The 532,946-nt window shown below is 35.4% G+C and overlaps 2 protein-coding genes and 1 pseudogene across 6 annotated transcripts; 2 read left to right on the forward strand and 1 right to left on the reverse strand.

Annotated features, from left to right (window-relative positions):
* Nucleotides 1-109,419: 109,419 nt before the first annotated feature.
* Nucleotides 109,420-337,991, reverse strand: LOC118200810 (alpha-tocopherol transfer protein-like). Of its 3 annotated transcripts, none has more exons than XM_085827278.1 (5): nt 337,813-337,991; nt 125,080-125,322; nt 120,843-121,036; nt 118,678-118,788; nt 109,420-110,478 (listed from the first exon to the last, which is right to left on the reverse strand). In XM_085827278.1, the coding sequence occupies exons 1-5, from the start codon at nt 337,943-337,945 to the stop codon at nt 110,299-110,301; spliced, it is 861 nt and encodes a 286-aa protein (XP_085683404.1). In that variant the 5' UTR covers nt 337,946-337,991; the 3' UTR covers nt 109,420-110,298. The 3 variants fall into 3 exon arrangements, with proteins under 3 accessions (XP_085683404.1, XP_085683406.1, XP_085683405.1); XM_085827280.1 differs by lacking the exon at nt 337,813-337,991 and adding an exon at nt 181,223-181,936; XM_085827279.1 differs by lacking the exon at nt 337,813-337,991 and adding an exon at nt 162,790-163,504.
* LOC146994414 (U6 spliceosomal RNA) lies at nt 110,063-110,162 on the forward strand (annotated as a pseudogene).
* Nucleotides 337,992-377,485: 39,494 nt separating the features above from the next.
* Nucleotides 377,486-466,927, forward strand: LOC118180528 (alpha-tocopherol transfer protein-like). Of its 3 annotated transcripts, none has more exons than XM_085827276.1 (5): nt 377,486-377,926; nt 430,246-430,488; nt 452,302-452,393; nt 459,036-459,146; nt 466,033-466,927. In XM_085827276.1, the coding sequence occupies exons 1-5, from the start codon at nt 377,620-377,622 to the stop codon at nt 466,222-466,224; spliced, it is 945 nt and encodes a 314-aa protein (XP_085683402.1). In that variant the 5' UTR covers nt 377,486-377,619; the 3' UTR covers nt 466,225-466,927. The 3 variants fall into 3 exon arrangements, with proteins under 3 accessions (XP_085683402.1, XP_085683401.1, XP_085683403.1); XM_085827275.1 differs by having other exon boundaries at nt 377,547-377,926; nt 452,302-452,495; XM_085827277.1 differs by lacking the exon at nt 377,486-377,926 and adding an exon at nt 388,287-388,701 and having other exon boundaries at nt 452,302-452,495.
* Nucleotides 466,928-532,946: the final 66,019 nt, after the last annotated feature.

Below are 532,946 nucleotides of genomic sequence, written 5' to 3' on the forward strand. Positions count from 1 at the left end.
ATAATGTTATATTATTGCAATATAATGTTTTACTGTAATACGAAACGTTTATGCATCCAGCTTTTCGATGGGATTCCAACCCACTACTTATGTACTATAATATAATACAATATTTTTTAAAATACACAAATACTGGGTTAATATAACATAATGTTATATTATTGCAATATAATGTTTTACTGTAATACGAAACGTTTATGCATCCAGCTTTTCGATGGGATTCCAACCCACTACTTATGTACTATAATATAATACAATATTTTTTATAATACACAAATACTGGGTTAATGTAACATAATGTTATATTATTGCAATATAATGTTTTACTGTAATACGAAACGTTTATGCATCCAGCTTTTCGATGAGATTCCAACCCACTACTTATGTACTATAATATAATACAATATTTTTTAAAATACACAGATACTGGGTTAATATAACATAATGTTATATTATTGCAATATAGTATTTTATTATAATATAAATTGTTATTATGATATAATATTTACAATTAAAATTAACTAATTTAAAAACAATACACAACAGGAATATTTCAAGTAAATTTAAATAAGATTTAGCACATCAGTGTCTCTCTCTAACGAAATTTAAATTTTTATTGCTTAATAAACCGTATGCAATTATTTCTTTACAGGTTGATTAAAAATTACGTCCCTTCAGTTCTGTCGATCTTTTAAACCTCAGAAGGGGCAGTTTAATTAATGTTTAAAATGTAAAGAGCATTTGTTTTATATGTTTAATCTGATAGCATTTTTTTCTACACTGTAAGTCTACATCGTGATTCCCTGAATGTCCAAGGGCTTTTCTTAAAATTTCCAGTGATAATATTCCCATTTTTTTCCCATTAGTTTCCAGTGTCCCTTAATCGTCGTGTGTTTGCGCTTAGAAAGGACTCTTTCCAAGTGATCAAATACGTAAAAGTCTATAGGTGAAACGTCAGGGAATTTCTTAGGAATAGGCTGGAAAAGAAATGCAATACCTGTATTGGTCTTCCTTTTGTCAAAGAATGCAGTGGTACCTTTTGAAGTATGACTTATTACTTTGTCTTGACGAAGTTATCTCTTTGAAAGTCATTGGGATAAAGAAATATAAATATCGCCCGCAAAACTTTCTCTTGATAGTACGTTAAGTTGATTTTAACCTATTTTCCACTATTCTTATTTTTAATTTTCCTTTGTAAGAGAATCTTACGCCAATCGTAATTTAATGAATCATTTAAATAAAAAGTGTAATCAGCAGAAATTTGTTGCAGATATCAAACTTCAGATTTCAGACAGGAAATAAATACAAATTGGAATTTTTTTTCCTTTTCATCATTAGCCTTATGTATGTTTTGATAAATATTTAGCAAGTAAAATTTTGAATTTTGGTACTTTTTTAGAGTATCCAGTTTAATACTCTAAAAAATTCTGTCAATTGCTTTCAGATCGTGTATCCAGGTCGCTTGAAAATTGAGTTTGAAACCACTGATAATGGTCATTTTTTCTTTAGTTTAGACGAAAACAACGGCAAATTTCTCCCTATGGAGAAAGGATGTAGATACTCCAAAACTTATGATACCGAAAAAACAACTAAAAGTATTACAGCAGTTATCATAAGCAAACTATTATGCTTATAAATGATGAAGAAACACTTCTGTGAGATTTACAAAATAATTAAATAAATGACGAGGAAAGTTTTAACGAGTCGTTATGAAGGAACGGGAAACGATTTTTTATTTGAGCTTTTGTTTCGACAGCAGGAAATTTGAAGCAGACTTGAAAATTATGTAGGAAAAAATAAGGACATTTCTTAGCGATATTTTTCTAAACGTTTAAACCAGCTAAAAAGCTAATATAATATAATTTACCAAACCTTTAAAAAGAATTAAGACAAAGTATTATAGTACAGATTTTGAAAGAAAACGGAAAAAAGTAAATCGGTCATTATATCATTGAAATCCAGGAAAGTGCAATTTCGGTAAGAACGCGGGATACTTTGAATATTGCTTGCTATACGTCTTTTCGCATACCTACCGTTTAATAATAAGTTTATCCTGATTAGTATGACACTGATAATACAAGAGCGAAAATATTATGGAATAGCTAAGTGATAAGTGACGGAGGACGTGGGCACTGTCCCTTTACCTTAATGGTTAATCAGTACAGCAACACGTCCGCCATTACCCAGAGCCGACGACGGGGTTAGCTGCCGTCCACTGTTAACCAGAGAACAGGGGCTCCATTACCTAGCTGACATGATGTCTGCCTTACACGGATTAAAGCCCCTGCCTCCAGAAGCTATTTATTATGACTAAGCAGAATAAGTTTACAGTGGCATACAAGGCCTTCAAGAACACAAGAACATAAGTAACATAGTCATAAAAGACCCTAAAGAAAGCATGTTACAAGTAGTACCTATAGCATTCAAACAATAAACCGAGTATACTTTCATAATTTGTACTGAAAATACGAAATACTTTCAAAACTGAGTCCAACTAATTTAAATAAAAACTATAGTACAAACAAAATATAATACATCCATTACTGCATTATACACAATTAATATCAATTAGATTCACAAATTCAAGAAGAACCATTCAATTTAGGGAAAAAAATGCATAAAGATAAACTAAGACAATAATAAACTGCCAAATAAAATTTTTTCATATGAATTCAGAATTAAGAACCAGTAACTTTGATACCTGAACAATATTATCATAAAACACACTGAACCTGAGATATTATTACAATGCAAAACATAAATTTGGTTTAAAAACAAAACCACTCCAAGTAATATAAAAACTCTACATCAGGTTTGCTGGCGACGCGATAGAAATACAGTACAAGAATAATGCCAACATAAATATATGAAAAATTCCGATTCCAAAAACCACATACATTCAGAAATAAGTCAAAGAAAATTATTATAAAATACTGCAAGCAGTGGTAGAATAGTCGAATGACTATGTTTATGTGGCTGAAAAATATTGGCCTTAATAAACTAATGCGTCATATATGCCGCCCACCAGCATATGAGCGGTAAAATCGATGGATACTGGTAGTTCCGATCTGGAGTAGATTTCAGGCGAATGGGCTGGCTGCATGGTGTTTCTGTTGCTTTCCCTAAGCGTATCGTGTATACGAGCCAGTTTTCCTTAGAAAGTCCTCCACTAAGTAATCCCTCCCCTTAGGCAGATAGCACTCGTGTGCTTTGCCATAATCAAATAACTAGTTTTTGTGGCATATGCGTTCCGCCAATCCGCATTACGCGCGGCCAATCCAACCGCAGAACCAGGTCCAGGGATTCAATGACTGTCCTCGCACATAGAAGAGGATTGATATCAGCTGCCATACGGTGACGCCGGCTGTCAATTTGCTACCTGCCATTAGCTACCTAGTCGCACGGGTTGCCCGTCTCTCAAGGACATTAGCGGGACGCTACCCCGGGCTACTAGAGCCTTAAGTTATAGGATTTGTCAGACCCACGCGGCTTCCAAGACCGGGATTGTCCTTCTTATTCTTTTTTATTTGGCTTAATTATTTCTAAATTATATAGGCCTAAATTCCTTAAAATGTATAAGGGTATTTTATATTATATAATTTGGTTATTCTTCAAAATTATATATAAAAATCTGTAAACATAAATTTTCAACTTATGTAACAATTCTCCAAATACTATGTTATGAGCTATATTGTAAACTTTGTCATCTATGTAAACACCACAGGACCTGAATAATCGGTTTCTGTTTGTTATATGTATATTTGTGCAACCATTGTAACTTTGTAAAATTTTATTTCAAATAAATGCCGCTGATAGTGGATCGTAGATAGCTCCCATCAATAAAGCACAAAAGCTGAAAGTCGAAATGATGGTGTAGCTGCTCTGATGATGGTCTCCTGCCTTCGTGGAAGACTTTCTAAGGGAAACTTACTTGGTTATATTTTACGTATGGGAAAAACCATGAAAACACCTATGCAGCCAACCTGTTAATCAGGTACCAACCCGTTTTTATCAAATTTACCGCTAGGCCGCTAGTGTGCATTGAAAAAAAGGGGTTAAGCATAGTTTATATTAAGAAAATATGCATAATTTATACAAAGTTAAATATTATTTTACTTAAAAGAGAAAAAATCTATACTATTAAAATCTGTGTGCCTCTGTTTGTTTGTTTGTTTGTTTGTAACATCATCTTCTCCAGAACGGCTGGGTGCAGAGCTTAGCGGAAGGTACCGTTGGATTCGGAATGTCCGTGGGAAGCCATTTTGACCATTGGCATCTTCGTGCGATTATAATTGGCCGAGATATTAATTAAAAACTAATTTTCTCCCTACTTTCCCTACGTTTTTCACTTTCTTACTCGAGTTTTCCCTGTTTTAGGGATTTGGCTACGTGCCAAATTCGTTTTTCTCGAATATCTCCGGAACGGCGCCGAGTTGGAATTCGAAACGCATATCTCCGGATGTCAAAAAAATCAACGAGTCCATCGATACCGGTCCCATCTTCGTACGACAATAATCGGCGGAGTTATTAATTAAAAACTGCGAAAACGTTATTTCATTTTTCGGAGTGGCAACTGTCTCGGAATTAGCTGAGATAAAATTGCTTTTTCGAAAGCGCCGGGGGGGGGGGCAATTTCTTCCGTTTCAGATTTGTGCTGGCGAAAGGTCACGTGTCAATTTCTTTTTTTCCAAATATCTATGGAACGGCACTGATTTGGAATTCGAGACAGGTATCGCCGGATTCGAAAAAATTCTCGGAACGCATTGATACCATTCTCATCTTCGTACGACTTTAATCAGCTGAGATATTAATTAAAAACTGTGAAAACGCCAATTTTCGCGCTCATTTTTCCGATTGCAACAGTTTCTTGAATCGGAGATAAAAATCAAGGTTAATATTCTGAAGTTAAATAAAGCATGCGATAGCATGTTAACTCACTATATTTTGAAAATATTTCGTTAATGTAGGTATTTTAAATAAACTGCTGCTTTTTGCAATTTTTTTATGTCTGGTTGGGATAATTGCCGCGATAGGTTATTTCCACGTTATTTCTTTTATTGATATTGTGTAAAAGTCGTGATATTACATTAAATTTAAATGATGACGTTCTTGAAATTGTGCAACTTTAATTAGCTGAGATATTAATTAAATAAACCTGAAAGCGATGTTTTTTTAAATATGTTATTATTTTTTGAATAATAAATTATTTTTATCGAATAATATATTTTTCACGGTTTTAGATACGTAGACTTAATTTACATATCCTTTTTGAATTTAAATGATATTGTAAATTAGTTGGCAGCAATAATAATTATTTTTATTTTTTTAGAATTAAAATTTCTTAATTAAAATTTAATTGAATATTAGCTTTATACGAATAGAGAATATTTGTTAAACTCAAATGTCACTCCTTGCAGCAATGGTGCAAGAGAATTATTTAAATTGAATTTACGTATATTCTTGTGAAACGATTTTGTTGTAAATTTGTGCGGATTCTCTCACAGTTTAAAAAAAAAATGAATTTTCATAACGAATCTACTCTTGGAATAATAAACCGGAAAATATTCGTGATTATATTTCGTACAACGGCCCATTAGCGGCTGAGTCGCTGAGCAAGAAAGCTAAAATTATTTAATGTTTTGCTTCCTATTTTTTAAAGATCTATTCATATTTAAAAATTAATAACTTTTCTTCTAATTAACTTACGGACTTGAAATCCCGGAAAACGGTCTGGCTCCATGGGTGTTTTCGATGAAAAACCGATGAAACCGATGAACACTGGTAGTTCGGTCCAACTTTTGAATCCCGGCGAGCAGGCAGGCTACACGGGTGTTTTTGTGATTTTACGCATGTGTAATGTTTATGCAATGTCTTCTGCATGCATAAGTGAATAAAGCGGGCGTCAAAGTCACTGAATACTGGTAGTTCGGTGCAATTTTCGAACCCCGGCGAACGGGCTGGCTGCATGCGTGATTTCGTGATTTTCCGCATGTATATAGTATATTCAGTATCTTCTGGATGCATACATGAGTAAAGAGGGCGCAGCCCTCTCAAAACCGCTGAACACTGGTAGTAGATCCAACTTTCGAGTCACGGCGAGCAGGTAGGTTACACGGGTGTTTTTGTGATTTTACACATGTGTATCGTATATGCAATGTCTTCTGCATCCATAAGTGAATAAAGTGGGCGCAGCCCGCGCAAGAAAGCTGAACACTGGTAGTTCGGTCCAACTTACGAGTCCCGGCGAGCAGGCTAGACGCATGTGTGGTTTCGTGATTTTCCGCATGTATATAGTATATTTAGTATCTTCTGGATGCATACATGAACAAAGAGGGAGCAGCCAGCTAAAAACCGCTGAACACTGGTAGTTCGGTTCGATTCCGACGAACGGGCTGTCCACCTTTCGAATAAAGGCAAATAACAGCGGGCTTCAGCCCGCTCAGCTGGCGGGCTTGCCCGCTAGTCTATACTATTAAAATCTGTGTGCCTCTGTCTGTTTGTGTGTTTGTAACATCATCTTCTCAAGAACGGCTGGGTGCAGAGCTTAGCGGAAGGTACCGTTGGATGCGGAATGCCCGTGGCTCGCCATATTGACCATCGGCATCTTCGTGCGACTTTAATTAGCCGAGATATTAATTAAAAACTGATTTTCTCCCTACATTTCCCTACGTTTTGCACTTTCTTTCACGGGTTTCCCCTATTTTAGGGATTTGGCCGAGTGCCAAATTCGTTTTTCTCGAATATCTGCGGAACGGCTCCGAGTTGCGATTCGAAACGCATATCCCCGTATTCGAAAAAAATCAACGAATCCGTCGCAACCGGTCCGATCTCCGTACGACAATAATCGGCGGAGTTATTAATTAAAAACTGCGAAAACAATAATTTCGGCATTCAGTCTTCCGAGTGGCAACAGTCTCGGCAGTCGTTGGAGATAAAAATGCATTGGGAACGCCAAGGCCGTTCGCCACTAAAAAACTAAGAATAAAAAATTAAAATAACTTAAAGGAATAAACTGAAAAGCTAAAATAAAACTAAAAATAGAAACATTCTCTTCATTTAGTTGTCGTTAGTTGAATGTAGATTGGTTTATGCCCTTGATAAGTCGAGTAAATGACGTCATAGATAAAATAAAAAGTTTTGTTTCCCGGTCTGGCAACAGATCAAATAGAATCAAAAGTTTAGTTTCCTGGTTTGGCAACAAAAAATTTATTTACGAATTTTGGATTTGGAAGGAGACCGTCGCAATTTTTTCCAGCATTTCAAATTTCGTAAATATTCTTATTATTACTCATTGCACTTAATCTTTATTTCTTTTTACAGGTTATTTGATTGTTTTTTGCATTTGTATTTGTAGTTTTAGTAATTTAAAGTAGTATTTTAGACTTTTATATGCTCCTGTTAGTTAAGGACTTGAGAATTCTTTGGAACATTTAACTTTTGTGATATATTTGATATTTTCTTCGTATTTTTTTAAAGATCTATTCATTCCTATTATATATTTGTGTTTTTGTTGCTTGAAAAATTTCATTTGCGTTTTTTGTTTTTGACATTTTACTGTGTGTGGTAACAACTATCGTTTTAAGGCGATCGAATGTTCTTTTTGTAGATGTATTAGTTAATTTTTGCTTTTAAATTTCAGAATTGATTTCATAACTTTTTAATTTATCTTTGCATTTATACTTTTATTTATTTTGCGTTTATAATTTTCATTTTCTTTTTTATGTGAGTTGTGCGATAAAAACTATCGTTTGAAGGCGATCGAATGTTCTTTTTTTAGATGTATTAGTTCATTTTTGCTTTTAAAATTCAGAATTGATTTCATAACTTTTTAATTTATATTTGCATTTTTACTTTTATTTATTTTGTGTTTGTAATTTTCATTTTCTTTTTATGTGCATTGTTTTCAGATTAGCTGAAATATTAGAAATATTTTCAAAATTGTTAAGTGTGCTTAGAATTTTCATAGTATTTTACCTATATTATTTGTTATTTACCAGCAATTTTGTAATCGGCAAGTTTTGGTCTTACATTTTTGATTTTTTAAAATTAATTAGCTCTTGAGCGTATAATTTTTCATTTAGTGTGGGATTATTATAAAATTTGTGTTGTGTACATTTAGATTGCATTAATTTATTTTCAGGAGTATTGTTTTAACTAGCAAGTTTATTCTTTCATCTTTTACCTTCGGTTATTACTTTTTTAGTTCAGTTATTGCTTTAGTAGAGTAGTATTTTTTTTTTTTAACGTACTGAAATGCCGAAACGGAAAAGAGGCATTACGGGAGAAGCATTGAGACGGCGAAGAGCTGAAGCACAAAGGTTACGGCGAGCTGCAGAAAATGAAGAAGAAACTGCTACAAGACTGAGCACGCAAGCAGAGCGTCAAGCAAACCTACGTGCTCAAGAAACGAAAGAAGAAAATGTTACGAGACTCAGCAGGAAAGCGCAACGACAAGACAACTTGCGTGCTGAAGAAAGTGAAGGAGAAACCAGTAGGAGATTAAGCATGCAATCAGAACGTCAAGCAAACCTACGCGCTCAAGAAACCGAAGAAGAAACGAGTAGGACACTAAGCAGGGAAGCGGAAAGACAAGAAAACTTACATGCTCGGGGAAGCGAAGAAGAAACCAACAGGAGGCGCAGACTGGACTCTCATCGTCATCGTCAAGTTCGCGCGGAAGAATCGGAAGAGGATGCTGCTACTCGAAGAACACGAGATGCTGCACGTCACAGACAAGTCCTATCCGAAGAAACCATGTCAGTACGAGAAGACAGACTACGTACAAATGCAGCACAACGTTCGCGTAGCACTCTGCACAGTGCAGGAAGATGTGGACTCGAAGTTTCCGTTGAGCAGCACAGCGCCGGTTCAATGGAAGCTTCCTGCAATCTCTGCAACGGATTGTTCTTTACGGGAGAAAGGAATGCAAGAGGAAGATACATGCACTGCTGTAACAACGGGAAAATTGTCGAAGCTGAAAGAAGATATCCAGAAGATTGGCGCAATTTAATGAATGGGAACCACCCATTTTCTGAAGAGTTTTTTGCCAACATACGCACTTACAACTGCCTGCTCAGTTTTGCTTCATTGGGTGCCAATATAGAAATGCCTTCGGGTTCGGGTCCCTACTGCTTCAGGATTCACGGTGCCATATATCATCGAACGAGCCACCTTCATCCGCCTCATCCCGGTCAAGAACAGTATGCTCAGCTGTACATTTTAGATTCGGATCAAGCCCTCAGGCAGAGAATGAACATATTTGGAAATGTTGCCCTGAACGCCGAACTGCTGAGAAAGTTGGACACAGTTTTAAGGAACCTTAATCCATATGCGGAAGCCTATAAGATGCTGAAGGAATTCGAAGAAGAAACTGTACGAGAGCAAGGTGCCGAAACTGCTGCGGATATCCGCATGTACATCAAGGGTGAAAGTGTTGCTGCGGGTGAGCACAGGGGACGTTACAATGCTCCGAAAGAAAATGAAGTTGCAGTCGTCTTCAAGAGTACGGACGGCGCTCCTCCATCGAACCGAGACATCGTGATCCATCCGAGAGGTGGCGGTCTCATCAACATCAGTACCTTAAATCCCAACTTGGAACCCATGACGTACGTACTTTTCTTTCCTCACGGCGAGCAAGGATTCAGAGTCGGACAGCAATACACAGAGTTACAGTCACAGGGTGTCCGTACGACGAGATTGCTACAACCCGATTTTGTATGGCCGGAAATTGTTTCAGCAGTATCTCGTGGATGCATACGTAAAAGTTGAAGGCAACAGGATTGCATACCTCCGGAGCCATCAGACGAATCTGAGAGTGGAAACTTACATGGGTCTTGCCGATCACATTTACAGAGTTGGTCAAGAGACGGGCGTCCGCCCTGGAATACCGGTTATACTTCCGTCAACGTTTATAGGAAGCCCTCGCTGCATGCAGCAAAACTATCAGGACTCGATGGCCATTGTGCGCGACTTTGGTAAACCGGATCTGTTTTTGACTTTCACGTGCAACCCTAAATGGCCGGAAATAACAGAAAGCTTATTCCCAGGACAGAAGGCTCACGATCGCCCGGACATCGTTTCGAGGGTATTTGACCTGAAGAAAACGGCTTTGATGCAAGATTTGACAAAGAATCACATCTTAGGTGCGACCATTGCAGATATACACGTCATCGAATTTCAGAAGAGAGGATTGCCTCATATGCACCTTTTGTTGTTTTTAGCGGAAGAAGACAAAATAAGAGATGCAGAGTGCATCGACTCGCTGGTGTGTGCTGAACTTCCAGATGCTACTCGACATCCGGAGCTACACAACATTGTGAAGTCATCGATGATTCACGGACCCTGCGGTGAACTGAATAGAAACTCTCCCTGCATGAGTGATGGTGTATGTTCGAAAGGATTTCCGAAACCGTTTCAGGCAGAAACTAAAGAGAACGTGAATGGCTACCCACTCTACAGAAGAAGGGACGACGGAAACTTTATCGTGATCAAGGGTCATGCCATCGATAACAGATGGGTCGTTCCTTACAATCCGTATTTATCGAAAACGTACAACGCCCACATAAACGTTGAAGTATGCAGCTCCATAAAATCGGTGAAGTATTTGTTCAAATACGTGTACAAGGGTCATGATGCAGCTAAAGTTGTTCTGGAAGAATCTGGAGATAGAACTTTAATGTGGGACGAGATCAAATGCTTCTTAAATGCAAGATACGTGTCTGCCCCTGAAGCAGCGTGGAGGCTGTTTGAAAAAAGAATGCATTCTAAGTCGCACTCCATCATACGACTACCGGTTCATTTGGAAAACCTGCAGCCCGTCTATTTTGTCGAATCCGAAGAAAGGAATGCTTTCCAGAGAGCTGCCGAGAAAAATACCATGCTCACCGGATGGTTTGAACTGAACAGGACAGTTCCCGAAGCGAATGGTTACCTGTATGCCGAAATTCCTAAACATTTCACCTGGAGGAATCATGCCTGGCAGACACGAGTTAGACTTGGAGATTACATCATTTCAAGAATGTATTCTGTTAGCCCGAAAGATGTTGAGCGTTTCCATCTGAAGTTGCTGCTGTGTCACGTTAAAGGAGCGAAGAGTTTTGCCGACTTAAGAACTTACGAAAGTGTGGAGTATTCAACGTTCAAGGAAGCCTGCCGTGCAAGGCATCTGCTGCAAGACGACGAAGAATGGAAAAATACTCTGGCAGAAGCATCAGCTTTTCAAATGCCACCGCAGCTAAGACAGCTTTTTTGCTTCATCTGTGTTTTCTGCAACCCTGCGGAACCCGTCGCTTTGTGGAATGAATTCAAAGAGTCCCTTTCTGAAGATTTTGCGAGATCTTTCTCCTTAGAAGACAGTTTCAGCCTTGCACTGAGAAGTATAGAAGACCAGTTAGAAGTGCACAATGTTTCGCTATGTTCTCTTGGTCTCCCGCAACCAACATTGACTGATGCTGTTTCTCTCGAAGTCCCGCAGTTCGATGTCCAGTATGAAAACGAACAAGCCGAAGTGTTCAACGGGATGTTGAATCCTGAACAGAAATTAGTTTACGACTTGGTTTTGGAAGCTGTACGAGATGAGAATCCTAACACACCGAAGACATTTTGTGTTAATGCGTTTGCCGGAGCTGGAAAAACTTTCCTTTTTAGGACGATCCTTCATGCTGTTCGAGGAATGGGCCACGTTGCCATTCCCGTTGCGTGGACAGGCATTGCTGCTGTGCTGTTGACCGGTGGAAGAACTGTACACTCTACTTTCAAGTTGCCCGTTCCACTTCTGGAAAATTCTTCGTGCCGTGTGAGACAAGATAGCGCTGAAGGAAGGTACTTGAAGACTGCGAAACTTTTCATATGGGATGAATGCACCATGACGCCTCATTACGCTTTGGAAGCTGTCGACAGATTGCTGAGAGACTTGACCGGACTGGATGTTCCTTTTGGCGGTAAAACCTTAGTTTTAGGAGGTGACTGGAGACAAACATTACCTGTTGTCGCACATGGAAACCGAACTTCTGCGATCGAGAGCTGCCTCAGGAACTCCTTTTTGTGGCCACATTTCAAACAATGCACGCTTTCCACCAATATGCGATTGAATCCGGAAGAACAAGAATTTTCAGAATGGCTTCTGCAGTTGGGAGACGGTCGTCTTAAAAATGACAGTGGCTTGGACGAAGACATTATCGAAATTCCATCTTTGTGTGTGGTCAACAGATCGATAGTAGAAGAAATGTTTGGCTGCAGTAATGAATTCAACTTAGAAGACTTGGCCAGCAAAGCGATTTTATGTCCAAAAAACGAGGAAGCTCTGAAGCTTAATGAAGAAATTCTTTCCACGTTTCCAGGTCAAGTTTTCACGCACTACAGTGCAGACTCGGTTATTTGCGATAACGAAGAAGAACAAGAAACATATCAGCTGGATTTCATCCACAGCCTGACGCCTTCTGGAATGCCACCTCATCGTCTGAATTTGAAAGTTGGAGTTATAGTTATGCTTCTACGAAATCTACATCCATCGGTTGGACTCTGCAACGGAACAAGGCTCATTGTGAAGAGAATTATGCCAAACGTTTTAGATTGTGAAGTCATCTCTGGACAGAATGCTGGATCGAGAGTTTTCATTCCACGTGTTGAACTTTCACCATCAGATTCAAACCTCCCCTTTCAGCTCAAGCGCAGACAGTTTCCTATCAGGCTTGCATTTTGTATGACTATTAATAAGTCACAGGGACAGACGCTTAAGAAAGTTGGAATTTATTTACCGCAACCAGTTTTCAGTCATGGAAGGCTTTATGTAGCTTTTTCAAGATGTTCGTCTATGAGGAATGTTCGTGTTTTAGTGAAAGACACCAAGAAGCAAGGCCGTTTGATACCCGCATGTTCTAAAGTATTCACGAGAAATATTGTTTACAGGGAGGTTCTACAGTAAAAAAGTTACTCGAGACATTGAGACAGTGAGATTTTTGCAACACAAAATGAAGTTAATGAAGCCAAAGAAAAAATGAAAAAGATTTGAGATTTTTGGATGACTGGAATAAATTGAAGCAAGTCAAGATGAAGCTGAAACAGTTTGAGAATTATGAATTAGTCGGCTTTTATGTCTGTCGTTACAAAGTGGAATTTGGCGTAGTTAGGCAATCGGAAGGTGTATTATTTTTTCAATGTTATAAATATTTTTTATAAATTTTCCTTTTCAGGTCTACATGCAATTGCGGTCATTAATTTTATGTATTTTCTTTTTTAGGTATTTATGGAACTGATTTCAATCACATAATTTTTTTTTTCAGGTGTATATAGAAATGATTTTATTCAAATTAAAATGTTTTTATACATTTCTTTTCAGATGTACATAGAACTTGTAAATACTTTTTTTCAGGTGTATATAGAAATGATTTCATTCGAATTAAAATGTTTTTCTTTTCAGGTGTACATAGAACATGTAAATTTTTCTTTTCAGATGTAAATAATTTTTCTTATTCATTGCATGCATTTTTGTAAACACACACAAATATATATATATCTTAATTGTGTGTGTATGTATATATATATACAATTGCATCAATATATATATATATATATATATAGTGATGCAATTTTGTCTATGATTCTGTAACAGCAGACCAGGGAAGGGGCTGATACCTGGGAGAAAAAATAACCCCCTGGTCGATGAGGTTGCAGAGGAGACCCCAGGTGTCAGGCAGTTCATGCCGTCAAAAGCCCACCAATTTTTTCTGTTTACAATTTTTTTTCCGTGCAAGTTTTTGAGTTTAGGATAAACTTATAACTAAGCAATTATTATTATTATTATTATTTCAGATAAATACATATTGTAGCTCGCCCATCTGGCATACTTACTCGGTGGATTTTAAAAATTATTTTCTGTTTTTCTTTGAACTATTGATGCAATAATTGATTTCATTCATATAAAATATTTTGTTTTGCATGACATTTAATATACTCAAGGGATAGGCCTGTAACGTCTTTCCCAAAGTTGTGTCTTTTATAGACATAGGTACAGTAAAATATTTGACGGGTTCACACCACCGACATTTTATGAAACGTTTGGAAAAGTTTCTGTGTACTGCCCTACTGTGTTATCCAAAGAACAACAGTTGCAGTAGTTGATGATAATGTGTGTACAGCCCCAATAATGGGAGACAAGGACATTTTGGAGTTTGTTCAAAGCTAAAAAAAAAATATCATTGATGCAGATTCCGACAAAGAAAACGAAATGAATAATGCAGTTCTCGTGGATGATTTTGTTTCATTGATTTTTTTATTAAATACGTGCCTATATGCATATCTGTGCAAATAAAATGTACTCTAATAAACTTAATTTTGTTGAAAATGTCCCCCACCCAATATCCTTTAACACGAAAAAATTCTTCAGTCCCTTCGGTTTCGTGTTTATAATAATGAGAATTTTAATCATAGATTTAAAATTATTTTTCTGTTTTTCATTTAAATATAAAATATTTCCACAAATTGAGTGGTTGCAGCCCACCCATCTGCAATGCTTACTCGGTACATGTAAAAAATTATTTTCTGTTATTTCTTTATTTTGAATGCGATAAAAACAGGCGACTAATATACAGGCGGTATATACAGGGGATATTGGACACATAAAACACTATTGACACAATATGAGTTACATCCACACAATGATGGAACAAGGTGTGCAGCAGATGTAAGACATGGGCATGATTCACATGATATTTGATTTACTCGAGGGATAGGACTGTAATGAGCAAATGAGTATGTTCCACAAAGTTGCGTAACATTCGAATCCCAGTGAACGGGGTGGCTGCATGGGTGTTTTTGTTATTTTCCCCACGCGTATACGAGCCACTTTCTCTTAAAAAGCCGACAAGAAGGCATCCCTCCCCTTAGGCAGATTGCACTCGAGTGCTTTGCCGTAGTTGAATACTTTACACACGGAGGTAAAAATGACACTTCCTGTGGTCGTTGCCTAATTATTCAAAATATTTTGATAATTGTTATCTGTTCTTAGAATTTTCATAGCATTGCACATATTATTTAACATTATGTTATTTACTAGCAATTTTATAATCTGCAAGTTTTGGTTTTACAATTTTTGATTTTTTAAAATTAACACCTTCTTACACAATTTGCAAATGAGTTCAATAGCCAAACATTCGCTTTCATATTACATCTGAAGAACTGTTGTAGCTTTATGCAACAAACATTTCGCTGTTCATTAAAATATAGGAACACTTTTCACTCACATTTTGATTAGAATTTGATGTAGATTGAAAAGTTGTTTTCAACTCAGCTGCCTTTACACTCGCAGTTGTATTCACAATTGATTTTCACCCTGGACTTTCATCATTTGTCATATCCGCTAAAGGCGATTTATTTTAAGTTTCAGGAATTTTTTCTGCTGTAACGGCATCTACAAATGACCATCTGCCATGAATATTCTTCACACATGCCACGAGATTCATTTTAGACCCGCTGATGCTTTGGGTTTATGATACTACTTGCTAATAAATAGTATGCATTATGATAGCATATGTAAAAAAAAAAAAGAAATTTACCAGTATAATCAAAATAGAACAAATTCACGACTAAAATATTATCAAGAGTCTTAGAAGACCCTTCGCAGAACATTTTTAAAAGGTACACAAAGATAAATGACGAACACTCATCAGCTCAAAAACCCACGCATGAAAAATGTAAACAAACGCCGCGGAAAGCAGTTACAGTTACGACTAAGATCAAAGGTTTGCTCGCAGTAAAAAGTATTACTTCCGAGAATGAAAAAATTGTAAAATAATGCTTTTAAATGCTTTCGACTATTTTACAGGCATTTAAATGCCAGTATATATTTACTGTTATGAAACATAATTACAAAAGAGATGTTAAGTATAAAATTTATAGACAGGAGTTGGAGTTTACCAAAAATAATTTAAACAACGAGTATACTGTTGGAATATCACACCCAAAAATTTTCGCGATTACACTTCGTAGAAGTGCCCATTAGCTAATGAGCAGTAAAATCGCTGAACACTGGTAGTTCGGTCCAACTTTCGTATCCCGGAGAACGGCATGGCTGCGTGGGTGTTTTCGTGATTTTCCGCACTGAATACTGGTAGTTTGGTCCAACTTTCGAATCCCGGCGAGCGGGCTGGCTGCATGTGTGTTTTCGTGATTGTCCCCATGCAGAAGATACTACATGCATATGTTAATAAAGCGGGCGCAGCAAATGTAAAATCGCTATACAGTGGTAGTTCGGTCCAACTTTCGAATACCACGAAGGCATCCATCCCCTGAAGTAATGGGCTTCAGCCCGCTCAGCTGGCGGGCTTGCCCGCTAGTCTATACTATTAAAATCTGTGTGCCTCTGTCTGTTTGTGTGTTTGTAACATCATCTTCTCAAGAACGGCTGGGTGTAGAGCTTAGCGGAAGGTACCGTTGGATTCAGAATTCCCGTGGCTCGCCATATTGACCATCGGCATCTTCGTGCGACTTTAATTAGCCGAGATATTAATTAAAAACTGCTTTTTCCCCTACGTTTCCCTACGTTTTGCACTTCCTTTCACCCGTTTTCCCTGTTTTAGGGATTTGGCCGAGTGCCAAATTCGTTTTTCTCGAATATCTGCGGAACGGCTCCGAGTTGCGATTCGAAACGCATATCTCCGGATTCGAAAAAAATCAACGAATCCATCGATACCGGTCCCATCTTCGTACGACAATAATCGGCGGAGTTATTAATTAAAAACTGCGAAAACGTTATTTCATTTTTCGGAGTGGCAACCGTCTCGGAATTAGCTGAGATAAAATTGCTTTTTCGAAAGCGCCGGGGGGATGACAATTGCTTCCGCTCGAGATTTGTGCTGGCGAAAGTTCACGTGTCAATTTCTTTTTTCTTAAATATCTATGGAACGGCGCTGAGTTGGAATTCGAGGCAGGTGTCTGCGGATTCCAAAAAATTCTACGAATCCAATGATACCATTCTCATCTTCGTAGGACGTTAATCAGCTGAGCTATTAATTAAAAACTGTGAAAACGCTAATTTTCGCGCTCATTTTTCCGAGTGGCTACAGTTCCTTGAATCGCCGAAGATAAAAATCAAGGTTATATTCTGAAGTTCAATAAAGAACGCGATTGTATGTCATTGTATGTTGAAAATATTTCGTTTATGTCAGCGTTTTAAATTAACATTTTTAAATTTCAGGTTAGGATAATGGCCACGATATGTTATTGCCACGTTAATTCTTTTATTACCATTGAGTAAAAGTTGTTATATTACATTAAATTTAAATGCTGACGTTCTTGAAGTTCTACAATTTGAATTAGCTGAGATATTAATTAAATAAACCTGAATGCGGTGTTTTTTTAAATATGTTATTATTTAATAATAAATTAATTTTTTCGAATAATATATTTTTTCATGGTTATATAGATACGTCCACGTGATTGCATGTTATCTCACTGTATTTTGAAAATATTTCGTTAATATAGGTATTGTAAATAAACAGCTGCTTTATGCAATTTTTTTTTATTTCAGGTTAGGTTAATTGCCACGATATGTTATTGCCACGTTATTTCAATTTATTTTTGATTTTTATTTTAGATTAAACATTTTCTATGCAGATATTTAAACATAAAGTTAAAATTACTATATTTTTTTTAGATTAAAAATTTTCTATGCAGATATTTAAAGAAGAAGTTGAAATTACTATGTAAACTACTAATTTAAATTTTCACTAAAAAAAAAATATTTTCATTCAGGGATTTAAATTGAATATGTTTTTCTTGGAGATGGTATATGAAAACCTTTCTTATTATAATTAATTATGAATTATTAATTGCATTAATGTATATATTGATACAGTTTTGCGTGTGATCATATTGAAGTTTATAAAATAAAAAGAATTTTAATAACGAATCTACTGTTTGAATAATAAATGCGAAAATTTACGCGATTACACTTTCTACAACGGCCCATTTAGCGGCTGAGCGGTAAAGTCACTGAACACTGGTAGTTAGGTCAAGTTTCGAATCCCGGCGAACGGCCTGGCTGCATGGGTGTTTTCGTGATTTTCCGGTTGTGTATAGTGTATGCTGTATCTTCTGGATGCATACGTGAATAAAGCGGGCGCAGCCCGATCAAAACAGGTGAACACTGGTAGTTTGGTCTAACTTTCGTATACCGGCGAACACGGGCTGGCTCCATGAGTATTTTCGTGATTTTCTGCATGTGTAACGTGTATGCAGTATCTTATGCATGCATATGTTAATAAAGCGGGCGCAGCTCAGGTAAAATCGATGTACACTGGTAGTTTGGTCCAACTTTGGAATCCCGCTGAACGTGATGCTTCCATAGATTTTTTCGTGATTTTACTCATGTGTATTGTGTATGCGGTTATCTCCTGTATGCATAAGCGGATAAAGCGGGCGCAGCCCGCCCAAAACCTCTGAACACTGGCAGTTCCATCCAATTTTCGAATCCAGACGAACAGGCCGGCACCATGTGTGTTCACGTGATTTTACGCATGTGTAATGTGTATGCAGTACCTTATGGAATCATTTATGAATAAGGCAGACGCAGCACGCACAAAACCGTTGTACACTGGTGGTTTGGTCAAACTTTCGAATACCAGCGAAAGGGCTGCCTGTATGAATGTTTTCGTGATTTTCCGGATGTGTAACGTTTATGAAGTATCTTGTGGATGCATACGTGAATAAAGCGGGTGGAGAACACTGGTAGTTCGGACGAAATTTCGAATCCAATCCTACGGGCTGGGTCCATGAGTTTTTTCGTGATTTTCCGCATGTTTATCGAGTAAGCAGTATCTTCTGAATACATACGTGACCAAAGCGGGCGCAGCCCACGAAAAACCGCTGAACACTGGTAGTTCGGTCCAACTTTCGAATTCCGGCGAGCGGGCTGGCTGCATGAGTGTTTTCGTGATTTCCGCATGTGTATCGTGTATACAGTGTCTTCAGGATGCATATGTGAATAAAGCGGGCGCAGCAAGCGGAAAACCGATCAACACTGGTATTTCGGTCCAACTTTCGATCCCGGGGAACGGGCTGGCTGAATGCGTGTTTACGTGATTTTCCGCATGTGTAAGGTGTATGCAGTACCGTATGGATGCATACGGGAATAAACCGATTAAAATCGCCAGAAACTGGTAGTTCGGTCCAACTTTCGAATGTAGGCGAATTTGAACATGGGAATTCTTTTAAAAACGAACAATGATAAGCGGGCTTCAGCCCGCTCAGCTGGCGGGCTTGCCCGCTAGTCTATACTATTAAAATCTGTGTGCCTCTGTCTGTTTGTGTGTTTGTAACATCATCTTCTCAAGAACGGCTGGGTGTAGAGCTTAGCGGAAGGTACCGTTGGATTCAGAATTCCCGTGGCTCGCCATATTGACCATCGGCATCTTCGTGCGACTTTAATTAGCCGAGATATTAATTAAAAACTGCTTTTCTCCATACATTTCCCTACGTTTTGCACTTTCTTTCACCCGTTTTCCCTGTTTTAGGGATTTGGCCGAGTGCCAAATTCGTTTTTCTCGAATATCTGCGGAACGGCTCCGAGTTGCGATTCGAAACGCATATCCCCATATTCGAAAAAAATCAACGAATCCATCGATACCGGTCCCATCTTCGTACGACAATAATCGGCGGAGTTATTAATTAAAAACTGCGAAATCGTTATTTCATTTTTCGGAGTGGCAACCGTCTCGGAATTAGCTGAGATAAAATTGCTTTTTCGAAAGCGCCGGGGGGATGACAATTGCTTCCGCTCGAGATTTGTGCTGGCGAAAGTTCACGTGTCAATTTCTTTTTTCTTAAATATCTATGGAACGGCGCTGAGTTGGAATTCGAGGCAGGTGTCTGCGGATTCCAAAAAATTCTACGAATCCAATGATACCATTCTCATCTTCGTAGGACGTTAATCAGCTGAGATATTAATTAAAAACTGTGAAAACGCTAATTTTCGGGCTCATTTTTCCGATTGCAACAGTTTCTTGAATCGCCGCAGATACAAATCAAGGTTATATTCTAAAGTTGAATAAAGCACGCGATTGCATGTTACCTAACTGTATTTTAAAAATATTTCGTTAATGTAGGCATTTTAAATAAACAGCTGCTTTTCACAATTTTTTTTTAATTTCAGGTCAGGATGATTGTCACGTTAATTCTTTTATTGATATTGAATAAAAGTTATTATATTACATTAAATTTAAATGATGACGTTCTTGAAGTTGTACAACTTTAATCAGCTGGGATATTAATTAAAAAATCTGAAAAAGCTATTTTTTAAAAATATGTTGTTATTTTTTTAATAATAAATTTGATTTTTTGGAATAATATATTTTTTTATGTTATTAGATACGTGCACTTAATTTAGATATTATCTTTTAATGCAAATGATATTTTAAATAAGTTCGCACCAATAAAAATTAAATTCACACTTTTTTTTTTTTTTAGATTAAAGATTTTTTTTTGCTCCTTTGAGATGGTATACGGTAACTTTCGAATCCCGGTGAGCAGGCAGGCTACACTCATGTTTTTTGTGATTTTACGCATATCTGTTGTGTATGCAGTGTCTTCTGGATGCATAAATGAATAAAGCTGAACTCTGGTAGTTCGGTCCTAATTTCGAATCCCGGCGAACGGGCTGGGTCCATGGGTGTTTGCGTGATTTTACGCATGTGCCTCGTGTACGCAGCATCTTCTGGATGCATAAGTGAATAAAGCGGCCGAAATTCGCTCAAAACCTCTGATTACTGGTAGTTCGGTCCAACTTTCGAATCCAAGCGACCGTGTTGGCTCAATGTGTGTTTTCGGGATTTTTCGCATGTGTAACGTGTATGCGGTATCTTCTGCATGCATACTTGAATAAAGCGGGAGCAGCCCGCGCAAAACTACAGAACACTGGTAGTTCGGTCCAACTTTCGAATTCCGGGGTACTGTACATAAAATTTGGTCGCATACGTGAATACAGCGCGCGGATACCGGGTAAAACCGCTGAACACTGGTAGTTCGGTCAAACATTCGAATCTCTGCGAGCGGGCTGGCTGCATGGGTGTTTTCCTGATTTTCCGCATGTGTATAGTGTATAAAGTGATTTCTGGATGCATATGTGATAAAAGTGGGTGCAACCTGCTCAAAACCTCTTAACGCTGGTAGTTCGATCCAACTTTCGGTGTCGGCGAACGAGCTGGCTCCCCGGTGTTTTCTTGCTTTAACTCATGTGTATCGTTTATACAGTATCCTCTCCATGCTTATGTGTATAAAGCGGGCGCAGCCCGCTCCACAAAATCGCTGAACACTGGTATTTCGGTCCTACTTTCGAATTCCGGGGTACTGTATATAAAATTTGGATGCATACGTGAATACAGCGCGCGGATACCGGGTAAAACCGCTGAACACTGGTAGTTCGCTCAAACTTTCGAATCTCGGCGAGCGGGCTGGCTGCATGGGTGTTTTCGTGATTGTTCGCATGTGTATCGTTTATAAAGTATCTCATGGATGCATACGTGAATAAAGCGGGCACAGAATACTGGTAATGCGGTTCTGGTAATGCGGTAATTTCGAATCCCGACGAACTGGCTGGCTCCATGGGTGTTTTCGTGATTTTACGCATGTGTATAGTGTATGGAGTATCTTCTGGGTGTATATGTGAATAAAGCGGGCAGAGCCCGCGCAAAGCCACATAACACTGGTAATTCGGTCCAACTTTCGAATACCGGCGAACAGGCAGGCTCCATGTTTGTTTTCGTGATTTTACGCATGTGTGTCGTTTATGCACCATCTTCAGCATGCATACGTGAATAAAGCGGGGACAGCACGCGCAAAATCGCTGAAAAATTGCATTTCGGTCCAACTTTCGAATCGGCAGCGGGCTGGCTGGAGGGGTGTTTTCGTGATTTTACGCATGTGTACGGTGTACGCAGTATCTTTTGCATGCACACGTGAACACTGTTTTGGGCGGGCTCCCGCCCAAAAGCGCTGAACACTGGTATTTCGGTCCAAATTTCGAATAAACGCGAAAGGGCTGGAAGCATGGGTGTTTTCGTGATTTTCCGCATATGTATAGTGTATGCGGTAACTTCTGGATGCATAGGTGAAAAAAGCGGGGGAAGCCCGCGGAATGCCGCTAAAAAATGGTAGTTCGGTTCAACTTTTCAATACCGGCCAAATTTAACATAGGATATCTTTTAAAAACGAACAATGATAAGCGGGCTTCAGCCCGCTCAGCTGGCGGGCTTGCCCGCTAGTCTATACTATTAAAATCTGTGTGCCTCTGTCTGTTTGTGTGTTTGTAACATCATCTCCTTGGGAACGGCTGGGTGCAGAGCTTAGCGGAAGGTACCGTTGGATTCAGAATTCCCGTGGCTCGCCATATTGACCATCGGCATCTTCGTGCGACTTTAATTAGCCGAGATATTAATTAAAAACTGATTTTCTCCCTACATTTCCCTACGTTTTGCACTTTCTTTCACGGGTTTCCCCTATTTTAGGGATTTGGCCGAGTGCCAAATTCGTTTTTCTCGAATATCTGCGGAACGGCTCCGAGTTGCGATTCGAAACGCATATCCCCGTATTCGAAAAAAATCAACGAATCCGTCGCAACCGGTCCGATCTCCGTACGACAATAATCGGCGGAGTTATTAATTAAAAACTGCGAAAACAATAATTTCGGCACTCAGTCTTCCGAGTGGCAACAGTCTCGGCAGTCGTCGGAGATAAAAATGCTATGGGAACGCCAAGACCGTTCGCCACTAACAAACTAAGAATAAAAAATTAAAATAACTTAAAGGAATAAACTGAAAAGCTAAAATAAAACTAAAAATAGAAACATTCTCTTCATTTAGTTGTCGTTAGTTGAATGTAGATTGGTTTATGCCCTTGATAAGTCGAGTAAATGACGTCATAGATAAAATAAAAAGTTTTGTTTCCCGGTCTGGCAACAGATCAAATAGAATCAAAAGTTTAGTTTCCTGGTTTGGCAACAAAAAATTTATTTACGAATTTTGGATTTGGAAGGATACCGTCGCAATTTTTTCCAGCTTTTCAAATTTCGTAAATATTCTTATTATTACTCATTGCACTTAATCTTTATTTCTTTTTACAGGATATTTGATTGTTTTTTGCATTTATATTTGTAGTTTTAGTAATTTAAAGTAGTATTTTAGACTTTTATATGCTCCTGTTAGTTTAGAACTTGAGAATTCTTCGGAACATTAACTTGGTGACTCTTTTTATATATTTAATGTATTATTTTGTATTTTTTTAAAGATCTATTCATTCGTGTTTTATATTTCTGTTATTGTTGCTCGATAAATTGCATTTACATTTTATATTTTTGACATTTTCCTGTGTGCGATAACAATTATCGTTTTAAGGCGATCGAATGTTCTATATTTTATTAGATTTCTTATTTTGTTAGGTTTGTTATTTGAATTTCAGAATTGATTTCAGAAGTTCCTAATTTATATTTGTATTTATACCTTTTATTTATTTTGTGTTTAGGTTTTCATTTTCTGTTTATGTGCATTGTTCTCAGATTGACCTAATTATTAGAAATATTTTCATAATTTTTATCTGTGCTTGGAATTTTTCATAATATTACCCATATTATTTCTTATTTGCCAGCAATTTTTTAACAGGGAAGTTTTTGTTTTACATTTTTGATTTTTTAAAATTAATTTGCTCTTAAGTGGAAAATTTTTCATTTAGTCTAGGATTATTTTAAAATTTGTGTTGTATACATATAGAATGCATTAATTTTTTTTCCAGCAGTATTGGTTTAATGAGCAATTTTTTTCTTTCATCTGCGTAGTCAATTTTTTGAGTCGAGTTAATATTTTAGTAGTGCTTTTTTTAACGTACTGAAATGCCGAAACGGAAAAGAGGCATTACAGGAGATGCATCAAGAAGACGAAGAGCTGAAGCACAGAGTTTACGGCGAGCTGCAGAAAATGAAGAAGAAACTGCTGCGAGACTGAGCACGCAAGCGCGTCGGCAAGCAAACCTACGCGCTCAAGAAACGGAAGAAGAAACCGCTACGAGACTCGGCAGGAAAGCCCAACATCAAGAAAATTTACGTGCTGCAGAAACGGAACAAGAAACCATTAGGAGACTCAGCAGGCAATCCCAATGTCAAGAAAATTTGCGTGCTCAAGAAAGTGAAGAAGAAACCAGTAGGAGGCACAGACTGGACTCTCATCGTCATCGTCAAGTTCGAGCGGAAGAGTCGGAAGAGGACGCTGCTACACGAAGAACGCGAGACGCTGCACGCCACAGACAAGTCCTATCCGAAGAAACAATGTCCGTACGAGAAGACAGGCTACGCATGAATGCAGCACAACGTTCACGCAGCACTCTTCACAATGCAGGAAGATGTGGACTCGAAGTTTATGTTGAGCAACACAGCGCCGGTTCAATGGAAGCTTCCTGCGATCTCTGCAACGGATTGTTCTTTACGGGAGAAAGGAATGCAAGAGGAAGATACATGCACTGCTGTAACAATGGGAAAATTGTCGAAGCTGAAAGAAGATATCCAGAAGAATGGCACAATTTAATGAATGGGAACCACCCGTTTTCTGAAGAGTTTTTTGCCAACATACGTACTTACAACTGCCTGCTCAGTTTTGCTTCATTGGGTGCCAATATAGAAATGCCTTCGGGTTCGGGTCCCTACTGCTTCAGGATTCACGGTGCCATATATCATCGAACGAGCCACCTTCATCCGCCTCATCCCGGTCAAGAACAGTATGCTCAGCTGTACATTTTAGATTCGGATCAAGCCCTCAGGCAGAGAATGAACATATTTGGAAATGTTGCCCTGAACGCCGAACTCCTGAGACAGTTGGACACAGTTTTAAGGAACGTTAATCCATATGCGGAAGCCTACAAGATGCTGAAGGAATTCGAAGAAGAAACTGTACGAGAGCAAGGTGCCGAAACTGCTGCGGATATCCGCATGTACATCAAGGGTGAAAGTGTTGCTGCAGGCGAGCACAGGGGACGTTACAATGCTCCGAAAGAAAATGAAGTTGCAGTCGTCTTCAAGAGTACGGACGGCGCTCCTCCATCGAACCGAGACATCGTGATCCATCCGAGAGGTGGCGGTCTCATCAACATCAGTACCTTAAATCCCAACTTGGAACCCATGACGTACGTACTTTTCTTTCCTCACGGCGAGCAAGGATTCAGAGTCGGACAGCAATACACAGAGTTACAGTTTTACAGTCACAGGGTGTCCGTACGACGAGATTGCTACAACCCGATTTTGTATGGCCGGAAATTGTTTCAGCAGTATCTCGTTGATGCATACGTAAAAGTTGAAGGCAACAGGATTGCGTACCTCCGGAGCCATCAGACGAATCTGAGAGTGGAAACTTACATGGGTCTTGCCGATCACATTTACAGAGTTGGTCAAGAGACGGGCGTCCGCCCTGGAATACCGGTTATACTTCCGTCAACGTTTATAGGAAGCCCTCGCTGCATGCAGCAAAACTATCAGGACTCGATGGCCATTGTGCGCGACTTTGGTAAACCGGATCTGTTTTTGACTTTCACGTGCAACCCTAAATGGCCGGAAATAACAGAAAACTTATTCCCAGGACAGAAGGCTCACGATCGCCCGGACATCGTTTCGAGGGTATTTGACCTGAAGAAAACGGCTTTGATGCAAGATTTGACAAAGAATCACATCTTAGGTGCGACCATTGCAGATATACACGTCATCGAATTTCAGAAGAGAGGATTGCCTCATATGCACCTTTTGTTGTTTTTAGCGGAAGAAGACAAAATAAGAGATGCAGAGTGCATCGACTCGCTGATGTGTGCTGAACTTCCAGATGCTACTCGACATCCGGAGCTACACAACATTGTGAAGTCATCGATGATTCACGGACCCTGCGGTGAACTGAATAGAAACTCTCCCTGCATGAGTGATGGTGTATGTTCGAAAGGATTTCCGAAACCGTTTCAGGCAGAAACTAAAGAGAACGTGAATGGCTACCCACTCTACAGAACAAGGGACGATGGAAACTTTATCGTGATCAAGGGTCATGCCATCGATAACAGATGGGTCGTTCCTTACAATCCGTATTTATCGAAAAAGTACAACGCCCACATAAACGCTGAAGTATGCAGCTCCATAAAATCGGTGAAGTATTTGTTCAAATACGTGTACAAGGGTCATGATGCAGCTAAAGTTGTTCTGGAAGAATCTGGAGATAGAACTTTAATGTGGGACGAGATCAAATGCTTCTTAAATGCAAGATACGTGTCTGCCCCTGAAGCAGCGTGGAGGCTGTTTGAAAAGAGAATGCATTCCAAGTCGCACTCCATCATACGACTACCGGTTCATTTGGAAAACCTGCAACCCGTCTATTTTGCTGAGCCTGAAGAAAGGAATGCTTTCCAGAGAGCTGCCGAGAAAAATACCATGCTCACCGGATGGTTTGAACTGAACAGGACAGTTCCCGAAGCGAATGGTTACCTGTATGCCGAAATTCCTAAACATTTCACCTGGAGGAATCATGCCTGGCAGACACGAGTTAGACTTGGAGATTACATCATTTCAAGAATGTATTCTGTTAGCCCGAAAGATGTTGAGCGTTTCCATCTGAGGTTGCTGCTTTGTCACGTTAAAGGAGCGAAGAGTTTTGCCGACTTAAGAACTTACGAAGGTGTGGAGTATTCAACGTTCAAGGAAGCCTGCCGTGCAAGGCATCTGCTGCAAGACGACGAAGAATGGAAAAATACTCTGGCAGAAGCATCAGATTTTCAAATGCCACCGCAGCTAAGACAGCTTTTTTGCTTCATCTGTGTTTTCTGCAACCCTGCGGAACCCGTCGCTTTGTGGAATGAATTCAAAGAGTCCATTCTGAAGATTTTGCGAGATCTTACTCCTTAGAAGACAGTTTCAGCCTTGCACTGAGAAGTATAGAAGACCAGTTAGAAGTGCACAATGTTTCGCTATGTTCTCTTGGTCTCCCGCAACCAACATTGACTGATGCTGTTTCTCTCGAAGTCCCGCAGTTCGATGTCCAGTATGAAAACGAACAAGCCGAAGTGTTGAACGGGATGTTGAATCCTGAACAGAAATTAGTTTACGACTTGGTTTTGGAAGCTGTACGAGATGAGAATCCTAACACACCGAAGACATTTTGTGTTAATGCGTTTGCCGGAGCTGGAAAAACTTTCCTTTTTAGGACGATCCTTCATGCTGTTCGAGGAATGGGCCACGTTGCCATTCCCGTTGCGTGGACAGTCATTGCTGCTGTGCTGTTGACCGGTGGAAGAACTGTACACTCTACTTTCAAGTTGCCCGTTCCACTTCTGGAAAATTCTTCGTGCCGTGTGAGACAAGATAGAGCTGAAGGAAGGTACTTGAAGACTGCGAAACTTTTCACATGGGATGAATGCACCATGACGCCTCATTACGCTTTGGAAGCTGTCGACAGATTGCTGAGAGACTTGACCGGACTGGATGTTCCTTTTGGCGGTAAAACCTTAGTTTTAGGAGGTGACTGGAGACAAACATTACCTGTTGTCGCACATGGAAACCGAACTTCTGCGATCGAGAGCTGCCTCAGGAACTCCTTTTTGTGGCCACATTTCAAACAATGCACGCTTTCCACCAATATGCGATTGAATCCGGAAGAACAAGAATTTTCAGAATGGCTTCTGCAGTTGGGAGACGGTCGTCTTAAAAATGACAGTGGCTTGGACGAAGACATTATCGAAATTCCATCTTTGTGTGTGGTCAACAGATCGATAGTAGAAGAAATGTTTGGCTGCGGTAATGAATTCCACTTACAAGACTTGGCCAGTAAAGCGATTTTATGTCCAAAGAACGAGGAAGCTCTGAAGCTTAATGAAGAAATTCTTTCCACGTTTCCAGGTCAAGTTTTCACGCACTACAGTGCAGACTCGGTTATTTGCGATGACGAAGAAGAACAAGAAACGTATCAGCTGGATTTCATCCACAGCCTGACGCCTTCTGGAATGCGACCTCATCGTCTGAATTTGAAAGTTGGAGTTATAGTTATGCTTCTACGAAATCTACATCCATCGGTTGGACTCTGCAACGGAACAAGGCTCATTGTGAAGAGAATTATGCCAAACGTTTTAGATTGGGAAGTCATCTCTGAACAGAATGCTGGGTCGAGAGTTTTCATTCCACGTGTTGAACTTTCACCATCAGATTCAAACCTCCCCTTTCAGCTCAAGCGAAGACAGTTTCCCATCAGGCTTGCATTTTGTATGACTATTAATAAGTCACAGGGACAGACATTTAAGAAAGTTGGGATTTATTTACCGCAACCAGTTTTCAGTCATGGAATGCTTTACGTAGCTTTTTCAAGATGTTCGTCTATGAGGAATGTTCGTGTTTTAGTGAAAGACACCAAGAAGCAAGGCCGTTTGATGCCCGCATGTTCTAAAGTATTCACAAGAAATATTGTTTACAGGGAGGTTCTGCAGTAAAAAAGTTACTCGAGACATTGAAACAGTGAGATTTTTGCAACACAAAATGAAGTTAATCAAGCCAAAGCAAAAATGAAAAAGATATGAGGTTTTTGGATGACTGGGATAAATTGAAGCAAGTCAAGATGAAGCTGAAACAGTTTGAGAATTATGCATTAGTCGGCTTTAATGTCTGTTGTTACAAAGTGGAATTTGTAGTAGTTAGGCAATCGGAAGCTGTATTATTTTTTCAATGTTGTAAATATTTTTTATAAATTTTCCTTTTCAGGTCTACATACAATTGCGTTCATTAATTTTAAAACATTTTATGTATTTTTCTTTTTTAGGTATTTATGGAACTGATTTCAATCACATAAAAATATTTCTTTTTCAGGTGTATACAGAAATGATTTGATTCAAATTAAAATGTTTTTATACATTTCTTTTCAGATGTACATAGAACTTGTAAATACTTTTTTTCAGGTGTATATAGAAATGATTTCATTCAAATTAAAATGTTTTTCTTTTCAGGTGTACATAGAACATGTAAATTTTTGTAAATAATTTTTCTTATTCATTGCTTGCATTTTTGTAAACACATACAAATATATATATATCTTAATTGTGCGTGTGTGTATATGTATATACAATTGCATCAATGTATATATATATATATATATACATATTTATATATAGTGATGCAATTTTGTCTATGATTCTGTAACAGCAGACCAGGGAAGGGGCTGATACCTGGGAGAAAAAATAACCCCCTGGTCGATGAGGTTGCAGAGGAGACCCCAGGTGTCAGGCAGTTTATGCCGTCAAAAGCCCACCAATTTTTTCTGTTTACATTTTTTTTTTCTGTTCAAGTTTTTGTGTTTAATATAAACTTATAACTAAGAAATTATTATTATTATTATTATTTCTTTTCAGATAAATACGGATTGTAGCTCGCGCATCTGGCGTACTTACTCGGTAGATTTTAAAAATTATTTTCTGTTTTTCTTTGAACTATTGACGCAATAACTGATTTCATTCATATAAAATATTTTGTTTTGCATGATATTTAATATACTCAAGGGATAGGCCTGTAATATCTTTCCCAAAGTTGTGTCTTTTATAGACATAGGTACAGTAAAATATTTTACGGGTTCACACGACTGACATTTTATGAAACGTTTGGAAAAGTTTCTGTGTGCTGCCCTACGGTGTTATCCAAAGAACAACAGTTGCAGTAGTTGATGATAATGTGTGTACAGCCCCAAATAATTGGAGACAAGGATATTTTGGAGTTTGTTCAAAGCTAAAAAAATATCATTGATGCAGATTCCGACAAAGAAAACGAAATGAATAATGCAGTTCTTGTGGATGATTTTGTTTCATTGATTTTTTATTAAATACATGCCTATATGGATATCTGTGCAAATAAAATGTACTCTAATAAACTTAATTTTGTTGAAAATATGTTTTTTTTTTTTTTTTTTTTTTTTCAATATCCTTTAACACGAAAAAATTCTTCAGTCCCTTCGGTTTCGTGTTAATAATAATGAAAGTGAGAAAAACAATTTTAATCATAGATTTAAAATTATTTTTCTGTTTTTGATTTAAATACAAAATATTTCCACAAATTTCACACAGAAACTATTTTAGACACCAGCAAAGAATTGAGTGGGTGCAGCCCACCCATCTGCAATACTTACTCGGTAGATTTTAAAAATTATTTTCTGTTATTTATTTATTTTGAATGCGATAAAAACAGGCGACTAACTAATTTGGTTTATATGTATGTACATATATATTTTCAAATGTATATACAGGGGATATTGGACACGTACAACACTATTGACACAATATGAGCTATATCCACACAATGATGGAACAAGGTGTGCAGCAGATGCAAGACATGGGATGATTCACATGATATTTGATATACTCGAGGGATAGGACTGTAATGAGCAAATGAGTTTGTTCCACAAAGTTGCGTCTTTTACAAACACCCAACATTCGAATCCCAGTGAATGGGGTGGCTGCATGGGTGTTTTTGTTATTTTCCCCATGCCACTTTCCTTTAAAAAGCCGACAAGAAGGCATCCCTCCCCTTAGGCAGATTGCACTCGAGTGCTTTGCCGTAGCTGAATACGCTACACCACTACATTACACACGGAAGTAAAAATGACACTTCCTGTGGTCGTTGCCTAATTATTCAAAATATTTTGATAATTGTTATCTGTTCTTAGAATTTCCATAGCATTGCACATATTATTATTTAACATTCTGTTATTTACCAGCAATTTTATAATCTGCAAGTTTTGGTTTTACAATTTTTGATTTTTTAAAATTAACACCTTCTTACACAATTTGCAAACGAGTTCAATAGCCAAACATTCCCTTTCATATTACATCTGAAGAACTGTTGTAGCATTATGCAACAAACATTTCGCTGTTCATTAAAATATAGGAACACTTTTTAATAAAATTTTGATTAGAATTTGATGTAGATTGAAAAGTTGTTTTCAACTCAGCTGCCTTTACACTCGCAGTTGTATTCACAATTGATTTTCACGCTGGACTTTTATCATTTGTCATATCCGCTAAATTTTAAGTGTCAGCAATTTTTTCTGCGGTAACAGCATCTACAAATGACCATCTGCCATGAATATTCTTCACACATGCACGAGTTTTATTTTAGAACCGCTGATGCTTTGGGTTTATGATACTACTTGCTAATAGTATGCATTATGATAGCATAAGTAAAAAAAAAAAATTTACCAGTATAATCAAAATAGAAAAAATTCACGACTAAAATATTATCAAGAGTCTTAGAAGACCCTTCGAAGAACATTTTTAGAAGGTAAACAAAGATAACTGACGAAAACTGATCAGCTCGAAAACCCACGCTTGAAAAATGTAAACAAACGCCGCCGAAAGCAGTTACAGTTACGACTAAGATCAAAGGTTTGCTCGCAGTTAAAAGTATTACTTCCGAGCATGAAAAAATTGTAACATAATGCTTTTAAATGTTTTCTACTATTTTAAAGGCATTTAAATGCCAGTATATATTTACTGTTATGAAACATAATTACAAAAGAGATGTTAAGTATAAAATATATAGACAGCAGTTGGAGTTTACCAAAAAGAATTTAAATAAAGGAATTTTAACAACGAGTATACTGTTGGAATATCACACCCGAAAATTTTCGCGATTACACTTCGTACAAGCAGCTGAGCGGTAAAATCGCTGAACACTGGTAGTTCGGTCCAACTTTCTAATCCCGGCGAGCGGGCTGGCTGCATGTGTGTTTTCGTGGTTTTCCGCATGCAGTATCTTCTGCATGCATACGTTAACAAAGCGGGCGCAGCAAATGTAAAATCGCTGTACACTGGTAGTTAGGTCCAACTTTCGAATACCACGAAGGCATCCATCCCCTGAAGTAATGGGCTTCAGCCCGCTCAGCTGGCGGGCTTGCCCGCTAGTCTATACTATTAAAATCTGTGCGCGTCTGTCTGTGTGTTTGTGTGTTTGTAACATCATCTTCTCAAGAACGGCTGGGTGTAGAGCTTAGCGGAAGGTACCGTTGGATTCAGAATTCCCGTGGCTCGCCATATTGACCATCGGCATCTTCGTGCGACTTTAATTAGCCGAGATATTAATTAAAAACTGATTTTCTCCCTACATTTCCCTACGTTTTGCACTTTCTTTCACGGGTTTCCCCTATTTTAGGGATTTGGCCGAGTGCCAAATTCGTTTTTCTCGAATATCTGCGGAACGGCTCCGAGTTGCGATTCGAAACGCATATCCCCGTATTCGAAAAAAATCAACGAATCCATCGATACTGGTCCCATCTTCGTACGACAATAATCGGCGGAGTTATTAATTAAAAACTGCGAAAACGTTATTTCATTTTTCGGAGTGGCAACCGTCTCGGAATTAGCTGAGATAAAATTGCTTTTTCGAAAGCGCCGGGGGGATGACAATTGCTTCCTCTCGAGATTTGTGCTGGCGAAAGGTCACGTGTCAATTTCTTTTTTCTTAAATATCTATGGAACGGCGCTGAGTTGGAATTCGAGGCAGGTGTCTGCGGATTCCAAAAAATTCTACGAATCCAATGATACCATTCTCATCTTCGTAGGACGTTAATCAGCTGAGATATTAATTAAAAACTGTGAAAACGCTAATTTTCGGGCTCATTTTTCCGATTGCAACAGTTTCTTGAATCGCCGCAGATACAAATCAAGGTTATATTCTAAAGTTGAATAAAGCACGCGATTGCATGTTACCTAACTGTATTTTAAAAATATTTCGTTAATGTAGGCATTTTAAATAAACAGCTGCTTTTCACAATTTTTTTTTAATTTCAGGTTAGGATGATTGTCACGTTAATTCTTTTATTGATATTGAATAAAAGTTATTATATTACATTAAATTTAAATGATGACGTTCTTGAAGTTGTACAACTTTAATCAGCTGGGATATTAATTAAAAAATCTGAAAAAGCTATTTTTTAAAAATATGTTGTTATTTTTTTAATAATAAATTTGATTTTTTGGAATAATATATTTTTTTATGTTATTAGATACGTGCACTTAATTTAGATATTATCTTTTAATGCAAATGATATTTTAAATAAGTTCGCACCAATAAAAATTAAATTCACACTTTTTTTTTTTTTTTAGATTAAAGATTTTTCTTTGCTCCTTTGAGATGGTATACGGTAACTTTCGAATCCCGGTGAGCAGGCAGGCTACACTCATGTTTTTTGTGATTTTACGCATATCTGTTGTGTATGCAGTGTCTTCTGGATGCATAAATGAATAAAGCTGAACTCTGGTAGTTCGGTCCTAATTTCGAATCCCGGCGAACGGGCTGGGTCCATGGGTGTTTGCGTGATTTTACGCATGTGCCTCGTGTACGCAGCATCTTCTGGATGCATAAGTGAATAAAGCGGCCGAAATTCGCTCAAAACCTCTGATTACTGGTAGTTCGGTCCAACTTTCGAATCCAAGCGACCGTGTTGGCTCAATGTGTGTTTTCGGGATTTTTCGCATGTGTAACGTGTATGCGGTATCTTCTGCATGCATACTTGAATAAAGCGGGAGCAGCCCGCGCAAAACTACAGAACACTGGTAGTTCGGTCCAACTTTCGAATTCCGGGGTACTGTACATAAAATTTGGTCGCATACGTGAATACAGCGCGCGGATACCGGGTAAAACCGCTGAACACTGGTAGTTCGGTCAAACATTCGAATCTCTGCGAGCGGGCTGGCTGCATGGGTGTTTTCCTGATTTTCCGCATGTGTATAGTGTATAAAGTGATTTCTGGATGCATATGTGATAAAAGTGGGCGCAGCCTGCTCAAAACCTCTTAACGCTGGTAGTTCGATCCAACTTTCGGTGTCGGCGAACGAGCTGGCTCCCCGGGTGTTTTCTTGCTTTAACTCATGTGTATCGTTTATGCAGTATCCTCTCCATGCTTATGTGTATAAAGCGGGCGCAGCCCGCTCCACAAAATCGCTGAACACTGATATTTCGGTCCTACTTTCGAATTCCGGAGTACTGTATATAAAATTTGGATGCATACGTGAATACAGCGCGCGGATACCGGGTAAAACCGCTGAACACTGGTAGTTCGCTCAAACTTTCGAATCTCGGCGAGCGGGCTGGCTGCATGGGTGTTTTCGTGATTGTCCCCATGCAGAAGATACTACATGCATATGTTAATAAAGCGGGCGCAGCAAATGTAAAATCGCTATACAGTGGTAGTTCGGTCCAACTTTCGAATACCACGAAGGCATCCATCCCCTGAAGTAATGGGCTTCAGCCCGCTCAGCTGGCGGGCTTGCCCGCTAGTCTATACTATTAAAATCTGTGTGCCTCTGTCTGTTTGTGTGTTTGTAACATCATCTCCTCGGGGACGGCTGGGTGTAGAGCTTAGCGGAAGGTACCGTTGGATTCAGAATGCCCGTGGCTCGCCATATTGACCATCGGCATCTTCGTGCGACTTTAATTAGCCGAGATATTAATTAAAAACTGCTTTTTCCCCTACGTTTCCCTACGTTTTGCACTTTCTTTCACCCGTTTTCCCTGTTTTAGGGATTTGGCCGAGTGCCAAATTCGTTTTTCTCGAATAACTTGGGAACGGCGCCGAGTTGGAATTCGAAACGCATATCTCCGGATTCGAAAAAAATCAACAAATCCATCGATACCGGTCCCATCTTCGTACGACAATAATCCGCGGAGTTATTAATTAAAAACTGCGAAAACAATAATTTCGGCACTCAGTCTTCCGAGTGGCAACAGTCTCGGCAGTCGTCGGAGATAAAAATGCTATGGGAACGCCAAGGCCGTTCGCCACTAACAAACTAAGAATAAAAAATTAAAATAACTTAAAGGAATAAACTGAAAAGCTAAAATAAAACTAAAAATAGAAACATTCTCTTCATTTAGTTGTCGTTAGTTGAATGTAGATTGGTTTATGCCCTTGATAAGTCGACTAAATGACGTCATAGATAAAATAAAAAGTTTTGTTTCCCGGTCTGGCAACAGATCAAATAGAATCAAAAGTTTAGTTTCCTGGTTTGGCAACAAAAAATTTATTTACGAATTTTGGATTTGGAAGGAGACCGTCGCAATTTTTTCCAGCATTTCAAATTTCGTAAATATTCTTATTATTACTCATTGCACTTAATCTTTATTTCTTTTTACAGGATATTTGATTGTTTTTTGCATTTATATTTGTAGTTTTAGTAATTTAAAGTAGTATTTTAGACTTTTATATGCTCCTGTTAGTTTAGAACTTGAGAATTCTTCGGAACATTAACTTGGTGACTCTTTTTATATATTTAATGTATTATTTTGTATTTTTTTAAAGATCTATTCATTCGTGTTTTATATTTCTGTTATTGTTGGTCGATAAATTGCATTTACATTTTATATTTTTGACATTTTCCTGTGTGCGATAACAATTATCGTTTTAAGGCGATCGAATGTTCTATATTTTATTAGATTTCTTATTTTGTTAGGTTTGTTATTTGAATTTCAGAATTGATTTCAGAAGTTCCTAATTTATATTTGTATTTATACCTTTTATTTATTTTGTGTTTAGGTTTTCATTTTCTGTTTATGTGCATTGTTCTCAGATTGACCTAATTATTAGAAATATTTTCATAATTTTTATCTGTGCTTGGAATTTTTCATAATATTACCCATATTATTTCTTATTTGCCAGCAATTTTTTAACAGGGAAGTTTTTGTTTTACATTTTTGATTTTTTAAAATTAATTTGCTCTTAAGTGGAAAATTTTTCATTTAGTCTAGGATTATTTTAAAATTTGTGTTGTATACATATAGAATGCATTAATTTTTTTTCCAGCAGTATTGGTTTAATGAGCAATTTTTTTCTTTCATCTGCGTAGTCAATTTTTTGAGTCGAGTTAATATTTTAGTAGTGCTTTTTTTAACGTACTGAAATGCCGAAACGGAAAAGAGGCATTACAGGAGATGCATCAAGAAGACGAAGAGCTGAAGCACAGAGTTTACGGCGAGCTGCAGAAAATGAAGAAGAAACTGCTGCGAGACTGAGCACGCAAGCGCGTCGGCAAGCAAACCTACGCGCTCAAGAAACGGAAGAAGAAACCGCTACGAGACTCGGCAGGAAAGCTCAACATCAAGAAAATTTACGTGCTGCAGAAACGGAACAAGAAACCATTAGGAGACTCAGCAGGCAATCCCAATGTCAAGAAAATTTGCGTGCTCAAGAAAGTGAAGAAGAAACCAGTAGGAGGCACAGACTGGACTCTCATCGTCATCGTCAAGTTCGAGCGGAAGAGTCAGAAGAGGACGCTGCTACACGAAGAACGCGAGACGCTGCACGCCACAGACAAGTCCTATCCGAAGAAACAATGTCCGTACGAGAAGACAGGCTACGCATGAATGCAGCACAACGTTCACGCAGCACTCTTCACAATGCAGGAAGATGTGGACTCGAAGTTTATGTTGAGCAACACAGCGCCGGTTCAATGGAAGCTTCCTGCGATCTCTGCAACGGATTGTTCTTTACGGGAGAAAGGAATGCAAGAGGAAGATACATGCACTGCTGTAACAATGGGAAAATTGTCGAAGCTGAAAGAAGATATCCAGAAGAATGGCACAATTTAATGAATGGGAACCACCCGTTTTCTGAAGAGTTTTTTGCCAACATACGTACTTACAACTGCCTGCTCAGTTTTGCTTCATTGGGTGCCAATATAGAAATGCCTTTGGGTTCGGGTCCCTACTGCTTCAGGATTCACGGTGCCATATATCATCGAACGAGCCACCTTCATCCGCCTCATCCCGGTCAAGAACAGTATGCTCAGCTGTACATTTTAGATTCGGATCAAGCCCTCAGGCAGAGAATGAACATATTTGGAAATGTTGCCCTGAACGCCGAACTCCTGAGACAGTTGGACACAGTTTTAAGGAACGTTAATCCATATGCGGAAGCCTACAAGATGCTGAAGGAATTCGAAGAAGAAACTGTACGAGAGCAAGGTGCCAAAACTGCTGCGGATATCCGCATGTACATCGAGGGTGAAAGTGTTGCTGCAGGCGAGCACAGGGGACGTTACAATGCTCCGAAAGAAAATGAAGTTGCAGTCGTCTTCAAGAGTACGGACGGCGCTCCTCCATCGAACCGAGACATCGTGATCCATCCGAGAGGTGGCGGTCTCATCAACATCAGTACCTTAAATCCCAACTTGGAACCCATGACGTACGTACTTTTCTTTCCTCACGGCGAGCAAGGATTCAGAGTCGGACAGCAATACACAGAGTTACAGTTTTACAGTCACAGGGTGTCCGTACGACGAGATTGCTACAACCCGATTTTGTATGGCCGGAAATTGTTTCAGCAGTATCTCGTGGATGCATACGTAAAAGTTGAAGGCAACAGGATTGCGTACCTCCGGAGCCATCAGACGAATCTGAGAGTGGAAACTTACATGGGTCTTGCCGATCACATTTACAGAGTTGGTCAAGAGACGGGCGTCCGCCCTGGAATACCGGTTATACTTCCGTCAACGTTTATAGGAAGCCCTCGCTGCATGCAGCAAAACTATCAGGACTCGATGGCCATTGTGCGCGACTTTGGTAAACCGGGTCTGTTTTTGACTTTCACGTGCAACCCTAAATGGCCGGAAATAACAGAAAACTTATTCCCAGGACAGAAGGCTCACGATCGCCCGGACATCGTTTCGAGGGTATTTGACCTGAAGAAAACGGCTTTGATGCAAGATTTGACAAAGAATCACATCTTAGGTGCGACCATTGCAGATATACACGTCATCGAATTTCAGAAGAGAGGATTGCCTCATATGCACCTTTTGTTGTTTTTAGCGGAAGAAGACAAAATAAGAGATGCAGAGTGCATCGACTCGCTGGTGTGTGCTGAACTTCCAGATGCTACTCGACATCCGGAGCTACACAACATTGTGAAGTCATCGATGATTCACGGACCCTGCGGTGAACTGAATAGAAACTCTCCCTGCATGAGTGATGGTGTATGTTCGAAAGGATTTCCGAAACCGTTTCAGGCAGAAACTAAAGAGAACGTGAATGGCTACCCACTCTACAGAAGAAGGGACGATGGAAACTTTATCGTGATCAAGGGTCATGCCATCGATAACAGATGGGTCGTTCCTTACAATCCGTATTTATCGAAAAAGTACAACGCCCACATAAACGTTGAAGTATGCAGCTCCATAAAATCGGTGAAGTATTTGTTCAAATACGTGTACAAGGGTCATGATGCAGCTAAAGTTGTTCTGGAAGAATCTGGAGATAGAACTTTAATGTGGGACGAGATCAAATGCTTCTTAAATGCAAGATACGTGTCTGCCCCTGAAGCAGCGTGGAGGCTGTTTGAAAAAAGAATGCATTCTAAGTCGCACTCCATCATACGACTACCGGTTCATTTGGAAAACCTGCAGCCCGTCTATTTTGCCGAATCCGAAGAAAGGAATGCTTTCCAGAGAGCTGCCGAGAAAAATACCATGCTCACCGGATGGTTTGAACTGAACAGGACAGTTCCCGAAGCGAATGGTTACCTGTATGCCGAAATTCCTAAACATTTCACCTGGAGGAATCATGCCTGGCAGACACGAGTTAGACTTGGAGATTACATCATTTCAAGAATGTATTCTGTTGGCCCGAAAGATGTTGAGCGTTTCCATCTGAGGTTGCTGCTGTGTCACGTTAAAGGAGCGAAGAGTTTTGCCGACTTAAGAACTTACGAAGGTGTGGAGTATTCAACGTTCAAGGAAGCCTGCCGTGCAAGGCATCTGCTGCAAGACGATGAAGAATGGAAAAATACTCTGGCAGAAGCATCAGCTTTTCAAATGCCACCGCAGCTAAGACAGCTTTTTTGCTTCATCTGTGTTTTCTGCAACCCTGCGGAACCCGTCGCTTTGTGGAATGAATTCAAAGAGTCCCTTTCTGAAGATTTTGCGAGATCTTACTCCTTAGAAGACAGTTTCAGCCTTGCACTGAGAAGTATAGAAGACCAGTTAGAAGTGCACAATGTTTCGCTATGTTCTCTTGGTCTCCCGCAACCAACATTGACTGATGCTGTTTCTCTCGAAGTCCCGCAGTTCGATGTCCAGTATGAAAACGAACAAGCCGAAGTGTTGAACGGGATGTTGAATCCTGAACAGAAATTAGTTTACGACTTGGTTTTCGAAGCTGTACGAGATGAGAATCCTAACACACCGAAGACATTTTGTGTTAATGCGTTTGCCGGAGCTGGAAAAACTTTCCTTTTTAGGACGATCCTTCATGCTGTTCGAGGAATGGGCCACGTTGCCATTCCCGTTGCGTGGACAGGCATTCCTGCTGTGCTGTTGACCGGTGGAAGAACTGTACACTCTACTTTCAAGTTGCCCGTTCCATTTCTGGAAAATTCTTCGTGCCGTGTGAGACAAGATAGCGCTGAAGGAAGGTACTTGAAGACTGCGAAACTTTTCATATGGGATGAATGCACCATGACGCCTCATTACGCTTTGGAAGCTGTCGACAGATTGCTGAGAGACTTGACCGGACTGGATGTTCCTTTTGGCGGTAAAACCTTAGTTTTAGGAGGTGACTGGAGACAAACATTACCTGTTGTCGCACATGGAAACCGAACTTCTGCGATCGAGAGCTGCCTCAGGAACTCCTTTTTGTGGCCACATTTCAAACAATGCACGCTTTCCACCAATATGCGATTGAATCCGGAAGAACAAGAATTTTCAGAATGGCTTCTGCAGTTGGGAGACGGTCGTCTTAAAAATGACAGTGGCTTGGACGAAGACATTATCGAAATTCCATCTTTGTGTGTGGTCAACAGATCGATAGTAGAAGAAATGTTTGGCTGCGGTAATGAATTCGACTTACAAGACTTGGCCAGTAAAGCGATTTTATGTCCAAAGAACGAGGAAGCTCTGAAGCTTAATGAAGAAATTCTTTCCACGTTTCCAGGTCAAGTTTTCACGCACTACAGTGCAGACGCGGTTATTTGCGATGACGAAGAAGAACAAGAAACGTATCAGCTGGATTTCATCCACAGCCTGACGCCTTCTGGAATGCCACCTCATCGTCTGAATTTGAAAGTTGGAGTTATAGTTATGCTTCTACGAAATCTACATCCATCGGTTGGACTCTGCAACGGAACAAGGCTCATTGTGAAGAGAATTATGCCAAACGTTTTAGATTGTGAAGTCATCTCTGGACAGAATGCTGGATCGAGAGTTTTCATTCCACGTGTTGAACTTTCACCATCAGATTCAAACCTCCCCTTTCAGCTCAAGCGAAGACAGTTTCCCATCAGGCTTGCATTTTGTATGACTATTAATAAGTCACAGGGACAGACACTTAAGAAAGTTGGGATTTATTTACCGCAACCAGTTTTCAGTCATGGAATGCTTTACGTAGCTTTTTCAAGATGTTTGTCTATGAGGAATGTTCGTGTTTTAGTGAAAGACACCAAGAAGCAAGGCCGTTTGATGCCCGCATGTTCTAAAGTATTCACAAGAAATATTGTTTACAGGGAGGTTCTGCAGTAAAAAAGTTACTCGAGACATTGAAACAGTGAGATTTTTGCAACACAAAATGAACTTAATCAAGCCAAAGCAAAAATGAAAAAGATTTGAGGTTTTTGGATGACTGGGATAAATTGAAGCAAGTCAAGATGAAGCTGAAACAGTTTGAGAATTATGCATTAGTCGGCTTTTATGTCTGTTGTTACAAAGTGGAATTTGTAGTAGTTAGGCAATCGGAAGCTGTATTATTTTTTCAATGTTGTAAATATTTTTTATAAATTTTCCTTTTCAGGTCTACATACAATTGCGTTCATTAATTTTAAAACATTTTATGTATTTTTCTTTTTTAGGTATTTATGGAACTGATTTCAATCACATAAAAATATTTCTTTTTCAGGTGTATATAGAAATGATTTGATTCAAATTAAAATGTTTTTATACATTTCTTTTCAGATGTACATAGAACTTGTAAATACTTTTTTTCAGGTGTATATAGAAATGATTTCATTCAAATTAAAATGTTTTTCTTTTCAGGTGTACATAGAACATGTAAATTTTTGTAAATAATTTTTCTTATTCATTGCTTGCATTTTTGTAAACACATACAAATATATATATATCTTAATTGTGCGTGTGTGTATATATGTATATACAATTGCATCAATATATATATATATATATATACATATTTATATATAGTGATGCAATTTTGTCTATGATTCTGTAACAGCAGACCAGGGAAGGGGCTGATACCTGGGAGAAAAAATAACCCCCTGGTCGATGAGGTTGCAGAGGAGACCCCAGGTATCAGGCAGTTTGTGCCGTCAAAAGCCCACCAATTTTTTCTGTTTACATTTTTTTTTTTTCTGTTCAAGTTTTTGTGTTTAATATAAACTTATAACTAAGAAATTATTATTATTATTATTATTTCTTTTCAGATAAATACGGATTGTAGCTCGCCCATCTGGCGTACTTACTCGGTAGATTTTAAAAATTATTTTCTGTTTTTCTTTGAACTATTGACGCAATAACTGATTTCATTCATATAAAATATTTTGTTTTGCATGATATTTAATATACTCAAGGGATAGGCCTGTAATGTCTTTCCCAAAGTTGTGTCTTTTATAGACATAGGTACAGTAAAATATTTTACGGGTTCACACGACTGACATTTTATGAAACGTTTGGAAAAGTTTCTGTGTGCTGCCCTACTGTGTTATCCAAAGAACAACAGTTGCAGTAGTTGATGATAATGTGTGTACAGCCCCAAATAATTGAAGACAAGGATATTTTGGAGTTTGTTCAAAGCTAAAAAAATATCATTGATGCAGATTCCGACAAAGAAAACGAAATGAATAATGCAGTTCTTGTGGATGATTTTGTTTCATTGATTTTTTATTAAATACATGCCTATATGCATATCTGTGCAAATAAAATGTACTCTAATAAACTTAATTTTGTTGAAAATATGTTTTTTTTTTTTTTTTTTTTTTTCAATATCCTTTAACACGAAAAAATTCTTCAGTCCCTTCGGTTTCGTGTTAATAATAATGAAAGTGAGAAAAACAATTTTAATCATAGATTTAAAATTATTTTTCTGTTTTTGATTTAAATACAAAATATTTCCACAAATTTCACACAGAAACTATTTTAGACACCAGCAAAGAATTGAGTGGGTGCAGCCCACCCATCTGCAATACTTACTCGGTAGATTTTAAAAATTATTTTCTGTTATTTATTTATTTTGAATGCGATAAAAACAGGCGACTAACTAATTTGGTTTATATGTATGTACATATATATTTTCAAATGTATATACAGGGGATATTGGACACATACAACACTATTGACACAATATGAGCTATATCCACACAATGATGGAACAAGGTGTGCAGCAGATGCAAGACATGGGATGATTCACATGATATTTGATATACTCGAGGGATAGGACTGTAATGAGCAAATGAGTTTGTTCCACAAAGTTGCGTCTTTTACAAACACCCAACATTCGAATCCCAGTGAATGGGGTGGCTGCATGGGTGTTTTTGTTATTTTCCCCATGCCACTTTCCTTTAAAAAGCCGACAAGAAGGCATCCCTCCCCTTAGGCAGATTGCACTCGAGTGCTTTGCCGTAGCTGAATACGCTACACCACTACATTACACACGGAAGTAAAAATGACACTTCCTGTGGTCGTTGCCTAATTATTCAAAATATTTTGATAATTGTTATCTGTTCTTAGAATTTCCATAGCATTGCACATATTATTATTTAACATTCTGTTATTTACCAGCAATTTTATAATCTGCAAGTTTTGGTTTTACAATTTTTGATTTTTTAAAATTAACACCTTCTTACACAATTTGCAAACGAGTTCAATAGCCAAACATTCCCTTTCATATTACATCTGAAGAACTGTTGTAGCATTATGCAACAAACATTTCGCTGTTCATTAAAATATAGGAACACTTTTCAATCAAATTTTGATTAGAATTTGATGTAGATTGAAAAGTTGTTTTCAACTCAACTGCCTTTACACTCGCAGTTGTATTCACAATTGATTTTCACGCTGGACTTTTATCATTTGTCATATCCGCTAAATTTTAAGTGTCAGCAATTTTTTCTGCGGTAACAGCATCTACAAATGACCATCTGCCATGAATATTCTTCACACATGCACGAGTTTTATTTTAGAACCGCTGATGCTTTGGGTTTATGATACTACTTGCTAATAGTATGCATTATGATAGCATAAGTAAAAAAAAAAATTTACCAGTATAATCAAAATAGAACAAATTCACGACTAAAATATTATCAAGAGTCTTAGAAGACCCTTCGAAGAACATTTTTAGAAGGTAAACAAAGATAACTGACGAAAACTGATCAGCTCGAAAACCCACGCTTGAAAAATGTAAACAAACGCCGCCGAAAGCAGTTACAGTTACGACTAAGATCAAAGGTTTGCTCGCAGTTAAAAGTATTACTTCCGAGCATGAAAAAATTGTTACATAATGCTTTTAAATGTTTTCTACTATTTTAAAGGCATTTAAATGCCAGTATATATTTACTGTTATGAAACATAATTACAAAAGAGATGTTAAGTATAAAATATATAGACAGCAGTTGGAGTTTACCAAAAAGAATTTAAATAAAGGAATTTTAACAACGAGTATACTGTTGGAATATCACACCCGAAAATTTTCGCGATTACACTTCGTACAAGCAGCTGAGCGGTAAAATCGCTGAACACTGGTAGTTCGGTCCAACTTTCTAATCCCGGCGAGCGGGCTGGCTGCATGTGTGTTTTCGTGGTTTTCCGCATGCAGTATCTTCTGCATGCATACGTTAACAAAGCGGGCGCAGCAAATGTAAAATCGCTGTACACTGGTAGTTAGGTCCAACTTTCGAATACCACGAAGGCATCCATCCCCTGAAGTAATGGGCTTCAGCCCGCTCAGCTGGCGGGCTTGCCCGCTAGTCTATACTATTAAAATCTGTGTGCCTCTGTCTGTTTGTGTGTTTGTAACATCATCTCCTCGGGAACGGCTGGGTGTAGAGCTTAGCGGAAGGTACCGTTGGATTCAGAATGCCCGTGGCTCGCCGGATTGACCATCGGCATCTTCGTGCGACTTTAATTAGCCGAGATATTAATTAAAAACTGATTTTCTCCCTACATTTCCCTACGTTTTGCACTTTCTTTCACGGGTTTCCCCTATTTTAGGGATTTGGCCGAGTGCCAAATTCGTTTTTCTCGAATATCTGCGGAACGGCTCCGAGTTGCGATTCGAAACGCATATCCCCGTATTCGAAAAAAATCAACGAATCCATCGATACCGGTCCCATCTTCGTACGACAATAATCGGCGGAGTTATTAATTAAAAACTGCGAAAACGTTATTTCATTTTTCGGAGTGGCAACCGTCTCGGAATTAGCTGAGATAAAATTGCTTTTTCGAAAGCGCCGGGGGGATGACAATTGCTTCCGCTCGAGATTTGTGCTGGCGAAAGGTCACGTGTCAATTTCTTTTTTCTTAAATATCTATGGAACGGCGCTGAGTTGGAATTCGAGGCAGGTGTCTGCAGATTCCAAAAAATTCTACGAATCCAATGATACCATTCTCATCTTCGTAGGACGTTAATCAGCTGAGATATTAATTAAAAACTGTGAAAACGCTAATTTTCGGGCTCATTTTTCCGATTGCAACAGTTTCTTGAATCGCCGCAGATACAAATCAAGGTTATATTCTAAAGTTGAATAAAGCACGCGATTGCATGTTACCTAACTGTATTTTAAAAATATTTCGTTAATGTAGGCATTTTAAATAAACAGCTGCTTTTCACAATTTTTTTTTTAATTTCAGGTTAGGATGATTGTCACGTTAATTCTTTTATTGATATTGAATAAAAGTTATTATATTACATTAAATTTAAATGATGACGTTCTTGAAGTTGTACAACTTTAATCAGCTGGGATATTAATTAAAAAATCTGAAAAAGCTATTTTTTAAAAATATGTTGTTATTTTTTTAATAATAAATTTGATTTTTTGGAATAATATATTTTTTTATGTTATTAGATACGTGCACGTAATTTAGATATTATCTTTTAATGCAAATGATATTTTAAATAAGTTCGCACCAATAAAAATTAAATTCACACTTTTTTTTTTTTTTTTAGATTAAAGATTTTTCTTTGCTCCTTTGAGATGGTATACAGTAACTTTCGAATCCCGGTGAGCAGGCAGGCTACACTCGTGTTTTTTGTGATTTTACGCATATCTGTTGTGTATGCAGTGTCTTCTGGATGCATAAATGAATAAAGCTGAACTCTGGTAGTTCGGTCCTAATTTCGAATCCCGGCGAACGGGCTGGGTCCATGGGTGTTTGCGTGATTTTACGCATGTGCCTCGTGTACGCAGCATCTTCTGGATGCATAAGTGAATAAAGCGGCCGAAATTCGCTCAAAACCTCTGATTACTGGTAGTTCGGTCCAACTTTCGAATCCAAGCGACCGTGTTGGCTCAATGTGCGTTTTCGGGATTTTTCGCATGTGTAATGTGTATGCGGTATCTTCTGCATGCATACTTGAATAAAGCGGGAGCAGCCCGCGCAAAACTACAGAACACTGGTAGTTCGGTCCAACTTTCGAATTCCGGGGTACTGTACATAAAATTTGGTCGCATACGTGAATACAGCGCGCGGATATCGGGTAAAACCGCTGAACACTGGTAGTTCGGTCAAACATTCGAATCTCTGCGAGCGGGCTGGCTGCATGGGTGTTTTCCTGATTTTCCGCATGTGTATAGTGTATAAAGTGATTTCTGGATGCATATGTGATAAAAGTGGGCGCAGCCTGCTCAAAACCTCTTAACGCTGGTAGTTCGATCCAACTTTCGGTGTCGGCGAACGAGCTGGTTCCCCGGGTGTTTTCTTGCTTTAACTCATGTGTATCGTTTATGCAGTATCCTCTCCATGCTTATGTGTATAAAGCGGGCGCAGCCCGGTCCACAAAATCGCTGAACACTGGTATTTCGGTCCTACTTTCGAATTCCGGGTTACTGTATATAAAATTTGGATGCATACGTGAATACAGCGCGCGGATACCGGGTAAAACCGCTGAACACTGGTAGTTCGCTCAAACTTTCGAATCTCGGCGAGCGGGCTGGCTGCATGGGTGTTTTCGTGATTGTTCGCATGTGTATCGTTTATAAAGTATCTCATGGATGCATACGTGAATAAAGCGGGCACAGAATACTGGTAATGCGGTTCTGGTAATGCGGTAATTTCGAATCCCGACGAACTGGCTGGCTCCATGGGTGTTTTCGTGATTTTACGCATGTGTATAGTGTATGGAGTATCTTCTGGGTGTATATGTGAATAAAGCGGGCAGAGCCCGCGCAAAGCCACATAACACTGGTAATTCGGTCCAACTTTCGAATACCGGCGAACAGGCAGGCTCCATGTTTGTTTTCGTGATTTTACGCATGTGTGTCGTTTATGCACCATCTTCAGCATGCATACGTGAATAAAGCGGGGACAGCACGCGCAAAATCGCTGAAAAATTGCATTTCGGTCCAACTTTCGAATCGGCAGCGGGCTGGCTGGAGGGGTGTTTTCGTGATTTTACGCATGTGTACGGTGTACGCAGTATCTTTTGCATGCACACGTGAACACTGTTTTGGGCGGGCTCCCGCCCAAAAGCGCTGAACACTGGTATTTCGGTCCAAATTTCGAATAAACGCGAAAGGGCTGGAAGCATGGGTGTTTTCGTGATTTTCCGCATATGTATAGTGTATGCGGTAACTTCTGGATGCATAGGTGAAAAAAGCGGGGGAAGCCCGCGGAATGCCGCTAAAAAATGGTAGTTCGGTTCAACTTTTCAATACCGGCCAAATTTAACATAGGATATCTTTTAAAAACGAACAATGATAAGCGGGCTTCAGCCCGCTCAGCTGGCGGGCTTGCCCGCTAGTCTATACTATTAAAATCTGTGCGCGTCTGTCTGTGTGTTTGTGTGTTTGTAACATCATCTCCTCCGGAATGGCTGGGTGCAGAGCTTAGCGGAAGGTACCGTTGGATTCGGAATGTCCGTGGCTCGCCATATTGACCATCGGCATCTTCGTGCGACTTTAATTTGCCGAGATATTAATTAAAAACTCATTTTCTCCCTACATTTCCCTACGTTTTGCACTTTTTGGTCGGGTTTACCCTATTTTAGGGATTTGGCCAAGTGCCAAATTCATTTTTCTCGAATAACTACGGAACGGCGCCGAGTTGGAATTCGAAACGCATATCACCGGATGCCAAAAAAATCAACGAATCCATCGATACCGGTCCCATCTTCGTACGACAATAATCGGCGGAGTTATTAATTAAAAACTGCGAAAACGTTATTTCATTTTTCGGAGTGGCAACTGTCTCGGAATTAGCTGAGATAAAATTGCTTTTTCGAAAGCGCCGGGGGGGGGCAATTGCTTCCGTTTCAGATTTGTGCTGGCGAAAGGTCACGTGTCAATTTCTTTTTTTTTTCTTCAAATATCTATGGAACCGGGTCGAGTTGGAATTCGAGAGAGGTATCGCCGGATTGCAAAAAATTCTCGGAATCCATTGACACCAGTCTCATCTTCGTACGACTTTAATCAGCTGAGATATTAATTAAAAACTGTGAAAATGCTAATTTTCCCCCTCATCTTTCCGAGTGGCTACAGTTTCTTGAACCCCTAGAGATAAAAATCAAGGTTATATTCTGAAGTTTTAATAAAACACGCGATTTCATGTTACCTCACGGTGCATTGAAAATATTTCGTTAATATCAGCATTTTAAACTAACATTCTTTTAATTTCAGGTTTTTATAATTGCCACGATATGTTATTGCCAAATTCTTTTATTACTATTGAGTAAAAGTTGTTATATTACATTAAATTTAAATGATGGCGTTCTTGAAGTTGTACAATTTTAATCAGCTGAGATATTAATTAAAAAATCTGAAAGCGCTATTTTTTTAAAATATGTAATTTTTTTTGGAATAATAAATTTAATCTTTTTGAATAATATATTTTTTCATGGTTTTCGATACGTCTACTTAATTTACATATGCTTTTTGAATTTAAATGATATCGTAAATTAGTTCGCAACAATAATAATTATTAAATTTTTTTTACGATTCAAATTTCTTAATTAAATTTTAATTGAATATGAGCTTTTCCTTGCAGCAACGACGCAAAAGAATTATTTAAATTTAATTTAACTTAACTATATTCTTGTGAAACAACTTTGTTGAAACTTTGTGCGGATTCTGTAAATTTAAACATTTTTTTTTCGTTTTGGGTTTTAAATTGAACATGTGATCCTTGGAGACGGTATATGAGAACTTTTTTTATCTATAATAATAAAAGCAAGTGTAATGTGTCTGTCTGTCTGTCTGTCTGTCTGACCGAGCTCTCCAGCCAAATCTATCGCACGCAGGGACCTGGAATTTTTTATACGGAAGCACAAAGGGGCTGGCCACCAGACCTCGAAGCCCGATTTTCGATTTTTGAATTAGAAAAATTTTAAAAAAATTATTTATAATTAATTAATCACGGTTTTTTTGACTCACTGATATTATTATTTGTTTTCAAATAACGTTCGATTGTAACAATTGATTTCTTTATTCTAGCGTTAGTTTGCTGTTTTGACGATACATTAAATCGATTAATTACAATTCATTTCTTTTTTGTAGCTTATTATTTATAATTAATTAATCACGGTTTTTTTGACTCACTGATATTATTATTTGTTTTCAAATAACGTTCGATTGTAACAATTGATTTCTTTATTCTAGCGTTAGTTTGCTGTTTTGACGATACATTAAATCGATTAATTACAATTCATTTCTTTTTTGTAGCTTGTGGGGGGGGAAGAGAGAGAGACAGTCTACATGTCCTACACTACTATTCCTGCGCTATTCACTTATCTGCATTTTCTAAATGCACGGGCAACGCCGGGCGGGTACAGCTAGTTATAAATAATTATGAATTATTAATCGTATTAATATATATATATATTGATACAATTTTGTGTGTGATTATGTTGAAGTTTATAAAAAATAAAGGAATTTTAATAACGAATCTATTGTTTGAATAACAAACCCGAAAATTTTCGCGATTTCTCTTTCTACAACGGCCCATTAGCGGCACCGTAAAGTCAATGAACATTGGTAGTTCGGTCCCTTTTTCGAATCCCGGCGAACGGGCTGGCTGCATGTGTGCTTTCGTGATTTTCCACATGTATATAGTATGTTCAGTATCTTCTGGATGCATACATGAATAAAGAGGGCGCAGCCTGCTAAAAACCGCTGAACACTGGTAGTTCGCTCCAACTTTCGAATCCCGGCGAGCAGGCAGGTTACACGGGTGTTTTTGTGATTTTACACATCTCTATCGTGTATGCAATGTCTTCTAGATACATAAAGGTATAAAGGGGGGCGCAGCTCGCGCAAGAAAGCAGAACACTGGTAGTTCGCTCCAACTTATGAATCCCGGCGAGCAGGCTGGTTGCGTGGGTGTTTTCATGATTTTCCATATGTGTATCGTGGAAGCAGTGTCTTCTTAATACATATGTGCATAAAGCGGGCCCAGCCCGCGCAAAACCGATGAACACTGGTAGTTCGGTCCAACTTTTGAATCCCAGCGAGCAGGCAGGCTACGCATGTGTAATGTGTATGCAACGTCTTCTGTATGCATAAGGGAATAAAGCGGGCGTCAAAGTCCTGAACACTGGTAGTTCGGTCCAACTTTCGAATCCCGGCGAACGGGCTGCTGCATGGGTGCTTTCGTGATTTTCCGCATGTATATAGTATATTCAGTATCTTCTGGATGCATACATGAATAAAGAGGGCGCAGCCCGCTAAAAACCGCTGAACACTGGTAGTTCGGTCCAACTTTTGAATCCCAGCGAGCAGGCAGGTTACAGTGTCTTCTAGATACATAAATGAATAAAACGGGCGCAGCCCGCGCAAGAAAGCTGAACACTGGTAGTTCGCTCCAGCTTACGAGTCCCGGCGAGCAGTCTGTTGCGTGGGTGTTTTCATGATTTTCCATATGTGTATCGTGGAAGCAGTGTCTTCTTAATACATATGTGCATTAAGTGGGCCCAGCCCGCGCAAAACCGATGAACACTGGTAGTTCGGTCGAACTTTTGAATCCCAGCGAGCAGGCAGGCTACGCATGTGTAATATGTATGCAATGTCTTCTGTATGCATAAGTGAATAAAGCGGGCGTCAAAGTCACTGAACACTGGTAGTTCGGTCCAACTTACGAGTTCCGGCGAGCAGGCTGCTGCATGAGTGGTAACCGCTGACTGGTAGTTCGGTCCAACTTTCGAATCCCGGCGAGCAGGCGGGTTACACGGCTGTTTTTGTGATTTTACGCATGTGTATCATGTATGCAGTGTCTTCTGTATGCATAAGTGAATAAAGCGGGCGCAGCCCGCGCAAGAAAGCTTAACACTGGTAGTTCGGTCCAACTTACGAGTTCCGGCGAGCAGGCTGGCTGCATCAGTGGTAACCGCTGGACACTGTTAGTTCGTTCCAACTTTCGAATCCCGAAAATTTGCGGGCTGGCTGCATGGGTGTTTTCGTGATTTTACGCAAGTGTATCGCGTATGCAGTATATTCTGGATGCAAAATTTAATAAAGCGGGGGCAGACAGCGCGAAACCGCTGGACACTGGTAGTTCGTTTCAAATTTCCAATACCCGCGAAATTACATTAGGAATTCTTTTAAAAACGAACAATGATAAGCGGGCTTCAGCCCGCTCAGCTGGCGGGCTTGCCCGCTAGTTAAGCAAATAAAATTGTATAAATTGTATAAATAAATTGTAAAATTAAGCAAATAAAGTATTCCTCTTACTATAAGATATTCCGATACTCTTACTATAAGATATTCCGATACTCTTACTATAAGATATTCCGACTATACGATAAGATACTATAAGATAGATTGTCTCCTCTTACTATTACTATTCCTCTTACTATAAGACTAAATGCATCATGTACCTCTTACTGTAAGACGGTACATGATGCATTTATTTTTATCAACAACTGGAAATTTTTGCGTAGAACTATGTCTGATGCAAATTAATAAACGTTAAGAATTGCAATAACTTCACAAACTTCAAGTGCTTAAAAGGTCGCTGCATTTTCACAATTTTATTTAAACAAGATTCTATTTTCGCTTTAATGCAGTAAAACACTTCTAAAAAGCTATTTGAAGAGGCGTTCTTTAGTTAGAAAATTAAGTATATAACAATTTATTTGTGATAATGTATTTATACACAGCATAATTTTAATATTTTAATATGCGGGGCATTTACACTTAATATCCCAAATAAAGTTATTTAATTTTTATAAGCTATCAAAAACATTTTAATTTCGTTTACATTTTCTGACTAGTATTCCATCAAAATTTCTTGCTGCTATAGTTGAAATATTTACCTATGTAATGCAGAACTACGTCTCAGTGTTCCTATTTCAATGCCTCCAAAATTGTTCTGTCATTACCATTCTTCGGCCAGTTCTAAGTATGAAAAATTCTACACGACTTTGTTAAGCTATGTTCACAGTGAATCATGGAAAAAGTCTTGTTTCACCGGAAATTTCAAATCATTCATGTCGTGTTCTCCAACCACAGTTTCATTACATATATACTACATTTTGCCGTACATACTTAAAAGGCGGATATGTAAAAGTTTGATATAAAAATGACATTTTCACTTTTAATCATAACATGCAGAAAATTTTTGCATAGATTTATATAAAAAATATGAGATTAAAATATGTATATTTTACGGAAAATGCAGTAAGAAGGTAATTGAAAATTTATGCAAATTTTTTATCAAAATGTGCATTGATACACAGTAAAGAGGAGAAAACATCGAATTAAATTTTTACCAAAGAAACAAACTACCCAAAGAAAACATAGGGAAAATTTAGGTAAATTACTATCAAATATATACATTTTTGTACCGTAAAATACGAGGAATATCTACGTAAATTTCTATTAAATATGTACTTTTATATACAGTAAAAAATCGGGAAGATTGACGTAAATTCTTACTAAACATACGCGCATATGTGAAGCAAAAAATAGGAGAAATTTACGTATATGCGATAACTATACGTAAATTTATACATAAAAGTTACGAATGAACCGCAGTCTTTCGCATAAATATACCTAAATTTTACGTAAAACTTGCTTATATTATAACGTAAAAATATACGTAAATATTTACTATTTTTTCCTGGACACTTTTTATGATATTTTTAAGTTCAACTTGAACGTTTTTTATACGAAGGGACATTTGTAAATAGCACGTATTTTTCTGGTGCAATTTACGAATGCAGGCTGCCTGGGGAAGCGTGAGCGACGTCAAGTCATTGACCCTCGCAAGTATTTCCTGTCTCCGCGTTGCTTGTTTATCTTTAATATAAAGAATCCATGCTTTATTTTAACTACCTTTTCAAAATTTTTATGAATGATGATTACCCCTTCCAAACTGATTCTTGTCCTTATGTTTCCTCGCGAAATTTAATTGAAAATACTTTCTTGAACTTTTACTTATTTTCTCGGATCATCTCTTTAAAGCTTTTAGTTTGGCTTTTAAAATTTTCACCTTATTAGATGAACCCCTCTCTTGATGATGATATAATTTTAATGTTTTTATGATATGAAGGTAAAGCCTTCGTTTCTAGGTGCTTCGTAAATTAAACTTCCTTGATCCTTGAACTTCTCGTTGGTTCGTCTCAGTGGTAGAAAGATCCTCATTACAGTCCGTAGCATTCTCAGAAACATGGTCTGCTTCCAAAGCTTCAAAACTATTTTTAATTTAGAATTTAAAAATTGCATTCGGAGAAGTAACAGTCTTGACAGGAATTTCAGCCGGCATAGACGCAACATTCTCAACCGGCGATTTCTTGGCGACTATAATCCATCCAGCTGCATCAGATTTAGCGGTAGCGATACCGGCATCTGTATCACTCTAAGCCTCTGAATTCTTAACTCTTCTATTTCTCCTATTTTCGAAAAAACAGACCTCATCAGATGAAAAATGGTTCAGGATTCCTAAAAGGTCGGATGTCAGCCTTCATATTTTTAAGAGAAAAAAATGTTTTTTATCTTCTTCGCCGTGAAAACGAATATCTAATGGGCGACCCGCTAGAACTTTACGTAACAATTGAAAACATATGCATGACTACTCATATGTTTGCAATTTTTGAAAACATATTTGAGTAGTCATAGTTACTACCTCACCTGCAAAAGCGCCAAACGTTGCGCTTTTGCAGCTGAGGATGATGGTTCGGTAAAACCATCGAAACTACTCCTGTGAAAATTTGAAAATATAACGCTAACTTTTGTTGTTTGACTTCTAAATTAGTACTTGTTCGGCGTGTAATGGTATCATAATTTAAAATATAGGAGAATTATATGCGATAAATATACGTAAATGTTTACCAAAAATATACGTAAATCCCTGAAATTTACGTATATTTTACGTAAAAGTTACGAATGAACCGCAGTCTTTCGCATAAATATACCTAAATTTCCAGATGTGCCCTAACTATCTAAGCAAGTTCCTCGCATGAGGTGCATCAGTTGAAAAATGAATCATATATGTGAAACACGATAGGGACGTAGCAAATGGCAAAGTGGTTCAAAACCATTGCAAACGTCGGAAAGTACAACCTTCACTGCTGAAAGCATGGAGGTAAGAATAAAAGGAGGGCAATGGTAGAGTGGTAACTTCCTGTTCTAGTCCTGTTGGTTTGTGAAAACTATTAATGAGAGGTTGTTAAGGATGGTTTGATTAAACCTCTCTACCATGCCGTCCGAATGGTGATGTAAATGCGTGGTTTGGGTTTTGTCAATGTCCAGTAGCTTCTGGAATTCTTCGATTACGGCAGAGGTAAATTTCCTTCCCTGACCGAATGTAACTGAAGAGGCACTCCGAACCTGGAAATCCAGTGGCTTTTCATCATATCTGCTACTGTGACAGCCTATTGATCAGGAATAGGATACGCTTCAGGCCACTTGGTGAAGTAATCAATGACAACGAGGATGTGTTTGTTTCCATCAGCAGTTCGTGGCAGAGATCCCAAGATGTTAAAGGCAATACGTTCAAAACGCGCTCCCGCGTTGTTACGTTGCACCTTCCCTCCGCTGCGTTTCTTCAGTCCTTTCCGACCCGCACAGGCATCGCAAGATCGGCACCGCTTTTGCACATCTTCCTTTGCGCTACTCCAGTAGAAAGCGTTGACGAACTCTCTGCATCTTCATTATTCATTATTCCGAGTTTATTATTCATTATTAGGTCTTAATTATTCCGAAGTGACCTCCTGTAGGGCTGCTGTGTAGTTCTTTAAGGACATCCAGAATCCGGGATCAACTTCCATCGCAAAGTCTTTCCATCATCCGGCTCAAATTTCCGGTACAAGGCGCCGTTTCCGTACATGGAAAGTGAGCTCAATATTATTTTGTCGTGGGACTATAGCTCGAAGTGTCCTGCCAAGTAGTTTTTTCTTTCCGAAGATTCCATTTAATCGATTAAGGTTTTAATGTCGCCATATTCCAGCTGGATTTTCCTGACTTCTTTGTCCTTCCATGGGTGATTCCATCAGCTGATGTGGATGCTGTAATTTGTCGTACGACCGGACTCAGCAGCTTGTATTGCGCTTGGACGCTTGAACAATATCGACAGCTTTCTGAGCTAGGTCTTCTAGAAAGGGCGTCGGCGTTTCCGTGTGATGATCCTTTCCGATGACGGATAGTGTTGTCACATTCCTGGAGCCTCTGTATCCACCTGGCTATTTGACCCTCAGGATTCTTGAAACTTAAAAGCAGGCCAATGATGCATGATCCGTGCGCAGAAATTTTCTACCGTGTAGATAATCATGCAAACTTCTACGGCTTTGACTAGGCGAGCAACTCTTTTTGATGACACAGTAATTCCTCTCCGGTTTAGACAGGCAGTTGCTCCAGTAAGCCACTACACGTTCTTGGCCGTCTATTTCATGGGACAAAACAGCACCGACGCCTTCATTGCTCGCGTCCGTGTCAAGAATAAATATCGAGCTGAGGATACGTCAGGATTGGAGCAGATGTTAAAGCTTCAGTTAAGTTGTTAAACGCATCCTCACATTCTTTTGTCCCCAACATTTTCTTGCTCTCTGTCAGCTAGTGAAGAGGTCTTGCGATGGAAGAAAAGTCCTTCACGAATCTCCTATAGTAGGTTCAAAGTCCTAGGAAGCTTCTCAGCTGATGGACATTTTCGGGACGTTTGCAGGCTTTAACGGCTAGCACCTTTTCAGGATCCGTGCACACATCTTCAGCAGGGAAAAAATATCCGAGGTAACTCGCTTTCTGTCTTAATAATTCTCATTTTGCGGGACGCTACTTCCTTTAGTTTCTGAAGCTGGCTTCCTTTAGTTTCTGAAGTACCTTTCTCAGATTTTCTAGATGTTCTTCAAAACTCTTTCTGACGATGATGATGTCATCCAGGTATATCAGACAAGTCTCGTAGGAAAGACCTTTCAAAACCGTCTCCATGAGGCGTCCGAATGTTGCCGGCGCATTACACAGTCCAAACGGCATCACCTTGAACTACCAAAGACCTTATTCCGTAGTGAATGCCTTATTTTCTCGGTCATCAGGATGTCTTTCTACCTACTAATACCCACTCTTTAAATCAAGTGTTGAGAACCACTTGTTTCCAGAAAGAGTGTCTAGAATGTCGTCAGTTCTATGAAGAGAGTAACTGTCATTCTTCGTAACCTCATTTAAATGGCGATAGTCAACGCAAAATCTTGTTGAGCCGTCTTTATTTCTGACTAGGACGATGGGAGATGCCCATGGACTTGCTGAAGGCTCGATGACATCGCCTTCTTCTGTATCGTTTAACAGTGTCCGAATCTTTTCCTGTTTACCCCACGGTAGACTTCTTCGATGTTGCTTGATTGGTAAATGATCGCCTGGGTCGATTCTATGTTGTGTCAAACTGGTTCGACCCACGTCAAAAGACGACCGGGAGAAAAATCCTGAAGATCTTTAATAACGCGATCGGCAGCATTCCTCTCTTCATCGTTTAATTGCGCATTCAGCAGTAACTCTGATGTAATGTTTTCTGAAGACACGGATTCTGGGGTGTTATTCTTTCGTTTAATAATGGTCACTGGAGTACACGTTACAACCACTTCGTGTTTCTTAATAAATCTCGCCTTGTCAGTTACATTGACAATTCTCACCGGGATAACTTTCTTCGACAGGTCGACGAATGCTGAAGCTAGTAGTACTCCTTTCGGGCTGTTACAATTCTTGGGATATTCCATGACGCCTTTGTGGAAATTTTTGGCTATGGACCCAGGAAGTAAAGTTTGTGTTTTTGCCGGTATTGTGATAGCTTCTTGAGCTATGATTTTGTGAATAGATTTAACTCCTTCATTATTTATTCCAAATTGGGCTATGTCCGCAAATGCAGAATGAAATTCGTTATTTTTAATGTCCAAGGAAAAATTGTATATCCTGAGAAAATCCAGGCCAAGTATGCAAGAATCTGTAATATCTGCCATATATGGTGTGTGATGATAAAAGCGGCATCTCCAAATGTGATGTTAACGTTCAACTTTCCGTCGATATCGATCTTCTCATCACAGTCTGCAGAATAACGCAGGGCGTCGTCCAGATAAGTTTGCTTCCTAGTTGTTGAAACAAATCTTTTCAGATGATGGTAACGTTCGCTCCTGTATCTTTCGTCATATTGCAAGGAACTCCATTAATATAACCTGTTATGAAAAGGCCATTACTGCCGCCTCTTACTGCAGAAATCTGAAGCACTTTAAAGATTCTGTATAAAATTTTTATGTTTTACCACAGGATTTTTCATTTTGAACAAAATGAAAGCATTCAAAATAGACAGGTCTCATAAGTGAAAAAATAATTTTTTTGTCCACTTCAGAATTTTCTGCCCAAATGTGTAGCTATTAGCCATTCAGTCACCGAGATCTACATAACCCATATTGGCGTTGTAACATGCTATTACATCTGGCTTTTCGGATCCAGTTTCTATTTCTCTGGATGGATTATGCATGTTGATCAGCATAAAAACCTCTCGCTTATCCTTCCAGCATGTAGCTACCATACCCTGTGAAAAAATTCTCTTCATTCACCTTTTTCCATTCGTGGAGAAGCCAATTCTTCGGATAATATTTTCGATTTGACCTTAGCTGTTTAGCGATTTGACCACAGCTGTTTAATTCATACCTACGATGAAGTTCAAGAAACAGTTGTGGGGATGAAAAAAAATTATCCATAAAAAGTTTATGTTTTTTTAACGCATTCAACAAGTCCAGTGACAGTTCGATGTGCAGAACATTTTTCTCCGCCTAAAACCTTATCCTTTCCCAAATACACACGCATGTTGAACGCATTTTTATCTGCAAGTTTGTAGACTTTAATACCGAAACATTTTTGCTTTTTCGGGATATACTGGCGAAAGATTACTCGGTCTTTAAAAGCAACAATAACTTCATGAAATTATGAAACTTTTCATTATGGGGCATCCCTTTTCATCTCTTCTTGTCCTGCTTCAATTTTTTCTTGTCCTGTTCCAACCTTTTCTTAACCAGCTTTAATCTCTACTTTGAAGGATGCTTGGCCAGTTTCCATCTTTTCTTGGAATGCAGAAAATGCAATTATCATCTGCCTCAATTGTTATTCCATCGCTCTGGTTATTGACATTCAAATCCCACTTCTGACACCAAAAATTGTTGCGTGCGTACGTATTCGTAATGAATTCAATGCACAAGTCCGATGAAAAATGGTTAAAATGTATTATTATCACAAAAATAAAACAAAATGCTTAAATTCCCACAGATATGAGTATAACATTGCAATATCTCGCAGCAGTTGCCTTTTAAACTATTCAAATGTTCAAGAGAACTTAATTGAAAACATAGAAAGCTAATCCGATTTTATCGCGAATTCACTACAGTAAGCAACAACAGTTTTCTAAACAAACTGAATTGAGAGGTTTTGATCCCGCTTTTATAAGCTTTTTAAATGTGTACAAGGATATTCTGGTATTTTCTCGATTTTTCCCGAAAAGCGAAAGCGTACAATTACAAAATGTCTATTTATTAAATTCGCGTGCTCCTATATTTTTAATTCTTCCGGCGTAGCTTTCTCTTCAAATAAGTCTCGTGCTGCATTGCACGGTAATATAAAACAATTTTAATTAATTCTATTTACAAATAGCTAATTCAATACAAAACCCGTAACAATACATTAAAAATAAAAGCTATTAAGAAATAACAAAAGAAATGAATATTCGATAGATTTATTCAAAAGCATTGTAATAAAAGGATGCTTATTTATTGTCCTCATTTATTACGCTCATTTGTTATTTATTTCACCTTCGAATGTACGGTGCAATTACACCTAAATCTTTAAATTAACGCGAATCAGGGCAAAAATAGAAATGTCTGGTTAAAACTTATGTAGTTGATTGGCAATGAAAAAATTAAGATCCACGATTCGTTCTGTGACGAAACGTTTCACAATAATTTAATAAGTCGGATTTTCGTAGATTATTTTTTACTAAAATTAATAATCCATTAATCAATCTACTTGCGAGGATCACTGATTTAGTTTAGGTCGATACAACAGGAAAAAAATGGTGTCACAGCACTTTGAACACTTGGGAAACGTGACTTCCGACCTTATACATCGGCTCCACTAAGGTGTGTTTATTCTTCTGTAGACTTTGGACTTGACAGCGCTATTTCCCTCAAAAACGTATCATTGCTGAGTCATAACCAATGTAAACTTCGTGCATATTTTTCATTTTCGGCTTGGCGGAACCACTCCTACGTTGACAAAGCTTCCGTTCTTAATTCTTCTCAGGATATGATGAATAGAAACACCATGTAGAATAAAAAAATGGTACTTTTCCATTACGTTCCTGCAACACAATTTTTTTTTTTTTTTTTTTTTTTTTTTTTTTTTTTTTTTTTAATGCAAACAATTTTTAGTTGTAAGAATTAGTTTATACCTAGACACAACGATAGCCGAGATGACACTATCGTTGGTGCTCAACGAGTGTCTGTCTTCTGGTACACATCATAATACTACCAAAAAAATACTTAACGAAACAAATTCATATGCGCTTAACTTAGTTATTAAAACGGATACATAGTATGCGTCCGATTTACGAGATAATGCTCTTTTAGAAAATCTGAAGTAAAAAACACATAATTTTATATATTAATCATTTTAGTTTGCACCCGAAACGGTGGTTAACAATTGTCCTCGCTTTTGAATTTATTTTTCCTGTAATTTACCGACCAAGTGTTTTATTCTTAAAATTTATTATTCTGGCTCTCGCCTATCCTATGTTTAAAATTCAGTTACTTCTCTTTATCATCAACAGGAATCCTACAACGCGAAAATAGTATTACATTACTATATTTTTTTTCAAAGCACATAGTATTTCAATTCATGCTTCAAAAATGTCCAGAATTGCCTTCATGGCTCTCGCATTCAATTTGGCATTCTTCAGCTTCTCATTATGTACTTTAAAGCATTAAATAAATGAATAAATAAATAAGCGGAACGATACAGATCTTTGCTAAAGATATTACAGCCGTTAGAATGGCTTTGCCTAACGAAGCTCTAAATCCCATCCTTGTTCTTTCTTTCATAATTGTTATCTGTTATATTTATTTCGGTCTTACATCAGTATTGAACCAAAACCAATATTGAATTATAACTGAATTATCACGCTAGCGCGATGTTATCAGTTCTGTTGAAATATAGCCCTAATCGGCACCTAGCCGGCCGTATGAACAAAAAATGGGACTGGCCGTGAATATATGGCACATCGGTGAAAGCTTAATCCCGAAAGACGGAAGTAATGCAGAGGTGCCAAGAGAGATGGTAACAGTTGATTACCATTATGGAGTTTTCCGCTGAGATGTTAGAAAGTGAAAAATGAAAATGAAATAAGGTAGTGACGAGTCTTCGACCCGAAGCTATCGTTGCGTGCTATACTGCAAAGTTTTCTTCCTTTTAATTTAATTTTATTTATTTATTTTTTTTTTTTTGCATTTAAATTATTATTCGCAACATATAACCGTTGGACGAATAGCATTTCCGTTAATTTCATGGAACACAGATGTAATACAAATACATAATGCAAAAATTCTTAAACAAAAGTGACGTAAAATTTTAAAGCTTTAAAACTACTATTTTGATATGTTTCCTTCCCTCGGCTTCCCAAGCCTCTAATATGTGCGTATACGTGTGTTCAGTTTCATATCATTTTTTTGTCTTCATGAAATTAAAATATCATAATTTTTTTATCATACTGGAGATAATCTCTATTTTCTGCATAAATGATATTTTAACCTATCATATATATATATGAATTTAATGCAATTAAAGTTAAGAATGCATCCACGTATATATTTGATAGGAAATGCTACTTGCGTTAGCTTTTTTACGAAATTTATTACTTTTTACCTCTCGTATTTGTTATCTTTGATTCAGAAGCATTTGAATGCTGTCTGTACTATCTTCAAATTTTTAAAGATGTATGAATATGCTGTACATGAATTTGTGTGTACCTGGTTGAGTGTTTTGTGGTTGCACTTGAAGTAATAGAGATTCTTATCAAATCCATATATGTAATTAATAGACGTAATACTTTTTGTTTTAGGGAAAATGGCTTTAATTTTTAAAATATACTGTCAATGATATTGAAATTAGCAGTCTCAAAATTTTACATTCCCTTCGTCCCAAACTAGTTGCTACACTTCGGTCGAAAGTTTTGTCTCAAATTAAGTGCTACATTTCAAGTAGGTAGAGTCATAAATAACGTTTGATGCAGTTTAGTAGATGGACATCAGTAAAATTTTAGGGTGTACTACAAGGAATGTAACGTTGCATACTAAATTTTTGTTCTCAGTTTTTACTTTCCTCAAATGTAGCACTTATTTTGGGACAATTTTATCGACGCAAATTTAGAGGGTTCGCACGCTCTTAAGCCACGCCCCACTCTGTAAAGATTATACCGTCCGTATTTCAGAAAGATCGTGTTTATGTGATTAAGGCAAAGCCTCGAGGGCTGTCTGCCTAAGGTGAGGGATGCCTCCGTGGAAGAATTTCAAAGGCAAACTGGTTCGTATAGACAAGACAGATAATTGAATTTACATTTAAGTAGCCTGAAGATTTTAAGCGATTACTGATGAAAAAGTCCTTACAAAATGAGGCGTGGCTTAAGGCTGTGCAAAAGATGGATTTTTATTTTTCAGTACCTAAAACCAAATCTCTTTTAGATATACTTTTTCTCTTATGTATTAACAAATTTTAGATCATTATTTATTAATTTCTTAATTACATATTTAATAGTGGCTCCAAATTATTTTGTTGCATGATGAAAATTTTGCGCTGAAATAGTTTATGGACTGAAGCTACCTGCTAACTTCATACTATATAAATAATGTAAAAGTAAAACATGTGCTCTAAATTACTCTTAAATTAGAATAGGTAACTCTAATAAGTACAATTAAAAATATATATCTAGATGAGTATATCTATATGCAAGCAGGAATTAAAATCAGAATCAAGTAGCTGACGGTTATATAGTATGAAAAAAAAAGGGGTACAACTTGAAATTTCATGCTTTCTTTCTAAATAAAAATATTTTTATTAAAATGAAATATATAATTTCTGACTACTACAGATAAATCGTTTTTAAATTTTACTTATAACAAGACAATTATTTGTCTCGGGTACCATTCTGCTTATTGGTAACGTCGCAAAGCATAGCGGAATAGTAGCGCCATCTTGCGGTCAGTAGAAATTTCACGGAGGCCACCGAAAACACAAAAGAATATTTTCACACTGGCAGCCCTTGAGTATAAGTTGGCCTTGGCCTGCCCAAAAGATAAATAAGTAATACGCCTAAAGGGGCGTTTTTTCTTGGAGGAATCAGAACGGGATTTGAAAACTGATACAGTCTTTGAAAGTCATTCGACGCAAATTCCCGTTTGGCATCGTAACGTCTTTGCTTTTCTAAATTCTGACATCACACCAGTAAGAAATGAGGCACGCGATGTTAAAGGACCTCTTTGAAATCATTGAGTGTTTCAATCTAAATTTCGGTAAAAGTTTTGCAAATATCAAATGCATAATAAAACTAATTCAAAATTCAGAATTTGGGCTTCCAGATGTCCATATTTGAGAGGAGCACTACGTTATCCAAAATTTGATGTTTTTTCATAACGCGAGAAACATACACACATTCAAGCAGATTCTTCATTACCTTTTTTTTTAATATAATGAAGGGCTCTAATATTTGAAAAGTGAAACGCTGTTTATAGTGAACTAACACGAAATGCGAAAACGAAATTAATATCTGATCCGCCCCTAGGTTTAAGAAGGTTTGAAAAGTTTCTATAGTTAGCAGTCCCTAAGTAAAAGGAATGTTTAATTTAAATTCCAACCGATCTGTAGTATACTGCTTAAGTTTAAAATCTGTCACTGTTTTTTAAGTGTTCTGTTATTTTACTGTGCGTTCATTCTCACGTTATTATTTGACTGTGCTTGTTTGCAGGTACTGTTTCTATTTTCTCTGCAGTGTGAACTTTTCAAGAAGCATTGGACGAGGTCAGTTTACGGGAAGTTGACTCCTCACGTGACTGCCTCCGACCTACGACGTTTCAAGCCACCCACTGAGTTGAACTCATTGCAATTCAGATTCGCGAGTGCCATTTGATTTAAATCATGAATTCATAGTATTAGTGATTAATTTATGATTGCTCATTAATAGTTTAGGTTTAATCCTAGTATCCGGTGCACAAGAGATTTGGCTACTTTTTGGCGACTTTATGATGAGCAGTAAAAACGGAACATGTAGGATGAGTAGTAAACTAGTTATTCAAAGAATATATATATAGTTATACATAGTTATATACTATGTATATAGTGATAGTATAAAGTGTATAGTATGTACATAGACGTTCTTTGGGTCATTTTTGGTGTTGCGATAATTTTCAAAATCGCGCCAAGGCTGCACTGTATACTATGATTTTACCCTAGTTTATTATTTAACTAATCATATTTTCTTATGTTGTTGCCATCTCTAACAGCTTTCCCAGATGCACTTCTAAATTCAAAATTACTCGTACTTAGCGTACTCATGTACTAGTCTAGCTCCGCCTATTAAGGCGCGGCGGTTACCGCCTTATTTCTCACTTACCAAGCTCCAGGGCAATACCATGACAGACAGTTAAAGCAATGGGCTACTAAAGGCTGCGATAACTGATCTGTCCTGACCTGACCTGACCTCTGATTTGAATTCGCCGTAAGCTTAGCCGTTTTTCTAAATAAAAATAGTTTCCTATTTTGCAGTGGAGACTATTTTTAATCAGCAGAAAGGAGAATATAAAGGGTAGTAAAGCAGGCGAACCTAACGAACTTTCTCTTAACCTTTTCCGGGGGCTGGGACATACGTGTCCCGAAGTAAGTATAAAACAACTGTGGGCTCGGGACAGTTTGTCGTTGGTGGCAGGGGTAGAAATTCTAGCGCTTGAGGCAAGGAGGTTAGAATACATGGAGATGCCCTGCGCGCAGTCCAAGTGAAGCCAAAAAGGGGGGGAAAGCATGCCCTTAGTAGTCGTGGCTTTAGAAAGATTGACGAGCTCTTCAGCCAATGAGGCAGAACCTAGCCACACCCAGTTTCGTAAATTAAAGACCGTGGATTCTTCGCGCGCTTTTTCCTTCACTTTTTCCCGCCATTTCATTTTATTTCTACATTTTCTATCATCTTGTAGACGGCTGCAATATTGTTCCGAGAAGCAATTTTTATTCCTGCCAGAATGTTAAATTCCTGCGTTGCTTTCGGCTGTACAAATAGAAGAATAGCAGGATCCGGTATTACATTTCACAGGTAAATATTCTTTTAACATATATACTATCATTTATTTAATTATACTTTGCTCAAAGTTAGATAAAAATTTGCTGTGCATGTTTAAAACATATCCAAGGAAACGGCTGCAAGTGCTGATAATTGTATCAATTCTAATGATTATCAGGATATGAGCAATGCTCTTTAATTACCTTTATACTGTAAAATGAATGTTATGTTTTTCTCTGCACCTATATGCAAACAGTCATATATGGAAGCATTATAACTTCCCGCTAGTAATGATTAAGCATTTATATATGCATTTTTCTGACAAAATTCAAAGCATGTTATTTGGTAATAAATTTATGCTTCTAACTTTTACCTTTTTTTATATATTAGTACTTTTACAGAATCCAGTAATTTAATGCGGGGAAGATATGTGGCTATAGTTGCCTTACATGACCGAAATATAAATATGAGTTATAGTTAATTTGCTCATAATTTCTAAATTATTTATTTTAAAAAATCCAATTTTTGAAATAAATAACAAAAAAGAATGTAACCTTGTTCATACATTTCATAATAAATCGGTTTTCCTAGAACTTTAAAATATAATTTGTATGATTTTATAATATTAAATTATTATTTGAAACCTATAAATAAATCATAGTTAAGTGGAAACAGTACTTTGTCTGCATATGACCAAAATAACTGAGGGTATAGTACAATAATTATAACTGGTTCTTGCACTTGTGTACCATAAATATTTTTATGTACCATATAAAAGAACCACTCTCTTCGGGTTCCCTTTAGTAATATCCATCCTGACAGAAATGTTAATTAAAAATTGTTGAATAATTAATGCACATACACTGCTATTTGCTTAGGAGACAGATGCGTTTGTAGTTTGTAGGCCTTCTTAGAGTAACTGATTCATATTCATATACTATGTGAGATGTTAAGTTTAAATTATGTTGAATTATGTGAGAAGTTAGCATTAAACATTTTGTTAAATTATCCATATTTCAAAAGAATCAATCTTTAAGAATTTGACTATCTTAATTTTCAGAATGTTGAAAATTTTTTCCCGCTTACAGGTTTTAGATCATGATTAAATTTATGATACTCACCAACATAGTTTGCTTTACTGTATTTAGAATGTTTCACCAAAGATTGCTGTTCGAATGATTTTTTGTCGTGGGGCTATATTTCACCCCTCCTAAAGCTACTATTGCTCACCATTGGCTCATTGATAATTGTTGTACTTACGCCAAGATTTAAAACTCAACATCTCACATACTGCATGAATATGAATTACATACCATAAAAAGGGCCTTCCACAAAGGCATCTGTCTCATAAGCAAATAGCTGTGTATGCTTTGCATTAATTAATCAAAAATTTTAATTTATTTATGCACTAAAATTATTTGGTAATTTTATATGCCATTTTTGTATTGCATCATGTACTATATTAATCTATCATGTACTATACTAAAAATTGGATTTTAGATTGTTTTAAAACATTTATTTTTATACTTCTTCAACATATGGATTTTTCTTTTTCAGAATTCCTAAAGATCCAACGTTAAGAGAAGCATGGATTCAGGCAATACGGCGTAAAGATTGGAATCCTTCTGCAAATGCATTTCTCTGTTCTGAACATTTTAAAGAAGAGGATTTCAATAAAAGATACGCTAGCCACCTTGTAACGCTTAAAAAGGGTGTTGTTCCGAGCATCTTTAAAGAATTTCCATCTTATTTGCAGAAAGTTCAAAAGGTATATAAGGATGTGTTTTATTTTTTAATAATATTAAAGCATAATTGTTTTATTTTTTAATAATATTAAAGCATAATTAACTTAAACACACCAATCAAGTATTAATTTAGAATTCAAACAAAATCACTGATTTTTGTTATTTAAATTCTAAATTAATATTAAAGAATGTTTGTATATGATTTAGTGATATATTATGAACAGTCCTCTTCTAATTAAATAACTGTCTACCACTGGTAAGGCTAGTGCTTCGGTTTCTCACATCTGCTTGCAAATTCAGAAATAAAACCTTTGAGGAATTTTTAATTTTTACTTTCTTTGTGCATTGCGAGATTTGGAGGGCAGGGAGGAATTAATAATCTGTTACAAGTTTGTAAAATTTCTTTTAAATATTAAAGTCGACATATAATATTCATTTGATAGCTATTCAAGATTACAAGCTTATTTATTCTTACATCTGTTGCCCACCCAGGGGCGTAGCTAGAGGGGGGCAAGGAGGGACATGTATCCCCGGTCACAGAATCCAAGGGGCGCCAAACTGATGTTACGAAATTTTAGAATTAAATGTTTTCCATTCTTGGCAAGCAGTAGGGGGCGCGAAATCTTCAGTTGTCCTCGGGCGCTGAAAACCCTAGCTACGACTCTGTGCCCACCAGCGGCCGAGCGGTAAAGTCGCTGAATAGTGGTAGTTCAGTCCGAGGTTTGAATCCCACAAACGGGCTGGCTGCATGGGCGTTTTCGTGGTTTTCCCCATGTGTAATGTGTGTACGAGCCAGTTTCCCTTAGAAAGTCCTCCACGAAGACATCCCTCTCCTTAGGCAGATAGCCCTCAAGGCTTTGCCATAATCACACACACACAGTTCTTACATCTATAGGTTGCTGTGATTTATTATTTTGTTTGCATTGAAATTGTCATGCCATATCCCAGTTTCTGTACATAAATTTTGATTCTTCATCTGTCATCACCATTACTGTCCCACCCCCCTCAGTTTCAAACACTTTCAATAGTATATGTTTGTTCTCTATTCCAGTAAACTGCTTTTACCTTTCAATTTTTTATAAAATAAGTTTACTCTTCTTTCTTTATCTTAGAAGTGTGCTCTTCAGAGACTTTTTTCGAAAGAATACGAGATTAAATTAGTGGATAAAATAAGCATTTAAAATATATTTTATAGCAAAAGGTTTTTCCCTTATGTTTCATTTCAAAATAAAATTATCATAATTCATTAATTTTACAAAAGAAGACTCTTTGATTCATTCCCCGGGGTGTTCTCCTTCAAAATTGAGATGTGTCTTCTCCATTCTCTTGGATGTAAAATCAGTTCCCCGCTCTAACATTGAAAAGCATTTCTGGTGACGAGTCCCTCAATGGCTGATATATATTGGTAATCCAAAACTTCGTATTTAGCAAAATGTTTTAATTTATTGTAGCAACTAATTTTCATTAATATATTTCTCTCTGAATGCATGGATTCAGATTTTTTTTTAAATCAGTGTGAAACTCTATGTTATTAAAAGATTTTAAAAAATAATTTAATTTTTGAGAGGCCAAAAATTTTTTAAAACTGCATTCAAATAATCAATGTCCTACTGTGTAACTGATAAATGAACATATATATTTTTTAATACTTAATATTTGTAGATTTCCCTCTTTATACTGCAAAAGGAATAATGTATGTTACAAATAAAAAAATATTAAAATTACAGAAATTGTTAAGGCATTAGCTTTAAGCGCTTTGTCATAGCGATTAGCGCAATCATTACTTCTGCGAATATAAGAACATAAATGTAGAACATCACCTCCACTGTGATTATTAATTATCTCAAGAGACGATTCACTGTATATATTTAGATCAATAAGATGTTAAATAAGCTGTTCTAATGTACGTAAGTATTTCAGCGCTAATTTTTTTTTTTTTTTTTTTTTTTTTTTTCCCCACAGACTAAGAAAGTTCCATTTAAGAGACCTGCTCCTGCCAACTCAGAAACTAGAGAATTCATAGCTGATGAAACATGCAGTAATACAGAAGATTCTCCTGTAAAAAAAACGTTGAAAGTAAAACTGACGAAAACTTCTTTGCAACTCAAGAAGGCAAAAATTCAAGTTAAAGGGCTGCAACAAACAAAACGACGCTTACAAAAGCGATTGCTTTCGTATAAAAATATTCTACTCGAATTGAAAAATAAAAATTTAATTATAGATGAGTACTATGAACTTTTGAATAACATTCCAGAAATTTCCAAAGAAATTAATTTACGTCTTAAGAAAAAACATAACAAATACTCCCCCCAACTTCGTTCTTTTGCATTAACTTTAAATTTCTTGTCACCCAAAGCATACTGTTACGTCAGAAAGCAATTTGACACTGGGTTACCACATCCACGTACCATTTCTAAATGGTATGAAAGTTTAGATGCATCACCAGGATTCTGCAAAGAAGCTTTAGCAGCTTTGAAAGCAAAAAGTTCAACAAGTCAATATCCAGTATTTTGTTCATTAATTGTTGACGAAATGGCAATTCGACAACATGTAGAATGGAATGGTGAACAGTATGTTGGATATATTGATATTGGAACACATTTAGATGGTGACGAAAGGTCTGTTGCAAAAGAAGTTTTTGTACTATTGGTAAATTGTATTAATAGTAACTGGAAGCTTCCAGTAGGCTACTTTTTTACAGCTGGATTAAGTGGAGAGCAGCGTGCATCAGTTATTCTTAATTGCTTAAGATGGTTAAGTGAAGCAAATGTTAATATTGTTAGTCTGACATGTGATGGTGCCGTTTCAAATTTCTCAATGATGAAAAATCTAGGCTGCAGTTTTGAATTGGATGATTTTAAAACTTTCTTCCTCCATCCCACAACACAGCAACCCATATATTTCTTCCTGGATCCTTGCCATGCTTTAAAATTGGTAAGAAATACTTTTGGGGACAAAGGTGTTCTAATTGACTATGTACATAAAATAATTCAGTGGGAACACATAGTTAATTTAAATAAATTACAAGAAGAAGAGGGCCTTCATTTGGCAAATAAATTGAAACGGCACCATGTATTTTGGAAAAAACAACCAATGAAAGTAAATTTAGCTGCACAACTTTTTAGTGATTCAGTAGGTGATGCTCTGCAGTTTTGTTTAGAAAAAGAAATTCATGGCTTTCAAGATGCATCAGGCACAATACGATTCATCAAATTATTTAATAGGCTATTCGATATTTTAAATTCCAGAAGTATTCACCAGGCTTCCTATAAAAAAGCAATGTGCACTGAAAATTATTCCACTATTTTACAATTCTTCAGCGAAGCAAAGTTTTACATTGAAAACCTTTCTGGAAGAGAGAAAACACCTCTAGTACTTAGCAACAGAAAAACAGGTTTTTTAGGATTTTTAATCTGTATTGAAAGTAGCAAGGGAGTGTTCGAAAAATTAGTAAAGAAAGAAGAACTGAAGTATATACCATTGTACAAATTTAATCAAGATAACATAGAGCTTCTGTTTGGGTATATAAGATCAAAATTTGGCTGCAATAATAATCCAACTTGCAGGCAATTCATTTCTGCTTTAAAAAAAATTCTTGTTCATCAAGACCTAGAAATTAATAAAAATGGAAATTGCTCAGCAATAGAAAACTATAAAATCCTTGTATGTTCTTCACACAAAAATCCAACAGAAGGCATAAATAAAAGTAGCCGAAGAAATTTCATATTAGAAAATGAAGAAACAACTCATAATGATAATATATTGGCTGAACATGATTACTGTCTTTCTTTATATTTCCGGCCTAGTGAATATTTAGAAGAAACTATTGCATATATTGCGGGTTTTATTGTTCGGAAAACAGAACAAACAATTTTCTGCTCTAAATGCATTGAAGCACTTTATTCATCAGAAAAAAATTGGAAATTGATAGATATAAAATCTAGCGGAGGACTTATATTTCCTTCTTGGGATACCATTAAAATATGTAAAGAGACTGAGATACTTTTCAGAAGATATTTGAATATGTATCCTCTGTCAGAAATTAATACTTCTAAAGTCGAAACTATAATTACAGATGTTTTAATTAAATGTCTTGATGTAAACATCTTTGAAAGTTTAAAAAATCATGCTCTGGATACTGAACCCGAGCATAATCATCTATTCTATTTAGTCAAATGCATTGCTATGCATTACATAAATATACGGCTTCATTATGAAGCAAAACAGAACACCCTTTTTCTACACAAACAGAAAATATGACAGAAATTCACAAAACTGGTATTGTTTAAAGGGCAGTAAGCAAATTACCAACTGCATTGAGATTTTCTTTGAGTAATTTACAGTTTTTATATTCAGATGGAATTTGTCTGCATTCTGTTTCACAAACAGAGCTTGTTATGTCTTGAACGAACTGCTCATTAATTGAAGTTATGATGTAATATACCATACTTTTATTTGTTTTATTTATATATGTAATTTATGTAATTTTATTTATGTATGTAATTTATTTTATTTTGTAAAATTTTATTTATATATATCTATGCAATTCACTTTATCATTTCTATAAATTATTGTAGCTTCATTAACGACACAGATATTTCTTCCTTGAAAACTTATGTAGTTATATCCTGTTATTTTTTATAAAATAATATTATGTTATCAGCTAACTAGTAGTTACATATATCTATCATTTGTGCAATGCTTATAGTAAATTAGAATTTTACTATTGAATAAATTACTTTTCATGCACACAAAATTTTCATGAACTGAGATAACCTGATTATTTAATGATAGAAATATTGCATAACTTGTATATTCTATAACTTGCATGTCTTGTATATTTTATAATACAAAATAATGTTTGTATTTGCATATTTTATAGTTTTTATACATGATTTTTTCTTATGGAACTCTACATGTTAAATAAACTTTTTTTTTTTGAATAAAATAAAAATGCTTATGATTAATTTTTTATTTTTGAACAAATCAGCACCAGTCAATCTTTAACAGTGAAATCTTAATGTAAAAGTAGGCAAAGTGCTATTAAAATTCCTAATACATATGTGAAATAAATATCATTTGACTTATATATGTATGAAATAAATGTAAAAACTAGACTGAACTTCCTAGCAAAAATTGAAAGATAAAATGAACTAATCATAGTTTACAAATTGAATTACTCTGAAATGCAGAGGAAAAATATATGTACAAAGGGACTGATTCCCTTAAAATGAGTTAAATGAGAAATGCATTATGTAATTACATGCTGTCATTAATGAATGCTAGCAATAAAGGTATTGTGAAAATAAATAAATAAATACTCAAATCATTAATTGATTATATTTTAGTTATTCTAAATATATACAAGTATAATTCTCAATTTTCCATGTTAGAAATACTACTTACGTTTTGAAAAATATTAAATTACATGAACAATGATAAAAAATAATATTTAAATTCTGCATTGTTATTTTTAAAACTCCCACAAATTTCACCCCAAATTAAATCCTGTTATTAAATATTTACTTGCACAGAAAATAAAATTAAATACATAAAATATGACTTGTAATATAATATGATCACACCTTTAAAATAACGCGTTTTCTTTTCCACGATGAGCTGACCACTCCTTCTTCCCTTGTTTACTTACCGTTTTGCTTTTACAACTCAGTTAATTACGAGTATAATACTCAAACCATTAATTGAAGAAAAGTCTGAGAATTATAGATGTTTCTTCGCGCACGTCACACCGAGAAAATACTCAAACTCTTTGCTGATGGCTTTTCAAACGCACATTTCAATTATTCTACTTATTTATGCATGTTAAAAAAACATTCTTTTATATTGAAATGAAATCCGAAATGTAGACATTATTTCAATGTAACCATTCAGTACCTTATAACCCTCTCACGTCTTCACATAAGAAATCAGAAAACACACTCAAAACTTCAAACAAGCTGACGTTTAACCTCACTTCACATAGTAAGGGAAGCGTTTTCTTGCCCTCACGAGGCGTGGCTTATTTGCTTCCCCCGGCTTCACTCTCCTCGTATTGCGACAGCAGAGACGCCATCTCCATGTATTCTAACCTCCTTGGCTTGAGGACTATTTTATGACACCCCGTAGAGTGCGTTCTTTAGTGGGATTCCGCTAATTGATTGGGGCAGTGACGTAGCTAGGGTTTTTAGCGCTTGGGGCCAACTGAAGAATTTGCGCCCCTTTCTTTGTGCCAAGAATGGAAAACATACTATTAAAAAATTTCGTAGCATCAATGTCCCCTAGATACTGCGCCCGGGGAGCATAATGGCAGACCGCACATCGAGTTGAACAGTGTTAAACGAATTTCGCTTACTGCGCATGCTTGATGGTGTACCTTTGGCGCGGGGAGAAATATTGGCGACTAAGCAACCCTACGCTAGCTTATTCGTGATCTGCATGGCTGTCGAGTGTGTTCGAGTGATGTTTACAATTGCAATGTTTGTCAATAACAGTGCATTTAATATTTGTTAACATATGTTCGTAATAATTCGTTACTTAGATGTAATTTGTTCACATGTTATAATTCAGTAATTGTAAACTGGAGATTCTAGCTTAGTTTGTTAGCGTATATCCGTGCTTTTATTTTCTCATTTTAAAGAATTTTATAACCAGCATTAAGGAATTGTAAAATTCAGTGTTATTTGCAAGCACTTGTTATATTCCTGTATTTATTTATGTATGTACGGATGGAACGTATGGTAAATCCTGAATTGTTTTTATTGCTTAAAAGTATAATGAATAAATTTTCAACTAATATATCCTAAATTTCAGTCTTTTTCTGAAAGAAAATTTGTACAGTTCCAAAGGAAGGTGCAGTATTTCATAAGTATTATATCGTACATTTTGAATGCAAAAACTGCTTCACATAACTTCGCAATAATTTCAGCTTTCTAGTTGTTTGAGCAGTACAGCAAAAAATAGTATTTGAACACAGTAATTAATTTACATTTACATTATACTCTACGAAGTTTTAAACGCCAGATTTGTTTACAATCAGATGGCGGTACATATACCGTATTTATCTTCTTTTCAAATCGCGCCAACATAGTTATCACGCCAAATTCTTTTCTGAGCATGCGCAGTATGCGACATTCGTTTAACACTGTTTAACTCAATGTGCGGTTTCCCATTACGCGCCCGGGGACGGATGTCCCCTCTTGCCCGACCCTAGCTACGCCACTGGCATTGGGGAAAATTGTCCGTGTTTTGAATTCACATGTGTTGTTGGCAAATTTGGTATCTTCTAGGAAATATTTTGTTGAGAGGAGAAAATAATAAGAATAACTTGTTACTTCGATTCACACGCGTTTGCGTTTTCATGTTTTTTTCCTGTGCAAATACGGCTTGGAGTTCAAATATCAAAGAAATTTTATTTTCGGAAAGTTCGTCTGCTTAAATTCTTCGGAAATTATTTTAAAAGCTTGAGTGAAGTTAAAAATGAATAATTCTTTCAGTTATTTCTGATTAAATTATTTTTAATTTGGTTTCAATTCGAATTTGAAATTGTCTTTGTTTCATTCTTTTCATAAGTGTTTTTACCACTTTATTCCATTTTTTAATGTGCATGTTAAGGCAGTGTAAATAAATATAAATATTTCAGATGATGAAAATTAATTTTAATGTTATTTCTAAATGACATTCTCATCAAATCAAATACATGTGAAATTTTTGTTTGTTATGTTCTGAATGAAAACTAGTGGCAGAGCGGATAATTTTTCTTTAACTCTGATAATTTAATCTGGATTCAAATTCCGATGATTGGATTGACTGCATGAACTTTTCTTGTTCTCTCACATATAACTAGGGTATATCAGCCAATTTCATTTATAGGCGCTCCATGATAGTCCCTTTCGCTTAGGTAGATAACACTTTTTTTAATACGACAAATAAAAATAAAATTATATTCGAAATAAGAAACCTAAACTTATGAGTGTTTCCTTTTATGAATAATTTTGATTACAAAATGAATTTTAATTGTGCAACAAATGAAATACAAATATTTTACTAAAGCAATTATTATGGAACATTTTCGAATTCAAAAAAGTTTCAAAACTTATTAATTTATCCGTTGTTACATGTTTGCCTCTATAATGTCATACCTGTATCAGTTCGTTCAGAAATTAGACAGCGTTTAGGTTAATTGAATATGGAAAAGCATACGAAGGCTGCCTACCTAAAAAAAAAAGATGCCCTTGTGGAGATCTTTTAGAGAATATTGGCTCGTATTCATGTTTCACATGGAGGGAGACAACGAAAACCGACCATGCGGCCAGCTCGTCGTGAATGCTGACGTCGAACTAACAGCATTCAGCGGCCTTAACCACTCAGTTGCTACTAGTGTTCAGAAAGTAATTAATTTTATATGAAAATTAAGTTTTGGAGGAAATCAAATTTAGATATTGGAATACTAAGCATGTATACAGGAATTCAGATGTGTACCACTTTTTAGTTCCCTGAATTTAATCATCAGTGCGAATCTTTATTAATATTCATCATCAACTCAGTCCGAATCTTCATTCCCAGCTTCATTACACCCAAAGGAAGCAAGTGTAAATAGCTTGAGATTTGAAAATTTCACATAACAGTTTGATACCGCAAAGGTGATTTTAGCATTCTGAAAATGTAGATCATAAAAATCTGAACAAATATTTCGCCATTCGACAAAGATGTTTACTTTCTGAAATATCAATGTGTTCCTGTATATGCAATTTTGCATTCAAAGAAAAAATGGTGTAGGAATATGAATTATCAAACAACTATCATACAATACTTATATCGCTAAGTGATAAAACTAAATTTTTGTTACTGAATACATTAAAACTCAACAAAGATTTTATTTTCTAAAACTCCAGGGTTTGCATCTACATTTTTTCTTGAACCAAAATCTATGAAGCGGTTAAAAAAAAAAAAAAAAAAAAAATTAAACATCTTATACGCCTGATGTAAAGGCAGATCAACTCTGGGATCGCTATTTGCAACGCAACATGGAAGAAAAATAAATAAAAAAATTCTTGGCTCATGCATTGTAAATTTTTAGTGCAGAACAAACACAGTGACCAATTTCTATTTCTCCAGAAATGAATATTACCAGAGGTGTAAAAGTAATAACACTCATTTTGGAATCCGAAAATGCTTTTTAGTAAAGTTTTTAGTTTCTTTGTAGTAAATAAACTCTATTTAATTTGCTCTTCAACATCAGAATAATAGTACTATTAAAAATGAAAATGTATATATTATTTGCAGGAAATATTTGAATATTTTAACTCACAGAATTTTATATTGTTTGTAGTAAATGTTTGAATATTTTAACTCACTGAATTTTCGATAGGATGACAAGCGAATATATTTAACTCCGAGTGCTTCACTTATGTTTTAGTACATAATCTACGTGCAAGTTTAAAAAACTATTTTAATCATAAAATGGAAAACTTTTTACACCAAAATTTTATAGTTGTAGCATGCATTTCATCTGAAGAAGATAAAATAATATATTTTTGCCCTTGGGAAAACTGCATTCATCTACATGTAATGTGAAAGCGATTAGCACATCCCGCATTCTAAAGCCTAGGGCATTGGATCTAGATTGAAAGGAAATCATGACAGATTCCTTGCCTGCTCGACAAAAGGGCACTATTCACCTAGTCATTCATTCGATAATTTCCCCCCCCCTTGCATAACCACTGAGCCAAGAGCCCCCAGTGGAGGTACACAACTATTTTTCGAGCCCACGCGAAAAGTATAACCCTTTAACGATCGGATAATTTTCAAGAAAACTTTCATAAAAGTGACTATTTTTTTTTTTTTTTATTTAAGAAAATTGTATAGAAATGAATGCATGTACAATATATGCATTCATTTTCAATTTCTGGACTTTTTCAACTTGAAATTTTTAAAATATAATATTTTAGGAAAAGCCAACATTCAGGTTTATTTTGATTGAACGTTGGTTTTCCAGTAAGCCAGGAAAACTTCAGAAATATGCATTTTAAACATTAAAAGAGAATATTATTAAACTTACATATAACAATATATAATATAAACAAAGCTTAGTAATTTTTTTCTTGTGTTATAAATTTCAAAGCATGAGATGCAAAGGCCAACATCACAATCTGGACAGTAGTACCGAGTTTCCTTCCTACACCTTCTATTGTTTTCATCTCTTCTGGAATAACAAACTTTGCATTCTCTTGACGGTTGCCGTTTCTTATCAGTTGGGGGTATGTGTCTAATAAAATGTCTTTCAATCAAACGGTTTGGATTATCCTCCAAGCTTGCCCCGGCCTCTTTTTGAAATGGTGTCTGATGACCGATATATTTCAATAAGTTTATCTACTAAAGACAAACGAAACATCAAATGGGATTTTTCCAGCCCTCTATTTTGTAAATAAGATACGAGTTCAAAATAGTGTGGTCTAATAAATGAAAAAATATTTTCTTATAATATTTCTTTCCTCTTTTTCGAGTTTTTTTTTAGAGTAATCTCCAAGATACTGGTCTACAGTATCTACCGCTCTTATATTTGTATCGTAATCTGTGACAATTGTAGGTTTTTTGACAACTTTGTTATGACACTGTACATCTACAATGTCATTTGTTTTAACTGTAGATAGCATGGTAACATCTTTCTTACCCTTCCACTTCATGGCAAAATCTTTACCTCAACAATAGGCAGCATTTTCACCTTTTGCGATTTTCTTTTTTACTAATTCTCGAGGCATTTCTTTTCGGTTTAGTTTTACAGTTCCATAAGCGTCTGTTTGAAATTTTAAAAGCATGTCTGCCAATTCTGGTAAGGTATAAAAATTGTCTGTTATCAGACAATATCCTTGTAACTTGTGCAGAGGCTTGATAAGTGACATCACAACTTGAATTGATTGAAGCAGTTCTTTATATTTTGCATTAAAATCCGTATCTTTTCCAATAATATATAATTTGTGGCCATATATACACTGAACTTGATTCACATAACAAATACGATTTTACTACAAAACGGCATCTCGTTTTAGGCATATATTGTCGCCATCCTAAACCCCCTTGGAAAAGCCTGAGGGTTTCATCAATTACAATATCACGTCCAGGATTTACAGCTCTTTGAAACAATTCATTCAGGTGCTGTAACATTGGCCAGATTTTATGCAGCTTGGGATTTGGATGTGTGTTAAAATCAAAAGCTTCATTATCTACAAAATGCAGAAAGTTGTGTAATTCGAAAAATCTATTACAATTATGCTTCTGAAAAAAGGTGTTAAAATTGAATGTTTTCGTATCCAATATATTTTCGTATCTGGTTTTTTTTTTTACAATACGTAGTAAAATAACTATACTGAGAAAATAAAGAATTTCTTCCTTTGTGACGGGTATCCAAAGTTTTCTATTTTTGGATCGGCGGAATTCTGGAGAATTTCGGTATTGTTCGGCATATCTATTTGTTTCCGAAACGATGAGATCCACTAAATTGTCATTCACAAAATACTTAAAATATTGTAAGACACCAGAACTTGGATCAAAATTTATATTTACCTTTAGTCTTCCCCAATATTTAAAACGTAGGGGTGCCTGATGTGCTGAAGTAGATACAATTTTAGTACATACTCGTCCAGGCAACAATACAGATCCATCATTACTGCACTCAGATTCACTTTCAGATCCATTTATACTACAATCAGAATCCAATTCACAATCTGACTCTAGAACAAAACAAAAGTATAAGTACAGAACAAAAATACAAGTACATATTATCACAGAACAGAAACCACGTACATTCACAATGAGACTAAGTGACTGAACTAACGATAAAATTACAAAACATATACAGTCAAAAGTCGTTAATCCGGACTCGTCGGGACTTCGATTCCGGATTATCGATTTTTCCGGATTATAGATCATCAGTTTAAATCTCGTAAGATGGCATGCAGAAATTCTAAAATTAAAAATATGAAACCGTAATTTCTGAAATAAAGAACAATTATGATCTAAAGGGTATCAAAATTTGCAAAAAGAAAAAAACCTTAAAATTTATTTGTTTACTTTATTAAACATTTCTTTCAATGTAAGTTGTTTAAGTTTTGCTTCGTTTCATGTGATAATACTTTCTCTTTAATTCTATTAAACAGACATAATTTCTTGTTCAGTTACAAAGTTCCGCTGTTCAAGTCCTATAATTGCTGTGTCGAGAACACCGACTAATTTGTCAATCGAAATTTTTTCGTTTTCAATAACCTCTGTCACTTTCTTCGCTATCGGAAGCGAATTATAATGACGAGGAACTTGTTTTAAATCATATCGAGATGAAATACTACATTTGGTAAGGAATTATAAGCCAAATAAAATAAAAACATCTGTGATGAAAATAAGGATAGAGCTGATAGATCAACTTCCAATTTATTACGCGCCCGCCGCGGCGTTCCCCCCGCCGAGCAGCGTGAAATTGATAAACAGATTTCGGATTTCGAAACATAATTTCGCTTTAGATCCTTTACATATTAACAAATATATATCGGAAATTCTATTTGATATAATCGAAAGTTTAAGCTTACTTTTATAAAATTGTTCTTACAGTCTGCAAAAAATAATAAGCCGGATCCAATTCGAAAATTAAGAAACAACGCAATCATCAACATTAACTGAAATAGATAATTAGATAATTTTAGCTTATACGTCCATTATACATAAAACTCGCATGCGAAAACGTATTCTGCACTTGCGCACACTCATATGCGCAGTCGTAAAAGGTCTTACGCGCACGCATAAACGGCTATGCGCATGTGTGAACGCGGCGCATGGGCAAAAAGTTTTTAGTTTTGAGGTCCGGATTATAGATTATTCCGAATTATGGGTGTCCGAATTAACGACTTTTGACTGTAGTACACATCATGGACCTTATAAGAGACAGTCTAACCCAGTGGGCAGGGCGCGCATCACCGACATGTCCGCAAGAAAGAATAGGGACGATTTGTTTTACTTTAACACTGAAACCTATGGCGTTTGTATCACATAACTGTTTTTAATTGTTAAATGTGATACGTTATATAGTAATGAGATTATGAAAGTCACAGTTTTTTTTAAATAGGATTTAATACATCTCATTAAAGCCCTTTTCACTGCATTTCGCGCATTTTTTCACGCCTAATTCTTGAACAAAATCTTTACTTTGGTAAAACGGTAAAAACTCTAAGCACAAAATTTATGAACTTAATTTTGGGTAAAAATAAAGTAAAATTAAAAAAGATCGATAGTATGTGATGCTTTCGAATAAATAAGGTAAAATTAAACAATATCTGATAATTTTTTTTTTTTTTTTAAATTTAATGAACATTTTCAGGCAGTGATTTCTAAAACTATAATAACATTACAAAACGATTATTTATTTGATTATATCATCATTAAATTATTAACATTAAAGTGGATTATTTATTTTAGTAATTTATAAAATTCGGAGCATAAAATTTTCTGAGTGTATGAAGGGGGAAAAAAAAGATAAAATAAATTCTAGAAGCATTCAGATTTTATATTACGCCCAAAAGGAACCTGTTTTTAACGTTTTGTGAGTTACCTATATTTATTGAATATCATGTTTTTCGCCCGTAAACCACATTTGAAACATCGCCCGTAACATTTGAAAACAGCATATCTTTAGAAATTCCGCACTGGAAATAAAAATGTTATTTTCCGTACAGTGTTGTTGCATTTGTTAATCAAAAATCCGTTAAAATTTTACAAAATATGAAATAGATAATAAAACAAAATCGAAATTCGACCGTCCAGATGCCCATGTTCGGGTGGAGGATTGAATTATTCAAAATTTGATGGCTCTAGATATCGTAGTTTTTGTCACAGTGCGAGAAATATACATGTATTCGTGAGATTGTTCATTATTTAATTTCTTTAAATATAATACAGGGCGATAATATTTGGTAACAATAATTTGCAAGGAGACACGGACATTTATAGTGAAATAGTGCAAAATGGCGCTTCGAACTAATAAATTAAATTAACAGTAAATATGAAAAAATCTTATGCAGAACTAAAAATAAATTTAAAAAAAATACTCACTATAAAATACAAGCAAAATTAATTATTACAGTTAAATACAATTTTAATATTAGAATTAAAAGTATATAAATTAAGGAGTCGAGTATAATGAAATATAACTGAAATAAAATTCCTTTATAGAAATTATGCTATAATACTCATCTATAATTTTAAAAAAGCAGCACAAGTTAGAATTTTAAACAAAACTTTCAAAAATTCGTTTTTAAATATTTTAGTATTTTTTACTTATTTACAGCAATAAAAAGCATAAAAATTGCAAGAGAAAATTGCTTGCTTGAAATTTTTTATTAGTTCAGATTTAAAATATTTTCTAAAAGAAGTACTAGTTACAAATTTTCTTACAGCATAGGAAAAACAAAAAAAAAATATGCAGCCCTCAAAGCATGCATTAGCCTTATAATTATTTGGAACGTTAATTATGCTTGATAAATATGCTAATTTTTAAAAATCAAGCTCCATTTCAAAAATGAAAATATGGAGAAATTCAAAAATGAAAATATGTGAAATGAGGCTCTACAACCAGTTTTTTCTTGACAATTATACACGCTGCAATAGGCTGTTAAATTTTTGCAAGTCGTCCCTACACCTCCGGTGTGATCAAGGTGACAGCCGGGAACGCCTCAGAAGGGAGAAAACACATTTGGGTTAGTCTATTTCGTATAAGTGTAAAATGAGAAATAAAACTTTTTCCGGTCAAAGAAATGAATAGGTTTTTAATCCTTTTAGCACATTGCTTTTGAACACTCCAGCCCGGAAAAATCACGGGCATAAGAAATAGAGGGCGAAGCATCACAGTGTCATTTTGACGGGAGCGAGAAGAAAGGATTAATATCCATTCTGGGCTACCGCTCGTTTTCGGTACTTACCAGTCCCGAAGTAAAAGGAATGTTTAATTGTATTTAACTTGCATGTTCAGTTACTTTAAGGTTATTATTGCAAGTGAAATATGTTAAATGAGAATAGTCTCACACTCTGCAGTGGAGACTATTTTTAATCAGCTGAAGTTATTAATACGAAGTAGAGGAACTTTCTCTTAATTACGTTTTCGTGAGTGTTCACTAATTATCAAATTTCGCTATTCAAGTTATAAAATATTCCGAAAAGATAATGTAAAAGAAGCGGTTTTCTAATTTTATTTTTTATTAAAAGAATCATTACTGTCAATGGATTAAATCTGGATTATGTTCGATTATACTAGGTTTTTTTCTGCCTGTTTTTTTTTTTTTTTTTTTTTTCAAATACCCTTATATCTAACACAGTTGGATATAAATTTTGACAAAATTTTAATTTATATTCGCTTATCATGTCATCTACCGAAAGTATGCTCTCTGATCGATTGGCAGCAAGTGGATGTACTAAAAATAGCTGGTCTAAGCCAACTTATCCCAAAAAATTATTGTAAGCCTCTTTTATTAAGAACGCAGAATTTTTTCAGAAAACAAAATGTGCAAGCTCAAAGAGGCAGGGTCCTCAAAGCCTAGCTACAAGTACTTTTATTTATAAACTCCGCCCACTTTTACTAAATGTCAAATAACATTTTGTTTAATTATTAATACCTCTTTTGTTTGTTTACAGCTACGTTACCATTCCTTTTTAGTACTTTAAATTGAAGGTGACTAAAAATGATTTGGATATAAACGAAATGTGTAGCGTGGCCATGATAGTATGAAATAAATTTTAGATTAGGCTTTTGATGTTCAAGCTCTTGGCAAATAAGATGGCTTTGTATAATTTTAAACCAGAAATTTCTTACTTCTGTAATTTGTCTTTTCTACCTTCAGTTCCAGATCTTATAAATTATCTGAAATTGCAATTATTATATTATAGAGGAATTGCCTTGCTTTTATTCCAATTTGCTAATTAATTTATATCCTTCAAGTGTGGAATAAAAGTAAGGCAATTCCTCTATAATATAATAATTACAACCGTGTATAAGAGATTTAACACAATCTCAAATTAAAGAAAGAATTCATAGTAGTAGAATCTCGAAAAATAAAAATGCGAAAGGGAAAATACACAAAATTATGAAAATAAAAATCAAATAAAGTATGCAAATAAATCTGCTTTTTTTGAAACTCCAATTCTGAAATCATCAGGGGAAAATGAATTAAGGCTTCATAAAAGTCGATTAATATGTTTGGAAAATATGTTTCATTCTACTGGCCCAGATTGACCATAAAATTATTTCATCAAGTTTGTATTAAAGACTTTAAAATTCATATAAAACCGAAAACTCGAATCTGAAATGTACCAGAAATTTCTCTACGCATTTTCGAAACACTTGGAAAAAAGAATAAAACACTACATAATGCCAAGATGACAAATAAAAAACAATAGAACCTTACATTATGTACATTGAAATTTTAAAAAAATAAATAAATAAATAAATAAAAGATTCTTCTAAAGCCAATACAGTGTAAAGTCCGTAATCCGGACCAGTCGGGACTTCGGCGATTCCGTCCGGATTAGGGTTTTTTCCGAATTATAGATCATCAATTTAAATCTGGTATGATGGCATGCAGAAACTGTACAATTAAAAATATGAAACCGTAATTTATGAAATAAAGATCAATTTTGATCTAAAGGGCATCAAATTTTACAAAAAAAAAAAAAAAAAAAAAAAAAAAAAGCTTAATATTTATTTGTTTTTTTTATTAAGTAATTCTTTCAACGCGCGCATGCGTAAAGCATACATTATGCACAGTCAATATTAGAAAATTACAACCAGAAAACTATTTGATGTGTATTCGTGATATTTATAATGACAAGGAAATTGATTTAAATCCAGTACGAAGTACATCCAGATGAAATACTACATTTAGTAAGGAATTATAAGCCGAATAAAATAAAAACATCTGCTCTGAAGATGAGGATAGTGCTGACAGATCAACTTCCAGTTCATTGCGCGCCTTATGGAGGTAAGAAAGGAAGGAGCGGCCAATTCAGCATTAGATAACGAGGAGGTTAGAACTCATGGAGATGCCCTCCACGCTCTCAAAATGAAGCCAAAAAAGGAGGGAAGCATGCCCTTAGTAGTCGTGGCTTAGAAAGATTGACGTGCTCTAACCACACCCAATTTTGTTCGTGGTAGTCATAAAGGAACGCAGATTCTTCACGCACCTCTTTCCTTTACTTTTCTCGCCATTTCATTTTATTTCTACATTATGTATCTACATTATGTAATTGCATCCTGTAATTAATGAATAATAGCATTAAAAGTATTGTGTAAACTATTGTGCAAAACAGTAGTACTCAAACTATAATTTTATTATACTTTACTTATTCTAAGTATACATAATTCTCAAATTTGTCATGTTATAAATATTACTTATGTTTCGAAAAAACTTAATTTGAATAAACAGTGATAGAAATATGCAAATTTTACCTTATTTTAAAACTCACACAACAAATGTGACTAAAAATCAAATCCAGTTATTATATACTCGTATTTACTAGAGCACAAAATAAAATGTACTTAAACACATAAAAGGTAAGAGTGAGTGAGTGAGTGATTATGGCGCAAAAACCAGAGATGATTATGACGCGCCAAACAAAAGATGAGATGATTACAATTGATGACATTAAAATTCAATAAATAAAAACAAGTAGATAAATGTACCAAATCCAGAGGATGAAGTCATATAAAAACAAGTTAAAAGCACATATTAACATTCAAGACACAGTCTTCAAAACAAATTACATTTGGTAATAAAAGCCAATCTCTTTTAAATAATAAAATAAATTAGAATTGACCTCTCTTCCGATTAAACGGTCGAGAGGTAAGTCACAGCTATTAAAATATTTCTGGCGAAGACTATTAAAACATCGACACTCAATTAAAATATGACGAACAGATAAACAAACATTACAATTAAAACAAACAGGCTCATTTTCAGCTTTAAGAAGATAGCTATGTGTGACTCTGGTATGACCAATTCTGAGTCGAGTCAAAAGAAGGTCCTCTTTACGATTTCCAGCAAAATCCCAATGCTCAATTCTAGGTTTGATGTTTCTCAACTTGTTGTGATGCTGAACATCCCAAATTTGCTGCCATTTTTTTCGTATCTTTCCCTTGATGACACAGCAGATGTCTCTAAAAGGGATAAGGCGACTGGACAGTTCGACAGCAGATTTTGCCGCGATGTCTGCAAGCTCGTTTCCCTTTATTCCCGTATGCCCGGGAACCCAGCAGTACAGGATTTCATATCCTCGTATCATTAAATTTCTATGAATTTTGAGAACATCCACTACCACAGGATTCTGAGCGTTGGGAAAAGCTTCCAAGGATTTAAGAGCACTATACGAGTCTGTGTAAACTATGAACTTTTTGTGGCAGAGCTTTGGGATGTACAAAAGAGCATAATATATTGCAGTTAGTTCAGATGTTAGGACAGAGAAAGCATGGTGCAGGCATCTGCCCTCTATGTAATTTTCAAATACAAAAGCCATCCTGACATGATCATTTGACATGATCATCCATCTGTGTATATCGGATAATAACTGCTATATTTGTGCCTGTGCTCAGCGAAAATTTGTCTGTAAACGATCTCGTTAGTGCTCGCCTTTACGTGATGTTTAAAAACATCAAGAAGCTGGATCCGTGAATTTTCCCAAGGTGGAATTTCAAAATTCTGTACTGCTTGGGGGTGCATATCAGAGAGGGAGAGTTCCTCAATGACAGGGCGAACTCTTAAAGGGAAAGTAGGAACACAGGATGGACGTGTTTCAAATAATGTGTTACACTCATTATCAAGTAAGCACAGCTTATTGGGATGTTCAGGTTGAGATAGAGTATTAAAATATTGCAAAAGGGACAATTGCTCACGCCTCAGATAAAGTGATGGTTCGTTACAGTCAACATATAGGCTCTGCACAGGAGAAGTCCTGAAAGCTCCTGAACAAATCCGCAGACCTTGATGGTGAACAGGATCCAGTTTTAACAAAACAGATGAGCGAGCGGATCCATAAACAACTGAGCCATAGTCCAGTTTAGAGCGGATAAGCGCTCTGTAAATGCGAAGCATGGAGCAACGCTCTGCACCCCAGGAGGTGTTCGCCAACACTTTTAAAATATTTAGTGTTTTTAGACACTTCTTTCTCAGGTTTAAAACATGAGAAAGGAAAGTCAATTTTCGGTCGAACGTCACTCCTAAAAATTTTACTTCAGGCGCAACTGGAATAATTGTACCATTCAAGTATAACTCAGGTTCAGGATGGAGACCTCGCTTCCTACAAAAGTGCACGCAGACAGTTTTCTGTTTCGAAAATGTAAATCCCTGTTTGTCTGACCATTCTTGGATCTTAATCAGAGCCATCTGCAGTTGCCTCTCTACATATCTCATGTCTGCTCCTCGACAGCTAATCTGCAGATCATCAACATATAGAGATCCCAAGATGGTGGGAGGAAGTTCTTTTAGTACAGAATTTATTTTTAAACTAAACAGGGTTACACTGAGCACACAGCCTTGAGACACACCCTCTTCCTGTTCAAAAACATCCGAAAAAACAGAGCCAATTCTTACTTGAAAAGTTCTAGTGTTCAAGAAATTTTGAATGAAAATTGGTAGGTTGCCGCGCAAGCCACTCTCGTGAAGATCCCGGAGTATACCGTATCTCCATGCCTTATCATAAGCTTTTTCAATGTCGAAGAATATCGAGACAAGGTGGCTTCTTCTTACAAATGCTTTTCGAATAGATGTCTCTAAGAGGAGCATGTTATCTACAGTTGTTCTTCCCTTTCGAAAACCACTCTGATAAGGCGATATAATATCATTCTTTTCCAAGAAGTAGACTAGGCGGCTGTTTACCATCTTTTCAAACAGTTTGCAGAGGCAACTCGTAAGGGCAATTGGCCGATAGTTGGAGGGATTCCTTGGATCTTTCCCTGGCTTAGGAATAGGAATGACAACAGCTCTCCTCCATGCACTGGGAAAGGCATGCTCCTTCCACACCCTATTGTAAAGAGTGAGAAGGGCATTCAGCGACTTACAGGACAGATGCTTTAGCATTTCATAATTCACTCCATCAAGACCCGGAGAAGACCTATGTGTCTGCAATAAAGCACTCCTTAATTCAAGCATAGTAAAGTCTCTATTGTAAGGCTCAGATTTGGAAGAGTTGAATGCGATGGGATTTATTTCAGAGTGCTGCTTCATAGAAAGAAATGCAGGTGTATAGTTTCTGCTGGAAGAAACGGAAGCAAATGTCTCACCAATAGTATTCGCAATTTCTTCTATGGAGCTAATCACTCGGCCATCTTTTTCCAAAAAGGAAAGTGAGTGGTCTTTATATATGCCGCATGCTTTTTGAACTCTTTCCCAAACCCGCTTGCTAGGCGTGGAGGATGTTATTGACGACACATATGAAATCCAGGAATCCCTCTGGCTCTGCCTTCTTACTTTTCGTGCATTTGCTTTGGCTCTTTTAAAGGCTATGAGGTTTCGCAGAGTAGGATATCTACGAAAAATACCCCATGCTTTTTTCTGTTTTTTCAGTGCTTCATGACAGTCGCGATTCCACCATGGTTTTGAATATTTTAGTAGTTTTCCTGATGTTCTAGGAATCGAAAGCATAGCTGCCTGAATAATAGTATTAGTAACAGCTTCAACAGCGTCATCGATATGCGCATCTTCTACCATTTCATCTGTGAGCTCTGCAATGGAAGAGAAGAGTTCCCAGTCTGCCCTGTCCAGTATGAATCGAGGGGATCTCGACATGGGGTTTGCTCCTCTTCGTGCAAGAGACACAAGAATGGGATAATGATCACTGTTGTAAAGATCTTTACCCACATTAAAAGTGCAAAAAGGCAACAGAGATGGTGAACAGATGGCAAGGTCGAGAGCATGGAATGTTTTTGAAGGCTCATGGAAGTAAGTATCTTGCCCATTATTGAGGAGGCAAAGGCTATGATCTTCGATCATCTGCTCAATTTGTCTTCCTCGGCAATTAGTATCCTTACTACCCCAGAGCGGACTATGGCCGTTAAAATCTCCTATTATGATGAAAGGCTCAGGCAGCTGCTCTAAAAGACCATTTAAATCTTGCTGATCAATATGCTCATTTGGAGGCAAATACAGAGAAACGACTGTAAGAACAAAATCAAAATTTGTTTGAGTAGCGACAACTTGGAGGGATGTCGTCAAAGAAAGCACATTTGAGGGATAATCCAGTGAGGTGAGGAGACCTACACCTCCACTGGCACGCTCACCTGCAAGGTTATCTTTCCTGACGAAGGAAAACCTCCGAAGTTTTGCCTGTTGTTCTGGTTTTAGATTTGTTTCCTGTACTGCGAAGCATACAGGATGATAAGCATTAATTATGGCTTTGATGTCGAGCAAATTTCGGTGGAAACCGCGACAGTTCCATGAGACGAGGGTGGCCATTATGTCTGGTTTTTGTTCTTTCTGTGCTCTTGTTTGGTTTTTCGTGTAAGTAGATGCCTGGGAAATTCTAGACCCTCCTCTACTTCCATAGTGTCTGAATCCGCAGATTCAGAAATCATTTCGTCAAAAGAGCTATTGCTGGGACTTCTATTTTTATTAATTATTTTGTGACTTTCAATTTTAGGTTTACTTTGAATGACTGTTTCTTTTTTTTGTATTAAATGAGTTGCATTTTCCGTTTTCTTGGTGGATGTGGTTGGTTGGGTTTTATTTGGTTTAGTCTGCGTGCCTATTGATGTTTGGGTGGCAATGCTACGTGTTGTTTTAACTGCACTGGCATAAGATTTGTTTGATTGGAGCTGTGTGCTTTGAACTAGTTTTCTGGCTTCAGCATACGAGATGTTCCTGGTAACTTTAAGAGTCTGTACTTCTTTTTCGGATTTCCATTTTGGGCAGAGGCGTGAAAATGCTGGGTGCTGACCCTTGCAATTTATACACGAAGGCGCAGCGGTACAATTTTCCGAATCGTGGCCAATCTGTGAGCATCGGGCGCATGTGAGGCTGCCACGACAAGACGTCTTAGAATGGCCGAAATGCTGGCATTGGAAGCATCGCATAGGGTTGGGAATATAAGGTCTTACAGGACAATTTAAATATCCGGCCTTAATATTCTTAGGCAGATCAGGCGTGTTGAAGGTAAGGATCACGTGTTTCGTATCGATCAACTTACCTTCCTTACGCATCTTGATCCGCCTAGCACCGCAGACATTTTGGTCGGATAGCTCGGAAGCGATCTCTTCTTCAGGAACGTACAGAAGGTCGAATTCCGATATTACGCCACGACAATAATTCAGTGTCTTATGTGCTGTTACAGTGACATTCGCTTGCCCAAGTTTAGTAATCTGAAGTAAAGAAGCAGACTGGGTGGCTGAGTTTGTATCAATAAGCAAGTCTCCGGAGCGGAGACGCTTTATGTTTCTCGGCTCACCAATACAAGACTGGATGTATTTATTTATTACGAAAGGAGACATCTTATGCATTTCGCCAGAAGGACTAGAGATGACTAGGAAACGGGGACTATTGTGATGATTTTTTTTATTTGCATCTGTCCGTAATTTTTTTGCAGAATTTTCAGAACTAGGTTGAGTGACAGGTTGAGTGACTGGTTTAGTAGTAGACGTTTCAGAGCTAGGTTGAATGATTGGTTTATTAGTAGATGGTTCAGAGCTAGGTCTAGTGACTGGTTTAGCAGTATACGTTTCAGAACTAGGTTGAGTGACTGGTTTAGCTGTAGACGTTTCAGAACTAGTTTGAATGACTGGAGTTACCTCGAAATCTTTAATTAAGTAGATATGAGAAGAAGCCATAGTGAAAGAATAAAGATTCGGGTCCGACGGCCCCGCCCACCACGGAGCCCAACAAGGGAACACAGATTCCTGTGTTAGGGCTAGCCGGACCTATACGCAAACTGAAGCCCCACAGTCGGCTTTCCCGAAAGCAGGTACTCCCGAGAGCTTGACCCCAAGTAGTGTGTTGGGGACAGTACCTCGCCCCTCAACTACCAGGACCCTCCTTTCCAGCGACACGGGTCTCCACGCACGGCAAACACGTGGGCAGTTTTCTCGCCACTCGAAGACTAGAGACAAGGGCTGTTCCAGTCTCTCGTGACGAGCCCCAAACTCCGTAGAGAGAAACCACGAGGGAGAAGAGAAGGGAAAAAGTTCCAGCAAAGAGGAGAGGAGACGGAAAAGAGGATAGATCACTGGGGCTCCAGGATCGTGATACCCGTCTCATCAAGAAGATGATCCCCTGAAGGGCTAGGGTACCTCGGGATTGCCACACCCGTACTCACAGAAGTGAGCCCCCTGAGGGGGCACATAAAAGGTAACACACCTGTAATGTAATTATGATCAGACATTAACGTAAACTGTTTTCTTTTCCATGGAGAGCTAGCCACTCCCCCTCCCCTTGTTTACTTATCGTTTTGCATCACATATAAGTTAATTACGAATATCACTTTTATTACTTTAATGAAAAGGTAAATCTGAGAACAATATATGTTTCTTCGTGTACTTTACACATACACACACACAAAAAAAAAACTCTTTCTTGAAGGCCATTCAAACACACATTTCGAGTATTCTACTTTTTTATGCACGTTCTAAAACATTCTTTTACATGGACATGAAGTCGGAAATGTAGACATTATTTCTCTGTAACAATTCAGTGCCTTTTAGGCCTTTCAGATCTACGCATAGAAAATCAGGAAACACACGGAGAACTTGAAACCAACTGGCGTTTTACCTCACTTCGTTTAGTAAGGTAATCGTTTTCTTGCCCTCACGTGGCGTGGCTTATTTCCTTCCCCTGGCTTCACTTTGTTCGTACTGTAATAGCAGAGACGCCATCTCCATGTATTCTAACCTCCTTGTTCTAACTTAGGTGCAAGTCACGTTTGTTCAGGCTCCTCGGCATAAGGCTCATCCTGAATTTAACTCCGTTTTGTTATAGACATGACGTATTTGAGAAACCGAGCTGAGGGTAAAAGATCTCATTTCAGCCGATGAATAAGTCTGCGCATATAAGCGTAGGAGCTACTCTGTAAACAAAGTCCGTCTTGATTACGACGGACTCATCACTAAATCAACCACCAGAGCACAGCTTTCTTTCTTAAAACTTCGTGTTGTCTCTGACAGGATGAAAAGGATTTCAGCGCGGAAGTCGCAGTCTATGAATTTGTCTCCGTTGACTGAAAAACCATTACAGAAAGAAAATAGCATGCCATCAGACTCCCACTCAGATGCTAGTACTCCAGCTAAAGTGGATTTCGCGATGGATAAAATTCATTTTACAACAAATTCGTTGAATTTGTTGTAAAATGTAAGAAAATTGATATGCCGCAGGACAAAGTATTACTTGCCCTGGGAATGGTTGAACAGATGATAAAAATGGACTTATAATTTTTCTCCTATTCTTTTGCATGATGAATTTGATGTTAACTTTGCTTAATTTCTAGTGTGCTCGGGCTTCAGGGGATAGCACCGCCTCCGGACTCTGCGTTCCTGCTTTGGTTAGTAGACACGCCTACTTCTCATGCCTGCCATGCTTTGGGCTTTCTTTTTTCATCACCTCAATACCTCAGCTTCAACTTCAGAATTTTTTAAAGTCATGCGTTTATATGCAACTCTTTATGAGCTGGAGACAGCGCTATCCCAGCAATAATTTGTCTGATTGATTGATTGAGTTTTCCTTTGAATGTCTAGGTGGCATGTAGCAGCCTACGCTACTTCAACCACAGCATAATAAATAACTGCGATGGGCGTAAACGCTACACCTACTAGGTGAAGCTGGAATAGATACATTAAGTATGTGAAATGAGAAAGCATCTGGGAGCAATTCGAGCTGTGACAAATAGTGTAGAACTGACTGAATAAAGATGTTGCTTATAAAGCGTCTTGAAAAACTAAACATAACATAGTAACTTAAAATTAATTTGAAACAGGTTCAGATGAAAAGGATCATTAATTATACTGGTGGGAGTGGCTCAAATGAGGAATTGTCAGTCGAGCAACTATTTCAATAAATTTCTGATGAATTCCAAGAGTTCTCAACAGAGAAATGCTGAGATAATTCACACTTTTTGAAATACATAGTTTTTCATAGACAGTTCGCACAAAATAGTGGCACAAAAGTACATGAGCATAACGCATGATTTGAAGAACACTTGCAAGATAATTTAAAATCATAACATCGTGGTGAAAACATATACACGTAAAAAATTATACATTCGTGTGACCAAATAGAGCTTTTAAGGTCTTAAAAGTCCAACCAATATCACAAAGCCTCTTGTATGGTACACTAAATAAACACTTATGAAAAAAGATTACTTGATAAATACTAATAAGATCAAAATGATGAAATCACTGAGCTTATGACGGCATATAAGACGCACCCTTATTTAGACGGCCACACACAAGGAAAAAAAGTTTCAATAGCGTGGTTTCTTTTAGTTCTCACGTTTCGTAAAAGCCAAATAAACAATTATTGAATGCAATTACCTTCACGTATAAGACTGTGTCCTTCACGTATAAGATACAGGTAACTTTTTTTGAGACGAAATTTAGGAAAAAAAAGTGCGTCTTATATGCCGCCAAATACGGTAATAGCCCTAAATATGTTAAAAACTCACGTTAATAACTCAAAGTCTCTAGTGAAAACTATTTACACTATATACAATGTTCTCACCAACGATCATAGTTGATCATTTCTTTAATATGGTCATACTGTGAATGTTGCAAATGTTGTGTTTTGCTGCAAAAATTATGACTTGTTGTGATAATCTGATCGTCAATCGGTCTGATTTTTATCTCTTTATGAATTTGTAAATTTCTGACGAACCAGGGTGAGTTAACAATTTCTCTCAGTATTTTATTTTGGAAAACTTGTAGTTCATGCCTATATGTTTTGAACACTGTAGCCCAAATGGGGATAGCATAAAGCAGGGTAGGTCTGATCAGCATCGTGTAGACTCTTTTTTTAAGTTTAATATTTAGATTGGAATCTCGCTCTTTTAATTACAGGATATAAAGCCATTTTAGCAGCTGTAGCTTTACGTAGGGCATAAGCAGTATGCTCTTTAAAGAGGAGTTGCTAGTCGAATATGACACCCAGGTACTTTGTGCTATTTACGACTGGGAGTGGCTGATTATTAATCTTGATGTTTACATTAACTGGTGTGAATTTTCTATATCCTCTGAAGAGCAAAACTTGGCATTTGGCCGGATTGACTTTAAGCTTCCACGATTTATAATAATGAGCAATGATGTTTACTGCCTCTTCTAACTTGTCAATGGCAAGCTGCGGTTTTAATGATCTTGTCAAAATAGCGGTGTCATCTGCATATTTCACAATTTTTGAATTTAGCGGGATTGGCATATCATTAGTAAAAATATTAAAGAGAACTGGTCCCAAAACACTTCCCTGGGCGACACCGCTTTTGATTCTTTTTCTAGAGGATAAAGTATTATTAATTTTGACATGGAAGTTGTGATTTTTTAACTAACTTTCCATGAGCTTGATAAAATTTATAGGTAGATGAGCAAGGTGTAGCTTATAGAGGAGTCCCTCATGCCACACCTTGTCAAATGTCTTTTCTAAGTATAGGAAACAGCTTGCAATTGTATTTCTTTTTTGGAAAAGGAATCTGCAATAAATTCAGTAACATTTAGAAGTTGATGCACTGTGCTATGCTGCAGTCGAAAGCCAAACTGTTCTTTTTGAATTATCCCTTTATCTTCCAAATGTCTGGTCAGCCTGTTCTGTAGAACTCGCTCGAAAACTTTACTAAGGCTAGGAAGCAGGCTAATTGGGCGGTATGAGTTAACATTTTTTGGGTCTTACCAGGGTTAACAAAGGTATAAATATGTGCCATTTTCCATTGCTGCGGGAAATAGTTTAACCTTATGCTGGCATTAATTATGTTGGTAATTAGGACAATATAGCCTTTGGGGAGGATTTTGAGCACTCTGTTTGTTATCCCATCACAACCAGGAGCCTTTCTATTTTTCAGATTTTTTATAATATTTTGAATTTCTATGGGCGAGGTGTAACCAATCTGCTGTCCATCTGTTCTGTCAGGAAGGTGAATAATGAAATTAAATACTTCTTCATCTGTATCTTCATCTTGTGAATTATTTGTTGTGAAGGGTTTTTCAAGATGTGTAGCGAGAACTTCCGCCATATCTTTTTCAGAATAAGCGATTCCTGTATCAGTGTGCAATGGTCCAATGTTGTCGCTATGGGTTTTTCTGAGCACTTTATCAATACGCCACATGGTATCTGGGTTGAAGTCCATTGAGTCTAATAATTTATTCCAACTGTCTGATCTGTATTCTCGAAGTAGATTTTTGATATTCCTATTTTTCTGTTTAGAATTCTTTTAATATTAGGATCAGCAGTACAGCGCCAAATTTTAATGGTGCGATTCTTGTCCTTAATTTTGTCAATAAGGTTATCCGGGAGTTTTTCTCTTTTTTATTCTTCATGTTTAGTAGCTTTGTCAAGGGCACATTTTATACAACTGTTGATTTTTGTAATCTGATAGTCGATGTCAGTAATATTGGCTAAAGTAGGATGCACAGGTAGTTTTTCCAGAGATTGACTGAATTTATCCCAGTTAGTGATTTATCTGAGTGGAAGATTTTTCTCAAAGTCGTAGTAAGTATATTTGACAGGCAGGTGATCTGAAGTTAGCTGGTGAGAAACTTGTAGGAAGGGAATTTGTGCAATATTTTTTGTGATAACAATATCAAGAACTTCAGCATTGCCAGTGTATCTGGTGGGATCCGTTGGACCATAGATACTTAAATCATTTGTGAGAGCATAATTACGTAGGAAGTTTCCATTTGCATTTGCACGACGGGAGTTCCAGGAGTGATGCTTCGCATTTAAGACTCCGGCTAAAATTGTGAGAAGTGAAATGCCGCTAAGGATGCTCATGTCACTGCTGCTGATACTATGTCCCGGGGGATTGTAAGCAGAAATAATCACAATTGGTTCATTAGTGCGAGAGTGAGCTATGATGGCTGTAGTTTCAATATTACTAGTACCTGGGAGATTAAAATAGGTGGCCTGTAAGCTCCTTCTGGTGAGAATCTGGGTGCCGCTGCCCCTGTTATTGCCTCAGTCTTTTCTAAAGGTTCTATACCCTTGGATGTTAAATTTATCGCTGGCGCAAAGATGTGTCTCGTTGATTAAGAAAATATCGATGTCATGGCAATTAAGAAATTTTATGATCTCAGTGTTCTTGCCGCGAACTCGATTGGCATTAAAGAAGGCAAAATTTAAACTGCTGGAGGCAGTAAGTTGGATGCTTGCATTATTATTTACAATATTAACATTCATAATTTAAATCTGGGCCCACCAGCGGCCGAGCGGTAAAGTCGCTGAACACTGGTAGTTCGGTCCGAGGTTTGAATCCCGCGAACGGGCTGGCTGCATGGGCGTTTTCGTGGTTTTCCCCATGTGTAACGTGTTTACGAGCCAGTTTCCCTTAGAAAGTCCTCCACGAAGGCATCCCTCCCCTTAGGCAGATAGCCCTCAAGGTTTTGCCATAATCACACACACACATAATTTAAATCTGCTAAAAGTTCAAAGGCTTCCCACCCTATTTGAAGTTTTTCCATTATTGATTTGGCTTTAAAAAAGCGTTCAAATAGCGCTTTACCTTGGGTAAATAAATTTTTGATCAATTTAAAAAAATCCGGGGCAGAGCCTGATTCTTCTCTTTCGTAAGCTTCATTCTGGATGGCTGATGAGGGACTGGCTTCATTAACATTTTCCGTTAGTGTTTCTCCTACTCGGTAATGGTGTTTACGAGCCAGTTTCCCTTAGAAAGTCCTCCACGAAGGCATCCCTCCCCTTAGGCAAATAGCCCTAGTGTGCTTTGCCATAATTAAATACACCACCACCTACTCGGTAATAGAGGGAAGTTCTCCAAGTTATTTTCAAGAGGGGTAGCTCATGTCTTTTTCCAGGAATCTTTTTGATTTTCTTTTTCAGTAATCTTGCGTTTATATTGTCAGCAATCTTGTGTTTAATATTGCGTTTAATAATATCAATTGCGTTTAATATTTCGCTACCCCTGTAACCTGTTTTTCGGTTTACCATGTGCACGATTTTGACTTTCATTGCTTCTTTCCACGTGGCTATTGGTTTTCAGTATTGGATGTTTCTCTCCTTTTGTAATGTTTTTGTCATTTGTTGATGAAAATTGTCTTCATTATTTATTGGTGTTTTTTTCATGTTATAAGTAATTACTTGTTTGGACTTTCGGAATTACATTTCTTTTGTTCACTTGTTTCTTGCTTGTGCCCTTTTCACAATATGTCCACTGACAGGAACCGATTTTGTAAGTTACGCCTTAAGCGTATGAAATTCTTGAATCATCTACAGTTTCTACTTAAATGCAAACATCAAAATTTCATTCCCAAATTTATACATGTGAAATGTAGCCTTAAAGCTTCCGTTCACGTTTCAAAAATTTTGCATAAATTCAAATTGGCACTTCTTCGTCACATTATAAGGGACACACGCAAACGTTTATCTAAAATTGAATTTGAATTATATTTTTTTACGCTAAATATAAGGTTGTTTTTTACGATTTTGATTGTCACATTAGCGTGTTTCTCTTCTAGTCTATCTTGGTTTATGTTTGCAGTGGGAGCGACTATGTCCATACCGCTGACAATTGTGGCACTGTTTGTGCCCTGGGGTAGGTTTACAAGAGATAATTTTGACCACAAGGTCCAAGATGTGTGTTACCTGAAATATTTTTTTTCCTTCAACAGTCCGTGGGACTTCTTCAAGGAAAGTTGGCAATTTGACAATTTCATTGTCAATCTTTTTGGTTATCTGTCTAACCGTTTTTACTGGAATTTGCATTTGTTGGAGTTCTAATATTTCTTGAGGTTTAGTATGTACTGAAAGTTTCTTTATTACTACTCTAATGGGCTTATCCCTTGGTAGGGGAAAAGTGTGGTAAGGTATTTCCTTATTATCCAAAAATTTGGTAACTGAGCGATAGTCATCATCGGATTTGACTTTTATGTGGTTGTCTCCATCTTTTTGAAAGCATTCCATAGCTGTAGTAAATTTTTTTATTTCGTCCGTAACAGAGCACTGCCTGGCCTCAGAAGTCTAAATGCTGGCAATGAAGTCCCGGGGGTGGAGCTATCTGGTTCAGAAAGTGCATCGTCCAATGCGCGACCTGGAAAGTAAGCACAAATTCCTAGCAAAACAGGCATTGGTGAGGGGGGGGGCTAGTAAGATTGCATAACTTAGCTGATATTACTGAACAGAATAAGATAAAATTATGTTAAAAATTTGGTTTTTCACTTAAAATAGATCACGGACTAAGATAAATTATGTCCCAAAGTAACTACTGAAAAATTAAGAAAGCTAGAAAAGCTCTTTTCTTTTTTTTTTCCCATGAGAGAAATATCTACAAGTTATCTGTTTAAATGGAGAAACATTACACCTGGTCTTTTCTGTTTGAGCTATCCTCGTAATTGTAATTCATGACCGGGATTGATACATTATTTACTTTCTCAATGTTTCTGAAAAACGTTTTTGCAATTTTTGCAAGACATAAACTTATTTTATTAACACTTAATTCCCTATGTGTTGCCTCATTTCTAATAAACCATTGGCAGTTTGCCATTTGCCGAAGTGTGACATTTTGTGCTTGCTGTATTTTTAACATTCGAGTATCACAAATATAGCCCCAGACAGGACAGGCGTATGTTATGATGGGACGCAAAATGGATTTATACACCAAAACTTTATTGTTATTTACTTTAAACCAGAATTTCGGGGAATTAAGGGGTTGAGTAAAGCTTTAGTACCCCGAAATTTATTCAAAATGTATGTAACGTGTGGGGCCGAAGTGAGTTTTTTGTCTAAAATAACACCAAGGTATCTGACATGCTTAGTCCAGGGGATATTTTGATATTCAGATCTATGTTGACTTTATTGGTGAAGTACACCGCTTCTGATTTTTCGACGTTAGTTTTGATTTTCCACTTAACTATCCAGGACTGTAATGCATGGATGTGTTCTTGTAATGCTTGTACAACTGCGGCCATAGACGCGTTTTGGTGCAGGATTGCAGTGTCGTCTGCGTATAATGCTAGTGTAGTGAGGGTGTTGTGTAGAATGTCGTTCGTATAAATTGAAAATAGGGTAGGAGAGTAAACTCCCTTGAGGCTTTCTCTGCATGTGGAGTGAGCTTGTTTATAACGAACGACAAAGTATCTATCGTACAGATAGGAATTAATGATGTTTATGATGTAATCTGGGAAACCCAGAGTTATTAACTTGTATGTGAAACCCTGTAGAGTTATTAACTTGTATGTGAGACCCTGTAGAGTTATTAACTTGTATGTGAGACCCTGTAGAGTTATTAACTTGTATGAGACCACAATCGAAATCTTTCGATTTATCAAGAAAGAGGGCACCAGTTATACGTTTCTTTTTAAGCCCGTCAGCAGTTAATTCTGTAGCACGATACAGTTGATGTGTTGTTGAATGCCTCTGCCTAAATCCATGTTGTTGAGGAATCAAAATATTGATTGTTATCGCCGATGAAGTCTTGGATTCGTTTTAGTATTACAGCTTCAGCGATCTTGCTAAGTGTGGAAAAGCAGGCTGATCGGTCTATATGAGGTGGCATTGGAAGGATCTTTTCCTGGCTTTAAAATCAGAGCAATGACTGCAGTTTTTCAACTGGTTGGGAAATGTTGAATTTTGAGCATGGCATTTACTAATTTCGGGAATTTGCATAACATCTTCGGACCCATTTCTTTGATCATCTTATTGCTGATCTTGTCTATACCAGAGCTTTTTCTATTTTTCCTCTGCTCAGTATAACTACTAACTTCCAATGGCATGATTAAGGGTGTGTTGTTAGTGTTCGTTCTTGAATTGAATTGGGTAATGAGGGAAGACACAACGTGTTCTGTTTGTGCGTGATGGATGTTGTGTATGCGAAATTGAGAAGCATTCCGTCTTCTCAAAATCAGTGTAAGCAATCCCAGAAGGGCCGTTAATGGGCAGAATCTTCGTGTTGCGTCTTTTAAACTTAGCTACCGCATTCCAGACAGAGCTATCATCTGCTGAAAGCGATTCCAAATATCTGGCCCAGTCGAGTTGTGCGTGTTTTTTTATAAGAGTCCTGACATCTTGGTTAAGTCTGTTCGTTAGAGCTTTGTCGGCCGGGCACCTGGACCTTTGCCATTGTTTCCTTGCATGTTTTTTTTTTTTTTTTTTTTTTTTCTAATTAGCTCTCTTATGGCACTATTTTTAAATCTTTTTTCTCTCTTATCTCCTTACTATTTTTCATTAATGCATTGTGCAGTTCCTCTGTAAAACTATTTGTAAAAGCGTCTAACTCATATCTCGTCTGTATTGCTTTGAGCGTGTACCGGGTGTTGTTTAGAGCTTTGGCATAACCTGCCCAGTACGTAATAAGGGCTCTTCTGTGTGGTGTACTGTATGTATTGGTTTTGATTTCCATCATAACTAGGTTATGATCTGACGATAACTCTGACAAACTTTCAATATAGTCAGGGTTATTAATATTTTTTAAGATAAAGAAATCAATTACAGATGGTCTACCAATACTACAGTGGGTAGTATTGGTGGGTAGTATTGGTATTGGTCTACCAATACTACAGTGGGTAGTATTTAACTGGGAATGCTAGGTTAATGTTAGCTGCCTCGGCAAATTTATGAATAATGCGTCCGTGTTGATTAATATCTCAGCAATTCCACTCGCGGTGGTGTGCATTGAAATCTCCATCTATGATGACTCGATTGAAAGTGTTTAATAGAGTTTGCAAATCTGTCTTTACAGAGTTTGCAGGTGTGTGTATTGGGAAATAGGTGGAGATAATAGTGATTGGTCATGATGTGCTTGGAGTGAGTGTAATAAGCTAAGGTCTCTAATGTAATGACGTGATATGATGAGAAATGGAGCGCTTTATTAAAATAAGCAAACCTCCACGTGCATTTCCTCGGGGAGCATATCTCCCTGCCGTCGGTCGATCCCGTCTATGGGTAACATAATTGCAAGCTCTGAAAGTATTCGTTGGGCCAAGCATGTGTTCCTGTATGTGTACAATGTCGGGACAGAATTCGTGTATGAATTCCTTGAGCTCGTAAGCTTTAGCGAGCAATCCATTTGCATTCCATGTAACAATTGTTAAAGTTTGGTTATTATTACTCTGATACATTATCGGAAATTTCACGCATGATTTAAAAAATAAGAACATTCTGTTCATGGTATCCCTGACAGCATTACGCTTAGGCATATATTTTTTAAAAACATTATTCATAACAGATATATTTTGCATAACAAAAATATTACTCAAATTAGATACATGCTTGATAAAGTTAACGAATTCAGATACCTGGCTATTATCAGTAGAATTTTGCATAATACTTTTTCTGTTTAAATTTCTATTAGAAATACTATTATTATTGGTCTGAGAATTAGACATTATATTATTCTAAGTACTGATATCAAACATATTTTCAGTTTCGTTTACATTCAGTGTAGCAGAGGACGACATAGGGGTTCTTTCGAATGGTCTAAATTTCGGGTGTTCATTCTGTCTTTTAGCCATTGGGGCGTAAGAAATTTCAATTTTGACCATATTATCTTTTCTGCTCATAGGTGGTTTGTTTTTTGGGAATTTACTGCAACCTCGATATGAGGCTGTGTCATTTCCATTGCAGTTACTGCACTTTGGCTCCTCAATTCGTCCTTTTATGGGACAATCCATGGTTTTGTGCGGTTCCGAACACTTCACACATCGAGGCGTGAAAAAACAGTTTTTCGATGAATAGTGCCAGCGTTGACAATTGTAACACTGGGGCACCTGGTTTTTGGCTACATATTTTTCTACCTCCACAGAGAAAAGCAATAAGTCCTTAATATTGAATATATTATCCGCATTTTCATTTTTAACCACTTCAATCATAAACAGCGGCATAGGTGCTCTGGTCTTTCGTCTCATGAGCTGCGTGATTTTGGCAGTTGAGAAACCTTTTTCGGTCAAAGCATTAACAACATTTTGTTTGTTAGTCGTAATACTAAGACCTCTTATTACCACCTTAATAGGTTGTTCGTATTTTGCATTGATTACATAATGTTCTATTTTTTTACTTTGAAATAATGTATTCAACGTGCGGTGGTCTTCTGGACTGTGGGGCAAGATTTTTAACAATTCCTCGCTAATTTAGCCAAGGAATTTAGCTTTTGTACTTTTCGATAATTTTTGCAAAAATTCTTCGTGGGTATCCTGGCCGGGGTTAACCATAATCAGCCGGTAACAGTCGTCTGTTGCTGCACAGCCTGATTGTCTGGGGTGTCACCATTTACGTTGTTTTCCAAAGCCTTAAATTTATTGATAGTAGCAATCTTAACATTAAATTTCTCATTTTTCTGCTGCTTAGCAGTTTTAGTGGCAAGTTTAAAACCTTCATTATCCACATTAGTAACATTAGAGTTTAACTTACGTTTATTTCTAGCTTTAGAATTATTAGCCTGGCTATTACTATTTACTGGTGGTTAATGCTTGAAATGCTAGAAAAATCGTACTTAGCCCTAATTTCCTTTGCTTGAGATTTCATCTGCTTAATTATCTTCATCATAGGAACAGTAACCACATCGTTATCTGTAACGGCACGTCTCGCCTGGTAAGTCTATACTGAAGCCTCCCCCCCCCGAGGGTCGACGTAGAGTACTCTGCAAAGAACTGGCTAGAATTTGTACCTAGGCAGTGTCGGCCACGGGGGTATAAAATTTATGGCGGTTCCCGATGGTCCATGGGGTAAGTCCATACTTGCTCTTAATGGGTCGGGAGGTGTCAGTCCCCTCCACCAGGGTATTGGTAGCCAAATAGCAAACTGGACCATTGAGTGTCTGGTCACTGCTGTCCTTGGTATTCCATGTAAAGCCTGAAGAGAGGGGCATACCGTGTAGTGCTGGCAGGTAGCCTCAATCAACGGCCAGTCATCGCTCCAAGTTGTCATCGCCCACCCCACCGTGGTGTCGGTACAGCCCAGACGGTGGTCTTGACTGGTCCGCGTTTAGCGGTGGGTTGGCTGAACGCTGAGCGTTTAGCAGAGAAGCTTGTAAAATTATTGGTGTCTCGAGGATGTGGGATCTCGGGCGCAGCAGGTGTGTAATATTCATCGTTAGGGTGACGCTCATCCCCGAGTGTTCTTGATTGAACGGACGGCGGTATAAAGTTTAGTTAGTTAGCTATATAATACTGAAGCTTTCATCTGATCAATTTCGATGTCTAAATACCGGAGTCTTTCACGCATTATTTCCAATTCTGAATTCACATTGTCATCGTCCGTATTTAATCCATTATCCATATTAATATTTGGTAGCGGCAGTCCGACACAGCTTTCACGCGGGATAGCAGTATTAAATCTACTTTTATCCATAGCAACGCCGTTTCCATCATCCTCGTTGTCAGGCTTATCCATCGCCGATGCCTCGTTCAACACGAGCAACCTACACGTACGGGGATCAGGGGCGGAATGCCTCGTTGACTGATGTCTAGTCTAGTCGGTACCAATATCGCCGGGATATCGCGCAAAGCGCGATGCATTCGGCTCTGTGAGTAGTTGCCATTAGAGGCCGATGACATAAGACATGCAAGCACAAGTCAAAATGTTGGAATTTCGATAACAAAAATACTTCACAAGCTATTTACAAAATTAATCTACATTCAAAATCAAGCTATTTACAACTATATACAAACATTAATAAATTTGAAAACATGCTGAAAATACCTAAGTGTATCAGTATAGAATCAAGAGAACCTAGGAGACAGATTAGGTCGGGAAGTTTAAATCCCTAGTGAGATGCCCGGCGAAGGGTCTAATATTATAATCTTCTTCTAGTACGTAGTAATCAAAGACTTTAAAATATTGCATGTGTGTACAATTTTGAGCCTTGGTGAAGAAATTAGTGTTCATTCTATGTAAGTAGTGGTTCACGTATTCAATCTTGAAGTCTTTATGCAGTGTCTCGTGCGAGACATAATAATGGGCATTGGTAATGCCCCTCAAAATCTTATTTTGCAGAACTTGTGATTTTGACACATGCTTCCTAGTATAGGCAGCCCAAGCTGGCGAGGCGTAGGTAAATGCAGGCCTAATTATTGCAATATAAATATGTCTTTTCTTGTGCAGATCTAAGCACGAGTACTTCCCAATTAACGGCGTAAGCTGTGTCATAACACCAACAGCTTTTCTTTTCACGTTCGTAACGTAATCTATCCAGGTGAGTCTATTATTTAAGGTAATGCCCAAATATTTGGCCTTTTTGACAACTGAAACTTCTGTTTTAAAAAGTTCTAATTTAGCATTTATAGGACTTCTGAATATTTTTCTGCGGACGATTAACAGTTGAGATTTCTGAGCATTTATAACAATGCGCCACTTTGTGTACAATGTTTCTGTCTGAGGCATGAGATCCTGCAGTTTACGGATGGCAAGCTCCGCTCTCATAGATTTGATTGCTAGCACGGTATCAGTGGCGTAGCAAGTATAACTGGCGGCCGGGGCAAAATACTTTTTGGCGCCCCCCCCCCGAAAAAAAAACTTTCAGTAATATAATATATAGAATATATTCTCAATAAGAAAATAATGCAAATAATAATAAAATGCTGAATCTGCCATAAAATACTCAAAAATATATTAAGGATAATCACTACCTAACAACTAGCCTTGGATTAGGAAATGCATCTATGTCGGCACAAAAATCAGACGTACGATGATCTAGAATTAGTTAAAAAGGTGTTATTTATTTTACATATTTATATAAGTGTTTTTTAAAAGTACAGTTTTTAAACAATTAAAAGTTTAATATACATTACAGATAAATAGATATGTGGCAACTTGCCTACTACAACTCAATTCTGCCAGTCTGGTAACCCATAGCAACCAAAAACAAAATAATATTTATTCTATTCAATTGTTATAATTATTTAACGATCTGTCTCAAAAAATTGTACTACCATAATTGGTGACACGTATTTATTACGAATAGCAACCTTCAATGTTGCACGAATATGGAGTTTATATGTCAAGATTCTGAGCAGCAGTAAGTTATCCAGTGTGATGAGATGCAAGTAAGACATTTCACCTGTCATTTCAAGCGTTGTGCCGCATTCCGGCGAGTCAACATATTTCTGTCATAATTTCAGCGGATATATGTATCGTCGGCTGCATTTGAGACGCCAATTTCTCTGATTTCAAGTACCAAGAAACTGTGTCACTATATACATAGTGATTATTTTTCTATACATATTATTACTGTGCATATTTGATTGATATAAAGTGGATGACAACGATGCTGCTTTACAATTTTCGCGAGTCGCAAGCCACCGCCTTTTTGTCGCCGAGACCCATCGTTATGGTTCATTCAATTTTATGCGCAGTTGAGTCACATTACTGCCAACGAAACTCAATTTTATACAGCGATCGCCGCGTTATAATCAGAGGTACTGCAATCAGCTCGTGAAATAATTCTGAATTCACCGGCGACGGACAAATACAAATCTTTAAAAAAAAAAAAAAACTAATTTCTGTTTATGAAGAATCCGAGACAGAATCAAGCAGTTATTGCACGATTTACGGTTGGGTGATATGAGGCCTTCTCAATCGCTGTCTAAAATGTAAAATGTCTAGCCGCCGGTAACCTAACGGATAACATTCTCAAAACAATATGGATGAATAGATTCCCATCTAACATGCAAACCATTTTAGCGGTCAGTACGAAGCCACTTAAAAATCTTCCCGAAACCGCTGATAAAATTCACGAGCTGACCATTCCAGCGCAAATAAACTCAGTGCAGGCTCCTGCTATTGTGGCGTTACAGACTCAAATTGATGATTTGTCCAAACAGGTTGCTCAGTTAGTAGCCATCAAGCTGAAACTTTTCAGCGCAACCGCTCATCACGTGGTCGAAATACACGTCGTAACCCACTGAGGAAACGTTATGAAAGTCGGGTATTCATAATCCGGGTATTTGTTTTTACCACCACAAATTTGGAAACAAGGCAAACAAATGCCGCCCACCGTGTCGTTATAACGACCAGGGAAACGAGAAGGGCCGTTGCTCGAAGTTGTGAACGACAGCGGCCGGAATTTTGCACGCCTTTTCGTCATCGAAAAGAATTCGGGCTTGAGGTTTCTTGTAAACACCGGGGCTGATGTTTCTGTCATTCCACCACATTTTCACGAACAAAAGCGCCTTACCAACTTACAACTTTATGTAGCAAATGGAACTCCTATTCAAACTTTTGATGAACGCCTGATATCTGTTGATTTAGAATTGCGCCGCAACATCCAATGGCCATTCATTATTGCTACTGTTTCAAGTCCTATTAGTGGCGCTGACTTTTTTCAAAAATTTTCTGCTTATCGATCTTAAGAATCCACCGTTAGATATATTTCGAGAGTAATTCGCATTAGTCAAGATTTGAGCATTAAACTGATTTCGGGTAACTCCCCATGGCATCAACTCCTCAAAGAATTCCCTACAAACACGCGCCCAGTTATAGGTATTTTCGAACCCAAGCACGATGTACTACATTATATTGAAACTACCGAACCTCCAATTGCAGCTAAACCAAGACGCTTACCTCCGGACAAGCTTAAAGCTGCCAAAGAGGAATTTCAATACATGATGGAACAGGGAATTTGCCGTCCTTCAAAAAGTTCATGGGCTCTATCTATTTCGGAAACGAAATGGTAACTGACGCCCGTGTGGCCATTATCGTCGGTTAAATGCAGCTACAATTCCTGATCGTTACCCAGTCCCTCACATTCAAGACTGTATGCAAGTTTCAGAGGGAAGAGCTATTTTTACAACCCTTGATCTTGAGCGGGCGTATCACCAATTGCCCGTTAACCCAGCTGATATTCCAAAAACTGCGGTTATTACGACTTTTGGACCATTTGAATTTCGGGTCATGACTTTCGGCTTATGCAATGTTGCTCAAACGTTCCAACGCTTCATGAATCAGATGTTAATCGGCCTCGACTTTTGTGTACCTTATTTTGATGACGTCTTAATCGCCTCCTCTTCAGAGCAAGAACACCTATCACATTTGAGAACAGTTTTTGAACGTTTTCAAAGGTACGATGTCAGTCTTAATCCTTCCAAATGCGTTTTTGGCCAACCAAGAGTATCCTTTCTTGGTCATGAAATTTCCGCTGATGGCGTTCGACCCCTTCCAGACAGAGTCACCGCTATCCCCGATATACCCGTACCATCTTCAGTGAAGGACTTAAGAATCTTGCTAAGCTCAATTTTTATCAACGTTTCTTACCTTATGCAGCGACCATACCAGCTCCTCTAAATTCTTTTTTGGTTTGAAGCAAGAAAAACGATAAACGTGTTACATAACCTGGACCACAGAATCCCGCGAAGTGTTTCAAAAATGCAAAAATGATTTAATTTCGGCAACAAATTTTGCAGTATCCTTCCGCATCTAAACTATTATCACTCTACGTTTATAAGGTGTTTTTCCCTCTTTCCTAGCCTGCCTTCGTGGTGTAGTGGTTCTGCACGCTGGGCCGGTACTCCACAGGTCCGCGGTTCGATTCCCGGCGAAGGCGTTGCATATTTTTCATATCCTCTGCTTCCCAGAAATAACCTAATGTCTCTCCACGTTGACGTTGCTCAGCGTGGATCAACAACAGCTATAGGAGCAGTTTTAGAAAGATCAAGAATTATGGAGACTCACATTTTTCTAAAAAAACTCTCACCAGCACAAACCAGATACAGCAATCACGATCGCGAATTGTTAGGAGTTTATGAAGCTGTCAAATATTTTCGACATATGCTAGAGGAACGCGTTTTCATGATCGTAACAGATCACAAACCCTTAACCTATGCTTTTCAACAGCGTTAGGATAAAGCTTCTCCTCGTCAAATGAGACACCTAGACTTCATAGGGCAATTTTCAAAAGATATCCGTTATATTGAGGGTTCGCAGAATATTGTTGCAGACACCTTGTCTCGTATTGAACAACTAGCCGTTCCTTCGCGAATAAACTTTGCTGCCCTTGCGGATGAACAACACCTGGATTCAGAACTACAAACCCTCTTGAAAAGCATATCTTCCACCAATTTGTCATTTACTTCATCAAAGTCTTGAAAAGCAAATTTATCATTACTTCATCAAAGTCGATCCTTTCAAATTTTTTTCCTTCCACACTTAAAAATGCTAGATGGCTTAGGGGATCTTGTCCCATTGTTGATTATAAATATGTGAAAATGTATTTTAATTAGCTGAACGAACGTTCGTAGCTAGCATTTGATAATGAAATAGTAAGTAGTATTTGAAGTGCGACTCTTAGGTTTGGAAAAACATTTTCTCTATAGATCTGTAGTGGAGTTTTAGGTTCCGTTTCTTTTCTACTGCGGAGTAACGTCATGCAGTCACATTCACTGCTGAAAACAATTAGGGGATATTGTGGGTTCGGTATGAAATAACCATATAATCGACAATCTTTTTGAACAAAAAGAAATAGAATAGATTATAAAGGAAAATTATAATGTTTACAAAGTTGGGAATAGGCAAATTTAGTCTGTGACGTCGAAAACTATGTGTTTAAGATAAGGAGTGACAAGCGACCTGCAGCATTCCTTTCGTAGTAGGAGATTAAAAACAATTGAAAAGTGATGTGGTGGTGTATTTAATTATGGCAAAGCACACTAGGGCTATCTGCCTAAGAGGAGGGATGCCTTCGTGGAGGACTTTCTAAGGGAAACTGGCTCGTATACACGTTACACATGTGGAAAACCACGAAAACACCCATGCAGCCAGCACGTTCGCGGGATTCGAACCTCGGACCGAACTACCAGTGTTCAGCCAAAGAATCTCTAAGGAGAAGAAGTAAAGGTTCCCCGGAGCAAATGTGGCTCCGTCAGACCGAAGAGACACATTATGTATATCCATGAAGCTTACTTTAAAGGGGAAAACCATTCCAAAGCTATCCACTCTCCGTACCTCACTGCGCATGTGCGAAATAACATCAGGAGGCAACAAAGCAGCATCAAAGAATGCAGCATGCCGTCGGCCATGTTAGCAATCTTTTACCACGTTGTTCGAAAACGTTCTTTGTTGTTGTAGTCAGAGGTACTTGGTTTTAGCTATGTGAAATTCTTTTAAAGGCCTTTTTAAATGTAATGCTGTAAGTGAAATGGTTTTGGCTATTGGGTGAAAACTTTGCTCTTGGTTTTCACAATGGTCATTCCAAATAATTGTCTAAACGTTTTCATGGTAATTTGTTTTTAAAGTTGTTGTCGGATAATTATAATGTATTTCAGTGTTTTCAATTTATTTAGGGGTGCCTTTAATTGTCTTTAAATATTTTTTTCTGTTTCAGTTAGTTATTGCAAATTTTGCTTTTAAAATTTCACTGTAAAATTTTAACTATGGATCCATAAAAATTTATTACGTTTCGTATGGCATGTGTTTCCCTCCCTTTTTAAGTTTACAGAAGAAAAGAATTAAGAAATTTATTTCATTTAAATTTTGTCTTCGTACGGCTCAAAAACTGAAATTTTCCGGAAAGTATTGTTTGGAAACCATTTGGCGCCCCTCTAGGAGCAGCGCCCGGGCCATCATGCACCCCTTTGCCCCCCCCCGTCGCTACGCCACTGCACGGTATCATCAGCGTAGTAGCCGAGAAAGTGATTATCAGGGATATGGACCTTACGAAAGTCCGCCACGTAAAATAAATAGATAAGCGGGCCTAAATTTGATCCTTGCGGGACGCCGGTAGTAACTGATTGAAATGACGTTGACTGAAATGAGCAGAGATACGTAAGAGTAGCTGAAGTAGGTCATATGACTAAACGGTCACGTTCTTATTGGAGATGCCAAAGTAAGCATTAAGTCATAGTTTCTCAAATAATTGAGAGTCAAAGCATGAGTTGCAGTAAGATGAAAACACAGTCTTTTCTTAACATATAATCATGAAAAACTTGCAAATATTCGCAGTAATTCTTGAGAATTAAATTAAAATTTAAAGTCCTAGCAAAGTAGGCGTGGCGGTCACGTGAACCAGTAGTGAGGCACTTAGTACTGTAGAAGATGGCGAAAGCGACACCCGATCATTAAAATATGAACAATTGAAAATAATTATAAATAAATATGGCAGAGTCCTTGTGGCTAAGTGAAAAACAAAGTCCTTTCTTTGCAGAAATCACTAAAATAGTCCTTTCTTTGCAGAAATCACTAAAATAGTCTATAGCTTTGCAGATGCAAAAAAACACTAAATCACAATAAGCACATAATCTTGAATTATGGTTAAATACGAAATAAATGAAGAAAATATTTACATTATGCACAGTTACCATTTTGAATTATGGTGAATTGAGCGGGGACGTTTCACCAGTGTCTCTTCAGCTGGATCATAATTAGAAAGATTCCGGATATTTTCATATTGAGAATTTGTGATGTTTTTAAAGAAATTGTGTGCTGACATTAATATAGCATCTTGAAATTCAGGTATTTTAAGATCTTGATAAATCTGGGTGTTCCGTACGAACCAGGGTGCATTTGTTCCAAGTTCCAAGTTACACGTATGCCGAGATTGTCAAGCATTCTGCTTGATGTGTTCCGGCTATCATCAGATGTTTGCTCTTTGGCCCAAGGCCCAAGGCGATATTTTCCGGAGTACCTTTGCAACTTAATGCAATTACCTCCACAAATTCGTTAAGAAAACTGAAGTAATTAAGAATGAGCATTGGCTAAAGGGGGGTGAACGAAACCATTAAGGGTTTACTGTGAAAGAATTGGATAAGAAGTCCACGCTGGGGACGAGAAATTCTTTCTGCTTTCAACTTGTTATTCAAGATTGAAAGAGAGAGAGGTGATGATTAAAGGTGAATTCCTGAATGCATTGCATTAATGGAATCGGAAAGGTTGGAAGACAATCAGCCGGGAAACATAATTTTCCAGGGCTTGGGAAAGGTATATTAGGTATTACGGAAAACCGCAGTAGTTGCTAATGCCTTGGGGATGGGCGTCTGCGGGTGTATCGTGAATGATAGTAAGATGTTTAAGTCGCTCTTCCATTTGAATGAACCTAGGATCTGCTTTAGGCACGTTTGAGTTTTGTAAACTCACTAATTCGACTTGTAAGCGATTAATTTGCAAAGCTAAATTTTCATAGTGAATTTGACAGCCATGACTCTCACGTATCTGCTCGTACAGGTTACGTAGATTATTTATCTCCTCTGGCTTGCTCATATCTAGCTGCTTGACCTAACCATTGGCTCGGTAATGCATGCCATCAATAAACAAGAGAAAAAAGAACTTAGCAATCTTAACACATATGCGTTATACATATTCACTAATTGATACAGAAAACTCGTGGAGAAAGTTAATGGATATTTTTTATCAGAAATATTCAGATCAGATGTATGTTATGAAGAAACACGCTTTGGAGATTTTCACATAGTTTCATTTAATAATATAAATTATAATTCAATAATATAACTAATAATTTAATAATATACATTTATATTACTTTTTTAAATAATATAAATTTTGAGATAAAAATTTAAATCGCAGGGGAAATAAATGATATTTTTGATCAAAATTATTTACATCAGCTATCTTTTATGAGGAACGCACTCCAGAAACTTTCATGTAGTTTTTATTTCATTTAATAATATAAATTTATCTAATTCTATAAGGATTATAAAAACAAACACTTAAGTGTTGTGAAATGGATTCAGTTTCTGTCAAAAATTCAATTGCATTCCGTAGTCCAATAAAATTGATGTCATACGAAAAAAACAATAAATCTTGCCTACAAGAAGATAGTTCGAATATTTTCAAAGAAAATTTCTTCTTTCTTTCTCTTTTCTTATTATAAAAGTTCTCCAAATTGTTTGTAGAAATATTGGCACTTTTCTCTTAATCGGGAACAACATTGCGCCAAAAGTTGTCGCGTAGTCTAACTAGATGGCGGCAGCCCTAACGATACGTAACGCTTCATGCAAAAAAAATGCATTTTTAACATCTAATGTGTGCAATGCGAAAGCTGTGCGCGATGCCGAATTCGTGCATTTTTGTGACATTTTCAGGCGTCAACAGATTGCTATACTTAACAGTTCTCCCCATATATATAGGAATCTTGTTTTGTTTAAAAATATCAAAGAATTGTACAAATTCAGCATCGCACACAGTCTTGGCATTGCACACATTGAACATTGCACTGTTATTTCATGATTCGATAAAAATAGGCCACCGGGTTTGAAACCTGCTCCACATTTTTCGACACTCGCTTCGGCAGTACATATACTAAAATTGAAAAGATACAGAGAGGATTAGTATGGCACCCCATTAACAGAAAAGTACAGAAATATTTCACAAGTTTAAGGAAAAGAAATATAAGTATTCAAAACTTCAGCATGTACAGAAGAGGAAAGTCGTTATCTTCGGTAATCTCCTTGTGTTCTTCATCTGTTTCTCCTTGTAAGCATGACGTCATGAAATTAATATAGAATTTTAACTCAGGTTTTTACCTTGATTCCACCATTGTTTATCTGTTCAACATAATTCTGCTTGCTAAGAAAAAATTTTATGTATTCTTCATTATTAATTGGGCCTAAAGTTCCTCCTAATTCTTCTGGGAGAACTTCGGGTGGCACATGCTTGCGGAGTTCTGTCCAGTCACTTGTATGTAAATGCAACTGAAAAGAATATAAAAGTTGAAAAGTATAATAATTTTGATACATACAATATATATATATATTTAAATACTCAGTTCTGATATTGGACATTTTGAACTTTATCGCATTCTTTTTTCAAGAACTACATTTTTTTTTTTTTTTTTTTTTTTTTTTTGTATCTACAGAGCAGCTTTGAATTCTTCAAGGAACACAATTTGGTCATCTGAAGAATTAAATATATTTTCGTTTAGATGGTCGTCCTAAGATTTCACCAAGTTTGCGTTTTCTTTCAATTTTTGTTTCCAATTGGTTTCCAGTTTTAGCTGATAAAGCTCAAATTTGATTTTATTATTTAAAAATTCTTTGCAAAAACATTTTCGTTTCCTAGGCATTAAAAGTTTAGTTTAGCATAATTAGGCACCGCCCAATTTTTTGAGTGTTGTTTAAAAGAGAATTTGGCTTAAAATATATTAGTTTTACTCTTTAACAAATATTTCTATTCGTATAGTGCTAATATAAAATAAAATTTAATTAAGAAAATTTTAATTGCAAAAATTAAAATAAAATGTATTATTGCTGTGAACTAATTTACAATATCATTTATATTCTAAGAGCATATGTAAATTAAGTGCACGTATCTAAAACCATGAAAATAATATATTATTCCGAAAAAATAAATTGCATAAGTGAATAATTGTTGAGCAGGCAGGAGACAGACATATCAAGGGGAAGTTGCCTCCAAACCTAACTCTTCAATTACTCAATTTGTGTTTTGTCATCCATATGGGCAAAGGTAAAAGTAAAATTCAAAACCAAAAGTAAAACCAAATGTTGTAAATTACTAAAACGAAATTTAAACTAGTGGAATTTTGAGAAATTAGTAAGTAAATGATCAAATTAGTTAAATGTGAATGAAGAGTAGAAAACCAAATTTTTTAGAAAAACAAAGTAATTTAGAAACTCTTGCCTATAGAAAACTTCCTCCTATACGAATTATTTTTATTTAAATAATGCAGTTTAGTACAGAAAAATTTCTTAAAATAATTCTCTATTTCAATTTGTAATTTTCTAATTCAAATTCAAACTAATTAAAATTTTTCATTAAAATGTTTATTCGAACGTTTAATTTAATTTCAATTTAATTTTGCTAAATTTTTTTCAAAAACATTTTTTCAAAATTTTTTTCAAAAACATTTTTTCAAAATTTTTACATCTTTAGTAGTTTGCAACATCTTTTTTCACAAAAGTACCAATTCACAATTTGTACTTTTTAACACATTTTAGCAATGCCTCAGAGATAGCAACATTTTTGCACACAAAAGAAGCATTTTACATTTTACATTAAAGTTTACAGCATATGTCTTTACAATAGCTCTTACATGTAGCAGCTTTACATCCAACTTTATACTGTATTAGCGCCCTCTATTTATACAGTTAGTAGTAGCAAACTACTAAACTTCACCTAGTTTTAGCAAATGTTAGTCTAACACTGAAATTCAAATATGTAGTTCTGGTATGTTTAATTAAAGCTTGCTATTTACTTGCCTTTTTATTATTATTATTATTACTTTTATATTTTGATAGTTTATATTAGGTTGTATATAGTTTATATTAGGTTTATATGCATAATTTGTGTAGGGGAAGTTTTCTATAGGCAAGAGTTTCTAAATTACTTTGGTTTTCTAAAAAATTTGGTTTTCTACTCTTAATTGACATTTAATTAATTTGTCATTTACTTACTAATTTTTCAAAATTATTAAATTATAAATTAGTTCACAGCAATAATAAATTTTATTTTTATTTTTGCAATTTAAATTTTCTTAATTAAATTATATTTTATATTAGCTTTATACGAATTGAGAATATTTGTTAAATTCAAATTTCATTACTTGCAGCAATGGCGCAAGAGAATTACTTAAATTTAATTGAACTTTACTATATTCTTGTGAAACAATTTAGTTTTACTCTTTATATTTATTTGCTTCTGATTTCGGATTTGCATATAATTATTTTAGACCAACTAGATTTTTTTGAATGTCTTTTTACATAATATAAAGTTTTGTGGTTTTTTGAGTTGTCAGTTTAGCGCAATGTTATATTTTATGCATTTTACCAAGTGCTTCCAAGGCGCGTAGGGAAAGTCCTGGTACATTTGAAATTCAAATTTTCTGTTTTAAATGAATTTTAGTGTCTTAATTCATTTTCCCCTGATGAGTTCGGAATTAGATTTTCAGTAAAAGGAGTTTAATTATTATTTTTATTTTGTATTTTTTCCCTTTTTCATTTTCATTTTTATTTTTTGAATTTGTAACTACTATGAATTCTTATTTTATTTATGATATGTTTGGGTTTGGTGTTAAACTTCTTGTAGACGATTGCTAATATTAATAATCTTGCTTTGATTCCAATTTACTTTTAACTTTAGAATCTTTAAGTTTATCTTACTTCAATCCTGCAGCTATAGCACAGGTTGAGTAAAAAAATTGGCTTGTAATTTTGCCTCTTATTATGTTCTCTTTTTTTTTTTTTTTTTTTTTTTTTTTTTTTTTTTTTTAAATCTATATATAAACAGAAAGAGTAGTACATAATGCACATATATATGTATGTAATGTTTTTAGCTTCCAAGAAAAAGTTATTCAAAAAATTGGATAAAGCTACCCGAAGAAGTGTGAGATCCATATGTGAACATATATTATACGTACAAGTAATACAATGAGATATGACAACATAAATCTGAGATATAATGCAATAAAACAAAAGAATATGAGAATACAAAAAATTTTATAATAATTTTTTTTTCATTATTGTTTGTTGAATTCAATAAAATATTTAAAATTTCTTTTGAAGCCTAGTAAAGACTTATATAATTGATTACAAATGTTTGCCTTTTCTCTTAATTTCTTAATATTTTGCAGAAGGTATCAATTTGGGACTGAAGCATCCTTGAAAATACATATATCTTGTTCTAAACCGGAGTCACTATGAGACTTTCTAATAACGCCTCAGTATGATAACTTTTGCACCATTAACACATACTCTCAATTATTTGAGTTAATGCCGGGGAAGAGGATCACGGATAAGTGAAAAACACGGATAATCCAAGTTATCAATTTGCATGCATATTTTATACATTTACTTCTTAAAAAGTCAGTAATTAATTTCGTTTTGAAAACATTTAAATATCTGTCTGATTTCGCTGCATATTTTTCGAAATACTATTATTTTTTTCGCATTCTGTGTCGTCGATGAAGTTCAATAGTGTTTCAATATAAATCATTGCTGTCTTGGAACTGATGTAATGTATTATCAGGATCTTTGTATTTTCAGTATCACTTTCGGCCTCTTCGGTTCAGGCAAGGCTGGGGCTTGCAATTCGGGTTCCTACGCAGGTGCGTTACCCCGTGAATAACACAATGTCCGATTTTCTAACATTTAGAAGAGGAAAGTAAACAATGTTGCATAACAGTCCTTGGATAAAAGTGGTAGAATTAGTAGACAGGCATGATGGCATAGGAGTTGATGGACGTCTGTAGAACCGAGGAGAAACCTTGCTACCCCTGGGGGCAGCAGTGGCGTAGCAAGGGGGGCAAGGGGGTGTATGATGCCCGGGGCGCCGCTCGCAGAGGGGCGCCAAATGGTCTTCAAACAAGCTTTTCATCATATCACTGTGTTCTTTTCGGGAAAGGGGGGCGCCAAAAAGGTATTTTGCCCCGGGCGTCAGTTATGCTCGCTAATCCACTGGGGGGCAGTACGCATGAGGTGAGAGAGAAGTACAAGCAAGTGCGCAGAATGATATCGAGTTAAGAAATGCCAGATAAAGCTACCCGAAGAAGTGTGAGATCCATATGTGAACATATATTATACGTACAAGTAATACAATGAGATATGACAACATAAATCTGAGATATAATGCAATAAAACAAAAGAATATGAGAATACAAAAAATTTTATAATATTTTTTCTTTTTTTTTCTTTTTTGAAACTACGCAATATAAAACGGCCTAGAGGAGGTGCCGAAGCACCGCTCGAGGTCGCTTTTTGTTTACGTTACTTGTAGGATCGTAATATAAGATTGGAATTGTGGGGTTATTGACTTTGTTGATATTGTCAAAAAATCTTTTCGCTATTTCGGCAAAATAAGTTTGAATTTCTAATATGTCTGTTTCTTCATGAATTGCTTTATTTCGTATGAACCAGCGGGTCTTAGTTAACTCTCTTAGGACAACATTTTGCGTAGTTTGAATCCTTTTTATTGCTGACATTTGAAACAATATCCGAATCCCTTAAGCATTGGAAATATGTTACAGTAATAACTTCAGTTATTACTTCAACTTCTTCACAATTAGATAAATCTCTGGTTTCAAATTGTGAAGAAGTTACTAAAAAAAGTCTTTCTCCGAACTCAAATTTGCGTGTGTATGTTTTCATACACTCTTGCGCATAGCCGGGTGCGGATTATCCGCATCCAGATAATGGGGAGTCCACTGTACTCCGTTTGAGTTCTCGTTAGGTAAGGGTACATTTGTGACTGGACAGGGCGGTCCCTCTCTGGTCTCTTCATACTGGTTAGACTTGATAGCCGCTACAGTAGGTATGGGCGTAACCTCCCTAATTCTATTCTAAGAAATCACCATTTCAGGTTTTGTATGCGAGAGTACTCCACCCGGGGTTTTCTGAGATACCAGAAATAACGTGATAAATTTCGCGTTGACGCTGGCCTATATATAAGTATCCAAGAAAGTATCCCCCTCTGGCCAGCCGTCGGTGAAGCGTCAAAGTGACCTCGCTCATGTCACGTGATATTGACTTAACCATATGTAGAATGGAGTAACGTATTGGCGAACATTCCAACTAGCACACTTTTTACCACTATGCAATTCCGCCTATGGTTCTTTCTTGATTCTGTTGAATGACCTGCATGTGATGTTTATTTTCGTTATTTGTGCATATGTGCTAAGGTTATGCATTTCTTAGTCTAGTTAATATATGCAAAATCGGGCATATCAGCATGTTGCATTTTCACGCTTTTATGGAATGGCCACTCTAATCTCGACTGAGGTAAGACGCGACAGACTGGGCAATACAACTATAACAATTTTGAGTTAATGTGATCACAGAATACTTCTGTGGTCGAGGATCAAAATGTCTTCTTTTCTGGCAGTCCTATTTACGTAAAAGTTTTCAAAATTTACTGTTAGAAATACCGTTTAGTTACTTAACAGATAAAATCCATTATACTTATTCTTTGAGTGATATACTGGGGTTCAGCAGAGATTACTTTTCCTGCTCTTACCAGTTCACTGAGGGTGAACTTTCAAGTGCCTGACTTTTGAGGAAAACCTGAAGAAAATTCTCCATGTGAGAAGAAGCTTAGTCGGAGAAAGAAGACGAAAAGAAAGCATTTTGCTTGCGGAGACAAAATCTATTTATTTGTAACCCAGATATTGCAACGATTCCTTTTTCAGGGAACGTGGTGAAGTTAAGAGAACTCTCTTGCCTAAGATCGCCATACATGGAATTTTCTTTCTAACCGTTGGCCGTAAGTTTTTGTTTTAAGGACAACTTTGTATTAACTTCAGAAAATGTCAGAGACATTTCCCTGTCCTCTGCCTAAAGTGGCGGATTTTTCGGCGTCACGGGTGTCGGCCAGCTGAGAGAGAAACTGGAATTCAAAGAAACGAGATGGACGCTTAGTTTTCTTTTTTTCTGTCGCTCCTTTATAGAAGATGTATTTTAAATTTTCTATAATTAAACTTATGGTAAATATTTTTTTGTGTATAATAAAAAGCTGCAATATCCTAGAAATGTTATCTAAGTCATTTAGCTGGAAACGTCACAGAACCGAGAAGTCCAATTAACAGACCTATTTTTTCTATTTACTTAAACTACGTAAAATTTAGTGTCATTTCAATTTATTCATGCCAGTAGCTATTCAGAAGCTCTTCAGTGTTACCAAATGAAAATTAGGAAATTTCATTTCCAGGTGATATCTACATTTGTGAAATAAATTCATGATCACAGCCTCGTAGGCATATCTGAGTTTTATACCATTCATTATGAACTTTACTGCATTGCAGTAATCTTAGTTGAACGAAAGGTGTTAAATAACACAACTTTTGTCCTTAACTGTAAGGTAATAGTTCATTTTAGTATCTATAAAACAAATTGCGTTGTAAGGGGAAAAAAAAAAAAAAAAAAAAAAAAAAAAAAAAAAAAAAAAAAAAAAAGATTTTTTTAGCTGCAAAAGAGTGATAAATGAGCCAGGATTGTACTACTGCCCAAACACCATTTCTCGCTTTTCAAGTTTGGCTTCAACATGATTCAAAAGCTTCTTCTCTCATCGAAGTTGTGAAAATAATTTAAATCATTTGGTACAGTCTGATTACATAGTTAAGATAAGGTGATAGAATTTTAAATTTTCGTTTTCTCATTTACAGTTTGAATCGTGTGCTTTTTTACCATAAATAAGTCTCTTTTCTGTTTCTCAACTGACCTAAAGTTGAGATTCATCGTTTGAAATTGCGTAAATATTAATATTCATATTACAAGTCAAAATCAAAACAGTACATCATTTTTCAAGTTTTTGATTGCTTTTAATATGTAGTTAATGTGAATTAATTAATATGAATCAAGAATTAGTGATGAAATATTTATTCTAAAGTTGACATTCAGCTATTTTCTAAACTTGTCTCTGTATGGTTGATTACAATTTCAATATATGATTAAAAATAATATTAATAATAATTTGAATTCTGCAATTTTGATAGATTAGAAAACTTAAAAAAAAAAAAAAAAAAAAAAAAAAAAAAAAACAGAGACAAACCTTTTGATTTGAATTATTGTTGTATAAATTTAATACCCATATACAATTTTCCACAAATTTAATAACTATTCGTAATATTCTTGTGATTATCTACCCAATAAATTGCGAATAACTATTTAAAGTTAATTGTAAAAAATGAGTATGGCCCTTACCAATTTCAACATTTCTTAAATGGTCCCTCACAGATTTGAGTTGTGCACCCCTGACCTAACCTGCCCCTCTGAGTTATGGTTAACCCTTTCCGGCACGCTACTCTTTGGAATTTTATCAAAAAATTTGTAGGCAGTCTAGTTAGGCCTAGGAGAGTATGCAGGTATAATTTGAAAAGATTGCACAAACCGTTTCTATTTTGTGGGTGTGTCCGAAGCGGACACACTGAGCTGCACGAGCTGCGATAGGTGAGCATTGCTGTGAAGCACGTATTACAGTAAAGTACCTTGTCTATGATTTAAAAGGAGTAGAAGCTGATCTCTGTAGCAGATTTAGCATAATCCAGGGTGCACCACGGGAAGGCCTGCTACTCTACACCCCCCCCAAAAAAACGAGAAAAAAAAAGAAACTCTCATTGCTTCGGCAATCCTGAGCCATTTACACAATTTTAAAATTTATAAGAAAAATAATTAAAATACTATATATTTATAATTAATTATTGACTAAAAAAATAATTATTAAATATATATACAAATAAAAATCTACAGAAATCAAAACTAAGCAAACGAAAAGGGTCTGCTCTCGCTGAAAATCAAATAGCTAAGTGAAAACAAAGCACCGGGGTTTTCAAAACCAAAAACAGAAAAAAATAAAAATAAATATAAATAAATCCGCGCTCTCAACCTCCCCCGTGTTTGTAGCACGAGACCAGATTCTGTGACTCACTCTCCCACGTGACATGCGCTACCAGTACAGTGTGTTCAGTCCGAACACACCATACACTAAAGGCTTTACTATACGCAATATTTCAAAGATAAAAATTAAGTGTCTTTAAAAACAGAATATATCTCAACGTTAATGATTTGCTTGTGCGGTGCTGCCATCTATTATTCATAAAAGAGATTTAAAGTAACCATTGGTGTAGTTTTCGAGATATTTATACATTATTTTTAGAGTCTAAAGAGGGAATACTTTTGGTGTGTTTACACCGAACACACTGCGCCGGAAAGGGTTAATGCAACTTGTATTCTTTTGTTGTTAATATCTCATTCATCTTTTAAATAAAGTAAAAAATAATAGATACTTCCTACATATTTCCGTTATTCTTTCATTCTTCATTTCTCTTTTAGCATCAGCATGAACATATTCCGAAAATGTCATAATAAAGCAATTTTCAAATATACTACCAAAGCTCTTTAAAATCTTAAACATTAAGAGAGAATTCTACCGCCAATAAAATCACTTACCCTTTTTAAGATCTTTTGTGGAACCAGAATTTTTAGGAGGTTGTAAAAAATGCCAAAATAGTGTGGAAGGTTCACCATGTGGATACTTTTGATTCGGCAAGGAAGACAACGCTGAAATAAAATAAATTATTCCACTTCAGAATTTAAATTTGTTCCGCATAAGAATCGTCTAAAAGTAATATTTCTAAGCTTGCTACAACGGCCCTAAAATCTGTGTCGTTTTACAAAATGTTATAATTCTTTGTACATGCAGTTTTCAGTAACTATAGAAACATGCGATTTCTATCGGATCAGCACTGAAACAAAATGTTGATTATAACTTAGTATCCTCAGGAAGTTAAATATTTGTATCAAAACTAACTTATCATAACATATATAACAACACTTATCATGTTCTGGAAGTCGAAGTTTGAAACAAATACGCTACTCTAAGGATATAACTTAGTTCCATAATACAAATTAAATTTCATTAGAGTTTTAACGTTTCTCCGACCTAATGTTCACTCTCTTTGAGCTACTACTCATGTAAACTTCATCACCAGGCCCATATTATATTATTGGGGGGCATCGTGGGATTATCCAAAGAAGCCAGAAAATACTGCTAAGGCAGTTTAGTAGGATAATTACGCAAGCTTCAAAGCCTCAAAGATCTTTAACTGGAGAATAATTTTATTTACTTCCCTTTCGTTTACAGTTACCAAGTATGACAGAAATAAGGATATTTAATGAGTACTTTTTGTGTCTGGAGCAATAATATAGAAAATTAAAATGGTCTAATTTGTGGAAGGGGAAATTTACAATACGGAATTTTTTTCCTTGTAGTTATTTAGTTAGCCTTAAATTTAAATTAAGAACTGAATTCATTGGAAGCTACTGAGGAACAGTTTTTCAAAGCTGTGTGCTTATACATGTGATGATCCGCTAAAAATCTTTCCTCAGACATTCACTATAGACAGAATTTCACTTTATATTTGAAAATCATCTCAAGGAAGTGTTACGAATTCTGTATAGCTATAAATAATTTTAGTGAAATTACAGATAAAATTGTAGTACCCCTTGTATAATGTCACATGAAAGGCCTCAAGAGAGAAAAGCTTCGTTGGAAAAATAAGATTACCGGGTGTACTTAAGTCTATTTTTAACATTGAGATAACTGTTTATCTCACTTGATATGCGAGACAGCGTCAAGTTCACAATGGTTTTGGCGACTAATTAATTTGGCGAGAAATCACCAAAAGTCACAAAACTTGGCAACACTTACATCCGATCTCTGTATAACTATAATTGTTCTGATCCCTGTAGCAGTAGTTGTATCCGGTCCTTTATATAACTGTAACTCTATATGCAAGTTGGTAACGTGTGGCAACCATGCACCGACCGTTTCGAACATATCTGTCAAATAAAGATGATAAAAGATGGTTCTGGGTAGCGGAGTAACCAAAATATGCATTGATGAAAACAGGCAAAATGAAAACATGCCACATATTGAGCTCACTCTGTTTTGTTAGGGCGCAGCCCGGTCCACCTTGCAGAACAAAGTTTGCCCTATGACTCTATACGGGCTACGCCATGAGCTCACTCTATAGTGGATTAACATGGATCCTCATGGCTGATACTTCAAACACGGATTTCTGTCTTTGAAACATGAAAATCCATTCCTGGGCAGGCCCCCTTCCTTGGAACAGTTCCCTTTCCCAAATTACATATATCTTAAGCAGTTTTAAAAACTTTACTCAAATCAAAGAGAATCAAATATCGAAAACATTCGTTTTTGTCTACCTGGACATTCCATTCCGGAAAATTATATTGAAAATTAAAATTCAGAAATGGAGAACAAAATTTATAAAAAAACAAACACTAGAATAAAGTATTCCTTTTCAATAAATACAGAAAAAGTACCGAAAAAATTTATCAGTTATTTGCTTAGTTAATTTGATTACGGTAAAGCACTCGAGGGTTATGTGTCTATGGGGAGGTTTGCCTTCGTTGAGGACTTTCTAAGGCAAGCTGGCTCATATTCAAGTTACACATGGGAAAACCACGAAAAAGCCAGCACGTTCTCGAGATTCGAAACTCGGACCGAACTACCAGTGTTTAGCGACTTTACCGTTCGGCCGGTGGTGGGGCCAAATTGATTAGAATATAATGTATGAAAACAAACTTACCAGTGCTGCAACTGCAAATAAGATTCGATAAGGTTTGAACATTGTTTGGGCTATGTCATAAGACACGTTTTTACAATCCAGGATTAAAACGACGCCGCTCACTTGGTAAGCCTCTATATCATTTGTCACTAAACCCATGCACAAAATTGTAGCTAATAGTTCCTCAACGGTGGCAACTTTGAAATCATGAAAACCTAAAAATAAAATATTCATCAGTAAATTATCAACAGACAATTAGAAATCATTTATCTAAATCATTCTGTTTATATGTTGAAGCAAAAACATTTGGGAAATTGTAAATTGGAAATAAAGAAAAAACAAAATTCTACTCGAAACGTTAAGGCAAATTAGGTAGATACTGTAAATTCCTTCTGTGAGGGATGATTTATCTGGTTGTAATGAAAGTTTTCCGCCAAAAAGACATTGTTAATAAAGTTTAAAAAAATAACACGAAAGCAGTACCTTTAGTGTAGGCAGTAATTACCACACCAAATCTATGATTTTCTGTCAAATTTTGGAAAGTTTTTCAAACCCTTCGGCCCAGAAACTTGTTGGCCGCGAGCCCAAAAAACAGATCACCCTTATTTCGGACGTCCTGTGCAGAATGGAAGATAGCACCAGCCAGATGTAGCTGCAGGTGTAAAAAAAGGTAGAAGTCCGAAGGAGCGATACCGGGGCTATATGGTGGGTGTGGGAAAAGATCCCATTCGAGACCGTACAGAGTCCAGCCGGTGAATGCAGACACATATGTTCTTGCATTATCTTCATGGACCAATTTGCGCCTGAACTCAGTTCGACGTTTTCCTTTGACAGCAGCTTTAACGCGAACTAGCACCTCGCTATACACTTTACCGTCGAGTGTTTTACTTTTTCCAGACATTCTTTGTGGACAATATCACGACAATCCTACCAGATACGCCCACCAGTGGCCGAGCGGTAAAGTCGCTGAACACTGGTAGTTCGGTCCGAGGTTCGAATCCCGCGAACGAGCTGGCTGCATGGGTGTTTTCGTGGTTTTTCCCATGTGTAACGTATATACGAGCCAGTTTCCCTTAGAAAGTCCTCCACGAAAGGCATCCCTCCCCTTAGGCAGATAGTCCTAGTGTGCTTTGCCATAATTAAATACACCACACCACCTACCAGATACTCTACCGGATACAATGCTTTATCAAATAATTTTAGTGAAATTATGTATGAAAGTGTAGTATTTTTTGTATAATGTAACATAAAATGCCTGTAATAGAAGATGCTTTCCCGAAAAATAAGAAAACAGGGGCAGATCTTTTTAACATTGAATACATGGCTATCTCTATAAATTGGCGATTTATCGCCAAGCTGTCGATTGATTTGGCGCTTAATGTCTGTTACAATTTGGCGAGAAATTGCCAAAAGTAGCCGAATTTGGCGACTATTTAGTGATATTTTGATGTGGTCTCTGTGTAACTGTAATGGGTGTCGTAATTGAATAACTGTAATTGAACCTATATGTAACTGTAACCACAGAAACAGAAAACAGAAACGGGCGCAAATTCTTCAGTTGTCCCCGGGCGCTGGAAACTCTAGCTACGCCCCTGTTTATTTCGTATTTTGTACAAATTTAGCGAATTTTTGTTCAACAAAATCGGGATTTCAATGAGAGAAATGGCAGCTTTGTTCGAAAAAACACAATTTATCTCCAGTACGTTAGAGTGTTGACATTGGACAAAATGTCAGATATTAATTTTTCACTTTCAATCAACAAACTCGTGTAATTGAAAATGATGGGTTGCCACAACCAGAAAAAAGTACTTTTATTTTCCAACTTGATGCCTTTCGCTAAAGCCTAACATATTTAACTATCATATATAAGCTTCGACAAATGCCGTTGTAGGGAAGCCGCCGTTAGTGGGAGCCAAATAGTGAAACGCTTGAGACACAGAAGTTGCGCAAACGAATGTATTAGCGAAGTTTTGATTCCCAGGATACGGCTGGATGTAAATATATATAAAAATTAGTTCCTTAATAAATCTAGTCTAATAATGATGTATGTCTTTCTAACGAGTAAAGCTAGATCACCAGCTAACACATATTTAATCTAGACGGATACCGATTAAAACACTAAATGCTTTAAACACAGCTCCTATTAATATTAATTCTACTTTTCAATACTATTGTTTTAAACAAAAATGTTTTTAAATCATGGATTGACCAATCAGTAATAGTAAATATTTTTTTGCAATCCCGCTAGGTGGCCTCATTAAAATTATTATATACAGTCAAAAGTCGTTAATCCGGACTCGTCGGGACTTCGGCGATTCCGGATTATCGATTTTTCCGGATTATAGATCATCAGTTTAAATCTCGTAAGATGGCATGCACAAATTCTAAAATTAAAAATATGAAACCGTAATTTATGAAATAAAGAACAATTATGATCTAAAGGGTATCAAAATATACAAAAAAAGAAGCTTAATATTTATTTGTTTACTTTATTAAACATTTCTTTCAATGTAAGTTGTTTCGTTTTATGTGAAAATACTTTCTCTTTAATTCTATAAACAGACATAATTTCTTGTTCAGTTACAAGTCCCGTAATTTTTATGCCGAGAATACCGACTAACTTGTCAATCGAAATTTTTTCGTTTTCACTAACCTCTCTGTCACCTTCTTCATGTCTTTATCCATTTTTTGCAGCAATTCCACTTTTTGTTTGACGGACATCGAGACATACTTTCGTTTTGTATATCCTTTGGGAGCTCCAGAATCGGAAATTGACATAATCGAAAGTTCAAGTTTACTTTTATAAAATTGCTCTTACAGTCTGCAAAAAATAATAAGCCGCATCCAATTCGAAGATTAAGGAACAACGCAATCATCAACATTAACTTAAACAGATAATTATATAATTTTAGCTTGCACTGTCCGTTATACATTAAACGCGCACGCGAAAACGTATTCTGCACTTGCGCACACGCATATGCGCATATGCGCATATGCGCGTGCGCATAAAGGTCTTACGCACACGCGTAAACGCCTATGCGCATGTGTCAACGCGGTGCATGCGCAGAAAGTTTTTAGCTTTGAGGTCCGGATTATAGATCATTCCGGATTATGGGTGTCCGAATTAACGACTTTTGACTGTACTTGTTTTATGATAACTCCCTTAGGCAGTTGGCCACAGGAGTTCCTAGTTTTTAAAGCAATAATATAACCAGCGTAAAATAATTTATAGTGACACACGTTATCTGAAAACACGTTATCTGGAATTTAAATACTCAGACGATCCAAAACATTATAAACATTCTCCCCACATTTTTCAACGAACTCATCTGGATGACCTGAAGGGTACGTGATTTAAGTAGGCATGGTAATTAACTGCTGCTGTAAGGGCAGCTTCACCATGTTAATTGAATTTGGTATATATTTATCAATATCACCTTTTTTATTTAATTTATTTGATTCATCCTTTCACATTTCGAAATTTAGGTTCATTCCAAATAAAATTTGCCCCTTTTTTATGATTTATTTTTTAAATTTATATTTTTAAATGATTTTTATAAATTTTTCGACAAAAAGTTTGAATTATAAGCTATAACATTTTTACTGTTGTCTTAAAGTAGATGTATTTCTAAGCACACTTTAAAAAAATCAGTTTTTTATTCAAAAGTTCCTAAGATAAACGTGAATTTACTATTGACGCGTTTTAAATTTGGCATATTTCTTATAAGCGATAATAACGCCAAATAGGTCTTACGCACTTTGTTAAAATTACTTGAAAGTATGAACGATGACCATTTCTCCGCTCGTTTACAATGAAAAAAAGGAAAGGAAAATAGGTTGCTATAAATTAAGAATTAAGCCAATTGAATTATTCTTAGCGCAAACTGAAAAAAGTTCACCAAGACAAATTTTGGAATTTCTCCGTAAATTTGGCACCAAATTTTACAAAATTTAAAATTTAGACATAATTTGAGTTGTAGCATCGAAATATGGAAAAAAAATTGGCATGCCATTTCAGAAAAAGTCCGATTTTGTATCAAAATAATATTATAACAATGCCATATAAAAATCTAATATATATCCTAAGTCGCGCTTTCGAGACATGAAAAACGCAACTTGAATTTCGTCAATCAGCGCAGTAGAGAGAATAGAACTGCTCCCCCCCCCGCAGTGTAGATGAAAGAGAAATTCTTATTTATTTCTTCTTCTAAATGTAAGCGTGAATCCTAGTTTAACATTTATTAATAAAATATTTTACCTATTCTTAAAATGCCCGCATTACAACCATCAGGATCTCGCAGTGGCATTACAGACAAGTGATTCATTTCCAGTACGTGTGTCAGCTCTGAAGGCTTGCGATCAAGAAACACTCTAGAGTGTTTTTCCTTAAGACTATAGAAGTTATATAAGGCTTGGAATGCTTTCTGAACATTGTACTTTTTCCATCTCAGGAACGATAACAGAAAGATATCTTCCATGTAAGGCTCAAAATTAGACTTTTCTGTAAAAGAAAAATAAAAAAGTAAACGATATGTTGTTCCCATGAAACTTTTAAAGCATAAAACATAACTTTTGGAATAATTTAGGATGAGATTTAACACTAGAAAAAGAAAATTTTAGACTAGAAAAAATCGAAAACATGTGAAAATGCGAGAAAGCAAAAAGTGTTCAAGAACTACAATAAACGATTCAATCTAAATCAAAATAGTAATAATGTAATGGGAAATTTTGAATTTAGAACAGAAGACTGACTCGTGTCCGCCGATAACATCGCGGCAAAAACATCGCGGACGAAAACGTCGCGGAGAAAACAACGCAAGGAGAAAACGTCGTGCTACAAAATATCGTGGGAGAAAAGATCGCAAAGAGAAAACATCGCAGTTCTAAAACATCGTGGTACAAAACATCGTCGTCGATAATAAAGTGGTTCAAAAACTTCGCAGTTTAAAAACATCGTCGTCGAAAATATCGTGGTAAAAAATAAAGTATCTACAAATGATTGCATGACGATAACATCGCAGACATTCTTTTTTCGGGTTTTAATAACTGGAAATGGATATTCCCATAATGATTTGTGAGCGCAAGATGTAAAGAAGGATAATTTTTACTTTCACATTTTTTAATTAACTAATAAATTTTTACTGAAAAAGTAAGAAGGAAATTTAAGCATAAATAATTAAATGCAACTTATACTTTTCATGAAAAATTACCAGTAAAAGCATTACAAAAATTATTTATTAATAGCCTTTGTTAGTTAACTATGTCGGTTTAAAATTCCATTAAGTGCTATAAGTTGCATTAATTTTCTATGCTTAAGTTTCCTTCTTATTTTCTCAGCAAAAATTTATTAGTTAATAAAAAATATGAAAGTAAAAATTATCCTTCTTTCCATCTTGCGCTCACAAATCATTATGTGAATATCCATTTACAGAATGTCTCCGAAAAGCATGTCTGAAAAAAGCATATCTGCGATGTTATCGTCATGCGATGATTTGTAGATACTTTATTTTTTACCACGATATTTTCGACGACGATGTTTTTAAACTGCAAGTTTTTGAACCGCTTTATTTTCGACGACGATGTTTTGTACCACGATATTTTAGGACTGCGATGTTTTCTCGTTGCGATGTTTTCTCCCACGATGTTTTGCAGCACGACGTTTTCGCCTTGCGTTGTTTTCTCCGCGACGTTTTCGTCCGCGATGTTTTCGGCTGTAACCTGTAAGCAAGGGAGGGGGAAACGAAACTTATCTACAAATGTCAAAATAACACGGTCAGATGTAAATGGAATGAGGAGCAAGGTAAATAAGTAAAGTAACAAAACAATATTACATAATGAAATTAATTAAATGCATAAAGTACATATTCCAAAAAAAAAAAAAAAAAAACTGCGAATTATTTCAGGAATTACTTCCTCAGGCAGGCAGATATTACCTAATCGGAAATGAAACACGCCAATTAAAATTCAGAATCCAGCAGAAAAGCAGCTATGGATTGGTATAGAATACAAAAAAAATTCTGGGAATTTTGTTGGCAATCACATATATTTCTCTCTTCTTCAAGAGCAAACAAAATTACCCGAAATTTAAACGGTGAATACGTACATAAACTCGTACCTTTATTCTGACATCTGGTGCTCTGCTTAAACTTCTTTGTATGGAAATTTAATGCTTGTTTGTTTCAAAGGGTGAATCAAAAATAAGTCGTTGGCACATTTTGTTCTCAAACCCCATTTGCATGGAAAAAGCAATGTACCTCTACAGTGCTTTAGGCATTGTGGGCTCATTTAACCCATTTTCGAGTTCGTTCGCAAACTTTGGGAAACACTACAGTGTTCGAGAATTGTCTTCGATTTTAATTTAAAGTTAGGATAGATTAAATGTGACGAATAAAACTTTGCTTAGGAGAAAGAATCCTTTTGCAAAGGGGGGCCCCACCAGCGGCCGAGCGGTAACGTCGCTGAACACTGGTAGTTCGAATCCCGCGAACGGGTTAGCTGCATGGGTATTTTCGTGTTTTACCTCATGTGTAACGTGTATACGAGCCAGTTTTCCTTAAAAAGTCCTCCACGAAGGCATCCTTCCCTTAAGGCAGATAGCCCTCGAGTGCTTTGCCGTAATCTAATAAACCAAACCAAACCTTTTGCAAAGGATTTCCTAATGGCAACTGGTAGATATTAATGTTATACATGGAGTAAACCACGAAAAGTAGCCCAACTAGCCCATTCGCTTGGGATCGAACTCTTAGAATTTAGCCGGATTGACCATTAGTGCACCGTTGGGATGGAAAAAATTACGAACGAATTATCGAGTTGCAGAACCTTATAAAACATTTGGTGAGTAAATAAATAAAAAAAATCTGATGTGTACACCACATGACTTCCTTGTACCGAATATTTAATTATACGCATTTTTTCTTGCATTTCATTTAAACTTATTGGATTGAATTAAATTTACTTCGTCGATAGCGCATAAACCACAATAAAATAAATGCACTCTTTAAAATTTACTATATTTGTTTATCATAGCGATACTCTAGAACTAAATTCACTTAACAGAGTTATACATATTTCATTCATTTTATAACTGAGAATGCGCAAAATTTACATAATTTGAAGAATCATCCAATCGTTGCCATATTTTCCATTCAAATACTATAATAAATCTAAAACGATGTATAAAAGAAATTAAGCAAACAAAAAAAAAAAAAAAAAAGAAAGAAAGAAAGAAAGAAACAGCTTTCACGGACGACTCAGTATTTCTCATTCAGTTAATTTAGTTCTCAGTTTGCGACAAGGCAAAAATGCATAAAAACTCAAAATATCTACATTGAAAATTAAAAGTAAATCTTAAACACTTATTTCCTAGAGTAAATTCTAGAATGAATTAAGCATGATTTGTTTCGCAATACTGAAAGAAGGCATTATCTTTGTTGTAGCGAAGCTTAATTTCTCTGGATTGGCCACAAATCCACTATTCTGCTAAGTTTTAAATGCAAACAAACATGGCGGTCATGGCAAAAATAATTAAGCTTAGCTGCACATAAACAACTTTTAAATTGTTGATAATTCTACAAATGTTGCATGCATATTTACTAAAGGCGTAAAAACCTTAACTGGAAGATAAGAACAACATAATTCAATCATTTTTAAAGAAAAAAAATGCACAATTTACAAATATATAAAAATAAAGAAACTGAGCTCAATGAGCCGAGTAAGAGAGTGGTTATATATATATGTGTTACGGTGAAACACCGAAATCTGGAGAATGTCGACTTTCACCGGTGAATGTCAACATTCACATAGTCGCTTGGTGTATGTCAAATACTCTTATTTCTGACTTACACCGGTGAATGTCGACATTCACCATGTACTAATGGTGAATGTTGAACATATAAGAATATTATATTTCCTTCTCCGTAATTCATTCGCGAAAAACATTCACTTGACACTCAGAACAAGAACTTAAGAACATAAGAACTTAAAACACACACTACATTCAAAATGAGAAAGGAAAATAATAGAAGTTATAAACTTACCAAATTATGTGATTCAAATCTTATTTATGGCAACAACTTGAACTATTATGACACTTTGAATTGCACAAGAGGCATTTATTTTTTACAACTGCATTTATTTGTGGAACGCTTCCTTTTGGAATGGCAGCGTGTACATATACTCCTCTCTTTTCGACCTACACCAGAGCATATCTGTGATTGTCGACATACACCGGTGAGGGCCCGAATGTACAAGAATGTAAAGAAATATTCGATCTTTCACCGGCGTATTTGGTGAATGTTGACATTCTCCGGTGAAAGTCGACATTCTCCAATTTCGGTTTTTCACGGTAACATATATATGTGGTAATACCTTTTAGAAAAGACATTTAAAAAACTACTTGACAGAACAGCCCGTTTAAAATACATTTAAAGTACGAGTATTTACATTTTTAACAAATAAGTTTGTATACACTGAATTAACTTCTTCAATACATTTTTATTTACGCCTTTATCATCGTCGTTCCTTTACTGCATCTTGAGTCCAACTCATCTGATTGCCAACTTACAAAACGGAAACTATAACATTAAAAGAATTATACGATGAGCAATCTGTACGCCATCTGGCATTCAACATTGGCACTTCATCATTCGGCCGTCCTGCACTCGTCTGGGTTCTCCAGGCGATACTGCAAATACAAAGAAAAGACAAAAGCAAAACAAGAAAGATAATAAAAATTAAAGTTAAATAAAAGTGACTTCCTTCTTTGACTAAGTCGTAAGTATTCCCTCCTTTAACGTTAGTTATTCTGTACGGTCCAAGATATTTTGGTTTTAATTTCAAATGTGGACCAAACTGTTTTCTTTTTATAGCTACCAAATCTTCGACTTTGTAAGGTCTTGGTTTTCTTCTTAAATTGTATGCCTTCCTAGTTTCTTCCTAAATTTTAAATAGCTGTTGCTTTGCATGTTTTCTAAGTTCGTCTCTTTTAGCTCCAAAATTCGCTTGAAATTCAGCTTCGATCATTTCAATCAACTGATCAATAACTTTAACATTCATTTTTGTCCCAAAGAGCAATCCAAAGGGTGTGGTATGTATATTTCGCTGGTACATCAAGTTAATAGCCTGCTGAAGTTCATTTGTGTGTTTGTACCACTGAGAGAGAGAGAGCACCACTGAATGAACATCCGGACCAGATTATTACCAAGCGGAATATGTGTTCAATCAGTGGAATAAGACGGGCAATTATTGTTCAAAATTCAAGGTTGCAAAGCTTGATTACAATAGATATACTATAGTACATGATCATATTTGCTATTAGCTACAAATAAGTTCAACAGAATACATTTAAAACCTTATTAATGTTTTAGTCACTAACTACTATTACTAAAATTACTTAATGTAAGCTACTACTTAAAATACAGTTTATGCTATTGACATAGATGATTTATATAATATTTCTATTTTTGGTTTTTCAATCTGGTCAGTATATAATATACTAATATGCGGTAACAAAAGTAATAATAACACAAATTGTACATTGGTATCAACTTTGCATTCATCTCAGTTACTATTCATAGATAAGTTAACTATTTTATAAAGTCTACAGTTAAGAGTCATACCTATTATTGCAAAGTTTTTGTCTTTAGTTATTAACATTATCATTGACTTCCAGAAGGTTCCATTTTGAACGATATTTCCCACTATATTTGACCTACAAACTCAATACTAGTACAATCAATACAATGCTTTGCAGAAAATACTTAATTCCTTCCTATTTGCAAATATATACATCTCAAGAATGTTTTCTAAAAAAAAATCATAAATGCATACGATTATATTAACGATTACATGACATATGAATTCCATAACATACATTTTAAGTTACTGTTTAGACAGTATAACACGTATATTACATTATGTACATTCAGATCATTGTTCAGGTGGCCAGAATATCATATAGACATACTCTTATATCAGAACTGTTGCATGACATATAAAGTAATTGTCCTAAAACCATTCCAGTAAGTTCCATTTTGAATAATTTTCACACTATATTTGACCTAAAAGCTCAGGTTCAGGTATAATCAATACTATGCTGTACAAAAATACTATGTTTTCTTCAAATTTGTATACATATACATACATTCAGATCTGAATTATACAGTCAAAAGTCGTTAATCCGGACTCGTCGGGACTTCGGCGATTCCGGATTATCGATTTTTCCGGATTGTAAATCATCAGTTTAAATCTGGTAAGATGGCATGCAGAAATTACAAAATGAAAAATATGAAACCGTAATCTATGAAATAAAGAACAATTATGATCTAAAGGGTATCAAAATTTACAAAAAGAAAAAGCTTAATATTTATTTGTTTACTTTATTAAACATTTCTTTCAATGTAAGTTGCTTCGTTTCATGTGATAATACTTTCTCTTTAATTCTATTAAACAGACATAATTTCTTGTTTAGTTACAAAGTTCCGCTGTTCAAGTCCTATAATTGCTGTGTTGAGAATACCGACTAATTTGTCAATCGAAATGTTTTCGTTCTCAATAACCTGTGGGTCACTTTCTTCACTATCGGAAGTGAATTATAATGACGAGGAACTTGATTTAAATCATATCAAAGACGGAGTACATCGAGATGAAATACTACACTTAGTAAGGAATTATAAGCCAAATAAAATAAAAACATCTGCCCTGAAGATAAGGATAGTGCTGACAGATCAACTTCCAATCCGCGGCGTGAAATTGATAAACAGATTTCGGATTTCAAATCATACTTTCGCTTTATAGATACAAATTACATATTAGTAAATATATATCGGAAATTCTATTTGACATAATCGAAAGTTCAAGCTTACTTTTATGAAATTTCTCTAACAGTCCGCAAAAAATAATAAGCCGGATCCAATTCGAAGATTAAGGAACAACGCAATCTGCAACATTAACTGAATTAAATAATTTATAATTGCTTAGATTATACCGTCCGTTACACATTAAACGCGCATGCGCAAAAACATATTCGCAGCCGTAAAGGTCTTACGCGCACTCGTAAACGCCTGTGCGCATGCGTGAACGCGACGCATGCGCAGAAAGTTTGCAGCTTTGAGGTCCGAATTATAGATCATTCCGGATTATGGGTGTCCGAATTAACGACTTTTGACTGTATTTAAAATCAATTACAATTATAGTATTAAGGACAGATTATATATAGTATATGACAGTGTAACAAAGTTATTATTCACTTATTGTTTCACATTCATATTGTGTAGACAAACCTTTTATCACGATTAATATAGGACATTTTCATGTATAGACAAGACAGAAAAACTCATAGATTCTTAAACAGATTATGCAATTTCAGAGTAGTGATATCATTCTAGTTATTAAACGATTCAAGCTGACAAATTGTTATCATAGAACACTCATATGTAGTAGAAGACTGTTAATCATCATATTAATTCTTCATTAAATAATTACATATACTGAAGTATGTAGCTGTCCTATAATTGTTGTAGTAAATCGTAAATTCTTGAGTCACTCATACTTCTCAGTAATGTTTCTTATGAAAAATTATCATATAGATGTACACTTGTAGTAAAGCGATAGTATGACATATATATTCCATAACTTACATTTCTAGTTTTTGTTCAGACAGTATAACAAACTATATATTCCATTATATACATTTCAGGTTTTGTTCAAGTAGTGTTTTATACCATGCAATATAAAAAGAGATATAATCATAATCCTGTAAATAAATTCTACTTATCCTGCATGATCAAGTCAGCACATTCAGCGTATTCAGAATAAATGCACTTTTAATACATGTCAGTGAAACGATTTCACAACTGATATATGCTCTATTGTTTATACAATTACAAAACTACTCATATTGTAAAATCTGTCATGTACACTCATATCCTGACCATGCTGAAACGCATTATACATTATCTATCTTTATGATACTGTATGATACAATACACTGTATGACATTTATATTTTTGAAACAAGTAATAAAAATTTTATATAAAAATAAACCATTAGAATATTAAGCAAATTTATAATACAATTTTAAACTTATGATAGCACTGAAAGTTACAGAGCGCTAGTGTGAATTTAGGTCTTTTATACTAGGAGTGTATTACAGTCAGATTGTATTATTTTATAAAGTCAAATAATTGGGTGAATATGTAAATAATAAATTATTGAATATTACCCTCATTTCAAAATGCGTAATGTTCAGAGCAATACTTAATTATTCCAGCTAATCTTTGCTGTATTTTTGGCCGGCGCATCAAATTTTGTGTCCATGCCTGCCAGTAGTTGCTAGCTGGTTCTTTTAGATGTAACAAAGCTGTGAAAGTGGAAGTAAACCCATAATGATTTAGGATCTCCAATTCCATCACAATCGCATGTATTGTCGTGTCTGAGACGTTCCAAATAGGCTTAAACGGACTGTGTCCTGCGAGGAAAGTTGTCGTAGCTGAAGTAGATGAAATGAAGTCCACGGAGACCTTAGACAGGAAGGTATGCGTTCTCCTGCCAGTGTTTACTGTGTCCCATCTTTATTGCCACTGTGGCAGGAGACTCTTGAGGTTGGCTGCTTTTATGAATGAACCTGGAATTAGTTGAGGAATTTCAGGGAGCATTCGACCTGTTGCTGCTTGTTTGGCTATTTCATCAGCGTACTCAATTCCCCCCGAATCCCCTAAGCGCAGGTATCCGGCATAATATAGGTCTCATTTGTAATGGAATTTTCAATAGCAGACGTTGAATATTTTTGACTAAGGGACTTCTATTAAATGGACTCGCTAATGCCATTAAGCTAGAAAGTGAGCCTGATTTTCTAAAGATAACTTTGAAATAACTAATATGATAGTCTGATTGATAGGTTCGACTTGATAGTCGGTTCTAGGCAAGCCGGTAGTAATCAAATGATGCTTAATGTTCTCTTTAGAACACTAATCGGCAAATTCATTGGAGGTGAATGCTGTATCGCTATCCGAAATTATTTGGGAAGGACTGCCAAATACAGCCTTTTGTATCTCCAACTTTGCTATGGTTTCAGGAGATGTTGTGGACTTCGTCGGATAAATCCATACAAATTTATTAAATGCATCAATAACCACTAAAATACCCTTACAATTTTTAAGTATACTCTTCAGAGGTCGTAGGTGATCTAAATGATACGTTTTTAACGGCACATCTTCTTTCTGCAATGGATGTAGGAAACTTTCTTTCCTCTCTTATAATTCACAAGAATACAATAAACACAATTTGATATGATATTTTCTACTTTCTGTCTTAGTTTAGGGATAAAAGAATACCGTTCGATGTTTTTCTCAGTATATTTGACTCCTGAATGTGCTTTCTCATGAGCATTTTTTATTATTTCTATTTGCATACTTTCAGGCACAACCACTAATTCTTTACCATCAACAAGTTTAAATAATATTCCATTTTTGTAGGAAGAATCTTCATAACTAGAAATTTACGACACAACGCTTGCTGTCAAGTCTGCATCACCAAATTTTGCAACTTGTAAACTTCGCAGTTTCATGCCGCAGCTTGAGGTTTGGTGCTCGAAGTGGAGGATCGCTATAAATGCTGACAATTCAAACCTCATTATCAAGAAAAAGCGAATGAATACCGCTCTGGCTAAGCAACTGAAGTTATTCAGGACTGTTGTGCCCATTGTAAATAAGACCACGTACCTCGGCATCAAGTATAGTTCCAACTTTCAGTGGAAAAGCCATATAAACTATGTCAGAGGCAAAATGGTGGGGGGTAATTCAATGCCTCACTCCCCTACTTTCTCCAGACTCAAAATTGGACTTGAGACGCAAGAGACATATTTATATTTCGGTCATCTGCCTCATATTCGCCTACGTGTCACCGGCCTGCGCTTCGGTCCATAAAAGGGAATTAAATAAATTACAGGTAATGCAGAATAAGCTACTCAGAATGATGACCAGGGCCCATTACTTTGTTTCAAACCAGACGCTCCACAGTGACCTAAAACTTGAGACGGTGGAAGAGTATCCACATAAAGTGAATACAAAATTCTTCAAAAATGCGCAGGACTGTAGGCACATGGGAGACCTTACTGTTTTCAATTACGTATATTGGTCTTGAAGAGGACTTCACTTTTAGACCGCTAACGGCGCACCTCACTCGGGACTTGAATTTTCCCACTTAATTAATCTCACCGTTTTGTATATATATTAGTATATTTGTATACGCATCTCATATTGTAACCTTGTATTCTAATTTGTAACTTGTATTCATTTCATTGTGTATACCGGGTCATTATTGTATATAGCCTTGTATTTTTATATGTTACTTCCCTATGTATTCATTAAATTATGTTTTGTATTACGTGTTTGAATTGTCTTTGATATTCAAAGCAACAACACAAACATGCACCACAGTATTCTTCACAGCTTCTGGATCTGGCCTTTCTTGTATTCTGGCTCTTCTATGGCTAAGTGAAGCATGGTCACCCCCTTTTACCACCTTAATGACTTTACCGACTTGTCGGGAAACTTTATCGTCACATGCCCGCTGGGCTTTGCATCATGAGCCGGACATGTCGCGCGTTGCGCGATATTCCGGCAATACTAGCGCGGATAACAAGGAGGTTAGAACTCATGGAGATGCCTTCCACGCAGTCCAAGTGAAGCCAAAAAAAGGGGGAAAGCATGCCCTTAGTAGTCGTGGCTTAGAAAGATTGACGTGCTCTAACCACATCCAATTTTGTTCCCGGTAGTCGTAAAGGAACGCAGATTCTTCACGCCCTCTTTCCCTTACTTTTCTCGCCATTTCATTTTATTTCGACATTATGTAATTGCAATAATTTTTACATTATGTAATTGCTATAATTTCTACATTATGCAATTGCATCCTGCAATTAATGAATGCTAGCATTAAAAGTATTGTGAACACGAAATAGTAACTATGTACTCAAACTATAATTTGATTATACTTTACATATTTTAAGTATATATAATTCTCCAATTTGTCATGTTATAAATATTACTTGTGTTTCGAAAAAACTTAATTTGAATAAACAATGGTAGAAATATGTAAATTTTACGTTATTTTAAAACTCACACAACAAATGTGATTAAAAATCAAGTCCAGTTATTATATATTTACTTGAGCACAAAATAAAATGTAAACTCACAAAAGGTAAGACCTGTAATGTAATTATCAAGGAGGTTAAAATACATGGAGATGGCGTCTCTGCTATTGCAGTACGAATAAAGTGAAGCCAGGGAAAGGAAGTAAGCCACGCCAAGTGAGGGCAAGAAAACTGTTACCTTACTAAGCGAAGTGAGGTAAAACGCCAGCTGGTTTCAAGTTCTCAGTGTGTTTTCTGATTTTGTATGCGTAGATGTGAAAGGCCTAAAAGGCACTGAATTGTTACAGCGACATAATGTCTACATTTCCGACTTCATGTCTATGTAAAAAAATGTTTTAGAACGTGCATATACAAATAGAATAATCGAAATGTGTGTTTGAATGGCCTTCAAGAAAGGGTTTGAGTATCTTCTTTGTGTAAAGTACAAGAAGAAACATATATAGTTCTCAGATTTACCTTATCATAATAATAATAAAAGTAATATTCGTAATTAACTTATATGTGATGGCAAAACGATAAGTAAACAAGGGGAGGGGGCGCGGCTAGCTCTCCATGGAAAAGAAAACAGTTTACTTTAACGTCTGATCATAATTACCAAGGAGGTTAGAACTCATGGAGACGCCCTCCACGCAGTCCAAGTGAAGCCAAAAAAGGGGGAAAGCATGCCCTTAGTTATTTACAATGGGCACAATAGTCCTGAATAACTTCAGTTGCTTAGCCAGAGCGGTGTTCATTCGCTTTTTCTTGATAATGAGGTTTGAATTGTCAGCATTTATAGCGATCCTCCACTTCGAGCACCAAACCTCAAGCTGCGGTATGAAACTGCGAAGTTTACAAGTTGCAAAATTTGGTGATGCAGACTTGACAGCAAGCGTTGTGTCGTCCGTATAACAACCCATAAAAATATTTATAAAAGCATTAAAGAAATTACGTGTATACCTATTGGGAATTCCTTTTAAAACTGTTACTGAGTGCTTGTTCTGCATTTGAAAAGACTATGTTGAAACGTGGCTTATCAACTCGTATTGCTCGTTGGGCTTTATTACTACAAGAATTTAATTATGTGATTGAGCATCGCTCTGCTGCTACGATGGCTCATGTCGACGCCCTAAGTTTAGATCCTGTTTTCAGTAGATAACATCTTATCAAAGTTAAAATCTGTCCACGATAAGGATAACGGAATATCAAAGTTAAAATCGGTCCACGATAAGGATAACGGAATAAAAGCGATTAAAGAATTACTTAAAATTTCTAGTTATGAAGATTCCTACGAAAAAATGGAATTTTATTTAAACTTGTTGGTGGTAAAGAATTAGTGGTATACAAAATTTTGTTCCTGGTAGTCGTAAAGGATTGCACATTCCTCACGTCCTCTTTACTTTACTTTTCTCGCCATTTCATTTTATTTCTTTATTACGTAATTGCAATAATTTCTACATTATTTAATTGCATCCTGTAATTAATGAATGCTGGCATTAAAAGTATTGTGAACAGAGAACAATAACTATGCAATCAAACTATAATTTGATTATAATTTACTTATTCTTAAGTATATATAATTCTCAAATTTTTCATGTTATAAATATTACTTATGTTTCGAAAAAACTTAATTTGAATAAACAATGATAGAAATACGTAAATTTTACTTTGTTATTTTAAAAGTCACGCAACAAATTTGACTAAAAATCAAATCCAGTTATTATATATTTACTTGAGCACAAAATAAAATGTAGTTAAACACATAAAAGGTAAGACCTGTAATGTAATTATGATCAGACATTAAAGTAAACTGTTTTCTTTTCCAAGGAGAGCTAGCCCTTCCCCTTATTTACTTATCGTTTTGCCATCACATATAAGTTAATTACGAATATCACTTTTATTATTATTATGAAAAGGTAAATCTGAGAACTATATATGCTTCTTCGTGTACTTTACACAAAGAAAATACTCAAACTCTTTCTTGAAAAACATTCAAACACACATTTCGAATATTCTACTTTTTTACGCATGTTTTAAAACATTCTTTTACATGGACGTGAAGTCGGAAATGTAGACATTATTAGCTGAAACAATTTAGTGCCTTTTAGACCTTTCACATCTACGCATACAAAATCAGAAAACACACTGAGAACTTGAAACCAGCTGGCGTTTTACCTCATGTCCCTTAGTAAGGTAATTGTTTTCTTGCCCTCACGTGGCGTGGCTTATTTCCTTCCCCCTGGCTTCACTTTCTTCGTACTGCAATAGCAGAGACGCCATCTTCATGTATTCTAACCTCCTTGACTGTAAATTATCAATTCGGAAACACTAAGGGTGATTCTACTTCCTTCTTATGCGTGCTTATGTATTATTAATAGTAATTTTTCAAACCGTAAGTAGCTGCAATATATTTGTTGATTTCTAATATTTCAAATGTAAATACCCGTCAAATAAAATATTCTAAATGAAAGAGATACATTACAATGCATTATTAAAATTAAACAAAAAAAAATCTGTTCAAAATATTTTTTTAGTCCAAAGGGGCCATTTGCCCTGAAGCAAATGGCTCCTATTTCTATTAATTTCGTTTTGCATTTTACGTTGGTTCATTATTAATGTCCGATTCACTTTTCAAATTTTTCCCACCAAATATTATCGCTCTGCATTATATTTAAAGAAATTAAATAGTGAAGAATCTGCATAAATGTATGTTTAATTCTCGCATTGTGATAAAACAGTGCTATCCAGAGTCATCCAATGTAGAATAATGTACGTTTTCACTGGAATATGGGCATCTGGAAGCCCAAATTTGGAATTTTGTTTTAGTATCTATTTCATATTTTGTAAAACTTTGACGAATTTTTGATTAACAAACCCAACTATTTAAAAACGAGCAATGGCAACACTGTACGGAGTGCGGGGAACCATTTTATCTCCAGCGCGCGGAGCTGTGTATCGGAAAATCTAAACATATGCTCATTCTAAAATTATTTTGAGATACTGCTGTTGAATTGAATTTTATGGTTTAAGTGCGAAGAACATAATATATAATAAATTAAGGTAACACGTAAAATGTTAAGGCTGAAGGCGGAAATCTTATATCGAATCGTCTTGTCACACATTTTTCACTTCAACTTTCGACCTTACTCAGTTGCCTTCAACTTTCTCAAAAGTTAATGCCTACCACCTCTGCTAACTCTTTACTGCCAATCTCTGCTAGCAACTTCAAAACTACTTTTATGCCATTCACATGCTATACTCAATGTACGAAAAGTAGATTAAACTGCTATATTGGGATAGTGGTCTGACCCAGGAGCCCGATTTCAAGCTCAAACCGATAGATACTTCAGTAACGAACTTATAATTTGTGCGTTTTTACTACACTCTGGAGATTTAAAATTCTGCTTTACAGTCAGGACTCAATTTGAATTTCAGAAACATTTTGAAAAATTGATCAAAATTAAGAATAACTAAATCTATAAATAATGAGTGTAATTCCCCCCTCCCAAATTCCCAGAGGTTTGCTTTTCAGGTTGTGTGCAAGTATTTCAGTTAAAATATAAAAATAACCGCTGCATAATAATAAATTAATTTTAATTCATGATACCTATGTATATAATTCAAATAATATAATTGCCAAATATGTCACAAATATTAATTAAACAAATGAACAGTTAGTAGGAAAATTACTGTTATTCTACAAGAAACTAGGATGAAAGAAAAACTAAATAACTTGAAAACCATTTCATTTCTCTTATGACGTATATTTTTCATTCATATATTTCGTGGAAAAGCGATGGAAGAATAACATCAAACGAAAATATAAAATGGAACACTAACATTTTAAATTCAATAAATGCAAAAAGTCCAAACAATAAATATATTCCAAAATCTATTACAAACCAGATTGTCCCTACTCTCTCTTGCCGACATGTCGGTGACTCTCGCCCCGCCCACTGGGTTAGTCTATCTCTTATAAGGTCCATGGGTAAAGGCCGTTAATGGTCGATTTCCTCTTACTAAGTGATAAGACATAGACATAAACTGATAAATGTGAATATTCTGACGGCATTTTCCTCTATTTTTCTTCGAGAATTTACTTAAAGAAAATAAAGGGGGGTGGTTATGAGTCAAATAAGCAATTCAGTAAGTCTGCCTCTTCTTACACTCAAAAATGTTGCGAATGCTCGAAAATAACTTTTAAATTTAAAACATGTTTGTTTCATTATCTTCGTATAGCGATAATGTAAATGTTACTACGGAAAAGATAGGTAAAAGTAAAAATATGCATATTATTAATAAACCATTAAAAAAAGTATACCATTTGCCACCAGTATCTCACAAAATGAAATTGCTTAAGTATGAGCGATAAAGCCACTTCAAGTTCGATGCGGTGACGCCTGATCTGTCAGAAAAAGAATTCATAGCGGGATGCCGCAAGAATCCGTTCTTTCCCGCCGTCTGTATAATGATTTCCCGCACCCATTCAACACGAAAATACTCAAATATGCTGACGACACTGTAGTACTGACTGAATCCAGAAGTCCCCAGCTCGCTCTAAGTAATTTACAAATGCATCTCAATATGATCAATCACTGGTGCAAGACTTGGAAAATTAAGCTCAACGCCTCTAAATGTTGTATTGTGCTCTATCGGAGATACAAAACAAGATTAAGAGTTAATACTGATATCTACTTAGATAGAACTCTAATCCCCGTAGCTAATTCCTATAAATATTTAGGTGTTTACATAGATAAATCTCTCAACTTCAAAGATCATATTTCTTATATCTTAAACAAAGCAAATGCAGCCTACGTGGCAATTTATCCTATTATCGGCAAAAAATCGAAGCTCAGTCTAAAAATAAAGAAAATGCTTTACATATCTCTAATTCGACCGATCATGCTATATGCAGTGCCGGCATGGGCAATCGCCAATAAAACTGAGCGCAAAAAATTGGATATACTTCAAAATAAAATTGTACGTAGCATTGTGAATGCACCTTGGTACGTGAGAAACTCTATAATTCATAACGACCTGGATATTCCATCTGTGCATAACTTTATACTCATGACAGCTCACAACTTCTTCGAGAAGATGAAGCATAGTCAGTATAACGCAATTAAACAAATGTTGGATTATGATCCAACCATTGAATATACTGTCAAACGCCCAAGGACAATTCATCACAATTCGTTATCGTGGTAACTTGTAAAATTTAATTTTAAAATTTACTTGAACTCTAATTGGACTCTATCCTATTATTTGTGTTGCATCTTATACTTATGTTAATCAAGAAAATTTTTTATTCAAGATTATGTTACTATTTCATTTTTTAAAATTATTTTGTATGAATTTTTACTTTATCGTATGATTCTACGAACTTTTGAACTTTTTACGGCCTATCTAACTACTGCATACTTCTGAAGGACTTTGAACTCTTATGCCATTCACAGCTTCAAACTGTCTTCGCGCTATTTTCATGATGTCTCACTATTGCTTATCCTGCACTCTTAATAGCTATATTGAGCTCACCACCTGCATTTGCCATACAACTCACTGAACCTGCCTACATGCTTCAATTTAATGCCATTGCTTACCACTGCACAATTTTTATGATGAACGCCTACTTTCGTAAGTATTAAGATATGCCTGCTCACGCAGCTGAATTTTCTTCGCCCACGGGTGTTGGTACTTCCCTAGTACCATTTATTTGAAAATATCTTTGCCTAGTGCACTTTAATGCGATCTACTGGCAAAAACTCTTTAGTAGTTAATGACCGGAAAAAAGTAAGTCATAAGTCATAAAAGCTGACGTCAGAGTTCGACGGTCACGTTTATCAAGAGTTTAAAGCTGTGTGACTCCCTTTCTTTCTCTCCATATTGACGGACATAAAATCTGTCATCTATGGAACCTTTCCTTCTTTACCAGGGATGGCCCAAGAGCGATGCGTAGTCAAAGAAAGTCTATGTAAAGAAGGAAAGGCTCCATAGACGTAATGTAAACCAGTTTGTCTTCTACGCCGCTAGAAAGAAGAGGGGCAATTCACCAAGGGATTTGGCGACGGAACCTGTTGGCGAGAATTTTCCCTTTTGTGATGGATAGCCTTAGCGAGCTTTGCCATAATTAAATACACACACCCTTTGTGATGTACCTGGCTGAGATTTCCCACCTCGGCCACGTGTACAGGAAATTGAGGAACACGGGTTAAGATGGATCGTTCTTTGCCTTTTCGCGATAATTTAAACTCGAATTTTCGTGCTTTTTTGCTTTACTAGTTGAATTTGTATTATCCATATCGCAGTTTGATGTCTGATTTTATATTTGTCAATATGTAGGGAAAAAATGGAGTCAAACAGCTTTTAAACTCTTGATAAACGTGACCGTCGAACCTGTTCGAACTTCGACATCAGCTTCGAGCTTTGGCGCTTTTTGGCGACAGATATTTCACGCATGCGCAGTTGTGTCCCTTTTCGTTCGGAGGGAGCTACTCCTGCTGCTGCGAAGCTTTCCTTCTTAACAATACATATTCTTTGGCGTAGTCCCGGGAGAAAATTATGCCGCGTGCGCATGAAGTCATGTGAGTGACAGCATGAACCAGTGACAGTCGTTAGTTCTTGGCGTTTGTTTACATTCCTTGCATCAACAGCTTCATTTGATTTGTGTTGTTGATTTGCTATTATACCTGGTTAGAAATTGCAAATTGTGCTGTATCGTTATGTCAGAATTTAGAAGGGAAAACTAGAAGTCAGGATATCACATACCATCGTTTTCCAAGTGATCCAGAACTTAGTTATGGATTGTTCGCTGCAAAAAAGCAGATAATTCCAACATCGAAAATGCAAGAATATGTGCTCTTCATTTTACACCTGATAACTACGTACGAGATCTAAATGCAAAATTGCTTGGTTCAACTTCTAAAAGGGTGCTGAAAAGCCAATGCTGTTCCCACTTTACATCTTACATCATCATCGTGTGAAAATAACACATTAAGAAATATTTCTAGCACGAATGTTTCATCCAAATTTATGCTAAAAAGAGATAGTGCAAGCAGGTGTCAGGCTCGCGAAACAAGCAAACGAGCATTGGAAAATTTAGCTTTCCTTTCCTCAAAAAAGAAAAGGCTATAAGCTAATAAGATAGACTGTGCAACTCAGTTTACACCCAGTAACACATCTGATTTAGTTGAAGTGAACAGCATCCAGTGACACATTTGAGTTAGTCATTACAACCAGATAAAATATCTGCTTATTTTTATAATGAATTTCTGTTTTCATACATAACTGTGATCGAATGGATACATTAGTATATGTAATTGTACATTTATAGGTCATTTTACTAATATTTTACATTTAAATTAAAATTTTTTTTCATCTTAAATCACTTTTCAGCATAATCTTCATTTTGTGAATGAGACTTATATCACAATGAGATATTTAAACTCAGTGTCATGTTTACAAATATTGACTACCTAAATGATTAGTTAATTATTAAATTTGCTTATACAACTTCAATCACATGCCTATGTGTTTCGGTTACTTTCTTTAAATCCCAAAAGTAATTCTATATATTAAAGCAGTGTTTGGGTTAAGCATTGCGTACAAAGTAAACTGATATATGCTTCACCCTGAGGAAAGAACAGTTTCTCGGCCACACTACCATGCAAATATCGAATTAGTGAGTGACATATTCCCATCAGTGTTATTTAACTGAATCATATGTCTGATGTAATTTAATTAACATAACTAAGTAAATTTCCCCATGTTTGACCCTGAAGGAAAAGAAATACGTGTATTGTGTTGGAATACAAATAGCAAAAGAGTAAGATATTCTCTTCAGTGTTATTTAACTGCTGCATATGTTTTTAATTTTAATTCCATATAATTTGTTTTTAATTATAACAGAAAGAAAATTATTTAACTACTGAACAGTATTTCGAGTATAACAAAAGCATTTTAAGAAACAAGGTGATATAAATACAGTAGTTATTAAAAATATTTAATTTGTACACAGGCTTAATTGAAATTAAGAATTAGGGAATGAGTACTTTTAGATAGCACTGAAAATATATGTACTTCTGCTGACATCTGAAGTGAATCACTTTTCACCTTAAAAAGAATATAAGTCTATTTAAAAAGTATACTGACATCGTTTATTAATATAAATATATGTACTTCTGCTGACATCTGAAGTGAATCACTTTTCACCTTAAAAAGAATATAAGTCTATTTAAAAAGTATACTGACATGGTAAAGAAATTTGTAGAATTTTATATTAATTAAGTATGAATTTGGTGATTCAAATCATTTTATATATTTTTTTACTTGAAATATGTAGTTTAAACTGAAAATCACAATCATATATTACTCACAGAGTATCAAAATTCATTTGTATTAAAAAAATGCATGAGCAATGGAAACATATGGGAAAATACCTTTTGATTATGTTATTACCATGATTTTGGCAGTTCTGCCTTCATGTATTCTATTCAACAAGATCTATTAAGTGCAGGCAATACAACGTAAATATCGCGTTTTACAATATTTAGTTTCATTAACTGAAATATCATTTTTCATATTCTAATGCTTTCCTTTAAGAAAAGGATGTTTACAATTATATTAGCATTCATACGAATTCTGAATATAAAATAAACATTTGCTTTGACAAAATATTTAATAGGAAAGTATATACCCGGTATTTCCAATACATACTACATATAAAATGATCATTTTGCTTAAGTTTACATTTTTTCCATTACTGAAATCATGCAGCAGATGCGTCGACCGATGTATCTTGTCACTCGAGTGACGTCACTACCAGTAACCAATGGCATGCTTTTACCGTTCCTGGCCTAACCTTTAGTATATTAAAGAACCTTGCTTCATTACATAGATGATCTTTGCTTAAGATCGGTCTCGTGCGCAGCCGTCGAGGTACTTCACCACCAGGGATAAATAGAAGGGCTAGGTCATTCCTTTGTTCAATCAAGACCGCTGCTGTAAATGCGGACTACCTCATCGAAGTAATGTGTGTCAGATGAGCAAAGATGAAAAACCCACGTGCATTTTCTGTAAAGAAAATCACGTATGTAGTTACCGAGGATGTGCTATGTACAAGAAAAAAATTCGAGCAGAAAACCGCCCCTAAGAAACCTGCAGTCTTTCAAAATAAGCCTGAAGATTTTCCTAAACTTAAAAATGCAGAAACTGATGAAGTAAAGAAAACTCCCCTACCAAAATACAGCGAGAAAGTGAAAAGAAAACCATCAACAATACCGAGAGAAACAGAAGAAGCTATGTCTTGGTTACAAGACAAGAAGATAAGAAATTTCCTGGGAAACATTATTGAATTCCTCGAAAAAATACATAAAGCAAAATCCCCTGCAGAAAAACTCCGTAGGATTTTAAGCTACCCTATTCCTGATGAATTTTCCTGAAGAGGAGAATTAATTTTCTTTTCTCCACTAAATCTGATGAAATTTACGAACTTTTTCTATCTTCATGTTTGAAAACTCAAGCAGCATCGACTCGGGTTAATTTCCAGGAGGGTGACCTCCCATGTGACCAGCCTGAACAAATCAGTGAAACTTGTTCTCCTCTACCAACGCAGCCTCCTGATTCCAGCTTTCCACCTCCGGACTTCGAATTTCTTCTAACCTCCATCACCGCCACCAGAGGGCGGCAAATCAGCTAACTCTTTGCTTTTTCTTTTCTTTTCAGCTTCCTTATGATGTTCTCCTGCTAAAGGATTCAATTGAGTTCTTCGCAACGCCAGGTCCCTAGGGAATTCTCTCATTGCTACTGGGAAGTACTGTCACAGTGCAGTAGAAACCCAGTATAACACAAATAAGTATCTAAGTATCCTTTGTTCGACTCTTCGCCGACGTGAAGCAAGGAGGTTAGAACCTTTCTACCTCCTTGGCCCAAGGCCCAAGGCGATAGTTTCCGGAGTACCTTTGCAAATTAATGCAATTACCTCCACAACTTCGTTAAGAGAACTGAAGTAATTAAGAAAAAGCAATGGCTGAAGAGAAACGAACAAAACCGTTAAGGGTTTAACGAAAGAGAAGTAAATAAGAAGTCCACACTAGGGACGAAAAATTTCTTTCCGCTTTCAACTTGTTTTGCAAGATTGAAAGGGATAGAAGAGATAATTAAGGCGAATTCGTGAACGCGTAGCGTTAATGGAATCGAAAAGGATGGAAGACAATCGGCCGGGAAACGCATTGTTCCAAGGCCTGGGAAAGGTAAATTAGGTAATACGGAAAACCGCAGAGTTTGCTAATGTCTTGGAGATGGGCGAGGGGGGAAGTAGTCTTGCGACCAAAAACTTGAATCCAAGAGAGGAAGAGCGCTCGGTGGAAGTGGGGGGGAGATCACAGCGTAGTGCCGATAACTCACAAACGATAACACTACCGATAACTCACAGATAATATCACTTTCAATTTTTTTGGCGACATCACATTTGAACCCCAATTTTTTTATTCGTGGGTCAAGGAAAGCGGCTTGAGCAATGTCTTCTCTTGAATCGATAGTTGTAAATCTATTACCCAATTCACGTTGTAGTACTAGTACCACATTTTGTACTTGTTCATTAACGCTTTTACTAAGCAGATTTTCACAGATTTTTTGAATCCGCCGATAAACACAGACGCCATAGATGCTGACAAGTATTTTTCCGAACTCAACTCGCAAGTCACCTTTTTAAAAGGTTTCAAAACGTCACAAAGATGTTGGACACGTTCCCATTCTGGCACATCAAGAGCCTCTGGGGGGTCGTTCATCAAACCCATTGTAGAACGAATAGCGTCTTTCAGTTCAAGGAAACATTTTATTATATAAAACGTGCTGTTCCAACGAGTCTTCACATCTAAGATGACTTTTAAGTCTTTTCGCTCCTCGCTAGAGCACATATTTTCGCAGATTTTTTGCAGCGATATTACTTCTCCTGTAAATTATCACAATATCCCTAATTTTTGTTAGAAGGTCGTTAACCTCGTTTAGAGAATTTGTGATAGCCAAACTGAGAGAGTGTGCAATGCATCCTAAATGTTTTAACTTTAGTTCGCTGTCGACAGCGTTAATCATACTTTTGGCATTGTCAGTCACTATTAAAGACACTTTTTCCATCGGAAAGTAGGGTTGGCAAATGTGTATGATATTTTCTGCAATATTTTTGGCTGAATGACGTTCATCAAAAATTGAGCAGTCAATCAGTACCGTTTTCCTTTGCATGTGTTCGTCAATAAAATGGCCTGTCACGGCCATGTAACTTTCAACCTTTTGGTTGCTCCAACAGTTTACAGTCAAACAGATATTTTGTACAGCACTAAGAACGTTTTTTAAACTATTCTTTTTTTCTTCATAAGCAGCAGGAAGCAAGGATTTAGAAACCGTTTTCCGTGAAAGTAAAGAATAGGTTGGATTCAAAGCCTTTGAGTATTCTCGGAATCCCTCAACTTCTAAGATACTTATTGGTTGTAAACCCTTATATACCATTTTGATCAGTGCGAGATCGATTACTTTTTTTATGTATATCCATCGTATTTCTCTGGACAAACTGCATTATGCTGGACTGGGATTTTTGTGAAAATACACCAACAATATCACAAGCACTGTTGTCTACCTTAAGTTGGGTAGTCTGCTGGGATGTGCATGATTGCCCACTATCTGCAGGGCTAGTGACGACAGAACGGGCTGGAGCGGCATCAATATCATCAACATCTTGATTCGGCAAAGCGCGTTTCTCGTGCAGATTTACACAAGGATGCTTCCTTTGCAAATGTTTAAATTTCCTGTTGAACCACCTTTGATGGATAAAAGGTCTTTACAAATGTCACATATAACTTTTTCGTCTTCATTAGTATAGGAAAAGTGCTGCCAAACGCTGAATTTCCTTTTCTTACTAGACATTTTTTATTCGATTTTTTTTTCTGAGGCGTAAGAAACTGATAGAGAGTAAGCAATTCTATAACGTACCGATACTCACCAGTACGAGACAAGAATGAATCTTATGGGAAAAGTGACGAAGTTGGGAGATGGTCATCGAGAGCTCGTCATGGACGAAGAAAGCGATGGACGCAAGAGCTGTGAGCTCCTGCACGTTGATAACACGAATACGGCGCCGCCAGCTAATATTTCTACTCCTGCCTCTACTCAACTTCGAATAACTACGGAAATGGACACTACTGCTCCTCCACCTGCTTCACCTTCTGCGATGGAATTATCCAAAAGTGCCATTCAAATTTATGCACTGAAAAACCGGCACACGGACTTACTCTTTGATATACAAAGACTTCAACGCTCCGACAACCCAGCTAAAGATATGATGATCAAGCAGATGACAGATGAGGGTGAGAAAATTTTATTTTCACTACACACTCTCTGTACAAACCTAGGAGTTAACCTATTTACCCTTCCTGCCACCGAAGACGAATTCTTTAAGGAATGTCAATCCAAATCCTCCAAACCTAATGTTTCGGAAACCATCAGTCAAAATTCTAATAATAACACCACTACTGAACACCCTAAAATTACCCCTGAAACTTCAAAACCTGACAATAAAAAACGCACTCGCCCTACTGATGCTGAAGGGTTTGTTATTCCACCCAAACACCTAATCGCTAAAAAGTCACAAACTAAAATATCTCTTCTGAAATTAATCCAAACATTAATACCACAAACTCTTTTAATGCTATACAGAAAAACACTGATAATACTGAACATAATACTCAGCAGCCGGCAGACACCCAAAAACCAAAAGTACAGGCACCTCCACCAATTTTTATCAAGCCTCCTGCTGATTGGTACTTTCTCTTAAATCAACTAAAACGATACGCACCGACAGTCCAATCAAAACAGGACATTGACTTTCTTAAACTAAACACATTAAATGAAACAGACTACAGGACTGTCGTTAGATTTTTAACGGACAATAATATTGAATTTAAATCCCACTCTCAAATCTGACAGACCACTAAAAATAGTTATTAGGGGATTACCCTCAAACACACCACTCAGTGTTGTGCAGACTGCGGTGGAAGTTCTCGGTTTTAAAATCCACAAAATATCTCAGCTAAAAAGATGGAAAACCAAGATGCCAATGCCCCTGTTTTACCTACAAATTTATAATAGTTTAAAAGCAGCTGAAATCTACAGCATCACTGAGCTACTGGGGACCGAAGTTGCTATGGAGCACTTCAAAGGCCAGAAAGGCCCTTCACAGTGCTGGCGCTGTCAAGGGTTCTTTCACTCGTCCGAGGTATGCACACTCCCAAGACGCTGTGTTAAATGTGCTGGACCACATCAAGCCAAGGACTGCCCAAAACCATTTGAAGAACCAAACAAGTGCGCCAACTGCTCCGGGAACCACGCCGCTAACTGGCGCTCCTGCCCAAGATTTCCTGGATCCAAAAATAGACAAAACCCAAAACCGAGCACCAAACCCAGCCTGACCACTGAAAAAACCAACACAAACAATATTAATCTCAAAAACAACATACAATTTCCAACACTGTCGGCTGCACCCACACCCAGTGCAAATAATATTCGACCTGGAGTTTCATTCTCCGCAGCCCTTACGGGTATGCAACAAGCTGCACCTCAAATTCTTCCAAATTTATCGGTCCCCTTAGGAGGTAATTCGACACTAAATTGTACCGAAATCCTTTTGGCAATCATTCAAATTTCTAATCAACCTGGCATTGACCAGAGCAAATTACTTCTGGCATTCAAAAACGCCTTACCGCAGCTCAGAGTGGCTCCATCTGGTGCTGACGCGGCATACTACATCTTTGAGAGCTATATTACTCTCCAATTCTCTGACATCCCCAGTCAGTAAAATTCAATACTTTGAAAGGATTGAAAAACTTAAAACTATGCACCTGGAATGCAAATGGCATCCTATCCAAATTCCATGAGTTTAGAGACTATGTAGAAGAGAAAGATTTTGATATTATTTTTGTCCAAGAGACCAAACTCCAACCAGGGAGAGCTCCCAAGCTTGTAAATTATGCACTTTATAAAAATGACAGACAAGCTTCAAATACACGTGATGTTTATCATGGTGGCACTTGTATTTACATAAAAAATTCAATCCCGCATCGCAGAATTGACACTCCAAATATGAGCTAACTTGAAGCAACGATTATCGAAATTTTTATTCAAAATTCGCCATCCCTAGTTATGATCTCTGCCTATCTTCCACCAGGTGGAAATTTTCCTGTGGTTGATTTTAATAAACTGCTCAATTTTTCAAATAATCTTATCATAGCTGGTGATTTAAATTGTCACCATCAGCATTGGCGCTGTCATAGATCAAACCCTGCTGGTCGTGGCCTTCTAAAATGGGCTCAGTGCGCCCAAATTAAAATTGTTGCGCCGGATTCCCCTACTAGATATGGTTCACGGGGTGCCCCTTCATTCATTGATTTGGCACTCTTTCGAAACATCCCTTTTGGATATCACGTGACTGTTGAAAACTGTTTATCTTCAGATCACAACCCCGTGATCATAGACCTTAACTGTATTATTTTTAATCAAAATTCTCCGGCACTCGTCTCTACAAACTGGGACAATTTTTGTTTCAAACTTAAAAGTAAAAATTTGCCCTCCCTTGAAATTAAATCCAGCCATGATATAGATTCGGCAGTTGATCACTTAACGACCATTTTAACAGATACTTATAAGGAAGTATCAAAACCCACCCTTAGACCCAATTTTCGTAAATTACCTCAAGAAATTAAACTCAAAATTAAAGAAAAGAATAAAGTACGGAGACTTTGGCAAAGAAATAGAAATCCTGGATTAAAAATTCAACTCCGTACTCTCCAAGATGAGATCAAGGCATCATGTGACCAGTTCTTCCAATCACAATACACGAATTACATTCAGCCCCTAACGACCAATGATAACAGTCTTTGGCGCGCATCAGCCCGCCTACGCAAACACAAATCTAACTTTCCGTCCTTAGCTACGGACGCAGCGGTGGCTCACACAGACGCTGAGAAATCCGAGTTAATTGCGGATTCTCTTCAAACTCAATTTACACCACATAATGAAGGAATTTTTGCGAACAGCGCAAGTTCTTTCCCACAAGATGTTGAACGTTTCCTCTCCTCGCCTTTCGCGAGAGAAATACACTATACATCCATGAGCGTGGTAAGTGAATACATTACCAAGCTCAAACCCAAAAAAGCCCCTGGTATGGACTCTATTTCTAATCGTATGATTAAAAATGTACCCACCAATTATCTATTTTTCTTAGTAATGCTTATAAATTTTATGATACAGCATTGCTATTTTCCTCAAAGCTGGAAAGAAGCACTTATTGTGCCTATTCCAAAACCAGGCCAAAGCCTTTCTAACCCTCAAAATTATAGACCTATCAGCCTCCTATCATCGTTATCTAAGATATACGAGTTTGTGTTACTTAAACGCCTGAATGATTTTCTCCGAAATCACAACGTTCTTATTGATGAACAATTTGGATTTCGAGCAAAACACTGCACTACGCACCAGCTGCTGAGGACAGTGGAGTTTATTCACGAAGGGTTTCGTAACAAAATGCTTACTGGCGCTTTATTTCTTGACATAGCCAAAGCATTTGATAGGACTTGGCATATAGGAATTATTATCAAGCTCATACGACTTGACGTTTCGGCCCATTTAATTCATATAATTAATTCGTACCTCACTAATAGATCTTTTTCTGTACGAATTAATTCTTTCATTTCGGCACCCCGTCCCATACTAAGCGGCGTCCCCCAAGGATCACTTTTAGGCCCAATTTTGTTCAACATTTTCATAAATGACATACCAAAATCACCTAGTATCACTCTTGCACTTTATGCAGATGATACGGCCATCCTAGCTCAACACAAACGCCTTGAAAACTTGGTCCAAATCATTCAGAGATATCTCTCTAGCCTTGAGCACTGGCTCATCACTTGGAAAATAAAAATTAATGTTGCTAAATGTGCTGCTATGATCTTCAAACGTAGCCCCCTCCCGTACCCTTCCATTAATATTAAATTCTTTGATGACTATGTTCCCTGGTCAAATTCTTACAAGTACCTAGGAGTTGTACTTGATTCAAAATTACTCTGGCGCCTTCACATTGAAAATGTTCTCAACAAAGCGAAAGGTGCTAGAGCCCAACTTTACCCATTTTTAGCTCGAAAGAGCAATCTGTCAATTAAAAACAAAATCTTTCTCTATACATCAATTATAAGACCTGTCTTTATGTATGCATGTACAATCTGGGGTACTGCTGCAAAAACTCATGTGAAAAAACTTCAATCTTTTCAAAGTAAAACTTTATGTATGGCCCTAAACGCAGCCTGGTACGTCCGTACAGATGTGATTCATTCGGACCTTAACATTAAACCTGTTGATTACCTTATCAAAAACATAGTCAAAATTTATTCCTTAAAATTGAACAGATTGATAATCGAGTCAGACATCGCGGCGGCGGTGTAATTATCTATGTCAAACGTTCTTTGAACTCTGGACTGATCTCCTCAGATAATTCAAAAGGACATGAACTTGTCTGCGTCAATGTACACATTCCCAAATTCGGGAACACCAAATTCTGTGTTATGTACAACCCCCCAGACAACAATATCGATACTGCGGATATCCAGACCTATCTTGACGACCAAACTCCCACCATACTAGGAGGTGATTTCAACTCAAAACACACGGACTGGGGGTGCAATCACTCCAACCCAAATGGACTAATAATCAGAAACTTTGTTGAAAACAACCCAATTTTCATGTACACCCCAGATGAGCCTACTTACAGACCAAATATTATTAACAGACGACCAGACATCCTGGACTTCTTTTTAACAAATTACAACTTCCCCATGACATTAGAAGTACTCACTGAGCTCTCTTCTGACCACGTCCCGGTAATCGCCCGATTAGGTTACAACAAACCAAAGGAAACTCTCATCAAGAAAATTATTGACTGGGACCTACTTCATAACATCGCAATATCCACTCCCATACAATATGGAAGACTAGATACTCCAGATAACATCGAAACTGCAGCCATAGCCTTCACTGAAACTATTCATAACTTCCTAAATCAGGCTACGACAGAGAAGATTACTTCCTGTAAATACGGCACCCTCCCTCAGAGCATTCGTAACATAATCACTCAACGCAATAGACTCCGCAAACTTTTCAACAGAACATGGGACCCTTCAATAAAAACTGAAATTCGAAAGTTCGAAAATGAAATAAACTTTAAGTAACTGATCAAGTAGCATTAAATATTTTACACTTATAATAGTTGGGCATATTTGAAAGAAGTGACATTTACATTTTACTAACTTTATGTAACTTTTTTTTTATGTCTCATAATGTCACATACTTGGTCAGGCTAGCGGTTTAGTAAGTAGCAGGTTGAATTATGTCAAATGGCATAGGTTAAAATGAGAAGTATCATAATCAGCATAATTCATAACAAAAGTTAATAATTTAATAATTAATTTCTGTTTAAATTTAATACCAATTTATTCCCGTATATCACGTTTAACCTGTTAGTTTTACATCTACATGCTTATTATCTGTGAATTTTTACTACCATATGCTTAATATATTGTTTAGTCTGCTAACTAGAATTTACATGCACTAAAAATCACGTTTACAAAGTATCACGTTTACGGCTCGCCTCAGCGTCGATGAAACGCGAGCTTGGCGAGTAAAAATGGAACGGCGCCAACGGGTTCGCTCCCGAAGCGCCAACGGGTTCTCTGCGGATGAAAACCCGTATTGTGTATAAAAATTTATAAAAACCAAAAAAAGTATAAAATATAAAATACAAAAAAATTATAAAACCTAAAAACTTATAAAAAATATTATGATACTTAAGTTTTTTATTTCTCATCTCTATCCTTAAACTTTCTCGAGCCAGTGGCTCCCTCTATTGTGCATCAAGTAAATCACTTATGCCAAATTTTTCCTATTTCTGCTCGCTTTTAGTAATTCTGATGTGGAGGTAAATGGTTTTGAACCATAGGCACTCCGAAATTTTCAAATCATTGGCATTGGCAGATGGTCATCAGCATCGTCAGATAAGCATAGAAAAAATTCTATTAACGACTTCCGCTGTTCACTCCAGCTGCAAATCCTAAAATGAGCACTACGCTGTGAAAAGGGTAATATCCAGTAATGATTCTATTAATCAAGCATGAAAGAGCAAAAAATGCAAAGGAAAAAAGGGAGGGACATGTATGTTTACATAAACATGTCCGGATAATTTCCGGTGTTCCATTCGATACTTCCCCCCCCTTAAATAAGCTCCAGAGGGAGTAAAAAAAAAGAAGATTCGGTCTGCCAGGTCAAAGTTCACCTCTCTTCCTATCGGAGGGGTGTCGTCACGTCCTGGGGGGTAAAGCAGGCGTTGACAATCCTGCGTTAGACACGTGACCTGGGTTTAGTTTTTGGCGAGATGAAAATCTGTTTTTAGAAGGGGGAAGAATTATCATAAGTGGATCAGTTATCTTTGTTCTTTCATTAGAAAAGTTTAAAATTGTGTCTGTATTTTATGTTGATTGGCTTAGTGATCCAGTAGATCAGTGTTTCTTAACCTTTCTAGCGAGTCGCACTCCATTGAATCTGAAAATATATCTCCGCACCCCACTGAAAATGTGTTTTAATTATTTTAGTCTAGAAAAATACATTTTTTGCGAAACTTATTGTTTATTGAAAAACATTTTACATTTTATATAAATGCAAACAATATTATTTTTATTAATGACTAGTCTGATGTTGTTTGTTTATTATTATACTGGCGAAGCGAGGTTCCTTTTTTGAAAGATATACGCGTAAGTCATCACTTGCATTTAAGCGATTTCTCGCTTTAGTTTTTATATGCAAAAGCGATGAAAATCCCATTTCGCACAAGTAGGTGGTAGCAAAGGGTAAGAGTAATTGCAGTGCTCCGTTCGCCAACTCTGGATAACGTTGTAACTGTGAACACCAGAATTGTTGCAATTCTAATTGTTCGAATTCCATTTGAACATGTCCACTTGCTCGCATTTCAATAAGTTGATGTTTTTTCAGATCATTATCATTCATCAAATTCAAGTCAAATAGAAATGGTCCAGTATCCATCTCTTAATTTTTATTAATATTTCTGGTAGAACAATATCCATTAAATGATTCGCTCAATCGTCTCAAATGTATTACAATGTCGGGTATAATTGTATTCTTTTCATTTTTCGCAATAACAGAATCAAGCAAGGGAAAGTTTGCAAAATTCCCCTTTTCTACTCGATGTATCTAAATTTCTAATTTTGCGGTAAATGAAGATAATTTTTCACAAGATATTATTATATTTATACCAAATCCTTGCATTGATAGATTCAATTCATTTAAATGGCTAGATATGTCTGCTAAGTAGGCCAGCCTCAGCATTGCATCATTACCCTCAATCTTTTACTAAATAACAGCTTTGACTTAATTGAATAATTTCCTCACGCAATTCAAAAACTCTGTTAAGCATACGACCCTTAGATAAACATCGTATTTAGGTGTGATCTAGGAGCACGGTATAACCAGCACCGATTTCTTCGCAAAATGCACGAAAAATGCGATGATTAAGCGCTCGCCCTCGGATGTATTTTAATACATTTACTGCTGTAGGTAGATGTAGTTTTAAACTTTCTGGCAATGCTTTCGACGCAAGTGCATAACGATGCAACATGCAATGCGTTATTATAACTTCCGGTAATTCTCTTTTCATGTGTGAAAAATATCCTGAATTTTTGCCTAACATTGCTGGGGCTCCATCAGTGCATATTGAGCCAATCACATTCATTGGTAATTGATATTTAGTAAAAAAATCTTTGATGCGATAGAGAACATCAATTCCTCTCGTATTCACCTCCAGTGACTCACAAAATAGAAATTCTTCTATCACCTCTTTTTCCTTCACATACCTGACAAATACCAAAAGTTGGCTACAATTATCAACATCAGTTGACTCATCCAGTTGCATGCTTATTTTTAGTAGACTGATTTTTATGTCTTCAGTTACTTGCATTAAAATATCTTCACTAAGATCTTATATTCGCTATCGTATAATATCATTCGATAATGGAATCTGTTGGAATTTTTTTATGCGCTTCCGAATCTAAAACTGTTTTAGCAATAATTAAAGCAGAAGGTTTAATCAACTCTTCAGCGATAGTGTGAGGTTTTTTTTTTTTTTTTTTGCATATAAATATGCCACTTGATATGACGCTTCTAATAAAGGTTTTTAAATTGCTGGTCAGCACAATTTTAGGATAGTTCCACTGGTATCAAACCGAGCCTTTGACTTCAAGCTGTTCATGCTATGCGCTTTTTCGCCACCATGCAGATTGTTGAAATGCTCTAATAACTTTAATGGTTTGAGATTGCTGTTTGAAAATATCTTGGAATACAAGATGCATTGCGGTCATTGCGTGCAATCTTTTCCGATTGTGCAGATAAATCCATAACCGACATACTTATCGTTCCATTGCGGTGTTTTCTTTCTTTCTTTCTTTCTTTCTTTTTTTTTTTTTTTTTTTTTTTTTTTTTTTGACATAGTGGGGTTCACTATAATCGATTTAATCATTTAGAAATAATGTAATATTATATATATAATGTTCTTACGTTTGTAATATCACTGAATCTTATTCGGGTTGAACGGGCAATTAAGAATGTATTAGTCTCAATATGTTTCTGGACAAGTCAGAATACACAATACACATGTCGCAGACACAAAAGTTGACTCAACTTGACTCAACCTAATACAGGCACAGTAGATGCAGATACAAATCTGTGAATCCGTAGATTCCATTGGAGTAGCACATATTGAACTCAGCGCATGCGCAAGCTGGGATAACGTTCTCTACTTGTATTCCCACAAAGTTTTTTCTTTTCTCCGTCCCCTAGCTGCCTGTTCGCGTTCGTTTGTAGCGTTTCATGCCTTTTCGTAGCGTAGTGTATACGCCCATCGGCACCGGCTCTTTCTTGTGTCTTTTGCCAATAAGTGAGCTAGATGCTACCAATTTTTATGAGCTTCAATATTGGGGACACTATTGCAGATTTCAAATATTTTATTATAAGAAATTTAATAAATGATATATAAGGGGCTTCTCCCGCACCCCCGGTTAAGAACCACTGCACTAGATGCTGCCACATTTTCTGAAGTAGGTACAGCGGGATAAAAAATAATATTTAATTAAAAAGGATCATATGATTTACGTTGCCCTATTAAGCAAGCAAACGAAAAGTATTTTTCATGATTTATGCTAAAAATATGTTGAGGAAAAGGAAGTAATCTAGTTGGTAGTTGATTCCATTCACCAATCCAACGACAGCAACTTAACAAATCAATCATTTCAGATCCACGCAGTTTTTCTCCTACAAACGATGAAAAATTAAAACATGCACAATTCGGATTGCAAATCATCTAGCGCTCCCATCCCTTTCCCTCCTGACTATACCGACTCCAATCACAAGCGAGCAATGCCGGCGACAGTGACTCCAACTGCTACTATCCCCCCCCCACACACACACAACGAACGGCCTTTCGAAAAATTTCCACTATTTCACACTCGTCCTCCCGCGCACACAAAGACAATTAATTATACTACCTCAAACTCTAGTCTACGTGACGAACGGAACGGAAGTTTCTCCCTTTCACGTTTCCCATTCCATGCCCTATTTCAAGGTCATTCATGGACACAAGGAGCGCATATCACCATTTCGCAAATACAACCAGATACTACTGTCCTCGTACCAAAACCGAAGTGAGCTTCACCCTCATCGATCCTCCAGTAACGAATACCGAAATACTGAGAAGAGACGCATATTTTCGTTACAAAGTAGCGAATACCGAAAAGCACTCGTTTCGGTACAGAAGTAACGAATACCGAAAAGTACCCGTTTCGGTACAGAAGTAACGAATACCGAAAAGTACCTATTTCGGTACTGAAGTAATGGGTACTTTGATGTACCGATTTTCAGTACCCGTTACAACTAAGTACCCGTTACAAAATACCCGGTTCCGTAGTACCAACTCATCACTACACCTGATCGGCAGTGTACACACTGCGGAACTGTGGAAGAAGGCTTGGTAGCGCTAACACTGGCTCGGCCCCTTCTTCCCGATGTGCTTTTCTCAAGGAGGTTAGAATACATGGAGATGGCCTCCCTGCTATTGGAGTACAAAGAAAGTGAAGCAGGGGGAAGGAAATAAGCCACGCCACGTGAGGGCAAGAAAACGATTATCTCATTAAGGGAAGTGAGGCAAAACGCCAGCTGGTTTCAAGTTCTCAGTGTGTTTGCTGATTTTGTATGCGTAGATGTGAAAGGCCTAAAAGGCACAGAATTGTTGCAGCGAAATAATGTCTACATTTCTGACTTCATGTCCATGTAAAAGAATGTTTTAAAACGTGCATAAACAAGTAGAATAATCGAAATGTGTGTTTCAATGGCCTTCAAGAAAGAGTTTGAGTATTTTCTTTGTGTAAAGTACACGAAGAAACATATATAGTTCTCATATTTACCTTTTCATAGTAATAATAAAACTGATATTCGTAATTAACTTATATGAGATGGCAAAACGATAAGTAAACAAGTGGAGGGGGCGTGGCTAGCTCTCCATGGAAAAGAAAACAGTTTACTTTAATGTCTGATCATAATTACATTACAGGTTGTACCTTTTATGTGTTTAACTACATTTTAATTTGTGCTCAAGTAAATATATAATAACCGGATGTGATTTTTAGTCAAATTTGTTGTGTGAATTTTAAAATAACAACGTAAAATTTACATATTTCTATCATTGTTTATTCAAATTAAGTTTTTTCGAAACATAAGTAATATTTATAACATGAAAAATTTGAGAATTATATATACTTAGAAAAAGTAAATTATAATCTAGTACATAGTTGAGTACATAGATACTGTCTTGTGTTCACAATACTTTTAATGCTAGCATTCATTAATTACAGCATGCAATTACATAATGTAGAAACTATTGCGATTACATAAATTAGAAATTATATTAATTCCATAATGTAGGCGAGAAAGGTAAATGAAAGAGGACCTGAAGAATCTGCGATCCTTTACGACTACCAGAAACAAAATTGGGTGTGGTTAGAGCACGTCAATCTTTCTAAGCCACGACTACTAAGGGCATGCTTTCCCCCTTTTTTGGCTTCACTTGGACTGCGTGCAGGGCATCTCCATGTATTCTAACCTCCTTGGTTTTGAACCATATTCACTCCGTATTTTATAATCATTGACATTGGCATTTTTTCCTTTGGAATTTAAAATTGCTTTGAGGCGATGGTATTAAATGAGTTTAACGCAAGCGATAAACGCCTCGCCAATACGGCATAATCCAAGGAGATGGAGTTGGCTGGTGGAGAGGCTTAGGTTGTAGGAGAGTTGGCTGTTCCAACATGGCGAAGAGGCTCAGCTTGTAGGATGATAGGCTTGATAGAAATAAGCTCAGCAATTAATTGCTGTTGGAAAAGAAGCTTGAAAGATGGTAAAGGCAACCGAGTATATTAGAATTGTTCCGTGATGAAGGTAAACAGGCACTGGTTTAGAGTATAAATAGTTTAAAGTTTGAGCACTAAATGTAAGATAAATGTGGTTAGAAACTAGTCACGTGAGGTTGCATAATCTAGAGTAGACACTCCTATATGATAATTATTTTTTTACAGTTTTAGATTTGTTGCAGATCTTGATATTAGGGAAAATTTGAGGTATTTTCTTTCCTTTTAGGATAACTTTGGTTGTGGGAACACATTTGAAGGTAAAATACGTCAATTGGGTAAAGAAATAAACTATATACAAGTAGAGCCTTGGCAGTATTAGAAAACAAAGTACATCTTCGTAAGCATAAACAAAGTCTCTGGTAAGTAAAATATATACACATAAGTAAAATACATACACATATTTTTGCATATCTTTGTCAGTATGAAGAAACAAAGTCTATATATCTTCTCGAAATGATCGATGGGAAAACCCATAAGTATCAAACATTTTTTAATAATAAACCAAAGGTGAAAGCTAAACAGTATAAATTAATAAAAATGTATTCCCAGGAATCTTCTCTTTTTCACTGACATTTATGGAAATCCAAAATCGCATAAGCAAACTATTGTTCTTTCTGTTTCTAATTCCGTTTTTTCTTTGACCGTTGATTTAATTTACAAAGCTAAATGTGTTTGTTTCTAGTAAAAATTATTTGACTAGACAACTAAATTGTAAAAAGCGGTTTTAAGTCAATTATAATACGGATTATTCCAATTTTACTGTACCTTTTTTAAGTACTCATAAATAATCATGATTTTAAGTTAAACGGGGATGTGGTCCACGTTTTAAGTTCCAGTCCCGCTGTCTGAAGGTACGGTCCGAGATGCTATAGTTTTCGATGTAACGCAATGGTCGTAGCTTGACCTCTTCACCTAAAAGAGCGACAGATAGCTGAATCACCTATGCGGTTTGTGAGGCTGTGCACCTTGAACTGACACAAGGGTTAACTGATACTTGAACTTCCACCGATGATTTTATTGGGACTCAGAATGTTCATACGTTTTTGCCCTGAAACGTTAAGGAAGACCGTCTAAAAACACTGAATTGCAATCTTTCAAAATATATATATATATAATAAGCAAAGAATTTGTTCTTTAATAATAAGTATATTAGATAATTCTTCACCGGTTTCCGCTTAAGGAAAATTATATAAAATAAAAGTTTCAGCTTGACAGGAAATCTTTTATTCTATTTTTGTCAAACACTTTTTCAAAAGAAAAAATATGCTGTAGAAGTTGCAGCACGTTGAATAACAAGGAGGTTAGAATACATGGACATGCCGTCTCTGCTTATTGCAGTACGAAGAAAGTGAAGCCAGGGGGAAGGAAATAAACCACGCTACGTGAGGGCAGGAAAGCGATTACCTTACTAAGCGAAGTGAGGTAAAACGCCAGCTGGTTTCAAGTTCTCAGTGTGTTTTCTGTTTTTGTATGCGTAGATCTGAAATGCCTAAAAGGCACTGAATTGTTACAGCGAAGTAATGTCTACATTTCCGACTTCATGTCCATGCAAAAGAATGTTTTAGAACGTGCATATACAAATAGAATAATCGAAACTTGTGTTTCAATGGCCTTCAAGAAAGAGTTTGAGTATTTTCTTTGTGTAAAGTACACGAAGAAACATATATAGTTCTCAGATTTACCTTTTCATAATAATAATAAAAGCGGTACTCGTAATTAACTTATATGTGATGGCAAAACGATAAGTAAACAAGGGGAGGGGGAGTGGCTAGCTCTCCATGAAAAAGAAAACAGTTTGCTTTAATGTCTGATCATAATTACATTACAGATCTTACCTTTTATGTGTTTAACTACATTTTATTTTGTGCTCAAGTAGATATATGATAACTGGATTTGATTTTTAGTCAAATTTGTTGTGTGAATTTTAAAATAACAACGTAAAATTTACATATTTCTATCATTGTTTATTCAAATTAAGTTTTTTCGAAACATAAGTAATATTTATAACATGAAAAAGTTGAGAATTATATATACACAGAATAAGTAAATTATAATCAAATAATAGTTTGAGTACATAGTTACTGTTCTGTGTTCACAATACTTTTAATGCTAGCATTCATTAATTACAGGATGCAATTACATAATGCAGAAATAAAATGAAATGGCGAGAAAAGTAAGGGAAAGAGGACATGAAGAATCTGCGATCCTTTACGACTACTAGGAACAAAATTGGGTGTGGTTAGAGCACGTCAATCTTTCTAAGCCACGACTACTAAGGGCATGCTTCTCCCCTTTTTTGGCTTCACTTGGACTGCGTGGAGGGCATCTCCATGAGTTCTAACCTCCTTGCTTCAAAAATATCGTAAACATTGAGTGAGGAGTTGAGTTGGATCAAAAATAATGGCATGGGATAGCGGGATTTGTGCCTACGGAACTGAGTGACATTAATCACAGAATATCCCATCATCTGTAATTGAGATTTGATTTTTTCCGCTTTAGCGGTGTTGGGTAGGCCGCGTAGAATGGCTTTTACGGGCCTATCTTGCTTGAGGTTGAATGACTTATACTCGGCTCCCTGATTAGTAAGTATTTGGGCGACCGAGCTGTAATCAGCTTCATTTTGCATTTCAGTTCTCAAAAATTTATCTTTCATGCGGCAAATAGCCGTAGGCACAGTTGCTTGCACTAAGGAAGTTAAAAATTCAAAGTCCTTAGGCTCAACGAAGAAAAAGGAATTTTTCTTTTGTTGTTGTTAGTGCTTTCAGTAGGGGGAGGTACCGTCAACGGATTGCTCCTCTGGATTTTCTCCCTCTGAGGGGGGGTTAGCTGTTAATTGGGTGGGAGGTAATTCCTCCTCAGTTCTCTCGCTGCAAAATGGAGGTATGGCTTTGTCTGAAACCTGTTTTTCAGGTGAACTCGGCGCACCTCGTGTTACAAGATGGCGAGGAGGCCGCTGGAAACCTTCATCGTCGATTTTCCTGATTTTTTTATTTTTAGGTGAGTCATTATTATCTCTTCCGTGAATGGATTTTCTTAGTACTGCTAATTAATTTTTCTGCTTGAAGCTTTGCTGGTTTTAGAATTGAATTTGAATTTGATTTTTAGTCGAAACATTAGAATTTTGACTTTTGGCCGAAACATTAGGTTTTTGAGAATTTTCATTAGCACCGCTAATTTCCCAAGCAGATTTTAGTAATTTTTTTATGCATTCGTCTTCAGTAGGCGGAATTGCAAAAAGGGGTAAGTTTAGGCGCTTGGCAAGCGTAGTAAGTGACAAAAGCGTTACCTGCGACTCTTGCTTGACGCACTTCATATCAAAGCTGGCGAGTGGCGTGGCTCGTCTTGCTCGGCTCAGGTTCTGTTCTAAGTCAGTGAAGCGTGCTTTTAACAAATAAAGCTGCTTGATCTGAAGGAGTAAGTCATCGGGTTGTTGGCTGGTATCCGTATTCGAGACAGGGACCGCCGCGTCCGAAGACGTCGATGTATCCATGGCGGTGTTAGCATCGGGTAGGTTGCCGGCCATTATTTCCGGCGTCGCGTCGCTGTTGGTGCGGAGCTCATCGGAACACGTCCTATCCCCACGAGAGTCACCCTGCGAATTCTACCTCCTTGGACGCGAGCCTCATTAAGGGGATTAACTAGAAGTAATCTGACGTGTCTGTGTTGCATCTGCTCTGATTTCCCTCGTTTAAAACTGTAGTTTCATTCAGTAGCGAGACGATTTTCTGAAGGTCGCATATCCCAAATTAGTTTTAATCATACATATTTGTTTTCTAATAACGCTGATATTTAAAATGATTTGTGTGTATATATATATATATATATATAGTTTTAGACAGTTTTCCTTTTAAATTCCATATTTAAAGTATCCTTTATGTAATATGGCTTCATGTGCTGTAGCAACATGCCGTAACACTTATAGAAATACGAAAGGAAGAGAGATTGTATTTCATGCTTTCCCAAAGGACAGTTTGCTTTTGCCGAAAGAATGGATACATAAATGTCGAAGACTGGATTCTATTAATGTGAAAAGCGCAAGAATTTGCGCGAACATTTTCTGTGCGGTGATTATGAAGATGACATGAGAAATCGCTTGCTTGGATTGCCGCAAAAGAAACTGTTGAAATACTGTGCCGAAAGTAAATTTATCATGTGCAGTAAACGAAATAACACCAAGAAATCGGAGACATTTGAAAAGAAAACTAATGGAGAGTGCTTTTGAAAGACTACTTGAATTAAGCCCAAAGAAAATTTATTTTGAGGCCGAAAAGTAAATTGAAGCTGACAATAATAAATCAAATGTGAATGATTTTGAAATAAAACTCTATTATTGCTCACTGCACAAGTGCACATAAAGCAATAATTCACTTCAGTGTCCTTAAGGAATGACTGCATGCCCATAAATGTCTCTTACATGACCATAAATTTTACTATTTATTAGTAGCCTTAATTACTTTGCTGTATGTTTTTACATGCTTACTAAATGTTTATAACTCTGCTTTGTATGATTGTAAATGTCTGGTTCACACTTACCCTTAAAATCACTAGTTCAAACCGTTTAATGGTGCCTCGGAGCATTTTCAAGTCTGTCAAATTGTGTAGGTTTACTTTTGTTCTAATTGATTAATCTCGCTCTTTGCAAATTACTTAAAATTTATATTTAAAAAAAATATTATTTAAATTACGTTTTATAACTTCTGTCTATAACTATTATTTGCTTTACAAATTCGAAGTGGGGTACATATTCTATAAGGGGTAGGGTCCTCGATCCCCAGATACCCTGGTGACAATCACCACTCAACCACCTAGCTTAATGACTACACTCATTACCTCTTGACAACACAGCTTATTTCTGTTTTTTTTTTTTTTTTTTTTTTTTTTCCCTTTTTATTTAATATGTTTTTTCCTAATATCTCTGTTTACTTTTAAGTAAAAATAAATAAATTGTTGTGCATGGTTAAATATACCCAGTTATGAGGCTCTTGATTGTATAGCGTTTTTTATTTGTTAAAACAGCACTTTTTATTTTATTTCAGTCAAATCCAGACACACACTGATAGCGATTTTGAGTATACATCAGCCCTACATAGAAATGAGTAAATGGGAAATATTTTCGCTCTAGGCTCACGTAGAAAGGCTGTTATAATGATGATTCAAAGAAAATTAATTAAACTATTAAACTAAGAATCATACACAGTTTAAGATACTAAAAGAAAGATAGTAAAAATAAATAGTGAGAAAGTAATGAAAAGAAAAATCGCAGAAGCATATTTTCAAAGCACAGATAAATTACTTAAGAATTACACTACCATTTTTTTTTAATTTAGATAAAAAGAATAGTGTAAAAAAATCTACACTGAAAAATTCTTGATAAAAACCTCTTGCATAACTTATTTGAAACATTGAAAACAACTTATTTGGAATATTTTTGAAAAATAAATTGCTAATTACTAGAAAATTTATAGTTGGATAAAAATAAATGTAAGCATTTATAATAAATTTATTGCTAATTATTTATTTACAGAAGAAATAATTCCATAATTTAATTAATTTCTATTTTTAATCAAAAACATGGAAAAGAATCTGGCTTTTATACGTATTATTAATCAAGACATTTAGTTATTAAAATAAAAACTGAACCTGTAATCAGAGTGCTAAAACAATTTTTTTAATTAGATTTTATTTATTAAATATCTGATTTTTTTTCAATGAAATCAAATCATGAAAATAATGAGTTATGAAATAATGAAGTGATATAAATTAAAATAAAAGCAATTTTACAAGAAATGAAAGTATTTCAAAATATTCAATCTCATTTTAGACTTTTTAAAAATACACTAAAAATATTTTTAATTGAAATTACCGTAATTTCCGGAAGAAAGGCCGCATCAGCGTAAACGCCGCACTCGAGAAAAATGGCGGGAAAAAAATTAAAATTACACAGAAACGCCGCAATAGATTAAATTGCGCGTGACATCGTCGTGGGCCGTATAGATGCAAAAACTCAACCTAAGTCCTGATATATGACATACCAGTTAAGAAATATGCATGAAATGAAACCATAACTCAAAAATAAATTAAAGGTAAGAAATGTATAGCTTCTGTGCCGTTTAGAGACATTTTCAAAAATTTTCCGCTCCCTAATTAAAAACTATCCAACAAGTACTTGTACCCTAACTGATGGGATCTGTATTTGGCAGAATGCCAAGAAAAATCCATTCATGCTGAAGGGGAAATACGTCAGAGTTCGTTATTGCGAGGCAGGTGGATCGTGTCCGCCTTTGAAAAAAATTGCAGAAAAGGCAGGGGTGGAAAGAGGATGGGTCCTGGAAGATTCATCGAATGGCAGAGGAGAGAGACTATTCAAACTGATGAGAATGTTGATTTGAAAGGGGGAAGAATGTTATTGTTCTGAAATCTCGTTTAGGGTGAATAAGGCATGTAGGTCCGTTCAAGGGAAAGAACGTAAACAAAATAACGTTCGCAAAAAGCAACTGAGTGGTCTTTTGTGTGGGAACAGCACCGATCTATGCACAATGACAAGGCCATCCAAACTATGTAAAATGACCATCATAGGAAATATTTTATTTTTAGTGCACCTAAACGCCACATGGGTAGAAACGCCGCACCCGCTGAAAATTTAAGTTTTAAACACGTAAACGCCGCGACGTTTCTTCCGGAAATTACGGTAATATATTTATATTCAAAATTCTTGGAAAGAGATTTGGGTTGTCATCTCAATCGTTTTTCTATTTATTATTCTTAATATCCGAATTTGATGAAATGTTCAATAAATATAATAATAATACTTTAAAAGGCTCTGAAAATAGCGAAATTTTTAATATAATAGCTTTTCAATAAGTGATCACAAAATTTCTTAAAAGGTATAAAAATAGGATATTAAATTACACTCCCTCCGTCCCAAATTATTTGCTACATTTAGGTCGAAAATTTTGTCCCAAATTAGTTGCTACGTTTCAAGTAGGTGAAGACATAAATAACTTTCAATGCAGTTTAGTAGACTGATGCCAGTAAAATTATATATCAATTAAAATTGTTATGTCCGAGATAGAATTTTTGCGATAACTTTATTATTTTACTTGCATTCCCATTTTATGCCACATGACAATGAGCCTATTAATTGTAAAAACTTTCCTCTCTACTTTATGCTTTTATGTTGTATCGTGTATATATATAAAAAAATGTAAAATAAAATAAAATTATATATCAATTAAAATTGTTATGTCTGAGATAGAATTTTCGCGATAACTTTATTATTTTACTTGCATTCCCATTTTATGCCACATGACAATGAGCCTATTAATTGTAAAATCTTTCCTCTCTACTTTATGCTTTTATGTTGTATCGTGTATATATATAAAAAAATGTAAAATAAAAATTTAAAAATTAAAAATTAAAAAAAATGATTAAAAATCTAAAAACTTACAACAAAATTATGTATTCTTAAGTTTTATATAATCTTGCTATCCTAAACTTTCTCGAGCCATGTGGCTCTTTCTAGAGAGCATCAAGTTTACTACTTGAGCAATTTTCCTATATCTGCTCGCTTTTATGTAAATCTGATGAGGAGGTACTTGGTTTGGAACCATAGGCACTCCATAATTTTTAATCATTGGCATTGTTGGTATTTGCATTCTCAATTTTTACTTTCCACAAATATACTACTTATTTTAGGGCAATTTTTTCGAACCAAATTTACAGGGCTCGCAAAGCCCCATTCTGTAAGCTCTCTACCACCAATTTGGTGATTAAAGCAAAACCTCGACGGCTGTCTGCCTAATGGTTGAGATGCCTTCGTGGAGCACTTACTAAGGGAACTGTTTCATTTACAAGAGAAAGATCATTGCTGGTGGAAGAACAATCTTTACAAAATGGAGCTTAAGAGTGTGCGAACCCTGATTTTTTTAAACTAATTTGTTACTGATTTAAGGAGGGAATGCTTCCTAAGTAAAAGTTGTTGATTGATAACATAGCACTTCTGAAATTTATGAAGAATGTTCAAACGAAATCATAAAATCATCAGCATCAATAAGCAGTACAAAAGTATTCAAATGTAGGAAATTATTTGGGAGAGGGAATATAATTTTTTGTTTCGTAAAATGCTATTTATTAATAATGCAGTAATTTTTTTTAATAGCGTAATTAAAAATCATGATTTAAATGCCTGAATTTTATTCAAAAGATTAAAATCAGATACACGATGTGGTTTACTTCAACACTGAAACCATGACATTTGTATCACATAACTCTTTTTAATTATTAAAATGTGATACGTTGTATAGTGATGAGATTATGAAAGCCACAGTTTTTTCAAATAGGATTTAATATATCTCAATAAAGCACTTTTTACTGCATTTCGTGCATTTTTTTCACGCATAATTCTTGTACAAACAGATTTACTTTGGTAAAACGGTAAAAACTATAAGCACAAAGTTTATTAACTTAATTTTGAGTACAAATAACGTAAATTTAAATAAGATTTATAGTAGGTGATGCTTTGAAATAAATAAGGTAAAATTAAACAAGATCTGATGATTTTTTTAAAAAATTTAATGAACATTTTCAGGCTGTGATTTTCCAAACTATAATAACATCACAAAACAATCATATTTATTTGATTATATAATCATTAAATTATTAACATTAAAGTGGATTAGTTATTTTAATAATTCATAAAATTCGGAGCATAATGAAGCAACAAAATAAATAAATAAATAAAATAAAATCTAGAAGCACTCAGATTTTATATTACGCCCAAGAGGAACCTTTTTTTAATGTTTTGTGTGTTACCTATATTTATTGAATATCATTTTCTTCGCCCGTAAACCACATAGATTTGAAAACAGCATATCTTTAGAATTTCCGCACTAGAGATAAAATTGTTATTTTCCGTACAGTGCTCGCTCTGAACTCGTTGAGTTTGTTAATCAAAAATTCGTTAAAGTTTTCCAAAATATTAAATAGATGAAAACAAATTCGAAATTCTGCTGTGCAGATGCCCATGTTCGGGTGGAGGATTACATTATTCAAAAATTGACGGCTCTAGATACTGTCATTTTTGTCACAGTGCGAGACACATACATGTATTCATGAAGATTCTTCATTATTTAATTTATTTAAATATAATACAGGGCGATAATATTTGGTAACAACAATTTGCAAGGAGACAGGGACACTTATAGTAAAACAGCGCAAAATGCCGCTTCGAAACTAACAGCCTTTCTAGGCTATTGCCGCTTTGAGCTAATAAATTAAATTAACAGTAAATTAAAAAAATCTTATGCAGAACTAAAAATAAATTAAAAAAATAATCACTGCAAAATTAATTATTAAGGTTAAATACAATTTTAATATTAGAATTAAATGTATAAACATTTTTAAGGAGTGAAAAGTGTTTATCACGATGTATTATGAAATATAATTGAAATAAAATTCCTTTATAGAAATTGTGCTATAATACTCATCTATAATTTTAAAAAAGCAGCACAATTTATAATTTTAAACAAAACTTTGAAAAATTCGTTTTTAAATATTTTAGTACTTTTTATTTATTTACACACCAATGAAAAGCATAAAAATTGCTTGTTTGAAATTTTCTTAGTTCAGATTTAAAGTATTATTTCCTAAAAGAGGTAGTTACAAATTTTCTTACAGCATAGGGAAAGCTAAAAAAAAAAATCCAGCCCTGAAAGCATGCAATAACTTTATAATTATTTGGTACGTTAATTATGCTTGATAAATATGCTAAATTTTTAAAAATCAATCCCAATTTCAAAAATAAAAATATGTAGAAATTCTAATTTGTGAAATGAGGCACTATAACCAGCTTTTTCTTGACAATTATACACGCTGCACTAGGAAACCAATGTTAAATTTCTGCAAGTCATGCCTACTCCTCCGAATGTGATCAAGGTGACAGCTGGCAACGCCTCAGACGAGGGAGAAAACCCGTTTGGGTTAGTCTATTTCTTATAAGTTCCATGAATGAACATCATGTGCCCATCGTCGAGGTTAAATATCATGGAGCGGGACCAAGGCCAACTTTGGCCGGACACATTGCATCTTAATGCAGTAATTCGGCATAAAATATAATGAATGCTCAAAATTTGATGATCATATTTCAAAGTCAATTAGTATACAATGGTTTGCAAATTAAAATTCGTTAAAGAGTGCATTTAATTAAAATCAAGAACATTCACTACAAATCATGAAATTATGTACCCACCTCCATTGGGTGGAAATGAAATTAATGATAATCGCTTTGCCATCACATGCTTCTTTCATTTTTTAGAATCTTCATGGAATGAAAAAGATTTTTGTAGTCTTTTTATAATATTGATTATTCGATTAATATGATTAAAATAACCATAGATAAGTTATTAGTATGGTTCTTTAAAGCTGAATGTCAGTAATCTGGGAGTGTAAAACAAAGCACAATATATTTCTCCCTGCTTCAAAGACACTATGATCGAATTTAAATGGATTGATGACAGAAGAGTAAGTAACTTGGATAAATTTCAATTTTAATCTTTACAGTGCAAATTGCAGAACAGTTTGCAAATAAATGAGATATATGCTGCTGAACAGCGGTTTAGTGAAATGTCAGACTTCGATCCATAACAGCAGACGGTATGTGTTACGAAGAACACAGAAAATATATAAATCAAATATATTTAAAACAGTTTGTTCAGTTGCGGGCCTGCCTCTACCCGAGGCTGGGTGCATTATGAATAAAGACAAAAAATTCTTAATAAGTCATTCTTTATTTCCATCAAAACAGTATCACTCTTCCGAGATCAGCTTTCGTTCATCCACAAGCAAAAAATTCGAAACACTCAGCACGCAGGCTCGCGCTGGTTATTACTTCAGTTCATTTCACAACATCCTCCCCCCCTTGAGACTCAAACTCATAACAAACATTATTTAAAAGATCAAGTCTTTTTGGAGCTTTTACAAGTCGTCCAGAGGAGGAATATTGTTGCATCACCATTTTATCACGTGCAATTTCCTTTTTTAACGTACACCCAGCACTAGAATTAGATTCCTCTGCACCCAGTTTGTTATCAGGAATTATGTTTCTATCATTGGACTGTATCTCCAGAGGAAAGATGCGTTGTATTGGTCGTATAACTATTCCATGCCAGGTCTTAAGTTTAACCGTACGAATCTTTCCATCACGTCCAGGGATCAATTCTGTAATTCGGGCTAAAGGCCAAAATAAACTATTTCTCCTACTACAGGTTCCCGAGATCGTTTTTCATTATGCTTTTGAACCAGTTGACTAAGGTATTCTTTTCTAAATCGTTGTCTCAGATCATTTAACAATTTAGTTCTATTCTTTAATCTCTTATTAAGACTTGACGAATTTAATTCATCAAGATCTTCAACATTGGAATTTCTGTTCTCGATAAGAAACATGGCAGGTGTCAGAGGTACTAATTCTTGCGGATCTTCAGAAACATAAGTTAAGGGTCTAGAATTAATTATAGTTTCACAATCACAAATAATAGTATAAAGTTCTTCATATGATAACACTGATTTACCTAAAGTACGTTTCAGCAATTCTTTTACTGTACGAACCAACCTCTCCCACCAGCCACCCCACCAAGCTGCAGTAGGTGGAATAAATTTCCAGATTATCCTTTCAGTGCCTGTTTCCTTTAATACTTTAGCCCAATTTAGTTTTGATAAATCATTAGATGCACCCCGAAAATTTGTCCTATTATCACTATAGATTATTCTAGGGCGTCCGCGCCTAGCAACAAATCATCGAAGCGCCAGGAGAAACGCATCAGTAGAAAGAGAATTTACGAGTTCAAGGTGAATGGCACGGTACACAGCGCAGGTGAACAGCGCGATCCACACCTTTCCTCCATTTTTTAAAAACAGCGGTCCGGCCAAATCAATCCCTATGATTTCAAATGGCACACAATCCGTAACTCGGTCTGGTGGAAGAGGTGTCGGTTCGCTTGACGTAGCCTTAGTTTTAAATCTTTTACAAATGATACAGTTAAAGAGGACATTTTTAATGGCATTTCTAGCTCTGTCTGTCCAAAATCTTTCTCGTAATATACATTGCATCATCTGAAGACCAGCATGACAGTTCTTATTATGCACATTTCTGATTAATAACTTAGTGAAATCACATTTTTCTGGTAACAGTATTGGATACAGAAAGGATTCATGGTCATCTCTATTTAGTATTCTCGTTTTAACTCTTAGAATACCATCATCATCAATAAGCGTTTCAATAAAATTATAATATTTCTTATCAGTCAGATAATAATTTTGAACCAAACGAATTAAATTTTTCTCAGAATTTTCAATTTCATACTGTGAAAGTTCAATGTTTCCATTCTTTTCAGAACCACCTTTACAATTATTTACAAATCTAAATATCCATGCAAATACTCTAATCATTTTATCATAATTGGATACACTGATTTGATGCCAAGGGGGTGCGTCTTTTGATAGATCAATATTCACTCTTTTTATCTTTTTTCTCTCCAATTCTACTTCTTCATGCAAATAAATAATCTCACCAGTGGGCCAGTTTTCAGGGCCTTCTCGCAACCACAAGGGGCCTTCCCACCATCTAGACCGAAGCACTTGCTTCGCAAAACATCAGCGCGACAACAAGTCGGCAATATTTAGTTTTCCTGGGATATGTCTCCATGAATGACCTCGCGTCAACTCTCGAATCTCTTTAACCCTATTTTCGACGAAAACGGACTAATTTCCTTGCTCTGTTATCCACCAAAGGTCAGTGGTTGAATCAGACCAGAAGGTAACTTTTAAATCGGGCAAACTGAGAGCTTTGATAATAGAATTTGTAAGTCTAGAACCTATACAACAGGCCATTAATTCTAAGCGAGGAATGCTTAAAGATTTCAAAGGCGATACTCTAGACTTCGCCCGTACGAGATTTATTTTTACTTCAGAATTAAATACTGATCGAACAAAGACGCACGCTGCATACGCCCCCTTGCAAGCATCCACAAATACATGTAGTTCAGACGTGTTATTGATAAACAAGTATCGAGGCAATGTAACATCTTTCAAAACATTAAGTTCTTTAAACCAGTTCAAAAATATATTTACATCATTCGGAGACAATTCATCATCCCATGCAATTTTCACTTTCCACAATTTTTGCAACAACAGTTTCGGAAGCAATGTAGTTGGCGTTAATAAACCAATAGGATCAAAAATTGTCAGCACAATTGCCAAAATTGTCCTCTTTGTGATTTTCGTATCACAGGTCAATGTATCTGTGTCTGTGCAGCACCTCAGCGTATCGTTATCCAAATTCCAAATTACCCCCAAAACGGAAGTATCCCCTGAATGTTTGTCAACATTTGTACCAGCCACATTGCTTTCAAAACCGCGCAAGTTAAAACATCCATTTGACATGATTAATTTGGAATGTTCAATAAACATAAACTGTTCATCAATACTAAAAACACTAGATAAACAATTATCCACATAAAATGACGATTTCAATTTTTGAGCAACTTCACTATATTGACGTGGACAGTTTTCTAATAGATGCATTATAGATGCGTTCAACAAGTAGGGGCTCAAAGAAACTCCAAACACAATTCTGCAATGCCTATAAATTAATTGCTCTTCATTGCATGGGAAAAAAATTCTGAGAAAATCTCTATCTTTAGATGCGACGGCTAACATTAAAAAAGCCTTTTCAATATTGGCACTAATACCAATCGGATACATTCTAAAACGATCTATAATATCAGGTATTAATTCAATAAGATTTATTCCTTTACACAAACATTCATTCAAAGAGTTTCCCTTTCTCAGAAGCGTCAAAAACAGGATGAATTTTCGTGGTTTCACTTCCTAATTTGATTACAGGCCTATGCGGCAAATAATGACATTCATTATTCAATTCGTTTTCTGGTACGCGTTCAATAATATTCAACCTTTCCCATTCCTTGAACACATTTTGATAATCATCGAAAAATTTACTACATCTGAGTTTATAGATCATCTTTTGATACCTTTTCCAGGATAATTCTTTATTATCGGTTAAATGTGTTGTATCACATTTCCACGGAAGTTCTACTTCATATCTTCCATCTGGAAGAATTTTCATTTTGTTCTCAAATTTAGATAAATTAAAACTTTCATTCATTTTAACAGTTTCGTTTGGAGCGCATATTCCTATTTTTTCAAGTTCCCATAACTCATTCAGAGGAATTCTCCTGACATGCATTGAAAATGTTTTCAAAATATTATCCTTTTCACCCGAATTTCGTTTTCCAAATACCGTCCACCCAAGTTTTGTTTCGACAGCCGTTACCCTGGATTGTAATTCAATAGAATTTTCTGTCAATAATTTTCCTATAACATCTGCTTCGATTAAAAGGTTAATTTCAATTTCCTTTCGCAATGGATCAGAAAATTCAATTTCTTTTTCTTTTAATTCATTCAAAATCTCTTTATCTTTAACCTTAAGAATAAAACTGCAAATCTTTTTTTCCGATAATGCCTCAAAACTACATGCGAATGTTCCTTTTAAATTGCTGACCTCGACCGAAAACACTTCATGTTGTTTAGGTTTTGTTTCGTCCCCCCCAAACAGTGCATGTATAACTGTCTCCTCCCGAAGCTGACTCATCATATTTTCACTAACGTAGCTACTTTGGCTTCCGCTATCAATTATGCAGCGAATAATTTTCTCGCGACCTTGACACCGAATTCGAACGCAAAGCGTTTGCAAAAATACAGTTTCGCTCCTGCCACAGTTAGAAAGAGAACTCTCTTTTGAAACATTTATCTGATCATTATTTTTTAGCTTTTGATTACACATTACATCAAAATGATTACAACTTTTGCAAATAGAACAACTTAACTTACCTTTGAAAGGACAAAATTTACTAATGTGACTCGCTCTTTTCAGACAAGAAAAACAAGCACCTTTTTTCAACAACAATTGTTGTTTTTCAGCTAAAGTCATTTTTTTTTGCAGAGTAACATTTTTCACTAAAATGTTTCTTTTCACAAAAATTACAGTTTGGAACACTCTTACCTGAATTCTCAAGACTTACTAGAGCTGATGCTGTTACGGGATCATTTTGCGTTACCTGTTCGTGGTTAAAATCTTTCTTCCGATGGTTCTGTTGGGAAGCGAAACCAGTTCTTGCGAGGAGAACTATCTCTTCCCCCTTAAATTCCTGTTTTAAGAAATTCATTAAATATTTCAAAGATCGATTCCCTTTAGTTTCAATGGAGTCGTGATTTCTGCTTCTTTCCCATGCCATCAGTACTTCTTCTGGTAAGCAACTTTCCACTAAGGGGGTCAAAAAATCCCCATATTTTTCTTGGGTTCTTCCCAAACTTTCCAACGCTCGCAATTTTCCTTCTAGTTCATCCTACAGGGAGGGTAGATTTGTTTTTGCTCTTCCGGTTACAGCGTTCTTCATCACTAGGCTTAACAAGTCTCTCACATAGATTTGCACAAGTAAATCTTCGTGTCCAAAGCGCTCTCTTAACTGGATATATAATTCGAAAGATTCTTTGTTATACACATGTTATGTTTTAGAACTCCTTTTGTTATACCAAATGATGAAACAAACAATCAAAAAGGAGTTCTCAAAATTCAAAATATTGTGCTATTTGGATAAAGTATGAAATTTTACAAAGGGCACAAAAGTAATAGAAATCATTTGTATTTCATTCATATTGATTACAGCAAAGCATTTGTTATACACATGTTAAGTAATCACCAAATGATGAAACAAACAATAAAAATGGAGTTCTCAAAATTCCAAAATATTCTGCTATTTGGATAAAGTATGAAATTTTACAAAGGGCACAAAAGTAATAGAAATCATTTGTATATAATTCATATTGATTACAGCAAAGCATTTGTTATACACATGTTAAGTAATCACCAAATGATGAAACAAACAATCAAAATGGAGTTCTCAAAATTCCAAAATATTCTGCTATTTGGATGAAGTATGAAATTTTACAAAGGGCACAAAAGTAATAGAAATCATTTGTATATAATTCATATTGATTACAGCAAAGCATTTGTTATACACATGTTAAGTAATGATGTAACAAACAATCAAAAAGGAGTTCTCAAAAGTCAAAATATTAATATTCTGCTATTTGGATAAAGTATGAAATTTAACAAAGACAGGAAAGAAATAGAAATCATTTGTATTGGGAATTTAAAGAAAAAAATTTAGCAAGTAGCCTTTATGAAATATTGCAAAGAATCGGAGTAAAAAAATATATAATTTAAAAGTAATAATTAATGCAATAAACACATTTCATTTTGCCAAGGTACAGAGCCAACAGTATTAAAATACTCACAAAATATGTTTTGGATGTACTTGGCTTGTTGAGTTCCTCGGTGACTCACTGTTGGAAGTGAAGCAAGTGCATTTTGTGCATTATGCCAATCACCAAGGTTCAAACATTTCTTTGCCACATCCTCTTCATCTATACTGTACTTGGGAGTATAAACAGCTGAGGATGTGGATCTTAAAAAATTGTGCAGACAACAAGTAGCCATCACAAAATGTTTGGCATTTTGAGGGGAAGACAGTATGTTTGACTTGTACAACTGAAATCTTGCAGCCAGAATACCAAAGGCATTTTCAGAGACTCTTCTGGCTCTCGACAAACGGTAATTAAAAATTCTTTTATGGTGATTTAATTTTTGCCCAGGGTAAGGTTTCATTATATTTGGGCAAAGAGGAAATGCATCATCAGCAACAATTACATATGGAACTTTCACTTCACTGTAAGGTAATTGATCTGCCTCAGGAATATTTAAGGTATTATCATCAATAGCCTTTTTTAGCATACTCTTTGCCCAAACACCACCATCACTAACCCTCCCATTTGTACCGATGTCAACATACAAGAATTTCAGATCTGCATCTACAAGTGCTAGTAAAACAATACTGAAATCCCCTTTGTAATTATAATATAATGATCCAGATTTGGGTGGGGGACGAATTTTGACGTGCTTTCCGTCCATTGCTCCGACGCACATAGGGAAATTCCACAATCTGTAGAAGTTTTTCTGTATTTCCAACCACTCTTTTGTAGTGTCTGGAACCTTTAGAAAAAGTGGCTGGAGAAATGCTGCAATAGCTTTGCAGACTTCTACAATTATGCCAGAGATGGTATTTTGTGCTATTCTGAACTGGAATGATAAGGAGCTTTGTGTTTCTCCTAAGGGGAAAAAGTATTGTCATCAATGATAAATATCAAATATGGATACAAACTGTTGTATTATAAGCATAATATTTTTTCAATGACTAGTAGTTTTTTTTTTATATACAACTTATGCTTCTGTTATAAGAAACATGAATTATTTGCATGTGTCTTAAATTAATACCTGATAATTCTTTATAACAATACATGTATCGATTATTATAAAGCTAGGTATATATTTATATACATAATCAAATGAATGAAAATCAGATACGCCTATTAAAATCCAATAAAGTAAAAATTAAAAATGCCAATGAAGAAAACTATGAATTACAATTTGAAAATTACATAAATTTCAATCTACAAAGTCATAATAGAATCTTAAATAGTCCTTCTCTCCTTTTATTTATATTATCATTATTATACATATATATATATATATATATATACACAGTGAAATACGTTTAATGCGGAAACGCTTAACACAAAATAATACAATGGTCCTGACAAACTAATATGTATTTTTATGCATTTTTTTTTTTTTTTTCTTTTTAACACGAAATGAAAATCACTTAACAGGAATAGATTTCTTTTCTGGGAATGAACAAAATACGGAAAACACCTGCCATGCAGGTGAGATTTAAGAGGGGTGCGAAATGAAAGAGAGGTGGTTTCACATGTTTCGTAGAAAGAAGGCTAACTTGGCTTTGAAATACTCTCAGAATAGCCTATGAAATGATACAATTTTGCTCATCTAAACTACTTTCACCCTCCACCCCAACAAACGCCACACAAAATCATATCCTGTGTCATCAGTTGGCTTTGGATTTTGGTAACAAGTACATCGTACTGTGTGTAAAAAATTAGTGAGTTTCGTTCAAGCCAAAAGAAACGGAGAAGAACAATATTGGAACTGAACCAACACCTAAAGAAATGTCTCAGAAAGTTTCTGTATTACAGCCCTGTCCTACTGTATCATCGGAAGATTTCATTGCAGTACATGATAATGTGCGTACAGACCAAATTATGGCTGAAAAAGACATTTCGGAAATGAGAAACATCATGAAAAGTAATGAACAGTTATTTAGATGCACAATCCAATGGTTAAATTAATAACTAAATGGACAACATCGAACAATTTGTTGACAGTTTGATGCTAATAAATACAATGCAAAGAAAAATATCAGATTATTTTCTAAAAAACTCAAGAAATGTTTTGTTTTTCAAAAAAATTGAAATTTTTGTATTAAATTAAATTCTTGCATATTTTTTTGTTTCATTCATATAAGTAACATGTTCTTAATTTTGTTGATTGTATGTTTTTTTCCCTCCCCAATATCCTTTAAAACGAAAAAATACTTCAGTGCCCTCAGTTTCGTGTTAAACGATTTACACTGTATATATATTAGCTGCTAGGTAACCAAATTACATGCAGATACAAAAATTAATTACCTGTTGCCAAAAATCGAAGAGTAACAGCTAATCTTTCTCCAGGAGGAATTGCTTCTCTGAATCGAGTATTACTTTTGGCAATTAGCGCTGAGATGCCATTGAGTAAAAACTCAAATGCATTTGTATCCATCCGAATCCATCGTCGATATCCCTCGGAATCCTAAACATAAATGAAAGCATCCTTAAACAACAAAATAAGATTTCATGAAATGCTTATAATAAATAACTGCATTATTTAATTTTGCTAGTTGCTAATATTACCATGCACATGGAGTGGAAGCTTTACTTAAATTTTTAAAACATTAATATCCGGGATATTGATTAAAAGCTATTAAACATCTGTAACATTAAGTATTTGTATAACCTTGGAATAATTAACTATATACATAATTTTAATTTTAAACTATAAACAAATTTGTACAATATCATGCCTTATAGGCGAAACTTATGTTAATACCCACACACATATACATATATTTAAATGCACATCAATAACTGAAAATTAATAAGTTCCCATCGAACACAGAACTAAATAAAAAGCAAAACATACATTCCTAATTTCAAACAGGCTCTTAATTTTAGCCTAATTCCTCTATTTTCTTACCATGTATATGTATATGAGCTTTATTTAATTCTAGATGTTATTTTCAACTTGTTTCGTACATTTATTACCTTCGTAATTTAAGTACTCTAAATTTGAACTTTTTTATTACATTTTATATTTTCTAGTTTCCAACATACTCTAAAGTTTAACTCTGTTTTATAATTTTGGATTGTAATTACTCTTTTGATTTTACTATTTCAGCTAAATTAACATGCTTAAATTTCTTAAACATAGAGATGGATTTCAATTAAGCATTTTATTTTACAACCTTTAACTGTTATTCATATCCCATTCGTTAAATAGCCCCTACTTAGTCCACATTTTATAGTACTATTTTAATTTACCAATTATACAATTTATCATTCTGTAATACGTTTACCATGACTTAATATAAACAGGATTACATGTTTCTCACCCTTGAAATTCGATATTTAATTCCGCTTAATAATAATATTTTAATTATGTAAACAGTACATGATTAGAATTCATTATAATCTTGATGCATATTAATACAAACGTTTTAAATTAGAATGCATAACATAAAGTTCACAATATTGAAATCTATTAAAACGTTTAACAAATTGTAAACTGAAATATAAGTTTGGAAAAGAAAATTTATTGAAAAATATAAATAAAATATTCCTACCTCCAATGCTAATTCTCTCATCAAATTTTCGTAGCATCCTAGCTGTTTCCTTCTTAAGAGCCATTTCCTTGACCAGGTACTTCTCTTTGCAGGTTTTTTTTTCTTCGCTTTTATAATCGCCAGAGTGGAGATTAAAGTGATTAATTTAACAGCAATCACCTTTCTGTTATCTTCCATAACTTATTGGAAACGATGAAAGCGATACAAAAGAACGCGAAGAAGGTGAGCGATACAAAACAACACGAAGCAAACGTCACGTGAAAGGAAACGTCACTTTCGCCAATCTGAGCGATAAATGATTCTTGTTTGCCTTGCAGCCTGTTTACCAAGTGAAGATGGTAACCCTATTTCGCCAAAGGCCGTTTCTCAGAACTGTTGCTGCAAACGTTTTGTCCCGGCAGCAAACAGCAGATGTGATAACAGCATTAGGATAATTAGCTGCCGTTGCCGGGAAGCTAAGGAAGAGGCGTTCTGCTTTCGATTTGGGTTCCATGGCCTGCAATAGATACTGCATTTTATCTTCATCGGCGATACTTTTGTCATCGTGGATATTCTGGAACTGACTCCAAAAAGTCAGGTAATCTTTAGCTTCACCACTGAATTTTTTAAGCTCAATTTTAGGCAATTTAAATTTCCTAGATTCGGAATTATTTGAAGGAGAGGAGGCTTGTATTTCCGCATCTATTTGAGCACACTGTTCTAGAAACTTAACTCGATAATTCTCCGCTTCTTGAAAATCATCACTAAATAATTTTTCTCCATCTTCAGTCTGCAAAATTTGCTGCGATATAGCACTCTGGCATACGTCAAGTCTCTGGAATTTATCACAAAGTTGACACTTCAAAATCGAAAGTATTTTTCGTTGAACTTTACATTATGGTAACTTGGCGATTTTTTGGCGACCAACTCTCCTACAGCAACCCTCTATTTTTTTTTTCCTCGCCGCCATTTTGTCTTCACGAAGTAAACACATGTTTCTTTTCTTTTTATCTACTGAACACTTCTTCCAACAATCTACTAGCCGAATTACACTTATGCTAGAAATTTTATCTAACAAAACTGCTTAATCATGACAAATATTCACTGCAAAATTGGGGAAAAGTGCACAATACCATACTCCTTACGCGTTTTTCAAAATAACACATACACATAAGCCATGTACACGCCAACTTATTTTTGCTTAAAAAAACATCCCAGAATTGCACAAAAATGGCATTGCGCACACTCTTCACTATATCCATGTACACTGCTTTTTTCTCATAAATTAGAAAAAATTCACGAAAATACATGACAATTTTCTCAATCTTTAAACCCGGTAAGAAGAACATATATGAAATTACCTCATCGCGAAAAAGTATTTACCCTTTCCAAATATGAACATTTCCACATATAAAATAAATAAAATATCCAAAAACTTTTACCTCTAAATCATCTATTATATTATAAACGTCACCAACGAATTCATACCGCAACCATTAAAAATACTTAGTGTCAGATATTTAAATTATTTCCATGCACGTTTACTTCAACTGAAACGTATACCAAATTCCTACAAACATAAAATTCACAAAATAACTATCATTTAATTAAAAAATAATTAAATTCAAAAACACTACTTAAAATATAAATGAGCACATACATTAAATTAATAAAAATTACCTTACAATCCTAATTACTTTAAACTAAATCATTGCTAATAACAATTTTCCCAATAATACCAAATTCCTTTACTTCCACCTTACATTTAGAACAATGCATAAAAATAATATCCTCAAATAATTAAAAATACTAACTTACCTTATCTTCTTCAGAATCTTGATTACGTGTCCGATAAACTTTTCTTTAGTTACGGCCATGGGATCCAAAAATTCATGAACACTGTTTCACACAACGCAGAATAAAGCCAATTACAAAATTTCCAGATTTTTTCCCGATTTTCCCCCTTTTCCGATTAAAGAACCGTAATTGGTCCATTAATATCACATGACATATCCCACGATTTCTCATTTCCCTCACACAAAATAATGCGTAATCGGAACTGAGTACTGCTCACATTATTACCAAAGTCCCAGGTAGTAACCTTTATTGCCTCCAAAATGTCGCCAAACTACCAGTTACCATATTGTAAAGATCAACCGTATTTTTAAATCTCTTACTTCTTTAGTTAATTCACTTTCGGTTTTCCTTGAGGTTTGCAAAAACGCAATTCTAAGTCCTTTTCTTTGAGCCTTTAAAGCGATCAAATCCATCTCCAAAGTATATTCAAAATCGAAATTCAATATCAAAAGATCAATCGGAAAATTCTAATTCAAAGCACCCGGTCCCGCCGAGGGTACCACTATGTTACGAAGAACACAGAAAATATATAAATAAAATATATTTAAAACAGTTCGTTCAGTTGTGGGCCTGCCTCTACCCGAGGCTGGGTGCATTATGAATAAAGACAAAAAATTCTTAATAAGTCATTCTTTATTTCCATCAAAACAGTATCACTCTTCCGAGATCAGCTTTCGTTCGTCCACAAGCAAAAAATTCGAAACACTCAGCACGCAGGCTGACGTCACAAAACAGCAGCGCCTCGCGCCGGTTATTACTTCAGTTCATTTCACAACATCATGTGTTTAGATAATATAACGAAAAATACGTAAAAACTAAATAATTATACCAACCGGCAAAAACATAAATCAATGTTTACAAATAAAATTTTACCAACTGCTACGCATCTGTTTTCTCAAAAAGGTAGAATAAATAAATCAAGGTAGCTACAGCTGGTAACAGTTGGAGCCATAATTCAGCAATCGGATTTGTTGCGATATTTGAGGAAGAGCGCTCTTTCAGCAAGGCAAACTTTCTCATATTAGCGGTGCAAGGAGGTTAAATTCATGCAGATGTTTTCCAAACAGTACAAGTGAAGCAAAAAAAGGGGGTAAGCATGTCGTGGCTTAGAAAGACTGACGTACTCTAACCGCACCCAATTTTGTTCCCTGTAATCGCAGATTCTTCACGCCCTCTTCACTCTTCTCGCTCTTTCATTTTATTTCTACATTATGTAATTGCTATAATTTATACATTATGTAATTGGAATAATTTCTACATTATGTAATTGCATCCTGTATTTAATGAATGCTAGCATTAAAAGTATTGTGAACACGAAACATTAACTATGTACTCAAACTATAATTTGATTATACTTATTCTATATATAATTCTCAAATTTTGTCAAGTTATAAATATTACTCATGTTTCGGGAAAACTTAGTTTAATAAACAATCATAGAAATATGTAAATTTTACGTTGTTATTTTAAAACTCACACAACAAATATGACTAAAAATCAAGTTCAGTTATTATATATTTACTTGAGCACAAAATAAAATGTAGTTAAACACATAAAAGGTAACACACATGTAATGTAATTATGATCAGACATTAAAGTAAACTGTTTTCTTTTCCATGGAGAGCTAGCCACTCCCCCTCCCCTTGTTTACTTATCCTTTTGCCATCACATATAAGTTAATTACGAATATCACTTTTATTATTATTATGAAAAGGTAAATCTGAGAACTATATATGTTTCTTCGTGTAATTTACACAAAGAAAATACCCAAACTCTTTCTTGAAGGCCATTCAAACACACATTTCGATTATTCTACTTTTTTATGCAAGTTCTAAAACATTCTTTTACATGGACATGAAGTCGGAAATGTAGACATTATTTCGCTGTAACAATTCAGTGTCTTTTAGGCCTTTCACATCTATGCGTACAAAATCAGAAAACACACTGAGAACTTGAAAGCACCTGGCGTTTTACATCACTTCGCTTAGTACATGGACCTTGTAAGAAATAGACTAGCGCGGTGGGCGGGGCGAGCGTCACACACATGTCCGGAAGAGAGAGTAGGGACGTTTTAGTTTATAATCATTTACATTGAAACATATGGCGTTTGTATCACATAACTCTTTTTAATTATTAAATGTGATACGTTGTATAAATGATGAGATAATAAAAATCACTATTTTTGCTAATAAGATTTTATGTATCTCATGAAACCACTTTTTAGTGCATTTTGAGTATATTTTTTACTGCATTTTGAGCATAAGCGTAATTCTTGTCTAAACATCATTAATCTGATAAAACGGTAAAAACTCTAAACGCAAAATTTTTTAATTTACTTTTACCTACAAAGTAGTACATGATGCTATGAAACAACTAAGGTAAAATTAAACCAGATTTGTTAATTTATTTTAATTTTATGAACATTTTCAGGCAGTAGTAGCAAATGTTTTTCATTTCAAATGTTTATAGAAACCAAGGATTGTTTTATTTATTTTTTCTGTTTTCAAAATTATTACGGTATTAAAAGATGATCATTTATGACAATATTAATAACTCATAAAATTCGGAGCATAAACTTTTCTGAGTGTAATGAAAAATTTTTTTAAAAAATTCGCAGTAAATAAAAAAATCTTATGCGGAACTAGAAATAAATTGAAGTAAATAATTACTATAAAAGACAAGATATTATATGTCCATTCTTAAATTTTTATTAATGCGCCTAAAGTGACCTTGTAATGTTTATATACATGTTTATATACGTATAATTTTATATACTTTAAGCAGAATGACTATACATCCATAAATACATATGTATATCCATAAATACATAAGTAAACAATTTAGGATATTTGTTGCATTGAAAAATTTGCTTACTTCATTTTTAATTTCAAATATTTGCGAAACAAGATTATATCTATTTATCTATTAATGTAAATACACACATCTATATATATATATTTAGAGAGAGAGAGGAAGGGAAGCAGATAATATGGTTTATTGATGCTTAAATAAAATTAATTTAGTAAATCTGCTTCGAATATTTTCTCTCTGTTTAGATTCATTGTAACATGCAACTGCATGATGCATTCTGATTTTTAAATCTTGAAATATCACTTCTTTAATTAATTTAATCAGGTGGTTTTTATCTGGCGCATCATCATAAATATCGTCTTGAAGAGAAGGAAATAGATGTGTTCCTATGCTTTTAAGACTTTTAGAGTCATGAAATTTATAATATTTTTTTATTCAATTTAAACTCCTTTTCAGTCTGCCTAAAAATTATTTCTGCATTTTTGCAGATCATTCGGACGTCGTTGGAAGGAGAAGTCAAAATTTTATATCCAGACCAATGTGGCTTGGAAAATCAAAAATTGATGGAACAGCACTTTTGTTTTAAATTCTATATCTTGGTATCCTTTTTCAAATGCATCTTCTGAAAAATGTTTTGAACATAGCTTCGAATACTTTGTAGGCGTAAAATTTTTTCTTAAAATAAAAATATTTAAAAATTCTTACTTGTGAAATGAGGCACTACCACCAGCTTTTTCGTGACAATTGTACGCGCTGCAATAGCCAACCATTGCTAATTTCTGGAAGTCGTCCCTACTCCTCCGGATGTGATCAAGGTGACAGCCAGGAACGCGCCAGACAAGGAAGAAAACGCAACTGGGTTAGTCTATTTCTTATAAGGTTCATGTGCATACTACGTTTTTCATTCTTAGTTTTCACTTTCTACAAATCTAGCACTTATTTTGGGGCAATTTTATCGATGCAAATTTAGAGGGTTCGCGCCCTCTTAAGCCACGCCCCCTTTTTTGTAAGTCCGTATTTCATTAAGATTGTGTTGATGTGATTCAGGCGAAGCCTTGAGGGCTGTCTGCCTAAGATGAGCAATGCCTTCTGATACGTGAACGAAGTTCAGGTTTCTGTGGTCGCCTGGGTAAGAAAGAAACCCTCATCCCAGTCGAATACGTGGATCTGTTTCCGAACATTGTTGATCGTGAAGTGAAAAATAGAAGTGATAAGCATTGAAGTAAGGCATAAGTTTCCTTTTCATGTATTTTGTAGAAAAGTCTTGAGATACAATTCGAGTTTGGGAAGTAAAATAAGCAATATGGCAACGGGAACGGCAAATTAGGATGAATACTATCGGAGAGTGTGGATCGGAGGAACGCCCAGGCAGCAGGGATGGCGGATGAAGGCTGAATGAGTTGAAGCAACACCAACTTCTACTCAAGGCCTGCGAGACTGAACGAAATTCCGGTTCCCAGTTTTCAGTGGCTTTCGCGAAATTCATCACTAGGCGGCGCTCGAATTCTGCTACACTTTTGCTATACGTTCTCTATTTGTAATGTGGCTCGTTATTGACAAAAAGTGTATTTTATTAAAACGTACCGCTGTAACTAATAGTAACATAGAATGGTATATTCTTGCATGCTTTACAGCAAAGTTTTCTTCCTTTTAAAAACATTTTAGGATTGTATTTAAATAATCATTCGCAACATATAATTGTTGGAAGCATTTCCATCTGCTTCATGCTATACAGATTTAATACAAATACATAATACAAAATTTCTTAAACAAAAGCAATCATCACGTAAAATTTTAAAGCTTTAAAATTCTTTTCACATGTTTCTTTCACTCAGCTTTTGAATATAAACAAGCTTCTTAATATGTGTGTGTATGTGTGTTCAGCTTCATGTTACGTTTTCGTCTTCCTGAAATAAAAATATCATAATTTTTTTTATCATTCCGGAGATAATCTCTGTTTTCTGCACAAAGGATATTTTAACCTTTCACATATCTATATATATATTAATTTAATGCAATTAAAATTTTAGGATGCATCCACGTATATATTTTATAAGAAATACTAATTGCGTCAGCTTTTTTATGAAATTTATTACATTTTAGCTCCCATATTCGTTACCTTTGATCCAGAAACATTTGAATGCTGTGTGTACTAACTTCAAAATTTTAAAGCGCATGTCTCATTTTAATTAGTGTGATGCTGTACATGAATTTCTGTCTACCTGGTTGAGTGTTTTGTGATTGCACTTGAAGTAATAGAGATTCATGTCGAATCCATAGATATATGTAATTAATAGAGGTAATACTTTTTTGTTTTAGGGAATATGGTTTTATTTTTTTAAATATACTGTCAATGATATTGAAATTAGCAGTCTCAAAATTGTTTTTTCCCTTCGTCCGAAACTAGTTGCTACACTTCGGTTAAAAATTTTGTCTTAAATGGTGCTACATTTCAAGTAGGTGGAGTCATAAGTAACTTTCGATGCGGTTTAGTACATGGACATCAGTAAAATTATAAGGTGTACTACAAGGAATGTAATGCCTGCATACTAGGTTTTCATTCTCAGTTTTTACTTTCCACAAATGTAGCATTTACTTTGGGACAATTTTATCCACGCAAATTTAGAGGGTTTCCAGGCCCTTAAACCACGCGCCATTTTGTAAGTACTATACCGACAGTATTTTAGAAAGATCGTGTTTATGTGATTACGGCTTCGAGGGCTGTCTGCTTAAGGTAAGGGACACCATTGTGGAAGAGATTCTAAGGCGAACTGGCTCGTATAGACAAGCCAGATAATTGAATTTACATTTAATTAGCCTGAAGATTTTAAGCGATTACTGATGGCAGAGTCCTTACAAAATGGGGTGTGGCTTAAGGGTGTGCAAAGCTGGATTTTTGAGATTAATTTGGTACTGATTTAAGGAGGGAATGCTTGGTAAGTAACGTTGTTGTTGATTGATAACGTAGCACCTTGAAATATCTGGTAAATGTGCAAACAAAATCATAAAATCTTCAGTATCAAAAATCAGTACTCAAATGTAGCAATTAATTTGGGACAGAGGGAGTATATCAAGGAGGTTAGAACTCATGGAGATGCCCTCCACTCAGTCAAAGTGAAGCCAAAAAAGGGGGGAAAGCATGCCCTTAGTAGTCGTGGCTTAAAAAGATTGACGTGCTCTAACCGCACCCAATTTTGTTCCTGGTAGTCGAAAAGGATCGCAAATTCTTCACGTCCTCTTTTGCCATTTCATTTTATTTCTACAGTATGTAATTGCAATAATTTCTACATTATGTAATTGCATTTTGTAATTAATGAATAATAGCATTAAAAGTATTGTGAACACAAAACAGTAACTATGTACTCAAACTATAATTTGATTATATTTTACTTATTCTAAGTATATATAATTCCCTAATTTTTTATGTTATAAATATTACTTATGTTTCGAAAAAACTTAATTTGAAAAAACAATGATAGAAAATGTAAATTTTATGTTGTTAGTTTAAAACTCAGACAACAAATGTGACTAAAAATCAAATTCAGTTATTATATATTTACTTGAACACAAAATAAAATGTAGTTAAACACATAAAAGGTAAGATCTGTAATGTAATTATGATCAGACATTAAAGTAAACTGTTTTCTTTTCCATGGAGAGCTAGCCACTCCCCCTCCCCTTGTTTACTTATCGTTTTGCCATCACATATATGTTAATTACGAATATCACATTTGTTATTATTATGAAAAGGTAAATCTGGGAACTATATATGTTTTTTCACAAAGAAAATACTCAAACTCTTTCTTGAAGGCCATTTAAACACACATTTCGATTATTCTACTTTTTTATGCACGTTCTAAAACATTCTTTTACATGGCCATGAAGTCGGAAATGTGGACATTATTTCGCTGTAACAATTCAGTGCCTTTCAGATCTAGACACACAAAATCAGAAAGCACACTGAGAACTTTACACCAGCTGGTTTTTTACGTCACTTCGCTTAGTAAGTAAGGTAATCGTGGCTTATTTCCTTCCCCTGGCTTCAGTTTCTTCGTACTGTGGTAGCAGAGACGCCATCTCCATGTATTCTAATCTCCTTGGTCCTACCAAGGGTATCGAACGATACGATGGTAAACCAGAGAATATGTATTATTACATAGGCCGTACATTTTCCCGCTACTTTTACAGAACTATGGCCGATGGGGTTTATGTGGTACAAGACCGTTAAAAACGTAAGTTATTACCCATACTATCGAAGGCAAACGTGGATAACATGAGCCTTCACCCAACGTGACAAAGGATTGGACAAAGGATTATGGAAAGCTGCTGGGCGCTTAAAAATAACTAATAACCTAAACTTTTCTTTTCTTGGAAAGTAGTGATTAATTTAAAATTTAATCAAACTAATGTCCTCTTCATGATTTAATAACTAATGCCCTTATAAGGTCCATGCTAATGCCCATGGCCTCTTTAGAATCATATAGTATAAATAAACGTTTATACTCTAAAACTCCCTTAAATTAGAATAGGTAACTCTAATAAGTACAATTAAAAATAGCGTATATCTAGTATAAGTTGGCCTTGCTTCTTTACCCGCCACGACCATGACTCTCTCGCCTGCGGGCGGGGTGCTAAGCGCACCTTTGATTTATTTAACCAAATTAATCAAAGGTGCGCACCTTTGATTTTTTTAACCAAATAAATCTAGTTAAGGCCGCGACCTTAACTAGAGTTCTAGGTAAAAACTCATTACGTAGTTGGGACCTAGTTGTGATAGTACAATTTTCATTATCGCGACAGCCGGGAACGCCTAGACGAGGGAGGAAACTAGTTTGGGTTAATCTATTTCTTATAAGTGTGTTTGTACATTTTAGGCTGTTCGTTATCTTTTAAAGTGCGTGTATTACTGCCAAGATTTTGTGTGTATTTGCAACATCTAACTGGTTTGACTAGCAATTTTACTCAGAATGACCAAATTCAATTGAAACACTGAACTGGGCGTTTCCTGGGTGTGTACCTTTCTATTACTACATTAAAAACAAAAATATCATTTAAACTAGGATTCTTCAACCCGTGGTCCACTGGAGGTATTTTAGTGCCCCCACATTTGAATTTGAAGAAATTTTGATTTCAAGAAACATTACCTTGTAAGTTTCTTGTCGTGGAAAAAAAAAAAAAAAAAAAAATTATTTCCTCTTATTTTTGAAATTTAAAGCAATTTATTGACATAACTGATATTATTTGAGATAAAATTTTCCAAAATTTTCTGTTTATTTTATGTAATTTAAAAAATAAAAAATTTGACTGGGCATACAATTCCATATATATAACAGATTTGCAACAGATACCAATCTTTCGTCAATACTTCGCCAAAGGCCCCTACTATAGAGGGGAGGGCGAATAAATTAAATAGAATTCTATTTCTCCTAATGTTGCAATTAGTTGTCAAAGGTAACTATGATCGTAAACATCTTGTGTGATTTGGCGATAAGCAGATTTTCTACAGCTGAGTTTAAGCTAGATTACTCACACTCATTCTACATTCTAAAAATTCAGAAGCGTTTATGATCTTTGAATGAGTACACAATGGCAAGACGTGATAACAAAAAGAGAAAAGTTGAAGGAAAAGTGAGATTTGTTCTAGTAAAGTTGTCAGATGTTTATTTTTTTGTTGTACATAACGGTAAAGCAGTTTGCCTTATTTGCAATGACAGTGTATCTGTGATGAAGGAATGTACCATTAAGAGACATTATGATACTAAGCACAATGAGAAATATTCTGCATTAGAAAATAATTTTCAAAGTGATTAGGTCAGTGAATTAAATTCAAAACTAAATTTTCAGCAGTGTTTCTTCACGACAGGGAATAGAAATTGCCAATCTGAAAATAGGGTTAGTGTTAGTTATATGATAGCAGAAAAAATTGCTAAGCGTGGACCATTTACTGATGAAGAATTTTTAAAAGAATGTCTTCAGAGTGCAGAAGATGTTAAAGCTTACTAGAAAAAAAAACGACTTTTTCTGCTTTCAGTACTTAAAATAATAAATCACACTTCAGCACGAAGTAGCCTTTAATTAAAGACTCGCATCATAGATTTAAAGATAGTCTCTATCAATCAAACACTATAACTGCGGTGATTATTTAACCAATAGAATCAGTTTCAACGAAAGCAAACTTTATTATCACAAAAGAAACAATGACGCTCCTCGCGTCGTTACATCGTTCTCAAACTTGAATGTCTCCTACTGTTGCCATACACAAGTAGCTAAATTATACTAACAAAATAAGTAAGGCTTTGTTAACATCCTCCAACCTCTCGATTATAAACCATAATCAAAACATAAAATTACCATTAAATATACTAAATAAATAAAACACAGAAATATACTCAAGTATAAGGAATAATAATAACAGCCAATAAAAATATATTTCACTAAAGCACTTATTTAAAATAGAAGTCCAGTTTTCTCGAATCTTAATCTTTATACCAGTCCTAATAAATTTTGGCTTGTTGTCAAACGCTTCATTATCCTGTTTAACAGGCTGCTTTGAGAACTTGGTCAAATTATTGGATTCCACAGGCTTAGGACAGTCAGTAGGAGATGCTATCTCAAGAGGATATATTCTCTGAATAGGACGAAGAAGTTCTTGGTGTAAAGTCTGCACTTTCACAAGCCGCACATTACCGTCTTTACTTGGAACAAGCTCACTAATACGACCTAAAGGCCAGTTAATTCTCTTTTTGTTATCAGCTTTCACTAGAACAATATCACCCATAGCCACTGGGCGTCATAGAATTTTATTGTTCCCTCGTTGAATGAGAGCACCTAAGTATTCCGACCGAAATCGGTTCTTCAATTCTTTAAGTATGATTTGTCTGTATTTGAGTCTCTTGGACAAAGAATTTTGTTCTACAGCATCAATATCTGGAACACTGCATTCATGAATGTCTTGCATCGATGGAGAAATGGGTTTTATCACATCTGCTTCAGAGATATAAGTCAGAGGTCTTGAGTTGATTACGCTCTCACAGTCTGCCAGAGCAGTTGCCATTTCTTCATAATTGAGATGTGCCTTACCTAACACTCTTTTTAAGAGATTTTTCAATATTCTTATTAGTCGCTCCCACCAACCGCCCCACCATGCGGCAGTCGGTGGGTTAAACTTCCAATCAATCGAATTGACGACTCCATGTTTCTGTATACGGTTCCGATCCACTTGTTTTAATGAATTGGCTGTTCCAACAAAATCAGATCCATTGCCACAATATACATCTTCCTCTGCGAGCTATAAATCTAAATGCCATTAAAAAGGCATCTGTCGAATACTTATTTGTAAAAAGGCTTTTCTAATGTCCGCTATGACACCGTATCTTTGTTCTGTGAATCACAGTAGGACGTCTGGAATAAGTTCGATCAAATTAGGACCGCACTGCAAGCATTGGTTTAGAGAAGGATGGTTTGTCAACCTCGTTGAAGCATCAAACACTGGACGAATAGGTGTGCTACTGCTGCTTGCCTTCAGGACAAGGCGATGAGTTAAGTAATTACCATAAGAGTTCACTTCAGAACTGGGCACAATTTCTATGATGCCTTCATCAATCCAACTTAAAATTACAGTTTCATATTGTTGATACAAATTCATAGCTAAAAGTTTCGAAGTAGAGTACTCGAGCCTCTTTTTAGCTAAACTAAAATTATCAGGTAAAGGTGACTTATCATCAGCCCAAGGTAAGCAAATTTCATACTGACCATCATTATTCACTGTAACGGTTCCTAAAAAATGTTCTTTGGTCTGAAGATCAATCTCATGTTTAGATTTCTTTTCTACAGGATCATTAATCCCTATTAAATCCAATCTCCATAGACTTGAAACTTCAGCTTCATTTATAAACACTGATGTCACCGCCATTGCTAAGTTTTCATTAGGAGCTTCTTCTACTGTTACCTTACCCCTTAATGTCCATCCTAAACTAGTTTCTACAGCAACGAGACCCGAAGACAAAAGTTTCCTATTTCCGGTTAACAACCTTCCCATTATGTCGGCTCCGACGAGAATATGAATGGTTTCGCAATTAACCGTGACATCTGTTAAAATTATGCCATTTTCTTCTAGCTCTTTAATCCAAGGGCCTTTACACACAGGCCGAACATTGTCACAAATTGTAGCTTGATCTAGGACTTCGAAATTGCACGTAAACTTTTCATTCAAACTTCTCAATTTTATTTTATAGCAATTATGCTTCAACTCATTTGTCAAAACACCCCCGAAAAGAGAATGTACCATACTTTCCTGACGAACCGGCAAATATTTCATTTCTTCGGCTACAGTCTTTAAAATGTATGCTTTATGCGAAGCTGAATCTAAAAGAAATCTTACAGTCTTCTGTGTACCGGCAGAAATAAGGTTCGCTTTCAAAGTTTGAAGAAAAACTCTAGGGCTATATCTTTTGAAATTGGACAAGTTAATTTCGCCCTCTATCGGTTTTTCTTCGTTTTTCGGTTGTACAGCTTTGATTTGTATATCAAGCACATCACACATAAGAGGCACATGTTTTTTAGAGCAAATCAAGCACTTTAAGAAAACTCGGCATTTCTTAACTGTGTGACCAGGTGATAAACAAGCGTAGCAGCAAAGCCTATCTTTTAAATTTTTTTGTTTCTCCAATAAACTCATTTTTTTGCGCGGGAAAACAGTCAGAACTCAAATGTTTACCATCACAAAAAGTGCACGATTTCGTATCCTTGGAAACAGAAGCAGCTGTTAATAGCGCTGCAGCTGTCGGTGTCTTGTTACGTAAAAATTCTGCACTACAATGTTTCTTTTTTGCTCGCTTATTATTATTATCTTGATGCTTCCCCAAACCGAAACCAGCTACAGCTAAGCATATTCTTTCCTTTCCCTCTACCTCAGATCGCTTCCGTTTTAGAATCTGAAAAATTACTACGATTCCACGCTTTTAAAAAATCTGCTGGAAAGCATGACTCAACCATTGGATATAATATAGAAGCACATTTATCAGTTGTCACATTTAATGTTTCCAAAGCACTTAAATAAGATTCAAGTTTGGAACTTTGCGGTTATACTGGCTTTCAGCAGGAAATTAAAGTCCTGCTCTTGCCAGTTCCTGATGTGATCCCATATGGGGCCTGACAGAGTAGAAACCTGAAAGAAATTTTCTCTCGTGGAGGTAGAAGTGTGCTGGAGAGAGAAAAAGAAGCACTTTGCTCCTGTACTGCTACATCTTGGATGGAATCCGCCAAGCAGGGGCCGGAGAAAGAAACTTCGGATGACCTGTGTAGGATAGCCCGAATACTAACTGTTCATTCGTCGGAGCCAGTCACGTGGGAGGTCACCCTCCCGGAAACTGACCCCGATCGATGCTGCTTGAAAACCAGAAAACTGGAACTTAGAATTCTGAACTCAAGAGGTGGGCGGCAAATGGGCGGAGGTTTTTGTCTTCAGCTAGGATTTCGTAGATAAGAATGTCCGTGGTTGGTTTGGTTTGGTTTGGTTTACTAGATTACGGCAAAGCACTCGAGGACTATCTGCCTTAAGGGAGGGATGCCTTCGTGGAGGTCTTTTTAAGGGAAACTGGCTCGTATACACGTTACACATGGGGAAAACCACGAAAACACCCATGCAGCCAGCCCGTTCGCAGGATTCGAACCTCGGACCTAACTACCAGTGTTCAGCGACGTTACCGCTCGGCCGCTGGTGGGCCAAGAATGTCTGTGAAATTAGCGGGATTCACATTGATAATATTATTAAAAAAGTTGTTGTTTATTCTGTTGAGGTAGTCCTGAATAGTATCTATTTTCAAGTCGGAGTGGAGAGTCCTATTCCGAACATAGTAAGGAGCTTTTGTGATGATTCTTAGCACCTTATTTTGAAGCACTTGGAGTTTTCTAATTTCGTTTGCATTGTAGCTTGCCCAGGCTGGGGAAGCATACGTGAGAATGGGTCGGATTACAGTTTCATAAATCCTCTTTTTCAGTATGAGGGTGAGGTTTCATTCTTTAGGAGAGGGAAAAGCCTGAAAATGATCCCGTGTGCTTTTCCGCTTACTCTAAGCATATGATCCTTCCAATTGTAGTTCTTGTTAAGGGTAACTCCCAGGTAATTAGCTTTATCAACTGTAGGGATGATTTTACCAAAAAGTTTAACCTCAGTTCTGACCCGTTTCCTCTGTCTGCGATTTCGAATGAGTAGAATCTTGGACATTTCTGGCTGAATGCACGTTTTCCAGCGACTGCACCACCCCTCAATAGCAGGGGTTTTGGCCTGAATTCTTGACAATGCATACTCTGGGTTTAGAGACTTGGTGGCTATCGCTGTATCATCAGCGTAGCTGGCTGCGAGAACATTTGTATCCTCGGAAAAGCAAGGGAAATCGTTCGTATAGATGATGTAAAAAAGCGGGCCTAAAATTGACCCTTGAGGAATACCTGCGTAAATATTTTTGACACATGAAGCTGCATTTCCAACTCCAACGGTGCAAGTTCTATTTTCAAGGAAGGACTTGATAATGAGTATCAGATTTCTGGGGAAACCGAGATGAATTAGCTTATAGATTAGCCCTGGATGCCAGACGCGGTCAAAAGCCTTTGCCACGTCTAGCATCAGGATAGCAACACTCATTCTGTTGTGCATAGCCGCGCCGATGAACTCCGTGAGCCTGACTAACTGCGTTGTGGTCGAAAGTCCTTTCTGGAAACCGTGCTGGTGATCAACGAGAAAGTCCAAGTTTTCTTGCATTCTGAGATAAATAATACGTTTCAGGATCTTGCTTATGGAGGACAGCAGGCTGATGGGTCTAAAGTTTGCCGGGTAATCCTGTGTTTTCCCTGGCTTAGGAATCATCAGGATGCTTGCTTGCTTCCAGAAAAGCGGGAAATAATTTTGATACAAACATGCATTGAGAATGCCTGTTAATTTGCATACGGTCTTAAAAGGCATGTTTTTTCAGCATCTGGTTCGTGATCTTGTCCTTTCCTGGAGCTTTCTTTAATTTAAGTCCCTTAATAATGTTTTTTCTTTAATTTAAGTCCCTTAATAATGTGTGCGGCGTGGTTAGTTTGATAGAAGGTTCCGTAGAAGGGGAGTGCAGCCATTGATCGTTAAGGTAATGAACTTAAATGTCCGAACTATGATCTGAGGGAAAGGAATTTGGAATGAACTGTTTAGAAAGGTGTTCCGCAAAAAGTTCCGCTTTATCTTGATCGGAGTAAGCAAATCCGTTATGCTCATTTAAGCGGTTTTCTGGCAGAGCAGGGGCGTTTTAGTGTCCTTGTGTGACGCCAAATGGCGCCAGGTTCGTCGTTGATCTTTTCCATCTTATCCTGCCATAAGCTAGAACGATGGTCCTGAATCTTTTGCTTGATTTTCCTATTAAGCCTGTTAATTTGAGTTTTGATAGCAGGATCCCAGGTGAGATTAAATTCCTTTCGGAGATGATTTCGAAAGCAGATTATTTCGCGAATATTGGCAGGAAGCGTGTGCTCATGTCTGACACGGTCAACCTCAGTCGTAGCTAGGGACTTAGCAGAATGCAAGTACGAAGTAAAGTCTGTTATAGCACGTTCAATATCCGAAGTGCTTTGTAACGAGACACAATTAAAATCAGTGGTCATCAAAGTATTATGATAAAGATTCCAATCAGTATGCTTAATTGGTGGTAGGTTCTTAGCATTTTCCACTCCAAGGTAAGCAAGCACAGGTACATGATCAGAAGACATGTCACATGTTACCGTAATAGCCATTGGAATATTGAACGTCGTAATAAAAATATCCAGAATGTCAGGCCGATGGTTGAGTATATTTGGCCTATAGGTAGGCTCATCCGGCACATGCAGAAAGACAGGGTAATTACACACAAAATCATGCACTATGCGTCCATTATAATTCGAGTTGCGGCATCCCCAGTCGAGATGCTTGGCGTTTAAATCGCCACCTAGAAAGGTGGGGGAGTCTGAGTTAATAAGTCTATCCAGAATTTCAGCACTGAGCTTGTTCCCAGGGCGGTTATACACCGCACAGAAAGTGACATCCCCAATGTTGGGTAGATTCCCCATCACTTTAACACTTTCCATTCCATCACAATTTGCTGCACTTTTCAGATATGAATCAAATGTCCTTTTAACATAAATGAGCACTCCGCCACCACGGTGGTGGAGTCTGTCACTACGGTAACTGAAATAATTGGCTATCCTTAAGGAGTGCGAAGGGTTAGCATGGGTTTCTGTAATTAAGCAGATGTCTACGTCATTTTGCTGGATAAATTCATGAAGTTCCGGTATCTTGGAGGTAACGTTCTGCGCGTTTATCCATGGTTGGGGGAAGCTGGCCGATTCAAGTTTATCGTACAAAGAAGTTAATGAAAACTTTTCCTTAGTTTGGACAGTTGTGATTAATTTCAATAATTCTGTTACGTATACTTCGACTAAAATATCTTCCCTACCAAAACGGAATTTTAAACTTGTAGGGTTTATATTTATTTTAACTAACATTTATTTTAAGCTATCTTTCCTGTCAAGCCTTTACTTTCCCCTAGAATTGCCAATGCTAGAGTATGTAAATTGTAGTAGAGCGCGCAGTATATTCAAATTTAGCAGAAGTAAGTTGAGTTTAAATAGAAGGAAAACGAGATTGTAGGTGTGCTTCTTGAATCGCGAACGTGAAGGTTGGTAGGTAGAAATTTAAGAACCGCGCGTTTCGGCCTGTGTGCCTATCTCGGTAGTTTTTGGTGAATCTCTCAACTGCTTAATTAGTAAGCTCGCTGAATCTCAGCGGTATTTTAGAACGCGGTTAGATTAGTTTAAGATCTCAGAGCCTCGTGGATAGTGATCTCGATATTTTATTCATCCAGTCATTATTGTTCAGTTTTACGTTCTGTTTCAGTTAAACCGCCGAGTCGGCGTAGTTTGTAAGCGTCAGGTGGACGCAGCTGTTATTTTTAAAGTTGAATAAAAAGGGCTTTAAACCCTTCTTACGAGTCTGTGTAAATTTACACTTAGTAGCAATCACTATCACAGATGCTGACAAGTTGGGGCCACACGATACTACAAACTTTCCACCGCCTTTTCATAATTAGCACCGATAGGCGGAAAACTCTCGACAACTTCTCTAGCGCGGGAACCCGACACAGTAGCTTGAATTAAATACTGGAATTTATCCTCAGGGGCAATATCATTATCTTTATGAATTTGTTCAAATTGACTCCAGAAGGGAAGCCACTCTTTAATATCATCCCCAAATTGTCTAAATTCTAATCTAGGCAAAGTAAACTTTCGTTTCGAACTATTTACATCAGAAACAGAAATAGATGGAAATGACTCACTTTGATTCTGTGCTTGGATTCTTGCCAACTCCAGGTCATAATCCATTTTTGTTTTTCGAAGTTCTTGCTCTATTCTCAATTTTTGAAGTTCATAATCCAGCTTATCCTTTTCAATTTGTCTTTGCTCTAACAATTAAAGGGTATCAAAATTTACAAAAAAAGAAGTTTAATATTTATTTGTTTACTTTATTAAACATTTCTTTCAATGTAAGTTGTTTCGTTTTATGTGATAATACTTTCTCTTTAATTCCATAAACAGACATAATTTCTTGTTCAGTTACAAGTCCCGTAATTGCTGTGCCGAGAATACCGACTAACTTGTCAATCGAAATTTTTTCGTTTTCACTAACCTCTCTGTCACCTTCTTCATGTCTTTATCCATTTTTTGCAGCAATTCCACTTTTTGTTTGACGGGCATCGAGACATACTTTCGTTTTGTATATCCTTTGGGAGCTCCAGAATCGGAAATTGACATAATCGAAAGTTCAAGTTTACTTTTATAAAATTGCTCTTACAGTCTGCAAAAAATAATAAGCCGCATCCAATTCGAAGATTAAGGAACAACGCAATCATCAACATTAACTTAAATAGATAATTATATAATTTTAGCTTGCACTGTCCGTTATACATTAAACGCGCACGCGAAAACGTATTCTGCACTTGCGCACACGCATATGCGCGTAAAGGTCTTACGCACACGCGTAAACGCCTATGCGCATGTGTCAACGCAGTGCATGCGCAGAAAGTTTTTAGCTTTGAGGTCCGGATTATAGATCATTCCGTCCGAATTAACGACTTTTGACTGTATTTTTTTATATTTTTACTTGTTAATTTGAGCAGTTAATTATGTTGCGGTCTGAATGCCCTTATGTGGTGGTTCTTTTTTCAATCGAGTATTTTCCCCCCTGGGGGTTTTTGCCTTTTTTCTGCATATATTACGGAAACGGAGTATAAAACGTCAGTAAATTTATTTAAAGATGAGGGAGGGGGATCCAAAAGGGTTTCTCCCTGAGATAAATTCAATATACATATATAAAACCCCTCAAAAAGATTTTACATTTTTCTTGAAAAGGGTAAGTGAAAAAAATTTTCTTGTGTGGTTCGTTTTAAAGTTGCTTATTTTTAATATTTTGTATTTCTTTTTGGCTCGATCCTAGAAGATTGGAAAAGCTAAGGTTGTGCAATTCTCCGATGTTTTTAAAGTGAAAATAGATCGATAGGTACATGCGCAAAACCAATGCAGTGCGCAATACCGAGTTTGTGCAATTCTCTGATGTATTTTTAAGTGAAAATAGATCAATGTGTACATGGACAAAGCCAGTGCAGTGCGCAAAGCCGAGGTTATCCGCGATGCCGAGTTTGTGCAATTCTCTGATGTTTTTATAAGTGAAAATAGATCGATGTGTACATGGGTAAAGCCAATGCACTGCGCAAGGCCGAGGTTGTGTGCGATGCCGAATTTGTGCAATTCTCTGATTTTTTTAAATGAAAATAGATCGATGTGTACATGGGTAAAGCGAATGCAGTACGCAATGCCGATGTTGTGCGCGATGCCGAGTTTGTGCAATTCTGGGACTTTCATGAAGTGAAAATAGATGGATGTGCACATGGGCAAATCGAATGTGGTGCGCAACGCCGAATTTGTTCAATTCTGGGATGTTCTTTTAAGTGAAATTAGATCGATGTGCACATGGGCAAAGCCAATGTTGTGCGCAATGTCGAGATTGTGCGCAATGCCGAGTTTGTGCAACTCTGGGATTTTTTTAAGTGAAAAATAGATCGATGTGTACATGGGCAAAGCCAATGCAGTGCGCAATGCCGAGTTTGTGCAATTCTCTGATTTTTTTTAAGTGAAAATAGATCGATGTGTACATGGGCAAAGCCAATGCAGTTCGCAAAGCCGAGGTTGTGCGCGATGCTGAGTTTGTGCAAATCTCTGATTTTTTTAAGTGAAAATTGATCGATGTGTACATGGGCAAAGCCTATGTAGCACGCAATGCCAAGTTTGTGCAATTCTCTAATGTATTCTAAGTAAAAATAAATCGACTTGCACATGGACAAAGCCGAGGCAATGTGCAATGCCAAGTTTGTGCAATTCTCTGATTTTCTTTTAGTGAAAATAGATGGATGTGTACATCGACACCAAGTTTTTGAAATTCTTTGAAGTTTTTCGAGCAAATACAGATCGTTGTGCACCTGAACAAAGCGAGGCTGTATGTTATACTGAGCTGTAATGTAACGTATTTTATATGCAATGTTTAATGTGTCGTTTGTGTATTTTAAATTTTCATTGTTGTTTTAATTGCAAGTTATACTTTAGACATCATTTTTATTGTATTTTTAGTAGCAAAATTTGACCCTATAAATAACTTATACTTTTTACTTCCTTGTACGAAGTAAAAAGGAAGTATTTAACCGCTATCGAATGCAATTTAACGACGTTTTTGCGTGATATCTGTACGTAAGGACAGAATAAAATACTCTTTTCCTTCAATAATTCTGAAGAGAATTTTTCTTGGCGTCTGTACGTTCGTGCGTACGTACGTATCTCGCATAACTCAAAAATGAGTAGCCTCAGAACGTTGAAATTTTGCATAGAGGACTGCTATAACATGTAGATGTGCACCTCGTATTTTGGTTGCAATCGGCCGCACCAAACGTATATAAATATATTTATATATATATCCACTCTATTACCCGCTCAGTGATCTTAGTTTCTTTACTCTTATATGTTTGTAATTTGTACATTTTTTGCTTTAAAAATGATTGAATTATGTTGTTTTTATCTTCCGGTTAAGTATTTTATGCCTTTGGTAAATCTGTGTGCAATATTTTTAGAATTATCAGCAATTTTAAAGTTGTTTAATTGCCGCTAAGCCTGTTTTAATGGCGGCCATTAATGTTTACATTTGAAACAGGAGACTAGTGGATTTGTTGCCAATCTAGAGAAACTTAGCTTCGCAACAACAAAGATAACGCAATCATTTATTATTACCAATTAAATCATGCTTAATTCTTTCTGGAATTTTTTCGAGGAAATAAGCGTTTGAGATTTACTTCGTAATTTTTAATACAGATATTTTGAGTTTTTATGTATTTTTGCCTTCTCGCGAAGTGAGAACTGAATTAATTAAATGAGAAATACTCAATCGTCTGTGAAAAACTTTCTTTTTTGTTTTGTTTACTTAATTTCTTTTATACATAGTTCGAGTTTTATTTTAGTATTTGAATAGAACATGTGGCAACGATTAGATAATTCTTTAAATGATATACATTTTGTGCATTCTGAGTTATAATATGAATAAAATGTAATACTGTTAAGTAAACCTAGCGCCAGAGTGTCGCTATGGTAAACAAAGTGAATTTTAAAGAATGCATTTATTCTGTTGTGGTTTATGCGCTGTCGGCGAAGTAGGTTTAATTCAATCTAATAAGTTTAAATAAAATGCAAGAAAACATGCGTACAATTTAATTTTCCGTATAAGGAAGTCATGTGGTGTACACATCAGATTTTTTTTTATTTTAATACGTAGTATTTGCTATCGCAGTTGCACTTGATAATATGAGTTCATTGATAATATGTGTGTGTGTGTGTGAAGCATTGCTTAGTGTTCCAAATTTGTAGTGTTTATTTTCTTTCATTGTGAGAAATTAGATTTTTTTTAATTGTAGAATATATAGAATTCTAGTAAGACTATAGAATAGGACGTGATTTAAGAAAATAAGAAACAGTGATATGAAAGCTGTGTGTGATGTTGATCTGCAATAAAAATATTTATTTTTTTTTATTAATGTAAAGTTTAAAATTTTTAGAAAATAATGAAGATTGTCTACTTACAAGTACCTAAGGGATTGTGTCGTTACGTAGCAACAAGGCAATTTGTAAAAATGATAAATTAAAATGTTCGATAATATGAATTTAAATTTGTTGGCAACTACTCCGGTAAAAGAAAGGAAAAAAAAAAAAAAAAAGAGGGAAATAGTTTTTTGATTCGAGCATATTGGCAACAGATATAAACCAGACGAAAACCGTAGAACTAGCACTTTTTTTTTAGAACTTGAACTCGATTTTTGGTAGTTTTTGAATCGGCTGTATTCTGATATTGTTCTTTAAATGATTACCCTTTTAAACTAAAAATGTAAATAATATTATGTCAATATAACCCCCCCCAAAAAAATTAAATCATGTATACGATTTATTTTACCTTGAATCATTCACAAAAGAAGAAGTTAGTATTTTTCTAGGAGCTATCCGGAATATAATCCAGCATCAAAAAAAATCATCAAAAGGGTAAGTCTTGAAATTTATTAAGCCCTTTTATTAATACATTAAACGTAAATTGAAGTATATACTATTTTATTTAAAAGACACGCAATAATTTGCAACTTTCTGTTACAGTTGCCGCAATAAATTTAATAATAAAAATCTTTTTTTTTTTTTATTTGTATAAATTCTAAAATCTTTGAAAATACTGAAGCTGTATGAAATACAAATATGAGAGACTGCGACTTTGTTTACCGCTTTAATAACTGGTACAATTCACTTACTGCATTATTATAACTTAAAATATAAAGAATTTATTATACTTATTTCTATATCTATAGAGAATACCATAGACCTTATAACAAATAGACTAACCAAAATGGGTTTTCTCCCTCATCTGAGGCGCTGCCGGCTGTCACCTTGATCACATCCGGAGGAGTAGGGACGACTTGCAGAAATTTAACATTGGTTGCCTATTGCAGCGTGTATAATTGTCAAGAAAAAGCTGGTTGTAGCGCCTCATTTCACAAATTAGAATTTCTACATATTTTTATTTTTGAAATTGAGATTGATTTTTAAAAATTTAGCATATTTATCAAGCATAATTAACGTTCCAAATAATTATAAAGCTATTGCATGTTTTCAGGACTGGATATTTTTTTAGCTTTTCCTATGCTGTAAGGAAATTTGTACCTACTTCTTTTAGAAAATAATATTTTAAATCTGAACTAATAGAAAATTTCAAACAAGGAATTTTCTTTTGCAATTTTATGCTTTTTATTGGTGTAAATAAGAAAAAATACTAAAATATTTAAAAACGAATTTTTCAAAGTTTTGTTTAAAATTCTAAATTGTGCTGTTTTTTTTAAAATTATAGATGAGTATTATAGCAAAATTTCTATAAAGCAATTTTATTTCAATTATATTTCATAATACATCATAGTGATAAACACTTTTGACTCCTTAAAAATTTTTATACATTTAACTCTAATATTAAAATTGTATTTAACCATAATAATTAATTTTGCTTGTATTTTCTAGTGATTATTTTTTTTAAATTTATCTTTAGTTCTGCATAAGATTTTTTTTATTTACTTATTACCAAATATTATTACCCTGTATTATATGTAAAGAAATTAAATAATGAAGACTCTGCATGAATACATGTATGTTTCTCGCACTGTGACAAATACGACAGCAAATTTTGAATAATGTAATCCTCCACCCGAACATGGGCATTGGGACGGCCGAATGTAACACTTTAACGAATTTTTGATTAACAAACTCAACGAGTTCAGAGCGAGCACTGTGCGGAAAATAACAGTTTTATCTCCAGTGCGGAAATTCTAAAGATAGGCTGTTTTCAAGTGTATCTGGTTTACGGGCGAAGAACATGATATTGAATAAATATAGGTAGCATACAAAACTTTAAAGAAAGTTTCTTTTGGGTGTAATTATTGCAAATGATGAGTGCTTCTAGATTTTATTTTATGTTTTTTTTTTTCTTTCATTACGCTCAGAAAATTTTATGCTCCAAATTTTATAAATTACTAAAATAAATATTCCACTTTAATGTTAATAAGTTAATGATGATATAAATCAAATAAATGATTGTTTTGTAATGTTATTATAGTTTTGAAAATCACTGCCTAAAAATGGTCATTAATTTTTTTAGTTATTAGATCTTGTTTAATTTTACCTTATTTATTTTTATAAGCATCACGTACTATCAATCTTATTTAATTTTACGTTATTTGTACGCAAAATTAAGTTCATAAATTTTCTGCCTAGAGTTTTTACCGTTTTACCAAAGTAAAGATGTTTGTACAAGAATTACGCGTGAAAAAAATGCGCGAAATGCAGTAATTGGTATGAATTTGGTATGAATTGAGGTATCTATTAGTAATAGTCCTGGGGACTTTTACTCAGAAATTATTTACCCTGCGGGGTAAGTCTTAGTGAGAAGTCAAAGGAGGTTAGAATACATGGAGATGCCCTGCACGCAGTCAAAGTGAAGCCAAAAAAGGGGGAAAGCATGCCCTTAGTAGTCGTGGCTCAGAAAGATTGACGTGCTCTAACAACACCCAATTTTGTTTCTGGTAGTCGTAAAGGATCGCAGATTCTTCAGGTCCTCTTTCCTTTACTTTTCTCGCCATTTCATTTTATTTCTACATTATGTAATTAATATAATTTCTAATTTATGTAATCGCAATAATTTCTACATTATGTAATTGCATGCTGTAATTAATGAATGCTAGCATTAAAAGTATTGTGAACACAGAACAGTAACTATGTACTCAACTATGTACTTGATTATAATTTACTTTTTCTAAGTATATATAATTCTCAAATTTTTCATGTTATAAATATTACTTATGTTTCGAAAAAAACTTAATTTGAATAAACAATGATAGAAATATGTAAATTTTACGTTGTTATTTTAAAATTCACACAACAAATTTGACTAAAAATCAAATCCAGTTATCATATATTTACTTGAGCAAAAATTAAAATGTAGTTAAACACATAAAAAGTACAACCTGTAATGTAATTATGATCAGACATTAAAGTAAACTGTTTTCTTTTCCATGGAGAGCTAGCCACGCCCCCTCCACTTGTTTACTTATCGTTTTGCCATCTCATATAAGTTAATTACGAATATCAGTTTTATTATTACTATGAAAAGGTAAATATGAGAACTATATATGTTTCTTCGTGTACTTTACACAAAGAAAATACTCAAACTCTTTCTTGAAGGCCATTGAAACACACATATTGATTATTCTACTTGTTTATGCACGTTTTAAAACATTCTTTTACATGGACATGAAGTCAGAAATGTAGACATTATTTCGCTGCAACAATTCTGTGTCTTTTAGGCGTTTCACATCTACGCATACAAAATCAGAAAACACACTGAGAACTTGAAACCAGCTGGCGTTTTACCTCACTTCCCTTAGTAAGGTAATCGTTTTCTTGCCCTCACGTGGCGTGGCTTATTTCCTTCCCCCTGCTTCACTTTCTTTGTAATCCAATAGCAGGGACGCCATCTCCTTGTATTCTAACCTCCTTGTGAGAAGTAAATCCACTTTATTTAAAGTGGAAAGTTTCTGGTGAAAACATCGTCGCATGCGTGTCGCCATCTATTGGAACATCAGGAAGTAACAAGAAGTAAAATTTTGAACTAAGCTGGAGGGTTTTAGAAAATCTTTAAATTTTAATTTTCCGCTATTCTTAGATTAGTTGGAATAATCTGAGTCGTGATCCATGTCGCTGTCACTTTCATGCCTATTCCAAAAACGATCTGGTGGTTTTTTGGCCGCCATGAGGAGAGAAAGCAAAAATACTTACAAAGCAAATCAGGATGCGTGCGTCGCGCAGCGACACTAACCTCTGAATGTCGAAATGCAGTAAAAAGAGCTTTAATGAGACATATTAAATCCTATTTGGAAAAAACTGTGTTTTTCATAATCTCATCACTATACAACGTATCACATTTAATAATTAAAAAGAGTTATGTGATACAAACGCCATATGTTTCAGTGTTAAAATAAACCAGATCGTCCGTACTCTTTCTTGCCGACATGCATGGACCTTATAAGACCATGCCGACATGTCGGTGACGCTCGCCCCGCCCACTAGGTTAGTCTATCTCTTATAAGGTCCATGGTGCAAAGTCTGCACAGTCACCGATCATCCCAAACGTTGCTCATCATTGTTTGACACACGTCCTTGCTGAAACTTTTCTACCCACCATGCTACTGTACGATATAGTAGGCATTATTCCCAAGGGCTTCTACAAATTCACTGTGGCATTCTATCGCATTTCTCTCCCGGAGAACGGTTATTTTGATGTAAGCGTGCTGCTCAACATGGGTTACTTACATCTCGCACGACACTCACCGACTGATTTCAGAGCCCTCGCTAACACAGAGAGAGCTATCACAGAGCCATCTGTTGTTCTGCATACACACTATGCCTGCAGAACTTCCTCACGACACATATACGTTTTGTGATACGTTCACATTAAAATACGAGGGCGCCAAACCTCGTATTTCCCAAAAAAGTATTTTATATTAATTAAAAAAGAGAAAAAAAATCTTCAATACCTAAAACCAAAACTCTTTAAGAAATACTTTTTTCTCTTAGGTATTAACAAATTTTAAATCATCGTTTATTAATTTCTTAATTACATATTTAATAGTGGCTCCACATTGTTTTGTTGCACAGGACAACTGATATTAATACAATGAAAATTTTGCGCTCAAATAGTTTATGTTTTGAAGCTATCTGCTAACTTCTTACTATATAAATAATTTAAAACTAAAACATGTGCCCTAAATTATCCTTAAATTAGAATAGGTAACTCTAATAAGTACAATTAAAATTAGCGTATATCTAGATGAAAGCAGGAATTAAAATCAGAATCAAGTAGCTGACGGTTATATATGAAAAAAAGAAAAATGGGAAAACTTGAAATTTCATGGTCTCTTTCTAAATAAAAATACTTTTATTAAAAACAAATGTAGAATTTCTGACTACTACAAATTAATTGTTTTTAAATTCACCGTGGCGTATAAGTTGGCTTTGTGCAAAGTTTTAAAATTTCTCTCACTAGTGGAGCCCTTAGCACCATCTAGTGAGGGAACGGCACACTTTAAAATAAACATCTAATAAGTAGGTTTGTTTTCATGTTCCATTTCTTCTCAATAACATTTTATTTCATAATTTTTTCTGGGCTTCAAAATCAGCTATGTTATCGAAAGTTTTAAATAATCGTACAAGAAAAAACGCATTTTAATCTGTTCTCTGCAGTAGTTTCTCTAAGCGAAGAGAAGCACAAGCTCCGATCATTTGCTTCTCCCGAAAAGTTCCAGCAATCTTAAAGATTTTTTGTAGACATTCTGCAATTTAATTTTGCATGATATCTGATAATTTTTAACATTTCCAAGCGAATTTACATTGGGAAAACAATATTATACTCATAAAAAACGGCAACGGTATATAGATAACTGAAAGTGCTTGTATCTACCAGTACTGTAGTAAAATAAGTATTGAATAAAATATATACTAAAAGTACTGTTAAGGCAACGGTTTTAAATAATTCGTTACGTCTTGAAAATGAGGTAGACTCCTGCTATGCAGTGGATCCTCATGAGGATTGCAAGGAAGGGCTACAAGATAGAGCGAGACGTACGACAAACCCGCTGCTTTTTTCTCAATAGGGAAAGTGCCAGTAACCTTCCGCGTTGTGCAGTATATGAGGAGAGGAGGCAGAAGGCTCAGCAACCAGGCCCAACACAATGTTTTAAATGCCAGCGTTACGGACAACATTCCTAGATGTGTCAAATGCTTAGAAACTCATCACTCATTTGAATGTCCTATCAAGAACAAAAAAGAAGTAACAGCACAATGTGTATTGTACCTAGGATCGCATCCCGCTAGCAGCTCCGAATGCCCAAAGAGACCGGGCAATAAAGATAATCATCAGAAGCTTTTCAAAAAACCACAAAGACCAGAAAAAACCGTAAAGTTAGAAGATGATTTCCCTGATCTCCCTAAGAAAAATCCTAAAAACGAAGAAACTCCTAATAACGAACATAAATCCCAACCTACAATAAGAAATTATTCAGCAGCTCTCAGAAATTTACCTGAAAAACAACCTACAGCAACGAAAAATAATTCTACTGAAACTTTCGAAGATTTTAAAAATTTAATTTTCAAGCTAAAAGATCTCTACAATCAGTTTAAAGGTATCAACGACGAAAATAGCAAGATTGACTTCGCCTTGAAAGCATTAGAAGTCTTCATTTAATTTTTGGAACGCATGTGCATAGAGAAGAGCATCCGAGCGGGCTAAGTCCTGTCTCCGATACCACTTATGAAGATTGCGAGTTCGGGCCTTGGCCGTACTCGTTTTTTTAAAAAAATAAAATCAAGTTCTTTTAAATATTATTTCTCAATTCCACATATTTAATCAGGATTTTTAGTATTTTATTTTTCATGTTTATTTCATTTTTTATATTTTTACTCATGTATATGGAAGTCACCCCTGTACTTCAACTTGCAGCTGCCAAAAGAAAGATTGCCATACACATAATTGCCTTATCCTTGCTACAGATGTCATTACGTCTGTATTTTCACGACTCAAACCTAGCAGTCTTCTTCGGAAGTGATTGCAAGAAACTTGAAATGTATAGGTAAAAACCCACTGGGGGTTGAATACCTAATCATAGGCTTCTGGCTCTGGCTCAGCGACCAAAGAATGTTCAAGGTTTGCGTTTGGTTTATTTAATTTGGAAAAGCACAATAGGGCCATCTGCCTAAGGGGAAGGACGACTTCGTAGAGTACTTTCTAAGGGAAACTGGCTCGTGCACACGTTACATATGGGGAAAACGCACATACAGCCAGCCCGTTCAAGGGATTCTAATCTCGGACCGAAACACCAGTGTTCAGCGACTTTATCGCTCGGCTACTGGTAGGCCAAAGAATCTCTAAGGAGAAGAAGTAAAGGTTCACCAAGACAAATGTGGATCCGTCAGACCGAAGAGACACATTATATACGCCTCAAATCTGTTGGGAAACAAGTTCGTTGATCGAAGCAAAGCCCACTTATACTCAAAGCCTGCCACTGTGAAAATATTCTTTTGTGTTTTTGGTGGCATCTGTGAAATTTCTACTGACCGCTAGATGTCGCTACTATTTTGCAACGCTTTGCGACGTTAACAATGAGCAGAAAGGTACCCGAAACAAATAATTGTCTTGTTATATCAAAAATTTAAAAACGATTAATCTGTAGCAGTAAGAAATTATACATATCTTTCTTTCTTAAAAATACTTTTATTTAGAAAGAAAGCATGAAATTTCAAGTTATCCCATTTTTCTTTTTTTCATATATAACCGTCAGCTACCTGATTCTGATTTTAATTCCTGCTTACATCTAGATATACGCTAATTTTAATTGTACTTATTAGAGTTACCTATTCTAATTTAAGGATAATTTAGGGCGCAAGTTTTAGTTTTAAATTATTTATATAGTAAGAAGTTAGCAGGTAGCTTCAGAACATAAACTATTTCAGCGCAAAATTTTCATCGAGGAACAAAATAATTTGGAGCGACTATTAAATATATAATTAGGAAATTAATAAATGATGATCTATAATTTGTTAATACATAAGAGAAAAAAGTATTTCTATAAGAGATTTGATTTTAGGTACTGAAGATTTATTTAACAGATAGCAAAGAACAGTATGAGAAAAAATCGGTGAGGTATAATATTATTTAAAGGCGAAACTATATTCAAGCGATCTAGAAGGAAAAGTGAATCCAGAAGATCCGAGAGGGAAATAGCGCGATGCCCAAATTATCCCTCTCATCCCCAAATTTTCCCTCTCTCGAGATTCCTTTGTAAGTGTTGACAGACGTGAACTGATAACGCTGGCGTCTGTTTCGAGTTGATACACAAAGGAAGCCACAAGCAATGGCAATTTCAAGTATTTTTTAATGCTTTAAACTGATGAAAAATTAAGATTTATTGATTTAAAGGCACTTATTTATAGAAATTTGATTTAGTTTAGATGAAAGAAAAGTACTTATCTTAAAATTCCAGGCTTTTGGAGTATATCCTTACATTGTCGGCTGTTTTATTCTCGTCAACATCGGAGCCGAAATTCATTGAAATGAAATAGGTTTTGTAGGGGAAAAATAAACATTTTTCAAAGAAATTTAATTGATAATCACCAAGAGGAAAGGAAAAATTTTCACTTTTTTACGGAGCGCAGCGATCGTGCTGCCGCTTGCCTCGGTGATCACACAGCCCTCTTGATGATTGACGGTAAACAAGCCACATCTCACTTCGAAATACAGGAAGAAAACAAACACAAATGAAATCCTCTCATGGTTATCAGCGCCTTCGAAAAAGTTTCTCCAGTTAATGCTACAGTGAACAACCCTCGCGGTTCGCCACGGGTGTTTGGAGAACTTTTCGCATCTAAAGAATGGACTAACTCTCGCCCCCCCCTTTCACCGAGCGCTCTTCCTCCCATGGATCCAAGTTTTTAGTCGCAAGACTACTTCCCCCCCCCGCTCATCCCCAAGGCATTAGCTCTGCACTTTCTGTATTACCTAACTTATCTTTCCTAGGCCTTGGAACAATATGTTTCTCGGCCGATTGTCTTCCAACCTTTTCGATTCCATTAACGCTGTGCGTTCAGGAATTCGCCTTAATTATCACCTCTCTCTCTTTCAATCTTGTAAAACAAGTTGAAAGCGGAAAGAATTTTTCGTCCATTGTGTGGACTTATTCACTCCTCTCTCTGTAAACCCTTAACCCTTTGACGGTTATGGAAACCAGCAGTTTCCGTTTACTTAATTCGCGCAGCATTAGGAGTAAACAGTAGTCGAAAGTGGCAGCTGTTTTCCCTCGCCGTTCTTCCGAAAATGCCACCTTTCTCTGGCGATGCCGTAGATAGCTCGCCTCGCGCGTTTTACGTACCTTAAAATAATTATTAAACAGTAAATTATAAATGATTATAACCAATTATATAAATAATAATAGTTAATTATTATTTATATAGACAAATATTAAATTGAAAGGACTAAATAAATACAACTAATGTAAAACTTTATGAAGCACAGTATAAATACAGTAATTACCTAAAAATCTTTTTGTGTGTGATATACTTTAAAACATGGAATTGCACATAATGGGGCATTATGCAAAAATGTTGGTTTCCGTAACAATATGATTTATAATCTCATCAGTAAAAAACAGCTCAAAATACTCTAGTGGATCAGAAATATTTGTCACGCAAGCTTTCATCCTACATCACCAGTAAAACTAAATCGGCTAGGAGCGTGAGAACTTGAATCAATTATACACCACTGTCGAACACTCGAAAAATCTTCCTCATCGCTTGAATCGTCTTCTGAGCTTGAAATACTGTGAACAAAGTCTTCATCAGATTCCAAACTTGATAAGCTTTCTGTATCACAATCATAATCATCATCATAACTATCTAACTTTCGCTTTTGAGCCATTTTACTGTACAAACACCCTAAAAACCGCTCCAAAATACGTATAAAATGAACAAGGTCAAAAAAAAAAAAAAATCCACCTTCATTATGCAAAGAAATTCATGGAACTCGTACTGCTATCTGTAGACAGTAAAACTAACTAAATTTCGCGAGTAGCGTTCGTTTGAAACACAACGTTTGAAACAATCAGTGCAGAATAATAATAGCGAACGAAGTCAGCTTGTCAGCGCGCATTGGGGAAAAATTTCACTACGCGAGTAGTGCTCGTTACTAACCATTTCGGTCATAATCTTGCTCCCGAGAGGAACTCGTTTGCACGCATTATGAAGCACGATTCGATTGCGAGCTGAACTCGTTCATAACCATCAAAGGTTTAACGTCTCGTTCATTTCTCTTCAGCCATTGCCTTTTCTTAATTGTTTCAGTTTTCTTAACGAAATTGTGGAGGTAATTGCATTAATTTGCAAAGGTACGCCTTGGGCCAAAGCCAACTTATACTCAAGGCCTGCCATTGTGAAAATATTCTTTTGTGTTTTCGGTGGCCTCTGTGAAATTTCTACTGACCGCAAGATTGCACTACTATTCTGCTACGCTTTGCGAAGTTAACAATGAGCAGAATGTTACCCAAGACAAATAATTGTCTTGTTATATCAAAAATTTAAAAACGATAAATCTGTAGTAGTTGGAAATTATACATTTCCTTTTATTAAAAATATTTTTATTTAGAAAGAAAGCATGAAATTTCAAGTTATCCCATTTTTCTTTTTTCATATATAACCGTCGGTCCAGGCAAGGCTGGGGTCTTGCAGTTCGGGTTCCTACGCAGGAGCGTTACCCTGTGAGTAACACAATGTCCAATTTTCTAATACGTAAAAAGAAATTGTAAACAGAGTTCCATAAGTCCTTGGAAGTGTATGACGTATTGAGGTGACCGGCATAATTGTATGGAAATTTTCGAACACCTAACGAACCGAGGATATCAATGCCACTCCTGATGACAGTACGCTTGAAGAGAGAAAAGTGCAAGTAATGTGCACAGTATGATATCAAGTAGCAGGTAAAGAAATGCCTTAAGTTGCTTCCCAAAGAAGTTTGCCACAGTGTGTTATAGGTTTACAATAGGTTTACATACATGTACAGAACATTATTTGAATACACATTTTACAGAGATAGGTAATACAAATTAAATACATGAAATACGATGCAGTAAAAGGAATATGAAAATATATATACATATTATTTTTTCTTTTTTTTTTCCTCCCCAAAATTAGTTACACTGTAACACGTGGCCTAGAGGAGGTGCCGAAGCACCGCTTGAGGTCTTTTTTTATTAACATTGATGGCTAGGTCATAATGCAGTATGGGTATGGTTGGGTTGTTGACTTTATTAATATTGTCAAAGAATCTTTTTGCCAGTTTGTCAATGTAGGTTTGTATTTCTAAGATTTCAAACTCTTGGTGTATGGCTTTGTTTTGTATGAACCAGCGGCTTTTTTTTAGTTCTCGAAGCAGAACATTTTGTAGTGTTTGTATTCTTTTGATGGCTGTGGGACTGGCGTATCCCCATACAGGAGAGGCATAAGTGAGCACAGAACGCAAAATAGCCTTATAGATCAGTAACTTACATTCAAGAGACAACGCTGAGCTCCGAGCAATTAAGGGGGTAAGTGTACTTTTATGTGCTCGGAACTTAGAAAGAATATGTGTAATGTGTGGGGCCCAAGTGAGTTGGTCGTCGAAAATGACGCCTAGGTAAAGGGTCTGCTTAGTCCAAGGGATTTGTTCTCCATACATATGGAGCTTGATATCCTTTCTTTGTCTGGTGAAGAGGATGGCATCAGATTTCTGGACGTTAGACTAACCTAGTGGGTGGGGCGTGCATCACCGACATGTCGGCAAAGAAAGAGTAGGGACGATCTGGTTTACTTTAACACTGAAACCTATGGCGTTTGAATGGAGGTAGGAAGTAAGATGGAGTCGCCCTAAACAAGTTTCTCCCGTATCCTGCTCTGAAGCACCGGTGATCCCTACGTGGTGACCAAAACATTGGGTCATTTAACACTGAGTTCTATGGGATATGACGCGTTCGGATGTAAATATTTTGTAATTACGTCGTAAATATACATATAAATGTATATATTTTCTTTTTCTACAACATTTCAGAGTCCTAAGTATGTGAAAACATATTTTTAAACAACATTTCCTTCTGAACGGAATTAAATGCTGTATTTTTCACAGGACGTTTTTCTCAGAATGGTTTAATTTGAATGAAATATTTTCACAAGTTTTCGTTAATTACAATAGAAAAAAAAATTAAGGTAATTCGATTTTATTCAGTTAAGGTACAAAAATTAAGATCAAAGTTTATTGTATTATTATTTCTTTTCTATTTATAGAGCTTCTGCCTAAAATACTTTCTTAAATATGACATGATTTTTTGGCTTCTGAGGCATCTTTTAAATCGAAAAATGTAGGTCAATTTATAATTAATGCTCTATTCGGTTCATTTAAATTAGAGAATTATTAGGAATTAGCGAAATACTTTAAATACGTATTTCGCTAATTCCTCTTTCTTTAGGCAGATAGCCCTTGCATGCGTTACTCTATTTAATAAAAACTTAATCTGACCTATGTGCCTAATTACAAATATTTTAACATACATAATTTTATATTTATAAAACATGTAAGCCCAAAGTGATTATTTTTCAGATATATAAAATTAAAACGATGGGTTTAAAATGAGCAGCAGTAAAGCCTCTCCTCTAAAAAATTTTAAAAGGTACATGTTACAATAATATATGGATCTAGTCTAGTCTGCACGGTTATTGCCGAAGTGTCGCGCAGCTGCGCAACTTATCTGGCTCTTGAAAATTAAGCCCGAAGGGCGCAAGACTTTGAATTTTTCATGACAAGTTTCAAGGAGGTCAAAGGTGGCAACAGGGGGCGACCATGAGTCGCAAGGCCAAAGATTGGCGCTCGCATCAAGAAATTTGCAAAGCAGGAGCCGTGAGGATCTGTATGATATGTTTGCGTTGTATCATAAAAGAAGTCACAGACTTAATCCAATAGATTCAATCATGATATCTGAATTAATATATATCATAACAATTAAACATAAGCATACATTATTATATAAAAACAAGTGAAAAGAACATACAAACAAAGCATACAATATAATAAATGAGAAATAAAATAAAATACACTATACACTATATACAATATATACAGGCACTGTGCATTCCCATCATGATAATTTTAAGTGAGAAAATTTAAGTTCCTGGCGAGGTGGGCCGCGAGCGGTCTTAGTGCAACATCTTCTTCAAGAATTACATAATCTAACACATTTAAATTGGTCATATGGTTGCATTCCTGTGCTTTATTGAAGAATTTATTATTTGCTTTGTGTAGATATGTTTCTACAGATTCCATTTTCAGATCATTGTGCAGGGTTTGATTCGAGACATAATAGTGAGCATTTGTTATCAATCTAAGTACTTTATTTTGAATAATTTGTAGCGTGTTCAACTCCTTTTTCTGAACAGTTGCCCAGGCCGGAGAAGCGTACACAAAAATAGGACGTATAATGGAGTTATAAATATGTCTCTTCCTCTTGATGTCTAATTTGGAGGTCGCAGACAGGAGCGGCTTAAGACTTTGAATTACTCCAATAGTCTTACCTCTGACACATTTTACATGCTCTTTCCAAAGGAAATTAGCACTATATTTTAAACCTAAGTAAGTAGCAGTTTTTACAACTGGTACAACAGTATCCAATAACAACAGTTGTACAGTTAATGGGTGATTCATTTTATTCTTTTTAAAAATCATAAGCTTAGATTTATCTGCATTAATTGCAATTTTCCAATTGGCACACCAGGTTTCAAGTTTCGGCATAAATTTTTGAAGTTTCTTAATAGCAAAATTTGGCGACCCAGACTTGACAGCAAAAGCTGTGTCGTCTGCATAGCAGCCCATGAAAAAATTTGGATCTAGATGTTCTGCAGGTAGATCTGCCACGTAGAATAAATAGAGCACGGGCCCTAAAATAGATCCTTGAGGGACCCCGGCCTGTACTTGCTTCTTATCTGAAGTGCTATCATCAATGTGAATACTGAATGTTCTGTTTTAGAGAAACGAGTGAATAATTTTGATTAACTCAGTGCTGAACTGCAAACTGATTAATTTATAAATTAACCCCTCATGCCAGACGCGGTCGAACGCCTTCGCCACGTCTAGCATGAGTAAGGCAACATATCTTTTGTTGTGCAGTGCACTACCTATGAACTCATTAAGTCTAACCAGTTGCTTTGTCATCATGGATAGGGCTTTCCTGAATCCAAACTGTTCAAGTGGTAATTTATCCAGGTGCGGTTGAATTCTGCTGAGGACAATTCTTTCAAGTATTTTCCCCATACTGGGCAGCAGGCTAATGGGCCTGTACCCATCCGTTTTCATCAGATTCTTTCCCGGTTTTGGGATCACAATCATTTTAGCAGACTTCCATATATTCGGAAAATAACTATTGTACAGGCAAGCATTCAGAATACATGTAAGTCGATTAATCATATTTATTGGCAGCCATTTCAGTGCTACATTATTAACATTATCCTGCCCGGGGGCCTTTCTATTCCTGAGCTTTTTAATTATATTCATGATTTCTTGTGGTGAGGTAAGTTCTAAGTGATTTTGCAGGTTATTTTTGCAAAGCCATTCTGACACTGTGGAGTTCACATGAGTAGTAAAATCCTGATTGCATGGATAAGTGTTTGTGATGAATTGTTTTTCAAAGTGCTCAGCGAGCGTATTGCATTTTTCAAAATTTGTGAGTGCAATGCCATGCTCATGGTAAATCGGCCTATTAACTGTGGGTTTATTTTTAAGACGTTTTACAAACGACCAGAATGAGCTACTAGGCTCGTTAAAACTCTCAATTTTCTCATCCGAGAGCTCTTTACGGTGGGAGTTTATCTGTATTTTAATTTCCTTACCAAGTCTATTCATCTCTTTTTTGGTATCAGGATTGCAAGTGAGATGATACCTTTTCCTGAGCTTATTTCGATCTCTGATGAGACTTTTAATCCTTTGTGGTAACTTATTAGTAACCTGTCTTCTAGGAATTTTTCTCATGGCCGCATGGTAGGCACATTGTATGTCATTTGTAAGATGCTGGGTCGCAATCTCAATATCCTCCGGAGTGCGTAATATACTGTTATTTTTACATTCTGAGAGAATTTCATTGAAAACTTTCCAGTTAGTTGAATTAATTTGTTCATCCATAATATCTTTGTTAGTACCTAGGGTCGCAATGACCGGGCAGTGGTCTGAATCTAAATCTTGAATCACCTCTAGATTGAAAGAGAGGGAGATGGTCGAAATGAAAATATCCAAACTGTCACCTGTATTGGGATTATTCGGCAAATACGTGTACTCGCTTGGTACATGAAAATAAATAGGGTGATTATTAATGAATTCGGAAAGCTTGATTCCATTTTTATTTGTTCTCCTGCAGTTCCATTCCTGACTTTTGGCATTTAAATCCCCTGCAAGAATGACTTGTTTATTGATGTCAAGTATTTTTGCGAGATAATTTATATCAAGCATATTCTGTGGAGGATTGTACATAGAAGTGAAGTATACGTTACCATAATGCGGCAGAAATACAGACACAGTCACAATTTCATGCCCATTATATCGCTCTTCGCAGATCAGACAAGATTGGAGAGAGTTGCGTACAAAAATCGCGACCCCCCCACCTCGGTGACTTAGACGGTCGCATGGATAACATAAATAATTAGGAATCTTCATCGGGGTGCTTGACGTAGTGAAGGTTTCAGTAATGAGCGCCACGTCAATATTATGACACGTGATGAAGTTTGACAGTTCAGTGAGCTTATAATGAATGCTACGGGCATTCCAAGTCATGATAGAGATGGGAACTTTTGTTGGTCTAGTTTGACCCATTGACTATAGTAGTAGAAGTATTTTTCTCTTGGTTATTTCCTTTTATTTCTTTGACTTGTTGCAAGATTTGAAATCCCGCATTTTTTATTACGGAAACAAGTTCCCCAAGGTCCGTGAAAACTTGTAAGCTTCACTCAATATATCAGAGTATAGGCCTGTGGAGAGCGCCTGTGAATAGGATTTATTTTCAATCACCCTACTGGGGAAATTGATTGGTTTCTCAGATTTTCTTTTGGGGAATTTCTCACACCCCCTGAAACTGGAAGTGTGGGAACCCCCGCAATTTGCACAGACTGGAGGCTTGTCATTGTTATTTTTATCAGGGCATTCATTAACAAAATGTCCTTTGCCACATCTGACACATTTGGGTGCATAATTGCAGCCCGCTTGTGTATGATTAAACCCCTGGCAACGAAAATATTGCAGGGGTCCTTGTCGACCTAAATACTCTTTGATCTTAATTTTCATGTGACACAGAAATCTCTCATTGTATATTTCCTTGGACTTGTCACTTTTTGGTAGCGAAATTAAAAACAGAGGAAGTTTGGTAACCTCTCCGTTACGCCGTCTTGTCATATGTTTAACATCTTTGATTTGATAATCAAGTTGTTCAAGTTCAGATTTGTTATCATCAAACAGAGTATGTTCAGTAAGTCCTCGAAGGACAACTTTTAAATATCGGTCTTCCGGGAGGATGTACGAATGGTGTTCTACTTGTTTTTCCTTAAGAATTTGGACTACAGTCCGATAATCGTCAGGTGTTTCAGTAATGACTTTGATACTTCCCGAAGGAATATGCTCCCCGTGAAATTTGATTTTTCGCTGTAGGAAGATAGATCGAATTTCACTCCATTTCAATTTATTTTCTTTAAGAGTAATTGGCGGAATTTTTGAATTCCTATTATTTTGTTTTTGCTTATTTGTATTCATGTCAGTGAGGTTTTCGTTATCTGGTGAGGTGGTATCCATTGTCTCATTAATTTGTGTATGAGTATTTTGATTAACTGCTACCTCAGTAGTTGGTGTGTCTGGGATACTGTCCTGACTTTGTTGTTTTTGTGTAGTACTTTTAGGGGAACTACTAAGCTTAATTTTCTTAAAATTTTGTCTTTGAGATCTAATTCTGACTGTTTGATCACCTTTAGTCTTTGGTAAATCATCATCTGAACTCGTGGGCTGATCCAATGGTATTTCATTCAGAGTATTAAAGTTGTTGTGTAATTTAATAGAACTTCTGTCCCTATCATTATCTGGATTTTTACTTTGTGAGGATTTATCCTGAGTTTTATCCTGTTGTGTGTGTTAACAGCAACTAGCATTTCAATCATACTTTGTAAGAAATTGTACATCTTATTTTCAGTATCAGTGAGTGTACCATTCTGCTGGCGGATGGTATCAAGTTCACTAATCTGTACCCTCACGGCATCCAAAATCGTATCCATAATCGCAATACAGAATTAAGAAATCCTGCGCCCAATCAGCAGTCCAGAGTCCCGCGCCCCGGAACCAGACCCAGTTCCGGCAGGCGGATGAGCGGGCGAAAGTCTACTAGGCCCCTATCTCACACCTGACAGCGTGAGCCTGGGGGTAACTAAGCAGACACAACGACCAAAATCCGAAAAATTTAATTACGCGCACGCAATTAATTTAAAATCTGATAAATAATTTAAATTGCAAAATTAATACGCAAAAATAGCGCAGAAAAATCAGTAACAATAGCGTAGCGCGGTATCACTCGTACCAGCAATTGGGCATAATTCGCAAGAAAAGGCAAAATATCATGAAAATTCCTAAAATAATACAAAATAATAAAATTATAAAAGCATCCAGGCTTTTAAAAATAAATACAAACCGAAGATTAGCATTTAAAAATGCTGATGCATGCGGATAAGAGTTTGCACGTGGTCGCACTCCGCAACACACGTAGATCGGACATGGCGTACACGTGATACAGGATCAGAGGCAGGCACAATATCAACGACGAACCTTCTCCTATGGTGTCCACCCCTCGAATGATGAATGGGATAATATGTCACTAAACTATACAAATTGCTATTATCCATCACACTATGAATGTTTCTTTCATGAGAAAGTGTCCCTTTTTCAATTTCTATGGAACTGTCGTGTGTCGAAATACTATCAGAATCTTGTCAAGCGAGCTTCTGAATGTAAACAAAGAACACCCCATCTGGTGAGCCAAGCTTCAAAGCAGTGCTTCACTTTTAGCGCGGGTTAGCCCCTCCTCCCTTTCCTACCTCCATGGGCGTTTGTATCATATAACTGTTTTTAATTATTAAATTTGATACGTTGTATAGTGATGAGATTATGAAAGCCACAGTTTTTTTAAAATAGGATTTAATATATTTCATTAAAGCACTTTTTACTGCATTTCGCGCATTTTTTTTCACGCCTAATGCTTGTACAAACATATTTACTTTGGTAAAACAGTAAAATCTCTAAGCACACAATTTATGAACTTTATTTTGCGTAAAAATAAAGTAAAATTAAATAAGATTGATAATACACGTTGCTTTGAAAAAAATAAGGTAAAATTAAACAACATCTGAACATTTTCAGGCAGTGATTACAACTATAATAACATTACAAAAAGATCATATTTATTTGATTATATGATCATTAAATTATTAACATTAAAGTGGATTAGTTATTTTAATAATTCATAAAATTCAGAGCATAAAATTTTCTGAGCGTAATGAAGGAGAAAAAAAAAAAAAAAAAAAAGATAAAATAAAATCTAGAAGCGCTCTTTTTTTAACGTTTTGTGTGTTACCTATATTTATTGAATGTCATGTTCTTCGACCGTAAACCACATACATTTGAAAACAGCATATCTTTAGATTTTCCGCACTGGAGTTACTGTTATTTTCCGTACAGTGCTCGCTCTGAACTCATTGAGTTTGTGAATCAAAAATTCGTTAAAGTTTTACAAAATATGAAATAGATTAAAACAAATTCGACTGTCCAGATGCCTATGTTCGAGTGGAGGATTACATTATTCAAAATTTGATGGCTCTAGATACTGTCGTTTTTGTCACAGTGCGAGAAACATACATGTATTCATACTGAACCTTCATTATTTAATTTCTTTACATATAATACAGGGCGATAATATTTGGTAACAACAATTTGCAAGGAGACACGGAGATTTATAGTAAAACAGCGCAAAATACCGCTTCAAAACTCACAGCCTTTCTAGGCTACCGCCCCTTTGGACTAATAAATTAAATTAACAGTAAATAAAAAAATAAGAAAAAAAACTTATGCCGAACTAAAAATAAATTAAAAAAAGTAATCACTATAAAATAAAAGCAAAATTAATTATTACTGTTAAATACAATTTTAATATTAGAATAAAATGTATAAAAATTTTTAAGGAGTCAAAAGTCTTTACCACTATGATGTATCATGAAATATAATTGAAATAAAATTCCTTTATAGAAATTGTGCTATAGTACTCATATATAATTTTAAAAAAGCAGCACAATTTAGAATTTTAAACAAAACTTTCAAAAATTCGTTTTTAAATATTTTAGTATTTTTTACTTATTTACACCAATAAGAAGCATAAAAATTGCAAGAGAAAATTGCTTGTTAAAACTTTTCTATTAGTTCAGACTTAAAATATTATTTTCTAAAAGAAGTAGTTACAAATTTCCTTACAGGATAGGAAAAGCTAAAAAAATATCCATTCCTGAAAGCATGCAATAGCTTTATAATTATTTGGAACGCTAATTAGGCTTGATAAATATGCTAAATTTTTAAAAATCAATCTCAATTTCAAAAATAAAACTATGTAGAAATTCTGATTTGTGAAATGAGGCGTTAGAACCAGCTTTTTCTTGACAATTATTATACACGCTGCAATAGGCAATGAATGTTAAATTTCTGCAAGTCGTCCCTACTCCTCCGGATGTGATCAAGGTGACAGCCGGTAACGCCTCAGTCGAGGGAGAAAACCCGATTGGGTTAGTCATTTTTTATAAGGTCCATGACAACGTATCACATTTAATAATTAAAATCAGATATGTGGTACAAACGCCATAGGTTTCACTGTTAAGGTAAAACAGATCGTCCCTACTTTATCCTGCGGACATGTCTGTGACGTGCGCCCCGTCGACTGGGTTAGTCTATCTCTTATAAGGTCGATGCTCGTGCCCGCTAGTCGTACAACATGCCTCGCTGCGTATGTAGAACGACACTAATTCAACATTTCTGTGTTATATAAATGTACCTTTTTTTTAAAATTATTTTAGAAATATAATTTTTTTAAATATTATAGCGGTGAGGGAAGCACTTCCGCAGAGAACCCGGTAAATGTAAACATCGCCAATTTTGGCGATAATAGTTCAAACCTGGTAACCCATCGAATTTATCCTATTCTCTTGTTCGAAGTTTGCAACCATTCCTCATGCGTTCATGTTGTTGAATTATCACTGTCGTTGTTCGCATTTGCAGAATTATATTCTTCTTCTCTTATTTATTATTATTTTTTCTGAATTTTTTAACAACGAATAGATAGAAATATTTTCGTAGATATATGCCGGTTCTCGATTCGCGATGAAAGGAAGAAAATACGGCGGGAGGGGTGAAAGCTAATTTGTAACACGACTGTTCACGTTGTGTTCCTTAATTATTAACAGCTCTAAGAACGATGAGGTTTCCAACCGCTAAAATTTGTTTTCGTAGGCCGCCTAAATGTGCATTTTAAATAATTAAGAAATGCTTTTATTTTTATTATTGGTTATTGTCATCTAAAATTATGTGAATAAATAAATTTTTATGGCGTAAAATTTTAACAAGAAAATATATTGTAATGCTTTTCTAACAATAACCTTTCAGAGGATGGCAGGTGTGACATAAATAGATGATTAAATTGAAATAAAAAATATTGATTATCTAAAATGACAGAATAGTTCGATGCATCACCATGGTCATCAAAATTAGCAAACCACTGCTGGTGTAAGGAATGTATTGCTTTCTGTGTTAAATGGAATTTAAGACAAATTTTTTTCGTATATCACGCTTAACCGCTTACTTTCAGTATATTAATACTAATTTATATTTTTAAATGAACTTTTATTTTCGTTATAAATCCTTATATATTGTCTTATGCTTAATATATTCTTTTCTGTGCTAACTTGAATTTAATACAAATTTATTTTCGCATATCACGTTTAACCGGTTAGTTTTACATCTACATGCTTATTTATTATCTGTGAATTTTTACTACCATATGCTTGTATATTGTTTTGTCTGCTAATTTGAATTTACATGCACTAAAAGTCACGTTTACAAAATATCACGTTTACGGCTCGGCTCATCGTCGATGAACGGCGAGCTTGGCGAGTAAAAATGCAACGGCGCCAATGGGTTCTTTCCCGAAGCGCCAACGGGTTCTCTGCGGATGAAAACCCGCGGTGAGTTTATAAATCTTTTCATAAAGCGTTTAATTTTGTTTTACCAAAGCAAGGATACGTATAGAAACATCTCACTTGCAGTTACACTGAACCCCAAAAGAGGAGAAAGTATGCTCTTAGCAGGCGATAAATATGCTAAATATATAGGACGTAGGGAGAGTATGGCAATTGTACTTAACTCTTTATTTCCTTAAACTGTTAAATGTGTGTAGGTAGTATTGTTAAGCATTTCGTTTTTTGCATATAAAGCATAACAAAAAAATCCTTATAAATGTTTGAGTATGTACTATGAATAAAGGTCTCTAAAGGAGAGATGGTGCGTGTTTGCAAATTTAATGTATATATACATACAGTGTCTCACAAAAGTGATGGGACACTTGTGCTTTACGAAGGGAAACTGTAGTAAAATAAATTTTTAAAAAATGTAAAAATTTTTTGTGGGTGTGTTTCATACTTAAATTTAGTAACAATTATTACATAACATACATTTTCTCAAAATATTAAAATAGTAATTTAATAAAAATACAATTGTTTAGAATGGAGCAAAAAATGGCTCACATAAGTGATGGGACACTTACTTTTCCATCAAATATTTATCCAAAAATTTTACTTCTTAAAATGTTTTAATATTTTGTTGGATTTCCTTTTACTTTTAAAACGTGATTTAATCTTCTCAGGATGGATTCGACTAATTTTTTTGTGATTTCTGGAGTGATTTTACCCCATTCTTCTTGAAGCAATGATTTTAATTGTTGTTTTGAAGAAATGGTGCGTTTGCGAATTCTTGATTCCAATTCTTGCCAAATATTCTCTATGGGATTTAAGTCTGGAGATTGTGGTGGTGTTTTTATTTTTTCAGGACAGTTATACAGCAGCCAGAGTCTAACGTTCAAAGCAGTGTGCTTGTGGTCATTTGTCCTGGTAGAATTTAAAATCGTTATGAAGGATCAATTTTCATGCTGAAGATTTCAAATTTTGATTTAAAATGTCAGTCTACTTGTACTGATCCATTATACTGTCAATAAAAACAAGATTACCAACTCCAGCGGATGACATATACCCCCATACCATAACTCCTTCTCCACCATGTTTTACTGTTAGCACCAAGTTCTGGTTGCGAAATTCTTCCCTGTGTTTTCTCCACACCAAGATTCTACCATCAGAACCAAATATATTAAATTTACTCTCATCATTCCAGTAATCAGAATTCTTATTTATGTTGGATTTTGCGAAAGCCAGTCTGAGTTTTCTATTCTTTTCACTTACGAAAAATTTTTTCCTGGCTGCTCTACCGTGATATCCAGCAGATCGAATTACTCTTCTAATAGTCTCAGGATTAACAATTACTCCATATAATGCTTATAAATCAGCAGCAACTTTAGGAGCACTCATTCTTGGATTTTTTTTAATATTTTGAACAATAATTCGCTTTTTTCCATTGCATAGCTTTGATGGTCAGCCACGTCTTCTTTTATCCTGAATCATATGATTCTTTTTATTGTTTAATGACATTTAAAACTGTTGAATGACTCATGTTCACTGTTTCAGCAGTTTCTCTAATAGATTTTCCACGTTCAATGTGCAAATTAATAACTAATTTTCAAATTTCAGGCAAAGTTTCTTTTCGTTTAGCATTCATGGCTGCACAGGGCTAAAAAACACAAAAATTCCAAAACAAACTGGACAGAAATACTACAGACGATTTTATAAATTATTGTCAAATGCTTTTGAGTAAAAATAAAAACCCCAAAAAATATTTCTATTGTAGTAGGTAGTAGTATCTAATCACTTATGTGAGCCATTTTTTGCTCCGTTCTAAACAATTGTATTTTTATTAAATTAATATTTTAATATTTTGAGAAAATGTATGTTATGTAATAATTGTTACTAAATTTAAGTATGAAACACACCCCCAAAAAGTGCTTACATGTTTTTTAATTTATTTTATTACAGTTTGCTTTTGTAAAGCACAAGTGTCCCATCACTTTCGTGAGACACTGTACATAGGTAAACTTAGCAAAGTGGCATATTATCAAAAATTTGAAATTAAATAGGGAAATTTAATGCTATTTCCTAGAGAAATTTTTTAAATTTATTTCTAGCAAACAAGCCATTCAAATGGACTACATTATTAAATTAAAAAAGACTCCATGGTGGAGATACTCCTTCTCATATCTTTGGGATGGAATTAAAAGTGTTGCAAAGCAGCCTTCCTGTACCTTATTTCACTGACTCCGCTTCTGCGCTTAGACATAATTTTAATGGTTAACGTTGGAAGAACTAAACTCTTATACGCTATTAATTAAAGATTTTTTTTCCCATGTTTTTTAGAGTACTGGGTTTAAAGCTTTGCAAACTCTAAACCAGGGATGGGCAAACTTTTTCGGTCGCGGACCAAAAATCGAAAGAAAAGAGTTTCGCAGGCCAAGATAAGTTTTTCTAAAATTTTAAAAATAATATACAAGTATTACAAGTTAAATATGTTAATGAGATGAATGAAATTGCGATTTCATTTTTAAAAGTTCCTTATATTGATGTTCCAAGTGAGATGTACTGATTATAAGGGACGAAGCTAAATGCTCAGTTATCAGTCTACTTCTGAAATTATTCTTTCTAAGGTTTATAGTTGAAAACACTTGTTCACATATAGTATAAGATGAAGCAAACATAGCACTGATTTTCTGTGTGTGAGATATTAAATGTGGGAAACTTACTTTCGGTAATTATTTGTAAAACTCATACTTTGGCATATTTTAGAATTGCTTGAGATAATTGTTAGATTGCAAATCATTTAATTCAAGCTGTAAATATGACCTCACTGCTTCACAGTTTATGTTGAAAGCCATGGTAAAAATATCCAGTTCTGTTTGAATGACACTGAAATCTGCTTTCAAACTCAAAATGCAGTTTTTCAAGCTATCTTCATAATTCTTAAGCTTCTCTTCATTTACTGAGGGTACTGAATTGAACCTCGGGAAATGAGACAAGTCGTTCTTAGCTAGATGCCCAGCAAACATATTAAGTTAAGATAAAGTTTTTTCTAAGAGGTCTAATTCACCTATATTCGATTCCGATATGTCTGGTCGAGAAAGAGATAACGCTTGTTGGCGCCAATCTACAGCTATAACTAACAAAAAACCGATTGAACACTTTACCGACTGAAAGCTGTCTGTGCTTGCAATTTCCGTCGATTATGTTTTGTAGAACAAAAATAAAGAATGTAAAAATATCATCAGTCCTTTGAAAAGAAGGAAGAAAAAATATATTTAAACAAAACAGAAAAGGAGATGATGTATAATATATAATTATATACTTCTTTTAATTAGGCTCCGACCGGCAAATTAAAATTCAATCCGCGGGCCAAATAGAAACTTCTGGCGGGCCGTAGTTTGCCCATCCCTGCTCTAAATCTTCAAGTTCTGTATTTCGCAAAAAGGAACTTTAACATCAAACTTTAGCGACACCTCATTTTAAAGCCACGCCTACTACGAGACGCAGTGCGTTGCGTACCCAATGTTTTGACTTTTGTTAACTTGGACTTTCGCACTTTCATCTCACATTTAATAAACTTCGGCTGTTATTACCAACCTGCAAACTTCCTCACTTCAAATTTGTTATCATTCATATCTGAAAAGCTTTCATAACGTTCTTTATGACATTTAATTTTATTCTGGGACAGGGCTTCCTTCAACTAGGAGCCAGTGTCTCCTGACTTGTGGCCACCAAACAGTACAATGTTTTGAATTTTTTTGGAAATTTGATTATGAGTACTTTGTAAAATAAAAAATAATAAGCAGATTACTTCCTATTCCTAATTGTTTTTTTACGTATCATTATGTATTCCGTTTTGAAAAGAGAGATGCATTTATTTTAATAAAATCAGTTATGAATAGTTTTTTAACATGCAGCATTTCTCAACATATGCTAAAGATTAATAGAGATACATGCAGAATGACAATTTATTTTAAAAGTTCCAAAGAGAACTTACAAGGAAATTACTGTGAAACTTCCAAATAATAAAATAATAATAAAAAAGTTAAAAATTTCTTAAGCGATTGCTTCAAAAAACAAGCCTAATTCTATATAGCAATGCGATGGTTGTCGAATCCCAACTACTGCCATTTTTCGCTAGAGTAACGGCCTGTTCACCCAAAACAAGATTTTGCTCTATAAATCAATGATAAGGCCTATTTTAACATATGCAAGTGCCGTTTGGAGCGCAACAGCCCTGACTAACAGGAAACTTATCGAGATTTTCCAAAATGAAATGCTACGGCAAATATTTAAAGCTCCTTGGCTTGTCACAAATGAGGATATTCATAATGGTGCCAAAATTCTTCCCTTGAATTTCTGTAAATAATACTCAAAATGCGCACGGAACTAAATTGTTTACTGGGCGGGTTTGGGATATGAAAGTAAGTATAGACAAAGTTGGGTATCCGGACGTTTTAGGAAATGCAAAGAGAAAAAAAATTAGTTTTTTCAAAAATGTATTCAGTTTTGAATAAAACAAAACTTTTGAAAATATTTTACTTTTAATTTCGTGTTATGCAACAGTTTAATTCGGTAAAGTATGTACACTAGGATTATCTAGTAATAGACTTTTTTGTATGCAGTAAAACCTAATGAGCAGACTCATTCCTCTATTTCTACGCTAAAACAAAGCAAATCCTCGTCACCTTTGTGAAATTAAGTCTTGGATCTGTAACATCCTTTTTTATTGACCACGCCTTTCGCTTTAGAAAGTTACTTTAATTTTTATAGAAATAAACAGCTCAATCCTAGAATGCACCGCACCAGTCGATAAGTTGTTGAATTGTCTTGCGCTTGGACACGCCTTCTGCTGACGTAATATTCGCTACTGCTCTTAAAATCAAGTTAGTTATCCTATACAAGTAGGTTAGAATACATGCAATCAGCCCGTTCGCGGGATTCCAACCTTGGACCGAACTTCTAGTGTTCAGCGATTTTACCGCCGCTGGTGAGATCAATTTAAAAAGGGTATAAATATATATGTACTGCAATTTCTTTCACTGCATCTGATAATACGTATATTTATACAGTTATACAAGCACACACCCACATATATTTAAAACAGATATATATTTAAAACAGATTTTCTGTGCCCTAAACTTCTATGCTTCTGGAAGTTACCAATGATATATCTGTAATGACGCCCATGCGTCCAGCCCGTTCGCGGGGTTCTAACCTCGGACCGCACTACCAGTGTTCGGAGATTTTACCGCTCGGCCACTAGTGGGATCGACTTAAAAAGGGCATAAATAGGAATATGTACTGCAATTTCCTTTCACTGCATATATTAATATATTAATAATACATTTATATATACATATAATTATTTATTTAAAACAGGTTTTGTTTGCCTTATTTTTTTATCCTTTTGGAAATTACGAGAAATATGTTGGTAATGACAGATATATTGGTTATCAGAGATATGTTGGTAATGCAACAAACCCGTTCCCAGTATTTGGACCGAACTACCAGTGTTCAGCGATTTTACCACACGGTCACTGGTGAGATCGATTTAAAAAGGGTATAAATAGGAATATGTATTGCAGTTTCCTTTCACTGCATATGTTAAAATATATATATATATGTGTGTGTGTGCAAGATAATATGTTTTATGATTTGACGTATAGTTATTTAATTTTTTTATATTTTTCTTCCTATTACTTTTGTTAAAAGTTTGTTATATTTTTACTCACTGCTTATTGGTAGCTACGATACAGAGCACATTTGTAGCTACGTTCAGTTCAGTTCAGTTATCTGATTTAGACAGCATTTAGCAGCCCACTGCTTTAACTGCCTGTCATGGTATTGCCCTAAGGCTTGGAAAAATGAGAATAAGGCGGTAACCGCCGCGCCTCTATAGGCGGAGCTAGAATAGTACATGAGTACACAATGAAATTTAGAATTTAGAAGTGCATCTGGGAAACTGTTAGAGCTGGCAACAAAATATGAAAATATATTAAGTTATGTAGTAAACTAGTGATGGATAGGTATAATTCCTGAATAAATAAAATTATTGATATAATCATGGGTTGCTAAAAATTAAATTTTTTTTTTATTCAAATTCATTAGGAATATTGTTACTATTCGGTTTGGAGGGCCGTAAAAAATCGCCAAACTATTGTTGATGCCAGTGCTGCCAAAAGTAATTGCGGCAACCCTAACGCAAGAAAGGAAGTATAATAGTAAACAACTATCTAAATATTGATGAATTTAGATGAACGTTTAATTTCATATAATATTTCGCTGCCGAGTTATCGCTAAAGCATAATGTCATCTCGTTGGTTGTTCAAATATAATTTTCTATAATGAATGACGCCTTTTCTTTGAAAACATTTTCGGTAAAGTGCGGAATCGCCCGCTTATTTCTTTGCCGCTTTTTACAAGGGTAAAAACAATTGGAATTTTGTCAATTTTCTTTTACTTTTTAAGTGACAATAGGTCGATGTGTACATAGATAAAGTCAAGGGTGGGCGCAGTGCCACTTTTGTGCAATTCTGGGATTATTTTTAAGTGAAAATAAGTCGATGTGTACATGGATACCGAGTATGTGCAATTCTTAAAAACGCGTCAAGCAGTGGGTGATTCTGCACTTTACCCAAAATTCTATCGCAGACTTTTCATCATAGGCAAGTCCCAAATTGTTAAATCCATAGGATATCAAAAAAGGAATTAAAAATTAAACTAGTATTTCAATGGCGTCTTAAGAAATATAGAACTATATAAACTTGCGCAATCTGAAATCAGCGCGTACGCGAGATTTGGCATGCTGTTAAATGGGCGTGTTTGCTAGATTTGGCGCTTTCGCGCATACTTTTTCGCTACAATTTTTTTACGGCCCTCGAAACCGAATAGTACCGGAATATTAAACACGCGTACGCGGTGCTATATTTCAATGATTTGACTTATGACTTTGTTGCATAACCTTTTCAGACAAAATAATGTATTTATATCATAAAATTCCTGTTAACAAATAGTTTACAAACATGTAACCTTTTAGAAAATTTCCATTTTGCAAAAGATCATACGTAAAATTATGTTTACGTTTCTTCACATACCTGAAGTTTTGAAAAGGCCATCTCTTTCTGCATTAAAAATATCCATTTACGTTCCCCATTTCTTTTTTCCATACTCTTTACTAAATCCAGCAGCGTATTTTTTTGAAAAATTTCACCATTTACTCGAACTCAATTTTTTTTTTCTACCGCCATCCTCAGTAATAAGCACGTGCGAAACAGCCCCTTTGACAACAAACTACCCCCTTCCCTTGAGCCTGGAGCAATGTAGAGGTGGGATAGATTGGTTGCTATGCAATAAACGTCACTTCCGTACGGAATGTCCACTTCACTTTCCGGAATTTGAAGGGGCCAGACTTGCATTTCCTTTCTGCTGTCGAGTGGAAAGAGAATCCCGACTGGTTTACCCGACTGGTATCGATCTCGACCGGTGTCCAGAATAGACCCCTAAGTCTACGTGTCGGCTAAATGTTCTGTCGACTAAATGTCCACGTGGACTAAATGTCCTGCCGGCTACCTGCTGTCGGTTTAGTGTCTCCTCGGTTAAGTGGTCGTCGGCTAAATGTCCGCGACCGATTTTAATGGATCTGCGTAAATGACACTAAATTCAGACCGTAATAAGCTCAGATAAATAATTTCATTGAGGGCGCATAATCAAAAAGACTGCATAACACATGGAAAAACATGTATTAAACAAGCAATTCGCCCAGCGGGAAAGAAGATAGATTTTTCGGTGCACAATACTGAAATTTTAATTTTGGTCTCCCTCGACAAAAAGACACTGAAAGCGTAGAAACTTATTTCATTTGTTGTGGGCGCTATACGAGATAATTTAATAACTTAAATGATAAAGGCAGATAGCCCTCGTGTGCTTTGCCATAATTAAATACACACACACACTAAATGATAATTGCAGAATCGATTAAACATAATTTAATTCGCAATAATAAAAGAAGACGTTACTTTGTTGTTACTTAGTTTTTCTAGATTGCCAATAAATCCACTATTCTGCTAAGTTTCAAGTGATGCTGCTATGGTAAAAATTTAAGCCTAGCCGCACTTAAACAACTTTTTATTTGTTGATAATTCTACAGCTATAACATGCAGGTTAACTAATGGCATAAATATCTTAACCGGAAGATAAGAACAACATAATTCAATCACTTTTAAACCAAAAAATGCACAATTTACAAACATATAAGGATAAAAAAACTGAATTGACTGAACCGAGCAACAGAGTGGATATATGTCTACATATATTTATATACTTTTAGTGCGACCGATTGCTACCAAATCTACATGTTACAGCAGTGCAACGTACAAAATTTAAATATTCTGAGGCTTTTCGTTTTTGTGTTATGAGAGACACATACATACGTACACATGTACGTACTGACGCCACGAAAAAACCTCTTCCGAACCCATTTTAAATTAGTTTTATAATTTGTTTGAGGAAAAGAGTCCTTTATTCTGTCCTTACGTACAGATGTCACGCAAAAACATTGGTAAATTGCATTCGATAGTGATCAAAATGGATTGATTCAATTTTTGTTGAAATATGGTAGCCGGAATTTTTCGTGATTACAATACTTCCTTTACTTCGCGCAAGGAAGTAAAATTTCAAATTGTTAAATATTACTTTAAGTAGCATGCGCCCTACCAATGGCCAAGCGAACAAGAGTAGAAGTTCGGCAGACCTGCTAGGTAAGGGTCTTGATGTATTACAACCAAGGAGGTTAGAATACTAACCTCCTTGATCCTATAGTTTCACATTTATAGATAATTTAAATTATATTTTTACTGAGTTGAAATGTTAGGTTTATAATGTTCTACGCGAGATTTTTTTTTTTGTTATAAATCTACTTTTGTGTGTTTTTTTCTACTGTTAGCAACGAGTTATCACTCAATAAATTATTATTAAGAAACCAAAAGATTGAAAACGATATTTACCAAACGATTAATGTTATTGAATGCATGATTTAAAAATTATAACCGTAATTGCTCAAAATAATGTTTTGATTAATGATAAGTGTTGTTTTCTGCAGACTGGATCACCTGCAATGGGTGTTTATCTTTTGACAAGAATACAACAGGGTTAATCAAATCTGTATCTACAAATCTTTGAACAAGATTTATATCACAGTGTAAAATAATGAACTCCATTTACCAATTTTCTGGGGCATTACTCAAGCTTGTTTACAATAGTAATGAAAATAATGTTAAATTGCACTCAAAATCATTTAAATCTTTTCTTCAAATTTTTTCAGAATAATTAATGTAATAATAATGTTAAGTAATTTATGGAAAATGCATTCTATGCATATATCTGACTGTGTATATGAACACTGTACCTATAAAATTCAAATTAAAATTGTTTGCTACATCAGAATGTTATAGCAGAGTTTTCACCAAAATTTAACTTTTGGCCCCTCCCCATATCCAAATAGTACAATTTCTCTTACGAAACACAACAAACTAGTTATTAAATAAAGTATGAATAAATGAGCACATTTATGTGTTTGCTATGATATATTACAGTAGAAAAAGAACAGTATACATAAACACTAAAAAAAATCTATTCATCTTTTTTATTGGTGTGAAACAGATGAAAGAATATAAAAAATATGAATGTAAATTATTCAAAAATTAGATGCAGTTCTAAAAAGATTATCAAACTCTGGGAGGGGGGCAGTGAACAGTTCATTCAACAAAAGGAATTTATAACAGCATTCTCACTCACAACAAATATTATAATGTTGACAATAATTATATATATTGTTACGAAATGTACAGGCCAGGTAAGATGGCTTCCCTGCAAAGCCGTTTTAGGGTTGCCATAAAATAGCAAGGGAAGGTAGGGCTGCCATATTTGGCAAGAAATTGCCTATTTTGCGACAAAATTGACGATATACCATGGACGGATGGAGAACCTTCTGGAACGAATTATTACCGGTTTAGCCCAGAATGTTCTCGAACACAAGCCGTAAGCTATATAAACCCTGCTGGTCCGTAGCCAGGGAGTGAGTGTGTCTCGAGTTGGTGTCTCTTCTAGCGACTCAATCCCTGCGGAGTCGATCGAGTTGACAGCCGGGCAACGAGTTCTTAGTATATCGCGGTTAGTGCATCCTGCAATGTGTATCTGAATATGGATATTTTGTTTGCAGTTGGAGCGAAAAGGTAAAAAACGCGTGATTGAATGGTGTATGGAGAAAAGTTCGATTGCTGAGAAAGGAGAGGACTGAAGGTAAGTTTCATTTATTACTATTGACTTAAACCAAATATCAGCTGCTTGTCAAATATGGCAATTTGGATTTTCGGTAATTTCTTTATTCTGGTGCTTTAGTTTCGTTTTGCGTCATTTTTCTAGAACCATTTTTTTTTTCAACTTTTATCAACGGAGTTGGTAATGCGCAAGTTTTTGCAATTCTCCGATTTTTTTAAAGAGAATACAGGTTTCTGAGTATATGAGTAATGCAGAGTGTATTCTATGTCTAATTTTTTTAACTGAAAAGAAATAGCTGTGTACATGGGCAAAGACAAGGTAGTGCGCAATGCCGAGCTTGTGCAATTCTCTGAAGTTTTTAAAGTGGAGTACACTTCACAATAACGAGGTTGTGCTCGATGTCGAATTTGTGCAATTCCCTGATATTTTAAGTGAAAATAGATCGATGTGTACATGGACAAAGCCAAGGTACAATGCCGAGTTTGTGCAATTCTCTGATTTTTTTTAAGTGAAAATAGGTCAATGTGTACATTGACACCGAGTTTGTGAAATTCTTTGATTTTTTCGAGCGATGGGAGTTATGCACATGGGAAAAGCGAGATTGTGTGTGATGCCGAGTACTAAAGTAACTTATTTTATGTGCAATGTTTAATATATCGTTTGTGTATTTAAAATTTTTATTTTTGTTTTAATTGTAAATTATATTTTATACATCTTTTTTTAATTTAAATTGTATTTTTAATTGTTTGGATTTGATATTTTGATAATGCTTTCCTATTTACAATAAATATCGATAGTCCGACGATCTACTAAACAGTAGCAAAACTGTAAACTTTGAGCCTATAAGTAACTTTTACCTCATTAAGTGTTTGCTCGTAATTGCAATTGATAATATGAGTTCATTGATAATATGTGTGTATGTGAAGCATTGCTTAGTGTTTCAAATGTGTAGTATTTATTTTCGGTTAATCTTTAGATTATGGTAACTTGGCGATTTTTTGGCGAAAATTTGGCGACCGACTCTGCTACAGCAACCCTCTATTCTTTTTTCGCCGCCATTTTGTCTTCACGAAGTAAATACATGTTTCTTTTCTTTTTATTTACTGAACACTTTTTCCAACAATCTGCTATCCGAATTACACTTATGCTAGAAATTTTATGGAACTGCTTAATCATGACAAATATTAACTGCAAAATTGGGAAAAAGTGCAGAATCTCAAACTCTATGCCGCGTTTTTCAAAATCGCACATACACATAAACCATGTACGCGTCGACTTATTTTTACTTAAAAAAATCTCAGAATTGCACAAAAATGGCATTGCACACACTCTTAACTTTATCCATCTACACTGCTATTTTCTCATAAATTACAAAAATTTGCACGAAAATGCTGGAAAATTTTGTGAATCTTTAAACTCGGTAAAAAGCACATATATGAAATTACCTGATCGCGAAAAAGTATATACCCTTTCCAAGGATGAACATTTCCACGTATAAAATAAATAAAATATCCAAAAAATTTTACCTCTAAATTATCTATTATATTATAAACGTCACCACCGAATTCTTACCGCAAACATTAAAAATGGTTACAAATACTTAGTGTCAAATATTTAAATTATTTCCATGCACATTTACTTCCACTGAAACGTATACCAAATTCCTACAAATATATAATTCACAAAAGAACTATCATTTAATTAAAATATAATTAAATTAAAAAACACTACTTAAAATATAAATAAGCACATACATTAAATTAATAAAAATTAGCTTACAATCCTAATTACTTTAAATTAAATCATTGCTAATAACAATTTTCCAATAATACCATATTACTTTATTTACTCCTTACATTTAGAACAATGCATAAAAATAATATCCTCAAATAATTAAAAATACTAACTTACCTAATCTTCTTCAGAATCTTGATTACGTGGCGGATAAACTTTTCTTATTTCCTCCGCTAAATAAAAAGCAATCGTATGTGCGCCTGTTTCAGGATCTTTAAAATCATACTTATAGTTCACAGCAAGATGTTGAAAACCTTCATCCTCCAAATAGACTTAATAAAACTTAATAAGCAATCTTTACTTCTATCTCGCACAACCTTAAAAAAACACTTATTACTACCCCTTTCAATCTCACTAAATACCCATTTCGAATTCACTTTAGATAGGGCCATGGGATCCAAAAATTAACCAACACTGTCTCACACAACTAAAGCTAAATACAAAATTTCCAGATTTTTTCCAGATTCCCCCCCCTTTTCCGATTAAAGAACTGTAATTCGTCCATTAATGTCACATGACATATCTCATGATCTCTCATTTCCCTCACACAAAATAATGCGTAATCGGAACTGAGTACTTCTCACATTATTCCCAAAGTCCTAGGTAGTAACCTTTATCGCCTTTAAAATGTTGCCAAACTACCTGTTACCATATTCCAAAGATTAGCCTTATTTTCTTATCTTATTTTCTTTCATTGTGAGAAATTATACTTTTTTATTTATTAATGTGTAGAATTCTAATATGCCTACAGAGAATATGATGTGATTTAGGAATTTAAGAAACTGATATGAAAGGTGTGTATAATGTTTATATGCATTAAAAAAATGTTCTTTTTTATTAATGTAAAGTTTAAAATATTTAGAAAATAATAAAGACTGTCTACTTACTGGTATGTAAGGATCTGCATAATATCGATACGTAGCAATAAGATAGTTTGTAAAAACAATAAAATTAAAATGTTTCACAAGATGAATTTAAATTTAAAAAAAAAAATCTTTTTTTTTTATTGGTATAAATGCTAAATCTTAAAAATCTTTGAAAATACTGAAGCTGTATGAAATACAAGTATGAGAGACTGCGACGTTGTTTGTCGTTTTAATAATTTGTAGAAAATATCAACAGATTAAAAGAAGTGTAATGCTGGTATCAGAGTCGAGGCAACTGGTGCAGCTGAAGAGAGGCAGCAATACGGGGTACAAAAGTTTAAATATGTTGGGCAGCAAAATAGCTCTAAACTAATTCAGAAGTCAAACAACAAAAATCAGCGTTATATTCACAAAATTTTCACAGGACTAGTTTCGATGGTTTTACCGAACCATCATCTTCAGCTGCAAAACCGCAAATGAACAAGATAGGAAATAATGATTAGATAAGATAAGAAAGCCTGGACAAGAATAAGCAAGTGGCGCCATCTGTTGGCGAAACCAGAACTAAAACATAATTTCTCTAAAAGCCGAAGGCAAATTTGGATTGGAATTAGGATCGTTAACTAGAACAGAAAGATTTTTATGAATGTGAAATGCCTCTAGAAAATCCAGTTCTCCAATGGAAGATGTTTTTTGAATAATTTTGGCAGCAGAAAAATTGAAAGTGTGATTTTCGGACCAACAATGTTGAGCAACAGAAGACTTCTGTGTTTCCTTTTTTCTAACATATGCCTCATGTTCTTTGACGCGAAATTTTAAGGCTCTCTTAGTTTGACCAATGTAAATTAAACCACACTGGCAAGGAATCCTATAACTACCCCAGGAATTCATATCCGGAATGGGGTCCTTGAGTATAGAAGTTGGAATTTTATTGATGGGAGAATAAACAACCCGAAAGTTAAATTTCTGCAAAATATGTGCAACTTTATAGCTAATTGATGGAAAGAAGGGAATGACAACAGAATTTTTATAATCTCCTAAAATAAGAGTGTGGCTTTTAGTGTGTTGAGATGACAATTTTTTAACTGCTTGATTAATAATGTTGGGTGAAAAGCCCCTGTCAATAGCTATTGCTTTTAAATAATTTAGTTCTTCATCAAGGGCTAGTTTGGAGGAGCAATCTTGAAGAGCACGGAAAACATAGGAATAAAATGAAGCTAACTTTTGTTTAGTCGGATGACATGATTTAAAGTGTGGTGGAAGGCAAACCGATGAAGGTTTACGGTAAACTGTAGTACTGAAGTTGGACGTGTTACGTGTGACCAGAATATCGAGAAACGGAAGAGAATTGCAAGTCTCAAGTTCAAAAGTGAACTGAATAGCAGGATCAATAGAATTCATTCTTGAAAGAACTTTATTTAAATCATCTTTATTACCTTCAAACAGGGTAAAAGTATCGTCTACGTAGCGGAACCATGCCGGGAAGTTTAAAGTTTCAAACAATTTTGATTCATAATAATGCATGTAGATATCAGCCAGGATGGGACTGAGGGGGCTTCCCATGGCTAATCCCTCAGTTTGCTTGTAATATTTATTTTGGAAAACAAAATGTGTTTGTTTCAAACAGAGTTGAGTGAGAGAAATTAGCTCATCAATTTCGATGCAAGAGAAATGAAATTCGGGAAGTCTGGTTTCTAGACATCTTAATGCACCCTCCACTGGGACATTGGTGAATAATGATTTTACATCAAAAGAAACCATGAGTAAATTACTAGGAGAAATGTTTTTAACCTTTTTTACAAACTCTATTGAATTTTTTATGGTGTAAATGTTATTGTCTAATAGAGTGGAAAATCTAGAAACTAAATATTTAGCTAATGGATACGAGGAAGTACCTAAATTTGATACAATAGGGCGGAAAGGAATACCACTTTTATGAATTTTGGGAAGAGCATATAATCTGGCACAATTCGCAACAGATGGGATAAGCGAATGTTTTATGTTGCTTGAAATGATTTGCGAAGATTTGATCGCAGTTTTTATTTTGGATAAGTCCGAAGGTGAAGGATCTTTAGGGATCGGATTATATGGTCCTTCGTTTAAGAGTTTAGTGACACCATCGATGTAAGTGTTCTTATCCATGACGACTATCTGGCCACCTTTGTCGGCCTTTGAAATGATAATATCCGGGTTAGAATGAATTTCGCGCATTGTAGCTCTTTCTCTCGCAGTTAGATTTGGTTTCAAAGGTTTATTATTGAATTTCACATTATGAGCGATAATCATTTCTTTCTGTGAATCTGAAACTTAACTGAACTTGAAAGCTTTTTCGATAGGAGCAAAAATCTTTGGAATCGAGGGTTTACAGGTTTGTGAGAAGTTAAAATTATATTTTAGAATTCTCTCTTGTTCTTCTGAAAGACTAACATTAGAAATATTAACTACTGGCTTGATGTTTGACCAATGTAAATTAAACCACACTGGCAAGGAATCCTATAAATACCCCAGGAATTCATATCCGGAATGGGGTCCTTGAGTATAGAAGTTGGAATTTTATTGATGGGAGAATAAACAACCCGAAATACTCAAGGACTCAAGGAAATCCTATACTCAAGGACCCCATTCCGGATATGAATTCCGGATATGATTCCTTGCCAGTGTGGTTTAATTTACATTGGTCAAACTAAGAGAGCCTTAAAATTTCGCGTCAAAGAACATGAGGCATATGTTAGAAAAAAGGAAACACAGAAGTCTTCTGTTGCTCAACATTGTTGGTCCGAAAATCACACTTTCAATTTTTCTGCTGCCAAAATTATTCAAAAAACATCTTCCATTGGAGAACTGGATTTTCTAGAGGCATTTCACATTCATAAAAATCTTTCTGTTCTAGTTAACGATCCTAATTCCAATCCAAATTTGCCTTCGGCTTTTAGAGAAATTATGTTTTAGTTCTGGTTTCGCCAACAGATGGCGCCACTTGCTTATTCTTGTCCAGGCTTTCTTATCTTATCTAATCATTATTTCCTATCTTGTTCATTTGCGGTTTTGCAGCTGAAGATGATGGTTCGGTAAAACCATCGAAACTAGTCCTGTGAAAATTTTGTGAATATAACGCTGATTTTTGTTGTTTGACTTCTGAATTAGTATTTATTCGGCGTGTTATTGTGTCTTAATTATAGAAGCCCCAAACAGGCTTACATTTTGCTTTCTTTTTTGCACGTGGTGTGGCCGCCATTTTGTGATTGTAGGAGTTTCGGTGAGTACATTTTTGCAACTTTCAAGTTATGTTTATGTTTTGTACATTTGGATATTGTGCTTTGCTTGTCTGACTTCATGCATTTTTCTTACAAACGTTTTGTTTTCTATTCATTTCAGTGAGGGATTTTTCTGCTGTATTGTGTGTACTTTATTATTTAAGTTAATTTAATTATGTTTATGCTCAGTTAATTTAGTTTGATTTTCTGCATTGTTTATCATGCCTTCATCCGTTAATCGTTTCACTAAATTACGCCTGAAACGGCAAAAATTCCTGAATCATCTTGACTTTTTACTTAAATGTAAATGTAAAAAATTGATCCCCAATTTTATTCAAATCAAATCTAATCAAAAACCTTCGAGTCGCGTTTCAAGAATTCTGTTAAATTGCAAGCTTGCCTTACTTCGGTCCGTGATAAGGGATACACGTCAACAATTGTCCAAAATTGAACATGAACTCTATAAGCTTCATCTGGAACTCGCTAAATCCTATCCAAAATTCACTGCCCTTGAACAAAAGTCTTGGTCTAGAACGGAGAATGCAGTTATCCGTCATAAAAACACCCTTGCAGTTAAATTCGAAAAACTTCTTTTACAGTCTTCCAGTTCAAGTAGCTCAAAAAATCTTCCCATTGTAAACATCAAGCCGGTAGTTAATATTTCTAATGTTAGTCTTTCAGAAGAACAAGAGAGAATTCTAAAATATAATTTTAACTTCTCACAAACCTGTAAACCCTCGATTCCAAAGATTTTGGCTCCTATCGAAAAAGCTTTCAAGTTCAGTTAAGTTTCAGATTCACAGAAAGAAATGATTATCGCTCATAATGTGAAATTCAATAATAAACCTTTGAAACCAAATCTAACTGCGAGAGAAAGAGCTACAATGCGCGAAATTCATTCTAACCCGGATATTATCATTTCAAAGGCCGACAAAGGTGGCCAGATAGTCGTCATGGATAAGAACACTTACATCGATGGTGTCACTAAACTCTTAAACGAAGGACCATATAATCCGATCCCTAAAGATCCTTCACCTTCGGACTTATCCAAAATAAAAACTGCGATCAAATCTTCGCAAATCATTTCAAGCAACTTAAAACATTCGCTTATCCCATCTGTTGCGAATTGTGCCAGATTATATGCTCTTCCCAAAATTCATAAAAGTGGTATTCCTTTCCGCCCTATTGTATCAAATTTAGGTACTGCCTCGTATCCATTAGCTAAATATTTAGTTTCTAGATTTTCCACTCTATTAGACAATAACATTTACACCATAAAAAGTTCAATAGAGTTTGTAAAAAATGTTAAAAACATTTCTCCTAGTAATTTACTCATGGTTTCTTTTGATGTAAAATCATTATTCACCAATGTCCCAGTGGAGGGTGCATTAAGATGTCTAGAAACCAGACTTCGCGAATTTCATTTCTCTTGCATCGAAATTGATGAGCTAATTTCTCTCACTCAACTCTGTTTGAAACAAACACATTTTGTTTTCCAAAATAAATATTACAAGCAAACTGAGGGATTAGCCATGGGAAGCCCCCTCAGTCCCATCCTGGCTGATATCTACATGCATTATTATGAATCAAAATTGTTTGAAACTTTAAACTTCCCGGCATGGTTCCGCTACGTAGACGATACTTTTACCCTGTTTGAAGGTAATAAAGATGATTTAAATAAAGTTCTTTCAAGAATGAATTCTATTGATCCTGCTATTCAGTTCACTTTTGAACTTGAGACTTGCAATTCTCTTCCGTTTCTCGATATTCTGGTCACACGTAACACGTCCAACTTCAGTACTACAGTTTACCGTAAACCTTCATCGGTTTGCCTTCCACCACACTTTAAATCATGTCATCCGACTAAACAAAAGTTAGCTTCATTTTATTCCTATGTTTTCCGTGCTCTTCAAGTTTGCTCCTCCAAACTAGCCCTTGATGAAGAACTAAATTATTTAAAAGCAATAGCTATTGACAGGGGCTTTTCACCCAACATTATTAATCAAGCAGTTAAAAAATTGTCATCTCAACACACTAAAAGCCACACTCTTATTTTAGGAGATTATAAAAATTCTGTTGTCATTCCCTTCTTTCCATCAATTAGCTATAAAGTTGCACATATTTTGCAGAAATTTAACTTTCGGGTTGTTTATTCTCCCATCAATAAAATTCCAACTTCTATACTCAAGGACCCCATTCCGGATATGAATTCCTGGGGTATTTATAGGATTCCTTGCCAGTGTGGTTTAATTTACATTGGTCAAACTAAGAGAGCCTTAAAATTTCGCGTCAAAGAACATGAGGCATATGTTAGAAAAAAGGAAACACAGAAGTCTTCTGTTGCTCAACATTGTTGGTCCGAAAATCACACTTTCAATTTTTCTGCTGCCAAAATTATTCAAAAAACATCTTCCATTGGAGAACTGGATTTTCTAGAGGCATTTCACATTCATAAAAATCTTTCTGTTCTAGTTAACGATCCTAATTCCAATCCAAATTTGCCTTCGGCTTTTAGAGAAATTATGTTTTAGTTCTGGTTTCGCCAACAGATGGCGCCACTTGCTTATTCTTGTCCAGGCTTTCTTATCTTATCTAATCATTATTTCCTATCTTGTTCATTTGCGGTTTTGCAGCTGAAGATGATGGTTCGGTAAAACCATCGAAACTAGTCCTGTGAAAATTTTGTGAATATAACGCTGATTTTTGTTGTTTGACTTCTGAATTAGTATTTATTCGGCGTGTTATTGTGTCTTAATTATAGAAGCCCCAAACAGGCTTACATTTTGCTTTCTTTTTTGCACGTGGTGTGGCCGCCATTTTGTGATTGTAGGAGTTTCGGTGAGTACATTTTTGCAACTTTCAAGTTATGTTTATGTTTTGTACATTTGGATATTGTGCTTTGCTTGTCTGACTTCATGCATTTTTCTTACAAACGTTTTGTTTTCTATTCATTTCAGTGAGGGATTTTTCTGCTGTATTGTGTGTACTTTATTATTTAAGTTAATTTAATTATGTTTATGCTCAGTTAATTTAGTTTGATTTTCTGCATTGTTTATCATGCCTTCATCCGTTAATCGTTTCACTAAATTACGCCTGAAACGGCAAAAATTCCTGAATCATCTTGACTTTTTACTTAAATGTAAATGTAAAAAATTGATCCCCAATTTTATTCAAATCAAATCTAATCAAAAACCTTCGAGTCGCGTTTCAAGAATTCTGTTAAATTGCAAGCTTGCCTTACTTCGGTCCGTGATAAGGGATACACGTCAACAATTGTCCAAAATTGAACATGAACTCTATAAGCTTCATCTGGAACTCGCTAAATCCTATCCAAAATTCACTGCCCTTGAACAAAAGTCTTGGTCTAGAACGGAGAATGCAGTTATCCGTCATAAAAACACCCTTGCAGTTAAATTCGAAAAACTTCTTTTACAGTCTTCCAGTTCAAGTAGCTCAAAAAATCTTCCCATTGTAAACATCAAGCCGGTAGTTAATATTTCTAATGTTAGTCTTTCAGAAGAACAAGAGAGAATTCTAAAATATAATTTTAACTTCTCACAAACCTGTAAACCCTCGATTCCAAAGATTTTGGCTCCTATCGAAAAAGCTTTCAAGTTCAGTTAAGTTTCAGATTCACAGAAAGAAATGATTATCGCTCATAATGTGAAATTCAATAATAAACCTTTGAAACCAAATCTAACTGCGAGAGAAAGAGCTACAATGCGCGAAATTCATTCTAACCCGGATATTATCATTTCAAAGGCCGACAAAGGTGGCCAGATAGTCGTCATGGATAAGAACACTTACATCGATGGTGTCACTAAACTCTTAAACGAAGGACCATATAATCCGATCCCTAAAGATCCTTCACCTTCGGACTTATCCAAAATAAAAACTGCGATCAAATCTTCGCAAATCATTTCAAGCAACTTAAAACATTCGCTTATCCCATCTGTTGCGAATTGTGCCAGATTATATGCTCTTCCCAAAATTCATAAAAGTGGTATTCCTTTCCGCCCTATTGTATCAAATTTAGGTACTTCCTCGTATCCATTAGCTAAATATTTAGTTTCTAGATTTTCCACTCTGTTAGACAATAACATTTAAATAATACTAATACTAATTTAAATAATAACATTTAATAAAAAATTCAATAGAGTTTGTAAAAAAGGTTAAAAACATTTCTCCTAGTAATTTACTCATGGTTTCTTTTGATGTAAAATCATTATTCACCAATGTCCCAGTGGAGGGTGCATTAAGATGTCTAGAAACCAGACTTCGCGAATTTCATTTCTCTTGCATCGAAATTGATGAGCTAATTTCTCTCACTCAACTCTGTTTGAAACAAACACATTTTGTTTTCCAAAATAAATATTACAATCAAACTGAGGGATTAGCCATGGGAAGCCCCCTCAGTCCCATCCTGGCTGATATCTACATGCATTATTATGAATCAAAATTGTTTGAAACTTTAAACTTCCCGGCATGGTTCCGCTACGTAGACGATACTTTTACCCTGTTTGAAGGTAATAAAGATGATTTAAATAAAGTTCTTTCAAGAATGAATTCTATTGATCCTGCTATTCAGTTCACTTTTGAACTTGAGACTTGCAATTCTCTTCCGTTTCTCGATATTCTGGTCACACGTAACACGTCCAACTTCAGTACTACAGTTTACCGTAAACCTTCATCGGTTTGCCTTCCACCACACTTTAAATCATGTCATCCGACTAAACAAAAGTTAGCTTCATTTTATTCCTATGTTTTCCGTGCTCTTCAAGTTTGCTCCTCCAAACTAGCCCTTGATGAAGAACTAAATTATTTAAAAGCAATAGCTATTGACAGGGGCTTTTCACCCAACATTATTAATCAAGCAGTTAAAAAATTGTCATCTCAACACACTAAAAGCCACACTCTTATTTTAGGAGATTATAAAAATTCTGTTGTCATTCCCTTCTTTCCATCAATTAGCTATAAAGTTGCACATATTTTGCAGAAATTTAACTTTCGGGTTGTTTATTCTCCCATCAATAAAATTCCAACTTCTATACTCAAGGACCCCATTCCGGATATGAATTCCTGGGGTATTTATAGGATTCCTTGCCAGTGTGGTTTAATTTACATTGGTCAAACTAAGAGAGCCTTAAAATTTCGCGTCAAAGAACATGAGGCATATGTTAGAAAAAAGGAAACACAGAAGTCTTCTGTTGCTCAACATTGTTGGTCCGAAAATCACACTTTCAATTTTTCTGCTGCCAAAATTATTCAAAAAACATCTTCCATTGGAGAACTGGATTTTCTAGAGGCATTTCACATTCATAAAAATCTTTCTGTTCTAGTTAACGATCCTAATTCCAATCCAAATTTGCCTTCGGCTTTTAGAGAAATTATGTTTTAGTTCTGGTTTCGCCAACAGATGGCGCCACTTGCTTATTCTTGTCCAGGCTTTCTTATCTTATCTAATCATTATTTCCTATCTTGTTCATTTGCGGTTTTGCAGCTGAAGATGATGGTTCGGTAAAACCATCGAAACTAGTCCTGTGAAAATTTTGTGAATATAACGCTGATTTTTGTTGTTTGACTTCTGAATTAGTATTTATTCGGCGTGTTATTGTGTCTTAATTATAGAAGCCCCAAACAGGCTTACATTTTGCTTTCTTTTTTGCACGTGGTGTGGCCGCCATTTTGTGATTGTAGGAGTTTCGGTGAGTACATTTTTGCAACTTTCAAGTTATGTTTATGTTTTGTACATTTGGATATTGTGCTTTGCTTGTCTGACTTCATGCATTTTTCTTACAAACGTTTTGTTTTCTATTCATTTCAGTGAGGGATTTTTCTGCTGTATTGTGTGTACTTTATTATTTAAGTTAATTTAATTATGTTTATGCTCAGTTAATTTAGTTTGATTTTCTGCATTGTTTATCATGCCTTCATCCGTTAATCGTTTCACTAAATTACGCCTGAAACGGCAAAAATTCCTGAATCATCTTGACTTTTTACTTAAATGTAAATGTAAAAAATTGATCCCCAATTTTATTCAAATCAAATCTAATCAAAAACCTTCGAGTCGCGTTTCAAGAATTCTGTTAAATTGCAAGCTTGCCTTACTTCGGTCCGTGATAAGGGATACACGTCAACAATTGTCCAAAATTGAACATGAACTCTATAAGCTTCATCTGGAACTCGCTAAATCCTATCCAAAATTCACTGCCCTTGAACAAAAGTCTTGGTCTAGAACGGAGAATGCAGTTATCCGTCATAAAAACACCCTTGCAGTTAAATTCGAAAAACTTCTTTTACAGTCTTCCAGTTCAAGTAGCTCAAAAAATCTTCCCATTGTAAACATCAAGCCGGTAGTTAATATTTCTAATGTTAGTCTTTCAGAAGAACAAGAGAGAATTCTAAAATATAATTTTAACTTCTCACAAACCTGTAAACCCTCGATTCCAAAGATTTTGGCTCCTATCGAAAAAGCTTTCAAGTTCAGTTAAGTTTCAGATTCACAGAAAGAAATGATTATCGCTCATAATGTGAAATTCAATAATAAACCTTTGAAACCAAATCTAACTGCGAGAGAAAGAGCTACAATGCGCGAAATTCATTCTAACCCGGATATTATCATTTCAAAGGCCGACAAAGGTGGCCAGATAGTCGTCATGGATAAGAACACTTACATCGATGGTGTCACTAAACTCTTAAACGAAGGACCATATAATCCGATCCCTAAAGATCCTTCACCTTCGGACTTATCCAAAATAAAAACTGCGATCAAATCTTCGCAAATCATTTCAAGCAACTTAAAACATTCGCTTATCCCATCTGTTGCGAATTGTGCCAGATTATATGCTCTTCCCAAAATTCATAAAAGTGGTATTCCTTTCCGCCCTATTGTATCAAATTTAGGTACTGCCTCGTATCCATTAGCTAAATATTTAGTTTCTAGATTTTCCACTCTATTAGACAATAACATTTACACCATAAAAAGTTCAATAGAGTTTGTAAAAAATGTTAAAAACATTTCTCCTAGTAATTTACTCATGGTTTCTTTTGATGTAAAATCATTATTCACCAATGTCCCAGTGGAGGGTGCATTAAGATGTCTAGAAACCAGACTTCGCGAATTTCATTTCTCTTGCATCGAAATTGATGAGCTAATTTCTCTCACTCAACTCTGTTTGAAACAAACACATTTTGTTTTCCAAAATAAATATTACAAGCAAACTGAGGGATTAGCCATGGGAAGCCCCCTCAGTCCCATCCTGGCTGATATCTACATGCATTATTATGAATCAAAATTGTTTGAAACTTTAAACTTCCCGGCATGGTTCCGCTACGTAGACGATACTTTTACCCTGTTTGAAGGTAATAAAGATGATTTAAATAAAGTTCTTTCAAGAATGAATTCTATTGATCCTGCTATTCAGTTCACTTTTGAACTTGAGACTTGCAATTCTCTTCCGTTTCTCGATGATCTGGTCACACGTAACACGTCCAACTTCAGTACTACAGTTTACCGTAAACCTTCATCGGTTTGCCTTCCACCACACTTTAAATCATGTCATCCGACTAAACAAAAGTTAGCTTCATTTTATTCCTATGTTTTCCGTGCTCTTCAAGTTTGCTTCTCCAAACTAGCCCTTGATGAAGAACTAAATTATTTAAAAGCAATAACTATTGACAGGGGCTTTTCACCCAACATTATTAATCAAGCAGTTAAAAAATTGTCATCTCAACACACTAAAAGCCACACTCTTATTTTAGGAGATTATAAAAATTCTGTTGTCATTCCCTTCTTTCCATCAATTAGCTATAAAGTTGCACATATTTTGCAGAAATTTAACTTTCGGGTTGTTTATTCTCCCATCAATAAAATTCCAACTTCTATACTCAAGGACCCCATTCCGGATATGAATTCCTGGGGTATTTATAGGATTCCTTGCCAGTGTGGTTTAATTTACATTGGTCAAACTAAGAGAGCCTTAAAATTTCGCGTCAAAGAACATGAGGCATATGTTAGAAAAAAGGAAACACAGAAGTCTTCTGTTGCTCAACATTGTTGGTCCGAAAATCACACTTTCAATTTTTCTGCTGCCAAAATTATTCAAAAAACATCTTCCATTGGAGAACTGGATTTTCTAGAGGCATTTCACATTCATAAAAATCTTTCTGTTCTAGTTAACGATCCTAATTCCAATCCAAATTTGCCTTCGGCTTTTAGAGAAATTATGTTTTAGTTCTGGTTTCGCCAACAGATGGCGCCACTTGCTTATTCTTGTCCAGGCTTTCTTATCTTATCTAATCATTATTTCCTATCTTGTTCATTTGCGGTTTTGCAGCTGAAGATGATGGTTCGGTAAAACCATCGAAACTAGTCCTGTGAAAATTTTGTGAATATAACGCTGATTTTTGTTGTTTGACTTCTGAATTAGTATTTATTCGGCGTGTTATTGTGTCTTAATTATAGAAGCCCCAAACAGGCTTACATTTTGCTTTCTTTTTTGCACGTGGTGTGGCCGCCATTTTGTGATTGTAGGAGTTTCGGTGAGTACATTTTTGCAACTTTCAAGTTATGTTTATGTTTTGTACATTTGGATATTGTGCTTTGCTTGTCTGACTTCATGCATTTTTCTTACAAACGTTTTGTTTTCTATTCATTTCAGTGAGGGATTTTTCTGCTGTATTGTGTGTACTTTATTATTTAAGTTAATTTAATTATGTTTATGCTCAGTTAATTTAGTTTGATTTTCTGCATTGTTTATCATGCCTTCATCCGTTAATCGTTTCACTAAATTACGCCTGAAACGGCAAAAATTCCTGAATCATCTTGACTTTTTACTTAAATGTAAATGTAAAAAATTGATCCCCAATTTTATTCAAATCAAATCTAATCAAAAACCTTCGAGTCGCGTTTCAAGAATTCTGTTAAATTGCAAGCTTGCCTTACTTCGGTCCGTGATAAGGGATACACGTCAACAATTGTCCAAAATTGAACATGAACTCTATAAGCTTCATCTGGAACTCGCTAAATCCTATCCAAAATTCACTGCCCTTGAACAAAAGTCTTGGTCTAGAACGGAGAATGCAGTTATCCGTCATAAAAACACCCTTGCAGTTAAATTCGAAAAACTTCTTTTACAGTCTTCCAGTTCAAGTAGCTCAAAAAATCTTCCCATTGTAAACATCAAGCCGGTAGTTAATATTTCTAATGTTAGTCTTTCAGAAGAACAAGAGAGAATTCTAAAATATAATTTTAACTTCTCACAAAGCTGTAAACCCTCGATTCCAAAGATTTTGGCTCCTATCGAAAAAGCTTTCAAGTTCAGTTAAGTTTCAGATTCACAGAAAGAAATGATTATCGCTCATAATGTGAAATTCAATAATAAACCTTTGAAACCAAATCTAACTGCGAGAGAAAGAGCTACAATGCGCGAAATTCATTCTAACCCGGATATTATCATTTCAAAGGCCGACAAAGGTGGCCAGATAGTCGTCATGGATAAGAACACTTACATCGATGGTGTCACTAAACTCTTAAACGAAGGACCATATAATCCGATCCCTAAAGATCCTTCACCTTCGGACTTATCCAAAATAAAAACTGCGATCAAATCTTCGCAAATCATTTCAAGCAACTTAAAACATTCGCTTATCCCATCTGTTGCGAATTGTGCCAGATTATATGCTCTTCCCAAAATTCATAAAAGTGGTATTCCTTTCCGCCCTATTGTATCAAATTTAGGTACTGCCTCGTATCCATTAGCTAAATATTTAGTTTCTAGATTTTCCACTCTATTAGACAATAACATTTACACCATAAAAAGTTCAATAGAGTTTGTAAAAAATGTTAAAAACATTTCTCCTAGTAATTTACTCATGGTTTCTTTTGATGTAAAATCATTATTCACCAATGTCCCAGTGGAGGGTGCATTAAGATGTCTAGAAACCAGACTTCGCGAATTTCATTTCTCTTGCATCGAAATTGATGAGCTAATTTCTCTCACTCAACTCTGTTTGAAACAAACACATTTTGTTTTCCAAAATAAATATTACAAGCAAACTGAGGGATTAGCCATGGGAAGCCCCCTCAGTCCCATCCTGGCTGATATCTACATGCATTATTATGAATCAAAATTGTTTGAAACTTTAAACTTCCCGGCATGGTTCCGCTACGTAGACGATACTTTTACCCTGTTTGAAGGTAATAAAGATGATTTAAATAAAGTTCTTTCAAGAATGAATTCTATTGATCCTGCTATTCAGTTCACTTTTGAACTTGAGACTTGCAATTCTCTTCCGTTTCTCGATGATCTGGTCACACGTAACACGTCCAACTTCAGTACTACAGTTTACCGTAAACCTTCATCGGTTTGCTTTCCACCACACTTTAAATCATGTCATCCGACTAAACAAAAGTTAGCTTCATTTTATTCCTGTTTTCCGTGCTCTTCAAGTTTGCTTCTCCAAACTAGCCCTTGATGAAGAACTAAATTATTTAAAAGCAATAACTATTGACAGGGGCTTTTCACCCAACATTATTAATCAAGCAGTTAAAAAATTGTCATCTCAACACACTAAAAGCCACACTCTTATTTTAGGAGATTATAAAAATTCTGTTGTCATTCCCTTCTTTCCATCAATTAGCTATAAAGTTGCACATATTTTGCAGAAATTTAACTTTCGGGTTGTTTATTCTCCCATCAATAAAATTCCAACTTCTATACTCAAGGACCCCATTCCGGATATGAATTCCTGGGGTATTTATAGGATTCCTTGCCAGTGTGGTTTAATTTACATTGGTCAAACTAAGAGAGCCTTAAAATTTCGCGTCAAAGAACATGAGGCATATGTTAGAAAAAAGGAAACACAGAAGTCTTCTGTTGCTCAACATTGTTGGTCCGAAAATCACACTTTCAATTTTTCTGCTGCCAAAATTATTCAAAAAACATCTTCCATTGGAGAACTGGATTTTCTAGAGGCATTTCACATTCATAAAAATCTTTCTGTTCTAGTTAACGATCCTAATTCCAATCCAAATTTGCCTTCGGCTTTTAGAGAAATTATGTTTTAGTTCTGGTTTCGCCAACAGATGGCGCCACTTGCTTATTCTTGTCCAGGCTTTCTTATCTTATCTAATCATTATTTCCTATCTTGTTCATTTGCGGTTTTGCAGCTGAAGATGATGGTTCGGTAAAACCATCGAAACTAGTCCTGTGAAAATTTTGTGAATATAACGCTGATTTTTGTTGTTTGACTTCTGAATTAGTATTTATTCGGCGTGTTATTGTGTCTTAATTATAGAAGCCCCAAACAGGCTTACATTTTGCTTTCTTTTTTGCACGTGGTGTGGCCGCCATTTTGTGATTGTAGGAGTTTCGGTGAGTACATTTTTGCAACTTTCAAGTTATGTTTATGTTTTGTACATTTGGATATTGTGCTTTGCTTGTCTGACTTCATGCATTTTTCTTACAAACGTTTTGTTTTCTATTCATTTCAGTGAGGGATTTTTCTGCTGTATTGTGTGTACTTTATTATTTAAGTTAATTTAATTATGTTTATGCTCAGTTAATTTAGTTTGATTTTCTGCATTGTTTATCATGCCTTCATCCGTTAATCGTTTCACTAAATTACGCCTGAAACGGCAAAAATTCCTGAATCATCTTGACTTTTTACTTAAATGTAAATGTAAAAAATTGATCCCCAATTTTATTCAAATCAAATCTAATCAAAAACCTTCGAGTCGCGTTTCAAGAATTCTGTTAAATTGCAAGCTTGCCTTACTTCGGTCCGTGATAAGGGATACACGTCAACAATTGTCCAAAATTGAACATGAACTCTATAAGCTTCATCTGGAACTCGCTAAATCCTATCCAAAATTCACTGCCCTTGAACAAAAGTCTTGGTCTAGAACGGAGAATGCAGTTATCCGTCATAAAAACACCCTTGCAGTTAAATTCGAAAAACTTCTTTTACAGTCTTCCAGTTCAAGTAGCTCAAAAAATCTTCCCATTGTAAACATCAAGCCGGTAGTTAATATTTCTAATGTTAGTCTTTCAGAAGAACAAGAGAGAATTCTAAAATATAATTTTAACTTCTCACAAACCTGTAAACCCTCGATTCCAAAGATTTTGGCTCCTATCGAAAAAGCTTTCAAGTTCAGTTAAGTTTCAGATTCACAGAAAGAAATGATTATCGCTCATAATGTGAAATTCAATAATAAACCTTTGAAACCAAATCTAACTGCGAGAGAAAGAGCTACAATGCGCGAAATTCATTCTAACCCGGATATTATCATTTCAAAGGCCGACAAAGGTGGCCAGATAGTCGTCATGGATAAGAACACTTACATCGATGGTGTCACTAAACTCTTAAACGAAGGACCATATAATCCGATCCCTAAAGATCCTTCACCTTCGGACTTATCCAAAATAAAAACTGCGATCAAATCTTCGCAAATCATTTCAAGCAACTTAAAACATTCGCTTATCCCATCTGTTGCGAATTGTGCCAGATTATATGCTCTTCCCAAAATTCATAAAAGTGGTATTCCTTTCCGCCCTATTGTATCAAATTTAGGTACTGCCTCGTATCCATTAGCTAAATATTTAGTTTCTAGATTTTCCACTCTATTAGACAATAACATTTACACCATAAAAAGTTCAATAGAGTTTGTAAAAAATGTTAAAAACATTTCTCCTAGTAATTTACTCATGGTTTCTTTTGATGTAAAATCATTATTCACCAATGTCCCAGTGGAGGGTGCATTAAGATGTCTAGAAACCAGACTTCGCGAATTTCATTTCTCTTGCATCGAAATTGATGAGCTAATTTCTCTCACTCAACTCTGTTTGAAACAAACACATTTTGTTTTCCAAAATAAATATTACAAGCAAACTGAGGGATTAGCCATGGGAAGCCCCCTCAGTCCCATCCTGGCTGATATCTACATGCATTATTATGAATCAAAATTGTTTGAAACTTTAAACTTCCCGGCATGGTTCCGCTACGTAGACGATACTTTTACCCTGTTTGAAGGTAATAAAGATGATTTAAATAAAGTTCTTTCAAGAATGAATTCTATTGATCCTGCTATTCAGTTCACTTTTGAACTTGAGACTTGCAATTCTCTTCCGTTTCTCGATGATCTGGTCACACGTAACACGTCCAACTTCAGTACTACAGTTTACCGTAAACCTTCATCGGTTTGCTTTCCACCACACTTTAAATCATGTCATCCGACTAAACAAAAGTTAGCTTCATTTTATTCCTATGTTTTCCGTGCTCTTCAAGTTTGCTTCTCCAAACTAGCCCTTGATGAAGAACTAAATTATTTAAAAGCAATAACTATTGACAGGGGCTTTTCACCCAACATTATTAATCAAGCAGTTAAAAAATTGTCATCTCAACACACTAAAAGCCACACTCTTATTTTAGGAGATTATAAAAATTCTGTTGTCATTCCCTTCTTTCCATCAATTAGCTATAAAGTTGCACATATTTTGCAGAAATTTAACTTTCGGGTTGTTTATTCTCCCATCAATAAAATTCCAACTTCTATACTCAAGGACCCCATTCCGGATATGAATTCCTGGGGTATTTATAGGATTCCTTGCCAGTGTGGTTTAATTTACATTGGTCAAACTAAGAGAGCCTTAAAATTTCGCGTCAAAGAACATGAGGCATATGTTAGAAAAAAGGAAACACAGAAGTCTTCTGTTGCTCAACATTGTTGGTCCGAAAATCACACTTTCAATTTTTCTGCTGCCAAAATTATTCAAAAAACATCTTCCATTGGAGAACTGGATTTTCTAGAGGCATTTCACATTCATAAAAATCTTTCTGTTCTAGTTAACGATCCTAATTCCAATCCAAATTTGCCTTCGGCTTTTAGAGAAATTATGTTTTAGTTCTGGTTTCGCCAACAGATGGCGCCACTTGCTTATTCTTGTCCAGGCTTTCTTATCTTATCTAATCATTATTTCCTATCTTGTTCATTTGCGGTTTTGCAGCTGAAGATGATGGTTCGGTAAAACCATCGAAACTAGTCCTGTGAAAATTTTGTGAATATAACGCTGATTTTTGTTGTTTGACTTCTGAATTAGTATTTATTCGGCGTGTTATTGTGTCTTAATTATAGAAGCCCCAAACAGGCTTACATTTTGCTTTCTTTTTTGCACGTGGTGTGGCCGCCATTTTGTGATTGTAGGAGTTTCGGTGAGTACATTTTTGCAACTTTCAAGTTATGTTTATGTTTTGTACATTTGGATATTGTGCTTTGCTTGTCTGACTTCATGCATTTTTCTTACAAACGTTTTGTTTTCTATTCATTTCAGTGAGGGATTTTTCTGCTGTATTGTGTGTACTTTATTATTTAAGTTAATTTAATTATGTTTATGCTCAGTTAATTTAGTTTGATTTTCTGCATTGTTTATCATGCCTTCATCCGTTAATCGTTTCACTAAATTACGCCTGAAACGGCAAAAATTCCTGAATCATCTTGACTTTTTACTTAAATGTAAATGTAAAAAATTGATCCCCAATTTTATTCAAATCAAATCTAATCAAAAACCTTCGAGTCGCGTTTCAAGAATTCTGTTAAATTGCAAGCTTGCCTTACTTCGGTCCGTGATAAGGGATACACGTCAACAATTGTCCAAAATTGAACATGAACTCTATAAGCTTCATCTGGAACTCGCTAAATCCTATCCAAAATTCACTGCCCTTGAACAAAAGTCTTGGTCTAGAACGGAGAATGCAGTTATCCGTCATAAAAACACCCTTGCAGTTAAATTCGAAAAACTTCTTTTACAGTCTTCCAGTTCAAGTAGCTCAAAAAATCTTCCCATTGTAAACATCAAGCCGGTAGTTAATATTTCTAATGTTAGTCTTTCAGAAGAACAAGAGAGAATTCTAAAATATAATTTTAACTTCTCACAAACCTGTAAACCCTCGATTCCAAAGATTTTGGCTCCTATCGAAAAAGCTTTCAAGTTCAGTTAAGTTTCAGATTCACAGAAAGAAATGATTATCGCTCATAATGTGAAATTCAATAATAAACCTTTGAAACCAAATCTAACTGCGAGAGAAAGAGCTACAATGCGCGAAATTCATTCTAACCCGGATATTATCATTTCAAAGGCCGACAAAGGTGGCCAGATAGTCGTCATGGATAAGAACACTTACATCGATGGTGTCACTAAACTCTTAAACGAAGGACCATATAATCCGATCCCTAAAGATCCTTCACCTTCGGACTTATCCAAAATAAAAACTGCGATCAAATCTTCGCAAATCATTTCAAGCAACTTAAAACATTCGCTTATCCCATCTGTTGCGAATTGTGCCAGATTATATGCTCTTCCCAAAATTCATAAAAGTGGTATTCCTTTCCGCCCTATTGTATCAAATTTAGGTACTGCCTCGTATCCATTAGCTAAATATTTAGTTTCTAGATTTTCCACTCTATTAGACAATAACATTTACACCATAAAAAGTTCAATAGAGTTTGTAAAAAATGTTAAAAACATTTCTCCTAGTAATTTACTCATGGTTTCTTTTGATGTAAAATCATTATTCACCAATGTCCCAGTGGAGGGTGCATTAAGATGTCTAGAAACCAGACTTCGCGAATTTCATTTCTCTTGCATCGAAATTGATGAGCTAATTTCTCTCACTCAACTCTGTTTGAAACAAACACATTTTGTTTTCCAAAATAAATATTACAAGCAAACTGAGGGATTAGCCATGGGAAGCCCCCTCAGTCCCATCCTGGCTGATATCTACATGCATTATTATGAATCAAAATTGTTTGAAACTTTAAACTTCCCGGCATGGTTCCGCTACGTAGACGATACTTTTACCCTGTTTGAATGTAATAAAGATGATTTAAATAAAGTTCTTTCAAGAATGAATTCTATTGATCCTGCTATTCAGTTCACTTTTGAACTTGAGACTTGCAATTCTCTTCCGTTTCTCGATGATCTGGTCACACGTAACACGTCCAACTTCAGTACTACAGTTTACCGTAAACCTTCATCGGTTTGCCTTCCACCACACTTTAAATCATGTCATCCGACTAAACAAAAGTTAGCTTCATTTTATTCCTATGTTTTCCGTGCTCTTCAAGTTTGCTCCTCCAAACTAGCCCTTGATGAAGAACTAAATTATTTAAAAGCAATAACTATTGACAGGGGCTTTTCACCCAATATTATTAATCAAGCAGTTAAAAAATTGTCATCTCAACACACTAAAAGCCACACTCTTATTTTAGGAGATTATAAAAATTCTGTTGTCATTCCCTTCTTTCCATCAATTAGCTATAAAGTTGCACATATTTTGCAGAAATTTAACTTTCGGGTTGTTTATTCTCCCATCAATAAAATTCCAACTTCTATACTCAAGGACCCCATTCCGGATATGAATTCCTGGGGTATTTATAGGATTCCTTGCCAGTGTGGTTTAATTTACATTGGTCAAACTAAGAGAGCCTTAAAATTTCGCGTCAAAGAACATGAGGCATATGTTAGAAAAAAGGAAACACAGAAGTCTTCTGTTGCTCAACATTGTTGGTCCGAAAATCACACTTTCAATTTTTCTGCTGCCAAAATTATTCAAAAAACATCTTCCATTGGAGAACTGGATTTTCTAGAGGCATTTCACATTCATAAAAATCTTTCTGTTCTAGTTAACGATCCTAATTCCAATCCAAATTTGCCTTCGGCTTTTAGAGAAATTATGTTTTAGTTCTGGTTTCGCCAACAGATGGCGCCACTTGCTTATTCTTGTCCAGGCTTTCTTATCTTATCTAATCATTATTTCCTATCTTGTTCATTTGCGGTTTTGCAGCTGAAGATGATGGTTCGGTAAAACCATCGAAACTAGTCCTGTGAAAATTTTGTGAATATAACGCTGATTTTTGTTGTTTGACTTCTGAATTAGTATTTATTCGGCGTGTTATTGTGTCTTAATTATAGAAGCCCCAAACAGGCTTACATTTTGCTTTCTTTTTTGCACGTGGTGTGGCCGCCATTTTGTGATTGTAGGAGTTTCGGTGAGTACATTTTTGCAACTTTCAAGTTATGTTTATGTTTTGTACATTTGGATATTGTGCTTTGCTTGTCTGACTTCATGCATTTTTCTTACAAACGTTTTGTTTTCTATTCATTTCAGTGAGGGATTTTTCTGCTGTATTGTGTGTACTTTATTATTTAAGTTAATTTAATTATGTTTATGCTCAGTTAATTTAGTTTGATTTTCTGCATTGTTTATCATGCCTTCATCCGTTAATCGTTTCACTAAATTACGCCTGAAACGGCAAAAATTCCTGAATCATCTTGACTTTTTACTTAAATGTAAATGTAAAAAATTGATCCCCAATTTTATTCAAATCAAATCTAATCAAAAACCTTCGAGTCGCGTTTCAAGAATTCTGTTAAATTGCAAGCTTGCCTTACTTCGGTCCGTGATAAGGGATACACGTCAACAATTGTCCAAAATTGAACATGAACTCTATAAGCTTCATCTGGAACTCGCTAAATCCTATCCAAAATTCACTGCCCTTGAACAAAAGTCTTGGTCTAGAACGGAGAATGCAGTTATCCGTCATAAAAACACCCTTGCAGTTAAATTCGAAAAACTTCTTTTACAGTCTTCCAGTTCAAGTAGCTCAAAAAATCTTCCCATTGTAAACATCAAGCCGGTAGTTAATATTTCTAATGTTAGTCTTTCAGAAGAACAAGAGAGAATTCTAAAATATAATTTTAACTTCTCACAAACCTGTAAACCCTCGATTCCAAAGATTTTGGCTCCTATCGAAAAAGCTTTCAAGTTCAGTTAAGTTTCAGATTCACAGAAAGAAATGATTATCGCTCATAATGTGAAATTCAATAATAAACCTTTGAAACCAAATCTAACTGCGAGAGAAAGAGCTACAATGCGCGAAATTCATTCTAACCCGGATATTATCATTTCAAAGGCCGACAAAGGTGGCCAGATAGTCGTCATGGATAAGAACACTTACATCGATGGTGTCACTAAACTCTTAAACGAAGGACCATATAATCCGATCCCTAAAGATCCTTCACCTTCGGACTTATCCAAAATAAAAACTGCGATCAAATCTTCGCAAATCATTTCAAGCAACTTAAAACATTCGCTTATCCCATCTGTTGCGAATTGTGCCAGATTATATGCTCTTCCCAAAATTCATAAAAGTGGTATTCCTTTCCGCCCTATTGTATCAAATTTAGGTACTTCCTCGTATCCATTAGATAAATATTTAGTTTCTAGATTTTCCACTCTATTAGACAATAACATTTACACCATAAAAAATTCAATCGAGTTTGTAAAAAAGGTTAAAAACATTTCTCCTAGTAATTTACTCATGGTTTCTTTTGATGTAAAATCATTATTCACCAATGTCCCAGTGGAGGGTGCATTAAGATGTCTAGAAACCAGACTTCGCGAATTTCATTTCTCTTGCATCGAAATTGATGAGCTAATTTCTCTCACTCAACTCTGTTTGAAACAAACACATTTTGTTTTCCAAAATAAATATTACAAGCAAACTGAGGGATTAGCCATGGGAAGCCCCCTCAGTCCCATCCTGGCTGATATCTACATGCATTATTATGAATCAAAATTGTTTGAAACTTTAAACTTCCCGGCATGGTTCCGCTACGTAGACGATACTTTTACCCTGTTTGAAGGTAATAAAGATGATTTAAATAAAGTTCTTTCAAGAATGAATTCTATTGATCCTGCTATTCAGTTCACTTTTGAACTTGAGACTTGCAATTCTCTTCCGTTTCTCGATGATCTGGTCACACGTAACACGTCCAACTTCAGTACTACAGTTTACCGTAAACCTTCATCGGTTTGCCTTCCACCACACTTTAAATCATGTCATCCGACTAAACAAAAGTTAGCTTCATTTTATTCCTATGTTTTCCGTGCTCTTCAAGTTTGCTCCTCCAAACTAGCCCTTGATGAAGAACTAAATTATTTAAAAGCAATAACTATTGACAGGGGCTTTTCACCCAACATTATTAATCAAGCAGTTAAAAAATTGTCATCTCAACACACTAAAAGCCACACTCTTATTTTAGGAGATTATAAAAATTCTGTTGTCATTCCCTTCTTTCCATCAATTAGCTATAAAGTTGCACATATTTTGCAGAAATTTAACTTTCGGGTTGTTTATTCTCCCATCAATAAAATTCCAACTTCTATACTCAAGGACCCCATTCCGGATATGAATTCCTGGGGTATTTATAGGATTCCTTGCCAGTGTGGTTTAATTTACATTGGTCAAACTAAGAGAGCCTTAAAATTTCGCGTCAAAGAACATGAGGCATATGTTAGAAAAAAGGAAACACAGAAGTCTTCTGTTGCTCAACATTGTTGGTCCGAAAATCACACTTTCAATTTTTCTGCTGCCAAAATTATTCAAAAAACATCTTCCATTGGAGAACTGGATTTTCTAGAGGCATTTCACATTCATAAAAATCTTTCTGTTCTAGTTAACGATCCTAATTCCAATCCAAATTTGCCTTCGGCTTTTAGAGAAATTATGTTTTAGTTCTGGTTTCGCCAACAGATGGCGCCACTTGCTTATTCTTGTCCAGGCTTTCTTATCTTATCTAATCATTATTTCCTATCTTGTTCATTTGCGGTTTTGCAGCTGAAGATGATGGTTCGGTAAAACCATCGAAACTAGTCCTGTGAAAATTTTGTGAATATAACGCTGATTTTTGTTGTTTGACTTCTGAATTAGTATTTATTCGGCGTGTTATTGTGTCTTAATTATAGAAGCCCCAAACAGGCTTACATTTTGCTTTCTTTTTTGCACGTGGTGTGGCCGCCATTTTGTGATTGTAGGAGTTTCGGTGAGTACATTTTTGCAACTTTCAAGTTATGTTTATGTTTTGTACATTTGGATATTGTGCTTTGCTTGTCTGACTTCATGCATTTTTCTTACAAACGTTTTGTTTTCTATTCATTTCAGTGAGGGATTTTTCTGCTGTATTGTGTGTACTTTATTATTTAAGTTAATTTAATTATGTTTATGCTCAGTTAATTTAGTTTGATTTTCTGCATTGTTTATCATGCCTTCATCCGTTAATCGTTTCACTAAATTACGCCTGAAACGGCAAAAATTCCTGAATCATCTTGACTTTTTACTTAAATGTAAATGTAAAAAATTGATCCCCAATTTTATTCAAATCAAATCTAATCAAAAACCTTCGAGTCGCGTTTCAAGAATTCTGTTAAATTGCAAGCTTGCCTTACTTCGGTCCGTGATAAGGGATACACGTCAACAATTGTCCAAAATTGAACATGAACTCTATAAGCTTCATCTGGAACTCGCTAAATCCTATCCAAAATTCACTGCCCTTGAACAAAAGTCTTGGTCTAGAACGGAGAATGCAGTTATCCGTCATAAAAACACCCTTGCAGTTAAATTCGAAAAACTTCTTTTACAGTCTTCCAGTTCAAGTAGCTCAAAAAATCTTCCCATTGTAAACATCAAGCCGGTAGTTAATATTTCTAATGTTAGTCTTTCAGAAGAACAAGAGAGAATTCTAAAATATAATTTTAACTTCTCACAAAGCTGTAAACCCTCGATTCCAAAGATTTTGGCTCCTATCGAAAAAGCTTTCAAGTTCAGTTAAGTTTCAGATTCACAGAAAGAAATGATTATCGCTCATAATGTGAAATTCAATAATAAACCTTTGAAACCAAATCTAACTGCGAGAGAAAGAGCTACAATGCGCGAAATTCATTCTAACCCGGATATTATCATTTCAAAGGCCGACAAAGGTGGCCAGATAGTCGTCATGGATAAGAACACTTACATCGATGGTGTCACTAAACTCTTAAACGAAGGACCATATAATCCGATCCCTAAAGATCCTTCACCTTCGGACTTATCCAAAATAAAAACTGCGATCAAATCTTCGCAAATCATTTCAAGCAACTTAAAACATTCGCTTATCCCATCTGTTGCGAATTGTGCCAGATTATATGCTCTTCCCAAAATTCATAAAAGTGGTATTCCTTTCCGCCCTATTGTATCAAATTTAGGTACTGCCTCGTATCCATTAGCTAAATATTTAGTTTCTAGATTTTCCACTCTATTAGACAATAACATTTACACCATAAAAAGTTCAATAGAGTTTGTAAAAAATGTTAAAAACATTTCTCCTAGTAATTTACTCATGGTTTCTTTTGATGTAAAATCATTATTCACCAATGTCCCAGTGGAGGGTGCATTAAGATGTCTAGAAACCAGACTTCGCGAATTTCATTTCTCTTGCATCGAAATTGATGAGCTAATTTCTCTCACTCAACTCTGTTTGAAACAAACACATTTTGTTTTCCAAAATAAATATTACAAGCAAACTGAGGGATTAGCCATGGGAAGCCCCCTCAGTCCCATCCTGGCTGATATCTACATGCATTATTATGAATCAAAATTGTTTGAAACTTTAAACTTCCCGGCATGGTTCCGCTACGTAGACGATACTTTTACCCTGTTTGAAGGTAATAAAGATGATTTAAATAAAGTTCTTTCAAGAATGAATTCTATTGATCCTGCTATTCAGTTCACTTTTGAACTTGAGACTTGCAATTCTCTTCCGTTTCTCGATGATCTGGTCACACGTAACACGTCCAACTTCAGTACTACAGTTTACCGTAAACCTTCATCGGTTTGCCTTCCACCACACTTTAAATCATGTCATCCGACTAAACAAAAGTTAGCTTCATTTTATTCCTATGTTTTCCGTGCTCTTCAAGTTTGCTCCTCCAAACTAGCCCTTGATGAAGAACTAAATTATTTAAAAGCAATAACTATTGACAGGGGCTTTTCACCCAATATTATTAATCAAGCAGTTAAAAAATTGTCATCTCAACACACTAAAAGCCACACTCTTATTTTAGGAGATTATAAAAATTCTGTTGTCATTCCCTTCTTTCCATCAATTAGCTATAAAGTTGCACATATTTTGCAGAAATTTAACTTTCGGGTTGTTTATTCTCCCATCAATAAAATTCCAACTTCTATACTCAAGGACCCCATTCCGGATATGAATTCCTGGGGTATTTATAGGATTCCTTGCCAGTGTGGTTTAATTTACATTGGTCAAACTAAGAGAGCCTTAAAATTTCGCGTCAAAGAACATGAGGCATATGTTAGAAAAAAGGAAACACAGAAGTCTTCTGTTGCTCAACATTGTTGGTCCGAAAATCACACTTTCAATTTTTCTGCTGCCAAAATTATTCAAAAAACATCTTCCATTGGAGAACTGGATTTTCTAGAGGCATTTCACATTCATAAAAATCTTTCTGTTCTAGTTAACGATCCTAATTCCAATCCAAATTTGCCTTCGGCTTTTAGAGAAATTATGTTTTAGTTCTGGTTTCGCCAACAGATGGCGCCACTTGCTTATTCTTGTCCAGGCTTTCTTATCTTATCTAATCATTATTTCCTATCTTGTTCATTTGCGGTTTTGCAGCTGAAGATGATGGTTCGGTAAAACCATCGAAACTAGTCCTGTGAAAATTTTGTGAATATAACGCTGATTTTTGTTGTTTGACTTCTGAATTAGTATTTATTCGGCGTGTTATTGTGTCTTAATTATAGAAGCCCCAAACAGGCTTACATTTTGCTTTCTTTTTTGCACGTGGTGTGGCCGCCATTTTGTGATTGTAGGAGTTTCGGTGAGTACATTTTTGCAACTTTCAAGTTATGTTTATGTTTTGTACATTTGGATATTGTGCTTTGCTTGTCTGACTTCATGCATTTTTCTTACAAACGTTTTGTTTTCTATTCATTTCAGTGAGGGATTTTTCTGCTGTATTGTGTGTACTTTATTATTTAAGTTAATTTAATTATGTTTATGCTCAGTTAATTTAGTTTGATTTTCTGCATTGTTTATCATGCCTTCATCCGTTAATCGTTTCACTAAATTACGCCTGAAACGGCAAAAATTCCTGAATCATCTTGACTTTTTACTTAAATGTAAATGTAAAAAATTGATCCCCAATTTTATTCAAATCAAATCTAATCAAAAACCTTCGAGTCGCGTTTCAAGAATTCTGTTAAATTGCAAGCTTGCCTTACTTCGGTCCGTGATAAGGGATACACGTCAACAATTGTCCAAAATTGAACATGAACTCTATAAGCTTCATCTGGAACTCGCTAAATCCTATCCAAAATTCACTGCCCTTGAACAAAAGTCTTGGTCTAGAACGGAGAATGCAGTTATCCGTCATAAAAACACCCTTGCAGTTAAATTCGAAAAACTTCTTTTACAGTCTTCCAGTTCAAGTAGCTCAAAAAATCTTCCCATTGTAAACATCAAGCCGGTAGTTAATATTTCTAATGTTAGTCTTTCAGAAGAACAAGAGAGAATTCTAAAATATAATTTTAACTTCTCACAAACCTGTAAACCCTCGATTCCAAAGATTTTGGCTCCTATCGAAAAAGCTTTCAAGTTCAGTTAAGTTTCAGATTCACAGAAAGAAATGATTATCGCTCATAATGTGAAATTCAATAATAAACCTTTGAAACCAAATCTAACTGCGAGAGAAAGAGCTACAATGCGCGAAATTCATTCTAACCCGGATATTATCATTTCAAAGGCCGACAAAGGTGGCCAGATAGTCGTCATGGATAAGAACACTTACATCGATGGTGTCACTAAACTCTTAAACGAAGGACCATATAATCCGATCCCTAAAGATCCTTCACCTTCGGACTTATCCAAAATAAAAACTGCGATCAAATCTTCGCAAATCATTTCAAGCAACTTAAAACATTCGCTTATCCCATCTGTTGCGAATTGTGCCAGATTATATGCTCTTCCCAAAATTCATAAAAGTGGTATTCCTTTCCGCCCTATTGTATCAAATTTAGGTACTGCCTCGTATCCATTAGCTAAATATTTAGTTTCTAGATTTTCCACTCTATTAGACAATAACATTTACACCATAAAAAGTTCAATAGAGTTTGTAAAAAATGTTAAAAACATTTCTCCTAGTAATTTACTCATGGTTTCTTTTGATGTAAAATCATTATTCACCAATGTCCCAGTGGAGGGTGCATTAAGATGTCTAGAAACCAGACTTCGCGAATTTCATTTCTCTTGCATCGAAATTGATGAGCTAATTTCTCTCACTCAACTCTGTTTGAAACAAACACATTTTGTTTTCCAAAATAAATATTACAAGCAAACTGAGGGATTAGCCATGGGAAGCCCCCTCAGTCCCATCCTGGCTGATATCTACATGCATTATTATGAATCAAAATTGTTTGAAACTTTAAACTTCCCGGCATGGTTCCGCTACGTAGACGATACTTTTACCCTGTTTGAAGGTAATAAAGATGATTTAAATAAAGTTCTTTCAAGAATGAATTCTATTGATCCTGCTATTCAGTTCACTTTTGAACTTGAGACTTGCAATTCTCTTCCGTTTCTCGATGATCTGGTCACACGTAACACGTCCAACTTCAGTACTACAGTTTACCGTAAACCTTCATCGGTTTGCCTTCCACCACACTTTAAATCATGTCATCCGACTAAACAAAAGTTAGCTTCATTTTATTCCTATGTTTTCCGTGCTCTTCAAGTTTGCTCCTCCAAACTAGCCCTTGATGAAGAACTAAATTATTTAAAAGCAATAACTATTGACAGGGGCTTTTCACCCAATATTATTAATCAAGCAGTTAAAAAATTGTCATCTCAACACACTAAAAGCCACACTCTTATTTTAGGAGATTATAAAAATTCTGTTGTCATTCCCTTCTTTCCATCAATTAGCTATAAAGTTGCACATATTTTGCAGAAATTTAACTTTCGGGTTGTTTATTCTCCCATCAATAAAATTCCAACTTCTATACTCAAGGACCCCATTCCGGATATGAATTCCTGGGGTATTTATAGGATTCCTTGCCAGTGTGGTTTAATTTACATTGGTCAAACTAAGAGAGCCTTAAAATTTCGCGTCAAAGAACATGAGGCATATGTTAGAAAAAAGGAAACACAGAAGTCTTCTGTTGCTCAACATTGTTGGTCCGAAAATCACACTTTCAATTTTTCTGCTGCCAAAATTATTCAAAAAACATCTTCCATTGGAGAACTGGATTTTCTAGAGGCATTTCACATTCATAAAAATCTTTCTGTTCTAGTTAACGATCCTAATTCCAATCCAAATTTGCCTTCGGCTTTTAGAGAAATTATGTTTTAGTTCTGGTTTCGCCAACAGATGGCGCCACTTGCTTATTCTTGTCCAGGCTTTCTTATCTTATCTAATCATTATTTCCTATCTTGTTCATTTGCGGTTTTGCAGCTGAAGATGATGGTTCGGTAAAACCATCGAAACTAGTCCTGTGAAAATTTTGTGAATATAACGCTGATTTTTGTTGTTTGACTTCTGAATTAGTATTTATTCGGCGTGTTATTGTGTCTTAATTATAGAAGCCCCAAACAGGCTTACATTTTGCTTTCTTTTTGCACGTGGTGTGGCCGCCATTTTGTGATTGTAGGAGTTTCGGTGAGTACATTTTTGCAACTTTCAAGTTATGTTTATGTTTTGTACATTTGGATATTGTGCTTTGCTTGTCTGACTTCATGCATTTTTCTTACAAACGTTTTGTTTTCTATTCATTTCAGTGAGGGATTTTTCTGCTGTATTGTGTGTACTTTATTATTTAAGTTAATTTAATTATGTTTATGCTCAGTTAATTTAGTTTGATTTTCTGCATTGTTTATCATGCCTTCATCCGTTAATCGTTTCACTAAATTACGCCTGAAACGGCAAAAATTCCTGAATCATCTTGACTTTTTACTTAAATGTAAATGTAAAAAATTGATCCCCAATTTTATTCAAATCAAATCTAATCAAAAACCTTCGAGTCGCGTTTCAAGAATTCTGTTAAATTGCAAGCTTGCCTTACTTCGGTCCGTGATAAGGGATACACGTCAACAATTGTCCAAAATTGAACATGAACTCTATAAGCTTCATCTGGAACTCGCTAAATCCTATCCAAAATTCACTGCCCTTGAACAAAAGTCTTGGTCTAGAACGGAGAATGCAGTTATCCGTCATAAAAACACCCTTGCAGTTAAATTCGAAAAACTTCTTTTACAGTCTTCCAGTTCAAGTAGCTCAAAAAATCTTCCCATTGTAAACATCAAGCCGGTAGTTAATATTTCTAATGTTAGTCTTTCAGAAGAACAAGAGAGAATTCTAAAATATAATTTTAACTTCTCACAAAGCTGTAAACCCTCGATTCCAAAGATTTTGGCTCCTATCGAAAAAGCTTTCAAGTTCAGTTAAGTTTCAGATTCACAGAAAGAAATGATTATCGCTCATAATGTGAAATTCAATAATAAACCTTTGAAACCAAATCTAACTGCGAGAGAAAGAGCTACAATGCGCGAAATTCATTCTAACCCGGATATTATCATTTCAAAGGCCGACAAAGGTGGCCAGATAGTCGTCATGGATAAGAACACTTACATCGATGGTGTCACTAAACTCTTAAACGAAGGACCATATAATCCGATCCCTAAAGATCCTTCACCTTCGGACTTATCCAAAATAAAAACTGCGATCAAATCTTCGCAAATCATTTCAAGCAACTTAAAACATTCGCTTATCCCATCTGTTGCGAATTGTGCCAGATTATATGCTCTTCCCAAAATTCATAAAAGTGGTATTCCTTTCCGCCCTATTGTATCAAATTTAGGTACTGCCTCGTATCCATTAGCTAAATATTTAGTTTCTAGATTTTCCACTCTATTAGACAATAACATTTACACCATAAAAAGTTCAATAGAGTTTGTAAAAAATGTTAAAAACATTTCTCCTAGTAATTTACTCATGGTTTCTTTTGATGTAAAATCATTATTCACCAATGTCCCAGTGGAGGGTGCATTAAGATGTCTAGAAACCAGACTTCGCGAATTTCATTTCTCTTGCATCGAAATTGATGAGCTAATTTCTCTCACTCAACTCTGTTTGAAACAAACACATTTTGTTTTCCAAAATAAATATTACAAGCAAACTGAGGGATTAGCCATGGGAAGCCCCCTCAGTCCCATCCTGGCTGATATCTACATGCATTATTATGAATCAAAATTGTTTGAAACTTTAAACTTCCCGGCATGGTTCCGCTACGTAGACGATACTTTTACCCTGTTTGAAGGTAATAAAGATGATTTAAATAAAGTTCTTTCAAGAATGAATTCTATTGATCCTGCTATTCAGTTCACTTTTGAACTTGAGACTTGCAATTCTCTTCCGTTTCTCGATGATCTGGTCACACGTAACACGTCCAACTTCAGTACTACAGTTTACCGTAAACCTTCATCGGTTTGCCTTCCACCACACTTTAAATCATGTCATCCGACTAAACAAAAGTTAGCTTCATTTTATTCCTATGTTTTCCGTGCTCTTCAAGTTTGCTTCTCCAAACTAGCCCTTGATGAAGAACTAAATTATTTAAAAGCAATAACTATTGACAGGGGCTTTTCACCCAACATTATTAATCAAGCAGTTAAAAAATTGTCATCTCAACACACTAAAAGCCACACTCTTATTTTAGGAGATTATAAAAATTCTGTTGTCATTCCCTTCTTTCCATCAATTAGCTATAAAGTTGCACATATTTTGCAGAAATTTAACTTTCGGGTTGTTTATTCTCCCATCAATAAAATTCCAACTTCTATACTCAAGGACCCCATTCCGGATATGAATTCCTGGGGTATTTATAGGATTCCTTGCCAGTGTGGTTTAATTTACATTGGTCAAACTAAGAGAGCCTTAAAATTTCGCGTCAAAGAACATGAGGCATATGTTAGAAAAAAGGAAACACAGAAGTCTTCTGTTGCTCAACATTGTTGGTCCGAAAATCACACTTTCAATTTTTCTGCTGCCAAAATTATTCAAAAAACATCTTCCATTGGAGAACTGGATTTTCTAGAGGCATTTCACATTCATAAAAATCTTTCTGTTCTAGTTAACGATCCTAATTCCAATCCAAATTTGCCTTCGGCTTTTAGAGAAATTATGTTTTAGTTCTGGTTTCGCCAACAGATGGCGCCACTTGCTTATTCTTGTCCAGGCTTTCTTATCTTATCTAATCATTATTTCCTATCTTGTTCATTTGCGGTTTTGCAGCTGAAGATGATGGTTCGGTAAAACCATCGAAACTAGTCCTGTGAAAATTTTGTGAATATAACGCTGATTTTTGTTGTTTGACTTCTGAATTAGTATTTATTCGGCGTGTTATTGTGTCTTAATTATAGAAGCCCCAAACAGGCTTACATTTTGCTTTCTTTTTTGCACGTGGTGTGGCCGCCATTTTGTGATTGTAGGAGTTTCGGTGAGTACATTTTTGCAACTTTCAAGTTATGTTTATGTTTTGTACATTTGGATATTGTGCTTTGCTTGTCTGACTTCATGCATTTTTCTTACAAACGTTTTGTTTTCTATTCATTTCAGTGAGGGATTTTTCTGCTGTATTGTGTGTACTTTATTATTTAAGTTAATTTAATTATGTTTATGCTCAGTTAATTTAGTTTGATTTTCTGCATTGTTTATCATGCCTTCATCCGTTAATCGTTTCACTAAATTACGCCTGAAACGGCAAAAATTCCTGAATCATCTTGACTTTTTACTTAAATGTAAATGTAAAAAATTGATCCCCAATTTTATTCAAATCAAATCTAATCAAAAACCTTCGAGTCGCGTTTCAAGAATTCTGTTAAATTGCAAGCTTGCCTTACTTCGGTCCGTGATAAGGGATACACGTCAACAATTGTCCAAAATTGAACATGAACTCTATAAGCTTCATCTGGAACTCGCTAAATCCTATCCAAAATTCACTGCCCTTGAACAAAAGTCTTGGTCTAGAACGGAGAATGCAGTTATCCGTCATAAAAACACCCTTGCAGTTAAATTCGAAAAACTTCTTTTACAGTCTTCCAGTTCAAGTAGCTCAAAAAATCTTCCCATTGTAAACATCAAGCCGGTAGTTAATATTTCTAATGTTAGTCTTTCAGAAGAACAAGAGAGAATTCTAAAATATAATTTTAACTTCTCACAAACCTGTAAACCCTCGATTCCAAAGATTTTGGCTCCTATCGAAAAAGCTTTCAAGTTCAGTTAAGTTTCAGATTCACAGAAAGAAATGATTATCGCTCATAATGTGAAATTCAATAATAAACCTTTGAAACCAAATCTAACTGCGAGAGAAAGAGCTACAATGCGCGAAATTCATTCTAACCCGGATATTATCATTTCAAAGGCCGACAAAGGTGGCCAGATAGTCGTCATGGATAAGAACACTTACATCGATGGTGTCACTAAACTCTTAAACGAAGGACCATATAATCCGATCCCTAAAGATCCTTCACCTTCGGACTTATCCAAAATAAAAACTGCGATCAAATCTTCGCAAATCATTTCAAGCAACTTAAAACATTCGCTTATCCCATCTGTTGCGAATTGTGCCAGATTATATGCTCTTCCCAAAATTCATAAAAGTGGTATTCCTTTCCGCCCTTTTGTATCAAATTTAGGTACTTCCTCGTATCCATTAGCTAAATATTTAGTTTCTAGATTTTCCACTCTATTAGACAATAACATTTACACCATAAAAAATTCAATCGAGTTTGTAAAAAAGGTTAAAAACATTTCTCCTAGTAATTTACTCATGGTTTCTTTTGATGTAAAATCATTATTCACCAATGTCCCAGTGGAGGGTGCATTAAGATGTCTAGAAACCAGACTTCGCGAATTTCATTTCTCTTGCATCGAAATTGATGAGCTAATTTCTCTCACTCAACTCTGTTTGAAACAAACACATTTTGTTTTCCAAAATAAATATTACAAGCAAACTGAGGGATTAGCCATGGGAAGCCCCCTCAGTCCCATCCTGGCTGATATCTACATGCATTATTATGAATCAAAATTGTTTGAAACTTTAAACTTCCCGGCATGGTTCCGCTACGTAGACGATACTTTTACCCTGTTTGAAGGTAATAAAGATGATTTAAATAAAGTTCTTTCAAGAATGAATTCTATTGATCCTGCTATTCAGTTCACTTTTGAACTTGAGACTTGCAATTCTCTTCCGTTTCTCGATGATCTGGTCACACGTAACACGTCCAACTTCAGTACTACAGTTTACCGTAAACCTTCATCGGTTTGCCTTCCACCACACTTTAAATCATGTCATCCGACTAAACAAAAGTTAGCTTCATTTTATTCCTATGTTTTCCGTGCTCTTCAAGTTTGCTCCTCCAAACTAGCCCTTGATGAAGAACTAAATTATTTAAAAGCAATAACTATTGACAGGGGCTTTTCACCCAACATTATTAATCAAGCAGTTAAAAAATTGTCATCTCAACACACTAAAAGCCACACTCTTATTTTAGGAGATTATAAAAATTCTGTTGTCATTCCCTTCTTTCCATCAATTAGCTATAAAGTTGCACATATTTTGCAGAAATTTAACTTTCGGGTTGTTTATTCTCCCATCAATAAAATTCCAACTTCTATACTCAAGGACCCCATTCCGGATATGAATTCCTGGGGTATTTATAGGATTCCTTGCCAGTGTGGTTTAATTTACATTGGTCAAACTAAGAGAGCCTTAAAATTTCGCGTCAAAGAACATGAGGCATATGTTAGAAAAAAGGAAACACAGAAGTCTTCTGTTGCTCAACATTGTTGGTCCGAAAATCACACTTTCAATTTTTCTGCTGCCAAAATTATTCAAAAAACATCTTCCATTGGAGAACTGGATTTTCTAGAGGCATTTCACATTCATAAAAATCTTTCTGTTCTAGTTAACGATCCTAATTCCAATCCAAATTTGCCTTCGGCTTTTAGAGAAATTATGTTTTAGTTCTGGTTTCGCCAACAGATGGCGCCACTTGCTTATTCTTGTCCAGGCTTTCTTATCTTATCTAATCATTATTTCCTATCTTGTTCATTTGCGGTTTTGCAGCTGAAGATGATGGTTCGGTAAAACCATCGAAACTAGTCCTGTGAAAATTTTGTGAATATAACGCTGATTTTTGTTGTTTGACTTCTGAATTAGTATTTATTCGGCGTGTTATTGTGTCTTAATTATAGAAGCCCCAAACAGGCTTACATTTTGCTTTCTTTTTTGCACGTGGTGTGGCCGCCATTTTGTGATTGTAGGAGTTTCGGTGAGTACATTTTTGCAACTTTCAAGTTATGTTTATGTTTTGTACATTTGGATATTGTGCTTTGCTTGTCTGACTTCATGCATTTTTCTTACAAACGTTTTGTTTTCTATTCATTTCAGTGAGGGATTTTTCTGCTGTATTGTGTGTACTTTATTATTTAAGTTAATTTAATTATGTTTATGCTCAGTTAATTTAGTTTGATTTTCTGCATTGTTTATCATGCCTTCATCCGTTAATCGTTTCACTAAATTACGCCTGAAACGGCAAAAATTCCTGAATCATCTTGACTTTTTACTTAAATGTAAATGTAAAAAATTGATCCCCAATTTTATTCAAATCAAATCTAATCAAAAACCTTCGAGTCGCGTTTCAAGAATTCTGTTAAATTGCAAGCTTGCCTTACTTCGGTCCGTGATAAGGGATACACGTCAACAATTGTCCAAAATTGAACATGAACTCTATAAGCTTCATCTGGAACTCGCTAAATCCTATCCAAAATTCACTGCCCTTGAACAAAAGTCTTGGTCTAGAACGGAGAATGCAGTTATCCGTCATAAAAACACCCTTGCAGTTAAATTCGAAAAACTTCTTTTACAGTCTTCCAGTTCAAGTAGCTCAAAAAATCTTCCCATTGTAAACATCAAGCCGGTAGTTAATATTTCTAATGTTAGTCTTTCAGAAGAACAAGAGAGAATTCTAAAATATAATTTTAACTTCTCACAAACCTGTAAACCCTCGATTCCAAAGATTTTGGCTCCTATCGAAAAAGCTTTCAAGTTCAGTTAAGTTTCAGATTCACAGAAAGAAATGATTATCGCTCATAATGTGAAATTCAATAATAAACCTTTGAAACCAAATCTAACTGCGAGAGAAAGAGCTACAATGCGCGAAATTCATTCTAACCCGGATATTATCATTTCAAAGGCCGACAAAGGTGGCCAGATAGTCGTCATGGATAAGAACACTTACATCGATGGTGTCACTAAACTCTTAAACGAAGGACCATATAATCCGATCCCTAAAGATCCTTCACCTTCGGACTTATCCAAAATAAAAACTGCGATCAAATCTTCGCAAATCATTTCAAGCAACTTAAAACATTCGCTTATCCCATCTGTTGCGAATTGTGCCAGATTATATGCTCTTCCCAAAATTCATAAAAGTGGTATTCCTTTCCGCCCTATTGTATCAAATTTAGGTACTGCCTCGTATCCATTAGCTAAATATTTAGTTTCTAGATTTTCCACTCTATTAGACAATAACATTTACACCATAAAAAGTTCAATAGAGTTTGTAAAAAATGTTAAAAACATTTCTCCTAGTAATTTACTCATGGTTTCTTTTGATGTAAAATCATTATTCACCAATGTCCCAGTGGAGGGTGCATTAAGATGTCTAGAAACCAGACTTCGCGAATTTCATTTCTCTTGCATCGAAATTGATGAGCTAATTTCTCTCACTCAACTCTGTTTGAAACAAACACATTTTGTTTTCCAAAATAAATATTACAAGCAAACTGAGGGATTAGCCATGGGAAGCCCCCTCAGTCCCATCCTGGCTGATATCTACATGCATTATTATGAATCAAAATTGTTTGAAACTTTAAACTTCCCGGCATGGTTCCGCTACGTAGACGATACTTTTACCCTGTTTGAAGGTAATAAAGATGATTTAAATAAAGTTCTTTCAAGAATGAATTCTATTGATCCTGCTATTCAGTTCACTTTTGAACTTGAGACTTGCAATTCTCTTCCGTTTCTCGATGATCTGGTCACACGTAACACGTCCAACTTCAGTACTACAGTTTACCGTAAACCTTCATCGGTTTGCCTTCCACCACACTTTAAATCATGTCATCCGACTAAACAAAAGTTAGCTTCATTTTATTCCTATGTTTTCCGTGCTCTTCAAGTTTGCTTCTCCAAACTAGCCCTTGATGAAGAACTAAATTATTTAAAAGCAATAACTATTGACAGGGGCTTTTCACCCAACATTATTAATCAAGCAGTTAAAAAATTGTCATCTCAACACACTAAAAGCCACACTCTTATTTTAGGAGATTATAAAAATTCTGTTGTCATTCCCTTCTTTCCATCAATTAGCTATAAAGTTGCACATATTTTGCAGAAATTTAACTTTCGGGTTGTTTATTCTCCCATCAATAAAATTCCAACTTCTATACTCAAGGACCCCATTCCGGATATGAATTCCTGGGGTATTTATAGGATTCCTTGCCAGTGTGGTTTAATTTACATTGGTCAAACTAAGAGAGCCTTAAAATTTCGCGTCAAAGAACATGAGGCATATGTTAGAAAAAAGGAAACACAGAAGTCTTCTGTTGCTCAACATTGTTGGTCCGAAAATCACACTTTCAATTTTTCTGCTGCCAAAATTATTCAAAAAACATCTTCCATTGGAGAACTGGATTTTCTAGAGGCATTTCACATTCATAAAAATCTTTCTGTTCTAGTTAACGATCCTAATTCCAATCCAAATTTGCCTTCGGCTTTTAGAGAAATTATGTTTTAGTTCTGGTTTCGCCAACAGATGGCGCCACTTGCTTATTCTTGTCCAGGCTTTCTTATCTTATCTAATCATTATTTCCTATCTTGTTCATTTGCGGTTTTGCAGCTGAAGATGATGGTTCGGTAAAACCATCGAAACTAGTCCTGTGAAAATTTTGTGAATATAACGCTGATTTTTGTTGTTTGACTTCTGAATTAGTATTTATTCGGCGTGTTATTGTGTCTTAATTATAGAAGCCCCAAACAGGCTTACATTTTGCTTTCTTTTTTGCACGTGGTGTGGCCGCCATTTTGTGATTGTAGGAGTTTCGGTGAGTACATTTTTGCAACTTTCAAGTTATGTTTATGTTTTGTACATTTGGATATTGTGCTTTGCTTGTCTGACTTCATGCATTTTTCTTACAAACGTTTTGTTTTCTATTCATTTCAGTGAGGGATTTTTCTGCTGTATTGTGTGTACTTTATTATTTAAGTTAATTTAATTATGTTTATGCTCAGTTAATTTAGTTTGATTTTCTGCATTGTTTATCATGCCTTCATCCGTTAATCGTTTCACTAAATTACGCCTGAAACGGCAAAAATTCCTGAATCATCTTGACTTTTTACTTAAATGTAAATGTAAAAAATTGATCCCCAATTTTATTCAAATCAAATCTAATCAAAAACCTTCGAGTCGCGTTTCAAGAATTCTGTTAAATTGCAAGCTTGCCTTACTTCGGTCCGTGATAAGGGATACACGTCAACAATTGTCCAAAATTGAACATGAACTCTATAAGCTTCATCTGGAACTCGCTAAATCCTATCCAAAATTCACTGCCCTTGAACAAAAGTCTTGGTCTAGAACGGAGAATGCAGTTATCCGTCATAAAAACACCCTTGCAGTTAAATTCGAAAAACTTCTTTTACAGTCTTCCAGTTCAAGTAGCTCAAAAAATCTTCCCATTGTAAACATCAAGCCGGTAGTTAATATTTCTAATGTTAGTCTTTCAGAAGAACAAGAGAGAATTCTAAAATATAATTTTAACTTCTCACAAACCTGTAAACCCTCGATTCCAAAGATTTTGGCTCCTATCGAAAAAGCTTTCAAGTTCAGTTAAGTTTCAGATTCACAGAAAGAAATGATTATCGCTCATAATGTGAAATTCAATAATAAACCTTTGAAACCAAATCTAACTGCGAGAGAAAGAGCTACAATGCGCGAAATTCATTCTAACCCGGATATTATCATTTCAAAGGCCGACAAAGGTGGCCAGATAGTCGTCATGGATAAGAACACTTACATCGATGGTGTCACTAAACTCTTAAACGAAGGACCATATAATCCGATCCCTAAAGATCCTTCACCTTCGGACTTATCCAAAATAAAAACTGCGATCAAATCTTCGCAAATCATTTCAAGCAACTTAAAACATTCGCTTATCCCATCTGTTGCGAATTGTGCCAGATTATATGCTCTTCCCAAAATTCATAAAAGTGGTATTCCTTTCCGCCCTATTGTATCAAATTTAGGTACTTCCTCGTATCCATTAGCTAAATATTTAGTTTCTAGATTTTCCACTCTATTAGACAATAACATTTACACCATAAAAAATTCAATCGAGTTTGTAAAAAAGGTTAAAAACATTTCTCCTAGTAATTTACTCATGGTTTCTTTTGATGTAAAATCATTATTCACCAATGTCCCAGTGGAGGGTGCATTAAGATGTCTAGAAACCAGACTTCGCGAGTTTCATTTCTCTTGCATCGAAATTGATGAGCTAATTTCTCTCACTCAACTCTGTTTGAAACAAACACATTTTGTTTTCCAAAATAAATATTACAAGCAAACTGAGGGATTAGCCATGGGAAGCCCCCTCAGTCCCATCCTGGCTGATATCTACATGCATTATTATGAATCAAAATTGTTTGAAACTTTAAACTTCCCGGCATGGTTCCGCTACGTAGACGATACTTTTACCCTGTTTGAAGGTAATAAAGATGATTTAAATAAAGTTCTTTCAAGAATGAATTCTATTGATCCTGCTATTCAGTTCACTTTTGAACTTGAGACTTGCAATTCTCTTCCGTTTCTCGATGATCTGGTCACACGTAACACGTCCAACTTCAGTACTACAGTTTACCGTAAACCTTCATCGGTTTGCCTTCCACCACACTTTAAATCATGTCATCCGACTAAACAAAAGTTAGCTTCATTTTATTCCTATGTTTTCCGTGCTCTTCAAGTTTGCTCCTCCAAACTAGCCCTTGATGAAGAACTAAATTATTTAAAAGCAATAACTATTGACAGGGGCTTTTCACCCAACATTATTAATCAAGCAGTTAAAAAATTGTCATCTCAACACACTAAAAGCCACACTCTTATTTTAGGAGATTATAAAAATTCTGTTGTCATTCCCTTCTTTCCATCAATTAGCTATAAAGTTGCACATATTTTGCAGAAATTTAACTTTCGGGTTGTTTATTCTCCCATCAATAAAATTCCAACTTCTATACTCAAGGACCCCATTCCGGATATGAATTCCTGGGGTATTTATAGGATTCCTTGCCAGTGTGGTTTAATTTACATTGGTCAAACTAAGAGAGCCTTAAAATTTCGCGTCAAAGAACATGAGGCATATGTTAGAAAAAAGGAAACACAGAAGTCTTCTGTTGCTCAACATTGTTGGTCCGAAAATCACACTTTCAATTTTTCTGCTGCCAAAATTATTCAAAAAACATCTTCCATTGGAGAACTGGATTTTCTAGAGGCATTTCACATTCATAAAAATCTTTCTGTTCTAGTTAACGATCCTAATTCCAATCCAAATTTGCCTTCGGCTTTTAGAGAAATTATGTTTTAGTTCTGGTTTCGCCAACAGATGGCGCCACTTGCTTATTCTTGTCCAGGCTTTCTTATCTTATCTAATCATTATTTCCTATCTTGTTCATTTGCGGTTTTGCAGCTGAAGATGATGGTTCGGTAAAACCATCGAAACTAGTCCTGTGAAAATTTTGTGAATATAACGCTGATTTTTGTTGTTTGACTTCTGAATTAGTATTTATTCGGCGTGTTATTGTGTCTTAATTATAGAAGCCCCAAACAGGCTTACATTTTGCTTTCTTTTTGCACGTGGTGTGGCCGCCATTTTGTGATTGTAGGAGTTTCGGTGAGTACATTTTTGCAACTTTCAAGTTATGTTTATGTTTTGTACATTTGGATATTGTGCTTTGCTTGTCTGACTTCATGCATTTTTCTTACAAACGTTTTGTTTTCTATTCATTTCAGTGAGGGATTTTTCTGCTGTATTGTGTGTACTTTATTATTTAAGTTAATTTAATTATGTTTATGCTCAGTTAATTTAGTTTGATTTTCTGCATTGTTTATCATGCCTTCATCCGTTAATCGTTTCACTAAATTACGCCTGAAACGGCAAAAATTCCTGAATCATCTTGACTTTTTACTTAAATGTAAATGTAAAAAATTGATCCCCAATTTTATTCAAATCAAATCTAATCAAAAACCTTCGAGTCGCGTTTCAAGAATTCTGTTAAATTGCAAGCTTGCCTTACTTCGGTCCGTGATAAGGGATACACGTCAACAATTGTCCAAAATTGAACATGAACTCTATAAGCTTCATCTGGAACTCGCTAAATCCTATCCAAAATTCACTGCCCTTGAACAAAAGTCTTGGTCTAGAACGGAGAATGCAGTTATCCGTCATAAAAACACCCTTGCAGTTAAATTCGAAAAACTTCTTTTACAGTCTTCCAGTTCAAGTAGCTCAAAAAATCTTCCCATTGTAAACATCAAGCCGGTAGTTAATATTTCTAATGTTAGTCTTTCAGAAGAACAAGAGAGAATTCTAAAATATAATTTTAACTTCTCACAAACCTGTAAACCCTCGATTCCAAAGATTTTGGCTCCTATCGAAAAAGCTTTCAAGTTCAGTTAAGTTTCAGATTCACAGAAAGAAATGATTATCGCTCATAATGTGAAATTCAATAATAAACCTTTGAAACCAAATCTAACTGCGAGAGAAAGAGCTACAATGCGCGAAATTCATTCTAACCCGGATATTATCATTTCAAAGGCCGACAAAGGTGGCCAGATAGTCGTCATGGATAAGAACACTTACATCGATGGTGTCACTAAACTCTTAAACGAAGGACCATATAATCCGATCCCTAAAGATCCTTCACCTTCGGACTTATCCAAAATAAAAACTGCGATCAAATCTTCGCAAATCATTTCAAGCAACTTAAAACATTCGCTTATCCCATCTGTTGCGAATTGTGCCAGATTATATGCTCTTCCCAAAATTCATAAAAGTAGTATTCCTTTCCGCCCTATTGTATCAAATTTAGGTACTTCCTCGTATCCATTAGCTAAATATTTAGTTTCTAGATTTTCCACTCTATTAGACAATAACATTTACACCATAAAAAATTCAATCGAGTTTGTAAAAAAGGTTAAAAACATTTCTCCTAGTAATTTACTCATGGTTTCTTTTGATGTAAAATCATTATTCACCAATGTCCCAGTGGAGGGTGCATTAAGATGTCTAGAAACCAGACTTCGCGAGTTTCATTTCTCTTGCATCGAAATTGATGAGCTAATTTCTCTCACTCAACTCTGTTTGAAACAAACACATTTTGTTTTCCAAAATAAATATTACAAGCAAACTGAGGGATTAGCCATGGGAAGCCCCCTCAGTCCCATCCTGGCTGATATCTACATGCATTATTATGAATCAAAATTGTTTGAAACTTTAAACTTCCCGGCATGGTTCCGCTACGTAGACGATACTTTTACCCTGTTTGAAGGTAATAAAGATGATTTAAATAAAGTTCTTTCAAGAATGAATTCTATTGATCCTGCTATTCAGTTCACTTTTGAACTTGAGACTTGCAATTCTCTTCCGTTTCTCGATGATCTGGTCACACGTAACACGTCCAACTTCAGTACTACAGTTTACCGTAAACCTTCATCGGTTTGCCTTCCACCACACTTTAAATCATGTCATCCGACTAAACAAAAGTTAGCTTCATTTTATTCCTATGTTTTCCGTGCTCTTCAAGTTTGCTCCTCCAAACTAGCCCTTGATGAAGAACTAAATTATTTAAAAGCAATAACTATTGACAGGGGCTTTTCACCCAACATTATTAATCAAGCAGTTAAAAAATTGTCATCTCAACACACTAAAAGCCACACTCTTATTTTAGGAGATTATAAAAATTCTGTTGTCATTCCCTTCTTTCCATCAATTAGCTATAAAGTTGCACATATTTTGCAGAAATTTAACTTTCGGGTTGTTTATTCTCCCATCAATAAAATTCCAACTTCTATACTCAAGGACCCCATTCCGGATATGAATTCCTGGGGTATTTATAGGATTCCTTGCCAGTGTGGTTTAATTTACATTGGTCAAACTAAGAGAGCCTTAAAATTTCGCGTCAAAGAACATGAGGCATATGTTAGAAAAAAGGAAACACAGAAGTCTTCTGTTGCTCAACATTGTTGGTCCGAAAATCACACTTTCAATTTTTCTGCTGCCAAAATTATTCAAAAAACATCTTCCATTGGAGAACTGGATTTTCTAGAGGCATTTCACATTCATAAAAATCTTTCTGTTCTAGTTAACGATCCTAATTCCAATCCAAATTTGCCTTCGGCTTTTAGAGAAATTATGTTTTAGTTCTGGTTTCGCCAACAGATGGCGCCACTTGCTTATTCTTGTCCAGGCTTTCTTATCTTATCTAATCATTATTTCCTATCTTGTTCATTTGCGGTTTTGCAGCTGAAGATGATGGTTCGGTAAAACCATCGAAACTAGTCCTGTGAAAATTTTGTGAATATAACGCTGATTTTTGTTGTTTGACTTCTGAATTAGTATTTATTCGGCGTGTTATTGTGTCTTAATTATAGAAGCCCCAAACAGGCTTACATTTTGCTTTCTTTTTGCACGTGGTGTGGCCGCCATTTTGTGATTGTAGGAGTTTCGGTGAGTACATTTTTGCAACTTTCAAGTTATGTTTATGTTTTGTACATTTGGATATTGTGCTTTGCTTGTCTGACTTCATGCATTTTTCTTACAAACGTTTTGTTTTCTATTCATTTCAGTGAGGGATTTTTCTGCTGTATTGTGTGTACTTTATTATTTAAGTTAATTTAATTATGTTTATGCTCAGTTAATTTAGTTTGATTTTCTGCATTGTTTATCATGCCTTCATCCGTTAATCGTTTCACTAAATTACGCCTGAAACGGCAAAAATTCCTGAATCATCTTGACTTTTTACTTAAATGTAAATGTAAAAAATTGATCCCCAATTTTATTCAAATCAAATCTAATCAAAAACCTTCGAGTCGCGTTTCAAGAATTCTGTTAAATTGCAAGCTTGCCTTACTTCGGTCCGTGATAAGGGATACACGTCAACAATTGTCCAAAATTGAACATGAACTCTATAAGCTTCATCTGGAACTCGCTAAATCCTATCCAAAATTCACTGCCCTTGAACAAAAGTCTTGGTCTAGAACGGAGAATGCAGTTATCCGTCATAAAAACACCCTTGCAGTTAAATTCGAAAAACTTCTTTTACAGTCTTCCAGTTCAAGTAGCTCAAAAAATCTTCCCATTGTAAACATCAAGCCGGTAGTTAATATTTCTAATGTTAGTCTTTCAGAAGAACAAGAGAGAATTCTAAAATATAATTTTAACTTCTCACAAACCTGTAAACCCTCGATTCCAAAGATTTTGGCTCCTATCGAAAAAGCTTTCAAGTTCAGTTAAGTTTCAGATTCACAGAAAGAAATGATTATCGCTCATAATGTGAAATTCAATAATAAACCTTTGAAACCAAATCTAACTGCGAGAGAAAGAGCTACAATGCGCGAAATTCATTCTAACCCGGATATTATCATTTCAAAGGCCGACAAAGGTGGCCAGATAGTCGTCATGAATAAGAACACTTACATCGATGGTGTCACTAAACTCTTAAACGAAGGACCATATAATCCGATCCCTAAAGATCCTTCACCTTCGGACTTATCCAAAATAAAAACTGCGATCAAATCTTCGCAAATCATTTCAAGCAACTTAAAACATTCGCTTATCCCATCTGTTGCGAATTGTGCCAGATTATATGCTCTTCCCAAAATTCATAAAAGTGGTATTCCTTTCCGCCCTATTGTATCAAATTTAGGTACTGCCTCGTATCCATTAGCTAAATATTTAGTTTCTAGATTTTCCACTCTATTAGACAATAACATTTACACCATAAAAAGTTCAATAGAGTTTGTAAAAAATGTTAAAAACATTTCTCCTAGTAATTTACTCATGGTTTCTTTTGATGTAAAATCATTATTCACCAATGTCCCAGTGGAGGGTGCATTAAGATGTCTAGAAACCAGACTTCGCGAATTTCATTTCTCTTGCATCGAAATTGATGAGCTAATTTCTCTCACTCAACTCTGTTTGAAACAAACACATTTTGTTTTCCAAAATAAATATTACAAGTAAACTGAGGGATTAGCCATGGGAAGCCCCCTCAGTCCCATCCTGGCTGATATCTACATGCATTATTATGAATCAAAATTGTTTGAAACTTTAAACTTCCCGGCATGGTTCCGCTACGTAGACGATACTTTTACCCTGTTTGAAGGTAATAAAGATGATTTAAATAAAGTTCTTTCAAGAATGAATTCTATTGATCCTGCTATTCAGTTCACTTTTGAACTTGAGACTTGCAATTCTCTTCCGTTTCTCGATGATCTGGTCACACGTAACACGTCCAACTTCAGTACTACAGTTTACCGTAAACCTTCATCGGTTTGCCTTCCACCACACTTTAAATCATGTCATCCGACTAAACAAAAGTTAGCTTCATTTTATTCCTATGTTTTCCGTGCTCTTCAAGTTTGCTCCTCCAAACTAGCCCTTGATGAAGAACTAAATTATTTAAAAGCAATAACTATTGACAGGGGCTTTTCACCCAACATTATTAATCAAGCAGTTAAAAAATTGTCATCTCAACACACTAAAAGCCACACTCTTATTTTAGGAGATTATAAAAATTCTGTTGTCATTCCCTTCTTTCCATCAATTAGCTATAAAGTTGCACATATTTTGCAGAAATTTAACTTTCGGGTTGTTTATTCTCCCATCAATAAAATTCCAACTTCTATACTCAAGGACCCCATTCCGGATATGAATTCCTGGGGTATTTATAGGATTCCTTGCCAGTGTGGTTTAATTTACATTGGTCAAACTAAGAGAGCCTTAAAATTTCGCGTCAAAGAACATGAGGCATATGTTAGGAAAAAGGAAACACAGAAGTCTTCTGTTGCTCAACATTGTTGGTCCGAAAATCACACTTTCAATTTTTCTGCTGCCAAAATTATTCAAAAAACATCTTCCATTGGAGAACTGGATTTTCTAGAGGCATTTCACATTCATAAAAATCTTTCTGTTCTAGTTAACGATCCTAATTCCAATCCAAATTTGCCTTCGGCTTTTAGAGAAATTATGTTTTAGTTCTGGTTTCGCCAACAGATGGCGCCACTTGCTTATTCTTGTCCAGGCTTTCTTATCTTATCTAATCATTATTTCCTATCTTGTTCATTTGCGGTTTTGCAGCTGAAGATGATGGTTCGGTAAAACCATCGAAACTAGTCCTGTGAAAATTTTGTGAATATAACGCTGATTTTTGTTGTTTGACTTCTGAATTAGTATTTATTCGGCGTGTTATTGTGTCTTAATTATAGAAGCCCCAAACAGGCTTACATTTTGCTTTCTTTTTTTGCACGTGGTGTGGCCGCCATTTTGTGATTGTAGGAGTTTCGGTGAGTACATTTTTGCAACTTTCAAGTTATGTTTATGTTTTGTACATTTGGATATTGTGCTTTGCTTGTCTGACTTCATGCATTTTTCTTACAAACGTTTTGTTTTCTATTCATTTCAGTGAGGGATTTTTCTGCTGTATTGTGTGTACTTTATTATTTAAGTTAATTTAATTATGTTTATGCTCAGTTAATTTAGTTTGATTTTCTGCATTGTTTATCATGCCTTCATCCGTTAATCTGTTTCACTAAATTACGCCTGAAACGGCAAAAATTCCTGAATCATCTTGACTTTTTACTTAAATGTAAATGTAAAAAATTGATCCCCAATTTTATTCAAATCAAATCTAATCAAAAACCTTCGAGTCGCGTTTCAAGAATTCTGTTAAATTGCAAGCTTGCCTTACTTCGGTCCGTGATAAGGGATACACGTCAACAATTGTCCAAAATTGAACATGAACTCTATAAGCTTCATCTGGAACTCGCTAAATCCTATCCAAAATTCACTGCCCTTGAACAAAAGTCTTGGTCTAGAACGGAGAATGCAGTTATCCGTCATAAAAACACCCTTGCAGTTAAATTCGAAAAACTTCTTTTACAGTCTTCCAGTTCAAGTAGCTCAAAAAATCTTCCCATTGTAAACATCAAGCCGGTAGTTAATATTTCTAATGTTAGTCTTTCAGAAGAACAAGAGAGAATTCTAAAATATAATTTTAACTTCTCACAAACCTGTAAACCCTCGATTCCAAAGATTTTGGCTCCTATCGAAAAAGCTTTCAAGTTCAGTTAAGTTTCAGATTCACAGAAAGAAATGATTATCGCTCATAATGTGAAATTCAATAATAAACCTTTGAAACCAAATCTAACTGCGAGAGAAAGAGCTACAATGCGCGAAATTCATTCTAACCCGGATATTATCATTTCAAAGGCCGACAAAGGTGGCCAGATAGTCGTCATGGATAAGAACACTTACATCGATGGTGTCACTAAACTCTTAAACGAAGGACCATATAATCCGATCCCTAAAGATCCTTCACCTTCGGACTTATCCAAAATAAAAACTGCGATCAAATCTTCGCAAATCATTTCAAGCAACTTAAAACATTCGCTTATCCCATCTGTTGCGAATTGTGCCAGATTATATGCTCTTCCCAAAATTCATAAAAGTGGTATTCCTTTCCGCCCTATTGTATCAAATTTAGGTACTGCCTCGTATCCATTAGCTAAATATTTAGTTTCTAGATTTTCCACTCTATTAGACAATAACATTTACACCATAAAAAGTTCAATAGAGTTTGTAAAAAATGTTAAAAACATTTCTCCTAGTAATTTACTCATGGTTTCTTTTGATGTAAAATCATTATTCACCAATGTCCCAGTGGAGGGTGCATTAAGATGTCTAGAAACCAGACATCGCGAATTTCATTTCTCTTGCATCGAAATTGATGAGCTAATTTCTCTCACTCAACTCTGTTTGAAACAAACACATTTTGTTTTCCAAAATAAATATTACAAGCAAACTGAGGGATTAGCCATGGGAAGCCCCCTCAGTCCCATCCTGGCTGATATCTACATGCATTATTATGAATCAAAATTGTTTGAAACTTTAAACTTCCCGGCATGGTTCCGCTACGTAGACGATACTTTTACCCTGTTTGAAGGTAATAAAGATGATTTAAATAAAGTTCTTTCAAGAATGAATTCTATTGATCCTGCTATTCAGTTCACTTTTGAACTTGAGACTTGCAATTCTCTTCCGTTTCTCGATGATCTGGTCACACGTAACACGTCCAACTTCAGTACTACAGTTTACCGTAAACCTTCATCGGTTTGCCTTCCACCACACTTTAAATCATGTCATCCGACTAAACAAAAGTTAGCTTCATTTTATTCCTATGTTTTCCGTGCTCTTCAAGTTTGCTCCTCCAAACTAGCCCTTGATGAAGAACTAAATTATTTAAAAGCAATAACTATTGACAGGGGCTTTTCACCCAACATTATTAATCAAGCAGTTAAAAAATTGTCATCTCAACACACTAAAAGCCACACTCTTATTTTAGGAGATTATAAAAATTCTGTTGTCATTCCCTTCTTTCCATCAATTAGCTATAAAGTTGCACATATTTTGCAGAAATTTAACTTTCGGGTTGTTTATTCTCCCATCAATAAAATTCCAACTTCTATACTCAAGGACCCCATTCCGGATATGAATTCCTGGGGTATTTATAGGATTCCTTGCCAGTGTGGTTTAATTTACATTGGTCAAACTAAGAGAGCCTTAAAATTTCGCGTCAAAGAACATGAGGCATATGTTAGGAAAAAGGAAACACAGAAGTCTTCTGTTGCTCAACATTGTTGGTCCGAAAATCACACTTTCAATTTTTCTGCTGCCAAAATTATTCAAAAAACATCTTCCATTGGAGAACTGGATTTTCTAGAGGCATTTCACATTCATAAAAATCTTTCTGTTCTAGTTAACGATCCTAATTCCAATCCAAATTTGCCTTCGGCTTTTAGAGAAATTATGTTTTAGTTCTGGTTTCGCCAACAGATGGCGCCACTTGCTTATTCTTGTCCAGGCTTTCTTATCTTATCTAATCATTATTTCCTATCTTGTTCATTTGCGGTTTTGCAGCTGAAGATGATGGTTCGGTAAAACCATCGAAACTAGTCCTGTGAAAATTTTGTGAATATAACGCTGATTTTTGTTGTTTGACTTCTGAATTAGTATTTATTCGGCGTGTTATTGTGTCTTAATTATAGAAGCCCCAAACAGGCTTACATTTTGCTTTCTTTTTTGCACGTGGTGTGGCCGCCATTTTGTGATTGTAGGAGTTTCGGTGAGTACATTTTTGCAACTTTCAAGTTATGTTTATGTTTTGTACATTTGGATATTGTGCTTTGCTTGTCTGACTTCATGCATTTTTCTTACAAACGTTTTGTTTTCTATTCATTTCAGTGAGGGATTTTTCTGCTGTATTGTGTGTACTTTATTATTTAAGTTAATTTAATTATGTTTATGCTCAGTTAATTTAGTTTGATTTTCTGCATTGTTTATCATGCCTTCATCCGTTAATCTGTTTCACTAAATTACGCCTGAAACGGCAAAAATTCCTGAATCATCTTGACTTTTTACTTAAATGTAAATGTAAAAAATTGATCCCCAATTTTATTCAAATCAAATCTAATCAAAAACCTTCGAGTCGCGTTTCAAGAATTCTGTTAAATTGCAAGCTTGCCTTACTTCGGTCCGTGATAAGGGATACACGTCAACAATTGTCCAAAATTGAACATGAACTCTATAAGCTTCATCTGGAACTCGCTAAATCCTATCCAAAATTCACTGCCCTTGAACAAAAGTCTTGGTCTAGAACGGAGAATGCAGTTATCCGTCATAAAAACACCCTTGCAGTTAAATTCGAAAAACTTCTTTTACAGTCTTCCAGTTCAAGTAGCTCAAAAAATCTTCCCATTGTAAACATCAAGCCGGTAGTTAATATTTCTAATGTTAGTCTTTCAGAAGAACAAGAGAGAATTCTAAAATATAATTTTAACTTCTCACAAACCTGTAAACCCTCGATTCCAAAGATTTTGGCTCCTATCGAAAAAGCTTTCAAGTTCAGTTAAGTTTCAGATTCACAGAAAGAAATGATTATCGCTCATAATGTGAAATTCAATAATAAACCTTTGAAACCAAATCTAACTGCGAGAGAAAGAGCTACAATGCGCGAAATTCATTCTAACCCGGATATTATCATTTCAAAGGCCGACAAAGGTGGCCAGATAGTCGTCATGGATAAGAACACTTACATCGATGGTGTCACTAAACTCTTAAACGAAGGACCATATAATCCGATCCCTAAAGATCCTTCACCTTCGGACTTATCCAAAATAAAAACTGCGATCAAATCTTCGCAAATCATTTCAAGCAACTTAAAACATTCGCTTATCCCATCTGTTGCGAATTGTGCCAGATTATATGCTCTTCCCAAAATTCATAAAAGTGGTATTCCTTTCCGCCCTATTGTATCAAATTTAGGTACTGCCTCGTATCCATTAGCTAAATATTTAGTTTCTAGATTTTCCACTCTATTAGACAATAACATTTACACCATAAAAAGTTCAATAGAGTTTGTAAAAAATGTTAAAAACATTTCTCCTAGTAATTTACTCATGGTTTCTTTTGATGTAAAATCATTATTCACCAATGTCCCAGTGGAGGGTGCATTAAGATGTCTAGAAACCAGACATCGCGAATTTCATTTCTCTTGCATCGAAATTGATGAGCTAATTTCTCTCACTCAACTCTGTTTGAAACAAACACATTTTGTTTTCCAAAATAAATATTACAAGCAAACTGAGGGATTAGCCATGGGAAGCCCCCTCAGTCCCATCCTGGCTGATATCTACATGCATTATTATGAATCAAAATTGTTTGAAACTTTAAACTTCCCGGCATGGTTCCGCTACGTAGACGATACTTTTACCCTGTTTGAAGGTAATAAAGATGATTTAAATAAAGTTCTTTCAAGAATGAATTCTATTGATCCTGCTATTCAGTTCACTTTTGAACTTGAGACTTGCAATTCTCTTCCGTTTCTCGATATTCTGGTCACACGTAACACGTCCAACTTCAGTACTACAGTTTACCGTAAACCTTCATCGGTTTGCTTCCACCACACTTTAAATCATGTCATCCGACTAAACAAAAGTTAGCTTCATTTTATTCCTATGTTTTCCGTGCTCTTCAAGTTTGCTCCTCCAAACTAGCCCTTGATGAAGAACTAAATTATTTAAAAGCAATAGCTATTGACAGGGGCTTTTCACCCAACATTATTAATCAAGCAGTTAAAAAATTGTCATCTCAACACACTAAAAGCCACACTCTTATTTTAGGAGATTATAAAAATTCTGTTGTCATTCCCTTCTTTCCATCAATTAGCTATAAAGTTGCACATATTTTGCAGAAATTTAACTTTCGGGTTGTTTATTCTCCCATCAATAAAATTCCAACTTCTATACTCAAGGACCCCATTCCGGATATGAATTCCTGGGGTATTTATAGGATTCCTTGCCAGTGTGGTTTAATTTACATTGGTCAAACTAAGAGAGCCTTAAAATTTCGCGTCAAAGAACATGAGGCATATGTTAGAAAAAAGGAAACACAGAAGTCTTCTGTTGCTCAACATTGTTGGTCCGAAAATCACACTTTCAATTTTTCTGCTGCCAAAATTATTCAAAAAACATCTTCCATTGGAGAACTGGATTTTCTAGAGGCATTTCACATTCATAAAAATCTTTCTGTTCTAGTTAACGATCCTAATTCCAATCCAAATTTGCCTTCGGCTTTTAGAGAAATTATGTTTTAGTTCTGGTTTCGCCAACAGATGGCGCCACTTGCTTATTCTTGTCCAGGCTTTCTTATCTTATCTAATCATTATTTCCTATCTTGTTCATTTGCGGTTTTGCAGCTGAAGATGATGGTTCGGTAAAACCATCGAAACTAGTCCTGTGAAAATTTTGTGAATATAACGCTGATTTTTGTTGTTTGACTTCTGAATTAGTATTTATTCGGCGTGTTATTGTGTCTTAATTATAGAAGCCCCAAACAGGCTTACATTTTGCTTTCTTTTTTGCACGTGGTGTGGCCGCCATTTTGTGATTGTAGGAGTTTCGGTGAGTACATTTTTGCAACTTTCAAGTTATGTTTATGTTTTGTACATTTGGATATTGTGCTTTGCTTGTCTGACTTCATGCATTTTTCTTACAAACGTTTTGTTTTCTATTCATTTCAGTGAGGGATTTTTCTGCTGTATTGTGTGTACTTTATTATTTAAGTTAATTTAATTATGTTTATGCTCAGTTAATTTAGTTTGATTTTCTGCATTGTTTATCATGCCTTCATCCGTTAATCGTTTCACTAAATTACGCCTGAAACGGCAAAAATTCCTGAATCATCTTGACTTTTTACTTAAATGTAAATGTAAAAAATTGATCCCCAATTTTATTCAAATCAAATCTAATCAAAAACCTTCGAGTCGCGTTTCAAGAATTCTGTTAAATTGCAAGCTTGCCTTACTTCGGTCCGTGATAAGGGATACACGTCAACAATTGTCCAAAATTGAACATGAACTCTATAAGCTTCATCTGGAACTCGCTAAATCCTATCCAAAATTCACTGCCCTTGAACAAAAGTCTTGGTCTAGAACGGAGAATGCAGTTATCCGTCATAAAAACACCCTTGCAGTTAAATTCGAAAAACTTCTTTTACAGTCTTCCAGTTCAAGTAGCTCAAAAAATCTTCCCATTGTAAACATCAAGCCGGTAGTTAATATTTCTAATGTTAGTCTTTCAGAAGAACAAGAGAGAATTCTAAAATATAATTTTAACTTCTCACAAACCTGTAAACCCTCGATTCCAAAGATTTTGGCTCCTATCGAAAAAGCTTTCAAGTTCAGTTAAGTTTCAGATTCACAGAAAGAAATGATTATCGCTCATAATGTGAAATTCAATAATAAACCTTTGAAACCAAATCTAACTGCGAGAGAAAGAGCTACAATGCGCGAAATTCATTCTAACCCGGATATTATCATTTCAAAGGCCGACAAAGGTGGCCAGATAGTCGTCATGGATAAGAACACTTACATCGATGGTGTCACTAAACTCTTAAACGAAGGACCATATAATCCGATCCCTAAAGATCCTTCACCTTCGGACTTATCCAAAATAAAAACTGCGATCAAATCTTCGCAAATCATTTCAAGCAACTTAAAACATTCGCTTATCCCATCTGTTGCGAATTGTGCCAGATTATATGCTCTTCCCAAAATTCATAAAAGTGGTATTCCTTTCCGCCCTATTGTATCAAATTTAGGTACTGCCTCCTATCCATTAGCTAAATATTTAGTTTCTATATTTTCTACTCTATTAGACAATAACATTTACACCATAAAAAGTTCAATAGAGTTTGTAAAAAATGTTAAAAACATTTCTCCTAGTAATTTACTCATGGTTTCTTTTGATGTAAAATCATTATTCACCAATGTCCCAGTGGAGGGTGCATTAAGATGTCTAGAAACCAGACTTCGCGAATTTCATTTCTCTTGCATCGAAATTGATGAGCTAATTTCTCTCACTCAACTCTGTTTGAAACAAACACATTTTGTTTTCCAAAATAAATATTACAAGCAAACTGAGGGATTAGCCATGGGAAGCCCCCTCAGTCCCATCCTGGCTGATATCTACATGCATTATTATGAATCAAAATTGTTTGAAACTTTAAACTTCCCGGCATGGTTCCGCTACGTAGACGATACTTTTACCCTGTTTGAAGGTAATAAAGATGATTTAAATAAAGTTCTTTCAAGAATGAATTCTATTGATCCTGCTATTCAGTTCACTTTTGAACTTGAGACTTGCAATTCTCTTCCGTTTCTCGATGATCTGGTCACACGTAACACGTCCAACTTCAGTACTACAGTTTACCGTAAACCTTCATCGGTTTGCCTTCCACCACACTTTAAATCATGTCATCCGACTAAACAAAAATTAGCTTCATTTTATTCCTATGTTTTCCGTGCTCTTCAAGTTTGCTCCTCCAAACTAGCCCTTGATGAAGAACTAAATTATTTAAAAGCAATAGCTATTGACAGGGGCTTTTCACCCAACATTATTAATCAAGCAGTTAAAAAATTGTCATCTCAACACACTAAAAGCCACACTCTTATTTTAGGAGATTATAAAATTTCTGTTGTCATTCCCTTCTTTCCATCAATTAGCTATAAAGTTGCACATATTTTGCAGAAATTTAACTTTCGGGTTGTTTATTCTCCCATCAATAAAATTCCAACTTCTATACTCAAGGACCCCATTCCGGATATGAATTCCTGGGGCATTTATAGGATTCCTTGCCAGTGTGGTTTAATTTACATTGGTCAAACTAAGAGAGCCTTAAAATTTCGCGTCAAAGAACATGAGGCATATGTTAGAAAAAAGGAAACACAGAAGTCTTCTGTTGCTCAACATTGTTGGTCCGAAAATCACACTTTCAATTTTTCTGCTGCCAAAATTATTCAAAAAACATCTTCCATTGGAGAACTGGATTTTCTAGAGGCATTTCACATTCATAAAAATCTTTCTGTTCTAGTTAACGATCCTAATTCCAATCCAAATTTGCCTTCGGCTTTTAGAGAAATTATGTTTTAGTTCTGGTTTCGCCAACAGATGGCGCCACTTGCTTATTCTTGTCCAGGCTTTCTTATCTTATCTAATCATTATTTCCTATCTTGTTCATTTGCGGTTTTGCAGCTGAAGATGATGGTTCGGTAAAACCATCGAAACTAGTCCTGTGAAAATTTTGTGAATATAACGCTGATTTTTGTTGTTTGACTTCTGAATTAGTATTTATTCGGCGTGTTATTGTGTCTTAATTATAGAAGCCCCAAACAGGCTTACATTTTGCTTTCTTTTTTGCACGTGGTGTGGCCGCCATTTTGTGATTGTAGGAGTTTCGGTGAGTACATTTTTGCAACTTTCAAGTTATGTTTATGTTTTGTACATTTGGATATTGTGCTTTGCTTGTCTGACTTCATGCATTTTTCTTACAAACGTTTTGTTTTCTATTCATTTCAGTGAGGGATTTTTCTGCTGTATTGTGTGTACTTTATTATTTAAGTTAATTTAATTATGTTTATGCTCAGTTAATTTAGTTTGATTTTCTGCATTGTTTATCATGCCTTCATCCGTTAATCGTTTCACTAAATTACGCCTGAAACGGCAAAAATTCCTGAATCATCTTGACTTTTTACTTAAATGTAAATGTAAAAAATTGATCCCCAATTTTATTCAAATCAAATCTAATCAAAAACCTTCGAGTCGCGTTTCAAGAATTCTGTTAAATTGCAAGCTTGCCTTACTTCGGTCCGTGATAAGGGATACACGTCAACAATTGTCCAAAATTGAACATGAACTCTATAAGCTTCATCTGGAACTCGCTAAATCCTATCCAAAATTCACTGCCCTTGAACAAAAGTCTTGGTCTAGAACGGAGAATGCAGTTATCCGTCATAAAAACACCCTTGCAGTTAAATTCGAAAAACTTCTTTTACAGTCTTCCAGTTCAAGTAGCTCAAAAAATCTTCCCATTGTAAACATCAAGCCGGTAGTTAATATTTCTAATGTTAGTCTTTCAGAAGAACAAGAGAGAATTCTAAAATATAATTTTAACTACTCACAAACCTGTAAACCCTCGATTCCAAAGATTTTGGCTCCTATCGAAAAAGCTTTCAAGTTCAGTTAAGTTTCAGATTCACAGAAAGAAATGATTATCGCTCATAATGTGAAATTCAATAATAAACCTTTGAAACCAAATCTAACTGCGAGAGAAAGAGCTACAATGCGCGAAATTCATTCTAACCCGGATATTATCATTTCAAAGGCCGACAAAGGTGGCCAGATAGTCGTCATGGATAAGAACACTTACATCGATGGTGTCACTAAACTCTTAAACGAAGGACCATATAATCCGATCCCTAAAGATCCTTCACCTTCGGACTTATCCAAAATAAAAACTGCGATCAAATCTTCGCAAATCATTTCAAGCAACTTAAAACATTCGCTTATCCCATCTGTTGCGAATTGTGCCAGATTATATGCTCTTCCCAAAATTCATAAAAGTGGTATTCCTTTCCGCCCTATTGTATCAAATTTAGGTACTTCCTCGTATCCATTAGCTAAATATTTAGTTTCTAGATTTTCCACTCTATTAGACAATAACATTTACACCATAAAAAGTTCAATAGAGTTTGTAAAAAATGTTAAAAACATTTCTCCTAGTAATTTACTCATGGTTTCTTTTGATGTAAAATCATTATTCACCAATGTCCCAGTGGAGGGTGCATTAAGATGTCTAGAAACCAGACTTCGCGAATTTCATTTCTCTTGCATCGAAATTGATGAGCTAATTTCTCTCACTCAACTCTGTTTGAAACAAACACATTTTGTTTTCCAAAATAAATATTACAAGCAAACTGAGGGATTAGCCATGGGAAGCCCCCTCAGTCCCATCCTGGCTGATATCTACATGCATTATTATGAATCAAAATTGTTTGAAACTTTAAACTTCCCGGCATGGTTCCGCTACGTAGACGATACTTTTACCCTGTTTGAAGGTAATAAAGATGATTTAAATAAAGTTCTTTCAAGAATGAATTCTATTGATCCTGCTATTCAGTTCACTTTTGAACTTGAGACTTGCAATTCTCTTCCGTTTCTCGATGATCTGGTCACACGTAACACGTCCAACTTCAGTACTACAGTTTACCGTAAACCTTCATCGGTTTGCCTTCCACCACACTTTAAATCATGTCATCCGACTAAACAAAAGTTAGCTTCATTTTATTCCTATGTTTTCCGTGCTCTTCAAGTTTGCTCCTCCAAACTAGCCCTTGATGAAGAACTAAATTATTTAAAAGCAATAGCTATTGACAGGGGCTTTTCACCCAACATTATTAATCAAGCAGTTAAAAAATTGTCATCTCAACACACTAAAAGCCACACTCTTATTTTAGGAGATTATAAAATTTCTGTTGTCATTCCCTTCTTTCCATCAATTAGCTATAAAGTTGCACATATTTTGCAGAAATTTAACTTTCGGGTTGTTTATTCTCCCATCAATAAAATTCCAACTTCTATACTCAAGGACCCCATTCCGGATATGAATTCCTGGGGCATTTATAGGATTCCTTGCCAGTGTGGTTTAATTTACATTGGTCAAACTAAGAGAGCCTTAAAATTTCGCGTCAAAGAACATGAGGCATATGTTAGAAAAAAGGAAACACAGAAGTCTTCTGTTGCTCAACATTGTTGGTCCGAAAATCACACTTTCAATTTTTCTGCTGCCAAAATTATTCAAAAAACATCTTCCATTGGAGAACTGGATTTTCTAGAGGCATTTCACATTCATAAAAATCTTTCTGTTCTAGTTAACGATCCTAATTCCAATCCAAATTTGCCTTCGGCTTTTAGAGAAATTATGTTTTAGTTCTGGTTTCGCCAACAGATGGCGCCACTTGCTTATTCTTGTCCAGGCTTTCTTATCTTATCTAATCATTATTTCCTATCTTGTTCATTTGCGGTTTTGCAGCTGAAGATGATGGTTCGGTAAAACCATCGAAACTAGTCCTGTGAAAATTTTGTGAATATAACGCTGATTTTTGTTGTTTGACTTCTGAATTAGTATTTATTCGGCGTGTTATTGTGTCTTAATTATAGAAGCCCCAAACAGGCTTACATTTTGCTTTCTTTTTTGCACGTGGTGTGGCCGCCATTTTGTGATTGTAGGAGTTTCGGTGAGTACATTTTTGCAACTTTCAAGTTATGTTTATGTTTTGTACATTTGGATATTGTGCTTTGCTTGTCTGACTTCATGCATTTTTCTTACAAACGTTTTGTTTTCTATTCATTTCAGTGAGGGATTTTTCTGCTGTATTGTGTGTACTTTATTATTTAAGTTAATTTAATTATGTTTATGCTCAGTTAATTTAGTTTGATTTTCTGCATTGTTTATCATGCCTTCATCCGTTAATCGTTTCACTAAATTACGCCTGAAACGGCAAAAATTCCTGAATCATCTTGACTTTTTACTTAAATGTAAATGTAAAAAATTGATCCCCAATTTTATTCAAATCAAATCTAATCAAAAACCTTCGAGTCGCGTTTCAAGAATTCTGTTAAATTGCAAGCTTGCCTTACTTCGGTCCGTGATAAGGGATACACGTCAACAATTGTCCAAAATTGAACATGAACTCTATAAGCTTCATCTGGAACTCGCTAAATCCTATCCAAAATTCACTGCCCTTGAACAAAAGTCTTGGTCTAGAACGGAGAATGCAGTTATCCGTCATAAAAACACCCTTGCAGTTAAATTCGAAAAACTTCTTTTACAGTCTTCCAGTTCAAGTAGCTCAAAAAATCTTCCCATTGTAAACATCAAGCCGGTAGTTAATATTTCTAATGTTAGTCTTTCAGAAGAACAAGAGAGAATTCTAAAATATAATTTTAACTACTCACAAACCTGTAAACCCTCGATTCCAAAGATTTTGGCTCCTATCGAAAAAGCTTTCAAGTTCAGTTAAGTTTCAGATTCACAGAAAGAAATGATTATCGCTCATAATGTGAAATTCAATAATAAACCTTTGAAACCAAATCTAACTGCGAGAGAAAGAGCTACAATGCGCGAAATTCATTCTAACCCGGATATTATCATTTCAAAGGCCGACAAAGGTGGCCAGATAGTCGTCATGGATAAGAACACTTACATCGATGGTGTCACTAAACTCTTAAACGAAGGACCATATAATCCGATCCCTAAAGATCCTTCACCTTCGGACTTATCCAAAATAAAAACTGCGATCAAATCTTCGCAAATCATTTCAAGCAACTTAAAACATTCGCTTATCCCATCTGTTGCGAATTGTGCCAGATTATATGCTCTTCCCAAAATTCATAAAAGTGGTATTCCTTTCCGCCCTATTGTATCAAATTTAGGTACTTCCTCGTATCCATTAGCTAAATATTTAGTTTCTAGATTTTCCACTCTATTAGACAATAACATTTACACCATAAAAAGTTCAATAGAGTTTGTAAAAAATGTTAAAAACATTTCTCCTAGTAATTTACTCATGGTTTCTTTTGATGTAAAATCATTATTCACCAATGTCCCAGTGGAGGGTGCATTAAGATGTCTAGAAACCAGACTTCGCGAATTTCATTTCTCTTGCATCGAAATTGATGAGCTAATTTCTCTCACTCAACTCTGTTTGAAACAAACACATTTTGTTTTCCAAAATAAATATTACAAGCAAACTGAGGGATTAGCCATGGGAAGCCCCCTCAGTCCCATCCTGGCTGATATCTACATGCATTATTATGAATCAAAATTGTTTGAAACTTTAAACTTCCCGGCATGGTTCCGCTACGTAGACGATACTTTTACCCTGTTTGAAGGTAATAAAGATGATTTAAATAAAGTTCTTTCAAGAATGAATTCTATTGATCCTGCTATTCAGTTCACTTTTGAACTTGAGACTTGCAATTCTCTTCCGTTTCTCGATGATCTGGTCACACGTAACACGTCCAACTTCAGTACTACAGTTTACCGTAAACCTTCATCGGTTTGCCTTCCACCACACTTTAAATCATGTCATCCGACTAAACAAAAGTTAGCTTCATTTTATTCCTATGTTTTCCGTGCTCTTCAAGTTTGCTCCTCCAAACTAGCCCTTGATGAAGAACTAAATTATTTAAAAGCAATAGCTATTGACAGGGGCTTTTCACCCAACATTATTAATCAAGCAGTTAAAAAATTGTCATCTCAACACACTAAAAGCCACACTCTTATTTTAGGAGATTATAAAAATTCTGTTGTCATTCCCTTCTTTCCATCAATTAGCTATAAAGTTGCACATATTTTGCAGAAATTTAACTTTCGGGTTGTTTATTCTCCCATCAATAAAATTCCAACTTCTATACTCAAGGACCCCATTCCGGATATGAATTCCTGGGGTATTTATAGGATTCCTTGCCAGTGTGGTTTAATTTACATTGGTCAAACTAAGAGAGCCTTAAAATTTCGCGTCAAAGAACATGAGGCATATGTTAGAAAAAAGGAAACACAGAAGTCTTCTGTTGCTCAACATTGTTGGTCCGAAAATCACACTTTCAATTTTTCTGCTGCCAAAATTATTCAAAAAACATCTTCCATTGGAGAACTGGATTTTGTAGAGGCATTTCACATTCATAAAAATCTTTCTGTTCTAGTTAACGATCCTAATTCCAATCCAAATTTGCCTTCGGCTTTTAGAGAAATTATGTTTTAGTTCTGGTTTCGCCAACAGATGGCGCCACTTGCTTATTCTTGTCCAGGCTTTCTTATCTTATCTAATCATTATTTCCTATCTTGTTCATTTGCGGTTTTGCAGCTGAAGATGATGGTTCGGTAAAACCATCGAAACTAGTCCTGTGAAAATTTTGTGAATATAACGCTGATTTTTGTTGTTTGACTTCTGAATTAGTATTTATTCGGCGTGTTATTGTGTCTTAATTATAGAAGCCCCAAACAGGCTTACATTTTGCTTTCTTTTTTGCACGTGGTGTGGCCGCCATTTTGTGATTGTAGGAGTTTCGGTGAGTACATTTTTGCAACTTTCAAGTTATGTTTATGTTTTGTACATTTGGATATTGTGCTTTGCTTGTCTGACTTCATGCATTTTTCTTACAAACGTTTTGTTTTCTATTCATTTCAGTGAGAGATTTTTCTGCTGTATTGTGTGTACTTTATTATTTAAGTTAATTTAATTATGTTTATGCTCAGTTAATTTAGTTTGATTTTCTGCATTGTTTATCATGCCTTCATCCGTTAATCGTTTCACTAAATTACGCCTGAAACGGCAAAAATTCCTGAATCATCTTGACTTTTTACTTAAATGTAAATGTAAAAAATTGATCCCCAATTTTATTCAAATCAAATCTAATCAAAAACCTTCGAGTCGCGTTTCAAGAATTCTGTTAAATTGCAAGCTTGCCTTACTTCGGTCCGTGATAAGGGATACACGTCAACAATTGTCCAAAATTGAACATGAACTCTATAAGCTTCATCTGGAACTCGCTAAATCCTATCCAAAATTCACTGCCCTTGAACAAAAGTCTTGGTCTAGAACGGAGAATGCAGTTATCCGTCATAAAAACACCCTTGCAGTTAAATTCGAAAAACTTCTTTTACAGTCTTCCAGTTCAAGTAGCTCAAAAAATCTTCCCATTGTAAACATCAAGCCGGTAGTTAATATTTCTAATGTTAGTCTTTCAGAAGAACAAGAGAGAATTCTAAAATATAATTTTAACTACTCACAAACCTGTAAACCCTCGATTCCAAAGATTTTGGCTCCTATCGAAAAAGCTTTCAAGTTCAGTTAAGTTTCAGATTCACAGAAAGAAATGATTATCGCTCATAATGTGAAATTCAATAATAAACCTTTGAAACCAAATCTAACTGCGAGAGAAAGAGCTACAATGCGCGAAATTCATTCTAACCCGGATATTATCATTTCAAAGGCCGACAAAGGTGGCCAGATAGTCGTCATGGATAAGAACACTTACATCGATGGTGTCACTAAACTCTTAAACGAAGGACCATATAATCCGATCCCTAAAGATCCTTCACCTTCGGACTTATCCAAAATAAAAACTGCGATCAAATCTTCGCAAATCATTTCAAGCAACTTAAAACATTCGCTTATCCCATCTGTTGCGAATTGTGCCAGATTATATGCTCTTCCCAAAATTCATAAAAGTGGTATTCCTTTCCGCCCTATTGTATCAAATTTAGGTACTTCCTCGTATCCATTAGCTAAATATTTAGTTTCTAGATTTTCCACTCTATTAGACAATAACATTTACACCATAAAAAATTCAATAGAGTTTGTAAAAAAGGTTAAAAACATTTCTCCTAGTAATTTACTCATGGTTTCTTTTGATGTAAAATCATTATTCACCAATGTCCCAGTGGAGGGTGCATTAAGATGTCTAGAAACCAGACTTCGCGAATTTCATTTCTCTTGCATCGAAATTGATGAGCTAATTTCTCTCACTCAACTCTGTTTGAAACAAACACATTTTGTTTTCCAAAATAAATATTACAAGCAAACTGAGGGATTAGCCATGGGAAGCCCCCTCAGTCCCATCCTGGCTGATATCTACATGCATTATTATGAATCAAAATTGTTTGAAACTTTAAACTTCCCGGCATGGTTCCGCTACGTAGACGATACTTTTACCCTGTTTGAAGGTAATAAAGATGATTTAAATAAAGTTCTTTCAAGAATGAATTCTATTGATCCTGCTATTCAGTTCACTTTTGAACTTGAGACTTGCAATTCTCTTCCGTTTCTCGATATTCTGGTCACACGTAACACGTCCAACTTCAGTACTACAGTTTACCGTAAACCTTCATCGGTTTGCCTTCCACCACACTTTAAATCATGTCATCCGACTAAACAAAAGTTAGCTTCATTTTATTCCTATGTTTTCCGTGCTCTTCAAGTTTGCTCCTCCAAACTAGCCCTTGATGAAGAACTAAATTATTTAAAAGCAATAGCTATTGACAGGGGCTTTTCACCCAACATTATTAATCAAGCAGTTAAAAAATTGTCATCTCAACACACTAAAAGCCACACTCTTATTTTAGGAGATTATAAAAATTCTGTTGTCATTCCCTTCTTTCCATCAATTAGCTATAAAGTTGCACATATTTTGCAGAAATTTAACTTTCGGGTTGTTTATTCTCCCATCAATAAAATTCCAACTTCTATACTCAAGGACCCCATTCCGGATATGAATTCCTGGGGTATTTATAGGATTCCTTGCCAGTGTGGTTTAATTTACATTGGTCAAACTAAGAGAGCCTTAAAATTTCGCGTCAAAGAACATGAGGCATATGTTAGAAAAAAGGAAACACAGAAGTCTTCTGTTGCTCAACATTGTTGGTCCGAAAATCACACTTTCAATTTTTCTGCTGCCAAAATTATTCAAAAAACATCTTCCATTGGAGAACTGGATTTTCTAGAGGCATTTCACATTCATAAAAATCTTTCTGTTCTAGTTAACGATCCTAATTCCAATCCAAATTTGCCTTCGGCTTTTAGAGAAATTATGTTTTAGTTCTGGTTTCGCCAACAGATGGCGCCACTTGCTTATTCTTGTCCAGGCTTTCTTATCTTATCTAATCATTATTTCCTATCTTGTTCATTTGCGGTTTTGCAGCTGAAGATGATGGTTCGGTAAAACCATCGAAACTAGTCCTGTGAAAATTTTGTGAATATAACGCTGATTTTTGTTGTTTGACTTCTGAATTAGTATTTATTCGGCGTGTTATTGTGTCTTAATTATAGAAGCCCCAAACAGGCTTACATTTTGCTTTCTTTTTTGCACGTGGTGTGGCCGCCATTTTGTGATTGTAGGAGTTTCGGTGAGTACATTTTTGCAACTTTCAAGTTATGTTTATGTTTTGTACATTTGGATATTGTGCTTTGCTTGTCTGACTTCATGCATTTTTCTTACAAACGTTTTGTTTTCTATTCATTTCAGTGAGGGATTTTTCTGCTGTATTGTGTGTACTTTATTATTTAAGTTAATTTAATTATGTTTATGCTCAGTTAATTTAGTTTGATTTTCTGCATTGTTTATCATGCCTTCATCCGTTAATCGTTTCACTAAATTACGCCTGAAACGGCAAAAATTCCTGAATCATCTTGACTTTTTACTTAAATGTAAATGTAAAAAATTGATCCCCAATTTTATTCAAATCAAATCTAATCAAAAACCTTCGAGTCGCGTTTCAAGAATTCTGTTAAATTGCAAGCTTGCCTTACTTCGGTCCGTGATAAGGGATACACGTCAACAATTGTCCAAAATTGAACATGAACACTATAAGCTTCATCTGGAACTCGCTAAATCCTATCCAAAATTCACTGCCCTTGAACAAAAGTCTTGGTCTAGAACGGAGAATGCAGTTATCCGTCATAAAAACACCCTTGCAGTTAAATTCGAAAAACTTCTTTTACAGTCTTCCAGTTCAAGTAGCTCAAAAAATCTTCCCATTGTAAACATCAAGCCGGTAGTTAATATTTCTAATGTTAGTCTTTCAGAAGAACAAGAGAGAATTCTAAAATATAATTTTAACTTCTCACAAACCTGTAAACCCTCGATTCCAAAGATTTTGGCTCCTATCGAAAAAGCTTTCAAGTTCAGTAAAGTTTCAGATTCACAGAAAGAAATGATTAGGCATCTTATCGCTCATAATGTGAAATTCAATAATAAACCTTTGAAACCAAATCTAACTGCGAGAGAAAGAGCTACAATGCGCGAAATTCATTCTAACCCGGATATTATCATTTCAAAGGCCGACAAAGGTGGCCAGATAGTCGTCATGGATAAGAACACTTACATCGATGGTGTCACTAAACTCTTAAACGAAGGACCATATAATCCGATCCCTAAAGATCCTTCACCTTCGGACTTATCCAAAATAAAAACTGCGATCAAATCTTCGCAAATCATTTCAAGCAACTTAAAACATTCGCTTATCCCATCTGTTGCGAATTGTGCCAGATTATATGCTCTTCCCAAAATTCATAAAAGTGGTATTCCTTTCCGCCCTATTGTATCAAATTTAGGTACTTCCTCGTATCCATTAGCTAAATATTTAGTTTCTAGATTTTCCACTCTATTAGACAATAACATTTACACCATAAAAAATTCAATAGAGTTTGTAAAAAAGGTTAAAAACATTTCTCCTAGTAATTTACTCATGGTTTCTTTTGATGTAAAATCATTATTCACCAATGTCCCAGTGGAGGGTGCATTAAGATGTCTAGAAACCAGACTTCGCGAATTTCATTTCTCTTGCATCGAAATTGATGAGCTAATTTCTCTCACTCAACTCTGTTTGAAACAAACACATTTTGTTTTCCAAAATAAATATTACAAGCAAACTGAGGGATTAGCCATGGGAAGCCCCCTCAGTCCCATCCTGGCTGATATCTACATGCATTATTATGAATCAAAATTGTTTGAAACTTTAAACTTCCCGGCATGGTTCCGCTACGTAGACGATACTTTTACCCTGTTTGAAGGTAATAAAGATGATTTAAATAAAGTTCTTTCAAGAATGAATTCTATTGATCCTGCTATTCAGTTCACTTTTGAACTTGAGACTTGCAATTCTCTTCCGTTTCTCGATATTCTGGTCACACGTAACACGTCCAACTTCAGTACTACAGTTTACCGTAAACCTTCATCGGTTTGCCTTCCACCACACTTTAAATCATGTCATCCGACTAAACAAAAGTTAGCTTCATTTTATTCCTATGTTTTCCGTGCTCTTCAAGTTTGCTCCTCCAAACTAGCCCTTGATGAAGAACTAAATTATTTAAAAGCAATAGCTATTGACAGGGGCTTTTCACCCAACATTATTAATCAAGCAGTTAAAAAATTGTCATCTCAACACACTAAAAGCCACACTCTTATTTTAGGAGATTATAAAAATTCTGTTGTCATTCCCTTCTTTCCATCAATTAGCTATAAAGTTGCACATATTTTGCAGAAATTTAACTTTCGGGTTGTTTATTCTCCCATCAATAAAATTCCAACTTCTATACTCAAGGACCCCATTCCGGATATGAATTCCTGGGGTATTTATAGGATTCCTTGCCAGTGTGGTTTAATTTACATTGGTCAAACTAAGAGAGCCTTAAAATTTCGCGTCAAAGAACATGAGGCATATGTTAGAAAAAAGGAAACACAGAAGTCTTCTGTTGCTCAACATTGTTGGTCCGAAAATCACACTTTCAATTTTTCTGCTGCCAAAATTATTCAAAAAACATCTTCCATTGGAGAACTGGATTTTCTAGAGGCATTTCACATTCATAAAAATCTTTCTGTTCTAGTTAACGATCCTAATTCCAATCCAAATTTGCCTTCGGCTTTTAGAGAAATTATGTTTTAGTTCTGGTTTCGCCAACAGATGGCGCCACTTGCTTATTCTTGTCCAGGCTTTCTTATCTTATCTAATCATTATTTCCTATCTTGTTCATTTGCGGTTTTGCAGCTGAAGATGATGGTTCAGTAAAACCATCGAAACTAGTCCTGTGAAAATTTTGTGAATATAACGCTGATTTTTGTTGTTTGACTTCTGAATTAGTATTTATTCGGCGTGTTATTGTGTCTTAATTATAGAAGCCCCAAACAGGCTTACATTTTGCTTTCTTTTTTGCATGTGGTGTGGCCGCCATTTTGTGATTGTAGGAGTTTCGGTGAGTACATTTTTGCAACTTTCAAGTTATGTTTATGTTTTGTACATTTGGATATTGTGCTTTGCTTGTCTGACTTCATGCATTTTTCTTACAAACGTTTTGTTTTCTATTCATTTCAGTGAGGGATTTTTCTGCTGTATTGTGTGTACTTTATTATTTAAGTTAATTTAATTATGTTTATGCTCAGTTAATTTAGTTTGATTTTCTGCATTGTTTATCATGCCTTCATCCGTTAATCGTTTCACTAAATTACGCCTGAAACGGCAAAAATTCCTGAATCATCTTGACTTTTTACTTAAATGTAAATGTAAAAAATTGATCCCCAATTTTATTCAAATCAAATCTAATCAAAAACCTTCGAGTCGCGTTTCAAGAATTCTGTTAAATTGCAAGCTTGCCTTACTTCGGTCCGTGATAAGGGATACACGTCAACAATTGTCCAAAATTGAACATGAACTCTATAAGCTTCATCTGGAACTCGCTAAATCCTATCCAAAATTCACTGCCCTTGAACAAAAGTCTTGGTCTAGAACGGAGAATGCAGTTATCCGTCATAAAAACACCCTTGCAGTTAAATTCGAAAAACTTCTTTTACAGTCTTCCAGTTCAAGTAGCTCAAAAAATCTTCCCATTGTAAACATCAAGCCGGTAGTTAATATTTCTAATGTTAGTCTTTCAGAAGAACAAGAGAGAATTCTAAAATATAATTTTAACTTCTCACAAACCTGTAAACCCTCGATTCCAAAGATTTTGGCTCCTATCGAAAAAGCTTTCAAGTTCAGTTAAGTTTCAGATTCACAGAAAGAAATGATTATCGCTCATAATGTGAAATTCAATAATAAACCTTTGAAACCAAATCTAACTGCGAGAGAAAGAGCTACAATGCGCGAAATTCATTCTAACCCGGATATTATCATTTCAAAGGCCGACAAAGGTGGCCAGATAGTCGTCATGGATAAGAACACTTACATCGATGGTGTCACTAAACTCTTAAACGAAGGACCATATAATCCGATCCCTAAAGATCCTTCACCTTCGGACTTATCCAAAATAAAAACTGCGATCAAATCTTCGCAAATCATTTCAAGCAACTTAAAACATTCGCTTATCCCATCTGTTGCGAATTGTGCCAGATTATATGCTCTTCCCAAAATTCATAAAAGTGGTATTCCTTTCCGCCCTATTGTATCAAATTTAGGTACTTCCTCGTATCCATTAGCTAAATATTTAGTTTCTAGATTTTCCACTCTATTAGACAATAACATTTACACCATAAAAAATTCAATAGAGTTTGTAAAAAAGGTTAAAAACATTTCTCCTAGTAATTTACTCATGGTTTCTTTTGATGTAAAATCATTATTCACCAATGTCCCAGTGGAGGGTGCATTAAGATGTCTAGAAACCAGACTTCGCGAATTTCATTTCTCTTGCATCGAAATTGATGAGCTAATTTCTCTCACTCAACTCTGTTTGAAACAAACACATTTTGTTTTCCAAAATAAATATTACAAGCAAACTGAGGGATTAGCCATGGGAAGCCCCCTCAGTCCCATCCTGGCTGATATCTACATGCATTATTATGAATCAAAATTGTTTGAAACTTTAAACTTCCCGGCATGGTTCCGCTACGTAGACGATACTTTTACCCTGTTTGAAGGTAATAAAGATGATTTAAATAAAGTTCTTTCAAGAATGAATTCTATTGATCCTGCTATTCAGTTCACTTTTGAACTTGAGACTTGCAATTCTCTTCCGTTTCTCGATATTCTGGTCACACGTAACACGTCCAACTTCAGTACTACAGTTTACCGTAAACCTTCATCGGTTTGCCTTCCACCACACTTTAAATCATGTCATCCGACTAAACAAAAGTTAGCTTCATTTTATTCCTATGTTTTCCGTGCTCTTCAAGTTTGCTCCTCCAAACTAGCCCTTGATGAAGAACTAAATTATTTAAAAGCAATAGCTATTGACAGGGGCTTTTCACCCAACATTATTAATCAAGCAGTTAAAAAATTGTCATCTCAACACACTAAAAGCCACACTCTTATTTTAGGAGATTATAAAAATTCTGTTGTCATTCCCTTCTTTCCATCAATTAGCTATAAAGTTGCACATATTTTGCAGAAATTTAACTTTCGGGTTGTTTATTCTCCCATCAATAAAATTCCAACTTCTATACTCAAGGACCCCATTCCGGATATGAATTCCTGGGGTATTTATAGGATTCCTTGCCAGTGTGGTTTAATTTACATTGGTCAAACTAAGAGAGCCTTAAAATTTCGCGTCAAAGAACATGAGGCATATGTTAGAAAAAAGGAAACACAGAAGTCTTCTGTTGCTCAACATTGTTGGTCCGAAAATCACACTTTCAATTTTTCTGCTGCCAAAATTATTCAAAAAACATCTTCCATTGGAGAACTGGATTTTCTAGAGGCATTTCACATTCATAAAAATCTTTCTGTTCTAGTTAACGATCCTAATTCCAATCCAAATTTGCCTTCGGCTTTTAGAGAAATTATGTTTTAGTTCTGGTTTCGCCAACAGATGGCGCCACTTGCTTATTCTTGTCCAGGCTTTCTTATCTTATCTAATCATTATTTCCTATCTTGTTCATTTGCGGTTTTGCAGCTGAAGATGATGGTTCGGTAAAACCATCGAAACTAGTCCTGTGAAAATTTTGTGAATATAACGCTGATTTTTGTTGTTTGACTTCTGAATTAGTATTTATTCGGCGTGTTATTGTGTCTTAATTATAGAAGCCCCAAACAGGCTTACATTTTGCTTTCTTTTTTGCACGTGGTGTGGCCGCCATTTTGTGATTGTAGGAGTTTCGGTGAGTACATTTTTGCAACTTTCAAGTTATGTTTATGTTTTGTACATTTGGATATTGTGCTTTGCTTGTCTGACTTCATGCATTTTTCTTACAAACGTTTTGTTTTCTATTCATTTCAGTGAGGGATTTTTCTGCTGTATTGTGTGTACTTTATTATTTAAGTTAATTTAATTATGTTTATGCTCAGTTAATTTAGTTTGATTTTCTGCATTGTTTATCATGCCTTCATCCGTTAATCGTTTCACTAAATTACGCCTGAAACGGCAAAAATTCCTGAATCATCTTGACTTTTTACTTAAATGTAAATGTAAAAAATTGATCCCCAATTTTATTCAAATCAAATCTAATCAAAAACCTTCGAGTCGCGTTTCAAGAATTCTGTTAAATTGCAAGCTTGCCTTACTTCGGTCCGTGATAAGGGATACACGTCAACAATTGTCCAAAATTGAACATGAACGCTATAAGCTTCATCTGGAACTCGCTAAATCCTATCCAAAATTCACTGCCCTTGAACAAAAGTCTTGGTCTAGAACGGAGAATGCAGTTATCCGTCATAAAAACACCCTTGCAGTTAAATTCGAAAAACTTCTTTTACAGTCTTCCAGTTCAAGTAGCTCAAAAAATCTTCCCATTGTAAACATCAAGCCGGTAGTTAATATTTCTAATGTTAGTCTTTCAGAAGAACAAGAGAGAATTCTAAAATATAATTTTAACTTCTCACAAACCTGTAAACCCTCGATTCCAAAGATTTTGGCTCCTATCGAAAAAGCTTTCAAGTTCAGTTAAGTTTCAGATTCACAGAAAGAAATGATTATCGCTCATAATGTGAAATTCAATAATAAACCTTTGAAACCAAATCTAACTGCGAGAGAAAGAGCTACAATGCGCGAAATTCATTCTAACCCGGATATTATCATTTCAAAGGCCGACAAAGGTGGCCAGATAGTCGTCATGGATAAGAACACTTACATCGATGGTGTCACTAAACTCTTAAACGAAGGACCATATAATCCGATCCCTAAAGATCCTTCACCTTCGGACTTATCCAAAATAAAAACTGCGATCAAATCTTCGCAAATCATTTCAAGCAACTTAAAACATTCGCTTATCCCATCTGTTGCGAATTGTGCCAGATTATATGCTCTTCCCAAAATTCATAAAAGTGGTATTCCTTTCCGCCCTATTGTATCAAATTTAGGTACTTCCTCGTATCCATTAGCTAAATATTTAGTTTCTAGATTTTCCACTCTATTAGACAATAACATTTACACCATAAAAAATTCAATAGAGTTTGTAAAAAAGGTTAAAAACATTTCTCCTAGTAATTTACTCATGGTTTCTTTTGATGTAAAATCATTATTCACCAATGTCCCAGTGGAGGGTGCATTAAGATGTCTAGAAACCAGACTTCGCGAATTTCATTTCTCTTGCATCGAAATTGATGAGCTAATTTCTCTCACTCAACTCTGTTTGAAACAAACACATTTTGTTTTCCAAAATAAATATTACAAGCAAACTGAGGGATTAGCCATGGGAAGCCCCCTCAGTCCCATCCTGGCTGATATCTACATGCATTATTATGAATCAAAATTGTTTGAAACTTTAAACTTCCCGGCATGGTTCCGCTACGTAGACGATACTTTTACCCTGTTTGAAGGTAATAAAGATGATTTAAATAAAGTTCTTTCAAGAATGAATTCTATTGATCCTGCTATTCAGTTCACTTTTGAACTTGAGACTTGCAATTCTCTTCCGTTTCTCGATATTCTGGTCACACGTAACACGTCCAACTTCAGTACTACAGTTTACCGTAAACCTTCATCGGTTTGCCTTCCACCACACTTTAAATCATGTCATCCGACTAAACAAAAGTTAGCTTCATTTTATTCCTATGTTTTCCGTGCTCTTCAAGTTTGCTCCTCCAAACTAGCCCTTGATGAAGAACTAAATTATTTAAAAGCAATAGCTATTGACAGGGGCTTTTCACCCAACATTATTAATCAAGCAGTTAAAAAATTGTCATCTCAACACACTAAAAGCCACACTCTTATTTTAGGAGATTATAAAAATTCTGTTGTCATTCCCTTCTTTCCATCAATTAGCTATAAAGTTGCACATATTTTGCAGAAATTTAACTTTCGGGTTGTTTATTCTCCCATCAATAAAATTCCAACTTCTATACTCAAGGACCCCATTCCGGATATGAATTCCTGGGGTATTTATAGGATTCCTTGCCAGTGTGGTTTAATTTACATTGGTCAAACTAAGAGAGCCTTAAAATTTCGCGTCAAAGAACATGAGGCATATGTTAGAAAAAAGGAAACACAGAAGTCTTCTGTTGCTCAACATTGTTGGTCCGAAAATCACACTTTCAATTTTTCTGCTGCCAAAATTATTCAAAAAACATCTTCCATTGGAGAACTGGATTTTCTAGAGGCATTTCACATTCATAAAAATCTTTCTGTTCTAGTTAACGATCCTAATTCCAATCCAAATTTGCCTTCGGCTTTTAGAGAAATTATGTTTTAGTTCTGGTTTCGCCAACAGATGGCGCCACTTGCTTATTCTTGTCCAGGCTTTCTTATCTTATCTAATCATTATTTCCTATCTTGTTCATTTGCGGTTTTGCAGCTGAAGATGATGGTTCGGTAAAACCATCGAAACTAGTCCTGTGAAAATTTTGTGAATATAACGCTGATTTTTGTTGTTTGACTTCTGAATTAGTATTTATTCGGCGTGTTATTGTGTCTTAATTATAGAAGCCCCAAACAGGCTTACATTTTGCTTTCTTTTTTGCACGTGGTGTGGCCGCCATTTTGTGATTGTAGGAGTTTCGGTGAGTACATTTTTGCAACTTTCAAGTTATGTTTATGTTTTGTACATTTGGATATTGTGCTTTGCTTGTCTGACTTCATGCATTTTTCTTACAAACGTTTTGTTTTCTATTCATTTCAGTGAGGGATTTTTCTGCTGTATTGTGTGTACTTTATTATTTAAGTTAATTTAATTATGTTTATGCTCAGTTAATTTAGTTTGATTTTCTGCATTGTTTATCATGCCTTCATCCGTTAATCGTTTCACTAAATTACGCCTGAAACGGCAAAAATTCCTGAATCATCTTGACTTTTTACTTAAATGTAAATGTAAAAAATTGATCCCCAATTTTATTCAAATCAAATCTAATCAAAAACCTTCGAGTCGCGTTTCAAGAATTCTGTTAAATTGCAAGCTTGCCTTACTTCGGTCCGTGATAAGGGATACACGTCAACAATTGTCCAAAATTGAACATGAACGCTATAAGCTTCATCTGGAACTCGCTAAATCCTATCCAAAATTCACTGCCCTTGAACAAAAGTCTTGGTCTAGAACGGAGAATGCAGTTATCCGTCATAAAAACACCCTTGCAGTTAAATTCGAAAAACTTCTTTTACAGTCTTCCAGTTCAAGTAGCTCAAAAAATCTTCCCATTGTAAACATCAAGCCGGTAGTTAATATTTCTAATGTTAGTCTTTCAGAAGAACAAGAGAGAATTCTAAAATATAATTTTAACTTCTCACAAACCTGTAAACCCTCGATTCCAAAGATTTTGGCTCCTATCGAAAAAGCTTTCAAGTTCAGTAAAGTTTCAGATTCACGGAAAGAAATGATTAGGCATCTTATCGTTCATAATGTGAAATTCAATAATAAACCTTTGAAACCAAATCTAACTGCGAGAGAAAGAGCTACAATGCGCGAAATTCATTCTAACCCGGATATTATCATTTCAAAGGCCGACAAAGGTGGCCAGATAGTCGTCATGGATAAGAACACTTACATCGATGGTGTCACTAAACTCTTAAACGAAGGACCATATAATCCGATCCCTAAAGATCCTTCACCTTCGGACTTATCCAAAATAAAAACTGCGATCAAATCTTCGCAAATCATTTCAAGCAACTTAAAACATTCGCTTATCCCATCTGTTGCGAATTGTGCCAGATTATATGCTCTTCCCAAAATTCATAAAAGTGGTATTCCTTTCCGCCCTATTGTATCAAATTTAGGTACTTCCTCGTATCCATTAGCTAAATATTTAGTTTCTAGATTTTCCACTCTATTAGACAATAACATTTACACCATAAAAAATTCAATAGAGTTTGTAAAAAAGGTTAAAAACATTTCTCCTAGTAATTTACTCATGGTTTCTTTTGATGTAAAATCATTATTCACCAATGTCCCAGTGGAGGGTGCATTAAGATGTCTAGAAACCAGACTTCGCGAATTTCATTTCTCTTGCATCGAAATTGATGAGCTAATTTCTCTCACTCAACTCTGTTTGAAACAAACACATTTTGTTTTCCAAAATAAATATTACAAGCAAACTGAGGGATTAGCCATGGGAAGCCCCCTCAGTCCCATCCTGGCTGATATCTACATGCATTATTATGAATCAAAATTGTTTGAAACTTTAAACTTCCCGGCATGGTTCCGCTACGTAGACGATACTTTTACCCTGTTTGAAGGTAATAAAGATGATTTAAATAAAGTTCTTTCAAGAATGAATTCTATTGATCCTGCTATTCAGTTCACTTTTGAACTTGAGACTTGCAATTCTCTTCCGTTTCTCGATATTCTGGTCACACGTAACACGTCCAACTTCAGTACTACAGTTTACCGTAAACCTTCATCGGTTTGCCTTCCACCACACTTTAAATCATGTCATCCGACTAAACAAAAGTTAGCTTCATTTTATTCCTATGTTTTCCGTGCTCTTCAAGTTTGCTCCTCCAAACTAGCCCTTGATGAAGAACTAAATTATTTAAAAGCAATAGCTATTGACAGGGGCTTTTCACCCAACATTATTAATCAAGCAGTTAAAAAATTGTCATCTCAACACACTAAAAGCCACACTCTTATTTTAGGAGATTATAAAAATTCTGTTGTCATTCCCTTCTTTCCATCAATTAGCTATAAAGTTGCACATATTTTGCAGAAATTTAACTTTCGGGTTGTTTATTCTCCCATCAATAAAATTCCAACTTCTATACTCAAGGACCCCATTCCGGATATGAATTCCTGGGGTATTTATAGGATTCCTTGCCAGTGTGGTTTAATTTACATTGGTCAAACTAAGAGAGCCTTAAAATTTCGCGTCAAAGAACATGAGGCATATGTTAGAAAAAAGGAAACACAGAAGTCTTCTGTTGCTCAACATTGTTGGTCCGAAAATCACACTTTCAATTTTTCTGCTGCCAAAATTATTCAAAAAACATCTTCCATTGGAGAACTGGATTTTCTAGAGGCATTTCACATTCATAAAAATCTTTCTGTTCTAGTTAACGATCCTAATTCCAATCCAAATTTGCCTTCGGCTTTTAGAGAAATTATGTTTTAGTTCTGGTTTCGCCAACAGATGGCGCCACTTGCTTATTCTTGTCCAGGCTTTCTTATCTTATCTAATCATTATTTCCTATCTTGTTCATTTGCGGTTTTGCAGCTGAAGATGATGGTTCGGTAAAACCATCGAAACTAGTCCTGTGAAAATTTTGTGAATATAACGCTGATTTTTGTTGTTTGACTTCTGAATTAGTATTTATTCGGCGTGTTATTGTGTCTTAATTATAGAAGCCCCAAACAGGCTTACATTTTGCTTTCTTTTTTGCACGTGGTGTGGCCGCCATTTTGTGATTGTAGGAGTTTCGGTGAGTACATTTTTGCAACTTTCAAGTTATGTTTATGTTTTGTACATTTGGATATTGTGCTTTGCTTGTCTGACTTCATGCATTTTTCTTACAAACGTTTTGTTTTCTATTCATTTCAGTGAGGGATTTTTCTGCTGTATTGTGTGTACTTTATTATTTAAGTTAATTTAATTATGTTTATGCTCAGTTAATTTAGTTTGATTTTCTGCATTGTTTATCATGCCTTCATCCGTTAATCGTTTCACTAAATTACGCCTGAAACGGCAAAAATTCCTGAATCATCTTGACTTTTTACTTAAATGTAAATGTAAAAAATTGATCCCCAATTTTATTCAAATCAAATCTAATCAAAAACCTTCGAGTCGCGTTTCAAGAATTCTGTTAAATTGCAAGCTTGCCTTACTTCGGTCCGTGATAAGGGATACACGTCAACAATTATCCAAAATTGAACATGAACTCTATAAGCTTCATCTGGAACTCGCTAAATCCTATCCAAAATTCACTGCCCTTGAACAAAAGTCTTGGTCTAGAACGGAGAATGCAGTTATCCGTCATAAAAACACCCTTGCAGTTAAATTCGAAAAACTTCTTTTACAGTCTTCCAGTTCAAGTAGCTCAAAAAATCTTCCCATTGTAAACATCAAGCCGGTAGTTAATATTTCTAATGTTAGTCTTTCAGAAGAACAAGAGAGAATTCTAAAATATAATTTTAACTTCTCACAAACCTGTAAACCCTCGATTCCAAAGATTTTGGCTCCTATCGAAAAAGCTTTCAAGTTCAGTTAAGTTTCAGATTCACAGAAAGAAATGATTATCGCTCATAATGTGAAATTCAATAATAAACCTTTGAAACCAAATCTAACTGCGAGAGAAAGAGCTACAATGCGCGAAATTCATTCTAACCCGGATATTATCATTTCAAAGGCCGACAAAGGTGGCCAGATAGTCGTCATGGATAAGAACACTTACATCGATGGTGTCACTAAACTCTTAAACGAAGGACCATATAATCCGATCCCTAAAGATCCTTCACCTTCGGACTTATCCAAAATAAAAACTGCGATCAAATCTTCGCAAATCATTTCAAGCAACTTAAAACATTCGCTTATCCCATCTGTTGCGAATTGTGCCAGATTATATGCTCTTCCCAAAATTCATAAAAGTGGTATTCCTTTCCGCCCTATTGTATCAAATTTAGGTACTTCCTCGTATCCATTAGCTAAATATTTAGTTTCTAGATTTTCCACTCTATTAGACAATAACATTTACACCATAAAAAATTCAATAGAGTTTGTAAAAAAGGTTAAAAACATTTCTCCTAGTAATTTACTCATGGTTTCTTTTGATGTAAAATCATTATTCACCAATGTCCCAGTGGAGGGTGCATTAAGATGTCTAGAAACCAGACTTCGCGAATTTCATTTCTCTTGCATCGAAATTGATGAGCTAATTTCTCTCACTCAACTCTGTTTGAAACAAACACATTTTGTTTTCCAAAATAAATATTACAAGCAAACTGAGGGATTAGCCATGGGAAGCCCCCTCAGTCCCATCCTGGCTGATATCTACATGCATTATTATGAATCAAAATTGTTTGAAACTTTAAACTTCCCGGCATGGTTCCGCTACGTAGACGATACTTTTACCCTGTTTGAAGGTAATAAAGATGATTTAAATAAAGTTCTTTCAAGAATGAATTCTATTGATCCTGCTATTCAGTTCACTTTTGAACTTGAGACTTGCAATTCTCTTCCGTTTCTCGATATTCTGGTCACACGTAACACGTCCAACTTCAGTACTACAGTTTACCGTAAACCTTCATCGGTTTGCCTTCCACCACACTTTAAATCATGTCATCCGACTAAACAAAAGTTAGCTTCATTTTATTCCTATGTTTTCCGTGCTCTTCAAGTTTGCTCCTCCAAACTAGCCCTTGATGAAGAACTAAATTATTTAAAAGCAATAGCTATTGACAGGGGCTTTTCACCCAACATTATTAATCAAGCAGTTAAAAAATTGTCATCTCAACACACTAAAAGCCACACTCTTATTTTAGGAGATTATAAAAATTCTGTTGTCATTCCCTTCTTTCCATCAATTAGCTATAAAGTTGCACATATTTTGCAGAAATTTAACTTTCGGGTTGTTTATTCTCCCATCAATAAAATTCCAACTTCTATACTCAAGGACCCCATTCCGGATATGAATTCCTGGGGTATTTATAGGATTCCTTGCCAGTGTGGTTTAATTTACATTGGTCAAACTAAGAGAGCCTTAAAATTTCGCGTCAAAGAACATGAGGCATATGTTAGAAAAAAGGAAACACAGAAGTCTTCTGTTGCTCAACATTGTTGGTCCGAAAATCACACTTTCAATTTTTCTGCTGCCAAAATTATTCAAAAAACATCTTCCATTGGAGAACTGGATTTTCTAGAGGCATTTCACATTCATAAAAATCTTTCTGTTCTAGTTAACGATCCTAATTCCAATCCAAATTTGCCTTCGGCTTTTAGAGAAATTATGTTTTAGTTCTGGTTTCGCCAACAGATGGCGCCACTTGCTTATTCTTGTCCAGGCTTTCTTATCTTATCTAATCATTATTTCCTATCTTGTTCATTTGCGGTTTTGCAGCTGAAGATGATGGTTCGGTAAAACCATCGAAACTAGTCCTGTGAAAATTTTGTGAATATAACGCTGATTTTTGTTGTTTGACTTCTGAATTAGTATTTATTCGGCGTGTTATTGTGTCTTAATTATAGAAGCCCCAAACAGGCTTACATTTTGCTTTCTTTTTTGCACGTGGTGTGGCCGCCATTTTGTGATTGTAGGAGTTTCGGTGAGTACATTTTTGCAACTTTCAAGTTATGTTTATGTTTTGTACATTTGGATATTGTGCTTTGCTTGTCTGACTTCATGCATTTTTCTTACAAACGTTTTGTTTTCTATTCATTTCAGTGAGGGATTTTTCTGCTGTATTGTGTGTACTTTATTATTTAAGTTAATTTAATTATGTTTATGCTCAGTTAATTTAGTTTGATTTTCTGCATTGTTTATCATGCCTTCATCCGTTAATCGTTTCACTAAATTACGCCTGAAACGGCAAAAATTCCTGAATCATCTTGACTTTTTACTTAAATGTAAATGTAAAAAATTGATCCCCAATTTTATTCAAATCAAATCTAATCAAAAACCTTCGAGTCGCGTTTCAAGAATTCTGTTAAATTGCAAGCTTGCCTTACTTCGGTCCGTGATAAGGGATACACGTCAACAATTATCCAAAATTGAACATGAACTCTATAAGCTTCATCTGGAACTCGCTAAATCCTATCCAAAATTCACTGCCCTTGAACAAAAGTCTTGGTCTAGAACGGAGAATGCAGTTATCCGTCATAAAAACACCCTTGCAGTTAAATTCGAAAAACTTCTTTTACAGTCTTCCAGTTCAAGTAGCTCAAAAAATCTTCCCATTGTAAACATCAAGCCGGTAGTTAATATTTCTAATGTTAGTCTTTCAGAAGAACAAGAGAGAATTCTAAAATATAATTTTAACTTCTCACAAACCTGTAAACCCTCGATTCCAAAGATTTTGGCTCCTATCGAAAAAGCTTTCAAGTTCAGTTAAGTTTCAGATTCACAGAAAGAAATGATTATCGCTCATAATGTGAAATTCAATAATAAACCTTTGAAACCAAATCTAACTGCGAGAGAAAGAGCTACAATGCGCGAAATTCATTCTAACCCGGATATTATCATTTCAAAGGCCGACAAAGGTGGCCAGATAGTCGTCATGGATAAGAACACTTACATCGATGGTGTCACTAAACTCTTAAACGAAGGACCATATAATCCGATCCCTAAAGATCCTTCACCTTCGGACTTATCCAAAATAAAAACTGCGATCAAATCTTCGCAAATCATTTCAAGCAACTTAAAACATTCGCTTATCCCATCTGTTGCGAATTGTGCCAGATTATATGCTCTTCCCAAAATTCATAAAAGTGGTATTCCTTTCCGCCCTATTGTATCAAATTTAGGTACTTCCTCGTATCCATTAGCTAAATATTTAGTTTCTAGATTTTCCACTCTATTAGACAATAACATTTACACCATAAAAAATTCAATAGAGTTTGTAAAAAAGGTTAAAAACATTTCTCCTAGTAATTTACTCATGGTTTCTTTTGATGTAAAATCATTATTCACCAATGTCCCAGTGGAGGGTGCATTAAGATGTCTAGAAACCAGACTTCGCGAATTTCATTTCTCTTGCATCGAAATTGATGAGCTAATTTCTCTCACTCAACTCTGTTTGAAACAAACACATTTTGTTTTCCAAAATAAATATTACAAGCAAACTGAGGGATTAGCCATGGGAAGCCCCCTCAGTCCCATCCTGGCTGATATCTACATGCATTATTATGAATCAAAATTGTTTGAAACTTTAAACTTCCCGGCATGGTTCCGCTACGTAGACGATACTTTTACCCTGTTTGAAGGTAATAAAGATGATTTAAATAAAGTTCTTTCAAGAATGAATTCTATTGATCCTGCTATTCAGTTCACTTTTGAACTTGAGACTTGCAATTCTCTTCCGTTTCTCGATATTCTGGTCACACGTAACACGTCCAACTTCAGTACTACAGTTTACCGTAAACCTTCATCGGTTTGCCTTCCACCACACTTTAAATCATGTCATCCGACTAAACAAAAGTTAGCTTCATTTTATTCCTATGTTTTCCGTGCTCTTCAAGTTTGCTCCTCCAAACTAGCCCTTGATGAAGAACTAAATTATTTAAAAGCAATAGCTATTGACAGGGGCTTTTCACCCAACATTATTAATCAAGCAGTTAAAAAATTGTCATCTCAACACACTAAAAGCCACACTCTTATTTTAGGAGATTATAAAAATTCTGTTGTCATTCCCTTCTTTCCATCAATTAGCTATAAAGTTGCACATATTTTGCAGAAATTTAACTTTCGGGTTGTTTATTCTCCCATCAATAAAATTCCAACTTCTATACTCAAGGACCCCATTCCGGATATGAATTCCTGGGGTATTTATAGGATTCCTTGCCAGTGTGGTTTAATTTACATTGGTCAAACTAAGAGAGCCTTAAAATTTCGCGTCAAAGAACATGAGGCATATGTTAGAAAAAAGGAAACACAGAAGTCTTCTGTTGCTCAACATTGTTGGTCCGAAAATCACACTTTCAATTTTTCTGCTGCCAAAATTATTCAAAAAACATCTTCCATTGGAGAACTGGATTTTCTAGAGGCATTTCACATTCATAAAAATCTTTCTGTTCTAGTTAACGATCCTAATTCCAATCCAAATTTGCCTTCGGCTTTTAGAGAAATTATGTTTTAGTTCTGGTTTCGCCAACAGATGGCGCCACTTGCTTATTCTTGTCCAGGCTTTCTTATCTTATCTAATCATTATTTCCTATCTTGTTCATTTGCGGTTTTTGGTTCGGTAAAACCATCGAAACTAGTCCTGTGAAAATTTTGTGAATATAACGCTGATTTTTGTTGTTTGACTTCTGAATTAGTATTTATTCGGCGTGTTATTGTGTCTTAATTATAGAAGCCCCAAACAGGCTTACATTTTGCTTTCTTTTTTGCACGTGGTGTGGCCGCCATTTTGTGATTGTAGGAGTTTCGGTGAGTACATTTTTGCAACTTTCAAGTTATGTTTATGTTTTGTACATTTGGATATTGTGCTTTGCTTGTCTGACTTCATGCATTTTTCTTACAAACGTTTTGTTTTCTATTCATTTCAGTGAGGGATTTTTCTGCTGTATTGTGTGTACTTTATTATTTAAGTTAATTTAATTATGTTTATGCTCAGTTAATTTAGTTTGATTTTCTGCATTGTTTATCATGCCTTCATCCGTTAATCGTTTCACTAAATTACGCCTGAAACGGCAAAAATTCCTGAATCATCTTGACTTTTTACTTAAATGTAAATGTAAAAAATTGATCCCCAATTTTATTCAAATCAAATCTAATCAAAAACCTTCGAGTCGCGTTTCAAGAATTCTGTTAAATTGCAAGCTTGCCTTACTTCGGTCCGTGATAAGGGATACACGTCAACAATTATCCAAAATTGAACATGAACTCTATAAGCTTCATCTGGAACTCGCTAAATCCTATCCAAAATTCACTGCCCTTGAACAAAAGTCTTGGTCTAGAACGGAGAATGCAGTTATCCGTCATAAAAACACCCTTGCAGTTAAATTCGAAAAACTTCTTTTACAGTCTTCCAGTTCAAGTAGCTCAAAAAATCTTCCCATTGTAAACATCAAGCCGGTAGTTAATATTTCTAATGTTAGTCTTTCAGAAGAACAAGAGAGAATTCTAAAATATAATTTTAACTTCTCACAAACCTGTAAACCCTCGATTCCAAAGATTTTGGCTCCTATCGAAAAAGCTTTCAAGTTCAGTTAAGTTTCAGATTCACAGAAAGAAATGATTATCGCTCATAATGTGAAATTCAATAATAAACCTTTGAAACCAAATCTAACTGCGAGAGAAAGAGCTACAATGCGCGAAATTCATTCTAACCCGGATATTATCATTTCAAAGGCCGACAAAGGTGGCCAGATAGTCATCATGGATAAGAACACTTATATCGATGGTGTCACTAAACTCTTAAACGAAGGACCATATAATCCGATCCCTAAAGATCCTTCACCTTCGGACTTATCCAAAATAAAAACTGCGATCAAATCTTCGCAAATCATTTCAAGCAACTTAAAACATTCGCTTATCCCATCTGTTGCGAATTGTGCCAGATTATATGCTCTTCCCAAAATTCATAAAAGTGGTATTCCTTTCCGCCCTATTGTATCAAATTTAGGTACTGCCTCGTATCCATTAGCTAAATATTTAGTTTCTAGATTTTCCACTCTATTAGACAATAACATTTACACCATAAAAAGTTCAATAGAGTTTGTAAAAAATGTTAAAAACATTTCTCCTAGTAATTTACTCATGGTTTCTTTTGATGTAAAATCATTATTCACCAATGTCCCAGTGGAGGGTGCATTAAGATGTCTAGAAACCAGACTTCGCGAATTTCATTTCTCTTGCATCGAAATTGATGAGCTAATTTCTCTCACTCAACTCTGTTTGAAACAAACACATTTTGTTTTCCAAAATAAATATTACAAGCAAACTGAGGGATTAGCCATGGGAAGCCCCCTCAGTCCCATCCTGGCTGATATCTACATGCATTATTATGAATCAAAATTGTTTGAAACTTTAAACTTCCCGGCATGGTTCCGCTACGTAGACGATACTTTTACCCTGTTTGAAGGTAATAAAGATGATTTAAATAAAGTTCTTTCAAGAATGAATTCTATTGATCCTGCTATTCAGTTCACTTTTGAACTTGAGACTTGCAATTCTCTTCCGTTTCTCGATATTCTGGTCACACGTAACACGTCCAACTTCAGTACTACAGTTTACCGTAAACCTTCATCGGTTTGCCTTCCACCACACTTTAAATCATGTCATCCGACTAAACAAAAGTTAGCTTCATTTTATTCCTATGTTTTCCGTGCTCTTCAAGTTTGCTCCTCCAAACTAGCCCTTGATGAAGAACTAAATTATTTAAAAGCAATAGCTATTGACAGGGGCTTTTCACCCAACATTATTAATCAAGCAGTTAAAAAATTGTCATCTCAACACACTAAAAGCCACACTCTTATTTTAGGAGATTATAAAAATTCTGTTGTCATTCCCTTCTTTCCATCAATTAGCTATAAAGTTGCACATATTTTGCAGAAATTTAACTTTCGGGTTGTTTATTCTCCCATCAATAAAATTCCAACTTCTATACTCAAGGACCCCATTCCGGATATGAATTCCTGGGGTATTTATAGGATTCCTTGCCAGTGTGGTTTAATTTACATTGGTCAAACTAAGAGAGCCTTAAAATTTCGCGTCAAAGAACATGAGGCATATGTTAGAAAAAAGGAAACACAGAAGTCTTCTGTTGCTCAACATTGTTGGTCCGAAAATCACACTTTCAATTTTTCTGCTGCCAAAATTATTCAAAAAACATCTTCCATTGGAGAACTGGATTTTCTAGAGGCATTTCACATTCATAAAAATCTTTCTGTTCTAGTTAACGATCCTAATTCCAATCCAAATTTGCCTTCGGCTTTTAGAGAAATTATGTTTTAGTTCTGGTTTCGCCAACAGATGGCGCCACTTGCTTATTCTTGTCCAGGCTTTCTTATCTTATCTAATCATTATTTCCTATCTTGTTCATTTGCGGTTTTGCAGCTGAAGATGATGGTTCGGTAAAACCATCGAAACTAGTCCTGTGAAAATTTTGTGAATATAACGCTGATTTTTGTTGTTTGACTTCTGAATTAGTATTTATTCGGCGTGTTATTGTGTCTTAATTATAGAAGCCCCAAACAGGCTTACATTTTGCTTTCTTTTTTGCACGTGGTGTGGCCGCCATTTTGTGATTGTAGGAGTTTCGGTGAGTACATTTTTGCAACTTTCAAGTTATGTTTATGTTTTGTACATTTGGATATTGTGCTTTGCTTGTCTGACTTCATGCATTTTTCTTACAAACGTTTTGTTTTCTATTCATTTCAGTGAGGGATTTTTCTGCTGTATTGTGTGTACTTTATTATTTAAGTTAATTTAATTATGTTTATGCTCAGTTAATTTAGTTTGATTTTCTGCATTGTTTATCATGCCTTCATCCGTTAATCGTTTCACTAAATTACGCCTGAAACGGCAAAAATTCCTGAATCATCTTGACTTTTTACTTAAATGTAAATGTAAAAAATTGATCCCCAATTTTATTCAAATCAAATCTAATCAAAAACCTTCGAGTCGCGTTTCAAGAATTCTGTTAAATTGCAAGCTTGCCTTACTTCGGTCCGTGATAAGGGATACACGTCAACAATTATCCAAAATTGAACATGAACTCTATAAGCTTCATCTGGAACTCGCTAAATCCTATCCAAAATTCACTGCCCTTGAACAAAAGTCTTGGTCTAGAACGGAGAATGCAGTTATCCGTCATAAAAACACCCTTGCAGTTAAATTCGAAAAACTTCTTTTACAGTCTTCCAGTTCAAGTAGCTCAAAAAATCTTCCCATTGTAAACATCAAGCCGGTAGTTAATATTTCTAATGTTAGTCTTTCAGAAGAACAAGAGAGAATTCTAAAATATAATTTTAACTTCTCACAAACCTGTAAACCCTCGATTCCAAAGATTTTGGCTCCTATCGAAAAAGCTTTCAAGTTCAGTTAAGTTTCAGATTCACAGAAAGAAATGATTATCGCTCATAATGTGAAATTCAATAATAAACCTTTGAAACCAAATCTAACTGCGAGAGAAAGAGCTACAATGCGCGAAATTCATTCTAACCCGGATATTATCATTTCAAAGGCCGACAAAGGTGGCCAGATAGTCGTCATGGATAAGAACACTTACATCGATGGTGTCACTAAACTCTTAAACGAAGGACCATATAATCCGATCCCTAAAGATCCTTCACCTTCGGACTTATCCAAAATAAAAACTGCGATCAAATCTTCGCAAATCATTTCAAGCAACTTAAAACATTCGCTTATCCCATCTGTTGCGAATTGTGCCAGATTATATGCTCTTCCCAAAATTCATAAAAGTGGTATTCCTTTCCGCCCTATTGTATCAAATTTAGGTACTTCCTCGTATCCATTAGCTAAATATTTAGTTTCTAGATTTTCCACTCTATTAGACAATAACATTTACACCATAAAAAATTCAATAGAGTTTGTAAAAAAGGTTAAAAACATTTCTCCTAGTAATTTACTCATGGTTTCTTTTGATGTAAAATCATTATTCACCAATGTCCCAGTGGAGGGTGCATTAAGATGTCTAGAAACCAGACTTCGCGAATTTCATTTCTCTTGCATCGAAATTGATGAGCTAATTTCTCTCACTCAACTCTGTTTGAAACAAACACATTTTGTTTTCCAAAATAAATATTACAAGCAAACTGAGGGATTAGCCATGGGAAGCCCCCTCAGTCCCATCCTGGCTGATATCTACATGCATTATTATGAATCAAAATTGTTTGAAACTTTAAACTTCCCGGCATGGTTCCGCTACGTAGACGATACTTTTACCCTGTTTGAAGGTAATAAAGATGATTTAAATAAAGTTCTTTCAAGAATGAATTCTATTAATCCTGCTATTCAGTTCACTTTTGAACTTGAGACTTGCAATTCTCTTCCGTTTCTCGATATTCTGGTCACACGTAACACGTCCAACTTCAGTACTACAGTTTACCGTAAACCTTCATCGGTTTGCCTTCCACCACACTTTAAATCATGTCATCCGACTAAACAAAAGTTAGCTTCATTTTATTCCTATGTTTTCCGTGCTCTTCAAGTTTGCTCCTCCAAACTAGCCCTTGATGAAGAACTAAATTATTTAAAAGCAATAGCTATTGACAGGGGCTTTTCACCCAACATTATTAATCAAGCAGTTAAAAAATTGTCATCTCAACACACTAAAAGCCACACTCTTATTTTAGGAGATTATAAAAATTCTGTTGTCATTCCCTTCTTTCCATCAATTAGCTATAAAGTTGCACATATTTTGCAGAAATTTAACTTTCGGGTTGTTTATTCTCCCATCAATAAAATTCCAACTTCTATACTCAAGGACCCCATTCCGGATATGAATTCCTGGGGTATTTATAGGATTCCTTGCCAGTGTGGTTTAATTTACATTGGTCAAACTAAGAGAGCCTTAAAATTTCGCGTCAAAGAACATGAGGCATATGTTAGAAAAAAGGAAACACAGAAGTCTTCTGTTGCTCAACATTGTTGGTCCGAAAATCACACTTTCAATTTTTCTGCTGCCAAAATTATTCAAAAAACATCTTCCATTGGAGAACTGGATTTTCTAGAGGCATTTCACATTCATAAAAATCTTTCTGTTCTAGTTAACGATCCTAATTCCAATCCAAATTTGCCTTCGGCTTTTAGAGAAATTATGTTTTAGTTCTGGTTTCGCCAACAGATGGCGCCACTTGCTTATTCTTGTCCAGGCTTTCTTATCTTATCTAATCATTATTTCCTATCTTGTTCATTTGCGGTTTTGCAGCTGAAGATGATGGTTCGGTAAAACCATCGAAACTAGTCCTGTGAAAATTTTGTGAATATAACGCTGATTTTTGTTGTTTGACTTCTGAATTAGTATTTATTCGGCGTGTTATTGTGTCTTAATTATAGAAGCCCCAAACAGGCTTACATTTTGCTTTCTTTTTTGCACGTGGTGTGGCCGCCATTTTGTGATTGTAGGAGTTTCGGTGAGTACATTTTTGCAACTTTCAAGTTATGTTTATGTTTTGTACATTTGGATATTGTGCTTTGCTTGTCTGACTTCATGCATTTTTCTTACAAACGTTTTGTTTTCTATTCATTTCAGTGAGGGATTTTTCTGCTGTATTGTGTGTACTTTATTATTTAAGTTAATTTAATTATGTTTATGCTCAGTTAATTTAGTTTGATTTTCTGCATTGTTTATCATGCCTTCATCCGTTAATCGTTTCACTAAATTACGCCTGAAACGGCAAAAATTCCTGAATCATCTTGACTTTTTACTTAAATGTAAATGTAAAAAATTGATCCCCAATTTTATTCAAATCTAATCTAATCAAAAACCTTCGAGTCGCGTTTCAAGAATTCTGTTAAATTGCAAGCTTGCCTTACTTCGGTCCGTGATAAAGGATACACGTCAACAATTGTCCAAAATTGAACATGAACTCTATAAGCTTCATCTGGAACTCGCTAAATCCTATCCAAAATTCACTGCCCTTGAACAAAAGTCTTGGTCTAGAACGGAGAATGCAGTTATCCGTCATAAAAACACCCTTGCAGTTAAATTCGAAAAACTTCTTTTACAGTCTTCCAGTTCAAGTAGCTCAAAAAATCTTCCCATTGTAAACATCAAGCCGGTAGTTAATATTTCTAATGTTAGTCTTTCAGAAGAACAAGAGAGAATTCTAAAATATAATTTTAACTTCTCACAAACCTGTAAACCCTCGATTCCAAAGATTTTGGCTCCTATCGAAAAAGCTTTCAAGTTCAGTAAAGTTTCAGATTCACAGAAAGAAATGATTAGGCATCTTATCGCTCATAATGTGAAATTCAATAATAAACCTTTGAAACCAAATCTAACTGCGAGAGAAAGAGCTACAATGCGCGAAATTCATTCTAACCCGGATATTATCATTTCAAAGGCCGACAAAGGTGGCCAGATAGTCGTCATGGATAAGAACACTTACATCGATGGTGTCACTAAACTCTTAAACGAAGGACCATATAATCCGATCCCTAAAGATCCTTCACCTTCGGACTTATCCAAAATAAAAACTGCGATCAAATCTTCGCAAATCATTTCAAGCAACTTAAAACATTCGCTTATCCCATCTGTTGCGAATTGTGCCAGATTATATGCTCTTCCCAAAATTCATAAAAGTGGTATTCCTTTCCGCCCTATTGTATCAAATTTAGGTACTTCCTCGTATCCATTAGCTAAATATTTAGTTTCTAGATTTTCCACTCTATTAGACAATAACATTTACACCATAAAAAATTCAATCTAGTTTGTAAAAAAGGTTAAAAACATTTCTCCTAGTAATTTACTCATGGTTTCTTTTGATGTAAAATCATTATTCACCAATGTCCCAGTGGAGGGTGCATTAAGATGTCTAGAAACCAGACTTCGCGAATTTCATTTCTCTTGCATCGAAATTGATGAGCTAATTTCTCTCACTCAACTCTGTTTGAAACAAACACATTTTGTTTTCCAAAATAAATATTACAAGCAAACTGAGGGATTAGCCATGGGAAGCCCCCTCAGTCCCATCCTGGCTGATATCTACATGCATTATTATGAATCAAAATTGTTTGAAACTTTAAACTTCCCGGCATGGTTCCGCTACGTAGACGATACTTTTACCCTGTTTGAAGGTAATAAAGATGATTTAAATAAAGTTCTTTCAAGAATGAATTCTATTGATCCTGCTATTCAGTTCACTTTTGAACTTGAGACTTGCAATTCTCTTCCGTTTCTCGATATTCTGGTCACACGTAACACATCCAACTTCAGTACTACAGTTTACCGTAAACCTTCATCGGTTTGCTTCCACCACACTTTAAATCATGTCATCCGACTAAACAAAAGTTAGCTTCATTTTATTCCTATGTTTTCCGTGCTCTTCAAGTTTGCTCCTCCAAACTAGCCCTTGATGAAGAACTAAATTATTTAAAAGCAATAGCTATTGACAGGGGCTTTTCACCCAACATTATTAATCAAGCAGTTAAAAAATTGTCATCTCAACACACTAAAAGCCACACTCTTATTTTAGGAGATTATAAAAATTCTGTTGTCATTCCCTTCTTTCCATCAATTAGCTATAAAGTTGCACATATTTTGCAGAAATTTAACTTTCGGGTTGTTTATTCTCCCATCAATAAAATTCCAACTTCTATACTCAAGGACCCCATTCCGGATATGAATTCCTGGGGTATTTATAGGATTCCTTGCCAGTGTGGTTTAATTTACATTGGTCAAACTAAGAGAGCCTTAAAATTTCGCGTCAAAGAACATGAGGCATATGTTAGAAAAAAGGAAACACAGAAGTCTTCTGTTGCTCAACATTGTTGGTCCGAAAATCACACTTTCAATTTTTCTGCTGCCAAAATTATTCAAAAAACATCTTCCATTGGAGAACTGGATTTTCTAGAGGCATTTCACATTCATAAAAATCTTTCTGTTCTAGTTAACGATCCTAATTCCAATCCAAATTTGCCTTCGGCTTTTAGAGAAATTATGTTTTAGTTCTGGTTTCGCCAACAGATGGCGCCACTTGCTTATTCTTGTCCAGGCTTTCTTATCTTATCTAATCATTATTTCCTATCTTGTTCATTTGCGGTTTTGCAGCTAAAGATGATGGTTCGGTAAAACCATCGAAACTAGTCCTGTGAAAATTTTGTGAATATAACGCTGATTTTTGTTGTTTGACTTCTGAATTAGTATTTATTCGGCGTGTTATTGTGTCTTAATTATAGAAGCCCCAAACAGGCTTACATTTTGCTTTCTTTTTTGCACGTGGTGTGGCCGCCATTTTGTGATTGTAGGAGTTTCGGTGAGTACATTTTTGCAACTTTCAAGTTATGTTTATGTTTTGTACATTTGGATATTGTGCTTTGCTTGTCTGACTTCATGCATTTTTCTTACAAACGTTTTGTTTTCTATTCATTTCAGTGAGGGATTTTTCTGCTGTATTGTGTGTACTTTATTATTTAAGTTAATTTAATTATGTTTATGCTCAGTTAATTTAGTTTGATTTTCTGCATTGTTTATCATGCCTTCATCCGTTAATCGTTTCACTAAATTACGCCTGAAACGGCAAAAATTCCTGAATCATCTTGACTTTTTACTTAAATGTAAATGTAAAAAATTGATCCCCAATTTTATTCAAATCAAATCTAATCAAAAACCTTCGAGTCGCGTTTCAAGAATTCTGTTAAATTGCAAGCTTGCCTTACTTCGGTCCGTGATAAGGGATACACGTCAACAATTGTCCAAAATTGAACATGAACGCTATAAGCTTCATCTGGAACTCGCTAAATCCTATCCAAAATTCACTGCCCTTGAACAAAAGTCTTGGTCTAGAACGGAGAATGCAGTTATCCGTCATAAAAACACCCTTGCAGTTAAATTCGAAAAACTTCTTTTACAGTCTTCCAGTTCAAGTAGCTCAAAAAATCTTCCCATTGTAAACATCAAGCCGGTAGTTAATATTTCTAATGTTAGTCTTTCAGAAGAACAAGAGAGAATACTAAAATATAATTTTAACTTCTCACAAACCTGTAAACCCTCGATTCCAAAGATTTTGGCTCCTATCGAAAAAGCTTTCAAGTTCAGTAAAGTTTCAGATTCACAGAAAGAAATGATTAGGCATCTTATCGCTCATAATGTGAAATTCAATAATAAACCTTTGAAACCAAATCTAACTGCGAGAGAAAGAGCTACAATGCGCGAAATTCATTCTAACCCGGATATTATCATTTCAAAGGCCGACAAAGGTGGCCAGATAGTCGTCATGGATAAGAACACTTACATCGATGGTGTCACTAAACTCTTAAACGAAGGACCATATAATCCGATCCCTAAAGATCCTTCACCTTCGGACTTATCCAAAATAAAAACTGCGATCAAATCTTCGCAAATCATTTCAAGCAACTTAAAACATTCGCTTATCCCATCTGTTGCGAATTGTGCCAGATTATATGCTCTTCCCAAAATTCATAAAAGTGGTATTCCTTTCCGCCCTATTGTATCAAATTTAGGTACTTCCTCGTATCCATTAGCTAAATATTTAGTTTCTAGATTTTCCACTCTATTAGACAATAACATTTACACCATAAAAAATTCAATAGAGTTTGTAAAAAAGGTTAAAAACATTTCTCCTAGTAATTTACTCATGGTTTCGTTTGATGTAAAATCATTATTCACCAATGTCCCAGTGGAGGGTGCATTAAGATGTCTAGAAACCAGACTTCGCGAATTTCATTTCTCTTGCATCGAAATTGATGAGCTAATTTCTCTCACTCAACTCTGTTTGAAACAAACACATTTTGTTTTCCAAAATAAATATTACAAGCAAACTGAGGGATTAGCCATGGGAAGCCCCCTCAGTCCCATCCTGGCTGATATCTACATGCATTATTATGAATCAAAATTGTTTGAAACTTTAAACTTCCCGGCATGGTTCCGCTACGTAGACGATACTTTTACCCTGTTTGAAGGTAATAAAGATGATTTAAATAAAGTTCTTTCAAGAATGAATTCTATTGATCCTGCTATTCAGTTCACTTTTGAACTTGAGACTTGCAATTCTCTTCCGTTTCTCGATATTCTGGTCACACGTAACACGTCCAACTTCAGTACTACAGTTTACCGTAAACCTTCATCGGTTTGCCTTCCACCACACTTTAAATCATGTCATCCGACTAAACAAAAGTTAGCTTCATTTTATTCCTATGTTTTCCGTGCTCTTCAAGTTTGCTCCTCCAAACTAGCCCTTGATGAAGAACTAAATTATTTACAATAGCTATTGACAGGGGCTTTTCACCCAACATTATTAATCAAGCAGTTAAAAAATTGTCATCTCAACACACTAAAAGCCACACTCTTATTTTAGGAGATTATAAAAATTCTGTTGTCATTCCCTTCTTTCCATCAATTAGCTATAAAGTTGCACATATTTTGCAAAAATTTAACTTTCGGGTTGTTTATTCTCCCATCAATAAAATTCCAACTTCTATACTCAAGGACCCCATTCCGGATATGAATTCCTGGGGTATTTATAGGATTCCTTGCCAGTGTGGTTTAATTTACATTGGTCAAACTAAGAGAGCCTTAAAATTTCGCGTCAAAGAACATGAGGCATATGTTAGAAAAAAGGAAACACAGAAGTCTTCTGTTGCTCAACATTGTTGGTCCGAAAATCACACTTTCAATTTTTCTGCTGCCAAAATTATTCAAAAAACATCTTCCATTGGAGAACTGGATTTTCTAGAGGCATTTCACATTCATAAAAATCTTTCTGTTCTAGTTAACGATCCTAATTCCAATCCAAATTTGCCTTCGGCTTTTAGAGAAATTATGTTTTAGTTCTGGTTTCGCCAACAGATGGTGCCACTTGCTTATTCTTGTCCAGGCTTTCTTATCTTATCTAATCATTATTTCCTATCTTGTTCATTTGCGGTTTTGCAGCTGAAGATGATGGTTCGGTAAAACCATCGAAACTAGTCCTGTGAAAATTTTGTGAATATAACGCTGATTTTTGTTGTTTGACTTCTGAATTAGTATTTATTCGGCGTGTTATTGTGTCTTAATTATAGAAGCCCCAAACAGGCTTACATTTTGCTTTCTTTTTTGCACGTGGTGTGGCCGCCATTTTGTGATTGTAGGAGTTTCGGTGAGTACATTTTTGCAACTTTCAAGTTATGTTTATGTTTTGTACATTTGGATATTGTGCTTTGCTTGTCTGACTTCATGCATTTTTCTTACAAACGTTTTGTTTTCTATTCATTTCAGTGAGGGATTTTTCTGCTGTATTGTGTGTACTTTATTATTTAAGTTAATTTAATTATGTTTATGCTCAGTTAATTTAGTTTGATTTTCTGCATTGTTTATCATGCCTTCATCCGTTAATCGTTTCACTAAATTACGCCTGAAACGGCAAAAATTCCTGAATCATCTTGACTTTTTACTTAAATGTAAATGTAAAAAATTGATCCCCAATTTTATTCAAATCAAATCTAATCAAAAACCTTCGAGTCGCGTTTCAAGAATTCTGTTAAATTGCAAGCTTGCCTTACTTCGGTCCGTGATAAGGGATACACGTCAACAATTGTCCAAAATTGAACATGAACTCTATAAGCTTCATCTGGAACTCGCTAAATCCTATCCAAAATTCACTGCCCTTGAACAAAAGTCTTGGTCTAGAACGGAGAATGCAGTTGTCCGTCATAAAAACACCCTTGCAGTTAAATTCGAAAAACTTCTTTTACAGTCTTCCAGTTCAAGTAGCTCAAAAAATCTTCCCATTGTAAACATCAAGCCGGTAGTTAATATTTCTAATGTTAGTCTTTCAGAAGAACAAGAGAGAATTCTAAAATATAATTTTAACTTCTCACAAACCTGTAAACCCTCGATTCCAAAGATTTTGGCTCCTATCGAAAAAGCTTTCAAGTTCAGTAAAGTTTCAGATTCACAGAAAGAAATGATTAGGCATCTTATCGCTCATAATGTGAAATTCAATAATAAACCTTTGAAACCAAATCTAACTGCGAGAGAAAGAGCTACAATGCGCGAAATTCATTCTAACCCGGATATTATCATTTCAAAGGCCGACAAAGGTGGCCAGATAGTCGTCATGGATAAGAACACTTACATCGATGGTGTCACTAAACTCTTAAACGAAGGACCATATAATCCGATCCCTAAAGATCCTTCACCTTCGGACTTATCCAAAATAAAAACTGCGATCAAATCTTCGCAAATCATTTCAAGCAACTTAAAACATTCGCTTATCCCATCTGTTGCGAATTGTGCCAGATTATATGCTCTTCCCAAAATTCATAAAAGTGGTATTCCTTTCCGCCCTATTGTATCAAATTTAGGTACTTCCTCGTATCCATTAGCTAAATATTTAGTTTCTAGATTTTCCACTCTATTAGACAATAACATTTACACCATAAAAAATTCAATAGAGTTTGTAAAAAAGGTTAAAAACATTTCTCCTAGTAATTTACTCATGGTTTCGTTTGATGTAAAATCATTATTCACCAATGTCCCAGTGGAGGGTGCATTAAGATGTCTAGAAACCAGACTTCGCGAATTTCATTTCTCTTGCATCGAAATTGATGAGCTAATTTCTCTCACTCAACTCTGTTTGAAACAAACACATTTTGTTTTCCAAAATAAATATTACAAGCAAACTGAGGGATTAGCCATGGGAAGCCCCCTCAGTCCCATCCTGGCTGATATCTACATGCATTATTATGAATCAAAATTGTTTGAAACTTTAAACTTCCCGGCATGGTTCCGCTACGTAGACGATACTTTTACCCTGTTTGAAGGTAATAAAGATGATTTAAATAAAGTTCTTTCAAGAATGAATTCTATTGATCCTGCTATTCAGTTCACTTTTGAACTTGAGACTTGCAATTCTCTTCCGTTTCTCGATATTCTGGTCACACGTAACACGTCCAACTTCAGTACTACAGTTTACCGTAAACCTTCATCGGTTTGCCTTCCACCACACTTTAAATCATGTCATCCGACTAAACAAAAGTTAGCTTCATTTTATTCCTATGTTTTCCGTGCTCTTCAAGTTTGCTCCTCCAAACTAGCCCTTGATGAAGAACTAAATTATTTAAAAGCAATAGCTATTGACAGGGGCTTTTCACCCAACATTATTAATCAAGCAGTTAAAAAATTGTCATCTCAACACACTAAAAGCCACACTCTTATTTTAGGAGATTATAAAAATTCTGTTGTCATTCCCTTCTTTCCATCAATTAGCTATAAAGTTGCACATATTTTGCAGAAATTTAACTTTCGGGTTGTTTATTCTCCCATCAATAAAATTCCAACTTCTATACTCAAGGACCCCATTCCGGATATGAATTCCTGGGGTATTTATAGGATTCCTTGCCAGTGTGGTTTAATTTACATTGGTCAAACTAAGAGAGCCTTAAAATTTCGCGTCAAAGAACATGAGGCATATGTTAGAAAAAAGGAAACACAGAAGTCTTCTGTTGCTCAACATTGTTGGTCCGAAAATCACACTTTCAATTTTTCTGCTGCCAAAATTATTCAAAAAACATCTTCCATTGGAGAACTGGATTTTCTAGAGGCATTTCACATTCATAAAAATCTTTCTGTTCTAGTTAACGATCCTAATTCCAATCCAAATTTGCCTTCGGCTTTTAGAGAAATTATGTTTTAGTTCTGGTTTCGCCAACAGATGGCGCCACTTGCTTATTCTTGTCCAGGCTTTCTTATCTTATCTAATCATTATTTCCTATCTTGTTCATTTGCGGTTTTGCAGCTGAAGATGATGGTTCGGTAAAACCATCGAAACTAGTCCTGTGAAAATTTTGTGAATATAACGCTGATTTTTGTTGTTTGACTTCTGAATTAGTATTTATTCGGCGTGTTATTGTGTCTTAATTAGCTCTAAACTAGTGAGATATTTACCGGCGACTCTAACCTAATGCCTTTAACCTAGTGCAGCAAAATTTGTCTAACCTAGTGGGAGGTAGAGAGAAAGAAGGTAATCAAACGAAAAGTTGAAAAATACTAGAAAATATCACAAGCTAAAGAGATTTCACCAATATCATTATGCTGATTATCACAGAAACTTTGCAGAAGAGAGACGTTTGTGTTCTGTTGATACCTCACTGCTCGATGCAACGTTATTGACATGAAGATTTGATGAATATTGTGAAAGATCTATGTCTGGAATCACAATATTTGATGAAATGGGAATAACACATTTTTGTTAAAATTTAAATCGTTGCCAAACCCGTGATTCTTCCCATTTCTCCAAATATTTCAGCATGCACAACCATTGATTGGTGAAATAAGTTATGATCTCTGCCTAGTGTAACCAAGGAATTATTACGAAAGATCGAATTTCATGTTAGAAAAGTGTTCATTAAGCATATTATTGTGAATGGTTGCGAAATCTGTGAAGCAACTGCATAAAAATGCATGACCTGCTTAGGTATAGGAAATTTATTTCGAAATAGTTCTGCAGAAAATTGAGACAAGTTTCTCGACCAAGTAAGAGGCTGAAGGTTCACTCCACCAAAAATAAAATCTGCCTAAAATTCTTCCACAGATTTAGAGAGATATGGATTGCAAGGTGAAACAGGTTTCTCCAACAGTTACTCACGCTATTCAAGAACTGAATAAAAGTAGTGCCCTACAACGAATAACAAATCATCCAGGTGGATCATAACTGTTGTAAAGAATGGGATTACCACAAGAATGTAAGCGGATACTGCCTAAGTAAGTAAAATTAACTTGACAGAAAAAATATTAGGGCAATTAATTAAATAAAAATATTAGCATTACGTTTTAGATTAACTTTGTATTAGTGTATTCCAAAGACCATTACCTGTTCAAAAAGTGACATAACCAGAATAGTTATTATAAGAAATGGAATTATGTGTAATTTTACGAATTTGTTACTCTGACGATGATCCAGCAATGAACAGTTTGAAATCTATCAAATTTTTATATACATAATATCAGAAATTAAATTAGCGATTAATATATAAACTTGGCACTGCAGTTCAAATTCCACTTGAATTAAAAATTAAACTATATTTATTCAAAACAAGTCACATTTCAGATGGCGAAGGATCACAAGTAGCTCGCAAGCCGCAGTTTGGCCATATCTGGACTATAGTTTCGCATGAAATTTTGACTCCATTTAGTGTGTGTGTGATTATGGCAAAGCCTCGAGGGCTATCTGCCTAAGGGGAGGGATGCCTTCGTGGAGGACTTTCTAAGGGAAACTGGCTCGTATACACGTTACACATGGGGAAAACCACGAAAACGCCCATGCAGTCAGCCCGTTCGCGGGATTCGAACCTCGGACTGAACTACCAGTGTTCAGCGACTTTACCGCTCGGCCGCCGACTCCATTTAGATAGATATTTTTTGGAGGTTTTTCTGCTTGAAGTCTTTTGAAAGTAGAGAACTGTAGATTTTTCAGCATTTATTTTTATCTTCCAGTCTCTTAACTGTTTTTACCCCCCAGACTTAATCTGGCATAAGTTTACGCGTAATCACCACCGTGCTGCTATTTAATATTTATACCCACCCTTGCCAAGACCTTTTCTGCCAGACTCCTATAATACGCAATAGTATTTTAACTTATACTGAATTAAAATTCAGTACATGACTTCAATAAAAATAATTCCATAAGAATTTAATTTTAAAAATACCATTAACTACTATAATCCTTAGAAATCATCTGCTCCAGAATTTTAATTATAATTCAACCTGCAACTCAAGCTTCATTTCTGCAATACAAGCTGCATTTCTACCAAATTCACCCTACGGTTCTTCGCCGTTCATAGCTCACTCCAATTTTCCTACAGTTAATCTTTAATTCTCTCCCTCAGCAACCGCTTTTTCGACTCTTTCGCCTTCTTCGGTCAATGACCTCGTTCCCCCACCCCGACCATCCCAAGGCTCTTAGCTCATAGCTTGAATACAGTATCTTACCTTTCCCGAGGCCCGGCTTACCGCGCCTCTCTCCATCAGCTGACTCGTCTCCATGGCAACCGTTCACGCTCTCTGCGTTCCGGTTGCCTCTCCATTGTATCCGAGCGCAAGCAGTTGACTCGCGGCGGGGAGCTAATCGCCTTCAATTGTGATCACTGCTTGTTCTCTCCTCCTGTGTCCAAACAAGAGGACTCTCAACGATTCTTGAATTTTAGCTAATCTGCTTCTCTCCATAACTTTAGCTACTGCTTTTCTCTTATTTAATTCATATTTCTGAACGAAGATGTGGAGGTAATTGCATTTAATTGCAAAGGTACTCCGTAATTCAAACGGCTTGGTCCTTGGTCCAGTCTTCAAACCATGGTAAATTAATTTTTATCTTCAGTCTTCAAAACATGGTAAATTTATTTTTATCTTCCAGTCTTCAAGCCATGGTAAATTTATTTTTATCTTCATTCTTCAAACCATGGTAAATTTATTTTTATCTTCCAGTCTTCAAACCATGGTAAATTTATTTTTATCTTCCAGTCTTCAAACCATGGGTAAATTTTGTCTAGAACAGATTGTATTTTAGATATTGCATGATCAGGTTTCAAAGACTTGTTCAAAATCGCAATGTAATCTCCATAATACTCGATGAGAGCTTCTTCTGGATAACTAGGGATGTCATTATTGTATAAATTGAAGTGTAAAGGTGCCAAAATGCTACCTTGTTGTACTCTAGCTGTAATATTTTTAGGATTGGGTAACAGATGCTTTAATTTTCACTTGAAAAGAACGCGAACCTTTGTAGCTTGCAATGAGTAGGACGATTTCTGGTGTTAAATTGTAGCCCACAAGTAGGCTAGGGTGCTATACTCTATCGAATGCTTTTTTATATATATTTACGAATATTATTGCAACAGTTCCTTTTTTATTAAAACTTTCTCCGATAAATTCTACTATGCGGGTAATTTGCTGTGTAGTGGAGAACTCATGTCTGAAGCCGAATGGATAAATATCATTAGTACATAAGATTTTTGCTAGTGGAGAAATTGCTTTGGAATATTGGAGCATTTTTTACATTGAAAAATACACCGCACGACTTGCAAAACGTATTACAAAATATTATATTAATTAACAATTATATTATATTTTTAGTATCATCGAATTTCGGTAAATACTCAAAATGCGCACTCACACCCCGATCCAATTTGTCTATTGGTTGGGATTTGAAAACAATAGTAAGTCGGTTAATCTTCGGATTATGGTAACTTGGCGATTTTTTGGCGACCAACCCTGCTACAGCAACCTGCTAGTTTTATTTTGGACGCCATTTTGTTTTCACAAAGTAAAGGCATGTTTTTTTTTTTACTCACATTTTTTCCAACAATCTGCTAGCCTAATTACGCTTATACTAGAACTTTTATGAAACAAAAGTGCTTAATCATGACGAAGGTTAGGTGCGAAATTGGGAGAAAGTGCAGAATCGCAAACTGCTTGCCGCGTTTTTAAGAATTCCACATACACGGTATACATGTACACGTCTACCTATTTTCACTTAAAAAAACATCCCAGAATCGCACAAAAATGGCATTGCGCACACTCTTGACTTTATCCGTGTACACTGCTAAAGTTATAGCTAGTAACCTTTAACGCCTTACCAAAATGTCGCCAAACTACCTGTTACCATATTCCAAAGATTAGCCAGTAAGGCTAACTGGAGTTGGAAGTCAGTACCTTCTTCAAAATACGAAAAGTGAGCATTTAGTGTACGCAAAAATTAATTCAATTTTGAATAAAGACAAAGACTTTTAAATAATATTTCCTCCTAAGTTAATGTTCTGCAACATTATACAGTATGTTAACCTTACTATACAAACTTTAGCCTTTCTAAGCAATGTTTTAAGCGGGAGGCATGGTCAATAAAAATGATGTTACAGAACCGAGTATTTAATTCCACAAAGATGAAATGATTTTCTTATATTTAATTTAAAAGTAGTTCAATGAAGCGTCGCTGTATTGCAGAGGTTACGATCAACAGAACAGTATAGATCGAAGTGTGTTAGTAGGCGAAACCTAAGACACCAAATCCTAGGATATATATATAATCATTTACAATAGGACACTTTTCATATACCATCTCCAAGGAACACAAATTCATCAATGAAAACGTTTTTTAGAATTTTACCCTAAATTTTACCTTGTATAAATATCTAAATATTACCTTATCTAAGTAAAGATTATACAATAGTTCAGCTCCTTCAGTATTAACTTTTGAAATTGTATCTTAATGGCGAAACGTGGTAGTTAAAAATAATTACAAATGTGCGTGGCCAATTCCGACACTAATTGAATTGCTAATTTTTGTGTAGTGGAATGAAGTGCTTGGTGAAAATGAGATAATGAGAAGTCTAGCCTAAAATGCAGTTTTCATTTGAAAAGACGGGTTATGAATTAAGTAAAACGGACACTTTACTTCATGACAGAGAAAGGAAATTTCAATAGTGAGAAGGACGGAACGATTTTATATGGGAAGGAATGTAGCATGATATGTCGAGCGAAATAGTAATGACACGTGAAAAACTAAAGTATTGGAAATTTGGCAAGCTTTGAGATTAAATTAAAGCCATTAAGAGAACAAGAAAAATTATTGATAATGTAAAAGTGTTCAAAAGGTTGACTGAATGAAGAAGCTTTACAGATACTTATTGTAGATCGAAAATCAAAATGTAGTTAGCCCACCAGCGGCCGAGCGGTAAAGTCGCTGAACACTGGTAGTTCGGTCCGAGGTTCGAATCCCGCGAACGGGCTGGCTGCATGGGCGTTTTCGTGGTTTTCCCCATGTGTAACGTGTATACGAGTCAGTTCCCCTTAGAAAGTCCTCCACGAAGGCATCCCTCCCCTTAGGCAGATAGCCCTTGTGTGCTTTGCCGTAATTAAATGAAAAAAAAAAATGTAGTTAAGTGACCCATTGAAACTAAGCACATTCCCCCCGCCCTCCGAAAAAACAATTCATTTTCCCTGACGAGTAATTTGAACGTTTTTTCAATTCGGCTGATATATAACAAACGTCACAAATATACACAAAACTATGCTAAATTCCACAAGAATTTAAAAGCACATCGAATTTTGCTGATAGGTGAAAAATGCTTTAAATATTGGGAGAATCAGCAGGCACTTTGTAATTGATAGTAAGTTTAAATAATTATTGGCTACTGGTCGACTAAACGTCGTTGTCGGATAAATGTCCTATCGATTAAAATGACTTGTAACTCGATTAAAATGTCCTGTCGGCTAACTGTCTGTCTCGGTTAAATGTTCTGTAGATCGGCTAAATGTTGTACCGGCTAACAGTCGTTTTCAGCTAACAGTCTTTTTCGGCTAAATGTCCTGTCAGCTAAGTGCCCATGTCGGCTAAATGTCCTGTAGGCTAAGTGTACCAGTCGGTTAAATGTCTTCGACCGGGCTAAGTGTACGTGTCGGCTAAATGTTCTGTCGACTAAATGTCTATGTGGACTAAATGTCCTGCCGGCTACCTGCTGTCGGTTTAGTGTCTCCTCGGTTAAGTGGTCGTCGGCTAAATGTCCGCGACCGATTTTATTGGACCTGTGTAAATGACACTAAATTCAGACCGTAATAAGCTCAGATAAATAATTTCATTGAGGGCGCATAATCAAAAAGACTGCCTAACACATGGAAAAACATGTATTAAACAAGCAATTCGGCCAGCGGGAAAGAAGATAGATTTTTCGGTGCACAAAACTGAAATTTTAATTTTGGTCTCCCTCGACAAAAAGACGCTGAAAGCATAGAAACTGATTTCATTTGTTGTGGACGCTATACGAGATAAATTAATAACTTAAATGATATTGCAGAATCGATTAAACATAATTTAATTCGCAATGATAAAAGAAGACATTACTTTGTTGTTGCTTAGTTTTTCTAGATTGCCAATAAATCCACTATTCTGCTAAGTTTCAAGTGTGGCTGCTATGGTAAAATATTAGACTTAGGCGCCTAAGTCTAATTTTTAACATTTAACTTAAACAACTTTTTAATTCTTGATAATTCTACAGCTATAACATGCAGGTTAACTAATGGCCTAAATATCTTAACCGGAAGATAAGAACAACATAATTCAATCACTTTTAAACCAAAAAATGCACAATTTACAAACATATAAGGATAAAGAAACTGAATTGACTGAGCCGAGCAACAGAGTCGATATATATATACATATATTTATATACTTTTAGTGCGACCGATTGCTACCAAATTTACATGTTACAGCAGTGCAACGTACAAAATTTCAAGATTCTGAGGCTATTCGTTTTTGAGTTACGCGAGACACATACATACGTACACATGTACGTACTGACGCAACGAAAAAATCTCTTCTGAACCCATTTTAAATCAGTTTTATAATTTGTTTGAGAAAAAGAGTCCTTTATTCTGTCCTTACGTACAGATGTCACGCAAAAACATTGGTAAATTGCATTCGATAGTGATCAAAATGGATTGATTCAATTTTCGTTGAAATATGGTATGCGGCATTTTTCTTGATTACAATACTTCCTTTACTTCGCACTAGGAAGTAAAATTTCAAATTGTTAAATATTATTTCAAGTAACATGAGCCCTACCAATGGCCAAGCGGACAAGAGTACTGGACAATAGAAGTTCGACGGACCTGCTAGCTAGTATTATAACAGTTTGTATGTGTAAATAATAGTTTTGGTGTCTATATAATAATATACATTGCATTAATTATTTTGTTTTTTTCCGGGCATTTACAAATATTAATATACAGAACGGAGTTGTCATATTGCATGCCCTCCTTCTCTGCTAGACTTCTTACCATTAACTGGCCGATAAGCTTCTGTCTTTACACATATTTGGTTTGCATTCCAAGGAAGATGACCGATATTGCTCAAGCGTACAGATAAAGTTATAAGAGATAAAGTTATAAGATAAAGTTATAAGAGAGTTCCGATAATGGGGCTTTTTGCCGAATAGCTGACTAAACTCAGTGGACGGCTGCCCCTTTTTCGGGGGGGGGGAATAAAGCCGTACAATATGCGAGTAAGTAAAATAAATTTGGGATTATACCGAGGGATATAAACAAAATAGACTTCGGATTATACCGTAGAATATAAATAATCATACGGGACTGTGGTTCAGCATCTAAAAGAATTTCCAGTCTTTTAAATAATCAATATAAACGAACAATATTTCTTGCCATTAATGAATTAATCATGTGCATTAGTGGATGAGCAGCCAGTTCTGTATGATAGCGTGTGTAGCAATCAAAGAAATGTGAATTTTATCCTATTGTGCTTTTTGACTATAAATTGTATTTTAAAATCACAATGCAACTTTTTGAGTGTAGAATTCAAATTTCAAGAAATTAAATGTTTACTAGAAGATAAAATTTGTTTCCGTTTTTGATTACGAAAAATAAAGTAATTTTAATTTCAGTTTTGATTAATGCTCTATTTATATTCCAATTTAGAAGAATAAATTAGAACAAATCCCCTACAATAATATTGGATGACCCAAGGTAAACGAAACCTAAAGCAAGGGAAATCTCCCATGTCTGGTTCGGTTTATTCTGGGCCACCTTTTGTAATATAGAATATCGCTTTACACTTACCAGTTTTTACTTGCTTTTAGTTTGGTTTATTTTGGGTTACTAGCGTAATTTAAACCTAAACCTATTATTCGTTAGTAATGTACATTCAAACTCGATGTGACGTTTAAATTAATATTTAAAAAACGTAATTCCATCGTTATTAGTCCAAAGGGATTTCAGTCCCGAAGGACTATTGCTTTCGTTTTGGCATTTTGCGTCAGACTCATAAACGTCGGTTCACTTTTCAAACTGTTGCCACAAAATGTTAGAGTCCTGCATTATATTTGAAGAAATTAAATAATGAAAAATCTGCATAAATGATTGTCTATTTCTCGCATTGTGATAAAACAATGGTACATAGAGCCATCGAATTTTGAATGACGAAATCCTACTGCGAATATGGGCATCTGAAATCCCAAATTTGGAATTTGTTTTATTATAGATTTTATATTTTGTAAAACTTTAACGAATTTTTGATTTACAAACTCAATGCTTTAAAAGCGAGAAATGGCATCGTTATATAGAAAAAAAAAATACTTTTATCTCCAGCTCGCGAGACTGTGTATATCGGAAATTCTAAAGATATGCTTAATTTAACATTATTTTGCGATATTGCTCTTGAACTGAATTTTATGGTTTAAGTGCAAAGAACACGATATTTAATAAATAAAGGTAACACTCAAAACGTTAAAAAAAGTCCCTTTGGACGTAATTTAAAATCTGAAAAATTTCAGATTTTTTTTATTTATTAAATTTGTGGTTACACTAATGGACTAAAGATATCCAATTTGAGCAAAGATATAATGTGCGTAAAAAGATTCTGATTTCGCAGATATAAATAATGTGTGTAGAAAGATAGAGGAAGAAAGAATAATTCGTAATTAGAAATTCTTTATATGCGATTCGCACGGTATATAAAAATACCGAAGCCAGTTTTAAATGCTTAGATTATTATGATTAGAAGCCAGTTTTACTAGACTGAGATAATTATAGCTAAAAGTAATATTAATCTAAATGTAAATAATGTATATTTTAAAACATTTTTCTTTACCTATTTTATAATTTAAGCAGTATTTATCGTAATGAAAAACACAAAGGATTGTACTTACTACTAATGAGCCTCTTCAGTTCTTCTAGGGCATTCCTTTTTACCTGAGGTGTCTCTCCCAGATCCCGAAACGCTTTTTCTTCCAACTCCGGTGTCAAGTCTCTCAGTAAAAATGGCATCGGTTCACTCGTCATCTTGCATCGAGGTTTAGCAGGATCCAAGCATGTCACCAACTTACGAAGCAGATAACAACATTAACAATACCGTTGCTTTAAATGAATTATTCGGAGCGATAAAAAATAAAAAGTGGTAAACAATTTTTAAACGATAGTAATCATACTTTGAGACTTTCCTTTTGGCCGCTTTTTCAACACAGCCATTTAAGTAAGTTTTCCCCTTTTTCTAATTAAATGACAAACATTTAAAGTGAATCGGCCTTGAAAAGGACAAAGATTAAGAGGAGACGTGGGGAAATTTTCAAAAATGTACTTAATTCAAATTACGTCTTAAAGACAAAGGCAAAGCATGTGATAAGATCAAAGCCTTTTTCAAGAAGTTAATCATCATTAACCCCCCTTTTCGTTTTAAATTTCCCTAAGCATAGACTGTCTTTTTAACACAGACTTAATGACACTGCTTACTCAAAACTTGGCAAGGATTCTTGGGGGGGGGGGAGGGGTAAACACTTAAAAAATGTTCTTAATATTTCATTTTATGACGTCATTCTGCAAATTGATGTAAAGGTATATTAACTAAAGTGAAAAAGAATGAAAAATGAATACTGCACTATGAAACCGTTATATAATACTATAAAATTTTTATTAGTACAAACCGGTTGATAGCCCTGAATAGTCTTGAAACGGTATTTTGCGTTGAATCACCATAAACGGCGTATCACTTTTCAAATTCTTGGCACCAAATATTATCGCCCTATATGAAGAGCCAAAAAATTGGTATAGGCGTACGTACGGAAATAATGAGGTATGGAACCAATCGTAGTAGGATCAAGGAAGTGCGATTTACGGAGTTCATAGGCAATTACGCCTTTACCTCCACATCTTCAAAGGAAATTAAATCATCCGAAAGAGGGAATTGTCAAATCGGGTAAAAATTTTGATAAGCCGAATGACTTGGAGTAAGTGCTTTCACACTGAGTCAAAAAAAAGGCAAAAAAACTCAGAAGGTCTTAATTTTGCGCCGAAAAAGGGCCAGAATAATTTAGATAGGGGCAGCCAGAAAAATTTTGACTAGAAAAATAAAAGGTGAAGTTTCCTTAAACCTTGATAATCATTTTCTTTGCATACGTCAGATAAAGAATACGCAGGGGAATTCCGATCCGCGTTCTTCGAGGTGGGAGGGAGGGGGGAACCTGTTTACAGGTCGAAAAAGTACTTCTGTCAGTGATCAGCTGGGAGGGAGAAGTTTCATTTTTGACCGCTATTCAATGCGGTTTTTAAAAGCCAAAGGGACGCTGTTAAGCGCCTAAGAAAGTTCCTTTTTAAAGGAAGAAAGAAGTTAAGTTTAAAAATACTTTTTCAGTTTTATTGCATTTGATAGATTAAAGTATGTTAAATCAGTCCTATTTGACTGTAATGATTCTTATTAAAGAAACGTTAAGGAGGTTCCTCGAGTTAATGCCGTGTGCATTAAAGAACTTTAGAGGCGAGGGGGGTTAAGGAACGAGAGGTAGTTATTCACGTGCCTATCAGTGTGCTCATATCTAGCCCGTTTAAATGGCAGAGCTGAATATTCCCTGTTAAGAACCGCTCTGGGTCTTTTTCGGGAAGAAGCAACAGCAAAATCGTATACGGGTTGCATATGAAGCACAGGATTTGCAACACGTTGAATATTTTTGAAACATTTTTCCGAAAGTCGCTGTATATAGCGATTAATGGGCATAATTTTGAGGTCGTTATGAATCTCTTCGTTCCGTACAAACCACGGAGCTTTTAGAATTTGCCGAAGCATTTTAGATTGAAAAATTTGGACATGTTTTCTGTTAGTCAGTGCACATGGGCCCCATACGGGACACGCATACGTAAGAACCGGCCTAATCATTGATTTGTAGAACAAGATTTTGTTATCAGTTAACAGGTCGATATGACTAGCTAAAAGGGGGCGTAGGGCGGTTTTGACAGCTGTCGCACCCGCTATGATTTTGCGTATGTGAGGCTGCCAAGTTAATTTTGAGTCTAGGAAAACACCTAGATATTTGTAAGAAGAGACCCAGGGAATGGGTTCACCGAAGAGCATTAAATTAGGTAAATTTGGGATGTTTCTTCGGATGAACCTAGTGGCAGCACATTTTGCGACATTAATTTTGATTTTATACAGACGGAGCCAGAGTTCTAAGGTCGAAAGGTAACTCTGCAATTGTGAGATTACCTGGAGTGTGTTGGAGTGTTGTGAAATGATGGCTGTATCGTCTGCGTATAACGCAAGATCGATATTTGGGGGCCTTAGGAATATCATTTACATAAAGGTTAAAGATTACAGGGGCGAGGAGACTTCCTTGAGCCACCCCAGCATAGATTGGGCGGGGAGAGGAGAATTCGTGGTTAACTCGCACGCGGAAACTGCGTCCGGTCAAGTACGAGTTAATAATTTTAATGAGATGAGCCGAAAAACCAAGCCGCATGAGCTTGTAAATAATCCCGTCAGCCAAGTCCTGTCAAAGGCTTTGGCAACGTCTAGATAGACAATTCCAGTTTTCTCTCGCTTACGAAAGCCTTCATGAATGAATTCCACTACACGGAGTAACTGGTGTACCGTGGAGTGTTTAGGTCGGAAGCCGAATTGTTCCGGGATTAGTAAATTTTGATCCCTACAGAATTCATTCAGGCGATTAAATAAGACAAATTCATAGATCTTAGAGAGAGAAGATAACAGACTGATGGGTCTGTAATTGACGGGCAGGTTTAAATTTTGTCCCTGTTTTGGAATGGGGACGACTGCTGCAATTTTCCAGCAGTCGGGGAAATAGCTTCTCCTGAGCATTAAATTTATGAGTACCGTGATCCATACGATAAACATAGGGGGGAAGTTTTTGATCATGCGATTCGAAATAGAATCTATGCCAGGTGCCTTGTCAGGTTTCACTTTGTCTATGAAAACCATGACTTCAGAAGGGTCCGTTGGCCTGAGTTCAGATGTGGTAGGTTGTGTTAAAAAATCTTTAACCCGTGCTTGTATGCGCCCCTGTGTAACCGGGCGGTTACAGTAGGAGTCTTGGTTTGTTGTGAATAGAGTTGCAAGGCTGTCAGCTATGACATTCGACTTTTCTGAGTCAGTGTAGGCCATCTGTGCGCCATCGGCCGTTTGAAGGGGCGGAATGCGTGTTTTATGTTTGCGTAATCGGGCGGTTGCGCGCCAAATCGATTTGTCTTCAGTCGTTAGGGACTCAATGAATGTTTTCCACTCCGCTTGTTTTAATAAGCGGCTTTCGGTCCTTATCTCGTTCTGTATCTTGCGAAATCGGGCACGGATATTGGGATCTCGTGACCTTTGCAAAATTCTTCGCAAGTAATTTCGCTGCTTAATTTTGAATTTAGTCTCAGGTGGGAGCCTAGCACCTGGGTGTTTACGTGGTTTTGAAGCCGCAGCTCTCGCTTCTTTAAGTAAAGACTCCAAACTTTTGATATGCCTGTCAAAGTCCGAATTGCTGGAAATTTTGATGGGAGGGAGTGAAGTTATTTCCAAAATAAATCTAAAGTCATCCCAATTTGTTGAGACTTGCTCCTCTAATTTTGAGTATCGATTTTGAATATCTAGGGTTATCAAAACGGGGTAGTGATCAGAGTCCAATTCCTGAATCACTTTTATCTCATGCCGAAAAATATATTATAAAAGGCAGCCAGATCAAGAACTGCAGGGGACCCTCTAACAGGGTAAAAAGTCGGGAGGGTAGGAGCTATGATCTGTACATGGTTACTCTGGCACCATGAATTTAGACTAATACGATACCTGTTCCTATTAGAACAAAACCATGCGGTATGGCGTGAATTTAGATCACCAGCAATTATTAGGTGATTTGAAATATTCAAAAGTTTATCAAAATCACTGACAGGAAAAGCTGGCCATCCACGTGCTGTAGACAGTGGAGGTAGATAAGCTGAGACTATTGTCAGCGGGGAGGAATTTTGAAGGAAAATTTTGATGATTGTCGCTTCCAAAAAATTTAAATCAGGGGACGGTATCATGTGGTGCTTTAACGAACGCTTCACATAGATACAAGTGCCACCACAGGGATATCTGCCCTGTGACACCCTGTCAGTACAATTGAATTTTAAGCCGTAATTAAAGGTTCATCACTGAAAAACAGAAGACATGGGTCTAATAAAGCCCAATTAGGTTGAAAGCTCAACATAGCTTTCATAAATATAAAATGCCCTCATTAAAGCGTCTGCTTGCCTGAGTTTAGGCATTGGTTTTTTGAAGGCAAGGAGCAGAATATGCTTGTCTACCGCTGGGTCGCGGGAGATTTCCATTAAGCATTTTAGTGTAGATGCAAAGACATCGTCTGAATCATTGCTACACTCTGCTGGGGCTGACACTGCTGGGGCTTCTGCAACCGGCAGTCTTGGATTCGTGGATTTGAATCCGTGCTCGGTGGTGTTCTTCACCATCTGTGCATAAGATGGTGAACTGACGTTGCTTGGGGGAGCAGGCATGGGACGTCTTGTCTCAGCAGTTGCTGGGGGCTTAGAAGAACCCTGCGGGGGGCTGTCTGAGCAGCTGCCCTAGTCTTAGGCGCGGAATTTTTACCGCGAGCCCTTTTATTACCTGGGTAGCGGGGACAAAGCAAGTGGCAGGTACATCTAAGCCTTTGGTACACTCACGTGCCCAATGGGGTCCAGAGCATCTGACACAACGGATTGGAAGTGTGCAGAGTTCCGAAGAATGGAAAAAACCCTGGCACCGAAAGATTTCGTCAGGTAGTAACATCCATTGGCCAGTTTCGGAGAATCCAAGATGCGGGAACTTTGAGCACAACAGCAAAGATTTCGCCAGGTAGTAACATCCATCGGCCAGTTTCGGAGAATCCAAGATGCGGGAACTTTGAGCACAACAGCAAAGATTTCGTCAGGTAGTAACATCCATCGGCCAGTTTCGGAGAATCCAAGATGCGGGAACTTTGAGCACAACAGCAAAGATTTCGTCAGGTAGTAACATCCATCGGCCAGTTTCGGAGAATCCAAGATTTCTTCTCAGGAATCGGTCACCAACATACTAATCACAACGGCTGCTACTTGAATTGGGGACTTGTTTCTCTTTGTTCACCTCTTGAGTATGAGTTCCACTGAAAATGTCTGTAAAACGAAACTTATCCTGCATTATTAGGTTCTTAAATTCACCATTTAGAATTATGGTGAATTTTCTTTAGTCATTAAAGTAGAAATACAACTGTAGACTCAGATTCAGTGAGTTTAGTATTTAATAAAAATATGCAGTTTTTCTTTTCTCTTTTAAGAAACTTAATTTTCCATTTCTATACTTGCCAAGTACTATTTGTCAAGTATAGAAATGGAAAATTAAGTTTTTCTTGGCATATTTTTCAACAGACACGGTGAAGAATTTCGCTTTGAGAAAGATAACTGCACATACCGAACGCATAATGATTGCATTGCAAGTATCATGTGTTAGACATATGCAGCTAAAAAGTAGGTTTCTTCTTAAATTTCTTGAATTTTCGATGAATGTTAGCCGTGATTTCTCTTGAATGCTTTCATGAAATAAAGGTGGACTGATTAATATTGTTTTCACAAATTTCAACCTAAATGTAATGGTAGTCTGACTGTTAAAAGTTAAAAGAAGACTAGATCATCAATCCCAGAGCGGCTGCTTTTGTTAGCTAGGCGAATTCAAATTACGCAGGTGAGAGGAATAAAAACAGAAGGTTTCGGAATGGCTTGCAACGGAATGAATTTAGGTTTTGGAATGGCTTTCAGTGATCGCTATAGATGTGCTCGCTGACTTACTCCTAGACATTGGAACGAATTTCACTGCTTATGAGTGTTTCATTGAGCTTAGGGACTGATTAAAATTTATCAGTTCATGAACTGAAAATAACATTTCAAAGAAAAATACGTGTTATTTTTAACGTTAACTTTAATTTCAACTCCCCGTGTTCTACAAAGTATACCGCAAGGCTAAGACAAAAAAGTTATAGCACTAAGAAAATAAATAAACAGCTATACAATAGCACTGTGATGTTTGTAGCACTACAATGCACTGTATAAAACACTAGCACTGTTACATAGTACACTAGGACTGGAACGCACTTCACAGTACATGTTTGAAATGTAAAATTTTATGCACAAAACACTAGCACTGTTACATAGTACACTAGGACTGGAACGCACTTCACAGTACATGTTTGAAATGTAAAATTTTATGCATAGTATACTTGTTTAAAATTTTATTAAAGGATAACGTTTTGGTGAAATTATACAATCTTATTAATTCCAGGGAAATCTAATATTTACTAGAACTAGTTTTTGGTATAGTAACAAAATATTATAAGAAATTAATTACAATAAGAATAACTGTAATGTTTTCACATTTATTAAGACATTGTAAAGAATTTTAACTGTAAACGTTTAATTTTCTTTACTTACTGCTCATATGATAACATTATAAAAACATACATATTTAACTGTATTTTTTTCTGGGACCCAAAATAAACAATGTGCTATATTTCGACGGGGCTTTAAAAACTTAACATTATACAAAAAGAGTGTTTCCCTTGTGAAATTACAATTTCAGTTTACAGAGAATAAAATTTGTTTCATGAAGTGAGACGCATGAAAAACTCCAGTCGTCATCTAAATACGACAGTTGCTTAGTCAAAATCATTTAATATCAGTTCTGTGCACTGCTTGCAGTTTTCGATTTAGATGTGTTACAAATTTAGAGTTCCACATTTTGTAAATTCACTGTAAAAGAGCTTTTGATTAGTTATATGATTCAATCATTGATAATCAAAAGGTCTTTTGGACTTGGATTTGGAAGTCGTCAAAATGGGTACTTCCAATCGCAAATATAATCTAAATATCTAAAACCTCTCATTCAACATTGGGAGAAGAAATGCATTCCGTTGTAAAGATTCCTCATTGCGTTTTCATAGTTAAATCTGGCAAGTAGAAAACCATTATGGCAGGAACAGGAGAAGACGAGGAATCTATATCACGCAGGATTATCAAAATTATTATTTGGACTATTTACTTTCAGGAAGCAGTTAGACGGTTACTGGAGTCTAGTGCATTTTTTAAAAACTTTCAGTGGTACAGTTTAGTTGGTTACTAAATAGAGGCCTTTTGTTATTTCAGAAAAGTTACCGTCATGATTCACAGGCAATAGTCGTGTTGCAACTGTTTTTAATATCCGTTTTTCACCTCTCAATGTTAGGCAAAAATTGCTTGCTGAAGAGCTAATGATCTCACATTTACCTCGAACTAACTACTGTCTTCTGTGGCGCATGAACTTAGCTTGAGTCAGGTAAGATGAATAAGAAGATCTTCTTAAGATTAGCGAGATGTTTTGGGGGCAACTGAATTTGTTTCTCATTATTGACTAACTTTTATTATAGATATAATATTTGATTATAGAATACATATAATTATCCGTAATATTATCAGTCAAGGTAAGGCTTGTAGGTAATCATGTCGGTTATCATGCTGGTAATCTTGTAGTAAGACATATCCAAGTAAGGATGTAAAGGCATTGGTTGGGTTTCCTCAGTGCCAAGTAGTCTATATAATTCTTGCACAGCTACCCACGGAAAATAATTATTATAAAGTAGAACAAATGCATAATGACTTTATTGGTACTAATTAGAAATGAATTTAAAGAGAAATTTCAATACTGTTCCGTTTTAATGTTTTAAGCACATGTGATTTGTCTATGGGGCTTTAGTTTAAATAGCTATGGAGAGCCAAATTTATGGGTATAAAAGTATAAGCTTTTACCATTAAAAGTAGTACTCGTTGAACTGCGGATAATAGATCTAGCCATCCATTTTCTGATATTTCTAATAATCGCTTTTTTCTTATCTCTGCGAGAGCACAGTTGTCTTTCAGGTTTCCTACTCGAACCACGTAAATATAAAAGTGAGTATAAATTTTGTGAATTATTCCTTCATTTTCTACAGATGCAAATCTAATGCAGTTTGAGCTTATTCTAGATTACGTGTGCTATACAGCTTGCTCCAGTTATAGGGAGATTTAAGTGATTATTTCATCTAGAAGATGGTTTTTAAAACTTACTAGCACAATTATAGTGAGTTCAAAATATGTCATTAATCATTTTTCGCATCAGTATGTCATTAAGCATCATTAATCATTTGAGGTTTTTTAACAAGAGCCCTAAGCTACCTACAATTCAATTTGACAATATAATTTTCCAATCTCTATTTAGTTACTTTTACATACAAATACTGCTTCAGAACTGAACTATGATTAATTTCCGAAACCCATTTTTTTTCGTTATGAGCTGAATATAAATGAATTGAAACGTAGTAAACGGGTAGCAAACGGTAACTTTGATTATGTTTTGACTCTATAAATTGTAAATGTTCGCATACAATTTGTGTTTTCGTTTTTCCAAATTACGTCGTAAATATAAATGTTGAAATTTTTTATGCTAAGATGTAAAATGTACTATGTCACGAAATTGCCATGTTTGATGCAAAACAAGAGATTGCTGTAAATCTGAAACCGAACTTTTAGCTAATTGCTGTAACCTGACCCAAAGCACAAAGAGATGGTCGAAGAACGTTAAGATCACAGAATACTGGGAGTTCGATCCAAGATCGATAGCAAGTGAGAATGAGCTGTTACATGTTTGGTTTTGTGGGTTTTCCCAATAAAAAGGTAAATACGAGCCCGTTTTCCTTAAAATGTTCTTTAGGAAGGCATCCTTCACTTACGCATTTAATACGTGTGTGCTTTGACACATATAAATGATCTAAACTAACATCCATATATTTTCCCCCGAAAGGGTCGTTCTCCATAAGCAGATAACCTTCGACTGTTTTGCAGTATCGGTACTACCTAAATTCTTTATTTCGAATACAGTAAACCATTTCAACGGATTTGCGGAACGCGATATCAAATATAAGCTTTATTTTAATTGCTTAGTTTTAAATAGCTAATCAAACAAAGTTGCGAGAACTTATGAGAAGTTAAACGAATTTCATCCATTCGAGAGATCAGCGTTTATTTATCGACACTGGATGCTTGCTGGCGTTAGTTCTCGCCAGATGAACAAAACTATGGGCTAATATCTTTATATTTAAAATAAACTGGCATACGAAATACGAATGGAACTGAGGGGAGCAATTTTATATATATTCTTATTTCTCCTAAACAGGTTAATATAATTGCGTTTTGATTTAGTAAACTGTAAGATGATATATTTATAAGGAAAAAAGAGAAACCGGAGAAATTAAGTAAGCTAAAACTTCATTTTATTAATCAGAAATATTTCTAGATGTAATAACAAATTTTATGATAGCGATTCTCAGTTTTTTTTTTTTTTTTTTTTTTTTTTTTTTTTTGTTTTTGTGTGTGAGCGGATTTATATTTAAAGTCTGTTCTCCGTCATGCAAATTTTATTTATTATTTTATTTAATTTTAACAATTTTATTTAATTAAGATATTCGAGGGAGTGCTGCTTATAAAATTAATTATTTCTCAACAATTCATTCTGTTTCGGTTCATTAAATCGTTTATTTAATTTGAGATTTGATTAATATATATTTTGCCCAGTGTTTTGTTTTTTATTACTATCCAGTCGTGTATTTGTTTAAGCTTATGATATTTAACTGAAAACAGATCTGAACTTTTGCAATCGATTACAGCTGTAGATGCACAGATCGTAGCGTAGCATCTCTACCAGGTCCGAATTGCTTACTTTTGGTCGAGGGGTTGGGCCTAAACGTCTGCTCAAGTTTCTCTGCAAACACATTGGCTATGTCTTCTTCAGAATAGTGGGTGGATCCCATTTGACTAATTAGAGCAATGTGATACGTCCTATCTTTTTTCATCGCATTCACAATTTTCCACATAGAGCTTGTATCAGTGCTAAAATGCTCTAAAAGATTATCCCAATTATTTGACCTGAATTCCATGATGCCGGCCTGAATTTTCCTGTTGAGGTAGTTTATAGTCCTTTTAAGTGAAGGGTCTTGCGTAACATTAAACCTTTTCCTAATTCTATTTCTTTCCTTTATGTCGCGAGAAATATCTTCAGGGAGTTTATTCCTCAAGGTATCTCTGCAAGCATACGAAGAACTCTTAATCGCATTTTGAATTTTGGAAGTCAGCGAATCAATTTCACTTTCAATTTCCCGCCTGTCTCTCAGATGGTGATTACAAGGCATGTTCCGTAGTTTATCTGCAAAAGCTGGTTTAATTCACTTTAGTGCGTTTCCTTGGAGGGTCAGGGTAAAAGCCGTGAAAAATCAAACACTACTGGATAGTGGTCTGACGACAGTTCTTTCTTGACTTCTAAGTAGGGAGTCTGACTAATATTTTTAAGTAATGCAATATCTAGTATGTCTCCGCCACTTCGACAGTAGAAAGTGTATTCACTTGGGGTGACTAGCTGTAAGTTATTTGCATAGATATAGTTTTTTTAGCAGATCTGTTACCCATCCTGGCTCCCCAGGAGCGATCTTTTGCATTTAGATCACCCGCAAGTATGGTAGTGAAATTCGTCGACATTATGATGTCTAAGTCCTGTAAGTTGATATCCTGCGGAGGGGGGGGGGTTGTACGCTGCTACTAACTATAAGGTAATTCTCATTGGTCGTACTACTAGCAAGAATTGCAGTGTATTCTAATCTCGTCGTCGTCGGGAGCTTGATAGTGTTGAATTTAATGTGATTCTTGATCACAGCTACACTACCTCCGCGGGTGGTCCTGAGCCTAGCGCTTCTAATAACGCTATAACCTAGGATTTTGAACTTATCACAAGGCTTGAGATGAGTCTCACTTATCAACATAATGTCAATATCATGAGCAGATAAAAAGTCCATTAATTTAAGTTTCTTGTAGTAAACACAATTTGCATTGAAAAGGGATATTCTTAAGTAAGAATCCGTCGCATCGATGAGATTTGTCACGTGAGCATGGTTATTAGAACTCATATTCAATATTTTGAAATGTATTCGATGGCTTCCATGCCGACTACAATTTTACCCATTAGGGACTTTGCAGACTTAAACTTCGTAAAAAGTTCCTTCACTTTGCAAAGCTGCTTTTGAAAGCTTCAGGTTTTCCGCATTTCATCCAACTGGGCCAAGTTTTGGCGTTTTCGTCAGTTTTTCCAACCGGGAATGTGGGAAAATATTGAAATTTTTTATGCTAAGATGTAAAATGTACTATGTCACGAAATTGCCATGTTTGATGCAAAACAAGAGATTGCTGTAAATCTGAAACCGAACTTTTAGCTAATTGCTGTAACCTGACCCAAAGCACAAAGAAATGGTCCAAGAACGTTAAGATCACAGAATACTGGGAGTTCGATCCAAATTAAATCTAGCTTCCTGCTCTTTCGCTGAGAGTTGGGTTTCATTTCTTCGGATTTTAGGATACTTTTCACAACCCTTGTACGACAAGACATGACTTCCATCACAGAGCGCACAGCGCGCCGGTAGTTTCTCCTTGGGAGTTTTGCACGTGAACGTTTCATGCCAGCCTGCACATTTCATGCAGCGGGCTCTGTAATGGCAGTGCTCTCTTTAGGGTTTATAACGCTGGCACCTGTGACACTGCACAGGTCCAGGCTTCTTCTTGTACTGTCTGACTACGACATCATGTCCTCGAAGTTTTTCCAAATTCCAGATTTTCTTTCCATCATCATTTCGCTTGGTTTCAACTAGAAACAAGGGTAGCTTCACTATCTGGCCTTCCCTATAGCTGGTCAGCTGCCTCACTTTTTCTACGGGTATTTTTAACTCCTTCAGCTCGTTTTCAATAACTTCTACTTTCATCGTTCTGGGTAGATTTTTTTATCACCGCTTTTAGCGGTCTATCTGAGTTAATTTTAAAAGTGTGGAAGGGGACTCCTTCACTTGCGAACATGCCTGTGATCGCTCTATAATCATCAGGGGTTTTTGCTCGAATGGTTAGGGTATCTCCTTTCTTTTCACCTTTGTAGCTTTTAATTTTTAAATCTTCCTCTATCCTCTCTTTTTATCTTATCCCAGTCGCCACTGAACTCGTCTAACACAATGGGGGAATATGGTTTGCCGTTTTTCTGGGGGCAATAAATTCACCTTCGTTATCTGAACTATCCATTTTGTCGTCATCCTGTAAATCCGCAAATTTATTTTTCTGAGGTGGTTCATTTATCTCAGTCTCAGATCGCGTTCTTTTTAGGGTATTGCGAGGGGCAATAAATCCGTCCTCATCGACCACGTTTTTCTTTTTAGACATAGAATTTCTCCTACTAATTTTAGAGGTTTCCTGCGCTTGCATATTTAGCTGGAAATCACTTAACTGCTCTGAAATATGCTGAATTCTCTCAATAACCGGTCCTGCTCTCAAACCTGATTTTTCTAATTGTATCTTTTCCATAATCAGATTATAAATCCCATTGAACTTTTCCTTCGGTAGGTTACGGATAACCCGTTCATCTACATTATTTCCGTAAATCATCTATCTCTATTTCTGATATGGCTAGCTCCAACCTAGCTGTTAGGTTCGCTAGGCCGTTTTACGGTGCTCGTAGCCGGGACTAAAGCACCAACCTACTATTAGCCCCTAACAGCACAAGGAAGTACGCAAAATCGAGTGCAAGGAAAATCAGAGCGAGGGGCTGAAGTTCCTTCACTTTCCGAGTAGCCCGACAATTACTTTTAGATTCACCTCTACGCCTACCCATTTTGGAATTAGATATCAACAGCGAAGTAATAATAATACAATATCCAAAATATAAAGACTACGAATAAAACAAAAATCAGGTTGCAAAATCTGATGACGAAAATGTAAAGAAATCATGGACCTTATAAGAGATAGACTAATCCAGTGGGAGGGGCGCGCGTCACCGACATGTCCGCAAGAAAGAGTAGGGACGATCTGATTTACTTTAACACTGAAACCTATGGTGTTTGTATCACATAAATGTTTTTAATTATTAATTGTGATAAGTTCCATAGGGATGAGATTATGAAAGTCACAGTTTTTTTTTTCAAATAGGATTTAATATATCTCATTAAAGCAGTTTTTATTGCATTTCACGCATTTTTTTTCCACGCGTAATTCTTGTACAAACATTTTTAGTTTTACCGTCTATAAATCGGTAAAAACTCTAAGCACAAAATTTATGAACTTAACTTTGCGTAAAAATAAAGTAAAATTAAATAAGATTGATAGTACGTGATGCTTTGAAATGAATAAGGTAAAATTAAACAACATCTGATAATTTTTTTTAAAAATTTAATGAACATTTTCAGGCAGGGATTTTCAAAAACTATAATTACATTACAAAACAATCATTTATTTGGTTATATCATCATTAAATTATTAACATTAAAGTGGACTATTTATTTTAGTAATTTATAAAATTCGGAGCATAAAATTTTCTGACTGGGAAAAAAAGGGTTTCTGGAAAAAAAAAAATAAAAAAAAATAATATAAAATAAAATCTAGAAGCACTCAGATTTTATATTACGCCGAAAAGGAACCTTTTTTTTTAACATTTTGTGGTTTACATATATTTATTGAATATCATGTTCTTCGCCCGTAAACCACATACGTTTGAAAACAGCATATCTTTAGAATTTTCGCACTGCAGATAAAAAAAAAAGTTATTTTCCGTACAATGTTACGATTGCTCGCTTTGAACTCGTTGAGTTTGTTAATCAAAAATTCGTTAAAGTTTTACAAAATATGAAATAGATTAAAACAAATTCGAAATTCAGCCGTCCAGATGCCCATCTTCGGGTGGAGGATTACATTATTCAAAATTTGATGGTTCTAGATACCGTCGTTTTTGTCACAGTGCAAGAAACATACATGTATTCATGCAGATTCTTCATTATTTAATTTGGTTAAATATAATACAGGGCAATAATATTTGGTAACAATTTGCAAGGAGACACGGAGATTTATAGTGAAACAGCGCAGAATGCCGCTTCGCGCTAATAAATTAAACTAACAGTAAGGAAAAAAAACATTTATGCAGAACTAGAAATAAATTTAAAAATAATGACTATAAAATACAAGCAAAATTAATTATTATGGTTAAATACAATTTTAATATTAGAATTAAATGTATAAAAATTAAGGAGGCAAAAGGTTTATCACTATGAAATATGATAGAAATAAAATTCCTTTTTTGAAATTGTGCTATAATACTGATATATAATTTTAAAAAAGCAGCACAATTTAGAATTTTAAACAAAATTTTCAAAAATTTGTTTTTAAATATTTTAGTATTTTGTACTGATTTACACCAATTAAAAGCATAAAAATTGCAAGAGAAAACTGTTTGTTTGAAATTTTCTATTAGTTCAGATTTAAAATATTATTTTGTAAAAGAAGTAGTTACAAATTTCCTTGCAGCATAAGAAAAGCTAAAAATATATCCAGTCCTGAAAGCATGCAATAGCTTTATAATTATTTGGAACGTTAATTATGCTTGATAAATATGCTAAATTTTTAAAAATCAATCTCAATTTCAAAAATAAATATATGTAGAAATTCTAATTTGTGAAATGAGGCGCTACGACTAGCTTTTTATTGACAATTATACACGCTGCAATAGGCAACCACTGTTAAATTTCTGCAAGTCGTCCCTACTCCTCTGGATGTGATCAAGTTGATAACCGGCAACGCCTCAGACGAGGCAGAAAACCCGTTTGGATTACTCTATTTCTTATAAGGTCCATGAAAGAAATTAGATCACTGTATATTCTATGGACTAATTTCAGTTTATAAAGTAGCTTCTGATTGGTGCATTATAAATTGCAAACGGAATATTTCTCTACAAGTTCCATTTTCATCTGAATTGCTCTTTCACTCCCTTAGGGTACCTCATGGAGGTAGGAAGTAAGAGAAGAGGCAAAGAATATGTTCAGTCGTTAATTCGGACACCCATAATACGGAATGATTTATAATCCGGACCTCAAAGCTAAAAACTTTCTGCGCATGCGCCGCGTTGACACATGCACATAGGCGTTTACGCGTGCGCGTAAGACCTTTTACGTCTGCGCATATGCGTGTGCGCAAGTGCAGAATACGTTTTCGCGTGCGCGTTTTATGTATAATGGACGGAATAAGCTAAAATTATCTATTTCAGTTAATGTTGATGATTGTGTTGTTCCTTAATTTTCGAATTGGATCCGGCTTATTATTTTTTGCAGACTGTAAGAGCAATACTATAAAAGTAAACTTGAACTTTCAATTATATCAAATAGAATTTTCGATGCAGGAGCTCCCAAACGATCTACAAAACGAAAGTATGTTTCGATGTCCATCAAACAAAAAGTGGAATTGCTGCAAAAAATGGATAAAGTCATGAAGAAGGTGACAGAGAGGTTAATGAAAACGAAAAAAGTTCGATTGACAAGTTAGTCGGTATTCTCGGCACAGCAATTACGGGACTTGAACAACGAAACTTCGTAACTGAACAAGAAATTATGTCTGTTTATAGAATTAAAGAGAAAGTATTATCACATAAAACGAAGCAACTTAAACAACTTACATTGAAAGAAATGTTTAATAAAGTAAACAAATAAATATTAAGCTTTTTTTTTTTTTTTTTTTTTTTTTTTTTTTTTTTTTGTAAATTTTGATACCCTTTAGATCATAATTGTTCTTTATTTCATAAATTACGGTTTCATATTTTTAATTTTAGAATTTCTGCATGCCATCTTACGAGATTTAAACTGATGATCTATAATCCGGAATCGCCAAAGTCCCGACGAGTCCGGATTAACGACTTTTGACTGTATTAGATATAGACATTCTTCGGGAGAGGTCTAACCGGTTTTCTCCTTTCACTGCTTTGAAGCAGTGGCGATCCTTTCGTAGATGCCAAAATATACATTTCTTTTTTCTGTAATATTTCAGAGTCCTAAGTATGTGAAAAGAATGCATTTTTAAGCAACAATTCATTTTGAAGTAAATTAAATGCTATACTTTTTCCAGAACAGTTAATTTGCATGAAATATTTTCACAACTTTTCGTTAATTACAATAAGGAAAAAATTAAGGTAATAAAGATTATAAAAATTAAGATCAAAGTTTATTGTGTTACTAATATTAAAATTACGATTTATTTCTTTTCTATTTACAAAGCATCTTCCTAAAATACTTTCTCAAATGTCAGATGATTTTTTAGCTCTTGAGGCATCATTAAATCGAAAATCGGAGTCAATTTATAATTAATGTTCTGTTCTGTTCATTTCAAATTAGAGCACCTTTTATTTTTAACAGTGAAATATATTAAATATTGGTGCTGATTTCAGTGTACTTGACTTTCTATAAATATTTCTCTAAATATTATTTAAAACTTGTAACTGAGTTATTATAGAATCTAAGGAAAAATTTCTTTTAATATTTACGATATTTTTTAACCTTTATTTCAACAATACATATTCTAAAAACTCTTTTTTACTACTTTCTTAAGTACGCATCTCATAGAATTTGCTTTACAATACCTTTTAACAGATTTCTTTCCAGTACGAACAATTCTTGCTTAAATAGTTTTATAAACGTATTTGTCGACAGAATTTAAATTTATGTTTACAATTAAATGTTAAGTTATTATATATTTAGATAATATTTATAATCATTATAAATTTAGATATATCTAATAACTAGATTTCTTCACAGTAACTTTTTCAGAAGTTTTCAGAAGGTATAAATCCTTCATTTCCAAATACATATATAAATAATTTAATGAATATTTACGTATTTTGTTAAAGGCAAATACATGCTTTTTGCAAGCATATGCAAAAATATGCATATATATTTAATATTTTTTATTTTCGGCATGGGCATTCACAATCTTTTTCCAGTAAAGAAATTTACTATAATTTAGCACATACCAGAAAATTTTACATTAGAAATATGTATAAACATAATTTGAATGAAAATTACCTGCATTATTTTGAATACCCACTCAAAGTCAATTTCCCTTCGAAATTACTCCACGATGGCAACTTTCCTTACCCATTTAATAAAAACTTACCTATATTACTAGGTGCTTCATTACAAATAATTTAACATGCATAATTTTATATATTTACATTTAACCATCAAGTTTCAAACTTTTAACTTAAAAGATGTTTTAGGATACATTCATTATCAAATTCCAATTTTCTAGTAAATATATTTTGGCAGAGCATTCAATACCTCTTTTAGCGATTTTATCCAGTTTAATATTTCTATGATAATATAATAAATAACTATAAATTTAACATTTAAAAATTAACCTTAATGGCATCAGATAACAATCTTGATTGTCTTACTCTACAGAATATTGCTTCATTTTTATAAAACAGTTAAAACATTTAATTCATGGAGATTCACAAAAACCTTAAATTTTCATACTGGGAGGTAATCCAGAAGGTAACAATATGCAAAGCATACATTTATATATCAGTTAATAACATTGATGATGCTTATTTCATTGTTTTGAAACTCTTTCAGAAATAACAGACCATTACTCAAGAATATGCATTAAATAACAAAGATTTTTCATTCAGAATTTTGTATTACATTTAGTCCTCACTTAAACAAGTTGCTAAATAAAATTTTAAGAAAGAGAGCAGAACTTTATTTTTTAGTTAACCCAAAGTGATTATTTTTCAGTTATATAAAGATAAAATGATAACATGAGGATAACAAAACATGTACTTTTTTAAAAACATTTTGGTGTTTGTAACATAACATAAAAGTAGCGAATCAAGCGTATCGAAAGACGTGTACAATTTTAAAGTTACCGGAAAATCACTGTTGCAAGCTATCGAAAATGGACCAAGATGTGATTTTTGAGGAAAATGCCACTAAACTATAGGAATTTCTATTATTCATTCAACAATGAATGTTTGTTTCGTGCTGAAGTCCCGCTTTTCGATTTGTATAGAACTGTCCTGTGTGGAAATACTATGAAAGCGCTGTAAAAGAAACTCTGGATGCAAAGAAAAAATTACCAAAACCAAAGGCTGGGAGCGGTGGTTCATGCATCACATCGCGCTGAGGCGTGGCCTTCGAGAACGAGGCGTGGCCTGGAAGGTCAGGGCTGAGGCTAGCCTAACTAACAAGTATCAATCACTCGTAGTGCGGGGTTGGACCCCTTCATTCATTCTTATCTGCATGGGTACGCTTTCCCTTCCGGTAAAAGCTGCTTTGTTTGTCCTTTTCTCCTCTTGCAAAAGAAAAAAATAGATTGACAACTGATATACTTTTCACAGCTGTGTAAAGTATCTAAACGATAGAAAGGAAAGTAATTTTTTTTTTTTTCTTTTGCATGAACTGAGAACTCACCTACAGAAAGCGCTTTTATACAATTCTTTTCATTTTGCGCTCATACTCGAAGAAAAGCAAACAATAGAATTATACTTGACACAAACCCATAACAATTTTGTGCAGTTCTTTTATAATGTTTATATTTATCTAATTTTTATTCATTATTCGTTCAAGGATTATAGTTTATCTCCATCATTTTTCCTTCCTCCTTTCTACTCTTTTTAGTGTAAGTGGTTGTATGGTTAAATTAACTTTCAAGTATTATAAATTCCATCCACTGCAGAGCATACAGAATGAAAATAACCTAGGATTTGAACTCTGAAATCCTTTTCCACTTTTATATACTCTCTTCATTATCGAACTGCAATCAGCGATCGCTGTTGGAGGCTCTCGAGTGTGCTTTGTTGTACTTGCAGTGTTCTGGATCTGCCGCTGTCGACTACTTTGGACTTTTGAGTAGATATGATTGTCTTAGTACCTATTTATTTCAATTTTAACTGAATAATTCCTCTGAATACGTGATGTATGACTCCAGAAAAGGCGTGACTGATGCTTATCTGGGCGAGTATTATGCACTAAATAATTTTTATTGCATTGTTAAAATTATTGGAGAGCTCGTCGCCTAATAACCTGATGGTCAATGGCCTGGCATTTGTTTAATAATTAAAACAATTCTCAAGACCCGTTCACGGCCAAACATTAAAAGAGCTGAAAATTGCTATATCGACCATTGTTCAAATCCCCAAAGAAGTTCCTGCACGGGAGTTTTTGTGATTTTTCCCACGCGTAATGTGGATACGAGCCAGTTCCACTTAGAAAACTTCTCATGAAGACATTCCTTTCTTTAGGGATTGGGATTATTCTATTATGGCAAGGAACACGAGGGCTTCTGCCTAAAGGGAGGGATGCCTTCGTGGAGGACTTTCTAAGGGGAACTGACTCGTATACACAATACACATGGGGAAAACTACAAAAACGCCCATGAAGCCAGCCCGTTCGCGGGATTCGAACCTCGGACCGAACTACCAGTGTTCAGCGTCTTTACCACTCGGTCGCTGGTTGGTTAACTGCTTTCGTACACTTTGCCGTAACCAAAATAATCCAGTCCAAAGCAATGTTTAAAAGCTACAAACAGAACAAGAAACAGTTTCAATTAAAAATGCCAGGGTTTTTATTGGAATAACATTAATGAAGTTTAAAAAATTATACTGAAACTATTACAAATTGCTCCTATGTTTTTCATCCTTCATCACATGATCATCAATTACTCTAAATATACGAAGCCGTAAAACACAACATCTTAGAAATTGATGATAACGTATGAAAATCCTGTTCACACCTATTTACATCTAATACGTACAGTGACAAGCCGAAATAATGATTGGAATTTAGGTAAGTATGCTTACCTAGGTAAAGATCTTCCATCTGCTTTACCATTAATTATTATTTCATGATTTACAATCAAACAGCTGACAAAGCCGACAAAATACCTACAAAGTAAAGTTGTTATCCATTGTTTGAATTCTTCCGCAAGACCCACTTTTTTACTGAGCGAATTTCCGCAAATCTTAAGGATTTTTCGTAATATTGCCACATAATAAATAAAAAAAAAAATCAAGAATTTTTCTGATTTATATTCAGGTTTTGAGATGGTTTCCAATATTTAAATGCTTTTAATATTTGCCAACATACTTGAACAATCCATTTTTGAATACAAACCACGTTGTATGATAGCAGATTAGGTGACTGACGACCGAGAGGGGTTCGAATAGCAGTGAATGATCTGGTTGCATGGGTGATTTCATGATTTTTCCCATGTATAGCATGGTACAAGCCAGTTTCACTTAAAAAAGTCCTCAACGAAGTCATCCCTCCATTTATGCAGATAGCCCTTGTGTACTTTGCCGTAATGAAATAAATAACCACATCAATGATGATAACAGATACCAAATAAAAAAATATATGTGGGGCATATAACGTATCACATTATACTATCAACTTAAATCAAGATCTTGATCTCTTGTAATGATTCTATTAACACTGGCAAAGCTTGATTGTTTGAAAATAAATATGACTTAATGCATTGTTATCTAGCAGATTCTTTGAAAGAAAGTGTAAGTGAAAATCCTCGGCTGTGAAATATTCGTTGAATTGCACAATTTATCTCTCGAGATGTTCCTTAATTTCCAATCATGCCATCTTTCCGGCGATGAAATAACTTATATTACGTGATGCAAGAAAAATATTGAAATATTAAAGGGACAAAATTTACTTTAACGAATCTTTATATAAAGTAACACACTATACCTAATATTTAAAGACTATTTTAAATCTGTTTTAGTTATACTTAATTTCAATGGATTCAATTAAGTGCTGACCTAATATATAATGAGATTATTAAAAAAATATGAGTATTATTTGAACGCATTCTTTTTCTATGATTAAGTTCTATAAATTACTTCATGTAAATATCAGTTTAGCATTCAAGATTTAACGTATAATGGTTCGAAATTGGTAACTGAAGGCAGTTTTAAACATATCCCTAACGCTCTCTGAAAAAATATCGAATGATCTTTCCACGTTCTCGCATAACCCTTAGCTGAATATTTATTAATAGTATTAGTCAAATAATTATTCATTTGAATTATATTTAGCGGAGAGCCAAACATTGCTCTTCAGAAATTTTTCGTTGAATGCACTAACTCCTTACGGCTTCCAGACTCTGCAGATGGCTATTGAAAGCTTTCAACGTTTTGTCCTCCTAAATTGCTTTTTGCAGGGGGTTATATACATTCGAAACCTGTTAAACTCTGCAGACGATCTACAACACAGGCGTGAAAAAATTCGCCAAATTTCCTACTTGGCGAAAAATGCAAAACCGAAAACTTTAGGTTACGGAAACCTTTAGGTTTGCAAAGTATTTGAATGTAACCTATGTATGTGCACATTTTGTGCTGTAGAAATAACATTTTGATAAATGAAACGTGTCATGGTGAATCTGTAAATGTTACTTCGTTTCCTAAGATAAAAATACTAACCATTTTAATGCAGAAAAATTAAATATTACCCCAAAGTGAAAATTGAATCCGCCGAAATGGAGTTGTGGCGCCCTCTATTTTTCAATATTGATACTAATCGGAAAAACGTTAAAAAAACAAAAATGATATTCGGCAAATATTTATATATAACACGATAAAGTATGCTATTTTTTTTAATTCAGCAGAATTTCGAGGATGTTTTCTATGTAGCAGCAGAGCTTTTTCAGTACGGCACGGCATTTTTTTGTTGAAATAATAAAGAGCTAAATTTGCTTATGTTGAACGAATAGGCAGACATTTGTCAGCAAACCGCCTTAAACAGTATTAAGTACAATCACACAATGGATAATGTATTTTATTCCTATTCTTGGGACTAATTTTTCAAAAGAATATCGGTAATGATAATATGGATTCTAGTTCTTTAGTTACTAAAAGCGCATATTTTGAATTTTTTAACAAAGGAATTTTATTTTTGGGGAAACATATCTTATTATTTCACTTAAAAAAATATAAATAAAAAATATGATGTGTACACCACATGACTTCCTTGTACGGAATATTAAATTATACGCATTTTTTCTTGCATTTCATTTAAACTTATTGGATCGAATTAAATCTACTTCGCCGACAGCGCATAAACCACAATAGAATAAATGCATTCTTTAAAATTCACTCTAGTATTTGTTTACCATAGCGACACTCTGGCGCTAGATTCACTTAACAGTATTAATAATTATATAACAGAAACTAAGTTAACTGTTATACAATCCAATAATTACATAACAGTTAACTAATATATTTCGTTCATATTATAACTCATAATGCGCAAAATTTATATCATTTAAAGAATAGAATTATCTAATCGTTGCCACATGTTCTATTCAAATACTATAATAAAGCTAGAATGATGTATAAAAGAAATTAAGCAAACAAAACAAAAAAGAAAAGTTTTTTACAGACAATTGAGTATTTCTCATTTAATTTATTCAGTTCTCACATCGCGAGAAGGCAAAAATACATAAAAACTCAAAATATCTATATTAAAAATCACGAAGTAAATCTTAAACACTTATTTCCTCGAAAAAATTCCAGAAAGAATTAAGCATGATTTAATTCGCAATAATAAATGAATGCGTTATCTTTGTTGTTGGGAAGCTAAGTTTCTCTAGATTGGCAACAAATCCACTAGTCTCCTGTTTCAAATGTCCGCCATTAAAAACATCAATTTAATCAATTGCCGCCATTAAAAACAGGCTTAGCGGCAATTAAAGAACTTTAAAATTGCTGATAATTCAAAAAATATTGCACACAGATTTACTAAAGGCATAAAATCCTTAACCGGAAGATAAAAACAACATAATTCAATCATTTTTAAAGCAAAAAATATACAATTTACAAACATATAAGAGTAAAGAAACTGAGATCACTGAGCCGGGTAACAGAGTGGATATATATATAAATATATTTACATACGTTTGGTGCGGCCGATTGCAACCAAAATACGAGGTGCACATCTACATGTTAGTCCTATAATGAAATAAATAACCAAATCACAACGTTCTGAGACTACTCGTTTTTGAGTTATGCGAGATACGTACGACGTACGTTCGTACAGACGCCACGAAAAATTCTCTTCCGAATTGAATTTAAAGCAGTTTTGTAATTTTTTTGAAGGAAAAGAGTATTTTATTCTGTCCATACGTACAGATATCACGCAAAAACATCGTTAAATTGCATTCGATAGCGGTCAAAACGGATATTTTCGTTGAAATATGCTGCCTGAAACTTTTCGCGATTACAATACTTCCTTTTTACTTCGTACAGGGAAGTAAATACCCTTATAGTCACCACTACCAGGTTAAACGAGTTTTAGTAAATTTTTTCGTTTAAGTAAATAAATATGAATTCAGTTCCATTCGTTGGAGTCAAGCATTAGCAGGGTGTCTCTCGTCGAGTGAGGACGTGCGACAATGAGCTCCCCACAAGCCACCTGCAGCGACGCGACGCCGGAAATCATGGCCGGCAACCCCTCTGAAGCAAGCGCCGAGATGGATACTTCGACGTCCACGGACACCGACGTCCCTGTCTCTGACACCAATCTTGACCATCAAATGAATCCGGATGACCTCCTGATCCAGATCAAACAACTGTACTTACTCAAGGCTCGTTTTACTGACCTAGAACAGAATCTATCCAGAGCGAGGAGATCAACACCGCTTGCAAGCTTCGACCTCAAGTGCGTGCAACAAGAATCTAAGGTAACGCTTTTTAATCTTACCACTCTTGCTAAACGCCTTAATCTGCCTCTCTTTGCCATTCCCCAAACTGAGGAAGAATGTATTAAAAAATTACTCAAATCGGCTAAGGAACTTAGTAATGATGAAATCTCACTAAAATCCGATACCTTGGATAAAAATCAAAATTCGGCCAAAAATCAAAATTCTAAGCAAATACTAAAACCGGCTAAATTACAAGCAGAAAAATTACTCTCTAGCACTAAAAAAATCCAGAAGCTAACTTTAAATTCACGAGAAAATTCGGAATTACCAAAAACTAAAAAGATCAGAAAAATGATGATGAAGGTTTTCAGCGGCCTCCTCGCCATCTTGTTTCACGAGGAGCGCAGATTTCCCCAGAAAAACAGGTCCCGAACAATAGCCTGCCTCCATTTTGGAGCGAACAACCAGAGGAGGAATTGCCTCCCACCCAACCTGCGGTTAGGGTGGAAGAGAAAAATGATCTCGTGGAGCAACCCGGAGACGGTACTCCCCCCCCTACTGAAAGCTCTAACAAAGCTAAAAGGAAAATACCTTTCTTCTTTGTTGAACCCAAAGATTTTGAGTTTCTTACATCTCTAGTCCAAGCAACTGTGCCTACGGCTATTTGCAGAATGAAAGGCAAGTTTTTACGCATTGAAATGCAGTCCGAAGAGGACTATCGTTCGGTGGCCCAAATTCTAAATAATCAGGGCGCCGAATATAAGTCATTTAACTTAAATCAGGATCGGCCTGTAAAGGCTATACTTCACGGCTTACCTAATTCTGCAAAAGCTGAGAAAATTAAGGCTGAATTACAACTTTTAGGATATTCTATTATCAGTGTGACTCAGCTCCGTAGGCACAGGTCCCGTTATCCTATGCCATTATTCTTAGTCCAGCTAAATCCGTCTCTGAATGTCTATGATATTTTTGAAGAGACTTCAATGTTTGGCATTGAAATCAAATTCGAGAAACACATCGGGAAGAAGAGGCCGAGCCAGTGTTGGCGCTGCCAAGGCTTCTTCCACAGTTCCGCAGTGTGCACACTGCCAATCCGGTGTCTGAGGTGCGCCGGCCCGCACTACGCGTACCAATGTACCAAAGACCCGGAGGAAGCCAACATCTGCGCGAACTGCCTTGGGCGGCACGCAACCAACTGGTTTTACTGCCCCAGAAACCCGGCAAATAAAAATAAACCCCCCTATTAGATCGGATAACGGGATGTCAAAATTCGTACCGGCTCCGGTTAAAGCTCCAATCAGCAGCACGGACCCCTCTTTTAGTGATGTCGTTTCCGGACGGAAAAATCCCGGACTACCATCATCGGCGAAAGATCCGAAGCAAGCTCCTGCGACGAAGCAAGTCCCGAAGAAGAGTCCTCTCCTTCCGCCACCACCACCGGCCCAGGCTCCAGCCCAGTCCGCAGATGATGGCAGTTGCACGGATACTCTTAGGAGTGTTTTCCAAATTGCATCTGAATTTGGAATTGAGCATAAAATTCTCCTAGAGGCTTTTAGAAATGCTCTCCCAAGGCTCCGAAATGTCTCCACGGGGCCTGAGAGAGCATTTTACATTTACGAGGCATACTGCGGCCTCCTAAACTAAAAGCTTCACATTCAATAGTGCAACTGGTGAAGATTCTCTCCTGATCTCCTACTGGAACGCTAATGGAATCAAGAAGAAGATTCACGAAGTCCGGGATTTTATTAATGAGCATCACATGGACCTCTTCCTCGTTCAGGAGACACATCTGGTTGAGGGACTTAGCGCGAACATCGCGAATTATTTCTGCTACCGAAATGACAGAGAGGTATGCATCAGTGACACTGTTCGTGCTAGTGGCGGTACTAGCATATATGTAAAACGCTCCCTAAAGCATTCTAGGATACCCACACCACCACTGGAGGCCTTAGAAGCGACCATAGTACAAATTCATATTCCAAATTGTCCCCCAATAGCAGTAGCGTCCTGCTATATGCCTCCGAGACAGGGACCCGCATTTATCTCTGATCTCAGAAAATTAAGTGGTGTTGCAAATAACCTGATTATCGCAGGAGATTTAAATGCCCGTCATAGAAGTTGGGATTGTGTCACTGCCAACAACTATGGCGATAAACTCAAAATTTGGGCTCAGGACGCCCGTATCCAAATTATTGCGCCAAACACACCTACCGATTACCAGTTTCCTGGGGGGTTAGGTGCTCCTTCCATTATTGATTTGGCCTTATTTAAAAATATTCCAGTAGATTATTCGATCGAAGTGATTCCGGAATTGTCCTCTGACCATTATCCGGTTCACCTCACCCTTAAAACATCCAAAATTTACCGGCGCAAGTCTCCACAAATTGGGACAACTTTCGGTATGTCTTGGAAAATGGTATTCTCCCCCCTATCAAAATTCACGATAATCAGGAGGTTGACTTAGCCATTGACAGGCTCAACCAAACCCTAGGAAGCGCATTTACAGCTGCTTCCAAACCCAAATTCAGGCAAAATTATTATAAATTACCTGATCACATTAAAGATAAAATCAAAATTAAAAACCGCCTTCGCAGAGACTGGCAAAATACACGTTTGGAAAACTTCCGAGTGCAACTGCGAAGGATCCAGAATGAGATCAAGTCTGACATTAAGAAATACACAGACGAAAAATATGCAAACTATCTTAAGTCCTTAAAGACTTCTGATAACAGCCTCTGGGTTGCTAGCGCACGGCTTCGCAAACCAAAACACGACATTCCCCCCCTAATGGGCACGGTCAACGACCGGATGGCATTAACAGACACCGAAAAGGCTGAACGAATAGCTGACAGCCTTCAAACACAATTTTCACCTAACACTGGACTCATGTTCGATTCCTGTGCAGAGCACACGCATGAAGTCCAACGCCAAGTTGAAGAATTTCTCTCCTCAGATACAAATTCTGAGGAACCCATCACCACAACAATGACTGAGATTTCTGCTTTTGTCAAAAATCTCACCCCTGCAAAAGCACCTGGCCTGGATAGGATTTCCAATCGCATGATTAAAAATTTACCAGTAAAATTCATATTTTACCTAGCAGTTTTGATAAATTCAATGCTAAGGCTAAAATATTATCCTCATAGCTGGAAGAATGCATTAGTCATTCCTATTCTAAAACCTGGAATGGACCCAAAGGTCCCTCAAAATTATAGGCCGATCAGCCTTCTGTCTTCACTTAGTAAAATTTACGAAGCTATACTGCTTAGATATCTGAATGATTTCTGCCGAAACCGAAATATTATTATTCCTCAGCAATTCGGCTTTCGTGCTAAACACTCAACTCAGGCCCAGCTACTGAGGGTAGTTGAAATCATTCATACAGGATCTCGCAGTGGAAAGCCTACAGCTATTGTTTATTTAGACGTAGCAAAGGCTTTCGACAGATGTTGGCATATCGGAATTTTATTCAAGCTCATGCGACTTGAAATTTCGGCTAATTTTGTGCACATAATGCACTCTTACCTCACTAATCTTACCTTTTCTGTTAAAGTTAAATATTCTGTCTGTTCTCCTCGCCCTATCTTGGCTGGGGTGCCTCAGGGAGGAATTCTTAGCGCTACGCTCTTCAACTTGTATGTAAATGACATACCACAAACACCAAGTGTCGAACTAGCACTCTATGCAGACGACACAGCCATCATTTCACAGCACTCAACATTACATGCCACTCTCAATCACCTACAGCTGTATTTAACAGACTTGGAGTCCTGGCTCATTACCTGGAAAATCAAAATTAATGTCGCAAAAAGTGCCGCCACAGTTTTCTTTTCCAGAAAGAGGAATGTCCATAGTCAACTCCCTCCACTCAGATTATTTGAAGAAAATGTACCCTGGGTGGAATCTTACAAATATCTGGGAGTTTATCTAGATGCGAAGCTGCTCTGGAATACCCACATCAATTATGCCATCTCCAAAGCAAGAACTACAAGAACCCAACTGATGTCTCTCCTCAAAAGAACCAGCAACCTCTCCCTCAATAACAAGATCCTACTGTACAAAAGTACCATCCTGCCAATCCTGACCTATGCAGCTGTCGTATGGTCAACTGCTGCCAATAGCCATCTAAAGAAAATCCAAGTATTCCAGAGCGTCACGCTTCGTATTCTGACAAATGCTCATTATTTCGTCCGTAATGAAGTGCTTCATAACGATCTCAAAATTCTACCCCTGGATGCCTTTTTCCGGCAAAATTCGGCCAAATTCTTTAATAGATTAACACAGATCGAAAACCCAGTCTTGCATTCACTTCCTGCTTATGATCCAGCTGAGCCCAGCTCAGCTAAGCGACCTAGGAGCGTTCTTGATAGAACTTATAACATCTTTCCTAGGAAGCCAAAGCGGAGGTGTCTGCTTGACTAGGAATTCTGTCTAAAAATTTTTTAAATTAACAAGCACTTCACGGGCCTAACCCGGCGACCCTTAGCTATTTCTATACTTCCACATGCCCGCCGGACCTAATTCGGCCTCGTTTCTCGGTTTTATATCCGTGCTGCTATAGGTAACATGCTCCTCCACTTGCCAAGACCTCATCTTTTCATAAAACACGGTCCAGACAATTAAAAGTCAGAAATACAATAGATTTAAAGTTTCTATATTATTATCATTTAACTTAAACTATTTAATTATTCAAATTTAAATTAATATTCTAATCTTTAAAACCTAACTCCCTCATATGCTACTCAAAACACTTTTATTCCATGAATTTTTGTTCCAGCAATCTGCATATATACAGGCTTGCATATCTTCAAACATCATCTGCAATCAGGTAATTTTGGTTAATCCTGTCCCAATTTTTTATTTCTTTCCCATTTTTAATCCACCTCTCCTCTCCAACTTAAAACACTTTTCCTAGCATCCCTTCCCTTTAACTATCCTAAAACTTCTCCGTCTTTTCTACAGTTAACTTTCTTCACGGTTCTTTCCGCTTCAAAAGTTGCTCCTATTCTTCTCTCGCCACGGGCGGTAGGAGAACTTTTTCGCCTCTTGAATCCTTTTCCCCCCTTCTTTTCGTTCCACCATCCCTTGCTCCGAGCTTTAGTCGCAAGACTCTCTCCCCCCCAGCCCATCCCCAAGGCATTAGCAACTACTGCGGTTTTCCGTATTACCTAAAATACCTTTCCCAAGCCCTGGAAAATTATGTTTCCCGGCTGATTGTCTTCCAATCTTTCCGATTCCATTAATGCAACGCATTCAGGAATTCGCCTTTATTCATCACCTCTCTCTCTTTCAACCTAGTAAAACAGGTTGAAAGCAGAAAGAATTTATCGTCCATAGTGTGGACTCCTTATTCACTTCCTTCCCTGTAAACCCTTAATGGTCTCCTTCATTACCCTTCAGCCAGTGCTTTGTCTTAATCACCTCAGTTCTCCTTAACGAAGTTGTGGAGGTAATTGCATTAAGTTGCAAAGGTACTCCGGAAAATATCGCCTTGGGCCTTGGAGTCAAGCGAAACGGGGACGTAAAGTCTCTGTTGTATTTTCTCGGTCGCGACACAGGCCAAAAAATATCTCCGTAGAGATTCCTTGCTCACCCGACGGGACGCTTAACCGACACGGCATTTAAGCAGAGAATCTCTAAAGTGAAGGTTTCCCGAGGCAAATGTGGCTCCGTCAAACCGAAGGTACACAGTATGTCAAGGAGATGTATATTCAATGAATTTGTAAGGGATTCTTTGGTATATTCTTGAAGTTTATTTTAAACGGGCAATCCATCCACCCCTCCGTACCTCACTGCGCATGTGCAAAATAACATCATAAGGCAACAAAACAGCATGCCGTCGGCCATATTAGCAATCTTTTATAGCGTTGTTCGAAAAGGTTCTTTGGTGTTGTAGTCAGAGGTACTGGGCTCTAGTTATGTGAAATTCTTTAAAAGACTTTTTAAATGTAATGCTGTAAGTGAAATGGTTTTGGCTATTGGGTGAAAACTTTGCTCTTGGTTTTCATAATGGTCATTCCAAATAAAAGTCTAAAAGTTTTCGTGCTAATTTTTTAAAGTTGTCAGATTATTATAATGTATTTCAGTGTTTTCAATTTATTTAGGGGAGCTTTTAATTGTCTTTAGTTATTTGGGCTGTTTCAGTTAGTTATACGCAAATTTTGCTTTTAAAATTTCATTGTAAAATTTTAACTATGGATTCATAAAAATTTATTACGTATTGTATGGTATGTGTTTTTCACCTCTTTTTAAGTTTACAGAACTAAATGTACTCATTTGTTGAATAATTTTGGATTAAATAGATATTTTGCAAAATTAAATTTATGAAAAATGGAAGCATACAGCAATTTTACAATTATTAGTTGTATAGCGAAAGTGGAAAATAGTCCTTTTTGTAACTTTTATTTAAAAAAAATTTATTCCTAATTTTATAATTTGAAATAATTTTGTCCCAATGGCTACAATACTTGTTTGATATAACAATATTTATTTGATTCAGTAAATTATTTACAAAATTTCTTCCCAGGTTTTAATAATACCTATAGGTTTGATTTTCAAGTTAAGTATTTAATCTTATATTAATAAATGTAAGAAGTATTGAATATTTTACGAAAAAAGAATGAAATCAGTTATTTTAGTAATTTATGTAAAATTCTTTAAAAGACCTTTTAAGTGTAATTTTGTATTTGTTAATTTAAGTGATATGCTTTTGGCTCTTGGCTGGAAACATTGCTCATGGTTTTCATAATGGTCATTCCAAATAATTGTTCTTTGGTATTTGTGAAGATGCTTAAAATTATTTTGCATACCTATATTCTGAAACTTGAGAAATGTCAATAAATATCATTGTTTTACTTAAAATGTGTTAATCTTTATTTTAATATTTAATAATATGCTTGATATGAAAAGAATTACAAAATAGCGTTATTTATGTAATTAATTGCAGATTTGTTAGAAATTTAACATCACAGCCATAGTTAATTTTGTTTTCTATTAATTCTGATGTTATAAATTAATGCTGGATATTATATCAAATGAAAAACAATTATGTGGATTTACAGAAACAAGGGTTAAGGGGAAAAATAAGGAATATAAAGATAATAAAATTTATTTATTTCTTCTTTTTTAGTTTATTTGTTTTGCAAATGAACTTTAGGAGGTTCCATGCGAAACATCTGGAAAATTAAAGATAAGAAGATAAAAGATCAACTACACAATTTATCTAAAACAAAAGTCTCTGAATCCTAATAAGTATTAAATTTATTTCATTGAAGTTTTGTCTTCGTATGGCTCGCTGTTTAAATTGAAAGAAAAAAATTGGATAGGATTTCTATAATTCGCCCAAAATTCCAACTAACATCATTTTGCGCATAAAACTCCGGAAATGTATGAAAATAAAACATTTTGAGTTATTTCAAAGTGAAAAATTTACTATCTCCTCGGACTGAGCTATTTAAATTCCACCATGCGCTGCTGTTTCACTGCATAGCCGTGGCTCTTCGGTATAGCGGCGCAGAGGCAAAACAGGATTACATTGCGTCTATGGAAGCTTTTATTCTCCTCCTTAGAGATTCTTCGGTTAAAAGTGTGGCAAAGTGCCACCTTTCTCTTTATTATTCACATCTTGTCTCTGTGACATCTTTATTGATATACTATTTACTTGCAGGATGTCATATTTGAAGACAACTGGCAAAAAGCCTTCAAATTCACGCAGGCTAGGCCCAGTATAACAGCTGTTAAATATTTGCATAATCGTCTGTAGTAACGGCAACCGCCGTCAATAAAAGGGGGTGCTTCTCTTGGTAGCGGAGCAGTTCATTTTCAGTTCGAAACAGAGCAGACCTGCCCAGAGGAGATTTGAGAGACTGATGGTTTCCAGTCCAGCCTGTGTCCCGGTTCAGTCCAGTCCAGCTCCAGTCAGGCGTATTTGAGTCCAGTTCAATTTAAATGGGGAATTATGCCAGAGGGACCAGATGGATTTTTGTCCTTACAAGATGTGTTCTTTTCCTCAGTCGCCGAATAGCTGACAGTTCCAAGCATTCCTAGGAATTTGAATATGCGGATATTTTTCCATCTAAGGTGTTAAGTTTGTTCATGATGTTAAGTTATCATCATTTTGGAAATTTTAGTTGAATAAACCTTTAAGTTTGGACAAGGTTTATGTTCTTCAGAAAATCAAGATTCGAAGTCAGATATATAAAATAACATTAAAATAGGTTTTAATGTGAAAAACCAACCAACAGCGATAAATGAGATGGAATGGAATGTTAAAAGTCTTCACAATGACCTCAAAATTGAGCTCAACTCCGAGTTTCTGCACAGACTAAACACAAAAACTTTATTACGAGGCTATCAGAAATACGTCAGTTTGCTTTTCGGACATTTTTGCCTATGAAATACTCGACGAGGACAGAAATTTCAGGCCCTACGCAGCATTTCTTCAGGGAAGTCAGAAAATGTAGAGCCATGACATCAGCACTAGACAGCTTTCCGCCTAGCACGCATACTATGAGTATTTCACTCAAATTAACTGTATTGAAAAGCATACTCAGGACTTTACTACTTTTTGACATTTGCGTAGTAGGATTCAAATGACTATTTTCTCGCTCCTGATTAGACTTCAGCTCATCACACTCTCACCGGGAGTGAGTCTGCAGAGACAACGTGTCTCATTTTATTAAGCTCAAGTTTTCACATCCTTACGGTGAAACAATTATGAAGAGCCGTTATGTGTGATTCCCCTAGTGGGATTCCGTGATAAGCTCTGGTAAGAGCAGGATAAATTCCTGCTGAACACCAGAATACGCAACCAAAGCATCAAAACGTATGTTGTAAGTTTTAAGTTTGGTGATGATATGAGAGACTTCTTTTGGAAAGGTTGGAGTAATAGGACTGGAATCATTGTTGCACAAGTAATTTTCGTTGAAAAGAGTAATAGAGGAATTATGTAGATGATCATTGGGAGGATGCGGGTAGAACTGATGCTCGAAGGAAGTATTATTAAGTATCCGTATCCGAACTAGTATAGCCGATATGTCGCTCAAAACGCAACGTTTCTGGCTAGATAATAATAAGCCCAGAGGCCACATGACAATTTTTTGTGACCTGTAATAAGGTCTTTGATTTTAATACATAAACAAGTAGATAAAAGAGAAATCGCATGCTAAATTAAAAAAAAAAAAATGTGTCAGTTTTTCTTTCAAAGAAATAAACACTAATAATATTTGTTATCCATTACCTGCTTTCAAAATCTTTTTTTAAAAAAAATTTTTTTTTTACTTATAACGAGGTCCACTCTTAGGCAATATATGGGAAGGGAGCGATGCTCTGTGGTGGTCTTTTTAAAAGAAATTGACTCCATTCATGTTACACATGGGAAAAACCACGAAAACGCACATGCAGCCAGCCCATTCCCCGGGACTTGAAACCCTGACAGTGCTTAGCGGCTTCTACCTCTCGGTCGCTGATGGGCTTGATAATGTATGAGCGGCTTATTAATATGGGTACATAAAAAGAAGTGCCTTCAAAATTTTCTATTATAAATGCTTCGGTGATCCTTCGAATTATGGTAACTTGGCGAATTTTTGGCGAAAATTTGGCAACCAAAACAGCAACCTGCTAGTTTATTATTTTTTTTGAACGCCATTTTGTTTTCACGAAGTAAAGGCTTTTTTTTTTTTACTCAACATTTTTTCCAACAATCTGCTAGCCGAATTTACGCTTATGCTAGAACTTTTATGGAACAAAAGTGCTTAATCATGACGAAGATTAGGTGCGAAATTGGAAGAAAGTGCAGAATCGCCCACTGCTTCGCGCGTTTTTAAGAATTGCACATAAGCGGTATCCATGTACACGCCGACCTATTTTCATTTAAAAAATATCCCAGAATTGCACAAAAATGGCATTGCGCACACGCTTGACTTTATTCCTGTACACATTGATCTATTTTCACTTAAAAAGTCAAAGAAAATTGACAAAAATCCAATTCTTCTTACTCTTGTAAAAAGCGCGAAACAAATAAGTCGGCGATTCTGCACTTTAGCAGCGAAATTGTTTCTAAGTGCTTATTAGCTAAAATCACGATCGGAATTTTCCGGAAAATGTCACATGACGTGTCTCATGATCTCTCATTTCTCTGAGACAAAATAATCTGTGATTCGAACTGTGTACTCCTCAGATTATTGCTAAAGTCCTAACTAAATAGTAACCTTTATAGCCTTACCAAAATGTCGCCAAACTACCTGTTACCATATTCCAAAGCTTAGCCGATGCTTCGTATTTCTATTACATTCTTTCTTCGTATTTCTTTCTATTACAGATGCTTCGTATTCTTTTGCTCAATTTAAACGACAGATATATAGGTTTCTCGACATACATAAGTATGGAAAGCTTAAATTATTCCCGAATAAAAGGGTGCATCTAACAAAGGATTAATGTTCCTTTACGTTAATCTCTCAGCGCTATAGTGAGATTATACAATCTAAAATATATGTAATATGTTAAAAAATATAATGTAATAGAAAAATCTAATGAATGTAATAGAAAAATATCACTATTAATTTCGTACTGTTTTAAACTATACTGGCTGCAGGTTTTCAGACGTAAATGTTAAAATAAATAATGATGTAAAGTATCGGCTTTTAACTGGTTTGACTAAGGTTTTGGCATTTATGCATATGTCAAGTTCATTTTCTTTTTTTTAAAGCAAATATAAATATTATTATAATAATAACTTTTTATTAAAGTACTAAGTTAGAGAAATGGGGATAAAAAGCAGTAGCATTTGTTTCCTTTTGGCAATCTAAGTGAGATCTTGTTTACTAATATCTTTTCTGACCATTGTCTAGTTAATTTTCTTTATTGTCGGTTCATTTTTCAGCTAAGCTAAGGATATATTTTCTTGCTTGTCCTTAACGTAACAAATCTTTCAAAAAGAATCGCTTTTTCTTATAAATTGCTGAATTTGCTTATTTAAATAGATGATTTTTGTAATTAGATAATGATTGAAATTGTATTCGCTGGACCCTGGAATGTGACGGATGATTGATTTTTTCTCCTACCTGTCTTCGATGCCAATGCCGTAATGATTGAGGAAATATAGTTGTTAAATGCCCTGTTTTTTCCAACTTTTTTTTCCTGTTTTTTTCCAACTTTTCCGTTTTGTTATCTCAAAACTTTCGTATATCTTTTCAGTACCTGACATTCTTAAGTTTATTGCCATTTTTTCCTGAAAGATGATTGTTCAAGAATTGCGATAAAGTTAATTGCTTAATTTTTAAATTTTTTCTTTGTTTATAAATATTTTCCTCGTAAATAAGTTTCGCACAATTGTATTTCTAATACTTTTACATGGTGATGTACTTTTATAAGCATAAAAGTAAGGAATGTTTCCCTGTTCGGAAACGATTGATCATATGTATTTCTCATTATTCTTCTTGTTTGTAACTTAGCTTTTAACAATGCAAATCTTAAGGAAATATTTGAGTTCAATTAAAATGCTTCACTCATTTTTAAAAAATCAAATCAGTTAGTTTGGTTAGCCCGCCATATGAGCTGACTGCGGCCAAAACCAAATTTCTAAGTTTTATGAAAAAACTTGAAAGATAACCAAAGATTCGTAAGTTTTATGAAGTACCAGAAAAAAATGCTTAAAGCATTTTAATATGAATAAAATCAGTTCGTTATTTACAAGCAACGACTAAATTTTGCCAAACCAGTTATTTATATATAAATATATATATATATACAATTTGTTATTTATATATATATCCACTCTGTTACCCGGGTCAGTGATCTCAGTTTCTTTACTCTTATATGTTTGTAAATTGTATATTTTTTGCTTTAAAAATGATTGAATTATGTTGTTTTTATCTTCCGGTTAAGGATTTTATGCCTTTAGTAAATCTGTGTGCAATATTTTTTGAATTATCAGCAATTTTATAGTTGTTTAATTGCCGCTAAGCCTGTTTTTAATGGCGGCCATTGATTTAATTGATGTTTTGAATGCCGGACATTTGAAACAGGAGACTAGTGGATTTGTTGCCAATCTAGAGAAACTTAGCTTCCCAACAACAAATATAACGCATTCATTTATTATTGCCAATTAAATCATGCTTAATTCTTTCTGGAATTTTTTTCTGGAAATAAGTGTTTGAGATTTACTTCGTAATTTTTAATACAGATATTTTGAGTTTTTATGTATTTTTGCCTTCTCGCGAAGTGAGAACTGAATTAATTAAAGGAGAAATACTCAATCGTCTGTGAAAAACTGTTTCTTTTTTGTTTTGTTTGCTTAATTTCTTTTATACATCATTCTAGCTTTATTATAGTATTTGAATAGAACATGTGGCAACGATTAGATAATTCTATTCTTTAAATGATATAAATTTTGTGCATTCTGAGTTATAATATGAACGAAATATATACGTTAACTGTTATTTAATTATTTGATTATATAACAGTTAACTTAGTTTCCGTTATGTAATTATTATATAAGTTACCTGTTATATAATTATTAATACTGTTAAGTGTTCTAGAGCCAGAGTGTCGCTATGGTAAACAAATACTAGAGTGAATTTTAAAGAATGCATTTATTCTATTGTGGTTTATGCGCTGTCGGGGAAGTAGATTTAATTCAATCCAATAAGTTTAAATGAAATGGAAGAAAAAATGCGTATAATTTAATATTCCAATACAAGGAAGTCATGTGGTGTACACATCAGATTTTTTAAATTTAATGTAATATAATGGCTTTTTCTCAATATCAATAAAAGCATTAATGTGGTAATAACATTTCGTATCACTCATCCTAACCTGATTAACGAAACATTTTCGACATAAAATAACATTACATGAAATTGCATGCTCTCTTCAACATCAGAACATGACCTTATATTATCATAACATATTTAATGTTTGGCAATACCATTTTTAGATTACCTTTTATAAAACTTAGAACGTTTTTATTAACAAACTTTGGTTTGAAAGCGAGCAGCGGCAAAACGTTTCGAAAGAAAGATCTTTATGTAGCTCACGAGACTGTTGCCACTCGGAAAAATGAGTGTTTTCAGAGTTTTAATTAATATCTCGGCTTACTAAAGTCGTACAAAGATGGGAACAGTCGAAATGGCTTTCCAGGAATTTTTGGAATCGAGAATAATATATTGAATGTTTGGCAATGCTATTTTTGTTTCATATTTTGTAAATCATATTTTGTAATAATCATATTTTGTAATAAAATTTATTATTAGTCCAAAGGGATTTGAATCCCGAAGGACTATTAGTTTCGTTTTGGCATTTTGCGTCGAACTCATAAATGTCGGTTCACTTTTCAAACTGTTGCCACAAAATGTTAGAGTCCTGCATTATATTTGAAGAAATTAAATAATGAAAAATCTGCATAAATGTATGTATATTTCTCGTATTGTGATAAAACAACGGTACATAGAGTCATCGAATTTTGAATAACGTAATCCTCCAACGAATATGAGCATGTGGAAGACCAAATTTGAAATTTGAAATTTGTTTTATGATCGGTTTCCTATTTTTTAAAACTTTGACGAATTTTGGTTAACAAACTCAAGGATTTCAAAGCGAGCAATGGCAACGTTGTGCAGAAAAAACATTTTTATCTCCAGCGCGTGAGTCTCTGTATCGGAAATTCTAAAGATATGCTCGTTTTAAAACTATTTTGCGATATTGCTGTTGCACTGGATCTTATGGTTTAAGTGCGAGGAACATGATATTTAATAAAGAAAGGTAACACACAAAATGTTAAAAAACGCCCCTTTGGACGTAATTTAAAATCTGAAACATTTCAGATTTTTTTTTGTGTTATTATTTTTTATTGTTTTGTAATAAAATTTGTAAATCATATTTTGTAATAAAATTATTTTTTACTAAGAAACTGTATGCTTTTAAAGCGAGCAGTGGCAACGCTTCTCGAAATAAAGCGTCGAAATGGCTTCCCAGGTCTTTTCGGAATCCGGGGGGGGAGGGAAGGTACTTCTCTCGAAACTCAGCTCTCCGCCGTTGGGTGGTGAATTCTGTATATACTCAACTGTAAATAATGATCATTTATTATGTTCTCCTATTTAATCAAGTTTTTACTTCAAACTTATGAACTTTGAACTATTATTGAAGTAAAAGATATTTAGTCAAGATTCTAACATATTTACTGCATCTTATTGGCTAACAGCAGCCACGCCCATATAATTAAGTTTTTATTTTTCATACATTCTATTTTATCAGCATCATCATCATACTAATTTTGTACACTAACAAAGAATGTTAGTATATAATTCCAAGCATCTGTTATGTAAATATTTGTATTTATATCTAAAAATATTGCAAAATATGAAAATACAAGCTTTTCTCGCTCCAACCAATCACCATCCTGGTTAGGGATCATGTGCCCAGTGCCTACTTCAGTAATTACATCTTGCTCAATGCAACTCAAGACTTTTAGAATTAAAGAATTCCATACATCTTTTTCAAGAATCAAAAAATTTCCCATTCCTAATGCCTTAAATGGATTAATTCAAAGAATGAGTCATGTACTTAGGAAGTACGGCACTCATAGCCTAAAGTTCCGACCAGACCTGACCTGACAACTCTCCGCCGTTCCTGAGGCGATAATGCCACAATCAAACAAACAAATAGACACACGCGCGCAGTTTTGAATAGAATAGATTTCAACAAAGACAAGAATGCTCAGTATATCATTCGCAGGGGGACCGTGGTGAGTAAAGGTCGGGTCTTATTTCGCTCTTCAGTCAGGTTTCCGTGTACGTCCAATTACGAGGTAAGCGGAGTCTAACTCGTGTGCCTCGTGCTTCTGGTTAAGACTACTTTGGGTTTCGCCGCGATTGCCTATAATTGTCTTATCACATGCCATTAATATGATTAATTAATGGCACCATTGGTTTTGGTGATTGATTTTCCCGATATGATTGCTTATTAAATTCATTTTTAGTAAGTAATTAATTTCGTCTTTTCCAGGTTATTCTAATCACGGAAAAGCTTAAACTATTTAATACAGAAGTTCCTAGAGTACGCAAGGCGAATTACCTTGGCGTTATTATTAATGATCAATTTTCTTGGAAGGATCACCTGACTCATGTCAGGGGAAAAACACTAGGAGTCATTTAAAGTCTCAACCCACTTATTAACGAGCACTCTAAACTGGACTTAAGAAGAAAACGGCACTTATACATCTCTGTTATACGGCCGATCTTCACGTATGCTTCCCCTGCGTGGGCATCAGTTAGAGACAGGGACATATCTAATTTACAAATTACACAGAACAAGTTGCTGCGCACCTTCACGAATGCGCATTATTTTGTATCTAATAGGACTTTACACAAAGATTTGAAAATTGAAACTGTCATAGAGCATCTTCATCGCCTAAACTCCAGCTTTTTCCAGAAAGCAGTTACATGCCCTCACATGACAAAATTACATGTATTTGACTACATTCCACAACCGGAAGATAAAGAGTTACGACCGCTGGCAGCCCACCTAGCCAGAGATCTGAACTTTCCTACATAAAGTAGAACATTCCTGTATATAGTTGTACATATTGTATATAGCTTTTATGAATACTTTTCTTGTTATTTCATCGAAACTTCTATATGATTTCTGATCTTTCAAACTGCATTTTTTGTCACTGTAACTCTATATTTGCAAATGTATGCCTTTGAAAGTTTGTATTCTACAAACTCGTTCTGTCATGTAGTATACTTTCACAGTATCTTATCTTAAAAACTCATTATTGCTTTACCTTGCACAGCTCCGTCTGCGGCGCGTCTTCTTGTCAGGCATAATTCCTAGGCTTGCGGCATCTTGCTCGCCCCCCTTCTGCCTCACCTCATTCTCTTAACTCCTACCACGTCAGACTTCCTACCGTCATGTGCCTACTGGCTCTCCTTATGAGCTGGAAACAGCGCGCTACTGCAGCCGTACTTGTTCGGATCGGATCGGACAAGAATGCTAACTTCACTTAGTGCTACAATTTAAACTTTGGACATTGAAAAATACAATGGACTGTACGACTGTGACTGAAGTAACACAAAGCAAAACTGGATTGAAAAATCGTAATTTTGATTCGTCTAGTGCTCTTAGTTAGACTGATGATGAAACCGATTCCGAGGATGGACGGCGAGGGTGACGGTCGCTCGTGTAACGAGCTCCCGCCAACGCAGGGCAATTCTGGGAATTTTTGTGAAAATAATGATGTTATTGATCATGATATGAGTGAGATTAGGGATCAGGCTCCCTCTGTGCAATCAGCGTCGCCAGATGACGAGCGCATGAATCTTGTGATACAGTTTTACGACCTGAAACAACAGTTTGAGGCGATTCAACGGCAGAAGAGCTTCATGAAGCGAACTCCTACTCCGTTAGATGCAAGTGGATACGACCAGCTCGACCGGGCGGGTAAGTCTCTTTTTCACAAGATTAATGACATTGCTAATGCTCTAGATGTACCCATTTTTCACCTTCCCTCAACCAGAGAGGAATTTCTAAATATATTGGAGAGCGAGCGCTTAGCCAACATGGCTGCCGCTCAATCCGCAGAAGATCTTAGAAAGCAGGAGGCATCTATTCTCACGCACGAGGTGCGGGGGAAACCGGTCCAGTCGACGTCATCGCGGAAGCGAAAGACGCAGACAATCGACTCTGACGGGTTTATCACACCCGCGGCTCGAAAGCAAGGGAAGGCGCCTATTGTGGATCTCACAATAGATAATTTGGCTCAAAACGCTAAAGAAGCAAATGCTAATATTCCAAATTCCAAATTGACAGCCACTTCAAAAAATGCTACTCCTAAAAAGGAGAGGAGTACTAACAAGTACGAAAAAATTAAAAATTCCTTAATCAGCGATCAAACCAATGACGCAGAAATGCTACTACAAGTACTAATGACGGAGTTAATTCCGAGCAGGCACGGAACGTACACCCCACCACCGCAGTCTGAGATTCCGGCAATACATCTCAAAAGCAGCAAGAACTGGAAGACACAAGTGTCTTTCATGAGAGAAATTGTCCCTAATTTACGGAGCATCCTGACTGGATCCTATCTCAAAATTTTTGTTCAGACAGAGATGGAGTTCAGGGAGGTCACCCGCTGGATGAAGCAAGCCGGCATCCAGTTCAAAACTTTCGATCTCAAGCAGGACCGGCCAGTCAAAATTGTCATCAGAGGCCTCCCTGTTGAAACAGACGTCGGGGATATCAAAGAGGAAGTTGAGGCGATGGGATTTAAAGTGCATCGCATCGTTCGGCTTACTCAGCCTGGCTCCAGACACCCAATGCCACTTGTTTATTTACAAGTCATCCCACACCCCTTCCTCGATCATCTGTTTGCCGTCACTGACATGTGGGGCACAGAGATCAGCATTGAGCGTTACCGCGGCCGCAAGGGTCCTACTCAGTGTTTTCGGTGCCAGGGCTTTTTCCATTCTTCGGAACTCTGCACCCTTCCAATCCGTTGTGTCAGATGCTCTGCACTCCATTGGGCACGTGAGTGTACCAAAGGCTTAGATGTACCTGCCACTTGCTGCAAATGCGGTGGAGATCATCCTGCTTCATATAAATCTTGTTCCCGCTACCCAGGTAACAAACGGGCTCGTGGTAAAAATTCCGCGCCTAAGACTAGGGCAGCTGCTCAGACAGCCCCCGCAGGGTTCTTCTAAGCCCCCAGCAACTGCTGAGACAAGACGTCCCATGCCTGCTCCCCCAAGCAACGTCAGTTCACCATCTTATGCACAGATGGTGAAGAACACCACCGAGCACGGATTCAAATCCACGAAACCAAGATTGCCGGGTGCAGAAGCCCCAGCAGTGTCAGCCACAGCAGAATGTAGCAATGATTCAGACGATGTCTTTTCATCTACACTAAAATGCTTAATCGAAATCTCCCGCGACCCAGCGGTAGACAAGCATATTCTGCTCCTTGCCTTCAAAAAAGCAATGCCTAAACTCAGGCAAGCAGATGCTTTAATGAGGGCATTTTGTATTTATGAAAGTTATGTTGAGCTTTCAACCTAATTTGGCTTTTTTTTAGACCCATGTCTTCTGTTTTTCAGTGATGAACCTTTAATAACGGCTTAAAATTCAATTTTATGAATAACAGTTCAAACACCACCAGAGAACTGACCATTTGCACGTGGAATGCCAATGGATTAACATCGAAAATTCACGAAGTTCGTGATTTTGTAGTAGAGCACGATATTACTGACAGGGTGCCACAGGGCAGAAATCCCTGTGGTGGCACTTGTATCTATGTGAAGCGTTCGTTAAAGCACCATATGATACCGTCCCCCGATTTAAATTTTTTGGAAGCGACAATCATCAAAATTTTCCTTCAAAATTCCTCCCCGCTGACGATAGTCTCAGCTTATCTACCTCCACTGTCTACAGCACGTGGAAGGCCAGCTTTTCCTGTCAGTGATTTTGATAAACTTTTGAATATTTCAAATCACCTAATAATTGCTGGTGATCTAAATTCACGCCATACCGCATGGTTTTGTTCTAACAGGAACAGGTATGGTATTAGTCTAAATTCATGGTGCCAGAGTTACCATGTACAGATCATAGCTCCTACCTTCCCGACTTTTTACCCTGTTAGAGGGTCCTCTGCAGTTCTTGATCTGGCTGCCTTTTATAATATATTTTTTCGGCATGAGATAAAAGTGATTCAGGAATTGGACTCTGATCACTACCCCGTTTTGATAACCCTAGATGTTCAAAATCGATACTCAAAATTAGAGGAGCAAGTCTCAACAAATTGGGACGACTTTAGATTTATTTTGGAAAAAACTTCACTCCCTCTCATCAAAATTTCCAGCAATTCGGACTTTGACAGGCATATCAAAAGTCTGGAGTCTTTACTGAAAGAAGCGAGAGCTGCGGCTTCAAAACCACGCAAACACACAGGTGCTAGGCTCCCACCTGAGACTAAATTCAAAATTAAGCAGCGGAACTACTTGCGAATAATTTGGCAAAGGTCACGAGATCCGAATATCCGTGCCCAGTTTCGCAAGATACAGAACGAGATAAGGACCGAAAACAAGCGGAGTGGAAAACATACATTGAGTCCCTAACGACTGAAGACAAATCGATTTGGCACGCAGCCGCCCGATTACGCAAACATAAAACATACATCCCGCCCCTTCAAACGGCCGATGGCGCACAAATGGCCTACACTGACTCAGAAAAGTCGAATGTCATAGCTGATAGCCTTGCAACTCAATTCACACCAAACCACGACTCCTACTGTAACCGCCCGGTTACACAGGGGCGCATACATGCACGGGTTAAAGAATTTTTAACACAACCTATCACAACTGAACTCAGGTCAACGGACCCTACTGAAGCCATGGTTTTCATTGACAAATTGAAACCTGACAAGTCACCTGGCATAGATTCTATTTCGAATCGCATGATCAAAAACTTCCCCCTATGTTTATCGTATGGATCACGGTACTCATAAATTTAATGCTCAGGAGAAGCTATTTCCCCGACTGCTGGAAAATTGCAGCAGTCGTCCCCATTCCAAAACCGGGACAAAATTTAAACCTGCCCGTCAATTACAGACCCATAAGTCTGTTATCTTCTCTCTCTAAGATCTATGAATTTGTCTTATTTAATCGCCTGAATGAATTCTGTCGGGATCAAAATTTACTAATCCCGGAACAATTCGGCTTCCGACCTAAACACTCCACGGTACACCAGTTACTCCGTGTAGTGGAATTCATTCATGAAGGCTTTCGTAAGCGAGAGAAAACTGGAATTGTCTATCTAGACGTTGCCAAAGCCTTTGACAGGACTTGGCATGACGGGATTATTTACAAGCTCATGCGGCTTGGTTTTTCGGCTCATCTCATTAAAATTATTAACTCGTACTTGACCGGACGCAGTTTCCGCGTGCCAGTTAACCACGAATTCTCCTCTCCCCGCCCAATCTATGCTGGGGTGGCTCAAGGAAGTCTCCTCGCCCCTGCAATCTTTAACCTTTATGTAAATGATATTCCTAAGGCCCCAAATATCGATCTTGCGTTATACGCAGACGATACAGCCATCATTTCACAACACTCCAACATACTCCAGGTAATCTCACAATTGCAGAGTTAACTTTCGACCTTAGAACTCTGGCTCCGTCTGTATAAAATCAAAATTAATGTCGCAAAATGTGCTGCCATTATGTTCATCCGAAGAAACATCCCAAATTTACCTAATTTAATGCTCTTCGGTGAACCCATTCCCTGGGTCTCTTCTTACAAATATCTAGGTGTTTTACTAGACTCAAAATTAACTTGGCAGCCTCACATCCGCAAAATCATAGCGGGTGCGACAGCTGTCAAAACCGCCCTACGCCCCCTTTTAGCTGGTCATAGCGACCTGTCAACTGATAACAAAATCTTGCTCTACAAATCAATGATTAGGCCGGTCCTTACGTATGCGTGTCCCGTATGGGGCCCATGTGCGCTGACTAACAGAAAACATGTCCAAATTTTTCAATCTAAAATGCTTCCGCAAATTCGAAAAGCTCCGTGGTTTGTACGGAACGAAGAGATTCATAACGACCTCAAAATTATGCCCATTAATCGCTATATACAGCGACTTTCGGAAAAATTTTTCAAAAATATTCAACTTGTTGCAAATCCTGTGCTTCATATGCTACCCGTATACGATCCTGCTGTTGCTTCTTCCCGAAAAAGACCCAGAGCGGTTCTTAACAGGGAATATTCAGCTCTGCCATTTAAACGGGCTAGATATGAGCACACTGATAGGCACGTGAATAACTACCTCTCGTTCCTTAACCCCCCCCCCCCGCCTGTAAAGTTCTTTAATGCACACGGCATTAACTCGAGGAACCTCCTTTAACGTTTCTTTAATAAGAAACATCACAGTCAAATAGGACTGATTTAACATACTTTAACCTTCCAAATGTAATAACACTGAAAATGATTTTTTAAAAACTTTAACTTCTCTCTTCCTTTAAAAAAAGGAACTTTCTTAGGCGCTTAACAGCGTCCTTTTGGCTTTTAAAAACCGCATTGAATAGCGGTCAAAAATGAAACCTCTCCCTCCCAGCTGATCACTGGCAGAACTACTTTTTCGACCTGTAAACAGGTTCCCCCCTCCCTCCACCTCGAAGAACGCGCATCGGAATTCTCCTGCGTATTCTTCATCTGACGTATGCAAAGAAAATGATTATCAAGGTTCAAGGAAACTTCACCTTTTATTTTTCTAGTAAAAATTTTTCTGGCTGCCCCTATATAAATTATTCTGGCCCTTTTTCGGCGCAAAATTAAGACCTTCTGAGTTTTTTGCCTTTTTTTTTGACTCAGTGTGAAGGCACTTACTCCAAGTCATTCGGCTTATCAAAATTTTACCCTATTTGACAATCCCCTCTTTCGGATGATTTAAGTTCCTTTGAAGATGTGGAGGTAAAGGCGTAATTGCCTATGAACTCCGTAAATTGCACTTCCTTGATCCTTGATCCTTGATGATGAAACCTCTGAAAACGGTGAACACAAACACCAGTGATGCGTGCTAAGTGGAAATTACGTGACGAAGTATTCAGTCGGGCACGAGAAGTAAATTCCAATTCAAAGCGAATTTTTCTGATTGTCTTGACGGGCGACAGAAAACTCTAAGCGTACCGTTGTTTTCCAACGCTGGGCTAAAAGCATCTAAAAATTACAGACGAATTTTGTATTTTCACAATATTTAAAAACTAATGGAGCGTGTATTTCAGTTTTTAACTTCAACATTTATTTCAGAAGAAGTTCTCAACCAGGGGAGGGGGAATTCGAGTGAATTTCATATTTTGAAGAAGGATAAAACGGCCAGCTTTTTAATTAGCTTTTCAATGCTCGATTCTAGCTTATGAATATAAAAAACTACTTTTATTTAAATTTTCAATATTTATCAACATGTTTTATACCTTTTTGCTATTTAATTTACATGTTGACAAATTTTCTAAATCGAATATATTTGGAGCTGTATTACTGAAACTGACATGCAGGGATGAAAATCATGAATCTGCTTAACCTGGTGTTTCTCATTTTTGAATTTTGATTATGCGCCTTATGCGTTAAACCGCTGTTGGATGAACGAGGAATATGGAGGAACTATTATTTATAAAGGGGTATGGAATGATAGGGGTATATGTGTTTTTCAGAATATATTTTATATTCTTCCTTGTACGAAGTAAAAAGGAAGTATTGTAATCGCGAAAAGTTTCAGGCAGCATATTTCAACGAAAATATCCCATTTTGACCTCTTTCAAATGCAATTTAACGATGTATTTCCGTGATATCTGTATGTAAGGACAGAATAAAACACTCTTTTCCTCCAAAAAAATTGTAAAACTGCTTTAAAATGAATTCTGAAGAGTATTTTTCGTGGCATCTGTACGAACGTACGTACGTATCTCACATAACTCAAAAACGAGTAGCCTCAGAACGTTGAAATTTTGCATATAGGACTGCTATAACATGTAGATGTGCACCTCGTATTTTGGTTGCAATCGGTCGCACCAAACGTATAGAAATATATTTATATATATATCCCCTATGTTACCCGGCTCAGTAATCTCAGTTGCTTTACTCTTATATGTTTGTAAATTGTACATTTTTTGCTTTAAAAATGATTGAATTATGTTGTTCTTATCTTCCGGTTAAGGTTTTTATGCCTTTAGTATATCTGTATGCAATATTTTTAGAATTATCAACAATTTTAATATTGTTTAAGTGCCGCTAAGCCTAATAATGTTTTTGATGGCGGCCATTGCTCTTGTTTACATTTAAAACAGCAGGATAGCGGATTTGTTGCCAATTTAGAGAAACTTAGCTTCGCAACAACAAAGATAACGCCTTCATTTATTATTTAAATCATGCTTAATCCTTTCTGGAATTTTTTCGAGGAAATAAGCGTTTAAGATTTACTTCGTAATTTCTAATACAGATATTTTGTGTTTTTATGTATTTTTGCCTTGTCGCGAAGTAAAAACTGAATTAATTGAATGAGAAATACTCAATCGTCTGTGAAAAATTGTTTCGTTTTTGTTTTGTTTTGCTTAATTTCTTTTATACATCGTTCTAGCTTTATTATAGTATTTGAATAGAACATGTGGCAGCGATTAGATAATTCTTCAAATGATATAAATTTTGTGCATTCTGAGTTATAATATGAACAAAATATAATACTGTTAAGTAAACCTAGCGCCAGAGTGTCGCTATGGTAAACCAAACAAAGTGAATTTTAAAGAATGCATTTATTCTATCGTGGTTTATGCTCTGTCGGCGAAGTAGGTTTAATTCAATCTAATAAGTTTAAATGAAATGCAAGAAAAAATGCGTATAATTTAATATTCCGTACAAGGAAGTCGTGTGGTGTACACATCAGATTTTTTATTATACTGGACAAGTATCTTTGATAAAGACATTTTCTTTGTCATTTATAAGTTGAGTATATTTCAAAACAGAAATGTGAGCAGTATTAGGATATTTTGTAATGGGGTGTTTGGTTTTAATTGATTATCGCAAAGCACACTAGCGCTATCTGTCTTCGTGGAGGACTTTCTAAGGCAAACTTGCTCGTTTTACACGATAATGCAGTGTTGTAACGGAAAAATGAAAACGCTCAGTACATTTCACGAAAAGAAGAACATTTAACTATTTATTTCTAAGATCGTACTGAGAACGCAATGAAATTTAATTTTAAATTCAAATATCAGTCAATGACTGAACATGAAATAGCTGAAATTTTCTAATTATTTAAACTCATTGGCATATGTTTATTGCTTCATTTTTATGCAGGGGGATTCAGCTGCAAGATATAATTAAATTTACAACTGTCGATAATAATACCAGATTGCTGGTTTTAAAATAAACGCGCCAAAAACCACCATGCAGAACAATATTTTTAGCCGGTATTAAAATGTAAAATATAACTTTCTCCCAGTCAGCTAACGTTTATGAAGAACATTTTTAAAAGTGTTTAAAAATTTTTGGAATGAAAAATGGGAAAAAAAAGTCCTGTGCTGTCGCCTGGATTCGAACCACACGTCTTCTGCTAGCTGGATCATCAAGTGCTAGCTGGATAACATCAACTGCTAGCTAGATGTGCTTAACTATGAACTTCAAAAAAGCATGTATGGGATAAATCAATAATCCTTTAGATTCTCTCCCACTTAATGCGTGATCAGTTAGAACCACGAGACCCAGTCAACCAGATAGAGGTGCTTTTGAATTACCGCAAACTACATTTCAGTTCGGACCCCACTGTAGAAGTTATAGATTTTATTGAAGCAAGAAAGGGGGAGGGGAAGTCGAATGTGAGTTCTCCAGCATTCAAACCACGACCCTCGCAATTAGATGTAATAAGCCCTTACGTGACAATAGCAATAATTTCTTACAGCAATACTACACCAACAGTAACGATCATAATTAGAACTAACAGTGATGTTGTACCTCTCACATACAGTGAGGATAAGTCTGGCAACAGCTGCAGGAAGAAAAACTTGGCAGTGCTGGAATGGCAACAGCGGATGATATTCTATAGATTTAATTTTGATTTTGAGTCGATGTTTTTTGCGTCTTTTGCGATACTATTGAGTTACAAAATTTGAGTTTTGGGTGCATGAAATGGAATCCGCTGCCTCGCTGCGGATATTAGTAAAATATATTCAGAAAATTAGCTGCGTTGAAGAGGATGAAACCCTTGTGTTTGAATTTGCGGTATTTTACCTCCTAAAGTTGCGTCGAGTTCAGAAATTATGCCAGGCTTATTCACGCTGGTGCAGATAAGTTCAAAATTTTGTTATTGTGTTTATGGTGTATAACTTGCAAATATATGAATAGAATTCTATTAAATAAATATTTAAAATTCTGGAATGGTGTTTAAAATTTTAGATGTAGAATATTCACATTGCTATGTCGGAGCCAGTGGCAGTCAGGTGTAAAGTAAAATTGTTTTTGCTCCACGACATAACAAGTGATAAAGAACTAACTATGAATTAACAAAGCTACTAACACTGATTTATTCCTATGAAAGGAGTCCGTAACATTTCATAAAAGTAAAAGTTCCAGATGTTTTCCAAACGAAGAAACTAATATACTATTCAGTGCTATTCTGCCTGTGATCATTATTAATAATATATCACATTAACCGTGGGCACAAAAACCTGGAACTGTATGTCTAGCTGTTTCCTTCCCCCCTCGCCAAAGTCACCTTCATTCATTTGCTAGATTTTTATGTACTACTTTGCAAATTGCTATAGTTTTCATAATCCTGTCCACATGTTATATTTATAATTTAAATTAACTATATCATTACATAATTATTTTATAGTGCTATATGATTATTTTATAGTATTATTAATTTTTGAATTTATTCGCCTTTATTTAATATACCGTTATACACCACCGATATACACCACCGATGCGCGTTACGCGCATCGGTGGTGTATAACGCGCATCTATAATTTCAAGCTACATTAAAAAAAAATTTTAGGTATATTCGTCGTACAACGCGCACCCAATTCTTCACGAAGAAAACTAAGAGATACATGCGCAATGCTGTTATGTGTTGAGGTCACTTATTGGAACATTTGTCTTAGCCTTTCGAACAATGATAAAACGTACTGACAAGCGATGAGGAGAACAATATGTGCGTGCGTTTAAATGTTTGAGGGAGTAAATATTCCGGCAAAGAGGGTGAATTCTATTTAATACAGATGTTCAAAAGAATGCTATTGTAGAGCACTTCCAACCTGAATGAGTTCGTGGAATTAGAACTTCTCTTTCTATACTCATTTGATGTTTTCTCTTTCTGTACTCATTTGATGTTTTCTCTTTCTGTACTCATTTGATGTTTTCTCTTTCTGTACTCATTTGAAATCGAAATTTCGAAGTGAAAGTCGAAGACTTTAGTACATCGCATTTGATTTATCTGAAATACTGCTGAACTAGGACTCCTTTAAGTAATAAATATGGCTCCCGCAAAAAGAAACAAACGCTGTGCTGGTTTCAAATGCAAAGCCATTCATTTTGGGGAAAATCGAGGCTGCTCCAACAAGGATATCTCGTGTTGGTGACAGATGAAATGGATGAATATGACTATTTATTTATGGATGAAAATAACAGTGATGACGAAGATGAAACAAAATTCGATGATACGCCTGAAGACATGACGGAAGAGAAATATGACGAACTCTTCATGTTATCCGATAGTGAAAATGTTTAATTTCCAAATATATGTCATTTCTTCTAAATAAGCAGTATTGTGGTGCATGTGCGAATCTAATTCTTTCCTTATTTTTCAAGCTGTCATTTATATATCCGGCTTGTAACGCATACCCATAAATTTCAGCCCTATTTTTTTGTATTAAAAATACGCGTTATATGACGGAATATACGGTAATTTTATTTACAACAATCTGCAGAATAACGTCATTAAGTAAAATATTCCGAATGATAAATTTCATTGTGCTTTCTCCCCCGCCCCAACACACACAAAAAAGCACGCCAATTTATGAGATTATTCCAGCTTTACAATCTAAATCAATGTTGCAAGGCAATCTTCGTTTTGGAGGGGGGAAACTAAAGGAGGAGGGGAATAATGATAAACTTCCTCAAAAAGAGTTTGATCCTATCAAACTGCCTTTATCTTTGTGATGTAACTGGGATAAAGTACTTTTTTTATTTTTTTTTAAAGATTTCAAGACGCATCATATTAATCTTTGTACTTTTGAAGGATAATGTTAAATGGACTTCAACGTTAACATTCTAAGGTTAACGTTTTCAAGGTTTCACGCTAAATGGATGTCATTTTATTAGAAGAAGGGGGAAAGAAGTGGCTGTGTTTGAAAAAGCAGACAACAGGAAAGTCTCAATGTATCATTATTATCATTAGAGTTTATCGCTCTTTATTTATTTTTATTGCTTTTTAATCGGATACCGGATAATTTTTTCAAAGTAAAGATAAAGCAAATTTGATTATTTATGTTGTTATCTGCGTCGTAAGTTGGTGGCATGCTTAGAGCTTGCCAAGCCTTTGATGCAAGATGACGAGTGAACCTTTGTCATTTTTACTGAAAGGTTTGACACCGGAGTTGGAAGAAAAAGCATTTCGGGATCTGGGAGAGACACCTAAAATAAAAAGGAATGCACTAGAAGAACTGAAGAGGCTCATTAGAAGTAAATACAATCCTTTGATTTTTTTTTTTTTTTTTTCATTTCGATAATGCTGCTTAAATTATAAAACTGGTAAAGAAAATGTTCTTAAAATATACATTATTTACATTTAGATGGTTATTAATTTTAGATATAATTATCTCAGTCAAATGATCTGCATATAAAACATTTAAAATTGGCGTCGATATTTTTAGACATATCGTGAGAATCTCATATAAACAACTCTTTCTAGTTATGGATACTCTTTCTACGTTTATATTTCTACGAGCATTATACGTATCCGCGAATATTAGATATCTTTCTATGCATATTATATCTTTCTGTGCATATTAGATACAGGGGTTGGAAAAAAATATGGAAACACCTTTAAAAAAACATGTTTCTTTTCTTAATATGGTGTAGAAAACCCGTTGGCATCCAAAACAGCTTGCAGTCTTCTCGGAATGCATAAATGTTTGCCAAGGGAATATTATACCATTCTTCCTGCTAAACGGTGGCAAGTTCAGATAACGATGTTGGCGGTGGATAACGAGAACGCACTTTCCGTTCCAATGTAGACCACAAGGTTCAATAATATTCATGTCTGGTGACCGTGGTGGCCAGGGAAGATGGGACAACTCATCCTCGTGCTCAGAAAACCAGTCCTGGACAATGTGAGCTGTGGGAACAGGGGCTTTGTCGTCTTGGAAGACACCATAACCATCGGGGAACAAAGTTTGTACGATGAGATGAACTTGATCGGCCAAAATGTTTACATAAGTCATTAGACATAGACATTCTTTGGGAGAGGTCTAACCGGTTTTCCCCTTTCACTGCTTTGAAGCAGTGGCGATACCTTCGTAGATGCCAAAATATACATTTCTTTTTTGTGTAATATTTCAGAGTCCTAAGTATGTGAAAAAAATGCATTTTTAAGCAACAATTCATTTTGAACTAAATTAAATGCTATACTTTTTCCAGAACAGTTAATTTGCATGAAATATTTTCACAACTTTTCGTTAATTACAATAAGGAAAAAATTAAGGTAATAAAGATTATAAAAATTAAGATCAAAGTTTATTGTGTTACTAATATTAAAATTACGATTTATTTCTTTTCTATTTACAAAGCATCTTCCTAAAATACTTTCTCAAATGTCAGATGATTTTTTAGCTCTTGAGGCATCATTAAATCGAAAATCGGAGTCAATTTATAATTAATGTTCTGTTCTGTTCATTTCAAATTAGAGCACCTTTTATTTTAACAGTGAAATATATTAAATATTGGTGCTGATTTCAGTGTACTTGACTTTCTATAAATATTTCTGAAAGGGAATAAAAAAAGGATTATTTTTCTAAATATTATTTAAAACTTGTAACTGAGTTATTATAGAATCTAAGGAAAAATTTCTTTTAATATTTACGATATTTTTTAACCTTTATTTCAACAATACATATTCTAAAAACTCTTTTTTACTACTTTCTTAAGTACGCATCTCATAGAATTTGCTTTACAATACCTTTTAACAGATTTCTTTCCAGTACGAACAATTCTTGCTTAAATAGTTTTATAAACGTATTTGTCGACAGAATTTAAATTTATGTTTACAATTAAATGTTAAGTTATTATATATTTAGATAATATTTATAATCATTATAAATTTAGATATATCTAATAACTAGATTTCTTCACAGTAACTTTTTCAGAAGTTTCAGAAGGTATAAATCCTTCATTTCCAAATACATATATAAATAATTTAATGAATATTTACGTATTTCGTTAAAGGCAAATACATGCTTTTTGCAAGCGTATGCATAAATATGCATATATATTTAATATTTTTTATTTTCGGCATGGGCATTCACAATCTGTGCATTCACAATCTTTTTCCAGTAAAGTAATTTACTATAATTTAGCACATACCAGAAAATTTTACATTAGAAATATGTATAAACATAATTTGAATGAAAATTACCTGCATTATTTTGAATACCCACTCAAAGTTAATTTCCCTTCGAAATTCCTCCACAATGGCAACTTTCCTTACCCATTTAATAAAAACTTACCTATGTTACTAGGTGCTTGATTACAAATAATTTAACATGCATAATTTTATATATTTACATTTAACCATCAAGTTTCAAACTTTTAACTTAAAAGATGTTTTAGGATACATTCATTATCAAATTCCAATTTTCTAGTAAATATATTTTGGCAGAGCATTCAATACCTCTTTTAGCGATTTTATCCAGTTTAATATTTCTATGATAATATAATAAATAATAACTATAAATTTCACATTTAAAAATTAACCTGAATGGCATCAGACAGCAATCTTGATTGACTTACTCTACAGAATATTGCTTCATTTTTATAAAACAGTTAAAACATTTAATTCATGGAGATTCACAAAAACCTTAAATTTTCATACTGCGAGGTAATCCAGAAGGTAACAATATGCAAAGCATATATTTATATATCAGTTAATAACATTGATGGTGCTTATTTCATTGTTTTGAAACTCTTTCAGAAATAACAGACCATTACTCAAGAATATGCATTAAATAACAAAGATTTTTCATTCATAATTTTGTATTACATTTAGTCCTCACTTAAACAAGTTGCTAAATAAAATTTTAAGAAAGAGAGCAGAACTTTATTTTTTAGTTAACCCAAAGTGATTATTTTTCAGTTATATAAAGATAAAATGACTGACTGACTGATAACTTATAGCCAGAATACCACTGAGATCAGTAGTTTATCTGGCTCAATCAAATTTATGCCGGATGGGCACAATAACATAGAACTATCTTCACATAATGTCCGCAGTAAGGAGGAGAAAGACGGATAAAGAATAGGAAGACCAGCAACGCAAGAGCTCACTAGCAAGTAACCGGCCCGGTAAAGGCGTGACTAAGTGAGAGTCATAAAATGAGTGTTGAATGTGAAGTACAATAAATGAGTAAGATACAAAATTAAGAATGCTAATAAACACATTGGGTACATTATTTACAGGTGGGCACTAGGTGGGAAAGTTCGGGTCCCTGATAAGGTGGGCCGCAAGTGGGCGCAGTTTGGCGTCCTCATTCAATATTTCGTAGGTAAAGATATCAAAATTTCTCATATGGTCACAGTTCAGAGCTTTCGTGAAGAATTTCCTGTTGATCTTATTCAGGTGCTGTTCTAGAGTGTCCAGTTTCAAGTCACAGTGCAGTGTAGCATTGCTCACAAAAAAGTGAGCATGGGTGATAAGCCTTAAGACTTTGTTTTGCATGATTTGAAGTCTTTTTATATCCTCCTTGGTAGCCGTGCACCAGGCCGGCGACGCATAAGTCATCAATGGCCTAATTGCCGTGATATAAACTAGCCTCTTCTTCCTCAGGTCTAAGCTAGAATAATTACCCAATATAGGGATGAGACTATTTACAACAGTGAAAATTTTTCTTCTGACCTCTGTTATATGATCTTCCCCCATTTTAATCTTTCATTTAGCATTACTCCTAAATATTTCACCTTACTAACTCTAGGAATCTCTTCAGAGAATAAGAAGAGCTTGCTATTAATAGTCAACTGTGTATTTTTCCTCCTTATCAATAATAATTGCGACTTGCTGGCATTAATAGCAATTCTCCAAGTCGTACACCACTTTTCTACCACTGGTAGAAGCTCCTGTAATTTCTTGATTGCATGGTGTGCGTTTGCGGACTTTACGGCTAATGCCGTATCGTCCGCATAGCACCCAAGAAAGTAATTTCTGCCAATGTGAGCCCTAGGGAAGTCATGAACATAAAATAAATACAGAACGGGCCCTAAAATGGACCCCTGTGGGACGCCTGCATTCATGGTGCGTAAACTGGAGATGTCCTTTCCAATAGCCACAGTGAATTTCCTATTAGTGATGAAAGACATAATTAGTTGAATCAGCTCTCTATCCATAGGGAGATTTATAAGTTTATAAATAAGCCCCTCATGCCAGACGCGGTCGAATGCCTTCGCCACGTCTAGCATGAGTAAGGCGACATTTTGTTTCTTGTGAAGCGCATCCCCACAAAACTCGACGAGCCAAACCAGCTGCTTCGTTGTTGAAAGCTTTCTCCGGAAACCAAATTGTTCTGGAGGCAGTAATTCAATATAGTGTTTCAATCTGCTGTAGATTAATCTCTCAAAGACCTTTCCTAGTCCCGGAAGCAAGCTAATGGGCCTGTACCCATCTGGCTTAGTATTATCCTTGCCGGGCTTAGGCAATAAAATAACTTTTGCGATTTTCCATTTTGTGGGAAAATAGCATTGACTAAGACACGCATTGATAATACTCGTGAATTTTGTCACAACATTGCAGGGCAGATTTCTAAGTGCGTGATTATTAATACCGTCTATGCCAGGGGCCTTTTTGACTTTAAGCTTCTTTGTGATTTCTTTGATCTCACTGGGGGTAGCAGTGGCCATGTACCTCTTAGCGGTGTGGGCATTAAGCCAATCCCTAACAAAGTAGCATGCCTCATTGACAAAATTAATGTCCATGGGCGTCATGTTAGGTCTGAACTGCTCTTCTAAATGGTCTATTTGTCTTTATTACCGTCGATTTGTCTTTATTATTGAGAGCAACAGAGTTTTCAGTATAAATCGGCTTATTGCATGTACGCTGCCTTTTCAAGTTACGCATGAACGTCCAGAGGGTGCCATCATTCGGACTAAGATTCTGAATTTTTTCCTCCCATACATCTCTCTTATGCTCATCTATTTTCCTTTTAATTAATTTATTTAATTTGTTCATATCTCTTTTAACGTGAGGGCTCCATGTAAGGTGCCACGCTTTCCTCATCCTATTCCGTTCCTTAATCATCTCTCTAATTTCCTGTTGCAGAATGCCAGGGTTATTATTTCTTCTCACGTGTCTAGATGCATTTTCAATAGCATTATTGATTGAATCAGTGAGGGTATCAACTGCATCATCTATATCTTTCCGCGATTTCAGAGTATCAAAGATGGGCGGATTCTGACTGAGAAACTTCTGGAACTTATTCCAGTCAGTCGTGCTGATCATTTCATTTTCTGCCTCTTTAGTAGTGCCTAGGTAAGCAATGACCGGTATATGGTCAGAGCTCAATTCGTGCTTTACTTCAGTATAAATAGGGATTGAAGTATTTGTCAGAAGAATATCAAGAAGGTCTGCATTTCTTGGGTTCTGTGGTCTGTACGTATACTCCTCAGTAACATGCAGGGCAACTGGGTGATTATTTATAAATTCATAGAGGACCTTACCATTTTGGTTAGTTTTACGGCACCCCCACTCGGAGTGCTTTGCGTTGAGATCACCCGTTAGGATATACTTATTATTGTCAGAGAGAAGTTTGGAAAGAACACTTTCCGTCAGTAGTTTCCTGGGCGGATTATAACATGAAATGAAATTTAAATCACCATATTGCGGTAAGTACACTGAGACTGTGACCATCTCATGTCCGTCGTTTCTGTCTTGGCTAATCAAAAAGGACTGTAGCGAGTTTCGCACATAAATTGCGGCCCCACCACCACGGTGACTCAAACGATCGCACCTATATGTGCGGTAATTAGGCAAATTTATACGCACGCATGGCGTGGCAAAAGTCTCTGTTACAAGGGCAATATCAATATTGTGATTGTTAAGGAAGTTTAAAAATTCCGTCAACTTGTTCTGAATGGCATGAGCATTCCAGAATGCTAATTTTATGGGATCTCCTTGTGTGGCGTACCTATCCATTAAGATCTTTATTTATGGTAGTTTTGTCCTTATGAGTAGGTGCATTTTGTCCTATTTGCTGTGTTAAAAGAAAGCCGGAGCTCTTAATGACCGATACAAGCTCGGCCAGGTGTGCAAAAACAGTTTTTGCTTCCTTGATCGTGTCTGCATACAAACCAGTAGACAGGGCTTGTGCAAATGATTTATTTTCTATAACCCTACTAGTATAGACTTTTGGCTTATCCTGTTTCTTTTTAGGGAACATCTCACAACCCCTAAAGTTCGAGGTGTGAGATTGTTTACAGTTCGCACAACATGGTGGCAAGTCAGAGTTTTTATTAGGGCATTCAAAGGACAAATGTCCCTCTCCGCATCTCACGCACTTGGGTGCATAGTTACAGCCAGTTTGCGTATGATGAAATCCTTGGCACCTATAGCATTGTAGCGTGCCCGATCTGCCTTTATAATTTTCGACTTTAATTCCTAGGTCACATAAATGAGTTTCGTTGTGTATATCTTTGGATTTGGGTTTCTTAGGCAGAGTAACTAAAAATAGCGGGAGTTTAATAACCTCCCCTTTTCTTCTGCGCGTAAGTTGCTTAACTGATTCAACTTTGTATCCTAAATCCTCTAACTCCTCTTGTATTTCTACCGTATCTGTATCTCTTAAAAGACCTCTTATCACAACTTTTATGTCTTTATCCTCAGGAAGCGTGAAAGAGTGATGTTCCACTTTCGTGTCTTTTAAATAAGTAACAGTCTGCCTGTAATGTTCAGGTTTTCTGATGAAAATTTTAATCCCTTTATTATTCTTATTAGAGTTAAACTCAATGTTTCTCTGTTTAAGTGCCCTAGCTATGTTTTTCCAAGTAGGGTAATCTACTTTAACAGTTATGGGTGGTATCCGTGACTTTTTCACAAATTCCGCTTCTATGTTTTCATCTGAGCTTGTATTTTGCTTAGACGTACTAGCGTCTGTGTCCATACTATTGTTATCCTCACCATTAGTGACATTTTCACTAAGTCTCTCCTCCATAGTGTTCATTTGAGTTGCGCCAGCCTGGGGAATATGAGCGTCAGTTCGCCCAGTCGGGCAGGTGACCTCATCTGGATAACTGAGTGGTCGCGCTGCGTTTTCGGTTCCAGACCTACTCGCTGCAGCCTGTTTCTCAGTTCCTTCACGAGATGGCGCCACATTATTGTGGCTGCTGACCGCAAACTCAGAACTCAGTGTTTGTGTAATTTTACTACCCATGTACAGACTAGGCGAGATTTTTAAACTTTTGGGAGCCTTCGGTTTGGGATTTCGTTTCAAGCTAACATCACCTTCATGTCTGGTACTGTGCGTGTACTGTGTGACAGTAAGAGCGGAGTCATCATCAGCTATGTTCGCAAGAACATCAAATTTGTTCTGTACCTCAGGAGGGTCCGATTCAGTATCGCTCAGAGTACGTTTCGTACTTTTGGTAACAGCAGTCCAATGCATATCGTGTTGGGAGACATCAGCATGATGGGAATCAATTTCATTAGACGCTAACCGGTTAGAACCGACTTCCGCTAAGCCTAGTTCAAAGCCACGTGCAGAGTTCAGACTTGCTCGTACTTTATCCGATAGGTTAGGGAGAAGATTTAATAGAAAATCCAGATCAATTCTTTCATCCTCAGTCAAAGGTAAATCCTTCTCTTTGGAAGTTAATTCCGCATATCGAGCGAAAATTAGTTTGACCAGTGACATGTTGATCAAGTCCTTAAACCAGTTCAGTCATCAGGGAAAAATAGATGCAAAGAATCAGTAAAATCGCACTAAGGCCTTTTTACTACTCTTTGGTCACTTAAGACCGGTGAGCAACCTTTTATGTGCTAACAACTGATCGTAGAAGAAAAATCAAATTGACTTGGTAAACCCGAGAGCCGTGCAAAGACAACCTTCACGTGCGACTTCTCGCTGTGAGTGAGAGGAAATCTAAATGTCTAAAGATAAAATGATAACATGAGGATGACAAAACATGTATTTTTTTTAAAAAACATTTTGGTGTTTGTAACATAACATAAAAGTAGCGAATCAAGCGTATCGAAAGACGTGTACAATTTTAAAGTTACCGGAAAATCACTGTTGCAAGTTATCGAAAATTGACCAAGATGTGATTTTTGAGGAAAATGCCACTAAACTATAGGAATTTCTATTATTCATTCAACAATGAATGTTTGTTTCATGCTGAAGTCCCGCTTTTCGATTTGTATGGAACTGTCCTGTGTGGAAATACTATGAAAGCGCTGTAAAAGAAACTCTGGATGCAAAGAAAAAATTACCAAAACCAAAGGCTGGGAGCGGTGCTTCATGCATGACATCGCACTGAGGCGTGGCCTCGAAGGTCACGGCTGAGGCCAGCCTAACTAACAAGTATCAATCACTCGTAGTGCGGGGTTGGACCCCTCCTTTCATTCTTATCTGCATGGGGTACCTACGCTTTCCCTTCCGGTAAAAGCTGCTTTGTTTGCCCTTTTCTCTTCTTCGAAAAGAAAAAAATAGATTGACAACTGATATACTTTTCACAGCTGTGTAAAGTATCTAAACAATAGAAAGGAAAGTAATTTTTTTTTCTTTTGCATGAACTGAGAACTGACCTACAGAAAGCGCTTTTATACAATTCTTTTCATTTTGCGCTCATACTCGAAGAAAAGCAAACAATAGAATTATACTTGACACAAACCCATAACAATTTTGTGCAGTTCTTTTATAATGTTTATATTTATCTAATTTTTATTCATTATTCGTTCAAGGATTATAGTTTATCTCCATCTTTTTTCCTTCCTCCTTTCTACTCTTTTTAGTGTAAGTGGTTGTATGGTTAAATTAACTTTCAAGTATTATAAATTCCATCCACTGCAGAGCATACAGAATGAAAATAACCTAGGATTTGAACTCTGAAATTCTTTTCCACTTTTCCCTTCATTATCGAACTGCAATCAGCGATCGCTGTTGGAGGCCCTCGAGTGTGCTTTGTTGTACTTGCAGTGTTCTGGATCTGCCGCTGTCGACTACTTTGGACTTTTGAGCAGATATGATTGTCTTAGTACCTATTTATTTCAATTTAACTGAATAATTCCTCTGAATACTTGATGTATGACTCCAGAAAAGGCGTGACTGATACTTATCTGGGTGAGTATTATGCACTAAATAATTTTTATTGCATTGTTAAAATTACTGGAGAGCTCATCGCCTAATAACCTGATGGTCAATGGCCTGGCATTTGTTTAATAATTAAAACAATTCTCAAGACCCGTTCACGGCCAAACATTAAAAGAGCTGAAAATTGCTATATCGACCATTGTTCAAATCCCCAAAGAAGTTCCTGCATGGGAGTTTTTGTGATTTTTCCCACGCGTAATGTGGATACGAGCCAGATCCACTTAGAAAACTTCTCATGAAGACATTCCTTTCTTTAGGGATTGGGATTATTCCATTATGGCAAGGAACACGAGGGCTATCTGCCTAAAGGGAGGGATGCCTTCGTGGAGGACTTTCTAAGGGGAACTGACTCGTATACACAATACACATGGGGAAAACTACGAAAACGCCCATGAAGGCAGCCCGTTCGCGGGATTCGAACCTCGGACCGAACTACCAGTGTTCAGCATCTTTACCACTCGGCCGCTGGTGAGTAAACTGCTTTCGTACACTTTGCCGTAACCAAAATAATCCAGTCCAACGCAATGTTTAAAAGCTACAAACAGAACAAGAAACAGTTTCAATTAAAAATGCCAGGGATTTTATTGGAATAACATTAATGAAGTTTAAAAAATTATTCTGAAACTATTACAAATTGCTCCTATGTTTTTCATCCTTCATCACATGATCATCAATTACTCTAAATATACGAAGCCGTAAAACACAACATCTTAGAAATTGATGATAACGTATGAAAATCCTGTTCACACCTATTTACATCTAATACGTACAGTGACAAGCCGAAATAATGATTGGAATTTAGGTAAGTATGCTTACCTAGGTAAAGATCTTCCATCTGCTTTACCATTAATTATTATTTGATGATTTACAATCAAAGAGCTGACAAAGCAGACAAAATACCTGCAAAGTAAAGTTGTTATCCATTGTTTGAATTCTTCCGCAAGACCCACTTTTTTACTGAGCGAATTTCCGCAAATCTTAAGGATTTTTCGTAATATTGCCACATAATAAATAAAAAAAAAAATCACGAATTTTTCTGATTTATATTCAGGTTTTGAGATGGTTTCCAATGTTTAAATGCTTTTAATATTTGCCAACATCCTTGGACAATCCATTTTTGAATACAAACCCCGTTACATGATAGCAAATTAGGTGACTGACGACCGAGAGGGGTTCGAATAGCAGTGAATGGTCTGGTTGCATGGGTGATTTCATGATTTTTCCCATGTATAGCATGGTACAAGCCAGTTTCACTTAAAAAAGTCCTCAACGAAGCCATCCCTCTATTTATGCAGATAGCCCTTGTGTACTTTGCCGTAATGAAATAAATAACCAAATCAATGATGATAACAGATACCAAATAAAAAAATATATGTGGGGCATATAACGTATCACATTATACTATCAACTTAAATCAAGATCTTGATCTCTTGTAATGATTCTATTAACACTGGAAAAGCTTGATTGTTTGAAAATAAATATGACTTAATGCATTGTTATCTAGCAGATTCTTTGAAAGAAAGTGTAAGTGAAAATCCTCGGCTGTGAAATATTCGTCGAATTGCACAATTTATCTCTCGAGATGTTCCTTAATTTCCAATCATGCCATCTTTCCGGCGATGAAATAACTTATACTATGTGATGCAAGAAAAATATTGAAATATTAAAGGGGCAAAATTTACTTTAACGAATCTTTATATAAAGTAACACACTATACCTAATATTTAAAGACTATTTTAAATCCGTTTCAGTTATACTTAATTTCAATGCATTCAATTAAGTGCTGACCTAATATATAATGAGATTATTAAAAAAATATGAGTATAATTTGAACGCATTCTTTTTCTATGATTAAGTTCTATAAATTACTTCATGTAAATATCAGTTTAGCATTCAAGATTTAACGTATAATGGTTCGAAATTGGTAAATGAAGGCAGTTTTAAACATATCCCTAACGCTCTCTGAAAAAATATCGAATGATCTTTCCACGTTCTCGCATAACCCTTAGCTGAATATTTATTAATAGTATTAGTCAAATAATTATTCATTTGAATTATATTTAGCGGAGAGCAAAACATTGCTCTTCAGAAATTTATCGTTGAATGCACTAACTCTTTACGGCTTCCAGACTCTGCAGATGGCTATTGAAAGCTTTCAACGTTTTGTCCTCCTAAATTGCTTTTTGCAGGGGGTTATATACATTTGAAACCTGTTCAACTCTGCAGACGATCTACTACACAGGCGTGAAAAAATTCGCCAAATTTCTTACTTGGCGAAATATGCAATGACGTTACTGAAACCAAGGCCAACTTATACTCAAGGCCTGCCAGTGTGAAAATATTCTTTTGTGTTTTCGATTGCCTGCGTGATATTCCTACTGACAGAAAGATGGCGCTACAATTCTGCTACACTTTGCGATGTTTACAAAAATCGGGAAAGTACCAAAAACGAATTCTGTCTTGTTATATGCAAAGTTTAAAAACGATTAATCCATAGTAGTCAGAAATTGTTGATTTCGTATTAGTAAAAATATTTTAATTAGAAGGAAAGCATGGAATTTCAAGCTATCTCACCTTTTTTTTTTCACACGTAAACACCAGCTATTTGATCTCGATTTTAATTCCTGCTTTCTTTTAGACATTCGCTATTCTGAATTGTACGCATTATAACTATTTATTCTAATTTAAAGGTAAAATTTCCAATCATGCCATCTTTCTGGCGATGAAATAACTTATACTACGTGATGCAAGAAAAATATTGAAATATTAAAGGGGCAAAATTTACTTTAACGAATCTTTATATAAAGTAACACACTATACCTAATATTTAAAGACTATTTTAAATCTGTTTTAGTTATACTTAATTTCAATGGATTCAATTAAGTGCTGACCTAATATATAATGAGATTATTAAAAAAATATGAGTATTATTTGAACGCATTCTTTTTCTATGATTAAGTTCTATAAATTACTTCATGTAAATATCAGTTTAGCATTCAAGATTTAACGTATAATGGTTCGAAATTGGTAACTGAAGGCAGTTTTAAACATATCCCTAACGCTCTCTGAAAAAATATCGAATGATCTTTCCACGTTCTCGCATAACCCTTAGCTGAATATTTATTAATAGTATTAGTCAAATAATTATTCATTTGAATTATATTTAGCGGAGAGCCAAACATTGCTCTTCAGAAATTTTTCGTTGAATGCACTAACTCCTTACGGCTTCCAGACTCTGCAGATGGCTATTGAAAGCTTTCAACGTTTTGTCCTCCTAAATTGCTTTTTGCAGGGGGTTATATACATTCGAAACCTGTTAAACTCTGCAGACGATCTACAACACAGGCGTGAAAAAATTCGCCAAATTTCCTACTTGGCGAAAAATGCAAAACCGAAAACTTTAGGTTACGGAAACCTTTAGGTTTGCAAAGTATTTGAATGTAATCTATGTATGTGCACATTTTGTGCTGTAGAAATAACATTTTGATAAATGAAACGTGTCATGGTGAATCTGTAAATGTTACTTCGTTTCCTAAGATAAAAATACTAACCATTTTAATGCAGAAAAATTAAATATTACCCCAAAGTGAAAATTGAATCCGCCGAAATGGAGTTGTGGCGCCCTCTATTTTTCAATATTGATACTAATCGGAAAAACGTTAAAAAAACAAAAATGATATTCGGCAAATATTTATATATAACACGATAAAGTATGCTATTTTTTTTAATTCAGCAGAATTTCGAGGATGTTTTCTATGTAGCAGCAGAGCTTTTTCAGTACGGCACGGCATTTTTTTGTTGAAATAATAAAGAGCTAAATTTGCTTATGTTGAACGAATAGGCAGACATTTGTCAGCAAACCGCCTTAAACAGTATTAAGTACAATCACACAATGGATAATGTATTTTATTCCTATTCTTGGGACTAATTTTTCAAAAGAATATCGGTAATGATAATATGGATTCTAGTTCTTTAGTTACTAAAAGCGCATATTTTGAATTTTTTAACAAAGGAATTTTATTTTTGGGGAAACATATCTTATTATTTCACTTAAAAAAATATAAATAAAAAATATGATGTGTACACCACATGACTTCCTTGTACGGAATATTAAATTATACGCATTTTTTCTTGCATTTCATTTAAACTTATTGGATCGAATTAAATCTACTTCGCCGACAGCGCATAAACCACAATAGAATAAATGCATTCTTTAAAATTCACTCTAGTATTTGTTTACCATAGCGACACTCTGGCGCTAGATTCACTTAACAGTATTAATAATTATATAACAGAAACTAAGTTAACTGTTATACAATCCAATAATTACATAACAGTTAACTAATATATTTCGTTCATATTATAACTCATAATGCGCAAAATTTATATCATTTAAAGAATAGAATTATCTAATCGTTGCCACATGTTCTATTCAAATACTATAATAAAGCTAGAATGATGTATAAAAGAAATTAAGCAAACAAAACAAAAAAGAAAAGTTTTTTACAGACAATTGAGTATTTCTCATTTAATTTATTCAGTTCTCACATCGCGAGAAGGCAAAAATACATAAAAACTCAAAATATCTATATTAAAAATCACGAAGTAAATCTTAAACACTTATTTCCTCGAAAAAATTCCAGAAAGAATTAAGCATGATTTAATTCGCAATAATAAATGAATGCGTTATCTTTGTTGTTGGGAAGCTAAGTTTCTCTAGATTGGCAACAAATCCACTAGTCTCCTGTTTCAAATGTCCGCCATTAAAAACATCAATTTAATCAATTGCCGCCATTAAAAACAGGCTTAGCGGCAATTAAAGAACTTTTTGATTGCTGATAATTCAAAAAATATTGCACACAGATTTACTAAAGGCATAAAATCCTTAACCGGAAGATAAAATCAACATAATTCAATCATTTTTAAAGCAAAAAATATACAATTTACAAACATATAAGAGTAAAGAAACTGAGATCACTGAGCCGGGTAACAGAGTGGATATATATATAAATATATTTACATACGTTTGGTGCGGCCGATTGCAACCAAAATACGAGGTGCACAATGTTAGTCCTATAATGAAATAAATAACCAAATCACAACGTTCTGAGACTACTTGTTTTTGAGTTATGCGAGATACGTACGACGTACGTTCGTACAGACGCCACGAAAAATTCTCTTCCGAATTGAATTTAAAGCAGTTTTGTAATTTTTTTGAAGGAAAAGAGTATCTTATTCTGTCCATACGTACAGATATCACGCAAAAACATCGTTAAATTGCATTCGATAGCGGTCAGAACGGTTATTTTCGTTGAAATATGCTGCCGGAAACTTTTCGCCATCACAATACTTCCTTTTTACTTCGTACAAGGAAGTAAAAACCCATATAGTCACCACTACTAGATTAAACGTATTTTAGTAAATATTTTCGTTTAAGTGAATAAATCGCAATAAACTCTGTCCCATCTTTTGGGATCAAGCAAAACGGGGACGTAAAGTCTCTGTTGTATTTTCTCGGTCGCGCATACAGGCCGAAAAATATCTCCGTAGAGATTCCTTGCTCACCCGACGGGACACTTACCCGATACGGCATTTAAGCAGAGAATCTCTAAAGTGGAGGTTCCCCGAGGCAAATGTGGCTCCGTCAAGGCAACATAACAGCATGCCGTCGGCCATATTAGCAATCTTTTATACGGTTGTTCGAAAAGGTTCTTTGGTGTTGTAGTCAGAGGTACTGGGCTCTAGTTATGTGAAATTCTTTAAAAGACTTTTCAAATGTAATGCTGTAAGTGAAATGGTTTTGGCTATTGCGTGAAAACTTTGCTCTTGGTTTTCATAATGGTCATTCCAAATAAATGTCTAAAAGTTTTCGTGCTAATTTTTTAAAGTTGTCAGATTATTATAATGTATTTCAGTGTTTTCAATTTATTTAGGGGAGCTTTTAATTGTCTTCAGTTATTTGGGGCTGTTTCAGTTAGTTATATGCAAATTTTGCTTTTAAAATTTCATTGTAAAATTTTAACTATGGATTCAAAAAAATTTATTACGTATTGTATGGTATGTGTTTTTCACCTCTTTTTAAGTTTACAGAACTAAATGTACTCATTTGTTGAATAATTTTGGATTAAATAGATATTTTGCAAAATTAAATTTATGAAAAATTGAAGCATACAGCAATTTTACAATTATTAGTTGTATAGCGAATATGGAAAATAGTCCTTTTTGTAACTTTTATTTAAAAAAAATTTGTTCCTAATTTTATAATTTGAAATAATTTTGTCCCAATGGCTACAATACTTGTTTGATATAACAATATTTATTTGATTCAGTAAATTATTTACAAAATTTCTTCCCAGGTTTTAATAATACCTATAGGTTTGATTTTCAAGTTAAGTATTTAATCTTATATTAATAAATGTAAGAAGTATTGAATATTTTACGAAAAAAGAATGAAATCAGTTATTTTAGTAATTTATGTAAAATTCTTTAAAAGACCTTTTAAGTGTAATTTTGTATTTGTTAATTTAAGTGATATGCTTTTGGCTCTTGGCTGGAAACATTGCTCATGGTTTTCATAATGGTCATTCCAAATAATTGTTCTTTGGTATTTGTGAAGATGCTTAAAATTATTTTGCATACCTATATTCTGAAACTTGAGAAATGTCAATATATATCATTGTTTTACTTAAAATGTGTTAATCTTTATTTTAATATTTAATAATATGCTTGATATGAAAAGTATTACAAAATAGCGTTATTTATGTATTTAATTGCAGATTTGTTAGAAATTTAACATCACAGCCGTAGTTAATTTTGTTTTCTATTAATTCTAAGTCTCTGAATCCTAATAAGTATTAAATTTATTTCATTGAAGTTTTGTCTTCGTATGGCTCGCTGTTTAAATTGAAAGAAAAAAATTGGATAGGATTTCTATAATTCGCCCAAAATTCCAACTAACATCATTTTGCGCATAAAACTCCGGAAATGTATGAAAATAAAACATTTTGAGTTATTTCAAAGTGAAAAATTTACTATCTCCTCGGACTGCGCTATTTAAATTCCACCATACGCTGCTGTTTCACTGCATAGCCGTGGCTCTTCGGTATAGCGGCGCAGAGGCAAAACAGGATTACATTGCGTCTATGGAAGCTTTTATTCTCCTCCTTAGAGATTCTTCGGTTAAAAGTGTGGCAAAAATGCCACCTTTCTCTTTATTATTCACGTCTTGTCTCTGTGACATCTTTATTGGTATACTATTTACTTGCAGGATGTTATATTTGAAGACAACTGGCAAAAAGCCTTCAAATTCACGCAGGCTAGGCCCAGTATAACAGCTGTTAAATATTTGCATAATCGTCTGTAGTAACGGCAACCGCCGTCAATAAAAGGGGGTGCTTCCCTTGGTAGCGGAGCAGTTCATTTTCAGTTCGAAACAGAGCAGACCTGCCCAGAGGAGATTTGAGAGACTGATGTTTTCCAGTCCAGCCTGTGTTCCGGTTCAGTCCAGTCCAGCTCCAGTCAGGCGTATTTTAGTCCAGTTCAATTTAAATGGGGAGTTATACCAGAGGGACGAGACGGATTTTTGTCCTTACAAGATGTGTTCTTTTCCTCAGTCGCAGAATAGCTGACAGTTCCAAGCATTCCTAGGATTTTGAATGTGCGGATATTTTTCCACCTAAGCTGTTAAGTTTGTTCATGATGTTAAGTTATCATCATTTTGGAAATTTTAGTTGAATAAACCTTTAAGTTTGGACAAGGTTTATGTTCTTCAGAAAATCAAGATTCGAAGTCAGATATATAAAATAACATTAAAATAGGTTTTAATGTGAAAAATCACCCAACAGCGATAAATGGGATGGAATGGAATGTTAGAAGTCTTCACAGTGACCTGAAAATTGAGCTCATCTCCGAGTTTCTGCACAGATTAAACACAAAAACTTTATTACGAGGCCATCAGAAATACGTCAGCTTGCTTTTCGGGCATTTTTGCCTATGAAATACTCGACGAGGACAGAAATTTCAGGCCCTACGCAGCATTTCTTCAGGGAAGTCAGAAAATGTAGAACTATGACATCAGCACTAGACAGCTTTCCGCCTAGCACGCATACTATGAGTATTTCACTCAAATTAACTGTATTGAAAAGCATACTCAGGACTTTACTACTTTTTGACATTTGCGTAGTAGGATTCAAATGACTATTTTCTCGCTCCTGATTAGACTTCAGCTCATCACACTCTCACCGGGAGTGAGTCTGCAGAGACAACGTGTCTCATTTTATTAAGCTCAAGTTTTCACATCCTTACGGTGAAACAATTATGAAGAGCCGTTATGTGTGATTCCCCTAGTGGGATTCCGTGATAAGCTCTGGTAAGAGCAGGATAAATTCCTGCTGAACACCAGAATACGCAACCAAAGCATCAAAACGTATGTTGTAAGTTTTAAGTTTGGTGATGATATGAGAGACTTCTTTTGGAAAGGTTGGAGTAATAGGACTGGAATCATTGTTGCACAAGTAATTTTCGTTGAAAAGAGTAATAGAGGAATTATGTAGATGATCATTGGGAGGATGCGGGTAGAACTGATGCTCGAAGGAAGTATTATTAAGTATCCGTATCCGAACTAGTATAGCCGATATGTCGCTCAAAACGCAACGTTTCTGGCTAGATAATAATAAGCCCAGAGGCCACATGACAATTTTTTGTGACCTGTAATAAGGTCTTTGATTTTAATACATAAACAAGTAGATAAAAGAGAAATCGCATGCTAAATTAAAAAAAAAAAATGTGTCAGTTTTTCTTTCAAAGAAATAAACACTAATAATATTTGTTATCCATTACCTGCTTTCAAAATCTTTTTTAAAAAAAATTTTTTTTTTTACTTATAACGAGGTCCACTCTTAGGCAATATATGGGAAGGGAGCGATGCTCTGTGGTGGTCTTTTTAAAAGAAATTGACTCCATTCATGTTACACATGGGAAAAACCACGAAAACGCACATGCAGCCAGCCCATTCCCCGGGACTTGAAACCCTGACAGTGCTTAGCGGCTTCTACCTCTCGGTCGCTGATGGGCTTGATAATGTATGAGCGGCTTATTAATATGGGTACATAAAAAGAAGTGCCTTCAAAATTTTCTATTATAAATGCTTCGGTGATCCTTCGAATTATGGTAACTTGGCGAATTTTTGGCGAAAATTTGGCAACCAAAACAGCAACCTGCTAGTTTATTATTTTTTTTGAACGCCATTTTGTTTTCACGAAGTAAAGGCTTTTTTTTTTTTACTCAACATTTTTTCCAACAATCTGCTAGCCGAATTTACGCTTATGCTAGAACTTTTATGGAACAAAAGTGCTTAATCATGACGAAGATTAGGTGCGAAATTGGAAGAAAGTGCAGAATCGCCCACTGCTTCGCGCGTTTTTAAGAATTGCACATAAGCGGTATCCATGTACACGCCGACCTATTTTCATTTAAAAAATATCCCAGAATTGCACAAAAATGGCATTGCGCACACGCTTGACTTTATTCCTGTACACATCGATCTATTTTCACTTAAAAAGTCAAAGAAAATTGACAAAAATCCAATTCTTTTTACTCTTGTAAAAAGCGCCAAACAAATAAGTCGGCTATTCTGCACTTTAGCAGCGAAATTGTTTCTAAGTGCTTATTAGCTAAAATCACGATCGGAATTTTCCGGAAAATGCCACATGACGTGTCTCATGATCTCTCATTTCTCTGAGACAAAATAATCTGTGATTCGAACTGTGTACTCCTCAGATTATTGCTAAAGTCTTAACTAGTAACCTTTATCGCCTTACCAAAATGTCGCCAAACTACCTGTTAACATATTCCAAAGATTAGCCGATGCTTCGTATTTCTAGTACATTCTTTCTTCGTATTTCTTTCTATTACAGATGCTTCGTATTCTTTTGCTCAATTTAAACGTCAGATATATAGGTTTCTCGACATACATAAGTATGGAAAGCTTAAATTATTCCCGAATAAAAGGGTGCATCTAACAAAGGATTAATGTTCCTTTACGTTAATCTCTCAGTGCTATAGTGAGATTATACAATCTAAAATATATGTAATATGTTAAATAATATAATGTAATAGAAAAATCTAATGAATGTAATAGAAAAATATCACTATTAATTTCTTACTGTTTTAAACTATACTGGCTGCAGGTTTTCAGACGTAAATGTTAAAATAAATAATGATGTAAAGTATCGGCTTTTAACTGGTTTGACTAAGGTTTTGGCATTTATGCATATGTCAAGTTCATTTTCTTTTTTTTTAAAGCAAATATAAATATTATTATAATAATAACTTTTTATTAAAGTACTAAGTTAGAGAAATGGGGATAAAAAGCAGTAGCATTTGTTTCCTTTTGGCAATCTAAGTGAGATCTTGTTTACTAATATCTTTTCTGACCATTGTCTAGTTAATTTTCTTTATTGTCGGTTCATTTTTCAGCTAAGCTAAGGATATATTTTCTTGCTTGTCCTTAACGTAACAAATCTTTCAAAACGAATCGCTTTTTCTTATAAATTGCTAAATTTGCTTATTTAAATAGATGTTTGTAATTAGATAATGATTGAAATTGTATTCGCTGGACCCTGGAATGTGAGGGATGATTGATTTTTTCTCCTACCTGTCTTCGATGCCAATGCCGTAATGATTGAGGAAATATAGTTGTTAAATGCCCTGTTTTTTCCAACTTTTTTTTCCTGTTTTTTTCCATTTTTTCCGTTTTGTTATCTTAAAACTTTCGTATATCTTTTCAGTACCTGACATTCTTAAGTTTATTGCCATTTTTTCCTGAAAGATGATTGTTCAAGAATTGCGATAAAGTTAATTGCTTAATTTTTAAATTTTTTCTTTGTTTATAAATATTTTCCTCGTAAATAAGTTTCGCACAATTGTATTTCTAATACTTTTACATGGTGATGTACTTTTATAAGCATAAAAGTAAGGAATGTTTCCCTATTCGGAAACGATTGATCATATGTATTTCTCATTATTCTTCTTGTTTGTAACTTAGCTTTTAACAATGCAAATCTTAAGGAAATATTTGAGTTCAATTAAAATGCTTCACTCATTTTTAAAAAATCAAATCAGTTAGTTTGGTTAGCCCGCCATATGAGCTGACTGCGGCCCAAACCAAATTTCTAAGTTTTATGAAAAAACTTGAAAGATAACCAAAGATTCGTAAGTTTTATGAAGTACCAGAAAAAAATGCTTAAAGCATTTTAATATGAATAAAATCAGTTCGTTATTTACAAGCAACGACTAAATTTTGCCAAACCAGTTATATATATATATATATATATATATATACAATTTGTTATTTAAATATATATCCACTCTGTTACCCGGCTCAGTGATCTCAGTTTCTTTACTCTTATATGTTTGTAAATTGTATATTTTTTGCTTTAAAAATGATTGAATTATGTTGTTTTTATCTTCCGGTTAAGGATTTTATGCCTTTAGTAAATCTGTGTGCAATATTTTTTGAATTATCAGCAATTTTAAAGTTGTTTAATTGCCGCTAAGTCTGTTTTTAATGGCGGCCATTGATTTAATTGATGTTTTTAATGGCGGACATTTGATCAGGAGACTAGTGGATTTGTTGCCAATCTAGAGAAACTTAGCTTCCCAACAACAAAGATAACGCATTCATTTATTATTGCGAATTAAATCATGCTTAATTCTTTCTGGAATTTTTTTCTGGAAATAAGTGTTTGAGATTAACTTCGTAATTTTTAATACAGATATTTTGAGTTTTTATGTATTTTTGCCTTCTCGCGAAGTGAGAACTGAATTAATTAAAGGAGAAATACTCAATCGTCTGTGAAAAACTGTTTCTTTTTTGTTTTGTTTGCTTAATTTCTTTTATACATCATTCTAGCTTTATTATAGTATTTGAATAGAACATGTGGCAACGATTAGATAATTCTATTCTTTAAATGATATAAATTTTGTGCATTCTGAGTGATAATATGAACGAAATATATACGTTAACTGTTATTTAATTATTTGATTATATAACAGTTAACTTAGTTTCCGTTATGTAATTATTATATAAGTTAACTGTTACATAATTATTAATACTGTTAAGTGAATCTAGAGCCAGAGTGTCGCTATGGTAAACAAATACTAGAGTGAATTTTAAAGAATGCATTTATTCTATTGTGGTTTATGCGCTGTCGGCGAAGTAGATTTAATTCAATCCAATAAGTTTAAATGAAATGGAAGAAAAAATGCGTATAATTTAATATTCCAATACAAGGAAGTCATGTGGTGTACACATCAGATTTTTTAAATTTAATGTAATATAATGGCTTTTTCTCAATATCAATAAAAGCATTAACGTGGTAATAACATTTCGTATCACTCATCCTAACCTGATTAACGAAACATTTTCGACATAAAATAACATTACATCAAATTGCATGCTCTCTTCAACATCAGAACATGACCTTATATTATCATAACATATTTAATGTTTGGCAATACCATTTTTATATTACCTTTTATAAAACTTAGAACGTTTTTATTAACAAACTTTGGTTTGAAAGCGAGCAGCGGCAAAACGTTTCGAAAGAAAGATCTTTATGTAGCTCACGAGACTGTTGCCACTCGTAAAAATGAGTGTTTTCAGAGTTTTAATTAATATCTCGGCTTACTAAAGTCGTACAAAGATGGGAACAGTCGAAATGGCTTTCCAGGAATTTTTGGAATCGAGAATAATATATTGAATGTTTGGCAATGCTATTTTTGTTTCATATTTTGTAAATCATATTTTGTAATAATCATATTTTGTAATAAAATTATTTATTATTAGTATTATTATTAGTCCAAAGGGATTTGAATCCCGAAGGACTATTAGTTTCGTTTTGGCATTTTGCGTCGGACTCATAAATGTCGGTTCACTTTTCAAACTGTTGCCACAAAATGTTAGAGTCCTGCATTATATTTGAAGAAATTAAATAATGAAAAATCTGCATAAATGTATGTATATTTCTCGTATTGTGATAAAACAACGGTACATAGAGTCATCGAATTTTGAATAACGTAATCCTCCAACGAATATGAGCATGTGGAAGACCAAATTTGAAATTTGAAATTTGTTTTATGATCGATTTCCTATTTTTTAAAACTTTGACGAATTTTTGATTAACAAACTCAAGGATTTCAAAGCGAACAATGGCAACGTTGTGCAGAAAAAACATTTTTATCTCCAGCGCGTGAGTCTCTGTATCGGAAATTCTAAAGATATGCTCGTTTTAAAACTATTTTGCGATATTGCTGTTGCACTGGATCTTATGGTTTAAGTGCGAGGAACATGATATTTAATAAAGAAAGGTAACACACAAAATGTTAAAAAACGCCCCTTTGGACGTAATTTAAAATCTGAAACATTTCAGATTTTTTTTTTTTTTTGTGTGTTATTATTTTTTATTATTTTGTAATAAAATTTGTAAATCATATTTTGTAATAATCATATTTTGTAATAAAATTATTTTTTACTAAGAAACTGTATGCTTTTAAAGCGAGCAGTGGCAACGCTTCTCGAAATAAAGCAGATCTCCAGCGTGCGAGATTGTTGCCACTCGGAAGAAATGAGTACAAAACGTAGCGTTTCTCCGAGTTTTTAATTAATATCTCTGCTGATTAAAGACGTAAGAAGATGGAAACAGTCGAAATGGCTTCCCAGGTCTTTTCGGAATCCGGGGGGAGGGAAGGTACTTCTCTCGAAACTCAGCTCTCCGCCGTTCGGTGGTGAATTCTGTATATACTCAACTGTAAATAATCATCATTTATTATGTTCTCCTATTTAATCAAGTTTTTACTTCAAACTTATGAACTTTGAACTATTATTGAAGTAAAAGATATTTAGTCAAGATTCTAACATATTTACTGCGTCTTATTGGCTAACAGCAGCCACGCCCATATAATCAAGTTTTTATTTTTCATACATTCTATTTTATCAGCATCATCATCATATTAATTTTGTACACTAACAAAGAATATTAGTATATAATTCCAAGCGTCTGTTATGTAAATATTTGTATATATATCTAAAAATATTGCAAAATATGAAAATACAAGCTTTTCTCGCTCCAACCAATCACCATCCTGGTTAGGGATCATGTGCCCAGTGCCTACTTCAGTAATTACATCTTGCTCTATGCAACTCAAGACTTTTAGAATTAAAGAATTCCATATATCTTTTTCAAGAATCAAAAAATTTCCCATTCCTAATGCCTTAAATGGATTAATTCAAAGAATGAGTCATGTACTTTAGCCTAAAGCACGGCACTCATAGCCTAAAGTTCCGACCTGATCTGACCTGACAGCTCTCCGCCGTTGTAGAGGCGATAATGCCACAATCAAACAAACAAATAGACACACGCGCGCAGTTTTGAATAGAATAGATTTCAACAAAGACAAGAATGCTAACTTCACTTAGTGGTACAATTTAAACTTTGGACATTGAAAAATACAATGGACTGCATGACTGTAACTGAAATAACACAAAGCAAAACTGGATTGAAAAATCGTAATTTTGATTCGTCTAGTGCTCGTAGTTAGACTGATGATGAAACCTCTGAAAACGATGAACACAAATACCAGTGATGCGTGCAAAGTGCATCCAAGTGGAAAATACGTGACCAACTATTCAGTCGGGCACGAGAAGGAAATTCCCATTCAAAGCGAATTTTTCTGATTGTCTTGGCAGGCGACAAAAAACTCTAAGCGTAACGCTGTTTCCCAAACCTGGGCTAAAAGCATCTAAAAATTACTGACGAATTTTGTATTTTCACAATTTTTAAAAACAAATGGAGCGTGTAGTCTTTCAGTTTTTAACTTCAACATTTATTTCAGAAGGGGTTCTCAACCAGGGGGGAATTCGAATGAATTTCATATTTTAAAGAAGGATAAAACTGCCAGCTTTTTAATTAGCTTTTAAATGCTCGGTTCTAGCTTAAGAATATAAAAAACTACTTTTATTTAAATTTTCAATATTTATCAACATGTTTTATACCTTTTTGCTATTTAACTTACATGTTGACAAATTTTCTAAATCGAATATATTTGGAGCTGTATTACTGAAACTGACATGCAGGGATGAAAATCATGAATCTGCTTAACCTGGTGTTTCTCATTTTTGAATTTTGATTATGCGCCTTATGCGTTAAACCGCTGTATGCTGTTGGATGAACGAAGAATATGGAGGAACTATTATTTATAAAGGGGTATGGAATGATAGGGGTATATGTGTTTTTCAGAATATATTTTATATTCGTACACTTATTTTTACTTCCTTGTACGAAGTAAAAAGGAAGTATTGTAATCGCGAAAAGTTTCAGGCAGCATATTTCAACGAAAATATCCCATTTTGACCTCTTTCAAATGCAATTTAACGATGTATTTCCGTGATATCTGTATGTAAGGACAGAATAAAACACTCTTTTCCTCCAAAAAAATTGTAAAACTGCTTTAAAAGGAATTCTGAAGAGAATTTTTCGTGGCGTCTGTACGAACGTACGTACGTTGAAATTTTGCATATAGGACTGCTATAACATGTAGATGTGCACCTCGTATTTTGGTTGCAATCGGTCTCACCAAACGTATATAAATATATTTATATATATATTCCCTATGTTACCCGGCTCAGTAATCTCAGTTGCTTTACTCTTATATGTTTGTAAATTGTACATTTTTTGCTTTAAAAATGATTGAATTATGTTGTTCTTATCTTCCGGTTAAGGTTTTTATGCCTTTAGTATATCTGTATGCAATATTTTTAGAATTATCAACAATTTTAATATTGTTTAAGTGCCGCTAAGCCTAATAATGTTTTTGATGGCGGCCATTGCTCTTGTTTACATTTAAAACAGCAGGATAGCGGATTTGTTGCCAATCTAGAGAAACTTAGCTTCGCAACAACAAAGATAACGCCTTCATTTATTATTTAAATCATGCTTAATCCTTTCTGGAATTTTTTCGAGGAAATAAGCGTTTAAGATTTACTTCGTAATTTTTAATACAGATATTTTGTGTTTTTATGTATTTTTTCCTTGTCGCGAAGTAAAAACTGAATTAATTGAATGAGAAATACTCAATCGTCTGTGAAAAATTGTTTCGTTTTTGTTTTGTTTTGCTTAATTTCTTTTATACATCGTTCTAGCTTTATTATAGTATTTGAATAGAACATGTGGCAGCGGTTAGATAATTCTTCAAATGATATAAATTTTGTGCATTCTGAGTTATAATATGAACAAAATATAATACTGTTAAGTAAACCTAGCGCCAGAGTGTCGCTATGGTAAACCAAACAAAGTGAATTTTAAAGAATGCATTTATTCTATCGTGGTTTATGCTCTGTCGGCGAAGTAGGTTTAATTCAATCTAATAAGTTTAAATGAAATGCAAGAAAAAATGCGTATAATTTAATATTCCGTACAAGGAAGTCATGTGGTGTACACATCAGATTTTTTATTATACTGGACAAGTATCTTTGATAAAGACATTTTCTTTGTCATTTATAAGTTGAGTATATTTCAAAACAGAAATGTGAGCAGTATTAGGATATTTTGTAATGGAGTGTTTGGTTTTAATTGATTATCGCAAAGCACACTAGCGCTATCTGTCTTCGTGGAGGACTTTCTAAGGCAAACTTGCTCGTTTTACACGATAATGCAGTGTTGTAACGGAAAAATGAAAACGCTCAGTACATTTCACGAAAAGAAGAACATTTAACTATTTATTTCTAAGATCGTACAATTCATTAATTACGAGAAATATTGTTCGTTTATTTTTATTCTTAAAAGACTATTTTTTTTCCCTGCTGAAAGAAAGTCTCTGTGATTGTTTATATTGTAGGATATAATCCGAAAATTATTTTGACATACTCGAATATTGTTAGGCTTTCTTTTACTTTTCTTCCGTAAATGGGGCCGCCATCCACTCAACGTTTCGCCCAAAAGCTCTATTGTAGGAACTATCTGATAACTTAACGATTGAGCCATATTGGCCAATTTCTTTGGAATGCAAACCAAATATGTGTATCTAAAGATGGAAACTTGTCGGCCTGTTCATGGTAAGAGATCTACCACGAAAGGAGGACATGACATATGCCAACACAGTTCTGTACATTACATTTATTTGCATGCGCGGTAAGAAATAGAATAGTTAATGCAATATACATTATTATAAAGATCCTAAAACTAATATTTACACAGATACTAAACACAGAAAATTATTTTATACACAGATCCTAAGTACGAAAGACTATTATATATACAGACACTAAACAAAAATATATACCCAAATATACACACAGATGGCAGAATTTATTACGTACACAGTTCCACTAAAGCTATTAAAATAGTTATAAAAATGCAAATTTTATTAGAATATACAGTGATGAAATGGGGGCATGTTTATATTTACAGAAACATTTCCGTATGAATACAGTTTAAAGCGAGGCAATGCAATTTGCACAGATCAATGTATTTACACAACATTAACGTGAGAAGTATGTTTAGGGAGATAAATTATACCACAATGCTATACATTATTGTGTAGCTGCAAACGTCTTAAAATTCATTAACGTATTCGCTGTTAATGTCCACATTTAGCTCATTCATTCGGCTAAGTGTTTCATCTGCGATAGTTACAGAAATTTCTTTCAGAATTCATAAAAATCACTCATCATATGTGGGTATAATTGTTTCTAGAAGCCTTTTTTTATTGTTGACATTTCAGCTCACGTGTCTTTAATTTCGTTCATTGTTTTTTGTACGTTTTGTTCATGAAAAATCGCTTAATGTAGCCACTTTTCCTCCCAGTTGCCTTGACGGTCTCATTCATTGTTGTCCTCATATAATATCACTTAAACATAACTATTACTGTTCGGTCCATAAGTTGAGGCAGGTCGTATTGAGAGAAAGAACGCAGCATTGATTTCCAAGTATAAACTGTGCAGAGATTTCGGTGTCCTGAAGCAGTGTGTAAGACTAATAATGGTTTAAAGTGTAAATTTTTATCTTTAAGATACTGCTCAATTACCGGCACGAAATGAAACGTGAATCAGATTTTAAATATTAGTGGCTCAGGCTTTTTACTTAATTTCCAAATGACTGGAAGAAGTTTCTAAGCTTAACTTTCCAACACTCTGGGATTTTCTGCATGATACACTATTACTGGCTTCAATGCTAAATCACAATTTTTGCAATATCTACAAAAATCTAAAAACAAAACTATTTTTTTTTTTAAAATGCGATATAGCAAATTGTGCGAAAGACGAGGGCTGTGTGAGAAGTATCCAATTTCCAAAATTATTATGGGGTTTAGGAGCTGAAATATTCGAAAGTACAGAAAGAATTAAGACAAAAAGAATGTTGGTATATCGTGGAAAAACGACTTGAACCAGTCAAGATACTGTAGACGGGAAGGTAACTGATGACTTTTCGTCGGACGGGTAACGGTAGGAGACTGGAAAAGGACGCAGATAGAAATAGAAAAATAGTGCGCATGAAGATTTAGGGAATGTGCATTAAAAGTGAGTAAAATTGTGAAAAAAGGGAGTGAAGCTTTGCATGTTTGATTTACACAATTCAGGGGGAAAGCTTTGCCTATTTCAAGGCCTATTTTACAGCAAAAAGGATTGCATTTTCTTAATAATAAGAAATTCGGTTGGCTCGGCTGATGAAAGTAGTGCACAGTATGCGTCAGTTAGGAGTTTGCGATGGAAAACTGATACCGAATTTTGCAGAAATGAAGGGATTCAAGAAACACATTTCAGGAATTCATTGAAACTGAAAGCTTAACCAGATGATCAGGTATTTAACTATGATGAGTCATGCTTAATTACAAACTGTTACATAACAGGAGTGTTGCAACCAGAACTAAAGCGGCAGTCTCTGGCTATAAAAGTAACAAGGAAAGGCATGCAGTAATGCTACAGCAAACCTCGAGGTAGACTTAGTAATGATTAACCCTGCGCTTTTTTAAAAGAGTTTACAAAAACCCTCTCCTTGAAAAATAGTATTGTTACGAAACGTCAAGGCGCGGTGAGATGGCTTCCCCGCAAAGCAGGTTTAGGGTTGCCATAATATGGCAAAGGAAGGCAGGGTTGCCACATTTGGTGAGAAATCGCCCATTTGGCGACATTTGGTGACAAAATTGGCGATATCCCATGAACGGATGGAGAAACTTCTGGAACGAATTGTTAGCGGTTTAGCCAGAATGTTCTCGAACACAAGCTGAAAGTTATATAAACACTGCTGGTCCGCAGTTAGTCAGTATCGAGTTGGAGTCTCGTCTAGCGAGTGAATCCCTGCGGAGTCGATCGAGTTGACAGCCGAGCAGCGAGTGCCGAGCGGGTCGTCGAGTGCACGAGCTAATCGGTCGTCGAGCTAATCTTTGTATATTTTTATTATTCCATAAAGAGTATAAAAATTACTAAATATAAGTAAGGAACCAGAAAACGGCATTAAAAAATTGATTTCGCTATTTGCCGAAAATCAATTTAAAAAAATCAGTTTGCTAAAGCACTGAATATTTTCGTAATTTAAAACACTTCAGTATTGGAAGTATATGACTACAACCAATAACTGCGAAAATAAATGCAGGGTAAGGAATTTTAAGACTTTTTTTGGCACTGCCGATTGTAATAAAAAAGGGAGGTGCACAACGAGATGCTAAAGCAGTCCACGAACAAAATTTTAATGTTCTTCGGCTAATCGTTTTTGAGTTATACCAGATACATGCATACGTACGAACGTACGTACAGGTGTCACCAAAAATATTTTTGAATACATTTTATATCCATTTTACAATCCGTTTTCGAAAGAAGAGTCCTTTATTCTGTTCATATGTACAGATGTCCCGCAAAAGAATCATCCAAATGGATTCGGGAACGGTCATAATGGATATTTCCGCTGAAACATGATACCCGAAATTCTTCGAGTTTACAATACCAAATCTTTCAGTTTAACATTTTCCAAGGTGTTGATCGGTAAACAAATATTGCAATATACTTTATGCTTGTAATACAGAAAGGATTTCAAAATGATTATGTAGCGAAGCATCTGTTGATTGGTTGCTTGTAGCTAGAATGTGCTTCGGATTTAAGATATAAGACAAAACTTTTTATATTATCTTTCCTGCTAAAATGATGTATTCCAGACTGCCCATAAGTTTAGGTAAATGGCACGTTTAATTAAAAATATAAAGGAATTAAAAATTTAATACACACACTTTATGAAGAAAGCTTCAGTCAGCGAGCCGTTCTTTCTCCTCTTGAACATTTTCCAAGAAAATTTTGGTTCGCAATAAAGAAATTTTTAAAACTGCATGCTATAAAATACATTCAATCAATAAACTTAACATTTTTAAAATTAATTCTTAAATATCAAAATCTTTAAATTTTGATTTAATTGCACCTAATTCAGCTTTTAGTGTTAATGCTTACTTTGGTGTCTAAACTCACTTTCAAAATAATTGAGTCAGCTTCGCATGCAGCCTTTCGGAACTTATATTATCTGTAGAACTGGCAACAGTCTTTCCTGCAGTTCTTCAAATTCTAGCATCTGCCTCTCTTAAGTCAAATCCATCCTCTTATAATAGACCACGGATCAAGGCTGGCTAGCCAAGGAGGTTAGAATACATGGAGATGCCCTGCATGCAGTCCAAGTGAAGCCAAAAAAGGGGGAAAGCATGCCCTTAGAGTAGTCGTGGCTTAGGAAGATTGACGTGCTCTAACCACACCTAATTTTGTTTCTGGTAGTCATAAAGGATCGCAGATTCTTCAGGTCCTCTTTCTTTTACTTTTCTCGCCATTTCATTTTATTTCTACATTATGTAATTAATATAATTTCTAATTTGTGTAATCGCAATAATTTCTACATTATGTAATTGCATGCTGTAATTAATGAATGCTAGCATTAAAAGTATTGTGAACACAGAACAGTAACTATGTACTCAAACTATAACTTGATTATAATTTACTTATTCTAAGTATATATAATTCTCAAAATTTTCATGTTATAAATATTACTTATGTTTCGAAAAAACTTAATTTGAATAAACAATGATAGAAATATGTAAATTTTACGTTGTTATTTTAAAACTCACACAACAAATTTGACTAAAAATCAAATCCAGTTATTATATATTTACTTGAGCACAAATTAAAATGTAGTTAAACACATAAAAGGTAAAACCTGTAATGTAATTATGATCAGACATTAAAGTAAACTGTTTTCTTTTCCATGGAGAGCTAGCCACGCCCCCTCCACTTGTTTACTTATCGTTTTGCCATCTCATATAAGTTAATTACGAATATCAGTTTTATTATTACTATGAAAAGGTAAATATGAGAACTATATATGTTTCTTCGTGTACTTTACACAAAGAAAATACTCAAACTCTTTCTTGAAGGCCATTGAAACACACATTTCGATTATTCTACTTGTTTATGCACGTTTTGAAACATTTTTATACATGGACATGAAGTCAGAAATGTAGACAGTATTTCGCTGCAACAATTCTGTACCTTTTAGGCCTTTCACATCTACGCATACAAAATCAGAAAACACACTGAGAACTTGAAACCAGCTGGCGTTTTACCTCACTTCCCTTAGTGAGGTAATCGTTTTCTTGCCCTCACGTGGCGTGGCTTATTTCCTTCCCCCTGCTTCACTTTCTTTGTACTCCAATAGCAGGGACGCCATCTCCATGTTTTCTAACCTCCTTGTGGCTAGCTGATTACCCGCAACTTTCCCAGCGATTAGCTTTGTTCTGTCTCCTCCCCCCCCTCGCAGTTTCTGCTGCTCGTTTCTATAGCGACTTTGAACGCGGCCAACACATTGTAGATAATTATCAGAAGGTCTGAGCTGCACGACAGCGTGACAACCTAGCACGCGACCTACATAGTTCTAAATTAGAGATTCGCAACCACTGTGCCGCGGCAATGGGTTTAATCCTAGTATACGGTACGTATGAGAATTGGCGGATTTCTGTTTTTAAGACATTAATAAGAGCGCCAATTGTGGTATCCAAGCCGATTTTGGTGCCGAATGAATTAACTTTGAATGAAGAGGAAGAATTAATTTCTTTTTCTAATAATCGAGATTTCATTTTAAAATATTCGGAAGAATCAATTTATTCATTTTGGATTAGCATTAGATACGATTATCCCATGATGGCCAAAATAGGTTTAAAAATATTATTACAGTTTCCTACATCTTGTTCGTGTGAATTCGGATTTTCAATATTAACATAAAAAAGAAGAAAAAAAGATCGAGACTATTAAATGTAAAAGACGATATGAGAGTAGCATTGTCATTTTTACGACCAAATATAAATAAAATTATCAAAAAACATCAAGCTCAAGTTATTAACTTGTAATTAATCCCATAATAAAAGTACTGCTTTTTTTGTAGTACATATTATTTTATTTTACATTCAAAATTTTTATCATAAACTATTTATATTATAAGGCCCGGTGGCGCAGTGGCTAGCGCATCGCGCAGCAACACCACTGGTCCGGGGTTCGATCCCCGGGCTGGGGAAGGTCGACTCAGCCTTTTATCCCTTGGGTTGATGAAATGAGTACCAAGTTCGCTTGGGGACTAAACACTGGAGGTCCTGCGAAAAGCTGACCACTTGTTCAGGACATATGCACATTATTCAGGACATTACGGACTTACGCAGCCCGGGGCTCAGGGTCAAGAAAGCAGACTTCGGGGCACTGCAGGCATTGGCCCATTAAGCTTCCTTCAGACGGGGGCGTAAAGGGCATAAGTGGTTAAAGCCGAGTTCCGTTGCCAAGGCAACCAGTCTGTGCTACGTCACAAAATCTGGTTTAGGGCTTGTGGCATAGGGTTCAAAGTTTTCAACTTTACGCCGAGTTTGGGATAAGCGTCGACCAATCAGAGCGAAGCTCAAACGAAGCGTTGTTCTACAGAAAATTTCGCTGTCACAATACAAGCAGAGCGAACGCGGGAAGTCAATTGAGCAGGAGAACAGCGCGAGAAAGACGTAGACACATCCACGCATGCGCAAATTTAGCTTCTCCCATTGGCCACGGCTTACACCCCGTTCTCGCAAGTGTGTACGGAATTCCCGTATTTTATGCCCTTATGACTACGCCTCTATGCCCTTTACGCTGCCGTCTGAACGTAGCCTTAGGGCTGTTACGCCACTGAGTTTAGTTATTTATAACTAAGTAAGCAACTTTTCAACTTATCTTTGTCTTTGGGTGCCGACAAATTTTGAAATCGTTAAAAGTGTGCCGCGACAAAACAATGTTGAGAATCACTGTTCTAGATAGTTTACTACCATGGTTAAAGAAAAGGGTTGGCTAAGTTTTTTGAGTGACTCAAAAAATTTTTTTTGAGGATCCTCGTAGGGGAAGTTAACAGGAAGCAGCTTGACGTCACTATGTTGCATCTCCTCTTGCTTCGCCTGTTTAAAACTCTACAAAACGGTATTCTAGCAATGTGGACATCTCAAACTAATTTTAATCACATACATTATTTTCTAGTAATGCAGTGTCAAAGTCAGATTGACGACAGTCAGTTTGTAGTCAGACTACATGATCACTCCTCACTTCCTGTGTCAGGGGGCAAAGCTCTATGAACTAGCCCTTCCCTTTTAATTCCGGAGTTGCTACGAGTATGAGCACCAGAATGTGACGTTGCAGCACCTGTTGCTTGTTGTGCTTGCTTCCTTACTCACCCTTGGTTTACTAGTATATTTAATTAAAACCAACTTTTTTCCTATTTATTTCACTTATTGTTTACAATTTGTGCTAAAACTCACTATGTGATTTTTAAACTTAAATCTTACATATTATTCCAAGAAGACATTTTTCCTTTAACATTTTATTACATTGAAAAGTGTAGGAAATGTCAGCTGAAGAATAAATGAGAATTCTAAATTTCCCTCTTTACTGATTATTATTATCAAGTGATTAATAAAAGCTAATCTGTAATTTTCTGTTAGAACGTAGCTGAAAGAATTGACCTGGAATTTTATTGATTAAATAGATGAAATTTTTCCGATGAAATGACGTTACGAGATATATGCACCTCATTTCAGATTTCATAAAGATGTAAACTTCGGAATGAATTTAGCTAATAGTCATTTGCATGATTTATTATTAAATGAAACTAAAACTGATTTTTACCATTTTGCCATTGTTATCTTTTAACCATTGCATTTCAAACCTAATATTCCAATTTAAAAGGCAGTAAAAAGGTTTTTCGCTAGTAAAATAAACCAGTAAACTTCAGTAAAAAAATATGTTTTTCTGAAAGAAGAAAAGATTAAGTAACAGATTAAAGATTAAGACAGTAAGTGCATAAAAATTGATCCCTTTCATAAAAGTAATTTCTAACAACAGCTCAAATCATGTCTTCTGCTTCGAAGAATGGCATTTGGAATAAAGTTCCGAACCGACCTCAAGTAATATTATATATCAAATTAAACAAATGAAGTAATAGAATATAAACGAACTTTCGTCAGTAACTATAACATATTGCTTAACAATCTTTTATCATAACTTTTTTTATGTATTAATAAAATAATTATTAAAAATGACCAAAAGTTAATAAGAAGTTAACAATAATAGCATAGTATTTGAACAAACTTCAAAAACGTTTTAATAATGTCTTCAGCATAATGCATAGATAAACATATATATAAATGACTAAATTCTGAAGTAGTTAACTAATTAATAATGGTTTAAATATGTCTGATTTTATGCTTTTATAGAAGAATGATTCATATTTAAACCAAAGTAATTTTTGAACTGTATTGTAACAGTAACTGTCAATGCAGTTCAGAGAGCTGAACTGCATTGAATTGAAAAGCGAATAATTGAAAAGTGTTACGGAATCAGGCTTTCTATCAGATTCAGAAACAGTTTTCAGTCGTTTGATTATAGCTTAATTTTCTGACTTAAGTCGCTAACACATGTATCGTGTTCCTTTACGGATTAACTTTATCTAAATGAAATGAGTAGCGCGTTCAAAATATAATCAAAACAAAAAGTGGGAGTAATGGTTTTCCAGAAGCAAAATTAAGCAATTAGACAGACACAAACTTTTTTGAATATATAAAATCTCTCCTCCAAAGTCCTGCTCTGCTACCTCATCGTAGCAGGGAAGTCTTTCCTGGCTGAATGGGCGAAGTACGTCGGGAATGTATAATCCTGATGGGGGCCACCCATGGCGTTTCATTAAGCTAAAGCCCTGTAGGTTGCCAGTACAAAGTCAGATTTCAATCTTTTGGTGCCACGTGGTCCTTAACCTTTCGAAACTGCATTTTACAGCCATCTTTATGAGTCATCGATTTGGGACGACGTTTGGACGACTTTAAGATACTGCCACGTCCGTCATGCAGCATAAAATAAAAAGGAGCTCTTTCTGAGTATTAGTGCAGGCAGGCCTCCGTTCGAAAAATAAGTTACAGTCTACAATTATTGCTTCTGTGTCATGTAGAAGCCGTTTGATAATTGTGCATTGCAATATCAATGGATTGTTTACGTCTTCCACAAGAGTTAAACTCGACCAACTGCTGGACTTCAACATCAATCAACATCAGATGCAAACAATAGCAATTCAGAAGGCAAAACTGGACACTACACTTCAAACTTTGGGATTATAGTATTCTACTTGAAGATAGGCTGGTGGTGGCTTAATGTTCCTAATTAGAAATTCTAATTATGAATGTGTACAGCTGAAACATTCTTAATACTTAGAGCTAGAAGCACAAGCCATTAAAGTAAAGTAGAATAACCGAAGCCTCAACATCAGCCTCCTAAGAATATCGGACATTTCACTGGCTTTTAGATGCTATCGTTTAAGGAAGCCTCTATAATCTTGGATGATTTCAATGCAAAGCACGCTCTGTGTGGTAGTACTGCTGCCAATACAGTGGTAATGACTTTCAAACCTCATGGACGACAATGCTTGTTTCATTTTGAACGATGGGACACCAAAATATTGCTCTTACAGAGATGCCTTCGATCTCGCGTTTACAAGCCCATACATCTTCTTAGGTTGCAGCTGAACTCTCCTGAATGTGATTGGGAGCGATCACTCACCAATCCCTCTGGAGCTTAGACATTTTCTGAAACCGCCTGTAGCAAAAATGCTTTTCGGAATTTCAAAATGCAAGCTACAAAATACAAAACGTTTTTGGAAAATTCCTTTAAAAGGCATTTTTTTAATTTAAGGTTTTTGGCTTTTGGTGATACAGATAGCAAATTGAGTCATTTTAAGAAATCTGCATTATGGACTGCTGGAATTTCCATAAGCAAATAGAAAAAAGTGTAAGCTTAACTTTATCCATAAAGAGGACGTGCTCTCGCCTCTATTACTGCTCTATATTACAACCTGGAAACTGGCCAAAAATATAGGTAGAATACAGCCCCAAACTGAAGAGAGTAATACTTTTAAAATCCCTGATGGATCTTTTTGCAGTGACAATGGGGCTGGGAATTTGGCGGGTAGACACTATCAAAGAGAAAATCGATTTTGTTTCAACTCTGAAGACAACGTGATTGATGCTTTTGTTGCATATACTAGTTTACAGCGGGAATTAATCCCGCTCATACCTGAGCTTGTCAGAGAATCCCACGAGGGGCCTCACACATAAAGGCTGATCAAATTGGTCCACCATAAAGGTGTGTACCTTAAAATAACAAATTGATTGCAAAATCTGCCATAGATTTAATTCACAAAATTGGCTGTAATCATGGTAATAATACAGTTCTTAACAAAGATTTTTCTAGTGAGGAAATGAAAATTGCTTTCTGTGATATGTATTTAAAGAAATCGCTTGGTTTGGATGGGTTTTATGGTCATATGCTCGCCAATCTAAGCCTGTTGGCTAAAACCTTTCCTCTTGTTTAACAGTTCCTGGAACATTGAATGGCTTTCTGGAGATTGAAACGATATCCTTATAAGAATACCCCCATAAGAAAACAGAAAAAACAGACTAATGATTCAAACAGTTACAGACCTGTAACCTTGAAGGTATTTCGTGCAACATTATTAGATTCTTAGATTATCAGACTTAGCAGTAACTATTATCTTGAGCAAAACAACTTACTTCCTCCTGAACAGTATGGTTTTAGGAGGGGACAATGCAGAACGGATCAGGGTTTATATTTTTGTCAAAAGATCAGGGATGCTCAGCATCATAGACCCACAAACCCAACTGTGGCTGCTTTTCTTGACCTATCAAAGGCCTTCGACAAGGTTTGGAAAACAAATTTCTTTTATATTTATAGTGTACAGGGTGAGCCAAAAGATCGTTAAAACTTTAAAAATTCTTAGAAAAGAAAGAAATCATAACAGAAAAGTGCGGTTTGCAAGAAACAACATAAAAGGAAGTCGGATGCTTTTAGCAGCAAAAGAAAAATATTTAGCTAAAAATGTCACCTGTAGAGGGCGCTGACATGCGAGAGATTCAGCAGAATAATTTAATCTTACAATAAAAACGCGTGATACATGAGGATTTCTAATTCGCTTTCAGAATGTTATCATTACTCGAGCGAGCGTGTTGGTGAGTTGTTCGATTTCAAGGGAGAGTCAGCAACTGCTACTGTGCGAAATTTCGTACGGCGAAAAGACTAAAGACAAAGAATGCCCCCATACCGTGTTATAGAATACTGAAGCTTTACTTGTAAATTAATACTGAAGCTTTAATTGTAAATTAATACTGAAGCTTGTCAAACGGTTCAAAGAAACTGCCTCTTTGGAGGATCGACAACGAAGTGCAAGACCTTCGTTGGCGAAATGCCGAATTACTGCGATGCAAACTCATATGAATGACAAAGCAGAGGAATCATTCATGGAAAGTAGCAGCGCCCGCGTAGGTGGAAGGATATGTATTTTAGGAGACACAGCTCAAATCCATTTTTCGATTGGGATATGGCAAGAATTAAAAGCGAACCTCAATTGTTGTTCAACGTTTTCTAGATGGATGAAACGAACTTCACACTACACGGGGATATCAACACCCAGAATATTCATATATGGACGACGTCGAATCCTTATGAATACTCGACGAAGTCACTGCATCGAGCCAAGTTGACAGTCTGGTGTAGCTTCGCCTCATCTTTCATTATCGGACCATTCTTCTTTGAAGAACCGTGTCCATATCTGGCTGGGAAACGTGCACAGTAACCGCTGAGCGTTTTCGTATTCTTATGAGTGACAAAGTCGTGCCCGAATTAAATCAAATAGGTGTGATACCTGTAATAAGCTTTACGTAGGATGGCTCACCACCACACTATGCCAATCAAGTAAAACGATTCCTCTTGAGTACCTTTGATGAAATCAGAGTGATTAGTCGATGTAGCAAGATTCGCATGGTTTCCACAATCATCCGACCTCACTCCGGTCGACTTCTGGTTATGGGGCTATTTGAAATCATTTCTGTACCCTTCATTCCCTTCGACATCGGCCGAACTCAAAGATTCTGTCTGTTGTGAGGTTTTAACAGTTTATTCCGACATGTTGCATTCAGTTATAACAGGTGTTATAAATCGCCTTCGTTGGGTCGTACAATGGTGTGGAGGTCATGGTGAACAATTGTTATTGAAAGAATAAATAAATGCAGCGTACTGTTTTCCTGATCATTGTGTTTCGGGTCGTCAGTACCCTCTACCGGTGACAATTGAAACTAAAAGTTTTTGCTGCTAAAAATATCTTACTTCCCTGTGAGCCTTTTCTTGCAAACCGCATTTCTTTATCGTAATTTCATCCTTTTTTTTATGAATTTTTGAAGTTTTAACAAACTTTTTACAAACAAACACTTAACAAACAAACAACCGGCATATGCTAAACTATATGCTATATATATATATATATAAACATATGCTAAACTATATGCTATATATATATATATGCTATATATATATAAACTATATGCTATATAATATGATAGCTGTTTCAAAAAAATAATTGGCGACCTCAAAATTAATATTCTAAATTTGGTGATCTCCCCCGGGTACAACTTTTCTCCTAGGTTCCAGATTTTTCAATGTTACGTAAAGTTTTAATGCAAATACCTCTTGTCCAATCAATTTAATTTAAACCAAAACTTTGAATTAAACTTTTCCGACTCCTAATCTTCTTCTGCTGAAGTACTATGACACTTCCCTTTTTCACATGAGCTCTCCTGTTGGCAAGGCGGTTTTCATCCATGCTGCTGCCGCTTATTTGCTTAAGATGACGTCGTACTTCAAAATGGAACTTTATTGTATTCAAATATAATTAGGATCATTTTGTCTGCAAAAGGATGGTTTGATATACGAAAAAAAAAATAAATAAATAAATAAATAAAGATTGAAATTCTTCATGATCCATTGTGCTAAATGCGTCATCATGCTTTTCCACTCAGCCACCTCCAAGTCATCAGGGTCTTCTAAGCCATCTACGCAATATCGAAAGCTGTTAAAAAGTCCAATGTTTTCATCTACACCTTTTAAAATTACTACATATATGTAAAATATAAAAAACACGATGGCTTTGCTCTATGCGAACAAGTAACCTCTAATTAACTTTCCGCAATTTCAAGATCTTCCTCCTAGACCAGTACATTCGAGCATATTACGTAACCGCTTCTATAAATAGAAAACTCGCGCCATTTTGCGTTGAGACCGCTTTCTGCCTCTACTGCTGTTAAGACCTATGCTGCTACTCTCATCTGCCTCCCTTTGTTCGAATACTATGACGCAGTGAATTTCAAGTTTATTTTATTTAGTAAAGAAGGATGATCAGCTTTTTGAATTGGATAAAGATATGGAGCTATAAATTTAAATCTTTCTGTGTCGTAATTGGATGCCGCCTTACACTCAGCCACAACAATGTCCATAATTCTAATGTGACCAGATTTTCAAGCTTAAGTGCCCGACTGCCAAAATATTACATATACATATATATATATAATATATACATATAAGAGTGAGTTTCAAAGAGTAGTCAGTTTCAAAGAGCGCGGTATATTAGAATGAAGCATAGAGCTAGCGTTTTTGGAAAAATCGAACTAAATCGGGGTATTCCCAAGAGATCTGTACTTTGCCTCACATTGTTCTCCCTTTTTATTTCTGGAATTGATGCTGGAACTAATGCCAGTCACTTTATAGTTGACATTGATGCTGGAACTAATATCAGTCACTGTATAGTTTTGTATGCTTATGAAATAATAATGATTATCCGGAGCAGCAATTCAAGTCCCACCTCTGCTCAGGAAGATATTAACTCAACCCTCCTGGATCTTGACATTTTTGTAGCGGATCATAAGATCGTTTTCAATCTCTCAAAAGTCTGCTTCCAGTACTTTTACCACTAACCATCTGTACCACCTGGAACCCTGCATTTTGCTTCTAGATAGGAGACCGAATTGTGAAAAACATCCCGAATATTTCGGGCATATTTTGCATCAGGAGATCCTCAGCCGGCTTCATATTGAGAATTTGCTTTTAAGATGTAAACAGGCTCAAAATTTTAAAATATTTCTCTGATATAGACTGGGGTGCGAATGCTTGGACACTGAGAAATCCATACATTGCCTTTATTCGGCTTGTTCTGTAATATGGCATCCAGGTTTATCAGGCTGCTTCTGCCAGCAACCTAGATAAACTGAAAAAGGTTCAACTCTCAGCTGCCAGAGCTATTACTGGTCTCCGCAAGTTCTGTCCGAGGGACATTGTTCTGTATGAGGCCGAGCTTTAAATCAGCGTCGCCAAGTATAGAAATAGGCTGGGCTGGGAAATAATAGGGAATAATGTTACAGCCTCCTTTCCGACATAAAAGGCATGCAGATATGGTTTTTACAAAACTTCAAGCTATATCGTAAAGAAAACAATACAAATAATTTTTAAAAAATTTAAATTAGCATTAAATAACGGTTTAATTCTTTCAACACTAACTTAATAATAACTTAAGTCAACAGGTGTATAGCAAAAGAGTAATATAAGGCAAATGCGAGTCCAAGGCATTGTGCGGCAAATTGTCCGTGGCAAATGCGAGTGCTGTAGTCGCTAGCCGCGCGGACAAATCGATGTCACTTCAAAATGGAGGATGTCTCTAGTTCATTTCCAGACGAACTCATGAGTATTTTTTAATTTTCTACATTATATTAGTGCAAAATTCAATTTGATATTTTCACAGATATAAGCATGTCATTAGCCCCCATTGCTAACTGTTTCTGTTAAATTCGAATAATAGATGCATTTGTTGAGTATGCTGCACGAAAATGGTTATTCCAATGTAAAATTCAACTTATGATCAGCTTTCACGGGTTAATCATAATGTATCATCTTTGCATGTGTTCATGCATAGTGATTACATTTGATTAGTCATGTCTTATGTCATTCAGCAAGTTTACACTATGTTGCATTACTAGGTTTTGATCGGAAGACTATTTTTAAGAACATTTGTCTCGTCAACACTGAATACTTAATCGATATATAATTCTACTTTTATTATTCATTCACTCACCAAATGTTTTACAAGCATCTGCAATTGAATAATTCGTTGGTAATTTTTCCCATCTCATCAGTGGACGAGCGGTTAATCCGGCTTAATTCTAGGAGCTCGATCCGAAGCGAATGAACGTTAATATGAAACATTTTCCATTCGATAAATTTTCACAAAAGCATTCGTTCCCCTAAGCATAGACCCTCGTATGATATGCCATATTTAATCTAAACGTTTTAATTTTCAAACTCACTTCTCGAATACTATAGTGTTTCTTAAGCTTGTGGAACTAGCTTGAAGATGCGTTAAATCAACCCGATATGCTTAAAGAAGTTGTGAGAAAACAAAACTTCTTTAAGCATGGAAAAACCATGCACATGGGGCCGGAAAGAAAGGTGCCAACTACTTGTTTTTGGTCCATCCGTTAAAAGAAACAAGCACTAAGTTTCCTTACAAAGAAGTTTAAGCTAAGCACAGAAATTAGAATAAAGGTACGAATTTATCAACGTATTTTCTGTTTAAATTTCGGCTAATTTTGTTTGCTCTTGAAGAAGAGAGAAACATATCTGATCGCCAAAAAAACCGCTAGGATTTTATAATCTATGCCAATCCAAAGTTGCATTTTTTGGTAGACTTTGAATTTTGCATTGGTGAATTTCACTTCTAATTTGATAATGTCTGTTTTTCTGATGAGTAAATTACTCAAATAAGTCTTTGTTTTTGCCGAATTGTACTTTATGTACTCAATTTATTTCATTATATATTTTTGTTTTGTTATTTTATTTGTTTACCTTGTTGTTCATTCCGTTTATACCTAAAAGTGTTACTTCAACATATTTTAGATAAGTTTCGTTCCCCCTTGCTTACGCAATGCAGTCAGTCTTGAATTCTAAATCTTCAAATTATCCCATTATTTTATGACTATTTTAATTTGAATTGGAGCTTTTGGGGTAGTTACAGTAACAGTTTTTTTCTTTCTTGCATTTTCATACGTTTTCGATTATTAAGGACTAAAATGTTGAAATACCTCTAACATTTTATTTTTTACAAGCGTTATATCTTATCCTAAATTATTCTAAAAAATAAATTTTATGCTTTGTAATTTGAGAACAACATATCGTTTACTTATTTATTTTCTCTTACAGAAAAATCTAATTTCGAGCCTTACATGGAAGACATCTTTCTGTTATCGTTCCTTAGATGGAAAAAATACGACGTTCAGAAAGCATTCGAAGCCCTGTATAACTTCTATATTCTTAAGGAAAAGCACTCTGGAGAGTTTCTTGATCGCAAGCCTTCAGAACTGGCGCACGTACTGGAAATGAATCACTTGTCTGTAATGCCACTGAGGGATCCTGATGGTTGTAATGTGGGCATTTTAAGAATAGGTAAAATATTTTCTTAACAAATGTTATATTAGTATTCGTGCTTACATTTACAAGAACAAATAAATAAGAGCTTCTCCTTCACGTACATTAATCAGAAAAACTAATATCCAATAATTTTCTCAGCATTTTGGTAAATACACGTCATGGCTGTCATACTGGACTTAATAATATTTTTGTCTTAACGTGATTCTCATAGGCTAAAACTTTATTGTTGTATCTCATTAGAAAATGCATATCTTTAAAGTCCTATACATTGATATCATTTCCATGTTGGCTTTCAAACGCAATTAATTTCTGAATTGTTTATATTCTGGTTTCAATAGAAACTTTTCTCTGCCTCTGAATGGCAACAGCCTGAATTTGAGAACTTGATTTTCGATTTGTTTATATGCTGCTTGATCACCGCTGATAAGATCTTAGATTCGATTATAGAAAGTGTGATACTCAAGCAATTATTTTTTAAACTAGATTGGGTAAATTTTGGATGTAGAATTTTCATTAACCTACCACTTCAAGAATTTTAGATGCTGCTCCCCTTAAATAGAATTATTGTGGAACTTCGGGGATACGCAGCGCCATTTTGTCTATTGTCTACCGAAGAGTTACTATAGAACGTTATTTCAAAGACGCGAACTTTTCACTTCAATTTAAAAACAAGTCATATTTGTTACGGAAAGATCTATACAACCTAAAAGCAGAGGTCTTGATATGTATAAACTTGATTACTTTACAACAAAAATATGTTGCAGAACTGCAGCTCCCATAAATCTTTTGACAATACACGTCTGAAATAAAGCATCCAAGCATGATGAAGATAGATTCGTAAAATACACTCATGTCCATAAATTAAGGATAATTCGAAGTCACGCGAAAATCGAACTCTAAAATAAATATATCACCTGTAAAATCACTACACACATCTTCAAAAATCATATGCAAATTTCAGGAAGTAACCAGATGACACCGATGGTACGTCACAATGACGAGTGTAAGAGAGTGATATATAAGGAGTACAGGCAAAGAAGCAAAATTATTCGCAGGCGCTTTATAAGCATTTCAGTGCAATAACCGAATAGTTATGATACAAAGGACGCATTCGGATGATTTTTTACGTGGTAGAATAATCGGCTGTGTGGAATGTGGGCGTACACAACTGGAAGTATCAGATGAACTTGGAATTGCCCAGTGTCGTCTCCAGGCTTTAGCAACGATTCCAAGATGATGCTAATGTGAGTAGACGTTACAGCACAGGTCGCCCCAGAGTTACAACGCCGAATGAGGACCGGTATTTGGCAGTTACTACCAAAAGAAACAGGCGGAGCACAGCCTCAGACCTGTCTCGTCAGCTCTCTTCAGCCACTGGTACGACAGTTTCAAGGCAGACCGTGTACAGACGCTTAGGGCAGATTGGTCTATATGCTCGTAGACCTGTCAGACGCGTTCCACTTACTGCAACTCACTGTCGTCTGCGGTTAGCCTGGAGTGGAGAGCATGCATTGTGGACACTGCAACAGTGGGCTTGTGATTTCCGACGAGTGATTTCCGACGAGTCCAGCTTTAGCATGCAGTCTGATTCTCTCCGGACTTTCGTATGGAGAGCTCCAGGTACCCGTTACCACCAAGAAAACATCATTGAACGACACCGTTACGGTGGTGCAGACATGGAACCATGACAAGCCAAATCTATCGGGACATCATTCTGGAACAACATGTACGTTTGTTTCATGGCGCCATGGGCGCACAATTTGTGTTTATGGATGATAACGCCCGTCCTCACCGTGCAAACATCGCAAGCGAATGCCTTCAATCGGAGGATATGACCCGTATGGACTAGCCAGTATTCTCACCGGACTTGAATCCAGTAGAGCACGTGTGGGACATGCTTGGCCGACGAACTGAAGCCCGTCAACCTCCTCCTACATGTCTACCGGAACTTCGGAGAGCATTGCTTTTAAAGTGGTGCAATATCCCCCAAGATCAGATTGATAATTTGATACTTAGCATGCCTAGGTGCTGTACGGACTGTATTGCATCGTCTGGAAGACATACAATGTATTAACAATTATACCAACCATGTAATATTGGTTTTTTGTAAATAGGTTTTTTTTTTTTTTTTTTGTAATTTGCTCCAGGGAGAAAAAATCGCTAATTTTTTTTTAATAATATCAAACATATAGCATCTTTTTTTATCTTTACCTTTTGTTTAAGAAATAAGCTTTAAAAATAAGTCAAATTTGTTTTGCTTTTAACTCTTCCTTTGTCTGATTTTGCATTATCCTTAATTTATGGCCATGAGTGTAGGTTATGAAATAGTTAGAAATCAGTAAAAAATTAAAGGAATTATCAAAGGAATCAAAGTAAAATAGGTTATGAAAGGGGTAGAAGTCAGCACATTGCGGCGTAAGCTTTAGCTTTATTACAATCATGCTTCACCTGTAGCCGAGTGGTTGACAAAATTTTCGAATGATAAGAGCCTGACCTGGATTCGATATCAGGCAAACGGGCTGGCTGCATGGTTCGCTCCTTTCGCGGTAAGTTATGTCATTAGAAAAAATAAATCTATAAATATCAGTTTCATAAGAAGATACTACTTATACCTAGTTTTATAAAACTTCTGAATAAAAAAGAAATTCTCACTTATCTGAGAAAAATCATAAGAATAAGAAACCAAGGAATTGTTATATGTACTTAATAGAAAATTACTGCATTGCTAGCAGTGTTCTGATTAAAGTTATATTGTTCTGATTAAAGTATTCTTTTAATATCTCACCGAATATAAATGTATTGGTAAGTTAAAAATGAAAGGACAAACAGTACGAATTGAATGTATATTATATTTTCTTGATGAAATTGTATAAGGAGAGCCATTTGTATATGTAATGTTTAAATAACATGAGTTTTTTTACTTTATTTCATAACAAAGGAAAAAAACACAAATACTGAAACAGCGTCAACAAACGTGTGAAACTTGAATAATTTAACAATACAAGAAATGCAGAGAACTGGGGCTTCGAACTGGCTCTCTGTTCATTGGCTGATGTATGCCAGATAAGAATTCAAGCCATTTTCTTTCTGAACTTCCTCAACAAGAACATCTATCCCCATTATGAGATACAGTAGCGTAACTAGAACTCTTGGGCCCCTATGCAAAAAAAATTTCCTGGGCCCCTTTCCCAATAAATTTAATGTGTTTAAAAATAAAAGAAAACTCGAAAAGTTTTTAAAAAAAATCAAGGATTCCAGGAGCCAATGTTTTCATGATGATTTTTATCACATCTGCATCAATTGTTAAAAAATAAAAGCACGTTCTTAGGGAACCAGTTGAAAGGTACGTAACATGAAGAAAGAATAAAAAGAAAAATAATTTCCCTTGACCAGCTTTAAGTCTGGGTATTTAATGTCAGATGATTTTAATTCAGTTACTTAAGACTTTTTGTGTCAGTGCGAGAGACAAATTTTTCTCTCCTTTCAGTGAGATGCATACTGATCATAAATGAATAAGTCTATATAATAAAAAAAGGAAAATGTCGACTTATAGCATTAAGAAAAGGAAGAAAACCTAGATTTGCGGAGATTTTTATATAAAAATCCAAGAAGTTTTACATACTAATGTTTTAAATTTTTATTTAAAATCTGCGCTTATCCAAGTTTTTTCGCTTAATTTAGCAAACTTATAAATAATTAGTTATATTATAAACTGACAGACAAGATAATTGATAAACGTGCAGAAAAGCTATTACGTTAATATAAAGGCTCTGTGATTTACTCCGTTTACGAACATGATTTATGGAATAATATACAAATAATAAATAAGAACTTTATAATGTAAATGATACATTTGTTAAATATAAAACATATTTATCATAACCTTCATAAAGAAAACTCTTTGAACATACAATTTTTGTAGAAAATATGTATGGTAAAGCTTTTTACTTATCTCAGAAGTTTAAGTTTTATTGAAATAGTATCGTATTGTAAATAATTTGCTGTAAATAATCTTTGCTTAAGTTACTCAAAATCATAGACCTTATAAGAAATAGACTAACGCAAACGGGTTTTCTCCTTCGTCTGAGGAGTTGCCGGCTGTCACTTTGATCACATCCGGAGGAGTAGGGACATCTTGCAGAAATTTAACATTGGTTGCCTATTGCAACGTGTATAATTGTCAAGAAAAAGCTGGTTGTAGCGCCTCATTTCACAAATTAGAATTTCTTCATATTTTTATTTTTGAAACTGAGATTGATTTTTAAATGTTTAGGATAGTTATGAAGCATAATTAGCGTTCCAAAGAATTATATAGAAATATTGCATGCTTTGAGGGCTGGATTTTTTTTAGCTTTTCCTTTGCTGTAAGGAAATTTGTAACTACTTCTTTTAAAAAACGTCATGGTTTCAGTGTTGAAGTAAACCAGATCGTCCATACTCTTTCTTGCCGACATGTCGGTGACGCGCGCCCCGCCCACTGGGTTAGTCTATCTCTTATAAGGTCCATGCTCAGAATGTGTTTTCGTCAGATGACTATTGGGTGTGTGTGTGTGTGATTATGGCAAAGCCTCGAGGGCTATCTGCCTAAGGGGAGGGATGCCTTCGTGAAGGACTTTCTAAGGGAAACTGGCTCGTATACACGTTACACATGGGGAAAACCACGAAAACGCCCATGCAGCCAGCCCGTTCGCGGGATTCGAACCTCGGACCGAACTACCAGTGTTCAGCGACTTTACCGCTTGGCCGCTGGTGGGCCAGATGACTATTGGACATCATAGCATTGATCAATGCTAAGTCCCGCCCACAAATTTTTTGTTCATTAATTCTACTTTATCCTTTTTAAAATTTTGGTATTTTCCATGAACTTTGAACATTTATCTTACGAAAAATACAAAAACTTTATTACTCGGACAATTTTTAATGATATTGGAAGTCATTATTCTTCACTTGACTACTCTGCATGTTCAATCAAACAGAATGCACTAGGTGTTGTATTTAATCTCGCAAACATGGACCTTATAAGAAATACACTAACCCAAATGGGTTTTCTTCCTCGTCTGACGCGTTCCCGGCTGTCACCTTGATCACATCCGGAGGAGTAGGGACGACTTGCCGAAATTCAATAGTGGTTGCCTATTGCAGTGTGTATAATTGTCAAGAAAAAGCTAGTTGTAGCGCCTCATTTCACAAATCAGAATTTCTACATAGTATTTTTATTTTTGAAACTGAGATCGATTTTTAACAATTTAGCATATTTATCAAGCCTAATTAGCGTTCCAAATAATTATAAAGCTATTGCATGCTTTCAGGGCTGGATTATTTTTTTAGCTTTTCTATGCTATAAGGAAATTTGCAACTACTATTTTAGAAAGTAATATTTTAAATCTGAACTAATAGAAAATTTCAAACAAGCAATTTTTATGCATTTTATTGGTGTAAATACGTAAAAAATACTAAAATATTTAAAAACGAATTTTTGAAATTTTTTTTTTAAATTTTAAATCGTGCTGCTTTTTTAAAATTATAGAGGAGTATTGTAGCACAATTTCTATATAGGAATTTTATTTCAATTATATTTCATAGTGATAAACACTTTTGACATCTTAATTTTTATACATTTAATTCTAATATTAAAATTGTATTTAACCGTAATAATTAATTTTGCTTGTATTTTATAGTCATTATTTTTTAAATTTATTTTTAGTTCTGCATAAGATTTTTTTTTATTTACTGTTAATTTAATTTATTAGCTTGGAGCGGCATTTTGCGCTGTTTCACTATAAATGTCCGTGTCTCCTTGCAAATTGTTACCAAATATTATCGCCCTGTATTATATTTAAAGAAATTAAATAATGAAGAATCTGCATGAATACATGTATGTTTCTCGCACTGTGACAAAAAAGATGGCATCTAGAGCCATCAAATTTTGACTAATGCAATCCTCAGCCCGAACATGTTCATCTGGACGGCCGAATTTCGAATTTGTTTTAATCTATTTCATATTTTGTAAAACTTTAACGAATTTTTGATTAACAAACTCAACGAGTTCAAAACGAGCAATAGTACTGTACGGAAAATAATATTTTTTTTATCTCCAGTGCGAAAATTCTAAAGATATGCTGCTTTCAAATGTATGTGGTTTACGGGCGAAGAACATGATATTCAATAATTATAGGTAACACGCAAAACGTTAAAAAAAGGACCCTTTTGGGAGTAATATAAAATGAGTGCTTCTAGATTTTATTTTATCTTTTTTCCCCTTCATTACACTCAGAAAATTTTATGCTCCGAATATTATAAATTACTAAAATAAATAATCCACTTTAATGTTAATAATTTGATGATGATATAATGAAATAAATGACCGTTTTGTAATGTTATTATAGTTTTTGAAAATCACTGCCTGAAAATGTTCATTAAATTTTTTTAAAAAAATTATCATATCTTGTTTAATTTTGCCTTATTTATTTCAAAGCGTCACGTACTATCAATCTTATTTAATTTTACTTTATTTTTACGCAAAATTAAGTTCATAAATTTTGTGCTTAGAGTTTTTACCGTTTTACCAAAGTAAAGATGTTTGTACAAGAATTAAGCGTGGAAAAAAACGCGCGAAATGCAGTAAAAACTGTTTTAAGAGATATATTAAATCCTACTTGAAAAAAAAAAAAACTGTGACTTTCATAATCAATCACTGTGCAACGTATCACAATTAATAATTAAAAACAGTTATGTGATACAAACGCCATAGGTTTCAGTGTTAAAATACATCGTCCCTACTCTTTCTTGCAGACATGTTGGAGACGCGCGCCCCGCCCACTGGGTTGGTCTATCTCTTATAAGGTCCATGCTCACTAAGTCCTGCCGTCATCTATTGCTTCGCCAAGGAAGACGTACAAATTGTACTGTTGCTAAGACTGCCCAGTAGGGATACTAATTTTTCGAGTAAAGGCCTTGGCCGAATACTTCATACTACCATAATTCACCGTTTTTTTTCTGTCTTTTTAAAAAGTCTTTTTAATTATTAAATTGGATGCTTTGTAATAAATGAGATAATAAAAGTAACAGTTTTTTCAAAATAGGATTTAATATATCTCATTAAAGCACTTTTTACTGCATTTCGCGCATTTTTTTTTCACGCGTAATTCTTGTACAAACATCTATACTTTCGTAAAACGGTAAAAACTCTAAGCACAAAATTTATGAACTTAATTTTGCGTAAAAATAAAGTAAAATTAAATAAGATTGATAGTATGCGATGCTTTGAAATAAATAAGGTAAAATTAAACAAGATCTGATATCTTATTTTTTTAAAAAAAATTTAATGAACATTTTCATGCAGTGATTTTCCGAACTATAATAACATTACGAAACGATCATATTTACTTGATTATATGATCATTAAATTATTAACATTAAAATGGATTAGTTATTTTAATAATTCATAAAATTCGGAGCATAAAATTTTCTGAGCATAATGAAGGAAAAAACGAAAAGATAAAATAAAATATAGAAGCACTCAGATTTTATATTACGCCCAAAAGGAACCTTTTTTTTTAAAGTATTGTATGTTACCTATATTTATTGAATATCATGTTCTTCGCCTGTAAACCACAAACATTTGAAAACAGCATATCAGGTTCAATGTTCCGTCTTACTTTCTTTGAGAACATGCACAGACCTGACTCGGAACAGGGAGCTTACTAAAGCTATGTTCAATAAATGTGGGAAGTAGACAAGATACACAGGAAGGGTATACAAAACCCTTTATTTTTCACTCTTTACAATAATTTCCGTACTTCGGAATACAGAGACCAACTACTTGTGGTCTGAACGTAAGAATATAAAAATATTTGACTAAACTCTAACTTAACTTTGGAATAATAAACGTGGAAGATTGGCCTTATATTAAGAGGAAGCCGTATGTAGTACAGAGAACTGCTAACACTACAATACGTTTAAAATTATCACGAGGATTAAACCTCTGGCCTGGAAGGCAAACAGCAACTGAGTAAAACTTCTAAGGCAAGCGGCCTGCTTCGACTAACTCCTTCCTCTCTCTCGCTTGGCAAAAAGCCACAACTTAAGTACTTGGCGTTCGCCAGACAAATTTTGCATAAATAAGTTAACGCTTTTAATTCTGGCCGGAAGTAGAAAATAAGAAGTGATAGTAAAGATTTAAAATAAAATAAACGTTAGTAAAACTTAAGATCCTTACAAGCATATCTTTAGAATTTCCACACTGGAGATAAAACTGTTATTTTCCGTACATTGCTCGCTCTGAACTCGTTGAATTTGTTAATCAAAAATTCGTTAAAGTTTTACAAAATATGAAATAGATTAAAACAAATTCGAAATTCGGCCGTCCAGATGAACATGTTCGGGCTGAGGATTGCATTAGTCAAAATTTGATGGCTCTAGATGCCATCGTTTTTGTCAGAGTGCGAGAAACATACATGTATTCATGCAGCTTATTCATTATTTAATTTCTTTACATATAATACCGGGCGATACTCTTTGGTAACAACAATTTGCAAGGAGACACGGATATTTATAGTAAAACAGCGCAAAATGCAGCTTCGAAACTAACAGCATTTCTAGGCTACCGCCCCTTAGGGCTATTAAATTAAAGGTGAAATGAGGCGCTATAGCCAGCTTTCTCTTGAGAATTATACACGCTGCATTAGGGAACCGAAGTTAAATTTCTGCAAGTCGTCCGGTCCCTACTCCACCGGATGTGATCAAGGTGACAGCCGGCAACGACGAAGTGAAAACCCGCTTGGGTTAGTCTATTTCTTATAAGGTCCACGGAACAAATACTACTCAATTATGGTTAAGTTTTAATGTCCGCGACGGAGAATATACAACAAAGAATCTATAAGGAGAAGAATGAAAGCTTCCATAGACGCAATGTAAACCTGTTTCGCCTCTGCGCCGCTGTATCGAAGAGTCACGGCTATACAGTGAAACACCAGCGCAGGGTGGGATTTAAACAGCGCAGTTCGAGGAGATAGTAAATTTTTTAGTTTGAAATAACTCAAAATGTTTTATTTTCATACATTTCTGGAGTTTTATGAGCAAAAGGATGTTAGTTGGAATTTTGGGCGAATTATAGAAATCCTGTCCAATTTTTACTTTCAATTTAAACAGCGAGCCGTACGAAGACAAAATTTAAATGAAATAAATTTCTTAATTCTTTTCTTCTGTAAACTTAAAAAGGGGGGAAAACACATGTCGTACAAAACGTAATAAATTTTTATGGATCCATAGTTAAAATTTTACAGTGAAATTTTAAAAGCAAAATTTGCAATAACTAACTGAAACAAAAAAAAATATTTAAAGACACCCCTAAATAAATTGAAAACACTGAAATACATTACAATTATCCGACAACAACTTTAAAAACAAATTAGCATGAAAACTTTTAGACCATTATGAAAACCAAGAGCAAAGTTTTCACCCAATAGCCAAAACCATTTCACTTACAGCATTACATTTAAAAAATCTTTAAAAGAATTTCACATAACTAAAACCAAGTACCTCTGACTACAACAACAAAGAACCTTTTCGAACAACGTGGTAAAAGATTGCTAATATGGCCTACGGCAGGCTGCTTTGTTGCCTCCTTGGTGTTATTTCGCATATGCGCAGTGAGGTACGGAGGGTGGATAGCTTTGGGATGGTTTGCCCCTTCAAAGTAAGCTTCAGGGATATACGTAATGTGTCTCTTCGGTCTGATGGAGCCACATTTGTCTCGGGAAACCTTGACTTCTTCTCCGTAGAGATTCTTTGATATACAACAAGAACTTTACGTTCTCGTTTCGCTTGAGGGCTATGTAAATACGTGCCTTATGATAATGTTTATACTGAAATGAAAACATTTATAGAAAGATGTTTAATTCAATAGTGGTGATTATAAGGGTTTTTATTTATACTTTTCAAGTGAAATAATAGGATATGTTTGACAAAAAATAAAATACCCTTGTTAAAAAAATTCAAAATATTCTTTTAATAACTAAAGAACTAGAATCCATATTATCATTACCGATATTCTTTTGAAAAATTAGTCCCAAGAACAAGAATAAAATACATTATCCATTGTGTGATTGTACTTAATACTGTCAACTCGAAAGGATGTTATTTTTTCGTACCGTTGAGATTAAGCTTTTCTGGTTCAGTATAAGGACCATGGTCTCGCCCATTACCTTCCTTCCTTAATCTTTCCCTTGTGGGAATCAACTGATAGTTTTACACGTGATGCCCCTATACAGCTATATTTCTTGTTACGAAGCGCAGTTACTCGAGAGACATCGTAGGCTAGACTGAACTGGCTGCTGTCTTCAGCGTAGTAGCAGTAGACCGTTCTGATTAATCTGAATAATGCAAGAAAAATTATTGTTATTCTTGAATTATATTTTATATAGAAACAAAATACAGTTTTCTGTCCGCCCATTCGTACAAAATGCTAACAGCCAACATATAGAGTTATAAACCTCCGAAAACTAAAGATTAATGTTGCCAGAATCTAAATTAATAAAATTATACACTATGATCAAATGTATTAAATTTTATTATCTGTGCAAGACGTTAAAATGTTTGGTTTAAAAATTACCATTTAAACGAGAAAAAGAGATATTTTTGTTGGAAAAAAGAACCTATCAATCATTTTGTTAATAATTAAACCCAGATCTAAGTGGAATGACCTAGGACTGAGAACACGGATGCAACTCAAAACATTACATAAACATTGACCATTAAGTAATATAAATTACATTCAATGATATTATCACTTTGCGTCACATACAAATGGGCATGACAGAACACTGAAATGAGTGCTTCCCATAAATTAATCGACAAAGTAGAGATCGATTTATCCGATCAGAATTAATTATCTGTACCATGTGAGAGATATAAATTAAGTCAGTTCCTTAAAGATAAATATCAAAATAATAAAACTGAAGACACCCGCCTGCTCAAAAGGAAGTCTTACAAATTCTTAGCTTTTTAATCTAAAGAAATTCTGAATATTGAATTATCAAATTAGCATTTATTAAGATAAGCATTTATTACTGTTAAATTTGAAATATGTCTTTGATAACCTCTAAGTAGCTTTTAATGAATGCGAAGACAGCTTACTGATGTTGCACACGGCAAAAACTGGCGAATGAGTACTTTCAGTTTTTTTCACTTTCGGTTGAGTTGACTATTTAGACATGGAAGTATTGATAATAGACATCGATTCGAAGAATATTCTACATCGAATTTCTGTTTACCAGTTTTTTATTACATAAATCCCTATAACAACTTTAAGCACAATCAAACTACCGTCTGAAAGCCTCTAAATGTTGTATTGTGCTCTATCGGAAATACAAAACAAGATTAAGAGTTAATACTGATATCTACTTAGATAGAACTCGAATCTTTGCAGCTAATTCCTATAAATATTTAGGTGTTTACATAGATAAATCTCTCAAATTCAAGGATCATATTTCTTATATCTTAAACAAAGAAATGCAGCCTACATGGCAATTTATCCTATTATCGGCAAAAAATCGAAGCTCAGTCTAAAAATAAAGAAAATGCTTTACATATCTCTAATTCGACCGATCATGCTATATGCAGTGCCGGCATGGGCAATCGCCAATAAAACTGAGCGCAAAAAATTGGACATACTTCAAAATAAAATTCTACGTAGCATTGTGAATGCACCTTGGTACGTGAGAAACTCTATAATTCATAACGACCTGGGTATTCCATCTGTGCTTAACTTTATACTCATGACAGCTCACAACTTCTTCGAGAAGATGAAGCATAGTCAGTATAACGCAATTAAACAAATGTTGGATTATGATCCAACCATTGAATATACTGTCAAACGCCCAAGGACAATTCATCACAATTCGTTATGGTGGTAACTCGTAAAATTTAATTTTAAAATTTACTTGAACTCTAATTGGACTCTATCCTATTATTTGTGTTGCATCTTATACTTATGTTAATCAAGAAAATTTTTTATTCAAGATTTTTATGTTACTATTTCATTTTTTAAAATTATTTTGTATGAATTTTTACTTTATCGTATGATTCTACGAACTTTTGAACTTTTTACGGCCTATCTAACTACTGCATACTTCTGAAGGACTTTGAACTCTTATGCCATTCACAGCTTCAAACTGTCTTCGCGCCATTTTCATGATGTCTCACTATTGCTTATCCTGCACTCTTACTAGCTATATTGAGCTCACCACCTGCATTTGCCATACAACTCACTGAACCTGCCTACATGCTTCAATTTAATGCCATTGCTTACCACTGCACAATTTTTATGATGAACGCCTACTTTCGTAAGTAGTAAGATATGCCTGCTCACGCAGCTGAATTTTCTTCGCCCACGGGTGTTGGTACTTCCCTAGTACCATTTATTTGAAAATATCTTTGCCTAGTGCACTTTAATGCGATCTACTGGCGAAAACTCTTTAGTAGTTAATGACCAGAAAAAAGTAAGTCATAAGTCATAAGTCATAAAACTACCGTTCAACAACATCCGCCATTTTATTTTTCATACTCTGCTTTACTTATTTCTTGTAAAGCAGTGGCTTTGTAAAATTAAATGAAACTATGTTTTTCATTCCGTCGTTCACGGCAAAATGAACCTTTTCTCGACGAATCAGAGATAAATGTTCTGATCGTTGTGTACGGTCACTAAGGGCTCGCCACAGTTTCTTGTCGTTCGCAGGAGTAAGAATTGTACGCCTTGAAGAACATTTTGCAATTCTCTGGAGTGTGCGCTCTTTCGGTGGATGCCGTTAATATTCGAGAGATATTATTTTGTAATATATTGAAAACGTAAATTGAACCCACGGAATTCGTGAATTTCTTTGAAATTTGTGAATTGCTTATAGGTGAAAATGCTGTTGCTAAGTTACTTCCTCCTTTATAGATCGCGAACGTTTTTTTTTTTCGGGGGGGGCAAAACAACAGTCGATCCTTTTGTTGGGAATGGCCCCACTACTCCAGCGAATCAAAGACCAGATAGAGACTGATGTCATGGGGCGCCAGAGAAAAACGAACAGTAGCGGTTTAGATACCCAAGGACACCATGTTAGCTAGATATATATTTCCTATTCATTTAACTTGTACTTATGTGTAAATAAATCTTTTTCCTTAAGTTTAAAATGTTTGAAGTGCTCCATTTATGATAAGATAGCTGTTAATTCATCGGGTAAGATGACTTAGGAATCCTTTCTGAGGTAGCCATTGTTCGAACGTAACGTATTACGTAACATAACACCATTTCTTAATAATTAAACCCAGATCTAAGTGGAATGACCCAGGAGGGAAGACTAATGTGAATTGAAAACATTACGTAAACCCTGGAAATTAAATAATATAAATTACATTCAATGCTATTATCACTTTGCGTCACATACAAACGGACAGGACAAATCATTGAAACGAGTGCTTCTACCTCCTCCTTTATAGATCCCGATCGATTAAAAAAGAAAAAAAAAATCTACCCTTTTGTTAACCCCTTAACTGCCGCGGGCGTATATATACGCCTTGCTCAGCCGATGCGTTAACTGCCATAGGCGTATATATACGCCTTGCTCAGCCGATGCGTTAACTGCCATAGGCGTATATATACGCCTTGCTCAGCCGATGCGTTAACTGTCATAGGCGTATATATACGCCCTTCCAAAATCAAATTATTCAACATTTCCAAACTAACATTTGCTTTGCGTTGCTACCCGTAAAATTATTCGCTAAGCTTTGGAATGCAACACCACAATGACCTTGACAAAGTATGCGAAGGAGGATACTATTTCAAAGAAGTGTGGTGAGAAACTGGAGAGAGGGATGTGTCTAAAGCCATGAAAGTAATGACCGCGCGATATTGGCTGGTGTTGTTTGACTAAAACGTATTTTTTTTTTATTCTGTGTCCTCAGTTTTCGTTTACTTTTTGTAATAGTAGGTTCCAGGAATAAAGAAAGATATAACGGATGTTTCAAACCCATTTATCTTTTTTGAATTATTTTTGATGAACTACTCGTGCTTCATATTGTTACTGAAACTAACCGTTTTGTAGACGAGTATATGAACCAATACCTTGCAAACGAAAAGTCAAGAACAAAATCGTGGCATTGAACCAGTTCAGAAGAAATATGTTTTTTCAGGCATACTGATTTCACAAGGTATAACACTGAAACCTGATATTACAGTTTACTGGTCTAAAATTGAATTGATCGAAACTCCATTTTAGGGATATTTTTTATTATAAAAACATCATTTTTATTATACTTTTACTCAAAACATTAAATTTTGTGCATTAGTTTTTTTTCTTTTATTCTTTATTTTGTGAAAGTAAACAGTTTTTAGAAAGTAAAACTTGCACTTGCTTTCCCTCTAATACATCGGCATAACTACGCGCGCCTGTGTGTAAAACCGTGGCACTGGGAAATGAAAGCGGTAACTATATTGAATGTAGTGTCACAGCATGTTTTTCAGAATGCCATTCTCGCAAATATTTCCGCAATACAATTTTTTTCTTTTTTCATATACCAATGGCGGGCTGCCAGCCGATTTTGGCTTCGCCACTACTAAGGCCAGAAGTGGTAGTCACTTTATTGTGGAGGTACCCAATGGGTGAGGCACCTTTGTTTCCTATGAAGGCACGGACAGTTACAATCATCTCTTTTATGGGATTGGATCCCGGGATGCTTAATGGCAATCCGCACATTGAGTTGATCAATGTTAACGAATTTCGCTTACTGCGCATGCTCAATGGTGTACCGCTGGTGTGGGAGAAAATACTGGCGACTAAGCATAAGCAACCCTACACAAGCCTGTTCGTCATGTAGGTCTTATCGACTGTTTACAATTGCAACAGTCTGTTTCATTTACTTACAATAATTTATTTCACCTTTAATTCAGTAATTTAAACTAGATTTAATCCTTAATTTGTTAAAGTATATACGAATGTAACGTATGTTAAATACTGAATTGTTTTTATTCCTGAGAAGTATAATCAGCTAATATATCTTGTAATATTTCCTGTTTTGTAATCCTTTTTAAAAGAAAATTTGGGTAGTTTACAATCCACATTTACATTCCAAGTAATGAAGCAGCTTACAACCTGACACGTTTTAAAATCTCGAACTGTTTACGCCCAAGATGACACAATATCAACCATATCTTTATCTTCTTTTGAAATTGCGCCAAAGTCCTAACTGCGCCAAATTCTCTTTTGGGCATGCGCAGTAAGCGAAATTCGTTTAACATTGATCAACTCAATGTGCGGTTTGCCATTACGCTCCCGGGATCCCACTTTTCCGCAACACAGTCCAAATTTAAATAATAAAAAATTTACTATGTGTGTGACAAGAATCTGCCATTTAATCTTTTCGCGACGGATCAGATACAAATGTTCCGATTGCTGTGTACGTTCACTGGGGGCTCGCGACAGTTTCTCTTCTTTCGCAGGTGTAAGAATTCTACTACTTGAGGCTAGAAGAACACTTTACGATCCACTTTACTTATTTATTAAAATAAGCATTTATCACTGTTAAATTACAATATGTTTCTGATAACCTCTAGCAAACTTTTAATGAATGTAAAGAGAACTTACTGATGTTGCACACGGCAACAACTGGCAAATGTGTACTTTAAGTTCTTTTCACTTTCAGTTGGGTTCACTATTTAGATATAGCTGTTTTGATGACAGGCATCTCGATTCAATGAAGATTCCATCTTAAAACAAGATCATCCGATATTATATTTACTATGAAAATATTATTTCCTAATCTCTGTCTACCTATTATGATAAAAATGTTCTATAACAGTTTTAAACACAGGGTATAAAGCTGCATCCACCCACTAGTTTGTCTTCGGTACCAACCTTGACCATTCAAAACTCATTGTATCGCTTATAGTAGCACCCTATGTGACGACAGACGAAACAGAGCGAGCAAATTTGCAAGCTACTCGTGGCTTAGCATTAGAACTGGAAATGTAAAGCTGTAGATAGGTTAAATGCTTAAATGCATATGCTTATTTAGCTCAGCTGCCTTTGGTAAGCTATAATTATCTGACTCCTAAGCAGCGGTTCTTAACCTTTTGACTAGCTCTTACCATCTACTGATGATAACTTTTAATTATTATTTAAAAATAAAACGAAATAGCCAGCCGTACGCGTATGGCAAATCGATACAGTTTTGATTATTTGACTCACTGTCATACTTGATGTTCCTCTTTCTAACACCGAAACAACATTCAGTATTAGTAAGTAAATAAACTTATAAAGATAATGGAAATAATAGAAAAGAATGATGACGCAAATTTTGAATTACGCCATGTGATACTATTCAGAGGAATAATCTGAATTGCTTTTTCTCAAGAATAACTATATAAAAATAGAGTACAGTAAAAAACTTGCTTAATTATTTATGCAAAATATTCGAATGCAGTGAAAATGACCAATCGAAAGAGTATGATATTAAAACCTCTAACCTTATTTAAAGTACATTCTAACAGACATAGATCGCGTAGTTTCAAATAGAATATGTATTGTTTCGTTTATTCAATTATGGCAAAGCATGTAAGGCCTATCTGCCTTTTAAATGGGGAAGGGCTATCTGCCTATGTGTGTGTGATTATGGCAAAGCCTCGAGGGCTATCTGCCTAAGATGAGGGATGCCTTCGTGGAGGACTTTCTAAGGAAAACTGGCCCGTATACACGTTGCACATGGAAAAAACCACGAAAACGCCCATGCAGCCAGCCCGTTCGCGGGATTCGAACCTCGGACCGAACTACCAGTGTTCAGCGACTTTACCGCTCGGCCGCTGGTGGGCCGTGCCTATCTGCCTAAGGAAAGGGATACTTCGTGAACGACTTACTAAGGGAAATTGGCTCGTATACAAGTTACAGATAGGGTTAGGTTTTTTAATTACGGCAAAGCCTCGAGGGCTATCTGCCTAAGGGTGAGGATGCCTTCGTGGAGGACTTTCTAAGGGAAACTTTCTCGTACACACGTTACACATGGGGAAAACCACGAAAACACCCACACAGTCAGCCCGTTCGCTGGATTCGAACCTCGGACCGAACTACCAGTGTTCAGCGACTTTACCGCTCGGCCGCAGGTGGGCCTCCGTTACAGATAGGGAAAAGCACGAAAATGTCCATGCAGCGAACTCGTTCGCTTGGAGTCGAAACTACCAGTGTCCAGCAACTTTACCTCTCAGCCGCTGGTAGGTTCAAACAGAACAGGAGAGACGTTTCTTTGTTCACATGTGGCAGGATTATTTCCAATGCAACATTTCAATTTGTTCAAATTTTCAAAACAAGTATCCTGAGATATGCTTGGAAATTATTTTTATGGAGACGCATATGACAGCTATCTAACACCTCCTCCCCCTCTAGATGAAATTTCTTTCTTGTTGCACGTACTAAAGCTGAGTAGCTAAAGTCGTGAAAGACTTTTATTTTAGCTCCAGTTTATGTTGCCATTGGTAAAAAACATTCGCTGCCATGAAAGTTCTGGAAGGAGTTATCCCTCCACTTATGAAGGCATCTCGTCTGATATTATACGATTACCCTTCCAGCACGCGCGTATGCGCAAAATTTACGACAAATTCAGTTTTTAATGCACATTTTTCGCATATCGAAGCTGAGACGTCTGAAGGTCATTTGTATTCCTCCTTTGTACCATTCCCCACATCATGGAATGTGCCAACAGAAAGTCATTTTACTTTTTAATTCCTTGTACGAAGTAAAAAGGAAGTATTGTAATCGCGAAAAGTTTCAGGCAGCATATTTCAACGAAAATATTCTATTTTGACCTCTTTCAAATGCAATTTAACAATGTATTTCCGTGATATCTGTACGTAAGGACAGAATAAAACACTCTTTCCCTCCAAAAAAATTATAAAACTGCTTTAAAATGAACTCTGAAGAGAATTTTTCGTGGCGTTTTACGAACGTATGTACGTACCTGCGTACGTACGTATCTCGCATAACTCAAAAACGAGTAGCCTCAGAACGTTGAAATTTTGTATATAGGACTGCTATAACATGTAGATGTGCACCTCGTATTTTGGTTGCAATCGGCCGCACCAAACGTATATAAATATATTTATATATATATATCCACTCTGTTACCCGGCTGAGTGATCTCAGTTTCTTTACTCTTATATGTTTGTAAATTGTACATTTTTTGCTTTAAAAATGATTGAATTATGTTGTTCTTATCTTCCGGTTAAGGTTTTTATGCCTTTAGTAAATCTGTATGCAATATTTTTAGAATTATCAACAATTTTAATATTGTTTAAGTGCCGCTAAGCCTAATAATGTTTTTGATGGCGGCCATTGCTCTTGTTTACATTTGAAACAGCAGAATAGCGGATTTGGTTCCAATCTAGAGAAACTTAGCTTCGCAACAACAAAGATAACGCCTTCATTTATTATTTAAATCATGCTTAATCCTTTCTGGATTTTTTCGAGGAAATAAGCGTTTAAGATTTACTTCGTAATTTTTAATACAGATATTTTGAGTTTTTATGTATTTTTGCCTTGTCGCGAATTGAAAACTGAATTAATTGAATGAGAAATACTCAATCGTCTGTGAAAAACTGTTTCTTTTTTGTTTTGTTTGCTTAATTTCTTTTATACATCGTTCTAGCTTTATTATAGTATTTGAATAGAACATGTGGCAACAATTAGATAATTCTTCAAATGATGTAAATTTTGTGCATTCTGAGTTATAATATGAACTAAATATAATGCTGTTAAGTAAACCTAGCGCCAGTGTCGCTATGGTAAACAAAGTGAATTTTAAAGAATGCATTATTCTATTGTGGTTTATGCGCTGTCGGCGAAGTATGTTTAATTCAATCTGAAAAGTTTAAATGAAATGCAAGAAAAAATACGTATAATTTAATATTCCGTACAAGGAAGTCATGTGGTGTACACATCAGATTTTTTTAAACTGTGATTTGTGATACGTGGCAGCTTTTTCCGACAAGTTACGATAAGCGCGTGGTCGTGTTTTAAGATTTGGAATATATTTTTTATCAAATATTTTGCAGTTTTGTTTTATTAATTGCCGTGTATTATTTTAATTTGAATAAATTTGGCTCTGTAAATTTTATATCGGTTTTCATGGGAAAAAATATGTGCAACCAGCTGATTTTGCTCGGATTCTTCAAGAATTATCTGATGATGAAAAGGAAGACAAGGACACCTTTGGATCGGAGAACAATAGCAATTTCCATTCCTTATTTTATTTTATTTCTATTTTTTAGAAATAAAATAGTTAACTAACATTAAAGTTAATAACTAACATTAAAACTAACATTAAAGCTAACATTAAAGTTAGTTTAAAGCGCGTTTTTGTAACCAGTAAATTTCACTGCAGAAAGTAAGTCATGCTAACCTTACTTTTTCCCTACCAAAGTGTTTTCTTTTTTTTTACTTGTCTTTGATGATACTTGTCTTTGATGAATATTAAAATTAGCTTCGATTTTAAAATATGATTATTGAATAATCAATTTAAAATTTTCTATAACGCAATACATCATTGCATTTCCATCTCGCTAACATAAGAACTTAAAAATAATTTACTTATATTCGAATGTGATATCATTTGTATTTTGCAATAATAAGATTAGTATTTTATTTCTTAACAAATTTATTATTAATATTCACTCATTTCTGTTGTTTTCCGTGCGAAAAACGGTAAAATAACGGATATCGTAAAAAATACGGCGCGCACGTGCTCACGTAAAATTGCCAAGCGCTCGTGGTGGAAGGTTAACTAATCTACTTTATTGGACTCTCTGAAGTACAAGTTAAGTCTTTTATATACTTAGTAAGATATGTAATTTGAAAATCTTTTTAAGCCCTTCAATAAGCATATATTATTTTATTGTTGTGTCATCCGAATAATAGGCAGTTAATAATTCTAATTGATATGTGTACCAGAACAATTTTAAGGATAAATTCTTTTGCTGTGTCAGAAATCCGTTACTTTCCTAAGCTCACATTTCATGCCATTTAGGATCATTACAGAAAGTGAATTACTTCATATGTAGGGATTGCAATTTCGGACCAAAAGTTTAATACCAGTATTCGGTATTTTTTAGATGTTAATACCAGAACACCGGTTTTAATACCGGTAGTAGGAATTTTAGAAAAAGAAAGAAAATATAGCTGTTTCTTTGCCTTATTAGCCAGTTTTATTAGAGAGAGTAAATATCACAAAAAGTCATTTGTAACTTATAAATTAAGTTACAAATGATACATAAATTAAGTTACAAATGATTCAGTATATAAAGAATCACGAAAATGTAAAGAAACAAGGAACATCTTATGTATTTAAATCACAAAAAAGTCTTTTGAAATGTGATCTTGAAAAACATATCAATAATATATGCAGTTATAAAAATTAATTGTACTGTCATTAAGCGTGGAACGTAATTTTGTGCAAAAATTACCAGCTCTCGTAAACGCTCTTTCATCATCTATGCTAGTTGGTGGTACTGTTAGCAATGCGCGATATGCTTTTTCCAAGTATTTACCTCTAAATCCCTCATCTTCAAATAAATCGATTTCTCGTGGGATGGTTTTGGATATAACTTGATTTCTGTATTGTATTTTGGTTTGTTGAAATTTTTTTAGTTTTCGCTAATTCTAATTTTTGTTCAAGAGACAATTCCCTTTCACTATCGATATCGACATTAGTGTCATCCTCATCTTCGTTAACTGTACCGAGTTCTTCTGAATGTCTATGGGTTTTGTTGGAAAACATTTTAAGAAAATTTACTATAAACTTGATCAAATTTGATTTGGTTAGTCTTTTTTATTCTTTTTCATTTTTAAAATCATTATAGTTATCTAAATACCGTAACACATTTTCTATTTCGGTATGTCATTCTTCTGTGCGTCTTCAGATAGTGATTTGTGCTGTTCTTTCAACAACATACGCAGAAAAACGGTTGGTCTGCGCCCCGTAGGCACGTCGGCAGCATCGCAAAACGCACTTTGACTAACAGAAAGATCAAGCTTTGTATCTGGTAGGATTGCCGTGGTATTATTCACAAAGAATGTCTGGAAAGAAGTAAAGCCCTCGACAGTAAGTTGTACAGCGAGATGCTTGTTCGTGTTGATGCTGTTGTTAAGGTAAAACGTCTAACTGCGTTCCGGCGCAAAAGTGTAATATTCCATGAAAATAATGCAAGACCATATGTCTCGGCGTTCCCCGGCTGGACTCAGTGCTCTCGAATGGGATATTTTGCCACACACACCGTATAGCCCCGAATTCGCTCCTTCGGACATCTACCTTTTTTCACACATGCAGCTACATCTTGCTGGTGCTTTCGTTCTTTAAAGGACTTTAAAGAAAATTGAGGTTTATCTGTTTTTGGATATTCGGCCACCAAGTTTCTGGGCCTAAGGCTTTGAAAAAGTACCAAAACGTTGGCAGAAAATAATAGATTTGGCTGTTAATTATTAATCGCACTAAAAGTATTGCTTTTATGTATTTTTAACATTATTAAGAACGTTTTTTTTGGCAGAAAACTTTCGTAACAATCAGATATAATTTAATTCCTATAAGTTACTGAAAGAATTGATCAAAATGGTTTCTTCACCCACAAAAGGAATTTTTAGTATCTGTATAACTTGCTTTAAATCTTCTGCTAGAATTCCCCTTTATTCCAATCTCCCATTTCCATGTTTCCAATTTTTTTCGCTTCAACAAATAAGTAGAATGATGAAGATACATGATTTCTAACTGTCTGTTAATAATTTTACTAATGGTTATTTTATTTTTTAGGTTTTCATGATATTAAAACTGCTACAGTTGAGGAACTATTCGCCACAGTTTTATGCATGGGTTTAGTGACAAATGATATAGAAGCATACCAAGTGAGTGGTGTCGTTTTAATCTTTGATTGTAAAAACTTGACATTTGACATAGCTCAAAAATTATTCAGGCTTCATCGAATCCTCTTTGCACTTGCAGCGGTGGTAAGTCTCTTTTGATATATTACATTTTGAATTTGATCTGTGCTTGTTCAGTCACCACCTTTTTGTTGATTTTAAGACTGCCTATGACTCAGTAAACAGAAAATGTTTAATTGAAGCTATGAGAGAATTTGCAATACCTGAAAAACTTATAAATTTGGTCACCATTAATTACTCTTACTGAGACAAAACTTAGGGTTAAAATCCAGAATAATCTTTCTGAGTCTATTGTTGCTTCAAATGGGCTCACACAGTGTGATGCACTGGCTTGCTTACTTTTTAACCTTGCCCTTCAAAAGATCATAAAAGACTCCGACAATGATACTCGTGGAACTATCTTTAACAAATCTGTTCAGATTTTTGCGTTTGCTGACGATATTGATATAGTCGCACGCACTCCCGAGTGACTTGGAGAGGCTTTTACATCTCTAGAGGTTGCAGTGAGCAAAATGCATCTAGCAATCAACCAAAATGAAACTAAATACATGCCATGTAGTAATAACACCAGTCCCTATTTGGAAATTGGGAATTACAAATTTGAAACTGTTAGCAAATTTAAATATTTAGGATCAGAAGTTAATATTCTCAATGATTTTAATGCCCGAGATCAGTAGTAGAGTCACAGATGCTAACCGATGTTTTTTCGGTCTCAAAAAATACTTGAAGTCTAACTTCACTAGCAGAAAAACGAAGATTTTAATTTACAAAAGCTTAATCAGACCCATTCTTACATGCTCTGCTGAGACCTGGGCATTGACAGAAAAAGCTAAAAGTATCATTTCTGTCTTTGAAAGAAAAATTTTGAGAAGTATTTTTGGTGGCATAAAATGTAACAATATCTGGAGAAGAACTAACTCTATAAATCCTTTAAAAAATATATATAGCAAAATATATAAGGATTCAGAGAATTGAATGGGCAAGACACCTGTGGAGAATGAGTGAAAATTGAGTAACTAAAAAGATCTTCTCGGCCAGACCATTCGGCGTCCGAAAAAGAGGGAGATCTAAACTTAGGTGGTTCGACTGTTTGGAAACAGACTTAAGAATTTTAAAAATAACCAACTGGATGTCCATGGCCAGGGATAGAAGAGCTTGGAATTCGATTCTGAGGAAGGCAAGGGCCCATCCTGGGCTGTCTGGCCATTGAAGAAGAAGATTTGTTTAATAGGAATTGAAGGATGAACTATCTTATTGTAACTACATCATTACTACATTGGCTATCATAAATTAAGGAAAAATCACAGAAATAGCGATAACTCTCTCAAAAATAAGCCAAACCGTGTAAAATTTGAATATGTTGCCAAGTAATAGTAGCTGAGTAAAACTGCGATATGCAAATTAGTGGCGCTGCTTTCGGAATACGTCATCTGCGAGGAGCATAAAAGTCCATGCTTGAGAGCAAGCCCCCATATTTCACTATGACAGTGACTTCAGAAATCTCACGTAGCCAATTTATAACATGACCTCCAGGCATCATTTGCCTGTAGAACTGCGATGGAGACCCATTGAGAGACTAGGGGCAGGGCCAAGTCAAACAGAAGTGACCAGCTGGCTAAATGTGAGTCCTGTGGTTCATAGACTTTGGAGGCAATTTCAAATCACATATTTGGCATCTAGGAGGTTCAGCCAAGGACTGCCAACTGCTACGACAAGTGCCGATGACCGATATTTTACACTATGTGCACGCAGTAATAGAACCGCTACTCCGACTCTTCTTAGATCCTCCCTTGCTGCAGCCACCGGAAGGTTCGTGTCAACGTCAACTGTGCGTAGAAGGCTTCACGAAGGTGGTCTGTATGCGAGGCGACCAGCCATTTATGTGCCGTTCACGTCACACCATAGGAGGGTCCGTTTTCAGTGGGCACAACAACATGTCCACTGAACGCCTGATCAATGGAGGGCGGTTCTCTTTACGGATGAGTCCAGGTTTAGTCTAGAAAGGGATAGTACGCGTTATTTGATATGGAGAGAACCTAGAACCCGTTATCATCCGTCAAACATCCGTGAAAGAGAACCATACGGAAGGGGTAATGTTTGTGTTTGAGGGTGGAATATCTTTGGGTGGACGCACAGACCTCCATGTCTTTCCAAGGGGAACCATGAATGCTCAGATTTATAGAGATGACATCCTTGATGTTTATGTGCGCCCATATGCTGGGGCAATAGGTGATGCTTTCCTGTTACTGGACGACAACGAAAGACCCCACAGGGCTCGCCTCGTAGATGATTATCTTCAACAAAACAATTATGCGCATGGCCAGCTTGATCCCCGGACTTGAAGCCTATCGAGCACGTTTGGGATGCTTTAGGGAGACGTCTAGCTGCTCTCAATCCGCCCCCTCAGACCCTTGGCGCGCTTGCAACTGCTTTGCAAGAGCAATGGCTCCGGCTTTCTATGGAACTGATAGACCGCATAATTGAAAGCATCACACATCGCTGTATGTGCTGTATTGCTTCTAGAGGTGATCATATTCCATATTGAAGGTACTTTTCCTATAGCAAACTGACACCTTCGATTTGTTCATTTCATACATGTGCTAATTTCTATACTGCCATATTTGTTTGGTAATTTCTTTTTATGTTATTTGATACCTTACTATGTGTTGTATATTGTGGGTAAGATTCATCAAATTCTACATGTAACTTTTTCAGTAATCGTGATTTTTGTGATTTTTCCTTTATTTATGATAACCAGTATATAATGTTTGTTCTCGATTTCTGAATTTTAATTTTCATTTTCCAGGATAGCCTACCAAAGTAGACAAAAACATTTTCAATACCTGCTTCTCTTTACTTTGAGACTTTTCAGAATTGCTTAAGACATATGTAGCATGGGAAGGAATCTTCCAGGAAAAGGAAAACTGCAGAGGAATGGATTTTCTTGTTTTAAAGAGAGAAATCTGACATCGCAGTATCACCCAGGAGAATCCATGTTAATCCGCTATATAGTGACCTCAATACGCGGCTTTAGTTTTGATTTTGCCAGTTTTCATCAACGCATACTTAGCATAATTACTTCGCTAGCCAGAACCATGTTTCATCAGACAGATATATTCGAAGCGTTCGATGCATGTGTGCCACACGTTATCACCCTGCATTTACTCAACATCTGATTACTTGTGAACATAAAAGCAGAGGCGTCTGTGGTCAGCAGGGTAAGAATTGATGCATTCATGTCAAAATGGAACTAGGAAAGAATCGTTAAGCACTCAGTACCTCAAGCAGAGATACAACTGTATACATTTAAGAGAGTGATGTGCTTTTGATGGGACTAAAGTGTAATAGCTAACAACGTGTTTGAAAATAACAACACAGTCATTCCAGAGTGTTAAAATCAGCAAATGCAATAGCGTACACAGGGAAGCCTATTAAAGCGACTCAAAAAGTGACATAGCGCGTTTTCTCAACACTTCATCGCTACTGCTGATGTTACTAATTTGACCAGAATTAAGACATTCGTTAGGGAAGCCGTACTGCTCCTGGTGTATTTTCCTGATTTAGTGCCCTCGGATTATGCCCTTTTCTGGTAACTATCAAACAATTTGCAAAGCAAATCTTGCGGAGAAAATATACAGTTGTAAACGGTGAATAATGACCTCCTTAAGTCAAGATGCTTTGATGATTTTTTAATAGAACACTGGTAGGAAGCCGTAAAAAATTAGAAAGAATGCATTATTGACTGAATGGTTGAAAATTTTGATGAAATGTAAGGATTCAAGTTATTGGAAGAAATTTATATGCACCTGACAATATTGTTATATGCTTTATGGGTTCATAATGGATTGAATGTAGACACAATCGATCAGAGCTTGATAAAATTTGTTTTCTCTAATGAAACACTTAAGAATTTCGGAATTTTCACAAAAGTACTCTACTTCTCAGCACCAGAACGCAATCAGTAGCTGCCGCTTCGAAGAACCAAAATCTTAAGCAAAACCGAATGAAAAGCGGATTTAAAGAGCGAAGCTCACACGGAAATCTCTCAAAACTCAGAATTCTATTCTGAACTGATGCTGTCTCTGGTCTTATGTAATTTTCCCCTAGCTGCCAAGAAATTTCCAACGTTAGATTTCTCGAAATTACTGGAAGGAATATAGAGCTACAGTAACATAAAAAACCTGGCACAGTTACAGTTATAAGGATAACATCAATTATAGTTATATAGGATTCCAATCTAAAAGTTGCCATGTTTGATGACTTTTGCTGATCTCTCACCAAATTTGGCAACAATAATTAGTTCCGCAAACCATCGCCTGCTTGGTTTGGTCACCAAATCTCGCATATTTGGTGAGATAACCGGTTTCCTCAATGTTAAAAATTCTTGCCCCTGTAATTTTATTTTTCGAACAACGCTTCTCTCTCCCGAGTTCTTTCATTTTACATTATACAAGAGATACTACACTGACTACCAATAAGTATTTGGACACCTATGCAAATGACGATATCTGCGGTCCTAAGGTACGTCACGGACTCCGCCGGTATATATCGTGTAAGAAACAGCATCTGCTTTACTCGCATGCAAGATGCCTCGCAGTTCGGAGCTCTCTGATTTCGAGAAAGGTGTAATTATCGAGTATCACAATGTGGCCTATCCTTAAAGTACATATCTAGCGATCTGAAGTACCCAAAATCGACAGTGGCCTATGTGATTAAAAAGTGGAAGGTGAGCGGTGATTGTCGGAATGTGCCCCGAGTCGGCAGACTAACGAAACTGGGAGATAGAGACCGACGAGTGCTGTCCAGAGAAATTCGGAAGAACCGCATCCAACCGATGGCCGTCATCCACGAGAAGTTTCAACAGGCATCCGGGAGTATTGTTTCAATGAATACCATCCGTAAGGAAGCACATCTGCTTGGTTTTCATGGTCGTGCTGCTGCCCATAAGCCTTTGATCACAAAGTCCAACCGCGCTGCTTCGTTAATGTGGTGCAAAGCACATCAAAATTGCACCGTAGATCAGTGGAAACGGGTTCTTTGGTGTGACGAATCAAGGTTCACCCTTTACCGTTCGGATGCAGTGTCTGGGTCTGGCGTCTACCTGGAGAACGTCTCCTGCCAGAATGCATTGTGCCAACAGTCAAGTTTGGCGGAGGTGGAATTATGGTCTGGGGGTGTTTCTCCTGGTATGGGCTGGGACCCTTGGTCCCCATTCATGGTAAGCTCAACTCCGATGCCTACTGCACTATTTTGGATGACAATGTGCTTCCTACGTTGTGGCAGTTTTACGGGTTGGACCCCTGTCACTTTCAGGACGACAATGTTAGTTGTCATGTTTCGACGTTAACCAAGGCTTGGTATGGGGCCAATGGAGTTCATCGAATGGACTGATCTGCCCAGAGTCCGGACCTGAAACCTATCGAGAACCTCTGGGACGAGTTGCATCGCCGAATTCAGGGGTGCACTACTCGTGCAAAATCGATGAAGGAACTTCTATGTCTTCTCCAAGCCAAGTGGAAGAAAATACCTGTAGCTGTCATATAAAGACTTGTGGAAAGTATGCCCCGGAGGGTCCACGCTGTAATTACCTCTCGTGGAGGCTCTACCAACTATTGATTTTGAATAAAATTAGTTTTTCTTTTCTATCACATGTATCCAAATACTTATTGGTAGTCAGTGTACAGTTTTACATATAATCTCACTAAAATTCTTTATATCTATATAGGAATTCGTAACAATATCTTCACTGCGATTATTTTCGAATGTACAATTATGTATAATAAATAAATTGAAATTCTCCTTGCACTGTAGTGAGTGTCTGAAGAACTATTTTTTGTGGATCATCACATGTATATGATCCACTAAACATCTTTACATCGAGGAAAGTGTTCCTCAGTTGCATCGAATAAATCCAGTTCTTAATTTAAATCTAAGACTAACTAAGCAACTACGAGGCAAAACATTCCATATAGTAAATGTCACCTTCGACTAATTTGGCTATTTTAATTTTTTGTCTTATAGCTATAGACACACCCAAATGCTCATTAAGTATCCTTACTTCCTTCATACTTGATAACTGTAAACGAAAGGGAGCTAATAAAATCAGTCTTCATTTAGACCTCTTTGACGCTTTTGATGTTTGTGTAATTATGCAGGAATACTGCTGCCTATGCACTATTTTCCTGCTTCCTCTGATAATCCTACGATATCCCATAATAATATAATATGGGCCTGGTGATGAAGCTTACATAAGTTGTAGCTCAGAGTGAGCGAAGAAGCCCATCGAGGAAAAGTTAAAGCTCGAATGAAATTTAGTTTTCATAATGGGACTTAGTTATATCCTTTCAGCGGCATATATTATATCCTTGGAGCGGCATATTTGCATTATTTGTTTGACTTCCAGAACAGGATATATTTCGGTACTTAGTTTTGATATAAATAATTAAGTTCAAGAGGACGCTAAGTTATAATCAACCAATTTATATCAATGTTGAACTGATAGAAATTGCTTCTAAAATTACTGAAAATTGTATGTAGAAAGATTATAAAATTTTTCCATGCCGAAGAAAATAAAATCCTAAAGTTTAATCATTTCTTTTCTTTCAGCGTTGTCTTCCTTGTCGAATCAAAGGTATCCACGTAGTGAACCTTCCACAATTTTACCGCATTTTTTACAACATTGTAAAAATTTTGCTTCCCCAAAAGATCTTACAAAGGGTAAGTGATTTTACTGCTCAAATTTTTTATTTTAATATTTAAGTTTTTAATAAGCTTTGGTTGTATATTTAACGATGGCCTTATTGTATGACGTTTTCATCATATATTTATGCTGATACTAACGGAGAAACAGAGAATGAATGAATAATAGGAGTATGAAGGAAATATTTTTTAATTTGCTAAAGAATGCAAGCTGCATTAACCACGACTCAGAAGGTTAGGTTAGGTTATTTTAATATGAGAGAGCACGACAGAGTTGTCTCCCTCCCCTTAGGCAAATAACTCCGCCTCCAAAGCAGATAACAGCCTCGAATTCGTATTTCCAATAGGGAAAGTGGCGAAAATCAGCCATACAATCTGCCCGTTTGCCTGGTATCTAATCCGATCTTATCTATTCGGCCAGAGGCAACCATTTAGAAGCGATAAATGTTTTATTCATACTTTCGAATCTAAAATTTAACTACTCTTTTGTAAGAGAAATTTGCCGACTGTAGTTTAAGAGAGAGAAAAATATTTCTGTTAAGGATAGAAAAGATAATAAACACAGACTGAAGATAAACAAATGATAATATAGTTTTTAATAATTAAATATTAAAACACAGTTAGGAATAAAAGATTTGTTAGTCAACAACTTTCTTTCAACGAAGTTTACTGCCCTGCAGAATGGTTCATAATGAATGCTATAAAACGAAGGTATGCCTACGAGACTGTTATCTTGAATTTATTTCATAAATATATGTAGATGTAACCTGGAAATGCAATTTTCAGATTTTCGTTTGGAAAAAGCTGAAAATTGCATTTCCAGCTGCTGGCATGAATAAAGTGAAATGGAACTAAACTTTACGTAGTTTAAATAAATAGAAAATTGGTATGCCAGTTGGACTTCTCGATATTGTAACGTCTCCAACAAAACGACCTGAATAGTTTTCCAGGCAAATTCAGCTTTTATTATGCACACAAAAATATTTCTAATATGTTAAATTAAAGATTCTTTAAAATGTATCTTTCTTCCTCAACGGAATGACAGAAAAAAATTAGCGTCTGTGGCTCTTCTTTGAAGTCCAATCTATCTGTCAAAGGTTCGCCACTAATGACGGCGAAAAGTCCGTTGGTTTAAGGCAGAGGACTCTGAACCAAGTAGTTGGCAACCTTGTAGCTGTGGTGGGCCAAACCAATACCCCGATATGATTCAGGAGGGCACATAGTAGGAAATATTTGAAACAATCCGCTTCCCAAGGCAATGCAGGCTTTTCTTTGAAGTCCAATCTATCTGTCAAAGGTTCGCCACTAATGACGGCGAAAAGTCCGTTGGTTTAAGGCAGAGGACTCTGAACCCAGTAGTTGGCAACCTTGTAGCTGTGGTGGGCCAAACCAATACCCCAATATGATTCAGGAGGGCACATAGTAGGAAATATTTGAAACAATCCGCTTCCCAAGGCAATGCAGGCTTTTCTTTGAAGTCCAATCTATCTGTCAAAGGTTCGCCACTAATGACGGCGAAAAGTCCGTTGGTTTAAGGCAGAGGACTCTGAACCCAGTAGTTGGCAACCTTGTAGCTGTGGTGGGCCAAACCAATACCCCAATATGATTCAGGAGAGCACATAGTAGGAAATATTTGAAACAATACGCTTCCCAAGGCAATGCATGCAGAGTTAGGCAATAGAGGTGCAGAATACAGATTTAAAGTGTATTTATATATTAATAATAATTATACATGTCTAATACAGTAAGACCCCGCTTAACGCGGGTGATACGTTCCATCGAAGTAGAGCGTAATGCGAAACAGCGCTAAGCGAGGCTATCTTAACATGTAAATAATGGGGTTAGGGGAAGACGGATAAAAAATGGTTAGGCATTAAATTTAATAATGTTTTTTTTAATAAAAATAAAATCAAACATTTATTTCTTACAAAAATAAAAACAATATAAACGCATATACTTTTAAAAACAAATAAAATTCTCAGTCAGATCATTCAGTCTATTCTGGGTTTCCAATTTTCTGCCTTTTTGTCAAGAAGGCATTATGATAGATTGGCTTAATGGCATATTGCGTTCAATTTCGTCGTCAATCCATATATATAGACAGTCGTTTTTCCATTTCCTCTATAATGTTATTTCTAGAACGGGTAATTCTAGTTGCAGAGCTGGACGTAGTTGCAGTTGCCGATGACAGTATTTTTTCTTTATTCTTAAGAATTGTCCTTATTGTTGAAGTTGCCAAAATCAATGCAGCGCTAATTTGAGATTGACGTTCACCAGAATCTAATCTTCTAATCACTTGCATTTGAGTTTCCAGTGAAATGCTTTTTCTGGTTGCTTTCTTTTCTTGTTTTTTATATACATGATTTTATATACATGATAAAAACTAAAGATCATAATATTTGTCACTGTATTAATCGTTATAGTATTATACAAATTTAAACTTACAATAATGTCAACAAATGTTTCAAATGATAAAAATGCGTCCACCAAGCAAGAAACACAACTACACTGTTTTGGATATGTTATTTGGAAACCTAGCGCTGCGCACAATTTCGGAGAATCCCCGGGTTGAAATAAAAGAGTTCTAAACCGAAACAGCGCTAAACGAAACAGCGTTAAGCGGGGTCTTACTGTATAAGTTTACTTTATAAGTAAACACAATCTCTTCATATAACCTTTACTTCGAAATCCATATTTTGCTCTGAACTAAAAAAAAAAAAAGCATCTAATCAATGTTTACGCACAAAGAATAACTTTTCAGAAAGACCATCTCCTTAAGATGACCACCTCTGAAAGTGACCAGCATTTTTCAGAATGTAATTAAATTATTTAGTGAGCATCAATTAAATTCAGGTTCTATAATGTGATCATTTCCGTAATACAAACTTTGTTTGACAGCATTGACAGTGAGTGAAAAGGTTTCATTGAATGTTTAAAATTTATGTAAGTGATGAACTTAAATAAGCTCGTCTGATGTTAAAATGCACAGTTTATTCAGAAATTCTAAACATATTTTCTTCGTGCCATCATTTTAATATTCAATCCTTGGCAGTTATACTGTACTGATTATTTCAGTCATATAATGTTAGTGGTAGTTTAAAAGTGATAGAAAGTTTAAAAATTAATTGCAGAAACAAAGCTGCAGAAAAAACTTTAATTATTTACGAATGATGCAGAACAAAAATTGGATGATGCAAAAATAATTTATAAGGGGGGGATAAAAAATTGCGGTTAAACGGGTTCAAATTGTTGATCTAAACATCTATAAAAACGAGCGCTATTCAGTACGATACAATTTACGTAAAAAGAAGTGAGATAAAATTTAAAGCATTTTAAATGAACAAGGGAATGTTTGCAATTATACAGGAGAGAGATTGATGGCACGAAACAGTTATGTATATGTAGAATAGGCTTACTGCGTATGCTCTAGGAACGTTGTCTTTTGGAATAATTTCATGGTTTAAGGTACTAAAAAAATTTTCAGCAGGATTTGATTCAGTATTACGGAAGAAATTGTCTTTAGCTTATTGAAGTACTCCTTAACGTAATCAAATTTTAAGTCTTTAGCAAGGTGGTTTCTAGGAAACAAAAGGGTTGCAGAAATTTATTTTGCAAAATTTTTACCTTCTTAATTTTTTTCACCTCTGCAATAATGTCTTTAATCGTCAATCTCATGGTGCATAGCAAATAGTGTATAGCATGCTCCAGACAATTATGCGAGTGAAACATAACCTATGCTAAAGCAAAATACTACTCAATGCGTCTTGTTTTGATCCCAGGTTGTTAAAGGTTGCCCAACAGTAATCGTGGGATAGTTTATTTTATGACTCTTCACGTTTTTCGAATATTTTACTCTTTCTTTGTCTTTGCCCATTTCTAGAGGATTGGATAGAATCTTTTTAATCTGCTTCATTAATTTAGTGTTCATGTACGAATGATTATAGTAGGATAGCGAATATAAATTGTTCTAGAGGCATTTTTCATTATTTTTTTATCTTCCACCACGTTCTCAGCTCGACAGCATTAGTTCGACCTCTAAAGTGCGGAGATTTGCACTTTTGTTCTCATTCTTAGCCAGTTTGATCAGGGGATATCTCCAAAGAATTATAGTCTGGTCTTCTGAAGAAATTCCGAATTAGAAGTATCGAAACTAACACTGTTTTCACTATTTGTTCAAAGGGATTTCAATTTTTGAAAAACATTCTGTAACACACAGCATTGCAGTTGGTTGAGGGGAAAATATATAAGTCAATATCTTTTGTAATTTATCACGGGCGCTTCACGCTTTTATTATTCGCGATTAAAATTGTAGGTATATCCTGTAAACAGGATTATTCAACCTATTATTCCACTAAAACTGTATGATAAATTATTTTTCTCCTTGTAGTGTATTAACTATCATACCATTTTAAACGAATGCTTTCTTATAAAAATCCTTTTTTTAACTACATTCTATTCTTCCTCTTACTGTGCTTTTAAATTTTTATTTCAAATTATGTGCGTTTTCAAATCTTTAATCCTTCCGTGTTTGCGCGTTTCTGCGGACTAGTAAACAAACTTTTATTAACAAATATTGCTAGGAAAACAAAAAAAAAATTTCTGCCTTAGAAAATGTTCTTCAAGATTTTAAAGTTCTAATTCTAAATTTTAAGCTAACACTAGAATGAAACAATTGGAAATTAGCTAATCACAGCATTCCAGTAACAAATACTTCCAAGTTAGATAAGTCCAAGTTAGGAAAAGAATAGATAAGTTTAAGTTAGGATAAGAAATACTTCCAAGTCCAAGTTAGGATAAGAAATACGAGCATCCAAATCAGGCGCAGGAAAGATGCGGCATTTTGATGCGTGAATTTTTAAATATTTATTGTGAAAAAAATTAGAAATGATCTAACATTTTGCTGTGGTACTTAATGCATACTTTCACTATAAATGAGCTCCCAGGGGAGGAATAAAAATGCAGAATTTGCTCATATTTTACATTCCCACAAATTTATACTCTGCATAAGGGTTGAGCAAAATCGAGTTGGCATAGTTTACTGGCTACCATTTAGGCCACATTGCCTAGAGGTTTAGCAGGTGTGAACGTTTTTGCGAAACTCATGAGTTAGGACAGCCAGAACTCTAATTGCTTAACCATTCGGCGATTGCATTAAACAATTCTTCTTTCTAAATATAAGCGATATCTGTCAGTTGTAAATTTGTAATGCGAGGTGCTGAATTTGCAATCACTGCGGTGCGGGCTAAGCTCTTTGGTGGGCATCAAAAGATTAAGCTACAGAGTGAGAGCTCCATCAAGAAGGAATGATACATGTGTTTAATTAAGGCATTCCTTTAGTTTGCTTTAATGGTGCAATGATTAGGCGTTATTAGACAGTCTCCTATCGACTCCGGACTAGGGCAAAATATACTTTCAAGGATGCTTCCGCTCCAAACTTATTTCTTTTGCAAGCAATCAATAAGTTAATGCAAAAGACACGCATTTTAAATCCATTGTATTAATTTTTACTAGGTTTCATATGAAATTTTAAATATTTTATTTAATTCAACAAATAATAAGAAAAGAAATTCAATTTTTTAAATTACTTTTAAAGCTAAAAAATACAGCTTCGAACATATATATATATATATATATTGTATAAAGCAAATATATTGTATAGATGCAATTATTAATATTGTTGAGGAATTGCGTCGCTTTGACTCCAATATACTTTTAATTTAGATGGTTTAATTATATATATATATATTGATAATTACATACCTTTAGGTTTAATTATATATGTATATATATATTGATAATTACATACCTTTAGGATTTTTAATTTTTAATTTTTTCTAGATTTATTTTTGTATATTTTAATATTAATGTTTGCAAAAAATTTTTAATATAACAAAGATAGCAGCTTTACACTCAACTTTACCCACATAAGCGCCATCTATATAAGTAATTTGAAGAACACACTTACTTCTCTTTTAAAACACTTTTGCAGACCCCAACACTCATATAGTAGGTAAGTTAGAATTAAAACTTACTATTTACTTGCTTTAAGTATTTTTTAAAAATTTTTATGTAGTATTTAAGTATTTTCTAAATATGAAATTATATTTTTAAGTATATATTTGTTTTTTAAAAATTGTAAATTAGTTCTTTTTGTTTCTTATTGGTTTATATGGATTATGTCTAGTTCTTTTTTAGTTTCTTTTTATTTATATGTATATTCGTGTCGGGGAGGTTTCTGTAGACAAGGGTTTCTAAAATGCATTGTTTTCTTGATTATTTTTTTTATTAGAAATTTTTTTAAATTTAATTTTTTAAAAAAAAGTTTAATTTAATACTTGACTTTACTTGCTTGTTTCTCAAAAGGCTTCATTAGTATTTTCCTTTTAGAGCTTTAATTCTTAAATGCTAATTTCTAGGGGTACCACTTTATTGGTATTTCTTTTTGGACATTCTTCACTTTTTACTTTTGGTTTTGACTTTTACCCTTGCCTGCATGAATGACGAAACACGAATTGAATGATTGGAGAGTTAGATTTGGAGGCAACTTCCCCTTGATAAGTTTGTCTCCTGCCTGCTCAACAGTCATTCACTTATGCATTTTTAAAAAAATTGTTTGGAATAATTTTAATTTGCTAAATTAGTGAATTTATTTTCACGGTTTGGTTTTGCACTTGATTTGCTTATGCTTCTGAATTTAAATGATATTGTAGATTAGTTCGAGAATTAAATCTTTTATATGCTTGAACATTTTTTTTAAATTAAAAAAAAAAATTTTGGCTTTAAATTTGCTTTTTTACTTTTATACGTGTTTGTTAAAATTTAAATTTAAATTTGTTTAAATATATATATATGCACATTGTACAGAGTAAAATAAACATAGATTAACTTTCTGCTTTCTTTTCAGTTGCATCTACATACAAGTGATTTGGTAGAATTCCACAAACATGTGCCACCCGAAGTTCTTCCAGAAGAATTAGGAGGAATTTTAGGCCCAATTAATAATAAAGACTACATAAATTTTTTTCTTAGTAAGCAGACTTATGTCGAACAGATAAATAATGGTGGAATCAAAGTTAAACATGAAATAATAATTTGACGACGCCATGTTTTCAGGGAGATGCAAAAGAACACAAAGAGAAGAAGAAAATTTCTAAGACAATAATTTATGCTTTCTGTACCATAGGGAAGTTTTGAATATTTATGTTCCTTTAATTCCCTAAACTTATGAAATATTTCGGTTCTTTTCTGTTAACGGAGTACCAGTCGACAAATGTGTGACTAAATTTCAGATGTTGTGGCCTTTTTATATCAAGTCATGAATAGCCGTGCAATTTTCAATGTGTACAGTGCCAAGGCTGTGTGCGATGCCGAATTTATATAATTATTTGATGATTTAAACAAAAGTAGATCTCTCTGTACATGGTGAGGATTGTTATTTAATAGCGACCTACGTATTTTTGGTTAAAAAAATCAGACAAATGCACAATTCGGCATAATGCGCAGCTTTCGCATTGCGCGCATTAAACGTTTATATATAGTAAATTATGAAATACATCATTATTATTAAAAGTTCTTTTTTTCATGAAGTTTTTGTACGTATCGTTAGCTTTGCTGCCATCTAGTTAGATTTCGTGATAGCTTTCATGTTTAATAATATGTGGTCCTCCGTCAAAAGAAAAGGGCCAATATTTATTTCTACCTACGTTCGAAACGTTATTATAATAAAAAAAAAAAATTTGATGTGTACACCACATGACTTCCTTGTACGGAATATTAAATTATACGCACTTTTTCTTGCATTTTATTTAAACTTATTAGATTGAATTAAACCTACTTCGCCGACAGCGCAGAAAACAATAGAATAAATGCATTCTTTAAAATTCACTTTGTTTACCATAGCGACACTCTGGCGCTAGGTTTACTTAACAGTATTATATTTCGTCCATATTATAACTCAGAATGCACAAAATGTATATCATTTAAAGAATTATCTAATCGTTGCCATATGTTCTATTCAAATACTATAATAAAGCTAGAACTATGTATAAAAGAAATTAAGCAAACAAAACAAAACAGAAACAGTTTTTCACAGACAATTGAGTATTTCTCATTTAACTAATTCAGTTCTCACTTCGCGAGAAGGCAAAAATACATAAAAACTCAAAATATCTATATTAAAATTACGAAGTAAATCTCAAACGCTTATTTCCTCGAAAAAATTCTAGAAAGAATTAAGCATGATTTAATGGGCAATAATAAATGTATGCATTATCTTTGTTGTTGCGAAGCTACGTTTCTCTAGATTGGCAACAAATCCACTAATCTCCTGTTTCAAATGTAAACACCAATAGCCGCCATTAAAAACAGGCTTAGCGGCAATTAAACAACTTTAAAATTGCTGATAATTCTAAAAATATTGCACACAGATTTACTAAAGGCATAAAATCCTTAACCGGAAGATAAAAACAACATAATTCAATCATTTTTAAAGCAAAAAATGGACAATTTACAAACATATAAGAGTAAAGAAACTGAGATCACTGAGCCGGGTAATAGAGTGGATATATATATAAATATATTTATATACGTTTGGTGCTGCCGATTGCAACCAAAATACGAGGTGCACATCTACATGTTATAGCAGTCCTATATACAAAATTTCAACGTTTTGAGGCTACTCGTTTTTGAGTTATGCGAGATACGTACGTACGCACGAACGTACGTACATACTTTCGTACAGACGCCACGAAAATTTCTCTTCAGAATTAATTTTAAAGCAGTTTTATAATTTTTTTGAAGGAAAAGAGTATTTAATTCGTCCTTACGTACAGATATCGAAAAACATCGTTCAATTGCATTTGAAAGAGGTCAAAATGGGATATTTTCGTTGAAATATGCTGCCTGAAACTTTTCGCGATTACAATACTTCCTTTTTACTTCGTACAAGGAAGTAAAAATGAGAGAGAAAAGAAAGATAAAACAGAAATTGGCTTTGAAAATATCCGAACTGTCTTCTACAGGCAAGATTTATTGCTTTTTACATATGACGTCAGTTTTATTGAACATCGAAATATAATTAAGTTTTCGACAAAAACTGGAATCAGCTTACAGCGCTTAAAAATGCTAAATTTTATAATCATTATATAATAAAATAAATTTATATTATTGAAGAAAACAAAAAAATGCATGAAATTTTCTAAAAAGCATGTTCACTCATAAAAGATATTTGATGTGAATAGTTTTGATAAAAAATTTCTTAATTGTTTGCCTGCGATTAAAATTTTTATTTCAAAATTTATATTATTAATTAAAAGTAAAAATTGCACGAAAATCTCCAGAGACTAGACGGTCAATTTTGGAACGACTGCTATTGTTAGCTGGGCGAGTTCAATACATGCAGGTGAGAGGAATAGAAAGGAAAGGTTTCCAACGGAAATAATCGTGGAATGGCTTTCAGTGGGTACCAGGGAAAAAAGGAATTTGCTCGCTGACTTATTCCCGAACCGTGGAAGGAGTTTCACTGCTTATTTTTAAGCTCCATGTTTTATTGAACATTTTGTTTAAGGACAGATTCATTTTTATCAATTTATGAAACAAAAAAAAAATATTTCCTAGAGAAATACGTGTTTGCAATGTAAAATTGTATGCTTATTTAAAATTTGCTTAAAGGCATAACGTTTTGGCGAAATTACATAATTTTTTTATTCCAACGAAATTTAATGTTTATTAGAACTCTTATTACGGTAAAGTAACAGAGTATTACATGAAGTTACAATACGTAACTGTAAAGTTTTTATTAAGGTATTGTAGAAAATCGCAACTGTAAAGAAAAAGGGCAGACAATCAATAAGAATAATAAATAATACACTTACTGACGAAACGCTAGCTACCCTCACAAAGCAGGAGCCCGTTCATAGTAGGCGCTCAATCCCGGAACGACTGAAATTCCCTATACTCAAAATCCCATCCTTTCTCTTGTTAACTCATCCCTACTTTCACGTACCATACCTACAAATCTTGGACTCTTCCAGCAAACAATAGAATTCTTTCCGGGATTGAGCGCCTACTTCTCCAAAGCATGTTTCCTCATAATATGCATCTGATGCAAATAATTCTGATCAAAATATCTATTGAATTTGCCCGCTAATTTCCTCTATCAATCAATACAATATATTTGTATATTGTATTGTAGACAGTCGACAAAGATTTTTTTAACAGGTTTCTAAAACAAAGTTTAAAAACTACTGGACTATCTACGCAATTGCTGCAGGTTCGAAAATAATGATTTTTTTTTTTAAAGAAAAGGAAATAGTTGGAGCTTAAATGCAAGTTTACAATTTCTTTCCTCTAAAGCTCCTAGCCATTTTGTATCTCGAAGAAAGTCGTTCCCAAAGGCAGGTCGAGTAAATATTACAATATTGAAAACATTACATAAAATAAGAAAGTAAAATGAACCTCAGTTGAACGCTTCAAAAAGAACCTATCAAGAGAAAAGTGTTTTGAACACCAAAACCTAAGTTGATCAATGAGTTCCGAATACAAGTTTTGTTCTTCTGAGACATTTGAGATTCAGAACCATAAATTTCGAAATAAATTTTCAATTTAAAATAACTTGCAATGGCACTCAAATATAAATATGTTCTTAAGTATGACTCTCAGGTGCGTTCAGACGGCGACGTAAAGGGCATAGAGGCATAGTCATAAGGGCAAAAATACGGGAGTTCCGTTCACACCTGCGAGAACGGAGTGCAAACCGTGGCCAATGAGAGAAGCTAAATTTGCGCATGCGTGGATGTGTCTACAACTTTCCCGTGCTCGATTGATTTCCAGTGTTCGCTCTGCTTGTTTTGTAACAGCGAAATCTTCTGCAGAACACCGCTTCGTTTTAGCTTCGCTCTGATTGGTCGAGGCTTATCCCAAACTCGGCGTAAAGTTGAGAACTTTGCACCCTATGCCACGAGCCATAAACCAGATTTTGTGTAGTATAGGTGTGAGATATACTCCTAAATCGTGGAACGACTTTCACGTAACTGATTTGGAAGTCAAAATTTCAAGAAGTGAAATCTTTTCCTTGGTGAATTACCATAATGTATAACTGTGCACTTTTTGCTTCTAGCTCTGTCCGTGTTAAGACACTATTTCACTCGCTCAGCCACAGCTAGCCATTGTCCATTGTTCTAAAAATATAATCTGCATGAAACTGTTGGTGCATTGCTTACCCACTATGATGATGTCCAATGGAAAAGATTATGAGGCCTTAGAATTAGTTATGAAAGAATAAAATTACGTGGGGAGTTTAAGGCTACGTCTGTCTTCAGGTATTATCTGTCTAACTACGCAGTAAAGACTGTTTACGTTATTACAAGGCAAATAACTTTATCCAATCCGTTGCAGCTTTCTCCATGTCATCTCAGTACATATATATCTAACCATCTCAGTACAAATATATATATATATATACGGTATCAGTAAGTCCTGCAGCCACCAGAGGGCATCACGTGACTTGGAAGACTCATCCCCTGCGCACCTGTTGGCCCACCAGCGGCCGAGCGGTAAAGTCGCTGAACACTGGTAGTTCGGTCCGAGGTTCGAATCCCGCGAACGGGCTGGCTGCATGCGTGTTTTCGTAGTTTTCCCCATTTGTAACGTGTATACGAGCCAGTTTCCCTTAGAAAGTCCTCCACGAAGGCATCCCTCCCCTTAAGCAGACAGCCCTAGTGTGTTTTGCCATAATTAAATACACCACCACACCACCTCTCATGAGTTGAAGTGCGTTGATTTTTCGAGGCCATACACGTGGGTGGTCACCCACCCAAGTACTGACACCGATAGATGCTGCTTGAGAACAGGGAACCCTGTTGCCGATGAAATGATTAAATTTTGAAAAATGAGTTAAAGACTTGAGTTTCTTTAGTTGCGAGGGGACTTTACTCTTAAATTTGCTCTTCTGGTATCTTCATTATGTACATCGGGGTTCTAAAACCAGCTGAAAGCTTTTCTGCAATTATTTTTACTTTTTTGATTTTATCCATTTGTTCTATGATAGTTTTTAAAAACTTCTGAACTTTCTCATCACGCAGCCAGCTTATGGCTCCTTCTGATTCATTTGGAATCGTGAAAGTTTTCTTTCTTGCTTTTTCGCTGACCTGTGATCCTGCACTTTTTGTGGGTTCCATCTCTTTCACATTTGTAAGTTGTGGAAAGTCTCCAATTTTTCGTACCCAATCTTTTTGCTTTGGGGGAGGGCTATTTTTTTTTTCAAATCTCTTCTTATATTCGCCACATCCACGGTAACTGCAGACATGATTTTTTCCACAGAACACGCAGATGAGCTTATCATCCTTTTTCAGAGGACAAATTTTGCTCCTGTGATTTTCGCCACACTTGCAGCATCTTTCCTGGTTTGTGCATAGGCGCTGGGAGTGTCCCCACTCCTGGCACCTGAAACAGTGTGTTGGTTGTTTTGTTTTGTTGGATCTTTCTTTTCTGTAGTTACGTTTAAACTGAACGTGTTACTCAAGCTATGTATTGCATATCCGCTTTTATTACTTTTCAATTCTAGCAGCCAGATCGGGAGTTTTTCAAAATTGTATTTTCTGCTTCTACTGAATTGCTTCACCTTTAGGATAGGGAACTGTCTTCTTTCCAGATCTCCTCTGTTGTTTTGGTCGGCACGTTCTTAAGGTGCGTTCAGACGGCGACGTAAAGGGCATAGAGGCATGGTCATAAGGGCATAAAATACGGGAGTTCCGTTCACAACTGCGAGAACGGGGTGCAAACCGTGGCCAATGAGAGAAGCTAAATTTGCGCATGCGTGGATGTGTCTACAACTTTCCCGCGCTGTTCTACTGCTCGATTGGTTTCCAGTGTTCGCTCTGCTTGTTTTGTAACAGCGAAATCTTCTGCAGAACACCGCTTCGTTTTAGCTTCGCTCTGATTGGTCGAGGCTTATCCCAAACTCGACGTAAAGTTGAGAACTTTGAACCCTATGCCACGAGCCATAAACCAGATTTTGTGACGTAGCACAGACTGGTTGGTGTCCGCCGATAACATCGCGGCAAAAACATCGCAAAGAGAAAACATCACAGTTCTAAAACATCGTGGTACAAAACATCGTCGTCGAAAATAAAGCGGTTCAAAAACTTCGCAGTTTAAAAACATCGCCGTCGAAAATATCGTGGTAAAAAATAAAGTATCTACAAATCATCGCATGACGATAACATCGCAGACATGCTTTTTTCAGGCTTTAATAACTGTAAATGGATATTCCCATAATGATTTGTGAGCGCAAGATGTAAAGAAGGATAATTTTTACTTTCATATTTTTTATTAAATATTAAATTTTTGCTGAGAAAATAAGAAGGAAACTGAAGCATAGAAAATTAATGCAACTTATAGCACTTAATAGAATTTTAAACCGACATAGTTAACTAACAAAGACCATTAATAAATCATTTTTTATAAAGTTTTTACTGGTAATTTTTCATAAAAAGTATAATCTATTAAGTTGCATTTAATTTTCTATGCTTAAGTTTCCTTCTTATTTTTTTCAGCAAAAATTTATTAGTTAATAAAAAATGTGAAAGTAAAAATTATCCTTCCTTACATCACTTGCGCTCACAAATCAATATGGGAATATCCATTTACAGTTATTAAAGCCTGAAAAAAGCATGTCTGCGATGTTATCGTCATGCGATGATTTGTAGATACTTTATTTTTTACCACGATATTTTCGACGGCGATGTTTTGAAACTGCGAAGTTTTTGAACCGCTTTATTTTCGACGACGATGTTTTAGAACTGCGATGTTTTCTCTTTGCGATGTTTTCTCCTACGATGTTTTGTAGCACGACGTTTTCGCCTTGCGTTGTTTTCTCCGCGACGTTTTCGTCCGCGATATTTTTGCCGCGATGTTTTCGGCTGTAACCGACTGGTTGCCTTGGCAACGGAGCTCGGCTTTAACCACTTATGCCCTTTACGCTCCCGTCTGAACGCAGCTTTAAGGGGTTCTCCTGGTTCAGCAAATAGGTATGGAAAGGGACTTCTCTGCTTCTGAGAATGCTGGTAGCATTCTTATAATCTTCCACTGTTTTTACATTTAAAAAATAGAATTTATCTTCATGTTTGCTTAGAAATCTTCTTTACATATTTCTCTAAGTTCCTGTTCAATTTTCATCCATGCTGCTTTTCCCTGTTGAAACGCAATAGGGGAGGAGTTCCTTCTGCACTCGCTCCTCCTTTCTCATTTGTATCCAGATTTTCTAACTGCTTGAACCGATTTTCGTGCATAATTTCCTTCGCCATACTCTTCCGGTGATTTCGCCGTTTTCCTGGGGAATTGCCATTATGGGTTCACATCATCCTTTCCTTTGTCAGTTTCCATCCATCCTCTGTATATTCCTGCTGGTTTTCGTTCTTTTTAAGCTTCTTTGCTGCGTTTTCAGCGAGGATTGGATTTCATTATTCAATTATGGCAAAACACACGAGGGAATCTGCCTAAAGGTAGGTATGCCTTCGTGGAGGACTTTCTAAGGAAAATTGGCTCGTATACACGTTACACATCGTTTTCAGTGAGAAATGCATTCATTTGCTTTGAGTGCGTATTATCTCTACTTAGTATCTGAATAACCTTTTCTGCTCCAAATTCATTAATCAGTGTCATTATTTCTTCATGTCTGTCCTTCCCCTTTCAGTAGGCGCTCAATCCCGGAATGAATGCTATTGTTTGCTGGAAGAGTTCAAGATTTGTACGTATGGTACGTAAAAGTAAGGATGAGCTAAGAGGAGAAAGGAAAAGGGATTTTGAGTATAGGGAATTCCAGTCGTTCCGGGATTGAGCGCCTACTATGAACGGGCTCCTGCTTTGTGAGGTTAGCTAGCGTTTCGTTAGTAAGTGTATTATTTATTATTCTTATTGATTGTCTGCCCTTTTTGTTTAATTTTGATTACCCAATTTTGAAAATTATTTGTTAAATTTACACTTTTTTAGTTTTTCTTATAAAACACTAAATAAGAAATATTTATTATGAAATTTTTTATTAATTCTGATTATTTCATAATATAAATTTTGTTTGACGCTTCTGTAATAATGCAAATTCATTAAGTTAATCATTTATATCCCAGTATTTAGAATCAATGCATTTGAAAAACCAAATTTGAAAGACATTTTGATTACCAATGACTGAATGGTCTAACTCATTAAAGGACCTCTTACAGTTAATTTTCGGAATGTGTAAACTCTAAATTTGTAACATATCTAAATCAACAACTGAAAGCAGTGCACAGGATTGATGTTAAATAATTTTGGTTAATTAAGTATAATAAAGTACTGTTTACTTTTTAACTGGATTTTATTCCAGGAAACAAATTTATTCTGTGTAAACTGAATTTGTTCTTTCACAAGTGAATACAATACTCTTTTCGTATAAAGAAAGGTCTTTTAAAGCTCCATCAAAATACATCATACTAAAGCACATTACTTATTTTGTGTACCAGATAAAAGAAAAGTTAAGTAATTATGTTTTGTTGCTATCATATTAGAGGTAAATGTTATAAATGCAAAAAAATTACAGTTACAATTTTCTACAATACCTTAAGTACATAAAATCTTTACAGTTACGTATTGTAACTTCATGTAATACTCGGTTACTTTACCGTAATAAGAGTTCTAATAAATATTAAATTTCGTTGGAATAAACAAAATTATATAATTTCGCCAAAATGTTATGACTTTATGCAAATTTTAAATAAGCATACAATTTTACATTGCAAATACGTATTTCTCTACGAAATATTTTTTTTTGTTTCATAAATTGATAAAAAATAATCCGTCCTTAAACAAAATGTTCAATAAAGCAGAGAATAAAAATAAGCAGTGAAACTCCTTCCACGGTTCGGGAATAAGTCAGCGAGCATATCCCTCTTTTTCCCTTTTTTCCCTAGTATCCACTGAAAGCCATTCCACGACCTAATTAATTATTTCCGTTGGAAACCATTCTGGAACCTTTCCTTTCTCCTTCCTCTCACCTTTTCTTCCCTTCCTCTCACCTGCGTATATTTAACTCGCCCAGCTAACAATAGCAGGCGTTCCGAGATTGACGGTCTAGTTTCCCTTTCGGGTGCGTATCTTCCGGCTTACCATCTGTATACACCCTCTTCTTTTGGGGTTTCTTATAGGAAATCCTCTTTCTTCCATGTAACCGGCTAAGATTTTGTTGATCTTAGTGAGCATTCTGAATTTAGGTGGTCGTCATCCGTATAATAAGAAAGTTCTGTTTCAATAAATCTATATAAAATAACAATTCTACAGAAATTGTGATTGGTATTGCATACTAGTATGTTTGCATACTAGTATACTCTTTGTTGCTAGAATTTGCTCCGTGTATAAACACTCGTCTTTCTATTGGTTTAAAATCCGTCCACATAAGCGTTTAAAATCCGTCCAGCATCGTATACCACCCTAACCGTTAACTTCATATAGAAAAGAAGGGGACAGGACTTTCTTTTCAATAGCATAAGAGAAATTATTAAAAAACGCAATAGGAAGCTAAACTCTGGTATCGTAATTGGGATCCGATTTTAAAAAGAGAAATTAACATTTTAACCAGAAGAATCAAACAACTTATTTTTTACATTAAATGGGAATCCAAGGAAGAATTAATCTCCAAACCGAACATTACTGATGGCTCTCTATGGAAATATCTTCAAAACCTCAAGAAGAAGACCATTTACAATAGACTTCTCCACTCAGGCTCTACCATTCCATATTCGCTTCATGGTAAAGTAAACATTTTTGCAGATTATATTGAAGAACAATTTACTCTTAACATGGACCCGATGAATCTTATTTTTAAAGATACTCTTGAAAGTTACGTTCATGCATGGCTCTATTCTTCCACTGCTCACAATCCTCCCAAATTTGCAACTCCTTTAGATGTTACTAACATCATTCGTCTAATGTTAAAAAGGCTCCTGCAAAAGATCAAATCATTAACCAAATGCTCCGAAATCTCCAAAGAAAAGTGATTAGTAAACATACTAGTATTTTTAATGCCTGTATTAATCTAAATTACTTTCCGGATTCTTGGAATTGGAAAGCCAAGATTTTTCTTCCGCCTAAACTGGCAAAGATGTTTCTAAACCAGATGGATATTGTGATACTTCTTTGACAATATGAAGCAACTCCATTGATGTAACACAGAAAATATTTTATTTAGCACTCAAAATGGCGACATACAAAACAAGAAAAAGAAACGAATTCTAAAATTTTAAAAATAAAATACATTCTTCGTGCGAGAGTCGCACGTGGCACTCGAACCTGGTTTCAAACATTGCCATTCACATATACCTTAATGTTCATCTAATTAAAGTATTTATTTTAAACTACAAGATTCTAATAATATTTAAAGCTGTTACAATATAAACCAATCAGCTTATTATCTAACTTAGGAAAATTTTATGAAAGTCTCATCCTCAAAAGATTAAAACCTCACTACTCGTCAACTTGTCAGGATTGTAGAATTCATCGGTTCTGCATTTCATAATAAGCAAAGTGTAGCGCTCCTTATGCTGGACGTGGCAAAAGCCTTTGACCGCGTCTGGCATGAGGGGCTCGTTTTCAAGCTCATCAACCTTGTGCACCAACTGGAGAGTAAACATTTACATCAGTAAGTCTCAACTTTTAATCCTTCGCAAAAACAAAAATTGCACCAAGTTTAAAGAACTTCTCCTTTTTAAAGAGCCAGTTCCATTAGCTACAAAAGCCAAGTATTTAACCATAATCTCACTTGGACCAACTATATTAAGAATGTTAAAAATAAAGACATTGAAATTATGTGCAGATTTCTTCCGGTTATTGGAAAATTTTCTAACCTTAGTCTAAGAACCAAGAGACATAGTTATACTACTTGCATCCGTCCTTTTCTTTATTATGCATCTCCTGGTTGGAATACTTCTTCTCCAAATCAAGTAGTGCAGAATAAATTCCTTCGTATTATCACTGATGTTGACTATCTCATCCGAAACGAACTTCTTCATAGAGATCTTAAGCTTGGATTCATCACAGAGTACTGACTGTTGTTTAAAAGAAGAAATGAGTAATTCTTCTCTAAAGCTATCCAACGCGACTTTGTGAACTATTCTCAAGTCTTCAACTACGAAATACTCAATGAAGACCGCAACATAAGACCACTTTCAGCTCACACCCCCTTCATGGGACTGCTTCTTCTCATGCTCCTCAGTTGGTGGCTGTAATTTCTTTCATTTTATTTGAAGTAGACTGTACTCTAAGTAGTTTGGAATTGCTCGTGTGATGTTGTACTGACTGTTGTGCGTTGATTTAAGTCTTCAACTACGAAATACTCAATGAAGACCGCAACATAAGACCAATTTCAGCTCACACCCCCTTCATGGAACTGCTTCTTCTCATGCTCCTCAGTTGGTGGCTGTAATTTCTTTCATTTTATTTGAAGTAGACTGTACTCTAAGTAGTTTGGAATTGCTCGTGTGATGTTGTACTGACTGTTGTGCGTTGATAGTAGTATTAAACTTTTGTTGTTGTATAGTATTTTAAACCGTGTTTTGCATTTGTCATTTCATTGAATTGTCATGGATCCTTTTGGATTTTTCTTCATCTTGTCAAGTTCCGTTCACCTGCCTGATGCCTTTGGACATTTTCCTTTTGGTACCCCTCTCCCTTTTCCTTTCTCCGTTTTCTCTTCTGAGATGTTTTCCATATCCAGATTTCACTTTGTCGTGTGCCCTTGGGCTTGATTTAAGGAACCGGCAACGTTGCGTCTGCAATAACTCGGTAATGTAGATGTGTCTACGACTAAGTCTAGAAATTCCATACCATCAATGCGTGTCTTTAGTTAATGACTTACTCATCTTTTTCCAAGATAAAATGCTAAATTCCCCCCCCCAAAACCGATTCCGGTACAGTTGTAAGGGTTATGTTATATTATTAACGGTTAAATTAATTTTAAGTTCCTTTCCTGTCAAATTCTTAACTTGAACTTACTACTTCCTGCCAGATCGTAGTTTTAGAATCATTCTGAATACATAATGAGGAAGAGCGGTATTTAACCGCCAAGTTCTACTTGCTGAGTGAGAAAGAATCAGATTTTCTGATTTGTGCGCGTCTGCCTTTTGGGCTACTCTCTCTCAAATCTTCAACTACGAAATAAGGGGCCAGCTCGGTTAGAATCTTGATAGCTTCCGCTATGTCTCTTTAGTTTAAATTAGTTTTAGTTTATTTTTAAGTTCAAGCCCAAGTATCGGCTTTTATTGTACACTCCAAGACGGAGTTCTGTTAAATCTTATTGGAATAATAAAGGGTTAGTTACCCTTCCATCTTGTTGTTTTTTGTCACACGAACTTAAGCGATTATTCGCTTAGCATTTCTTAAGATTCTTCACTTTCTACAGTAATTGAGAAATACACAAGTGAGAATCCTATACAGTGACCTATAAAGTAACTATTGAGGTCTCTGGGGTAAATGAAATTGAATTTACAAAGCTTTCAACAGACTTCCTTTCAAATGACATACTTGCTTTCAAATGACACTCATTTCAATTCGAAAACAATATCCAGAAGATATTTTTCGCACGTTAGAAAGATTTAAAATAAACAGAAACTCTTCTGTCACTTCTATGGGGTTCCTCTATGGGCGTCTCTATGGGGTCCATAGACGACCTCCTATGAAAATGATCAGTACTTTTCAGAACGAATATAAATAAAAACTGCTATGGATAATTGTAACGGCATTCCACAAAAAATTCCTCCTCCCTAATCCTCCCTTAAAATATGTCATATTGAGATCAGTAAACTGTCTGACTTCGGTATTATATTAGAATATTTTATAAGCCAGAGAGTTAACTTCTGTTTCCTATTGTACCAGCAAATTACTTCCAAATCATTATGGGAATATGCACTTACAAATTTTAAAACCTGAAATTATCGTGATGCGATGATTTGTAAGTACTTTATTTTTTACTACGATAGTTTCGACGGCGATGTTTTTAAACTGCGAAGTTTTTCAACCGCTCGACCACGACTCTTTGTACCATGATCTTTTAGAACTGCGATGTTTTCTGTTTGCTTTCGTTTCTCTACTTTCGTTTTCGCCTTGCGTTGTTTTCTCCGCGACGTTTTCGTCCACGATGTTTTTTCTGCCGCGATGTTTTCATCGGAAACCGTTGGCTGAACCGAAAAAAAGAATTCATTCGCTTAATGACCACATTTATAATAAAAATTATGCCGAAAATCCCTGAATTTTTTACACCATTTTGATTATCTACAGATATAGGTCACTAAACGTAGCTTTGTAAGGCGAAGGAAAAAAAAATTTCGAGGGAAAAAAGAAGATATTTAATATTATTCATGACCTTACCCGAGTTAAATCGGGATTCAATGAAGCAGAAAAAAAATCTAGCCAAAAGTAATACAAAACTGTAGTTTAGGAATTAATATAATAGGAAGAAGAGCTGTAGTTTAGGAATTAATATAATAGTAAATATATTTTACGATCTTATCGATGTCATTGACAGTATAGTACAGTCTGAAACACGGTGTAACACATAGCGCCATATCACAATCTGCAAGAGCGTGGTAATCTGGTAAACTGCATCGACTTACAAAACAAACTGAATTTACAATTTATTTATAATGCGGCCACGTCGCCGACTGCAGCTCAGGAACCAATCACAAAAGCCGTTTGGACCTTTCCCAGAGCTAACAAAACATATGCATGGCAGAGTGTCGATTGCCACGCGATACTACTGGCGATGGCATTAAATATCAGTAAAACTTTCAGCTCCGAGTTAACTCGTTCATAGGAAAATCGAAAAGGCACCTATTCACGAGATATCTCGGACCGATCGTTAAGCGGTTAAAGATGTTTTATATAAAAGTATTACATTTTTATTGCCTTTTTGCACAACATATTTAATACATAAAACTAAGTCAAATAAGACAGGACTAAAAAAATTTATCTTTCTTAAACGGGCCTAAATTTCACATTAAATTTTAGAATTAAAGTAGTAAAATTTTGATAACTAAAATGGTAACCGATTTTTATCTATTATTTTTGATGCGTGCCTGTTTAATAGACAATAGGCTGTAAAAATGACAATATATATTTTTTTAATTTTTCTATTGTAACATTGAAAAATAATCATTATAAAATGTAGTAGTAGTGTTAAAGTTTTTAAATTTTTATTTAGATGGTACGCGTTAGTCAACAGGTTGAGATCCACTGATATACACTGACTACCAATAGGTATTTGGACACATGTGATAGAAAAGAAAAACTAACTTTATTCAAAATCAATAGTTGGTAGAGCCTCCACGAGAGGTAATTACAGCGTGGACACTCCGAGGCATACTTTCCACAAGTCTTTGTATGACAGCTAGTGGTATTTTCTTCCACTCGGCTTGGAGAAGACATAGAAGTTTCTTCACCGACTTTGCACGGGTAGTGCACCCCTGAATTCGGCGATGCAACTCGTCCCAGAGGTTCTCGATAGCGTTCAGGTCTGGTCTCTGGGCAGGCCAGTCCATTCGATGAACTCCATTGGCATCATACCAAACCTTGGTTAACGTCGAAACATGGCAACTGGCATTGTCGTCCTGAAAGTAACAGGGGTCCAATCCGTAAAACTGCCACAACGTAGGAAGCACATTGTTATCCAAAATAGTGCAGTAGGCATCGGAGTTGAGCTTACCATAAATGGGGACGAAGGGTCCCAGCCCATTCCAGGAGAAACACCCCCAGACCATAATTTCACCTCTGCCGAACTTGACAGTTGGCACAATGCATTCTGGCAGGAGACGTTCTCCAAGTAGACGCCAGGTCCAGACCCTGCCATCCGAACGGTAGAGGGTCACTCCAAAGAACCCGTTTCCACTGATCTACGGTCCAATTTTGATGTGCTTTGCACCACATTAACCGAGCAGCGCGGTTGGACTTTGTGATCAAAGGCTTATGGGCAGCAGCACGACCATGAAAACCAAGCAGATGTGCTTCCTTACGGATGGTATTCATTGAAAGAATACTCCCGGATGCCTGTTGAAACTCCTCGCGGATGAGGGCCATCGGTTGGGTGCGGTTCTTCCGAATTTCTCTGGACAACAACACTCGTTGGTCTGCCGACTCGGGGCACATTCCGACAATCACCGCTCACCTTCCACTTCTTAATCACATAGGCCACTGTCGATTTTGGGTACTTCAGATCGCTAGATATGTCCCTTAAAGATCGGCCACATTTGTGACACCCGATAATTATACCTTTCTCGAACTCAGAGAGCTCCGAACTGCGAGGCATCTTGCATACGACTAAAGCCGATGCTGTTTCGTACACGATATATACCGGCGGAGTCCGTGACGTACCTTAGGACCGCAGATATCGTCATTTGCATAGGTGTCCAAATACTTATTGGTAGTCATTGTAGATGATTATTAGAAGGGTTTGGGAAGAACAGCTGCTCGTAGATGGCATTATTTTGTTCTATTTGTAGTAAGGCCTTTTATTTTATTATATAAACACGCTTATAAAAAGAATAATCGCATGCTAAAATTTAAAAAAAAAATTAATGTGTCACCCTTTTCTCCAAAAGAAATAAATGCTATTAATATTTACCATCCGTTACCTGCTTTCAAAATCTTCAAGAAGATCAAGTTTGAGAATTTCACTTGATAATGTAATAAGATGCTTATTAAAATGTTTACATAGAAAGAAATGCCTTCAAAAGTTTCTATTATAGTTGCTTCGTATACATTTCTTTTGCTCACTTTAAGCGCCCAAATATACAACTTTCTAAAATTTTATATATATAGAAACCTAGAATTTTTTTCCAAATAAACGGGTACTTCTAGCAATAAACGGAATAAACGGGTACTTCTAGCAATAAACGGGTACTTCTAATAAACGGGTACTTCTAGCATTAGTAATGCTCCGATACGTTAAACTGCAGCTATAGTGAGATTATATCGTCTAAAATATATTTAATATTTTATTTAATATTTTAAATAATATCTGTAAAATTTAAGAAAAATACCAGTATTGATTACTTACAATTTTAAATTATGGTGCCTGCAGTTTACCAAACCTAAATGTGGAAAAGAATTAATGCTTTTAATTGGTTTGATAGAGGTTTGGGCATTTATGCATATGTCAAATTCATTTTTTAAAGCAAATATAAGCATTATTATAGTGAAAATGTTTTATTAAATCACTAATTTAGAGAAATAGTCATAAAGGCAGTGAAAATTGTTTCATTTTGGCAATCTAAGTGAAATTTTATTTACTGATATCTTTTATTGATAAAAAGACTATAAATTTCCTTATTTTCTATTCATTTCTTCAGGCAAGAAGTATTTTTAAGGAAATTACAACTTCCTGCGTTTGCTTGACGAAAGAAATCTTTCGAAATGAATCACTTTTTTACTGTAAATTTCTAAAATTTTCATAAGTAGCTGATAACTGAAATTGTATTCTCTGGACCTTCGAATATGACGGATGATTGATTTTTCTTTTCTTCTGTCTGTCTTTGAAGTCAGTGACGAATTGATTGAGGAAATGTGTCAAATGTCTGGTTTTTGTCCTTTTTGTTATCTTAAAACTTTCGTATAACTCTTTCAGCATCTGAGATTCTTGACTGTTATTTCTTCCTGAATGACGATTGTTCAAGAATTGAGATAAAGTTAATTGACTAGTTTTTTTATTTTTGCATTTTTGACAAATCTTTTCCTCATAATTAAGTTTCGCGCAATTGCATTTCTAATGCTTTCACATAGTGATATATTTTTATAAACATTCGAGTAAGGAATTTTTCTCATTCGGAAAGGATTGTTCATATATATTTCTCCTCGTTGGTCTTGATCGTAACTTAGCTTTTAACAAAGCCAAATCTTAAAGAAATATTTGAGATCAATTAAAATATTTCACCCATAGTTAAAAAATTAAATGTAGGAATCAAATTATTTAATATAGTTCAGCTAGCGGGCTGCGGCCAAAACAAAATTTATACGCTCTATGTACTCGTGGAAAAACAAAATACACAAAGCATTTCAATATGAATGAAATCAGTTCATTCTTTCCAAACAAAAACGAATTCATAAATAATATTTTTGTTTCCCAACCAGAAAATAAAAACTTTTGATACTTCATGTTAATACGTATGCGTAAGACGTCATTAAATTTAATGTAACATAGAAACTTTTTCTCAATATCAATAAAAGAATTAATGTGGCAGTAACATACTGTGTCAGTTATCCTAACCCAAAACAAAAAAATCTGATGTGTACACCACATGACTTCCTTGTACGGAATACTAAATTCTACGCATTTTTTCTTGCATTTCATTTACACTTATTGACTTGAATTAAATCTACTTCGCCGACAGCACATAAACAACAACAGAATAAATGCATTCTTTAAAATTCACTCTATTTGTTTACCATAGCAACACTCTGGAGCTAGATTCATTTAACATTATTATATTTCTTTCATATTATAATTCAGAATGCACAAAATTTATATCATTTAAAGAATTATCTAATCGTTGCCACATGTTCTATTCAAATACTATAATAAAGCTAGAATGGTGTATAAAAGAAATTAAGAAAAAAAAAAAAAAAAAAACAGTTTTTCACAGACGATTGAGTATTTCTCATTCAATTAATTCAGTTCTCACTTCGAAACAAGGCAAAAATACATAAAAACTAAAATATATGTATTAAAAATTACGAAGTAAATCTTAAACATGTATTTTCTCGAAAACATTCCAGAAAGGATTAAGCATGATTTAATTCGCAATAATAAATGAAGGCGTTATCTTTGTTGTTGCGAAGCTAAGTTTTCTAGATTGACAACAAATCCACTAGTCTTCTGTTTCAAATGTAAACAAGCAATGGCCGCCATCAAAAAAATTATTAGGCTTAGCGGCACTTAAACAGCTTTAAAATTGTTGATAATTTTCAAAATATTGCATGCACATTTACTAAAGGCATAAAAATCTTAATCGGAAGATAAGAACAACATAGCTCAATCATTTTTAAAGCAAAAAATATACAATTTACAAACATATAAGAGTAAAGAAACTGAGATCACTGAGCCGGGTAACAGAGTGGATAAATATATAAATATATTTATATACGTTTGGTGCGGCCGATTGCAACCAAAATACGAGGTGCACATCTACATATTATAGCAGTCCTACACACAAAATTTCAACGTTCTGAGGCTACTCGTTTTTCAGTTATGCGAGATACGTACGTACATACGTTCGTACAGACGCCACGAAAAATTCTCTTCAGAATTAATTTTAAAGCAGTTTTATAATTTTTTTGGAGGAAAAAGAGTCTTTTATTCTGTCCTACCTACAGATACCACACAAAAACATCGTTAAACTGCATTCGATAGCGGTCAAAATGGATATTTTCGATGAAATATGCTGCCTGAAACTTTTCGCGATTACAATACTTCCTTTTCACTTCGTACAAGGAAGTAAAAATTGCCAACAGCACATGTTTATTTAAAATGCTGACATTAACGAAAACGTTTCGGCATACGATGACGTCACATGCAATTGTGTGCTTTCTTCAAATAATAACATATTTAATGTTTGGCAGTGTTTTTTTTTTTTTTTTTTTTGAGATTCTGTAGAACTTACAAAATTTTTATTAACAGACTCTACGATTTGTAAGCGATCAATGGCAACACTTTTCGAAATAAATCATTTTTATCTATAGAGACTTTCGAGACTGTTGGCACTCGGGAAAATAAGTGCGCAAATTAGTGTTATTAGAGTTTCTAGTTAATATCTCGGCTGATTAAAGTCGATGAAGGGTACGAAGATGAGAACGGTCGTAATGGCTTCCCACAAATTTTTAGAATCTGTTGGTACGTCTCTTGAAACTTAACTCCCCGCCGTTCTGGAGGAGATCAGTCAATGATTGAACATGAATGAGCTTTCATAAGCGAAATTTGCGATTATGTACATTCATTGGTATGTGTTTATTGCTACATTTTTATGCAAGCGGATTCAGCTGCAAGATATAATCAAATCTACAAATGTCGCGGCGAAAATTATGCCAAATGGTTGTTTTTACAGAAATAATTCCCACGCAGAAGAGTATTTGTAACGGGAATTTAAACATAAAATTTAACTCTTGGCCAATCAATTAACCCTTACGGATAATATTGTTAAAAGTCTTTAAAATTTTTTTGAATGGAAAATGGAGCGAAAACGCTTCCAACTGCTAGCTGAATGGGCTAACTACGTACTCAAAAAGAACATGTACGGGATAAATCAATGATTCTTTAGATCCTTCCACATTTAAGGCGCGATTAGTTAAAGCCACGAGACACAGTGAACCAGTTAGAAGTGATTAAGAATTATCGGAAACTGCATTTCAGTTCGGACACCACTGAGGAAATTCCCCGTGGGCGCGGAAACCTGGAATTATATGCCTAGCTGTTTTCTTCCCGTCCTCCCCAAAATCACGCTCACACGTTTGTTAGATTTTTATGTACTGCATTGCAAATTGTTATGATTTTCGAAATCCTATCCTCATGTTACCTTTATAATTTAAATTAACTGTATTATTGAATAACTATTTTATAGTACTGTGTAACTATTTTATAGTGTTATTAATTTTTCAATTTATTCGCCTTTATTTAATATAATTTTATTTACATCAATCTGCAGAAAGATGTCATAAAATGAAATATTCAAAATGATAAATTTCAATGTGTTCCCCACCCCTCCCAATAAAGCATGCCAATTTTCGAGATTATTTCAGCTTTATTCAAGCCAATGTTACAAAGGCAATCTAAGCTTTGGAGGAAAAAAGAAGTAAAGAGGCGAGGGAATCATGATAAACTTCCTGAAAAAGAGTTTGACCTTGTCGGAATGCCTTCATCTTTATAACTTGCATTATGTAATGTTTTTGAGATTCCAAGAGGTATCCTCTTAATCTTTGTACTTTTCAATCATTTGTTTCAATCAAAATTTTGTACTTTCAAGGTCGTTTCACCTTAAATGGATGTCATTCTATTAGAAAAAGAGAGGAAAGCATAAAAACACAGCCAAAAGGAAAGTCTCAAAGTATGATTATTATCATTTAAAACAAGTTTTATCACCCTTTATTTATTTTTATTACATTTAATTAGATACCGAATAATTGATTTAAAGCAAAGATACAGCAATTTTTATTATTTATGTTGTTATCTGCGTAGCCATCTTTTAGCATGCTTAGATTTTGCCAAGCCAATACAAGATGGCGAGTGAACCTTTGCCATTTTTACTGAAAGGTTTAACACCGAGTTGGAAGAAAAAGCGTTTCCGGAGTTCGGAAACTGAAGAAAAAGCTTTTAAGCCTTAAGTAAAAAGGGATGCACTAGAAGAACTGAAGAGGCTTGTAAGGATTTAAGTTTTACTAACGTTTATTTTATTTTAAATCTTTACTATCACTTCTTATTTTCTACTTCCGGCCAGAATTATAAGCGTTAATGTATTTATGCAAAGTTTGTCTGGCGAACGCCAAGTACTTAAGTTGTGGCTTTTTGCCAAGCGAGAGAGAGGAAGCAGTTAGTCGAAACAGGCCGCTTACCTTAGAAGTTTTACTCAGTTGCTGGTTGCCTTCCAGGCCAGAGGTTTAATCCTCTTGATAATTTTTAAACGTATTGTAGTGTTCACAGTTCTCTGTACTACATACGGTCTTCCTGTTAATATAAGGCCAATCTTCCACGTTTATTATTTCAAAGTTAAGAGTTTAGTTTTATTTTTATATTTTTACGTTTAGACCACAAGTAGTGGGTCTTTGTATTCCGAAGTACGGAAGTTATTGTAAATAGAGAAAAATAAAGGGTTTTGTATACCCTTCTTGTGTATCCTGTCTACTTCCCACAGTTATTGAACATAGCTTTAGTAAGCTCTCTGTTCCGAGTCAGGTCCTTGCATGTTCCCGAAGAAAGTAAGACGGAACATTGAACCTGATAGGCTCATTAGAAGTAAATATAATCTTTTGTGTTTTTTATTTCGATAATACTGCATAAGTTAAAAAACAGGTACAGAAAAATGTGTTAAAAAAAGCATTATTTACATTTAAACGAAGCTTAATTTTAGCTGTAATTACCTCAGTTCAATGGTCTATGTCTCCATCGCATATAAAGCTATAAGGTTCTGTGTTCCTCCTTACTTGCTTTGGGAACATTAAATGACCTGACTCGGAACACGGAGCTTACTAAAGCTATGTTCAATAAATGTGGGAAGTAGACAAGACACACAGGAAGGGTATACGAAACCCTTTATTTTTCTTCCTTTACAATGATTTCCGGACTTCGGAATACAGAGACCAACCACTTGTGGTCTGAACGTAAGAATATAAAAATATTAACTAAATTCTAACTAAACTAACTTTGGATTAATAAACAAGTGTCTACTTGAAGATTGGCCATATATTAACAGAAAGGCCGTATGTAGTACAGAGAACTGCTAACACTACGATACGTTTAAAATTATCAAGAGGATTAAACCTCTGGCCTTGAAGGCAACCAGCAACCGAGTAAAACTGCTATGGCAAGCGGCCTGCTACTAATCACTCCTTCCTCTCTCTTGCTTGGAAAAAAACCACAACTTAAGTACTTGGCGTTCGCAAGACAAATTTGCATAAATAAGTTAAAGCTTTTAATTCTGGCCGGAAGTAGAAAATAAGAAGTGATAGTAAAGATTTAAAATAAAATAAACGTTAGTAAAACTTAAGATCCTTACAAAGCACTTAAAATTAGCTTTGGTATATTTAGATATATTGTGCGAATCGCATATAAAGAGCTTTTTCTAATTACAAAGATTCTTTCTGCATATATCTTTCTACGCGCATTATACCTTTCTGCTCGTATTAAATATCTTTCTGCGCACATTTGTGCAACCAAATGCTAATAGGTAGTGACGACAGAATTACGCTCTTTAAGTACTAGTCTGAATGTGAGATCAAGTTTGAATGTACATTAATAATGAGACACTCACTGACAGCGGACCAGCAGGGTTTATGTAGCTTTCGACTTGTGTTCGAGAACTTTCTGGGCTAAACCGGTAAGAATTCGTTCCAGAAGGTTCTCCATCCGTCCATGGTATATCGCCAATTTTATCGCCAAATGGGCTATTTTTCGCCAAATTTACTTTTACATTATGCAAAGTAGCCCAAGATAACCGAATACAAAGCAAGTGAAGGTCACATGAATTCTAAAGCAATATTACGTATTATATAAAGTGGCTCAAGATAAACCGAACAGGATACGGGAGACTTCACTTGCTTTGTGTTTGGTTTATCTTGGGCTATCTGATATAATAATGCGGGAATTTTTTCTAATTTATTCTTCGAAATTTTGACATAAATAAAACATTTATCGAAATTGACATTAAAATTATTTCTGAGCATATTAGATATCTTTATATGCCCATTAGTGTAAGCAAAAATTAGCAAATAATGGTAATAGAATTACGTTCTTTAACTATAAAGCTAAACATCAGATCAAATTTGAATGTGATTTAATAGCGAATAATATTATTACGAAATGTCAAGGCGCGGTGAGATGGCTTCCCCGCAAAGCAGTTTTAGGGTTCCCATAAAATGGCAAGTGATGGCAGTGTTGACACATTTGGCCAGAAATAGCCCATTTTGGTGACATTTGGCGACAAAATTGGCGATATACCGTGGACGGATGGAGAACTTTCTGGAACGAATTCTTACCGGTTTAGCACAGAAAGTTCTCGAACACAAGTCGAAAGCTACATAAACCCTGCTGGTCCGCAGTCAGTGAGTGTCTCCGAGAGTGTGCCTCGTCTAGCGAGCCGTGCGGAGTCGATCGAGTTGACAGCCGGGCAACGAGTGCCGAGTGGGTCGTCGAGTGCACCGAAGGAGTCTCTTAGTGTAGCGCGGTTAGTGCATCGTCGAGCGAACATGATGAGCTCCGGGAACGACTGAACCGAAGAGTCGGGAGTCGTGCTCAGTGTGTCTTCGAGTTCATCGCGAGTTGTAGCGTGGAGAGTCTCCAGAGTACGTGGAGTTCCGAGAACGACCGAGCAGAGTCGGGAGCTGTACTCTGGTGCTTTGCAGTGAAGCTGTCTCCACCGTGATAGCCTGACAGTGTGAAGGCTGTGTCGCTGATCGTGTCAGCGTGTTTATAGTAGTTCATCGACGACAGTAAAACGTGTTTTGGAGCTGTCCTGACAATACTGGTAAATAAAGTGTGTTTCAATACTTCATCAAGTGTCGTCGTTATTCACTCCAAATCCTGACGAACCCCGTACGAACGTGAAGGAAGAAAAGAACGTAACAACTGGTGTCAGAAGAATAAAAAACACAACAATATGTTTAGTTTTAAATTATGCTGGTGGAACAAGATACGCCAAACTGAAAGCAAGAAAAAGCAAGCAAGTTTAAAACGATGTTCTATATTACATACGGTGGTCCAGACTAAGCGGCATTTAGGCATAGAAGATTTCACTTTTTTTAGGTTTGGTTTAGCCTTGGGTCATTCACTATAAATGTAGGGGATTTGTTCTAATTTATTCTTCGAGATTTGAATATAAATAGAGGATTAATCAAAACTGAATTTAAATTACTTCGTTTTTCGTCATCAAAAACGCAAGCAAATTTTATTTTTATCTTCTAGTAAACATATAATTTCTTGAAATTTAAATCCTATCCTCAAAAAATTGCATTGTGATTTTAAAATACAATTTATTGTCAAAAATCAGAATAAAGTTCAAATTTCTTTTGCTGATGCAGGAGATCTCTGATGCAGGAGAGAATCTTTATCCATACGCTCTGATGCATGACGCTAGGTGCTCTGATGCAGGAGATTATGAATGATTATGACGCTCTGATGCAGGAGAGAATCTTTATCCATAGACGCAACATTCATTCATTAAGAAATATTGTTCATTTAATATTGGTTCTTAAAAAGACGGGGAATTTTTGTTTTCGGTTGAAAGACAGGCCTTGTGATTGTTTATGGTCTAGGATATGATCCGAAATTTATTTGACCAACTGGAATATTGTGTGGCCTATCTTTTTTTCCCCTCCGAAAATGGGCAGCTATCCACTGCGTTTAGTCATCCACTAAGTCATCACTGAGTTTTTTTCGGCCCAAAGCCCCATTTTCGAAGCTATGTTATAATTTCACTCTTAAGCAATATGGGTCAGCTTCCTAAGAATGGAAACCAAATATGTGTATCTAAAGATGGAAACTTGTCGGCCAGTTAAAGATATGAGATCTAGCAAGGAAGGAGGACATGGCATATGACAACTCAGTTCTGTACATTACATTATTTGCATGCATGTAAAGAAAGAAAATAGTTAATACAATATACATTATTATAAAGATATTAAAACTATTATTTACACAGATACTAAACACAGAAAATTATTTTATACAGAGATCCTAAGCACGGGAAAGCATTATATACGCAGACACTAAACAAACATATGTACCCAAATATACACACAGGTCCACTAATATAAAGCTACTAAAATTACCAAAAACGCAAATTATAGTAGAATATATAGTGATGAAATACGGGCATGTTTATGCTTATAGAAAAGTTTCCTTATAAATACAGTTTAAAGCAAGGCACATATACCCATGCATCGACAAATTTGTGTAACAGATCAATAATTTATACAACATTAACATGAGAAGTATATTTAGGGTGATACATTATACAGCAATGCTACGCATTATTATGTAGCTGCAATCGACATCTTAAAATTATGTACAATAAGTAATACAGGAATATAAATCACAAAGTCCATACGAATCACTCCATACGAAGAGGAAAAATAAATAAGAGTACAATATTGTATGAATAAACCTATTTCGTAATATATCAAATCCATACTTGTTATGTGTGTTATACGTTCATTACTAGGTACTGTAAATACAGAAATATCTTGGGAGCTTTTGGCAACAATAAATGCGAATCTTAATTTTACCATACTTGAATACAAAACTTGATGTACCAAGCATTCAATTTTAGTGCATCACTTTTGTATGGAATTATTTACTACACTGATACCAGTTTAAGATGACCACACACTTTAAATTTACTTATATGAAAGTACTTGACATTAATTATTTTTCTGTCAATTACATGTTAAAATTCTTACCTAAATTTTCTTGTGTAAAATATAATATGAAAATAGCTAATGCATTTAAAATAAAGGAATTTGCTATCACAGCTTATAGAATTCATTTAATTTCGACAGTTTTAAAATAACTGCACATTAAACAATTGGTAAATGACATATTGTGTTTTTTTAATTGTAGAGTACTCTTCTTTAAATGTATTTAGTTTATCTAACTTGGAAACCTAATCTTACTGGACATGTTTGCTCTCAGCAGAAGTATAAATTATAGTTCAATTAAGAGAGGGAAGTTTTCAGTTCGCCTTTTAGCACCAGATATAGTATAAGTCTAGAAAATCAGTTTTTCTCCACATCAATTTTCAAATAAAAGAATGCTGCCACCAAATGTTGTCATTATACATAATATTTGAAGAAATAATGAAGGGAAGATAAAAAAAAGCATATGGCAAATAAAAGAATGTTGCCATTAAATATTTTCGCCACGTATTATTCTTAAAGAAATAATATAAATAATGACCGAAATAAAATAATATTACTGCAGCACTTAACACTGTATCGGGAATTTTAATGATATGCTGTTCTTAAGTATTTTGCGGTTTTGCTGTAGAGTTTTATATGGGATAAGTGCGAAGAATTTAAGAAAGCATTATTAACAAGACACAAAGTTAAACATTAAAAGACCAAAAACAAATGTCATGTAGTTCACCTTACAAAGAAAACTAAACATTGATATGATCAATTGAGAAAAGATTGTATCAGAAATTCAAAACATAAACTGTTTCAAAATTTTCTGGTTTTGCTGCTGAATTTTTTACGGCGTACGTGTGGCGAAAGCGATATTTAATAATAAAGTTAAAAGACAAGAAAAAGTTCTTTAGGTCATCTTGCTAAGAAAACTTAACTTTAAGGTTTAATAGAGATGAGACTAAAAAAATATTTAAAATGTATGACAACACGTTACATTCTATTGAAAATTCCAAATTTATGTTGATTTTAAAAATCGTGCGATTTTACTGTTGAAATATTTTGAGGCGTAACTGCAAAGAAAGCCGTATTCATAAAGTACACAAAACATTTTGAGTTAACAGGAGTGAATCCAAAGCAGACTCTTAAACTGCGAGCTCAGCGAAAACTTAGCAAACCCTCTGGTGTGGCATTAAAATCTGAATCTTTTCCTTTTTTCTTTAAGGGGTGTTGGAACTCCAAAATCTTCAAAAATTTGTGATTTCGGATTTTTGCATTTTCAAATTCTCTACACTTTTATCTTTCTAAAAATACCATTCTTTAATCTCTATGAAAATTAGAACTGTAAAAAAAAATCTAGTTTTATTATGTCATCGACCGCTTTGATCAATGAGGATTTTTACATAAAAACGCGTTTTTCTCCAAACGTGATTTTTTTATACTCGATGTACCTTTTCTCAGGAACTACTGCGTACAGGTATCTGAAATTTTTATGGCTTATTTATTAGGTTTTCTAATATTTACCGAAATGCGCTTTTTGTGATAAACTTAGAATAAAAAATTTTAAAAAGTTTTTTTGTGTGAGAAAAGTGCTAAATTTTACTATGCCTAACAAAATATTCTGTAAATTACTCTAAAATTCAAAATGTTTCAAAATCTCATTTCAGTATAATTAGATAGGTATACATTTAATTACACAAAAAATTTCAAGCGTGTATCTACAGCAGATTTTGAAAAAAGGTACATCGAAAATGGCCAATTTAACATTCTCGGTATAGGGGCTTCTGATACCCCTTAATTCTCTCTCGAAATAAGCCTGAAAGTAGAGTAGGAAGACCATGTAATATTTAAATAGTTTACGCGAAATGTTAACTTAGGGGGAGGGGGGAATATTAAACTTTATGAACTGGAAAGTGAATGATTTTTTAGAAAAGGAACCGAATCTATGCGCATCTAACATCCAAACCCAAATCCAAATTTAGGAGATAAAAATCAATCATAACATACAAATCTAGGTGATAAGAGGTGAAACTTCGAAGGATGATATGATGAAATAACGAAAATTCTCTAACTAAAGTGAGTGAATTAGTGATAGAAACGTTATGAGCAAAAAGTACCCAATCCCTAAATTCGGGTGGTGAAAAATCATCATCCACCACCTCTTAGTTCTGGCGCCATAGCACAGTCATTAGGGTTTCTGAAGTAGGAAACACAAAAAATGAGCAATGCTCTCGCCGGGACTCGAACCTGGCACCGTTCGAATATGCGCCGATTCGAATTCGCAAATATTCATGCACATTTAAATAAGAATCAATTTCAGAATAAAATGATACGCATAAGTACAGCATCATTTCGCTAGGGATACCTTAATGTTTAATCACCATAGATTAATACATCATTTCGCTAGGGATACCTTAATGTTTAATCACCATAGATTAATACATCATTTCGCTAGGGATACCTTAATGTTTAATCACCATAGATTAATACATCATTTCGCTAGGCATACCTTAATGTTTAATCACCATAGATTAATACATCATTTCGCTAGGGATACCTTAATGTTTAATCACCATAGATTAATACATCATTTCGCTAGGGATACCTTAATGTTTAATCACCATAGATTAATACATCATTTCGCTAGGGATACCTTAATGTTTAATCACCATAGATTAATACATCATTTCGCTAGGGATAACTTAATGTTTAATCACCATAGATTAATACATCATTTCGCTAGGGATAACTTAATGTTTAATCACCATAGATTAATACATCATTTCGCTAGGCATACCTTAATGTTTAATCACCATAGATTAATACATCATTTCGCTAGGGATACCTTAATGTTTAATCACCATAGATTAATACATCATTTCGCTAGGCGTACCTTAATGTTTAATCACCATAGATTAATACATCATTTCTCTAGGGATACCTTAATGTTTAATCACCATAGATTAATACATCATTTCGCTAGGGATACCTTAATGTTTAATCACCATAGATTAATACATCATTTCGCTAGGGATACCTTAATGTTTAATCACCATAGATTAATACATCATTTCGCTAGGCATACCTTAATGTTTAATCACCATAGATTAATACATCATTTCGCTAGGGATACCTTAATGTTTAATCACCATAGATTAATAGTGAAGAGTCAAAGACATATAGATTCATAGACTACGGGGAATAAGTGCAAATAAATCTGAAAGGTTTCAGATTTCAGCTATCGCCCAAAAGAGCTCTTTTAAAGTTTAATATGGTTTATCAGGGAAATTATCAATAGAATTGGGCCAGATAGAATAGCGGAACTTTTTAAAAGGTAGTAAATGAATAGTATTTAGACTATCCTTATATATATCTTCTGTATATTCAAGAAATGAAAAAGTATGTAATGTAACTCTCTAAAAACTCTTTAATCATTGTAGTTAGATATATTATGAACTTACCTTTCAGAGTTTTAATAAGCTTTGAATGTATATTTGAGGATGGCTTTATTGTATGATGTTTCCGCAACATATTCATATTGATGTTAACGGAGAAATAGAGAATGAATGAATAATGGAAACATGAAGGAAATAGCTATTACTTTTAAATTTATTTAAGCGATGAATGAGATATTAAAAATAGCTAAAGAATGTAAGCTGCATTAACCAAGACTCAGAAAGTTAGGTTAGTTTATTTCATTATGAGAGAGCACAGCAGAGTGCATTTAATCATTGTTTAAGCACAGAGGAAAAACTTTTCAGAAAGACCATCTCCTTAAGATGAGCAACTCTGAAAGTGACCAGCATTTCACAGAACGTAATTAAATTATTTAGTGAACCTTGACCAAGTACTCTGCAACTGCATTGCGCGGGTTTTACTTCTGGTTGAAATACTCTTTTATTTATTTTACTCTCATTCCCCTACAATAGATGTTTAGGCCAGCCAAATTATTTTGCTCCTAGATCTTTTTACTGCAGATATTTTATTTTAATATTATATTCTTTTTATTAAATCTACCTACTTTGATACGTAAGATTCGCACTTGTCCCTTGACCGATGCCTGATTAGCAAGTTTAAGCACTTACTTTCCAGGAACACAATTGGACTACGTGTCCCAGTAGCACCATCCAAGTCACCGGAGAACTTTTATCTTCATGTCTCTTCGTAGATTTGAGCGCCAGCAGCCGTGAAGGTAGCCTACGACATCTAAGATATGCTTTATTGCAACCTTTGCCGTGATATTATTGCTTGGAACATCTCCAGACATCGGAAGTAACTGACTCAACGTTACGTGTATGCGGAGGGCTCATCAATGCTTATCACGAGATGGTACTATTCGGTTTCGAGAACCGTAAAACTATTGATGATGCCAATGCTGCCAAAAGTAATTGCGGCAAACCTAACGCAAGAAAGGAAGTATAATAGTAAATAACTATCTAATATTGATGTTTTAATTTAGATGAAAGGTTAAGTTCATATAATATTTCGCTACCGAGTTATCGCTAAAGCATAATGTCATCTCGTTGGTTGTTCAAACATAATTTTCTACAATGATTGATGCCTTTTCTTTGAAAACATTTTCGGCAAAGTGCAGAATCGCCCACTTATTTGTTTGCCGCTTTTTACAAAAGTAAAAACAATTTGATTTTTATCAATTTTCTTTTAATTTTTAAGTGACCATAGGTCAATTTGTACACACGTGAAGTCAAGGGTGTGCGCAGTGCCATTTTTCTGCAATTCTGGGATTTTTTTCTAAGTGAAAATAAGTCGATATGTACATGGATACCGAGTATGTGCAATTCTTAAAAACGCGTCAAGCAGTGTGTGAATCTGCACTTTGCCCAAAATTCTATCGCAGACTTTTCATCATGGGCAATTACGAAATTATTAAATCCATAGGTTATCAAAAAAGGAATTCAAAATTAAACTAGTATTTCAATGGCGTCTTGAGAAATATAGAACTATATAAACTTATGCAATCTGAAATCAGCGAGTACGCTAGATTTGGCACGCTGTTAAATGGGCGCGTTTGCTAGATTTGGCGCTTTCGCGCATACATTTTCGCTGCAATTTATTTACGGCCCTCAAAACCAAATAGAACCCACGAGATTTATTCTCATTTAAGAACTTTGGCATGTTATGTTAGGGAAGTCATGTCACTCCTTACGGCATTATACACAGGATGAGGCTTTTTAACCCAGGAGCCTGACACAACGTGCATCGCACCTGAGCCTTCCGTAACATGAACTTTGTTTCTCAGCATGGACAGTGGCTGAAAATGTTTCATTGAATGGTTAAAATTTATGTAAGTGACGAAAATAAATAAGCTCTTCTGATGTTAAAATGACAAACTTTATTTAGAAATTCTAAACATATTTTCTTTGCGCTAACAGTTTAATGTTCAATGATTGGCAGCCATACTGTACTGATTGTTTCAGTCATTAAATGCTAGTGCTAGTTTAAAAGTGTTAGAAAGTTTAAAAATTAATTTCAGGAATAAAGATGCAGAAAAAAAAATAATTATTGACGACTCATGCAGAACATTAATGGTGTATTTAAATATGGCAAAGCACACGAGGGCTATCTGCCTAAGGGGATGGATGCCTTTCGTGGAGGACTTTCTAAGGGAAACTGGCTCGTATACACGTTACACATGGGGAAAACCACGAAAACGCCCATGCAGCCAGCCCGTTCGCGGGATTCGAACCTCGGACCGAACAACCAGTGTTCAGCGACTTTACCGCTCGGTCGCTGGTGGGCTCATGCAGAACAAAAACTGGATGATGCAAAAATAATCTATATAAAACTGCCATCAGATGGGTTTACACCGTTGATCTAAACCTCTGCTAAACCAAGCGCTATCTACTATGCTAAGATTTAGGGAAAAAGAAGTGAGAAAAAATTGAAGACATCTGAAATGAGGAAGGAAATGTTCCAGCGTTTGAAAATTATACAGGAGAGATGATGATGAGAAGAAACAGTTATGTATATAGATTTAACATGTTGAATAGATGTACTGCGTATAGTCTGGAAACATTTTCTTTTGTAATAATTTCATAGTTTAAAATACTGGGAACATCTTCAGCATGATTTGATTCAGTTTTATTACGGTAGAAACTTATCGTTAAGGAATATTCAGTAGAAATATTCCTTAACGTAATCAATTTTTAACTCTTTACGCAGTTTCTTTTTCATATATTTATTTATAAACATTTGTAGCTTCTTAATTTCCTTCACCTCTGCAATAGTGTCTTTAGTCGTCAATATCATGGTACATAGCATGCTCCAAACCAATTACGCGAGCGAAACATAACCTATGCTAAAGCGAAACACTACTCAATGCGACCTGGTTTGATGCCAGGTTCTTAGAGGTTGTCCAGCAGTAATCGTGTGATGGTTTATTTTATAAATTTCCTGTTTTTCGATTATTTCGCAATTTCTTTGTTTTTGCCCATGTTTAGGGGATGTTTATAATCTGCTTCATTAATTTAGTGTTCTATTGGTCATGTACGAATGACTATAGTAGGATACCGATTATAAATTGTTATAGAGGCATTTGTCATTATTTTTTATCTTCCACCACGTCTTCAGCTCGACAGCATTAGTTCGACATCTAAAGTGCGGAGATTTGCACTTTTGTTCTCATTCTTAGGCAGTTTGATCAGGGAATATCTCCAAAGAATTATAGTCTGGTCTTCTGAAGAAATTCCGAATGAGAAGTATGGAAACTAACACTATTTTCACTATTTGTTCAAAGGGATTTAAATTTTTGAAAAACATTCTTTAACACACAGCATTGCAGTTGGTTGAGGGGAAAATATATAAGTCAATACCTTTTGTAATTTATTATGCTCGCTTCACGCCTTTATTATTCGCGATGTAAAATTGTAGACATATCCTGTAAACAGGATTATTTAACATATTATTTCCCATAAAACTGTATGATAAATTATTTTTCCTCTTTTAGTGTATTACTTATCATACCATTTCAAATGAATACTTATATAAACCCCTTTTTTTAACTACATTTTATTTTTCTTTTACTATGCTTTTAAATTTTTATTTCAACTTATGTGCGCTTTCAAATCTTTAATCCTTCTGTGTCTGCGCATTTCTGCGGACTATTAAACAATCTTTTATTGTCAAATATTGCTAGGGAAACGAAAAAAAAAAAAAAAAAAGGTTTTCTGCCTTAGAAAATGTTCAAGATCGTAAAGTTCTAACTCTAAGTTTTAAGCTAACATGAATGAAACAATTGGAAATTAGGTAATCACAGCTTTCCAGTTACAAATATTCAGAAGTCCAAGTTAGGATTAGAGATATGGAGTATCCAAATCAGGCAGGGAAAGACGCGACATTTTGATGCTTGAATTTTTTTATTTTTATTGTGATAAAAATTAGGAATGATCTAACATTTTGCTGTGGTACTAATGCATACTTTCTCGATAAATAAGCTTCCAGCGGAGGAATAAAAATGCAAAATTTGCTCATATTTTACATTCCCACACATTTATACTCAACCAAAAATTTGAGCAAAATCGAATTGGCATAGTTTACCCTCTTTCTGACTGGTTTTCTGATTTATATCACATTGCCTAGAGGTTTAGCGGGTGTAAAAGTTTTTGCGAAACGTATGACTTACGGCAGCCACAACTCTAATGCTTAACCCTTCGGCGATTGTGTTAAACAATTTGTAGAGACATTAGGATATTTTTGGAAGCCAGAGAGATGAAAAATTAGCAATCGCCTTCGCCGGCAATCGAACCTAGTCGCCAAATCCTGGGTGCGGAGAATCATCATCCACAACCCTTTTTTAGATCGGGCGCCACTTGTAGAGTCATTAGGTTAATTGGAAGCAGAAAAGATGAAAAATACGCAACCGCCTTCGCAGGGAATCGAACTACGGACCTCTGGAATACCGGCCCAGCGTGCTACCGTTACACCACGAAGGTACGCTAGGGAAGTGGGAGAAATATCTTATATATTCCCCTTTTTAAAGGGTGACTAGGGTTTAGGGGACCTAGACGCCAAATCCTGGGTGCGGAGAATCATCATCCACAACCCTTTTAGTTCAGCCGCCACTTGTAGAGACATAAGGATATTGTTTGGAAGCCAGAGAGATGAAAAATTAGCAACCGCCTTCGCCGGGAATCAATCCACGGACCTCTGGAATACCGGCCCAGCGTGCTACCGTTACACCACGAAGACACGCTAGGGAAGTGGGAGAAATATCTTATAAATTCTTCTTCTTAAATATAAGCGATATCTGTCAGTTGTAAATTTGTAATGCAAGGTGCTGAATTTGCAATCACTGCGGTACGGGCTAAGCGCTTTGGTGGCCGTCAAAAGATTAAGCCACAGAGTGAGAGCTCCATCAAGAAGGAATGATACATGTGTGGTATTAAGGCATTCCTCTAGTATGTTTTAATGGTGAAATGAATTATTATACTGAGACGTTTTTAGAAAGTCTCCTAAGGCAAGATATATTTTCAAGGATGCTTCCATCCCAAACTGATATCTTTTCCGAGCAATCAATAAATTAATGCAAAAGACAAGCATTTTAAATCCATTGTATTAATTTTTATTAGATTTCATATGAAATTTTAAATATTTTATTTAATTCAACAAATAATAAGAAAATGTCTTTAAAATTACTTTTAAAGCTAAAAAAAGCTTTTTAAGCTTTGAACATATATTTATATATATATATGACTATTGTATAGATCAAATACATTATATAGATGCAATTATTAATATTGTTGAAGAATTGCCTTCTTTGACCTCCAATATACATTTAATTCAGATGATTTAATTACATATATGTAATACATATATGCACATTGTACAGAGTAAAATAAGCATAGTTTAATTTTCTGCTTTCTTTTCAAATGCATCTGCATAGAATTGAGTTGGTAGAATTCCACAAATATGTGCCACCCGAAGTTCTTCCAGAAGAATTAGGAGGAATTTTAGGCCCAATTAATAATAAACACTACAGAAATTTGTTTCTTAGCAAGCAGACTTATGTCGAACAGATAAATAATGTTGGAATCAAAGTTAAAACATGAAATGATAATTTGACTACGCCATGTTTACAGGGAGATTCAAAATAACACAAAGAGAAGAAGAAAATTTCGAAGGCAATACTTTGTGCTTTCTTTACCATACGGAAGTTTTGAATATTTATGTTCCTTTAATTCCCTAAACTTATGAAATATTTCGGTACTTTTCTGTTAACGAGGCGCCAATCGATAAATGGGGGATAAAGATTCAAATGTGGTGGCCCTTTTTATATCGAGTCAGGAATAGCCGTGCAATGTTCAATGCCCAAGGCCGCTCGCAATGCCGATATTGCATAATTCTCTAGCGTTTTAGATTTTTAGACAAAAGTACGTCCCTATGTACATGGTAACTACTGTTACGTAAATAGCGACCTATGTTTGCTTAAAAAATCAGAAAATGCACAAATTCGGCATAACGCGCAGCTTTCGCATTGCGCACATTACAAATTTATATATAGTAAATTATGTAATACATTATCATTATTAAAAGTTCTTTTTTTTTTCCATAAAGCTTTGTACGTATCGTTAGCTTTGCTGCCATCAAGTTGGATTTCGTGATAGCTTTTATGTTGAATGCTATGCGGTTCCCCGTAACGAGAAAAGTGCCAATATTTCTACTTACCTTCGAAACGTTATTATAATCCCAAGTAGCAAGGCAGTGTCGTAATGACGTTGCAAACTGGTCCGAGAGGTTGCAAAGTGGTCGTGGTAACTTTGACGACGTCTCTACAACGTTGCGAAGACGCAAAATATTTGCTTTGCATTTTGACAATTTGTCGACGTCGCTGAAACGTCATGATATGACCGCTTTTAGATGTGGTCGTTTTAGCATCTTTTTCATAGTTTATAAGCATTACTTTTAGAATGAAAAGAGACTAAATCTGGCCTTTCAAGAATTTGAAGTCCGTATAAGATTTATTTTGCAATGTTTCATTACTTTATTTCATCTAAATATATCAATCTAAGGTAGATTCATCTAATGAAATATAAATTTAATATAAATACTTTAATTATTAAATTTAATTAGTACTAAAAATACGTGCTAAATTATTGTTAAAACTTTGTTGAAATAATTAATACTTAAAATATTTTTTATAAATATTATAGCAAAATATTTAAAAATGAAACTAATCTATAAAGTAAGTTATTAAGTTATGCATTTTATATATTTTAAAAAATCATATTTCCGAAAACAATGCAAATCCCATGTTAGCAATTATTTTACTGCTGAAATATGACTCTATTTATTATTTTTGAAGTAAGGACAAATTTATTTGAATTTGTCTTTACTTTAATTTTGAATTAATATGCTGACATAATATGAAACATTTTTACCGCATACAGAGCAAAAAGTGGAATTTTCGCGAATGTATGATTGTGCGTGAAGATGTCTTCGCGGTTATAAATGGGGCGATTTTAAGAATTCTGAGAAAACGTCCAATGTTAAAAGACGTTGCATATCCATGCATATTTAACGGCTGTCCAATATATCTGACGGAAAACTCACCTACAGTCAGGAGAAGCCGAAAGGAAAAATTAATGTAAAGGAGAAAGAAATATTAACACTTTTAATGGAAAACGACAAAATTAATGGCTTTGATAAATTACTAATAAATGTTGACATCAAAATTCGAGAAAATGTGAACAAAAATATGAAATTCATTACCCATAAAAGTTCTGATGAACTGTTTGTTAAGTTTTTGTCCATCTCCATGCATTTAAAAATGCTTGGTTTAATCCTAGTTTACGGTACACTCGGGATTTGGCGATATTGACATTACAAATGTTTTAGCGAGCCCGATAAAAATTTTTTGTAAATAAAATCTTGTGAACAACATTGTTCGTAATTCTATTCAGTTGAAATATGTACATGGAATGTTCGTAATTCTATTCAGTTCTTCTATGCCATTTAAAAAAGACTCTATTAAATTATCAGATAAACCGTCGAAAGGTTTAATGCCATCGTATAAACCGCTGAAAAATTTAGACTGAACTGCTGTTCGAGAGAATGACATTCCATGTACATATTATTTACTAGGTGATTGTATAAACGAACATCTGAGCTCGAGGCTTGCGCGCTTTGGCCAGCTGCCAAATTCGAACAAGTTAGTTAACGGCGCAATAATTTCAGGCTCCATCTTATTTACAGAAATATTTTCTTCACGGTTTCGTAATTCACCGTCGGAATTAAATACTGGAGAGCTTCAATACAGTAAGAGAACGATGGAAAAGAATATAATGATGGCAGTTTATTTTGAATTTTGGGAGAAATCATGGTGGTAATGCCGAATTTCTGCTTATTTTGTTTGTGAATATTTGCTCTACAACGCAACGTGCTAAAATCGTCCACACAGTGAACTAGTGTTCTGTTTTGATGTTTTATGTTTCTGGTGATTAAACTTACAGAACCCAGAGGGCACACGACATAAGAATATTCTAGACGTAGCAATTTAAACTCAAAGGTGAGATGGAAGGGGGGGATTAAGAGTCACTAAGCCTGAGCAGGCAAAAAGATGAAGGAAATGAAAATAACCTTTCGGAGCAGTGAAGAAAATTAAGTCAAATGCGTGTTTGTATTGTGCATCAAAAATAGCTAATATGATACTTTCTTGGTTGTTCTGGCGTGCAGCGGGAGATGGCCAACTCTCAGAGTCCTGTCGTATGTAAAAGTCCCAAGATGAAGCTTCTTGAATCTTGAATCTATTGCAGTATGTAGTCTTCGATTCAGGGGCCTTTACTAACATTAATTACGTTAGTCCGATAAGTTATTTTTGTTTGTCTTAGTTTCAGCCAGAAGGCGGCACTTGAGTACAGAAGTGCTAAAGTCGTGGCATATGTCCAAAGAATAAGTTGAGATTAAAAACTGTGTTATTTAAATGTATTTTTTTCCTGATACACAAGGGTAACAATGTTTTTACTTTGATATATTTCGACGGAACTTTAAAAGGCTCAGCAAAATTCAAGAAGAATATTTCACTCATGAAAGGTCAATTTCAGTTTACAGAGCATAAAATTTGTTTCATGAAGCGAGACATATAGGCAACCCAATTCATCATCTAAAGCAGTCAGTGCTTTGTTGTAATTAATTATTCATAGTCATTTAATAACAATCTTGGGCACTGTTTTCAGTTCTTCATTCAGACGTGTTATAAATTTATGGTTTACACAAAAGGTGTTCAGGACTTAGTTGTAAAATTTTACGCATTCGGAAAATGTTAAAATGAATATTTCCATTGAAATATGATACCCGAAATATTTCGCAATTACAATACTTCCTTTGCTTCGTAATGGGGCAGATGATCCCTAAAACGAACAATAATACTACCTAAAAACCGCAGGTTCATATCGAAAGTACGCACCGGTAAACATATAACCTCATTCTTTTCTCTCCCCTCGCTTCAACCATCCCTTCGAAGGCTCAGTTGTTTGCACACCTTTTTCAGGCACCTAGGCTGGTAGCCACATTCCGTGTGTAACTTGGGCGGAAAATAACATAACGTCCGTAACATATCATGGCAATAATCAAATGAGAGAAAAAAATTCTCGTGAGACTGAGTGATGAGCCTTTCGCGTATACAGATCAGAAGGACAGTGCCGTAGCTCAGATGTTCAATGTCCAAGGTGATGGAAAAGCATTAGTGTCGACTGAGTCAGCTAAAAGAGATATTTGCGGAGCCGATGGAATGGCATGCTATTAGAGCTCCAGTGGAATGGTGTAGCACCTGGGTTAATGAGAACTCTACCCCTTGTAAAAAGGCTAAGTTGTTTCGAATCATGTCCAAAAAATAACCGGAGCATAAAATTGAACAGGTGAAAAATTCAAATTACATAAATCTCACATCCATATGAACCAGTGATAATAATGCAACAATGGATAGCCATGTTCATGATCATAATAATGAAAGAGTACTACTAAGATGCTCAGAAATAATCCTTAATTTTCTTCATCCGCAAACTTCACAAGCATCATCGCAGCTCTGAATCCCTCAGTCATTTTTTCGGCAGTAGATTTTGCAGCACGTATTTTCGCTATGTGATCAATCATGCTTCGCAGGAAGCTGCTGACCTTTCTATCTCTCAACCGACTGCTTTTCCAAGATCATCTGCAGGCGGTTGAATACGTTCCCTGGCGCTCTTAATGCGGGGAAGTGCTATTTGCCTTCTTGGTGCAACTGGGAGTATGGTAAAGTCATCTGCAATCTTGTCTACTCTTTAGCGGTGGGCCTTTTTCTCCGATCTCTTCTCAAATTTCCTTCTAGAGTATCGACAACCGCGATAACTGCTGACATGATTTTCCTGACAATAAATGCAGGTGGGTGCTTCATCTTGTTTGACGGGGAATTCCTTGCTCCTGTGAGAATTCCCGCACTTGCAACATCGCTCAGGTTTAGTGCACAGGTGCTGAGAGTGACTGCATGCTATTATCTGGGCGTCTGAAGCTGAAATGGTCGATGCAGGGGTGGAGAGAGAAGTCCTTTGGCCAAGGGGGAGGAGCTACTGCTGTAAAAGATCCAATGAGGTGGCTGGAAAGTAAGTGCATTAACTTGAAACTAAGGCATAGGTCGCGGGGTGGGGCTAAGTATTAAGTTAATATTCTAAGTCGCATTAACAACATCATTAAGTAAAATAAAGAATACAATATTAACAACCGTGTAAAACAATCAAGGAAAAGGATCGTGGAGTCTAATAAAAGGGTGGTCCTAAACATCTATTGGGAGAGACTTATTAAAAAGCATTCTAGAATTGCAGTAGCTACTGAGAAAAAATAATTCAACAAGTGAAATGTAAAAATGTGGAAGAATTGTATTTATCACATTGATACTAGATGGCGACACTTGTGCGTGCCGAAAGAAATAACATTAAATGTTTGAAATCAGATTCAAGAAGTTATCATAAATATATACATACAACTTTTAAAAAAAAAAATATTTAAATATAAAAGAGTTTCAGGGGCAGATTCTCCACGTCCGGAAATTCTGGAACCGCAACATTGCTCTTCGCAATAGCTCGGTCAATTATAAAGTCTAAGGTATGATACTAACTGTACTAGCACTTTGGGTATCAATCATTTAAGTGGAGAAGGACCGCGCCTGGTCTTTTTCTACTATCATTGCAAATAGCTTTTGAACTTTTTCAATATTGTTGAAGAATTTCTTCGCTATTTTTGCTATGCACACATTGATTTTATCAATATTTAGCTCGTTATGAATCGCCTGGTTCCTGAAGAACCAGGGATTATTGGTCATTCTTAACGTAATATTTTGGCTTTGCTGAATTTTTAGCATTCAAGTTTTACACACAAAATCCCAGACGGGACAGGCGTAGGTAATAATTGGTCGCAGCATGGATCTGTATACATGAAGCTTGTTTTCAATAGATAAACCGGAGTTTCGGGCAATTAAGTAGTTGAATAAAGCCTTAGTACCCCGAAACTTACTTAAGTGTAGGGTCTAAGTGGGTTTCTGGTCTAATATGACACAGAGGTATTTGATTTGCTTGGCCCAGGGAATGCTGATGTCATACATCTTGAGGGTCTATATTTCAAAAGAAATACGTAAGTGAAATACATGTGAAGTAAACAGCTTCCGATTTATCAACATTCGTTTTGATCTTCCAATTTATCATCCAGGACTCTAATGCATGGATGTGTTCTTGTAATGTTTGTACAAATGCCGCCATAGACGCGTTTTGGTAAAGGATCTGCTAGTGTAATGAAGGGGTTGTGTGGGATGTCGTTCGTATAAATTGAAAATTAAGTGGGCGAAAGTAAGCTTCTTTGGGGCAGGCCAGCAGAAGTTTTGGGGCGCAAGCATGTGTTCTTGTAGGATTACAATATCAGGGGGAACTTCATGTAAAAACTCCTTAAGCTCGTAAGCTTTTTGGAGCAATCCATTTGCGTTCCAAGTAATAAAAGTGAAATGCATATTCTAATTAACTTGATACATTATTATGAATTTCATTTATAATTTTATAGAACATAAACAATTTGTCAACAGGCTCACATAATTCTTTTGGTTTTGGTAAATAATTTTTAAACACATTATTCATTAGTCTAATATTATTAATATCTAGAATATTATTGAATTCCGATATATTTTTCATTTTATAAGAATTCAGCGCCTTGTGGCTTTCCCTGATTATTATGCATAACGTTTTCATGAGATTTCAGATTTGATTTGCCAGTATTGGAAATATTAAGATTTTCAAAGCATTAGTGAAGTCACTTAATATTATCAGTATTCTTTGAGGCAGCAGAAGCCGATTTTGGGTTATGAACATTTGAATTTTCATTAAACATACGCGCCTGAATTTTCAACATATCTGCAAATGAAATGCCCTTTTGCACTGTATTGTCCTTTTTTTGAGGATTAACTCTGTTCTTTGGAAATCTTTCGCAACCACGATAGGAAGTCACGTGATTTTTTAAACAGCACACGTTGGTTCTTCCATCCTTCCTTTTGTAGGGCAATCCATAGTTTTATGCTCAAGCGAGCATTTAACTCAGCATGGATCCTTCGATGTATATTTTTCAGCTGTGACTGCAAAAAGTAATAGGTCTTTAACATGTTAAATTTCCTCGGCTATATCGTTCTTGATAACCTGCACAAGAAAGAGAGGCATGGGTGCTTTGGTTCGTCGTTTTGTTAGCTGAGTAACTTTACTAATTCCAAATCCTTTGGCAATCAGAGCGCTGGTAATGTCGTCTGTTTTTGTGGTTAGGGATAAGCCCCGAAAAACCACTTTGATCGTTCTCGCGTAGTTTGCAATTGTAATGTAATGTTCCAGTTTCTTTTCCAAAAATATAGCTGTTAGTAGCCGGTGATCTTCAGCCGTCCGGGGTAATATTTTTAGAAGCTCTCCATTGACCTTTCCTAAAAATTTAGCTTCTGTTTTCAGTGACAGTTCTTTTTAAAAAGCCTTGGTACAACTCTGATATACGCCCTAATTTCACCAAATGTGGTGATATGTGTTCTGCGCTGGTTTTTGGCGCGATTGCGTGTTCTATGGCAACCCTGTTGACGTTGAACAATCTTTCGCTGGAGCTCGTTGATTCGCGTCTGTGTCTGAGAAGATGGGAGGGAAAGATAAAATGGTAGAAGTTGTTGAATTGAAGTTCGGCAAAAGAAACATCATTGTGGCCATCCTGTTGAGGGGTAGTGGGTATTTGGAGGTGTGGAAAGAGGGTCTGGAAGATTATTTTTAATGGCTCTGCATGATAGAAGTAGGGATTTGTGATTTTATTTATTTGTGAACCATAGTATGAATTTTCTGTAGTGTGTCTGGCTGACATGTAAATACGATAGTGATTACGTGGCAGTATGAAATTGGTATTTCTGATGCTCGAAAAAGCATTAATTCACGGCAAGTGCATTTTATTTTATTCTTGTTCTTATTTTGTAAAATGTTATGTTCATTGGTTCTTTAGTATGAATTTGTGTCGTTATTGTTGTTTTTGAAACAGAACGCTGTGTACATGGTATTATTTGAAATTTATTGTTATTATGTTATTTTATTAAAGCGAGGTGTGCGTAGATCGTAGATTCGTTCCTTGCCTAAATTGTGCAATTCGTAGATTTTTTTAAAGTTTAAACAGGATGTTGTGTACATGGAATTCTTTGAAATTTATTGTTGTTATGTTACTTTATTAAAGCGAGGTGTGCGTAGTTCGTAGATTCGTTCCTTGCCTAAATTGTGCAATTCGTAGATGTTTTTTTAAGTTTAAACAGGATGCTGTGTACATGGTATTCTTTGAAATTTATTGTTGTTATGTTAATTTATTAAAGCGAGGTGTGCGTAGATTCGTTCGTTGCCTACATTGTGCCATTCGTAGATTTTTTTAAAGTTAAAACATGTCGCTGTGTACATGGATTCTTGTCAAATATTTTTGGTTAGAAACTTTACGTTTTTGCTATTTAAATTTTTTGTTTTTGTTTCGGATTTTTAGCTTAAATCGTGTGTTCAAAACGTAGTTTTTGCACATGCGAAAATCACGTTTTTGGAGACGTTTTAGGCTTAAAGTTCGAAATATAGACAAAAAATTTAGATAGTAATATGGCAGAGTAAAGTTTCTCGCCAAAAGTGTTTGGCGAGAAATTTGGCGACTTGAGGGCGCATATCAGAGTAGTTCCAAAGCCTCATGGGTTAGTTTTCCGGGTTGACCATAATAGAGGAAATAGTCTGTAGCTGACTGTTGGTCGGCTGCTCCTGCACGGCCTGTTCGACTGGGTTAACCCTAACATTAGCATTATCAACATTATCAGATTTTTCATTTAAAACATTAAATCTGTTAGCACTTTCAATAATAACAGGAATTTTTTCTAACTTTTGCTGCTTAGCAGTCTTGCTAGGAAGTTTGAATCCATCGCTATCAATATTAATCAAATCACTACTGCTTTTTCTTTTAGCCTTAGTTTCATCATTTTTCCTTTTAAGATTGGAATTAATTGGGGGTACAATGCCTGAGAAACAAGTCAAATTGCACTTACCTTTTCTTATATCAGCTGCTTGAGCCTGGAGAATTTGCAGATTTTTCCTCATAATATCCGTTGCAGTGTCGGGATCCGATACTGGTCGCAGTCGTTGACAAGCCTTCATCGCGGTTCTGATACAATCAACTTCTTTTTCTTTAAGTTCAGTAGCTTTTGCTCATAACATTCCATATTAGCATCATCTATTTGAGTTTGCGGGGGAAGCCCAACGCAGCTCTCAGTTGTAGAGGGCGTCTCTGGTGAATCGCTAACATCCATCCGTGCGCCATTTTCGGCTAAAGTACTCACTCGTCTCTGGTGCAACGCTCATGACACACAACCTACTCGCGCCGATGATCAAGGACCGTCCCTTCGAACTTAATCGCGGAACAGAATGCAACATCATACTTATTTGCCTTCTAATTCAGCGCGGTTTTCAATTACAACCGCGATTCATGAATAGACGACCAAATGTTTAACGCTGATGATGGCTCTGAACCCAAATAAATACTCTGGTTATACATATTTGGCATAAAATATTGGTGGCTAATAATATATATTTACTTTGAAATAATAGCATTTATTGTCTAATCTCAATTAAAACTGCATTCGTTGAAACAAATCACTATTTTGCCATATCAGAAAAACATGATATAACTTCTAGATGGATATTAGACTGAAATTTTGACCGAGAATAAGACACCAAATTTTAGATTTAGTCAAACTTTTTATCTTTATATGAGCTAACTATGCATGTTTGCGTCTGAAATAGTTTACTTAGCTGACGGTTACATATAGCGTCTGATAAAGCTCATCTGATATAGCGAGGACTATTTTTTAAAATTCACCGCATGGAGTACAGAGAAATTGGATTTATGTTACTGTGGTCCGAAACTTGGAAATCATTGGCATTGGCATGTTACTGTGGATAAATTCTGCGGAAATTGTTTTTTTTCTGAGGTATAATCATCAAACTTTGAGAGAATTATTCAGAATACTAATAAAAAAAAAAGAAGTCTGAAAACTTTCTGATTTTCATTACGCCCAAAGGGGCGTGCTTTTTGACGTTTTGTCTGTTACCTTTAATTGTTAAATATCATGTTCTTCGCATTTAAACCATAAAATTCATTTGAACAGCATTATAGCAAAATAATGTGAAATGAGGATATCTTTAAAATTTCCGATACACAGTCTCGCGCGCTAGAAATATTTTTTTTTTTCGTACAGTGTGCAATTCCGTATTGCTCGCTTCGAAATCTCCGAGTTTCTTAATCAAAACCTCATAAATGCTTTACAAAATATGAAATGGATAATAAAACAAATTTAAAATTTGGGCTCCCAGATGAACATATTCGAGAGGAGAGGTACATTATTCAGAATTTGAGGGGTCTAGGTACCAATGTTTTATTCACAATGCCAGAAACATACAACACAGGGTGACAATATTTGGTGTCAACAATTTGAAAAGGGAATTGCCGCTTATAGTGAATGTATTCAAAATACCAAAACGAAATTAATAGTCCTTGTGGGCTATTTGCAACTCTGGACTACTTGACTAATAAACTTGCTTTTTTGCCTCATTTTAAATCAGGGGTAATAAACACTTTTATACCTACAGTCCACTTTATAGGAAGTAAAATTTCTATACCGCCCACTCGTCCACAAAAATTTAATTTAGCACATCTGGAAAGATGATTTTAAGTGAAGGTTTAGTAAATAATATGTAGTTAAATTTATCCATTTATTTATACAAAAGTTTAGTATATTTTTAATAGCCAGAAAAATTCATTAAAAAACAACAAATATGTATAAATATATGGAAACAGAAAAGCACTGCGCAAAGGGGAACGATCAAGTTGAAAATTAAACTGTAAGAGGTGTGTGTGTGTGTGTGTGTATATATACAACGTATAGGTGGTTCGCGACCTATGGGAGGATCTGTAGCTGCTGCTCCCCAGGAGAACCTTTATTATAGATTAGGAATTCCTTAAAGTGGAGGAGAGTAAAACCAGTGGAAGGTGAACACGCGCACCACTTTCTTTGACCTTTCCAAAACAGAGCCATCAGTAGCCACCAGCGAGGTTATTGGTCCCACTGCGTCTCCGATTTTCGAGGAAATGAGCAATAGAGTGTGCGGCCTCACCTGAAAGAAATTCCCGCCTGTCAATCATGATTAAAGTTTACAAGAGAAAGCTATCCTTTCACCATCCTTTTGGGATGATTTTAGTGCCAAAGCCTTGAATGGCGAGCATTTCATCTCCCTCTTGACCTCGAAACACCAAGGTTTCTTCAGACCACTTTAGTCAGTCAACTGTGCGCGTGTCTTGTCTTCCCTGCCAAAATGCCACGACGGGACTTGACGTTAGCTGAAAAAATTGGTTACCCGGATAACATCAAGCAACAACCACGAAACACTAAACACTAGCATCGGTTGGTGGAAATTACCGGATTGGCAAAAACTACAATTTCGCGCTTGATAAAACAAGAGAATGAAGTGCGTGAAGACTGGACACAGTGTGGAGGACGAAGAGGACCTTCCAAAAACGGAAGCGCGAAGGCAAGGATCCAGACGTCCATGAAACCCTTAATAAATGGTTTGCCATTGTTATTGGACGAGCTGTGCGAGTAAGCGGTCCAATGTTAAAATGCAAAGCAGAAGAACTCGCTAAACAGCTGGGCCACGATGACTCGATGACTTTAAAGCTACGAACGGTTAGTTGCTTCGATGGAAATCAAGACATGGCATACAATTCAAGAAAGCACATGGCGAGAAAGAAAATGCTGAGAGTGCATGTGCTGAAGAATGAAAATCAACAAAACTGCCCGAGCTTCTTGAAATGTTTTTAGCAGATGACAACTAAAATGCTGATGAAACTGGGTTGTATTATCGTGCTGCATCGGACGGCTCGTTAAGTTACAAACGTATTGCACTCTCTGGCTCCAAAAAAGCGATCGATCGCGTAACTGTTTTGTGCTGCTCAAATATATCAGGAACGCACAAGAGGAAGCTGTTGGTTATAGGAGAAAGCACTAAGCCTCGCTGCTTTAAAGAACTTAGGATGGACAGTTTACCAGTTGTGTATCGTGCGAACAGAAATGCGTGGATGACCTTTGATCTTTTTAAAAAATGGCTGAGGGATTGGGACAGAAGCTACAATGCCAGTCGAGAAACGTGCTGCTTCTCCTTGACAATTGTGCAGCACATCCTCATTTAGATTGCTTGATGAACATCCAACTGGAATTTCTACCTCCAAAAACCACAGCTTTGGTCTAGCCAATGGACATGGGCATCATCAAAAATGTGAAGACCCTTTATCATACAAGGTTGGTTAATCACATCCTTGAAGCAGGGACAGGGAAAAGTGGACGGAGCACCAGAACTTCGTCAGTGACTTTTACAGGTATTGCTCCGTTGCACTACTGTACACGCTGGGCTTCGGTTGGCCCGCATCGGATGCCAACCTAACAAGACATTTATATAGAAACTTTACATTATAGCAGACTTACGTATTGAATATACAGTTACAAAGACACAGTTACAATTATTACAAAGAAATTAACCTATTAACAAAGAACCTATTCTCATATAAAAGGTGGCAGATTAATATAACATAATTACTTCGAACATGCATCATACAAACTTTCATTGTACATCGGACATTGTAAATTGTACTTGATACAAACAATATATATACATTAGTATATCTAATTAAATCAAATTACATTAAACATCTTTTTAAGGAACTAATTGGTGAAGAATTTGCTGGGCATCTTGCAGTACTTTGTTATATTCCTAAGGCAAATTATCTTGTTAATACATTTCCTTTCATTTTTTAACTTGTTCCACACAATTGCATCAGCACTGAAGTCTTACATTATTTTTTTGGTAAATGAATGTATCATAAATACAGAAAATATACATTAGAAAATCATATAATACTTACATTTACATTATATATCTAATTAAGTCGTATATCATATGTTTTTAATTAATGATTTAATTATTACAAGATTTTTCCCCCTCATCTCCTAATACAGTCCAAATTCTTAATGTAATTATTCTGCAAAAACAATTCATACAATATTTAGCCTGCTTCAGACATTTGCAATATTTCTGAAATCTTGCATTATTTTTGTAAGTTATGGAATAAGAGATGATTATACAGATGTGATATAACATCTTGACATATGTCTTCTCTTTTATATGAGAAAAGTTTCTTCATAATCAATGAAAGCTTTTGCTGTATTTGAGGGTGTGTGTGTAATTATGGCAAAGCCTCGAGGGCTATCTGCCTAGGAGGATGCCTGCGTGGAGGACTTTCTAAGGGAAACTGGCTCGTATACACGTTACACATGGGGAAAACCACAAAAACGCCCATGCAGCCAGCCCGTTATAAGTGAGGGATCGTTAGTAAGCATTTAATGTACTCAGGCGTAATTTGTGACCTTTCTTTGCAGTGTAGCTCTTTCGTGAGCTGGCACTTGAAAATATAGTGCTCTGAGTCTTCCTTTTCCCCACATACGCACTTGTCTGAATCGCTCAAATTTCGTACAAAGTAGTACGTAGGGAAAGGACTGTATCCAGATAAGAAGATGTTGATGAAAAGGTTATATGAAATTGGATTATATGTGGCTTTCTTGTAGAAGTTAAAAAGTTTTCTACCAACTTCGGAATTTCCCCATTGAGCTTGCTATTTCCTTAATGTAATTTTCTTTTCAACATATGTTTCGCATACGATTTTGGGAATGAGATATTGATTGAAGGTAGAGATGGGTCTTGAGCTGCATTCTTAGCAAGCGCATCTGCCCTTTCATTTTGGGCTTGTCCTGCATGCACTTTTACCCACTTTATTTTTATGGACGTCCTGTTGTGCTGTGATATTAAATCATAGAATAGCGTGTTTTATGGCTGAAAGCTCAGCTTGGAAAACGCTGTTGCTGTTTCTTAGGTGTCCTTTCCATTCTGTTGTTTTTTGTTCTGAGAGGAGTGCTAAGAACGCTCATCCTACTTACATCCTTGAAGCAATTGAAGAAAGTTTGCTGACCTCATCGTCAAAAGCCAGCCAAGTCAGTGCAAAGGTCAACATCAAGCACAGTTACATTCATTTGTGGCCGACAGCTGGCGAAAAGTGAGGAGTAAAACAATTTAGAACTGTTTTTCTCTCTGTGGCTTTAAGCACTTGATTTTGGAGATATATGTGGACATGCTCATTGAAAGTAAAAATGATGACGGACATGTGGACATGTGGACTTCAACAGGTACAAAATTGAGAAGAAATTTTACAATAATTTGACAATAATAATTTTATATAATTTATTAATAAATTTGACAATAAGCTTCAATGCTACGATGAAAATGAAGATTACGACGCTGCAATCGTTGCTCGAGTTGCAGCAAAACACACGACAGCATCGGAAGACCAACAAAGTGATGATGATTATGCGCTAATAAGTTGGTGCAAGTTATAACACAGGGTGCAAGGAAATGCATTGAAACTTTGTGTCAGTATTTCATGCAAGAGGAAAATGAAGGCAGTCCCATTGCTGCGTTAGATGTTTGTGGCGGTTTCGTTCCCGTGCAATCCATCAAGAGAGCGCGTCAGATCACATTGGATAAGTTCTTCAAATATTGACTTGGAACTTGGTAAGAACTTGTTTTTATTGTACTTCGCATGCAGAATATCGTGGAGATTGTTTCTTAGAATTTGTCTCTAAATTAATTTTCTCGATGAAAAAAAGTTCGACTGTATTTCTTGTTTGTACATGTATGTCCGCTATACGTGTGTACCGCACCATAAAGTTCATAATTACATGTACATTTAGTCTTTGCTACATATAGCACGTCCCGTCTTACAACATAGGACATGTTCGTGTAATCGGACCAGCCGCTTATTTGAATCGCTTCCGGAGGTAATCCTATTAACCCGAATCGACTGTTCCGCATATATATATATATATATATATATGTGTGTGTGTGTGTGTGTGTGTGTGTGCTCTGAGCTATACACATAAATGCATGTTTCTATCCTCCTTGATCATTATGAGCAGAAACCTCCACCGTCTACCGTGAAAGCTTAAATCACCCATTAGTGGACAGTAGAGACCAGGTTGACTATCCCTCTTTTAAATGGTTAGATGGAAAATCGAAAACAAGCTGCTTGGCAACATAATTCTTAATTAATTTAGTGATCTTTTTGCCGACACTCGGCAATTTTTATAATTTATTTTAGCGACTTCATCGCTTATTTGACGACTTTACTGAAGCGAAAAATTTTATTCGATAACACTTGATCCGATATTATTAACGGAATAATTGATTACAATAAGATTTGTTTTCCCCATATTTTCGTATACAAACGGGAGGAACTGAAGCAGTTTATAGGTTACGGAGGCCGGGGACGCCTGGTGTTTAATATAGGTAACCATGTGTATGTCCCACACCGTCCCCTAACCAGCAGCAACAACTCCCTGGAGCCCCAAGAGGCTGCTTCGGGAGTTTAATGAGACATGATAAAGGCTGTACATGGGCCCAACAAGCTCGTTCGTGTTTTGTTTTACAGATTTGGAGAGACTTTGACTGAACAGATATGGCAAGGAAACAAAAATATTGTAGAAAATTAAAAACAAAAGAACACTAAAACAAGGCAAGAATTAAAACATATAAGGAAATATAATTAAGGCATGTGTTGAGCCTAAGCTGCTAGGATAATGACTTCAATAGACATGCGGTGCCGAGTATATTTAGGTCTGAGCTATGAGATCCTAGGGCATGAATTAAACAAGTTTTTGCGCACAAGGTTGACCACTGCTGTTTACTTCACATAGGTTGCACATGTGTATAGTTTGCGCATATAATTCGCTGTTTGGGCGAGCTTCTTCTAATTTGCACATAATTTAAAGTTGCTTGAGATCTCTGTTTGCAAACGTGCACTTACATGCTCGCAGTTCACAAGATAGTTGGAAAAATTTTGACGGAGGAAACAGGAGAGTGCAGCTGTTTGCGACTGTAGTGATGTAAATGGCGGCGGTACAGGGGGATGTACATTTAAACACTCTGCAGTTTCGCAGTTTGAGCATTTGCACAGTTCGTGGCGGGATGAACCAATTGGATAAAGATAATGTTAAAGATCATAGTGAAATACATTACACAACGTCTACTGTATGTAGAAGCAGAGGCTCCTCTAAACATTTAGGCCCAACAGCGGCTGAGCGGTAAAGTCGCTGAACACTGCTAGTCAATTTGAGGTTCGAATCCCGCGAATGGACTGGCTGAATATACGTTTTCGTGGTTTTTCCCATGTGTAGCGTGTATACAAGCCAGTTTTCCTTAAAAAGCCTTCCACGAAAGAATCCCTTTCCCTAGGCAGATATCCCTCGAGGCTTTGCAGTTAATCACACAAAATAAACCAAATCCTCTGAATAGTTTTTTTCCTTCCTTACACGAAACAGAACTGCCAACGCAATTTTGTCCTCAGAACAGTAAAAATTGATGCTTCTTTCGGGTGCGTTCCTTCTGTTCTTTCCGACCAGCACAGGCAGGTCAAAGCTGGCAAAATGTTTGCACGTCAGCCCTTGCAATAATCTAATAGAAGCGATCTCGAACTCTATGCAAAGTCTTCAATATTCCTTAGTAGTCGGTCCTGCCGGTCGGCTATGCAGTTCTTCAAGGACTTCCGGAATCCAAGATCTTTGGAGTATCATTTGCCAAAGGGAAGCGTCCACTAAATGCACTTGCATCATACATTTCAGCATGGATTTTTTCATATTTTATCTCATCACTGCAAGTTAATGTGTTTGTGATTTTCATCATAGCACATATCTCTGTGTATCCATAATTAACTACATAACTACCTCATTGTTCCAGAAGACTCTCATCGCATCACCAACCTTGCATGTATCTGCTCCAGAGAATCAGTCGATTCTCATCAATGAGATGGCGCCAGGGGCACACCAATATTACAACTCAGCGTATTTTTAAAGCTTTTCTCACCATCTCGACAGTTTTGCTTCTAATGCTTGACTGCCAACGAATTTGATATGCCTTTATTTTGGGGTTTATGCCCGCTTGGTTGTTTAGCTTGAAGGTTGTCCGAATAGCACAATAGCTCTTATTTTCGAATTACCGCCAACTGCCATAGAGCACTTGGCCAGAAGTACAGGTAAAACCTCTTGAAAAAAAGTGAACGCTTGAGTACCACCCAAAGATTACGGATTACGAAGCGAATTCTCTCACAATGAAGATATGTACATCTAATTTTCGCCTCACCGACTCACCAGAGTACGCATTTCTCTAAACTCTACTCCCCACAGACTTTTTGTTTCCCTACACATCTGAAATTCATCCATTTGTGGTATCTCTTGAAGTTTTCTGTGAGAGGTTTTCAGCGGCTGGAGTTACTTAAGGTGCTGAAAAAAGAGTGAAGAAATTCACGGTGTCACCTCATTATCAAAGCATTTTCTCGGATCATTCCGACGGTTGCCTTCATATGTGAAGGTGTTTCTTGACATTTTCGCATTGTATGTGTGAGACGTCTCTGCCTCGTGCAAACGTTATTCCATTATTACATTTTACGATTAGTGTTCACTGTGTAAATGTTCTTCTTGCTCATTTAGATAACACGAATAGAAAAGCAATATTAATAATAGAGCTGTGCTCTTTCTCATTCTGCTGACATTCGCTGAGGACCATCCAGGGCCCGACTTGATAAGGGCATAAGCTATTTGAGATATGGGCCCCTTATATAATAAGTCCAGATATTATATGGCAGTGCCAAATATGATTTTTGGCTACCTACAGCGGGATGCCCCAAAGCTATAGCTTGTACATAAATCCTGCACTGGGACCAGCAACTTCAAAAGTCGTATTGCAAGTTTCATGAAGGATGTTATTCTGCAGAAAGCAGAATTTATTAAAAGGATAGTTAACCAAGTACATGATGCTGTACAGTTTAAAGAATCCTGCCGCAAAGAGTGAGATCCAAATTTCGCCGATTCTTCCAAACCCTGGAAGAAGAAGTCAGACGAAAGCAGAATGAAGGTTTCCTAGGAACTCTTCCCAAGAACCAGATGACAATGGCAATCTCACCAAAGAAAGTCCCTGCTATCTGATCGAAGGAATATGATACAAATTCAGTTCTCCCTAAGAAGCCAGCCGAGATTACACCCCTGCCAAAGGATGTCTACTACGATGAATAAAATGGAAATTTTTGAGTCAGGCTCCACAACAGTAGAACTGTTACAATGTTACTGTTATTAATGAAGAAAATCTTGTAGATGTTAATATCATCAGTTATATGAACAGTTAATATATGAAGATTTAGAACTAACAGAAATGTGATGATCTGCTTCTGCTGCCAGAGATTTGGTCCCGGGCAACTCTTCTGTAATAATCCTTCGAAGTGTAAGAAAAATCGCCTTATTGTGATTTAGAGTTATAATTGTGATTACCTTATTGTGATTCCCTGTCCACCTTATTGTGATTTATCACTTGTGATTTAAAGAAAGAAGATAAACCGACGTGTTTCCGATGCTAACAAAGTTACTTTGCTTCAATAAAAGGAGGCGAATTTTATATTAAAATTATCAGTAAAAACTCTAATGTAAAGGCAGCTTCTAAACTGAAGAAAAATCTTGCTAAAAATGCTCCTAAAACTGGGAATGCATACGCTTCTACGCTTACTGCAACTTTACAACAGGGCGTAGAAATCTACTTCCAAGGCAGATGTTTCTACTGGACGAATTCACTTCATTTTTCAGCAAATTTCTGTTATGCCAATACCAACATTCATTTGGTACTAGTTTATCTCGCCTTGCGCGACGTTACCAGTTCTATTGAATTTCTTTTTGTTGTTCAGCTCAAGTAACTGAAATCTTCAGAGTAAAAATACCAGTAACACCGTATTTAGTAGTACGTTTTGACAATTTGGAACTTTAATTCTCCAGCTAATTTCTGAATGAAGACTGTCTTCTGACTTCCTGTCTAAATAATTTACATTAAGCGGGACTCAACGTTGGACGGGCTTCCTTGAAATTTTGAAGCGCCTTTCTAAGATTTTATAGATGTTCTTCAAAACTCTTTCCGATGATGATGATGCCATCCAGGTATGCAAAACAGGCTTCGTAGGAAAGACCTTTCAAAACAGTCTTCATTAGGCTTTCGAATGTAGGCGGCGCGTTGCGGAGTCCAAACGGCATCACCTAGAACTGACAAAGTTTTTGTCCCGTATTAAATGCGGTCTTTTCTCGGTCATCAGGATGTATTTCCTCCTGCCAATATAAACTCTTTAAATCAAGTGTTGAGAACCACTTTCTTCAGTAAGAGTGTCCAGAATATCGTCAGTTCTAGGAACAGAGTAATTCTCTTTCTTCGTAGCCTCAGTCAATCAGCGATAGTCAACGCAAAATCTTGTTGAGTCGTCTTTCTTTCTAACGAGAACGATGGAAGATGCACATGGACTTGCTTGATATCCCGATGGCATAGCCTTCTTCCATATCCTTTAAAAGTGTTTGTACCATTTCCTGTTTAGCAATCAGTAGACGTCTTAGATGTTGCTTGATCGGGGGATGATTGCCGGTATCGAATTTATGGTGTGTCAAACTGGTCCGACCCACGTCAGAAGACGAGCGGAAGGAAACAATTAAAAATTCTTGAATAACATGTTCGGAAAATTTTGATTTAAAAATTACCATTAAAACGCAGAAAAGTTATATTTAAAAACACTTATCAAGCATTTTGTTAATAATTAAACCTAGAACTAAGTGGAATGACCCAGGACTGGGAACAATGATGTGAACTAAAAAAATCACGTAAACCTTGGCAATTAAGTAATATAAATTACAATCAGTACCATCACTTTGCGTTACATACAAAAGGGCATGTCAAAACATTGAAATGAGTGCTTCACATAAATTTATCGACATAGTACAGATCGGTTTATCACAACGGAATTAATTATCTCTACCATGTGGAGAGATATAAATTAAGACAGACCCTTAAAGATTCATATGAAAATATTAAAACTGAATATACCCGCCTGCTCAAAAGGAAATCTTACAAATGCTTAGCTTCCCTGTCTAAAAAATGTTTAATGTTCTGATAATTATTATTTAACACTGTTAAATCCAAAATATGTCTCTGATGACCCCTAACTAGCTTTCAATGAATGTGAAGAGAACTTACTGATGTTGTACACGACAACAACTGGCAAAAGTGTACTTCAGTTTTTTTCACTTTCATGGGGTTGGCTTATTTAGACGTAGCAGTTTTGGTAACAGATATCAATTTAAAAACAATATCAGAATTGCGTACTCTCTGTCTACCAGTTTTTTATTACACAAATGCTCTATAACAAATTTAATAATAGTTGTTCAACATCTCAAACCTTATCAAATGATGGACTTTTAAAATAAACCGCTTTGTCTGTTTCAGGTAAAGCGGTGGCTATAAAGTATATTCATTATAACTGCTTAATGTTACTCAGCGTTTTAAGTCCAAATGCTGATTATTTAATGAGTACTTTTACAGAAATTAGTATGTACACACTGACGGAATAAAGTTTATGTTTCTCTAAGTTGCTCTAATTTCTTATCATCTTGTATCTACAACAGAAGCAAAAGATTTTCTTCACTTTCTGTGTTCTCTTTTATGATACAGAATAAAAAATTCTGGGTCATTTCATTTCTAGATTTCCTTCGAGTTTGCTTGAACCAAGGACAAAATCGAAAAGGAATATGGGAAAGTATGCGGGAGAAACATGTGTGTATATGAGACGACACTTCTTTTACTCTTAAATTTCTAAATTGATTGGACAAATGAAATGATTCAACTACAGAAACATGAAATGGAAATTAAATTCCGGGTGGTCCTAATTAAATCTGGCCCTACTCAGATGCATGTAGAGCCCTTGTTGTTTGACTTACTTCTTTCAAATTCGTTTATACGTTACGCAGATTATGGGGAAAAGAAAGCTGCAGCACAAAATGAAAGCTCAAATCTCGATTGAATGATAATCGCATTATATATTGCATCGGTCGGTATAATGGTTAGTGACATTAACAGCGATTACCTTAGAGATGGGCACGAATTTGAATTGCTTAGAGGGCCAAATTTGTAACTGACCGTCCTTTCGTAGAAGGCAACGGTGGCCGTTTATTAGGTGCTTCCATTTCATTAGAAAAGGTCCCGCTTCCGGTTCTTGTAGGGGTGCAAGGCTAATCGTTATTAAATAAAGCCTTTGGCCATTGAAAAAATTAATCATGTTATGCAAATTAAGAACTCTCTAAAATGATAGCAATCATTGCTTGTAAATAAATGTTTTCTCGGTGGACGTAGAAGAGGAAAACCAAGCCGCACTGCACAAGTTATTTATCGGAACTGCAGTCATATATTAACTTCGAAAAGTTCTTTAAACTTCGAGACAAACTGGCGACAGTATTTGCTTCTAATACGAAACATTTGTTTTCTCAAATTTCGTTAGATATATATTTCTCGTTCATTTAATTCAGTTCTCCCTTCACGGCAAGGCAAAAATACATAAAAACTCATAATATCTTCATTGAAAATTGAAAGATATAGAAAACATAAAACACCAAATATACTTAAAACAATTAAAAAACAATTTTTACAATTAAAATTAGAGTTCCTGCGCAAAACCAAACCTTTCGGCCAACGTGTAAGAAGACAGACTTTTCTGTGCACACAGCTAAGAGTTTCCTTTTGGTCCCAGTCGGCAAAAAGATACTGAAGGTGCAGAATGACTTTTACTATTCTGCTAAATTTCAAATGTAAAGAAATATGGTAAGAAAAATTAGGTTTAGCCGCACTTAAACAACTTTCAAATTTTTGATAATTCTACAAGTATTGCATGAATATTAACTAAAGACATAAAAACCTTAAACACAATTTAGTAATTTTTACAGCAAAAATGCACAACTACCAATATGAAAAGAATAAAAAAAATTGAGCTCATGGAGACGAGTAACAGAGTAGGTATATATGTATATATATTTGTGTATTTACATATTTTTTGAGTTTGGTCGATTGCCACCAAAGAGGGAGGTGCACATCTACATGCTATAGCAGTCCCAAATGCAAAATTGCAACGTTCTGAGGCTATTCATTTTTGAGTTATGCGAGATACATATGTATCGCCACGAAAAACTTTCTCTTGAATCCGTTTTCGGAAAAAGAGTTCTTTATTCCGTCCTTACGTACAGATGTCAAGCAAAAACATCGTTTAATTTCCTTCGATAGCAGTAAAAATGGATATTTTCATTGAAATATGGTACCTCGAATTTTTTTGTGATTACAATACTTCTTTTACGTCATGCAAGAAAATAAAAATTATATTGTAATCTCTGTCTACCAGTTTTTTATTACAGAAATGTTTTATAACCGTTTTAAATACAGTTATGATAAGTCATCCTTCAACACCGCTTGACCCCAACGCTCATTTAGTAGTGCTGGCATGAGGTGTTGCTGTTGATTAAAGAAATTGTTCTTTCTGTCTACGGCGTTACTTTTCCTGCGATTTTGTGAAGTAAGGGAAAACGACATTGCTCTCACTACTGAAGCTGATCCTGAGTTGCTGTCGTCTCTTCTTGATGTTCACGATAAGTATGTTTTCTTTATTCTTTTCGCCATTAGGTTAAAAGTTAGGATTCATGCATATCATGGACAAGGAGGCGATTGAAAACCGTATCAAATCTGTGTGTGATCACAGAAAACTGGAAGTTACCTGCGATAACTTAGAAAAACTTAAGCAACTTATGCTTTCTGAGTTTCATGCTTATCAAAATTCATTTAATCCAAAAAATGCGACTGAAGTTCACTTAGCCCACGTCAATGCTATGGAAAAGGATATACAAATCTTAGAATTATACATTAATGAAATGAAACAAAAAGAAACCCTAAATAATCCAACAGAGGAAACAAATCAATCTGATATTACTGCTAGTCAAAAATCTAGAATCAAAAAGAAAACCACAATAGATAAAGAAGGATACATAACCCCTAGAAAAACTCATAAAAGAACTCTATCAAATTCCGAAATTGAAGAACCAGCTCAAAAAAATAAATTCGAGGAACTAAACCCTGAAGACAATATGGAAGCAGAGGAAGGTGAATTTATTACACCCAACAAAAAAGCAGGACACATTCCCCCTATAGTCTTAGCAGACTTCACGGGGGATTGGGATAAGATTAAAGAAGATTTTGAAGAGCAATTAAATATAAAAAAATATCGTGGAAACCTAAGTGGAGGTACACTGACCATAAGAGATTATGACTCAGACCACTACCGCACAGTTACTGAATACCTAACTAAACTACTTATTCCTTTTCATACTTATAAACTCAACAGTGAAAAGCCTATCAAGGCAATAATTAAAAAACTTCCAAAAACAGCTAATATGGAACTAATCAAAAACGAAATTGCCCAAGAAGGTATCCCAATTCAAAAAATTCGACAATTAATTCACACTATTGAAGGAAAGAAAGTTCATCTTCCTGTTTTTATAGCAGAATGTACTAGAAATAAAGAAGGTAAAAGAATATATGAACTAAAGAAACTCAGAGGTCTGGATGTCTTCATCGAGCCTTTTAAAGCTCGCCCTGAACCCGTGCAGTGCCATAAGTGCCAAAGGTACGGGCACACACGGGACAAATGTCACTATAAACCTCGCTGTTTAAAATGTGCAGAGCCTCATGAAACATTCACTTGTAAACAAACAAAAAATGACGACAAACTCCCTGTCTGTGCCCTCTGTGGGCAAAATCACGTTTCTTCCTTCAAAGGTTGCAGTAAACATCCTTATAATGTTCAGAAGCAAATCGAAGAATCTAAAGCTTTCAAAGAAGGAAAGAAAAAAGAACAATTTAAATTTAACAAAAAGGATTTTCCTTCACTCCCTGAGAACAAACCAAAAAATGCATGGAATACTTCCAAGGAAAATGAAAACACTAGTAAAACAGAAGACACAAACTCAAATCCACTTGGCTTTTTTGACTGGATAAAAATCCAATTCACTCAAGTTAAAGAATTCTTCCAGAAATTTAAAACAGCAAAAACAATATTAGACAAACTAGAGGTCGGTATGGCGGCCTTCGAATATTTCTCAAATCTAAACTATGAATTTTAATCAAACTCATAGTCAAATAAATTTTATCTCAGCTACAAATAGCTTCTTAAAGATTTGTTACTATAATGCAAACGGCATCAGATACCAACAAGTGGAAATTTCAAATTTTCTTACTAGACATAACATTGATGTTATGCTAGTAAATGAAACCCATCTCCGCTCTTGCGACAAATTTAAAATACAAGGCTACCGCATCTACAGAAAAGACAGAAGACATAATAGAGGGGGAGGAAACGCAATTCTCATTAAAAACCATATCAAAACAGCCAAATACGATTTAAATCCCGCTTGTACTATAGAAAATGCTGCAGTACTTATCTATAGTGGTTTTAGAGAACCTTTTCTTTTTATCTCCGTCTACAATCCCCCCTCCAGCACTCTTGATCTCAATAATCTGAAACTACTTACTGAAAATAACTACCCCACCTTAATAGCAGGTGATTTAAATGCTAAACATTCCTCTTGGAACTGTAGAGTCACAAATAGAAATGGAGAAAATTTAAGCAACTTCATCCACAATAGTAACATCAATCTCATTGCTCCCAATCACCCAACGCACTATACGCACAACGGACTAGGGGATATTTTAGATATAGTTTTGATGAAAAACCTTCCTAATATTCCTAATCTTGATGTTCTCCCAGAACTTTCGTCTGACCATCTCCCTATTGTCTTCAACTTCTATGGATTTTATCCCCCTCTCCCTAAAGCTCATGCAAAAGTTAATTGGTATATGGTTACCGAACAGCTAAATTCTGTTAACAGCAGAGCCACACTTCGTTATGACTGCGATATTGAGCTGGAAATCACCAGATTAAACTCCAAAATTCAAAACGCTATCAATAATGCTACCTATACAGTCAAGAATAAAAATCCCTATGACATCCCAGAAGAAATTAAATCCCTTATACAAGAAAGAAATAGACTTAGAAAAAGATGGCATATTACTCTCAATCCTACTGAAAAACGTCATATTAATTATTTAAACAGAAAAATAAAAGAAGACATCGCCACCCATCGATCAAATTCGTGGGATAATTTCCTAGAAAACATGGATCTTTACCCAAACTCTGTTTGGAAAGTAGCTAAATCACTCAGAAATCTTTCACCCAATCAAATTCACCCCCTGTATCACATGGGCAAAATTCACCACTCCGAAGACTCCACAGCTGAAATTCATGCAAAAGAATTAGAAAACATTTTTAAACACCATGAAAATAAAAATTCTGATCACGAAAAAGATATTAATTAACCTGTCAATAGCATCCTCAACAGTCCCAGCATTAATTTTTTTATGCCTGCATCTCCAAACGAAGTTCAGCAAATTATTAAAAAATTAAAGAAGCGCAAAGCTAAAGGATGTGACATGATTTCTAATGAAGCGTTGCAAGCTTTACCTAGAAGATGCATAGTCTTAATTACAAATATTTTTAATGCTTGTATTAGACTCAGCTACTTTCCATCGCAGTGGAAACATTCGATCATTGTTACGATCCCGAAACCAGGAAAAGATCCAAAGCTAGCAAAAAATTACAGACCCATCAGTCTTCTGCCAGCGCTTGGAAAAGTTTTCGAACGAGTACTTAGTGCTCGGCTCACCAATCATCTAGAACGCCTTAATCTAATAGACAAGCATCAATTTGGATTCCGCAAAGGCCACAATACCACACATCAAATATTAAATTTAGTTGAATTTATTGCCCAAGAATTTACAAAAAAGAACGGAGTAGCGGCATGCTTCCTCGATTTCGAAAAAGCTTTCGATCGAGTGTGGCATGCTGGCTTACTTCATAAGCTATCTAACTTCCTTTTACCAAACAGCTTTATTAAGCTTATGCATTCTTATTTTAGACATCGTACTTTTCAAGTACGCTGTGGTGAAGCAATCTCTTCAAAAAAAGTGATTTACAGTGGAGTAGCTCAAGGCAGTGTTTTAGGACCGAAGCTTTTTACAATATTCATAAATGATATGCCTCTACCTTTTCATTCTAATATACTCAAATATGCTGACGACACAGTCATCCTCACCAGTTCACGAAGTCCAAATAATGCTTTAGAGAAACTTCAGCTCCAAGTCAACATTATTAACAAATTTTGTCAAGACTGGAAAATCAAACTAAATACTGATAAATGCTGCGTAGTTCTCTTTCGCAGATACAGAAAAAATATCCCAGTGAATATAAATATCCGACTCAATAACCAAGATATTCCTGTTGCCAACTCCTATAAATATTTAGGTGTCTATGTTGACAAAACCCTAAATTTCAAAGATCATATTCAATATGTTACAAATAAGGCTAACGCTGCTTTCATTGCTCTCTACTCATTAATTGGAAGAAACTCTAAGTTAATTCTCCGTACCAAGAAAAATATCTACATCTCACTTATTCGACCAATAATCCTTTATGCAGTTCCAGCCTGGGCTACTGCCCGAAAAATAGACAGACAAAAATTAAATGTACTTCAAAACAAAATCTTACGTAGCATAGTGAACGCACCCTGGTTCGTGCGAAATTCTCAAATTCACAAAGACCTGGATATCAATCCAATTCACGACCAAATCCTAATTTCTGCACACAACTTCTTTGAAGATATGAGAAATTCTCCCTATGAAGCTATTAAATCGCTTACAGACTATGACCCTACTATTGAGAACGTAGTGAAAAGACCTCGAACGATCCACCACAATTCTAAGTGGTGGTAGTGTATATAATGTATAAAAAAAAAAAATTACTATTCCTTTGCAGTTACTATTCAAGAAAGATGAACTTTGCAAAATTAGGACTTTATTTTTCATCGATGAATTCTTCGTTTTACTACTTATTTAACCAAGATTTTTACTTTTTATTTTTACTATTTCGTATCGTGTGTTTTAAAATCAAAGTTCGTGGTAACACCAAGTGCTTACTCTCACTCATTAGACCTAGTGAGCTACATGACCTCATTTTCGCCTTTTACAGTTTCCTATTCATTTAATGATTATATCGCAAGTTTAGAAGATTTTCAAGTGTTTCAAAAGACATTAGACTCTTAAATTCACAAATAGATGTTGCTTTTACTATGTTCGAACTTTATTTATTGCCAAAAACTACAAAAACTTCATTTTTCGAACTCTGACTCCTCGACCAATCTAAATGTAATCTAAATCTAACTTTCATTTCGCTTCTCGCCACCATTTACGTATATAATCACCCATGCTATGCCATGATATGCAATTTAGCAAAACTTATTTTATGAGTTCTCTCATTTATTGATCTCGCCTTCGGGCGCGGTGTATTTTAAATACACCTCTCAAATTTTTAACTTTATGGCCTATGGTAAAATGATAATATACTGGTAAGAGCTCCTAGTAGCTAAAGCCAGCAGTAAAGATATGATCCAAGATCCAAGATGATAAGTCATTCAGCCGCTGAGCCCCTAGGGACTAGGTTGAATTTTTTATGCTCTCTTGATTCTTGATTTTTCGTAAGTATGTCTCTTATTGTTCTCGCATACGACATCCAGCTTGAATAGGCAGTGACTACTTCAAATTGCTTGATCAAAATTTATCTTCTTCAATCACCGACCGGAATCTCTCTACTGACCATGAATAAGAAAACGGAAAAAGATGATGAAAAAATTAAGGCTAGCCAAATGATTACCAAAAGCTTAGAGTTAGAACGCGAAATTAAACTACTAACTTATGCTAACAACGAAAAACCATCAGATGAAAATATAAAGAAATTAAACGAATTGAACACGGAATTAGCAAAATTATTTTCAGAATTGCCCAAACACGATGCAATTAATAATTCAAAAATGCATAAAAAAGAAGACACAATTACCCTTCCTCTCCATATCAGACAAAAAATCAGGGATAAGAACAGACTTAGAAAAATAGCACAACGGACCCAACATCCCAACGATAGAAGGAATTTCAACAAATGCCACAAAGAACTAAAGAAAATAATCAGAGAATATACGGACCAAGCCTGGAAAAGCTTTGTGCAAAGCCTTTCCCACGACGACCACTCTGTCTGGCGCATCGCAAAAGCTCTCAAACACACCAACAATAGCATTGGACCCATCAAAATTAATAGCACAATCATCAATAAACCCGAAGAAATTGCTGAAATTTTTGCAGATAACTATGAAGATCAATTTTCCAACAATCTCTACCCTTGCCCCAACGACTACAATATCTCCAATCATGTTAATAACTTTATTCAAGAAAATTCTAGGAACTTCAACCCTCCTACCAGCCCTAGAGAAGTTCAATCCATCATTAAGCACCTAAATATCAAGAAAGCCACTGGTTACGACCAAATTTCAAACAAAGCATTGAAAAATCTTCCCTCCAAAACAATAGTTCTTATTACTAATATTTTCAACGCTTGCCTGAGGAATAATTACTTTCCTGATGCATGGAAACATGCCATCATCTTCGTACTTAAAAATCCCGGGAAAAACCCAGCTGAACCTTCAAGTTATAGACCCATCTCCCTGCTACCTACAATAGGAAAAATTTTGAAAAAATCATTGCAGAAAGAATCAAATCCTATGTTTTTTCCAACAACATTCTCAACAATAACCAATTCGGATTTAGACCAGGATATTCCACTACACATCAAGTCTCACGCATCGTGGAATATATCGGCGAAAGGTTCAATAAAAATGAAACCGTAGCTGGTATATTCCTCGACATTGAAAAAGCTTTTGACAAGGTTTGGATTGATGGATTGCTCATCAAACTCATCAACTACAACTTTCGACCCAGCCTAATAATTCTTCTTTCAAATTTCCTACGCAATCGTTCTTTTCAAGTTCGAATTAAAAATATCCTATCTTCCACCAGAATTTCTAAAGCAGGTGTAGCTCAAGGTTCGGTCGTCTCTCCAATACTTTTCAGCCTCTATATTAATGATATCCCTCCATGCACCAAAACAATAATTGCAAGCTACGCTGATGACACTGCACTCCTCAGCAAGTCAATGAATCCTGTTCACGCTAGAAAAAATCTTCAAGAACGCATCAGTACAATAGCCCAATACTTTAGAGCATGGAAAATTAAAATTAATACCTCTAAATCTGCCCTCATTTACTTCAGAAGAACAATAATTAAAAAAGACATAGGAAATATCCAAATTGAAGGACAAAACATCCCAAGAAATAATATTATCAAATACCTTGGAGTTTACATCGATTATCGACTTACTTTCCGCAATCACATCATCAATATTCGGAACAAAGCCTATCAGGCATTCATGGCTATCTATGCATTAATCGGAAGGAATTCAACACTAAATCTTAATACAAAACGCATCATTTATCTACAAGCTATCCGCCCAATTCTTCTTTACGCAGCACCGGCCTGGGCAGCCACTTCTAGAAATAATCGTCAATCATTACAAAGAATGCAAAATAAATTACTTAGAAATTTAATCGACGCCCCGTGGTATGTACGTAACTCTGCAATTCATAGAGACCTAAATATCAAGCCATTAGACAGTGAAATTCTCACACATAGCCATAACTTCTTCTCCCGCTGCAATAGTCACCCCAACGAAAATATTCAGCAACTCAATAACTATGATAATACTCTGATTCAAAAATACAAAAGACCGCGAAATATTTTTCACGATGGAAATTGGTAAATGTACATATTGTATATATTTTCTATTATTTCAATTATTTTATCTCGTATTTAATCAAGTTATCTTTTTACTTATTTACTTATTTTACCAATGAACTATGAACTCTACTGTTGAGATTAATTACCATTTCCAAAGTGTTAAGAAATTGACCAATCACAACGAATGCTACCACTCTTATAAAAGGCTACGACCGCCCATCACATCATTCAGCCACGAACTTCCAACAGGGAAGCACGCACGCCGCAACGCATCTCTATGCCATTAAATCTAATATGCCATTAATTGCTTCTACAATCAAGTCTTCGTTAACGCCATAGCCTCTAATTATGCCAATTCAACTAATATGCCAACTTTCTGCCATTACATCAATATGCTATTCAACTTTATGCCATTCATGTATGCCATTGCAATTTGAAATTTTCTCCACAACCGCCAAAGGATGGCGCCACTTATGCCATAATCAGAAGAAGAACCATCTTTAGATGGATATGTTTTTTATTAGGATGCCCTTATCAGGGTATGATAAATATGTATTGGTAAAGACCAATCAGCTAGGATCAGGATATGGATATGGATATGGATGATAAGTTTTTATTATCTTATCTCTATCCCTAAACTTTCTCGAGCTTGTGGCTCCCTCTATTGAGGATCAAGTAAATCACTTATGCCAAATTTTTCCTATTTCTGCTCACTTTTAGTAATTCTGATGTGGAGGTACATGGTTTTGAACCATAGGCACTCCGAAAATTGCAAATTATTGGCATTGGCATAATTCCGATATTATGTTATGCCAGACATAACATTTTTCAAATAAACTGCTTTACTTGCTTCTCGTAAAGCGGTGGCTGTAATGTATGTTGAATCAAACTGTTTTCTGTTTTTTAACGTCGCAGCGCATTTTTCAGTATGTCATTCGCTGCAAAATGTTTCCGCAATTACGGTCGACACTTTGTTTTACTACGTGTTTGATTATTCGCCGGGCGTGTTCATCGAAATTGAGAATTTAGACCCGATTCAATTACCCCATCCTTTCAATTATTACGTGGTCGAATCCAAGAAACACAATCTACAAATCGAAGAAACGTGGCCTTTTGACTACATGCAATATGTTTTTAAATACCTTCCCGTTACGGTGAATATGCGTCACTGCCACGAAGATCCCATTTCTCATGTCAAGACATGCTACGATACCATTATTCGACAAAATCATCTAACGCGTTGCCAATTAATCGAACAAGAACTCAACGGAGGATTGAGCCAACACGCGAACGCTTACACGCTTCTGTATCGGTACCCCGTGTGTCTTTTTTCAGGAGAGGATCGACGCGTTACCGAGATTTATCAAGGCCATGTTGTTCTCAATCCATTCCATTTACTGTTTAAAGCCCTCCCGCACCTCCTGCGACCGAGCGGTATACAGATGAAACCGAATGAGGAAGGTATGTGACATGTCACGTTCGCTCGAACTCTTTGTGTAGCGTATGTAGTATATGCGGTGACGTTAGATCCAGTCGTCTTTCCCAATATTAAAGGAGAACTCACAAAAGCGCTAGAAAACGGTCATTCGTTTTAAAGAGAAAAAAACAAAAGAAAAGAAAGGGTGACATATTATCGGAATAAAAATGAAACTCGCTCATAAATAATCCGAAAAGGAAATGGACCATGGAGAGGTGGAGAAGGAAGAGGAGGAAGAAGAACTTACTTATAAACGAATTAAAGAGTCGGACGTGTCTCTATTATTAGAGCTTCACAACAAACACACGAATCCCGGTCAGCAAATGAATCGAGAATTGGAAACGGCTCGCGAAAAATATCGCGTTTCCTATCTACGGAAAGTCATTGAAAAACTACCCATGAGAAAACAAGTTCTGGATTCGACGACCGAAATTTCAGAAGGTTACGAAGGATTTTTGAAAATGCACAGTATCCTAAAACGTGCGTCCATTCGGAAATTCAGTTAAAAAAATTGATGGCGTTTAATTCCATCTTTGACATGTTGAATGGCGTGATCGGAAAAGTCATTCACGATAAATATATCGCTCCATATTTAACGAAACTCGTCACCGATCACGATTTGAATCGGGCTTTTGCCGTGTTCCAAGAAACTCTGCAAGCAGACGATACGAACTTATCCACGCAACTCCATTGCATTTCGTTTTTGATTCAAGCCGAATTGTCAAAGAAGGAACCTCTCAAAGTCCGCAATCCTTTGTATAATCGTTTCACGCAGCAAATGTATGCCGTCAGTAAATATGTCACAAGTATTTTAATGGTGATTGCGGCGAATCATGCATCTGCATCCACACCCGACTTTGAAATGGTCGGAACACCTACAAGAGGAGAAAAATAACCAATGGAAGAAATCTCTAGCTCAGAATACGCGGACGATTTAATAGATGTTGTGGAAATTATTTTCATTAATTGATAGATGGCGCTAGCGTTGCGTGTTGACGCGAGGCGACGTGCCTTCTGAATTTCGATAGACTCTCCACCGGCAATTCGATAGATGGATGTCTGATGTTTCGCACGCCAAATAGCGTGGATCAAATAGGAACATCAAATAGGAACCGAAGTGTTCCTAGTCAAATAACTAGGAACACTTCGGTTCCTATTTGATTTCGATTTTCGATTATGAAAGCATATAGATTTATTTGTCAACTGAACCACCATGTTTTGATCTATGATCTGTAAATATTGTACATATTAAAAGTTATATTTTAAAAGTGATTGATGTCGATTTATAGATCTTAGAATATTTTGATACAGCTGGTGCATAACGGCCAACAATTGGATTTAGCACCTTGCAAGTGTGCGAAGTCAGCAAAAGGTAAGACTAAATTTTCTAATTTGTAGAGTAACTATGGCGGAAGAGTCTGTTGTTAAATTAAAATCGAAAAGAAAAGTTATCAGGACCACCGTGTCTAAGATTCTAAAAAAATCGAATCGGAGCTGAATAAAGAAGAAATTGATACAAGTACATTAGAAGAAAATTTAGACCAATTAATCACGAAATCGAAAGCTCTGAGTGAATTAGATGCTCAGATAGAGCGTGACTTGAAATCAGAGGCCGAAGAGTTTGAAACAGAAATTCTATCTTGTATCGAATACGAAGAGAGGATAGAAGAGAATACGAAGAGAAAATTCAGTTATGGCAGTTCAGAGCAAATAAAAAATTTTAAGAATTAAATAAAGTAACAAATTCGGATAATGAAAACTCTCTTAACGAAACTAATTCTAAAATCGGAAGCAATAAATATACGCGTCTGCCATCGCTAAAGTTAACCATCGCTAAATTCTATGGAGATTATACCCAGTGGACAAGTTTTTGGAACTCTTTCAAGGTAGCAATCCATGATAATGAATCTTTAACAAAGATCGAAAAATTTAATTATTTAAAATCGT

Source organism: Stegodyphus dumicola, chromosome 11 (assembly GCF_044657685.1).
Source record: "Stegodyphus dumicola isolate Sdum_Otavi_A_Nest chromosome 11, ASM4465768v1".
NCBI lineage: Eukaryota > Metazoa > Arthropoda > Arachnida > Araneae > Eresidae > Stegodyphus > Stegodyphus dumicola.

Excerpts from the sequence above, each read along its gene's own strand:
- LOC118200810 (XM_085827278.1), bottom strand. The coding sequence starts at position 337,945 with ATGACGAGTGAACCGATGCCATTTTTACTGAGAGACTTGACACCGGAG. Across the intron at positions 125,323-337,812 it reads ACTGAAGAGGCTCATTAGTA|AAAAGTCTAATTTTGAGCCT; the intron begins GTAAGTACAATC and ends TTTCTTTTACAG. Across the intron at positions 118,789-120,842 it reads TATTTGCAGTTGCAGCACTG|CGTTGTCTTCCTTGCCGAAT; the intron begins GTAAGTTTGTTT and ends ATTTTATTTCAG.
- LOC118180528 (XM_085827275.1), top strand. The coding sequence starts at position 377,620 with ATGATGAAACCGATTCCGAGGATGGACGGCGAGGGTGACGGTCGCTCG. Across the intron at positions 377,927-430,245 it reads CGACCAGCTCGACCGGGCGG|AAAAATCTAATTTCGAGCCT; the intron begins GTAAGTCTCTTT and ends TTTCTCTTACAG. Across the intron at positions 459,147-466,032 it reads CCCAAAAGATCTTACAAAGG|TTGCATCTACATACAAGTGA; the intron begins GTAAGTGATTTT and ends CTTTCTTTTCAG.